The following is a 466,817-nucleotide window of genomic DNA, read 5'->3' as shown; positions in this document are numbered from 1 at the left end:
CAGAAACGGGGATTTTAAGAGTCGTTCAAAGAAAATGAGCCTAGGGAGGAGAGATCAGGAAGGAGAAGATCAGGGAAAAGAAGATCAGGTGGGCTGAGCTTGTGGCTTAGTGGTAGAACGTTCGCCTAGCACGGGTGAGGCTATGGGTTTGATCCTCAGAACCACATAAAAATAAATAAATAAAATAAAGGTATTGTGTCCAACTACAACTAAAAAAAAAATTAAAAAAAGAAGAAAGATCAGGAATAAGGTTAGGGAAAAGATCAGGGAGGAGAAGTTCAGGGAGCAGAAGGTTGGGAGAAAGAAAAAAAAAAACATGTAAGTTTCAAAGCAACAAAGGATATAGTCAAAGCATCAAGTAAACCCCTGTTACATATGTAACATGCAAAATTCTATCCAGCTTTAAGGCTCTTCCCTATGATCTTACCCTGGTTTACTTCTTCATTCCACCTCTCCAACCTGGCCATCACCCCTATTATTCCATTATTTTTTCTCACAGTACCATGTTTCTTTTTTTATTTTCTTTTTTTAAAATATTTTTTTAGTTGTCAATGGTTCTTTTATTTATTTATATGCGGTGCTGAGGATCAAACCCAGGGCCTCGCACATGCCAGGCAAGTGCTCTGCCTGTGAGCCATGACTCCAGTCCCTCTTTCTTTCTTTTTTTTTTTTTAATTAATATTTATTTTTTAGGTGTAGATGAACACAACACAATGCCTTTATTTTTATGTGGTGCTGAGGCTCGAACCTGGGTCCCACCCATGCTAGGCGAGCGCTCTACCACTGAGCCACAATCCCAGCCCCCTTCTTTCTTTTTTTAGTACCAAAGATTGAACCCAGGGTCACTTAACCACTGAACCACATTTTTTTTTTTTTAAATTTTGAGATAGGGTTTGACTAAATTATAAGGGCCTTGGTAAATTTCTGAGGCTGGCTTTGAACTTGCTATCCTCCTGTCTCAGCCTCCTGAGCCACTGGGATTACAGGTGTGTGCCACCAACCAATTGTTTCTTCATAGCATTTATCCTAATGAAAATATTCAAAATTTTAGTACATACTTATTTGTAGTGTGTCTCCCCTATTAGATGGTAGGCTTCCTGAGGGCAGGGGCCATGGCTGCTGAATTCAGTCACTGTATATCATGCATCTGGCAGAATGCCTAGCTCATAGTAAGGGCACATAAAGAGTGATTCATACCATTGTTCCTCATGAATTCCATTCTCATTCTGCAAAATGTCTGTTCAGAGCTTTACCACTTTCTAAGTAGCTCCTCTAATCTCTTGATCCTAAAATCTGATTAGAAATTACTACTTTATTTTCATTTTTTTTTCTTTTCAGTAGTAGGGACTGAATGCAGGGGCATTCTATTATTGAGCTAGATTAACAGCCCTTTTTATTTTTTATTTCGAGATAGGGTCTTGCTAAATTGCTGAGGCTGGACTTAAATTTATATGGTCCTTTTGCCTCAGCCTACCAAGTAGCTGGGATTACAGGTATGTACCACCAAGCCTTGTTCTTATTTCATTTATTATAATTTCCTTAAATGTCCTCCATTTGAGTGACACTGGACCACTCAACATTCTATTACACTAAGGTAGGATAAAAGAAATTAAAAAAATAGTTAGAAAGGAGCCAAGCATGGTGGTGCATAATTCCAGCAATCTGGGAGGCTGAGGCAGGAGGATTGCAAATTCAAGTCTAGCCTAAGGCATTTAGTAAGAGCCTTCAGCAACTTAGTGAGATACTATTTCAAAAGAAAAATGATAAGGGTTGGGGATGTAGAATCAGTAGTAGAGTATCCCTGAGTTCAATCCCCAGTACCAAAACAAAAAACAAACAAAACACACACACACACACACACACACACACACACACACACACCCCAAACAAAACAAACAAATAACCAGAAAAGGTAAAAAGGAGACAAAAAGAAAGACAATGAAATATGATTTTCATTCAAAAGTTCTGCATACTTTACCATGCTTGTCACTCCCAGATTACTAGGAAATCTATAATCTACCTGTATACTGTTAGTTAATCCCCAATAAATTATAAGTAAGAGCTGGGAACAGTGGCACATGCCTGTAATCACAGCAGCTCAGGAGGCTGAGGCAGGAGGATCACAAGTTCAAAGCCAGCCTCAGCAACTTAGGGAGGCACTTAGCAACTGAGTGAGACCCTGTCTGTAAATAAAATACAAAATAGGGCTGGGGATGTGGCTCAGTGGTCAAGTGTCCCTGAGTTCAATCCCTGGCAAACCCCCCCCCCCCAAATTGTAAGTAAGGAGAGATATGATATTTTGAGAAAACATAACTTAGGGAGATTTTCCAGCATTATCTATTAATCAGATAATGAAGACCACATCAGCCTAAGGATACTAAGATTGACCAAACCAAACTAGGCTTGAGATCATCAGACTGATTTCATTCCTACATACCTTTCCACATCCACTCCCAGAAAACCCAAAACTATGTTTTTCTTGAGATAGTCTGCATTCCACCCTTGAATTCATATCCCTTGCTTTACCCCCAAAGGCATCTCTCTTGAGATTGTCTTCATTGCCCTTTGAATGTGTACCTACTTTCTTAAATAAAACTCTGTCTATGCCTTTGTCTGGAGTGTCCTGAAGTTCTTTTCTGTCACATATATGCCAAGAACCCTGTTGGTCTTGAGTCTTGGAGTTTCTCCTTCTTTTTGGGAATTCCTCCGACCCTTCCTTGGAGCCACCTTCTCTCCCATGAGAACACTTCCAGCCTATTATTCATGCTATTTCTCCGCCAGGAATGCCCTCTGTGCAATTCCTATCCCTTGCTTTCATCCTGTCAGTTAATGCCCAGTTCAAAGGGCAGGCACAGTCCCTCTTTGGTTTTTTCTAATAGCCCACTATTAACTGCTCCTTTATATGCATCCTCAGGGCCTTTCCTAATACTTTTACGTAAATGTCACACAGTTTATCTGTGTTATCTGTGTGTGTGTGTGTGTGTGTGTGTGTGTGTGTGTTTTCTCCCCCAGGTACTAGGGATTGAGCCCAGGGCCTTATGCATGCTTGCAAGTGCTCTCCATTGAGCTATATCCCTAGCCCTAGAAGGTAAATTTATTTATTTATTTTTTATGGTGCTAGGGATCCAACCCATGGTCTTGTGCATGCCAGGAAAACATTCTACTATGGAGCTGTAATCGTGGTCCACTTTATGCTTTGAATGTAGCCTTTGCTGCTCTGCCACTGCAACTTATTTTTAAAATGGATATGTTTCTTTCTCTTCTTCTCTCCCTGCTCCTCTTTAATGTCTCCCCCTTGCTAATCTCAGGGGAAACACGATTATTACCTTTTCTCCCCATTTTAGGCAGATTTATTTGTCCTTGAGTATACACTCACCATAGGATGAAGTAATCCAGACTTTGAGGATGGTACCAGAAAAATCTCAGAAATGACTATATTCCAAATTTTCAAGTGAATTACATCTCCAACTCACAACACGTGGAATATAGTTTTTGAATCACCTCTTTAAAAGCCTCCTCTTCCTGCTGATGGGCAGAATCACAACCTTTGGGACAGGAGTCCCCTCTGTTTCTCCTTTACTAGCAAAGCAATAAATCTTCTTTTTCCTTTTTCTCCAAACTGTGTCATTATTGGATTGGCATCGGAGACAAGAACTGAGCTGTTGGCAACAGAGCTACACTACCAGACTAAAGGAGAATTCTTTAAGTAAAATAATTTTATTTTCTTTTTTAAGTCTCCACTACCCAACACAGCTCTTTTCTTTTGTTCTTTCTTTTATGATACTGGGAATTGAACCCAGAGGCACTCTATTACTGAGCTATATCCCCAACTCTTCTTCTTCTTCTTCTTTTTAAATTGTGTTTTAGTTGTAGTTGGGCACAATACCTTTATTTATCTATTTATTTATTTTTATGTGGTGCTGAGGATCAAACCCAGCACCTTGCATGTGCTAGGTGAGTGCTCTACTGCTGAGCCACAACCCCAGCCCCCCCAATCCTTCTTATTTCTGATTTTGAAATGGTCTCATTAAGTTGCTTGGGCTTTGCTAACTTGTTGAGGCTGACCTCAAACTTTCCATTCTCCTGCCTCAGCCTCCAGACTCACTGGGATTACAAGCATGCCTACAGTTCAGTCAGAACAGAACAACTTTAGAAGATATCCAGGGATTGTCCCAGAAACTAGTAATGAGAAACCTGATAGGACCCTGAGAAAAGGAAATTGCTAATTATTCCTCAGATGTCTCTTTTCTTCAAAAGCTACAGAAATAGCTCAAAGAAGCTTGTTTGGGGACTTTTTTCCCTCAGAGAAAAACCAGGAATGAAGTGAAGACCGAGTGAAGCCAGGGATCCTTGCAGTGAGGGGCTTATTACTCCTGAAAAATGTGAAGGCTACTCTTTTATAACTTTCCTTCATTCTACAATAAACAGCTGGGCTCTATCTACAGGTATTTTGATTTAATTGATCTAGTATATAGGCATTTATTTTTTTTAAAGTTCCCTAAATGATTAATTTCAGCCAGGATGGAGAACCAATTCTTAAAATGATGTTATAGACTGAATATTTCTGTCCACCCAAAACTCACAAGTTGAAGTCCTGAATCCTTGTGTGGTATGTGAAGATGGAGCCTTTGGGAGATAATTAGGTTTAGATGAAATTATGAGAATTATGTTGGTATTAATATCCTTATAAAAAGGAGGAGAAAAACCAGACTTTTTTTCTTTTTCTCCCTGTCCTGTTGAGAACACAATGAGAAGACAGCCATCTCTAAGCCAGGACGAGGGCTGATTTCAAGAAACTGGCCATATTGACACCTGGTATTATTGGACTTCCCAGCCTTCAGAACTGTGAGCAATAAATATCTGTTGTTTAAATCACCCAGTCTATGGTATTTGAGGATAGGGGCTCAAGCTGATTAAGACAAACGGCAATCGACTGGTCTTTCAATAAATGAGAATGAACAAAAATAATATAAGATAATTAAATAAGATAAATAATAAGACCCTGAGAATTAGAGGTTCAACAAACTATCATTATTATTCAGAATACTTTGAAACATTACCTGGTACATTAAAAAAATGTTCAATAAACATATTTAGTAGTAGAGGGATTAGCATTATCATAGTCTCCATCAACCAAATAACTAGGCTGTGATGGTGACATGTAATTCCAGTTACTGTGAAGATTGAAGCAGGAGGATCACAAGTTTGAGGACAGCCTAAACAACTTAGTGAGACCCTGTCCCAAAGCAAAATAAAAAAAGGGCTAAGAGGCTGGAGATGAAACTTGGATGAAGAGGGCTTGCCTAGCATGCTTAATGCCCTGAGTGAAATCCCCAGCACCACAATCAAAAACAAACCAGGCACAGCAGCACATGCCTATAATTTCAGATGCTCAGGAGCTGAGGTAGGAGGTTCATGAGTTCAAAACCAGTCTCAGCAATTTAGCCAGGCCCCAAGCAACTTAGTGAGACCCTGTCTCAAAATAAAAAACAAAGGGTTAGTGATTTGGCTTAGTGGTTAAATGCCCCTGGGTTCAATCCCTGGTAAGACAGAAAGAAAGGAAGGAAGGAAGGAAGGAAGGAAGGAAGGAAGGAAGGAAGGAAGGAAAGAAACTATTTTCCTGATAAAGAGATTTAGACTTAAGAGAGTTGAGTGGTTTGACCATGGTTTCAGAGTCAAGATTAAAATTTATGACTGAAATCCTTCTTTCACTTTTTTCCTATGGTTCTGAGGATTAAATCCAGGCCTTGCACAAGTTAGACAAGTGCTAAACCATTGAGCTACATTCTCCATCCCAAATTATGATTGAAATCCTAATGTCTTTCATTATAACAAGTTAGTCCAGGTCATTGTTTCCATCCTATTTTAGAAACCAAAACTGAATGAGATTTTTGACAGTCTGAGGTAGGGAAAAAAAATCCAGAGTTGTATTAAATTTTCACAGGAAACACTGTATTTCTCTTAGCTAATATTCTTTGTTAAAGAACCATCTTATTCCAGAGATGTAACTCAATGGTAGAGCACTTGCCTAGTGTGAATGAGGCCCTGGGTTTGATCCAAGCATCATGAAAAAACAAAAAGTAAAAAAATCTCTTTTTTGGCTGGGGATGTAGCTCAGAGGTAGAACACCCCTGCATTCAATCCCCAGTACCAGAAAAAGCAAACAAACAAACAAACAAACAAAAAACACCTTTTTTTGAACTGAAAATATTTTCTTCTGTGTTCCCACATTGGAGCAGCCTTTATTAAAATAACACTTATCATTGTATCAGAATTACTTGATTACTTTTCATTTCTCTTCATCTTATTATGAACAAGTAGAAGAATCATATCCTAGTTATGTCCATTCTCCTAACAATAACAATTGCATCCTGGCTGATTCATTGGAGATCCTCAATAAATGATTGTTAAACAAATTAATGGATGAATGGCTAGTAGGCCTTTGGGTCTCATTTAGGCTTGAAGTGATGATAAAATTGTAGAGGCAATGATAAAAATATATATTTGCATTATTTGGGCCCATATCTGTGCATCACACTAGGTGATAAATGTTTTGATACTTTATTTTGCATTATTCATAATTGTAGCTTTCAAAGGATCAATTTTCCAGACCCTGTTGGGGGCCAGGTACAGTGGCTCATGCCTGTGTTCCCAGTGGCTCAGGAGGCTGAGGTAGGAGGATAGAGAGTTCAAAGCTATCCTCAGAAAAGGTGAGGTACTCTAAATAAAATGCAAAATAAAGGGCTGGGGATACAGCTCAGTTGGTAGAGTGCTTGCCTTGCATGCACAAGGCCCTGGCACCAAAAAAAAAAAAAAAAAAAAAAAAGATCCTGTTGAGAGTTGAGTGTCTGTTTTGCTCAGAAACACAATAGGATTCATGGGTTTTTTTTTTTTTTTTTTTTTTTTTTTTTTGTGGTGCTGGAGATTAAACCCAGGGCCTTGTGCATGTGAGCCAAGCACTATACCAACTGAGCTATATCCCCAGCCCCCATTTTTTAAATATTTATTTTTTTGCTGGACACAATAGTTTTTATTTTTAGTTTTATTATTTTTTTAATGTGGTGCTGAGGATCGAACCCAGATCCTCGAACGTGCTAGGTGAGTGCTCTACCACCGAGCCACAATCTCAGCCTCCCCCATTTTTTTTAATATTTGTTTTTTAGTTGTAGTTGGACACAATACCTTTATTTTATTCATTTATTTTTATGTGGTGCTGAGGATAGAATCCAGGGCCTTGCACGTGCTAGGCGAGTGCTCTGCCACTGAGCCATAACCCCAGCCCTGGATTCATATGTTTTAACTGGGGCAAAGTCCATCCATAAATTTAACAGACATTTATTGGGTTCTTGCTATACACAGAAAACTGTGAAAGATAGGAAGTGTAAAATGTTGGTCCAGGATTAGTTTTATAGGTGATGCAAATCTGGAGCTGGATTTTACAAATCGTAAAAATGGGATCATAAAATTACAGGGCTTTTTAGGTTATAGGAAGGGTATAATCAAAAGGAGAAAAGCAAGAATGATTATGGTATGTGTGGGAGGCATTGATTATATAGCATGAAGTGTCTGTAGTCATTTGTTTTCACCAAATATAAAGAGAGGACTAAGAAAATAGGATAAGAAGACTGGTGGGGTACGGGGGAGTAGTGAGTGGAAGGGCAACTTGCCTACCGTTCATGAGACCCTGTACTGAAATCCCCAGCACTGAAAAAAAAGGGGGGACAGGAAAAAGTTTATCAACATTTTTAGTGATTAAGGAACTTCACCCTCACTAGCATGGTTATAAGAAAAAAGTCTGACATGCCAAATGTTGATAAGAATGTGGAGACATTGGGATTTTCATATATTGTTGGTGGGATAATAAAATGAAATAGTGACTTTGGAAAACAACTTGGTGGGGAGTTTCTAAAATGTTCAACATAAACTTACCACACAATTCAGCAATTTTCCTAAGAATTGCCCAAGAGAAATACAAATATAAATTCACACAAAAACTTGTACGCAAATATTCATAATGTATTATTCACAATAGCCCCAAAGAGGAAATAACCCAAATGTACATCAGCTTGGTGAACAAATAAACAAGACACGGTATACAATGGAATACTGTTCAACAACAAGAAGGAATGAAGTACGAACACAGAGTATAACACAAATGTCAAAAACATCATACTATCTGAAAAAAGTCAGACACAAAACATTCCATTTATATGAAATGTAGGATTCCATTTATATAAATTAGAAAAGCCAACTCAATAGAAACAGAAAGCTGATTAGTAGTTGACCTCAAATGAGCACAAGAAAACTTTTTGGGGGTGAGTGAAACTTTCTAAAGTACAACTCTAAATTTACTTAAAATTATTGAATTGTATACTTACCAAAAGTGAATTTATGATTTGTAAATTTTGTCTAAATAAAGCTAGGAGGATGGAGGAGAAGATACAGGCCAGCTTAAATCAAACCCTGACTTTACCACTACCCAGCTGTGAAACTTGGACAAGTTATTTTGGCTTTGTTATCTTCCATTTTCCCATCCTTGTAAAACAGGGATGATAAAAATAGTACTGTAGCTAATCCACCAGTGAAGACTAAGTAAGGTCATGCAGTCAAGTGGGTAACAGTAATTTCTCAGTGAAATTTAGTTGTTTTTTTTTTTTTTTGTACTGGGGATTGAATTCAGGGGCACTCAACCACTGAGTCACATCCCCAACCCTATTTTCTATTTTATTTAGAGACAGTGTTTCACTGAGTTGCTTAGTGTCTCACTTTTGCTGAGGTTGGCTTTGAACTCAGCCATCATCCTGCTTCTGTCTCCCGGACCACTGGGACTACAGGCATGTACCACTGCACCCAGCTGAAGGTTAGTTCTTATAACTAGCATTATTGGGAAATAGTAAGGAGATCTGCCTGATAGGATGAGTATGTGGCTCATGTTGGAGGGGCATAAGAGCTTGGGTGCATTGAGGTGGAACTAGTTGATAGAAACTAGTTTGTGGTTATTTTAAAAAGGTGTATGAAGAAGGAAAGAAATTAACTGCGAGAATTTTTGTTTTGTTTTGGGTACTAGGATTGAACTGAGCCACATCCACAGCCCTTTTATATATATAAATATATATATTTTTAATATTTACTTATTTTTTAGTTTTTGGCAGACACAACATCTTTGTATGTGGTGCTGAGGATCGAACCCAGACCGCACGCATGCCAGGCGAGCACGCTACAACTTGAGCCACATCCCCAAGCCCCTTTTTTATATTTTATTTACCAACAAGGTCTCACTGAATTGCTTAGGGCCTCACTAAGTTGCTGAGACTGGCTTTGAACTCTGATCCTCCTGCCTCAGCCTCCTGAGCCACTGGGATTACAGGCCTGCCTCCACCATGCCTGGCTCCCTTTTATATTTTATTTTGATACAGGGTCTCTCCACATTGTTTATGGCCTCACCAAGTTGCTGAAGCTGGCTCTGAACTTGTAATCCAACTGTGAGACTTTTGAGAAGATGCAGGTAGCAAATAAAAACACAGATGAAAACTGTAGATAAGTAAATAACAAGAGAAAAGAAGGAAGTGATTACTAATTGGATGAGTAGAGCTGTATTGAGAACGTATCTCTTTCTAAAATGGATTTGTATATAGGTAAAAAATTTTTACTTAATTTTATTTACACATGTATTCATTCATTCATTCAACAAAATGTGCAAATAGCAGATAATAGGAGTACCTACTAAACCAGGCACCATGGTACATGCCATAACCCCAGCTACTCAGGAGACTGAGGCAGGAGTATTTCAAGTTTGAGGACAGCCTGGGAAAATAAAAAAGACTGAGGATGTAACTCGGTGGTAGAGTTTGCCTAGCATGCCTATGGCCATGGATCAATCCCCAGTGGAGGAGGGATTGAAGGGGGAGATTACCTACAATATAGAGTTGTCACAAATTAAATTAGGTTAATTCTTGTACTGTTTATATAGGATGTGTTATATATCATATTAAGGAACTGGATGTGAGCTTCCAAGAATTGTTTTTGAACCCATTAATATTAAGGCTTAGTAGTTAATTGGCAGCTCTAACTGTTATACCACAAATTCTTGTTAGAAATAGAATCTAGAACTCATTGTCATTCTATACTTTTTAAAAACTTAACTGAGAAAAGTAATCTTTATGAAAAATGCAATTAGTTCATCATCCATGCCTTTTTAAAGATCTGTGGTTTTTTTGTGTTGAAGTCTTAGATGTCTTTGAAACTTAATGAAAATTTTAGAGCAGTAGTTTTCAAACCAGAAAATCTTTTTTTTTTTTTTTTTCTTTAGATACTGGGGATCAAACTAGGGCATGTGCATACTAGGCAAGTGCTGTATCATTCAACTACAAAAAATATTAAAAAACAATGAACTTTTGTTTATGTGGGTTATATGCATCAATAATTATTATATTAGAAATTAAAGCAAAATAACAATAAAGCTATTACAATAAATAACATTTTTGTGCAAAACAGCTGTATTTTCCAGAACAATAAATAACATAACAAGTGTTGATATATTACATTCTCACAAATTCTTCAATGTCTTCTTTTGCTAGATTTTCATGTATGTATATACATTCAGTCTGTTGTAATATGTTGTTTTACTTGATATATATGAACATTTAGTCTATTTTTAAAAATTTATTCATTTCTGGGGATCAAACCCAGGGCCTTGTGCTAAGCATGCACTCTACTATTGAGCTAAACCCATAGTCCCTCAACAAGTGGTCATTTCTTAATAGTTAGTTGTAATATGGCATCCAAAAACCACATTAATGAACTTTTTGTTCTGTGTTTCATTAAAATCCATTGGTACTTCTTGCTCTTTTTTTAATATTTTTTTTTAGTTGTTGATGGATCTTTATTTTATTTACTTGTATGTGGTGCTGAAAATCGAACCCAGTGCGTCACACATGCTAGGCAAGCGCGCCACCACTCAGCCACAAACCCAGCCCCTCTTGCTCTTAAAATGAATCTTTTACCTAGGCATAACTTAATGTATACTCTGGTGTTTTGAAAAATATTGGTCTGTTCAGTTATACAGATTTTCCAAATATCGATATCTTTTAAAAAAAAAGTTTTTAGTTGTAGATGGACACAATACCTTTTATTCTATGAATTTTTTTTTTTTTAGTTGTAGTTGGACACAACACCTTTATTTCACTTATTTATTTTTATGTGGTGCTGAGGATCAAACCCAGGGTCTTGCACATGCTAGGTGAGTGCTCCACCATTGAGCTACAACCCCAGCCCTATCAATATCTTTACTTATACAATTTCAAGCAAATGTGGTTTTATGCAGGGGTGTGCTGGGGATCAAGCCCAGGGACTCATGCTATGCAAGTGCTCAATCATTGAACTACATCCTAGCCTTCCTTACATGTTATCAAAACATCTTATTTATTATATTAGGAAAGGTCTTTTAAGTGTTAAGCTATTCAGTTCATTATAGTGGATATAAGTTTGCTAAATTTCTAATTTTTATTCAAAAACTCAAATTTTATCATTGGCAAGAAACACTTATCAGATATTTTCCTTAAAATGCTAGCTCACTATGTTCATTTGGGGTGAAAATTTCAGCACACACACAAATCTGAATAGAAATGATTTGCCTGTTAATCATGCTTTCAAATAAAAATGGTGGTCAGTGAGAAAAGTAGCTAGTTTAGTTCATAGTTTGATGAACACACAAGTGTGGTTTATTTGTTTGGTTTTTAAAAAATATTTTCTAGTTGTAGATGAACAGAATACTTTTATTTATTTATGTTTATGTGGTGCTGAGGATCGAACCTCACACTTGCTAGGCAAGCCCTCTACCACTGAGCCACAAGTCCAGGCTGGTTTATTTGTGTTTTGTTTTGTTGCTGGGATTTGAACTGAGGGCCTTGCACATGCTAAGTGCACACTAAACTGCTAGGCCACCTCTGTTGCCCCACACCAATGTTTTTCAAGTCAACCATCTACCGTTCTTTGATATGCAGCTGAAGCTTCATGCATATTTCCCATTTTGTCATACAAAACAACTAATTAAAAACATGTAACAAGGGGGATCAATTTAATATTTCTTCCTACTTCATCAAGGACATTCTTATATAAAACTGCAAACTTTTGTTTATTATTTAATTGCGAGTGGGTGGTGATAAGTGCAATGAATACTAGTATGGTTTGGTATCACCACCTTGTTTCCTGCTAACAAACCAGCACTCTTACCTATCATTGTTTTTACAACATTAATGCAAATGTCAGCACAGTGAAAAAAGCAAATAACATCTTAGTATCATGAATATCAGCCACTCTCCTTTTTTTTTTTTTTTTCCTTTTCTTTCTTTGGGTACTGAGAATTGAATTCAGGGGCACTTTACCAGCTACATCCCCAATCCTTTTTTTTTTTTTAATTTTGAGACAGGGTCTCACTAAGTTGCTGAGGCTGGCCTTGAACCTACAATCCTCTTGTCTCAATTTCCACCAAGTCACTGGGATTTCAGGTGTGTGTGCCTTAGTACTCAGCAGCCACTCTCACTTTAAATATCATTGTTTTATACACCTATTCCCAAATTATGATCTGAAGATCAGCAGCAGTGGCATTACCTGGAAGCTTGTCAGAAATGCAAAATCTCAGGCCTAACCCCAGATATCAATATTTACATTTTCACAAAATCCTTAGGTGTTTTGTATTCGTGTTTATTTTGTACTTTAGAAATACTTGTGAAACAACAAATTTCATCATTATGTACAATTATAATAACACATCAATAAAAAAGTGGAAAGAAAAAAAAAAGAGAGAGGAAAAGAAACTCTTGGTGAGCTTATCACCCATGCCCAGTTTTCTCCAGGCCAATTAAATCAGGATATCTAGGGTCACTAAGTGATTTTAATGTACAAACTTGAAAACTAGTGCTCTGATTTTTTTTCCCATGAAAATGTGTCTAATCATGCACAAAATGTTTTTGCATATGATTTCAGAGAATTTTTTTTTTTAAAGAGAGAGTGAGAGAGGAGAGAGAGAATTTTTTTTTTTAATATTTATTTTTTAGTTCTCGGTGGACACAACATCTTTGTCTGTATGTGGTGCTGAGGATCGAACCCGGGCCACACGCATGCCAGGCGAGCGCACTACCACTTGAGCCACATCCCCAGCCCCAGAGAATTTTTTTTAAGTTGCCACTAAGCTAAACCCTCAGGCCACTTTCAGAGAATTTAGAATATTCCTAAATGTTGTCCATGAACCTCAGATTAACAATTTTTATGCTAGATTTTCTTTTTAAGTTAGCCTTCATTTTTTTTTTTTGGTCCCCAGGATTGAACTTAGGGGCACTCAACCATTGAGCCATATACCCAGCCCTATTTTTTGAGTTGCTTAGTGCCTCACCATTGCTGAGGCTGACTTTGAACTTTAGATACTACTACAAAAGCCTCCCAAGCAGCTGGGATTACAGGCGTGCATCATTGCACCCAGCTCAGCCCAATTTTTTGATATCTATATTTTTTTAGTTGTAGATGGGCACACTATCTTTATTTTATTTATTTATTTTTATGTGGTGCTGAGGATCGAACCCAGCACATCACACGCGTTAGGTGAGTGCTCTACCACAGAGCCACAACCCCAGCCCCATACTAGATTTTTAAATGAAAACTTCTCAAGGATAGATAATATCAGGAGAGAGTTGTTTATCTTCACAGTAGTGTAATAATCATAATCATAATCGTAATCATAATCATAAATTGTCTTTATTGTACTATATTTAGCTATAATGTGTTCAGCTTTTATTATGGGCGCTATAAGAAATAGCCCCTTGGGCTGTGGTTATGACTCAGTGGTAGAGCACTTGCCTAGCACCAGTGAGACACTGGGTTTGATCCTCAGCACCACATAAAAGTAAAATAAAGATACTCTGTCCACCTACAACTAAAAAATAATTAAAAAAAAAAAAAAGAAAAAAGAAATAGCCCCTCAAAATTTCTCTTCATGTGTACTGTAAGGAATGTGTTGTTGAAGGTGACATTGTTCGCTGGATTTGCTTTATGAGAGAAACTGGGTACGGTGGCAACACACTTGTAATCCCTGTTGTCTTTAAAACAAAAAACAAAAAACAAGTTTTGTTTTGTTTTTTCTCCCTGAGAGAAAGCATCGGAAAAAGTCTTATCTTCAGTAACAGTGGTGATTTTCCTTAAGTAACCAGACTGTTCTTGCCTATGAACACTGCAAATATTGCAACTGATTGCTTTCTTGTGTTTTTATTGGTTGCCAGGGAGCTTAAAGTGGAGATTTTTGTTTTGCCCTTCTTAGTACATTAGAACTTCTGAAAGTGGTGTTCTTGCAAGAAGAAACTATAGACAAATGCATGAAGTATCAATTAAAATAAAATAGGGCTGGAAGTGTCACTTAGTGGTTGAGTGGTCTAACTGCATGCATGAGGCTCTAGGTTAAATTTCCAGGACCAGGGGCTGGGATTGTGGCTCATCGGTAGAGCGCTCGCCTCGCATGCGCAGGGCCCTGAGTTTGATCCTCAGCACCATATAAAAATAAATAAATGGAATAAAGGTATTATGTCCAACTACAACTAAAAAAATAAATATTAAAAAAATTTTTTCAAGAACAACAACAAGAACACAACAAAAGACAATTCTATAAAGCTCCACCTTGGGAATCTCTATCAAAGTCAGAATTCATCATTTTTCTTAAGTGGTCACTCTTTTTGCAGGGGGTTAGGGCGGGTACCTGGGATTTAATTCAGGGGCACTTGACCACCCAGTCACATTCTCAGCCCTGTTTTGCATTTTATTTAGAGACAGGGTCTCACTGAGTTGCTTAGTGCCTTGCTTTTGCTGAGTCTGGCTTTTAACTCGTGATCCTCCTGCCTCAGCCTCCTGAGTAGCTGGGATTACAGGCATACTTGACTGGTCAAATACTCTTTAACTAAACATCTGTTATCTGTCCGTTTCTAGGCTGCATAGGTTATCAGAAAAGTTAAATACTAATAAACAAACAAGTTTTCCAAGTAAGAAAAGTAAAAAATTTGAGGAGGGCGCAGTGACACATGCCTGTAATCCCAGCAGCTCAGGAGGCTGAGGCAGGAGGATCCCGAGTTCAAAGCCAGCCACAGCAAAAGCAAGGTATTAAGCAACTCAGTGAGACCTTGTCTCTAAATAAAATACAAGATAGGGCTGTGGATGTGGCTCAGGGGTTGAGTGCCCCTGAGTTCAATCCTGGTACTCCTCGTGCCCCCCCAAAAAAAATATAAAAGAAGTTTTTAGTTGCTTTAAAATCTTTATATTCCTTCAGCAAATGATTCCACTTCGGAAAATTTAACAGAAGGGGGGAGGGGAAGCACATCTGTTAAGAATCATTATCTTGGGGCTGGGGCTGGGGCTCAGTAGTAGAGTGCTTGTCTAGCATGTGTGAGGCACTGGGTTCAATTCTGAGCATCGCATATAAATAAATGAATAAAATAAAAGGTCCATCAACATCTGAAAAAAAAAGAGTCATTCTCTTAGAATACTGAGAACAAGTTTTTAACAAGTGTGTTAGACACAACTACTTCTCAGAAAAGTGGGAGGATTTAATGAGAAAATGCATGCAACTTCCTTAGTGCATTGAAAGTCACAAAGTATATGCTTAACAAAAGGTGAGTGACTGGTCTTAAAGCTAACAAACAATCCTCATCTCTGAAATGCTGATTTCTATCCCTTCAACACCCACATTTATATTTAACAGAGACTTGTACACTTGATTTGTTTTGGTTTTGGGGTACTTGGGATCGAACCCAGAAGCACTTTACCAGTGCTTACTATTCTTTTTTTTTTTTTTTTTTTTACTATCCCCAGCCCTTACTATTCTTTTTTAAAAAATTTTTAGTTGAAGATGGGCACAATATCTTATTTTATTTATTTATTTTTATGTGGTGCTGAAGATGGAACCCAGTATCTCACATGTGCTAGGCAGCACTCTACTGCTAAGCCAACAACCCCAACCCCTCTATTATTTATTTATTTATTTATTTATTGGAAATATTTATTGACCAACCCCTCTATTCTTGATTTTGAGAGAGGGTCTTGCTAAGCTGTTTAGGGCCTCACTCATTTGCTGAGGCTGGCTTTGAACTTGCAATCCCAATTGCTGGGTTTAACAGGCATGTACTACTATGCCCAGCTGAGACCTGTATAGTTGAAAAATTGCCTTAGGAAGGTCAACTGTGCTTCTAGAGCTCAAGTAAGCTCCTATACCCTTAATTCCATAAAATTTCTAATTTCTCATTTGGAGACTATCATTCTATCTCACAACAGAATATCTTCTAAAAGTACCAATAAGAACTACTATAATCACTTTGAAGTCTTCAGCTGAACAATCTTCTAGGAGAGAGAACTACTGCTGTACTACCTATATCCTCATAATTACCCCCTCTCAGATCCCTATGTGGAAGTTTCTAGGATTCCTGCCAAAAGTAGAGCAAGAGTTCTAAAAGCTACTGCTTCTAGAATTTCCTCCCAAGTTCCCACTATCCTCCCTTTCCCATCTTTAGACCCTGTGGTAGAGCCAAAAACCTAGTTAGTGAGCAAGTCTAATTTCTGTTGCCCAACCAGAAGTGTGTGTGTGTGTGTGTGTGTGTGTGTGTGTGTGTGTGTGTGTGTAAATGGAGATTGAACCCAGGGCCTTGCACTTGCTAGGCAAGTGCTCCACCACTGAGCTATACCCCAGCCCATGCCTAATCAGAAATTGAGCTCAATAGTACTTTTTTCTGTGGAGCTAGAGTTTCAAAGAAAGACAAGGGTTAAATAAAATTTTGTATGCTGATCTATGACCAGCCAATTCTACTCAATTAAATTAACATTTACCAAGTACTTGCTACTTGCCAAAGACTGTTTTGAGTATTGGGGGTACAAAGCAAAGCAGAATAAGGTCTTGCATTTCTAGTGGCCAAAAAGAATTTGGCAGGTAACAGAAACAGGATATATAAATCAGGGTCTTTTCCAACAAAAACCAAGGTAACTAGGTCACTAAGAATCACTGGTAAGGTTAGGGAACTAGGTTCACAGTTATATGCTCCAGGACAATGCCCAAAATCTAACCACAGAACCATCCTTGGGGTCACCACTGCCATTGCTATGGAGTATCAATAAGAACAACTTAAACTGCCAATATCATTGGATCAGGGGATCAGACAACATGGTTTTCACTACTGCCACTGTCCGCCAGGAATCTCTTCTTACTGTAGGAGTCTATCCCACCAAATTTCCCTTCCTTGCATCACTAGCTGCTGATAAAAACCTGGGCAACTATGTCTGCTTGGCAAAATGTAGATTCTGTGTCCACACCCTTACTTAAAGGAGGTTGAAAAAATAACTGACACATTTATGGGTGGGTGGGTGTGCATCTCTAAGTGTGTGTGTTGCTAGGTATTGAACCCAGGCATGCACTACCACTGAGCTACATTCCCAGCCCTTTTGATTTTTCATTTTGGGATTGGGTCTCTCTAAGTTGCCCAGACTGGTCTTGAACTTGCAATCATCTCCCCTCAGCCTCCTGAGTAAGTGAGATTATAGTTGAGCACCACCATGCCCAGCCAGCACTTGCAGTTCCTATCAAGGATGCAACTCTGCCTCTCATCAAGGTTCAAATCTCAGAATTCCCGGAACATAGGAAGAGGCTTCTCTTGCTGCACTTTGAAAACAATAACAAATGTCTACTACAGAGGAAGAGAGTGGGATGATATGAGGTTGGAGAAGTAAACAGGGACCAGATAATTCAGGGTTTACAGGAGATAATAAGGAATCTGGATTGCATTATAAATACAGTGGGAAACCCTTGAATGAGCTGGAGAATGCAATGACTGGATCTGTGTTTTTAAAAAAGATGATTATAGCTACTGTGTATAGATGGACAGTAAGGAGGCAAAGTAGAAAGAGCTAAGCATGGTGTCACACTCCTGTAATCCCAGCAACTTGGGAGGCTGAGACAGGAGGAGTGCAAGTTCAAAGCCATCCTCAACAATTTGGTGAGACCCTGTCTGAGAGAGAGAGAGAGAGAAAGAGAGAGAGAGAGAGAGAGAGAGAGAGAGAGAGAGAGAGAGAGAGAGAGAGAAAAGAAATGAAAAGGGACTGGGGATGTGGCTCAGTGGTAGAGCCCCTCCTGGGTTTTTTGGCACTGTGGAGTACCAAAAAACAAACAAACAAACAACAAAGTAGAAGGGAGACAAGTTATGAGGCCACTGAGGGAGTAGCATGAATGAATGTGGCAGGAAGAGAAATTGTTTATTGTTATTAATTTATTGTATAACAATGGCTAATACACATGATACTTTCCCTACGTTTCCTCCATTTTTACAGTATTCCATGTAAATGTTTTCATTTCTTTATACCTATTTTACTAAAGAGGGTGACATGCCCAAGGACTCATAGCTAATAACTTTTGTAATTGATAGAACTAGAATTAGAACTCAAACTGGTAGCAAACCTTCATGCCTATTTTCCAACAAAAATCTCATCTCATCCCCCTATCTTCCTGCTCCTGCACACTTATAGAGTGTGTGTGTATATGTGTGTGTGATCCTTGCCTTCTTTCTTTTACCCTCTCTTTTACTCTTTTTTAAAAAATATTTTATTTATTTATTTATTTTTTATTGTTGGTTGTTCAAAACATTACATAGTTCTTGATATATCATATTTCACATTTTGATTCAAGTGGGTTATGAACTCCCATTTTTACCCCGCATACAGATTGCAGAATCACATCAGTTACACTTCCATTGATTTACATATTGCCATATTAGTGTCTGTTGTATTCTGCTGCCTTTCCTATCCTCTACTATCCCCCCTCCCCTCCCCTTCTCTCCCCTCCCCTCTTCTCTCTCTACCCCCTCTACTGTAATTCATTTCTCCCCCTTGCATTATTTTCCCCTTTCCCCTAACTTCCTCTTGTTCTCTTTTTCTCTTGACACTCTGTTCTTTCTATAATTTCAGCTCTCTCTCTGTGGATGACTCCAATGTATAATTTCATTTAAGTCTAACCTGATTTTTTTTCCTTTTGTGGGAATGAACCCAGGGTCTTGGCATGATAGGCAAGCACTCATACCATTGAGCCACAGCCCCATCTATTTATTTATTTATTTATTTATTTACTTACTTACTTACTTACAGTACTGGGGATTGAACCCAGGCCCTTGCACATGCTAGACAAATGTTCTACTACTGAGCTATACCCAGTCCTTTTAATTTTATTTTTGAGACAGGGTCTACTCAAATTGCCCAGGCTTACCATAAGCTTGCTATTCTTCCTTAGTCTCCTGAGTAGTAGGGATTGTAAGTGTGGGTCACATACCTGGCCCCAGCTCTGAATCTTAATCTCATGTTTTAAATTTCTTTAACATACCACAATTAACCAGTTCTGAATCAAAGTCAATGGTCCTCATTCGGCCCTTTAGGACTGCCTCAAGTATAACTTTCATCTTTCTGACTTCCCTTTTTCTGATAACTGACACCACTAATATTTTAGTTACCCTTACCCAAACTCTAACATCATTTTTTCTTTTATTTTTAAAGAATTAATGTTATACACAACTACTATATATAACTATAAAGCTCTAATTAAAAAACAAATAAAAGAATTAATGGTGTAGAGTCTAGGAATGTAGCGTGATGGCAAAATGCTTGCCTACATGTGGTAGGCCCTGGGTCAATCCCTTGTAACAACAACAACAACAACAACAAAAAGATAAGAAAAAAAGAGAAAAATTAATAGTATAGACATATTGCAGAAAATGTAAACAAGCAACAGAATTTTTTAAATTTAAAATCATCTGTAGTTGATGTTGGTGGTGCATACCTGTAATCCCAGCAACTTGAGGGGCTAAGTAGGAGGACTGCAAATTGGAGATCAGCCTTGGCAACTGAGAGAGTTCCTGTCTCAAGATAATATATAAAGAAATGGGGATGTAGCTCCATGGTAGAGAGCACCCCTGGGTTCAATCTCCAGTACCAGAGGAGAAAAAAAATCTATAACCAACAGTATGAATAACAATAAATAAAAAATTTGAGAAAGAAATTATGGGGGGCTAGAGTTGTAGCCCAATGGTGGAGCGCGTGCCTGGCCTATGTCAGTCCCTGGGTTCTATCCTCAACATTGCACATAAATAAGTAAAAGATCCATTTACAACTAAAAAGAAAATATTTAAAAAATTATGGAACAGCCATACAATAGAAGACCATGCAACAATTAAAATTTTTAAAAAGAGGAGGCAAAATTAAAATTTATACTGCAAGGGTGGGATGTGGCTCAGTGGTAGAGTGCTTGCCTCACATGTGTGAGACACTGGGTTCAATTCTCAGTACCACATATAAATAAATGAGTAAAATAAAGGTCCATCAACAACTAAAATAAATTTAAACAAAAAATTTATAGTGCAGATAAAAATCAACTTTTCAAGCCGGGCCTCGTGGCCCATATGCCTATAATCCCAGCAAGCAGTTTGGGAGGCTGAGGCAGGAGGATTGCAAGTTCAAAGCCAGCCTCAGCAATGGCGCTAAGCAACTCAGTGAGACCCTGTCTCTAAATAATTACCAAAAAAAAAAAAAAAAAAATGGTTGGGGATGTGGCTCAGTAGTTAAGTGCCCCTGAGTTCAATCTCTGGTACCCCTCCTCCCCAAAATGTCAACTTTCCAAGCTATAGGTATACTTGTAGGGAAATCCTCTTTTTCATAGACGTAGACTAAAATAAATGTTTATATTCTCTTCACTGTTCACAGACGTGGTTCTGTTTTGTTCTTTCACTTGTAGAGTGGTAGAACATCCACCTAAGTGAAGAAATAAGAAAATTCAAAGTTGTCTTCAACCTCTCCCCATTTCTCACTGCTGCTGCTAACAGGCAATTGCTTTCATAGATCTTTGTTCCCCAATGCACATCCTACTACACTCAAAGAGATTCTTTATACTTCTAGACAATCACAGTATCATCAGATGTTCAGGGTTTTACAATCTACCTCCTCTGACCCATCTTTATATTTGCCTCAGTTATTAAGCCTAGATCCAAATAGCAATAGATTATTTTTCAGCTATTGCTTTCTAAGACTTACAGGAAAAAGTTTAACTCTGAAAATGCCATCTCTTTACTTATGCTCTTCCTTCTGCATACTATGACTGTTTTCTTTGCTGTCTGGCAAATTTCTTCTCGTCTTTTAGTACAATTCAAATGTCACTTCCTTTCTGGTTCTGCCAGCATTACTGTACCCTTCTCTGTGCTTCCAAAAGCACTTTGCATATGCTTCTTTCCTTCTTACTTTCTTCCTTTCTATTTCTTTTTTTTTTCTTTCTTTTGAGATGAATTTCATTATGTTGCCCAGGCTAGTCTTGAACTTTTGGGTTCAAGTGATCCTTCTGCCTCAGCCTCCTGAGTACCTGAGACTACATGCCTAGCTCCCCCACCCACACTTTTTTAAAATTCACTTCCTCCCACTGCTACTGGGAATTGAACCTAGGGTGCTTTAGTACTGAGCTACATCCTGATACCTTTTAATTTTTTTTTTTAAGTTTTGAAACAGGCTGGCTTAGTTGCGAGGCTGGTCTAGAACTGCCCCAGCCTCCCATATACTTGTATTGTAGGTGTGTACAACTGGACTCAGTTTATTTTTTATTTATTTATTTATATTTTTAATATTTATTTTTTAGTTTTAGGTGGACACAATATCTTTATTTTTATATGGTGCTGAGAATCGAACCCAGTGCCTCACGCATACCAGGCGAGTGCGCTACCACTTGAGCCACATTCCCAGCCCCTGCACTCAGTTTAAATCACTTTTTACTTCTTCATTTCCAAGTTTGGGTATAAAGGGGAAAATACTATGTGGCAAGTCAGAAATCCATTTTATATCTATCTTAGCATATATCAATCAAATATTTTGTTGAACCACTTAAAATATCTGTTTATATTTAAATCTACATTTGGATGAAAGCAAAGTACAGAAAATGGAAAGAAGTGCTTTATACTTTGCAACCACTTAATTGACTTGAGATATATCATTCAGTTTTATTATTTTTGAATATATTTTCAAAATCTGTATTTAAGACATAGGAAAATTTTTGGGTAGTTTTCCAAAGTGTGAAGTGAAATGATGGTATATCTAAGGAGATTAAGCATTCTAAAAGTCACAGTTGAAAATTGTCTTTTTTTTTTGTACACAATACCTCTATTTTATTTATTTATTTATTTTTATATGGTGCTGAGGATCGAACCCAAAGCCTTGAACATGCTAGGCAAGCGCTCTACCGCTGAGTCACAATCCCAGCCCCCAAAATTGTATCTTTGTATACCTAGATACAGTTAGAAACATGGGGACTGTAGTTTTGTAGGCTAGAACATATCTGTATTAATTAGAGCTCTTTATGTTATAAATGGTGAAAAATTCCACCACAGTTGGTTTAACAAAAACAAAATAAGTAAAGGTTTGTTTATTGGCTCACATACCAGGCAAGTAGTTTCTTGCTACTTCTGATGGAATTTGTTCCAGGATTCAAATGATGTCCGCTTCCTTAGTGATGATTCCATTTTTAGGTGAGCTCTCCAATCATGGTGCCAGGCTGGTTGCTGACAGGTCCTAGAGATATATACTTTCAACTGGTAGAAAAGAGATTCAATTTCCCTGACAGCTGGAAAAAAGGTCCCCAAATTTGGTATTATTAGTCTCAAATATCCTGAGTTGAGTGTATGTTCACATACCCATTCCTGAACTTGTGGTGTTGGGGGTACAAGGAATTAAGGGAATATGAGATACAATGATTGACTTGAATTGATATCTAAGAGTTGAACATGTAGAGAAGGAGGAAAGGGAAAGGGAGAAATATTTGATCAGTCAATACTTTAGAATATGCTTTCTATAGGACAAATGCCAAAACCATCAACTATGATATTTATGGAGCTCCTAATTTTAGAAATAGTTGGAAGAACATTATATTAATTGTAACTGCCTCTCCTTGCTACAAGGAAATTTTCTATTATTATTATGGTACTAGGGATTGAACCTAAGGGTGTTCTTCCACCATGTTATACCCTGAAACTCTACCTCCTGTTTTGTTATATGAGTTTTTGCTTTGTCTTTTTAGACTGGGTCTTGCTAAATTGCAGAGGCTAGCCTTGAACTTGCAATCCTCCTGCCTCAGCCTCCCCAGTCACTGGAATTGCAGGCATGTGCCATCATGCTCAGTGTTACAGTAAAATTTATAAAGAAAAATAAAAATATAATCAAATCAAACTTTACAGATCTGGGTCATCAATGTCATCCTTCTACCCAAATCCTTCTAAATTCTTTTTTTAAAAAAATATTTTTTAGTTGTAGATGGACACAATATTTCATATATTTATTTTTTTAATGTGGTGCTGAGGATCGAACCCAGTGACTCACACTTGCAAGGCAAGTCAATCACTGAGCTAAAACCCTCTTTTTTTTTTAAATATTTTTTTCTTTCTTTGGTACCAGGGATTGAACCCAAGGGTGCTTAACCACTAAGCTACACCCTCAGCCCTTTTTTATATTTTATTTAGAAACAGGCTTTCACTGAGTTACTTACAGCCTCCCTAAATTGTTGAGACTAGCTTTGAACTCATGACCCTCTTGCCTCAGCCTCCCAAACAGCTGGGATTACATGTGCTACCACATCCAGGAGAATTTTTTTTTTCTTAGTTGTAGATGGACCTTTATTTTATTTTATTTTCATGTGGTGTTGAGAATTGAACCCAGTGCCTCACAGATGCTAGGAAAGCAGTCTACCACTGAGCCACTGAGCTTTATGTAAATTCTTTATCTTTCAAAACTCAAAAAATTATATTAGTAAGATAATCATGAATTTTAAAATTTAATGTTTGTTTTACACATGTACTAGTTTCAGACAAAAATTGGGAAATAAAAGAATGACACTTTCTCTGGTCTTTTTTAGGGGGAGGGATGCTAAAGATTGAACCCAGGGACCTCTTCCATGTAGATTACATGCACTTCACTGTTTAGCTATATTAGCAATCCATTTCTGGTTTTTTTTTTTTTTTTTGCTATACTAGGGATTGAACCCAGCATCATCTACCACAGAACTATATCCCTTTCCTTCCATTTTTTTTTTTTTAATTTTGAGATAGGATCTCGCTAAATTACCCAGGCTTGCTTCAAACTTTGATCCTCCTGCCTCAGCCTCCCTAGTAACTGGGATTACAGGCCTGTGCCACTGCACTACACTGGGGTCCTTTCTGTGTCTAGTATATAGACTTTATGTGTACTGCACTTTTTACAAGTTTTTTTTTTTTTGGAAAGAGAGAGAGAGAGAGAGAGAGAGAGAGAGAGAGAATTTTTTTTAATATTTATTTTTCAGTTTTTGGCAGACACAACATCTTTGTTGGTATGTGGTGCTGAGGATCGAACCCGGGCGGCACGCATGCCACGTGAGTGCGCTACCGCTTGAGCCACATCCCCAGCCTCTGTACTGCACTTTAAAAAAATATATTTATTTTATAGTTGGACACAATACCTTTATTTCACTCATTTATTTTTTATGTGGGGCTGAGCACCTAACCCAGGGTCCCGCATGTGCGAGACGAGCGCTTTACCACTGAGCCACAACCCCAGCCCCCTGTACTGCACTTTTTTAAAAAAAAAAATTTTTAGTTGTAGTTGGACACATTATCTTTTTTTAAATATTTTTTATAGTTATAAATGGATACAATACCTTTATTTTATTTATTTATGTGGTGCTGAGGATCAAACCCAGGGTTTCACACATGCTAGGAAAGTGCTCAACCACTGAGCTACACACCCAGCCCACATTATCTTTATTTATTTATTTTTATGTGGTGCTGAGGATGGAACCCAGCGCCTCACGAGCACTTTACTGCTTAGCCACAGCCACAGCCCTCTGCACTTATTTAAAACATTATTTTTTGTGTAGTTGTAGATGGACAGAATGCTTTATTTTATTTTTAAGTGGTGCTGAGGATTGAACCCAGTGCCTCACATGTGCTGGGCAGGTGCTCTATCACTGAGCTACAACACCAATCCTGTATAGAACTTCTTAATATATAAATGCATTAACTATATGTCATATAATATATGCTCCCCTATGCATTCTCTCATGTCCCCTGGATCTTAAGGTTGAGGGGAAATGTCATCATCCTTCAGATGCTTTTCCAACCAGCACTCTACCCTTCCTTTGAAGCCCATGCTTTCCTGTCATCTTAACCTTTTATCTCTCCCTATCATTGCTTTGGATTGACCCTCCAGGCATGCCTCTACATTTGTTTCAAACTTTGGCAATCTGGTTATTTTCAACCCAATGCCTGTCATATTTTGGCTTGTGAAACTTCAACATTCATGTGGATGAGTCATCTAAGATTCCATCTTCAAAGTTTTTTTGATATACCATTTCAATAGCTCTCCTTTCCTTTCTAAACATCTAATTTTCTACTATGCTCACATTTAAACTTTTTTTTTTCTACTGAAAACCTCCACCCTCTTAACAAGCTGAAACTTGCCATACTGTTCTCTGACCCCAACAGTCTTTCCTTCTCACACTTACATTCTGCTATTCTTATCATTCTAGTTCTTCAATATTATTGAACTTTATTTTTTTTTTATTTTTATATTTTTTTTTTTTTGTGGTGCTGGGGATCAAAACCCAGGGTCTCACATAATGCTAGGCAAATGCTCTCCCACTGAGCTACATCCCCAGCCCTTGAACTCACTTCATTTTTCCAAAAGCCAATGGTTCTCTCCTGCCTTTATTTCCTTCCCTATTATTCAGTTCTAGACAGACCATGAAACTCTACAATTTCCTCCTGAGAAAAGTAGCCTGGGGTGACCATGCTTTATGTCATATAATCCTGTTAACCCTGGTCATGACTGATTAAATCGTAAGTCTATAGTAATAGCAAAAGACAAACGTACCACTTAAAATATCTATTTTTCCAATTGCCTGGCAAATGATTATAGGTTAAACATGAAGGAGACAAGCAGTCTTTTTTAAGTGATCCATATTGGACGGGCCTGACTGATGCAATCAAATCCTCTTTCTGGTGAGTTTGAATCCAGACACACAGAAAAATCAGTGCAATCCCTGGGGTGGGGGTGGGAGTAGTAAGTATATGCAGAAGAAGAGAGGCACTAGACAGTAAGAAGCTAAGTTAGTTATAAATATGGTAGAGTCCCTTGAGCAAATGGGCGACCAGTTCTGAGAGAGAGTTAGAAGACACGTGATCAGAGGTGACATTAGTATGTTAAAACTTTTTTGTACCCTAGTCATTTTTTTATTTCTCCGTGATGTCTGTCTGCAGAGCCAATTTCCTAGGCTTCCTCCCTTCTGTTGGAGTGCCATCACCTTATACCTGAACTGAGGGTGTCTCTGTTCTTTGCCTCTCTCAAAGAGCCTAATGCTCCATCCAATAGTTTATCACCTCAATTCTTCTCTTGCCACTGCCTCATAAACCTCCAATCTTAGATGAATCTACCATTTTGTCCTCTGTCCAACTTTGTCTGGGCTATTTACTGAACTATGGTGGGAAAAAGAATCACATAACTTTTTTGTAGATTCATACTACCATAAACTTATCTGTTCTCAATGGATCCTTGGCAGGAAGCAAGAATCCTTGTAATATTTCCCACTCAGTTTTGCTTTCCCATTCCCTGAAAAAGCTTTCTAAATATCTACCATTATTCTTGAATCCTTTACTCCTTCTCCCCCGTACCTCCTTAAGCACCCTCGAATCCCTAGCATTAGGCATAGGGCTTGGCACATAAAATTTGTCCCCCAAAATATTTTTGGATGAATACCATATTCATCCAACTTCTACTTCTTGCCCTTCTGAATGAATATTTCTGGGTTACCAACAATCCTCATCTTTTACCCCCAATCTCCAAGAAAAATGAACTCCAGTCTGCTCTCTGAGGCTATCTTTGAGTGCTCTAGAGCACATCCTGTTCTGGTATTCCCTGACACCTTCCTTCCATCAGTTTTCTATCTCATCCCTCTTCTTCCATCTCCCCTTCTCTTCTACTTTCCTGTCAGCCTTCTTTATTTGTTTACTTTTAAAAATTTTTTAATATTTAGTTTTTAGTTATAGGAAAACATGATGTCTTTATTTTACTTTATGTGGTGCTGAGGATCGAACCCAGTGCCTCATGCATGCTAGGTAAGCACTCTACCTCTGAGCCACAACCCCAGCCCATATATGTTTATTTTTTTGTGGTGCTGGGGTTTCAACCTGGGGCCTCACACATGCCCAGCAAGCACTCTAGCACCAAGCTACTCTCCCTGTCCTCTTTATTCTTTTCCATTGATCTATTTGCCTATTCTCTTGGTAATACTATACTGTCTTGATTACTATAGCTTACAGTAAGTCTTTAATAGTTTTGATGCTGGGGATTGAACCCAGGGTCTCACCCATGCTAAGTACACATTCTACCACATTCTATCACTGAACTACACTCCCAACCCTGGTGTCCTTGCTTTTAGTTCTGTCCAACCCATTTGCCACACTGCAGTCAATGTATCTTCCAAAGCATAAAGATCCTGTTACTTCTCTGCCTAAAAAATTCAATGGCCTCTGTTGCCTTAAAATGAAATCTAAGCTTCCTTATATAACTTCAAGCAACTATAAGATTGAGCCCTTGTCTTTTTCTCCAGTTACATCATATGTCACTCTCGCTCCCTTCCTCACTTATTATCTTTAGTCATTGTAGCATATTCATTTTTTGCTATAGTCTACTTTTCTGACTGGAATACACTACACTAGCTTTTTTTTCTTTTTTTGAGACAGGGTTTCTCTATATTGCTCAAGCTGTTCTTGAACTCCTGGGCTTAAGCTATCCTCTTAGCTCAGCCTCCCAGAGTGCTGGGACTACAGGCATGCACTAGTTTCCCTTGAGGTGCTGGGATCAAACCAGGGCTTCACATATGCTGAACAAGCAGACTTTATCATGGAGTCACATCTCTAGCCCCTACTTTTATTTTATTTTTACCTTGTGCTTTAGGTCTCAGCTCATGTCACTCAAAGAGGCATTCCTTGGGCTGGGGTCGTGGCTCAGTGGTAGAGCTCAATCCTCAGCACCACATAAAAATAAATAAAGATATTGTGTCTGTGATCTTCAGCACCACATAAAAATAAATAAAGGTATTGTGTCCAACTACAACTAAAAAATAAATACATTTTAAAAAAGTATTCCTTTAACACAGTGGTCAGTTAAAGAAGATTTCATCACCCAGAAATTTGGCAATATCTAGAAACATTTTTTTTTTCTTTTTCTCCTCCTACTCTGTGGTGCTGGGGATTGAACCCAGGGCTTTGCATGTGGTTGGGCAAGTGCTCTAGAAACATTTTTTATGTTATTTTATTTAAAAATATTTTTAGTTATAGGTGACACAATACCTTTATTTGATCTATTTATTTTTATGTGGTGCTGAGGATCAAACCCAGTGTTTTGCATATGCTAGGCAAGTGCTCTATCACTGAGCTACAACCCCAGCTCTAGAGATATTTTTTATTTTCATCAACTAGAGGGGTTATATTTTACTGGCATCTAGTGGGTAAAGGTCACAGATGTTATTAAACATCCTAAAATTCACAGGATTACCCCCTTGCAAAAAAAGAATTATCCAGATCAAAATGTCAATAGTGCAGATGTTGAAAAACTCTTCAAATAATACTTTAAACAACATCCCACTTAAAGTGGCTCTATTTGGTTGCCTTATTTCCTTCACATTACTTATCACAATCTGAATTTACCTTATTTATTTATTTTCATTTGTTAGTTCTGTGCTTGTCCCACTAAATTATAATCTCCATAAAGCCAGGATTCTTATTTGCCTCTATCACGATTGAATCAATAAATGAAACACTGCATACACCTGGAACTACTCAATAGATTTTTCCCACTGAAGTTTAGTTTTACAAACTAATTGAATTCATTTTCCATCAAAGCATCTATTTTTATTGATTAATGCAACCAATATTTTTGGAATATCAACTGCATGCCAAGCAACGAGCTAGGTGCTGTGTATTTAAGAGGGAACAAGAAATAGCCCTTGGTCTCAAAGAGCTTATAAATCAAGGGTTGATTGGGGAGGGATACCTACATGGAAAAAGGCCAGTTATACTTTGGAATATGCTGGGGAATTAAGGAGAATACAGGGTCTCTCCTCTCAAGGGGCTTAATTTGTTCTGGGAGGGAGGATGAAAGATGTACATAGGCAACTACAAATCCAGAAGAGAACACAAATAAGAAAAGCAAGCTCTTTACCAGTTATGGAAATCTAGAAGGCTAAGGGGAAGAGATGCTATTCAGTTTGAGGTATATAGGGAGACCAATGAGAGTTTGATAAATAGGCAGAAGAAATAGAAGGGAAGAGGGCATTCCAGGCAGAGAGAATAGCAAGAGCCAAGGCACAGAAGTATGTGTGCCAGGAACAAGTAGACGTGTTTGGCTAAAGCACAGGAGACCAGTGAGAGCTTAGGCTGGAAAGAGAGACTGGTCCAAACTGGGTCAATTGGGTAAGAATACAAATGACCCAAATCTTGCCCATATTTCCTATAATTTAAGCAGTATCTCTCCCGTGAACTCAGAGAGACGGACACTTAAAGAAATCTGGTGACTCAGCAAGGCACTGGTACAGCAGTATTGTTTTAACTGTCAGGATTTTGGGGAGGTTCCTGGCTTACCTCCTCAGCAGCAGGATAAGGCAACACCCATGAAGGGATAGAGTTCCTGATACATAATAGGGACGCTTCCCATTTTAGCGTGTAAACAAACAATATGTTGCCAGATTTTATATTTTGAGGGGCGAGGAAATTCAGGAGGGAGTTCTTTTCCTTTTGTTCCAAGGTATGGAAGAAATGAGTGTGTACTAATGAAAGGAGGAGGAGGAAACAGGAGGGGAACCAAAGAATGGAAAGAATAGGTCAGTTTGTTTGAGAAATGCTATGCTGAAGTATTTATTTGCAAAATTCCAGTTGCCATAGCAATTGGATGCTACTCTTTCCACTGTTCCTCCTTTTATCCTTTGCGAAGTCTTTAAAGAAGTTATTTCCTAGGTAGATGCCGTCCTTTCCATTGATCTTAAAGAAGATACCTGCTTTTCCTTTTTCCCTTTTTGCCATCCAAATCCAGCCACACATCTGGGAAGAACTGGATTATGCTGGCTATTTCAGGAGCTGGACCTTCAGATCAAAGGAATGTTATCAAATAGCCAGGTCTGAGTTGAAATAATCAGTTACTGTCTTTTGTGGCATCCTGGCATATAAATAAATGATAAGCTTGGGGAGTAAGTAGGTATAGAATGGCTTAAAAATAAAATCAAAACCTGCATGCAAGTTACAAACAATATAGTCAAAATTCTCTGAAACTCAAGGAGAGAATTAACCACATTAGGAGGGAGCAATAATAATCATATGAGTATCATGCTATCTAATCCCAACAAATCCTCACAACAACCCTATGAGACAATCAAAGCTAATATTTACTGAGCACTTACTTTGTGCCAGGCACTCTAGAGACTATTATCTCATCCGAGCCCTCCTCACAACCACTTTTTTTTTTAAATAAAATGTGGCCTTTTAAAAAAAAAATATTTATTTATTTATTTTTATGTGGTGCTGAGAATCGAACCCAGTACCTCATATGTGCAAGGCAAGCGCTCTACCACTGAGCTACAGCAACAGCCCCGGCCCCTTCATAATCACTTTTGCTGTAGATATTTATACTCCTTATTTTAAGATTGAAAAAGGTGGGCTGGGGATGCAATTCAGTGGTGAACACACATTCAGCATGTCCAAGACCCTGGGTTCAATCCCCAGTACCACCCCAAAATTAGAAGAAGAACATAAATTTACAATTAATTGGATATATGTGTCAAGACACTGTCCTAAAACTTGACATGCATTTTCCTATGACAAACTTCTGAACTAGGTCTATATTTTACTGAGGGTCAGAGAGATTAAATAGCTTGCTCAAGTCTACATGGGTAAGAAGCAGCTGAAGCAAGATTCAGAACTAGATTTTCTTATTCCAAAGCTCACAAGCTTAAGTACTCCAAAGATAGAAAAGAAAGTTCAGAGAGTTTAAGAGACTTGTTCAAAATTTCACAGTCAGTATGTCACAGACTAATTAATATCTGAGTCCAGAACTGAGCTTAGAACTGTCTGAGCCTAAAACTGAAGTGGTGTGTTTGTGTGTGTGTGTGTGTGTGTGTGTGTGTTGGGGGGGTACTCAGGATTGAACCTGGGTCTCCCACATGCTAGACACACATTACACACTAAGGACATTATTAGTTCCCTTTTAAAAAATTTATTTTGAGGGCTGGGGTTGTGGCTCAGCGGTCACGTGTGAGACCCTGGGTTCAATCCTCAGCACGACATAAAAATAAATAAACAAAATAAAGACATTGTGCCCATGTACAACTAAACAAATATTAAGGGTCAGGGTTGTGGCTCAGTGGTAGAGTGCTTGCCTAGCATGCGCGAAGCACTGGGTTTGATCCCTGGCACCATAAAAAAAAAGAAACAAATTAAAAAAAAAAGGTATTGCGTCAATCTACAATTAAAAAATATATATAATTTTTTTTTAGAGGAAAAAAATATGTAATTTTTTTTTTTTTTTTTTTTTTAGAGAGATAGACTCTAGTTATATTGCCCAGCCTGGCTTTGAACTTGTTGTGGTCCTTCTGCCTTAGCTCCCAAGTAGTTGGGATTACAGGAGTGCACCACCATACCCAGTAAAATATTGACATTTTGTAATATGAAAAATTTAAAAAATTAGTCTTCTCATCTAAAGTTAATTCTGAAAGCAAAGCAATCTAATCGGGCTTTATTTTATTGTGTTCTTTAGATAAAGTTACTTCAGATGTTAGTCTGTAAATCATCAGCCAGATAAAGATGCCCTTACTTTTTTTTGAGATGGGGTCTTGCAGCCGGGCACTTTGTTGCATGCCTGTAATCCCAGCTGCTTGGGAGGCTGAGGCAGGAGAATCGTAACTTCAAAGCTAGCAATGGTGAGGCACTGAGCAACTCAGTGAAACCCTGTCTCTAAAAAAATACAAAATAGGGCCGGGGATGTACCTTAGTGGTCAAGTGCCTCAAGTTCAATCCCTAGTACCAAAAAAAAAAAATTGGGTCTTGTTATGTTGACCAGGTTGGCCTTAAACTTCTGGGCTCAAGTGATCCTCCTGCCTCAGCCTCCCAAATAGCCATGACTACACACCCACAGCTCAGTGGTAGAGCACTTGCCTCATAGCGCAATACCCTAGGTTTGATCCCCAGCACCACAAATCAAACCAAACAAACAATGTTCACAGGCAATAAACACAAAATAGATATAGTAAACTACATCAAAATTAGGGGATCCAAGGACATAATTAAGTGAAAAGGCAACCCATAGAATGTGGGTAAATATTTGCAAATCATATAGCTGGTTAGGGATTAACACCTGGAATATATAAAGAATACCTACAACTCAATAACAACAATAACAACCACAAAACCTAGGTCAAGGCTGCAGGAGTAGCTCAGTGGTAGAGTGCTTTCCTAGTATTCATGAGGCCTTGGGTTTAATCCCTGGCATCCTCATCTCCAGACTGAAAAAAAAAACCAAAAACTTAGTCAGTTTTGGGCTACTGTAACAAAATACCTTAGACTGGGTAATTTTTAAACAAGATTAATTTATTGCTTATAGTTTTGAAATCTGAGAAGTTCAAGATCAAAATGTCAGCAGATTTGATACCTGGCAAGGGCCCTATTCCTCATAGATGGTGCCTTCTATGTGCTCATATGGCATGAGGGTAAAAAGCTCCATTAGCCCTATTTCATAAGCATACTAATCCTATTCACAAGGGCTCCACTCTCATGACCTAGAAATCTCCCTAAGATACCACTTTTTTTTTTTGGTACTTTTTTTGAGATGGGGTCTTGCAGCCAGGCAAGAACTCAGGGGTACTAAACTACTGAGCCACTTCCCCAGCCCTATTTTGTATTTTATTTAGAGATAGGGTCTCACTGAGGTACTTAGCGCCTGGCTTTTGCTGAGGCTGGCTTTGAAATCGAGATCCACTTTTTTTTTTTTTAATATCTACTTTTAAGTTTTAGTTAGACACAATATCTTCACTTTACATTTATGTGGTGTTGAGGATCGAACCCAGCGCCTCGTGCACGCCAGGCGAGCACTCCACCACTGAGCCACAACCCCAGCCCAAGATCCACTTCTTAATACTATCACTTGGGGATTAGTTTTCAACATATTAATTTTCTATCGGTGGGGCGACACATGCATCCTAACCATTACAGACATATATTCCTCCCCTCTAGAGGGCTTGGTAGCAATAATCCAATAGCAATGAGATCAGTAAGTACCCATATCTCCATTTCTACTTATTTATTTATTTGGTATTAGGGATTGAACAAAGAGGTGCTTAATCACTAAGCTATATCCTCAGTCCTTTTTATTTGGAGAGAGGGTCTTGCTAAGTTGCTTAGGGCCTTGCTAAATTGCTGATGTTGGCCTCAATTTGTGATCCTTCTGACTCAGCCTCCTAAATTGTTAGGCTTATAGGCATGTGCCACCACACTTAACCATATCTCCAATTCTAAATACAGTACTCTCTGTTAACCAAGATATCAGGGATACTGTAACAGCTTATTCCAGAGATGGGATATGGGAAGCACTACTACTCAAAAAATTGTGGGGACATGTCAAAAGGACACAGAAGCCAACTGTAAGGTGCTAAATCTGGGGCAATTAGGGCATCAAAATACATATTCTGGGGCTGGGATTGTGGCTCAGTGGCAGAGTGCTTGCCTCGCATGTATGAAGTACTGGGTTCAATCCTCAGCACCACATTAAAAAAATAAAATAAAATAAAGGTATTGTGTCCATCCACAATTTAAATAAATAAATAAATAAATAAATAAATAAATAAATAAATAAATATATCTCTGGGTTTGATGGTACATGCCTGTACACCCAACGGCTCAGGAGGCTGAGACAGGAGGATCCTGAGTTCAAAGCCAGCCTCAGCAGAAGCGAGACACAACTCAGTGACACCCTGTCTCTAAATAAAATACAATGGGGCTGGGGTTGTGGCTCAGGGGTAGAGCGCTCACCTAGCATCTTCAAGGCCCTGGGTTCGATCCTCAGCACACATAAAAATAAATAAATAAAATAAAGGTATTGTGTCCAACTATAACTAAAATAAATAAATAAATAAAAATTAAACAAAACAAAATAGAGCTGGGGATGTGGCTCAGTGGTTTAGTGCTCCTGAGTTCAATTCCTAGTAACCACCCCCCAACTTAAATAAATAAATATATCAATGGGTTATATAAAATAAGAATCCATGAGTCCCTACTGATATAAGTAAATAACTGAATAGTAAATGGGAAGACTAGAAAGATTTCTTTACAATCAAATACTAATGAATAAATGCAGAAAGAATTCTGAAATTAGAAAGCCACCATTTGGAAATCATCATATTAAATCAGTCAAGAAACATTGTAGATGCTAAAACTAGTGGGTGAAAATTTGATGAGGAACAGGATATTTACATAGTCTCAAAATATCTCCTCACAAAATAGTTAATAATTATAAAGTGAAATGGAGGAACTTTATAGTGGAGACACCTGGCAGATGCACCTTAACCAAGCCATCACTTAACATCGGCACTTCGTGGGACCAATTAAAATTGTACCACCCAATAAGATGCAAAAGGAGAGCATCACTTTTGTCATAATCTTTCCAGAATGTCTAATCATGAGGTCATCAGAAAAAAACAAATTCAGCAATATTTTATAAAATAACTGGCCTGTAACCTTCAAAAGTATAAGGAATTGAAAGTCATGGAAAGATTGAGGAAATAGTATTCTAGATTGAAAGATATAATTAATGTAACATGATTTTTTTTTTTGGTACCAGGAATTGAACCCCAGGGGTCCTTAACTACTGAGCCCCCCTTTTTAAAATATATTTTTAGTTGTCAATGGAGCTTTATTTTATTTATCTATTTTTATATGATTCTGAGAATTGAACCTAGTGTTTCACACATGCCAGGCAAGCACTCTACCACTGAGCCACAACCCCAGCATCCCCAGCCCTTTTTTTGTATTTTATTTAGAGACAGGGTCTCACTGAGTTGCCTAGAGCCTGGCTAAATTGCTGAGGCTGGCTTTGAATTTGCAATCCTACTGCCTGCTCAGCCTTCTGAGGAGCTGGTATTACAGGCATGTGCCTGAATAGAATCCTATAGCTACAAAGGACATTATTGGATCAGTGGGAAAACTGGAATAAAGTGATAATAATGTATCAGCATTAATTTCCTTAAAAAAAAATTTTTTTCAGTACTAGGGATTGAACCCAGGAGTGCTTGCCACCGAGTTTCAGACCCAGCCCTTTTTATTTTTTTGTTTTGAGACAGGGTCTCATGAAATTGCTCAGACTGGTATTTTGAATTTGTGGTCCTCCTGCCTCAGTCTCTGGAGTCTCAGGGATCCTGGTGTGCACCACTGCATCCGGCTAATTTCCTGACTTTGATGGTTGTAATTGTGGTTATGTGTGAGAATATTCATGTTTGTAGGAATTACACTCTAAAGCATTTGTGAGTAATAGGGTATAAAGCTATCAACTCTCACATGGATTGAGGTGTAGGGTAGATTTATTTGTATTATTCTTTTTTTGGCACAAGGATTAAACCCAGGGGCACTTAACCACCAAGCCACATTCCCAGCCATTTTAATATTTTGTTTACAGACAGGGTCTTGCTGAGTTACTTAGGGCCTTGCTAAATTGCTGAAGCTGGCTTTGAACCCCTGATCCTTCTGCCTCAGCCTCCTGAGCTGCTGGGATTATAGGTGTGTGCCATCATGCCCAGCAATTTATTTGTATTATTCTTGCAAAAAAAAAAATAGAATGAACCCATGATGTTAAGTACGTGACTTATTAGAATACTGTTATTAATCAATAATATCTTTGTATGTATGAGAAATTAATACCCAGTATATTTTCTGATCCTAGTCTATGGGCATGACATCAAATAATCTCTATTTAGCAGTGTGACAGAAACCCTATTAGTTGCCAACCCAACTGTCGTTCCTTCTTCCCGTTTTTTAAAAAATATTTTTTAGTTGTCAATGAACCTTTATTTTATTTATTTATATGAGGTGCTGAGAATCAAACCCAGTACCTCATACATACTAGGCAAGTGCTCTACCACTGAGCCACAATCTCAGTCCCCTTTCCATTGTTTTTTGCTAATAGAATTCCAGTTTTCTTGAGGTATGGATATCTGGACCTTCCTACCTCCAGGAGGTGAATTTTTCCTGGTCTAAGCTAGTCATGGTTTAGGCATGAATATGTGCTATAATTCTGGATAATGATACATGAAAGCAGGTGTGCTGGGGTTGGGGCAATATTCATCAATACTCTATAAAAATAACTGGCCTGTAACCTTCAAAAGTATAAAGAATTGAAAGTCAATTGAAAGTTTTGGGAAAGATTTTCCTTGCTAATATTAAGACACCCACAACATTGGAATGGTTCCTCTTCTATTTGATGTGGTCATGTCTACAAATGATTCCTGGAACTTTAGCAGTCATCTTGAAACCATTAGGAGACAAGCCTGAGGACAAGAGCCAATACATCGAAGAGGATAGAGTAGAAAGATAATCTACATCTGTGAAAATGTAATTTCTGGCTACCATCTCACCTCCTGCCCCTTTGGGAGATAATGTATTTTCCTTATCATTTAAATAATTTGAACTTGAGCTTTCTGTTAGTTGCACCCAAAACAACCTGGGCAATGGGGCTGGGGATGTGGCTCAAGCGGTAGCGCGCTCACCTGGCGTGCGTGCGGCCCGGGTTCGATCCTCAGCACCACATACCAACAAAGATGTTGTGTCCGCCGAGAACTAAGAAAAAATAAATAAATATTTAAAAAAAAAAAAAAAAAAAAAAAAAAAAAACAACCTGGGCAAGACAGTCAAGGGAAAGTTTTAGTTCATAGATTTTTCTGAGATAGATCTAGTTTTTCTTAGAAAAATAGCCCTCTTCCTAGATAGTTAACATGTACCCGATTTCCATGGATCTGGACGGAGTTTGAACTTAAGGAAGAAGATAGTGAGTCAAAAACTTAGTTAACTCACATATGAAGCTTGACACAATTTTTCTAAAAACCTAATGGTATTGCATTGGCTGGGAGAAAAGCCTTTGACCACCATCTAGACTGTTCTGCTTGATGCATTACAAAAATTTCCTAAAGATTTATATGGATAGCCAGGAGCAGTGGTGCACACCTATAATCCCAGGGGCTCGGGAGGCTGAGACAGGAGGATTGCCAAGTTCAAAGCCAGCCTCAATAACGGCAAGGTGCCAAACAACTCAGTGAGATCTTGTCGCTAAATAAAATACAAAATAAGGCTGGGGATATGGCTCAGTGGTCGAGTGCCCCTGGGTTCAATCCCTGGTACCAAAACAAGAGAAGATTTATATGGAACATTCCATCCTTTGGCACAATACAAATGATATATACTGTTCTTTACTCTTTCTGATTCCTGTACCAAGTGACTAACTTTAACATAAGGATCAAGCAATAAAAATTTTGTGAACATCTCTGTTAACTGCATACTAAATAGATTAACATTGACTAGACAAATCCCTATCTTACCCTCCTTCTTTGTTGTACACTAAAAATATTTTAAAAGACTTAGTGTTTTTGCCTTACTTATTTTATTTTTTTATAGCACTGGGAATTGAACCCAGAGCTTCATGCATGCCAGCTAATGTAACTCTGAGCTTATTTCTGCTGGGAATAAAAATTGTCATTTTAAATAATTTTTATAATTATTATTTGTTTTTAATAATTATCATTCGGTTTATCAGATTTTCTATTTTCCAATTTCTGACCTTTTAGTGTTCTTTAGGTCACATGACCAATCTTGGAATAAGAAAAATGAGGCGATTGGGGGGTGGGAGTGTAGGTCAGTGGGAGAGTGTATGTCTAGCACATGTGAGACCCTAGGTTTGATTCGCAGCAATGCAAAAAAAAAAAAAAAAAAAAAAAAGTTAAAGGACTAGACTTCTTATTTGCTATGTAGCCTTAAACAAATTACATTGAAGACCTAATTTGGTAGCTTTTATTAAGTAAGGGAGACATAATACTAAAATATTACCTCTTTATCATCTTATATAACTTCATGTAGAATTTGAATACCATAATTTTTAAAACTAGTTCCTTATTATAAGACTTCAAGAGGTAATAATGATGAAGTGAATTTGGCTTTGGAATTGAGTAGATTTGTGTTTAAATCCCATGTCTACTACTTATTATCAGAAGGATTTTAGGCAAGTGATGTTACCTCTCTGATCTTTAATTTCTTTATCTAATGAGATTCCCCAGCCTATAGCTGATTCTCATTATTTCCAGGTTCTGTATTTGTGAATTTGCCTACTTAGTATAATTTATCTGTAACCCTACAATCAATACTTGTGGCACTTTTGTGTAATTCCCTGGACATATGTCAAGCAGTGAAGAATATGAGTTACCCAAAGTACATGTTCCCAGCTAAGATTGCACAAGGCAATCTCTGCCTATCTTTGTTTCAGTTCTCATACTGTAACAAACATTTTTTGTAGTCTATTTAGCAACATATTTTATTTTTGTTTTTTGCATTTTGTGCTGTTTTGGATTTTTTTTTTTTTATGTACCAGGGATTGAACACAGAGGCACTTTACCCCTTATTCATAGCCCCAGCCCTTTTTATATTTTATTTTGAGACAGAATCTTGCTAAGTTGCCTAGGGCCTTGATAAGTTGCTAAGGCTGACTTTGAACTTGTGATCCTCTGACTCCAACTCTGGAGCCTCTGTGATTACAGGTGTATGCCACCGTGTCCAGCTGAATATGGTTTTGCTATTTAAAATAGCACCCAAGGGTATTCTTGAAGTTATGACTATTGTTTCTAAGAGCAAAAAAAGGTGATAAAGAAAATACATGTTAGATAAGTTTTATTCAGATATGAGTTATATTGCTGTTGGCTATGAGTTCAACGTTAAGGAATCAACAATATATTTTAAATACAGTGTCTCTGTTCAGTGGATGTAAATATTGTGACGGGAGGCTCTCAATAAAGTAACCTTGTGTTTACTGAGGATTGAACTCAGGGGCACTAGGCCACTGAGCCCCATCCCCAACCCTATTTTGTATTTTATTAGAGATTTGATCTCACTGAGTTGCTTAGCACCTCTCTGTTTGATGAAGCTGGCTCTAAACTCCCGATCCTCCTGCCTCAGCCTCTGGCGCTGCTGGAATTCAGGCATGTGCAACCATGCCAGATTTATATTTTCCATAGGAACAATAGTTTGGTATTCACTAATTCAGTGGTTGCAGTCACTTTTATTAAACATAACTACCATAAATAAAAAGAATTAATTGAATCCTGTAGGTTTGTAACTGAACCATTGCATGCAGATGTTCAGCACTGCAACAGGTACATGGAGAGTAAGAGCTATGTTGAGTGGAGGTAAGAGTAAGACTCATTCTGGATATATTCTTGTTAGTTTGATTTTAATAGTTATCTAGGTGCTCATACATGGTTCAGAGTTGGAGTATATTTAAATGAAAGTCATGAAGATCTAGAAACTTCACAACAAAACTCTCAGGCTAAGCCACTGGCTGGATTTCCCTTGAGAAAGCTTCAAATAGACCATTTCCTTGCAAATAACAGTTTACTTTCACAAAAATAGATGACCTAGCTCATGATCATAATTAGCTTTCTGGAATTGAATGACAATTACAAATGAGTGACTATCATTCTCTCCTTTCACTCTCCTAAACTGATTTGGTGTTCCTACTCCTCTTCCTCAGGACAAGCATTGTAATAGTAAAAATGTCACATTTTGTTGATTATTGCATATATGTTTATGTAATATCATAATAGGGCAAGTATCTTAAAAATGAAATAAAATGAATTTTTACAAGCGGTTCAGGAAAGAAATCCCTTTTTCTCATATTGAAGATCCTGAAAAAAAAGACCAAACAATAAGGTTAAATAAAGTGACAGACCAGAGGAAAGTGAAAGACCTGTGTGGCTGGGAATAAACTGGAGTAGGAACAGTGGTGCTTACACATGCCTTTCCATAAGAGATTGCACTGTACTTTCAATTACCCAAGGCTCTGTGCTTTTTTTCTACTTAATGTTTTTTTCCATATGCCATTTTCTTTTCCTGGAATACGCCTCTCCATCCTTCTCCTAACTCTCCCTGCCCTTTGCTTTTCCCACCCCCAACAGAGAGATCATGTTTGACTAACCTCTTCCTACCCTAACCTCCCCCACCCCATTCTCTTTCATAGCATTCTTACTTTCCTCCATAGCACTCATCACAATCTGCAATTACAGGTCTATTTGTTTATGTATTTGTCTTTCCCACTAGGCTGTCAGCCCTATGCAAGCAGGGACCAGATCTGTTTTGTTCTCCACTGTAAACCCAGCGCCTAATTCAGTGCTGCATGTATAGCAGGTTCTTACATAAATATTAACTGAAGGAATAAATGGATGAATAAAATGTTGTTTGGCACACAGTACTCTAGTAAAGGATAGCTTGGACTGGAAATGGATGTTATGAACAATACTTTAATAGTTGGTGTTTGGTATATTTCTTTAGTTATTTTTTGTTGTTAGAGATTAAATCCAGGGCCTTGTTCAGGCTAAGCATGTGCTCTACCATTGAATGACACCTCCATCCCTTGATGCTGGGTTTAAACATCCTTTATTCCTCCCTGTCTCTACTCTCACCATCAAGTAGCCTTTGTCTAGCACATCTAATTTTATAGAGCTAAATCCTAATCTCTATAAATTTGAAGACTACTTTTGGGAATAGATAGATAAACCAAGACTAATTCAATTTACAGGATTTTAGGCTTAAAAGTTCTTATTGAAATAGAGTTTGATTTCGTATTATTTTGCAGTAACTCGAGGCATTCACTATTCAATGTGAATAATTCAATATTATTCTGGAGTAACTCCAAGGCATTCACCATTCAAAGGAAAAGACATTTGTTTTGTTTTGTTAGAACTAAAACTATATGAAAGACATTGCTGCTTTTAAATATAATTTGTGAATTTTAGGCATCCAACAATAGGTATTGCTTTTGGTATTGATACATTCTTTTTATTCTTATTGATATCCTATAAACTTTGTGTTATCTATTTTAATTAATGGTTTAATTTTTCTGATTGTAGAAACAAGCATGTTATTTGTACACATTCTGGATAATGCAGTTAAGATGAAAGAGAAAAAAAAGAAAGAAACAAAAGAAGGACTGAGAGGGTAGCTCAGTGGTATACCCTTGGTCAGCCTTGGTAAGTGGTCAACCTTGTTTGTATGCATTATAATAGTTATCATATGCACACATATGTAATATCTATTATTTATTGAGTATGCCAGGAACCTTGATTTCTTTTTTATACATATTATCTCTTGCAATCATCTCAATATAGTTCTATGAGAAGACATCATTCTCACTTTACAAATGAGCAAAGAGGCTGACAGTATAATTTATTTGCCTAAGATCGATTAGTTAGTAAATGGTAGATCTGAGATGCAAATCTAGATCTGATTCTACTCCACAGTCTTATATGCCATATGATTATCCTGCATTTCTATGTTTTAAATCAAGTTAGAATTATCATCAAAATGATTTTATCCTGCTTTTTAAAAATTTTTGATAATATTTTCTTGGGGCTATGGCTGTGGCTCAGTGGTAGAGTGCTTGCCTGGCATGTGTGAAGCACTGGGTTCGATCCTCAGCACCACATAAAAAAATAAGCAAATAAAATAAAATCATGCTGTCCATCTACAACTACAAATAATACTAATAATTTCTTATAACAATTCACATCTTTTACTAATCTTATTTTTTTTAAAGAGAGAGTGAGAGAGAGAGAGAATTTTAATATTTATTTATTTTTTAGTTTTCGGCGGACACAACATCTTTGTTTTGTATGTGGTGCTGAGGATGGAACCTGGGCAGCACGCATGCCAGGCAAGCGCGCTACCACTTGAGCCACATCCCCAGCCCTTACTAATCTTATTTTAATGTTGTATGATGTTCCATGAAATTACTAAAATAATAAGTGAACAAATGAAATGTTTATTACACATTATTCTGGCAAAGGATAGATAGGATAGACATTCTGATGTTTTAGATTATTTTTGTTCTTTTTGGTATGTGGTTCTGGGGATTGAACCCAGAGTTGCTCTACCACTGAGCTATATCTCTAGCTCTTTTTTCTTCTTTTTTAATTTTTAGTTGTTGATAGACATTTAATTAATTAATTAATTTTTTATGTGGTGCTGAGGATTGAACCCAGTGCTTTACACATGCTAGGCAAGCATTCTACTACTGAGCCCCAGCACCAGTCCCTCTTTTTATTTATTTATTTTAATTTTTTAATACCTTTATATATTTTTATGTGGCTCTGAGGATTGAACCCAAGGCCTCTCACATTCTAGATGAGCATTCTACCTCTGAGCCACAACTCCAGCCCCCTCTTTGTATTTTTTGATACTCTGGATTTAACCCAGGAATGCTTAACCACTTAGGTACATTCTCAGCCCTTTTTATTCTTTATTTTGAGACAGGGCCTCTCTAAGCTGCTTAGGGCCTCACTACATTGCTGAGGCTGGCCTTGAACTTGCAATTCTCCTGCATCAGCCTCCTGTGTTGTTGGGATTATAGGTATGCACCACTACACCCAGTTTATCATCTTATTTTCTTAATCATTTTTTGTATTCTATGTGATTTTATCTTTTTCTTGTCTTCTTAGTATATGAACTATGTTTTCTTGCTTTTTAAAAGAATGCATCTCTCTTTTTTAAATGCTTTTATTTATTTATTTATTATTTTTTAATGTGGTGCTGAGGATCAAACCCAGTGCCAAGTATCGAACCCTCATACGTGCAAGGCAAGCGATCTACCACTGAGCTACAACCCCAACCATGTGTTCTTGATTTTTAAAGCTTTGGAAATTATACATCCTGTTTTTATTCTAAAAGTATTTACCTTTAAATAAATGTTTTTTTAAAAGCCTCATCTTATTTTCAATATTGCAATGAAATAATAGCTCTTTATTTCTTCTGATTTTGATAGGGTATTTACCATACTTTTATTTATCCATATTCTTTACTTCCCACTCCCCCATCCTCTCAGTTTGATTTCACTTATGCTATTTGTCCTTTTAGACCTTGATTATTCTTCTTGGGAAAAAGACATTTCTTTTCTCTCTTTTTTTTTTTTTTACATTTTTTTTCTTACAAAAGTTATTTTAGACACTTAAATAAAGTCTTATTATGCATGAATCCTTTAGGCCATGACTTCTCTCTTTTTTTCTTGAATTCTCAGTCAGCAGAAAGTATATATTTGCGTAATCTTTTCTTTCAGAATAGATAGCCTGTGTGGTATCATTTCTACCATTCTTATTTTTGAGGTCTTTATAACAATACGGCTGCATGTTGAATTCTTAAATGATAAACATTTACCCTCCGAATTCGGTAGGGTATGCTCTATTGATGGGTTTTATGAAACTTCAGAATCCTGAGGTTAGTTTGATTTTTGTTCCTTGGAGATTTATTTTTCCTTTCCTTTTCCTGCCTGGATTCTTAAAGGTTTTTTTTTTTTTTTTTTCATTATTTTTGAAATGCTTTTAAAAAAATTTCCTGACTAATCTAGGTTAATGTTGATTTATTTCCATTCATTTGGCCAACAAGCTTAAGTTTAAGAAATTTGTTTAATTAGTGATTCTATTCCTACTCTGTTCCCACTTCTGAGATTCCTAATGCTTCATTCAATTCACTCAACACATACTTTTTTGAGCAACTACTGGGGACCCATCATTAGGAACAAAAATGCATTTTTTATTGGATCTTCTGAATCTGTTCTCTATATCACATGTTTGTTCTGATTTTTAAAAAGGTCTTCATTCTTTGAATTATTGCATCCTTTCATAATCCTGTGATTTTTCTCCATTTGCTTACTTAACATAGAGAAGTCTTCTATACTTGTATAGCTTTGGTTAACAAGTAAGAATTACTTAAGCTGGCATGGTGGTGCATGCCTGTACTCCCAGCTGCTCGGGAAGCTGAGGCAGGAGGATGGCAAGTTCAAAGCCAGCCTCTGCAAAAGTGAGGCGCTAAGCAACTCAGTGAGATCCTGTCTCTAAATAAAATACAAAAAAAAGGCTGGGGATGAGACTCCGAGGTTGAGTGCCCCTGAATTCAATCCCCAGTACCAAAAAAAAAAAAGAAAAAAAAAAAAAGAATTGCTTAAGAATTACTTAAGTATTAGAATTTCAGTTCTGTTAGAGACTGTAATTGTTCTAAGTGCATCCCTCATCTGCCTTCACTTAAGTCTTCAATTCTAGAGAAAGGGGATGTTCATGGAATTCTATTGGAGCGATAAAATATTTTACAGAAATGGAATCTTGACCTGTCCTCACCTTCTAATTGGCCCTTTCTATATTCCAACTGCAGAAATTCCTCAAAGTTTCTGGCATATGAAAGGTTTTTCCTTTATTTTTGTTTCTTTGATGATTTCAATGTGAATTTAGAATGAGACAATTTAGAAGCTTGTCCTCACAAAGACTTCTTATTTTAAAAACCTCAAACTAACCTCCCCCCCCCCAAGTTAGGAAGGTTAGGGAAAAAATGCTCAAGACTCATAATTACATGTAGTTTAAAATTTTTTCACAAAAGGTCTCAAATTCCTTGGGAAGCTACATGGTTCTAGTGGGAGTTGGGAGAATGAAGTTTGTGACATGTAATTTTACTGTGGCTTTGAACGAACTATTTGAGCTTCAGGTTCTCTAATCTCAGCTCTTCTTACGTCATAGTGTGACAAGGAAAGCACCAGTTTAAAAAAAAAAATGTGGAAGCCTTTGAACTGTTTAAAGATAGACACTAAGGAAATCTGAGGCCTTTTTGTTATTGTTTGAATGCTATTATAGCTTTGAGCACTTTCAATCTAGCCCAGAGAGTGTCTGCTTGAGGGATAGAAATGAGGCCTGGTTGCTGGGAAGCTGGATATGCAAACCAGTTCTGAAGTGTAGTCGGGGGACACTATAGCTTTGGACACTGTCATGTTGTATGCAATTCAAGAGAGTGGCAAACACAGTCCTACTTTTCTGTTAGTTTAAATTACTATGCCAGGTTTATCTGAAATTAGTTTGCCTCCCCTCTTTTCATGGAAATGAAGGCCTCTGGGTGGGTTAATTATGCCTTCGTAAACAACTTTTGTACTTCTGGCCAGCAAAGGCAGCAGATGTTGTCTATTTTTGTAGGATGATTTTAAAGTGTGCAAAAAGAAACATCCCTGTGGTTATCTTAGAAGTTTAAAGAAACTATCTTATGGCCTTAGGCAAAACTTTTCAAAAACTTTTATACTATTAATCCTTCCTATAGTTTATAATTCAATTTCTTTTTGAAATTTCTGGAAGATTCGGTATGAAATTTTCTTAACCATGGGAAAAAATATTGTTTTCACTAAGATCCATGACACTGCAGCTGTTTCTGTGCTACAGAGATAAATGGCACTCTATGTCATTAGATGAGGGACTTCTTTTTTTTTTTTTAAGTAATGGAAATAAAATTAAGAATTTCTTTTTTCTGTACCACATTGTTGCAAATGCATCATTCTTGTAACCCACAGGCCAAAACAGAATAGGGAACCTATTCAATCCTTTTCAATACACTCAACAATGTACCAGACACTGCAACAGAAGCTAGATATACATCAGTAAACAGGACATACTTTCTGTCCTTTTGGAACTTCAAATCAAGTGGGGAGAACTAATACATTAATTGGGATAAGATGCTATGAAGGAAAGGTATAGGATAAAATAACTGCATATAATAAATAGTAAGAGAAGAGAGATCTACTTATATAGGTCAGGAAAGAAAAGACTCAACCTAACCTAGAAGCAAGGCATGGTATTGTGTGCCTGTAACCTCAACACCATGTGAACTGAGGCAGGAGATTCATTTGAGCCAACAAGTTCACAACTATTGTGTGCAACATACAGAGTTACCATTTCAAAAAAGACAAAATCAAAGGTTGTGGTTGTGGCTCAGTGGTAGAGTGCTCACCTAGCATGCTCGAAGCCCTGGGTTCAATCCTCAGCACCACATATAAATAAATAAATTAAATAAAGCTATTGTGTCCAACTACAACAACAACAACAAAAAAAAATTTTTAAAAACTAAATAAACAAAATAAAGGTATTTTATTTTAACATCTACAATTTAAGATATTAAACAAAATTCAAGCCTTAGGATGAGAAAGAACCTACTATGGGAATAGCAAGGGAGAAATATTACAAACAGAATGTGCTAAGGGTTTTTTTTTGTTGTTGTTTTTGTTGTTGTTGTTTTGTTTTTGTTTTATGGTGATAGAGATTGAACACAATGCCTCACATATGCTAGGCAAGTAAGTGTTCTACCACTGAACTATATTCCCAGCTCTTTTGGTACTAGGGATTGAACCCAGGAGTGCTTTACTACTGAGCCACAGCTCCAGTTCTTTTTTATTTTGAGACTAGATCTTGCTAAATTGCCCAGGCTGGCCTGGAACTTGTGATCCTCCTGCCTCAACCTTCCAAGTAGTTAGTGTTTGCTTTTTTTTTTTTTTTTCATGGTACTGGGGATTGAACACAAGGGCATTTTACCACTGAACTACATTCCTAGACCCTTTTATTTTTATTTTTTTGCAGGGGGGTGGGTACTAGGGATTGAATTCAGGGGCATTCAACCACTGAAATCACATCCCCTGCCCTGTTTTATTTAGAGACAGAGTCTCACTGAGTTGCTTAGCACCTTGCCATTGCTGAGGCAGGCTTTGAACTCGAAATTCTCCTGCCTCAACCTCCCAAACTGTTGGGATTACAGGCATGTACCACCACACCTGGCTCCCAGCCCTTTTTATTTTATTTATTTATTTATTTTTAAAAAATTTTTTATTAGTTGTTCAAAACATTACAAAGCTCTTGACATATCATATTTCATACATTTGATTCAAGTGGATTATGAACTCCCATTTTTATCCCATATACAGATTGCAGAATCACATCAGTTACACATCCATACCAGTCCTTTTTATTTTGAGACAGGTTCTCACTAAATTGCTGAGGCTGGCCTCCAACTTTCCATCCTCCTGCCTCAATCTCCTGAACTATTGGGATTATAGGCATGTGACCCTGTGCCAGTCACAATGTTCACTCTTCTTTAAAAAAATCTTTATCTTCTTCTTATTATTCTTTTTTATGTGGTGCAGAGGATCAAACCCAGTGCCTCATACGTGCTAGGCAAGTGCTTTACCACTGAGCTACAACTCTAGCCTCCAGTGTTCACTCTTGAGGTGTGTCCTCAGTCTTCTCTTGAGATCCAGGCACAATTGTCTACTTGTTATTTCTTTTTAAATATATCACAGGAATCTCAAATTTATCATGTCCAAAACCAAATCTTTTTTTTTTCTCCAAAGTCTTTCTCCCTGACCATCCCCATCTATACTAAATGACTTATTCCAGAAACCTGGAAGCATACTTGAGTTCCCTCCCTCCCTCACCATTATTAATTCATTCACAGGTCCTACCTGCTCTATTCACAAATATATAAATTCTAATGGATTTACTTTCTCCCATCCCTTCTATTTCCTATTCTAAGCTACTGGTATCTGTATTTCCTTTAGTAACTTCCTACCCATTCCTCCATTGAGAGGAAAGAGCCCCTGAGTTCAATCCCCAGTTAAAAAAAAAAAAAAAAGAGTGGACATTATAGTAATGATATTTCAACCTTGGAAGCCAGGCGTGGTGATCACTGGGGCACATGGCAACACCCTTGGAGATGGGAGGACAATGTAAAGAGAGTAGGAAAAAAAAAAAAAGCCTCAGGATTGATCTTGGAGAATTAGCCAGGTGAAAACTGTGTCATTGAAGGAAATACTGAAGGAAATTAACAGCAACATGTGGTTTGGCAAGGATATTGATGACTTATGTATGGAAACTGGTAAGTTTGGGGGTATCAACCAGTCATTTCTATGGTGCCTGGGCAAAATGCATATAGGCCTTCCTTCATAATTTTATGTCATATTTAAATTTTTGAAAAAAATCAATTGTAGGATTTCTCTGTGAATTTTCAGAATAAAATGTTCTTAATCATTGGCTGATATGGAATTTGGAAAGAGAGAAAACAATTTACTAAGATCCATGATGCTGCGGCTATTTCTGAGTTATGTGGCTAAATGGCTCTTAATGTCACCAATCTTAGACAAATGACTATTTATTTATGTATTTATTTAATTATTTAAGATTGAACCCAGAGGTGCTTCACCACTGAGCTACATTCTCAGCCCTTTTTATTTTTTTATTTTGAGACAGAGTCTTGCTAAATTGCTCAGGATGGCCTTGAACTTATGATTCTCCTGCCTCAGGCTCCTGAATAGCTGGGATTACAGTTGTGTAGCACTGCACCTGGCTTTTTTTTTTAGTAGTATGTTAGAGTCTGTAAACAAGTCAGGATGGCGCCTGGCATTTTGCCAGAGGGAGTGGTTTGTGAAGTAACACCAGCGAGCCATTAAATGTGGAGATTCCTTATTGGTTGACTGCTGTATCTAGTTTATGTTAATTAAGATAAGCTGTGTGGAATGTATATATACTCCTCCTGTCCTACAATAAACGGCTCCCACTCCTACTGTATCAATCTACACAAGTTGTTCGTCCCCCCCCCCCCCCGCCCCCGCAGCTGGACTGCGGCAGATGGTGGCCCGTATGGGGAGCCCTGGGACACTCAGGGGTAAGTGACAAAAAAAAAAAAAGCTGCCTGTCCATAGATAGGACGGGAGCAAATCTGCTTGTCCCTAGGCAGACAGGGCGAGAGGAAAAATGGCCATTTTGAAAAAATGGAGAAGATTGATACAGTATGTTTGTGTCTTGTTTTGTCTTGAAATGTTGTATTGTCTTTGTGACGAAAATATGGAAGGGGTGTTAAGTAAATTACTAAGGGAAGAAGGCACCCCAGTGGAACCAAGAATAGTTAGGGCATGTGTTGATGGAAGCCCAGGAACTCTAGTCAGAAAGAAAAAAGTTCAGAGGAGGAAGGATTATCAGGAAAAAAGTTGCAGCAAAAGGCTATTACTGAATACTTTTCGTTACCAGAGGGTGTGTGAAGAATCGGCTCAGCGGCTGCCACGTGCAGCGAGGACTTTCCAAGTGGCGGCGGGGGGGGGGGGGGGGGGGGGGGGGGGGGGGGGGGAGCGGGACGCCACTTCGAGAGCCCAAATCCAGACCTGACCTGGAGGCACAGTCTCGAGGACTCTTGCTCCCTGTGCTCGGAAGCCGTTTGAGTCCAGGACACTCCCCAGGGCCATCTGGGGCTGCCTGGGATGCTACAGCCGGCAGAAGACGCTACCAGCATCCCTGATGTTTGGTCATTTTCAATGCCAATAACTAAGCTACAAAGGTTCTCCCACACCTGGAAGCTAATGAGTAATGAGCACTATTAAGGCTTATTTCAAATGTAAAAAACCTTTCTTAGCGCCTGCTGGAATACTACAGGATTTTCTTTAGCCATCTGGAGTTCCTGCCATCGTCCCAGTGCCAGTGAAGACAAAGGTGGAAGAATTTCCAGTGTTGCTGAGAACCGGACGAGACTTCTGATCAAGCTAGCTGCCTGCAGAACTTACCTGGACTGCTTTACCTGGACTGAGACAACAAAAACTGTAATCTACAACAAATTGTAACTTGATATCTTTGCTAATGGTGTCATTGCTGGTATAATTTTTCCAAGGGCTTCTTGCATGGAGCCATCAATTGGCTTGGTATTGTGGCATTTTGCATCCTCCCCTTCTGCTTGTAGCAGATTATTTATGGTGTTTGTGTAAAAACCACCAGGGTCATTATTTAAATTAAACATTAAGTGTGGAGATTCCTTATTGGTTGACTGCTGTATCTAGTTTATGTTAATTAAGATAAGCTGTGTGGAATGTATATATACCCCTCCTGTCCTACAATAAACGGCTCCCACTCCTGCTGTATCAATCTACACAAGTTGTTCATCACCCCCCGGTTATTTTGCTGCAGCCGGACTGCAGCAGTAGTAGACATGAAATGAAGAATCTGTCCAATATTAAGCAAATATACTTTGTTGGTAGTACATAGGCTGAGGAGAACTCAATGGTGATATACATTTATTGAGTACCTACTATGTGCCAGGTACTCTGGGGACAGCTCAGAGTACTGGATAGACAAGCCTTGAAGCTTACAAATTAGGAAGGGAAATGGAAAGAAATTAACCTACAAATAAATACCTGCAAATTGTGGCATGAGCTACAAAAAAAAAAAAATCAAACAAATACAGGAAATAAGTGGAAGACAGTATTCATTGTCTAGACAGGATCTTTAGGGAAAACTTCTTGAGGAGGCGACATTTACCAATATTTTTTTTCCTTGGTACTGGGAACTGAACCCAGAAGCACTTTACCACTGAGCTATATCCACAGTCCTTTCTATTTTTTGAGACTTTTGATCCTTCTGCCTCAGCCTCCTAAGCCACTGGGATTACAGGTGTTCACTGACATGCTTGGTTCACTTACTGATTGTTTTCTTTCTTTTTTTTTAAAAAAAATATTTTTAGTTGTTGACAGACACAAAACCTTTATTGTATTTGTTTATTTTTTCTATGTGGTGCAGAGGATCAAACCCACATCACACATGCTAGGAAATGCTCTACTACTGGGCCACACCACAGCTCCTCATTTACTGATTCTTGGAGGTCGGGAATTAAGTCATACTAAGACTAGGGAGTATATTTGGTAATTGATGAACCACCAAACTGTTTTTTGCAGTATTTGTCCCTCAATAGTTAAGGAAGGCCGACTAGCCATATTGGAAGTGGGGGAGGTGTTGGGAGTGATCCACCTCCACAGGAGTATTTATTTATCACTGATATTAAAAATTGCTTACTCAAAGCCTGGGGATGTACCTCAGTGGTAAAAGTCTTGTTTAGTATATGCAAACAAGTATTGTAGTAGTTTAATCAATACTATAAAAATAAATGAAGAAATTGATAGGATAAAATTACCTATCCAGGCAGCCAGGGATTGTGGCAGGTGCCTGAATTCCCAGTTCCTCATGAGGCTGAGGCAGGAGGATTCCTTGAGCCCAGGAGTTCAAGGTGACCCCTGGGCAGCATGGTGAGACTCATAAATAAATAAATAAATAAATAAATAAATAAATAGCGGAGGGGTTGTGGCTCAATGGTACAACTCTTACCTAGTGCACGTGAGGCACCAGGTTCGATCCCCAGTACCACATAAAAAAATAGGCATAATACCTTTATTTTGTTTGTCTACAATTGAAAATATAAAAAAGTAAAGAGCTGGGTGCAGTGATGCACACCTGTAATTCCAATGGTTTGGGAGGTTGAGGCCTTGAGGGGAATATGAGTTCAAAGCCAGCCTCAGCAATTTAGCAAGATCCTGTCTCCATTTAAAATATAAAAAAAGAGCTGGGTGCGGTGGTGCACGTCTGTAATCCCAGCAGTTCAGTAGGCTGAGGCAGGAGAATTGCAAGTTCAAAGCCAACCTAAGCAATGGTTAGGTTCTTAGCAAGTCAGTGAGACCCTGTCTCTAAATAAAATACAAAATAGGTCTGGGGATGTGGCTCAATGGTTGCGTGCCTCTGAGTTCAAGTCCTGGTACCCAAAATAAATATATAAAGGGCTGAGGATGTGGCTCAGTGGTTGAGAGTCCCTGGGTTCAATCCCCAGCATCAATAAACAAACAAAAAATAAATAAACAAAATTGCCTAATCAGGATTGGGGGAGTAGCTTAGTGGTAGAGTGCATGTTTATCACGTGTGAGCTCTGGGTTCAATCTCCAGTCCCCTAAAATTAAAAAAAAGTGAGACAGAGGGAGGGATGCTGGACAGAAGAGAAGGTGGAAATATGTCCATAGACACAGAGCTTGAAGTGATGTGATCATAAGCCAAGGAATGTTGACAAACACCAGAAACCGGAAAAGGGAAAGAATAGGTTCTCCTCTAGAGCGCTCAGAGGGAGTGTAGTTCTGACAACTTGACTTTGGATTTCTGGCCTCTAGAACTGTGAAAGAATAAACTTTTATTTTATGCTGTCAAGTTTGTGGCAGCTTGTGACAGCAGCCACTGGAATTGAATTTAGCCCCTTATTCCCTGAATTTAGGGTGTATAGCAAGTCCCACCTCTTTTCTATACACTAAACATGTTGATTTTCAGATCATATGTTCACTGATCAGACAGTTCTACATTTGTCTTAGGTAACTCTAGTAGGGGACAGTTCTAAAGCAGCATGTGAGGATACATTATTCCTGTGTTTAAATCTCTAATGCCCTCACACAGTACTGAGCCTTAGGTTTAGGAAATTGTGCAGATTAAGACATTCAAATACAGCTTGTAAACCCAAATAAAGGGTAAGATTCTTTTATTTAATATGATTATCTTACAGAGAATAAAAGGAAAACATATATTTATATAAGTATAAAATGTATAAAAAAGAGTTTAATATATATATTAAAAACTCCTATGACTAAAGTAGATGAAGACTTGCAAATAGAAGATAGAAAACTGGATCCAGGCACAATGGCAAATGCCTGTAATCCCAGCAGCTCAGAGGCTGAGGCAGGAGGATCACAGGTTTGAAGCCAGCCTCAGCAACTTAGCAAGGCCCTAAGAAACAGTGAGACCCGGTTTCAAAATAAAAAATAAAAGAGGGTGAGGATCTAGCTGAATGGTAGAGTGCCCCGGGGTTCAATCTCCAGTACACACACAAAAAAATAGAATAGATGACTATTGGCTGGCTGGATGAATGGATATAGGGATAAAGGAACATTTACTAAATAATTGACAAATGGTAAATCTGTTTTCACCAAAAGACTGCTGAAATATCCATAGTGTACTGCTAGGTTACTCATGATTTTCCTTTTGATGCATAACAGTGACTTTGATCTAAACAGTACAATTTTACCTTATATCGGAATATGAACTTAACTTTCATTGTTGACAAAATGCCACCAAAGTCCCCATATCTCTTTATTATTGTCTTAAACGAAACTTCTTATGGATAGGGATCTTATCTTTTCTTGTTAAGACTTTGTGTTTCGAAACCAGGCATGCTGGTACACTCCCATACTCCCGGAGGCTCAGGAGGTTAAAGCAAGAGGATTACAAGGTCAAAGCCAGCCTCAACAATTCAACAATTTATCGAGGCCCTAAGCAACTTAGCAAGACCCTATCTCAAAATATTTTTAAAAAGCGGGGGGTGGGGGTGGGGGGGGCTGGGGGGTGTAGTTCAGTGGTTAAGTACCAGTGCAGTGAGTTTAATCCCCAAGTATCAAAAAAAAAAAAAAAAAAAGACTTCATGGTTCTAAGTCAATATTATGAAGGTAAGACTTTATATTATAGTTATATTTAAAGATAGTCAGGTTTGGGGGCACTATGATATGGTCCTGTAGTCCTAACTACTCCAGAGGTTGAGACAAGAGAGTCCCTTGACTCAGGAGTTCGAGATTAGTCCGAGCAGCAAAGAAAGACCCCCCTGTCTCAAAAAAAAAAAAAGATAGTAGGGAAATTATAGAAGAGATTGAGGGCTAAATTTATTGTAGTAAAGGATTTTTAAAAATCTTTTAATTTTGAAATAGTTAGATTCACAGGATGTTACAAGAAATACATAGGGAATTCTTCCTCCAGTCTCCTCCAACATAAACATATATATATATATATATATATTTTTTTTTTTTTTTTTGTGGTACTGTGGATGCAACCCAGGGGCCCTCTGCTACTGAGATATGGCCCTTTTCATTTTTATTTTGAGACAGGGTCTCACTATATTGCCCAGACTGGACTTGAACTTGTAACCCTCTTGCCTCAGCCTCCCAAGTAGCTGCAATGATAGGCATGCGTCAATGTGCCCACCAAGTCTCCCTGATACTGATATCTTACATACGTATAGCATAAAATTCAAAGCAAGTAGTTAACACTAACATAATTCAGAGCTTATTCAGATTTTACCAGATTTTTTTCTTAACAACACACACACACACACACACACACATTCATTTTTGTGTCTCTGTGTGTATATCAGATTTTTTTTTTTCCTTTGGTATTGGGGATTGAACTCAGGGGCACTTAACTACTGAACCACATCCCCAGCTCAGATTTTTTTTGGTAAGATAAATGTGGATATTAGACTGAGAAATTAAGTTATTTAGTTCTTAAAATAAATAGGTATATATTTGATGAGAGGCTGCCATTGTAGAACTTGATATTGTGTTGGAAGAAATATTTCTTACATTCAACTTTGCTTATATCCAAGAAACTTACCTCAAGTTAAGTTACCTTCTTGACCCATGTAGGAATTTTATATCGCATTCCTATTACAGAGGGAAATCTCCTGGCTGCTCTCTAGGCCATCTCAAGATAGCAATATAATCCTGGACCTGGTAACAAGTTCAGGTTTAGCTGCTCACCAGCAACCAGCATTAAGGCATGGGCTTACACTAACTAAAATCACAAGTCTGGAAAGTGACAAAATTCTAGTGTTTAAAAATATTTATAGCATTCGATCCCCAGCACTGTGAAACAAACACACATTTGTTGATATAGGACTGGGGTTGTCTCTCAGCCGTAGTGCATGTGCTTAGCATGCATGAGGCCCTGTGTTGAATCTTCAGCACATAAAAATTTATTTATTTAATAAATAATGAGGAACTTCTGTGTGCTGCTTAGTATACTCTCTTTTCTTACAAAAACGTCACATGTGAAATGAGATTATATTGAGAAAACAGAGATGATGACATCAGACCAACCAAGCAGAGTAATTTTAATTAATGTTCTTTTTTATACCTTTATATTTTTTAATATTTATTTTTTAGTTGGAGTTGGACACAATACCTTTATTTATTTATTTTTATGTGGTGCTGAGGATCAAATCCGAGGCCTCACACATGCTAGGCGAGCACTCTACTGCTAAGCCACAACCCCAGCCTTTTATACCTTTATTTTATTTATTTATATGTGGTGCTGAGGATCAAACCCAGTATCTCACACATGCTAAGCAAGTGCTCTGCTACTGAGCTATAACCCTAGCCCTTGATGAATGTTTTTGTGCTGGCAGTAGCTAGACTCTGAAATGACCCCCCAGAAATCTCTGTCTCCTAGTATTTATAGCTCTCAGTGATCTCCCCTTGTGTGTAGCTTGGACTAGGATTCACTTTTTTTTTCCCCTGAAATTAAATGATTTTATTAGAAAGTTTGACTAAGTTAGGCAGAGATAAATGGACAGCCTTCTTGAGTAGTAAACATAGGATACACATTATTTCCAAATACCGACTAAAGTGTTTAAAATGGAAAGATTTTAGGTCTAAAAGGTGTCATTGTGTTTATAACAGCAGAAATACAAGAGGTCAGTCAGGCATGGTGGCACATGTCTATAATCCCAGCTGCTCAGGAGGTTGAAGCAGGAGGACCTCAGGTTCAAGTGAGTGAGACCTGCAACTTAGCGAGACTTTGTCTGAAAATAAAAAATTTAAAAGGGCAGGGAAAGTAGCTCAATGGTACCTCAAAGAAAAAAGAGGGAGAGAAAAAAAAATCAATCCAACACATTTCCAAACACTGTCAAATGATAATAGTAACTGTCAGTTAAAGTGAACCAGAGTTCAAAGTACTATTATACCAAGAATTATTAAAAGACACAGAAATCACAAATCAACATACAAAAGTCATTTGCATTTCTAAACACTAACAACAAAATACACAAAAAAGAAATCAAGAAAATGATCTCATTTACAATAGCATCAAAAGAATGAAATACTTAGGAATAAATTTAACCAAGAAAGTGAAGGCTATGAATATTGAAAACTACAAAGTACTGATGAAAGAAATTGAAGAAGTCACAAATACATGTAGCTATATCCTGTGTTCATGGAATCAGAGAATTAATATAAAATGCCCATATTCCACAAAGCAATCTACAGATTCAGTGAAATCCAAGTTAGAATTCCAATGGCATTTTTTCACAGAAATAGAAAAAATCCCCAAATTAGTATGGAACCACAGAGACCCCAAGTAGCCAATGCAATATTGAGAAGGACAAGCTGGAAGCATCACATATCCTGATGTCAAACTATATTACAAAGATATAGTTATCAAACCAGTATAGTACTGGTATAAAAAAGACATAAATACTAATGAAACAGAATTTAAAAGCCATAAATAAACCTGTGCAAATACAGTCAACTAATTTTCAACAAAGGCACAGGGATATACAATGCAGAAAGCATACATTTATCAATTAAATGGTATTGAAAAACCTGGATATGCACATGTAAAAATTTTTTTGAAATTAGACCCTTCTATTCTTATCATCATAAAAATAAATTTAAAATGGATAAGGACTTAAACATAAGGTCTGAAAAAATGGATAAAGACTTAAACATAAGTAAAACATGAGTTTTACTAGTTTTACTCTGATGAAGTCACCATAAGCCTTCTAAAAGAAAACAGGGGATAACTCTTTGACATAAGTCTTAGCAATTTTTTGGATTTTATACAAAAAGCACACAAAAGTGAAAATGAACAAGTAGAACTACATTGAAATAAAAAGATTCTGCATAGCAAAGAAAGCAACCAAGGGCTGGGGTTGTAGCTCAGTGGTAGAATGCTTGCCTCACATGCATGAGGGCCCTGGGTTTGATCCTCAGAACCACATAAAAATAAATAAATAAATAAAAATAAAAATATTAAGTCCATCTACAACTAAAAATATATTTTTAAAAAGAAAGCAATCAACAAAAAGGAAAGGCAAGGAAGAAAATATTTGTAAAAATAAATATATGGTCAATAAGGAGATAATTTCCAAAATATTATGACTCATTTCTAACCATAGGCTATAGAGGAATTAATAAGATGTCACTTCAGAAATTAGGTTTCAAAAAGCCTGGGTTTTCATCTTAAGAGAGTTCTTTTTCGTTCTCTTGCTCACTCTGAAGGGAGGCAATTACTATGAGCCACCCCTATGAACAAACCCTTAGCCAAAACCAGTGAGCAAGTGAGAGACTCAGACCAACATGTCATGAGAACTGAATCCTACCAGCAACCACATGAATTTGGAAATGGATTTTTCCAGAAGTTTTGTGAGAAACTTTGAGCTGGAGGCTACCAGTTATTCAGCACTTAGATTCCTGACTCAAGGAAAACTATGAGACAATAAATGTTGGTTAAGTTTTGGAGTAAATTGTTATGCAGCAACTAATAACTACTGATAACAACAGTTTGATTTTTTAAATACTAGTTTAGAAACATTAGAGAAAGAAATAAAATCAATAGGCTGTAGTTTCCATGGTTACACTATTTTCATATATATATATATATATATATATATATATATATATATATATTTTAGCTGAAGATAGTCACAATATCTTTATTTTATTTATTTTTATGTGGTGCTGAGGATCCAACCCAGTGCCTCATGCATGCAAGGCAAGTGCTCTACCACTGAGCTACAACCCCAGCCCAAACTATTTTCTTATAACTTCTTAGACACTCTAATCACACTGACAAGATTCCCTCTTACAGACTAACTTAATCCAGTTTATGCTGTGTTTTACTAGTTTTACTCTGATGGAGTCACCTTTAGGTACTCTAATGTGTTCTGACTATATATACTGACAACTAAATATTGATTCCTTCAAACATAAATTCATTTTATCTCTTGGAGACTAAAAATGCAGCCAAATATCATCTTAATTCCCTTGTTCTCTATTCTGAATTTATGTTCACAATTGTATGTTGACTTTGTTTTCTTTATAAGATTTATTTATTTTATTGAGGTGCTGTTGATTGAACCCAGAGCCTCATGCATGGTAGGCAAGTGTTCTTCCACTTAGATCCCTAGTCCTTTTTTATTTTAAGATAGGTCTGGCTGTCTTTGGGCTTGTGATAGTCCTACCTCAGCCTCCTGATTACCTGGGATTACAGACATGTGCACCCATTAATTAATTAATTAATCAATTTATTTATTTATTTATTTGTAATTCTGGGCTCTAACCAGAGCTTCACAAGTGCTTAGCAAGTGCTCTACCTCCAGGCCCTATTACAAAAAATAATTTTTTCTTTCTTTTTACAAAAGAAATAAATGTTTAATGAACAATTGAGAGAGAATAGAGAAGCAAAAAAGAAGAAAGTGAAAGTCAACTTTGAACTTGCTACTTAGGACTCACTCTAGACTAAAGGTACTCTTGAATTTCACTTCACAGCATTTGCCTGTCCTTTTAAAACTTGGGGGAAAAAACACCTCTATTTTTGGTTAACTTGCTAATTAATTTTTCTAAAACTCAGTTCCTCAATTAACTATCTAAAGATTTAGCTTTATATATTGTGTTAAATTCCATCACTGAGACAAAATAGCTGAGATAAACAATTTAAAAGCAGGAAAAAGGGCTGGGGTTTGTAGCTCAGTAGTACAGTGCTTGCCAGACATGTGTGAGGCACTGGGTTTGATTCTTAGCACCACATTAAAAATCAAATAAATAAAATAAAGGTCCATCAACAACTAAAATATATATTTTTTAATATAGGAGGAAAGATTTATTGTGACTGATGATTTCAGAGGTTTCAGTCCATGGTCGGTTGGCCCTATCACTTTGGGCCTATGGCAAAACAGAACATCAAAGCTGCTCCCCTCATGGTAATCAGAAAGCAGAGAGAGGAGGGGGCCAGGGTATCAGAATCCCTTAATGACCCAAGTTCCTTTCACTAGACCCCACTTCTTCAAGTTTCCACTACCTTCCAACAGTGCCACATGCTCATTACCAATCCTTTTAAACACATGAGCCTTTGGGGAGTTGTTCGAGATCCAAACCATAACATATATAATATTTAATAATTTAGTGTCTCTATATTCAAATTTTAATACCACTTGCTGATGTGATAAGCACTAACTTAACAACTTTATTTAAACCTCACCAAACCTTGTGAATTAGGTTTTAATATTATCCCATTTTTTGGATGAATAAACTAAAGCTTAGAGAGTTTAAGAAATCTGACCCAACAAGGAACAAAGCTAAACAGAATAGGGATTACATCTCAGTTCTCACTACAAAATTTATGTTCACACCACTTTGCTGCAGCATCTTCCTCAAATATTTCCCAAAATACTTTTTTCATAAAAGCAATGTCATATTTAAAAATTTTCATATTCAGAAAAGTCGTCGTATTCTGGTTGTTAAAAGACTAACCTAATTTTTCCATACCTTTATACAATTCCTTTGAAAGTTTTTGAAGTTAGTGTCTCCAGGCAAAAATTTTAAGATCTAAAAGAAATATACATGAATAAAATTCTTTTCCTGCTGAAATAAAACAGTGGATGTTACCAGTGATTTGCCTCATCTGGAATCTGGAACTATCATCAGAGAGCCAATTTCCATTTATATAAAACTACATAAAACCGTTTCTGATTAAAATTTCTGTTATAGTCACTGTTATAGTTGAAAAACTAGAATTTTTCAGCTAAATTTCCTGCTGGTCATAGTTTTGTTATAATGGAAAAAAGGAGTTGTTTAGGGAGAAAGAGCAGAGAATATGATCATAGAATGTTAAAGTGAGGAGAAATTTAGAGGCTTCCAGCCTCATGCTTTTTTTATTTGATTTCTTCCCATTACTGGTGATTGAATACAGATATGCTCTACTACTGAGCTATACCTCCCAGTTCCACCCCCCACCCTCACCCCGCTTTTTATTTTTATTTTTTTAGTTTTTGTTTTGAGACAGTTTCTCCCTAAATTGCCTAGACTGAGCTCGAATTTGGGATTCTCCTGCCTTAGGCTCTAGAATAGCTGGGAAAGCCCTCTTTTCCCAGCTATTCTAGAAAAAAACGAGAGTTAAAACCTAGAGAGTTAAAGGTTTCTGTATTTCTTTCTTTTTTAAAAATGTTATTTTAGTCGTAGATGGACACAATACTTTTATTTTATTTATTTATTTTTATGTGGTGCTGAGGATTGAATCCAAGGCCTCACAAGTGCTAGGCGAGTGCTCTACCAGTGAGCCACAACCCCAGCTCTCTGTATTTCTTAAATTGCCATAGAATCCAAAGTATAAGACAAAAGGTATGTGAAATGTGATTTTCATTTGATAATTGAGATGGTCTTGGAAATATATTTAACCAGTTTCCAAATGTGTATAAATAAAAAAAAAAAAACCCTCCCCCACTCACTCAAGAATCCAAATAGCTAGGAGCTGTAATCCCAGAAATTTGGGAGGCTGAGACAGGAGGATCAAAAGTTCCAGGCCAGCCTGGGCTATTTAGCAAGACCCGGTCTCAAAAGAAAAGATTAAAAAAAGGACTGGGGATGTATTTCAGTGATAGAGCCCTCCTGGGTATAAAATCCCCAGTATTTGGGGATGTGGCTCAAGCGGTAGCGCGCTTGCCTGGCCTGCCTGCGGTCCGGGTTCAATCCTCAGCACCACATACAAAGATGTGTCCACCGAAAACTAAAAAATAAATATTAAAAAAAAAAATTCCCAGTACCATGCGAAAATATTCAAATTTATTTATATATGTATAATATATATAAATAAATGAACAAATGAATAAAAATATAGTATTTTTCAAGTTATTCATAGTCTTTGGATTCATTTTTTATAGTTTTCATAGATATAATTTGTGGCTTTGTTTTTTGCACTTCAGTTATAGTGTCAGTATTTTTTATGTTGTTATAATAAAATATGACATCAAGTATTTTTTCTGTTGTTATAAAAATATAACCTTTTAAAATACCTTTTGAAGTTATGACATTTCTGAGTCAAATTTTAAATCTTAACATTTTAACAAGGTAGATCCAAGTTTCAGATGGTACTCATTTACAAAAAAATTTACAAAAATATATTACTCTAAAATTTTACAATTTTTTTTTTTTTTTTTTTGGTGGTGGTGTTGGGGCTTTGGGCATGCTAGGCAAGCACTCTACCAACTGAGCTATTTCCCTAGTCCCCTTACAAAATAATATTAATAATTAAAAACCCTGTTTAAAAAACCCAAAGATTTTTAGGGCCCCTCCAGGGTTTCTTAGGGATCTTATAGGATACTGAATCTTCATTAGTTTCACAGTATATCTGTCTTGGTTAATAATTAGACACTATCCTCATGGTGGTTCTGATATAATATGTATGTATGTATTTATTTATTCATGGTTTGGGGATTTAACCAAGGGGCACTTTACTACTGAGCAACATCCAGTCCTTTTTTTAATTTTGCTTGTGATCCTCCTGCCTCAGCCTCTCAAATCACTGGGATTATAGACAAGTGCTACGGTGCCCAGCTTGAATAGTTTTTAGAAGTTTGCTAAAAGTTTAGAAATACATATCATTTTTTTTTTCTTGGTACCAGGGATTGAACTCAGGGGCACTTAACCACTGAGCCCTATTTTGTATTTTATTTAGAGACAGGGTCTCACTGAATTGCTTAGTGCCTCGCTTTTGCTGAGGCTGACTTTGAATTTGTGATCCTACTCACTCAGCCTCCTGAGCTGCTGGGATTGCAGGCCTGCGCCACCACACCCGGCTACATATCACATTTTAAAAAATATTTTTTTAGTGGTTGATGGACCTTTATTTTATTTATTTATTTATATGCAATACTAAGAAATGAACTCAGTGCCTCATACATGTTAGACAAGAGTCTACCACTGAGCTACTACCCAAGCCCCACATCACATTTGGATAGCATTAGAAATACTTTTTGGTTGTATTTTCCTGCTGGAGAATTGAACCCAGGGCCTTGCCACATGCTAAGTACCACTAAGCTATACCTCTAGCAGTTTAGTAAGAAAATTCTTTTACTTCCCCTCGCTCCCTCCCTCCCTCCCTTCCTTCCTTCCTTTTCTAATTCAACCTCCACTAAGAATTTGCTGGCTTTTAAATTATAGGCAAGTATTTTAACTTCTTCAGTTTTCAAATTCCTCATCTGTAGAATGGGCTTAATATTTATTTCAAATTAGAAATGAAAATAAATAAATACTTGGTACATTTCCTGACATAAATACCCAGTAAATATGGACGATTATGATTATATTGATAGTTAAAATATTAAGCTAACACATATGGGAACTTCTGTTTCTCCATTATAACTTTCCTCATTGACTATAAGTAAAATACTTTGTAAAGTGAATTTCAAAGGAATATACAGATTAAAATTATTAAAATTAGTCAGGCACAGTGGCTTGTGCTTATAATCTCAACTACTTAGGAGGATCACTTGAGTCCAGGAGTTCAAGACCAACCTGAACACATAGTAAAACACTGTTTCAATAAATAAATTAATAAATAAAACAAAAATAAAAAATAAAATTAATTTCAGTTTAAAAAATAATGTTTTTAGGACTTGAGATATAGTTCAGTGGCAGAGTGCTTGCTTAGCATACACAGGCCATGGGTTTGATCCCCAGCACTGAAAAATGAAAAAAAAATATTATGAAAAGTAATAACTCTATTATAGAATATATGGAAAATAGTGAAAGCAGGAATAAAAGCATCTATAGTTTCACTAGACTTGTGCTGTATTTCCTTCTTGTACTTTTCCCCTAATGCAGGTTCTGTTTTATAAAAATATGCTTGAAATAAGCAGACCCAATTTTTTTTTTCAGGTAGGTGTGCAAATATAGCATTATTATAATGGAGTATTTCAAATGCACGGCAAATCTCAAATATATTTTACACAAAACTTTCAGAAAATCAAGTACAAGAAAAGGGACACACGTTTGCTGTATATCTATCCTTATTTCAAAAATTTGTGCTTTTCAAAATTATGACTCCAGAATATATAATTTAATATTCTGCATTTTTTTCTTAGATTATATCACAAAAGCTTCTGCACACTATTACATATTACTAAGACAGCATTCATAGAGACTAGAGCAGGAAACAGGAAGGCAATGGTGTGATAAATCAGATAAATCAGTGTTTTTGGTTTGCCTACAACTATAATGTAGGAAACGTAGACAAAGAAGTTAGAACTCAGAAATTCTAGCCATCTAACTAAATGTCTGTCAGTAAGAACTAACTAACTAAATAAATAAGATACATATATCAGCATAATCCTAAATTCTATATATATTTAAATTTCTTCTTTAATGGGAAAGTGTTGAAATACTATTATATAGCAAAGACTTATTTATCATGATAACATTGGGATTTTAGCTCTCAAAATTGGGTAGAGGGATATGTCTTTAAAATCTAGCAATGCAATATAAATCTTTACTGTATGGAACCAATCAAGGTCTGGTTTTGTTTAAATACTGGGGATTCAATTCAGGGGCACTCTACCACTGAGCTACATCCCCAGCCTTTTTATTTTTTATTTTGAGACAAGGTCTCACTCACTAAATTGCTAAGGCTAGCTTCAAATTTTCCATTCACCTGCCTCAGCCTCCCAAATTACTGGGATTACAGATGTGTGCCACCAAACCCAGTTTAAATACTCTTTTGTGTTGACATTCATTAATTTCAGAGCACAAGTTTTTGCTTTTAAGCTTCTTTGTAGGAACTCAAGTCATTCTAAAAAACTATGAAATATAACATACATTATGGAATAATTCACACATGCATTGCCAAATAAGGAAAAGATGGTCCAGGCATAGCAGTGCATGCCTGTAATCCCAGCTGCTCTGGAGACTGAGGCAGGAGGATCTGGAGTTCAAAGCCAGCCTCAGCAAAAGAGAGGCCCTAAGCAATTCAGTGAGGCCCTGTCTCTAAATAAAATACCAAAAGGGCTGGGGATATTGCTCAGTGGTTAAGTGCCCCTGGGTTCAATACCTGGTACCAAAAAATAAAAAAAAAAAAAAAAAAAGAAAGAAATTCTTATATATGTTATAAGAATGAACCTTGAAGACATTATACTAAATGAACTAGGCCAGTCATAAAAAGACATACTGTAATTCCACTTATGTGAGGTACCTAGAGAAGTTGAATTCATACAGGCTGAAAACAGAGGATGGGGGAGGAGGGCAAGGGAAATTATTGGTTTAATTAATTCATTATTATTGGGCTGGGGTTGTGGCTCAGCAGTAGAGTGCTCACCTAGCACCTGAAAGGCCCTGGGTTCGATCCTTATCATCACATAAAAATAAATAAATAAAAGTATTGTGTCCTAAGCTACAACTAAAAAATAAATATTTAAGAACAACAAAAAAATTATTATTATTATTTTGCAGTACTGGGGATTGAACCCAGGGTCTAGTACATGCTAGGCAAGTACCATTTTTTTTTAAATTTTATTTTTGGAGGTGCTGGGGATTAAACCCAGGACCTTAGACAGCTAGGCAAGTGTTCTACCATTGAGTTACACCCCAGCCCCATTTTTACCTTGTTTTGAGACAGGGTCTCACTAAATTGCCTAGAATTGTTGTTGTTGTTGTTACCAGGATTGAAACAGGGGCACCCCCCCCCTTTTTTTTTTTAATTTAGAGGCAGGGTCTCTGAGTTGCTTAGGGCCTGGCTAAATTGCTTAGGCTGGCTTTGAACTTGCAATCCTCCTGCTTCAGCCTCCCCAGCGGCTGGGATTATAGGTTTGGGCCACTGCCCTGGGCTGATCTTGAATTTGCAATTCTCCAGCCTCAACCTCCAGAGTAGCTGGGATTACAGGAGTATGCCAGCATGCCATGCAGATTTATTGTTAAATGGGTATGACATTAATGGATAGTTCTGTTTTATAAGATGAAAAAGTTCTGGAAATGGACATAATGGTTATACAACAATGTGAATGTTGCAGTTCAGAGGCTAATGTCCCCGAACTGCATACTTAAAAATGTTTAAGATGGTAAATTTTGTTATGTATATTTTTATCATAATTTTAAAAAGTTCCCAATGTTACATACACTGAGAAAAGTGTATTATGTATGTATGCTCACTTTAAAAAATAATTGCAAAGCAAATATATGTGTAATCACCACCTAGCTCAAGAAATAATATATTATCCGAGAATATCAGTGTCCCTCATCAAACCTCTTTCTTCCTGAATAAACACTACCATGACTCTTAACATTGACTTTAAAAAATCAAGACTGTTATGTGATAATGCAGCTTAAGTTAGATCAAGGGTACAAAACGGAACAAAAGTATTTCTTTAATTTAAAATATTTAAATTAATTTAAATATTCTGTATAAATGCAAAAACAAAAACAAAAAGAACCTTAAAAACTTTAAAGCACTCTTTCTCTCCTTTACTCTTGAAACTCTTCTAAGACCTATTTTGGTTCCACAGTTGACCTCACCTGCAGAGTTTAATTAAAAAAAAAAATCTTTAGTGTAGATTTTCATTCTTCTCTTTCTCCTTTGCCTCCAACTACAAAGAAACAATGATTTAAACCCTTTGTGCCTTTTAGAAAATTACACAGATACCCCATTGTGGAACCCTATAATCCCTTCGTGGAAAGGAAGAGATTAGCATATGAATACAAAGCAAAATGAATCCAGAATACAAAATGATCTACTGAATTGTGAAGCTCTTGTATTCTTAAAAATGTATTTATTTCCTTTTTTTGTATTGCCCCTTTAGTGGTCTCAGGGTTAAGGGAACTGAGCTTCCCCTCTGGTTACCCGGAAAAGGATTAAAAAAAAAAAAAAAAAGCCAACAGATTCTAGGAGGTGCAAAACCAACAGATGGCTCCCAGCGCCAGTGGAATCTGCTACACTCGACAGGAGCTTGCTTGCCGGCGAGAGTGTAGAAAGTGCTGTTCGCAGACTGCGTGGTGAAGGAGAGAAAGCGACAGAAGAGAGAGCCATAGTGCTGACGTTGAAGGCCCGGCCCTGTGAGGTTGCACAGGGTAAGTGGCGTTGGCCAGGAGGCAGTGGCTAAGGGGAAGGAAAGAGGATTTGGGCTAGGGGCGGGGCCTGCGGCACAGCGTGGCTCCTGATTGCTGGAGCGCAGCTGCCAATCTCGCAGAATCGCTCGGTTAACCAGTGCGCTGGCGAGTCGCGCTCAGATATACTGAGCGAGCTCTGAGAAGCAGCCTCAGATCCTGACGGTGCAGCAGCCCGCAGCCTCAGCCAGGGAGTCCCAGCCGCTTTCAATGGAGGAGAAGCCCGGCCAGCCACAGCCTCAGCACCATCACAGTCACCACCATCCGCACCATCATCCTCAGCAGCAGCAGCAGCAGCAGCCGCACCACCACCACCATTATTATTTCTACAACCACAGCCACAACCATCACCACCACCACCATCACCAGCAGCCTCACCAATACCTGCAGCATGGAGCCGAGGGCAGCCCCAAGGCCCAGCCAAAGCCGCTGAAACATGAGCAGAAACACACCCTCCAGCAGCACCAGGAAACGCCGAAGAAGAAAACAGGTCTGGGAGGGAGGACGGGTGGGGGAAGGGGGTTGGGGGTGGGGGACGGGGGGTTGGGGGTGGGGCTAGATCTGAAAAGCGCGGACGGGGTCGGGGTGTGTGTGTGTTTTCTCGGGGTCTGGGGATGCCCCGTTTCATTCTCCCGAAGCTCGGGCAGGGCGGAGGGGCTTGCAGCACCCTCTCATTCTCTTAGGCATGGGAGAGGCCCAACCAGGCCAGCGTGACCTTCCCGGCCCCCGCCCCGGCTGAAGGGAGACCCGCAGGGTCGGCCTTGATGATCCAGCCTTATTCCTTTCCCTTTCACCTTTCTGTGGCCCTGAGTTACCTTAATTTGGGAGTCCTGAAGTGGGGTAACCTACCCCGCTAAAAATCCCCTGGAGGTGTAACTCAGGAAGGCCTAGCGAATCCCGACCCGGGTAGTGTCGCGAGGCCCTGTTACTGGCGGCGAGGAGTGGGTAGGTGGACTGAGTTAAGGAAGCGTCCTCACCCGCCACCCCAAGCCCACCTGTGGCCTTGGGGTTCCCCCCTGTCGTGGGGGGTGACTGGGACCCCTGGTCTCTGGGGTCACTTCCACTCCTAAATGCCCTTTTTGGGTGCCGGACCCCGCAGTCCGGCCCCGCGGCTTCTCCCGAGGCCGGCGCCCCGGACCCGCTCCCCCCAGAGCCGGCGCGGCTGGAATGTTCTCTCCTCCTCGCGGGGCCGCTTCCTGTCCGCCATGTTGGAAGCCGATTCCTGTCACCGACTCCGGCCCACTGAGGAGCGGAGGGGAAAGGGTGTAGAGGGGCACGCGGCGTGGCGGAGCCAGCGACCCGGGAACCCCACGGGCCATCGCCTATCCCCCAGCACTTCGGGGGCGCCGTCGCCCCCGGTCCCTAGGCCGCCCCTCCCCCCGGCGCCGGCCGGGTTGTGTAACCCGGTGGCGGCCGCGCGGCCCCGGGCGGGTCCCTGGGGTGAGGGGCGGGGGCGGTTGGGGTGGGGGAGGGAAGCGGCCACGAGGGGAGCGGCCTGTGCTGAGCCCCGCGCGCCGGCGGCCGCGTTTCCCGCTCCCGGGTTCGGCGGGAGGCGCGGGCGGTCGGGGCGGGGAGCCGGACTAGGAGCGTAGTGAGGGGAAGGAGGCCCCGGGCGGCGGCCGCGGAGATCCTTCGGGCAGGAGGGCCGGGGGATTCATTTTGGGTTGAGGCGGTGCCTCTGGCCGGGTGGGGTACCCAGCGGGAACCAAGCTCCCCGGTCACGAGTTTCTCTGCCACAGGAACCTCGTCTCCTGCCAGGTTCGCTCACGACTCCGCCTCTGAGGCTTTCACTTGGGCCTTTTCTTTCGAGCGGCTCATTTTCTACCAAAAGGGGGGTTAAAACCCCCAAACCGTATTCCATCCGTCTCCCCACCCAATATTTAACCTTCTGGGCTGGGGCAGTGCCTTTAAGGGGAGGGATTAAACAAATGTTTGATTGGATACGGAAGACGGGCAGTTTTTTTGACACCTTTCTTGTCCTTAAGGGTGAACTGAAGTGGCTCCTCCATGAGGTTGGATCCACTACCATTTTGCCTAAGATGAGTCTTTTTCCATGATAACATGAAAGATGTTTTTCGCATTTTAGAACCGATATTGATTCCCAATTGATTTTTGAGGGAAAAAGTCATTTGGTGAGATGAAATAAACTTTAAAGTTTATAATCAAGCACAATTTTTTTAATATGGGTTCTTCATAAATTGAGATATGAAGGCTAGAGAGCGCATGTTAAATCCAGCATGTCAAATTTAATACCAGCAATTATTGAGAGCTGGAGAAAAACTAACAGCTTTTCTGTTGCAGATGTGCTGTAACTTGAAGATTGAAATTGGCATATGAGATTTTCCATTTTTAGGGGGTGGTGAACCTAAGGTGTTCAGTAGAGGACACACAGATCTATAAGAGTTTTAAGAATTTGGAGCAGTTTAAATTGTTAGGAACTATATAATACTGGATCTTTTTAACATTAGATTTTTCCAAAGATGAAAAAATATTACCTCATTACCTCATTGCTTGGAATATGTAAGGCAGTATTACTGTTTGAGTTTTAAATTTTGTTTTACCAGTCGGGTTATTAACGCAGAGCTCCTCTCTATCAGTAGAAGTATCCCCTGATCTGTTCAAGGTGGCATTCTTCAATGTCTTGTCCTGGAATAAAGAATAAGAAGGGAAACAGCTTAGCAATTTTGAGAGAATGTGAACAGTTTGGGGTGAGCATTAATGTGCTGCCTAGTCACACAGTACTGTTGATTCAGAGTGTGCAATGCTAATAACTAAGAAAACATTGGGTTATTTTTCAAACATTATCTGTAATATCTTGAGGTGGGTTTTTATGACCCGCAAACCTATAAAAAGGAATCATTTTTCTTTATCCAGAAGAGGGCGCAAGAGAAGACCAAACGTGTTGAGTAATTTCAGTTTCTAATCCAAACACTAGATGTATCAGAATTTAGTTTTGCTGAGTCTATTTGAAGTAGGGGTCACGTGGCATCCCTAAACCAGGAGTCTTTTAATTTCTTTCAGTAATTTAATGTTTACATTTTTCTTAAAGACCTAAGCTTTAAAAATAAATGCCTCTCTGGCATACTTTTATACAATACCCACAAAGTTGCCATAGGAAAATTTTTTATGTAGTTAAATGAGTTTTTTGTCTTTCTTTTGGTTCTTAAAACTTCTGGGTGGGGGCTGGGAATGTAGCTCTTTAGTACAGCTCTTGACTGGTACATATGGGGCCCTGGGTTGTATCCCAAGCACAGAAAAAGTAAAGAAGTTGGGGTTCAGTACAGTGACTAAGCTATTTTTTATTGGCGATTTCTGGTATTTTTCTGATAAAATTTAAGTCCATAGATAGTAAACTTAGTTCACTAGAATCTTTGCTTTCATTCAGTGCAGTTTGGACATTGGATTTTATTTTATTTTAATTTTTTATTTTTGTATTTAAGACTGCTTATCATAAATTGGAATTTGAAAAGTTATCACTAATGGGCCATTTGTTTAACCTGTTTGCATAGTTAGTGATGTGAGTCATTCTTGTCTTTGGTCCAGAGTTGTACAGGAGTATAGTTCTGTTAAAAACATCCTTTTAGAACTTTGTGATTTCCTAAAGAAAACCTTTTAGAAAACATCCTAAAATACAATGATCTCTTCCTTTTTGTTATATAGTTTAGAAGTTTTCCACCAAAATTTTTTGATTGGCTGTAGGATAGCTGAATAATGGAAATGTAATACTGCAGAAGTTAAGAACTTTTATGAAATGTATTCTCATGGTACAAATTTTATGCCACTATTTTTAAAATGATGATACCTTGAATTATTTTCTGGCAGTTTATATAATAGAAGACAATGTTTATTCATTTTCAGTATTTCCATCTTTTTTTCTGAAGTTTTAGTGGACTCTTTGTGAATCTTTCCCAACTGTTCTATTACATATATCATGTTTTAAACATAGTGGTTCTCAGGCTCAAAAAGATTTTCATTTCCCCTTATTATTTATCTTAAAGCTGAGGGCCTCAAAGAGTTTTTGATGTGGTTTATATTGATCGGTATTTACCATGTAGGAAATTAAAACAAATTTTGAAGGAAAAAAATATTATACAAACTCACATGCTTTTCAGCTTTCATAGGTAGGCCAGGGGTTTTAACACCATAAATGAAAGTAATTAAAAACAAATAATTTATATTCATATTGGATCTCCACCCTGAAAATCTTCCATAAATGGATGTGTGTGTATTCTACTGCATATGTTTCTAATGGCTTACTTGACCCCAGGATATGTTTTGTAAACTTTTTAAAGAAAGGTAGATAACTAATATCACTATTAGTATACTGGTAAGGGAGTAGAAAAAGTTGTTAACCCAATTGAATCACCTATAATCATAGAGTTAACTTTTGGGTGGTTGAAGGCTTCCTCGTTATATCTGATTATTATATCTAATATCTAATTAACATAACACTTAAAAATTAAATTTCTTTGGTTGTAGTTTTGTTAGTAAATATTTCATTTCTTGAGTAGGCAGTGTTGCATAGTGGTAGGAAACTGTGGATTCCAGACTGGAGTTCAGATTTCCAGTTCTGCCACTTTGTGACCTGGGTAAGTTACTTCATCTCTGTGAGAATTTGTTTGTCCAAATGAAAAATAAAGAAAACATGGGTTAGAAGAGTTAGAAACATTGGTATACAGGTTTTTGTTTTTTTTTTAATATATCGTATGATCTAATGTCAAAATGAATTTGACTATTAGAAAAAGTTTATAAGTGTTACAGCTTCTCTGATAGATGCAATGGATACTACTTGGTGACCACTGACCACTCAGGATTTCATAGAAATGAAATTCCCCCACCCCTTTGTTTTGCTGTGTTCAGGGGTTCAAATATGGTACTCAGCCCTAATTTCCTTTTAATGTTATTAAATCAGTAAACTTGGTTTTTGCCCAGAGGGTAGATCTACTCTTAATTGTAAGGAAAATTTACAGTGGTTTGTGAGGATGATGGGCAAGTTAATTCTTAGATTGAGGGGTGTTGTGGCATACTTAAGAGGTAGTCATGTTCTCTCAGATACTGTGGATTTTGGTTTGAAGCCTGGCTTAGTTCTGCCTCTGCTTAACAGTAGATTGCATTTTTTAATTTGTAAAATGGAGCTTACAAGTGTCTTTGGGGAGATATGAAGTAATAACAAACTTACAACTAAGCATAGTATCTAGTGCACAGTAAATAGTCCTTATGTGTTAGATGCCACTGTAATTTAAATGTTGTGTTTTTTTTTAAGTCTTTTTTTTTTTTCTCTTCCTTAGGCTATGGTGAAATAAATGGTAATGCTGGAGAAAGAGAAATATCTTTAAAGAGCCTGGGTTCTGATGAAGCTACCAACCCTATTTCCAGGGTCCTCAATGGCAACCAGCAAGTTGTAGACACTAGCCTGAAGCAGACTGTAAAGGCCAGCACCTTTGGGAAAGCAGGAATTAAAACCAAGAATTTCATTCAGAAAAACAGTATGGACAAAAAGAATGGGAAGTCTTACGAAAATAAATCTGGAGAAAACCAGTCTGTAGATAAGACCGATACTGTAGCAATTCCAAATGGTGTCGTAACAAATAATTCAGGCTACATTACTAATGGTTATATGGGCAAAGGAGCAGATAATGATGGTAGTGGATCTGAGAGTGGATATACCACTCCTAAAAAAAGGAAAGCGAGGCGCAATAGTGCCAAGGGTTGTGAAAACCTTAATTTAGTGCAGGACAAAATAATGCAACAAGAGACTAGCGTCCCAACTTTAAAACAGGGACTTGAAACTTTCAAGCCTGACTATAATGAACAAAAGGGAAATCGAGTAGATGGTTCAAAGCCCATTTGGAAATATGAGACTGGGCCTGGAGGAGCAACTCGAGGAAAACCTGCCATGGGTGATATACTTCGTAAAAGTTCAGATATTAAACCTGGTGTGAGCAGCAAAAAATTTGATGATCGACCCAAAGGAAAGCATGCCTCAGCTGTTGCCTCCAAAGAGGACTCATGGACCCTATTTAAACCACCCCCAGTTTTTCCAGTGGACAATAGCAGTGCTAAAATAGTTCCTAAAATAAGTTATGCAAGCAAAGTTAAGGAAAACCTCAACAAAACTATACAGAATTCTTCTGTTTCACCATCTTCATCTTCATCTTCTTCGTCATCTGCTGGGGAAACTCAGACCCAGTCTTCAAGTCGGTTATCCCAGGTCCCTATGTCAGCACTGAAATCTGTTACTTCTGCCAACTTTTCCAATGGGCCTGTTTTAGCAGGGACTGATGGAAGTGTGTATCCTTCAGGGGGCCAGCCACTGCTAACTACTGCTGCTAATACTCTAACACCCGTCTCTTCTGGAACTGATTCAGTACTCCAAGACATGAGTTTAACTTCAGCAGCTGTTGAACAAATTAAGTCTAGTCTTTTTATCTATCCTTCAAATATGCAAACTGTGCTGTTGAGCACAGCACAAGTGGATCTGCCCTCTCAGACAGATCAGCAAAACCTGGGGGATATCTTCCAGAATCAGTGGGGTTTATCATTTATAAATGAGCCCAGTGCTGGCCCTGAGACTGTTATTGGGAAGTCATCAGATCATAAAGTGATGGAGGTGACATTTCAAGGAGAATATCCTGCCACTTTGGTTTCACAGGGTGCTGAAATAATCCCCTCAGGAACGGAGCATCCTGTGTTTCCCAAGGCTTATGAGCTGGAAAAACGGACTAGTCCTCAAGTTCTGGGTAGCATTCTAAAACCTGGGACTGTTAGTGAGAGTGGAGCCTTATCCTTGGAACCCAGTCATATAGGTGACCTGCAGAAAGCAGACACCAGTAGTCAAGGTGCTTTAGTGTTTCTCTCAAAGGACTACGAGATAGAAAATCAAAATCCTCTGGCCTCTCCTACGAACACTTTGTTAGGCTCTGCCAAAGAACAGAGATACCAGAGAGGCCTAGAAAGGAATGATAGCTGGGGTTCTTTTGACCTGAGGGCTGCTATTGTATATCACACTAAAGGTAATTCATTTGTTTCCTATACAGAGATTCTTATTGGCCAATTTAGCATAATGTTTATGGTAAATTTTGAATATTCTGTGATTCTTTAAGACACTGGAGAGCTTAGTTGAGAATGACAGTGGAGAAGCAACTAGCAAAGACAAGAATGTCTTAATTCAGGATCTTTGGAAATAGTATGGTTAAAGTTTAGAAAAAATGTTCAGTTTTTCAACTTAAGATATTTTTGTATAAATAGGTATAATTGACCCTATCTAGTTCAGAGACTACAGAGGTGTATGTATATTGGTGGTGAGGGGGGCAGATTACCTCAAGGAATGGATTACCTTATGTTTTCATAAGGGTCTTAAAAAATTATTTCCTTTGCACAGATATCTCTTTTTTTCTTTTTACTAGCTATATATTACAGTAGAGTATATTTTGCAGATACTCCCTTCTTTGCTTTTGTATCATGCTGCTTTATTGGTGAAGCATTTAGTAGTTCTAATTTGCTTAAAATGAATAAGAACAGTGTTTTTTCAAGGAGTCCAAAGAAGATGGAATGTCAGACTATTTTTTCTTATAACAAGGAATAATGGGGTGCTGAATGGTAACTAAAAGAATTTAGATAAGTTACTATGTCAAGCATATTTGTTTATGAGCATCGTAGAGACCAGGTGCTTGGGAATCTGTACTTTTCATAGCTCCAAAGCCTGTTAAAAGGGAACCAGTTGTGGATGCAGTGGTTTGCATCTGCAGTGCCAGCTACTTGAGAGGCTGAGACAAGAGGATTGCTTGAGCCCAAGAGTTGGAGGCCAGTCTAGGCAACATATTAAGACCCTGTCCCTAATATTTTAATAAAACCCAGATATTTTTCAAGTTCCATGCTAATACTTTCTTATAATATGACTTTAATTTTGTTGTTTCCAGGATTAAACCCAGGGGCGCTTAACCACAGGGCAACATCCCCCCCTCTCCTTTTTTTTTTTTTCTTTGAGAGGGTCTAAGTTGCTGAGGCTGGCTTTGAATCTGTGATCCTCCTGCCTCAGCCTCCTGAGGATTACAGGTGTGGGCACCCAACACCTATTTTGATCTTAAAAATTGGCTGAATGGGCTGGCGTTGTGGCTCAGTGGTAGAACACTTGCCTAGCGCGTATGAGGCACTGGGTTCAATTCTCAGCACCCCATATAAATAAAGTCTTGACAACTAAAAAAAAAATTGGTTGAGTGATATAACTACTTTAAAGTAATGAGATAATGGTGATATACAACAGTGGATTTTAGTCTTACCCCTTCTGCCTCATTTCTCCCCCACCCTAATAAAGTCACACCCCATTTGCGTATGCATACCTAATATGAACTGCACATTCCCATCTTTAACATGGGCTTATTCAAACAGTGACTTGGAACTCCCAAGAAAAGGGGGTAGCCTATCAGATTGTAGGGATGAGGTAATTGCCAGTTCTTTCAGAGAGCCTGAAAGAAATCATTGCCTCAGAGATGAATAACAAAGTTGTTTATATGACCTTTTAATCGAATTACCTAGACTGCATATCTTTCCTTATTTTCAGATTGGAGGACAATAAAATGAATGGAAGTCCTCTTCATATTTTTTTCCTTTAAGAAATGGGAATAAGGATTGATTTATGGAAGTCTTAGAGTAGGAATCCTAACAGATAGTTTACCTGTCTTCACTTGCTCTTCTCTTTGGAAGTAAATATGAGTTACCAGAAGCTGGATGTTTTTAGGAAAGTAGGGTACCTCCAAAAAGTATGTTGACATGTTCCTTTAAGTCGTAGGTTAGTTGGTGGTCTTATGGGTGATTTATATGATGCTGAGGATTGAACCAATGCCTCACACGTGCAAGGCAGACACTCTACCGCTGAGCGATAGCCCCAGCCCATACATTTTCTTTATACATGGACTAATTACAATATGATATCAATGGTTTAGATAAGCTAAATGCCTCATAAGGGTAGTTTTGTTTTGTTGATGTTATTGAGAATATTTGTTCTAGTGAAGTACATCAACTTGAGTTTTGGACATTTTTTTAATGAAAACTTAAAAGAGAATAATCAGTTGGGCTTATTGGCATATTAAGAGCACCTGTATTATTCTGTAGTGTGGTCCTAACTTCAGAAATAAGCCATTCATTAAGATGGGAAGGTGTGTCACTTAATTTTGTGGTATTGGGCCTCACTTGTTAGGCAAACATTCTGGTAAGCAGTTAGGTCACCAGCCCCCCCCCTTTTTTTTTTTTAAATTTTGGGACAGAGTCTTGTTGAGTTGTCATAATTTTAGGATCCCTCTTCCCCAGTCTCCCTGGTAGCTGGGGTTATAGGAATGTGCCAGTGTGTCTTGGCAGGGCTGGTACATTTTTTCGGTTTAGCATTAGTTTCTAGCAGCCTTACAAGTACTGTGGATTTTTAAAAATGTAATTCAGAACAATTAACAGCTATGAAGGGAAGATAAAAAAAAGCATAAAAATTGATTTATGGGAATTACAGTTTGGGGGATTTTTCTTAGCATTTGATATATGTTATGCTGTAAAATTTGCTGGCCTTGCCTAGTTGGGACTAAAGGTATACATCCTGCACCTGGCCTTGAAGCATTGTTATTGGGGAGGGGGAGTACTGGGATTGTACCCAGGGATCCCGCTTGATCACTGAGCCACATCCCCAGCCCTTTTTATTTTATGATAGGGCCTCACCAGATTGCTAAGGCTGACTTTGAACTTGTTCTACTCTTGGCCTTGGCCTCCTTCAACTACTGGGATTATAGATGTGTACTACAATGCCAGGCAACAATCGCATTAGACACTAAACAACTATTATTTTCTCCTCAAAAACCTTGGCAACCACCATTTCTTTATCCATTCATTTGTGTTGGGACACCTAGGTTGTTTGCATATTTTAGCAATTATAAATAATATTGCTACAAAGTCAAATGTAGAAATATTTATTATACCCTGCTTTCAGTTCTTTGATGGTATGTACCCAGAAATGGGATTACTAGATCATATGATAGAATCTGAGTTTCTGAGGAATCACCATACTGTTTTGCATTGTACGAGTAGTGGTGCACAAGGGTTCCACATCCTTGCCAACACAGATTTTGTTTACTTGATGGTAACCATCCCATTGGTTGTGAGAGGTGGTATTTTGTAGTTTGGTTTTTTTTTTTTTTTTTTTTTTTTTTAAGAGAGAGTGAGAGAGGAGAGAGAGAGAAAATTTTTAATATTTATTTTTTTAGTTCTCGGCAGACACAACATCTTTGTTGGTATATGGTGCTGAGGATCGAACCCAGGCCGCACGAACCCAGGCCGCACGCATGCCAGGCGAGCGCGCTACTGCTGAGCCACATCCCCAGCCTTTTTTTTTTTTTAAAGAGACAGGGTCTCCCTAGTTGCTTAAGGCCTTCATAAATTGCTGAGGCTGGCTTTGAACTCACAGTCCTCCTGCTTCATCCTCCCAAGCCACTGGAATTACAGGAATGCACCACTGCACCGTGCTGGTATTTGCATTTCCCAGTGATTAGTAATGTTCAGCATCTTTTTATGTACTTATTAGCCATTTTTATATCTTTGGGAAAATGTCTAAGCGCTTTGCAGTTTTAGACCTGGTTTGCTTTTTTTTTAATTTTTTTTTAGATTTAGGGGTTCTCTGGTTATTCTGTTTTCAGATATGTGATGGGCAAATATTTTCTCCCAGTCTGTGGACTTTTTTTTTTTTTTTTTATGAACAGTGTTTACAAATTTTCTTTTTGTTTTTTTGTATCAGGAATTGAACCCGGGGGCACTTAACCATTAAGCCACATCCCTAGCCCTTTTTAATATTCAGGTCTCACTAAGTTGCTAAGGCTGGCTTTGAACTCGCCATCCTGCCTCAGCCTCTAGATCTCCTGGGATTATAGGCATGTACCACTATATCTGGCTAGTAATAGCTCTTAATGCATATACCCAAGATGTGTAACTGTTACCTCCTTTGAAGTAGCTTACTCAGAATTCTTAGTTTAATGAAACTCTGATTTGTCTTCAAAGGCTTCTAACTCTAGATCCTGACTTTTTTTTTTTTTTTAAATGGCCTGGCCATTTAAAGCCTCATTAAGAGATTGATAAGAGTGTGTATTTGGTTGACTTTTTGGTCTTGACTTTTTTGGTGCTGGGATCAAAGCTAGGGCATTGTTATTTTTCTTACCTCGCTAATACTTAATTGAAGAATATAGAGCACTTGAAATGCTGACATTTTAATGAAGCTAATAAGATATGGGGGCTGGAGATATAGCTCAGTTGATACAGAATGTTTGCTTTAGATGTACAAGGCCGCCCTGAGTTTAATCCCCAGCACCGCCTTAAAAAAAAAAAGATATGGTAAATTTGACTTAAGACACAGAAAGCCTAGGGAGATGATCAAGATTTATATTTGAGGAAGCTGGGGTTGTAGCTCAGTGGTAGAGTGCTTACTTAGCACATGTGAGGCCTTGGGTTCAATCCTTAGCACCACATAAAAATAAATAATAAAGGCATTGTGTCCATCTATAACTAAATCTTAAAAAAAAAAATTTAAAAAATGTACTTGATGATTTGGTTGAGAACATGAAAGCTATTCTTGACTGTAAAATTAGTTAATGATCAAAAATAAAAAAAAAAATTTAATGTGAAATACAGTAAAAATATAAGGTTAAGGTGATTGTCCTAAAAATAGGGTGTATGAAACCTAAATCAACTACTTTGGAGGAATAGTAACTCAAGTTCTGATGCTCTTTTTCTTTAATCTTTGGGAGGTGTCTTTTCTATAGATGGAGAAGCTACTGGTATAAAATATTCCTTAAGTAACTGTAGACTGTTGCATAAAATTTTTAAAAATTTCTCTACTATCTCCACAGATGGTAGGTTATTGGTATAGATAGTTTGGTTCACTAGATTTGAGGTAGGATCTAGAGTAAAAAATGAGCTCTCTAGGTGGTTCTGATTGCCAGTTGCAATTGGGAATGATAGGTATAAGAGTTTTACTCAGTGTAAGTAATCTTTTCTCAGATACTTTGTAGTTTTTTTGTTTGTTTTTTAACTAAGGAGTTGAACAATATTTTCTGTATTTTTTCCTTTCCTTTTTGAAATACCTATGTAGGCACAGTACTTTGCTTACTTATGGAAAAATTATTTCAACAGGGTGAATCTTTTCCTTTACAGAATTTGATCAGGTAGAGGATAAAACAATACACAGTGTATAATGCAATATTTTAAATGTCATAGTGAAGGAAGAGAATTTCTAATGGAGTGAAAGTAGGAAAAGAACAGAGTCTTGTTTTTAAGGAGCATTTAAAATGAGTTTTGATGGATGGGGAAGATATTTAATTTAAGAAAACAGAATAGTGGACTGGGGGTGGCAGTTATAGAGTCTCAGTTTAAATTCCTAGTACAGAGGGAGGGAAGGAAGGAAAGAAAGAAAGATGGATGAGACCATAGTTGGCAGAAAATTCCCAACTGGACAATGTTGTTTCCCCCAAGTTTCCTTTTCATTTTGCCCCTCCTCTTTGTGTGTGTGTGTGGGGGGGTGTAGCAGGCGGGGCCCTCCCCATGCTAGGCAAGTGCTCTGCCACTGAGCTACAGCCCTAACTCTGCTTCCCCATTTTTCTGGTGACCATGTAAAGTGGAAGATCAGTTAGATTCTTGGATATTCCAGGTAGAGAAATAACAAAGGTCTTCTCCTTTGAACTTATAACAAACATTTACTCATAAAAAGTTTTTAGATTGGGAAAGGGCACAAGAGAACTGAAGTATTTCTACAGGATTTGGGAAATGGAATATGTAGAGATAAATTGTAGATAATTGTTGTATATAAAACTGACAAAGGAATTATATGCAATTGCAGGGGTCCACTTACATATAGCAGATTATATTTTGGAGATTTGTAACAATTTGAAGAAACTCAAACTACACAGCTGAGGAATTTTTAAAAAGTGTCATGAATGTCATAATCTGTTTTTTCATTTACTAATATAAAATTTAAACAAATCTGTTATAAAAAGTTAATGTTTGGGGGCTTGGGTTGTGGCTCAGCAGTAGAGAGCTTACCTGGTAGTAATGAGGCTCTGGGTTTAATCCCTGGCACCACATAAAAAAACAAATGAAATAAAGGTATTGTGTCCATCTAAAACTAAAAATATTGGGGGAAAAATTAATGTTTGGAGCTGGGGCTCAGCCGTGGAGCACTTGCTCAGCATGTGTGAGGTGCTGGGTTTGATCCTTAGCACCATAAAAAATAAATAAGTAAAATATATTGTGTTCAGCTACAACTGAAAAAATACTTTTAAAAAAGTTAATGTTATCAGCATGGATACATGCACCGACATGGCACCATTTGCAAAGGAAATGTAAAGATACAATATTTAATCATAAATATGAAAAATCATGTGCATACTATAGTACTGTAATTTTAAGTTTTAGCTCTGGTTGAATTTCCTAGATTGGGAAAGGGTCACTGTTTTTCTCTCATAGGACATAATAATCCCTAAGATGGTTTAGGAACCTTAGTGACTTGCCAGTTTTGTATCTATATTGCTTGGTTGATTTCTTATTATGTCTGCTTTATGAATACAATAATAATGAGTTTATTTTGGTATTAATCCAAAAGATCACTTGTAAGAATTTTAAAGAAGCTGAAATTTAAGCCCCAGTTTTCACTAGTTTAAGTAAGGAGGAAATAAAAAATCACCCATGCTGTTAAAGTAGAATTGTCAAGTACTGTTGTCAAGTACTGATCTTCCTGCCTCATCTTTCCAAGTTTCATTCCAAGCAGGTTGAGTTTGATATTTCACCCTTACAGTATGAACCAGATTAGAATAAGTATTGTAGAAAAGAGAAAAGTAACAAAACCAAATTGTTAAGTTTCTGTTATGGATTTTGAGGTGGTCCAGACTATCGTGGTTATTCTGATTGGTTGGTGCTTCAAATTGGGGATGAAGGATTTATTGTTTACTGAAAAGGTGGTGACTTCTAATTGCCATAAATCAAAGTAATCTGAAAATATGTACCTCTTTCTAGTTACAGTGAAGTTGAAAAAGTAATGAATAGGTGAGATTTCTGAAAGGACCCCCTCCCCCCCACACACACACCCAAGTCCTGGGGATCAAACCTGTGGCCTTGCATTTACCAAGCAAGTACTCACTGAGCCACATCCCCACCCCCTGAAAGATTTTGTAAATGAATAGGCAGGTGTACAGTTGACTAATTGAGAAAGGAAATCAGAATAGGAAAACAAAGTATTGGGATAGTGTGTATCATCAAAAGATAGGTAAATCTAGGTTAGGAAAAAGAATTGAAATTGAAGATCTTACCATGATTGCTGAATCTTAAGGAATTTGGTATGAAATGGTTTCTAAGTGATTGAAAAGTGTGGTTAACTTTAGATTGGCTTAGGGCTCACAATTATGGGAGTTGGCCTTATGTTTTATTTATTTATTTGGTTGGTTAGTTAGCTAGGTGCCAGGGATTGAACTTGAGCACATACCAGCCCTGTTTTGTATTTATTTAGAGACAGGGTCTTATGGAGTTGCTTAGCCTCTCTATTTTGCTGAGGCTGTCTTTGAACTCCTGATCTTCCTGCCTCATCTTCTTGAGCCTCTAGGATTACAGGCATGCAACATTGCATCTGGCTTGGCTTTTTGAGAGTTCTATTATGTATTGATCAACATCAACTTAGATGTTAATTTTTAACATTTTGTTAACCAGAGAATAGGATCATTGTTAAAATTTTAAAGACAAAATAAGTTTCAAGTTGACTTTGATTCGTAACTTCATCCTTTTTCTTTGAGAAATTTTAGAATTGAATACTAAATCGGTTTTGATCATATGAAATTGCTGTTTTGGGAGGTCAAAAGTTGAATGTCAGTGGTATCAAGGGGATCTTACGTAGTTACTACTTTATGGAGTATTATTTCCTGGCTTATTTGAATGTTTCATTCAAATCAGTATTTATAGTACCAAGCACTATGGGAAGAATTTGCAATACTCCTGCCTCAACCTTCTGAGTCACTAGGATTACAGGTGTGTGACACCATGTCTGGTTAGATTTAAGTAAAAGTTGCTCTTTTCTAAATTGTTTTATGTGGTGTTGAGGATTGAACCCAGTGCCTCAACACAAGCTGGGCAAGCACTCTACCACTGATCTACAACCCCAGCCCTCAGATTTGTGTTTTGGTTTTGGGGTGCTGGGGATTAGAACCCAGGGCCTTGTGCATGCAAGGCAAACACAACCTTCAGAATTCTTTTTAAAGGAAGAGTGCTAAACATTGAAAGTGAAGCTGGACTGACTATAATGGCAAAGAGGCAAGTTAAAAGGTAATTGTAGGGCTGGGGATATAGCTCAGTTGGTAGAGTGCCTGCTTTATAGAAAATAGAAACGTAGGTATGTAAGTTATAGATATCACTATGTGAGCCAGGGCGGTGACATTGGGCTGAATAAAAGGGAATAGATGGCTAGAAAGTTGCAAGTGTCTTAATACTGGTTAAGAATCATCATAGTTGAATACTCCTTCCCTAAATTATCTACTTTGAATTTCTTTGTTCTCTATCATTCTATTCTGTTCCTTAAATTTTGACATTACTTGAGTTCCTTTTTCATACTACACAAAGTTATGATAATCTCATCCAATTCTCTTGTATGTTAAACTTTAAGACTTCTTAAACTGCTGTTACTTTGTTGTATCACCTTAATGAATTCAATTTTATATACACAGAATTAAGGTGTATATACATTTGAATTAGTTTGCCAAGTATAAATAGGGACTGGGCGTGTGGCTCAACAGTTGTATACCCCAGGGTTCAATCCCCAGTATCCCCACCCCCGTTTTTTTCCCCACCTTTCCTCTCGGTGAGTTAACATTAGTCCAATTTGTCATTAGATTATATAGATCCAGTCTCTTAATGTTTCCATTTTTCTTTTCTGTCTCTGACAACAAACTGTCATAACTTATTTTGCAGAAGCATTTATTGGACTTGATGTTATCTCATTCTTTTCAGTTGCCTGGAAGAATCATTTCTAATATTTAATATAATAATGATTCCTTCAGTGACTTCCCTTCACCTGTATAATTAATAGTAAACTTCCCTTTTTTTTTTTTTAATTACTGGAATTGTAGATTGAACTAGGCAGTGCTTTACCACTGAGGCACATCTCCAGCTGTTTTTGTTTATTTTTAAATATTTTTTTTTAGCCATTTATGGACCTTTGTTTAATATATTTATTTATTTAGTTATCTGATTTGACTCTGGGCATTTCTCATGACATGCATGATTGAATATAATATGATCCATCTTCAATAAAGAACAGTCAAGTTAAAAAATTAGCTCTGGGGGCTGGGGCTCAGCAGTAGAGCGCTTGCCTCTAGCACATGCGAGGTCCTATCAGGATTTGTATTGTTAAAAGTACCTTCTCCAGCCTTAGTTGGTTTAATTTATCCAGTTACATTCACATTCATAATTAGTTGAGACTTATGTAAGCTATAAGGAGCCAAAAATATAATATCAAATCTATTGTTACTTCTTGTTAGCCTTAGTTAGGGTTAAGTATGGCATCAGACTATTTATTTACATTTTCTTTCTGATTGCAACCTTGAGTTTCATGGAAACTTAAATTTAAGGTCTGGAGGATGTAGCTGAGTGATAGAACACTTGCCTAGCATGCCTTGAATTTTATCCCCATTGAGGAAATAAAGTTGCTAGTAGTCACAGAAGGAATATTAATGCAGGAAAGGAATTTGCATTCACCTTTAGTTTAGCTTATTTTTTGGCTGTACTATGCTGGCTCCTGGCTTGCTTATTTGTTTTTAATATTTATTTTTTAGTTGGACACAATATCTTTATTTTTATGTGGTGCTAAGGATCGAACCCAGGGCCTTGCACATTCTAGGCCAGTACTCTACCACTGAGCCACAACCCCCATGGCCAACCCCGATGGCTAGCTTTTAAGCTATGAATTATATCTTCTTTTTCCCTCATCAGACATAATCAAATTGACTACTCCAGATCCTACATTTGAGGATAATGCAGTTTTCTTAGCAGAAATCTGTAGCATTTGAATAAAAGCTTCAGTTGAGATTATAGATGTGTACCACCATGCTGGTTAGATATGGTTTTGATCTTGGCTCATTGCAGGGAGAGAGTATACTATTTCCTTTCCCCATCCATATGCAGATGACAGTTACAATTTTAGGTCCATACATTTAATTTCATTTAAACCTGGAGAGGGGTTAGATTGTGACTTAGCTGTAACTGGTGTCCAGATACATCCCTTCTCATGAGCTCTAGTTTATTTTTCTTTATATTGATTGCTAATAAATTAGATTACACTTAACACGGAATCCAAATAGATTAAAATAATCTTCAGCTTTTCCAAATAACTGTTGTATGACCATAAGAGAAATATTTATTCTTAATTTTTATTATAGTTTGTTCCTTTTACTAAGTAGTTTTTTAATTTACTTTATGTCCTAGGTACAGTGTTTCCTTTCAAGGTCGATTCTTTGATTCTTATAGAATAATAGTCATCTACTGTCTTACTCATCAGGGCTTCAGGTATCTCTTGTGAAGCTTTCTTGTATGCCTGGTAGAATTTGTCCTGCATTTTCTCTGTTGCTATCATTTGGGTGTGTTCATATTTTCTTAATGAAAATGCCACATAAGCTCTTTGTTGATGTTTTGAATGAAATTGGAGCAAATGAGGATCTTGTCATTAGTCACTGGGTATGGATTGGCATATTGACCTTATGGGTTAAAATGACAAGTAGGTATAGTTTAGAGGTAGAATCAAATGCCTGGATGCTTATATTAAGCATCAGATTTAATCAACTTTGATAAATACTGTGTCCAAAAGACTTCTTCAGAAGTGATTAGTTGCCATGAAGTATTTGGTTGTGTGGGTGGGTGGGTGGGTTTTTTTTTTTTTAAATAATGATGAGCTGTTGAAATATTTATAACATTGTTGTGCATGACTTTGCTGTTAGTGGAGATAGAATCAACTTTCTGTATTAAACATGGCAATTAAGAATTATAGGTTCAGGGTATGTGGCTCAAGCGGTAGCGCGCTCGCCTGGTGTGCGTGCGGCCCGGGTTCCATCCTCAGCACCACATACCAACAAAGATGTTGTGTCCGCCGAGAACTAAACAATAAAACATTAAAAATTCTCTCTCTCCTCTCTCACTCTCTCTTAAAAAAAAAAAAAAAGAATTATAGGTTCATCTCTTAGAAGGGGGCAGTGCTGCAAGCCTTTAATTCCAGCACCTAGGGAAGTTAAGGTAGGAGGATTGCAAGTTCAAGGCCAGCCTCTGCAATTTAGGGGAGATCCTGTCTTTAAATAAAAAGGGGCTGTGGCTCAGCAGTAGCACACTTGCTTGGCATGTGTGAGGCACTCTGGGTTCGATTATCAGCACTACATATAAATAAATAAAATAAAGGTCTTATCAACAACTAAAAAAAAAAAATGTTTAAAAAAGGATTGGGGATGTAGCCCAGTGATAGAGCACCTCTGGTTTCAAATCCCTAGTTCAAAAAAAAAAAAGAAAGAAAGAATTACAGAAAGACATCAGTGCTTTGTAGAATTGTTATTTTCAGCCCTAGCCCAGCTGTAATCAGTCTAGGTTATATATATGTTTTTTTTTTTTTTTTTAAGGGAAAAAGCATTTGTTCCTTGAAAGTTGTCATAAAATAATCCTTTTTCTTTTTTTCCCTGCAGAAATGGAATCTATTTGGAATTTGCAGAAGCAAGGTAAGAATGTTTAGATTACCTGAAATGTTAGTATTAATGAGCAGTTGTTACATATTCTTTTTGGCTGGGAATAACAGATGAAGTGACCTACCAAATACATTTTGTATTTTGTGCTGTTTAATTATTGCAGTCACAAGGCACTAGCTGCCATATAAGGATCAGGTACTATAAATATGCCATATAAGGATCAGGTAATACTATAAGTATGAAAATACTCCAGCTGCTAGACAAAGCAGTGAATTGTTTTTTTACTCTGATAGAAAGGAAGATCAGTGGGGTAAGTAGTGTTTTTAGCATGCAAGGGATCCTGGATTCAGTCTCTGGAACTCTCGTGGGCAGGCGCACACAATTATTTTCACCCTCCCATAACCAAGGTGTGACTAGCAGCAGGGAGGAAGAAAAAAATCAAATGTGGGTTATTTGGAATCTTCAAAAAGTTAAAATTGGTTATACTAATTATTGTTTGCCTTTTTCCTAAATATATTAAAATATCACGGGTATAGAAACTAGAGAGTGGCAGGATTAGAATGTAGGTTCCCCTAATGTCCTAACACTACTCCAGCTTTTTTTTAACTACAGCTTTGACCTCACCTTGTTTCTTAGGGTCAAGTCTTTTTCTTAAATATTTAGATTTGGGGGGAGGGGCACTTTCCTAATCAAACACAAAACTTAAAAATCAGATTAGAAAATATACCCTTCAAAAGTAGACCTACCTTGTACTGTAAAGTGATTAAAAATGAGCATTATTTTCATAATTGATTGCCAGAAGGTGGGCCTTGGAGTCCCAGAAAGGATATTACATAATTTCTGGACTAGATTGATTTTTTTTTTTTTTTTTTTTTTTTTGTAGGTGGACACAATTCCTTTATTTTGTTTATTTTTATATGGTGCTGAGGATCAAACCCAGTATCACATGTTCTAGGCAAGCGCTCTACCACTGAGCTACAATCCCAGCCTTAGATTGATTATTAAGCCGATATGAGCTTAAGTTCTATGTTACTATTTTTAGGCCATTATTATTTTCCACTAGGTGACAAGTTTTATTGGTTTGTCTATTTTGCATTGAAGTACGTGTACTTTAAAAAATTCTTAGTTATAGGTAGAAGTAGTATGTAATAAAAATATTGTCCCTTCAGAAAATGGGAACATTTAGCTAAATAATGGAAATTTAATACTTTAGAATACCCCTGTAGGCTTTGCCCAGGCATATTCTGACAGTTTTATATTTTGAACCCAGAAGATCCCTAGGCTTTTAATTTTTTTTCCTTTTCTTTTCATATGTGTGCATGCACTCGTGCTAGAGATTGAACAGGGGACCTTGCACACACACTACCACTGAGCTACAGCATCTGCTTTTGCTGAGAATGAAGGCTGTTGGTCCTGAGGAAAATAAGAAGGAATCAATGAGTCATGATTAGAACTAACATCAAAAACTTTAGAGTGAAGTTTTTGGTTGCTAAGTTTTTAATTAAACTGGTCCTTGTTGGACAGTCTGTACCAGTTAAAATGAATTTTAACTTCAGTTGCTGAAAAGAACAAGAGGAAAGTGGTTTTTGTTGTTGTGTTTTATATGAAGATTTGATGGTTTTAAGTTTTTGTTTTTTGCAAGGAAGGGACTCCACTTTTTTCAGATTTCCTTTTTTGGTACTGGGGATTGAACTCGGAGTCACTCAAGGATTGCACCACATCCCCAACCCATTTTATTATATTTTATTTAGAGATACTGAGTTGCTCGATGATGCTGAGAATGGTTTTGAACTTGTAATCCTCCTGTTACAGGTGTGCGCTACCATGCCTGGCTAAGTTTACGTTTATTTATTTTTATGTGGTTCTGAGGATTGAACCCAGTGCCTTACACTTAACTAGACAAGTTCTCTACCACTGAGTTGCAACCCCAATCCCTCAAATTTACTACTTTTGTAATCCAAAGAAACATAAAGAAAACTTTTATTAAATGAACTTAGCCATTGCTAGTCTGTAGGAATTGAGGTTATCATTGCTAGTCTGTAGGAATTGAGGTTATCATAAGTTAGAGGACCCTGTTGCAGGAATCAGTTGGAGTGCCGGAATACTTACTTTGAGTTAAGAAACTGGATTGGATGTGTATTTATAAAGAGTAGCCTTTAAATTGTGTTTTTAATAAGAGGGGGCAACCTAAACTATGATTATTTAGGCTTTATTTTGGGATTCCATTTCTTATCTTTACTTTTTTTTTTTTAACCTTCCCTCTAGATCCCAAAAGGATAATCACTTACAATGAAGCCATGGATAGTCCAGATCAATGAAGGACCAGACTGCCTATTTGTAACCTTTCTGCAGCATTAGAGCCACCGTTCATGGGGGACACAAGGCTTTTATGCTCCTAGATCTTCAACGCAGCAGAGGAACCATAAGTAGAATCACAGGATAATATATACAAATATATATATATACATTTATATATATATATATATATATATATATATAGTTATTTAAAAAAAGGCAACTGAAAGTAATTAGACTTCTTAAGGAATCAAATTTATTTCAAGAGACTACACATGGTTATTTAATCTCCGGTACTGAATAGTTTGTTGTTGTTTTTTTTTTTTTTTTTCCTCTCTTTTTTTTCTTTTCATTTGTAAGTTTTTGTTTAAGTGTGAATGCAAGTGATTAATGAATACAGACTTACAAGCGTGGTTCTAAAGTTCCTGCTGTCATCAACTTGGGCAACAAATGACCCACTGGAAAGGCAAATCCACTTAAAAGATCTCTGTATCTTGTTCTGTGACTAAAGTGATACACTAATCACGGGGAACCCAGAATGATTCAACATTTTCCCCTACTCCTCCCTTGATCTTTTGGTTTTACTTTAAGCCCTGCGAGAATGCTGGATAAATGCCTTGAAGTTTGCAGGGGTGTATTTTTTTTTTTTTTTTTTTTTTTTTTTTTTTTTTAAGCAAATATGATTTGCATGTCTTGCCAGGAGTTTAAGCAGCCTCTGTGGGGTATTGGGGAAATCTTTTTGTTCTTTCCTTTTGTTTTTTTGTGGGGTGGGGATAGGGGAGGGCATTGAACTTCTACAATTCTGGAGTAGTTGGTGGGTGCATAGTTAACTTGTTTTGGTTATATGTTGAACTTTTAACAACTGAAGAATCCATGAGTGTCATTTAAAGAAAAGTTGCAGAACAAGCAATTGGCTTAGATATGGGGGGAATCCTTTGCCCATATTTTAATGTAATTGTATAACTGGGAGCAAAAATATATTCTGCTTTTCAACTGTAGGTGCTCCAGACTTGCTCTCTGTCACTAACACTAAATGTGCAGTTTTCCTTGTTTTTCATCAAACATCTAAGAGAAACTTGTACTTTTCTGTAAATTCTCTTGATTTCTCTGCAAAATCTAAAAGGGGAAGAAAAAAAGGCAATGAAAACTAAACTTTTCATGTTTTTAGCCAGTGAGGAGGTAATAAACCCTGCTTATAGAAGGTGTGCTTTCATGCAAATTATACTTCTGAGCTTATTAGCTTCTAATTATATCTTAGTAAATATATTTTATTACTAGAGCAAAATGGGTTTTTAAGGAAAATAATGTGAAATTCTGAAATTTTCTTTTGGGCAGAAAAGAGCATTAGCCCTGTCTTATCATCACATTGCCATCCTGTTGCACTGCAGCTTGTGTATAGCATGCTGAAATAAATTTTTTTGTGTGTGTGTGTGTGCAGAAACTAAGGGTCCAATTTAAGATTGGGTGATGTTAGTGATATAGTAACAAGTTCTCTGGCCTGACACAGCATAACATCACACACACATATACACACAGAGAGAAATTAGTATATCCATGTATGTCAAATACAGGTTAAAATAGCAGGGCATTTATATAGAGTTGTAGTCTTCTAATAAAATAAGCTGGATCCCCTAGGAATATCTGGGGAGAAAGGAACTGCTTTTTTTGCTCTACCCCTTTGCTTAAGAAATGTCCAGTTTTGAGCGACTGTAGTGTGGATGGTTTTCTTGTTGATTATTTGAGGCTTTTAATAAGTAGTTCATGAAAGAAGCTGTTGGACTCAATGTAGAGAAAATATCTTTTTAGTCTGGATTTCTGCCCTGCTTAGATTTTTAAAAAAGTTATAAGCATGGATTGCCAATTCCACTTGATGTAAACAAAACTTTTTATACATAATATATATATATACATATATATATATAATAACTTATTGTATCAGTCCAGGTTCAGAAACTTGTGGTAGGCCAGTTCCAGATAGTTTCATTTCACCTGTAAACTGTATCACTTTTACTGATATTGTAATTTTCAAATGTATAATATGTTTACAGATGTGCCCTGCATTTAGTCTGCCTTGTTCCTATTTTGATTTTTGTTGAGTCTCCTGCCTGCTTGCCAAAAGCTAGGATGCTTCAGGCCCATGTACAATTGAAAGCAGAGGCATCCTTGAGCTTTAAAGCATTGAACAAACTGGAAAATGCAACATACCACATACTGAAGTGAAAAAATGTCTTGTGTTTTGTGTTTTTTTTTTTTAATAAAAATTTTCAAAAAGTTTAAAAAAAAGATAAAAGGTTGATTAAAGAAAAAAAAAGGCTCCAGTTTGTTTTACAGGTTTTAAAGTTCTGCTGTGTGTTCAATTGCCTTGTGTAACCACTTGTCTTAGGGCCAGATCCCCACCCTCACCCCACACCTCTTATTTTTAAATGTCCATTTTGCTTGCCTGGAATTTTAAAGTTTTTTTGTTTCACAACTCACAAACTTTCTTGGTTTGTGACATACAGAGTTGAATGAACATATATTTAAGAAAAAAACACCCCAACCCCCATCTGAATTGGGCTTTACCTTTACCTTGGAAGCAACAATTAAATACTTTTTTAAAAGTCTTTGCTTTCTTAATTCCCTCCTATATCCCTCAGGCCTCTGGGTTCAGAGAAGCTGAAGAGAATGTAACCCTTCTGTTTGTCCAAAGGTTTTTTTGAGTCTCAATTCTAAATGAAACAATGCAACATTTCACTTTTATTTCTGAACTGAAATTTATATGATTAGAGGAGGTATATATTATAGTGGTTAGGAATTTCTTAATTTTCTGGGAACCCTAGTGCCCCATCATATTAACCGTCAGTATTTTTGGGCATTGGGTTAATGGACTTAATTGCCTAGGTACAAGCAGGACTTTGGGACAAATTCTCCTTTGTGCTGTTTGGTTACACTTAACTCTACTTGTTGCAATCTTTCTCCTTAGGTCCTCACACAATTCCTTACAGAGCACTTATTAAAAAAATCTGAAGAGTTGATCTGTTTTCTGATTATTTTTGTGTAAGCTTCTAAACAAACTTCAGCTGTGATTAATTTAGCACATTTAAATAACAGTGTGTTTCTGTTCATTATAAAATTTTCTTTCGACTCAGAGTATTAGTACTGTAGCATAAACCAAATACAGTCTAGAGGGGATTTTTAACATCCCTCCATTAAAAAGACTGAAAAAGCTGTGTCTATGGGTGTGTGTATGGTTGTGTGTATGTGTGTATGCATGCATGTTTGTGTGTTGGGTGCTTGTATGTGAGGGAAGGATAAAAGATTAGTGAATGTGTATAAGACATTAGTATTCAGAATGAAACTTGTATTTATTTTGTGCCATTTGTTTTCATTACACAGAGTAAAGTCAGGTGGTTTAAATCCTTAAAGGGGTAGTATTTGGAAAAATGGCACTAAGAATGAAGTTATGACCTATTTTTTTAATAGCTATGAAGATACTAATTATGGGTGAAGATTTCTTTTTTTAAATTTGTGTCACATGCCACTCTTGTAGATGTCCCCACAAAAGACAGGGTGTATTCATCTTTCTCTTTATTCACCCCCACTTTGCTGGACTGAAGTTAATTGCATAGCCTTTCCTCTAACCTCTTTAGTAATGAACCATTAACATAAAATATATTTATACCATCTGTAGTAGCTCATCTTCCTCCCCTGCTTTTTAGGAGGAGATAGCCAGTAACTAGGGATTTGTTAATGGCAGCTTGTTTTATTTATTTTTTTCCTTGAAATAAATGGCTAGTTTGTCTCCATTTTAGAATTTTGCTGTCCTTAATCATTTGCATACTTAGTCACCACTCAGAATCTGCAAAAACTTAAAAAGTGCTGCATTTGTTTTTTCAAGTAACAGTTCTTAGGCAAAATGACAAACCTCAGCTATCAAGAGTTGTCCACAATACAAAATGTGTTTCTTCATAAAAATATGACATAGCAGCAGTAGTTTCATATTTGGCTGTTAAGTTTGTTGCTAACTCATATTAGAGGCATCTAATGGTTTTTTTTCTGTAATTGCCAATAAGTTTTTTTTAAAAAAAAGCCACTTAGTGTGAATTGTCATGGAACAAATGGCCACAGGCAAGGGAATTATAATAGGGCTTTGCTTAATTTTAAATTCCACCAAATAAAGAGGGGAGTCATTTTTTTGTAAGGCTTTCTTAGGAGACATAAATTAATTAAAAGTGCAATTTTCAAGGGATATGGGTATAGGAGTGCCTCTGGGCCATGTCCTCAAATAACACATGATCCCTCATGTGCTAACTGCAGAATTGATATTGTAGTAGGACAAATGTATACAAGTATGACAATTTTTATGGTAAGACCTGTTGATGCTGCAACAGCAGGTGGATTCTAATAAGATGGTGTTTTCTGATAGCCCTGCTTCTAGATTTTAAGGAAAAGGAAAGGGCAGAGGACAAGGCTAGACTTTGCTGCTCTGAATTTGCCAGAGGCATGGTAGTTCTTAAAGTCAATATTGCTTTTATTAATTGACTGGGCACCAGGATTCTTTTATGGTGAAAAAAGATGGGCTTCTGCTATGAGTGTCTTTAAAGGTTTCAGTCTATTCAGATGTGAGAACCAGAACCACCGGGAGCTGGTTTAAAGAATGATGAAACATCGACTCTGCTCACTGCTTTACTGAGTTTTAAGTTCCACACCGTTTTGCTGCTCAAGAAAGATCTTAAAGTAGTTAAAGGATCCCAGCAATGTTATGAATGTTTTTTTAAGTTGTCTACATAATAATAAACACCCAGTGAAGCAAGAATGGTATATTGCTTTTTATATTACTGGGAATGTCAAATATGGGCTAGAAACTATGGAACACCCATCCTCACGTGATAGTTGCTGATTCAAACTTCCCTCTTTATATATAAAGTTTTGTGTTCAGGGTTCTGAAGCCATTTTCTGATAGTGCAGTATCCCTTTTCTACAGCCTTATTAAAAACACCTACAAATGTTTATTTTCCAGTTCAGTTTTAATTTTCACCGTATATCTTAAGTTGTAGTCTACATAGACCAACAAATTAACTTGAGGTAAATTACATAGCTTTCTATATACCCTTTTTTTCCTCAGGTGCTAACAAACAAAGGCTCCAAAAATGGATACTGCTTTAGTAACATCTGCTTTATTAAAATGCATTATTTCTTTTACTAGAATCTAGTGTAAAGATTTGGTGTTAACAAAAAAGTTTTAATATGTAAATATGAATGATTGCCTTTAGTTTGCCCTTGTTTGTCTAATGTCTCTTCTCATTTATAGAGGTGAATCCTTTTATGATCTTGAGTACATTTCGATAGTTTTTTTTTTTAATGAAAATACAACTGTTTTCTGTCTTAGATTAATCCTGCTGCTGCTATGAAAAACTGAAAATTAAGAATGTGATGCACTTTTTACATTACTATATACCATACATATACCATAGGTTGCTTTGGTACCTTTTCTGTAGCACAGCCACTAACAAAAGTGAGTGAATTTTACAGTTATCTTTGGGAGGGAATCTGTCTGTACAAGTAGCTAATCCATAGTTGGTATTGGCCTATGAATGACAATAACTTAGGAAAGTAAAAGATTTGCTTAATATTACACTTTTTGGCCTTAAAATGTCTTCTACTACTGAAAAATATTTTAAATCTTAGTTTTGTTTCTATTATTCCCTTTGACTCAAAAAGAGGAAGAATGACTTAAAGGAAGTTGCTGTTCTTTTAGAAAACAATTATCTGCTATCTGAGCTGGGGAGCTTGCTTTTTGCTTATATACAAAAGAGAATGCTGTTCTAAACCAGTCAGTTTTCGTTAAATCAGTCAAAATTCCCAATTCTTCTGTTTTTCTAGTATATTTTTACTTAGCAAAGGTAAACTTTAAATATAGTAGGAATGCTACTTGAAAAAAGGAAAAGAATTTCTCAAGCACATCCCCAAACTTGAAGGAGATGGAACCCAAAACAATGCAGGGGAAACACCAAACGAGGTGGAGGAATATGAGAATGATGTGTGGTCCAAAGCTATCTGGTTATATTTTGATGTTGCCAATATCGCAGAGCCAAAATTTTAATTTGCTTATTTAATATATTTGTTGGCCAGAGATCTATTTTTATATCAATGTGCCTTGCATGTATATTAAAAAATTTTTGGAAAGACCATGTAGTAATGCCTGAGATAGTTGATGGTTCTTAACCACCTCACTAATTTTTATGCAGTATGAAATGCTCATTCTATTGCCCAACTGGTGCTCTCTGTTAAGTTATAGATCTTGTCAAACTGGAACTATTTTATAAACTGGGGAAGTGATTTTCTTTCTTTTTTTTTTTTTTTTTAAATTTTAAGTCTGTTAGTGGCTATTCTGTAGCGGGAAATAGTAAAAGGATTCTTCACTTCCTTTCCTGCCCCTTTAGCACCTTTAAGTAATGTGATGACACCATTTCTTGTGTGCTTTGAAAAAAGTTTGAGCTTGCTGTCTCCTTTAGTGTTATAAAAAGTGTTGTTAAGCATTGTTTGCAAAGTATAGGGAGATAATGGAGTCCAGGTTAATTGGGAATTCTGTGTGAGCTTTAATCCAAGTTATTGGCTCTTTCCAACTTAAATTTTTTTTTATTGTTAAAGCACCTTGCTTAGAAAATTTTAAATATTTATGTCTGCAACAATTGTCTCAAAATGATAAACTGTGCAATTCTTGTCATTAAAAACAAAAAGATCTGAACTGAACTCTCCCTAATGTGACTTGTTAGTTTCTCTGTATTTCCTGCCAGTGTAAATGTGAAACGCTTTGCTTGCATTACGTTTTAGAAATGCATTTTGCACACTTGAATTTTGCTGAAGCTCCGTGAAAAGGTTAGATCTAAGTAGATGAATAAAGCTATGCACATGTTTTGAAAGTTTAATTTGTGTGTCATTACCAAAAGTGACCTGTCCTTATTATTATGTTGCTGTTCTTAGTTTTACCACCTTTGGAAACATGGCTCAAAGTTACTACACTTCTGAGCTAGCTTATGAGTGGGACTAGAAGAGAGGAAAATTAATTGGCACCTGTATTAATAAAGTTAAGTTTAAACAAGAGCTTGACTTGTATTATTAAAGGGCTTTTCTTGAAACAGGGCAGTTTTATCCCCTTATAAATCATTGGATGCTTTCTCACTGAATATTGGGTTGTTTCATGGAAAAGAAATGGGAAGTAATTCAAACTGAAATGAAGTAAGAACCTTTGCCACATGGAGCTCTGACAATTTATGGTTTAAAGCTGGCTTAAAGGTAGGATAGCCTAAATAGCTTTATTGCTTTAGCATAAATTTGGTTTACTAAATGATTGGTTTGAAATTAGTTTCACTCAGTTACTTAAAGCACAGATTGTTTTAAAGGTAATGTGTATCTTTATAAAAAATATTCATGCTGATTAGAATAAGTTTAGAAGTCAGGCACATTTGATTCAGTCGCTACAGTTTGCATGTACTAAATAGCTTTACTTCACATGTATGTGTATAAATAAGGTTGTATAGATGTACTGGCCAGGTCTTGTCAAATCATCTTTTAAAATTGTCTTTAATTTCTTCAGAACCTTTGTAGGAAAGGTTAATAAATAAATTTAAATAGAAGGTGTTACTAATGGTATTTTCCTTATGCTCCTAGACAAAGAAATATTTCCATTTTATAGCTTTTCCCGTGTATTGAAGAGGGTTAATTCTGTATCCTCAAGTATGTATGTTGAGTTTGAAAACACAAACCTCCTTCCTTGTATCTTCATTGATAGTAGCAATTAACTACTAACTACTAGTCAAAACTTGAAAGGTGGCCCATAATGCATGGCCTCAAAGGCAAAAAATGCAGGAGGTGTAGCAGGCATCCTTGTAAATGGCTTTGGCTACTCTTCAGCATTTGTCAGTCCACTTGTATTCAGTCTTAGAACATTGGAGGAGCAAAGTAATTTCTGTCTTGTGTGCATAGGTATTTAGGAGCTGAATTCTTGATTTGGGGGAGAAGATAATTAGTAGATTACAGTTGTTAGAAGACATTCCCCCCCCCCCTTTCAAAACATTTTTTAATGTTTTGCCCAGAAAAAAAGATACTTTCTAGATTTAAGAACAGTGACCAGAAATTTACCCTTTGCTGAATGCTTTAGGTATTTGCTATAGCAGTTTCTGATGTCATGGATTCTGAGGAAGTGTCAGTAACATGATAATCTTCCTTTATTGATGTCTTACTTAATGTTCAGTGTTTTAAAAATATACATTACAAACACTTTACAACCATACTCAGATTTACTTATTTTATCAGAAAAAAAAACCTTGAGATTTGTAGAATCAAATTAAGAGATAATAAGTGTACATTGTTGAATAAAAAATTTTAAAGTTTCTGGGGTGTTTGTGTTATCTTTTGTGTGCTCTAACTTAAAAAAAAAAAAGCCTATTGAAAACTTAAGATACTGACATTGATAATGTCCCCTCACTCCGTATCAAATGTGCAAAGAATTTAAATCTTGTACTATGCTCATGTCTTTTTAAAAAAATTTTTTTTAGATGTTGATGGACCTTTATTTTGTTCATTTATTTATGTGCGGTGCTGAGAATTGAACACAGTGCCTCACACATGCTATGCAAGCGCTCTACCACTGAGCCACAACTCCAACTCCATTTTTTTAATCATACAGGTTATTATAGTGCTTAGAATTAGCATGTTTATTAAAATCAGCTGAGAGCGCAGCTGTCTTAACATTTTTGAGGACATTGAGCCTTATGCTCTACAACTAAAATAAATTGAACTAAGCAATTAAGCAACTAGAATGTTAAGCTGCCAAGATTCTGAATTTATTCATAACTTTCTGTAGAAATGTATGGCAGTACACATTTTGAGACATTACCATTTTTAGCACCAATTTGTCACAAATTGGGGAAAAAATCAATGCTAAAGTCAACAATATTAGAAAATAATGGAGTGAAAAATGCATAAACTAGTCACTATAGATGCTTAGCATTTTGGTCAAATGCTTTATTCTTTGGGATCCAAAAATAATTGTCTTTAGCCTTTTTAAGTGATTTGCAAGGACCCAAAGAGGAACTTGGGTTTTATTGAGGCTGTTAAAATTTTCAGCCACTTAGTGTGGTTTGCGCAAAGCATGGTAGTTAATTCAGTACAATTTTTTTGTTTCTTGTTTTTAAATGACATTTATTGTGGATTTCAGCATCTAACATTTGGAAGCAATGTTTGAGCAGAACATAAAACTCATTCTAGAGTGCTTAGCAAGGTCTTAATGCTTGAGGAATTCTTGGAGCTCTTAATCCACTACTGTTGGATACGTCGAATCGATTGGATTTGGGATGTCTGGGCATGAGAACCCCACTCTCTCCAGTGTTTATAGTCTCCTCCGTGGTGGTCACATTCCAAGATATACTGATAACCACGATATCCAGGATACTGGTAGCAAACCCAGCTACAAAATTCCAAAGTATATGGTATTATTAAAACTAGTTAGGAACCTGAAACACCCCAAAACTTAAGACTTCTCAGCAGAATGGTACAGAATGCTTTTAGGCTTGGAGAAAACAGTAGTCATAGAGGAATGCCCAGGGGAGAAAAATCTAAAGGTAGTTGATAAAAAGAACTTGAGATTCAAATTAATAACTAGAACATGACCCCTGTGCCAATATTATGCCAATGCATGAAACCTGATAAAACATTACCATTGATGTATTAATGTTTGCAAGGCTTTCACCTGCAGGATTTACATACTCCAACCCTGTTTTTGCACTTACGCCCCACTTTGTATCTTCATGGAACCAACTTCGTTGTTGAACCAACCCATGGCTTGCAAGGAGGGGTAGTCATCACAGATTTCCCACTGTCGTCCAATAAAGTTCTCTTTCTCAAAAATGGTAATCTTAGACTCCTTGTGATTCTGTTGCCCAGAAATTAAAAACTTTTAGTACCTAGTGTAAATGGGTGTCATCTTGATTCTTTAATTGCCATATTTTTTTTTCAAATTGAAACACTTTCTGGTTTACAAAGAAGTACATGATATCTGACCCAAAAGAGGTTTGTAAAAAATCACCCATAATCCTGTTTAATGTACAAATAACCAATACTTGGCTACAATGAAAAAACCAGTGAAGAGGATTCAATACAGCAGAGGGGAAAAAACCCCAGCCAACCAAGGGATTAATACCTGTGATGTGGAAATTCCCCAACATGTATGTGCAGGTATGTGTGTTTGAAATAGCATGTTCAATAGGGGACAAATACAATACAAACATTTAAAAGGTAGAGAAGAAGCTCGGTGCAGTGGTGCATGGCTGTAATCCCAGTGGCTCTCATGGCTGAGGCAGGAGAATCACAAGTTCAAAGCCAGCCTCTGCAAAAAGCAAGGCACTAAACAACTCAGTGAGACCCTAGTCTCTAAATAAAATACAAAATAGGGCTGGGAATGTGGCTCAGTGGTCAAATGCCCCTGAGTTCAATCCCTGGTACCCTCTTCACAACCCACCCCCAAAAAAGGGCAGAGAAGAACCTGTATGAATTTTAAAACAAAGTAACCCAGGTAGCCAGGTGTGGTGACACATGCCTGTAATCCCAGTGGCTTGGAAGGCTGAGGCAGGAGGATTGCAAGTTCAAAGCCAGCCTCAGAAATTTAGTGACACTGTTTCAAAAATTTTTAAAAAGGCTGTGAATGTGGCTCAGTAGTAAAGCAGCCTGGGTTCAATCCTTGGTACCAAAAAAAAAAAAAAAAACACAACCCTGGTAGTAGTGGCCTGGGAGTAGTTGACTAGAAAGGGGTGCCAGGGAATTTTACAGGGTGATGGGAATATATATATATATATATATATATATATATATATATATATATATATGGCTAGGTGTTGGCTACATGGGGGTATACATTGTTTCAAAATTCATGAGAGTGTACGCTTGGAATCTGTGCATCTAATATATGAACTAAAAAAAATAATAAAATCAGTTCCAGATAAGTATTTTTTAGGTTTAGAGTCATTTATGTTACTGTCTGTAGGAGTTGTATTTTAGTCTGACTTTGAATTAAGGAGACCATTAATAATTAAAATCAGAAAAATCACTTGAGTATTTAGAAATTTTTTAGCCAAGCCTTACTCCCAATACAGGGATCCTTTTTAACACATGTCCAAAGGTTGTCCTGCTTCAGTTTGAAATCTTCCAAAGACTTTAAATGCAGCCAGATGCATTATTGATTGATGCTTAGTGTTAGAAATAAGATTATTGTGAATCAATGCAGATCAGAGGTACTGGAAGGGCTAGGGATATAGCTCAGTTGGTAGAGTGCTTGCCTTGCATACACAAGACCCTGGGTTCGATCCCCAGCACCAAAAAAAAAAAAAAAAAAGATACTAAAAGACTTTGTCTATTTATTTGTTTCCACTTTTTCAAAGGTTTAAGCATTTCCCTGTTTCTGCAGTAAAATATTTAGATTGAAATTTAAATGGCTAAGAATTTACTTTCTACTATAAGGTAGGTGCTTTTTTTGCACTGGACCTATAGGCACTTTGGTCTTGAATGTTACTTCTGCCACCCTTACATACATATTTACATACGTACATACGTACGTACATACATACATACATTTATTGTGATACTGGGGATTGAATCAGAGGCACTCTACCACTGAACTACATTCCCAGCCCTTTTTATTATTTCGAGATAGTGTCTTACTAAATTGCCCAGGCTGGCCTCAAACTTGAAATCCTCCTGACAGTCTTTGGAGTTGTTGGTATTACAGGCAGGTGCCACTGCATTGGGCCTGTGACCCTTACTTTTTAGCTTGAGAAAAAATACCACCAGTGAAGGAAAATGGCCAACTTAAAGGGAGTGGTGGTATTCTTTTCTCTTTTAAACTTTTTCTCTTCCTACCACATTCAGCATAACAAGAGAAGTAACTGTAGTCTGTTCATGCCCTCTCTGTCCCCATCCCAAGCACAGAAGTGGAAATTTCAGAGACTCACAGCTGAACAGATGGGGCGGAAGGACATGAGACGCTCAATGTGGTAGGCATTGCTCCCACTCCAGGCATCCCAGCGAGGGTATTCTCCTCTCTCCAGGATAAACTGTTGCCCACAGAAGCTGGTATGCTCATAACCAATCCAGCTGCCAAAGACAGGTAGTGATTTCATTCATGATATTCAAAGTCTATATGGTCTCAGGGATAAGGCATCTTTCATTTAAATAAGTTTATAATGGATAAAATATCAAAGCAATCCCAATAGAACCATACAAAGTAATAAATTTATCATAAGGGGGGAAATGAGCTGGGAGCTACACTAAGCAGGTTTGTAAATGCATTTGTTTTGAGATTATCCACTGAAAGGATCTACTTCACTGGCTCAGTAATGTGTGTTAGCAAAGTGATCTTTCTTTTCCCTCCCAAGTCACCTATTCTCTTTCTTGAGCTCCAGGTTCATGATCTAGTGACTGACTATTGCTTTGGCTCCAGTCAAATCTGCAAGGAGGCAAAAGATGAATAGGCAGCTGATGAACAACTAAACTTGTTTTCTTGTTACTTTGTGGGTTCTTTCTCCTGCTACCTCATACTGAAAATACCCTCATACCCTGAAAACACCCTTGCTCAGTTTTTCACAATTGGGTCTTGGTTACTGATGACATTCTAAGGTGTTGTCCATTTTAGGGTTGCTGTTTTGGTGGCAAACAGCTTGTGGAATGCTGGCCATATGCAAATTTAGTTCTGCCTTGATTATTATTGTTGTGTGTGGTTTTGTTTGTGTGTTTATTTGGTTTTGGTGCTAGGGATTGAACCCAGGGCCTAGTGCATGCAAGGCAAGCACTCTACCAACTGAGCTATATCCCGAGCCCTGTTAGTTCTGCCTTGAACTTGTGCTCTCTTAGGCCAAAGGAGAGTTCTCTTTGTGTGTTTTCACATTAATGATAAAGGCCTGGATCAGTCTGCTGAGAGTCAGAAGACAAAAGCAAGAGAATCTTCCTCACCAAGATTGACCATCAATAAGGGATTTGTGGGAGGCTAGAAACTGATAGGTCTCTGGGGTCTTGGGTTGAATTCCTTTTTATATGGAGAAATTACATAATAGTGTCTTTTCTAGGACATTCATGAAGTGAATTTGCCATAAAAAGGCTGCCACTTGGCAGTTTCTTCTCCTTACCTATATTTTGTAGGCATGAAAAATACAAGGGCCTGTAATTATTTTGAGGGAATCCTAGGTAGCATCCTGTTTGCTACAAAAGCATGGACCTGATTACTGTTACTGCTCCCACCCGATTGTATATATTTATTTAATTTCACTCCTCCACCAAATCTGGTACCAAGCCACTAAAAACCTCATGTTCCTTCTAGCTTTTGATTACTAAATTATGCATGGAGATCAAGAAGTGACTAGTGGATTAGTGTCTGGGGAACATTATACCCCTATCCCTATCTATATCTAAAGGGACCTGAAACAGGGGCCTGTGATTCTACTGAGATCCATACTCACGCGCCACATTCCACCTTGAGGGACCTGACATTATCAAAACTGCGCTCAGAGACATTTGGGCAGGAGCTGGTGAACTCCATCCTCTTGCCCTGGAAGTTCTCCTGATCGTAGATGGTTATCTGAAATGGGATAGAATGGGGCAAGAAAGCTAGAACCTGGTACAGCATGAAAAAGAGAAGCTTAACTAGGGTCTATCCTGTATTTTCCATCACCAGCAGTAGCCCATCAGGCCTAGTGAGGTCTCTTCCAGTGTAGATGTAGACAGGATAGAAAAGGGTTTGAATTAACACTACTGGTTGGTGATATGCAGTGCTCAGGATAGGAATAAGATCTGTGGGGGGACTGGTTTATAACAGGAGATTCTTGTCAGGGGTGAAGATTAGCCCAATGGACAGACCAAAGGGCTTGTGTACTCTTCAAAGCTTCCTAAATAAGTGTGGCCCAGAGGCCAGAGTTCAGAGAGTCCCAGGAGCTCCTTGTAGATTACTACTTAGCTTCTTCAGCCACACTCACTATAAAAACCTGAAGTGTATAGGGAGGGTTGTGATAAACCTCCTTGATCCCTTCATCTAGAATTTGGCTCTTGAACCTGGCCAGAGGACAACTCCTGAAGCTGTAAACTAGCCTCAGAGTTGACAAGTGATGGGGGCAGGGTAGAAAGTGCTGGGAAAGGACTGAGGATCAGCACTTCAACCCATGGTTAACCTCAAACTCAGGTTGATAGAATACCTGGGTCCTATGGCTTATTTAGGATCTGATGCCAAATCTCTCTTCACTTATGGCTTCTAATTTTCTCACTGGGCATAATCCCCTCTGGGCTACTCTATTTTGAGATGATTTTAGCAGTGCAGAGGAGAGTTGACCAGAAAGTAAATATCATCTCTCACCCATCATGGGTTTCCAGGGTAATTCTTCCTCTGTCTTAACAAGTGGTACCCTGAGAGATCTTTCGACAGTGTCCAGATGTTGGGTGAACTCTCCCCTTATGGACTGGTGTTTTCTTGATTGGCCACTGTCTCATGATCAAGTATAGCCCTGGTGGCTTCTCTGTAGCAGCACTCAACCCTGCTCTGTGGGATCCCTTGATTTTCCACACGATAGGGGTGGGCTTACCTTCCATGGCCCCAAGGACCCAGGCATAGGGTTGGTCTGAGCCATCTTGGTGGTTGGAACGGTTTCTGGAAGACAGATCACACACCAGTGATATGACTTCTGGGCAGGGAGAGTGAGGTGAGAGAACATAGGGAAAAGGAAAAGTAGCCAGCAGTTCAATAGACAGACTTTGGTTGGGGTCCTGACTCTGCCACTTATTACCTGGGCCTCAGGTTTCCCATTGGGAAAGTTCTACATGCAGAGTTATTATAAGGATTAGAAGCAATGTAGCAGGTAAAGCACAAGCATTGTGACCTTGTGATAAATGTGGCTTCTGTCCTTTTGATTGCTTCTAGGTGATAGCATCACCTCAGTCTCACACACTCCAATATCGACTTTTTGGCAAGGGTCTAGTCCAGACCCTTCACGCCACTGGCCACACAGCATGCCATGATCCCCTCCATCCTCCCCACACTGACTCAAGGGCAGCCTGAGCTCTGAACCTTCACTCTTAACTGGCTTCTCATAGCATTTACACTGACTGGCTCTAGTGCCTGGGCATGGTACCATTCTCTCCCTGCTTCTCTATCTTCTAGACTTACCTCGTCTTGATCTTGCTGCCTCACAGAAATTTTCTTGCTTCCTCCATCCTGCAGCCTGGGCATGGTACCATTCTCTCCCTGCTTCTCTATCTTCTAGACTAACCTCGTCTTGATCTTGCTGCCTCACAGAGATTTTCTTGCTTCCTCCATCCTGCAGCTACTAGCTTTCTCCCCGTATTTTTTTAAAACTTTTTTCAAAGTTGTAAAAACACAATATCTTTGTTTTATTTATTTATTTTTGTGTATGATGCTGAGGATCGAACCCAATGCCTCACTCATATGAGGTGAGCACTCAGCCGCTGAACTACAACCCCAGCCCTCTCCCAGTATTTTTTTTTTAAAGAGAGAGTGAGAGAGGAGAGAGAGAGAGATAGAGAGAGAATTTTTAATATTTATTTATTTTTTTTTTAGTTTTCGGCGGACACAACATCTTTGTTGGTATGTGGTGCTGAGGATCGAACCCGGGCCGCACGCATGGCAGGCGAGCGCGCTACCGCTTGAGCCACATCCCCAGCCCCTCTCCCTATATTTTTAACACTTATAGTAGCACTGATTTTTTTTTTTTGTGTGTGTGTCCTATTTTATATTTTATTTGGAGATTAGGGTCTCACTGAGTTGCTTAGTGCCTCACTTTTTGCTGAAGCTGGCTTTGAACTCGAGATCATCTGTTTCAGCCTCCCAATCTGCTGGGATTATAGGCGTGCATCACCATGCCTGGCCTTAGCACTGATCTTGTTCCCATTGACTATATCTTGGCTGAGCATTTCAGTCCCAGGATGATTGATATAGCACCATACCCAACCAGTTTGGATGGGTCTGAGGATTTAAAAAAAGACTTGGGCTGGGGATATAGCTCAGTTGGTAGAGTGCTTGCCTCACATGCACAAGGCCCTGGGTTCAGTCCCCAGCACCACAAAAAAAAAAAAAAAAAAAAAAAAGACTTATTGAAACTGACATGATGGCACAGGTCTCTAATCCCAGGCTCAGGGGACTGAGGCAGGAGGATTGCAAGTTTGAGGCTAGCCTCAGCAATTTAGCAAGATGAAATAATGAAAAATAAAAAGTGTTGGGGACATAGCTTAATGGTAGAGTTGCAGTACTGGAGCCAGCAGCGGAAGAGGAAGGACTTACTGAAGGAAAATGAAAAAAGAAAAGGAAGTGATAATAATAGTTAACACTTAACACTCTTATGTCAGTGAATATTCTAAATGCTTTGCATGTATTAATGCATTTAATCCCCTCAAAAAGCCTAGAAGGTAGTTACTATCATTATCCCCATTTTATGGATGAGAATCATAGAGGTCTGGGAGTCAGAAAAAATGGTAGGATAAGTAAAGGAAAGAAGGATAGGAGGAAGAGAGGGGAAGGGAGGGAAAAAAGAAGACAGGCAGGTGTGCAGCAGATTTCCTGACTCAGAACAATCATTTGTGACCCTTCCCTCTGGCAGCATGGGGTCCAGGAAATAATGCATGTAAACTCTGATATTCCTTTATATTCTGAACCACTGAATGAGCAACATCTCCCAGCTCCTGCCTGATAGACCTTCTCCCTGTGCCCAGGAGCCTGCTCATTTCTTGCTGTCCCTTGTGCCCGTCATGGTTTCTAGGGTAGTGGTTATTGCCATATCAGTGACTGCTGTTGGGTGGCAGAAGAAGAAGGCCCTCACCCAGAATCCCCCACTCCTCTCCAGCTAACCTCAAAGACTCTGACCTCTGGGCAGGAAAACTGGGCTCTCTCCGGTATGTCTGTTCAGGGGAGGGAGAGAAGGGCAAAGGCAAGGGCACCCTCAGGGCCTTACTCACCCAGCTCCCGCTGCACAGTCTGGGTCTCCATCTGGTGCCACTTCCTCTGCAGTGCCCCTCTTTATAGCCCTGTGACTGATGGCCGAAGTCCTTGTCAGCATTCTGCTTTCCCTCTCCTTTTGTTTCCCCTGATCCCCAGAGCTTTGGTGGCTCAGCCTACTGGGCAGGCGTCCCTCAGGCCTTTGTTTAAAACTAGGGTTACCGAAGTCCAGGGAGGCCCCATTGCCTGGGCAAGGCTGGCAATTGCAAGCCTTCGCTGCTGTGGTCTCAGAACCGCTGGGAGCTGAGGACAGGTCTCTCCTGTCCTTCTCCTGGTTCATCATGTCATCCCAATATCTTTCTAAGATGTTGGGAGGTCTTGTCAGATGCATAAAAATGCATCTTATTTCTACACAGGTATTCATTTCCTGTTGCTTAAAAAAATCAAAGGATTATTACAATTTTAAATGTTGTTGAGGGAAAAAATATGGCTTACTGTGTTTTTGAAAATCTTTATTCTACCCTAGCTACTTATAACTAGTAAGAGCTAAATTTAATTACAGTCGGATTAGTAGATATGAGTCTCACTATAGCTAGTTTATTAAATATTCATTTTAATGTTGCAGTTTGCTTTTAAAAATTTGGAGCCAATAAATCTTCTGAGGATTTTAATATATGGTTTTAGGACAGAAGAAATTTCTCAGGTCCAAGGTATTATGCCTATAGTACCCTAAAGAGGAAAATGAGTTTCCCTGGGAACTCAGGCACTGGGTAGGATACAGGAATCGTGGAAACTTGTCAAGGTCCCTGAGGGGAAGATGTGCTGTCCAAGGTAACAGCTGCTGTGAAAAGCAACAGGGTGGAGGGGTAAGGAGGACCCAAGTAGATATGGGTTCAAATCCCAGCTCCCCTGATTGGATGACCTCAGGCAAATCACTCAATCTCTCTTTCTCAACCTCAGAAAAGGAGATCATATCTAATAGTACTCTCGTCCTGGTTGTGGACACTATAGAAAATCTATACAGCAACTTGGAGAGAGGAGGAAAGTTTTCCCAGTCCCTCTGTAATCATTCTTGACTGTAACTCAAGTTTCACTGGAGCATCTTTTTTTTTTTTTTCTTTCTCAGAGCCAAAAATTAGGGGGTGAGGTCTGGTATGTATGCAAGTATTTGCAGTCTTGGGCGGAACATTCTAGCATAGAAATCCAATGCTAAGAACAGCGTACAACCTCAAGGGTGTTTCTGCTGTCTTGATTAGTGGTGATGTTGAACAACTGGCTGGCAAGGGCCCGAGTTGCCTGAGGATTACAACAGGCCCCAGCTGCCTCATCACTGTGCAAAGGGCACAAGGAACTAGCTGTCTGACTAGTGGCTCTCTCTCTCTTTTCCTTGTCTTCCTTCTTCTTCTTCTTCTTCTTCTTCTTCTTCTTCTTCTTCTTCTTCTTCTTCTTCTTCTTCTTCTTCTTCTTCCTCTTCCTCTTCCTCTTCCTCTTCCTCTTCCTCTTCCTCTTCCTCTTCCTCTTCCTCTTCTTCTTCTTCTTCTTCTTCTTCTTCTTTTTCTTAATCCTCTCAGAACTGGGGAAACATTTCTTTGAGCATGTGTTCATTCGTTTTCTAACTACTGAGATGGCTTAGGTACCACCAAAATGTGCCCTTTGGGCATCCTAGACTCCTCCAGTTTCCACATTGATCATGCTATAGAAATTTCTTTAGGAATTAGAAATATTTGGCTCCAAAGAGGGAGCTGGAGCTGAGGCACTTGGAGCTCAGGTATAAGACAAACCTTTTATATACACATGCACATGAATTATATATGACTTATTTATCTATATGTCTATATATAGATATATGTATTTTTCCCCAATACTAGGCACTGATCCCAGGGGCATTTTACCTTTGAGCTAATTCCCAGTCTCTTTTATTTTTTTATTTTGAGACAGAGTCTCATTAAGTTGCAGAGGCTGACCTTGAACTTGTGATTCTCCTGTCTCAGCCTCTCGGGTAGCTAGAATTACAATCACATGCCACCATGCCTGGTTTCCAGTATATATATATATATATATATATATATATATATATATATATATATATATTTTTAATATTTAAATCTTGAACATCAAGAACATATTTTCGGGGCTGGGGATGTGGCTTAAGCGGTAGCATGCTCGCCTGGCATGCGTGCGGCCCAGGTTCGATCCTCAGCACCACATACGAACAAAGATGTTGTATCCGCCGAAAAACTAAAAAATAAATATTAAAAAATTCTCTCTCTCTCTCTCTCTGTCTCTCTCTCTCTTTTTTTTAAAAAAAAGAACATATTTTCTTTCTTATTTTTTATAGGGGGTGGTACTAGGGATTGAACTTGGGACATTTTACCACTGATCTATGTCTGCAGCCCTTTTTATTTATTTTTTTTTGGGGGGTATTGGGGATTAAACTCAGGAGTGCTCAAACACTGATCCACATCCCCAGCCCTATTTAGTATTTTATTTGGAGACAGGGTCTCACTGAGTTGCTAAGTACTTCACCAAGACTGAGGCTGGCTTTGAACTTGTGATCCTCCTATCTCAACCTCCCATGCGGCTGGGATTACAGGTGTGTGCCACTGCGTCCAGCTTCTTCTTATTTTTTTGAGACAGAGTCTCAATGAATTGCTGAGGCTGTCCTCAAACTTGTGATGCTCCTGCCTCAGTCTCCTGTGTCACTGGGATTACAGGTATATGCCACTCTACCTGGATGAGAATCTATTTTTCTTCTTCTTCTTCTCCTTCTCCTTCTCCTTCTTCTTCTTCTTCTTGTATTGGGGATTGAACCCAAGGGTGCTTAACCACTGAGCCACATCCCCAGCCCTTTTAATGTTTTATTTAGAAGGAGGGTCTCGCTGGATTGCTTAGGTCCTTGCTAGATTGCTGAGACTGGCTTTGAACTTGTGATCCTCCCCCTCAGCCTCCCATGCCACTGGGATTACAAGCTACCTCACCCAGCCTATATTTTCTATTTAAATTATTTTTTATAATAAAAAAACCCAATTGCTTTATGGTCTACTTCTTCCATTAGACCACTTGCTGTATGAGGGCAGGGGCCTCATCTGTCTTGTTCATTGTTATATCATCATCTCTGAGCAAAACTCCTGGCTTGATATATATATTCTGAATGAAGAAATAAACAAATGAGTGGGTTTTGAGACTCTGGGGAAATTTTTTTTGTGACTCTGCGGTATGTTCCTGACTGCTAGGAGCACCTGCTGAGTATGGTCCACTCATCCCGGCCACCACTGGCCTGCGTGTGCTGTGTGTGGGCTTCATATACTCTCAGCGTCTTATCTGGGAGATTCACACCTTACTGCATTGGTGGTGCAATGAAAATTGATTTTGTGTTTTTTACAGAAAAGTAGAGCTTTTACAATTGATTGAAAAAGACCAACCCATGCACAAAACTATTGTGGGGGATCAGTTATTGGGCAAACAATTTACAAAAACCTATCAAACATTCCTGGAGTTATAAGTAGCTGTAGCTTGTTCTCCCGCTGCTTTCTAAATCACCTTATGTCCCAGAAGCTTGAGGATCATCACATCTCCTGCAGTAACCACCAAGCCTCCCAAATGTGGTGCTGGGGATTGAACCCAGGGACCTGCACATGCTAGGCAAGTGCTCTGTGATCAAGCTACATCCACAGCCCCTTGATGTTTTTAAACTAAGTCCTACAGAACCTCCTCTCTGATATTGTCACCATTGTCTTTACCTGCCCCGTGTTCATCATGGCCTTAGAGCACCAGCCACTGGTCCCATCTCTTTTCAGGAAATTTAGAGGAAAAGCTACTGAAGGAACAGAATTAAAGTTATGACAGTTTGTGATCCCGTTTCCCATACTGGGCTTGGGTCTTTCCTGTTCATCCTCAATCACAATAGCTACAGCTCACTGGGCATTGACTATGAACCAGACAGTGACTTTCTAATCCTCCCCACGACCCATGGAGTAGATAGTTGTAATAACCATTTTAGAGATGAGCAGAGTAAGGTTCTGGGAAGCTAAGTTCCAGGTCAGGTAACCTAGCAAAGACTTCAACTCATGGCTGACTCCAAAGCCCATATTCTTTCCTCTGTGGCATAAAGTAGGACGAATAATTCCTACTTTACCCACTGCTGTCAGATGAAAGAAAATAAAGGTATTTAGGACAGCGGTGGGAACTCAAAACTCAAACAGTAGCTGTTTTATTGGTTGTGCCAAATCAGATACCATCTTGTGCTAGGTTCTCATAGAGACAAGTAGGAGGAGCAAGCTGCCAAGATTTTAGAAAAATTTATTAGATAAAAAAACTCTTCCTTCCTCTCTCCCTTCCTTCCTCCTTCCCTCCATCCCTCCTTTCCATGCTAGGAATTGAATCCCAAGGCCTTCTGAATGGTAGGAACGTGCTCCACCACTGAGCCACAGGCCCCACCATCATCAATCCAGTTTTCTGAAATTCTGCTGGGGACACGGACTGTGAATCATGTTCTCAGGCCACATATTCATTGCCAAGCTGGTGGGGCAACTGTCTGTCCACTAGAATGAGCTATTAGGTTTAGGGGTGATGACTGACATTAAGGGGAATGTGACAACCCTCCAAGTTTAACCTGGACAGTTTGAACAGTGGGCTTCTTGACACTAAGGCCACATGCCAAGAATGGTCGGTGCCACTCAGTAGAAGTTTATGGATGGCTCGGACCCTCTGGCATTGCCTCTGGGTGGGGGGGGGCAGGAGGTGGGGGAGTGAGGTCATGGGGCCAGGGAAGCCGGCGGACTCAGCACTTTATGGTGACAACACAATGGGACCAGCCGGGCAGCTGAGCAGCACTTTCGTTGTTTGAGAATAAGCAGGACAGGCACAAAGCAAAGGCTCAGTCAGCGTTCAGGCAGCGCCTACCTCCCCCACAAGTGGCTGCCTCTGGGGGATCTTTTTAGCCCTATCTTTTTTCTACCTCTTTCACCAAGCATAGAGCTGGGGGTCTGGCTGGGCCTGAAAAGGCAGCAGGCCAGGTGCTGAGGGAGAACTTGGGAGGTATCTTGAGCCTCCAGTTTTTTGTGGACCTTTTTGAGGTCATCCAGTCCTCTTCTTCTAGACCTGGAGGCCCAGCCGCCTGCTCCCTCTGTAGGTAAGCAGTTGGAGAGCGTTTCACTTCATTCAGTCTCACTGAATTTCCCAATTCTCCAGCTTAAAAGCCCTTGAAACTCTTAGAAAAAAATAGGTATGAGGATGGAACTTGTCCTAGTGGACGATGCTTAGCCTATTCTCTCTACTTCAGCCTGCAGTCCAACTCGGTCTCATTCAGGATCACCAGATTGAGCAAATGAAAATGCTGAGCACCCAGTTGAATTTGAACTACAGATAAACAATGGATTTTTTTTTAGAATAAGTAAATCTCAAACTTTTTTTTTTTTTTTTTGGTACCAGGGATTGAACCCAGGGACACTTAACCACCAAGCCACATCCCCAGCTCTTTTTTTATATTTTATTAGAGACAGGGTCTCAATGAGCTGCTTAGGGTCTCAATGAGTTGCTTAGGGCCTTGCTAAGTTGCTGAGGCTGGCTTTGAACTCGAGATCCTCCTGCCTCAGCCTTCTGAGCCACCGAGATTGCACCTCTGCATCTGGCAGTCTCAAACATTTTTTTTTAAAATAATTTTTAGTATAAAAGAGTCTTTTGACTCTTTGTTATCTGAAATTCACATTTTATTGGGCACCTTGCATTTTATCTGATACTCAAGTCTCCTAATGCTTTTGTCTGCATCCTCCTGTGATGTTTCTCTGCCAATCAGCTTCTCATTTGTCCTTTGGAGAAGTGTAAAAAATCACTACCTACCAGGTATGTATGATATCTTATATCCCTCCTCAGTCGCTGGGATTGCAGGCATTCATGCCTGTACCTGGCCCTCTTATCTAGTATTTTAAAAAATGATTTCTGCCAGGCATGGTGGCGCATACCCGTAATCTCAGCTACTTGGGAGGTGAGGCAGGAGGATTTCAAGTTTGAGGCCAATCTAGACAACTTAAAGAGACCTTGTCTCAAAATAACATAAAAAGGACTGGGGATGTGGTTTATTGGAAGAGACTTGCCTAGCATGTGAAGGCACTGGGTTCAATCCCCTCCCCCACAAGAAATCCTTATATTTATTACAAAATTATATGTAACTTAAGAAGTTATCTATTTTTTTTTGGAGGGGGAGGGTGTCCGGGGATTGAACTCAGGGGCACTCAACCACTGAGCCACATCTCCAGCCCTATTTTGCATTTTATTTAGAGACAGGGTCTCACTGAGTTGCTTAGCACCTTGCTTTTTGCTGAGGCTGGCTTTGTACTTGCAAACCTCCTGCCTCAGCCTCTTGAGCCACTGGGATTACAGGCATGTGTCACTGTGCCCAGCAATCTATTCTTATATAATATTTTTTTGTGTGTATAAAAGGTGGAGGACACAATTTAAAAAAAAAAACAAAACAGCAGCCTAGTCCCCAGAGGTTATTATTTTCAACTCTTTCAGCTTTTCTTCTGATATTTATCAATTTTAGACATTGCGTATTGATTTCCTGTCTTGGTGGATAGGATTTTCTCTCTTTTACTGCCTATTTCCCTTCCCCTCCATTCTATAGGCACATCACAAATTTTGCTGAAATCCATGTTCAGTGATTACATTTCTATGACTTTGTTAGTATCGCTCATGCTGAACCATAATATGTGATGACATTTCCTTTCTTGTACCATGTTTTGCTTTTCCTGTACTTTAAAATTTTCTGTAAATTTCCTATGGATCCATTAAAAGTAAAAAGAGATTTTTAAAATTTACCTTAATTTTTCATAAGCTGTTCCCACATCTTCATTAAACACCTCTTATGCCATATTCTCTATCAGCTTCATTTACCCCAAGGAGTCCTCCTTTCTGGAAGCCTCCACACTTTTCCAGCCTGCAGAAGTATCTCCCTATGCTGTTGTATAGCTACTGACCACAGATGTCTCTTGACTGACACCCTGGGAATTCCCTTGCTTCTCTTTTGTGAATCCTGTGTCTTTTTCTTTCATGGTGTATATCTTCTTTTTTAAAAAATTTTGGGGGCTGGGGTTGTGGCTCAGTGGTAGAGTGCTCACTTAGCATGTGTGAGGCTCTGGGTTTGATCCGCAGCACCACATAAAAATAAATAAGTAAAATATAGGTATTGTGTCTAACCAAAAATAAATAAATAAATTAATTAAATTAAATTAAATTAAAAAAATTTGTAGTAATAGGGGTTGGGGTTGTGGCTCAGGGGTAGGGCACTTGCCTGGCATGTGTGAGGCCCTGGGTTCAATCCTCAGCACCGCATATAAATAAATAGATAAAATAAATAAAGGTCCATTGACAACTAAAATATATTTTTATATATTAAAAATAAATTTTGTAGTTGTAGATGGACAGCATGCCTTTATTTTTTTATATATTTCATTTTTATGTGGTGCTTAGGATCAATAACAGTGTATGCTAGGCAAGTGCTCTGCCACTGAGGTACAGCCCCAGCCCAATGGTGTACCTTCTTGTTTTGGTAAAGTACATTCTCTAATAATGTTCTGAGATATGAAGAAAATGTGTTTCAGATCAAAATGTCAAAAATCCTATTTTTTTGGACAGTCACATTTGGTTACATGTTCAGCTAGATGTAGAGTACTTAGACCTCTAAGCTGTTTCCCCTTTGTCTTTTATGTGCAATGTTGCTATTGGAGAGCATGATGATGTTTTGTTTTGTTTTTGGTACTAGGGATTAAACCCACGGGTGCTTTACCACTGAGTTATATTCCCAGCCCTTTTGTTTATTTTTGTTTTACTTTATTTTGAAACAGGGTCTTGCTAAATTACTAAGGCTGGCCTCAAACTTGTGAACCTCGTGCTCAGATTCCCCAGTTGCTAGAATTATAAGCATGTGCCACTGTCCCCAGTAGTATGATGACTTTTTTTTTTTAAAGGCATTCCCTCTAAAATCTGGCACAAGACCGGGATGCCCTCTCTCATCACTTCTATTCAACATAGTTTTTGAAACACTTGCCAGAGCAATTATTCAGACGAAAGAAATTAAAGGAATAACTATAGGAAAAGAAGAACTCAAACTTGCACTATTTGCTGATGGTATGATTCTATAACGAGAAGACCCAAAAAAACCCACCGGGAAACTTCTAGAACTAGTAAATGAATTCAGCAAAATGACAGGATATAAAATCAACACCCATAAATCAAAGGCATTTCTGTATATCAGTGACAAATCCTCTGAAAAGGAATTGAGGAAAACTACCCCATTCACAATATCCTCAAAAAAAAAAACAAAAACAAAAAAAAAAAAACTTGAGAATCAACTTAACAAAAGAGGTGAAAGATGTATACAATGAAAACTACAGAACCCTAAAGAGAGAAATAGAAGAAGACCTTAGAAGATGGAAAGATCTACCCTGCTCATGGATAGGCAGAGTTAATATTATTAAAATGAGCATACTATCAAAAGTACTATACAGATTCAATGCAATTCCGATCAAAATCTCAATGGCATTCCTCATAGAAATAGAAAAAGCAATCATAAAATTCATCTGGAATAATAAGAGACCCAGAATAGCAATCTTTAGCAGGAAGAGTGAAGCAGGTGGCATTGATATACCAGACCTTAAACTATACTACAAAACAATAGTAACAAAAACAGCATGGTACTTGCACCAAAATAGGTTGGTAGACCAATGGTACAGAATAGAGGACACAGAAACTAACCCACAAAAGTACAACTATCTTATATTAGACAAAGTTGCCAAAAGCATGCACTGGAGAAAGGATAGCATCTTCAACAAATGGTGCTTGAAAAACTGGAAATCCATATGCAACAAAATGAAATTAAATCTCCATCTCTCACAATGCACAAAAGTTAACTCACAATGGATCAAGGATCTAGGAATTAAACCAGAAACTCTGCATCTAATAGAAGAAAAAGTAGGCCCTAATCTTCATCATGTGGGGCTAGGCCCCAACTTCCTTAAAAAGACTCCTATAGCACAAGAATTAAAACCAAGAATCAATAAATGGGATGGATTCAAACTAAAAAGTTTCTTCTCAGTAAAAGAAATAATCTGTGAGGTGAATAGAGAGCTTACATCCTAGGAGCAAATTTTTACCCCTCACACATCAGATAGAGCTCTAATCTCTAGATTAGATTAGGGTATAAAAAGAGCTCAACAAGATAAGCACCAAAAAAACAAATAACCCAATCAATAAATGGGCCAAGGACCTGAACAGACACTTCTCTAAAGAGGATATACAGTGAATCAACAAGTATACGAAAAAATGCTCATCATCTCTAGCAATAAGAGAAATGTAAATTAAAACTACTCTAAGATACCATCTCACCTCAGTAAGAATAGTAGCTATTATGAAGACAAACAACAACAAGTGCTGGCGAGGATGCGGGGGGAAAAAATGTACACTCATACACTGCTGGTGGGACTACAAATTAGTGCAGCCAATATGGAAAGCAGTATGGAGATTCCTTGGAAAGCTGGGAATGGAATCATCATTTGACCCAGCTATTCCTCTTCTGGGACTATACCCAAAGGACCTAACAACAGCATACTACTGGGACACAGCCACATCAATGTTTATAGGAGCACAATTCACAATAGCTAAACTGTGGAGCCAACCTAGATGTCCTTCAGTGGATGAATGGATAAAAAAAAAAATGTGGCATTTATACACAATGGAAAATTACTCAGCATTAAAAAATAATACGATCATGGCATTTGCAGGGAAATGGATGGCATTAGAGAAGATTATGCTAAGTGAAGTTAGCCAATCCCCAAAAAACAAATGCCGAATGTCTTCTCTGATATAAGGGGGGGTGACTCAAAATGGGGTTGGGAAGGAGAGTAAGGGAGGAAGATTACCTCTAGATAGAGAATAGGGGTGGGAGGGAAAGTGAGGGAGAATGAGAATAGCAAGGATCGTGGAAGGAGACGGTCACCATTATACAAAATTCATATATGAAGATGTGAATTTGGTGTCAACGTACCTTACATATAAACAGAGATTTGATAAATTGTAGTATAAAGGTGTATTAAGAATTGCAATGCAAAAAAATTATGAATCTAATGCACTCCTCTATTGTAATGTATGTAAGAAATTAAAAAAATAAATTTTAAAAATGTGTTCTAAATGGGTAATAATTAGTGTAATGCATTCCACTATTGTCATCTACATAAGTAAATAAATAAACAAATAAATAAATAAAAAGGAAATTTAATTAATTAATTATTTATTTCTGTATGTGGTGCTGAGGATCAAACCCAATGCCTCACCCATGCTAAGCAAGTGCTCTATCACTGAGCCACAATCTCAACCTAGTATAATGATGTTTTGATTCCTTGTTATTTTTGTGATTTATTTATTTATTTTCTAGAAGCTTCTGAGGCTATGTCTTAGTGAGATTTTTCTCCCTTTATTTTTCTGGACATTTGGTAGATTCTTTAAACTCTCAGAAAATGTATGTTCTTCAATTATTAGCAAAGTTTCTGTATTCTTTTTCTGCAACTTGCATTGGTTGAATGTTGGACTCCTGAATCAATGCTCTAATTTTCTTGCATTTCTCTTCTATTTTATGTGCCCCCCCACCCAGGCTAACTCCTAAGAAATTCCCTTGATTTTAGCTTTTAATCCTATTAACTTCCTATTGCTGCTAACAAAACACCACAGAGTTAGTAGTTTAAAACAACACAAGTTTATTATCTTACGGTTCTCGAGACAGAACTGCCTTCCTGCCATGGTGTATGTCTGTAATCCCAGCAATTTGGGAGGCTGAGACAGGCAGATGGTGAGTTTTGGGCCAGCCTCAGCAATTTAGCAAGGCTCTAAGCAACTCAGCAAGATCCTGTCTCAAAATAAAATATAAAAAAAGGTTGGAGATGTGGCTCAGTGGTTAAGTGCCCCTGAACTCAATCCCTAGAACCAAAAAAAAAAAAAACAAACAAACAAACAAAAAAAAAAAACACAGCAAAATGAAACTGCCTTTCCTGCCTTCCCTCTGGAAGTTTCAGGAGAGAGTCAGTCTGTTCCTTTGTATTTTCCAGCTTCTAGAGGCTGCCTGCGTGTCTTGGCTCATGGTCTTCCTTCCATCTTTAAAGTCAGCAGCATAGTATCTTCAAATTTCAAGCTGTCTGTCTCTGTCTTTCTTTGATCCTTCCATTTGCCTCCCTCATAAGGACTCTTGTGAGTACCCAAATAATACAGCATCGTTCTCCCATCTCAAGTTTATTAATCTCATCTGCAAAGATGCTACATTGCCCAGCTAGTCCTGGGCTCAAGGATTCCTCCTGATTCATCTCCATGCAGTGGGACTAGAGGTATGCACTCCTATGTCAGGTTCCATTTTTCTTGTGTGTGACAGCTCTATGCTATTTGGATACCATTTATTTCCTTCTTTATAAACACTCTCTGCTGCTGCTCCTCCTAAATCTTCTTTGTCCATTCCTTTTCTTCCGGTTCCCTTTGTGTCATTCTTCCTCTTGGCCTTTTTTTCATTCTACCCTCCTTAGAGTCCCTTCATCTACTTCCAAGAGTTCAACAACCACTTTGCACTGATGATTTCCAAATCATCCAAATTCAAGCATCTCTTCCTATTAGTTTCCTAGCGCTGCTGTAACAAATTGTTACAAACTTGGCATGAAGCAACAGGAATCTATTCTCCTACAGTGCTGGAGATTGAACTCAGGGTCTCCCTCATGTTTGGCTAACACTCTGACACTAAGCTACATCCCCAGCCATCTTGTGCAATTCTGAAGGCTGGAAGTCTTAAATTCAGGATTGGTTCCTCCTGGAGTCTCTGAGGCAGTGACTATGTCAAGCTTCTCTCCTTGCTTCTAGTGATTGCCAGCAATGCATAGCATTCCTTAGCTTGCAGATGCACCCTTCCAAACTGCCTCTGTTGCACTGAGCATTCTTCTGTGTCACTGTCTTCACCTGGGTGGTAGGGATTAAACCCAGGATCTTGTGCACCCTAGACAAGCACACTACCGTTGATCTCTAACCATCGCCCACATAGTCTTCTTATACGGACATTGGTTATTATATTTAATACTTATTATAATCCATCTGGTCTTATTTTAATTTACCTTATTTTATCTGCAAAAATCCCATTTTCAATTAAGGTCTGACTGAGGTTCCAGGTGGGCAAGTTTTAGACAGATACTATACCCAGTACAATCAACTTCAGATTTGAGTAGTTAACTACCTCTGGAATGTTCCCAGTTAGTTGATATTCAACAGATACCTCAAACCTAATGTAGCTAAACTATTCAGATGATCTCCACTGTTGTCCCTAACCCCACCCTGATCTTCCTTTGATGTTTCCCAGCTCAGAGATGATCCCACTCAAGCTAGAAATCTGGGAATCCAATCTTGACATCTCTCTCTCTCTCTTCTCACCATCTTCAACATTTGACTGAATCTTGCTGATTCTACCTCCCTAATAGTTCTTTAGGTGCCCACTTCTCAGCTCTGTCATATCCTCGACCATTGTTACGTTTGGCTCTTTGTAATAGAAGACCTAATGCAACTTGGCTTAGACAATAAGGAAACTACATAGTTCACTTAACAGAAAATAATTCAATAAAGTTAGCTTCAGACTGGGTTGATCCAGTGATGTTTCAATGACCTGGGTGTTTTTCCATTCCTCTTCCCCTGACTTCAGTGTTGACTTCATTCTAAAGCTGGTTGCTTTCATCATTATTGGATATTTTCCAGTAGCACTTGGGGCTGTGTGCTTCATTGTTCACATCCATGGGGAGGATGAGAAGGGTAGGGAGACAGGGAGAGAGGAACTTTCTCAATACCTTAGCTCATGCCTTCCTCGTCAAAATTAACAAAAGTTAGCATTTTGTCATATTTGCTTCAGATTTTTTTTAAAGAAAACTTACATTTAAAATTGAAGATTTCTTTGTACTTCAGTCTAGTCATAGATATATATGTATATATATAATTTATTGTTTATTTGTAAGTAAAATAATATTTATAAGTAAATATTTATAAGTAAAATAAAAGTGTTATGTCCAACTACAACTAAAATTATATATTATTTATTTTTTATGTGGTACTGAGGATTGAACCCAGTGCCTCACATGTGCAAGGCAAGTGCTCTACCAATGAGCCACAGCCTCAGACTTTTAACCCAGTTTTATCCTCCTTCTTCCTGCCTCAGAGGGAATTACTATCTTAAAGTTGGTATGTATTCTTTCCATCTGTATATATATATTTATATTTATAAAAAATATTTGTGTATTTAGTTGTAGATGGACATAATACTTTTATTTTACTTATTTATTTTTATGTGTGCTTAGGATCGAACCCAGTGCTTCACACATGCTAGGCAAGTGATCTACCACTGAGCTACACCTCCAGCCCTATTTAATTTTTTTGAGGGAGGGTTTTGCTAAGTTGTAAGAATGGCTTCAAACTTCCAATCCTCCCAAGTCAACAGGATTACAGACATGCACTACCACATCTGGCTTAGACTGTAAATGTATTCAGTTTCTCTGTCCTTTTGAACAAGATAGAGATAGGAATTTTCCATTCCTTTCTTCCATGTTAGTATTTGTTTTTTTATTTTAAGTTACATACTTGTTTCTTTATGTTACATATTTATTTATTTATGTTACAGATTTATTTATGCATATGTATTAAAATGTCACAAGGTATCCATAAATATGTACAATTACTATGGATCAATTGAAAATAAATTTTTTTAAATTTGCCATTTCTTCATGCACTTTACCTCTCCTTTCTGAATTTGTCTTCCTTGTTGTTGATGTAATTCTTAAATAGTTCTTTTAGCAAATCAACTCTCTTAATTTTTGTATGTTTAAAAAAACTCACTCTCACTTTTTTTTTTTAAAGTACAGGTATTATACTACAGGTAGAATATATATTGTTTTCAGACTTGAAGATTTTTTTTTTTTTGAGAGAGAGAGAGAGAGAGAGAATTTTTTAATATTTATTTTTTAGTTCTCGGCGGACACAACATCTTTGTATGTGGTGCTGAGGATCGAACCTGGGCCACACTCATGCCAGGCGAGCGCACTACCGCTTGAGCCACATCCCCAGCCCTCACTCTCACTTTTTTAAAAAATACTTTTTTAGTTGTCAATGGACTTTATTTTGTTTATTTATATGCGGTGCTGAGAATTGAACACAGTGCCTCACATATGCTAGGCAAGCGCTCTACCACTGAGCCACAATCCCAGCCCTCACTCTCACTTTTGAATAAAAGTATAGGTAAGAACAAAATTCTTGGTTGATAGTTATTTCCTCAACACTTTGATAACATTGGTCATCATCTTCTGGAAACTTCTTTGGTGGTAAGAAATCCACTCTCATTCTGAATATCGTTCCAATGTTCATAGTCTATTCATTTTTGCAGCCTCTAGGAGTTCCTATTAATCTTGATGTTCTGAAGTCCTGTAGGATGTGTTAGACACAGACTTGGTTTTATGAATTCTGTTCAGAACTTGTGCTTCTTCAGTGGACAAACTCATGCCTCTGTTCCGATCAGGAAGCTTCTTCATCATTACCTCTCAGGGACTGCCTCTCCTCCACTCTTGCCATTGTTTCTGCTCTGAACTCCTGCTTGGAGCCTCTCATTCTATACACCATGACTTTTATTTTTCGTTTCTTATTTTCTATTTCCTAATCTCTTTGTACCACATTCGGATTTCCTCATATTTGCTCTAATTCATTACTTCAGTCTATATAGTATGGTCTACTTAACTGTTTAATCTATTAACACGAAGAGACTTGTCTCCAGGTTAATAAAACAAATGTCTTTTTTCAAACCCATGTTTTCCTCCATAATATCTCATCATTACTACATGGATTTAATCTCTTCCTTCATGTACTTGACCATTTTAAACATTTATTTTAAATTAGATTTCATGTTTCATGAGTTGAAACTTTTTTTTTCAGATTGTCCTTTTTTTTTAATTCATGGATTATAAATTTTCTCATTCATCACATCTACCATCTTTCTGTCATGGCGTTTGCATCTTTATTGATTTGTTTCTGCACAGGGCAAAGTCTTGGTCAATCTCTAGGTTTTTGACAAATTCCTGTGGGAGGGTCCACTCTTTCTTTCTTTCTCTTTCTTTCTTCCTTCTTTCTTTCTTTCACTCTTTCTTTCTTTCTCTTTCTTCTTTCTTTCTTTCTTTCTTCCTCCTCCTCCTCCTCTTCCTCCTCCTCCTTCTTCTTCTTTTTTTTTTTGGTACTGGGGATTGAACTCAGGGTGCTTAAGCACTGAGTCACATCCCCAGCCCTAATTTGTATTTTATTTAGAGACAGAGTTTCACTGAGTTGCTTAGGACCTTACTTTTGCTGAGGCTGGCTTTGAACTCACCATCCTCCTGTCAGCCTCCAGAGCCACTGGGATTACAGGTGTGCACTACCATGGCCAGCTTGCTTGGTGTTTCTTCATGCAAGCACTTTATGTGTTTTGCCACTTCTGAACAGTGTTTAGTAATTTCATGAGTGGGGTTCTCAGCAAGTCTACTGTGTACTCAGATGCTATATCCAACATTTGCAGAGTGTACAGGCCTGATTTTTTCTTCCTACAGACTCCAGGTGGATACCTAGCTCTCTTAGTGTGTTTCACAGCCCAATGGTGTAGTTTTTCTAGAACCTGTTTTATCTACAAGACAACCCTTTTGTTGTTAGCTTTGAGCAGGAAACCTGGTTCCAGCTTCTGGGCCTGAGGCCACATCTCCCATTCCCAGAAGGGCATTAAATTCCTGATTCTGATACCCTGTGGGACTCTGGGCTTCAACTTGTGATATGTGAGACCTGAGCATGTTCTGTGACTGGTCATGAGGAATCCACCAAGAGTTGTTTTTTTTTTAGGTAAGATTTTTTTTCCTTTCTTTTGAAATCTAACATAGTTACAAAAAGTACACAAATTATGAGTGAAATTTTTGACAAATGTTTATCAAGTTCACACACTTATGCAATGGCCACTCAGACCAAGAAATTGACCATTACTGGCAGCCCTTCCCCAGAACCACTTCAGCCCCCCACCCTACTTTCCACTTAAAGTAACCACTATTGCAATTTCTAACAGCATGGATTCATTTTAACCATTTTGTGTTTTATAAACATGAAATTATATCATATGTGCTTTTCAGTGTCTGGCTTATCTCTCTCTCTCATCATTATATTTGTGAGCTTTACCCATGTTGTTGCATGTTGTTGTGGTTTGTTTATTCTCATTTCTGAATAGTATTCTACTCTATGAAAATATCAGTTTTTAAATCCTTTCTTTTTATGTGGTACCACAGACTGAACCTAAGGGTGCTTAATCACTGAGCCACATCTCCAGCCCATTTTATTTTTTATTTTGAAACAGGGCCTCACTAAGTTGCTGAGGCTGGCTTTGAACTCGTGATCCTCCTGCCTCAGCCTTCCGAGCCACTGGGGATTTCAGGTGTGCACCACCACACCAGGCTTAAATCCATTCAAATGCTGATCACTTAGGCATTTTTCAATTTGGAGGCTATTTTAAATAGCATTGTTATGACAATTCTTGTATGTTATCAGTTAGCATATATGTATATACATTTCTCTGGGGAATACTCCTAGGAATGGAATTCCTGGATCTTGGTCATGCTCTGCCTTAGCAGACACTGTTCAAACAATTTTTCAACATTTACTAATTTATACTTCATCCATGGTGTGGAACAGTTTTGATGTCCATGAGTCGCATAGAGGATTCAGAACCAGAGCAGATCTTGTCCCTCAACTACACTGGATTGAGAATTATTACTTTTCTTTTCAAGGCAAATGAATCAAGACTGATGTGAGATCCCCTGGTACATCTTTTATACTTCATGACATACAACCACAAAGTGCATCAAAAGCATTACAAGTCTTTTGAGCTCTTACCATGTACCAGGCTCTGTCCTGAGAGACCAGCTCACTCTCATCACACCCCAATGAGGTAGGTACGATGTTTAGTCACATGGCTCAGGTGAGGTAGCCGTAGCTCAGAAAGATGAATTAGTTGTCCTAGGGGTCACAGAGCTTGAAGCAACAGAGTGGCAGCAGCCTGACACCAGAGCCTGGGTTCTTCCATCTCATTCCAGAGCTTGAGCTCAGCCTTTTTCACAAAACTCTTTAGTGGGCTTCCTAAAGACCTAGAGTTCAGAGCCACGTATTGTCAGATATGAATAATTGGATCAGATAAAATTGCCCAACTGCAGCTTCAAATAGGTGGATGAAAACAGCTGAGCAGTCACTTTGAAGAATTCTGTTCCCAAAAGTCTCCCCTCTGTCAGGTGTGTGATGTGTTTTATCGGCTCAGTGCTGGCACATAGTGGCATCTCAGTAATAGTGACTGAATGGGATTCTGGAAAAAAATCACATTTGTGCTGTAGACCTGGACACTGTTGGTTGCTCTTTTGGTCTCTCATCTCTGACCACCAGGGGGCATCTGTCTGTTCCCAGAGCACCCTCATTCCAAGTCTACTTCTGATGGTGAGTTACAGGGGACCAGGGAAGGGAGGGACTCCACTAGAAAATTCTGAATTTAGAATTAGTTTTTTTCAGAGTGTGGCCCACAGTCCACCAAGTTACAATCATCTAGGGGACATGGTTTAAATGAGGACTCTGACTTTCTCATTCCCAGGCTTAGAGAGTCACTTTCTAAGGGCCTAGGAATTGCATATTAAAATCAATAGGTGATCCTAGCCCCTCACCTCGCATGTGGTACTGTATTAAAACTATATCTGTTCAATATTGATTTTTGTACATATTAACTATATGACCTCCAGTAATTCAATTAACCTACAACCCAATATTATCCTACTAGGGAACAATAAAAACACACCTTGCTTTTGCAGTTGCTAAAATAAATCAATCTATGTAAAGAGTTCTTTGCAGTTCCTATATACCTCTTAAGATAGCATTATCACTGAATAATATTAGGAGGGAGTGTGGTGAGAGGGCAAGAACAGGTTGGATGGGAACTGAAAGAAGTTTGAGAAGTAAGATTGACTGCATAGATGTATTTACCCTGATTTGAACATTATACAATGTATCTATGTATCAAAACATCACATGCTACCCCATAAATGTGTAGAATTAAAATGTATTTATTAATATTAAAAATAAAGAAATATATAAACAAAGAAAGAAGTGTGAGATATATGGTTCCAGTCTAGGCATGCACCATGCACCAGCTGAACACTGCCAAGTGCCCAAAGTCAATGGCACAAGGAGGAAAAAAAAAAAAAAGTCCAGCTGAGCCCTGCCTGGAAGTCGTATAAACCACCACCCATGTATATCAGCACTGACCAGAGTATAGTCACATGGCCACAACAAGCTGAAAAGAAGGCTTGGAAGTAAGGTCTTTATTCTAGGTGGACATTGTCCAGCTATAAATAAAGCGTTGTATTCTTACTGGGAAAATGGAATCTCCTAGTAGGGAAAGGTTAACGGCCTCTGTTACAGAGCACACGTGTGCAAGTGCACGCATGTGCATGTGCGAGAGCTTGCACACAGTGAGGGAGCATCCAGGCAGTAGCCAGACTTGAACTTGCAGCTTCTGATCCCTCTTGCCCGCCGGGACCATAGTGCTATCACCTGCTGTATCTGGCATCTACTTCCTGCTACCCACAGTTGCTCCTGGGTGGAGGAGATCACTGGATTAGGGCAGTGGTTTTCCAGTTTTGGGGAGATAGGCAGGAGGCTGCAGCCTAGACTTCTGCACAATAGTCCTGAGCCTAACCTGGGGAGCCCCTGGCCAGGTGGGTCAACCTGGATGAAGGACCCAAGGTTGGTCCTTGAGAGTAACCTTCCTCCTAAGCAACTCCTGCTTCTGCATTGGGAAACTGGCTCATGTCAAGGTTTCATCACACCTTCGTGTAGGGAGGCACCCATGTGCTCTGCTTATGTATGGTGTTTCTTGATGCTGGTGAACAGGCAGCCTGCGTGACTCTGGTGAGTGTTTGTGGTACATGTAGATAGTGTGTCTCAATGGTGGAACGATCTTGTACCAAGTGTTTTTCTCTCTGAGGATCAGTTTCTCCATATATAAAATGGGGACAATAAAACATGCTTCTTAGGATTTTTATGAGCATCAAATGAAATAATACAGGTAAAGCAATTATCCTAGCACCTGGACCATAATAAACACTCAACAGATATTATAAAGATGATGGTGATTACTAAGGCCAGTAGGACTAGAAATCTCCACCCACAAGAAAAGGGAAACAGGGAGAAGTAATAATCATAATTTTATATATGGTTATTATGGTTTTTGGAGATGTTATGCATTTTCCCTCCTTACTGGCGCACTTAAAGTTTTTTTTTTTTTTTTAGTTGTAGTTGGATGCAATACCTTTATCTTATTTATTTTTATGTGGTGCTGAGAATTGAACCCAGTGCCTCACACATACTAGGCAAGCACTCTACCACTGAGCCACACTTCCCAGCCTTACTGGCATTTTAACACCTCATCCCTACACTGTCTACTTTTTAAGGGTTACATTCTCCTGTGCTTATTGCTGGAGGGATGAGGCCTCAGAAATAAAGTTGCTTTCTGACTTCACTCTCCAGAAATTTCACTTTTAGGGCAATGGAGAGTTCTCCTAGCGTAGATTGAAAGCCAAGGGAATTATTGTTAAGTGAAAACTGGGTAGAGTAGGTATGTGGGCTGGATGGAAGGGTGTAGAAAACTAGAGAAACTAGAATGAGAGAAGAAACTAGAAACTAGAGACACTTTCTCCAGGTTGAGGGTGGAAGAGACAGAGGGGGAAGAGATGCTCTGTTGGTGGCCATGAGTCCCAGCAATTGTATCATATATTGCCGGATAGAGCGGGTAATGACAGTATATGGCTCTGGAAGGATCCTTCTGTGTTTCTGGGGCCAGATCCTTGGGGAGCAGAAGGAGAACAGCAGCATGAAAAGCTGGTCAGGTGACAACTTGCTCCCCCCACCCCACCCCCGGGATCACGTGCCTGGAATAGATGAAGCAAAGAAAGCCACTAGATCAGACACAAAGGATACCTCAGCAGTAACTTATGTGTGGATCAATAACTACTTGGCAGTAGGTGGCCCAGTGATACCAGTCAGGGACAGATGACAGAGAGGGGCAGAGTGCCTGCATTCCTGCCTCAGTTACATCTTGACAAAATCCCCCTGAGGAAGGGGGAGCCTGAAACTGGGGTTAAACTGAGTTATACAAAAGTTCTGTTTTCCATACCCCTCAGCTGAGGACACAGACATTCCTGCTACACTTGTGCCAAGTCCTGGATGATTGATAACGTGGAGCTATGGAGTTTGAATCAGTCAACCTGAGCTAGGTAACCTATTAACCTCTCTGCCTCTCGGGGCTCCTCCGTTACTTTCCTCTGCTATGACAGGGATTTTTTTTCCCCCAGTCCTGGGATGGAACCCAGGGCCTCCTGCATGTAGGCAAGTGCTCTACCACTGAGCTACACCCCCAGCCCCAATGCTGGCACCCTAATATCAACCTAATAGGGTGAGAAGGAGGATTTGAATGAAGGTAAAGCTTCTAGGTGTTTGGGACTGAAAAGCCATCTCATATTTGTTGGTTCTGTCATACACATAAGGACCAGTGAGGGTGAGTTACCCAGAGTCACACAGGAAGTGATGGAGCTCTGGACCCCTGATTTCAGGCTCACATGCTGAGAGAAGAAGACCAGAAGAGCTGGGAATTTTCTTGCTAGACCTTATCTTTTCTGGGCCTCCTCTTTTCTTGCTGGTTTCTATTTCCTGTGTAGTTCAAAGGGAGACTCAGAGAAGGCTGGCCCTGCCACTTCCTCCAGCCCCAGAAGATCTGAATTCAGAGGCAAAGGAGGATCCACCCAGGTCAAGCTGATTTGCATCATGGGGATTGTCAGTTGCTGAAACTCAGGGATTTGACCCTCCTGACATTGCAATTTCCTTCCTGTGTTACTTTGGGTGGCTGGCTGGAGTGTCATCATTTTCTATGACACAGACTTCTGCTCTTCTCTCTTACCTCTCCGCCAGTCTCAGCCTCTTGTTCACCCAGTTCTGTAGGTTTACCTTTGGGTTCCTGGGATGGAAAGTCAACTTTTCCCTTCGTTCCTTCAAAACACTTTGCTTAGCCTAGATCAGTTGTTCTCAAGTGGAGGGCAGGGGACAGTTTTGTCCTTCAGGGAACATTTGGCAATAGATAATTTTATTGTCATGACTGGTGGTTGGAAGTGCTACCATCATCTAGTAAGTAGAGGCCAGAGATGCTGCTGACCTCCGACAAGGCACGTAGAGTCCCTACCACTGTAGAATTCTCTGGTCCCAAATGCCTGTGTGCTGAGCTTAAAACCGATGTTGAGAAACCCTGACCTAAAAAGATAAATCTCTGCCCCATATTCAAAGTTCTCCTGGGAAACTATGTTCTCTTGCATTGCCTTAAAGCTCCAGTAACCAGAAACATCTAACCTCATTCACTCATATTGTAATTTTTTTCTTAAAACCTTTCCCCACCACCCCAGCTAAAGTTCTTCAATCCCACCCTCCTCTTGGGCTAATTGGATTTTCCTTTCACTCCTGCAAAGCCTCCTTGATTTCTTTTTTCTTTTATTTATTTATTTATTTATTTGTATCAGGAATTGAACCCAGGGATGCTTAACCACTGAACCACATCCCAAGACATTATTATTATTATTATTATTATTATTATTATAAATTTTGAGACACTAGGTTGCTTATACTAGGTTGCTTATAGCCTGACTAAATTGCTTAGTCTGGCTTCAAACCTGCAATCCTCCTGCCTCAGCCTCTGGAGCAGCTGGGATTACAGGCATGTGCCCACCACACCCAGAGGCCTCCTTGATTTCTTTCCTCTCCACCCTGCTCCTTCCAGAATAAAAATCCAGGGAACCATCGGCTCAGTTCTGTTTTCTTGGATTTGGGAAGGAATCAGAGCCTTTGTTCTGTGGAGAGGCATACAGGGGGAGCTACCAAATGAGTTTCAATCTGTCTCAGGTGGAGGACTGACCAGGATGAGTAGGAAGCCCACCAGAGGAGGATTAATACTCTTGTTTTTTTTTTTTTGTTTTTTGGTTCTGAGGATTGAACACAGGGCCTCCTATGTTCTAAGCATGGGCTCTATCACTGATTAATGTGTGTGTGTGTGTGTGTGTGTGTGTGTGTGTGTGTGTCTGTGTCTGTGTCTGTGTTTTAATGGGGTTTGGACCCAGGATTGAACTGTACCACTGAGCTCTTTTTATTTTTTGAGACAAGGTTGCTGAAGCTAGCCTCAAACTTGCAATCCTCCTCCCTCAGTCTCATGAGTAGCTGAGATTACAGGCATGTGCCTGGCGGGTTCATACACATTTGATCAATGATGGATAGGTAGTTTCCTCTTTCCACCAACACCTGGCTGGTTTTTCTTATCAAGAAAAGAAAAAAGTTCTAGAGGCCCCCATCTTCTGGGTGTCCCCTCTTTGACTGAGGAGGCCAACACAGAATGCTAACCCTATGGTAGCTCCTACTTCCTTGGAGGAAGATAGCTTGCATAATCAATCTAGGAGTTTCCAGTATCTTCTTCCTGAAGAAGCCTAATGGTTATAAACTCAGACTTGGATTTAGATGTCCAAAGCTGTGTGACCTTGGGCAAGTTGCTTGACTTCTCTATGTTTCCATTTCTTCATCTGTATAATGGAGATAATAATGGCTTTTAGCTCATGGGTTACTTGAGTTAGTATACCTAAAGGATATAGAAAAGTTCCTTGCAGCCAGGTGCAGTGGCAATGTCCATAATATTAGCAACTCATGAAGATAAGGTAGGAGGATCACAAGTTTGAGGCCAGGCTGGGTAACTGAGTGAGACCCTGTCTCAAAATAAAAAATAGAAAGGACTGGGCATGTAGCTCAGTGGTAAAGTGCCCCAGTTTAAAAAAAAAAAAAACACGTTCTTGGCATATAGTAAGTGTTTCATTAATCATAGATATTATTATCTGTCCCCCAAACTTACCTTTCTTCATATCTTGGTGAACAGCACCAGCATCCAAGCCCAAATCCTGATCACTACCCACAATTCCATCTTTTTGCTTCTTCTTTACATTTAATTGGTAACCAAGTCCCCTTGATGCTCCCTCCTTAATATCTCCACCAACCACTGCCTTCTCATCATAGCCACTACACCTTTCCTTCCTGAGAGAGTAAGTTGCTGTTCACCAAGACAGGAAGAAGGGTAAGTTTGGGGAACAGATACTAATACCTATGATTAATGAAGCGCTTACTATATGCCAAGCACTTTTTTTTTTTTTGTACTGGGCACTTTACCACTGAGCCACATGAACATGCTGGATTGAAGATGCTCATGACCATCCTAACAGAGTGCATTTGCCAGAACCAACCTGCAAGAGGTTTGAGGTAACTTGAGGTCACAAAGAACATTTTCATCAAGGAGAGGAGAAGAACAGCACCCTGACTGCAGTGGAGCAAGGGCTTCCTGAAAGCTAGGGTAGAAGAGGGAGGGTACCAGCAGCAGCTCCATGATGCCACGTAGGAGGGGAATAGGGAAGACCATCAGTTGCAATGCAGGCTGATCTCATCCTGGTTCTGGGTGTGTGCGCTGCTGCTGCTACATCCAGATTGTGTGTATATTTGGAAGGCTGAAGAGAGGGTGTTGGTGGGTGTAAATGCTCCCCTCAACTATCCCTTGCAAATGTTTTCAGTAATATCCAGGGCCAGAAGCTGCAGAAATGTAAAATAAGATGAGATGTTCTGCCAATGTGAGCCCTTAAAGAGCATTCACTGGTCAGGGTCAGAGGAACATGAGACTTGTCTTTACCAACTCCTGACATAGTGACAAAAATCATATGTTTCTCTGGAATCTGGAGGGAAAACAATCTAATGCATCGTCATGCCTTGCCCACTCTGGCATCTTAGGAAAAGTATGCCAGGTATGAAGGAGGTCTCAAGAAAATGCCCAGGACACTTGAAAGGCCCCAAATGCCTATTAAGGAATATTTCTATAGAAGTCTAATTGCAAGATAAAGGTGTTGCCTGTTGGTTAATTTTGGGTTGCATTGGGGCTCCTTCTGGGAGCTGCTGCTTCCTGAGTGTCCTTTTCTAGCTTGTTCCTCCCGTCCTTGTCAGGCAGTGAGTGGCATGCCTGGGCGTCAGGCACAGATGGGAACTGGAGCTCTTGCTGTGGTCCAGAAATAGCTTTGCAAATATCTGACTGCAGGAGCTTTATGTTTCCATCCCCACCTCTCCCTGTCCCTACCCTCTCAATTTCTCCTTCAAGGCTTGTGAGTTTTGTGTCCTCCATATCAGTGACTTGGTCATTGGCCCCTTATTCAAGTGTGGAACCCTTCCACTGTGGTTGGCAGGTGAGGCTCTCCATCCTCCTGGTCTTCCACATGCTGCTGGTTACCTCGGCGGGAGATGTGTCTATGGGAGCCATCCAAGTTCCTGTCTGGGCTGCACCAACCACTCCGTCTGCTTCTTGCCCTTTCCCTCTTCCATTTCTGGGCTTTCTGGAATATGCTAGTGACATGCCCTGTACCTTCTGTGATGTCTGGGTGAGAGAGGAGAGAATGGATATAGAGAGGAGGTGCCTGCTGGAGACTTCTTTGCAAAAATCAGCAGGCAGGGACTCCTCAGTTCCTCTTCTTTCCTAGAGGGACAGCTTAGTAGAAAAGGAGGTTCTTCATAGATGCCTCATAGCTATAGCCTGATACCCCAGCCTGCAAGTCCATGGGATCTTGCCATTCACACTGCCCACATGGTGCTTCCTGGTGGAGCATTTCTCTCTGTTTAGATTTGGTGCTTCATAGGTTTTACTGCTAGTCCTCTCTCTGTCCCACCAGTGCCCACTACTTTGTGTCCAGGACCATGGAGGAGTTGGTCTTTCTGAACTTCCTGTTCAGGTGAGGTATGCTGCTTCCTCCTGAACCAGATTGGGACGTACTACCTGGACTGGGTCTTGGATTGCTAGGAACTCTTTGTGGCTTGTACCTACTAATCCTGCTTCTGAGGCTGCCTGCCCATCCTCTCCTGTTCCACTGTGCTGAAGAAGGACTCTGCTCCAGGTACACTCCTGCTGGTCAGTGCCTGGGCAGGGCAGGCCCCAGTGCCACCAGCTCACATCTTAGTGGTGAGAAGCAGCCAGCTGAGACTTAAGTTCTGAACAGACAATGCTACCCAGTGAAAAATCCTACCATCTTGCTTAATCCTAGAGGGTGGGGGATGTGGGAAGCCCTGCTTCCTCTTGAAGCTGTTGCCTCCACAGATATAGCGTAGTAAAGTGTTTAAGAGCAAGGCCTTTGGAAACAGACTGTCTGGGTTCAAATCCCAGCTCTGCCACTTGCCATCTGTGTAACCTCAGAGAAGTTGCTTAACCTCTCTGCACCCAGGTTTCTTTACCTGAAAAATGGGAATAGTAATAGATCCTATCCATAAGAATGTCATGAGAACCCATTAATTCATAAATATAAATATTTTTAAGAATTAAAAAAAAAGGATGTCATGAGGATGAAGGTTTATGCTTGTAAAGTGATTACCAATTGTAGCAGATAACAATAATATCAGTCCCTGTATTAAACGTAGCCATTTGGGGCATACCTTTGACTTGCTGCCTGGTTTGCTCAGAATGGTAGAATCCATTGTCAGCTCCTCCCTCGGTGACTCTGATAGCTTTTAGTAGATAAGTCTCCATAGAAATCTTCCTTCTTCATCTCTCCTACACTTGTCCCCTGCATCATGCCCTGCTTCAGGCTGCCATTCTACTTTCACTGGACTGCTATTTCTGAACCTGCCAAGCGCCTCTCTACATTGCTCACTTCTTCCATTCCAACCTGCACTGCCTCCCCTTGAGCTCTCCTGGAATAATTCTCTTGAAGCTCCTCAACATCTCACATCTTCTGTGAGACCCAGACCTCTCCTGAACCAGATTGGGACGTACTACCTGGGCTGGATGTACTACCTGGGCTGGTCACCCACTTTTTTCCATAGAAGCTCTCAATTTTGGCTGCCCTATGAGCTAGTCTGGAACCTCCATGGGCTTCCTCATCTTCCATCCTTTGCTGATGCATCTCCCAGGGAACTTTGACCTTTGAGGTATCAGAGCCAAACAGAATTTAAGTCCTGCTGTGCCATGGCGGGGCATGGTGGTGTTTGCCTGTAATCCCAGAAGCTCTGGAGTCTGAAGAAGGGCGATTGGAAATTCAAAGCCAGTCTCAGCAATTTAGGGAGGCCCTGTCTCAAAATAAAAAGTGCTTAAAAAAAAAAAAAGTGCTGGGGATGTGGCTCAGTGGTTAAACACCCCTGGGTTCAATCCCTGGTACCATATAAATATCTAAATCCTGCCCTTCTATTTGCTGGCCTTGGGCAGGCTATCTAGTGCTTTGGAGACAGTTTGCTTATCTATTAAAAAATGACTAATAATACCTGTTGTGAGGATTAAGTAAGAAAATGCAAGTAAGTGCCAGACACACAGACACTCCTCAATAAGTAGAATTTTAATTCTGGGATGGAGGCATACTTTGGTGGTAGAGTGCTTGCCTAGCATGTTGATCCCAGGTACCAAAGGAAAAATTTTAAAAAGGAAAGGAAAAAAAAAAAAAAAGAAAGAAAGAAAGAAAACCCATTAGATGCTCACACACTACCTTTTTTTTTTTTTAAAGCCTTTCTTGACCACTCCTCTGCTCCTTTTCTCCTCTGAGACTTCACTTGATAATTAGTCATGCATAGTTTTGTGACTTCCTCTTTGTTGCAGTCTTGAGCAGTTATTTAAATCCATCCTGTGTGTGTAACTCTGCACGTGTCTCTGACTGGCCTTTTCATCTCAGGGTCCCAGAGGACTGGTAGTGATGGGCTTTGCAGAAGGACACACAGTTCTTCTTCCACTTAGTGTTTTGCATGGAATAGGGGTTGCACTCACATATGTCAATTTCATTCCTCTGAAGCAATTCTTGAGCCTAAAAATGACAAGGATCAATATCAAATGTAACTAGAGATGTAAAACTCCTGGTACCCAGCTGTTTGTGTCTTTAAATACAACCACCAGAAAATCTCTTGCACTATTAGCACCTGGAAGGTATGCTTAAAAATGCTAGGCACCTGGGGATGTAACTTAATGGTACAACCCTAGCATACATGAGGCCCTGTGTTCGATCCCCAGCACTCTGGATTCTCAGAAGGCTGAGGCAGAAGGATTGCAATTTGAGATCAGCCTGGACAACTTAGTAAGACCCTGCTTCAAAATAAAAATAGAAAAGGGCTGGGGGTGTAACTCAGTGGTAGAGCACTTGCCTGGCATATATGAAGCCTTGGGTTTGATCCCAGCATGGAAAAAAAAATAGATTTTTTTATATGGAGCCATTTTCCAAGGAAAAAATGAGGGTGATATAACATTTTTATTCACTCTGTTGCTAGAAAGATTATTCCTTTTCCTTTATAGCTGGGAAGTCTGAGATGGAGAGGGTTTAAATGACATGTTAGAAGCTATGTGAGAAATCAGGAGACCTATAATGGTGCCTCTTCTTTGGATTTGTGGAAATTGTGTTTTTTGAGCTAATGAGACCTGAATTCTGTTCTGTTCTCTCTCTCTCTCTCTCTCTCTCTCTCTCTCTCTCTCTCTCTCTCTCTCTCTCTCTTTCTCTCTCTCTCTCTCCCCTTCCTTCCTTCCTTTCTTTTTTCCCTCTCATTCTCTTCTTTCTCTTCCTTCTCCCTCCTCCTCCTCCTCCTTCTTCTTCCTGCTGGGGATTAAACCCTAACCCTTATGTGTGCTAAGCACAAGCTCTAGCACTGAGCCAAACCCCCAGTCCCTGAACCTGGGTTTTAGTCCTGCCTCTGACACTACCTAGCTCTGTGGACTTTGCCAATTTCTTTAATGTATTAGCCTCGATTCCCCATTTATCTACCTTAATGAGATCCAGCTTGCAGAATTATTGGAGGATCCAAATGGAGATAGTTCATAAGGCATCTTGCTCTGTGTTCTGCATGTGGCAGAGATGTAACACAAGTCCCCCTTTCTTAAACTCATTGTTGGCTAATCAGTGATCTTCTTCTCCTGGGCCCCTCTTGTTTTCAGGGACCTTAACCAATTACTTCTCCCAAACTGGAATTGGGGATCTCTTCTGAAAGGACAGCTACTTTTCATATGACTTTAATATCCTGGCACCATAAAAACAATTAATACATTTATTCTCTTGGGAAATACATTAATTCTCACCAGACACAGTGACGTATGCCTGTAATCCCAGCAATCTGGGAGGCTGAGGCAGGAGGATTACAAGTTCAAAGTCAGCCTTAGCAACTAAGAAAGGCCCTATGCAACTTAGCAAGGCCCTAAGCAACTTAGTAAGACCCTATCTCAAAAATAAATAAATAAGCAAACAAATAAATAAATAAATAAAATTTTAAAAAGGACTGGATAGGATGGTGGTAAAGCACACCTAGGTTAAATTCCTCATACCACAAAAATAAATAAATACATAAAGTTTCTCAATAGCTATTACTAACCCATCATGATCCAGGCAATGAACTTGGCATGAGGAGGGAGGGAGGAAGAATTATAAGCAAAACTGGTCTTAAGTATCATGATTGAATGATGGTTACAAAGAAATATCATATGCACTCAGAATGATAGATGTGGCAACAGAAACAGGTAGAAAGTGCTGGAATAGGTGAGGGAGAACCAATCCTTCCCAAAGGAGTTGTGGAAGTGATGTTTGAAATAGACCTTGAAGAATCATTGGACACCCTAGACTCAGGATGTGGGGAAGAGTGTGATGTAGTCAGGGAAGAATAAGGCATTTCCATTTCTGCTGTAAAGGGCCTTTGGTTATTCTATTCCCGAGGCTAGAAGTTGGCAAACTATAGTTCTTAGGCCCAATCTGTCCCACCACCTGCTGTTTTTCCCCTTTCTTTCTTTCTATCATTGTCATCAAAGTGCTGGGTATCAAACCCAAGGCCTTCCACATTCTAGCCAAGTGCTCTGCCACTGAGCTACACTCCCAGCCCCTACCACCTGTTTTTGTAAATACTGTTTTATTGGAGCACAGCCATGCCCATTCATTTATGTATTGTCTGTGGCTGCCTTTGATGCTATTTTTGAATAGTTGAGACAGAGACCATCTGGTCTACGAAAACTAAAAATTTTACTGACCTCTACACTAGGCCATTGGGAAGCTTTCAAGAAATCCAAACCAGGAGGCAACATGATCAGATTTGTATCTTAGAAAAATAACTCTGACAGCCACATGGAGAACAGGTTGGAGAGGATGAAGTAGAAGCAGGTAACTGTAGTTGCTGCAGTTATCTAGACAAGAACTAATGAGTGTAAAGAGGCAATAACAGTGGGGATGAGCAGATGATGCAGATTGGAGTGTTATTATGGAGTTGAGTCAATAGGCCTTGGTGCCTGAATGGATGGGTGCTGAAGGAGATGGAGGTGGTAGGGAGAATGAACTTGTGCATCACTGACTGTTAGGGTCATTATTAAAGAAAGAAGTTGGAGAGTGGCTATACATTTGGCTTTGGGCACAACTGATTTGGGGACTTGCAAATGATGCTGGCAATTTGACCTGTCACTAGAGTGGTGTCTGCTAATAGAGATTTTTATCCATTGTGTGGAATGTAACTGGGAGGCCTGGGAATGAACAAGATCTCCTACAAAGGTATAGGATCATAAGAGCAGAAGACAAAGAAAGAAATTCTGAGAACTGCCAAGATTGAAGTTTGAATAGAAGATTTATATCCAGCATGGAAATTCAGAGTGGGTTTGGAGGCCAGTTTTAGATAGGAGATAGATCAAATATGCAAAGATCAGTGGGACTGAGAGTTCATTCCTAGATTTGGCAATTGAGAGATCACTGTTTGTTTGTTTTTTTTTTTTTTGTACTGAGCCCACAAATGGTTTATTACTGAGCTATATCCCCAACCATCTTTTTTTTTTGGTTTTATTTATTTATTTTTGGTATGGAGGATTGAACCCAAGGGTGCTGAATCCCTGAGCAACATCACCATCACTTTTTATATTTTATTGAGAGACAGGGTCTCACTGAGATACTTAGGCCCTTGCTAAGTTGCTAAGTGACTTTGAACTCAAAATCTTCCTACCTCAGTCACCCTAGCCACTGGGATTATAGACATGCACCACCATTCCCAGCTTCCCCAACCGTTTTTATTTTTCACTTTAATAGAGGGTCTCACTAAGTTGCTTAGAGCTTCACTAAGTTGCTGAGGCTGGCCTCGAAGTTGGGATCATCCTGCCTCAGCCTATCAAATCACTGGATTATAGATCTACTGCCACACCCAGCAGGTGTTCACTGTTTGAAGTACTAACTCACACCTGGGACTTCCCCAGTTTTAGCACTGAAAATCCCATGTCCTCACTCTCAGGCAAACCAGAACTGTTAGTCACTGAATTATTAGCCTTACTAAGAGTGATATCACAGGAAAATTTAGCTTGCAAAGTAGATGACAATTTTCCAATGAGTTTATAACCTAAATCCTAGGTTGATCCCCTTTGAAGTATTCCAAGCATAATAGTGAAAAGCTCTCTCTTTGTACAGTACTTGGCCATTATATGACCTAATTCAGTCTTTATAAAAACTCTGCGAGGTAAGAGTTTGTAGTCCAATTTCATAGGAGTGGCAACTGAGTCATTTGATGAAGCTCTCATGGAAAGCAAGTGACAAAGTTAGGACCCAGCTCCACCCTTTGGATTCCAGAAACACTTTCCCTGGCGACCTCCACAGTCCACCTTGTAGATGTCTGTGGTCTGAGATGCTGGGTTTATGGCTGGTGGGACTATGGATTGCTGTAGAGTCAGGCAGATGTCAGGAAGTTCTTGGAAGATAGAAGGAGTCCCATAGTTATGTGTAGGTAAGTACAGGAGTAAGGCTGCAGATTCAGAGAAAGGCCAGCACATAAATGGAGGCCTTCATGGGTTGTAAAAGGGGCCATATTTTATGCAATGATTAGGCTCTTTAAAAATGTGTGTATGTGTTAAGGGGCTGGGGATGTAGTTCAGTTGGTAGAGTGCTTGCCTAACATGCATAAGGCCCTGGGTTCAATCCCCAGAACCATAAGAAAAGTATATGTGTGTTAAAATATTAATAACATAAATCTTACCATTTTAACCTTTCTCTTTTCAGTGCTGGGGATTGAACCCAGGGCCTCACACATGCTAGTCCAGTGCTTTCATCCCTGGTTCCTTTTTAACCATTATTAGATGAACAAGTCAGTAGAATTCACCATGACTTATGTGGAGTACATTCACAATGTCATATAACCAACACTGCTATTTCCAGAACTTTTTCATCATCCCTAACAGAAACACTATACCCATTAAATAATGACTCCCCATTGCTCCCTCCCACCAGCCCCCAATGACCTCTATTCTTTTCTTTCTCCGTATGAATTTGCATAGTCTAGGTATCTCAGATAAGTAGAATCACACCATATTTGTCCTCAATGTCTGGCACCCTTCACTTAGCATGTTGTTTTCAAGGTTCATTCATGTTGTAGCATCTATCAGAATTTTATTCCTTTTTATGGCCAAATCATATCCATTGTGTTATATGCCACACTTGTTTACCCATTCATCTGTTGATGGAAGAGGTCTTTTTATATTCTTACATTTCAACTAAAGACAAGCATAAATTTCTGATGTCTTAAACCATAATTTCAGAGACAACCAGACACCACGTGCTTCCCAGTGAAGATGGTCTCTCACTTCTGAAGTGTTCTTGTCCCAAATATCAAATTCAGATCTGATCAGGCCTCTAGATCTATCTACCAGTTTATAGGATATTAAATAACAATATACTTGACCGTTATATGGGGAGGCAATCAGCAATGTTCAGACTGTGAAAAAATATGTAGCATAAATGGATTATTTTTTTTCCACAAATAAATTGCAAGAGGAAAAAGAAAGACTAGAAGGGAAACCTATAGATTAGAATATACTTAAAAGTCATATGAATTAATTCCAATGTGTACATCTTTTTTAAAAAAAATTATTTAGCTGTAGATGGACACAATACCTTTATTTTATTTATTTATTTATATATGGTACTGAGGTTCGAATTCAGTGCTTCACATGTGCTAGGGAAGCACTCTGCCACTGAGCTACAACCTCAGCCCCCAACATGTGGATCTTGATTCAAACAAATTATTTCAGAAACATGTTTATGTTCAAATTATTAGAATCTGAACTTTGAAGCCGGGTGTGGTGGCACATGCCTGTAATCCCAGCGGCTCAGGAGGCTGAGATAGGAAGATCTCAAGTTCAAAGCTAGCCTCAGCAACAACAAGGTGCTAAGCAACTCAGTGAGACCCTGTCTCTAAATAAAATACAAAATAGGGCTGGGTATGTGGCTCAGTGGCTGAGTGCCCCTGAGTTCAATACCCTGTACCACCCCCCAAAAAGAATTTGAACATTTAAATATTTTACATAATTAATAAATTATTGTTAATTTTTTTTGAGGAGTGACAGTGGAATTGTGGTTTTATATGAAAATACTTTTTATGTTTTAGAGATACACAGTGAAATATTTTCAGTTGAAAGAGCATGATCTCTAGGATTTACTTCACGGTTATACTTGGAGAGAGAAGTGGAGAGTTAGCTGAGAGAAGATTTCATGAGCTGATAACTATTGAACTGGTGTTATGCACACTCAAGGACTTATTATATTTTGTTGTTTATTTTTATATGTGTTTTAACTTCCCCAAATAAAAAAAATTTAAATGTCATTTCAGGGATTTGCAACTTACTTTTGAATTAATCTTTGCTTAATACTCTAAGAATTTAGCTTTCAGTTTTCTAGAAAGCATTCTTCACCCACACTCCATGCTTCTATGAAAAGGAGTAAAAGATGATAAATTAATACATGCATTTTGAGGAACAATATTCAAAGATATGCTTTTGTCATCTGAAGAACATCAGATATGAGGGAGTTTTGTATTCTGTGGACCTTTAAAAAAACAGTCTTACTTTTTTTTTTTTTTTTTTTGATGCTGGGGATAAAACCCAGGACCTTGTGCATACTTCCAGCCCAGCCTTATATTTTTTTTTGACAATCTTTTATTATTGTTGTTGTTCCCCAGGCTAGCCTGGAACTCCTAGACTCAAGTGATTCTTCTGCCTCAGCCTCCCAAGTAGCTAAGACTACAGCCCTTGCCTCCATTTTTTTTTTTTGAGGGTCATGGTATGGTAATTTACCATGCAAGAGGTATCATTTTGTGTGATTTATACTTGCTGTTCTTTATTAGCCTAATAGTAACTCTTTCCCATACATAGTATCAGCCCCCATTTCACAGATGAAGAAATGGAGGGTCAGAGAGATTAGTAATAGCTAACATTTATTTGTTAACCACTTACCGTGTTTCAAGTTCTAGGATAATTGCTTTAAGTGAATTTGCTTATTTAATCCTCTCTCAACCTTCTTAGGTAAGCACTATTATTATTCCCATTTTATAGATGAGGAAATTGAGGTTTAGAGAGGCTAAGGAACTTATTGGCAGCTGCTACGGCTAAGCACCCTCTCTGTGTGGTCCCAAATCCCAGGCACTCTCCATTCATCACTACCAAGATGCAGCCTAGCAAATGATTCTGAGCAAGGATTGAGGCTCTGCTATTTATTAGCCACACTGCCTTGGGCAAATTACTTGGCTTTTCTAAACCTGATTTCTAATCTGTGAAATGGGGATAATAATAGCAGCTCCCTAATAGGGTAATTGCAGAGATTAAATGAGACAGTGTGTTAAAGAGGTTAACATAGTGTTTGACCCATACTCAAGGGTCAGTTGATGTAATTTTTTTTGGTGCTTTATTGAACCTAGGGCCTAGCCCAGGCTAGATATCACTTTACCACGGCACTGCATCACTGGTCCTTTTCGTTTTCTAATTTTGAGACAAGGTCTCCCTAAATTGCCCGGGTTGACCTTGAATTTGTGATCCTCTTGCCTCAGCCTCCCACCTAGCTGGGACTACAGATCTATGCCACAGTGCTCAGTGATGTTTCTGGGGAGATTACACCTTTAGGAATCTTCTGGAAGAACTGGCCTTTCCATGGCCATCTGGACTATTTCATGTGGACACTACTCTGGATTTTTTCTGTGAGGGGGAGAGAGGTTCTTTCTTTCTTTCTCTCTCTCTCTCTCTTTCTCTCTCTCTTTCTCCTTCTCTCTCTCTCTTTCTCCTTCTCTCTCTCTCTTTCCCTCTTCTTTCTTTCTTTTTCTTTCCTTCTTCCTTCCTTCCTTCCTTCCTTCCTTCCTTCCTTCCTTCCTTCCTTCCTTCCTTCTCTCTTTCTTTCTCTCTCTCTCTCTCTCTCTCTCTCTCTCTCTCTCTCTCTTTCTTTCTTTCTTTCTTTCTTTTTCTTTCTTTCTCCTCAGGATTGAACCCAGGACGTTGAGAATGGTGGGCACTGTACCACTGAGATACATCACAAGCTCTTACTTTTACTTTAATTTAGATCCAGGACTGGTATTATTCTGACCTTCCAGAAATAAAAGACTAAAACCAAGTGACCAAGAACCAGAACCACTGTGTCAGTATGGGTATTGCCCAAGTGTTTCAGTCTTGTCTGGTGTCTGGTTCTCAATTCCAGCAATAGGAGCCCTTAGGGACACTGTGTGCTACCCCCAAGAGTCCTATGTGTGGACACATACAAATAAAAGAGTTGTTCACATGCCTGTTCACTTCACTGCCATGGTATAGGGAAAAGAACATGGGCTTTGGAGGTTTGAGGGGACCTAGGTTTGAATCCCAACTCTGCCACTTGCAGGCTGTGTGAAAGTCACAAACTTCTCTGTGCTTCATTTTTACAGCTGTGAGTTGGCAAAGATAATAAAGCCAATAGCCATAGACTGTTATCTGCCAGATACTGTTCATTTATGTATTAGCTAATTTTTTAATGAACGTAAGAACGTATAAAATTTTTATACTTTTATTTTATTTATTTATTTTTATGTGGTGCTGAGGATTAAACCCAGGGCCTCACACATGCGAGGCGAGCCCTCTGCCACTGAGCCACAACCCCAGCCCCTGTACTAATTAATTTAATTTTAAAAATTAATAAACTTTATTTATTTTATTTATTTTTTAGTTGTAATTGGACACAATACCTTTATTTCCCTTATTTATTTTTTAATATGGTGCTGAGGATAGAACCCGGGGTCTCCCATGTGCAAGGCCAGCACTCTACCACTGAGGCACAACCCCAGCCCTAAACTTTATTTTAAAAGCAATATTAGGTTCACAGCAAAATTGAGGGACAAGCACAGGGTTCCTCTGCACTCCTTGCCCCCAACCTCTCCCACTGTTATCATCTTATACCAGCAACTCATGGAACATTTATTACAATCAATGAATCTACACTGATACATCATAATCACCCAAAGTCCAGAGTATATATGAGGGTTCACTCTTAGTGTACATTATGGGTTTTGGTAAATATATAATGACATGTATTCACTGTTGTAGTATCATACAGAATAGTTTCACTATCCTAAAAAAATCTGTGCTCTGCCTGTAATCATCCCTTCCTCAACTCTAAATCCTGTTATCATTGATCTCTGTACTATTTCCATAGTAATCTCATCAATTTTGTCTTTTCCAGAAGGCCATATAATTGAAATCACGTAGTTTATAGTCTTTTCAAACAGGTTTCTTTTACTCAGTAATTTTAAAGTTTCTTCTGTGTCTTTTCATGGCTTGGTAGCTCATTTCTTTTTAGTGCTGAGTAATATTCTGTTATCTGGATATACCAGAGCTTATTTATCTATTCACCTAATGAAGATCAACTTTGTTGGGCTGGGGTTGTGGCTCAGAGGAAGAGTGCTCGCCTAGCATGTGTGAGGTATTGGATTCAATCTTCAGCACCACATAAAAATAAAATAAAAGTATTATGTCCACATAAAAATACTAAAAAAGAAAGCTTTATTGCTTCCAAGTTTTGGCAATCATGAATAAAGTTGTTATAAACATCGTGCACAGGTTTTTGTGTGGACATAAATTTTTCAATTAATTTGAGTAAGTACCAAGGAGTGATATTGCTGGATTGTACAGTATTAAGATCTTAGGTTTTGTGAGGAACTCTATTTCAAAGTAACTTTACTATTTTGCTTGCCCACTAGCAATGAATGAGAAATCCTGCTGCTCTGCAACCTCACCAGCATTTGGAATTGTAGGTGTTGAAGATTTTGACTTTTTTTTTCTTTTCTCCTCCGTGCTTGGATGGAATCCAGGACCTTGTTAAAGCCACAGGGGTATTTCAGACCAAGCCATTGCGATCCTGTTCCCACCTTGCCCTGTGAATTCCTGCAGTGCCACCTTGGAATTGGAAGACAGTACCTGATCTAGACTGAGTCATTTGGGACCACCCAGCGGGGACCTGTGTATGCCTCTGCAGAGCTACTCTGGGAAGAAGTGGCCAGAAAGACTCAGTTGCTTCTGGAAAGCACTACCCTGAACACAGGGAAGTCCAGAGCCTGCCTTGGACAGAACTTCTATACTTTCTGTAGGACCCTGGTGTTTGCTCTGGGCAGGGCCATTCCATATTTCGGACGTGTCCAGCAGCTTCCCTTGGCTAGTAGTGACAGGATCTACATGCAGAGTCTCTCGGATACGGCGACAAGGACCTCAGAGTCCACTGCGGATAGTCTCCCTGGGCAGCCCCGGGTGCCCGCATGGCCAGCATCTGGCGGCGCGCCTGAGCGCCGACGGGCAGGCCGGGTGTTTATCCCCGGAGTCGCCAGCAGGGAGCTCCCTTTCGGTTCTGCTCGCGCGGTCGCGGGGGGCGGCGCTGCGCTGCGCCGCGCTGCGCTCCAGCCCCGACCGGGCCGGGGCCGTGGATGCCTGGTCTCCGCTCCTGCTGCCTGCCGGGCGGGCTCCGGCGGCCGGTGAGTGTGGGGCTGCGGGGGGCGGCCGCTCGGTGGCGAGCTGGGCCCAGTGGGGAGGTGGGGCGGGCTCTGGCCGACCGACTGGCCGTGCGGCCGGCCCCGCCGCCTCCTCCTCTCCTGTCCCCTGGAAGCGGCGGGCCCGGACTCCCGGCTCCTGTTCCCTGTCCCTGGCGGCGCTGCGGGGCTCGACAGCCGGGGGTGGGGGCCGACCCGGAGGGGCGGGGAGGGAGAGCACCGGCCCCTTTTGGCCAGTCTCGGGGGCGCTGGAGGCAGGACAGAGTGGCCTTACGTTTGGGGGGATTGGGGGCTTTGGAGGAGTCCAGGTGGCCCAGAGCTGCGGGATGGGGGCTGCAGCCTCAGGGCTGGGGGGCTTCTCGGGGACAGGCCCAGGCCCCCAGATGGAGCAATAGAGGGAGGCGCTGAGGAAGACAGCGGGGAAGGGGAGCACCTCCACCGAGCCCTTTATCCCTCCCAGCGGCCTTCACCCTTTCACTGCCAGGCCGACAGCGGGCTCTTCTCAAAGGAGCAGCTGCTAGACAGCTGGCAAAACAATGGAGACCCCGCTTCCCGGCCCCCTCTTCTTGGGACAGAAGATGGGGGCGGGAGGATAGTAGGCTTGGGGGATTAGATGGTGCAGGCGGTCCCCTGTGACTGGCTGCTCACCTCACCTTTCCCTGCAAGGGGTGGGGTGTGTGTGTGGGAAGGTCGGACAGCCTGCCCCAGGCCTCCGGGAGAGACCGCCCCGACGCCCCGCCCTGCTAACCTGTCATGCCAGTTGTTTCTCGCCAATGGAAAGGGAGGTGGTAGAGTCAGCTGCTCCCCCCACCTCGTGATAGGGGGCACAGGCAACTTGGTAGCAAGCCTAGTGAGGAGTGGGTCATGCTCCTGGCTGAGATAAGGCCTGCAGGGACACACCACACATTGGGGCTTTGTTGTGGGGGTGGAGGTGGGGTGTCACTTGGTTGCAAGGCACATGTATCCTGCTGATTAGTTGGTAAAAGTGCTGCCAGAATGAGCCAGAGATGGGGAGGAAGATAGTCTGTTTTTTAAGTGGTACTTATTTTGCCTGATCACTTGGCCAACTGCAAATGTATTTGGTGGAGGCCTCATAGTTGGTGTGTATGTGGAGAGGGCTGAAGGCTGTTTCCTGGAGGGACTCTTTTGACAAGGGCCTTCCAGTCCTCAGATGGTTCCCCAAAATGAGAATTGGGATTCTTCCCTCTTCACTTGCCAATGACTTGGGCTCCTTTGCATGTTTTCTCATGGTGTCCCTGGCATGTCTGTGGCAAAGGAGATCATGTAAATGCCCTTATGGGAGAGGGAACTGTGGCAAGCATATATGTATGTACTGTGACTGTATTGAAAGGTAAGGTAAGGTCATCCAGGCGAATAAGAACAAGATCACCTTAGCAGGATACTGAATCGAGAGGATATTGAATCAGGCTGGCTTTCCTTGTGCTTAAGGGATGTGGAGCCCTTTCTTGAGCAGGTTGGTGTCCTGTTGCCATAACAACAGGCATGGTCTAACATTCTCCACCCTTTCTGGTTCAGGGGCTACTTTCTATTTGGGGATTCTGAAAGTTACTCTCCTGAGGTCTCTGGCTTCCTGACAAGCCTTGCTGGCTCTTTGTCAAAGGCCTGCCACCTCCTCAGCTTCCCTTCTGTCCTTTTGTGATGAGGCTTTCCAGGAAACATCCTCCTGGTTGCTGGACATGACTTGGCTGGTTATATATAGCCTTGGGTGGAGGTACGCTTGTCCATTTGGGATTGAGGATATTTAAGTGGGGACTCAATTCCAGGGAGACAATGGCTTTGGGGTAAGCTGTTATGTTAAGGAGATTAGGGAATGAGAAGGATTGTGGCTAGGGGTAAATGGTGGGAGTGGGAGGGTCATAGGCTAGAGGTCACTTCCTTTAGGATCTTTGAACTTTGGACAGTTGATGACCAGGTGCCCAGCAGTTCTGAGTGTCTAGTTTGTTTACTCTCTCCAGACCTGGCTCAGGTGCCAGGGTGTATGCCTGAGGGCTTCCTCCCCTGCTCCAGACTCTTGTTAGAAATCATTACGTGTATTATGACCTTCCTGACTCCTACCTGCTCTCTGAGCATTCATGAGTAGTCTGGGCAACTAAGCTGTTTCCCAGAACCCCTTTCACTGGCCTTGCTTGAGGCTGCTCATTGAGGTGGGCATTCCTTTAGAGGTTGGGCTTGAAAACTCTGGGGTCCCTCAGAGGCAGGTACCTGAAGGTGGACTGGGAGGGGCAGAACTTGGGCTTAGGAACAGGGAGTTGTTGGGATTCTGGAAGCCTTGATCCTGACTTGGTGTGTCACATGTCTCCAATGCAGCTGTGGGGTGTTCTTCCTCCTTCAAACCAGAGAAGTCTGCTCCCAGTTAGTCGCCCTAGCCTTGAGTGAATGCCACAGACAGAAATCAAAGCATCCATGTGAACTGGGTCCTGTTGGTGGTCCTGGGCTGCAGACCTTGTCTCAGGCCTACCCTAGTTGTGGTGGGTGAAGCCAAGGGGCTGGGGCCAGGTTTAAAGATTTGAGGGGACTCACTGTGGGCTATGATTGACAGATTCCCATAGGACTCAGGATAGGGGTTTTTCAGGTCTGCTTTGGGCCAGGCCCTGCGTGCTCTAAGATCTCTCTGTAGTACCCCACTTTGATCACCATCCCCTCCACCCCAGCTTTACTGAGGTACCATTATCATTTTTTGAGGTAGTCTGAATTTGAGGGTAGGGTGGTGCCCAGGTAGGACTTAGTTGGTGGAGTGGGACTTAGACCTGGTTAGTTTTCACTTCTCCCATTCACCTTTAATTTCCCTGCCCTTTGAGGAGGTAGGAATTGTGTGGTTTGTAAATTATTCACATTTCCTTGACATTTCAAACTTGAGAGTCAGGCAGCAGTTCAAGTCTGATGATTTTAATAGGGCCAAGTCCCATTTTCTCTGCCAGATACTTCATCATCACTTGCAAGGGATTATTTTTATTTTTCTCTGGTATTCAAAAATATTGGATGATGGGTTCAAGGTCACACAGCACATGGAAGGCAGAGCAGGATGAGAACTTGCAGTTTGTAGTAGAGTGCAATACCTATGCAGCAAAGGCTTGGGGCCATGCCTGGTCTCACAGGCATGCCTACCCTTGGGAGAATCTGTATGGTTGGAATAGCGGAGTCTAGAGAGGAGATGCCACTTGCTCAAGGTCACACAGAAAGGGGCGTGTGGCAAGGGGAGCATAGCGGAACTGGTCTGCGGGCAGGCCCCGTTTTGGACGCGGGTTAGTACTTTCTCTCCTCGCACAGGTTCTGTCGGGGCTGGCACGTTGCTGCGTCCCAAGTGAGACCCTATCGCGGCAAAAGGCGCCACGGGGCTGCGGCTGCAGCTGCGGCTGCGCCGGCCAGGCCGAGGGAAAATGCTAAGAGCTGCCGGGCTCCCGGGCTTCCAGCGCTGGGGCGGGCGGGCCAGCTGATGTCATGCGAGAAGCGTGCATTCGGAGCAGGGTGCACACCTGGAGCCAGATAAGCTCCGTGTGACCTGGAGGTGAGTCACGCGGCGCTGCGGAGCTCAGCAGAACCGGCGGGATCAGCGCGGCGGCGGCGGCGACTGGCCGCTCTCGCTGGGGCCGCGCGGTGGGCCGGGCCAGGTGTTGCGCGACACCTCTGAGCCGGAGCTGCGATCTCCGGTGCGGGCTTGGGACAAGATAGGGGCCTTGGGCTGTAGGGAGCCGCCGCTCTAGGAGGTCAGAAGCCAAGGGAGAGAGGTCGGCTCTCCTGGGAAAGTATTTCCTTTGTATGTATTTATGAATGTGGTCTGCCGGTGGGAGGTGGGGAACTGACCTAAGTATTCACCCATAGCAGCCAAGTCTGGGTGCCCCTGTCTGCCCCTGTCCTGGGAAGCTAATGTTATAGTTTCCATTTCCTGGGGTTTCTGCTTTGCCAGCTGCTGGGTGACCCATTTAAATCTGTCCCTACTTAAAGCCATAAGATACCAGTAAAGTCTCTTTTAACCAGGTCCCCAAAGTCACTGAATTCAACTTTTAAGACAGGAAGGCAACTTTAATTGATCCTTGCAAACCCTGTTTACAACTTTAATGCGAATGGATTGCTTGCCACTCTATCAAAACTTCACTTTTTGTTTTGTTTTTTAAATCTTTAAAGTTAGGAAAGTAACATGGGGGGTGAGTAGTTGAATCATTAGGAAATGTATTCAGTGGAAAACTTAAGTGTGACTTTTCCCATTGCCACCTACTCCCCAGGGACAACCAGATACATTTTTTCCTGGGTGGAGGGGGATGAGGATGGATACTGGGGATTGAATCTAGGGGCTCTTTACCACTGAGATACATCTCCAGTCATTATTATTATTATTATTATTATCATCATCATCATCATCATCATCATCATCATTATTATTATTTTAAGACAAGGTCTCATTAAGTTGCTTAGGACCTTACTAAGTTGCTGAGGCTGGCCTTGAACTTGCCATCCTCCTGCCTCAGCCTCCTGAGCCACTGAGACTATTAGTGTGCATTACACTTGGCCCCAGACTAATTTTTAAAAGCTTTTTTTTTTGTGTGTGTGTGTGTGTATGTATGTGTGTGTAATATTTACCTATTTATTACTAAATACATTATTTTAAAATATTTAATGTAAGTATTCAACATCTTTTTTTGTAAGAAATAAAAATAAAAAGCATACAGAAAGAAGAAAAATCACACATAATCCCACACTCAGAGCCTCTAGGTTTAAATTTACACACATACACCCCCCTACCAGCTTAATATTCTCGTTTTAAAAGCTTAAAACCATATAGATGAAACACAAATCTGCTTTGACTATTCTAAAATCCCAATCTTTTTCCCAGAGCATATATTTTTCTATGACTATGTAAATATTGTATGTAATATACCTGTTTATTATTCATACACACATATATAGTTTAAAAAATTTTTTCTATCTTGCTTTCTGTCTATCTTGCTTTCCTCATTTAACAAGATAGTATAGAATTTTTCTAGGTCAGTATATACAAATCTACCTCACTCTTTTTAATAACTGCCTAGTTGTTTTTATAATTTAATTATTTCCATAGTGACTCATATTTATATGTATAGATTTGCAATTATAAACAATTCTGCAAAGATTAGCCTAGTTTATTGTGTGACTATATCTAAAGATGACCTATAGAGTTGTGGAATTGTCCAACAGTTTTGAGTGAACATAAATGTTTCCATAGGCATCACCAACTTACCCTCCTAAAAATTTATTCAAATGCCTGCTTTGGCAGCACGTACACTAACATTGGAAGAATATAGGTAATATTTGGCTGGCCCCTGTGCAAGGATTACACACAAATTCTTGAATCCCATATTTTATAGTATAGACCAACTGGCCTTTCTGCTGCAGTGATGTGTATATCACACCAGTTTGTACTCCTACCAACACATATGAGCGTTCCTGCTTCCCATCCCATAATGTTTTCCATCTTGATAGTTTTTATTGAACTGCTAGATGAAAAGCAGTATATAACTATGGTTGTTACTGAGGCTGAATACCTGTTCATATGTGTTGGCTATTTGTATTTCTGCTTCTATGAATTGGCTCTCTGTATCCTCCACAGTAGCTATAGGGAGCTGTGGACTCAAACATATGATCGAGTTTGTCCGAGTGCTCACTAGGTTGCCTTTACTTCTTTGGGCTTTATTTTCCACATAAAAGGAGCTGAACTTATTTTAGTCATATTTGTGCTGATAGTCACTTGTACACTCTCTTATCTTCTTCATCATCTCATTTAGGTTGGAAGAATGTACCACTCTTGAAAGCTTACATGGGCTAGGCATTGTACATGTCATGCTTAAATATGCCATACATATGTGTGTGTTTAAAATTTAATTACTGCTCCTTATGTGATAGATGCTATTATCTCTGTTTTATTTTATAGATAGTGAAACCAGGCATACAGTGGCCTGAAGTGACTTGCCCAGGGCTTCATAGGTATTAACTCAGATTTGTTTTCAGTTTTGTGAACTGACATCCAAAGCCTCTGAGCTCTTTCACTAGGCTTACTTACCTTTACATCCCTTGTATTTAGTAGCTTCTTGATAGATACATTTTTTAAAATTTCTTACATACATGACAATAGTGGAATGCATTACATTCATAATTATCCATTCACAGCATAATTTTTTCATAACTCTATATATAAAAAAGAGATATATACATTTAAAAATATTTATTTTTTAGATGTAGTTGGACACAATGCCTTTATTTATCTAACTCAGGGCCTTGCATGTGCTAGGCGAGTGCTCTACCACTGAGCTACAATCTCAGTCCCTAGACACATATTTTTTCTAATATTTTATCACAAAGATCTGCAAACATTTAGAAAAGTTAAAAGAATTTTACAGTCAACACCTGCCTACCTCATAAATTCAACAATTGGCATTTTCCCATCCTTGCTTACCATATTTTTATCCCTTGATTGATCTACCAAGCTATCTTAAATTTTTGACATATCTCAAAGTAAATTGCAGCCATTGGTATACTTTACTCCACATCTTTTAGCCTATGTATCATTACCTGGAGTTCAATATTTGTTTACATTTTTTTTCTTTTGAGTAAATACTTGTGTTCAATAAAATGCACAAATACACTATTTGATGACAGTTGACAAATATATAGATCTGTCATCTCAAGTCCCTATGAACATTCAGGACATGAACATCACTCTAGGAGTTCCCTTATGCCCTTTTTCATACATTTTCCCATTCCCCCAACCCCAGGATAATCATTGCTTTGATTTTTTTTAACTATAGGTTAATTTTGCCTGTATTAGAGCTTTATATAAATAGAATCATACCAATATGCATTGTCAACAGCTTCTTCCCCACTTGCTTCAGATAATGTTTTTGAGATTTGTCCCTGTTATTGTACTTATCAGCAGTTGTTTCCTTTTTGTTGCTAAGTAGCATTCCATTTTGCGTCAACATATAAACTATTTATCCATTTTTGTGGATAGACAGGTAGATGCACGTTTGAATTGAACAGTCCTTGCCTTCAAGATGCTCACAGTTTCAAAGTGATAAAGCAGCTGAGTTGACAGATTGTATTTTGTTTTGGAAATAGAAGGGTCAAGATAATTTAGGCAGATACCTGAATTTACATATGTACCTTTCCTCCACTTAAAGTCAGGAAAGGCTGGTGCTGGGGTAGTGGGTCAGTGGAGAGTGCTTGCCTAGCATGCATGAGGCACTGGGTTCCATTCTCTACACCGCACAAATAAATAAAATAAAGGTATTGTGCCCATCTACAACTTAAAAAAAAAAAAGTTAGGAAAAGCTTCCTGGAGTGAACTATTAAGTTTCCTTCACCTGTGTGAAGTGAGAAGGTAGGAGAGGAAGAAGAGGTGGATAGAAAATGTAGCCTGGAATGGGGATTGGGTAGATGTTGGTTTCAGAGCTGCTGAAGACCTTGGGCCCAAGGACAGGTGATGTTGACAAATTCAAGATCTACAAGAAGATGGTGGAGCCCAGCTCTCTAGTGAAATGAGGGCTGAGGAGCATGGGAACAGCAAATCTGATCTTGGGAGGGAAACCTGCAGGCAGTCAGGTAGCTCCAGATATGTGGCTCAGGAAAAAACAGTTCACATCCAGGCCTGGCAAAAAGGGGAATGGCAGTGGGGAAGAGGTGCCTTTGTGAGCTATGCAGGTAACAATGGCTGGATAGGGATGACATGTTTCAATCTCTGAAGCCCTGAGGGTTAGGATGACAGGGGTGACTTTGACAGAAAGTTAATAACTAACCTATGTCCACAAGGGACTTGGATAGTTGGAATTTTAGAGCTGGAAGAGGCCTAGATCAACTAGTTCAACCTTGAGCAAAGTGACAGGCCCAAAGTCCCCCCAACTGTGATTTCTTGGCAGATTCGGGCCTAGATATCAGATCTCCTCAAATTTCCAGCCAGCACCATTCCCTGTCCTGCTGCTATGACTGACGCTCTGTTTTTCCTGCCTGCTGCAATGACATGAGGGGCAAGTTTTTGCTGAGACAGGAATTTACATGAACTTTCTTCTAAGGGACTTTTCTAGCTTAAAGACTCTAGAATTCTGGGGGCTGTTTTCCGTTGAGAGTGCCCAGTTACTAACCTCCAGCCAAGAGCCAGAATTAGGTAAGGTTTGTAGAGTTATCAGGGGGCTTGTTGTGATAGAGTACTATAGGCAGATAGGTTCTTTGTGTTTGGGCTGAGGCTGAAATACTCTTGTTAGTCCACAAGGAATTTTTTTTCTTCCTTCATATCCCCCACAGGTACTCCTGGAGCCATCTTCTAGACCAGTCAAGATGGTGTGGGTAGTGACCTGCCAAAGATCCCTTGTCTTGGTATATGATAGGTCTATGCTACATTTCTATCAACATTCAGAAGAGACTCCTCGGTCAAAAGTAGAGCCCTGAAGGGTTTAGGGCTGGAGCTCAGCAGTAGCACCTGCCTGGCGTGTATGAGACACTGGGTTTGATTCTCAAAAAATAATATAATAATATAAATAAATAAAATAAAGGTCTACCAACAATTAAAAAAAAAAAAAAAAAAAGCAAATCCCTGAAGAAAGGATTCTGGCTGTCAGGTACTCCCTGGCTCCCACCAAGTCCAGACCCAGCTGGCCAATACTGCTCCTGGCTATATGCCTTTTGGACTTTAGATTTCCTGTCTTCCAAATCCCAGTGTTCACCGAGCATTTGGAACTAACAAGTCCAGAGGGAACTTTGTTTTACTAAGTTGAAACTGAGGTCAGCGAGAGAGAGAGAAGAGGCTCTTGCTATGCCCACAAGGAGCTAGTGACCTGGTCAGATTTCCTATCTCTTTGGACATGCTCTACAGCTAAAGATTTCTCCAGAATTGTACTGTCCAATCTAAGAGCTGCTAGCCCAAGGAAGCTGTTGAATACTTGAGATGTGGTTCGTCTGAATTGAAATATGCTTTAAGTGCAAAATACACAGTGAATTTCAAAGACTTAATATGGATAATAGAATTTAAAAAGCTGTCAATATTTTATATAACTTACATGTTGAGATGTCACTATTTTGGATATATTGTATTAAACAGAATGTATTATTAAAGTTAATTTAACTTTTTTTTAGTATACATAACTGGCCTTGCTATGTTACCCAGACTGGCCTTGAACTCACAATCTTCCTGCTTCAGCCTCCCAAGTAGCTAGAATTATAGTCATGTACCACCATGTCTGGATTTACTTGTTTATTTTTATCTTTTTAATGTGGCTACTAGGAGATTTTAAAATTATATATATTACTTGAATTGTCTTATGAACAGCATTACTCTAGACTGAAGATGTGTTGGTCTGCTAGGAACCACAGGGGTCAGGGTGTTGTACAGAGGTAACAATTAGCCAGTCCTAACTGGCGGCCTTAGGAGTTTCTGGAGGGAAGACCCTCTTAGTGGAATGGGTATCCTGGAGGCCCAGTTTGGTTGTGGGAATGGCTACGCAGAGAGAAAATACCTGTCCATGGTCCGGCAAGAGGCCATTGCTGGAAGGGTAAGTTCTTAGATCCTCTGTTTGGAACTCAGAGGGGGAAGCTTTCATGGAGAGAGAAAAAATTACAGTTAATTTCTACTTAGATGACATGGCCTATTTCTACTCCTTGTTCCTTGCTGAACAAGAAAGGCTCTCTCAATTCTACCCCCACCAGGTTTTTCTCAGTTCTGCCCCCAAAGAGGTGCATGTGAGAGTGAGGGTAGGTTGATGCCTTCAGTATACACATCCTGGAGCTGGGGTTTTCTCTCAGGCGGCCACAACTTTCTTCCTGAAGCTATATTTAGGTGTTGGTCTAGGGAAAAGGATGTGAGTTTTTCAGGATCCTGTTTATCCAGCAGACCCCACACCACCCCCACCCCGCAGCTGTCTGTCCTCTGTTTGGTCTGGAACTTCCCCTTCCTTCCCTCCTTGCTTCACTTCAGGCATCCAGGTCATAGAAAGGATGTATTGGCCCCTGAAACTCAGCATTGCCACTTATTAACTGGGTGGCATCTAACATATCCTTAACTTTCTAAGCTCCATTTTTCTCATTCGTAAAGTGGAGATAATGGCACATAACTTGCAGAAATGTAACGAGGGTTAAGAGAAAGTCATTACATAAAGGTTGGATCCCAAGATCTTCTGGGTGTCAGTGGCTAAGTCTGCTGTAGTACGGGACATAGGAAGGAGCCTGGTAGCATGTGATGTTCCTTGCTCTGGTAGACATGCCATCAGGCAAAGAGCCCCTTTCCTTTGCCTTTTTTGCTTGAATCTTCAGTCAGATTAAAGATGGCTTGACGTTTACTCTTGCTCGCAGGTCAGGTCTTTCCAGGTATACCTAAGCCTTGGTCTAAATAATTAAATCAACTGTTAAAATATTGTATAAAGCGGAGTACCTGATACATCATTAGCACTCAGTGAGGGGTAGTTGATCATATCTGGACTGGAGATGCAGGAAAAGACTGCTGGAATAATCTTTTTTCCCTGTGTGTTTCTGTTTACAGCAGCAAGGTGGGGGTCCAAAGGTCCTGTGCTAAGCACCCATAATCCTCTGGGGGGTGCCATCCAAAAAAGAAAAAAAAACCCACCATGTTTAACTTAATGAAAAAAGATAAAGACAAAGATGGCGGGCGGAAGGAGAAGAAGGAGAAAAAGGAGAAGAAAGAGCGGATGTCAGCAGCAGAGCTGCGGAGCCTGGAGGAGATGAGTCTCCGCCGTGGTTTCTTCAACCTGAACCGCTCCTCCAAGCGTGAATCCAAGACACGCCTGGAAATCTCCAACCCCATCCCCATCAAGGTGGCCAGTGGGTCTGACCTGCACCTGACTGACATTGACTCTGACAGCAACCGGGGCAGCATCATCCTAGACTCGGGCCACTTAAGCACAGCCAGCTCCAGCGATGACCTCAAGGGTGAGGAAGGCAGCTTCAGGGGCTCCGTGCTGCAGCGGGCAGCCAAGTTTGGCTCACTGGCCAAGCAGAACTCACAGATGATTGTCAAGCGCTTCTCTTTCTCCCAGCGAAGTCGGGATGAGAGCGCCTCAGAAACCTCAACCCCCTCAGAGCACTCTGCAGCCCCATCACCACAGGTGGAGATAAGGACACTAGAGGGACAACTGTTGCAGCATTCTGGCCCAGGCATCCCTCGAGCAGGACACCGTTCTCGAGTCCCTGAGCTGGTGACTAAAAGGTTCCCAGCTGACCTGAGACTTCCCCCAGTGGTGCCTCCACCACCCCCTGCTCCCAGGGAACTGGAACTGCAACGAAGGCCCACTGGAGACTTTGGTTTCTCCCTGAGGCGCACCACCATGCTGGATCGTGGCCCTGAGGGCCAGGCCTATCGCCGGGTGGTTCACTTTGCTGAACCTGGTGCTGGTACCAAGGACCTGGCTCTTGGGTTGGTGCCAGGAGACCGACTGGTGGAGATTAATGGGCACAATGTGGAGAACAAGTCCAGAGATGAGATTGTGGAGATGATCCGACAGTCTGGGGACAGTGTGCGGCTTAAGGTTCAGTCCATCCCAGAGCTCAGCGAGTTGAGCCGGAGCTGGTTGCGGAGTGGCGACGGACACCGCAGGGAGCCAGCCGATGTGAGTTCTTCCCTGAGTACCAGGGGTGAGCAGGGATCTGGGATGTGGGCATTTCATGCAGTTGTACTTAGGCGGATGACTGAGAGTGCCCAAGAGCTGTGGTCAGACCCTAGACAGCATAGAAATTGGAGGATTGTATCATTCCCTGGGCCTGTAGGGAGAAGTAACATCAGGAGAGGGTGTCCCATGCCAGATGCTTACTATAGGATTCATACTTTGTCTTCGCCAAGTAGCTAAGTACAACTCCTCAAAGGTTCATTGTGATGGAGTTTCAATAGTTTCTCCAGGCCTCACGGTTTGATGTTTTCCTCTAGCGTTCTGTTGGATTGACTTGATTGAATTCAGCATAATTCCTTTCTCAAGGGCGTCAGACTAGAACAGGTTCTGCCTAAACTTTAGCTGTATCCCTGGAGCCCTCAGGAGAGGTTTTTATTGGTTGGTAAAAGATATGAAGACGGGTTACAGTTTTGGTCACCTTATGTCCTGAGCCCTAAATTGGGACATGTAGGCTAACATGTGCTACTTTCAGATAGGAGGGACAATATGGACACTAAAAGATAGGAATTCCATGTTTATTTAGATTTTGGAGATAACAGAAAAATGACAAATGATTTCAAATTAGGGCTGAACATTTGGGGTGAAGAGCTGTGTGTACAGGAAGTCAGCTGGGAACCTTTTAGTCACCAGCTCTGGGGAAGATGACCTTCTCCAGGGCCTCTTGGTGCTCCTGAGTAGGCAAGGCATTAAATACCAAGTGAGATCTCAGAGTAGCAGGACAAGATCATGGAGTCCCTTGTAAACCATGGTTGGAGTTAGATTTTATCCCACTGAAGTGGGACCATCGAAGAATTTGAAATAGAGGAGTGATTGGGTATGATTTATAAAGGCTGCAAGAATTTTTATTACTCTCCTGGAAGAATAAAAAGGATGACTCTGGGAAATCAACAGAAATCAAACCTCCAGAGATAATGTATCCTGACTATCCCTGAGATCCCTAACTGTGATCCTGCCCACGCAAAACTACAGAGGAAGGCATGAGAGCAGAGATTTAGATCAGATGAATGGGCAGGTCTTGATGGGGAACTAAGACCTCTAACCCCAGTGGTCTTTTGATGGGCCTGGGGGAGGGGTGACATAGTTTGGAATATCCTGCCTGGAAATAGCATATTCTTCTCTCCCTGTTGTGGGTTTTAGGACTGTCCAGATCTGGGTCTTGCAGCCTGACCAGTGCACAGCTGGCTGGGACCTTTCAGCACTAAGTGGCCAGCCAGATGTGTCAAAGTCAAAAAGAAGAGGAAGTGCTAAGGAAGCAGGCAGAGTCCAGCTCCAAGCTTTCTCCCAGGGAGAGGAAATGGACATTCAGAATGGCTATTCAACCTGACAGTATATTGGGCCCAGAGTGGCAGAGTCATACTCTGGCAGGACACACTGAACTTGGGTTCTAGGTCTTCCTTTACCCTGGGGCTAGTTGGGTTTGGGTAGCTTTGTGGTCAGGGTGAGTAGTGAGTGAGAAGGAGCTTGTGTAGAATCCAGAGGAAGGCCTGACTCATTCATTCTGAAAGCATACATTGACCACATGCTGCATGTTAGCTGGCAAGTTAGACTGAACTCAGGGAACTAAGACTTCGAGGAGGAAGATAAGGGCCTTCCCTTGTCTTCCCCCTCAAAGTCTTAGTTCCCTGAGTTCTTTATTTTTAAAATCAAAGGTTGTAATGCATTGCTATGTCTGTCTACTTTCTCCCAGGCCAAGATTGCTTTTAACAGATGGAATTTTCTTCTTAAAGCATAAATCCCCCTGGGTGTTGTCTCTAGCTCCCTGCTGAACCACAGCAAGGCCTCTGTGGGGCTCCAGGCTTGACATCCCAGATGCCATTTAGTTCTCTCTCTGTAGCCCAGGGATCATCCTGGCATCTCACATTTCCTAGCCACTTTTCCTTTCCCACTAGCTGCTGCTATCCCATCCCTGGGGAGGTGGATGGTTTAGCTTTGGAGGCGCGGGTGGAATCCATGTTACAGCTGGTATCCCTGAAACACTGGCTTGCTCTCGCCCCAAGGGGCAAGCCCAGCTGTTACCCAGGGGACTTCTTCCCTAGGCCTCAGCTTGGCAGATCTGGCAGCAGACACAGTAGAAAACTCCATCCCATGTGTCTTCCTGGAGCTATCTAGCAGTACAAGACACACAGGACTGAAAAAAGCCCTTTCCCCACCTGGGTGTTGGTGAGGACTTGAGCCACAAGCAGACAGAAGCAGAGCCTCAGCATTTCTAGCTTTCTGTGACAGACTTCATGAGCTGGAACGGAATAGGGGTAGGGATGGCAGCTCTCCTATGGCCCTCAGCCTCTATCTCTTTCTCTTCCTCCCACTCTGATTCCTGCTACTTTTCTTGGCATCAGTTCTATTCTCAGTTCTGCACCAAGAAAATAATTTTCTCAGGGCTGGGGCTGTAGCTCAGTGGTAGAATGCTTGCCTAGCATGTGTGAGGCGCTGGGTTTGATCCTCAGCACCACATAAAAATAAATAAATTAAATAAATAGAAGTGTTGTGTCCATCTAAAATCTAAAAAAATAAAAACTAAAAAAAAAAAAAAAAAAAAAGAAGAAGAAAAGAAAAAAAAAGAAAGAAAAGAGCCTTCTCACTTCCAGGCTCCTGGTCAGGGTACCCTGATGATGGGAGCCTCACAGGGATAACTACTGGTGGCCACCCTGCCCATCAGGCAGTTCATCAACTGTGTCCACATGTTGTCTATCCCCAGAGAGCTCTGAGGGAGCTGACCAACTATCTGTTCTCTCTGACACATAGAGGGTGGCCAGGGCCCCATGGCTCCTCTCTGTAGCCTGTTCCAAAGGCCCCAGGGAGACACACCCCTTCAGGTTTCCCTCTCACCCTGGAGTGTGTAGAATGCTTGGTTCACACTTTCTTCATGTGTTCCTGTAGCCACTTGATGAGGTTCCATGGGGAGTAGGGGTAAGCCACAGTGATAGGATAGATTTAGGGCCTGACAAATTCTGAGAGAAGCAGTTCTTTCTTCTGCCATCTCTCTTTCCATCTACCTACCCACAGGAGGCTTCACGTACAGTGTTGGGAATGGTCAGCAAAAGCTGCCATCTGCATAGGAGTTGAGTGATAGGAGTCAGGAGGAAGTGGAAGACTGTGATAGACCCATGCCAAGGCCTCAAAGTTGGAGAAAGAAGGACATGTTTGGGGAGCCAGGCATATTTTGGGAAGGACAGTGAATGCTGACAGAAGCATCAGGAAAGAGAAGCAGAGGCTACCTAGGTCCCTGTGAGTTTTGCTGAGGAGTGTGAACTTTAACCCAGGGGCCTCAAAGCCATTCCAATCAGTAGGGAGTGACAGGAAAAGAGTTTAGAAAATCTCTCTGCCAGCTTCTGGAGAATGCTTGAGGACATAGCAGGGGTCACCATGGGGAGGGCTAGTTGGGAGGCCTTTGAAGTAATCCTTGGAGAGCAGATGGAGGCCTCGACATGGGAAGAAGTGGCAGGAATGAACAGAAGTATTTGACTCTGTGAACCAAGGCAGGCACTTAGTCTTGGTGACTGACTGAGGGACAAGGGGTCAAGTCCACTGCTAGCTTGGTGCAGACATGTTCCTTCTTTCCTTAATTCCTCAGAGAAAGTTTTTGTGGGGGCATCTATGTTTGCTAATTGCCAAGTGTTCCTGAGTCTGGTGAGGTCAGGGGAGGTGTTGGTAAAGATAAGGATCATAAAACCTAATCAGATCAAAAGTACTTCCTCCAGTTAGTTCCATGAGTCTGGATGGGAAAGTTAAGTCCCACAGTCTGGGCTGGGGACTAGGGACTGGGAGAGAAGGAGGCTGGCCCCTTTGGTTTGTAAAGTGGGCCTTTACAAAGTCCTATGCTTATCCTCAGTGGGCCCATCCTAGGGGACAAGCAAATTGTCAGGGAGTGTAGGATTTTTTTTTCTGGAAATATTAGAAAAGACTATCCACCTAAACTCTGGTCCATGTGGTTGTCCCTTCCATAAAGAACCAGAGGAGCCAGCCTGCATGGGCATCCTCCCCAGAAAGCAGTGTCTTCTTGTTTTTGAGAATAGGAGGAATCAGGGGGTTTTAGACCACGGCTTCCTCCCAGTCAAGCCAAGTTTCTGAAATCTGTGATGTGATTGCTTCTTCTCATGGAGCATGGGGTTTGTAGTCAAGGACTCAGGTTCTTTAAAGCTCCTTGTCCACCTAAACCACCTCTACCCTTAGGGGAGAGGTTGGGAGTAAGCAGACTTCAGTGGAAAGAACATGGGCTTTGGGGCCCAGAAGACCTGGTTTGTGTTTTACCCAAGTTAACTTTTCTGAGCCTCCACATACTCATTTCCTCAATAAACAGTTAATGAAGTCTGCTTATGGACCAGGCACTGTGCTGGGCACTGGGGGATTAAATGAACAAAATGTGATCTTTCCTTGAGGAAGCACAGGACTAAGTAAGACCTGCAACCAGGCACATAGATGCTATTAGAGAAATCTGTGCAAGTGCACAGTGGGGCAGGAAGGAGGAAGTAGCAGTACTACCCTAGGGGAAAGGGTGGCAATTAGGGGAGGCCTCCTAGAGGAGGTGACCCGTGATCCTTATAAAATGGACATTTTTTTTTCCTCCCAGAGTTTGAGAAGGTTAAATTGGAGAAGGATGCACACTCATGTCCTATTTCTGAGGATAGAATTGAGGCTAACAGGAAAGACTTCGGTGTATCATATTTTGTGTGCTTTACTTAAGATAAGTATGTTTATGTTGTAGGTGAGATCACTATGTGAGACTTTGGCAGGTGGAATCTTAGAAAGAGCAGGACTCTTTCCCCTGCCCAGCCATCCAAGGAAGTTAATTTTGGGCTTCCTGATACTCTCCTGTCATTGTCCAAAGAGGACCTGTTGTTTTTGTCTTAACTTTCTCTTTTAGCTCTATCCTTTAAGATAGTCAACTGAAGGAAGAGAGGGAATGCTGGGTGTTCCCTTTCCTTTTCTAGCTTTCTGGAGCCCAGCAAGCTTGGTCATGGGTGGCCCTGTAGGAAGGAGATTGGCCCTGTAGGGTTGCCTGAATCTGAGAGAAGTTTAGGAGAGCCTCCCTGCTGGCTGTTGTGGAAGCCTGCGCCCCTGGGTGAAAATGGTATGAACCACATCTGCCTTGTCCCCAGGATTCCTGGGTGCTGTCAGTGGGAATTGCAGGATTCAAAGGACAGGCTGGAAAATGTACTGCTTCCAGTTCTGCCAAGCTGACTTCTGCACACCAAGCTTTCCTAGAGGCTTCTGGTGGTGGCAGAGCTGCTGGGTACAGGCTCAGTGTTCTAGAATGCTTCTGTTCCTAATTTTACTTCAAATGATCCTTAGAGGGCTTTTTTTGTTTTGTTTTGTTTTTGTTTTAAACAGGAAATTTTTATTTCATTTTGTGCCAAAGCTTCAGGCACCTCTGGCATCAGAGAGTCTTGCAATGTGAGAGTTCTGGCTTGGGGGCTCAGTGTGGAACCCAAACTAAGTCCTCATGGTAATATAGATCCGGTGGGAAGGTGTCAAGGGGGCAAGAAGTGGTGGGTGGAAGGTCTCTGGGACCATTTGGGGGGTTATCTATCCAGGATTAGTGGAACACATGGGACCAGCAGGGTAAAGCAGTGGGCTAGGTCATTTCTGTTCTGCCAGGTCCCCTATTTCTGTCCTTGAAGGCACAATTCTGCCTTCTTTCCATTGAGATGGTAGACAAATAGCAGTCCCAGAGTGTCCTGGCCACATAGCCTGTGGGTGGTGGGCACAGTGCCCAGGCCACATTGAACTGGGTGTGGGTACATGTCCTGGTCAGTGGATATTTTTGCAGGCTCAGCTAGGAGCCCTGGCAAGGGGTCAGGGTCTTAAAGGTAGCTTTCTTTGGCCCCCTCCAGCCCTGGCCAGAACCCCCTCCAGCCTGCCCTGATATCTCCCAGCTACCCTGCCCTCTGCCCTCTGCTTCCTTCTAATCTCTCTTATTTACATTGAAATGGTTCTGGAAAATACCAGATAGGCAAACACCCTGACTGGGGGTGGCTGAGGAGTGGGGTGAAGGGGAGTGTGTGGCGGGTGGGAACACAAGTATTTTAAAAATGCTGCAAATCTCTACAGCGTTTCCCAGAAACCACAAGCACGCGTTCTGCCTGCCAGCAGGGTTCCCGCCACCCCACTGCACTGAGCTGCTAGACTGTCCTCACTTTGGCCCAGGGTGGAAGGCAGCATCTGGGGTGGCCATGGGGTCCCCATAACCCAGATGGGGTGGGGGCTCCCCTGCTGCCCAGGCAGGCTGCTTGGTGCCTGCGTTGTCAGTCTGGGCAGCGGTATGGATGTGCCCCAGGCATCCAGCTGCACTGTAGGCACTGAGTATGCCAGTCAGGCACTGTGAAGGAATGGTGTTTTAACAGCCCCCTGCCCCCTGCTGTGCAGATTTGGGGGGGCAGCCAACTCTAGAGTCCTGCATGGTGTTTGGCAACAGCTTCTGTTCTGTTAAATACAGGGGACAGTGTCAGCAAAGCTTATTTTTTCAGTTGTTGGCTCTGGTTTGGTTGGGAAACTATTTCCTTAGACCTAGGTCACCACTCTGGCTCCCTTAATCTCCTGCCATATGTCCCTCAGAATCAGGGCATGGTGTTCTGCCCTGGTGCAGCTCAGCCCTTGCACTTTCCATAGACTCTGGCCAGGGAAGATTGTAGAGGGTTCTCCATGTGGTGCCCAGCACAGTGGGTGCTCCTGGGTGGCATTTAATGGCCTGGTTAAGATTCTACTGAGAAGTACCTTGAGGGAAGAAGGCATGGAAAGTAATGGAAGGGGAGATTCATGGCATGCATTCACTGGGTGTCAGGCACTGTTCTAGATGTTTCACATGTTAACTCATTTAATTTTCCCAATAATCCTTTGCATTAGATATTATAATAATCTGTTTCACAGATGAGAAAACTGGACTACCACCAATGATTGTATAATGGGTTAAGGTTAAGCAACTTGTATAAGGTTACATAGCTATTAAGTGACTTATTAGGATTTGAACTCAGGCCATTGACTCTTAATTAGTGTGCTAGAGCATACAGGAAAGCATTATGTGGCTAGCCTTACAAATCTCCTGTCCAGCACAGACCTGGGCCCTTCTGATACCTGCTGCCTGTGATACTAGAAGCCTCTTCATCTAGTCTTCCTTCTAGAAGGAAGGGGAAGCCAGGGATGACTGGCCTTTCTTGCTCTGTGGACAGTGTCCAGAAGACTGTGACTGGTGCTTTCAGTGTCTCCTGAGGGTCAGTCAAAGGAAGTGAACCCAAGTGGCAGCAGGCAGAGTTTAATCTGGTGGGGGCTGAGAAATGAAGGAAAGGATGGCTGAGGGAAACTTCAAGAAGGGATGAGACAGCTGCTTCGACAGGTTTGCTGTTGTCCCCCAGGGGTGGAGAAGGGACGCACAGTTGGTTCTTATGCAGCTTCTTTGCAAGATCCTAGATCCAGCAGGCAGGGGGACACTGGCTCCCTCACCTTTTGTTGCCCATACTGGCATGCCAGTACTGATCTCCATAGCATTTGGGGTGGCTGGATCCCCATAGTGTCACTTCTGAACAGGAGCACTGCCTAAGACTGTGCACTGTTGTTCTGTGTGCATTGTGGGAAAAAGGTGGAGGAGCAAGGTTGGCCGAGGGTCTAACAGGTGGTGGGTGTGTAACCCAGAGTTCTCATCAGCTTCCATGGTGGAGACCTGACACTCCTCTTGTTGATAGTGCCTTTCCCTGCCTACATGCTTACGCATGCACATTGGCCCCAATTTGAATGTCACTTCCTCAAGGAAGCCTTCCCGGATCCTCTCAGACCTTATGAGTTCCTCATCCTGGCAGCACCCATCCTTCTCCTTCATAGCACCTATCAAGTTCTGATTGATTAGTTATCTAATGTTAGAACACTTCATGAGAGCAGCAGATATTTGTTGAAGGAAAGATGATTCTCAAACTGTGAACTGGTTGCCCATTCTCTCGTCTAGTCTTCCTTGTTTACTTCAGTTTTGGTTATTAGAACCCTCTCCTCTGACGGGCCCTGGTGACGGTCTGCAGTACATTACCATGTCCTGCCTCCACCCACTAGCTCTGTCTCTTCTGTGCTTGGGGACTTGGCACACAGGAGTGCAAGAGAGTGGGTTCCATAAGCATCCAGGAGCAGAGGCCTGGGGAAGGCACCAGCTTGGGTGAGAAGGAGCTTCAGGGTTACATGGGGGCCATACAGTGTCCCATCCAGGGGACCTGAAGGAATGTGCCTGTCTGGCCACAGGTCTCTGAGGGTTGGAATGTGGCCCTGTAGGGCTCAAGGCTTCCTCTTCCCTCCTGCTGCTTTCCCTGGACTGCCTTCCTGCCGGAATGTCAGCAGACTGGGAATTTTCACGACAAAGATCTTTCCCAGTCAGAGCAACAAATTCCAGCTGGAGCCTGGGGACAGCTCCCACATGGGTAGGGGCCACCAGAGAGGGTAGGACTGGTGCTAGGGCAGCTGGAATTGCTCTGCTCTGGGGGCCCAGCATAGATTCCATTTCCTATTGGGGGACACAAACATCTCTCTCACTCTTGGGCTTCTGGCACTAAAGGGCTCAAGAGAAGAAGTGGGAGGACTTGGAGATGAGAGACTTCACCTCTCAGAGCAGAGAAGTGGCTGGCCATTTCCCATAAGGCCTCACTTCCTCCAATCCATTGGTGATTCAGGAAGGGGAGTTGCCTCAGATTCCATCCTCAGGTGGGGCCTGCCTTCCAGACCCAGTTCTCTGGCCTATAGCATCTACCCAGCCCCTGTAGGAGATGGCACTACTGAATTTGTCACACATATCTGCCCTCTACTCTGTGGGCCCCACAGCATCTCCAGGACCTGGTGCCTCTGTTAGGGACCTTTCTGGCCCCTGTACCCTTTGCCCTCTGATCTCATTTTTGCTGGCTCCTCCCTCTCATTCCCATTTCTTCAAGGAGCTGACTCACTTCCTCCTTCCCTCCCTGTGGCAAGCAGGGCAGGGCACTTCTAGAATGACTAGGAGGTTGCCTCTGGCTTTGGAGCAGGAGGAGGCTGAAGGTGAGGTGGGGAGCCTTGGCTCTGGGCCATAGGGAGATCAATGACCCTGGAGTCTTTGTGCAGTCAGGGCATGTCAGGAAGTCTTGAGGAGCACCTGTTCCATATCACACCATGGGCTTGGTCTGTGGAGGAGAAAGGTCTAAGGTGGTCCCTGTGATTAGAGAGTCTGTACTTTCTCCAGAACTAGACAGCTGTGAAAAGCTAGATCTTGGTGCTGGGTGGCATAGGCTAGAGTCCAAACAGTGACAGCACTATCAGGCAGCATGAGACCATCATGATTCTCTGTGCCACCCAGTTTCATGCCCAGCTCCCTCACATGGAGGGGAGAATATCTGGAGATCTCAGTGGAACCTTTCAGGGCACAATGAAGTAGAAGGATCTGATCTATCTCCTTAGTGAGTTCTTCCTGCTGGGGCCCTATCTCCTGCTCCTCTTCACACTGCCTCCCTCACTGGTGGATTGGTTTGATTATGGAGCTGATTACAGAAGCCCTGGCTTCAGAGTGGTAAAAGGCCTCCTCCATCACTGGGCTGGCATCTTCCACCTCGCCCTCCCTGGAGCTGTCCAGGCTGCAGCAGCTTGTGTGCCTGGCACCAGGCGCTAGGGAATCCAGCCTATGCTGAGCCTGGCACAGCCTTGCCTCCTTCTCAGTAGGCGCCTAGGTTACCTAAAGGACACAGATATGGGGTAAGGTCCCATTCCCACTCATTTGGACATGCACTGAGATCAGTAGAGGCAAGAGGGAAATTGGGCCCATGGCCTGAGAAGCCTTGGGGGAAACGGCTGTGGTTTGACTTCCTGGAATTCAGTGACTAGCAAACATCCCTGTTCTCCTTGCCTGGCAGAACGGTATTGCATAGCAGATTGAGATTCTGGCCTCAGGATTTCTGGACAGTGACAGGAGTTTCTTGTTTAGCTGGGTGGATAGGAACAGGCAAGAATGAGGCCTAGACTTGGAGAAGGTGAAGGGTGTCAACCTGACCATCTCACCCAAAATGCCCTCACCTTCCCTTGTGGGAGGTGAACCACCCTGTACAGGCACATAGATGCCTGCCTGCATTCCTCTTTATTATTTCTTTATGGTTCCTCACCTCCACCCATCATTTCTTGGCTTTGACCTGAGGAAGAGAATCATAGAACTGGGATCTGTGACAGGATATCCAGCTTAGGAATGGCCTGGGTGCCATGAACATACCCCCTACAGAATCTAGACCTGATTTTTTCTTCTCTCTTTCCCCTCCTTCTGCCAACAGTCTTTAGTCCTTCTAAGCTGTCCTCACCTTCTCTGTCCAGGGGAAGGCTGGCTTCAAACCTGAGGAAATTATGGCCTTGGCTTCCCCACCCATCCCCTTTGTCTTTCAACTAGTTTTCAGGCCTCTTTTCTGTGCCTCTAAAAGAGCGACCCATCCTACAAAGGCCCCTGTACCCTCATTCCCACTCATTCTCTTCAAAATGCCCAGTCTGCAGCTCTTATTGTTGCTGTAGAAACAGATGCTTGGTAAACAGGAATTGAACGAAAGGGTTTGGTTTTGCTTATAGGAACTGCTTTCGGCTCATTTAGGAAGGAGAAGGAGATAGAAGGCAGCACAGACAGAAAGGCCTAGAAATCAGAAGCTATGTTTAACTATGTGTATTGTCAATATACTGTTATGAGTTGGGTGGTGCATGTATTCCAGCTGGACTGCCTGGTCCAAATTCTAACTCTGCTGTTTACTAGGTCAGTGACCTTGGGCAAGTTATTTAATTTCTTTGGGCCTCATTTTCCTCATCTATAAAATGAGAACTATGGTAATTCTTTCCTTCTAAGATTTTTCTAAGGATTAAAGGACTCAATACATATAAAATCACTTATAACAGCCTCATAATAGTGCCTCCTGAGTATGTTAGTACCCCTATCCACAGGGGATACATCCCGAGACCCTAGATGGCTGCCTAAAACTGGATAGTACTGAACTGTGTGAGTATCATGTTTTACCCATACATGCATATATATGAAAAAATTTAACTTATGTTAGATAAAGTAAGAGATTAACAGTAATACTGAGTAATTACAACAGTATACTGTAGTAAAAGTTATTTAAAACTGATGAATTATTTATTTTTGGAAACTTCCATTAAATATTTTTGGATTGAAACTGTAGCAAGTGAAACCATAAATAAATGGGGGGGACTATCATGGTCATCATTAATCTATACCTTGGGAAGCATTTGGTGCCTGGTAGTATAGACCATCTGCCCATAGGAATGCCACAAGCCCTGTTCCTATTAATGACTCAGCTGTGAGTCCTTTACTCTTGTCCTCAGGCTAGTGCTTTTGCTCAATGTGTCCTTAGGGTAGAGATAGGGAAACAGGCCCAGGTTTAACTCAGGGTGGCAAATCATCCCAGAGTGGCTTTGCCCTGAGTTTCCAATCTGGTGTCTCGTTTGATGCCAGTTTTCCAAATTGTGCTGCTTTTTTCCTGTGACTTCCCTCAGTCAAATTCTTGGCTGATGCCAATACCTTTAGAGTGCCAGGCTTCTTCCTACCTATTTGTTTTCCAGTTGGACCACCCCTCCCTCCCTCCGCCCCCCCCTATATATTTTTTTGTCATTTCATAGTTTATTCTGTTTCTTCACACCCATCTTGCTCCTGGAAACCTACCAAGGGTTAGGGTTAAGCAAGAATTGAGGTACAGAACAGAAAGACAACCTTGACCTGCCAGTTCCTGGGTCTATCCTCTGCTCCTTCCATCATATATACGAATTCACCTGGACTCTCCTGTTGGATTTTCTAGCCTCTGTGGCAGAATCTCTCAGACTGAGTCCCTGGGATAGAATGTGAAAGTGGTTAGGTCCATTTCTCTTGACTTCTTCTCCCATGCATACAGGCCTAGTGGAGCTTGCCTGAGTCTCTCTAGCTTGTCACAGGGTTTGGTTTATCCAGCTGGCCAAACAGTTATGGCCTTCATTGCCCCATGAAGGAACTCCTAGCATCTTGATCTTGACAAGGTTTCAGAAGTCTTATTTACCCTTGAAAGTTCAGGGTTCTGTTGGGACTTCTCTCTTTGGAGCACTAATAGCTGATGAGTCCTGCAGTGGGTGCCAGGGAAACCCTCAGGCCACTACATTCCAGATGTCTTAGCCATGCAAGGTCCAGAGACTGGAAACAAGGAACGATTGTGCAGCACTGAGGGGCTTTCTCCTGAGCCTGGGACACCAGTGGGGTGGGGGCAGGCTTCCATTCAGCCTTGCCTTTTCAGGCCTGTGGCATCTGGCTTCTGCTTTCCAGCTGGGTGTTAATTGTGACTTCAGTCCCCTCCCCCACTTTTTTTTTTTGAGGCCTAAGAAATAAGACATGTGGGACAAGGGTCTAAGCAAATTCTGGGCAGAGATAGTGGAGAACAGTAGGTAGTCAGGGCCACCACCTAAAGGAAGCTTTGTCAAGAATGACCAGGACAAACTAGAAGGGGGAACCTCCAGACCAGACTTGTCCTACTGAACATACAGCAAAGATGGAAATGTTCTGAGGTCTGTGCTGTCCAACTCAGTAGCCATGAGTCACAAGTGGCTATTATGCACTTGAAATATGGCTAATGGGAACAGTCTTTTAAATTTGTTTTTTGTTTACTGAGAAGTACCTCATTGTTTTGATTTAACTTCAATTAAACAACCACCCCTGGCTAGTGGCTACCATATTGAACAGTGTGGCTACAAACAGGAAGGTTCATCTCTTTCAGTGTTCCCCTGGAGATGCTGGGCTGGTGGCATTTCCCCTTTCTCTCAGAAAGGAAGGTTTGTCCTCTGGCTATTTCTCCACTTCACCAGCTTTGGAATCCTAATGCCCCAGGGCCAACAGGTCCCTGGCAGTGTGCCACCACAACTGGGGCTTCCTCACCTTGCCAAGCACATCTTCTGCCCAGCCCGGTAACACACAGGTGCTCACATGCCCATGGGTTTGGCAGGCTATTCATGTGGGGGAGGAGGGCTGGTAGGCAAGGCAGGGGCTTTTGTTTCTTCCAACTTCCTTGGGACTAAGTGAGTACTTTTACTTCAAAGATTTCTAGAAATAGGCCCAAAAAGGGGTTCCAGAAGTGAATGCCCAGATCCTCAAATACTTACTGAATGTTTGGGGGAACTGAGGGACCTCTAAAGGAGTCTGACTTTGAGAATAAGCAGCATAGGTCGCCAGCTCTCACACCCTGGAAGGCCTTTGGGTACCTAATTTAAATCAGTATTGCTGACCCTTGGACTGGTTTTCCTCTATTCTTCTGTGGAAATTGAGAAGAGTTGTCATTTATACAAAAAAGAGAACAATGCTTCATTATGCTCATTCACAAATGTCTGCCAGAGGGGGTGGGATGGAAATATAGTGTGTGTGGAGCATTTAGTAGAATAACAAGTGACCCAAGTCTTGATGAGATTTGGGGCAGAGGTATAAAGGGTTTTGGGAAACCATCCTCAAGGCTGGCCCTTGGCTTTGGGCCTTTAGGGAGCTTGGCAAGACAAAAACAGTTTGGAAATCCCCATTGGCCATGAGGAAATTCCTAGCAGTTGAGTCCCCAGAGAGCAGCCTGCCTACTGGAGCTGCCATTCAGGTGGTCTCTACAGAAGCTGGGACCTGACTGCCTGGTCTTGGCAGAGAACAAGCTTAGGGGTCTTTGCATGGGTTCCTTGCCCAAGAGCAAACCCTGGGTGTGCCAAGTCAGGGGCCTGTGGAATGCAGGGTCTGGAGGAGTGCCTGAGGCCTAAGTCTATGACCACCTCTGGGGCAGCGATCTGCCTATGCCCACTGACCCTCCTGATTCTTTGTCCCGGACCCCTGCCCACAGCAGAGATTCAAGGCGTCCCCAGAGTCTTCTTACCTGGATTCAGTTATTCATTCATTCATTTTATCCCATAAATAAGCACTTATTGAATGTAGACTACATTTAAGGATTGTTTTTGGCACGGTGGATAGGGTGATGATGAAAATGAAGTTGGTGTCGAGCTCATATCTGCCTTTCCTTGCCGCATCCCTCCGGGGTAAGAGGAGAGGCCATCTTGTCGCAGCATCCCCCACCCCCACCCTGTTTTGAGCTCCCCGGGGACGCCTCCTGTGGGCGGGGCCCGGAGGCCCGCCCGGCGGAGGTGAATTCCCGCGGCCTCGGCGGTGCCAGCAGGGGAACAAGAAGGGAGCTGCCGCCCTCTGCCGGGTTCCAGCAGCGCTGCAGGGCGGTGCATCCTAGACTCTCGGCGCATGCGCTGGGCTTGGCTCCGCCTATGCGCCGACGGACGGGCGCGGGGCGGGGGAAAGCGCGGGCTAGGGCTGGGGCTTAGGTCTTGGGTTGACTCGGAGAGTTCCTCCCCCTGGCCCCGCTGCTCCGTTGAAGGAGCTGAATGGGCCATTAGGCACTCCAGGTTTTTTCTCAACACCTCCCCTCTACCCCCTTTAAGTCTTCCTTAGTCTTCTTCAAGGGGATTTGCTTTCTTCCACTTCGTGATTAACTGGTCATGTTGCCCAGCTGATTTTCTTTTTTTTAATTTCAACCCTTCAGTGGGATGCCAATCTCTGTCTACATCCTCATCCCCATCCCACCCCCACAGAGGAATTAGGATAATTTCTCCCGAGAAAGGGAAGGCTCTCCTGAACTGGCATTTAAGGAACTGCCCTCTAGTACTGTGCTGAGGAACTTCTGAAGTGGCCATTTGAGGGGGTGCACCTGTCACCATGGCAGCTGGTACCCTCCTACCCAGGAAGCATAAGTGCTGTAGGCGACCCTTCTCAGGCCTGAGGGCTGAGTGCTTGAAAAGACTGCCTCTAGCTTCTGTAAATAAAGAGTTCCATTAGTGACTTTTTAAAAAAAATGTTTTGTTAGTTGTTGATGGACTTTGTTTTATTTTTTATATAAGGTGCTGAGAATTGAACCCAGTGTCTCACACATGCTAGGCAAGTGCTCTATCACTGAGCCACAACCCCAGCCCCTCATTAGTGACATTTTACAAGTATTTGCAATTGGTATCCATTATGGAGATAGTATTGGTATAATTTTTGTTTTTAAGGAGTTTTGATTTACAGGGGAATTAGAGAATAAATGGAGAATTTTTTGTTGTTGTTAAGATATTAAATAGAACTTTGGTCTCAGTGTTTTCCAAACTCTTTCCTGCTAAGCCAGCCTCCATCTAACATCCTTATTTTGCATAGTGGTGCCACACAATTGTCCTATCAGACTCCCAACTTTGAAATCTTGGTGTCTTTGATTACTTTTCTCTCTCTCTCTCTCTCTCTCTCTCTCTCTCTCTCTCTATATATATATATATATATATATATACACACACACATATACACACACACACACACACACACACACACACTTGTAGGGGAAAACAATACCTTTATTTTATTTATGTATTTTTTATGGTGCTGAGGATCAAACCCAGTGCCTCATATGTGCTAGGCAAGTGCTCTATTGCTGAGCTACGACTCCAGCCCCCTCTTCCCATCCTCTTGTGCCCCTTTCCCCTCCTCCCCCAATGGCCACCTCATCTAGAAGATCGTTTCTCTTGCATGAACCCCTCTTTGCCATCGCCTGCTAGAACCCTAGGCAGACCCTCTTATCCTTCATCTGGCTATTACCTTGCTTTTCTCATGATCCTTCAGCTTCTAGCTTCCTTTCTTTCCCTCCACCCTTCTGTTAGATCAGCATTCCTAAAGCACAGGTTCAGTCATGCCCCCTCAGTCTCCAGAAACCTACCATGACTCCATTGTTTACAGGCAGGGCATAGCATGGAAGGGGCAGGTTTTCAGTGTCTGAATGACTTGAATCCAAATCCTGGCCCTACCAATCACTATCTGTGTGATCATAAGCAATATGTAACCTCTGTAAACTGCAATTTCTTTGCCCACAATTTTCCTTTTAATAATTATCTCTCTAGCTTTTGTCAGGAAAAGTAAGCAACACTGTGCCTATCTTCTGGCCAGTGTGCTCAGCATGTGCCTTTTTTTATTTCCTCCCTTAGACTGCTTACCTTGCTTTTGTCTTGGATACACCTGTTTCAGTTGCACGTTTGACAGCCCAGCTCAACTGGCTTAAAAAGGAGTATATGGTCTCAAGTGTCTGAAAAGTCCAGAGGTAGAACTGGCTATAGGCTCAGCCTTATCTGGAAACTTAAACATCATGACCAGGCCCCAGGTCTGTTCTCTCTCTTTCAGCTCATCTAGGCTGAATTAGTCTTCAGACAAGTAATGGCAAGATAACTCAGCCCTAGGTTCAAGTCTTGTAGGAAAAGAAGTGTGATTCAGTAGTCCAAAGGTTTTGTTATATGTCATTGATAACTGATCGGTTCACTCATGAACCAACTCTGTAGTCTGGGAATATGATTCTCTTACTGGCCAGGCCCAAATCATATGTTGGGGTAGGTCCTCAGAGGAAAACTGGGGTGCTGTTATCAGAGGATGGATAAATGTATAGCAGGCTGCAGAAAGAACTGCAGGAACAACAGCACTTGGCTCCTTGATGGGCCCTGCCTACCTTCCCAGCTTTGTCTCTTGTGTTTCCTTTATGTGTCCTACACATTATCCAGGCCCCCATTGGAGCATTAAGCATGTTCTCCGTATTCCAACTACTGAAGTACATTTGCTATCTCCTCTGGAACCAAGTCTGTTTCATCTCATTTTACTCACTTTTGTATCCAGAGTCATCTCTGAGCAGGGCCCAGAACTAGGTGGGTGCAGGGGTTATAATGACAATACAACCTCTGTCTCAGGAAGCTCACAGTGTAGTTGTGGGAAGACTAAAGAGCAAGCATTGTGCTTCCCCACAGTGTTCACCTCAGTGTATTACAGCCATTGCTAGTTGAGTTAGTGAATGCCTCCTCTACCCTCACAGTCTCCTGTCTGGCCTGCCCTCGTTCTGCTTAGCCTTTCTGCATGCCAATGACTTTTCGCTCAACCATACTGCAAGTGGGGGAGAGCAGAGTAATTGAAGTTGTTACAATAATTGAAGTTGTCACCCTGTAAGGGTATCCCCTTCTCCCCATTCTGTTCCACCTGCCTCATTATGTGTGCATCTTTCAGATCAGCTGGGTGAATCCAGAGGATTTTTGTTAAATACCTACTGTGAGCTTAGTGCTGGGGAATGGGATAGGATAGAAAGAAAATAGAAAATGGTTCTTGTAGGGAGGAATTGATTACAACTCAGAGCACTGGTTTATGCTCTGTAGTCCTGGCATATGCATAATAAACTTCAACAGATTCAACTATATATTTGCTTAAGAAGCTATATTATTGTAGCCAAAAATTGTAAAAATAGTTATTTTGTATATTTTCATTATAAATGTTATACATAACTATACATTATGCTTTCATGCAGATACGTATTATATAAAAAGCATAGAGGGCTGGCACTGTGGCTCAGTGGTAGAGCGCTTGCCTAGCATGTATGAGGCACTGGGTTCAATTCTCAGCACCACATTTAAATAAATGAATAAAATAAAGGTCTATCAACATCTTAAAAAAAAAAAGCATAGGAGTCCTCCCCACTTATCCACAGGGGATACATTATAATGCCCACAATGGATGCCTGAAAGAACGGCTGGTACAAAAGATGTACTGTTTTTTTTTTTTTTTTCCTGTATACATGCCTATAGTAAAGTTTAATTTATAAATTAGGCACAGTAAGAAACTAGCAATAATAGATAATAAAACATAACAATCACAATAATATATTGTAGTAAAATTTATATAAATGTCTTCTCTGTTAAAATTTCACTGTTTTTCTTTTTCTTTCTTTCTTTTTTTTTTTTTTTTTTTTGTGGTGCTAGGGATTGAACCCAGGGCTTTGTGCATGTGAGGCAAGCACTCCACCAACTGAGCTATATCCCCAGCCTTCACTATTTTTTCTTAAAGGAAGCACTGTGTAGTTTCTCTTTGGCATACCTGAGTTGCTACCATCCCTACTGCTGTTCCTTGGGACCATTAATAAGTAGAATAAGGGTTCCTTGAACATAAGCACTGTGATACTGTAATAGTCATCTGATAACCAAGACAGCTACAAAACAACTAATGGTGTGTAACATATGCAGCGTGGATATGCGGACAAAAGGATGATTCACATCCTAGGTAGGACAGAGTAGGATGGTGCAGATTTCATCATGTTGCTCAGAACTGTGTGCAATTTAATACTTATGAATTGTTTATTTCCAGAATTTTCTATTGAATATTCCTAGAGTATTACTGACTCCATGTAACTGAAACCACAAAAAGTGAAACTGCGGATAATGGGAGACCATGCATGTACAAAGCCATGTGTACTAAACTCTCTGAGCAATTTAGTGGATTTTCAGGAGTTTTTGACTATACTCTATTTTTGCCTTACATGCTGACCTAAGAATCTATCCTGTATAGCAATACTCCACTGTATATAATAGTACCACACTTTATGTAATTAAGAACTACCATGGGTGTGATGTGTTTAAGTATAAACAGTGAGTGTTGTGGTTTTTAATGACAATTTAATGGTGTTAATCATTTAGTCACTCTCCACAATTTGCCAAGCCTAAGATTACATAATATTCTTTCTCTTCTTACAACATCCCCATAAAGCAGCAATATTATTATGTTGTTGTTGTTGTTATGTTTTCTAGTGCTGGGGACTGAATGCAAAGATGCTTTGCCACTGGGCTATACTCCTTATCCTTTTTACTCTTCATTTAGAGACAAGGTCCCTTTAAGTTGCCAAGGCTGTCCTCAAACTCCTGCCTTAGCCTCCTGAGTTGCTGGGATTACAGGTGCACATCACTGTGCCTGGCTATAGTATTGTATTATTTTAAAGTTTTTTTTTTTTTTTTTTTTTTTTTTTAATGGAGACTCTTAAGAAGTAGAGCAACCTTTCCTTAGGTCAAACAGCAAGAAAGAAGCCAAGCTGGGATTCAGTCCCTGTTGAACACAACTGCCAGTTCCCTGCTCTTTGTACTACACTTCTTGGTGGGTCTTGAGTTTTAGGTGGGCTTCATAAGAAGATGGCCCTTTAGGAATGGGGAAGGTTGGGCATGGTGGAGGACAGGCTCTGGGGAAGGTGCAGGCAGGGAATGCATGGAGATCTGCCTGAGAGAGGGCAAAAGAGTGAGAGCCAGGAGAGTAAAGAAGGTGAAGTGCTGAGGGGGAGTCATATTACAAATGATGTCTGTCCTTGGAGACAGGTGAAGAGGCCTGAGAGCTTGAATGTCCCCAGAGCCATTATTAGGTTTATTGAAGACATGAACCACACTGAGACAGTGCCCTCTTGGGGCAGCAAAGGGACTGGTGGTGGCTGGGTGGGAAGGAGAGTGGGCTGCCAGGACTTACGCCTTCTGACAGAAGACCCTGCCTTTTTCACTAGGGGAATTGAAGCTGATTTAAGATGATCCCCCTACACACACACTAACCAAACGTTTCAGAAACCGAATTGACAGGAGTTAGTCATCCGAATAGAAAAAGAGGCATGATAGTAACTCAGAGACTGCAGATCAAGTGTCACCTCAGTCATTTGGAGAGCACTGCTGAATGGCAGTGGGCGTAGAAGGCCCTCAAGCAATCACAGTGGAGGGTACTAAGTCCTTGTGTCAAAGGCCCTTCACTTGCAGGAAAACCTCTGGCATCCATTTTTTTCTGTTTTGGACACTCTTTTATCAGGCCTGGTTATTTGCCTTTTTAGCCTTTGGCAGAAATAGCACATTAGAAGGAACTGAGACTGCCGGACACAGGCACACTATCAGGTAAGTGACAGAGGATGGCTTGATGTCATAGAGTGTAGGGAAGAAAAGACCTAAAAAACAAATATACAGCTACAAAGGGTGCCTGGATTTCCACATATAAGCATATCAGAGGCTTCAGTTTGGCTACCAGGCCTGGGAAGCAGCTGGTGCCCTCCGGGAGAGCCTTGCAGCATTGGAGGGGCACAAACCATGGGCTATAGTCAGGCTGGGAAGTCAGGAGTCGTCACAGTGAGGGCAGAATTTGAGACCTTTGAGTTAAGTTCAGTTTTTTTTTTTTTAAGGTGGACACAATATCTTTATTTTATTTTTATGTGGCGCATGAGGAATGCCTCATGCATGCTAGGCCAGCACTCTACCTCTGATCTACAACCCCAGCCCAAGTTCAGTGTGTTTTAATGAAGAAAGTAAGGAGTATTAATGAGTGTTTCCTAAACTGGGCATGGTGGTGCATGCCTGTAATGCCAGCTCCTTGGAAGGCTGAGGCAAGAGGATTTCAAGTCTGAGTCCAATCTTGGTAATTTAGTGAAACACTGTCTCAAGATAAAATAAAAAGGCTGCAAGTGTAGCTAAGAGACAGAGTGCTTACATAGCCTGTGAATATGTGTGAGGCCCTGGATTCAATTCCCAGTACCAAACTCAAGCACACACCAAAGTTTATTATTTTTATGATTGTAAATAGTGATAGATTTAGAAAGACACTTAAAATAGAAAATATTTGGTCCTTTAAAAGGAGTAGGCTTCAGTTACCTGGAAATTTTTCTTTGATGCCTTTTTTACTCCCCTTAATGATCTAGACAGAAAATAATAGTTAAAATTTAATGAAAGCTAATGTGCTGGGCAATGTTTTTAGAATGTTGTATGCACCAATTCTTTTACCCCCTAAAATAGTCCTATGTGGTAGATACTATTATTTTCCCCATTTTACAGGCAAAGAAATTGATCCACAGAGAAGTTAAGTTGTATAGTTTACTACATGGAAAAGCCAAGATTGTACCAGGAAGTCTGGCTTTGAAGGTTTTACCTTCAAAATAACTTCTGTCAAATCAGTGATTTTCAGAATTTAATGTGCATTAGAATCAACTGGAAGCTTGGTTAAGGATGCTGGGTCCTATATTGAGTTCTTGATTCATTAGGTCTGGGGTGAGGCCCCAGAATTTGCATTTTTCTTATCTATCTATCTATCTATCTATCTATCTATCTATCTATCTATCTATCTATCTATCTATCTATTGGTACTGGGGATTGAGTCCATGGGTACTCTGCCACTGAGCTACAACCTCAGCCATTTTTTTCATTTTGAGACAAGGTCCCGCTTAAGTTGACAAGTGGAGCCTTGAACTTGCATCCTCCTGCCTCATTCTCCCTAGTTGCTGAGATTACAGGCACACACCACTGCCATCACAGGGGCAGAATTTGTATTTCTAACAAGTCCCCAAGTAGTGCTCATGTTGCTGTTATGGGGACCACACTTTGAGAAGCAAAGCTCTTTTACATCCATTCCATACCTGTCTCATATTAACTGGATAAGTGTCAATATAGGCATAGTCCTTATTTTATAGATGAGGGAAATTTAAATCATCTGCCTATGGTCAAATGGCTAACTCATTCATTCATTCATTTAACAAAGGGGAACATCTGTGTTAGGAAACAGTTTTCAGCCTTGGCTACAAATAAGAGTCACCCAGGAAGTTTTAAAAAATCATAGTGCCAGCGGGCACGGTGGTACAGACCTGTAATCCCAGCGGCTCAGGAGGCTGAGACAGGAGGATCACAAGTTCAAAGCCAACCTCAGCAACTTAGTGAGGCCCTAAGCAACTCAATGAGACCCTGTCTCTAAGTAAAATACAAAGTAGGGCTAGGGATGTGGCACAGTGGTTGAGTGCCCCTGAGTTCAATCCCTGGTACAAAAAAAAAAAAAAATTACAGTGTCTAGGCCTTCCTCCCAGATCAATTAAATCAGAAAATGGGAGGGTAAGGATGGGATCCAGGTATCAGTATTTCAGGCTCCTCAGGGTCTTTCAGTGAGCAGTTGTGATTTGCAACATTGTGCTATGTGGGCTGTGGGGGTGCAGAAACCTATGACACGATACATGCCCTCAAAGGACCAGAGAACCTCCCTGGAAAGCAGAGGCACAAGCAGGTGTGCACATAGTGTGACTAGGAAACTTGTACAGTGTCTGGTAGGTAGGTAGGAGGAGAGCTGAGTTTTGGTCCTCCAGAGTAGTGCTTACCAATAAGTTTTCCTGAAGAAAGTAATACCAGTTACAGGACCCACTGGCTCTTTGGATTGACCAGAGGTGACAAGCCTGAGTTCCTGCCAGTCTGGTTAGGCGACAGCTCTGTCCCAGTGCTTCCTAGCACCACCTGCCCCTCTCCCTCTCCCCCCTCTTTCCCTCTTTCTCTTTCTTCTGGAGAGGAAGAGGGAGGTAATCACTTTTACTTTTTTTCTGCAAAGCTGACAGCTTCTGAGACACACAGGCCCTGTCTTTTGGATCCTTCCCATCCTGCTCCCAACAACCATTTCAGCCTCTTGGGGATCCCCATCCCTGATCTGGGCATCCTGTGGTGCTAACTAGAGCACAGGCCAGGATTTCTCCTGGGGAACACTTGCTCTTCACTGGCAGCCGCTGCTCATTGGCCAGATAACCACAATTTCCTCTGTCTGCAAGGCTTAGGCCCACCCACTCGCCCCACCCACACCACCTTCCGCACAGCCGCTGGCTGTGCGTGCAGAGGTATATAGACAGAGGGAGAGTGATTGATTCCTTGCATGTCCCTGCATGTTTATTACAGTGAGACAGTGACAGTGGGCTTCAGACTGGTCTTGTGGATCCTGCTGGACTTCATAGGACTGCTGTTGGCTGCTGTTTGGGCACAGTATATACTGGGCCCTGTGTGTTGTGGTGGATGGGATGTTAGTGGCTGTCTTGGCCTCTGCCGCAGTAATTAGATAGCAGGGGTAGGCCTATGATTTGTGCATTCTCAAAAACACTGCACTGGGAGTGTGTGTTCATGCATGCTGGGGTGTGTGTGCGCGTATGTGAATGCGCATGTGCTTATCTTAATCTCAGCCTGTGGGGCCGGGGGCTGCAGGTCTCAAATTCCTCTGCTATTTTTAGGGATCATATCAGCTCAGCTGTCCGAGTGTGTTTCAGAAGGAAAGTGCCACCTTCCCTGTCCCTTGCCCCTCCAACACTGCCTGCCCTCCACCACTTAACCTTACTTTAAGAGCCTCCTCCTCCACCTAGGCTGCATCGTCCTCTCGCTCCGATACCCGCATACCTGGTACCCGCAGTCCTCTGGGCTCTGCTTTCTCCACTGGCTGGGCCTGGGTTGGGCAGCTGCGGCGGGAGGGGCCTGGGAGAGGGAGGAGAACAGGGGCGGGGCTGCAGCCCGTGCTATTTTGAGCCACTAACTGAGCAGCAGCGAGAGGAGACTCCTTGCTCTGGGCTGCTCCAGGCCAGGCCATGCGGGTGAGTGTCCCTCTGACCCCCCCACCCAGAAGTGTCCCAGGCTCCTCATGCTGTTTTCTCAGTTAGGAAAGGAGGGGCCTTTTCTTATTTCTCCAGATGTGGCTGAAGTAGGTGGGGAGGAAGGGGTGGGGCTGCTTTGGGGCTCTTCTCTTAACCTCTTGGTAGGAAGGGCATTACCCATTTCTGGCAGTATCAAAACCTCTCATAGTTTAGGGATATCCTGGGCCAGAATCATGACTTTGGGAGCTTTGGGGGGGGGGGTACTGTCTTCTAAACCTCAGTTTCCTGGGACTGCATCTGCTATCCCATAAGCTATGACACGCCTTCCCCACAAACCATTACAGCTTTGCATGCCTCATTCCTGGGGACCACAGCAACCCCAGGCCTTTGGAGGTCTTGTCCCTGCTTTGGGTTGTCCATGTGGCCCGCTGACCCTTCTTTGTCCTGGCTAGACAGAGGAGAGGGGATTGAGGCGGGATTGAAGTTGTCAGGGATCCTCCTTCCTACTGTCTCAAAAGGGGACCCAGCATGGCCTCCTCCATTCCCTAGAACACTTAGAAGGGGCACAGATGGCATATTGGGGATGCCCTGACTGTTTGTAAGTCTCCTTTTTAGCACAGATTACTTCAGAGAAGTTCCTTAAAAAAGCAAGTGAGAAGAGACATAGATGCCTCCCAGTCCGTCTTGTCCCCCTCCCAGCCACGGAGGGTAAGGTTTCCAGTTGAGTCAGCAGTGGGCAATGTGTGGGCTGGCCCAAGGCGGAGGAGCCTGAGATGTGCCCATGAGCATTTGTATCTTTTTATGCCCAGGTACTGCTCCACTCTAGCCCCCAAATTGGCACTAGTGTTGAGGTGTGTATGGGCAGGGTAGGAGTGAGGCCTGGGAGAGCTCTTTGCCCTGAAAGATTGATGCTTCCTGGTCTAGCTTACTGCCCATCCCACCCTGCACCCCAGGTCCATCACAGATTCAGGGCCACACACAATGATGGCCAGACAGATGGCAAAGTGCCCTACGGAGGGGCAGTGAACATCCCCAAGGAAGGAGGCCTCTAGCAGGCCTAGCTAGCCGTTGGAGGAGGAAACCTCGGCCCTTCTGCAACTGCAGCGGCAGCAGGAAGCCATTCCAGTGCACCTGCTTCCTCCAAGCTGGGCTGGCCGGTAGTGACCGAGGGCACTGGGTTGCTTTCTGTTCTGCTGTGGGGAAGGGGAGGGCTCTGGCTACAGGCTGGACCAAAAGGGCCAGGGTGTCCCTGCCAAGCTCTTTTTCTCCTTCTCCTGTAGCTAGAAGCATGATCTTTAATTCACTCTCTGCAGAGCTTCCTCTCCTTTCAAGCAACTCTGTGTAAAGCATGTTCAGGTTATGGGTGGAGGGAGGAGCAGGCCATATATGGAAACTCTTGCTTTCTATCCAAGCTGCTGCTCTGGCAACTGATGTGTGGAAGGAGCACAGTGCAGATGAACAAGGGAGGTGGGAACAGGGCTGGCCTTCTTCCTTTAGAGTGAGCCTTAGAGACTCTTGCCAGAGGACAGACCTGGGCTTGAGTCCTGGATCTGCCACTTGCTGCCATGAGGCCTTAGGCAAGTCACTTAACTTTCTGAGCCAGCCTTCCTTTGCTCAATTATAAAGTTGAACTTCTACTGGTATGCTAAAATTGGAGTAGCTCAATATTTCAGAGGGATGTCATGAGCATCAAATGGGATAATGCATGTAGAGAGCTTGGTACATCATAAAATCCTCAAAAAAGGGAAATTGTCAGGGCTCGGGGAGTAGCTTAGTGGTAGAGCACTTGCCTACCATGCCTTGGGCCCCAAGGGAAGGGCTGGGGTTGTGGCTCAGTAGTAAAGTACTTGCCGAGCGTGTGTGAGGCACTGGATTCGATCCTTAGCACCACATAAAAACAAATAAATAAAATAAAGGTATTGTGTCAATCTGCAACTAAAAAATGTTTTTAAAAGATGAACTGAGCTGTTATTGCCAATTATTGCTATTATTTCTTCACTTCTCTTTCATTTGTCCCCACCTGCCCACCTCCCATTCCTTAGATAAGTCAGGGCTAGGTCAAGACTGGCAGGGAGAGACCTCCTGAGAGCTGCCCTCTGTGTCTTAGAATGGGAGTGGAGAGAGGGAACAGGAGAATGCTGTGTTTCTTTCTCTTCAGGGTGAGAGGTCCAAAGTGTTGCCAGTTGGCAGAGGGGGAGAGGCTAGCTAGTGACCCTGGCAATAGGCTCTTTCTTGGCTCCCCCTAGATTATCTCTCAGGGTTACCTGACACTCTCTCTTTCTCTCTCTCTCTCTCTCTTTTTTTTTTAAGTTGTTGATGGACCTTTATTTTATCTATTTATATGTGTTGCTGAGAATCGAACCCAGTGCCTCACATGTGTGAGGCAAGCGCTCTACCACTGAGCCGTGACCCCAGCCCCTGACACTCCTTTTTTCCCCCCCAAGTACTGGGGATTGAACCAGGGTCTGGTGCCTGCTAGGCAAGCATTCTACCACTGAGCTACATCCCCATCCCTTTTTATTTTTTATTTTGATACAGGATCTACTAAATTGCCCAGGCTGGCCTTGAGTTTATGATCCCCCTGCCTCAGTCTCCTGAGTTGCTGGGATTATAGGTGGGTGCCACTGTGCCTGGCTTTTGCTGCCACTCTTGAGGGTTCACAGTATGAGGATGTTGGACTTGGACACTTAGGCCTTGATGCATCTGTCCCGCTGTGTATTCCAGACATATGGGGCTACCCAGTGGGTAGAATTATTCTCTGGGGTCATTTGTGCCCCCATTTCCTCCCGGAGAGGCTCAGAGTATGGCAAGTTAAGGGAAGGTTTCTGTGGTGGAGTGGAAGAGGGTAAAACAGTGTGGCCCTGCTTCCTGAGTGACAGACCCCTTCTGGGGCTAAGAGTAGATGGTCTCTCAGCACGTTTCTTGGAGTTCTCCTCTTTGAGAACAAATGCATCTAGCTATTATCTCCTTTGCTTCTTCTTTCTTTCTTTTTTTCTTTTTGCTGACTATTTAGCCATTTTTATAGTAAAAAATGAACAGTAAGTAATATATGACAAAATAAATACCAAGTCACTATTGTGTCCAATTCACACAATTTACAAGCTTATTATGATCACCATTTGCATACTATTTAGGTTCTAGGTTTTTTTCAAAATTTTTTAGTTGTAGATGGACACAATATCTTTCTTTCTTTATTTTTATGCGGTGCTGAGGATTGAACCCAGTGCCTCACACACGCGAGGGAAGTGTTCTACCACTGAGCTACAGCCCCAGGCCTAGTTTTTTTTGATTGATGTTATTCTCTATGGAGTTTTCCGTGGTACATTGTCCACATATCTGTCCATTTAAATGGCAATATAGCAATATGTTGGACTGAAGCTCTATAGTTTAACCTAACCATTCCCTGATTTTAGGCACTTGGGTTGTTTCCAATTTGGAATTGTCATATAGAGAATGCATCTACAAAAATATTTGTGTGGGTTTGTGGGTTTTCTCATTCTCTTTAGGTCAGCTCATTGGACATACATTCCTGAAGATGGGATGACTAGGCCAGAGGATGACAAATTTTGTTGCTATTGTTGTTTCACAAAGAGCTGTCACCTCCCCCTAATCCCATGGCATTGAGTTTACTATCTATTTGTTGTTGCTAAATTTAGAGATTACAACTCCCTTGTTTATACCACATCACTGAAATATTCTCTGAGGGAAGAGACTAGGTGGGAATAAGAAGTTTGGGCAGAGTGCCGGTTCTAGCACTAACGTGCTGCAAACATTTGACAAGCGCTTGCAGAGTCCTATCTATGAGGAAATCAGTTCAGGAATGACAAGTCACCCAAACAGCTCATCAAGACCCATCTGTGTTGTGAATTGATACTTATTAGTTGTGGGGCTCTTGGCAACTTACCCTGTTTCCTTATCTAAAAAGTAGGTGGTTGTGAGGATTTAATGAGAGGAAAGTATAAAGTGCCTACCCCTGTGCCTGGCTCATAATAAGTATTCAGAGAATGTTGGTTTCTCTTCCCTTGTCTCAACGGAAGAGACGAGAATTGCCACAGAGGGAGGAGTTGGCCAGAGCCTCTTACAGTGACAGGGTCATGGGTCAGGATGGGATTTCTCTTTGCAAATCCAGAAACAATATTTGAAAAAGTTGAGCATCAGTGAGCATTGCTCTATCGACCTATGCTTTGGTTTGACCTGGATCTCCAGGACCTCAGCACTGATGGAGTCTATCCACCAGATTTGGCTACTAACAGTGATTGAGTCCCTCTGGTGCCTGCCTAATATACCAGAAAAAGTGGGCCACCAAGGAAGCAGCACAGGTTCTTGGAATCAGGCCAATTTGGGTTCAAATCCAAGTTCTACCACTTGTTTTGCCACAGATTCTCTTCTGGAATCCTTTTCGTCATCAGTAAAATGGGAATAATAATAATTCCCATGTCATGAGATTGTTGTAAGATTCTTACTAGAAAATCTATGTTAACTATCTTTTGCAGGGCCCACATCATTGTAGGTATTCCATGTTCAGAAAATAATGTTGTTGTAGGAAGTGGCTGAAATCTCTAGAGAGGGAACAGGTCAGGGAAGGGAGACTTTGGCTGTGGGCACACATGCTCCAAGGAGCCATTAGTTCCCAGCTCTGGGGGCCACTATAACAGAGACATTGCCACCACCTTTGGGGCCTGAGTTCTTTACCTGTTCCTTAGTGTATGAAGAGATACTAAGCAAGGCTTAGTTAAAAGCCAGTGATAAGGAAGAGAGGGAAAATGTCCAGACAGTTCTGCACAAGAGCCGGAGAGAATTTCCTTTGGGGAGATCCCCACACTTGGATTCAGAGTGATGCTTATGAGGAACAGCTGATGTAGATAGAGGAACAGACCAGATGTCAATGGTCTGTGTCTTTCTGAGCTGGATGGGACCTTCTGGACAAATAGGAAGACTTGAACAAGAGATCAAGGAACAAATGAGCCAATTAAATTAGCTTAAAGTCTCTAGCATATTAACTGAATAGTAAAATAGTAGTCGGTGAAGCCAATTCAAAATAATTCAGGGTTGGGGGTATAGCTCACTGCTAGAGCACTTGCCTAGCATGTGTGAGGTCCTGGGTTCAATTCCAGCATGAAAAAAAATTCTCCAATTTTTAACGACTTGTTCATTATAAATAGTTGTAAAGATGAAACGAGTTAAACTCCATTGAAATGAACCGATTCAGCCTCTGACTGCTGATTTTCTAAGGGCTAGATGTGGTTCTTAAGCCTTAGATGAGTCAGGTTTACGGTTCCCCAGGCCTCTTGGCCTTGGCAGGCAATTGTGGGGTGTAGGTGGAAGGCAGAGTTGCTGGGGTTTTGGACAGCTTCTTTACTCCCCTCCCCACAACACACACACAAGTATAAGGGCTTGAGTGACTCTCTGCATCCATACTGCTAGGGTGCCAGACCTGGAAAAGACTTTAGCCATTATTTAGACTAGTCCAGCCCCTAATTCTCCAGAGAGGCCCAGAGAAGTGAAGTGGCTTTAGAGGGCACACAGCTTCCAACAGTGGGAGGTTCTTTGTTCTGAACCCACCTTGCCCTCACTTTCCTCTAACAGTTTATTCCTTACTCCTTCTATGATCTTTTGAATTTTGTAATTCCTCCTCCACTCTATCCTTCCTTACCTCTTGTTGCCCACAGTGCTTGTCCCAGCAGGTCCTGGCCTTTAGGAAGACTCCAAGTCCCTGAGAGACCTTGCCCCCATTTCTTCTCTGACCATGGCCTTTTCATCAAGGTTCGCCTTCTGGGAGCAAAAGGAAAGTCTGGTTTCAAAATCTTTGTTTGCGCCCATGTGTTCAGCATGGTGTGTCTGCAGGCAGGAGACTGGCTTATGGGAGAGGGAGCTTTGGAAGCTAGGGATGGATTGTGCATTTGGGGGTGTGGGGAGTAAGGCTGGGGCTGGGGGCTGGTGAACTTTCTCCTGTCTTGAGTCATGCTCCTCCCCTGGGTAAGCTGAGCTGCCTTTTGTCCCACTGGTACCCCTCCAAATTAACCCTTCCATGTCCCTCCACCAGCTTGCTGCTCTCATCGCCCCCACGCCTTAAGCTGCTGTGGAAAGGTTTGGCACCAAGGCCTCTGGAACTGGGTCTCTCTGAGTCTGGGGCTGAGGTGGGTAGGAGAAGAAAGGGGCTGAGAGGGAGGCAGGCTCGTTGGCGCCTGGTCCAGAGAGTGATTCAGGCTGCCGCTGCTGCAGACTGGGCGTGCCTTTGTGTGTGTGCACAGTCCCCAGCTGGGCAATGACCTACAGTAGCAGCCAGAGCCTTTTGGGAGGGGGAGGGGGCAGTGAGTCAGCCAGAGGCTAAATACAGAACTGAGCTCAGATCTGGGCCCAGTGTCCCAGACACTTTGGGGGGCAACCAGTGTTCTCTCCAGTGCCTCACCTTGGGCAGGATGTTTGGGGTCCTAAACTCAACCCGCAAGAGGGAGGACATATTTGGAGCTGGTGAAGGACGTGGAGTGAACTTGGAATCTGGGCCATGCCTGAGCCTGAGCTAACAGCACTGTGTGCAGTAACGAGTGTGTCTGTGTTTTGAGAACACTTGCTGTACTCTAACCTGGTTGTCTGTGTGTGTATGTGTGTGTGTGTGTTTGGGGGGGGTTAATGCACGGTGTGATCCCTGGGTTTGGATGGGGTGGGGGGCAATGGCCCTTGGTGCGGAGCAGGAGGTGCAGACCTAGCTACTCTTCTTTATTCCCTCTCCACCCTTCCTTCCCTTTAACTGCATCAACCCCAGTTTCTAAAGCAATGTGGTCTCTCTGATGAATATTTGCCTTTTCCCTCTGTCCATGGTAATGTGAACTAACTTTGAAGCTTGAGCCCATTGAACATAGCTCTGTGGACAAGATGCAGCTTTGAAGCTGAAGCAGCCATCAGGCTTGCTAGTGCCCCAGGCACTGCTAATTGGAGCTCAAAATTTACCATGGACCCTAGTTAAAAACAGAATCCCCCCCCAAGTAGATAATTGATTCTGGATGTTTCTAAGTATCTTTTCCATTAGGAATCAAGGACATCTTCCCAGGCTCCTACCCCCAAGAAAGGCATGCTGAGGGTGAGGTGGGGCTGGTCACAGGTCTAGGTGACCTGAGAAGGGAGGGAGAGATGTTGTGAGGTAGGAGAGGAGAAGGCGCTCCCAAACTTAGGGTCTTTCCCCTTGGAGTCCATTTTGAGTCAGTGAATTGAAAGAATTTTCAGAGCTTCCACATTGCCTGTCCCTTTTTCCCAGAGTTATGGTGTCTGCTGTTGCCCCTGACGCTATGTCTCCCATCTGACTGGAGCCAGCCAGCTCTCTGGCTCTAGCACAGATCGATGGCCAGAGAGTCCAGAGCTCAGGCATCTTCCTTCCTCTATACCCTGCCCCTAACCTTGGGGTTCCTTCCCTTAGTTGCGTGGCTGGCAGTTTTGTGACCGTGAGGTTGGAAAATATCTGTCCTTCTGAAAAATATCTGCCCTACTTCCTGTTATGTTCTCGGGGGCTGGGGATATAGCTCAGTTGGTAGAGTGCTTGCCTTGTATGCTCAAGGCCCTGTGTTTGATTCCCCAGCACCACACACAAAAATGAAAGCCTGCTTACAGTCTGATCTCAGCGGTCCGGCTGGGAGGGCACTAGGTTATGAACAAGGGGAAAATAACACAAGATCTAGAAGCAAGCCAGAGCCACCCTGGTGGAGACCACCCATTCACTTACACTGAATTCTGTGAGCCAACAGGCACCCCACACTAGGGTTATTTCCTCCTCCTTAGTCACTAGATCAGGGGCCTTTTGTTCAAACCACTTCTTGTCTGAACTGGGAATGACCTATACTTTAGCATGAGTTGAATTAGCTGGATCTTTCTATCTACCATGTGTAGCCAAGGCCATGATGTCACATGTAGATGGACCTCTTTAGACAGCCCCTTTAGGCACAGTGGCTTAGTCACTAAGCATCAGGATACTGGATTTTTGCCTCCACAAAGACTCTTCATTCTTGAAGTTGTCCCTGAGCAATTAAAAAAAAAAAACAACTTTATTTTATTCATTTATTTTTATGTGGTGCTGAAGATTGAACCCAGGGTCTCGCACATGCGAGGCAAGCGCTCTACCACTGAGCCACAACCCCAGCCCCCTGGGCAATCTTGATTAGAGGAAAGGAAATCTTTTGCCTGGTCCCTGGCCCCAGTACTGCTGTAAACTCAGGAGCTTTGCCTCTTAGGAATCGAGAGGCCTGGCCATTTAGTACTGAATCTTTTGGTCCTGACCTGCCAATAACTTCTTTGTCTAATCCCTCAGGTTAAAGAGGAGGACAAAACTCTGCCCAAACCTGGCCCTCCTGGCAAGGAGGAAGGGGCTGTAAGTGTTTCTTTGAGGTCCCCGAAACATGTGTATGTGTCTGTGTGTGTGTATGTGTCTGTGTGTGTGTATGTGTCTGTGTGTGTGTATGTGTCTGTGTGTGTGCGCTTTCGTTCAGGTGGGTTGGCCTTACCTCTGTCCCCATCAGTCTTAGATTAGCCTGTGAAGCAATTTCCAAGGAGTAAGGAGATACACAGGGTCCTCTTCCATGTGGCATGACTAGAGGGAATACTGGTAAAGAGAAAGAAAAGGCAGTGTGTGTGAGAAAGGTGGGAAAGCCAAGATACTTTGGGGGCTATCCTCTAACTTCCCCCAGACCTCTTTAGTTGACTGCCATTAGTTCTGGTTTCCTGAACCCTTTGGGAATGGAGGGGCTTAGGTGGGCACACTCTCAGGTTGGGGAACACTGAGTTCAAGCTCAGCTGTTCAGACTCCTCAGCCTGCTCTGGGCAGCACAACACAAGGGCACAGAGGGATTTCACTGCAGCTGCTGCTGTCCCTTCCAGGACCCTGTCAGCTGCCTGGTGCAGGCAACCTAGAGGCTGGTTATAGCTGCCCCCTGCCCCCACCACCCTGGGAAAGAGACCCTAAATAAAGCAGTCCTCTTCTTAGAAGGAGAAAGGCCAGGCCCAAGGATGTGTAGTTAGGAGAGAGCTGTAGGTAGTTGGGACAGAGGTGTTCAGGGCTCTGGGGCAGGCTAGATCACAGATCAGATCCATGGTTCATTACCCCAGATGGTGGCTGTCCCAGCTGTCTCTACTTCCTTGGATGATTTGATTAGCCAGGCATTGTGGCTTCCTCCGGATCTGTAAACAGTCGTGCAAGGCCAGCCTTTGATTTCAAAGGGGTGTGTTTGAGATACATAAAGGAGGAGGTTCATAGTAGCTCAGATTTCTTTTTTTTGCAAAAATTACATATAAAGTGCTTAGAAGAGTGCCTGGCATACAGAAGTACTGTGTGTTAGCAATTCTATCATGTTATTGTCATCATCTTTGGTTAGGGGGTTTGGAAGGAAAACCAGAAGAGGGAGGGAGAGGGAATAGGACTCAGCAGTTAGGGCCACTGCCAGCTCCGCAGTGCCCTGGCATGCCATTGAACATTCTTGGACTGAGAGGTTGAAGAAGAGCCACCTTTAAACACTCCTCCAGTCCTGCAGCAGAGCCTCCCTATAACTAAGGCCTGGACTAAGTCCCTTGCCTCAGCTCTGCTCAGGAGCTGGGGCAACCTCTCCAGGTGGCAGGCAGAGGCAGCACCTCCCAGGTCTGTCATTCTGTGAGCATCTTCCTACATGCAAACAGGCATGACAGCTAGACCTTCATAAAGCCCAGTGCTGGTCCTGGTGTGCAGGGAATGCAGACTTGATCACAGCTTAGTTACTGGCAAGGCACTGCCTGACCAGAGAGGAGACCCATGGTTGACCTTGCTTCCCCCAGGCAATGTGTCTGGCTTTGCAGGAAACCCTGCCCTACCATTAGCCAGCGTGGCTTTCCCAGTGGCAGTCTCTTGTAATTTCAGACAGTTCCCAGAAGAGTGTGGGGGAAGGGTGGGTGCCCCACTTGGAGCTCTTGAGTTCCCAGAGGCAGGGAGGCTGGCTGAGCCAGGGCCCACTCCAGGGTAGAGTGGAGCTGTGACCACTTAAGTGCTTAACTGTTTGTGGGCTTCAGCTGCTACCTCTTCCTCCCATCATTCCATACATGTTCTCTGGGAACTACAAGGTTTCCAAACCCTTGAGAGATGTGCAAGAGAGAAACTGAAAAGAGACTGGCAGAAAGCAGGATGAAGCAGAAGCTTCCAGGACCAGCACTGGAACTCTGCAGCCCTTGAGAATGTAGGTGAAGGGTAGACAGTGGCTGCAGGCCTGAGGAGCTGGGGGAAGAAGGCTTGGCATGCCTTGGAGCCAGGAAGAACACCTGTCTCTTGCTTTCTTCAGAATGGGCAGGCTCTGGGTTTGACTGCCTAGAAAACTGGGTGACAAAAGGAGTAGGGACTATAATGTAGGAAGCCCTGGAGTTAGATGGAGAATTAGTGGTTGGACATGACTATTTGACCTCTCCACACCCCATCTCTACTGTGCATGAACTGTGAGGGAGTAGGATTTAGTTAGCTTGGGGCTTGATTGCCATCCTAACATAAAGCCAGTAACTCTAGGGTATTCATGGGTCTCTAGGCCCTCTATACTGGCATCTTCCAGTTCCTTGCTCAGTCTGGGTATAGATACCAAGTGATCACAATATCTGCTTGAGCTTTGTGGGAAAGAGAAGCCAAACTCTTAGATGCAGTTGTCCTATCTGGAAGATACAGAGAGGACTTCCCAAATAGCCTCTTGGAGCTTTGTGTTGTCTGGTGGGTGAGATGACACCCTTCCTTTTCATGGGGTGGGCAGGAGTGCAGGGTTGATGCTGATGTGTACCTATATTTATGTGACTATAGCTAGAGGGCAGTTCCAAGGACAGTGGTGGTCCACCTAGGAGTCCTCAGCCTGCTACCAGCCCAGTACCTTCAGAGACTTCCCACAGAACCAAGAGCCCTGCACCCCCACTCGCCATGAATGGTCTGGGGGCTGCCTCAACAGAGGGCCCTAACGAGGAGACTCAGGGCCTGTCCCGGAAACGAGTGGCGAATGCAGTGAGGAAGGTGGTGAGCAAGGTGCTGCCTGGTGAAGAGCCTGTGAGTTCCAAGGAACCTCCAGGCCGAGGGACCAAGTCCCCTGAGCACCCAGCTAGAGGCAAGAAGGGAGAAAAGGCAGCCTCTACTCCCAAGCCACCACCGCCTCCTCCACCTCCTCCTCCCCCTACTCCACCAAAGCCTGAAGCAAAGAAGGAGGCAGCTAAGGATGAGCTCTCAGCAGGCCTGCGGGGCCTGATGTCTCGGGGCCGGGGCAAGGACCACAAGCCCCGTAGCAAGCAGACTCCCGGGAAGGGGGAGAAGCCTCCCAGCCAGGAGCCAGGCTCCTTGGGGAAACCAGGCTCCCCATACCTCATGGACTCCCCAGAGAAGGCAGCCAAGCCTGAAACCCCAGAGAAGCAGTGTTCCCCGGCCCCGCCAAGAGAGGTGTCGGACCCAGGCTCTGTTGACCCGAAGTCAAACCTCACAGGAGAGCAGCAGTCCAAGTCACCAGGCTCTGGTGTGCAGCAGGAGGTACTTGAGTGTGACACTAACCTCCCATGCCCCTTGCCACTCTCGCCTGAGGGTCAGCTACCCTCATAGCCAGCTTCCGCAAGCCTCACGACGTCCCACATGACAGATGCTGGCCCAGGGTCATGCGTCCATGGCAGGGGCTGCATGGCTTTGTGGCTTTCCTTAACTGAATGCCAGAACCCTGGGTTGGGTCTGGGATCTGTCCCTGTGGCTGGAATGGGATCTGCTAACCAGCATGCATGCTGTGGCCTTGCCATGGGAGTTGGGCCTGGTCTCCAGCTACATGGTGCCAGCTTGAGGCCCCAGATCTCAAAACTGAGGGTCAGATTCTTAGCAGATCAGTGCCTCATAAAAACACAGTATTTTCTCAAATCAGCTTACACTCCCAGCCATTTGTCCTCATTGTACCATCTCTTAGCTTCTGTCTGTCAAGTGGGGTAATTCAGGTAATTCAGGTCCACAATCCCTTCTCCAAAGCCCTGGGAGCCAGAAGTATTTGGGCTATTAGTAAATTTTATATTTTACAGTGTCATACAATAAGAGGCAAACATTTAGCTGTTCCCAGAGCAAATCCATGAATATCTGTACTGAGGGAGAATAGAAGATCAACAGGTTTTGCCACCAAAATAGTTGAGAAAAAATCTTATGTTTTGTGGATTTGAGAATTACCAATAAAGGATAATGCTTTGAAGGACTGCTGTGAAGATTAGAAATGATGCAGGTAATCTGCCAAGCCAGGTCCATAGCATGGAGGATCCATAAATGGTAGTGTAGACAGTGATGCTAATGATAATGATTATTAATGTCATCTCTGCCTTCTTCAGACCTTGCCCCACAACCCCACTGGCATCAGGACCCTGAAGGAGCCCTGTGCCTGGATGGCAAATGGCAGAGTGAGCTCTTTGGGTCTGGCTCAAGTGTCCTCTGGATAGGAGACTGAGAGGCAGGGGGAAAACTAAGGATGACCACTCCAGCCCTTCCTTGAGGAAGGTGGTAGCTGCTTGGCTGGTCCTTGAGTTGGGGACCATTCTTTTTAAGGTTCTTCATTTTCTAGACCCTGCTGAGGTTTCTGGGGGTATGTAAGGAGTGGGGAGACATTAGGTTTTTCCTTCACTTCCTGTGCTTTCATAGGCTCTATGTAGCTAGAAAGAGAGGGGCCAGGAGGATGCTAGGGACAGAGCCTGAGGGTCCTGGAGGCCCTTGCTCTCTGTTTCCTTCTGGGAGCCAGGGTTCTGGAAGGTGCCTTGCTCTCCATTCTCCCTGGGCACTGCAGTACTTAGAAAAAAGGCCAGCTACAGCTCTCCCCACCCTCCTGGCCTGCTCTATGGTGATTCCTGGCATACAGGGAGGGTTGGCAGGAGCATTCTGGCTTAATGGGCAGGGCAGGAGCTCAACTTCAGCCCTTTGGGAGCACCTATAAGTAGCCAGGAATATCACGTGCCTGTCCTGAGCTACTGCCCTCACCTCTTGCTAGGGTGGAGTTGGGGCTTAAGACATGTCCTGACCAGGACAGTGGACACCTGTTACCTTGGTCTGGGGCATAGGCCAGAAAGACAAATGGCATGATAGGGCCATTTGATGCTTGTGATGGTTAGGATGGTAGGAAAAAATCCCCAGCTCTCCCAGGCACTTGTTCTTTTATTCTCATCTGCTAGTTTAAAAACTCAAATTGGCACCTAGCTTGCCTCCCTGGCCCTACTCTACTTTCCCATCGAGTCCCAGTGGCTTTCTGGGCTGGGAGCTTGGCATGTGTTGACCCCACTGTTCCCTGGGCCAGGACTAATAGTGGTTTAACCTTTAGACAGGAATCGCCCCTGAGGTCCAGCTGAGCCCTGCGGAGGAAGCCCACCAGCGGCTTGAGAGGATCTTCACTGCTTCTGTAATGCCACCTCTCTTGTGTGTGGGCCCCCAGTCCCTGGCCCTCCTCTTTCTGAGGCTGGCAGCCAGACTGTTTGTGTGTAGGAGTGCCTGACTATGGAAAGGAGACTCCATGGTGGTCCATAGACCCTCACACTGGCTCTCTGCTTAAAGAAATGAGACAAGGGCTCTGTGGAGAATTGTCCCTCTAGGGACAGTTGTACATATGGGAGGGGGCCCTTTTTGGCTGAGAATCCAGTTCCCTTTTCTGGCCCTGTTCTCCTGTCTTGGTGAAATGCCTTGGTACCAGGGCCTGGTGGGTAGCAGAGTCTGGCATGTTCTCCATTTTTGATTCCCTAGTTCGCCATACCCGGGGGGGGGGGGGTGTGTGTCTCTTTAACTCTTACCAATTTCTAACAGGCCACATCCCAGGCTGGCTGTCTTCCTTTCATGTCAGAAAGGCCTTTGAGGGCTTTAAGTAACAAGACAGAGACAGAAAGGACAAGGCTGTCCCCAGAGTCTGCCCATAGTGTTCTGGCTCTTAGGCAGGTGGCTGATGGCCTCTAGATTAGACCAGTATAGAGTGATCCTCCACTTGTCCCATGGGGTCAGTTTGCCTGCCTGGGAGTAGCAGGAGTGGTACAGAGGGCTTGAGGAAGGGGCCCTAGACTTGAGCTAGTGGTGGCCTGGTTCTGGATATAGTAGTGACAGCCCTCACATGGGGAGTAGCACCCCCTTAGGTGTGTGTTTCCAGGTGAGGGGACAACTATGTGCTGGTGGCCATAGAGGAGCTGGGCTGAGGAATGCCCTAAAGATAAGATGGGAGGCTTCCAAGGGGCCCAGAATCTGGGTTGGGTGAGGTGGCCTGACCTGGCAGATACACAGAAAAGGGAGCCTAATTCAGGCTGGAATGGATGGCCCACCCAGGAGAAACTGGCCAGAGGCAGAGTGGCAGACTCCTGCCCAGCCATAGGGACTGTCTCACATGAATCTCTCCTCTGAGGGGTCTGATGATAACAACTGTCTCTTTACTTTCCTGGTCTGGCCTCTCCTGGACTGTGCAATTCTTCTGCCCAGGCCACCTCCTGAGTCCTGGTGACATGCTCCCCTGACAGCCACTGTATCTTGGCAGCTGGAGACTGCTAGTCCATTGGCCCACAGGTCTTGCTAAGGGGACATGCCAGTGGTCTGCTTGTCTTCACCCTTCTTTTTTCTCTCTTTTTTGCTTGCTGCCGCTAGCTGGACCCTGAAGCTGCCTCTCCTGCCCACAGCCAGGTAGGGTGCTCCTATCCCCCTCAGAAGTTCTCCGCGTCCTCCAGTGATCACCCACCACCTCTGGCCTGTGCCTGGGCTGGCGTCTGTGCTCGGGCCTCATGCTGGAGCGTAAGGCCTCTTTCCCCTCCAGGCTCCCACCCTGTGTTGGGGTCGGGGGTTGCCCCTGGGGAGGCAGTGCCAGAAGCAGAGATGGCTAGGCCCTCGGGGAGCATCACTAAATGTTTGGCCTCTGTGGCACACAGTTCTTAACCATTGGAGCCCAAGGCCAGTTGAATTCTTTGTGTGTGTACCCACTCTCTGGTTAGAGTCAAAAAATCTGATTTTCTCTCTCCCTGGCTGGAGAGAGATGAAACAGCCTTTGTCTCCACCTCCTGGCCAATGTGAGATCAGCTCTGAAAGAGTGAGTGACAGGTGGTGGCCTTTGGATGTCCTTCCCTACACCTGGCCTATAGAACATGCCTGTTCAAGACAAAGGTTTCACCTGTCTCACGTGATATGGAAAAAAAAAACAAAAACAAAACATTGTAGTGATTTTTAAAATAAATTTGTTTATCTTAAAATATTAAAAATAGCCTTTTAAAATGCCCTCACTTTAACAAATCAGAACACTGGCAACCTCATAGCCATTATCCTATTAAAGGATAATTCCCCTGGTCCAGTCCTCTTCATAGCTGGGGAAAGGGCCATCTGCACCAGAGGGGTTTATCAGTAGGACCCAGATCTCCTTTTCTTTCAACTCTAAGAAATGTGACAAAGAACATAAATCCCTCTTGTTATGTGTTCTTATCTTTTCCTGATCCCTCACCCAGGAAATCATTATCACAAAGTAATGTCTATGCCTCAGTATTGGGTCTTATAAGAAATATGAGACATCTAGAGTGAGAGTCTTTTTGGTGACTAATTGTTCTTCCTAGCCAGTGCTCCCCAGAGGGCTGGCCCTAAGGGTGGCTAGCCCTGTTGCAGGGGCCACTTAGTGACTTGGCTGCCATTTTGTCTACACATGACAAAAGAACCTGACAGGCTGTGGCCCCTGCACTCCTTTCCGTTATCCCTGCTCCCCCAGGCACCATTGCTTCCAAACTCAAATGTACTTCTTAGGAGACACCAGGTTTGATTGCCTACACCTTAACAGTGCCTATGGATGCCTGTTTCTTGGTGACCATTTTGGGCCACCTTGGGCACCCAGTCCCTTTGCACCCATTCCTGTGTCCACCTGTGTGGCATGGGAGTACCTTCCTGAGTTAGATGAATAAGTGCCATGCCCCCTACCCCCAAATCTGGTCAAGCTGCCTTATGCCCTTGTGGCGCATTAATGTGTTGACCAGATCTGTCAACTGCTGCCTTCCAAGCAGGGGACTTTGCTGACCATAACAAGGAGGAGGAACAGAGAGTCTGGCATGTACCCCCGGGCACTGTCCCCTTGCCCAGATAGTAGTATCCTCAGATCCGAGGCCAGAGCTCAGGACCCACCTATCATTCTGTACTATAAAGTCCTAGGAGGACACTTTTTTTTCAGGTCTGGAGAAGTGGCCTTTCTTAGCATGGTGAAAGAGGCCTCTCACTTGGCTTGACTTGGCTATAGCCCAAAGTTTAGGTCTTGGACTCAGGATACTGATTTCACAGGCTTGGCAGGGAGGAGGGGCAGAGGGCGGCTGCTTTCTTGGGCATTCCCTTTGTGCCCTGTACTTCCACATCCTCAGTGCTGGTATGGTCCCTACTTTGACGTCCTTATTCTTAAGATTCCTCAGATCCAGCACAAACTGGCTTCCCCATCCTCCTTCTCTGACACCTTTGATGTCCCTTTATTCTACATCTGCCACCTAACTTTTCTCCTTGCCCAGTGGCTCATCTTGAAGCCCTTTCCCTCACTTGCCTCTCCTCTCCTATTGTCCTTGCCTGTCTTCCAGAGCAGAGTCTGACTATTTGCTCTTCCCCTCCCTCTGATAGGCCAAAACAGAGGAGCAGATTGCAGCTGAGGAAGCCTGGTATGAGACAGAGAAGGTGTGGCTGGTCCATAAGGATGGCTTCTCTCTGGGTGAGTCTCAAGAGGTTGGGTACATATCTTGGACTCTTTGGGCTTAGGGCTGGCAGCGGATGTACCTCTGGGTCTGGAAAGGACTGGGGGGCAGGGGTGAGCAAGGAGAGGCTAATGACCCAAGGAGAGGAGGGGAGGACCTAGAAGAAGCCAAATGGGGTAGCAGAAGCTTCCCAGGCCCATGATCAACTGTCTGTGCCTTTTCTGCAGCCAGTCAGCTCAAGTCGGAGGAGCTCAGTTTACCTGAGGGGAAGGTGCGTGTGAAGCTAGACCATGATGGAGCCATCCTGGATGTGGATGAGGATGACGTAGAGAAGGTTTGAAGGAGGGAACAGGAGGGAGGGCAGTGGGCAGGACAGGACAGGCCTGTCCTTTTTGGGGGAGCCAGGATCTGCTTCTTCATTGCCCACCTGCCTATTCTGTTCCATGCAGGCTAATGCTCCCTCCTGTGACCGTCTGGAAGATCTGGCCTCGCTGGTGTACCTCAACGAATCTAGTGTCCTACACACGCTGCGCCAGCGCTATGGCGCTAGCCTGCTGCACACCTATGCTGGCCCCAGCCTGCTGGTTCTCAGCCCCCGTGGGGCTCCTGCCGTATACTCAGAGAAGGTGCCACTCCTTCTAGGCTACTGTGCTGACTTGTGGACCTACTCACCCATCACCCACCCCACTTCCCCTTGCTCTCTGCCCTATCCCTTAGTATCCAGTGGGCTCCTGTCCACTCATGGTTGACCTTGGGAAGAGGAGTTATTTCAAAGGGTGGGGCAGAAGGATCTTCTGCAGACTTTAATGCAGTCTAGGACTTGACTAGTATCTACATTTCCATGCATACCCTTGGCCTCACGGTCCCTGGGTACCCCTGGAGTGAAAATTCAGAAAAAAAATGTAGACCTGGGGGTGAGGGGTGTCCAGGTGGAACCAGCTAAGAGCCTACCCCTTCCCTCCATATTTCTCCTAATCAAGGTGATGCACATGTTCAAGGGGTGCCGGCGAGAGGACATGGCACCCCACATCTATGCTGTGGCCCAGACAGCATACAGGGCAATGCTGATGAGCCGTCAGGACCAGTCTATCATCCTCCTGGGCAGCAGTGGCAGTGGCAAGACCACCAGCTGCCAGCACCTGGTGCAGTACCTAGCCACCATCACAGGCACCAGCGGGAACAAGGTGTTTTCCGGTGAGGCAGGGATAGCTGGGAAAGCAGAATAGATGAGGAGGGGGGTCAGGAGGGAGGATCCTCCTAAGTTGCAGCTCTTTTTCTCCCTGGCTTCTCTATCCCCTTGAAACCCTTCTGTCCCTGGGCATTTCTGGTCTGATTAGCCCCAAGCCTTCATGCCTCTGGAGCCCACAGCTGGGGAAAAGCTGTCCCTGGCTTTCCTGATGTCCCCTGGGCCTGTGTTCTGCAGTTGAGAAGTGGCAGGCTCTGTACACCCTCCTGGAAGCCTTTGGGAACAGCCCCACCATCATGAATGGAAATGCAACCCGCTTCTCCCAGATCCTCTCCCTGGACTTTGACCAAGCTGGCCAGGTGGCCTCAGCCTCCATTCAGGTGAGGGGGTGCTGCCCAGGCCTTAGGGTAGTGGGAAATGGGCTGCTAGTTTCATGTCCTAGAAATCATTTTATATCCAGTGCCTCATTTTCCTAGGATTTTGTCCCAATTAAATGGACCTGGCACAAGAAGGGCTGGTCTTTGCTGCCCTCTAGGCCTCCTGCCCAATTTCCTTATCCCTCTTGATCCTGGGGCTGTGCCCACTGTGTGAGATCCATGCTCAGGGCCTTCTCTCAGGCTGATGTCACCAGGTCCAGAAGAGTTTATCAGTCAAGTAAAGCTCAACCAAGGTTGACCTCCTCCCATGCTTATTGAACTTTCTCCCTACAAACATCCATTTCTCCAGAAAGGCTGGCCTCTAGGCTCTGGGCAGGGTGACAGACCTACAGGAACTGGGCTCATATTCTTCTACCTACCCCTGGTTTCTGCCTCCTGTTTGACCCTGGCATGACCTGGCCACTGGTTGAGCACCTTGGGAATAAGCTGCAGCTACTTATTCTTAGGGCCAGAGGATCAGAGTCCTGGTTCCTTATGCTCTGGGGTAGGAGGAGGTTGATCCACCACCACCCTCCTTCCTCATCTTGTGCTATGCTACAGACGATGCTTCTGGAGAAGCTTCGTGTGGCTCGACGCCCTGCCAGTGAGGCCACATTCAATGTCTTCTACTACCTGCTGGCCTGTGGAGATGGCACTCTCAGGTGAGGTTGGACAAGGGTGCAGGAGGGGCTCGGGACTTCAGCCCATGACTGGGCTCTTGGACCTCACTGACTGGTTACCCACAGTGCTGTATGTTCCTTCTCTACTGAGTGCCAGCCAGGCTCTCAGCTGGGCCTGGGGATGGTGAGATGAGGGAGACACAGGCCCTGCCCATCAGAGTTCCCTGGCCTGGGCACTGAGTCCTTGCTGTATGGGAGGGCTACAATAGACCCTTCAGTGTTCCCAGGGCCTTCCTGAAATCTGTTACCCAGTAAGACAGGTGTGGAGCAGAAAGCTCACCAGGATGCAAGTGGTGGGTGACTTGCTCTCAGTCACACACTAGTTTAGGGCTAAGCTGGTATGAGTCCACCCTGGTTCCAAAAGCCTAACTCTTCTCCAGTGCCCCCAGGTGGCCCCCTCTGCCCTGCTGGCTGCCCCTGCCATGAATTTCCCTTTAGACCTTCAAACTTGCTGTCTGTTCACTAGACAAGGATAAACGATGGGGCCAAGCATTGGCCCCAGACATTATCTTCTTTAGCTCTTCTCATAACTGAGGCACAGTCTGTCCTGGTGGGACTTGTCCTTCAGGCACGTTCCCTGCTCCTTTCCATGGGTCTGGCTGGACCCTCTCTCCAGGGTCTCTCGAGTTACCTGTCCTAGAGAGGCTGGTGCTCTTCCCAGGCATCTAAGCCAAATAGGAAAGGTAGAGCTGGAGTCTGGAAACTGCATCTGTTTGTCTCCATCCTGGGAGGGAGATGGTTGTGGCCCAGGGACCAAGCCCCTTGCTGATGCCTCATTTGTACCCCTAGGACAGAGCTCCACTTGAACCACTTGGCAGAGAATAATGTGTTTGGGATCATGCCATTGGCCAAGGTGAGGGGGCAGTAGGGACTGGATGGCAGCCCTGGACCTTGGGTATAGGAGGAGTCTCAATAGTACCCCATGGGTGGCTGTACTCAAGGTCTGCCCTCCCTGAGGGTCCAGCAGCATGGGGACATGCTGGGAGCCTCTCTGAAGTCTGACACCAGTATGCCCATCTATCCCTGCAGCCTGAGGAGAAGCAGAAGGCAGCTCAGCAATTCAGTAAGCTGCAGACAGCCATGAAGGTGTTGGGCATTTCCCCCGATGAGCAGAAGGCCTGCTGGCTCATCCTGGCAGCTATCTACCACCTGGGGGCTGCAGGAGCCACCAAAGGTAACCTGCAGTGGAGTCCCAACAACCTGCCTCATTTCCTGGAGGATGTTGTGGAGGCCCTGGCCACTCCCAATTTGTTCTTGCCCTGCATAGATTCAAGTGTTACGAGACTCCCCTCTGTTGCTTGTGCCCCTTCTTGGTCCCTGAAATTATGGCAGAAGACCAGAGAAGAATTTCTGCCAATAATGGCCTGAGGCGTGGTCATAGTGGCAGGCTGGGTACACTGTGAGGAATGGGTGGTTGGGCTGGGGCTGAAAAAAAGAGAAGATGTTCTCTTGGAGCAGTCCCTGGAATAACTTTCCTTCTTATTCCCTTCCTAACAGAGGCTCCCGAGGAGCAATCGGGTAACTGAACTTGGCCCGCCTTGGGGCATAAGGGCTGCCTTGCCCATTCTTGGTGCTACCCCGGGCTCTTTTGGGGGGCTGGGCTCATTCTCTCATAGCATAGGGGACTGGTCTTGGGAAAAGCCCCAGGGTTGACGGTAGAAGGGGAGCCTGCTGGATGTGGGGCTTCTTGGAGTCCCTGGAATAGCTGCTTCTCCAACATGTTTTGAATCTGGATCCTAGAATATCTCAGGATGCTAATGCCCCCGATGGGGCTTAGATGGGGTAGGAGAGGCTTGCTTCCTGGGGCTTCCTGAGGCCAGTTCTCTACAGTCTTCTTCCCTTTGGATTTGGTAGCCCTGGTTCTTGGTCTTGCATGTCAGGGTGGAGGCCACTAGGGGGCAGCAGGCACCATAGTGACAATGGTTTCTGTCAGCTTGTGAATGGCTATGGCTGGGTCTTGCTTGGGAGAGCTGTTGCTTTTCTGGGAGATAGCATCAGAGGGCCTCTTTACTCGCTTTCTCCTGCTGTTTAGGGAAAGGAGATGCTGGCTCTGAACAGCACCTTGCGCTTTGGCTTTGTCTTTTCTCTGGGTACAGAGGGCCCCAGTGTGCACAGCAACAGTGGGAAAGTGGTGGTGGTGTATGCATGAAGGAACAGGTATATGGGTGTCCAACCCCTTATAATCCCAGCAGGTGGCACACAAGCCAAGAGGAAGCAGGCTCTTAGTTAAAGAAGTTGTCTTCAGACATTATGGGCAGGAGGGTGGACAGGCATATGACTGTGTTCTTAAGAGTTCTTTACTGTAAGGGGTTCAAGCCTAATTTCCTCTGATCCTCCTCTGTAGTGACTGTACGTGGAGTGCTTTGAGTGCTGAGCCCTGTTGTTATCAACTCAGAGCTTACAGTACTTTCCAGAGTTGTGTGTGTGTGTGTGTGTGTGTGTATGCGCGTGCGCACAACACACACACACACACACACACACACACAGAACATCATTGCAGGTCTCTTTCTGCAAAAAGAGTCAGTGTGAAGACATCCACAAGCATACTCCTTTGAGACTGTGAATGTGTGTGTGTTTGTCTCCAAAGCTAGATGTGGTTGTGTTTTCTTGCCTGCTCATCCTTATAAACCCCTACCCCCCACAGTCCCTTCCTGTGGGCCTGGCGGCTCAGTTGATGACTGTTTGCTAACACACTGTTTTTCTTTGCATGCTGCATGCTGGTCCTTTGCCTTACAGAAGCTGCTGAAGGTAAAACCTTGTTTCTTGTTAGCTTTCCCTAATTGCTGTGATTAGACACATGTTGGCTGAGGCACATATATCTGTGTGGGCTGTTCCCTTTCCCCTGTGGCTGTGTTGCCTCCCCCACTGTTTAGCCTTTGAGATGTCTGTGGTCTCCCCTGGGGCAAGATAAGGAAGAGAGGGGGATGCTAATGCATCCAGGAAGGTGCATGAGCTAGTACTCTCTCATGCTATATTTACCACAGGCACAAGTGTTCTTCTGACTTTGTCCTTCTCCAACCCAAGTTGGGCATCCTTGGAAATAAAGGGATTTTTGCAGCCGACTGGGTACCCGCTGGTGGCAGCCTGTGGAGTTGCCTCCTTTTTTTAGGACCTTCCTATTATTTCCACCCCCAAGGGACACATGAAGTACTGGCAGTGGCTGGCACTCCATATTCCCATGAAGCCCACTGGGTGTCATTAGGGCTAGCTTTTGCCTCCAGAAGATGCCTGCTCCCCAGTCCTATGGGAGCAAGGGAGTCAAAACGCACAGTGGTCATCAGTCAGCCTAAGGAGAAAGACCCAAGATGCCAGATCCTTATTTCTACCCCACAGCTGGGCGCAAGCAATTTGCCCGCCATGAATGGGCCCAGAAGGCTGCATACCTGCTGGGCTGCAGCCTGGAGGAGCTGTCCTCGGCCATCTTCAAGCACCAGCACAAGGGTAGCACCCTGCAGCGCTCCACTTCCTTTCGTCAGGGCCCTGAAGAGAGCAGCCTGGGGGACGGCACAGGTACCCTAGCCCCTTGCCTGGTAGATGTGATTGGGAAGCCTTACCTGGGGCTTGTTGCCATTCTGGAGGTGGGAGGGACTGCTGGAATGAATAGATGTTCCCATCACGGGGAGAGGCCCAGCCCCAGGACCTCATGCTGGGCAGATGGAGTAGCCCAGGAGACAAGAGATAGAACCGATCCTACTGCCCCATAGGTCCCAAAATGAGTGCATTGGAGTGTTTAGAGGGCATGGCATCTGGCCTCTACAGCGAGCTCTTTACCCTTCTCATCTCCCTAGTGAACAGGTGAGTACCAGGCAGACCCCATGGGGTTCCCCGCTCCCTGCTCTGGCCAAGGTGGTTTGATGGCTTTGTGCCTGTATTGGCTGAGGTAGGGCCATCATCCACCAGCAGAGGGCTCACTGTCCCTCTGGGCCCTGAGGTGAGGCAAGTCCTCTCTACTAGGGCCCAGGGTATCTGGGCAGGGATGGGGATTTGCTGCATGTGATGCCAGGGGCAGATCACTGGGGTCTGCTCTGTGGCGTAGCATTGGCTAGCTCTGATTCAGGCTTTCCCGGTGAAGGGCTCTCAAGTCCAGCCAGCACTCGCTCTGCTCCATGATGATTGTGGATACTCCAGGCTTCCAGAACCCTGAGCAGGGTGGCTCGGCCCGTGGAGCCTCATTTGAGGAGCTGTGCCACAACTATGCCCAGGACCGGCTGCAGAGGCTTTTCCATGAGCGCACCTTTGTGCAGGAGTTGGAAAGATACAAGGAGGTAGTTCTCTACCCCACCCTGGCTGGCCCCACCTCAGCCTCACCTTCTCCCCAGGACACCCCCAGAGAGGTCCTCTGTGAATATAGGAAGTCACCACCTTCCCTGCTGCCTGCTTCTTCCTAGCTCTCTACTCCCTCTTTATTTCTGCCTCCTTCTGTGCTATGGAGTGGGAATCTATTCCTGCCCAGTGGCCCCAGCCCTTGACCTTGGCTGAAGCCTTACTTCATGGAAAGTGTGCTTTCCACAAAGCTGAAGGCACACTCTGGGTCCCTGAGAGCCACTCCATGTCCTTCTTTAAGACACCCTCCTGGGCCCTGTGAACTGCTACAGGGGAGTACCTGCCTCCAGATGTGTCTGGCCCAGTCACCACCCCCACCCCGGCTTTCCCCCAATCTGATAGGATGGTGGTTGATGACTTGGGGTCTCTCCCTAAAAGGGTGTCCTAGATGGGATCTGGAAATCCTTCCTCATGTGCAGGTGAATTGAACGAGCTGAGGAGGATATTTATCTTGGATTAGAGAAGACTTATGAAAATCACAACAGACAGTTATATTCATATGTCAAGGGTGATTATGAAATGGAGAGTAGGCGTATATTGCATTGTCTAATCAACTGATTCAAATAACAGGAGAATGTAACTTTGGCCTAGTATAAAAAGAGGTTATGAGAATTTTAGCTGTCCGGAAATAGCATGTTACCTTGGGAGGTAGTGAGCAGTTTGTCATTTGGGACTCTGGTGGGAGCCCCTGCAAGAAATGGGAGGTTGGACTTGCTGTTCCCAGAGGCCCCACCCAACCTACTCATATGTTGTGCCCTGACACGGGATCCCCATGACTGTGCTCTGCCTTCTTTTCTTAGGAGAACATTGAGCTGGCGTTTGATGACATAGAGCCGCCCGCAGATGACTCGGTGGCTGCAGTGGACCAGGCCTCCCACCAGTCTCTGGTAAGAATGCTGGTGAGACCTCAGTAGCCTCACCTCTCATCTCCCACTCTTCTGCCTGGAGTAGAGCCCTTTCTGGCCGTGCTGCCGCTGAGGCTGCCATTGTGGGCCAAGGGAGGAACCAGTCAGGCCCAGACACCAAGTGCTGCTCCTCAGCACTCATAGCCTGGCCTGGAAGATGGCACTTTCTTCTGCCTGGTGCAATGGGAGCTGGAGTGCCAGCCAGGCAGGAAGATGTAGCTCCTCTCTTACCAGCTGAGGCACTGGTCTGCTTTGGGGTGAGGACTAAAACCCAGAGGATGTAGTCATTGCTTTCCATTGTGTCCTCAAGAAGAGGACTGATGCTGCCTAGCAGAGTGGAGCAAGGAGATGGCGCCTGCTCAGTCAGGGAAACACCAAGCTATAAATGCCCTCTGGGGGGCTTCCATGGATGTGGGCCCTCACTCCTCAAGTGAGCCCTTGCTCCTCAACCTCAGAGGCAGGCTCTGTCACCCTTTGTACTAGCATTTCTGGTACCTTAGGTGCCTGGGGCACTGGCTGGCCTGATGAGCACTTGGCATTTGGTGATTGCCTTCAATTAGGGGAAGTGCATAAGGTGCTTTATTGGAGAATGAAATTTTTGCTAGGCTGCTGAACTCCTTCTTCTGCTTTGATTCCTGCTCTGCTCTCCCCTTCCCGCAGTAAGGCCCTGCTGGGCTAGCAAAGGGGGTGGGACTTGGGGACAATGAATCTCCCTCAGGGACAAGTGCTTAAAGTGCTCAAGTGCTGTATCTCCCCAGGGAAGTGGATTTCCTTTTTCTGACACCTGTGTTCTGTTCCCATGTGGCCTCCTGAGAGAGCCTTTGCCATTCCCTGAACACAAGAAGTATTTGTACATATGACTCATGAACAGCAAGGAGTCAGATGTGTATGGGCCAATCTTTCCCTTCCTTGGTGTCCCTATCTGATGGGCCTAGGGAAGGGAAGGGGCCCACAGTGCCACTCACTATCCGATGGCTTCATTGCTTCTTCCTGCCATTCACCTCTAGCTACTGGAGTCCTGTTGTCACCCACAAGTCCTTGGCTACATTATGCTTCCTTCTGGTTATCATACTGACTCCCTTAGGCAAGCTGCAGTGAGGACATGTGGGTACCTGGGGTCGAAGAGAGGGAAAATATCACTTTCCCCATTTTTCTTGTCCTCAGTCCCTAAAGGCCAGGCGAGAATGTGGTGTGGGTCTGATTGAGTTCTTTCTAAGGAAGGCAGGGGAATTCCATAGAAAAGGCACCTTCAGGCCATATGTAGCTATAGGCCTAGTTTGCATGATCCTCAGGGGGTATTAGAAATCAGAATGCAGTATTTTTACCTTCTCTTGAAAACCAGATGATTTATTAACACTAGGTTAGTGCTACTCTAGGACAGCAGCTGAGTGGCAGTTGTTAAATGAGAACACTTTCTTTCTAGCTTGTTCCAGTCTCCACTTGTTTTGGCTACCACATCCACGAAGTCACCTGTCACACACTTTTGGCCCTTCAGTTTATACCCTGCGGGGATACTGCAGCAATTTTCTCCTTTCAGGCACCAGCGTGAACTCCACAGTTGTCATTTATGGAGAGTTTCCTTTGGGTCATGCACTGTCAGAAGCTTGCTGACTTTATCCCACTTAATGTGCCAGGGAGTGAGGGCAACATGGGCCTCACAAAGCCCCTGTACCCTCGGACAGGAGGAGAATGGAAGGGAGCCTTTGCATAAGAGCTCAAGTAATAAGTCTTTGGGACCTTTGGACCCGAGTGCCAGGAATCATCTCTCTTTCCTGGCCCTTCTTTCCTCTCATTACTGGCCTCCTCCACAAGGTGTCAGCATTGAGTGGCCAGAGCTGCATTGTGCGGGCGGGCTGTGTGCAGTCGTTTCTGGTGTGTGCTTGGGGCCAAGACTTTGGCTCCTCTCCCACAGCTCCATGTGGCAAGCTAGGATTTCTTCCCTTCTCCACAGGTCCGTTCGCTGGCCCGCACAGATGAGGCAAGGGGCCTACTATGGCTGCTGGAAGAGGAGGCGCTGGTGCCAGGGGCCACTGAGGATACCCTCCTGGAGCGCCTTTTCTCCTATTATGGCCCCCAGGAAGGTGATAAAAAAGGTAGGTGGCATTTCTAGAGGATAGCTCCTCTGCTTCCTCTCTAGAAGACCTACCTATGTGGGTCCAGATAGTACACCCTGGCTCACCAAGTCCCTGGGCTGTATGCCTGTCCCCTGACAATATGAACCTTGCTTTTGCTCACTCTTAGGCCAAAGTCCCCTTCTGCGCAGCAGCAAACCACATCATTTTCTCCTGGGTCACAGCCATGGCACCAACTGGGTAGAGTACAACGTGACTGGCTGGCTGAGCTACACCAAGCAGAACCCAGCCACCCAGAATGCCCCCCGGCTCCTACAGGACTCCCAGAAGTAAGGACACTATTCTGTCTATCCATGTTCTGTCCCCACAACTATTCTCTGGGCCCCCTTCCCATGGAGGTGTCCCAGAGGCCTCTCGCCAGCAAGGTAGATAGTCTTCAGTTCCTGAGAGGCAACAACCAAGACCAGTTGGCCTTGAGAGCATGGGCCTGGCCTTCTGGAATAGAGGCAGGAGGCAGACATGGTTGGAAATAGCTATAGTTTTCAATTTGAATAATACCCTCACATTCTTCAGACAAGGGAGAAGGAGCCTTAGAAACCACTCAGTTGTACAACCCGTGTCATCCATTCATTGCATAGATTATTATGGGACATCTTCTCTGTGACAGGGACTTCAAGGTACTTGGCAGAAAGCAGTGAAGACTATATAAATCCTTGCCCTTGTGGAGTTTGCATTCTAGTAGTGGGGGAGAGAGATAATGAACAGGAAATGTAATAAGTGAATTATACAGTGTGCTAGCAGATGTCAAACTCTGACCTCTCCTGCTGAGCTGGAAACCCACTGCCCAGTCCTCCCTGGCTGGGAGAAGAGTGCATCACTCCCTCTGCCCCATCCTTGCCCGTTCCTTGACTTCTGCCCACCTCAGATTTTCCCTTCTTGGTGTTTGAAAATATCTCTCTTGTTTCTCTGTAGGGTGTGGGACATGTGACTCCAGTCCAAATAACTCAGGCCCCTGGCCATAGCTGTCTGGGGGTAGTTTGGTATCCCAGCAGGAGGAATGGCCACTGCTACCCCATGAATGTGACTCCTTTTTCTCCCTTACCCTCCTGCCTCTGGCAGAAAGATCATCAGCAACCTGTTTCTGGGCCGGGCAGGCAGCGCCACGGTGCTCTCGGGCTCCATCGCCGGCCTGGAGGGTGGCTCACAGCTTGCGCTGCGCCGGGCCACCAGCATGCGGAAGACCTTTACAACAGGCATGGCAGCTGTCAAGAAGAAGTCGCTGTGCATCCAGATTAAGCTGCAGGTGGTGAGTATTCAGCCAGTCCCTTCCTTACCACTGGCAGGTAGGCTTGGGCACTCTGGACACACCCAGGCCGTCAGGTGCCCACCCAGCATCCCACCTTACCTGATCACTGCTGGTGGGGTTTACCTTTTAGCCCTGCTGCCTCTGAGTGGTCAGCCAGACCTGGGGAGGACAGAGTTGTCCAGGCTTGGCGTGTCCCAGCTGGTAGTGGGACACCTGCTATCCTGTGAGCAGTGCAGGAGCTGGCATCAGTCCCTGCTCTCCTGAGCATGGGCCATCAGAGCCCACTGAAGGTGGTTCCTTCCCTTTTGGCAGGATGCCCTCATTGACACCATCAAGAGGTCCAAGATGCATTTTGTTCACTGCTTCCTGCCTGTAGCCGAAGGTTGGGCTGGGGAACCCCGATCCGCCTCCTCCCGCCGCGTCAGCAGCAGCAGCGAGCTGGACCTGCCTCCAGGAGACCCCTGTGAAGCTGGGCTCCTACAGCTTGATGTGCCTCTACTCCGTGCCCAGCTTCGGGGCTCCCGACTGCTTGATGCCATGCGCATGTACCGCCAAGGTAAGGCACCTTCTCGTTCCATCCTGGGCTCCCTTTCCTGGAGATTGCTATATCCTGCCCTGCCTTCCAGATGGGACCCAGGAGCTGCTACCCTCCCTCTCAAAATGGCTCAAGGTCTCCTTTCTTGCGCTCCTTCCTACCCTTGTGCCTTCTTCTTGAGTCTCTGTTCTCACCTCTCAGCCCAAAAGTGTTCCTTTCTCTATTTCTTTCCACCTGTGACTCCTCTCTTCCTCCTCTCCCTTCCAGATTTAAGTATTCATTAATCCTCTTTCTTCCCCGCCCCCCATGTTCCATTGTTTTTTCCCACATCTCCCTCCTTTGACTAGTCCCTAGTGTGCAAGAGTCAGCTCTCCCTATAGCAGTAGACCCAGTGCCCTTTCAAAGCCATCTGTCCAGGGAGACGCCAGGTACTAAATCTCTCTGAAGTACTTAAAATTCCCAAGAAATGTCAGGCATACCTTTTTTATGGACCCAGCAAGAGAAGGGAGAAGGGGAGGGCAGTAGTAGTAGTATACCATCCTTAGTGCATTTATAGCACACCAGCTTCTATTCACAACTCTTCCACACTTTAATTCACAACAACCTCTTGAGGTAGGAACTATCATCATCTCCAAATGAAACTGCAGCTTAGAGAAGCCAAGTAGCTTGCCCGAGGTCACACAGCTCATGGATGGCTGAACCAGATTGCATCCAAGCAGGCTGACTCCACAGTCAGGCCTCTCAAGTAGGGTTTTGTTTGCTCAAGAAGTTAGGAGTAGCCAGCTTTCTGCTTTTTCCCTAGCTAGAAGAGCAGACAGGATCTTGTCCACCCACAGCCAGGTCCCCTTGAGATATCCCTATGGGCACCATCACTTTTCCTTAGCAGCCAAAGCAAAGAAACCGGCTCCCTGCCCTGCTCTAAATAAATCATTGATCTGTCCCCACATCTTGATATGGAGTTGGTGTTTATTATTTCAAAACCAGATTGTTACCGCTCTGAACCAAAATCAATGTGCTTTACTCAAACAAGCAGATCGATGAGGCCAGCAGCGGCAAGCCCCCCCCATTCCCCATTCCCCGGCCCCCAGCCACCATCGATAGCACTGATGATTAATTAAGATGCCAAGCGTCCAGACCTGCTATCCCGGCCCATCAATTTAATTGCAATTCAGATACAATCAATAGCTCACTTTGTCTTGGCCTCTCAGCGGCCCCCGCCTCCTGTTTCAATTATCAGGCACATGCATCAGCCTCATCTCCCAGTTGGAGGGTTTCCCAGAGCTAGCTGGCCGGCCTGGTGCAGCAAGCCCCAGCTGGCCAACAGGAACCCAGGTGTGAAGTCCAGCTCAGCTTCAGCTAGAGCCTCCATGACCTTGGGCAAGCTGTTGCTCCATCTTTCAGGCCAGTTTCCTTGCCTGAAAGATAAGGTGAATTTGGTCTAGGACCCTTTTCTGGTTTGAAATACTATGATTCTGTAGGAGTAGCTCTCCTGATCCTCTACTATGGGCTCTGGAGAGACCAAGTGACAGGGGGTCATTCCTGCTGGCCCCTGTTCTGACCTTGCTTTAAGCCAGAAGCCTCTCACCCTTCCCTTGACTCTAAGCCCAGACATTCTTTTTTTTTTTTTTTTTTTTTTGAGAGAGAGAATTTTTAATAATTATTTTTTAGTTTTCGGTGGACACAACATCTTTGTATGTGGTGCTGAGGATCGAACCCGGGCCACGTGCATATGCCAGGCGAATGCGCTACTGCTTGAGCCGTCCCCAGCCCTAAGCCCAGACATTCTTTAGGGAAAGAATATCTACTAGTGTTTTTGACCACCTGGCCTAGGGCTCAAGGTCAGGGTGGGGACAGGGAGCAGAGCCCTATTTGACATCCTACTTCAGCAGAACAAAGGAAAGGAAAGGAGTATTTTACTGAGCATCCCATCAAGCTGTGCTTTCTACATATTTTCTCATTTTAGTCTCCATGACTACCGTGCAGTGTAAGTGCTAGGGCCTCATTTAAAGGTAAAGAAAGTAAGACTCAGAGAGGTGGAATGATTGGCCCAAGGTCACATTTTGGTAAGAGGCAGGGCCAGGATTCCAAGCCCTTGGGTCAGTTACAATCCTGTGTCCTGTTGTTTTTCTTATTGAGTGAGTCCTCAAGGCGTTGGTCTCTGCACTTGAAGGGTGGTTTTACACTTGAAGGGCTGCAAAGCATCCTAGTAGTTACCCAGGTCCCCTCATCCTCCTTCCAGGTGGTTAGTGTCACCTGATCCCCCTTACTTTAACCCTTTTTTAATCTTTCTGTCCTGGTGTGGAGCAACCCTGATGGTCCTCTGGGCCTCCCCTCCTTCAACTGTCCTTTCTGGGCCTGCCTCAGCTGCAGGTTCCCTACCCCTGCAGTTTCTCCCCCTTTAGGTGACTCCCCACCTGGCACCAGTGACTGTTGGGCCATGCTGGGAGCAGGCAAGTTGTTAAAGACCTTACTGTGGGCCGTGTCCTCTCTCTCTCTCCAGGTTATCCTGACCACATGGTGTTTTCTGAGTTCCGCCGTCGCTTTGATGTCCTGGCCCCACACCTGACAAAGAAACACGGGCGTAACTACATTGTGGTGGATGAGAAGAGGGTAGGCCTAGGTTCCCAGACCACCTGCAGACCCCTCTCACTCGCTCAGATCCCTCTAAACAGCTGCCCTTCCCAGACCCATCTGCCCTTCCTCCTCTGGAGACAGTGGGTCTACCTTTGCTCAGGCTCCTGGTTTTGGTCAGCAAGGGTTAAGACAGGGACACTGCGTAGTGGAGAAGGCAGTGTGGGGCATGTCTGTAGTAACTGGAGAGGAGTTACCCTCCCTGGAGGCTGAAGCTGGGGGTGTGTGCTCTCTGGTGAGCTAGGCAATTATCCAAGAGTGAGTAGGGCCAGGGTCTCCCAATTGGCTGATTAGGTGCTTTGGGTGCCCTAATGATAACACGTAGGTCCCTCGGCTTTGTCATTCATGGATCTGGTCCCTGCATCAAGAAGCTGTCTGAGACTGGGGCCAGCTCTTCCTAAGAGCAAGGTTGATATGGCAAGACCTCCTTGGTGCTTGGGTTAGTGTGAGGCTGCTGGGCCTCTGGCCAACCTAGATTGATAAATTTATAACTACGGAAGGGGGTGTCTCTGTCATTCAAGGCTGTCACCTTGACCCCCAGGGGCAGCTCCTCAGGCAGCCAGAGGGCTTCTTGAGCAGAGGAACCCTCCTTCCCTCTGTATTGGCCTCAATCACCCAGCACTATTCTGGGGGCACTCAACCTTAGGAGGCTTCCCTGCAGAATGGGAAGGATGCCCCGCAGTGATGCCCAGATGTTCCCCAAGTGTCCCCTCCCCTTGACCTCTGAGTCACAGACCCACAATCATAGAGCCCTCAAAAACCTTTGCTCCATTCTTAGGCCTGCCAGTGTCCTAGGAGACCTTGGTGTGACCTATCTCATATCCTCTTCTCACTGTCCCTTTAAAAAATTTTTTTCATTTGCTCTTTTTAGATATACATAACAGTAAAGTGCATTTTGACATATTGTACATACATGGAGTATAAGTTATTCTAATTAGGATCCCATCTTGTGGTTGTACATGATGTGGAGTTTCACTGGCCGTGTATTCATATATGAACGTGGGGAAGTTATGTTTGATTCATTCTGTTGTCTTTCCTATGCCCATCCCCCTCTCTTCCCTTCATTTCCCCCTCTGCCCTTGACCCCCATTCCAGTCTCCCACTCATAGCTACACCCTGCACCTTGCCATCCCTGGAAATGCTCCACTTCCAAAATCTTAAACTCTAGCATGGCCTTCTCTGAATATAACCTCCTACCTGTGGTTCTCATTCTTCTCTTCCTCTTAGGACAACTGCTCTTTGAAGCCATCAAGACCTCTAATTTCTGGACCCCACTCTATTCTCTCTATTCTCTCAATTCTTTTCTGATTTTTCTTCCTTTCCCTTTCAGCCTTGAAGCCATGGTCCAACTTGCCAGTCACTCAGCCTTTATCATCCCCAGCTCTCCTGAGCCTTCCATGGTACCTGCTCTGCCAAACCCCTACCCCCAAAGGCCAGCCTTTGTGCAGCTACGCTCTTCATTTTAAACTCCCAAAGGTTGTGGGAGAAAATGACACAACCATGTAGACTTGAATTCCTACAGATTTATGGTCTTCAGCCTTAGGTGGGCCTTCAGGGTGGCCCAGCAAGTCTTCCATCTGTCCCATCTTTATCTGGCCCTAACCCCAAAATCCCTACCTGCTTGCTATTCTTTTCTTCATCTTTCTCCTCAAAATTCCCTCCCCAACCCTCCTATAATCTTGCCTTCAAACTCCAATAGAATCAAGCTTCTCCTCCTATCATCTTCAAACTTCTCTTCTGCCTCCTTCCCCCCACTCACCCCTCCTGTGTTGGTGGGAGAGTACCCCTTCTCTTTTGTAGTTCCTTCCTCTGTGCTTTGGAATCCACCTCTCCCCCAGGGACCATTCCATCAATGTTAACTCCTCTCATGCTTCAGTCTCTCTCAGTTCTTCTCGCTCTATGAAGAAACATTCTGTAGACTTGTTCTCTGAAAGGAATCTCTTGTCAAGCCTCTCAGGCTGGCCTACATTCTGTCTCTCCCTTGTCCTGTACCATCAATACTTTCTTCTGCCAGAGTGGAAGCGCATGTCTGTAATCCCAGAGATGGGGCTCGCTCAGGCAGGAGGATCACAAGTTCAAAGCCAGCCTTACCAACTTAGCAAGGTCCTAAACAACTTAGTGAGACCCTGTCTCAAAATTAAAAAAAAATAAAATAAAAAGGGCTGGGGATGTGATTCAATGGTTAAGTACCCCTGAGTTCAATCCCCAGTACCAGAAAATTAAAAACAACAACAATAAACTCCTTTCCTGAGCCCTCATCCCAGCCACCATCCATTTCTTTACCACAGCTGCCTGGTCTCCACTCCTTGGTACCCTGGGACTGATTTTTCTCATCTTCTCATTCCCTCCATGTTGTCAGAGTCAATCCTTCAGTCACTTGAATTCTTGGCAACAAGTGACTTTGCTAATGGCTCTCTTCTTTTTGAAACCATCTCTGCTCGCTTCTTTGTGGCCACTCCTAGTTTCCCCATCTCTGTTCTCATCCCCGCGGAGCTGCTCCACTTCTACTCACCCCCTCAGTGAGGTCTCTCTCTCTCCAATACTCTCTTCTTGGCGGTATCTGTTTTCAATTCTACTCCCTCTTCTTGGACAGCCTCATTCACACCCATCACTTCAATTACCGCATATATATTGATGACTCCCAGATCGATACCTCAGCCCAGGCTTCTCTCCTGAGCTCCAGACAAGCCATTCATAGCCGCCTTTTGAACCTCTCTACCTGTGTTCCTCTTACACCTCAAACCCAGCATGTTCAAACCAAACTCATTCTCTCTCCTCCCAAACCCACTTCTTCCCTGTGTTCCCTGCCTTGGGAGTGACCCTATTATCTGTTTCATTACATAAGTCAGAAACCCCAGCGGTAGCCCTAGATTCCTCCTCCTTCTGTGCCCTCCACCCCTGTCTTCTTATGTTAGGGAGCTCCCTCTCCTTAGCATCTCCTGCATTTCCCTCCTCTCTTGCCTTTGAGGCAAGCTCTAGCCTCCTTTCCCATGGATTACACACTTTGGTCACCCCTTCACTCCAGGTGTTGTGAGGTGTGTGGAGCTTCCCCAGAGCATTCTGCCACCTTTGCTCCAGGCCTTTGCTCCTGCTAGTAGCACTACCTAAATTGCCCTCTCCCCTCTTTTCTCTAGCTAATTCTGCATGTATCTAAATTCTCAGCCCAAACAATGCCTCTTCCATGGTGCTTTTCAGGACTTCGATGCTTCCTTCTCTATATATTTCCCTTGTCTCACTCCCCAGAAAGACAATATGTTCCTCTTGTAGTCACCTCTGCATCCCCAGGGTCAAACTCAGTCTCCGACACTGCAGAGCCCACCAGAAGGGCTTGTAGGAATAAATAATGGACTGCCGGGAGGAGGAAAGGGAGGACTGAATCTGGAGCTGGGGAGGCACCGACTGGCCTCCTGACCCAGGCCTCTCTTCTCAGGCGGTGGAGGAGCTGCTGGAGTCCTTGGACCTGGAGAAGAGCAGCTGCTGCATGGGCCTGAGCCGGGTGAGTTGCTCTACAGGAAGGTAGTCAGGTCTTCCCTCCTTGGTGGCCTTTGTCAGGTGGCTGCTCCTCTCCTCCTGTTCTCCCTCTTCCTCAGTCAGGCTTCAGAAATCTTCCCGGCACCCTTCTGAGTCCTGCCTCACAAACTGCACAGACACTCAGAGGCTGCTGCTTCTTGCAAGGTGCCCATTCAAGGGCCAGGAGCCAGGGGTGTAGGTATTCTAGGGGCAGCAACCTTGACTTTCTGCCCTCTGGACAACGGGCTCGCTCTGGTGTCAGGAGGGAGTGGGTTGGAAGGTGGCCTGAGTCCTGTGTGGGGAGTGGAGGGACAGAAGGACTGGACTCAGAGGAACTGAGCCAGGAGAGACTGGAAGAGTAGGGAGAGTGTCCCAGAGGGCAGAGGCCCCATTAGAGAGTCTTCTAGGGGTGCCAGGGTTGAGAAGAGCAAGTAGGACATGGAGAAGCAGGGCTGCTACCATCTGCCCACAGGCCAGATTCCTCATCTGAATGGAATGTGATGATAAAAGGTAGGCACACCCAGCCCTGGGTGCTGTGTGCTATCATTCCACACCACAGGGTCAGCCGAGTGCTCCTTCCACAGGCAGAGAGCCCTGCACGCCCCTCTCCCCAGACAGGGACACTTGGACAGGCAGCGTTGGTGTATGTGCTCTGAGGGTTGAGGTGGAAGGGAGGGTAGTGGGGAGCCAGTTCTGGGCCCATCCTTCTGTCAGCAGAGAGGGAAGGAACTCTGGGCCCCAGGGCCTCTTGGGGAGTGGAAGGTGGAAGGAGGTACTGTGTGTTACTTGTCCCCTCTGTTCTCGGTCCTTCCTTTCTGCATTTTGAGTCAGGGTCTTGGTTTTCCTACCCTTCCTCACTGGGAATCCCTTTCCCCTCCATCCTTGTGTCTTTGTGGCTTCCCGTCTGCCATCTTTGGCTTTCTGTCTTCCTTTGGGCCTCAGCAATCCTTGCTGCTCTCTGTTTCTTACTTTCTGATCCTGTTTGTTCCTGTTTCTCTCTTTGTCCCGTGTCTGTTGGTGGTCCCACCCTCTTTTGCTGTCATTTCTGGTTTTGGTCTCTGTCTGTCACCTCCTTTGGACTCTGTTCTGTCACCTCCTCTCTGGTCACCCCCCTTCCCAGGCTTTTCTTAGGCCCAGGGACTTTCAGCTGGGCTTCCTCTCTGGGGCTGCCTGCAGTTGAGGACATGCCCCAGGCTGCTTGGTGTCTCAGAGGTAAGCTCTCACTCGGACTTTTCCACAGTCTACTGCCACTGCAGCCAGCTGGACAGCTGCTGGGTGACACTGGGATAGGTGGTACCCCTCCAAACAGGTTTCCAGGTTCCTAGGCATATCCCAGGCGGGAGTGGGCCTGTACAGACTGATCCTCTTCTGGTTGGTGTCTCAGACCTTCCATTCTGAGTCCTCCCTAAAGCCCAGCTAAGGCAGGGGAGCCCCAGGGCCCAGTCTTGGGGGCACAGCTTGGGGGCAAGGTTGAGTGTTTGCTCACATCTGGTTGGGTGAGAAGGCTCCAGTCTTATAGGCTGTGGGTTGTATCAACTGATAGGGGACAACTCTCTGTATGGTCATCAGTCTTCAGACGAGGGGTCTTCACATGAGCCCAGAGGGTCCTGAGGTTTCAGGCAAGGACTTGGGGAGCCTGAAAGCCTCCTGACATTGTAAGATTTATGTGAATTAGCTTTCACCTAATACTCAGAGGGACTCTCAGCCCCCAGGAATGTCCAAAAGAGATTTGAAGCTCACTGCTCTAGCTCAGGACCATTCTTTCTCTGTTCATTATGTTTCTAGGTCATTCTCTGTCCCCTGTGCTGGCATCTCCCTCTTGCCCTGGCATAGAGATGGCTGTGTGTGCTAACCAAACATGTTTGCCCACCTCCGGGGGGAACTGGATATTCCCTCCGCACCCTCTCACTGGAATTTCAGGCTCACACATTATGGGAAATTTAGGATCATATTGAGCTCGATACCCATAGGAGACTTCACTTAGCCCTCCCTTGTGAGATTTGGGGAAGAGTCACAAAGGCCTGAGCTGGCTTTTTCCAAGACCAGACTCTGGGATGAGGCTTCTGTGGAGCTGCCAGAGGCAAAGCTTCCTCAGCAGAAAGTTTAGGCCCTCTTCCCATTTCTTTCCCAAAGAGGGTCTTGGGATTCATTTCTATGGTTCCGAGTACATTTTCATAACTTGGGTTTCCTGTGGAATTCCTATCTTCTCTGCCGCTGCAAAAGGGAGTCTTCCGTGTTCTGAGCCAGGTGTAGGTCCACACATACCAGGTGTGTCTCTTTGCCCTCTCAAGGGCACCGGAGTCTCTCTTCACCTGACCAATCCCCCTCCCCATTTCTCTTTGTAGGGAAATTTTACCTCTAGCCCCAGCTCAGAGCAGCAAGGAGTGAGCCGAAAGGCTGGGTGTGGGGGCGTCCAGCTGGTTCCTTACTCTCTGTCCTCCAGCCCCCAAACCTGTATGACGAGTCCCTTGACAGAGCCAACTCCCGCCCACCTCACTTCTTCATGAGAAGATGAAACCTGGGTGTGTGGGGGGTGGAGCCTTGGTACATGAGAGGACACCTCTGGAATGAAACTGAGCAGCAGGGCCAGAAGGACAGGAGCTTCCCACCGCCCCATCCCCCTTCTTCCTCATACGATGCTTCCTGGACCATCCCACACCCACACTTCACCATCCTCTTCACCTGGTCCCAGGCACCTGGAGCCAGTGGTTAAGATCAATAGTAAGGTCTGGCATGGGGGCATTGACAGCCACTGATGTGGCTGACAGGTGTCTCCTCCCTGTCTGACCCGTGGTGGCTTCATTTCCCTCCTTGCCCCAGGTGTCTTCCCTGCCTTTCATCTGCCTTTGATTTCCTACCTGGCTCCTCCTCCGGGTTCAAATCCTCCCCATCCCAGCCTGGCCCTTCCCCACTCACCCTCCCCGTGCTGCTTCCTGCTCCTTCTTGCTCCTCCCCTCCTCTCTTGGATAAAGTGGATTTTCAGGCTCTTCCCAAACCAGGGGCCACACTTCCTGACCTGCCGGCTCCCTGTGCCAGCTACTTATCCCTCCAGCTCCTCACCTTGCCTCCCTTTCCTTCCCTGGGCCGTCCTGACCAGTCTCAGGTGTTTACTTGGCTGCTTTTCCCCCACAGGTGTTCTTTCGGGCAGGCACGTTGGCGCGACTGGAGGAGCAGCGGGATGAGCAAACCAGTAGACACCTAACCCTGTTCCAGGCGGCCTGCAGGGGCTACCTCGCCCGCCAGCACTTCAAGAAGAGAAAGGTGCTTCTCTGTGGATACCCTACCCTACATGGGCACAGCTGAGTTCTGGGGGAGGTGGGAATGCGGGAAACATGTAGGACAGGAAATCTTGGACTTATGGGTTTTCATCTGAGGAAGAGGCACCATGGCTACGTGGGATCTCCCATGGGTCTCAAGCTCAACATGACCCCCTCTCCCAAGGGCACCATGCCCTGGGCCAGGGTGGGGAGCACACTGGTATGCCCAGCAGCAGGACCATGCATCCTGGTTAGAGGGCTCAGTGGAGGGGGGGGTGGGAAGTAGGGCCCAGGCAAAGGTGGGCTCTGGATCATGGGCTGCTCCATGAAGATTAAGGAGCTGTGTCAGCGACTCCTTTTCTTATTAGCAAGTCCATAAAACAGCCAGCACTGCCGCCTCTTGTGTTTCAGCAAGATTAGGTTTTATAGCACAGCTAGGCCAGGGTGCTAGAAATAATCAGGCAGCAAATAAAGCAGATGAAATTATTCCTAATGACAGTGGAGTGGTTAGTGCCCAGTATGGTGCTCCCAGGCTGCCCACTCTCTGAGAGATGGAGGGAGGCAGGGGGCAAGGTGGGGATGGATAAGGTCTGACTCTGGGTCAGGGGGCCAGAGGAGCAGGCCCAGGGGCTGTGTTGGTGGTAGGTAAATTCCTTGACCTGGCTTGGCCAGGGGACTGAGAGCCATCCTCACCTCAACTGCAGATCCAGGACCTGGCCATTCGCTGTGTGCAAAAGAACATCAAGAAGAACAAAGGGGTGAAGGACTGGCCCTGGTGGAAGCTCTTTACCACCGTACGACCCCTCATCGAAGTACAGCTATCAGAGGAGCAGATTCGTAACAAAGACGTAAGCAACCACCTGGGCCCGGCTGGGTCACTGCAAAGAACCCACTTGTGAAAGGGTTTGTCTTGGGCTCCAAGATGTTTCTATGTTCCGTGAGCTGGTGTCCAGTGTTCTTAAACTATGCCCATCAAGCAGGTTCCCTCTGGGATTGTGCTAGGGCCCCTGGGTAGCCAAATTTTTTTTAATATTTACTTTTTAGTTGGACACAATACCTTTATTTTATTGCTTTATATTGGTGCTGAGGATCGAACCCAGGGCCCCGCACGTGCTAGGCAAGCGCTCTACTGCTGAGCCACAACCCCAGCCCCCACTGGGTAGCCTTTTGGGATGGAATCTTGGCATCCTCAGATTATAGGGAAGGGTCTAGGGACAGGAGCCACAGCTCTTCCTTTGGGAACATGCCTTCCCCATGTCCTAGTTGACCTGAGCTTCATCAGCTTTATTTGACACAGGTATACAGACCCAGGGCCCCAGCCCCTCAGAGTGCCCCACTTTGTCCTCCTTGCTTCACCCTAGGAGGAGATCCAACAGCTGCGGAGCAAGCTTGAGAAGGTGGAAAAGGAGCGAAACGAGCTGCGGCTCAACAGTGACCGACTGGAGACCCGGGTGAGTGATTGCTGGCACCAGAGAAGCGGCCCACCATCTAGGGCGCCCTGGTCTTCAGAAGTTCCCCTGCAGTTCTGGCTGAGTGAGGCAGGTTTTTCACCTAGGTAGTGACCCCCCCTCCCCCAACCCCAGATCTCAGAGCTGACATCGGAGCTGACAGATGAACGTAACACGGGAGAGTCCGCCTCCCAGCTGCTGGACGCGGAGACAGCGGAGAGGCTCCGAGCCGAGAAGGAAATGAAAGAGCTGCAGGTAAGGGCAGGGCCAGGGTGAGCCCTGAAGGCTAGTGACTGCAACAGTCTGCTCCCTCAAGGCCAGTTGGCATCTTCTCCACTGGCTCAGATCCCCGTCTGCCCTGGGTAAGCATGTGGTCTGTGGGGGGTCAGGGTGTGAGTGGGTCTAGGGGAGGGTCAGGATGTACACCTCATAATCCCCTCTCCTGCAGACCCAGTATGATGCACTGAAGAAGCAAATGGAAGTGATGGAGATGGAGGTGATGGAGGCCCGGCTCATCCGGGCAGCTGAGATCAACGGGGAAGTAGATGATGATGATGCAGGTGGGTCTGACACAGAGGAGCTGAGCAGTGGCCTGAGAGATACCCACCCAGATACCCACCCCTGGGCAGTTGTGCCCCTTGTCCAGGCCTGTCTCCCCTCTGAGGGCTATTAATAGGACTGAAATAAGTAGATGAGAAAATAGAGGTTCTGATAAGTACAGGGATTAACAACCATGATAATGACAGTGTCTGAGGGCCATCATCTTGGCAGTCCTTAGGAAGGGGACAGCACATGTCACCACGGCACCCTCCTCTAGTCTTCTCCCTTTTAGTGCCCATGGCTCCTTCCTGCCCCTCCTTCCCCTCTGCCCCTTCTTGGGGATTCTCAGCACTTCTATCCTCCCTTGTCTGCCCCCCACCCCACAGGGGGCGAGTGGCGGCTAAAGTATGAGCGAGCCGTGCGGGAAGTGGACTTCACCAAGAAGCGGCTCCAGCAGGAGTTAGAAGACAAACTGGAGGTGGAGCAGCAGAGCAAGAGGCAGCTGGAGAGGCGGGTGAGGCTGGCCAGGGAGCAGGAGTCTGTGCTTGAGAGGGCTGGGGCCTCAGCTCCATGTGTCAGCCCAGTGAGTGGCTCGAGGCAGGCAGGCCTCAGGAGGAATAGGGTCGGCATGTTGGCCTGTCCTGCAGGGACAACCAAGAGCAAGCTACTGTTGGGGCATCTTAGTTTCCCGCACCTCATCCCTCATCCTGGGATCTTCCTCTTTTCCACCTATCTCCCTCACCTCTCTTCACCAGTACTTATGGGTCTTTCAATGGCTGCTGACCTTGTACCTCATCTCGTCCTCTAGCTTGGGGACCTACAGGCAGACAGTGATGAAAGCCAGCGGGCTCTGCAGCAACTTAAGAAGAAGTGCCAGCGACTAACAGCTGAGCTGCAGGACACCAAGCTGCACCTGGAGGGCCAGCAAGTCCGCAACCATGAGCTGGAGAAGAAGCAGAGGAGGTGGGTGACCCCATGCCCTGGGCTCAGAGAGCCTTCTAGAGTGACTACAGATAGGGTTCCCTCATCCTCTCAGGGAGGAAAGGACCTGAATTTGACCAGGAACCTTGCTTGCATGGTCATTGGTCCTGGCATGTGAATGGGGACTCACTCCTGCCTCCAGTGATATCTTGGATCAGATCCCCACACTGAAGGCCTGCGTAGGCCTCTGCTCAGATATGCTCCTCCCGGTGTGCTCCTGTCACCCTGTCCCATGCCCAGTGAGGACTGGCATTAACCAGGCCCCATGCAGAACCACCTCATCCCTGTCCCTGCCCCTTGCCCCTACCCGGCTCTGTCTGCGTTGCTCTCACTTGCCTCAGCTACACAAACACACTCTCCTGACGAATGTCGTTAAACTACCGTGCCACTTCCATCTCATTATGGTAATGACACAAAGGAGGGGGGCAGCCCTCACAGGAGAAAATCCAATCTAAATTAATTTCCCTGGCTGGGGATGGGAATGGGACGCCTTTATTAGCAGCACCGAGGAGCCCACACACCCTGGGAACAGCAGGGTGCCCTAGGGAGCGGGAACAGTGCCCATTTCCCCTCTGCTGAAGGGCTTCTGGCAGAGGCATCAGTTGCCTTTGTGAAGGGCAGACACACCCCCTGTCCCGGGAGTGAGGGGGCAGTGTGGAGCCCTCCCAGCTCCCAACTACCAGGGTCACCCTGAGCCTCCCGGACTCCCTGCTGCCTTCCCTACTGGCTGTCACTCTGAGGAGAGTGAGGGGAAGTAGGAAGATTTTCTTTCCCTCCCAGCACATGATTCATGTCCCCCATTCTTATCTTTACCCCTACTCTGCCCTTTTATCCAAAGACTGGCACCCTTGCTGGACCCCCCTCCTGAGCACCCTAATGACAGTGCCAGCTTGGCCTAGTTACCATGTCACCACACTCCCTGCTGGGCAACTTATTAGGTTTCAGCTGCCCGGAGTTTTCTTTTCTTTTTTTATTGGGGGGAGGTGTTCAATTTCCACAGAAACCTGATTAGCTATTCAGAGAAGGTGTTAAGAGGGATTTCAGCAATTTGCTCCTTATTTAGAGTCACTGGGCGGGAAATGGAAGGCTGAGAAGTGAGGAGTGGAGAAGGAGGCCCCCCGACTGTGTGCCTGTGGAAGCACGCTGCCAGCTGGGCCTGGCGGGAATGCTGGCCTCCAACCCAGTGTGGAGTGTCCTGGTGGTGACCTAGGTACTGCTGGGGCAAGTGGTCCTGGCCAAAGGCAGATGCCCAGTGTCAGGGTCAGGAGCCAGCAGCCAAGTGCACAGAGGCTGAGTTGAATTGTGAGATGTGAGCAGGATGAGGCAGGACGTCCATTCCTACCCATTCCCATGCCCACTCTGCCCTCACCCTGGCTCCACATTCTTTGATCTTTTGAAATGGCAAAGGTAGAGACTTAACTCCAAAGAAGAGAGTCTGTCTGCCTTTTTCCCAGGAGCAGACCCCACAGAAAGGGCCTCTTTAATGAAATGCCCCAGACCAAGGCATGGCTACTCAGCAGGGCTTCAGTAGCTTGACCTATTACCTCTGAATATCACTCCCACCTCACTGCTGTCCCAAAGTTAGGGCTATATGCCCCCCAACCCTGCTTATGCCTCATCCGAATCCGGGGTACCACTTCCCAGCAGTCTCTGTGTGTGGAACCCCAACTCCATCTGTACCTGAGGAGGTCACGTTGCTCCCTCACAGGTTTGACAGTGAGCTCTCACAAGCGCATGAGGAGGCCCAGCGGGAGAAGCTACAGCGGGAGAAGCTGCAGCGAGAGAAGGACATGCTTCTTGCTGAAGCTTTTAGCCTGAAGCAGCAACTGGAGGTATGTGGTGCCACCTTCCACGTCCCATCCCCCTAAGAGGCTGGGACCTGCCCTGCACCAGCCTCATCTTCTCTTTTGCTCCAGGAAAAAGACATGGACATTGCGGGATTCACACAGAAGGTCGTCTCATTGGAGGCTGAGCTCCAAGACATTTCTTCCCAAGAGTCTAAGGACGAGGCCTCTCTGGCCAAGGTCAAGAAGCAGCTCCGGGACCTGGAGGCCAAAGTCAAGGATCAGGAAGAGGAGCTAGATGAGCAGGCGGGGACCATCCAGATGCTGGAGCAGGTGCTTGAGGCTTGGCCAAGGGAGGGAGGAGGCATGGCAGGAACCACTGTCATCCCACCACTAACCCAGGGTATGGGCCAAAGGAGTGCAAGATCCACATTCATTTATTCATTCACCTCTTCACTTATTCACTTACAAAATGTTGAGTGAGCACAGGATCTGTGCCAGCCACAGTGTGAAGACAATTAAGCTTTCCACAAAAACAAATCTTGATTGAGCTCTAGTAGTGAGAGGCTCAGGAGGCACTGCAGCCAGCAGGCCATGAGCTCACCCAGCCTGCCACTGAGCTGCCAAGTCCATTCAGGGAGCTAGAGCCTGCAGACCAAGTAGAAAAGCTGCAGGATTGTCCCCACCCCCAGCAGTCTCTCCCTGGGCCTGTGCCAGACATCTAGTCGGGGAATCCAGCTTCTCTGGAGAATCCTGCTGCCACTGGAGCAAAAGTGTGAGCAAGCAAAGGTAGAGATGTTCCCTGCTCCTAAGGTCAAACCCAGGCCCAACTCCCAATCACCTCCAGGCCAAGCTGCGTCTAGAGATGGAGATGGAGCGGGTGAGACAGACCCATTCCAAGGAGATGGAGAGCCGGGATGAGGAGGTCGAGGAGGCCCGGCAGTCTTGTCAGAAGAAGGTATGGTATCTGGGCCCTTATTTACCAGTATAAATACCTGTTCCTCCATAACGACTTAAAAGTGAGGGGCTTTGTTTCCCTGCTTAGTCACCCTATCTTCCACTGAGATTCTGGACCTAGAATCTCTTCTCAGAATCCCTGCATGGGCTGGGATGTGTCCCTTAGAGCCTACAGACTCTGCCTACCTGTCCTGCTCTGGGGGTGTCCATCACCAGCTAGCCTGGCCCAACAGGTCCTCACTCTGCAATGAGTTTTACTGTGGCCCAAGTAGCTGTGTGATCTGCCATCCCGTCCTCTTAAGCTTCTGTGAGACTCTAGGAATTTGGAGTTTGGGTTCTGACCTCTCTGGGGTCACCCATGCTCTGCCCTGCCCTACTGTTTTCTTGCGGTGGGAGACCCATCATGGAAGGGGACTGCCTGACCCTGGTCTCATTCCCCGTGGCACTCCAGTTAAAGCAGATGGAAGTGCAGCTTGAGGAAGAGTATGAAGACAAGCAGAAGGCGCTGCGGGAGAAGAGGGAGCTAGAGAGCAAGCTTGCTGCACTGAGCGACCAGGTACAGGGGCCCGCCATCTGCCTGTCCCACCAGCCTGGGGTTGAGAGGGCAGTCTTGGGGCCAAGAAGCTGGGATAGGTGAAGTTGAGGAGAGCTCTAGAGTCCCCACCTGTGCTGCTCTGGGGCTGTCTATCACCTATGGGATGGGGACATCCCCATACATTGGCACACCCAGGCCAATGTATGTTGGTTGGTGTGATCCTGGCGTATTCAGTATTCTTGCTCATTTGGGAGACCCTGAGAATGAGGGCAGGGATGAAGAGTGGACTTGGGGAAAGACAGGAGGAGGCCCTGTGGTAAAGCCCAGAGTACCAACTGCTGGTGTCTACCAGGTGAGCCAGCGGGACTTTGAGTCAGAGAAGCGGCTGCGGAAAGATCTGAAGCGCACCAAGGCCCTGCTGGCAGATGCCCAGATCATGCTGGACCACCTGAAGAACAACGCCCCCAGCAAGAGGGAGATCGCCCAGCTAAAGAACCAGGTATCTTTACTGAAAGGAAGTTATTGGTTCCAGGAACAAGGAAGCTTGTTTTTAGTTTTTTTTTTTTTTTTTTTTTTTTTTATCTCTCTCTCGCTTCTCATGGGTTCTTGAGTCCTTGGGAAGGAGAGTGACAGGAATGTGGGGAGAAGTCCTCTGTAGCAACCAAAGCCCCCAGCAACCAATGTTGTGCAGCCTGACTGCCAAACCCTGGGGTGGTATGGGCATGGCCTGGTGCCCACACCCCTGTTGTGGGAGGAATGCCTGTGTGTGCACCATAGCATGGCTGTGGCCTTGGGTCTGAAGTGAGTAGAGGAGGAAGAGAGCGTCTGGGCCCCCTCTGCCCTTTGAGCACCCTGCACATCCCTCCTGCCTCCTGGGAGTGGCTGATGTTTCTCCCTGTGGTGGGGTGGCTCTGTGTCCAGCTGGAGGAGTCAGAGTTCACTTGTGCAGCAGCCGTTAAAGCACGGAAAGCAATGGAGGTAGAGATCGAAGACCTTCACCTGCAGATTGATGACATCGTCAAGGCCAAGACAGCGGTAAGGGTCCAGGTGTCCATGGCAGAGATTGGGGGGAGGGAAAACAGAATCATGACAGTGGCTGCCTTCACCCCAGATGGGTTTCTTCATGCCAGGGCTTTCTGCAAAGACAGTGGTCTCCTATCCTCTGCCTCTCTCCACTCAGAGCACAGGCCCTGGAGGAGGGAGACATCCAAGGCCCATCTCCCTGTTTAACCACCTGCTTTCGGGAGCTTGGCCACTTGGCCACAGGCCCCAGCACCATAAATAAAGGCAGCTAATGTGGCTGAGGGATGTAAACAGGTGCCTGGAGATTAGCAGAAGCACCGATAAGAGGATGGGATGGCTCAGCTTCCCTCCCCTCCCCATGCCCAGCCCACTGACAAGCCCAAGCGGCAGCTAATTAGAGCTCTTATTTAATGCCTCTCTTTTAATTCCCCACTCTCCCACGGCCCATCCATCGGCAGAGAATTCACTACCGGGATGCGGCCACTGGTACCTCCTTGGGCTGGAAATGGGGCAAGGGAGGAGGCTGGGTTTGGCCGTTGGCTTCATGGCCCCCTAGCTAGTCGCCCTGCTGCCCAGAGATGCCAATCTCATGGGCTTGATTTATCCTCCTGACATTTGTGCTCTTCAGCAGTTTTCAGGTGAGTAATTCAAATTCCTTAATTGTGTTAAAAAAGGCTGTTATAAAATTACCATTTTATTTAAATCCGAGTTAATAAATTTCTTGGCGGAGGCTTCCCTAGCTCCCCACAGCCCAGTAACAAGATGGATGGGGCAGAGAAGGAGCCAACGCAGTCATTTTGGTTTGGAATTACAGGCTAATAGATTCATTCATTTCCTGAAGCTGCTGTTGGCTGTCTCTTCCCCTCCCCCAAGAGTGGACTGGCTGTGGGGGCTGGATGACCCAGGGGAAATGAGAATCCAAGCCAGGGGTCATCCTCACCTTGAAGGGTCCTTCTCTGGGGCCTGAAGCAGGCAGAGTACACATAGGTCAGGGGCTAGGTTGATAGTGCCAGGATGTCGGGTCATTTGTTCTGGGAAGACTTTTTCTATCTTCTCATTAGCCTCAAGAGAGCTGCCAGAAAGCAGCTGTCATTTAGCACAGAAGCCAAGGGCCTGCCTATCCTGCCCAGACAGCCCTTTCCCTCCTCTCCCTACCCAGAGCATGTCGAACAGCTCCCTGAGTATCACTGGTCCTGGAACTCACTCCAGCCAGTGGCCCAGCCCATCATCATCTCCCCACCCGACTGCCACCCCTACCTAGAGGAGGTGGCATGGGGGCAGGTTTGGACTTGCCACCTGGGGCCTTCAGGCATGCCAGGCCTGCTGCCCTCTGAGCTGTCTCTGCCTTCATCCAGCTGGAGGAGCAGCTGAGCCGCCTTCAGCGTGAGAAGAATGAGATCCAGAACCGACTAGAAGAGGATCAGGAGGACATGAATGAGCTGATGAAGAAGCACAAGGCTGCAGTGGCTCAGGTACCCCTTCCTCAGGAGTGTCCCACCATGCAACCCACCAGTCACTGCTCCTCTGGATCACCTTCTGGGTCCCCCTTTTAGCCACTTTTTTTAGGATGGCTACAGTGTGGGAGTCAGGGTGCCCAGGCCCTCAGTGGAAGCGGGGGCCCTGGACTTGTGTTTAGGGGGATCCTGTACACCGTGTTCTCACCGTTTTCTCAGGCTTCCAGGGACCTGGCACAGATGAGTGACCTACAAGCTCAGCTAGAGGAAGCCAACAAGGAGAAACAGGAGCTGCAGGAGAAGGTGAGCACTGGGGACTCCCTTGATAGAGATGGTGCAGGGTCACTCTGTGAGGATGGTCCCCTCAGCTCAGAGTATGGAAAGTGTGTCCCTCTACCATCTGTGTTCCAAGTAGTAATATAAACTAGCAAGAAGAACTAGGCTTGCAGCCATATCACTGGAGCAGACATTTTGGCTTTGGCAGCCTCATTTCACATTTCTATTCCCTCTCTGGTCCTTAGCATTCTCCATTCTCTCCAAAGGGCAAGATCTGTGCCAAGCGCTGGGGCAGTGAGGGATGCCTGTGGCCCCCTCCTCCCACCTTCCCCTCAGCATGCCTCCCTGCCTCAGCCTTCGGGTCACCATGGTGATATCGCCTGCCCCAGACTCTACTGCAGACTCTGCCCCAGATTTGCCCCCCCCCTCCGCCCATTTCTGGGCTCAGTTCTTTCTTCCTTTGCTCCCCCCACACTCCACTCCAGCTGCAAGCCCTCCAGAGCCAAGTGGAGTTTCTAGAGCAGTCTATGGTGGACAAGTCCCTGGTGAGCAGGCAGGAAGCAAAGATCCGGGAGCTGGAGACACGTCTGGAGTTTGAAAGGACCCAAGTGAAGCGGCTGGAGGTAGGTTCAGCTACGGGTCCGCAGCAAGCAGGGGAGAGCTGCCCCAGTAGTTGGAGGCACGCATGCTCCACAGGGCTGGGCAGGCCAGGGACACTCCTCAGAGGCCTCTGCCAAGCTGCCAGGCCAGCTGACAGAGCGGGGGCCCTTCTCCCACCCGCCCGGCCTGCTCTCTGGGCACCATAGAGCCTGCCTGCTTTACATTCTGTTTCCGTGCTTGCTTTCTGCCAAGGGACCAGAGCAGCTTAGCTTTTCGTCTTCATATTTTCCTCCACCGCGAGCTCCCCCCGCCTGTCCCCCTCACTTGGCTCTCTGGCAGGGTCATAAATATGCAGCGGATGGCGCCACTGCTCCAAGGGTTGAAGTCTGTTCTCATCTCACCGCTCTCTCCTCCTCTCCCCTTGCCTTTGCATTCCCTTTTTCCCTTCCTTCCACCCTTCCCAGCTCTGCTTTTTCTCCGTCTCTATTCATTTTTCTCTGTTATTGACCTATTCTTTTTTCCCTTTATATTTTTCCTCTCGTTGATCTTGTCTCTCTTTCTTACCCTCTTTCCCTTTCTTCTTTTCTCCTCTTCCCATTCCTCTTCTCTCTTTTTCATTTTTTTAACCCTTCCCTGCAACACTCTTGTTGGGGTTGACCTCTTTCCTTCTCTGTTTGTCCCTCCTTTCTCCCAGTGGAATCTCTGATCTCCATGTCAGTCCTTTCTCTCCAATCTCCCTAAGCCAACATGTTCCAGCCCTAACAGAGAGAGAGAGGCAGGCAGAATTCTTTCTCTGTGTTTATGCCCCTCTTGTCTCATTTGGAAGTTCTCCTCCTTCCCAAGCTTACCAACATTTGTTTAAGCCGTCCTGCCTCAGAACTGTGTTCATGGGTATGGTCACTGAAAAGCGTCCCTGCTTCCTTGTCCTTTAGCTGCTCAGTCATCAGAGCAGGCACTAGAGGAGGAATGGAAACAGGTGAACACCTGAGGGCATTGATAAACTTGATGTAAGAGGGAGTCTGGCTGAACTTCTCCAGACAGGGTCCCAGTCCTCATGAGAGCTAGCAAGAGTTATAGAAACTTAGTAGTTCATTTTCTGCCTTCCACTGCTGCAAGACAGTTGGTAATATTTCAGTCACCATTTCACATACAGGAAAGCGTTATATGGGTTGCCTGAGGTCACAAACCTGTCAGGGGGCAGAAGAGGCCATTGGACTGGTGGCAATAGGGCCGACCTGCTAGGTTTGTCCCCTTTTCTCTTGGGCCCCAGTCCTTCCCTCAGGTTACCCTTTGCTCAGAAAGGTAATGTTGTGGTTTACACGCGTCAGTGTTGATCACAAATGACCCTCAGTCGACCTATAACCTGGGTCTGTTACTTTAGAGACATAGGGATTAAGAGGTCCCCATCTGTGACAGAGCAGGATTAGATCCAGATGCAGGGTCCTTCCCTCACACACTGTACTCCCAGCTCATTTCTTGCTCAGTGTCCTCCTTCCTGTCCAGGAAAAACATTTTCAGATTTCTGGAAGTAGAGAGATCCATGGGTTTCGAGAGATGGCTGTCTGCTTGGAAACTGATGACTGCTTAGTTTTCTCTTAATCTTGGGAACTCTAAATAAAGCCAAGTATCTCTGAGCATAGGATCTAGCTTTTGGGGCTTCTGGGTTCAGTGTCTCTGAACTGGTTCAGTGTCTCCTCCGTGGTCAGTAGGACCACGGAGGAGACTTTTACATGATAGGCCCTGGCTCTGCCCAGAACTTCCCTCAATCTTGGTAGTGATAATAATGACCTCAACACTTTCTCTTCTGAAGTGCCTCGACATTCACTGCCTTATTAGATCCTCAAAAGACTATCAAGACAGTTGTTATCCTCCACATTTTTCAGAAAAGCAAAGGAACCCCCCACCCCTGGTTTCACTTCCTTGCCCACATAGCCAGTAAGTGGCAGAACCAGAGCTTAGCCAAAGGCTCAGAACCCTGCTGCTCCTGCCCTGCCTGGCCAGTGGGCCTACCTGCTGGTCTTTCCTTCTACCTGACTACCCAGAGCTTGGCCAGCCGGCTCAAGGAAAACATGGAGAAGCTGACTGAGGAACGGGATCAGCGCGCTGCAGCAGAGAACCGGGAGAAAGAACAGAACAAGAGGCTACAGCGGCAGCTCCGGGACACCAAGGAGGAGATGGGTGAGCTCGCCAGGAAGGAGGCTGAGGCGAGCCGCAAGAAGCATGAACTGGTAGGCCTCCTGCTCCCCAGACCCCACAGTGGAGGCCCCCTGAGTAGCACTGACTACACACCTCATTCTGGGCTAGGAGGTGGGATTGCAAAGACACCGTGGTTCAGAGAATGGGAGTGGGGAGGAGCATGTCAGGAGGACAGTCCTGAGGGCAGGCTGGAGAGCCAAGGATAGCACCAGAGTCTCCATCAGGTAAGGCCAGGCCCTACCAGCCCAGTGGCCCTGGAGCTCATAGCCACACCCAGGTAGCTTCTGCCGGCTAAGAGAGACTTGCTGTAGACATCTATATCCACTGCCCAGCTCCCACTGGGCAGAGAACGGGAAAAGAAAAGAAGCCTGGATTTCCTAGGCTTCTAACACCTGACTGTACAATACCCAGAGTCCCCACCTGAGGTGCCCACAAAGTAAATATCTGGGGCTGCTGGAGGAGAGAATGGCCCTCTGCACACGGGACTTCCCACCTTCCCTCCTAGGAGATGGACCTGGAGAGTCTGGAAGCTGCTAACCAGAGCCTGCAGGCTGACCTGAAGCTGGCATTCAAGCGCATTGGGGACCTGCAGGCTGCCATTGAGGACGAGATGGAGAGTGATGAGAATGAGGACCTCATCAACAGGTGAGGAGTGGCCTCTGTGGCATTATGGCCAGCAAGGAGGCCTTCTTGACCACCTCTGGACTGAGGCCCCAGGTGACAATTGCAACCTCTGTGTCCCCCACCAAGCCACCAACCCACCCTCCCCTTGCTATCAGATTCCAGCCTGGACCCCGGCCTGAGGGGCAAAGGGTAGGCTAGACGACGCTAGATAAGGGGTCTCCTCTCCTTCTCTCCCCAGGCCTCGGAGGGACCTGGCTCTCTAGCTCTGCCTGTTCAAGATGAGTTATTCCCCCGTTTAGCTGTGTTTCCGATGGCGCCTGTCCCACTCTGGGGAGAGCAGAGATTTAAAGGCTGTGATGCCTTGTTACTGTGCCAGAGATTTTCTCCCATAAAACCCACCCAGGGAATGGCTTAGGAGAGAGAGATTTGTAGTCCCAGGCTGAGGAGAGAGTCACAAAGTGAGAAGACCAGCAATGCAGGGATGAGGCCAGGCCCTGAAGAAGCCCCTGAGGGACCTCAGACCTGCTCCTCCCCCCTCCGGGCCAGGCCCCATCCTGCAGGCAGATCTAGGTGGCCTAGAGATCCAGCTCCTTGGGGTGGGGGATGGCTTCTAGGGGTGGTCCAAGCCAGGTTCTAAGGACAACACTTATCACTCATGCCCTGGCCTGGTCTCAGCTAACCAGAGCCCTCTCTTGATGAGGAAAGAGAGGGCCTTGGCTGGGGGGCCCGCTTCCATTTGCCCATTGATTTTTTTTCTGTCTTCCTTTGGCTTCCCTGCCCACTATTATTTTCTGTTTCCAGTTTGCAGGACATGGTGACAAAGTATCAGAAAAGAAAGAATAAACTGTGAGGACTGGAGCGCATGCGCTCTCTGCCTCTCCTGGCGGGTGTCTAACCACCCCTAACACGGGGTTCCCTCCAGGGGTCCCTGCTGCATGCCGCATGTGGACACATGGGTCTCCCCACACTCTTCTCCCTAGCTGGTCTCTAATGCTAACACTGCTGACTGTCCTCAGGGGAGGCGGGAACTGTCCAGAGGCAGAAGGCAGGCAGTGGAGCGTGCTCCTTGGAAGGATGGGGCACAGGATGGAGGGAGGAGATACGGGCAGGATGGAGGCCCCATCAGAAAGCAATGCTTCGCTTCTTGGGGCAGCACTCCAGCCTACCTTCCTCAGTTCCAGCCCTCCCTCCCTTATAGCCAAGTGTGCCCACCTCCTTTGTCTGTCTCTCTGGAGCGATGCTTGTTCTGGCTCAGTTTGTCTACATCCTTAGGCTCCTTTGGAGCCTGAGCTGCCTGAAAAGAGCAGTATGTTTCGTGTTGAAGGTCTACCACCTTCCTTTGGCAGAGAAGGGTAGAGGTGAGGGGTATCTGAAACTGCTTGTTTGGAGAAAGCACTCAGGCAGCTAATCACTGGCCACTCTGCCATGGCAGGGGAAGGAAACAAGGCCAGTTGTATTTACTTTGCTTACTGTGGGCACCTGGGACAGAGGCCCTGGGTGTCTGTTGGTGCTGTCTGTCAGATAGTAGAAGCCAGGAAATCCACCCCTCTCTTCTTTTCTCTCTTTCTGGGTGGGAGCTGGACAGCAGATGCTGATGTGTAGGCCTTCAGGCAGATCCGGCTGATCCTCTGTCAAGTTCGACAGGGTTGTTTTTGGAAGTTGTTTTTTCAGCATGGCACTGGGTTTCCTCCCCCACTCTCTTGCCTGGCAGGCCTCCTCCCCTGGCCAGGATGGGCTGGCGGCCGTGCAAAGGACTCAGTGAGAGCTAATGATAAATGTAATAGTGTGTAACAGTGATAGAGGGCCGCTGGAGCCCAGTTGTCACACACAATTAATATCCCCCACCGTTCTGTCTCCGTTTGTTTGTTCCCCCGCGATTCGGCTCCCAGTTAACTAATAGCACATGAGCCTGGACATAAATTGTATTTGACACAAGGTTTAATTCCAACCATTTAAAATTTCAACTGCCCCCTGAGCCTGCCTGCCCCTGGAGTTTGTTTACGGGCCTGATTATTTAAGGAAAAGAAACCGAACATCATTTGGATGCTTGCAACTAAAGGGGAGGTGAGGGCAAGCAGGCCAGCCTCTCAACCCAATTGCTGTTCTGAATGTAAGGAGGAAAATTCGTATTCTGGGCCCACATCTATGTGTCCCATGTGTGTTCCAGCCTTGCCATCCTTGGGCAGTCGGAGCTTCAAGGGCTGATAAAATGCGCATTTAATATCATATTCCCAACCAGTGCCAGGCACACACACATTCACGCTTGTATGCATGTGCGCGCGCACACACACACGCGCACACACACGCCAGCATGCACTCAACGCAGGCTCACGGGAACGTGTGGTTCTGACTGGGTCCCGCTGATGGCAGAGAGGTGGTATGGTTCCTTTCTTAGTTTCTCTGGGCCCCAGCTCCAAGTTATCGAGCGAGCATGCTAAGGCGGGCAGAAAAATAATGTTTCGATTTACTTAGAGATACAGTTGTTATTGCCATAACCTTAATGAAAGCAGTAAACAGCGCAGTATTAAGGGAGATTTATACAGAAACGCTTTTAACATGTAGACATAGATTTCGCGATGCATACAGCACCTCCTTTCTAAGGGCAATCAATACGGTTATGAACGGCGGTGATAAATTACCAGCTCTGAAGCTACAGAGGGAGGTTTTTTGCACGGGTGTATAAATCAGGTGGTATTGGCGTTCCATGGGGCCCATGCACCACAGTAAATCTGCCAGGCTCGGATGGGCACAGGGCTTGCATTAGCGGTTTTGGGGCTGTCTGCTAAACTCCTGTTTACCCGGGGCATCAGCCAGCCTCATCTTTGTTATAATTCTGTATTTGACGGAAGCCCATAAAATATGCCTCTTTATTCCCCTCCCCATGAGTCAGGCTCTCTCACGGTCCCCAGAACGGAGTCTGGTGGTTTCCTCTGGTGGCAGTGGTAGTGGCGTGTGTGTGTGTGTGTGTGTGTGTGTGTGTGTGTGTGTGTATGTGTGTGTGTGCGCGCATGGGCTATGTGGCTATTTATTCAAGAACATAATTCAGGAACAGGGCTTCTCCCGTTGACACAGATGAAAGGAAATTTTTATCAAGGAGAAATCCCAGCCTATCTGTAACAGGGGAACTTGGTGAGCAGACATTTTGCAGAATTTGAAAAGCATTCTCACTTAGAAGCTGTCTCTAAGACCCAACAGCTTCATGAGGGGGTTACCTGTGACTCCAGCTTCAGAATCTGCCTTGTTGGGGCTTTCCTGTAAGTCCTGAGGTCAGCCTGGCTAGAAGCAGTAGTGAGGAGCAAGGGCCAGAGGCCACCTGAGGAAGGGAGGAGAGGCTTGGAGAATCAGAGCCTTTTTCTGGGACTTCCTGAGCCCAGTTGGGCTTCTTGGGGCAATCTGGATCCTGAAGCCTTTGCCTTCCCTAACCTGGAAGATGCAAATGCCTCCCTGTTCTCCTTTTTCTTTCTCTATTTATAAGGGCCAGGAAAGCCACAAGGTGGGTCTGGGATATGGCCAATACCTCCTTACCCTAGTGCCCAGGTTGGTGTTGCCAACAGCTAAGGAGACCTCCAGGTTCAAGCTAACTTGAAGTCATGTGAAACCCTTTTTTCCTACTCTGGGGCCTGCAGTTCCTCTCTGGTATGCATGCAGAGCCAGGTGTGGTGCCACATGTCTGTAATTTCAGTGAGATCACAAGTTTGAGGTCAGCCTTAGCAACTTTCCAGCCCTACGTAACTTAGCAAGACCCTGTCTCAAAATAAAAAAGGGCTAGGAATGTAGCTCAGTGGTAAAGCAACCCCAGGTTCAATCCCCAGTTCCAAAAATAAACAAATAAATAAAAGCACACAGAATGGCTGCAGCAGTAACCACCATCTAGGGCATGGCAGCAGCACAGGACTCAAAAAACAGCTGAAGGGCCTTGATTTTAACCAAAAGAGCCATTTGGCTGTAATTGCTGATGGATGACCTCCTTGTCATTTTCATTGGGTTGATCAGCTAAATAACCTGTCACTGATACCAGGGATAGGGTTGTCTCCATGCTCTCAGGATCTTCTTGGTGTCTCTCATGCAGTGTGGCCTGCCAAGAGGGGACAGGCTCCTTGGGAGTGGTGTGCTGTCTAACCTTTCTGTTCTCCTCCCTAACTCACCAACATGCATGCTTCTCTTCTCCCACCCCTGCCCAAGACATACCATCTCCCCCTTTGGCTCCCTCTTGTGGGCAGCAGGTGGTCACCACCTGCCTAGCCTTGCCTGCCTTTCTGCTCCTCACACCTACAGTGAAGGGGACTCGGATGTGGACTCAGAGCTGGAGGACCGGGTCGATGGGGTCAAGTCCTGGTTGTCAAAAAACAAGGGACCTTCCAAGGCAGCTTCTGATGATGGCAGCTTGAAGAGTTCCAGGTGAGCACGTGGCCTTGAGTTGGGAGGAAAGCCATCCTGGGGCACCAGGAGTGACTGAGCAGTATGTTGGTGCGGAGAGGGCAGGCCTCACACTATCTGTGTGGCTCTCCTGCTGTCCACATGAGAGGCTTGGTGTCTGCTGGCCCACAGAATAAGCACAAGAGGAGGCTGGCTTTTTAGCCAGGCGTGTCTCCCTTATTTTTCCCAGGCAATGTTTTCCTGCTAGACTCAGGGCTCGATAAACTTCACCCCCTCTTATTCATTCAACAAGTTTGGTAGGGCTACATGATTGTTTGAGCCCTTGGAATCAAGACTGGGATGTGACACAAGGGACTCTGGACCCCACAACCTGAACAGGGGCACTCTGGATCTCTGCTATTCTGATAGGAATGGTATGAATAGGCACCAGTTCCTGAGTCCTGTCATTGCGTGGGTACACTTCTATCCTCTGCCCATTCTCTCCTTCCTCTAAAATCTCTGGCCCCCACAGGCTTCCTACTAACACCCATCCATAGGGACACTTGCACCCTATTTTCTAGCCAGTCATAGTCTTCTGATGGTATAGACAGCTACCCTAGGAAGCCAGGTCTCACCTTTCTCATTTCCTACTCACCAGCATAGCAGCAGGCAGGAAGAGCTGTCCTCCTCTGCTCCCTCCTATTTCCCTCCCATAGCCACTTCCCTGCTTGCTTTCTGTCTTTCTCACACACACACACACACACACACACACACACACACACACACACCCCTCCCCCTCCCTATCCTTAACCTTCGGGGCACATCCTTCCCTAGCCTCCAACCCCAACTGGGTAGAAAAAGTAGTATTCCTCCCCCTTCTGCAACTCCCTGAGGCCCCGTCCCCAAGTCCAGGCCCTCACCACCAGTACCCAGTGGCCCCCTCTAATTGGTTTAATTTATTCGGCCAAACAGCATTTTGTTATTGCAGATAATGTCGCCTTCCCCCGCCCCACTGCCGTTCACCACAGTGTGGCACGAGGCTCCAGGTAGTTGACAATGAAATAAATTGAACTAAACGTTTTAGAGGGGGGAAAAGTGATGAAATAGAACAATAGTCTAATTTACATGACATTCTCCATGAAGCTATTTTCACTGACGCAAATTATTTTGCTTCATTTCCTCCAACGCTCTCACCACCACTTTGCCAGGGCTGCTGCGTTTTCTCCTCCTTTTGCCTCCCTCCCCCTGTGTCTTTATTCTGAGGTTTAATGCCTGTTCCTCTCTCTCTCTCCCTCTCTCTCCCTCTCTCTCTCTCTCTCTCTCTCTCCCTCTCTCCCTCTCTCTCTCCCTCTCTCCCCCCCCTCCTTCTCTGCATCCACTCCTGGTTATCTCCTCCCCTCCCCACTCAGAACGGCCCTCAACAGCCTCCCCAGGGATGCCAAGGGGGTGGAGGAGAGGCCAGCCTCGGTGCTGAGCTCACTCAGCTATCGAAAACGGCTGACCCTGAAGGACTCCATCGGGGGTACGGGGGACGAGGACTCACTCTTCACCACCCTGAGTGAGCGCGCCACCTCTCCGGAGAGGCCCCCCCGCAAAGCCCGCCAGGGTCCCAGGGAAGAGCCGGGCCAGGGCCGGAGGTCCAAGGAGCCTGATGAATGTGGCTCCATCTTTTCAGAGGTTGGAAGCCGTGCAGGCCGGGGGCTGGAAAAGCGGTGGGGTTCAGATTTTGACCGGGCCTCCACGGTCTCTGCGCCCGTCAGCCGGGCCTCCTCGGCCACACGGCGTGGCTCTGGGGAGGATGGGGCCCGTTCCGCCCTGAGCTTCTCGCTGTCAGGCTCACCCAGCTCCCGTCGCAGCACCTCCCGGCTTGAAGGCCTGGCCAGGACTCTCAGCCCATCCTGGAGCCGAGCCTCAGGCCTGGGCCGGGAGAGCCCCGACTCCCGAATGTCCCTGGGCCGGAGCTGCCTGGATGAGTGGGATGATGGAGCCAGTGTGGCCCTGAGCGAGGCACACTCAGAGTTCAGCCATCCATCGCTGGCCCGAAGTCTGTCCGTGCCACCCCAGCCACGGGGCTTGGCCTCAGCCACTGATGAGCCGCTCAGTTCTAGCGTCCGTCCTGTCAGCCGTCGCTCCTACCTGGACCCAGACCTGGAGGCTGCCATCAATGAGGTCTTGAGCTACAAACCTGTCCCATTCCAGAGAAGCAGCCTAGAGCCTGACTCTGAGGAGGACGATCGCAAGAGTATCCAAAGTGCCCGAAGCGCCCGACTGGGTTCCCCAGAACGTGGCACCAGCATCCGCCGCTCTGCCTCAGCTGCTGATGTCTCTAGGACACGCAGTGGACACAAGAGCCGGAGCAAGCACAGGAGGAGAAGGAGCAGCTCCAGCTCCAGCTCCAGCTCCGAAGGCTCCTCAGAGCACAAGCGGAGGAGTAAGGGGCGCTCTCGGAAGAACAAGAAGAAGTCCAAATCGAGAAGAAAGAGAACCGAGACAGAGTCTGATTCCTCCTCATCCTCATCCAGTGGCTCAACTGTCTCAGGTCACAGTGGGTCAAGCGTGAAGAAGGGTCCTGCCACAGAAAGTGAGGAGGCTGGGCAGACGCTCCGGCAGTCGAGGAAGGAGGAGAAGAAGCGCAAGAAAGAGGTGGACAGTCTGATGATGCGGTACCTGTACCGACCTGAGAGCGACTAGTGTAGTAGGTGGCATCTGGTGTGGAGTGCAGCATGGTGTGTCCTACTCAGCACAAACTAACTTGCTCCCTTCCCTACCTGCCACCAGCTCAGGTCCTATCTGCATTCCTCTTGGGCTGGCCTGGCCTTGGAGAACCCTGTGGCTACCTCAGAGAGCAGGGACCAGCTAAACCGGTTAGTCACTCCAAACCTTGAGCCAGTCTCTCAACTCACTGGTGATGTGGATTATATCTCCTACATACCAAGTCCTTACCCTGGGCCAGGGACTGCGCCATGCTTTATTCTTTTTTTTTTTTTTTTTTTTAGTTGTAGATGGATTTTATTTATTTATTTTTGTGTGGTGCTAAGGGTCAAACCCAGTGCCTTGAACATGCTAGGCAAACACTCTACTACTGGGCTACAACCACAGCCTCCCATGCTTTATTCTTGATCCTCATGATAACCTCATGACAAAGATGTGAAAAGCCCTGTTTCAGAGAAGAGAAAGCTGAGGCTCAGAGAAGTTAAGTCCCTTACCAAGGTCACACAGGTGGAAACTGATATTGTCAGGAGCTGAATGGCATGTGTTTAACTCCAACACTCTTGCCCTTAACTACTTCTCCATTCAGTTCAGTGCAGAGCACGTGGGCAACATGTGAATGCCAGACAGCACCTGTTTGAGAGCTATTGTTCATGTCCCCATAAGGCTGGGCTCAGAAAAGGGCCCTCCCTAACTGATACCCTGGCTGTGGGTTGGTGCATCAGTGGCCACTAACTCTTGCGTGGCCTTTTGGTCTACTCTCCCCCCACTCCCAGAACTACCTTCCTCCCTGGCATGAATCTCAAGTCTGAAAGGACAAGGGTCAGAGGGCTGCAGCCCACACTGCACCACACCCTACAGCAGACCCAGGAGATGCCCGATGCCCTCCTCAACCCTCCCACCTGCAGGCAGCCCACACATGGGCGTCACCTCTGTTCTGCTCATCTTGTAAAGTTCTAATGAATAGAAATTAGCAGCTGTTGAGTGACAGCCCCCTCCTGGTTCTCCTGCCTCCCCTACCTCCCCCAGCTCTTCTCCCTGTGGGGAGGGAGATCTAGCAGTTAGGCCCATTATGCCCACACCCCCACTATGGAAGAGAGGCAGAGCCTGACTCACTGGGATCCCATTGTTGCCAGTTACCCTGGTGGGCGGTGACATTTTAGATCATCCTGGTTATATGAAGCTGTTTTTGACATGGAACTCTCCCAGGGTAAGCTTACTGCTTCCCAGGAGGTATAACCCCAAAGTGTACCCCCCTGAGGCTCAGGAAGTTGTTCCCCAGATGCATGAACTAACACACACCTGTTGCATGCTTGTACTGTGAAGCAGCTGGGCAAATACTGACTTTAGCTTAGTTATACCAAAGGGGTTCAATGGAAGGTCCCTTTAAGGAATGGAACAAATGGAAGTGCAAGTTACCTTAGGCAATGGAATGGAATTGGGGGAGTGGATGGTGTGATGGAACTTGAACCCAGATCAGGCTCATGGCCAATTCATTCCTTGGGCATGAGCTGCTCTGAAACCCTTGGGCTCAGCTCTGCTCTGTCACTTTCCCCATGTGGCAGATGGTTGCAGGGTGCTTTGTAAAGCATCTCAATTGCATTAGGGTCTCCTTGTCAGCTCCATTGTGGGAAAAAACAGGAGTCAAAATATTTGGCCTACTATTTCAGCCTTCCCCTTAGCAGCCCTGCTAAGTGCCCCAAACCCCCATGACAGGAAGTCAGTGGGTAGATGGAGGAGGAAGTCTAGAAAGCATAGAAGGCCAGGCCCTTCTGTGTATTGCACCCGTTCCCAGAGGGAGACACAGGCCATCTCACCAACTGGTGGGCAACTAGCATATTTCAGACCCTAGTGCCCTCAGCCCACCGTCACCCTTGACCTGAAAATCGTTAAGAACAAAGACACAGAAAGCTGCTTTCCTCCTCCACCCATCAGCTCAGTTCCTCTTGTCCAGCTAGAAGCCGGAATAGTCCTAAAACTCTCTCCCCAGGCTCTGAGGAGGATTGCATTCACTATTGGTAGAGTGGCCCCCAGCCAGAACCTAGCCAACCAGCACAGAGCTGGAGAGAAAAAGCAGCAGAGGGAGGATCTCCCTGGCACCCAGCATTAAGTGGCTTTGGGGTGAATACTCTGCCAGGGGTGAGGGTGGGAGTGGGACAGGACAGAGACAGAGCCAAAGCCAAAGCTTAGCTTCCCATCTGGTGATGAGGAACGAGAATTCGGAACACGGATTCAGCATCCATAGCAAAGTCAAGGGGAGGGGAGCTGCCACCCTGGGCTCTCCCAGCGGGAATTAGCTTATGTACCAAATTGTTTGTGACATTGCTGAGCAGGAGACACTGGCTTGTGGAGAGGAAAGCTTTTTAAACAATTTGGTTAAAATGTTCCAATTGCCAGCCGTGACTCTTGCCCTGGGGAGGAAGGGAGCTGCCTGCTGTTGGCCCGTTGATGGCTGTGGCCGTATAAGCTACTAAGGAGACTGGCTAAAGAGAACCCAAGGAAGAACCAAACAGAGATCTAGTGCATCATCCACAGCCCAGGCAAGAGAGAGACGTGGGATTTACCACCTCTCCAGCTGCTACCGCCTCTGCCTATCACCTCTACAGAACAGCGTAGAAACCTGGCTGTCATTTACCCAGGTGTCTGAATGTGGGAGTGGTGAGGGAATGACGAGGAGCACAGGGCTGCGATTGATTCAGAGGGCTGGGCTCTCCAGCAATGCCTCATTTGCATCTGGATCCCAGCCCTGGCATCTACCTCACCCCCTCTGCCCACAGAATAACTCCACTGTCTTTCCTCAAAGCCAGGCCTTCCTTTTCCTAACAGCAGATCTTTAGCACTGGGTGCCCAGAAATTCTGTATAAAAAATGAAAACAAAACCCGGCTCCTGATAATGTAGAATTCAAACAACCCCAAAGCTAAAATAATCCCCACCCCCGTTTTTTTTTTTCCTGTGTTGTACAGCCATCATTGAGTTGCACAATTTTGTCCTAGAGTCACCTCAGAGTCCTTTAGTACCTCTGCTCCATCAAAATAAGACTCATTTATGTTCAATGTAGTTTGTACTAAGTGTGTTTTGTGCTATTCTGATTCCTTTAAGAATGTTAATTCATTCATGAGAACTAGAATAACTATTAGCCAGACTGCCCCACTCCTGAGCCATTTTGCATAATTGAACATATATTCTCTCAGGCTCTTCGGGGAGGGGAAGAGAGCGAGATACATGTCTTTTACACCCCTTGGACACTCACCCAGGCCAGAAGGAGAATGCAGGTTTGATCTTGTTTTCTTCTCAGGTATCTAATCTAGCGGCAGAGTGGAGTTTTTTCAAAGCTTTGAAGTTCAGGTTCAGGTTTACATCCTGACTGTGTGACCTTGGGCAGGATGCTTCATCTCTTTGAACCAGCTTCTCCATACCAACCTAGAGTTGCTGTGCAGAAAAAGACAGCATATCCAGGGGGCCTAGGCCTGTGTCTCATACAGAAGAAGATCCAGTGATGGAATTCTTTCTTCTGGATCTCTCACTGACACCTTGGGGGAAGCTAACCAAGTGACTTTTTCTCACAGAAACTTGTTTCCTCCGATAGAACTTTCAAAGGACCAGTAAATCAAGGGCCTTCCTCAGATTCTTAAATCAGAATTGCAGGCAATTGAGATCATGGAATTCCTGTTTGCCCAAGTAGACTACATCTAGGATCTGTAGGCAGATCTGTGGGCCTCTGTCACTTGGAGCAGTGGGCAGGGCAGCGGTTCTAAGGACCCAGCCGAGAGCAGGGACCCAGTAGGAGTGGTGTCACACTGGGCTATATTTTCTAAAATGGTGTTGAAATTACAGTGCACTTTAATAGTCAGGAGGGAAAGGTAGCTCCTGGGCCTTGGGAAATAAAAAAGAAGGTGAATGGAACTGGGTAGAACATGATATCATCTTTCCTTGTGAGAGGTCATGATCCTGCTTCATCCAGTGGATAATGCTTCTTCATATCTTCAGAGAGATAGCTGGAGGCTTCCAGAGCCAGGGACCTGATGAAGACTCAATGGGATTATGAGATTTTTCCATTGAGCCACCCTGAAACAAAGGTCTTGGCAGCCCGATTCCTGAGACTTCATTCCTTATTGTTAACAGAGGATGCCATGATCAACAGTAGAAGTTCCCACAGGCCTTAGGAAACCCTGATTAGGAGAAGAAATTCAGATCTGGGAATATTCGGTGGGGAATGCTCCTCTTTCTTAGAAGCCATCTTTTTTAGAATAACTTGCTTAAGAGAGCCCCTATCTTAGCCAGGCTGTAAGTATCCAGTCTCCATCACTGTGGCTCATGGATGGCCTGCATCAGAATCTTCTGGGGAATAAGCTGAAGATGGGAACCCCTCGGTTCCACCGAAGAGCTATCAAGTCAAAAATTTTAAGAGGAAGGACCCGGGACTCTGTAGGCGATTCTTACACCCACTCACGTCCTAGACCTCTGCTCTCCAGTACCTGTGTCCTATGGGTTTTTAAAGCTCTCAGAGTCGAACTGGTGTGCTCCTTTCTCTAACTATATTGAATGTCTTCTAGGTGAGCCAAGAAGTCTTTACCTAGCAACGTCTGGTGTTTGGAGTGCTCTAACAGGGATTTGGTACTCCTGGGTAGAAGTGTCCTTTGTCCTTGACCTTGTCCTTACTCCTCTCTCCCTGCAGCCCCACCAGCCACTGGAAGCCCCTTCCCCCTGACCGATCCGATGATGAGCACGACCCTGTGGACGGCACCTCCAGACCCCGATACTCCCACAACTATCTGAGTGACAGCGATACAGAGGCAAAGCTGACGGAGACCAATGCTTAGCCCAGGGGAGTGGCTCTCAGCCCTCACACCCCACAGCCTCTGCCTGCCTGGGCATCTCTCCCAGGAACCAGTGGGGCACTGGTCCCCCCCCGCTGACTGCTGATCTGCATGGGAAACACCCTGACCTTCCGCTATCAGGGGGACTTTCCAGGCTGTGGGTGTCTGACATCCCCACGTGGAAGAGGTGGGAGAAAGAGGAGTTTCTGAAAAGAGAACTTTTTGCTCCTCCCTGCCTCAAAGATGCCACACTCTTGGCTTCTACCAGGGCCACCATGGTCAGTGGCAGGTGGCCTGGCACTGCATGGAGCCAGCAAATTGACCTCCATCTCAGCCCCCTGCTCAGGGATGATGGACAGATTGCCTACTGGGCCACCCAAGGTTGCTGGGTCCATGGGGAGGAGTCGGGGAGGGAACAGCAATTCCTTCCCGCTGGTTTGGGACGAGGGCTTTCTCTTCTCAGTGCCTGCTGTCTTTTTACTTCTTAATTTAAATATCCAACTTCTCCATCACAGCCACATCCCTGAGAGTGGGAGCTGGCTGCAGTGGCAGCTGGGGCCCCCAGGAACAACTTGGAAATATCTTCATCTCCACTTTTCTGGGTGCAGTCCTTTCTCTGTGCAGCCAGGGAGACTGGTGAGCAGAGCTGGGGCCAGGTTCTTAAGAGTCAGTGTGGGGAGGGGCTGCCAGGTGCTTCTGGTTGGGCTGAGCAAGCCTCCACAGACGGGTACATAAATGCCATCGAATTTCCAGCCCTCACCCACCCTCTCCGTCTCATCAGTGCGTTAAGTGCAATGACCTATTTAATAGTAAACCCATTCCACCTGCACCAGCTTGGGGACTTGTCCAAGCACTGCCTCCCTCTACTTTATACCAGTTCCCTGGGTCATAAGCTCAACTTGAGAAGAAAGGCCTGGGGTTGAGGGCTTGTGGTCAGAACCACTGAAGATGGGAGTGTCCGTTGATACTAGTGTGTGTCAGACACAAGTCCTCACCCAGTGTCCTGAGCTGGTATCATCTCCCTGCCCCCACACACTTATCCCAGACCTGGAAACAAGCGGTCCCAGCCCCCTCCAAAAGTTATCCCCTCAACTCCACCAGACTTGGGGGCCAAGGGCAGTGCCTGGAGCCGCTCCCATCTGCTGTCCCCCTTCTTTCCTGCAATTGGTTTGTACTCACTGGGCTGTGCTCTCCCCGTTTACCTGATGTATGGAAATAAAGCCCTTTTCCTCCTGGCTATGCCAGTTTTCCTGCCTCTTCCTTCAGGCCCAGGGAAAGTCCCTTGTGATCACAGGGTTGAAGGCAGAAGCAGGACTATTGGGGACACCAGAGAGTCACCTTGTTCTCGCCTTCTCCCATGTCAAACTGTGCCACCCAAAGAACCCTGGCAGGTCATCTGGGGCAGGCAGGATGAGGAAATTAGGAGATTAGTCGAGGATGACACAACTCCAACTTTTGCACCGAGGGCCTGTGGATTGTAATTCAGGTTGGCAGAGTTGTCCAAGCCTCCTCTCCCCTGGCCTCCATGAGGAAATATTATCGTCCATTTGATTGTTAAATCTCACCAGCTGCAGGGGTTTTATCTTCTCTTACCTTTTTTCTTTTTTTTTTTAATTCAAGCCCTTTTTAAAAGTTTGTTCTAATTAGTTACACGTGACAACAGAAAGCATTTCAACACACTGTTTGCAAATGGAGCACAACTTTTCATTTCTCTGGTTGTACAGGACACAGTCACACCATTCGTGCAATCATACATGTACATAGGGTAATAATGTCCATCTCATTCCACCATCTTTCCCACCCCCGTACCTCCTCCCCTCCCCTTACTCCTCTCTGCCCAATCCAAAGTGCCTCCATTCTTCCCTTGCCCCTCCCCCATTATGGATCAGTATCCACTTATCAGGGAAATGAAGCCCTTCTTAAAGCTTAAGTTAAGCCATTCCAAAGGTGACTTTTTGATCAGAACTCTGGCCTTCAACCTCCCTTGGCCACAAAGGCGACTGGAATAGGCTGCAAGTGCTGTTTCTTCCCTGCCCACATGCCCTAGTTCATGCCTTGTCCTCAGACTGACAGCTAAGAGACCCCTCATGCACATAGGGAAGAAACAATACCCACTTGTTCCTCTTCTAACTTCTGTAATGTGGCCAGTTATAATCACTGCAGGAAATCAAGTACTTTGTCAGGGAGACGGGGAGGGTATCGGCCCTCATGCTGAGGCTCCAATGATGTCAATCACCCAGAAAGTCAAAAAAGGGAAAGAGGAAGAAAATTCAGAAAATGAGCAGGAGAGGAGTATGAAATGGATCCATTTTGAACAATGGAGACTTTCCCCTCTGCTGCCCCACAATAGAGAGGAGAAAATAGTAAAAACAAAGTTGTGTTTTTTTTCCCTTTTACTGCTGGTTCATGTTCAGTTCTGTCATTCACATCTTCTACTCCTTCTGTAAAATAGGTGCATTTTATGTTTCTCCCAGGAGATAATATGAGCAACTCCCTACCACCTGCCCAAAAATTCTCCAACACCAACTCCAGTTTTTGGTTCACTGGAAAGTCCAACATCCACCTCCATTGCCTGGTTTGGAGTAAAGGACTTTGCTAAAGTTAGAAAACTTGAATTACTCATTTATTTATTTGCTCACAAGTTGAGAAATATTTCATAACTTCCTACTGTGCTCTAGGCATAGCCCTAGATGCTCAGAATGGATCAAGTCCCTCCCTTTTAGTGGAGGAGACAGAAACACAAAATATACACTACACTTGCTAGTATGTGCAAGTCTTGGGTGGGCAAAGGCTTGCACAAGGAAGACCAATGTGGAATAGACTATAATATAAGTTCAAATAGATTGCTTTGGGCATGTTATGGACAGAGATATTCTCTTTGGGAAAGGGGGACGGGAAAGGATTCTAAAAGGAGCTGTTATTTTGGTCTGGGACTTGAAGACAGGATAATACTTCCACATGTGGATAATGCTGGGACAGGCCATCTTGGGATGAAAGGGGATTTAAGACAAAAATTTTTGTTTGGTTGTAGATGGACAGAATGCCTTTATTTTATTTTATTTTTATGTGGTCCTGAGAATTGAACCCAATGCCTCACACATGCTAGGCAAGCACTCTGCTGCTGAGCTATAGCCCCAGCCCTGGAAGAAAGAGGATTCTATTGCAAAGGTCTTGAGTTTGAGAAATATAGGCGGTGGTAGAGCATGCTGCAGGCTATCACCTCATATGACCAACCCTTCTCAAAGCTGCAGTAAAGCTCCTTGGCCAGGGTGCTAGCCTTTAGGCTGGGAAGAAAACAATTCCCTTGGCATCAGCAACTCCCCAGAGGAGTCCTGGGACCTACAGGGCTACTGAAGCCCATCTTCATTTGGGGTGCAACTTGAGAGCTCTATTAAATTCCTGCCCTCACCTGTACAGTCACGGTAGCTGTGGTCCCTAAGATGTGTGTGATCCCTGTGAAACAAAGCAAATCTTTCCCTGCTCCAGGCTCAAAGCCGCCCTACTAGATCCTTCTTTCTAATTGCAGACCCTCAGGATTACTCTCACTCCTAAATAGGAGGCAAGGATGGGAACCAAAGCCCTGTAGGACTCCCCATAGTGTCTAGAGAATACAGGAGCAGGCAGTGACCCCAAAATTGCCTCCTTTTGTCCTTGCATCCCCTTGGCAGATTATCCCAGTTGTCCTTCCCCCATCCCCCTCCCCTGTGCCTGGTGGCACAGACACTTAGCGATTTGCTCCTTAATTGTCCCCCAGCTAGGCTGCGCAGATGCCGCTCTTTAATCTCTCCTGATAAATGAATCGCGCCGCTCCTTTAATCATATGTTCATATCCAAGCCAATTTGAATCAATTTGGCAGGGAGCGTGTTGCAAGAGATGCCATGACTGCTGTTTCTCCCCCAGGGCTCTGGAGCCAGAATGACTGCTGTCCGCACCCTCAGTAAAGAGCCCAGGAGACCTGTCCGGAGGAGAGATCTCCCACCTGAAAGGTGGAGACTTTTTAAAGTCATTTCATTCATTCCTGCTCTAAAAGCAGGCTCTGGGGACTAGAAGATGGATTCCCAAAGGCCTCAAAAGTGGAAGGGAGGGGGATGAGTCCACAGCCTTCCTTGGTCACTGAATAAGGGGTCCCATTATCGTCCCTGGGAGAAACTGCTGCCTTAAATCTAATGTTAATCCTTTCTGTTCCCCTTTCATTTCCTCTAAGCTGGTTCTCAGGGAAGATGGAGCAGTTCATCACAGCAACACATTCCAGACCACTCTAGGATAATGTGTTCTTGCCTACAACTGGTGGCCAACCCAACTCCTTTTATCTTCCCCTAGGACATGTTCTTTCCTGACACTTCCAGGCAGATGGGCAGTTGGGGACATGCTTGGAGTGTACCAAATGCTACTAGGTTTGGGACGGCTGCTTTTGCATGTCTCACATGGGGTTCACATGCAGTAGTGAAAACAAAGTAAAAATACAAAACCTGTTCAACTGAGGGCTTCTGTCACTAGCACTGAAACCTTGGGCTAAACCTCTCTGTGGAAAACAAGGTGGTATTGCTGCCAAGAACCTTTGCCTCCTAAGTTCAGAGCTCCTTACTGCAGCCAATAGAATCTCCTTCATCGCCATCGATTACCCCATCCCTTCATCGCCATTGATTACCCCATCCCTTCATCGCCTGGGTAAGAGCTAGAGGGACCCACGGTTGGCACCAGTGGAGCTCAGAGTTCTGAGATCCCAGTTCTAGGAGAGGAACACCTTCTCCCAGAACGTGATCTGTCTGGGGTCGGTTTCATCCAGCAGCCTTTTTGTACTTTAGCCATCCTCTTGCATTTCCTAGTCTCATTCTCTGCAGTGGCAGGTGGGCCCAGCCATTATCAGTGAAACCAAGAGATCTCTAGCATCTTCATGTGCAAGTCCACCACCTTTGGAGCTTTGGAATCCAGCAGCCTTGGGATCTGTGGGCTTGGAGTTTCTTCCCGCCCTTCCCAGAAGCTGTGCCCCTTAAAAGGGCAACAGAACAGTAGTTTTGTCCTGAACTGATGTTAGGACCAAACCCATAGTGTTGCCCTTTCAATTATTACAGCAGGATTGAGGTCCAGCCTACTCTCAGCAACTGGAAATATTTTTTCCCTGCCCTTGTAAGAGCTTTTGGAAGCCCTTGGTCTGAGCCAAGATTGAAGGAGGTGGCTGAAGCTAAGGGAACCCTTCACAGTCTGTCAATAGTGATGGATGGAAGATGAAGAAGGTAATAAAACCAATTCCTATTTGTGGAGTAGTTACTATGTCTTCAGCGTTTGTGCACTTTGCCTACATTGTCTCCTTTAGCATTTGTCACAATTCTGTGAAATGTCATTGTCCCAAGGAGGACACTGAGGCTAAGAGAGTTGATGTCAGTCAGGTGCAGTGGGTACATGCCTATAATCCCAGCCTCTTGGGAGGCTGAGGCACGAGGATCATAAATTCAAGGCTAGCCTGGGCAACTTAGCAAGGCCCTGTCTTGAAAGAAAGAAAAATTAAATAAATAAATAAATAAATAGAAGGAGAGGGAAGTGACTAGGGATGTAGTTCAGTGGTAGAGTACCCCTGGATTCAATTCCCAGTAAGTGGTGAGGAGGGGCAGAAATAGAAGGAAAGACAGACAGACACACACACACACACATACACACACAATGTCATCTTTTTTTGTTTGTTTGTTTTAGAGAGGAGAGAGAGAGAGAGAGAGAGAGAGAGAGAGAGAGAGAATTTTTAATATTTATTTTTTAGTTCTCGGCGGACACAACATCTTTGTTGGTATGTGGTGCTGAGGATCGAACCCTGGTCGCAGGCATGCCAGGCGAGTGCACTACCGCTTGAGCCACATCCCCAGCCCCACACAATGTCATCTTTACAAGCAAGGTCTTCAGCTTGATTCCAGAAGAGGTGGCCTGGATTCTCAAACTGTTCTGGCCTTGTGGAAGAGTAGAGAGGGAAGAAAACAAGGAATCACTATCATGGCCAGTGCTTGGTATTCACCAAAGCCTGGCTTCCCCCAAGGAAACACTTCTTGGTAATTTGGGGAAAAAATACCTACCTCACATTTGTGTTGCTCTTTACAATTTCAGAGCATCCCCCGTACATTATCACATTTCACTTCACTCCCACTGTGCCAACAATATGAATAACAGTTCCACATGGCCGGGAATGCATATTTTAAGCTATATTCACTTCAGTCTAATTTCATGACAGTACAACAGAACAATCCAGACCGTTCTCTGCTATTTGATCGGGGAGAAAAGATATCCAGAGCAATAGCCATTTTGGAGTTACAAGGATGCTAGATTTGTTTAGAAGGAATTTTACAGAGAAATTGAGTTTTCTGCAGTGTATGCCCCCGTGATGGGTCATATAAATATGGGAGATTCTAAAAAGGCTGTGTGCTTTGTGATTGAAGTCAGTGACATAAATCTCCCAGTGGAATACTTATATGTGCAGATAGAATTTGCTTTCCATATCAAAAGTCAGCAACGAGTTTTATAAAAAAAAAAAATTTTAAGGATATTAAGTTTTGACACCATTCAGGCAAATTATATTTGAGGTGGCTTAAGAGTCAAAGAGTTTCCACATTTTAATAAATTTTTATATGTTTTGTGTCACATTTATGATCTGACTAGATTAGGAAAAGAAGCAAATGGATTTGGGGAAGAGAGGACACTAGGGAATTTGAAAGTGGAATATATATATATACGGAGAAAGAAAGAGAGAGAGATCCTGCTATGGGGACAATGCAGTCAATAGCTTCAGAAACAGGTCAACAACTGACAGTCAGGCAAATGTAAAATTGTATGTAATGAAATAGGTCTCATTCATGACTCATCTTTTTTTTTTTTTTGGTGGTGGTGGTGGTGGATGGTACCAGGGCTTGAACTCAGGGGCACTCAATCTCTGAGCCCCATCTCCAGCCCTATTTTGTATTTTATTTAAAGACAAAGTCTCACTGAGTTGCTTAGCATTTTACTTTTGCAGAGGCTGGCTTTGAACTCAAGATCCTCTTGCCTCAGCCTCCTGAGCCACTGGGATTACAGGCGTGTGCCACTGTGCCTGGCAGCGTGGCTCATCTTAACCCTAAAGCCTACTCTCAATTACAGGTTGGCACCCTTGCTGGAGGACAGCTTCTGGTCCCCAAGGGACTACGGTCTGTGAAGAACAAGGGAGAGTGACAGTGCCGAGTGACACTCCCTGCAAGGTTCTGCACTGGAGTAGAAGCCTCATGGCCCGCCTGTTGAGGGCCTTTGAGCTCTTCGGTGGGGGCTGTTCTTTCTGGCAATAGGATATAATGGTAGGAAAGGAGGTTCTACCCCCAGAAACTGGTGAAATAAGCCTAAAGAACCAACTAGAAAGTGAGGCAGTCTTATGGTTCTGCTAATGAGCTCTTAAGGTCACCTAGACACATGTCAAAAGTACATGTGCTATTAGGATATTAGGGGGCTGGGGATGTAGCTCAGTGGTAGAGCCCTTGCCTGTTGTGTGTGAGGCCCCAGGTTTGATCTTTGGCACTGAAATACATACATAAATAAGTATTAGAAGGAGTGAGGCGCTGTAGCTGTGCTTACAGTCTCAGTTACTTGGGAAGTTGAGGAGGATCACTTGAACTCAAGAGTTGAGGCAACATTGCAGACTCCCTAAAAAAAAAAAAAAAAAGGTTCTTTGGAAACTGTAGTCTTATTTTGGGATGAGGGATTATAGATACGGTATCTCTTAATATCAAATTTTCGCACAATTTTTAGATCAGTACAAATATATCTACCAACAACAAAGAAGGTCCCCCAAATTGTGATATGAGGGTGACTGTCAGAGTAGCTTCTTTTCCATATAGAAATCTTAGCCGTGGGGGGTTAAACCATGTGGCAAAGCTGCTTAGAAACTGCTTAGCTCCCTTTCTCAGGGAAAGCGGTTCTTAAAGCAGCAGGCAGCTCCTGGCATGGCTGAGAGTGGAAGCTGGAAGAGGAACAGATTGGAGGGTGGAACTTGAACAGTTCTTTTGGGTCTTTAGGGGAAAGGAGCAGGGATTAGGGAGAGATGACTGTCTAGACCTTGCTCTCTCAAGCAGCCTGGAGCCCTCCCTGCAGGTGACGGGTTTGAGGACATTTGTGTTGATAAAAGGGTTGATGGTGGAGTTGAGAAGGTCATTTAGGATATTTGTGTCATGGTTATGTTGAGAGAGAGAGAGAGAGAGAGAGATCTGTAAGGGAACATAGATCACTGGCCAAACTTCATACTTGGCTAATAGATTTGTGCTCCTAATACTTGGTTCCATCTGAGGTTTAGCGCCTTAAGGAAAAGTGTTGTGGCTGAGCTTAGTGACCAGGGAGCTTCTCTGAGAAAATGAGGCTTCCTTGTGCAAGGGCTCACCTGGGGCTTCCGGCATCCCCAAAGGTCTGGAAGGAGTAAGTTTCCTGGGGTGTGTGATCTCCATGTCCCTCCCCACCCCCATCCTTTGCTCCCCAGTAGAAATCAGCTACAAATCTCAGCTTGTTGGGAACAGATGGCCTTGGCTGACGAATAAGCCACCGCAGGCTGCTCCACCTGTTCTCGGGCTGGAATAATCAGCTCGAGACAAACATCGGCGCTGAAATAACTCATGGCAACGGGTGATGCGCAGGCACAGATTCCAAAAGCCTCTTAAGCAGACCCCCTCCAACTCTCCCTCCTCCCCAGCCCCTAGAGGCCATCGGGAGAAGGTAATGGAGCGGAGAAGACTGATTGAGCCCCAAACCGAGCAAGAGGCCAGAGCTGGTGGTGCCATGGGCAAGGCTCAGTGACGGGCAGGGCTGGGTGGCGGGCAAGGCTGAGTTCTGTGGCAGGTCGGAGGCATTCACCTTGAAAGGGCAAGAATTAATTTTTCTGGAGGGTATGGAGAAGATAGGAATGGTGAGTCCACGGGCAGGCCAAGGCTAGGGAGACCTACACAGTCCAGGATGGAAACGACCTGGGAATTTGGGATTCATTTGGATTTGCTCATTTAAGGAGTGATATGCAAATAGGATCTGCTGCCGGGTGATGGCTCCGCAGCTCAGACAGCTCTGGTAACAGCCACTGGGACTTTCATCCCTGAGTCTGTCTGCGTGTCTGAGTGTCCATGCTTCTGTGGACTCATGTTCAGTCTCCCTTCACCTCCCTGATGAAATCAGCTGGGCTACTGTTCCCTGGCAGACTCAGATGAGCCCATGCAGGGAGTGACAACCCTGGGAGCAGCGGTGAAGGGCAATGGAGGTCTGACTTCCTGCGGAGCCAGTCAGGAGAAGGCAAGGAGACGGAAGAGTGAGATGGCTTGCATGAAGTGCCTCAGGAGGCTTCCCTCCGTACACCCACCAGGCGCTGTTCACAGAGCACCAGTGGGGGGTCTCAGTCCCCAGAGACTGGGTGGGCACCTGAAGAAGAAACCTGCAGAGTCCAGGGTGCCAGGGAAGTTACATCTCTAACAGTTATTTTTGTTCCCAAGTGCCCCACTCTGTGCTGCCTGGGGGGAGAGGGAGGGCAAGAAATAGGAGGACCTGTTATGTAAGGTCCTGCAAATATTTTTCTCCTAGGTGCCGTGGTGGCCACATCCTCCTAAGTGCCTGGCTCTGCTGCATGACAGAAGCATGCAAGGAGTGTTGCTATTTTGGTTTGTATATAAAAAGTAAAATTCAAGCAGCTTCAACAGTTATCCACAGTGAATCTCGCCCCGCCCACTTCTCCTTTCCCTTTACTGGCTTGTTTTGAGACTGACTGAAGATCTGGTGATGTTTCATCAGGGAATCCTTTAGTATTGATCCTTCAAAGAAAAGAAAATGACTCCTTAAAAAAACATAATCACAATACTCTTATCACACTTAAAAATGATCAATAATTCCTTAACATCAAATATCCAACCAATTTTTTTTTAATTTTCATTTTTATTTTATTTCTTGTTTGTTTGTTTCTTTGGTACTGAGGATTGAACCCAGGGGTGCTTTACCACTGAGCCACATCTCCAGCCCTTTTCTGCATTTTTTATTGAGAGACAGGGTCTTGCTGAGTTGCTTAGGGCCTCCCTAATTGTTGAGGCTGGTTTATGAACTCATGATCCTCCTGCTTCAGCCTCCCAAACCACTGGGATTGAAGGCATGCACCACAACTCCTGCCTGGCCCCACTCCTTTTTTTGTTATGAGATAGGAGTCTGGCTAAGTCGCTGAGGCTGGCCTCAAACTTGTGATCTTCCTGTTTCAACCTCTGGAGTTGCTGAGATTATAGGTGAACACTACTGGGCCCAGCTCCAGTGAATATTGAAATTTCCCTGATTTTATTATAAATTTTTAATATATATTTATATGTGTGTTTTATTTACATATTTAGTATACATATGTATGTGTGTTTATAAGTGTGTGTGTGTGTGTGTGTTCGTTTGTTTAATCCAAGATTGAGACAAGATTGAGCTGCTTTGGAGAAAAAAAAATACTGTGCTCAGGGCTTTTTCTCCCAGGAATTCTGATTTAATTGGCCTTGGGTGGGACCCAAGCATCATATTTTTTAAAGCTCCCCAGGTGGCTTTAATGTGCAGCCAGGGTTGAGAAATGCTCTACCTTTCCCCCCACCAGGAGTCTCCTGCCAACTCCTCCACGTCGAGGCTGTTAAATACTTCTCCCTGGCTCCAGCCAGGAGGTGCGGCAACTCCCAGGGCGGTTGGCACTAAGATGCCTCTTAGGACAAGCTGAGAGCTCTGCATCTTCGGGTCCTTTTTTGAGTCCTTTCCCCTATGCATTCACATACCTTGTGCCTGTTCTTTCTTTTTCTCCCGTAATATGCCTAGTGCTTGTTCTTGCCTTGCAAGCATAGCAGATTTTTTTTTCCGTGAAAATAGCAAAATTCCTGCCTCAGGAAAAAGTGAGAACTTCCCCAGGGGCTCTACTCCATGGCTGCTCAAGTGGCTGTGTGAGGAGCTGGAGCTGAGCGAGGGGCCTGCCGGGGGCTTGGCAGCAGATATAAGGGAAACCGGGGATTTGTGTGGGATTTGAATCCAGCACATTTGGGGGAATCTAAGAAACCGGTCTCTCCTTAAAATGTTGGCCCCAGGAACATGTTGGGGAATGACGCCTGCACCCTTAGTGCTCCCAGCAGAGAGCCCACTACCCACTGCAGCCATGCCTGTCCTCCATTCTTCTACCCCCCCCATCCCCACTCGCCTTCTGGATATGTTCCTCCCTCCTGTGTCCCCCACTCCATGCCTCACTGAATGTTGGTGAAACAAATCTAGTCTAAAATAATGAGCAATCAACTACCCTGATGCTTGGGGCAGGCTGGGCAGGGCTGGGGGTGGGGGGGGCGGTGCAGGGAGCTGAATCATTTATAAAGCTTAATAAAGATGCAGATGAGCAGTGCGGACCAGGAACCCCAGAGCTGGGCTTATTCATTATTCAAAGTTATGTAAATGCCATCATTGGGTCCTGTAGGTTAGAATCCTGCCCCCTGTCCCTGCTGCCTCCAGGACAGACAGATCTGGGCCACCTTGTGCTTCCCTCTCCCGACAACCTGAGCCCAAATACCCATTTCTTACCCTACCACCAGGGAAATAAGATTCCTAGACCCCCCCCCCTCCTCTGTAGTCCACAGTCTTCCAAAGGTTTGTGGGAAGCCCTGGCCTTCGGATGAACCTCTGTAGACTCAAGCAAGTGGGCTTCTTCTCATTGTTTAGAAGGAAAGAATACCCAACGAGCACTTGCGGACCTGTTTTAATATCTCACATATCTGCCCAATGGGATGGATTTCCTGAAGTCTAACCTTAATCCCTCTTACTGCACTGAAATAACCAAATTCCCTTTTAAATTCACTTCTCCCTGAGAAGTGAAAAGCAGGCCTCCAGTTTCTTTCCAGCCTACTGGGTCCAGGCTGACACATCCTGTTTTGCCTCCTTAAACCTTTCTAGATCATTGAACTTCTTCCAAGTAAAACTCACATCCTTTAAGCTCTGAAACCTGTTCCAGGATACCACCCTCCGGGGAGGGTTGAGCTACTATTAACCACACCAAGTATCTCCTCTCTTCCACACCATGGCTACTGATTTGTATCCCACAATCTCCTAGCTTCGGGACCCAGATTACTTTCCCCCCCCCGACTCTCCTCCCTCTCTGCGAATCTTTCCCTTGTTCCCCATCAAGCCCTCATTTGTCAGTTTGGTGAGGCTGAGAGATGAAGAATTGGGTCAGAGTAGCGATGGCATCGATTGCCTCGGCTCTCCCTCCTTTTGGGGACTGGCTCTCCTCCCTCCCCACCCCAGTCTATTTTTAGGCTGCCTCTGTTTTCCCTGGTCTGGTTGGCAACCACACCAGCCTCTTTCTCTTCATTGCCCTTATCTCTCCCCTGCAGCCTTGTGCAGACCCCAGTTGCCCTTCCAGAGGTCTCTTCTTGCCTGCCTGATTGATTCTGATTTCCTTCCATCTTGAAGATAGGCAGGGGCTGTCTGAAAGGGAATGCCTGGCCACCCTCCGGCAGTGGAAGGAAAGCAGCGAGCGGATACTGAGTGGCCTGTTTGGGCCAATCCTTCAGCAAGTCGTCCTCCGACCCCTTTCGAATTGCCCTTGGCCTTCCTCTATGCCCATCAACCATTCCCCACAGCACCTCTCCCCTTTGCCATCCCATCCTACCCCCACTGAGAAATCCCCACTTCCTCCCACTTAGGCCTTCCTGCCCCTTGCCTTTGACTTGGGGGCTGCGCAGCACCCCTGAAGATCTGCACGTTTCCAGTCTCCTCTTCTCCAGGTCCTTGCCTTACTCCATTCTTTGCTGATCCCAACCTACCCCACTCGCCCACCCTCTCTCTGCTGTCTCCAACACACACACAGGACTCTCTTGCAGAAGATTTCACCAGCTCCGACAGGGCTTGGTAGCCTCCCCCATTTGTCCTTTCTCAGCCTCCACAAGACATTGGTCCCCTCCTTTAGCTGTCACCGACAAGCTGAATAAGGCTGGATATTTTGGAAGGGGAGCTGCAGCTGGCTGGGGGAGGAGGATGGCACCAACAGAAGAGGCAGAGAGAGCCACAGGCAGCAGGAGCAAGAGGAGACATTCCTAACACCCTCTCTCCCCGGCTTGGTCAGCTTGACAGCTGCTAGGAGCACATCTGGGTCTCTCTCCATATCTCCTTTCTCTCTCCCCCTCAATACAACTCTTGACATTCTTTTACCTGCCTGCAGAGACCCCCATGGCTCACACATTCTCCTCCTCCAAATCTCCTCAGAGCCCTCCCTTAGGCCCTGGGTGTAGCTCAGTGGTAAAGAATTTGCCTAACACACAGCAAGACAATGGGTTCCAGCCCCAGCACTGCAAACGCCTTCCCTGCACCAGTGGGACTCACCCTAACCACCCTCGGAAAAGGTCAGAATCCCCCCAGTACTCCCTGTTCTCACCCTGCTCTGTTTTACCCCAAAGGAATGATCACTTTTTAATATATGACATAATTTACAATATGTATGGCTTCCATGTCTTCTTACTGAACTGCAAGCTCTATTAAAATAGGAATTTTTACAATTATGGTCAAATACACATAACATAAAATGTACCGTCTTGGCCATTTTTAGGTATCTATAGTTCAGTGGCATTAATTCTATTCACATTATTATGCAATTGCTCTCCAGAACGCTTTCCATCTTGCAAAACTGAAACTCTGTACCCATAAACAAAACCCTGTTTCCTCCTCCTCCTCTCAGCCCCTGCAACCACCATAATACCCTCTGTCTCTATGAATGTGACCACTGTACTGGTATAAAGTAGAATAGTACAGTGTCCATCCTTTTCTTTTTTTTTAATATTTTTTTAGTTGTTGATGGACCTTTATTTTAAACATTTATTTATATGTGGTGCTGAGAATAGAACCCAGTGCCTCACACATACAAGGAACTGCTCTTCCGCTGAGCCACAATCCCAGCCCTGTCTGTCCTTTGGTATCTGGCTTATTTCACTTAGCACAATGTCTTTGAGTTTCATTCATATTGTAGCATCTATCACAGTTGTCTTCCTTTCTGATGCTGAATAGTATCCTGTTGTATGTACATACTGCATGTTTTTCACTCATCTATCAATGGACATCTAGGTTGTTTCCACCTCTTGGCCATTGTGAATAATACTGTTCTACACATGGGTGTATAAAATAATCTTTTGAGCAGGAAATCATGGCGCGTGCCTGAAATTCCAGCTACTTTGGAAGCTGAGGCAGGAGAATTGCAAGTTAGAGGCTAGCCTGGGCAACTTAGTGAGGCCCTGTCTCAAAATGAAAAAGAGCTGGGGGCTGGGTTTGTGGCTCAGTGGTAGAGCACTTGCCTAGCACTGGGTTCGATCCTCAGCACCACATAAAAATAAATAAATAAAAATAAAGGTATTGTGTCCATCTACACTTAAAAAAGAAAGAAAAAAGGGCTGGGGATGTGGCTCAAGCGGTAGCACACTCGCCTGGCATGCGTGCGGCCGGGTTTGATCCTCAGCACCACATACAAACAAAGATGTGCCCGCCAAAAACTAAAAAATATTAAAAATAATTCTCTCTCTCTCTCTCTCTTAAAAAAAAAAAGAAAGAAAAAATGTGGTGGGGATGTAGCTCAGTGGTAGAGTGCCCTTGAGTTCAATCCTTAGTACCTAAAAAAAATAATAATAATAATTTTTGGAGACCTTGTTTTCAATTCTTTTGAGTATACTCCCAGAAGTAGAATTACTGGATCATATGGTAGTTCTGTTTTTTTGAGGAACAAACATATTATTTCAGAACAGCAATTTGTCTCTGTTTCATTTAGTGATACATTCGAATTGCCTAGTACACTGCCTGTTACACAGTAGAAGATAAATAACTATCTGTGTAATTGAATGAATGAATGATCTTATTTGACACCGACACGCCCCTATAGCAATGGTCAGTATTATTATACCCACTTGACAGAGGCTGAGGTTCAGAGAACCACCTGAGATCACCCAAAAAGCAGACTTGGCATGGAGTTGACAGGGTCACTGGCTTTTATATCTCACTGGAGAAATGCTAATACATGTTCCTAGACCTTTAAGGACTGAGGCAGTTAAGAACAATTGCCTGCGTTGTATTTTCCTTGGGAATATTTTGCCTCCTGTTCTTATTGCCCATTTTTTCCCACACAGTGACTCCTCCTAACATATCTACCCCACCCAGCTCCAGCTTTCCTCTCTCCAAAGCATTTAAAATCCTGTTCTCCAGGATGAAACTGGACCGATCATCGGGGTGGGGGTGGGGTCCCCCTGCTTGGGTTTCACCTGAGTGCATCCAAGCCTTGCCTGAGTCCCTGTTTATACCCTTTAACCCTCCAGCCACCCTGGGGTCATTATGAGCCCGTTCCCTTCTGAAGCAATTAGTGCAAGGAGGCCAGCCGCCTCGGTGCTGATGCTGTTTCATTAAGTGGGAGCAATGCTAATGATAATAAAATGGCACATTTAACATTCAAACATTGAACAGGGTTTCTAAGCGAGTGTGTCTCGCTCCTTCTTTCTGGTATAACAGTTCCATCTTCATAAGGACCTGACAATACACCTTAATGAGAGACTGGGGAACTGAGCATCTTTACAGATCTAGAGAGAGGATGAGGACGAGACAAAGAATTCAAAGAAAGGGGGTGCTGAGAGAGCGTGGAGGGGGATAGAGATTCTGTGGATGCCTAGGGTAATGGATTCTATGGTGCTAATTTAGACAATTAGAGCCTGTGGGAAATAAGGTCATACGGAAAAGAAAGCCCACCGCAGACTTTTATGCAATGCAATTATTTGTTTGTTCAACAAATCTTTTTCAGGAAGCATTTATTGTGCAGCTAGGGTGAGATGGTATGGGAATTTTTTGATGGAGGATGACTCTAGTTTTAGGAAAAGGAACCCCATGGGCATTAGTGATCTAGGTCTTTTGTTTACCCTCCCCTGGGCAAATTTAGCCAAATCCACCCCATGTTCATTGAATGTCCCCAATAAAGAGAATTTTTTTTTAACCACCGCTTTGGTCTCCTGAGCCAGTCCCAAGGTTCTTGCTACTCTGAGATGATGGAACATCTAATTGGCTTTCCAGGAGGGAGAGAGAAGGTCATTGAAATTGGGGAGCTGTCTAGAGAAAGAGGCAGACTCAATTACTTGGTGTTTGCAGGGATTTCAAGAGAAGCAGGAGTTTAAAGTGATATCCCAGGGCCTTTCTTCCATCTGAGAAGTCCTCCCCAGCAGAGGGCTCCTGAGCACAGAAGGGGGGCTGGTGGTCAGGGGTCAAAGATGGGCTTTGCCCAGGCCAGAGAATCGGCTGATTCGAAAAGGTGTCAGATCATAGGACGGTGTTAATTTCATGCTTAATTCATACAGAATCTTCCCCACAACAGGGGACAGCTTGAATCCATGCCCTAGAAGGAGGAGAGCAGATTGTCAAGCATCCTCAGGGACCCAGAGTTTGGGCTCTGGAGATGTTCCCCACTTACCCAGAGAGGGCTACTTTTCCTCTTGGTCTTACCCCAAAGCCAGAAATCACCTCCCGCCCTGGGTACCCCTTTTCTGCCTACCCAGCCTCCTTATACATTCAATGTCCAGGATTTTAGCCCTGTGTGGGCAGCTAGGAGGGTAGAAAATACCATTTTTCCTGGCACTGAGGTAGGTCAGCTTGTGGGCACCCCTTCCCCTGATCCTCATGCTCACCAGAGAATCCAGCACCAATGACAATGTTGTCATACTTCGGGTGGCGATCGAGAATAAAATTCTTATCAGGAGTGTTCTAGAAAGAAACAATACACTTGTCTCTTTGTGGATGGGGAGGAGGAACTACAGGCTCTGACGAGAAGGAACTAGGCTGGATTTCTTTCCAGAAAGAACGAGCTGGGGCACATGCATGCTTCCTGGGGGCCCCGTCTCCACTCTGGGTGTGCCAGTCTTCCTCATTCATCCATCTGTCTCTCTCCTCCTATTGAGCTATGAACACAGTAGGTGCTCAGATCATCTTTGTAAACTAACTTTAGTCAAGATGCCTTCGGCTCTGGTGACATCTGTCTCTTTTCTTTGTCCCCAAAGTCCTGCTCAAGTGGAGCATCTTGCCACAAAAATCTTTTAGAACTCTTCTGGGAAATATAATGAAGGACTACCAGGCAAAAACTAGTTGCCTAATGGAAAAAAAAATACAAATAAACCCTAACAGGCCCTTTCTCGTGGAGGTGAACCAACCCCCAGAAATTAGCTCACTTGTTTGAAGCTCTGTGTCAAGGGTCAAATGGAGTCAGGCCTGGCCAGCACAAGGTCTATCGGTCTCCTTCCCCTATCCTCCAGAGCCAGAACAGACCTGGCGAGACCACCAGTCCCCTTACCGTGTACATGCAATGCTCCATGATGTCGGGCTCTGGCCTCAGGCCAGGTAAGTGGTCTCTGACAAAGCGGCACAGGATCTGGACATCTTGGATGTCTGAGAAGGCTGTGGGGCAGTCCCGCTCCTCAGGGTCCACACTGTTGCCATGGTGATAGCAGACCTGGCCCCCATCAGAGCAGTGTGGGCGGTGATGCTGGCCTTCCACATGCACCAACCAGCAAGGGGAAGGCGTGGACACAGGATGTCCCCATCCATCATGACATATACAGTGTGGCCACATGAGGTTGCCTGGTGTCCATCCCTGCACCCACCCTATGATTGCAAGGAAAAAGCTCCCTTGGTTTGGGTCTCTAGGCAGCTGAGGATCTCATGCTGCAAACAGCAAATAGTAATGAAGTAGATTCCTGCTGCTGTCCACTGGGACCTGGGGGAGACTGTGAAGGGGCAAGTTAGAGCAGCTGCCCCAGATCTGTATGGGTACCGAGCTGTCCTCTCCTGACCTCTCTGCTCACCTTCATCAGCCCTGGGTACTCTCCCGCAGGTAGCCCATAGATGTGGTGGGGAGCCAGGTCGAGGCTTAGGAAGCATGGAAAGGCTTTGGACACACTGTAGCTCCCAGGAACTTTCTCTCGCCAGTAACACACATTGATCCGCAGTGTCTTGAGGCAGGGGAGCAAGAGTGTGAGAAAAGCAGAAAACCATGAAACACTGTTGTCAGTGAGAGCAGTCTCTTCTGGAGTCCTGCACCCTTCCATACATCTGTCCTTGTCTTACCCAATTTTTTTGTTTGTTTGCAGTATTGGGGAACTAAACCTAGGGCCTTGCACGTGCTAGGCAAACACTCTACCACTGAGCTACACGCCCAGTCCAAGACTTCTTCTCTCAAGCACTGATTCTCAGTCTTCCGGTTTCTCCTACCTGGAGAGGTAACTCAATTCCCAGGTGACGGAGGAGCTGGTTGGTCCAAGGACCTGCAGTAATGATCACGCTCTTGGCTTGGTAGCTCCCAGAAGTGGTTTTCACTGTGACTGGTTGCCCGGGTCTTATCTCCATCACCTTCTCCCCATCCTGCACTGTGCCTCCTAGATGGCGAATCGCTTCCTGACAAGATAGAGCAGGAAAAGGTGAATTAGTTGTGTAGGTGGCTCACCCTGGTGAACAAAGAGCCCTTCAGTTAGGGCAGCCAAGAGGGGACAGAATCTAGACCTCCTCTCCCAGGTTGACAGCGCCAGCAGGGTATATACAAATGCCCTCTCCCAAAAGTCAAGATCAAAGCCAGCAGGGCAAAGGCCCTCACCCAGAAGGGGGTCTGAGGCTGGATGACTGACACCCAGGATACCCAGAGCAGGAAGTTGGATTGTCCCAATGCTACACATTGTCACCTGGAGGACCCTGAGGGCCTTGTCAGCATAGAGGACACCTCCGGACTTGTCCAAGAGCCCTACTTCTCCCCTGGTGAACTGAATATTTGGGAAACGTTGCTTTAGTTCTCCAGATGAAAGATACTCGTGTTCTATCCCGTGCCTTGACAGAGTGGCCTGTATTGTCTTTAGTTCTGGATTCTCCTTCAATGCCAGCAGCAGTAGTTGAGTCTGCCTGTTAGAGAAAAGACAAGGCTATTTGGGTGAAGGTAGGTATCAAGGACCTTCACATTCATTCTTCAACAAGTTTCCCAAGTGAAAGCGAGTCACAGCCTCACGTTCAAGAGCAGGAGAAGATTTGGTCATCAGAGTCCTGGTTTCCAGCCCATTCCCAAGTCTGCGCCTTGGCATTCACTGTTTTTTTGCTTGTCCCTTCATCCTGCCCTTGAGAGAGCAGAGATCCTAAGTTCTCTTTCATCTTCCATCCCTTGAAAATGGTAGATGTGCAATCAGTTTGATAAGATTTCTTCCCCTTCTTCCCATCCCCTGAACCACTCTCTATGTTGATCTCTCTTTTCTGTTTCTCTCCCACCCTGCTGTTCCTTCTCCTCTTGCCTTTTCTCATCATATATTTTTGTCTCTTCCTGTGTGTCTGTCTTTTGTTTTTAATATTTATTTTTTTAGTTGTAGTTGGACACAATACCTTTATTTTATTTATTTATTTTTATGTGGTGCTGAGGATCGAACCCAGGGCCTCATACATGCTAGGTGAGAGCTCTACTGCTGAGCCACAACCCCAGCCCCTGTTTGTCTTTTAGTTCCTTCTCAGAAGCTGCTTGTTTTGTGGAAAAGGTCCTATGTTGAGAGATCTGGCTCTGCTTCTAACCCTGGTATCACCTTGATATGACCTTGATCTGGAGACTTACCTGTCCAGGCCCAGATTCCTCCTCTGTGACATATGCCTGTTGGACCTTTGGTGGTTCCACACCAGGATAATATCCCCCTTCTACCCAGGGACAGATGGAAATAGCATGGGCCATATTTACATTTGTCACATAGCTGGAGTTCCCATTCATATTTAGTGAGCAGAGTTCAAGGACCCTAAATCTGCAATGCTTGAGAAGATCTCACCCCAAATGCCAACAATGCTTTCATGCACAAACCCCCTGTGGATGGTCTCTCTGGGCTCTAGCAATAAATTCAACGATTCTCTGATTTTGTTTTCCCCTATACCTCCTTCTGTCCTTTTTACTCTGTAAGGGAGTGAAAGCAGTTTCTCTTTAAATGTTACTTGCCTCTCTATCAAAAGAAACTAGAGCTCTCTGTGGCAGGGGTGGGGGGGGTACTGTTTAAACAATGGGATGGTCCCCCTGGGCCCTTGGGAATGGTCCCTCTCAATTTCGGCAGCCACACTGACCAGCGGCATCCTGGTATATCCCCCAGGTTCTGCGTATAAAGCTCGTAATAGCCTATAATGGAGTCTCATGGATATTACATGCTTCCAAATCCCACATTATCTGGTTGGGGGGATTAAAGAGAAGATTGGGAGGGGGTAGGGACACAGCAGGCCCGGGGGCCGGTGTCAGTACACAGAGCCGCGCAGCGTGCCCAATCCATTTGCCACGGCCCCCGCCTACCCGGCATTCACCACTGGTGAGATAGCAACGCCAGCTACTGCCTCTTCAGAACTCAGCAGAGGAAAGACGCTGTAGAAATCCCCACCAGCCAGGGAGACAGCCTCTGTTCTGTGGTTCCCAAAGGATTTCAGATTGGTTTTCAGGTAATGAAAGTTGCCTAGTAAACTTTTTGGTCAACAAGATAACTAGAAAGCCACCCAGGAGGTTAGCTCAATGGCACTTGCCTGGCATGTGTGAGGCCCTGCATCCAACCCACAGCACTGCAGGAAAAAAAAAAAAAAAAGTCACCCACGTGGGTTTTCTGTTTTGTTTTGTTTTTGCAGTGCTAGGATTGAACCCAGGTCTCTACACATGCTAAGCACGTGCTCTACCACTGAGCTATACCCGCCAACCCCTGGTGTATGTACTTGTTCCCTGTTTCCCTGATGAGGTCTTGGCTGGGTAGCCTTCTGGGAAAGACCTGGCTTACACCTCACCTATGCAGATATAACGTCAGATCTCTGGCTTGGAAACTCCACAGCAGCATATTCCAACTCTTACCCGCCATATAGCAGCCTTGATCTCTCGTATAGTCTGAAATTTACTTTCCTTCTTTTCACCCTTCTTTCCCTCCTGCCTTCCTTCTTTCCATCTTCTTTCTTTCTTTGAAATAAGAACTCTTACAGGGACGTACTCTATAGGAAAAATGAACTCATGCCAAGACAACGGGCAAATCTGTCGAATTATGAAATGCTGAGTGATGTTCTAATTCCCAAGCTGTCCTGCGGTGGATGAAGGGGGGAGCTCCCCATCCCTAGGAGTAATCAGCAAGCTGATTCTGCCGGTGAATGTAATTGTGCCGATTGTAATCATTTTGCTCCAGCTCTCTGCCCCTGTGGCATTTATTTCTTAGCCCAGATATTGATCTAACAGTGGGAAATTTTCCATCTGAATTTGTGATGCCGGACCCTCCCCTAGTCCGAAGACGCATTTGGGAAATTCTCATTTTCCGTGGATCACAGCTGAGCTATTTGGCCTGAGGGAAACCGTGCGCTGCTGGAGAAATGCCTTGGATTGGAGAGAGATTTTTGACCATTATGAGCAAATCGGAAATAAATGTAAAACACTGCCTGGAAATGCAAAGGCCTGTCATTATGGGAGATAGGTGAGAGGCTCCTATGGGAAATGCTCAGAGAATTGGAAATCAGTCAATCAAAACCAGGATGGGAGAACGAGCCTTTTCCCCCCAGTATGAAGACAGATGACTTCCATGGGCAGATTGAAAATCATTTAAGTGCTTATTTTCTTAATGGCTTTTCCTAGATCCCAATAAATAGACTACTTGTTCTGCATCCCTTTCTCACTCATGTGATCCAGGCCTCCCCTCTTTTTCTGCTCAGACCCAGGTTACAAAGTTTGGGAAGGAAAGGGTGAGAAGGGACAAAGACATCTTCTGGGGAGAAAAAAATGACCAGGAAATGATTGGCCAGGGCTGGCCTGGAAAGGAGGATTTGAAGCCAGCCCAGGTTGCCAGGGAACCCTAGAAATTTTGTAGCTCCCACCTCCCAGAATGCCCAGCAGCTGTGTTGGGAGCATTAGGTATGAACTGTAACTTCCTCCCAGAGGTCATTGAAGATTCCTCCCAAGGGCCTCACTAACACCTATGATGTGACATACGGAGCTGGAAATCAGGGATTTCCATGGGTTTCTAGTGCGGGACAGGGTGCAGGGTGGTAGTGGGAGGAACTGGTAGGGGAAGACAACTCTCCCTTCATCTTCCGCCTCCCATCCCAAACTCCAGCGTTCCCCTGGCTTGGTTAAAAGTGCCAGGTAAGCCAGGTCTCAGAGTCACCTTGGGGAAGGGACTTGGTAATGGCTGCTGTCTTTGTTGGTTTTTGGAGGCGCTCTCTGTGTTTCATCTTCCGCTCAGTGGGCCGAGGTGGAATTGGTTAACAAAGACTGCTCCAGGGAGGGGATGTGGCTGACAAGCCAGACACTTCGCAGACACAGGAAGCAGCAGCTGCAGAGGGGGCCACCAGGTTCTGCCAGCAGCTGTACTGCCTACGGCTGTGATCTTGTCTGATATTGTCAGCGAAGCAGGGGCAGCTCGGGTCAGGAGCTGGATAGTAGGACTCAAAGGGAGAAGGAGGGGCAGGAAAGAGATGGTCCACAGAGCTGGGCTTTGCTGTTGGTATCAGCATCCTGGCTGTACGAATCACAAAAGATTCAGACCTTGTGATCTGACACATGTGTCATTGTCTGTTCCCAGAATATATGCAAATACTCAGAGCCTACCCATGTTTAGTATGCCGCTGTCACTGGGAAGCAGCAGAATAGAATAAAAAGAATTGGGCAACCACCTTAACTACCAATTCCTACAGAGGTTGGTTTTTTTTAATCATCATCAAATGGCATTAAGTACACTTATTTCTATCAGTTATATTGTGCCGGTTCTTCTAGAAGAATCTAGAGAGAAATAAGAACCACAAAGATGATGAATCACTTAGAAAATCAAAATTAAGAGTAAAAGCTAAAGCAATTTGAATGGCATTTAGCCCAAAGGTAGACAGCTCTATTCAGATGCCATTCTGAGAACGGGAAATATCTATCTGCTGTGTTTCTACTGAGGATAAGATGCAAAAAAAATTTAGCATGCCTGAGTAAATTAGGCTAGCTATAAGAAAGAACTTGTTAATAGAATAATAACAATAATAATAATACTTAGCTTGCTACAGCACTTTAAAGGTTTTTTAAAGCACATTTACATTACTCTTCATTTGTCTTAATTGGGGCTGTGGGGTGTCAAAATAGTTTTTTAATACAGGCTATGAACCAGGCGCTGTGACCTATACCTCTAAGTCCAGCGACTTGGGAAGCTGAGGCAAGGGAGATTGCAAGGTTGAAGCCAGCCTCAGCAACTTAGCAAGACCCTGTCTCAAAATAAGAAATAAAAAAGGGCTGGGGATGTATGAAGCTCAGTGGTAGAGCGCCCCTGAGTTCAGTCCCCAGCACAAGGGGTGGGAGATACAGGCTATCATATTTTCATGTCTTTAAAATTACGGTAGCAGTCTTTTGACCTGGGATGATTTAGGCATGAACTAGTTTGGAGACAGGGAAATGAATGAATAACATAATCATTTTGTGGTATCTTCTAGATCAGGGACCAAAAAGTTGCAACCCAAGGATCAAATCTGGCTTTCTGTCTGTTGTCATCTGGCCAAGATGATTTTTATATCTTTAAATGGTTTAAATAATACTTGGGGTCAGAAGTGTTTAAATACTTGGGAGCAGAAGTGTTTCAGATTCTTCTGGATTTGGGGCCATTATTAAAAAATCAAAAGAAGAGCTGGGCGCAATGGTGCATGCCTGTAATCCCAGCAGATAGGGAGGCAGGAGGATCATGAGTTCAAAGCCAGATTCAGCAATGGCAAGACACCAAGCAACACAGAAAGATCCTGTCTCTAAATAAAATACAAAATTGGGCTGGGGATGTGGCTCAGTGGTTGAGTGCCCCTGAGTTCAATTTCCGTGACCAAAAAAAAAAAAAATTAAAAGAAGAATAGCATTTATGACACAAGAAAATTATATGAAATTCAAATTTTAGTGTCCATAAATAAAGTTTTATTGGAACACATCCAGGTTGATTTATTTACATCTTGTCTGCATTGCTTTCACACTGTAACGACAGAATTAAACAGTGGCAATAGAGACCATATGGCCTGAAAAGCTTGAGATACTTTCCAAGTGGCCTTTATAGAAAAAGTTTGCCGACCCCTGTTCTAGACTGAATATAGTAATTATATGATTCACATTAATGCATTAAGATCCTGACTACTATACCAGGAACAACAATGGTAGTCCCAGCTACTCAGAAAGTTGGGGCAGGAGGATCCACTGAGCCCAGAAGGTCAAGGACAGTCTGAGCAACATAGCAGACCTCTTTCTCAAACAAATAAACAAACAAAAAACCAGCAACAGAGGCAGGAGGATCAACAAGTTCAAGGTGGGGATGAAACCCCTGGGTTCAATCTCCAGTACATTGGGAAGGGGAAAGACCCTGACTACTCAGGAGTAACCCTCTTATAAGATAATAGGGAGAATTAAATGAGTTTTGTATTCAGGGCAAGTTTCCCTTATCCAAAATACTTGGGATCAGATGTGTTTCAGATTCTTCTGGATTTGGGGCCATTTTCATATAATGAGATGTCTTGGGGATGGGACCCAAGTCCAAACCCATAATTCAGTTATGTTTCATATACACCTTATGCACAAAACCTAAAGTTAATTTTAGTGCTCCTGTGTTTTGACTGACCAATCACATAAAATCAGGTGTCAGATTTTCAATTTACAGTGTCATGTTAGTGCTCAAATCAAGTTTCAGATTTTGGAGCATTTGGGGTTTGGGATTTTCAGATTAGGGATGAACAGCCCATAATTTCTAAATTAATAAATGGTGAAGATGATGATGATTTTCTGGGTACTTTTCTAAACCCATTATATACTTATCCTCACAACAGCTCCATGGAATAGATATTATTATCCTCACTTTACAAGTGAGAAAACTTATTATCCCCACTTTATAAGTGAGAAAACTGAGTCTCACAGAGGCTAAACAACTTGCTCTCAAACCACACAGCTAAGTACATAAGAGCTGAGATTTAGAAATAGGCCTGACTGGTTCCAAAGTCCTTCCAAATCCCTCACCTGCCAATTAAGAGGATTATGAGATTATGGGAATCTCCTATCCAAGGGTCCCTTTTTCCTGTCTTCTGCAGTCATTCCTGTGGCTGTGTGATTGTCTTCCCTTTTGTCTCCTTTGTGTTTTGTTTTTCTAGGTGCTGGAATGGAACCCAGAGCTTCATGCATGCTAGGCAAGTGTTCTACCATTGAGACCTTGTATCTTTTTTTGTTTTGTTTTGTTTTGTTTTTAAGAGGGCCTAAATTGCCAAGGCTGGCCTCAAATTTTGCAATTATCCCTCCTCAGCCTCCTGAGTAGATTGGGATTACAGGTGTTTGTCACTGCATTTAACTCCTCCCATCCTTCTTCCTTTATTGCACAATGGACCCAGGATATGGCTGACCCAGAATAGGTAAAAAGGACCATCAGTTATTGAAAGTTGCTAGGAAACTTCACAAAAGTGTCATTTAATCTTCAGAAAGCTCCATGAGAAAAGAGAAGTGAAGAAACTTTTCCAAAATCATATAGCGGGTAAGACCTAGAGCACAAAGTCAGACCCAAGCTGTCAGGCTCCGAAAATGTCTTCCTCTAAAAGACTCCATTTGCTAGACATCTACATTTGCTAGACATCCCTTGGTCCTCCGCTGGGAAGAACTGTACCCTCCAAGGCCTCAGGCATTTCTCCTAGCATGAGACACTCAGTAGTATTCAAAGATGACTGCCAGGGAAGGGTCCCATTTCCAGGCCACCCCTCAGCAAGACATGCTCCTTTATTTGGGTGCTGGGTGCATTAGCTGCCTCTGAATAAGTCCTTAATTAGCTGCCCTGGCTGTATTTGCATAATGGATTTCACTTCTCTTAAGTTAATGGTGTTTTTGCAACAGAACAGTAACCTTTTGGTTCCTGGCCATTAAAATAACTGCCATCCTATGGGGTAGAGCCAGGGTTATGTAAAGGAAGTTCAGCTAAGAATCACAGAGGAGGCCAGAGGGGAGGCAAGGGTGGTCAAAGTTCCCATTGCATCACAGGTTTTCTGCTTTCTCCCCCTGGATTGTTAGAGAAGGTCAGCAAGGAACGAGTCCTAAGGGTTAGAGAGAGCCACAGGAGCAACAGGGAAATAATAGCTTCAAGCCACTCCTGGCAAGCATTCTGGCATGAGGAGCACCCTATGTTTATTTGGGAGGTGATAGTAAGAGAGAATGAAATGAATTTATAGGATTTTTTGCTTGTTTGTTTTGTTTTTAGTCTAAATGGACACAATACCTTTATTTTTTTATGTGGTGCTGGGATTGAACCCAGTGCCTCACGCATGCTAGGTGAGCGTTCTACCTCTGAGCTACAATCTCAGCCCCAAGTTTATAGGGTTTTGATGGGAGGTTGAGGATCCAGCATAAAAAGTTAGGATACTACAGTGCATATAAAACATCGGTAGCATTGGCGCACACCTTTAATCCCAGAGGCTCAGGAGGCTGAGGCAGGAGGATCACAAATTCAAAGCCAGCCTCAACAACTTAGTGAGGCCCTAAGCAACTTAGCAAGATTCTGTCTCTAAATAAAATATAAAAAAGGCTGAGGATGTGGTTCAGTACTTAAGTGCCACTGGATTTAATCCTTGGTTTAAAAATAAAATAAAATAAGGATCAAAAAAGCAACCTCAGCCTCTACTTAAACCACAACCCTACAAGAGAACATTGTAGAAGTATAAATACAAAGTCCAGGCCTGCCCAACTCTGGGTATCTGCCCACTGTGTCTCTCCAACAGTTTTCCTAATTCAAGCTCTGTTGGCCTTGGACCCAAGGTCTAACCCATTCCTAGAACTCAGAATTTGGCAGGAGCCAGTTGGACCTGTGGGATGATAACAACAGTGTACTGAATTCTTCCAGGTGAATGGCACCTGCATCTCACGCTTTGCATTTCAAATGTTCATACCCTTCCTTTTCACAGGTTAAAAGCACTTCCTGGTATGGGGCCCCTTGATTCAAGGAATTCCTCCCCTGCCCACCTGTGCAGCTGGGTTCCAGTCTCCTGCTCCAGCTGGGCCCAAATCCGGTAGCTCTCATCCATCATTTTAGTGTAGAAGTCTTCAGCGTAGGCCTTTCGGATTATGCGACTCTGTCCATGGGAGCTTCCTCGGGAGTGTGGAAGAAAGAACTGGAAGTGGAGACAAAGGAAGCCGTTGCCTCTGATGCTACATCCCTCTTTAGGGCCCATCTCATCCTGTGCTGTCAAACACGAGCCACTTATTCTTCAAATATTTTCATACAAGCTTTTCGAATTCTCTCTCAGCTGGGTGGGCACAGTGGCACACACCTATAATCCCAGAGGCTCAGGAGGCTGAGGCAGGAAGATCACAAATTCAAAGCCAGCCTCAGCAACTTAGTGAGGCCCCAAGTAACTCAGTGAGATCAAAATACAAAAAAGAGCTGGGGATGTGGCTTAGTGGTTAAGTGCCCCTGGATTCAATCCCCAGTATCAAAATAAATCAATAAAATTCTCTCTCTCTTTTTAAAAAATTTTATTTGTAGATGGACACAATATCTTTATTTATTTATTTTTTTTATGTGGTACTGAGAATCGAACCGAGTGCCTCACACCTGCTAGACAAGCGTTCTACCACTGAGGCTCAACCCCAGCCATCTTTTTTTTTTTTTTCCTTTTTAGTACTTGGGGTTAAATCCAGGGGCTCTTAACCATTGAGCCACAACCCAAACTCTTTTTATGTTTTACTTTGAGATAGAGTTTCGCTAAGTTGCTTAGAGCCTTGCTCAATTGCTGAGGCTGGCTTTGAACTCACGATCTTCCTGCCTCAGCCTCCCAAATGGCTGGGAATCTACTGCCTTGGTGATTAAGGTAGAAGTTCTCCAGTAACATGAAACTCGTCATTCTTTTTGCAAACATCATTCACATTCCACAAATCCCTTTTTTTTAGCTGGTCTCCAGTTGTCTTGCTACAATCTCATCCACTTGGATTTACAGAAAAGCAGAATTAGAAAAAAACCTTCCAGATTATTCTAATCTAGCCCCCCTCATTTTATGGATAAGGGAAACAATGCTGACTATTTCTCTGTGGCTTCAGATCACTCAGGATAGGAGAACTATCCTGGGATTTAGCAAAAGATGAGAGTTTCCTGAGAGGATGAACCAGGAATCCCTTGGGCTATGAGCAAACTGATAGAGAAATGAAGATTTCTAACTACTCAGCTCATTACCAAGAAAAGTACACCCTAACCAGCTGCAGAGCTGTAGACAAAATGGCAAGGGAGAACCCAGTGAGGCAGAGCCTTTCGCATGGTGGGCCTGCACTCCACTCCCAAGGACCCTGCAGACACACAGAGTCCACCCACATATGCAGTGGTTACTGTGGACAGCACTGCATGGGGTCACCTTTCCTTTAAGGAAAAATAAGATCTGTGCATCATATTCCTGTGCATCTTACCCTGTGCAAGGAGGCTGCTATTGTCACCGGAGTAGTTCCCGGGAAGGGGGACCTCCACTCAGGACAAGTGAGGTCCTTGGCGTACATGATGGAGAAGAATTTCAGCATGTACTAGTCAGAGACCCAGATTTATTTAGGAAGCAGATACAAATTCAAAGGAGTACGCAGGGCCATCTCAAGAGAGAGAGGTCTTTTGGGGTAAAGCAAGGAATATACATACATTCAAGGGAGAATATGGGCCATCTCCAGAGGGAGAGTCAGCAACCTCTTAGTCTGTTAATATTTATAAAGGAACAGTAGCTAGGGGCTGAACTAGAAGTAGAGTGAGGGCGATTACACAATTTCATGCCAGTTTTACCTCCTCCCCACCCCCTCTCTCTTTTGGCAGTACTAAGGATGGAACCCAGGGGCATTCTACCCCCCAGCTACAACCCCAGTCCTTTTTATTTTTCATTTTGAGACAGGGTCTTGCTAAATTGCTGAAGCTCACCTCAAATTTGCAATCCTCCTGCGTCAACCTGGTTTGCGCAACACACCCACTTCGTGCCAGTTTTTGTAGCACCTGCACCTTGCCCCCACTATGTTACTTCTTAACAAGCATGGGCCAAGGGCAGGGGCTGGGTTGCTCATAGGCTGTCTGCTTTGCATTTCAAAGATTCATGGGCATTCCCTGAATTCCAAGGATTCATGGAGCTTCACTTCTGAGACTTAGTTGATCTTTCTTTCTCTGTATCCCCAAATTCCTATCTCACTACTACTCAGAGGAGGCAGAATAGATAGAAGCTTCTGCTGGGTTTGGGGATAAGAAGTTGATAAAATGCAGGAAACAATCCTACCTCTTTGACTAAAACATCAACCCTTGCCCCTAGGCAAAATTATCTTTACTTAAAGTTACCCAGAGCAGAACTGATTATGTTTCTGGGCTGGATCAACCATTTGGGCACAAAAGACTGGGTAACAGGAATAAAAAGAACACAGCCTGGGATACTTCTCAGTCGTGAGTAGGAACCAAGAGACAGTAAAAGGAAGAAATGTACCTGGAAGGCCTGCAGGGGCTGAGGGAAAGTGGAACTTTGAATCGTTATGAAACACAATATTAGCATCTCAACTACAGACTGCCCAGAATTTGTGACATTTGGGGTCCTTTGGCCTCACTCATAACCTCTTAGCTCTGGGAAGCCCTCCCTAGGAGAGGAGAGAGACACAGTCCTTAAGGTCCGAAGGGCAGAAAGGACACAGTACCTGCTCCAGCAGGAGGACTCTTTTCCCGTGTTTGGCCAGGTGGTACGCAGTGAAGCAGCCCTGGATGCCTGCCCCCATCACAATGGCATCCCAGAGAACTTTCTGAGTACCCATGATGCCCACTTAGCCCTCTGGCCACAGAGCCCACGGAGGAGACGGCAAACAAAGGCAGCACCAGGCTGCAGGGAGAGCAGGAAGGCAAAGTCCAGCTTGGCCAGTGTTCCCACAATCCCCTGGGGATGTGTCCGGCTCCTTCCTCCTTCCTCCCCCAAAGCCTGGCACAGGGCTTAGCCTCCGCCCCCATGGCAGAGCAGAGCTGGATGGTCTGATTTGTGAGGTTTAGCCCAGCTCAGCTGCCAGCCTCACCCTTGCATCCCTCTAGCTTTCTATTCTTGGCTCAATTATTGTCATGCAAATGGGCTCCTTCCTATGCCACCTTCCTGTCTCATTATGATCTTTGTCTCAGGACTTCGGCCCTGGAATTTCAATGCCTCCTAGACCAAGCTGGGCACCGGGAATGCTGCCTCCCCCTGCTGGCTTTCCTCTCCTCGGCCTGATTTCCTTTAGAAATTCTGCAGGGCCAGCTAAGAACTTGGCAGGATGCCCAGGGTAAGGCCTACCTCCCTGACAGGTGGGGAGGTCAGGGGGTAGAAGCAGGGGCCAATTGGGAGGGCAGCTTTGTGATTATGAAATTATTCTCAGCATGTTTTAGTTTCATGTTAAAAAAAAAAAAAAGGAGAATAAATGGTCCTGAACAAGTGGAAAGGACAGAGTGAGAGGAGGAGCCCTCTTCTCAGGCACAGAAAGGGAACCAGTCACTGGCCTAGCACATAGAGGGGGTCTGTATGGAGAGTCCCCCGTACCAGGCAGCGTGCTAAGTAAGCACTGTTACAGGCATCAGGGCAGAGCCAGGATTTATTGGTCCTGATTCTTACACAATTTGGAATTCTGAAATAGGAATTGGGAATAAATGGAGAGATACTGAGTCTCAAAGGAAATGCCCATAAGCCATTGAAATTCAGGAAACATCCATGAACCATCGAAATTCATAAAGCACCCTGGAACAATTGTGCCCTTGACCCATGCCCTTGTAACATGAGGGAAATGCCCACTCGTAGGGAAAATTGGCATGAAATTGTAATTCCACCTGGCTCCACCCCAGTCCAGCCCCCAGCACAGGCCCTCTATAAATATTAACACCCTGGGCTAATGGGTTATTGTCTCTCCCTCTGTAGGTGGCCCCCATTCTCCCTTTTAAATTTTTTTTAAATTTTGGTAGGAGGGATTGAATTTAACCAAACCCTTTTTAATTTTTTTTTTTTTAATTTAGGCATTGTCTTGCTAAATTCCTGAGGCTGCATTTGAACGTGCAATCCTCCTGCCTCAGCCTCCTGAGCCACTGAGATTACAGGTGTGCCACCACACTGGGCTTCAAATTCTCCTTTGAATACATTTCCTTGCTTAACCCTAAAGGCATGTCTGTCTCTTGGTATTGCCCCCATTCTCCCTAAATAAACCTCTGTCTCTGCCTTTGATTGACAAATGTCACATGCTGAAATTCTTTTCCTTCACATTTTCCAAGAACCCCATTGGTCTTGAGTCAAGATCCCTTCCCCTCTCTGGAAACTCCTCAGACCCTTCTTTGGAGAAATCTCTTCTATAGTGACAGGACCTCTTAAAGAAAAAGTAAAAAGGGACTTGGGGGTGTGGCTCAGTGGTAGAGCATGTGATTAGCATGTTCAAGTTCTCAGGCTCAATCCCCAGCTAAAGAAAGAAAGAGAAAGGGAAAGAGGAAGGAAAGAAAAAGAAAAAGAAAAATTATGAATTAGGTGCCAGGACTTGGAAAAGACCATTCAATCAAGGAACCCTCTGGTTGAAGCTTCCTTTACTTCATGGAAAATCTGCCTCTGAATGCATTATCTCATTGACTCCTCAGAATCTGAGGAGTAAGTATCTTTATCCTCAGATTACAGATGGCCCCCAAGTTCTTCCTCATCCCTCCCATCACGTTCCCTGGGACTACTTGGTCAGTAGAACATGGTGGGAGCCAAACTGTGATTCTTCCTGGCCCACACCTTCAGATACTGGCAGCTTCCTCTTCTTGTCTTGGATCTATGAGCTGCCATGTTAGAAGTCCAGCTATCCTGTGGGAGACACCAGGTGAAGAGGCCCTAGGCTACATAGAGAGCCAGACAGAAGGGGAAAGCCATTCAGACTTACCAAGCTAGCCTAGCCACCCGCTAAATACCACCAAGTGGCCTTGTCAATGCCATGTGTGCAGAGGAAGCACTCAGTCAAGCCTCACCGGAATTTCAGACCCACAAAATCATGAGGTAGAATAAAATGATGGTTGTTTTCAGTCACTAAGTTCTGGGGGTGGTTTTTTACACAGCCATCACTGAAACACTGCTTGATAAGTCAAAGATATTGGAGTTCAGGTAATATTTTGTCCAAAGCCATACACCTGGTGTACATGGACACTGAGCTATGACTTTAGTTCTGTCTGCTCCAGAACTTGTTCCTTTAACCACTATGCTATACTAAAAATTAGTCACAGCTTGGAGTGATGATTCTGATTTCACTCTTTCACCATTTTTCTCATGGCCATACGGTGAGTGGGAGGAAATAGTCATCCAGGAAGCCCATATGACTACAGGGAGCTGACCAGTCTCAGCACAGTGGTCCACTGAGGCCCTCAGCAACATTTCTCATCCTACAAAGAATCCCCCAGAGTAGCCTTAGCAACAAGCTGTCCTCTCAGTCCAGCCCTCCCCTTCGTAGGAAAGTAAAAGCCCAGGAAGGCGATATCATCTGACTGGCTTTTCTCTCCTTTTTTTTCCTAATAAAAAAATCAATCTAAAGTCTATAAAGGTCATCTCAACTTCATGCCACCTCCACCCCACATGGGACAGGATAGCATCTGCCTCACAATTGGACTGCTCCCTTAGAGTAAAAAATAGCAGATATAACCAAGAAAAATATACCACAGTAAGTATGTAAAGTCTTGATAGAAATATATAAGATCAGCCCCCGGATTTCTCTTGATAAGATGTCAGAGGAGATGAACAGTTTACACAAAAGGAAAAGCAGACTATAAATCCTTACATGGAAGTGTGCCCAGTCTCACGAGCAATGAAAGAAATGGGAATTAAATAACTTCAAGGTACTATCATGTGCCTATTAAATAAACAAAAATAAATAAAAATGACATAATCTGACATTGTCCAGGCTATGGGGATAGAGATACAATAGGACTCAGATTGCCTAGGTCTTGTACAAGGAACTGGGGCAAAGCACAATAATAAGGGTGAAATGGTTCAAGCATCTGACCTAGAAAATCTACTTGAGAAACTGTCCCCTAAGGGGAGAGAAGGGCATTTGTAGGAAGACATGCATGTCTTTGCTTTTATACTAGAAAAAAAAATGGAAACAGCCCAACAATAGGCATAAGCTAAACAAACTGGCATGTTTTGATGCAATGGAATACTATGTAGCTGTTCCTAATGACAAGTGTGAGTGGCATGCGTGCGGCCGGGGTTCGATCCTCAGCACCACATACAAACGAAGATGTTGTGTCCGCCAAGAACTAAGAAAAAAATAAATAAATGTTAAAATTCTCTCTCTCTCTGTCCCCCCCCCCTCACTCTCTCTTTAAAAAAAAAAAAAAAAAACAAGTGTGAGGACTGATGCTTTGTGGAAATACATATATGAGAAGAGACTGAGAGCCAGGCACCATGGTGCATGCCTGTAGTCCCAGTGACTCGGAAGGCTAAGGCAGGAGGATTTCAAGTTCAAAGCCAGCCTTAGCAACAGCGAGGCACTAAGCAATTCAGTGAGACCCTGTCTCTAAATAAAAGATAAAATAGGGCTGGGGATGTAGCTTAGTGGTCGAGTGCCCCTGAGTTCAATCCCCAGTACCCACCCATCCCTCCAAAAAAAGAGACAGAGAGAGAGACACGGCACACAAATAGACACACACTGATTGCAACCATGTGTGCAGTGTGTGTTATCAAAGATCTAAATAGAATCTGGCGAGGTCATTGAGCTAATGCTCATTAGTTCCCTATTCTATAAAAACGGTGCTTTCATTCACCATTTGTAAAAGGAGAAATTCCCCTGGGAAGCACATGCTTCAAACCTCCCTGGTCACCAGCTTCCAGAGCCTGGGGAAGTTCTTTCTTTGTTCTGATCTCAGTTCTTCCTGCTGCCCCTGACGCTTCTTATTGTTCATTCCTAGGTCCTCCAGGGAAGCTGCAAAGCGCTCTGTTTCTCCCCCCGCCCCTGTTTAATATAATATCCCTTCAGAGATAAAATGACAATTCCATTTCCCATCCCTACTTCACAAGCCTGCCCTGGATTCCTGGACTCAAGCATTCTGCTTCTTGTTAAGAATTTCAAACAGCTCCTCCGAAAGCAGACACTGGCCACGGCCCAACCTTGAAATGAAAAGCAAATCGACTTCTGAAGGCTTCCCCTTCTCTCAGGGTTGCCCGTCCTTGTGGATGTCCTGACAGGAGCAGGCAGAGAGAAGCGATCCCCTCAAATTCCATTTTAACACCCATTCTGGATGGGAAGACTATTAAAGGGAGAGCCAGCAGCCCTACACCTTGCTGCTTGTGTGTGTCAGCAATTGCCGCTCGTGTCCTGGGGCAGAGACGCTGAGGATGTGAAGCTGAGCTGCTCATCCGATGGCTTGATTGACACTTTGCAGACAGGGGTGGGAGAACCCGAGCCAGGAAAGCAGCAAGCTGTACGGCTCAGAAATAATGAGAGGACCCGAACGGAGAGAGCGTGGAATAAATAAGGGAGACCTAGGAGTTGAATGGCAAGGGAGAGGCTTCTCTGTTCGGCTTTTCCTGCTCCACTTTGCCAAGGAGCTGGAGCCTGGGGCAAGGAGGCAGGCAGGCAGACGGGGAAGAGCCCCTCCAGACCCATCCTGCCAGCTGCCGGGGGTTGTCTGGGGCCCTGAATGTGCAGAGGATGCCGGCGGGAGGAAAGGAAGAGCCAAGAGCGAGCTTTGTGCACGGTCCCCATGTAGGAGCACTGACCCATTTCCTGCCTGGGGTTGAATCCCCCATCGCCATCTCTGCTCTCTTTGCCCCTGGTCATCCATTCACCCTGGCTCGCCTGGAGGATTGCACTAACCTCAGGAGACATCTCCCCCACCTCATCCTTGCCCTCTCAATCTACCCTCCACGTTCTGCCAGAGACATCTCTCTAAAGGGCAAATTGCACAGGTCACTCCCTGCTGAAAATTCTTTCATAGCTCCTCATTACCTATTAAGATAAAAATCTGGACTCTGTAGCTAGGTGCACACTCTAGCCTCTGACTGCTGTGGCAGCTCCATGGTGGGGCCCCTTCTCGCTGTGCTTTTTGTACTCTTGCAACACTAAGCCGAGAAGGGTTCCAGCACTCACCCCGATTATTCCAAACTCCCAGACACCCCCAAACCAGCAACCCCAAGCCCACTTAGTCCCTTTCCTATACTCCCTTCCCACCTTGCTGGAAGAGTCTCAGAGATAACAATGCGCATATTGTATTGTAATTGTTTGCATGTCTGCCTTCCCCCTAAGCCTCTTAAAGGAAGGGAGTCTTTTTTTTTGTTGTTGTAGCTTTTTCATAGGTAATGCATACACATGGAACAACAATAAAATGGACAAAAGAGAACACCATGGAAAGGAAGTCTCTTTTCCACCCTATCCGCAGAGGCTTAGTGCTTCCATCAGATGCAACACTATTGCTATTGCCTTTTGTGTCTTTTCAGAGATACTGTATGGGTGTACAAACATGCTTTACAGTATGCCCTTTAAAAAAAAATCTCAAAAGCAGTATTTGGTATTACAACTTTATGTTTTCATTTCCTTTATCTTGGCAATCCACATCAGTCATATGGAGCGGGCGCATTCTTCCTGATGGCCACATGGTATTCCGCTGCACAGAGAAGGCACCCATACATGTTTGTGAGAAAGGGCGGGGCTCTATGGCTATCATAGGTGCCCTGGATTCATGTGGCTGTCTAGCCACCCAGTATTGGGTATTCAGGGAGAGAGAGACGCTAGTTCTGTGCTGACCCAGCAAGGTTCATCAAAGGCTGACAGTAGTATACTCTGTGAGTTGCCCAGGACAGTGATGGTGTTGGAATCCCCTGCCTTCTGTTTTCTGCTGTACCTGTTTTTGCACTTGTTAAATGGCCGACAGTAGGGTCAACTCTGCTCCCTCAAAATATAAGAGTGCGGGCTGGGGATGTGGCTCAAGCGGTAGCGCGCTCGCCTGGCATGCGTGCAGCCCAGGTTTGATCCTCAGCACCACATACCAATAAAGATGTTGTGTCCGCCGAAAACTAAAAAATAAATATTAAAAATTCTCTCTCTCTCTCTCTCCTCTCTCTTAAAATATATATATATATATATATATATATATATATATATATATATATATATATATATATAAGAGTGGAAGTGCTAGGCAGATTCCAGGGAAAGGAGAAAAATAAAAATCCTAGGAATTGGGACTGAAACCTCTGAGAAAATATTAAGTCATCTTTTAGCATGAGGGCTTGAGGATGCACCTACGAAAAAGTACTCTCAGAGTTCACTGGGACACGAGAAAATGCACCAAAAATGATGAGGAAGAGTTTTCATTTTTTTAATGGGAAAAATCCCCTGAAGATGAATATTGGATATTCTTAATCTTATCTCCAGGTCTTTCTATCCCAGCTTTATGCAAAAATGTGCACATTTGCACACTTGTCTGACTGGGGTGCTCTAAAATATGCCAAGGTATTCATTAAGCAAGTATCTGTACACAGCTGTGTGTCCCAGTGGTGGATTTCTACCACAAGGTGGTTTTTGTTTGTTTGTTTGGTTTTTTGGTACCAGGGATTGAACCCAGAGGGGCTTAACCACTGAGCCACATCCCAGCCCTTTTTAATTTATTTATTTTTTATTTTGATACAGAGTCTTGCTAAGTTGCTGAGGGCTTCAGCTAAGTTGCTGAGGCTGAGGCAGGCTTTGAACTTGTGATCCTCCTGCCTCAGCCTCCCGAGTCACTGGGATTATAGGGGTGTTCCACTGCACCAGATATATCACTAGACTTTTTTTTTTTTTTTAGTTGTAGGTGGACACAATACCTTTTATTTATTTATTTTTATGTGGTGCTGAGGATCAAACCCAGTGTCTCACACATGCTAGGCAAGCACTCTACCACTGAACCACAACCCCAGCCCCACCACCAGGCTTTTGAAGAAGACCCCATTAAAGTTCGATGAGCACTGGAGGAAATGACAAGTCTAAGAAGGCTGAGAGTTGGTACCCCACTTGTCCTCTGTGGAGGTGAGGGTATGTCTGGAATGAAGATTAGATCTGCACCTGTCAGCAGCCTCCCTCCCCATGCACTGGAAAGATGTTCTTCCATGTCTTTCTCAGACTTCATAGCCTGACACTATGACGCTCTGAGGTGGGAAGTTGGGGGAAGGGTGGAGATTGGGGGCAGGAAAAGTAAAATAGCTTTTGCATGGATTGGGCTGACTTGACAGGTGACAAATGACCACCAAAATTCAGTAGCATGCAGGAAGATTAACTCCAGGGATTCTGATTTCTCAAATTCTTCACTTTTCAAGTAGATTCAGTCTGCCCGCTTCCGCTCGTCTGCAGCCTGACCTGCTGATGTTGCTGTTTATTGGAGATGTAAACATATATGGGAACTCAGCCCTCCCTGCCACACAGCCAGGCATGGGGGTCACAGAGGCAGAGCATCATAGGGAATAACTGGAGTATGAAAGGGCCTTCTTCCGGAGAGTATTGTGTTTACTTTTGCTTGGTGCCAGGGGGGCCAACAGTCCAGAACTTTCCAAACCAAATTCCCAGCCCGAGATTCCCTGGAACATTCAGGCAATGCAAATAAGTCTAGCTTACTTCAGGACACCTTTCCCCTGATTGGGCAGCCCTTGGGGGTCCCAGCATACTGAGGGAAGAATGAAACTCTACACCATGTGTAGACACTGGGCTTGAATTTTGTTTTGTTTTGTTTGTTTGTTTGTACCAGGGATTGAACCCAGGGGCACTTAACTGTTGAGCCACATCCTCAGCCCTTTTTATTTTTTATTTTGAGACAGGGTCTTGGTAAATTGTTGAGGATGGCTTTGAAACTGTGATCCTTTTGCCTCAGCCTTCTGAGTCACTGGGATTACAGGTATGTGCCACTGCACCTGGCTCATCCTAGCTCTTTTAATTTTGTTTTGTTTGCTAAATTGTCCAGGCTGACTTGCAATCTTCCTGCCTCAGCCTCTGGAGTAACTGGGATTACAGGTGTGTGCCACCACATCTGTCTCTGTTTGGATTTCTATCCACCTTGCTCTATTAGGCCATTAAAATGAATATTCAGAGGGACTGGAGTTGTGGCTCAGTGGTAGAGCACTTGCATAGTATGTGTGAGGCCTTGGGTTTGATTCTCAGCACCACATATAAATAAATGAATAAAATAAAGATCCAACAACATCTAAAAAAAAATTTTTAAAAATGAAAATTCAGATTTGCTAGGATTGACAGGTGCTTTTTTAATTTTTATTTTCTTTCTTTATTTTATTTTATTTTATTTTATTTGTGGTGCTAGGAACTAGAACCCAAGGCCTTAGTGCATGCAAGGCAAGCATTCTACCAATTGAGCTATATCCCCATCTCTGACAGGTGCTTTTTAAGGACAGAGTAGTTTCTACCACCTGGTTTCCTCTTCCATGTGGGTCTGTTAATGTCTTACTATTTTATTAATTCTTTTGGGTTTTAAAAAGGTTTTCTATATTTGCTGTAGCATTTTCAGTTATTTTTATTGTAATAGTTGGTCCAAATAACTCAGGTTGCCTTCCTCAGGCTTCCAAACTTGGTTGTAATTCACTTACTAATATCCAGAATACATAGCCCTCCAAATTAATTTCCATTTATAATCACATTCTCTTAGCCTCTTCCTCCCCAGATACCAAGAATGAAAAAAGACAATGGCCAACATCAATGAGGCTGGCAGTCTCCCTCAGAAGGCAGGAAAAGTCGGACTCTCATAATAATGGCCATCACTGAGAGCCAGATTTAGGTGTGAACCAGCTAAAGTTTGGCTGAGGGAGGCCAGTATACCTGGGACCCTAAATCATCATTCTAAATTGAAAGAAATGAAAAGAGCATTTTTTTTGCTGTGGAGGTGGAGGGACTGGAGATTGAACTTAGGGGGTACTTTACCCCTGAACTACATCCCCAGTCCTGTTAATTCCTTCTTTTGAGACAGAGTCTGCTGCCTCAGCCCCCCGAGTAGCTGAGATTACAAGCATGCACCATGCTTGGCAAGCAAAAAGAGAATTTTGGCATTTAGGATAATCACTGTATTTGTTTAAAAGGAGGGCTATTTTGGTAAGGTACAGGTATAGGCTATGACCCTCCCCCACCCCAAGGTTAACTGCCTTCTGTGGGTCCTGCCTCCTGCACAGTTTTGAGTTGTTTTTTGGAAGAACAGAATACACAATTGCCCACTGGAGCTGAATAACAGAGAAGCATGGTCCACTGTTCATCCTTCCTTTTTGCAGTGCCTAACCTCTTTAAATAAAATGTTGAGCAAATATTTAAGGAAAATCAGCTTTTTTTCCTCTATAAGGATAACAAGAAGCTGGCAACACTAGTTGCCTCTGGGGAGTGAAGCTGGGTGGAATCTTGTTACATATAGAAAAAGGCTTAGAAGAAATTGCTGTACAGATCATTGCAGTCCTGATGGGACTCAGGGATGGGTTCTGGGCTTTGTCAGCATCCTGCCGGCACCTAAGATCTCAACCACAGCCATCTGCTGGGTTGGATAGAACCAGAATCCACAAAAGGGTCAGAGAACAGATGAAGGGTCAGGTGCAGCACCTGGAAATTTCAAGAATATAAAGGAAGTGGGATTGCTGGGCCCATGCTGCGTCTCATCTCCACTGAGCAGGGTTCTCTACCCAACCTTAAGGACCCATGCTGGGTTCTCAGTGGCATGGTGAGGAGGAACCAATGGCTTCCTGCTTCTTTCCTTCTTGGCAGCTCCTCTTCCAGACAGAATCTTGGCTCCACTCCCTGCACCCGACTCACGCACAGTCCCGCCGTTCAGATTTGTCCACCTTTATTTTCTTGCTGTTTAGAGGGGCAGGAAGGTTTAGAAAAGACATTGGGAAGATTCCAGCTGTGATTGGAACAGACTCTCAGGGCTCCTTGCCCAGAATTCTCAAAGGAAAGGAGAGAGCTGAGATTCTGGGAATAGGCTGGGGAAGATCTGCCTGGAGCCAGCCCAGAAAGTTCTTTGGACACACTGAGGGGCCAGATAACCCTGGTCTTCATCATGGCTCCTGTCTAACCCGTGGCCACATCACACACACTTGTCACAAGCTTCCAGCTGTTTATTTCACAGGCATCTCGTTCAATCTTCTCAGTGGCCCCATGAAGGGACAGCAGCCAGGTGTTTTTATTTTACCCCCATTTCACAGAGAAGAAAACTGATAGCTAGGGGCTGGGGATGTGGCTCAAGTGGTAGCGCGCTCACCTTGCATGCGTGCGGCCAGGGTTCGATCCTCAGAGCCACATACCAACAAAGATGTTGTGTCCACCGAGAACTAAAAAATAAATATTAAAAATTAAAAAAAAAAAACTGATAGCTAAACAGTGACAGAGCCCGATTCCCATCTGGGACTTCATGCCCCAGCCTGTCTCCACATCTGGTGATAGGCTGACTATGGCATCCTGGGTCCTGGGTCCTAGGCTCTGTTCTTTTGTGAAGATGGAGGGAGAATGTGGCTCCTTCCGGGTTGCAAATAACCACATTCCCCACCCCCACTCCAGCGAAGACAGAGAAGAAGTGTGACCCCCCCCCCCAATGGGAAGAAAGTCTAAAGCAGCTCTGGGGACCTTTGGAGAAGCTGTTTGATTTATTCTAGTCCCCACTGGTATTCTGGGCTACATTTATAAACGTCAGCGCCAGAAATGAAGTTCCCATGGCCCTGGCAGCTGGCTGGTTGCTGCCGTTGCTCACCCAGGGTTCCCCTCCCCTTGATTGATAGGGAGCTGAGAAAACTAAAAGCCCCCTGGAGCACTGATGGAAGGGAGGGGCAGCCTCTCCAGGAGAGAAAGGGAGGAGCCTAGAAAAGGCTGGTGTTAGTGGGACTGAAAGGGAGTGTCTGTCTGTCTGTCTGTCTGCCAGGATATAAGGAAAAGACCCAATTGTTAAGGTTACATGGAAAATAAATACCTTCCCCTTAGGCGCAGAAAAGGAAAGTGGTTGAAATCTGTCTTTCATTTCAGGGGCTCTGTCACATGATGCAGGAAGGAAAAGCGCTCTGGTGAGGTTGTCATTGTGACCTCCAAAACCCTCCTCTCCCTGAAAAGAATCTGCCATCTTTGGGCGGGTAGGACAGGGAATGAAGCTGGCAGAGACTTAGAACAAAAGGGTCTTGGAGGAGAGTGGATAGAAATGAAAATAAAAGGATCCCAGAGGCTCATCAGGAAAAAAAAAAAAAGACATTGTCATTATTAATTGAACCAGGGGCTGGGGGAGACCCTGCAGGAGCAGTGTGTGGACCTCTAGGTACCAATGAACACCTCTGCAGTAATGCCTTCCCTATATCTCTGACATTCTCTGGTCTTTGAGAAATGCTGGGTGTGACCCAGCCTGAGCACATGAGAGAGACTGCAATTAACCAGGGATGGCCTAAATGGTCCCCAAAGCAGAGAGACATCTAAAAGTTGTTTAAAAATTGTTGTTATTGTTTGGTACCAGGGATTGAAGCCAGGGATGCTTAACCACTGAGCTACCTCCCTAGTCTGTTTTTATTTTTTATTTTAAGACAGGATCTTGCTAAGTTGCTCAGAGCCTCACTAAATTGCTGAGGTCACTTTGAACTTCCAATCCTCCTGCCTTAGCCTCCCAAGCCACTGGGATTATAGGCATGCACCACCATGCCCAGCTTAAAAATTGTTTTTGATCTGATTTTTATACTCTTGTTTTAAATCATGCCAAACCAAATATTTCCAAATGACCATTATTCTCTTCAAAGTTGCCTTCCCCTGAGAAGTTGAATAGTTAACCCAGTGGTGCTCAATGTGTGGCCCAAATCCTCTTGGAGGGTCATGTGTGAAATATCTTCAGGGCTAGTTTCTAACCCAGGCAATAAAATGTCTTGTTACTTTATATGAGTAACAGATTGATCAGAACTGTTTCCCTGTAACTTTTGGCTCTTCCCAGACACCAAATGCTCTGCCAAGTGGCATTCTCAGAGTGGTTTGGAGTAGCTTTGGAGAAGAGGATTGCTCAACGATAGGATGGAGGTATAAATATTAGCAAAAGAGGGATGGAAACAAAAAAATATGTGAAAACAATCTTTTTTTTTTTCCTCTTTTATGGTGTTGGGTATTGAACCCAGGGCCTCACACATAGTACACAGTGCTCTATGTTCTCAGCCCTTCCTGGTTGGATTTTTGTTTTTATTTGTTTTGTTGCAGTACTGGGGCACAGTCCTTTAAACATTTCTTAAATTTTGAGACAAGGGCCTTCTAATTTGCCCTGAGGCTAGCCTCAAATTGTCTGAGCCTCCCAAATAGCTGGGATTTCTACAAGTATGTGCCACTGTACCTAGCATGAAGAACCTTCATGTTAATGTAATGGAGATCTGGGTGGATTTCTCTCTTTCTCTCTCTCTCTCTGCCTACCTTATTGGAAATTTTCTATTTTTAAACGAAATGTGGCATAGTCAGACAACAGAATATAATTCAATGTTAAAAAGAGATGACATTTTGCTGGGCGCAGTGGCACATGCCAGTAATCCCAGCGGCCGGAGAGGTTGAGGCAGGAGGATCGCAAGTTCAAAGCCAGCTTCAGCATAAGTGAGGTGTTAAGCAACTCAGTAAGACCCTGTCTCTAAATAAAATACAAAATAGGGCTGGGGATGTGGCTCGGTGGTTGAGTGCCCCTGAGTTCAATTCCCAGTACCAATAAATAAATAAATATATAAATAAATAAAAACAGTCTTTCACATGCTACAATATGGATGAACCCTGAGGACATTATGCAAGTCAAACTGAAAGGGTAAAGTTTTTAAGCTGGAAAGCTTGAATGTAAAAGATTAGGTATTATTAAGTTCCTCTGTTACACCCAGAACCTGAAATTCCTGAGATAGTTAAAACAACGCCCTACTGGCCATTTAGCCTAGGGCCCTGTGCAGTTCGTCACAGGGCCCGAACCAATCAGTTTGAATGTGTAACCCGCTTAGGAATGACCAATCACCCCTGCCCAACCTGTTTCCGCCAATGAATGTGCCAATCACGTCTCAGAGTTGTTGTTCAATTTTCCCGCGCCTCGTGATGATTTGTTCTGATGTATGCAAAGCCCACTGCCCTCTCCAGAAAGTGTACTTAAGCTCTGCTTGACCTCAGCTGGGGGCTCTGGGCTGCTCTCCCTTCTTGAGTGAGCACGGAGCCCCAGAGCGCTGGAATGGATCCCCAATAAATCCCCTTTTGCCAATTGCATGGAGTAAGTCTCTTGTGTGGTCTCTCCCTCCGACGCTCCGCTGGACCCCTCTTACAAAACAAGCTAGAAGCAAAAGGAGAAATATTATGATTCCACTTATAAGAGATATCTAAAACAGGCAAATTCATAGAGATAAAAAGTCAGTGGTATTTACCAGGGGCTGGGGAGAGGGGAACAGGGAGTTCCTTCCAAATAGATACATGATTTCAGTTCGGGATAATGAAAAATTCTGGACATAGGTAGTGGTGGAGGCTACACCACGATGTGGATGTACTTAATACCACTGGACTGTACCTTTAAAATAATTAAATAGTCAGGTGTGGTGGTGTGCTCCTGTAATCCTGTAATCCCATTGGCTCTGGAGGCTGAGGCAGGAGAATCGAAAGTTCAAAGCCAGCCTCAACAATTTAGTGAGGCCCTAAGCAACTCAGCAAGACCCTGAAACAAATTTAAAAAGGGCTGGGGATGTGGCTCAGTGGTTAAGCACCCTTGGGTTTACTCCCCAAATCAAAGTTTTAAAAGCCTGGGATGTGGTTCAACGATTAAGCATCCCTAGGTTCAATCCTGGCACCCAAATAATAAATAAATAAATAAAAATTATTGAATAATAAATTTTCCTTTTTATTTTACTATAATTATTAACACATATTAATTGTACGAATTAATGGGATTCACTGATATTTCCATATAGGCATACACCATGCTTTGATTATGTCCATCCACCCTTCCTCTACCCCCTCCCATCTTCCCCCTAAGTAGTAAATTTTCTGTTATGTATATTTTACTACAATTTAAACAAAGTCTGAATAACAAAATCAAATCTTCCCTCAAAAACTGAAGATTTGATATTAACAGTTTTATTATTCTAAAGAATTTTCTGCAGGAGGAAGGTAGCTGGGTCAGCTGGATGAACTACAGGTGTCTGTAACTCCTGCTCTGAAATACTTTCCAGAAGGGTCTCTGCTGCAGCTCTTCTGTTCCCCCATAACATCGAGAGCTGCCAGGGCCCTAGTGCCTCTCTGAGCCCTGCCATACTCCACAGCACAGCCCAGGTCTCCCTGACCCAGCCCACCTGGCCTGGCCAGCTCCTCTGGCAAAGTGACAAGACTATGGCCAGTCGTAGCTCTGCTGGCCAGGAGGCTGCTGAGGTGGCTTTTTAATCCTCCAGCCATGCCGTCCTAGTGATTGCTTTTATTAGGAAATGTAATGAAAAAGACTATATGAAGCCCCTGCCAGAAAGGGAAAAAAAAAAAAAAAAAAGCTAATAAGATTTTGCACCAAGTGTGGCGAGAAAAGAAAGGGGGGAAAAAGCACATTAGGAGTCAGATAATGAGATAAATGAAAGACCGCAGGGAAGATCATTTTTGCAGACTTGCTGGATGGTTGTAAAATTTTTAATTTGCTGAATTCTCTTTTTTCGTCCTCTCTGATTCTCCCCACCTCTGTCTTTCACAGTCTCTCTGATGCTCTGAATCCTGTCTCTCCCTTTGCCTCTCCCCTTCTTCCTTGGCTTTTCTCTCTGTATCAGCTCTTGCTTTCCAAGTTGTGTGTGTGTGTGTGTGTGTGTGTGTGTGTGTGTGTGTGTGTGTGTGTGTGTCCTTTCACCAGGGCCAGATCCTGCATTATGACTTGGGTAGGAGGCTGAGACCTGGACATCCAGGACCCACCCAGAGGAATCGGGAGGACAAAGAACTGCCTCCCGCTTCCCTTTTAGGGAGCAGCGCTGATTGAGCTAAAGGAAGAGAAAGGGAGAAATCATGGGGAAAAGGAGGGGGGACGTGGGACTAGGGAGGGAGGACAGGAGATCAAAGACCAGGGAAGTAAGGAGAAAAAGAAAGCCCCCGCTGCTCCCGCAAATCGATTCTCCGCAATGCCCGCCTCCCCGTCTGTGCTCTGAGCTCCCCAGCAGAATGGCACCTCGGTGGGATGCCAGGCCTGAACAGAAGGGCCCTGAGGCACTGGGCAGGCATGCAGGCCAGGCTGCTGGGGACCTCTGGGCCTGCCTTGTCCTCCAGGGAGAAAGAGCTTCTGCTTCCCCAGGACCATCTTCTTACCACCCACACTTTAAGGAGGCTCTTTCCAAAAATCTACTTTCATTGCTTGCTTTGGAGGACTGCTGCCTCCAGGTCCTCACTGAACTGCAGGGTACAGCTGCAGCTGGAGGGACTGAGGGTGAGGAGCTTCCCCATCAGGTCCAGGCAGGGGGCAGGAATGAATGGCTCAGAGTGGAGACACCTTGTTCCTTATTAGGAAAATCCTTCTTGGTCCTCTATGCATTTTTCCTTCTGCAGTAGGGACTACCTGCTGTTTCCCTCCCCAGCAAGCCATCTCTGGGTGCTCCCTTACCCACAAAGCTGGACGGCTGGTTCCCTAGGGAATAGTTGTGTCCTATAGTGACCACTGCAGTTAGTAAAAAAGCCATAAAAATTGGGTAAGGTCCACGGGGATGAGAATCTATTAGAAACCAGGCAAAAGATCTGGTGAAATCTGGTACAGAGCTCTGGGAAGTCCTGGCGAAGGCTCCAGAAATGGAGGTGGGGTGGGGAGGAATCTAACTGCGGGGCCCCTAGCCAGGCTGGGCAGATAAGGAAAGGGCTAACATAGGTTCAAGGCCAATTGCCCAAGAGTAGGGGTGGGGTATGCAACTACTTGACTGTAGAATAAAAGAAACTGGAAATGAGAGCTAATACTGCCAAGTGTGGTAGCTTGTGCCTATAGTCCCAGCTACATGGGAGGCTGAGGCAGAAGGATTGCAAGTTTAAGGACAACCTCAGCAACTGAGACTCTGTCTCAAAGAAAATAAAAAGGGCTAGAGATATAGCTCAGTGGTAGAGCACTTGCCTAGCATGTGTGAGGCCCTGGGTAGAATCTCCAGCACCATCAAGGATTAAAAAAAAAAAAAACCACACACACAAAACCTAAAAACAGTGTTTCCTATGTTTCAGGAACTGTTCTGAGAACCTGAGGATATATATTGGGGAGGGGGAGATTGAGGATTGACCCAGGGTACTCTAGCACTGAGCTACATCCCCATTCTTTCTTTTATCTAGCTATCTATTTACTTACTTACTTACTTATTTACTTACTTACTTATTTTTGTTTTGAGACAGGATCTCAGTAAGTTGCAGAGGCTGGCTGGCCTTGAACTTAGCATCCTTGTGCCTCAGCCTCCAGAGTAAGAACTTGAGGATACTATTCACAATCCTGAGGTCAGTACAATTGTTAACATCTCCATTTTACACTTGAAGAAACTGAGAGGTTCAGTGGAGAAAACAGGAGGCCCTCCTTCAGAGTCTGGGCTCCTAATTACTTTTCTCTACACCCACTCGGAACAGGAGACAGATGTTGCAAAGAACTATAGACTAGTTGAGAAGGAAACAGCACTGTAGTTAAGAACCTGAAGTTCTGGGCCAGACAGCCCCATTCTTACCCTCAGAGTGACCTTGATAGAATCCTTAGCATTAAGGTCACCTGTCAGAGAGACCTTAAGAGTGACTGAAAACCTATAGGTTAAAACAGGAGCACAGCACTGGCCCCTGAGCCCAGATGGTGGAGTCTGGAGCACTGATACCCTCTGCTTTCCATGAGATGAAGGAAGCATCTTTGGTGCTTGGCAATTGGCCAGCCCCCACTTCCCATCTCTGATCCTTCACCAGAAACACTGGAGATGGACCCTCCCAGGGACCAGCTTCTTAGAGGCACATAATCCGGCAAACAAGTCCCCCAGAGGGCCTCAGCAGACACAGAAAACTCCCTTCCCAGAGCTGCCCTCCTTTTGCTCTGCCCCCAAATCCAGAGCGGCCCCCAGTTCTGCGGCTCAATGCATTGTTCTAGGGAGCATCTGTCACGGCCCTCCTTCCCTCCCCCAGCTTGTGCTTTTCTTTTTATGGAGAAGGCACAAATTAGGCAGAAAGGAAAATGTTGACAGTTCCCAGCCCTCCCTTGCTGGGGATAAAGAGAAATACGTTAACGGTTGAAGCTTTAGTCGGATCAAACACAGTTCGTGAGATGCTTCAAATGTATTATTCATCTCACCAATGAGATGCGATCTTGGGCTTTCTCTTTGCGCCCTATCAAGAGGAAACCTCAGCTTCTGTGAAGATGCCGGGGCTCCAGCCGGGAAGGGGCTCTTTCAGAAAGCCATCTTTTCAATAGTTAAATCATAAAGTCCATCTCGTTTCTCCCAAACATTTCCAAATGACATGAGTCAACTTGCCAGAGAATCTAAGGGTGCAAAGTTTCAGGGGAGACCCCAAGATCTGGGCACTTGGAATGAAAGAGAAGATTGACTTTGACACTTTACAGGAGGCTGGAGCTGGAGATGTTGATCCTGGAAGGTCTTCTACATGCCACATGAGCTTGAGGGACATAATTCTGAGGGCAATGACATCCTTTGCATACAGAAGGACTGTGTTCATTCTGATATTGGATGCCTGCGGGTGGGACCTGGACCTAGTCTAGATGCTTGCTGGGCAACAGTTTGGCCTTTTGATTTGGACTGGTGGAAGCATTTACCCCCCCCCCGGGGGGCCTGGAGGTTCTGCATTCATTTCCAGATCTCCCTTTGGCCACTGAGGGCAGCTCCAGCACCCCAGAGTTCTTCACCTATAGAAGAAACTGCTCCAGTTTCCCATGGTTTCATCCCACTACCTCCCAAAGCTTAATTTTGTGCTATGCTGAGCAAATCTGATGTGGGGGCAGGGAGTAGGCACTGCTGGTAGAATGGGAGATTGGAACAGTCCAGAGGTAGGACATTATTTGACATGATGGATTGAAAAACCTTAAAGTCTATATTTTTTTGGTTACCCAGCAATTTCATTTCTTAAAACTGCCCTTAGGAAACATTGAACAAGTGTGTAAAGATGTACAGAAATGTCCATTCCAGCTTTGTTTATAACAGTAAAAAAAAAAAATGAAAGCATCTTAAAATCATTATAATAAAGGATTGGTTTAGTAGTAGCCTTCTGAAGCCCTCATTCAAAATCAGATTCTAGAAAAAAATATCAGGGGAACTGGGTATGGTGGCACACATTTGTAATTACACAATTGTAATCCCAGCAATTTGAGTGACTGAGGCAGGAGGATTCCAAGTTCAAGACCAGCTTCAGCAACTTAGTGAGACTCTGTCTCAAAATAAAAAATAAAAAAGGCTGAGGATGTAACTCAGGGATAACACACCCTTGGGTTCAATCCCTAGAACTATACATCTAAACATCCAAACACACACACACACACACACACACACACACACACAGAGAGAGAGAGAGAGAGAGAGAGAGAGAGAGAGACAAAAAGGAAAATATCAAAGGAAGTAATATATAAATATATTTTTATTCTAAAAGAATTTCAAATAATAAAGATAAGGCAAAGTCACCGCCCCCACTCTTAACCTTAACCCAATCCCATCACTCTCTCCATGGTTCTCATTGCTATCCATTTATCATGTATTCTCTCTGATCTTTATTTTTGAAGAATCATATTTAGTATAAACAAGTAATAAAACCAGGTTATGAAGTTTGGAACTACAGATGCAGGTTTCTCTGGAAAGAGAAAAAGCTGGCTGAGTAGAAATCAAAATGTGAAGAGTATTCAGCTCTAAATATCGAATGGCATACAATATTTATTTTCTTCTGCAGAAATTATTATTTATTTCTATATGAACAGGAAAGAGAAACAATGACTTTTTAAATATAGCAAAACACAAGCAGCCAATGCTATTGGCTGCCCCCAAGGACTGGGAGACTGTTCGCGGTATATTCTTTTATGCCTTTTGAATTTTGTACCTTGGGCATGTATTATCTGTTCCAAAATGAATAAAATACTTAAAAATTTTATATACCAATAAAATAAAAAGGAAGGGGCTGCTGGAGAAGACCTCTGAAGGATAGCAAGCCCTAAAATTTTGAGAATCTGTGAAATTCCTTAAGCTGTGGTTCTGGTCTCTGATTTGGCTCAGGATTCACTCTCATCACGCTAGTCTCTTCCTGTCTTACCAGGCAAGGAATTAGGGCCTCCAACCTGGAAGAAATGAGATAGGGTCTAAAATAAACCAGGCTGATGGCCAGAAATAACTTTACAATAATTTAAGGCACAGCAACAGTAATGGCTCCGTTGAGCCTGTGCTCATACTTTTTCAAAGTGCTTTTCATCTTCCTTTGGTTCTTCAAATTTTCCTTGAGACTACCTGCTGCTGTTAGGTTCCTGGGGAAGAAAGGATGGGACCCAAGACCTCGTCTAAAGGGCTATTGTTTGAAGACTACCCACAAGATCCATGTTTTTCCAGGGCTGGGTGCTAGTCTCAGACAACAATCCTCTCTCCTTCCTAGGGTCCATCCAATCCTTCTGCACCCTGTTCCTGCAAGTCTGTCCTGAAGCGTCAGGTTTCTAACTTGTAAAATGAGGGTGCACAGCCTTGCCCCCAGGGACTAGTGGATGTGAATGACCACTGATAGACTGTCCAGCAAGGATCTGCCCACTTGGAGCAGAGGATCCCCAGAGCTAAGATGGCTTGCATGCATCCACCTGGGGGAAGGATCTAAACAGTAAGTGGGGGCTCTCAGGCCTGGTAGAGCCACTATTTATCAACTGAAGACAGATATTTTCAATCAGCCATATTGAGAGAATTAAATAAAATGTGTCTATATGTGAGGATGAGGGAGACCATCCAGCCTAGACAATGCTCCATAAGGGGTTAATTCCCTCTCCTGGAAAGTCTCCCCCTCCCCAAACAGCTACCTCTTTTCCTCTACAGCTCTGTATTGTAATCAGGTGCTTGTGTCCCACACAGTCTCACCAGATCAGGTTTCTTGAGGGCACAATTTGTGTCCATATCATTTTAATGTCACATAATAGGTGCTCAAAAACGATTTGCTGAATGAAGAAATGAATGTTCCTTATGGAGTCGTGATCCTTATAAATTCTTAGTAGGCTGCCTCTTGTTTGTTCCTGACCCAGAAGCTGCCAGAACTCACTTCAAATCCAACCCAGAGGAGGTGGGGACAGATGTGGATGGCAGAATGGTGGATTGAAAAGTGGACTGGGCTATGATGCTGGCCCTCAGAGACTTGACTTCTCTGGCCCCAGTTTCTTCTTATACACCTGATGGTTAGAACAGGCTGTAATGCTGGCTCTCAGAGTCTTGACCTCTCTAGTCTCCATTTCTTCTTCTATAACCTGATGGTTAGAGCCAGGCTGGGGATGAAAACTCAGATGCCTATAGAGGGCAGAAAAATGATGAAGAGAGGGAACAAAGGACAAAGGTTGCTGTAATAAGAGAGAAGGCATGTCCCTTGAATGGCACTGTCCTTCAATGCCAGCTGATCATCACCAATTGACTGTGAGTCAAGTGGGTCAAGATTCTGATTTTCAAGTCAGAAACTGGGGTTTTTGTGTGATAGCTCGTGAACAGGTCAAACTCAAATCCATAAGCTATTTACAGCTTGGAGCCCAGCAATTTGTGATCCTGACACCAGCCTCCTTCTGGGTCTTCAATCCTGTAGGTCTGCAGATTTTTGTTTGCTTGTCTTTATTTTTATGGTGCTGGGAATCAAACCTAGGGGTGCTCTATCACTGAACCACATTCCCAGCCCTTTTTATTTTTTATTTGGTTCATTTATTTATTTTGGTACCAGGGATTGAACCCAGGGGTGCTTAATCCCTGAGCCATATCCCCAGGCCTTTCTATTTTATTTTATTTATTTTTTGCTACTGGAGATTGAACTCAGGGGCACTCAAGCACTAAGCTTTTTATTTACAGACAGGGTCTCACTGAGTTGCTTAGTGCCTTGCTTTTTGCTGAGGCTGGCTTTGAACACATGATCCTCCTGCCTCAGCCTCCCCTGCAGCTGGGATTACTGGCAGGCACCAAAACCTGGGCAGACTTATATTATTAGAAATAACCAGGCTGACCCAGGCGCAGTGGCCACTTTGTAATCCCAGGGGTTCAGGAGGCTGAGGCAAGAGGATATGAATTCAAAGTCAGCCTCAGCAGAAACGAGGTGCTAAGCAACTCAGTGAGTCCCTGTCTCTTAAAAAAAAAAAAAAAAAAAAATAGGGCTGGGGATGTGGCTCAGGGGTCCACTGAGTTCAATCCCCTGTATCTCCTCCCTGCCAAAAAAGAAAAGAAATACCAGGCTGGGGATGTAGCTCAGTGGTGGAGCATTTGTCTGGCACATCAAGACCCTGGGTTCACTAGACCCTGGGTTCATTAGTACCCACTAATTAGAAAAAGAAAAAAGTGATCTTTATGGGAAATACTCAAAGTCTGGGCTTCATTCTCGCCCCTAAACTACAGTTTTATGCAAGTCCATGTCCCCTGCTGCCACCACCCATGCCCCCCACACACCCCCATCAGTGAAAAGAAACAGGGAGGCTGAGGCAGGAGGATCTGAGGAGACCGCTGGACCAGAGGAGACCATGATCACTCATCCTTGAGCACCTTGGGCCAGGGTGCAACTGCTCACCTTCTGATCCTCAAAGTGCCTGCCCTGCCCAAAGACCTAGGCCTAGGGTCACCCCCCGGCCCCACCCTGACTCTGCCCCGCACAGGGCGCCACCGGTGAAACAGTGTCACCTAATAAATTCCTGTCAGAGAAGCTGTCAGGGCTTGGGAAATAAATAATGATATTTAACATTTTGTAATAACAACAATTAACCAGTAAATAATGTCCTTTAAACTGCAAACGCTGGAGTAAATTAATTCTTCTAATGAGCTGTCAGCACGGAAGAAAAAAAGTATCCGTGTTCTTTGGTGGCACGCGGCTGCCGTGTGAGCAGCCGGAGAAGCTCACCTCGGGCCCTGGGAGCTCATTAGCGCGAAGCGCGCGGCACGGGCTTCCTGGGGAACCTGCCCGGCCTCGCCGGCACCCACGTGGGCGCGCCCCAGCCCGCCCCGCCCGCAGGCTCTGCGCACCGCGCACCCGCCAGGTGCGGATCGCAAGCCCGCAGCGCGCAGGAAGCCGAAGAGCTTTTCAATTAGAGATGCACCCCACCACCACTACCCCACCCCGCGCACTGCCTTCCTTCTGGTTGCCTGGGCAGCTTTTGGCCTCGAGGACAGGAGCTGGGAGAGAGAGGAGGAGGAGGAGGAGAAGCCCGGTGTGGGTCCCTAGTCCTTGCTGCGTGACCTTGGAGAGGTTTCCTGCCCTCTCTGGGCGGGGATGTCATAAATGGAAATGGGAAGCTAATCAAACCAGATGTGATTACTTCTGAGCTCTTGAGAAGCCTGTGACCATAAAAAGGCACCTAAGAGGAAGGCAGCTCTTTATGTACTGATTCCGAGTAATCTCCAAGATATATTGTCAGGTGACAAAAGCAAGGCACAGAGGAGTGTGCAGGGAATGCTACATCTTGTGTATTAAAAATAGGGACTGAGAGCATGTGTCCCTATGTGCTGGTCCGTCCACACATGGAGACAGGAAACGGGTGACATTGCTTGCTGCTGGGGAGAGGAGAGAGGGGGAGGCTTCACTGAACACTCTGGAATCATGGGCAAGTACTACATATTCAAAAAAATAAATGTTACAAAAGACAAAGCCACCACACCTAGAGGTCATCTTGTCTTTCAGTAGCTTTCAGGAAGTGGAGCCACAGGGGCCCAGCTGAACTGAGACCTCACCAAAAAACCTCTCCAGAGAGAGAACACACTGCCTCTCTGATAACCTAGCTAGGGATAAGCTAATGAGTCAGGAAGTCCCTCTGGGTAGCTAATCCCATTCCCTCCGGCTTCAACTTGAGTATCTTTTTTTTTTTTTTTTTAATTTTGTGGATGATAGATAATTTTCTGCAAAACAGGGAGTTGGGGACAGCAACTGTACAGAGAGGAGAAAGCTGAGCACAGTCCCAGCCCTCTGAAGCCGTATTGGTCTGAGTTTGAATCTACTTCTGTCACTTGATAGCTGTGTGGCATGTCACTTTTCATTGTGGGACTGTTACCAGAGATCCCTGCTTTCCTTAGGACATAAGGTGCTCTTTCTAATGAGCAGGTATCTACCTCCCATGAGCCATCCCAGGCCCAGTGTTCCCCAGGATGCACAGAAACCCCCTTCACCATCCAGGACCACCTGACTCCCCCCAGATCCTCACCACCCCCAGTCGTAATGCCCACCCTCATCCCCACCCCACAGCAACCAGATATGGATATGTGGCCTCCCTGTGACCCAGAGCAGCTTCAACCGGTGAGCACCTAAATTATCATGCTCTAAATCCAAAGCAGGCTGGAGGAGGCTGGTGGCTGAGGGATTGTGTTGGAGCCAGAAAAATCCCCCAGGGCTGGGCACTGTGGAAGCCCCTGAGGAGCTGTGGCTGAGCGAGGGAGCCAAGCAGGAGGGCTCCAGCCCCCATCACCATCTGACAGCTCTCTTGAACCCTCTTGTATTTGTATCCTTACCTTCCATAAGGTGGTATTCTGTTTAAAGAGTTTCTTAGCAAAAAAAAAAAAAAACTGAAAAGCCATGACCTTGACCTTGACTTTGGAACTGGGCACAGAAGACATGGAGTTCCAGAAAGAGCAGGAGCAAGAGAGGAGAAAAAGAACCCAACGAATATCATGATGCCTCTACTCTGTGCCAGGCACCCAACACGCAGCGTTTCATTCAAATCCTCACAACCTGTGGTTTGGGGGATACTGTCCCCACCTTATGGACAGGACATGAGACATTCCAAGAGGTCAAGATTCTTGCCCAGGATCATTCAACTAAGAAGTGTTTGGGCTGGAATTTGGACCCAGGTCTGCTGGACCCCCAAAGCCACACCTCCCAGTGCACTGGCTGCCTATCCCAACCCCCCTCCCCCCAACTCTGCATCCCCTAGGTATAGCAATGGTGCTGGAGGGGAGGAGGCGCAGGAGCCAAGTTCAGTCTCCTGACCTCTCACCTCCTCAACACTCTCAACTCGGTATCTGAAGCTTCAAGGGGAAAGGTCAAGGAATAATTGCTGATTTTGAGAATTCATGAGAAAGTCTCTCTTCCCTGGCAGCCTGAAGGAAAAGCACTGGCTTCGTTTATCCAAGCAGGTGGGAAATGAGACCTCAGCTGTTTCATTGAGCAGAGTGTGGTAGTTTTAAGCTTAGGAACTGGAGTCTTACAGACATGGGCTCCAATCCAGATTCTGCCACTCACAAGCTTTGTGACTCAGGACAGATTACTCAGCCTCTCTGAACTTTGATTTCCACCCCTACAAAATGTAGTTAATTGCTACCTATTTCCTTGGGCTGTCACCAAGGTTAAAAAGAAGACGTGTTTAAAGCACTTTGCATAAACCCTAGACAAAAGTACCCACTAAACGGTGAGATTTTTGCTGCCCTTGTAAGCAAACCCAATCTTCAAGACCAAAGGGCAGTTGTCCTGATGGCGGAGGCAGGCAGTCTACCTCTGCACAGCTCCTTGATCCGGGAAGCAGCCCAGAAGGGCCTCCAGGCTTTGGTTTTTGCAGAGGGCAGCGGAAAATCGGAGCTGAAGCCAGCAAAACTAGGATCCCCGCGGCAGATCTGAGTCAGCTCCTTCTGGGTCGGGGGGCTCGAGGGTCATCTTCCAAGTCACACTGTCCCCGGGTCATCCTGTCCTCCACGCTGTCTGGTTAGCCTGAGCCTTCTGAGCACCCTGGGTACTGGGCATGAGCACCAGCTGGGAGAAGGGGTGCTCCAGTGAGCACAGGAAGCTGGGTCTCAGGCATGCGGAAATTAAAACCAGCTTGCCCAGCGCTGAGTTACCATGTCGCCTGAAATCAGATTGATTTCTTGGGCTTGTTGTGACGGCAGTGTTGCAATTGATTCGTCTGGATGGCGGGGAGTTATCTATTCGGAGCTGTCTGTCATTGATCTGAATAAGCTTCTAAAATAGCCCAAATACCTAGTGAGGGCAAGGTGGCCACCAACCCCAGCTCAATATTAATTATAATAATGAACAGGCCTGAGGAGGGTCGGTTCATTGCCTGCCCTGCAGGGCTGGCCTCTGCGAGGTTTGGTGTTAAATATTCATTTTGAGTCAACAACATGCAAGAAGCTGGTGGTCGCCACTCCTGCACTGAGAGAAGTTTGCTTGGGCAGTGGTGCTGTTCTCTGCTCCCCTGGGATTGAGAAGGAGGAGTCAGTGCTGCTAAAATAGGACTGGTCAAGGCTAGACTTCAAGAAGGACTTCCTCAAGTTTGGATGAACATAGAACGTCTGATTCAATTACAAACTGGGACAAGTTACTTCTCTGAGTCAGTTTCTTCTCTGAAGTGGGAATTATAACACCTGCTTCTCAGAGCTACTGCTCCTGGCCCAAATGTCTAATGAGCAGGCCAAGAACAAGACTGAACAAAGCAAAACTAGAAGGTCCTCTAGGGCTATCTTCTGGTTCAGGGCAATAGCAGAGTAGTCCTATTTCTGGTAGCCAAACACCTACTCTTGGGGCTGGGGTTGTGGCTCAGCGGTAGAGCGCTTGCCTAGCATGTGTGAGGCACTGGGTTCGAATCTCAGCACCACATAAAAATAAATAAAGACCCATTAACAACTTAAAAAAGAAAAAAAAAAACACAACCTACCCTTGTCAGCCTTGGCACACAAAGAGCATTCAACCAACTGATTATCATTATTGATTTAATGAATATTTATTGAGTATCTGCTACTGCCTGACCCAGAGGAAAGACTACAGAACAAGCCACTGTCCCCTGCCCTTGAGGAGAAGGAATCTGGGGTTAAAAGGGGAAAACTGAGGCTCTCAGGAATAAGGGTGAGCTCTGCCTGAGCCCTGAAATAGCTTGGAGGTGGCTTCTGGAGGCAGACAGATGGATGTCAGGACCTCATGGGGTGGCTGCAGGTCTGCGGCAGAAGAAGATTCTATTAAACATCAATCAGAAAGAGGCCCCCTGCCGAGTATTGTTCCTGCCGGGAAGAAGAGGATCCTGCCCTCAACAAATCCAGCAGAAATGGGGTCAGGCTTGGGGTTCGAGTCTGCAAGACATGAAGACTCTTGCAGACTAAATAAGAATATTTGGAATATTCTTAATACAGAGCTGACTCTCATGCCCCTTGAAGCCACCAGCCAAAACTGCAGCAAGAACCATCAAATTGGGCTGGGGATATGGCTCTCAAGTGGTAGCGCGCTCGCCTGGCATGCGTGCAGCCGGGGTTCGATCCTCAGCACCACATGCCAACAAAGATGTTGTGTCCGCGGAAAACTAAAAAATAAATATTAAAAAATTATCTCTTTAAAAAAAAAAAGAACCATCAAATTTAAATCAACATAAAGACTTCCTGAGCTGAGGTACACGCCTGCAATCCCAGCTAGTCAAGAGGCTGAGGCAGGAGGATGGCAAACTGGAGGCCAGCCTCAGCAACTTAGTGAGATTGTATCTCAAAAAAAAAAATTATCTGATGTAGCTCAGTGGTAGAGGGCTCGCCTAGCATGCATGAGGCCCTGGGTTCAATGTCTAGCATCAACCAATCCATCAATCAATAAATCCTGGCTGAGTTAGGACAGCAGTGAAAGGCACCACCTGGTCTGTGGCCGCCCTTGTGACTTTCCCTTCTCTGTTCCTACAAAGTTCTCCTGTCTCCTCCAACTGGTCCACTAGCAGAGACCTCGGCGGCCAGCCCGAGAGAAACATCAGAAGAAAGTTAATAGGGAAACGCTCTGGCGGATCTAATTGATTTTTTTCGTATTGGTTCCCTAATATAGGCAACACTGTTCCTGCCGCTTTTCTGGGCTGGAGATTATGTCATAAATAAAGAGATTTGCTCCCTATTTCCATGTGCTTATCTTTAATAAGTTAAGAACTCAACAAGCTTTAGGAGGACTTGAAATAAGCAAGGGATCCGGTGGTGGCTTCAGCTGTGGTGGCAGCCACAGCTTTATTTCAGCAAAGGGGGAGGCAGATGGTTGAGGCGGGTGGGAGAGAATTTGCATTCTTCAGAATGCACTGGGCCCAGGCTCAGCTGGAAAGAGAGAGGGGCCAGTGGGAGAGCAGGAGGAGGAAATTGATGGTAGCAGGTATGGAAAAATGGATGGACAGGGCCTAGCGGGGTGGGAGTTAAGAGTGCAGGTTCTAGAGCCAAGTAGCTTGCGTTCAAATCCCAGCTCCATTATTGCCTACTGTGAGATCTTGGGCAAATTACTCAACTTCTCTGTTTCCTTATTTTAAAAATAGATAAAAACAATATCTACTTCCTACATTGTTGTGAGGATCAACAATATGTCAAGTATTCAGAACAAAACCTGGCCCAGGATATGTGCGGAAGACATGCTAGCCAATATATCATTAGATGTCATTTTACACAGTTTACTTTGTTGCTGATACCTGCTGGGTGTCAGGTCCTGACCTGGGCTTCATAGATGAGTGAGACATGGCTGGCCCTGGTGCCAAGTCATGCTGGCATGCAGCCCTTGTGGCTAGTATGAATTGGATACGCTACTGGGTATCTGCACTAGGGAGAATCCAGACAGGGAAAAGTGATCATGGCTTGAAGAGCTCTCCCACTCTCTAGTTTAGGACACTCACAGATTAACTCACATTTCCTGAAAACTGACCAGCACCTGGAGAAACAGCCCTCCTCAAGGTGTCAATTCTCCCTCTAGGCACCCATGGGGCTGGCCACTTGCAGAGTCTCATTTTGTTTTCTAAGTATCCTAAAAAGACAATACTATTACTACCTCCCATTTGACATTAACGAAACTGAGGCACAGATCTGGGCACAGTGGCACATGCCTGAAATCCCAGCAACTCAGGAATCTGGTGCAAAAGGATTGCAAGTTCAAGGCCAGCCTAAGCAACATAGCGAGGCCGTCTTAAAATAAAAATAAGTGGGGAAAAAGAAAAAAAAAAAAAAAAAGGCTGGGGCCAGGCGTGATGGTGCATGCCTAAAATCCCAGTGGCTCCAGAGGCTGAGGCAGGAGGATTGCAAGTTCAAAGCCGGCCTTAGCAAAAGTGAGTTGCTAAGCAACTCAGTCAGACCCTGTCTCTAAATAAAATACAAAATAGGGCTGGGGATGTGGCTTAGTGATAGAGTCCCTCTGGGATCCATACCCAGGGCCAATAAATAAATACAGAAATAAAAGAAAAGAAACTGGGGCTGGGGTTGTGGCTCAGCGGTAGAGCATTCGCCTTGCACGTGCGAGGCTCTGGGTTCGATCCTCAGCACCGCATAAAAATAAATAAACAAAATAAAGGTATTGTGTCCATCTACATCTAAAAAATTAAAAATAAAAAATAGAAGAAACTGAGGCACAGAGAGATGTGGTGATTTACTCAAGGATTTACAATAGTAAGTAGCGGAAGCAAGATTTGAACCCAGGTCCCCTATTTTACCCTCTCTACACATTGCCCTCTACTCCTCAGTTGCTCTTTTCCCGTTAGCATTAATGAAGCACAGATAGGATGCAAAACCCAGGCTAATGGCTGAGGAGGAGAAAAATGAACACAACAAGCATTTGTTGAGCATCTACTGTGTGCCAAGCTCTCCTGCAGATTATCTCACTGAAGACATTTGAGGTAAAAGTGGCACCATTTTCCTCATATAGGTCAGGAAGCAGAAGCTCTAAAACATGCCCACAGCAGGCCTAAGGCTGGCATGATCTGAACGGAGGCTTTGAAGTCCAAACGCTGTTCGGGATGCCCCTCAGCCTCTCATGGAGCAGCCTCCCTTTCTAGCAGCTCTTGCTCTACAAGTCACTGAAGATGGACAGAGAAATGGAGTCCTCATCCCTCCACGGGTCTTGATGCCTTTCCCTTGCCCTGTAGGAGGTGGTTTCTCTCTCTGGTCTCCATTTTGCACCCTCCCTCTCTCCCCCAGGCCTTTGTCTAGACCCACAGATTCTGTGGCTTTAAGGACCAGTGACCTCACAATCAGTTGCTATAGAGACCATCGTGACGTCACAAGCAGAGGACAAGGAGTTCAAGGACTGCATGGCTAGAATAGAGTGCCCCTCGGGATTTCTGTCTTATTTGCCTGCTCTGAAGTGGAATTGGCTCCTGAGGGAGGCCTGACCAAGTGCTCTTGCCAGGTTACCTGGCTTTTTGGGGGACTGTGATGCCTCTGAAATCCAAAGAAAGGGTCCATGAAAAGGAAGAGCAGAAACAAAACCTGACACTTTGGGGTTGTAAGAGGTGGGCTGCTTCAGCAGGAGGAAGGAACAGGATTAGATGCCAGGAGGATCCTGTGGCATCTCAAGGGATGATGTACCCGTGCCTTAGAAAGCGTGGACCATGGGAGGAACTTGGCTTCAGAGTCTGGAGAGCCTTGTTCAAGTACCTTGTACTTAAACAGCTACGCTGTGTTATAGAGGGTTGAACCTCTGTCTCTCTGCCTTCTCTCCAGGAGCCAGCTCAGGTCCTGACATACAGAAGGTACTCAATAAATATTCCCTCAGGGCTGGGGATATAGCTCAGTTGGTAGGGTGTTTGCTTTGCATGCGCAAGGACCTGGGTTCGTCCCCAGCACCACAATAAATAAACAAAATAAATGTTCCCTCATTCAGGAAACAAATGAGTAAGAGGCTGATGAATGAACTGGGTAGGTACTTGGGTGAAGGATGATGAAGAGATGGGCAGATGGATGGGCTTTGGGAATCTGGAGATCATGCTCCACCCCTCGGCTTTGGAAAGCTACACTTGTCACCTCTCCATTCATCCCATGCTGCGTGCACAGTTCTTGTTCTCGGCCATCCAGCTGTGGACCTCCCTAGCAGGCACCCAGAGCCTTTCTGAGGAGCACCTGTGGTGTGCAGTTTTGCATTGAGACAGATGTTCTTTGTATGTGCCCCACACCAGGCTGTGACCTCAGCATGTACAGGGCCAGTGTGCTTTCACTCTGCTGGCATTTAGCTGGGGATCCAAACTGGGTTCTTATTAAATATGTGTCAGATGAATAAATTAATAAGTAACCAATCCTCCCTGCCTGTTCCAAGCAGCTCACCCTCCAAGGGCCACAGCAGGGAGAACATCTAGGCCCAGGCCTCCTGCAGGCCAACCTCAGGCAGAAACCAGAGGCTCAGGGAACCTGCAATCCCTCCCCCACCTGCTCCCTTCCTTGATAGTACATCTTGGTTTCACCACTAACAGGCTACAAATCACAACTGAAGCCTCAGTTTCTTCTTCTGTTCAACAGGGACAATAACGGCACTGTATCTATCTCATAGGATTGTAATGAGGATGTAGTTGAATTTCCTGGCTCAATGCCCAGGAACAGCAAATAATCAAGGGTGCTATTGTTTTTTTAAAGGTCAGAAAAAGCGCACTGAAATCAGGGGCTGACTTTCTTAAAAATGGGAAATTTAGCTGGGCATGGTGGCCCACACCTGTAATCCCAGCGGCTCTGAAGGCTGAGACAAGGAGGATCACAAGTTCAAAGCCAGACTCAGCAACTTAACAAGGTCCCAAACAACTTAGTAGGATCCTCAAAATTAAAAAAAAAAAAAAAAAAGAAATTAAAAGAGCTGGCCATGCAGCTTAGTGATTCAGCACCCATGGGTTTAAATCCTGGTACCAAAAAAAAAAAAAAAAAGGGGTGGCTGGAAGGTGGGACACAGGGCTGAAGAGATGTGTCTTGGTGATAGAATTCTTCCCTAGCATGCACAAAGACCTGACTTCAATCCTCAGCATGCCAAAAAAAAAAAAAAAAACAATAAAATGAAGAATGTATAGAATTATTGTGAATTTATTTTAAATGCGTATGAAATCTTTTTATTTTATTTATTTATTTTATTGCTGGAACTGTACTGGGAATTGAGCCCAGGATGCTCTACCATTGAATTACATCTCTAGCCCTTTTTATTTTTTTATTTTGAGACGGATCTCACTAAGTTGCCCAGGCTGGCCTTGAACCTGCAATCCTCCTGCTTCATAAATTGCTGGAATTATAGGCATAAACCATCTCACTGAGCTATGGCAATCTTTTTAAAGAGGAAATACTTAAGGCTTTTCTGTAAAATGTGAATTCGCTATGAGTCCATCCCTTATGTAATTGCAAGGCTTCATGTCTGGGTTTGCTAAAGGGGAAAACACAATTATCCTCTCACATTATTCAAAGCACCCCCCCCCCATCTTGTCTCAGGCAGAAAACGGGAAAATATTCTTTGGCTCACAACTATGGCTGGTTCCAAGGTGAGTACTGTCAGGGACAGGGAGTGTGAGGTCAATCTGGCTGGGGTATTTGTTCCTGTCTCCCCCATCCTGCCCTAGTCCTCAGAGATGAGTGGGCCTGGCCCTAGTTCTCTCTGACAAAAGGAAACTCGTCTTTTAGTTCCTGATGTCTCCTCCCTGCATGTCACATGTCTGTTGACCAAGAATCCAGGTTAGGCCAACTAAGCAAGAAACCAGGGGGGCCCCATAGCTAGCTTCACATAAGAAATAACTAAGATAGTTTCAAGGGACCTCTTAGCCAGCCTAATAAGCCCCACTCACCCACCTCCAGCCTTAGCTCACTCTGGCCCCTGATGCCTACCTGCCAGGGACAGCCCACAGGATATACCCGGGGGCTCTTCCCTCTTTCTCAGATGCTCACACCACCTGGTGACCTGCTCTCTCATCACATGGTCATCAGCCTGGTACCCAGTATCTGGCCCCAGAGTAGCACTGTAAACCCAATGCCTCTGGATAGATGTATTTTATGTAAGTTCAAGCACTAGGACTATTGAGTTTAGAGGATTTCATTTCTAGAGCCCTCTATATTTCTCTGGGATTATCACCTGTCTGTTCCCTCCATCTCCTGGTTATTATTGTTGGACCCTTTCCAAGCCAAGCTGCCTTGATTGCTTGGGGAGATGAAGGCTCCCAGCATCCTCCCATGGTATCTCTGGGTCTGGCAAGGATGCCCTTGGGGGACTCCTTCTTCTTCCTTCAGCATAACTCTGCAAGTGGCCGCAACTGCCCAGGCAGCCTTGGCTTTTAGGCTCCAGTTTCACTAAGAGACTCTCCAAGCATCAGGGAACATGGAGGGGGTGGTGAAAGTGGAGGCCTCATGCCCCCCAAGTTGGGGAGGGCTATGCTCAGAGTAAGCCCCGGGGTACAGAAGGGAGGGAGAAGGCCAGCTGTTCTTTTTCCTGCACCATGCCAACCTAGCCTGACACCAAATTAATAGCATTCAAATGAGATGCAAAGCATTATGCAAATCTAGAGGCGAAGGCCACTCTTACCAGGGCCTTTGGGCTGTTGGAAGGCTGGTGCCTTGAGTCCTGTGTGAAGGATCCCATGGGCTCCCTTCAACTTCAACCTTTGGCCCTTCAGCACCAGTGGATGGGAAGAATCCAATGAGACTGCAGGGGGTGGGGGGATCCGTGCTCACTGAGATCTGGACTTCTAAGCACTCAGGGCCTCTTCCAATCCGAAATGACGCAGAGGCAGCCATGAAGGAAACACAACCTCCCTGGATTCCAGTTCCTCACTCATCAGCAGGGTATGCAAAGTAGATGCAGAGTTTTTTGCATCTATTTAACTGTCCATTAAAATAGCCCCACACTTGTCACCTCTGCACAGGCCCAGGCTTCCAAATTGCCAACCCCTGCTGCCTGCAAGCACCATGTGGTTCCTGAGCCTGGTAATTGCTGTGGTGTTTGTTGAGCTGTATTTGCATTTGATTGTCATTTAACTTTCCATCTTTTGCCTTCAATCAAACCGGGGATTGGGCTTTTGCAATTGATTATTCATTTTATTTTCAGCCCCTTGGTGGTTTTCAAAGAGTTTTCTTTATTAGTGCCACAAACTTGAACCCTGGGATGTCTCCCTCCACATGGAAGGGGGAAGACCTCCCTCCCACCTATTCCAGGGCCCCTATGTGAAAATAACCTAGCCAACATCGTGGATCTCAAGTCTTATTCCTGGTCTGCCTGTTCCAGCACCTGCCTCATTTCTGCCCAGCCGGTGGCATTAAACATTTATGGAGCTGTGGAGGATCAAAGGCCTGGGCTGGGGGAGTGGGCAGGCTAGAGGCCTCAGTTTGGAGATGGAAAGTAGCTCACATCAAACCACTGCTGTCTCCATCTACCCTGGGCTCTTGCTACAGCTGATCTATCCCTCCCCCCCCCCCCCCAGCGGGAGCAAATGCCCAAAAGCTAGAACTCTTCATTTCCCAAGGCAGGATCCTCCTCCTGCCCCTAAATTCAAAGGGTTGACTTTGGGTAATCCAGAAAGCCAGGCCTGACATCTTTGACTATTCCAGATGCTTCAAGGTCTGTGAGACTGCTCTAAGAAGTCAGTTGAGGTGAGCAGGTAGCTCTGTGCCCCTGCAGTCTCTGAAATGATGTGGCATCCCCGGCCCCTACTTCCACAAAGCCCTCTAATCCCTTTGGCACCACAGAAGATACAGCTCTGGTTTGAAAAGTGTCTCGGAGGAGAGTAATTTTCTCCTCTTCTTGCTTAGAAAGCAGTGTCATTCTGACAGTGACTTCAAAATAAGTCACCAATATGCCTGTGATCCTGCCATTGATGGGCTTGTTCTAAAGTGGGGAAGTGAAGCTGGTTTTTCCAGTGGTGTGGGCTGGATGTCTGACACAGTCTGGACAGGTACTGCAAGGGCTGCCGGAACTGGACAGCACCCTTCTTCCCTCTCTGGCTCTCAATTCTCCTCTGACCCTAGTAGCCTAGATCCCCACCTTCTGAGTCAATATTAAACTACCCAGTTCTTACCACTTACTGTGGTGCTGGAAAACCCAAGTTAATGATGCCAGACTCCCATTTGGGTGCAAACATCTTTGGGATGAGGCAATTCCTTAAATGTAGCCACCAAGCATGTCCTGCAGCACAAATGGCCACAAACTCTCTCACAGACTGTCCCCAGTCTATTCTTTCCTTTCCTCCTGCCAAACTACCCTTCTCACTGACTGGCATTTTCCATCTCTCCTTCTGCATAAGCCACGCCCCCTCCCTTTGGATGTCCTCCTCTTTCTCTCCATTGACTGAAATGTATAGCAGCTTATTTGTCTTGGTTTCACTCATTGTCCCCTTCTTCATTATCTCACAGCTCTCCTGTGACACCAATGCCCTGCCTTGCTTGGGCTTTAGACACGTCTCATGACCATCATTTATTCACAAATAATTATTGAGAGTCTACTCTGTGCTGGCTACTGAGCTAAGTTGAGCCAGATGAGACTGACTTGGTCCATACCTTCAGAGCCTACAACTAATAGAGAAGACAGAGAATTTAGTGAGGAATTACATGAGCTGGGGAAGCCCAGGGTCCTCTGGGGGCAAAAGGCCAAATGGGGGACAGAGAGAAAATGGGAGAAATTAAATGAGTAAGGAAAAACATGCCACTTTCAAATGTATATATAAATTGAGTACTATAATCCTGTAAGCTCTGGGTACAGTTGACTATTCCCTCGGACATTTTATTGTATTCAATTTGTTGGTGATGCTGAGATCTAGGAAGACTGGGCCCCTTGATTGGCATGAGAGAAGGTGTTTGACAAAATCTCAGCTGCTTCCCATATTAGCCAGGTTCTGCCTCAAGCTAACTGGGAACCCATACAGAGAAGCTTGTTGACCATCTTCAAGAGTCGGGGACAGCCTAGATGCATTATTATTCCCACCATGCCATTTAAACCCATCCTTTGAGATCAGGGCATAGTGCTGTATTGTGGGACTTGTAGTCTCCAGGGGACCCCCCCCCCCCTGAATGCCTAAAGTTAGTTCAGGTAGCAGGGAAAGCAGTGTGGCAAATTTCTGGACAGCTCTTCTCACCATCCTTCTTGTAGGTAGCACCCAGCTCATCAAGGAGCCTAGCTGCCAGAAGAGTCAGGTGAGACTGCCACCAGCCTCCAGGGGGCATGAATCATCCTAACACAAAGATCCATCCATGGGGCTGGGGATGTGGCTCAAGCGGTAGCGCGCTCGCCTGGTGTGCGTGCGGCCCGGGTTCGATCCTCAGCACCACATACCAACAAAGATGTTGTGTCCGCCGAGAACTAAAACAATAAATGTTAAAAATTCTCTCTCTCTCTCTCTCCCTCTCTCTCTCTCTCTCCCCCCCCTCACTCTCTCTTTAAAAAAAAAAAAAAAAAAAAAAAAGATCCATCCATGGGTCATGGCTCACTCCCTCTGCCTAAGCTGCTTAGTTCTAAGAAACCCAAAGACCTGGGAGGAGCTCAGGAATACCTTCACAGGGCTGTGATATAGCTCAGTGGTAAAGCACTTGCCTCATATGGACAAAGCCCTGGATTCAATCTCATTACAAAAAAGAAAAGAAAAAAGGAATACCTTCACAGAGAAATCCCATAACATCTGCCAATATTTCCCTGAACATTCCCCAGCTACTGAACCTTCTACTGCTATGCCTCTTCCCCTCCTCTGTTGGAGACTCTCCTTCTCCCTCCCCTCTGCACTTTCTTTCCTGGCTTTCTCTTCTCACCTCTGATCCTTTCAGCAATGCCTCCCCCCTTCCCGCTATCCTTCTGCTACAGCTCTCTTTTTTTCCTCAGCTTCTTAAAACGACTGTCCAAAAATCCTCTCCTAGCGTCTCCCCTCAACTAATTCCACACGCCACCTGCCTGCTGCCTGGGATTCTTTACAGCAGTTGAGGAGGCTCCCCAGAGCCCACAAGAGGATCTAGAGAGAATCCTTCAAGAAGAGCTGGAAGACTGTGAGAATCCTAAGGACCAAAGACTCTCTGAGGAATGAGGTTCAAGGACAGAAGTTTTGCCACTCGCTTCCAGGGCAAGGTCAGGAAGGATTCTGGGCCAAGTTCCAGTTAAAAACAACAACAACAACAACAACAAAAACTAAACACAAGCCTCTCTAGGGCCACAGGAAGTTAGTCTTTCCCTTTCTCTACAGGGAATGATAACACCATTCACAGGGTCATGTCTTACTTTGTTCATTGATGCTCTTCATGTGAGCCCAACCTCTGGGTCTAAACAGCAGCCTTACAGATGGCACAATTGGACTGGTCCCTTACTATCCTGTGAATCATTAGGGGTGCCCAACCCAAGAAGAGCCCTGGCAGTTTATTTTTCCATGTAATTGAATGCCTTTAGCTATACCCTCTGGGCTTCCTTTGAGTTTCCATCTATAACAGTCCTAACAGGTTAGGGTGTAACTCAGTGAGAGTTTGCCTACTGTGTGTGAGGCCCTGGGTTCAATCCCTAGCACTGCAGAGTAAAACAACAAGAAGAAGTAAATTAAATTGTAAAATATGGCCCTAGACACCCTCTTCTCCCATCACATTTTCTCCACCAGTTCCAGGAGCTGGAACAGGTATTGGCATGAATGATCTGTGCCACCTGGCTGTCACTGTAGCTGCTCTGGTCCCACAGAGTGTGATAAGGCAGGATCCTGGAGATCCAGGGCAGCATGAGGACCTAGGATCCTACCTTCAGCTCCCCACAGCTTTGCCCAGGTTGCCTCCTGCCAAGTGAAGAATGTCTCCCCAGGACACAGTGCCACTGGCTTTTAACTATAATATCAGGATAATTAAGCTTTTCTGTGAGCACAGTTTGCTGCTGATGCAGCTGCCTGGAGTCCTGGCATTTATTGAGCGCAAAGTAATAATTTATTGTCCTTTGTACGCTCAAAAGCCATCTTCATTATCAGCCCAGGACGGAGCTGGCACAAGGGCACACAGGCCTTACCAGCTGCCTCACTCGTGGATATCTTCCCAGGTCACCCTTGGCGCCCTCAGGTACCAGGATAGGGTGGATAGAGGTGGGGAAGGGGTTACTCTCTTCAGGAGAATTCGGTTAGAGGCTACCACTTTGGCGGGATGCTAATGAGGGAGAGGGTGGCAGGCTTGGCTGGGCGTGGGCAGCACGGAAGTGCGGGGATCGTGTTCTCACATTAGTAGGGCAGTCCTTCCCCTGAGCGGGCGGTGGCGCGGGAGCCTGTGCTCCCGCCTCTGGGTCTTCTGCGCCTTTGCTTGAGACTTTACGGTAAACCATTCCTCCCGCGCCCCCGCCCCCAGCCCCGCGCGGCGATCCCCGGCGCCGACGCCAGGCGCTGGCCGTGGTGCTGATTCTGTCAGGCGCTGGCGGCGGCGGCGGCGGCGGCCCCGCTCCCTCTCCCCTGCCGGACCCCGCTCTGCCCGCCCCGCGCCCACGTCTTGCCAAGCCCCTCACCCTCCCGCCGCGGCCCCTGCCCGGGGCGCGGCCGCAACCAACACCATGCGCCCAGCAACCTTGCTGCTCCTGCCCGCGCTGCTGGCGCTCCTGGCTCACGGTAAGGGACCCCAGCGTCCGGTGGTAGGGGGTGGAAGGGCGAACCTGTCCCGGCGCCCAGCTCCGCGTGTCCGGTTGTCCAGTCCAAGCAAGGAATCCTGCCGGTTAAGCTGACCCCAGCGCTGGCCGAGCCGGGTGGGGCGCGGGATCCACGGGCGGGAAGCTGCCGAGGCTCCCGCCATTCGCGCCCGGCCGAGACCTCGCCTTTAATCATCTCCCCGGATCTAATGGGATTTCTCTGCTGCAATTCATCACGCCACCCCCTCCCCGCACACACGCGCTCACCCGCGCGCTACCTCGCTACACTACAGGCGTCTGGGGGCGCCGGGGCGCACGCGAAGGGGGGAAGCGGGGCGGTGAGTCGGGACAGTCCGGCTGGCGGCCCGCGGTCCCTCCTCCCCTGCTGCCCGCCAAACTTCGCTCGACTTTGCAGCCGGTTTCCAGGTCTCTAGCATCCTCACTGCGGAGGAACGCGGCCGGATGGCGGCCGGACAACGGGTTAGGACGTCGCTTACCTCCCTCTGCCTTGGCATTGCCACCCCAGAATCGAAACCTAGAGCAAAATTCTGGGGACATACTCGGGGGCCCCGGGGGTTCTCCATCTAGCTCCTCGCACTGCACTGGACTGCAGCAGATGAGGTCCTGGGATAAACAGTCTGTCCTCCCCGAAGTCCTTTCCTTGCCCTCGCACGCAAGCACACACGCGCGCATACACACACACACTCACACTCACACACACACACACACCGAACACGCCCAGAGCTCTGCCTCTCCGGGCCTGACATCCTGTCCGGTCCCCATCCACCCCAGGGCGGCAGAGTCTTTGCGGGACGACGGATTCCCTGCCAGCGGCCCCCAGCCCTAGGCGCAGTCAGGCCCCCAAATTCGTGGACACGGGTCAAGTGAAGCTTGGCCTTGGAGTAGGGAACAAGGGAGTTTTGGGTAAAGGATAGGGTTTTGGAGTTTCATCTGGACCTGCCGTCCGGGCTCAAACAAGCTGTCTTCGAAGCTACAAAATGTTCAGGTCCTTCTCCAGCTCCTAGCGGTCGGCTGGTGAGATCCGGGAAGCGGCACTTGCTCCTGCCGTCCCTTGCCATATGGTTATAGCTCCTGATAGGGGGAGGAAGGGGTGATTTCTAACCATTCAATCTTTCCAGGCCGTGTCAGAGGTCTGGGCAGCAGCTGAGAATGAGGTTGAGCTGGGTCCTTGGACGGCAGCTTTTTTCACTCCAGGGTCTCAGAGGCATGGAAGAACCTTTTTGAGCCTCTAGCTGTGCTCACTTGCTCCCGGGGAGTCTGGTCCAGCCACCTAACTGCCCATGCCAGGTCCTCTAGCTGCATGGGGGAACTTGAAACCCTGTGTTCACGTTGGGGCGGGAGAGGAAGAAGAATCCCGCCAGCTCCACTTCAGGGACGGGATTGGAAAAGGAGAAGCCTGTAGATCCGCTGATTGTCTGAGGATGTCCCTACGAATTCAGGACCATATCAAATCTAGCTATAACCTTGTTCTGGACAGCTCCCCTAGGGCACAGGACCTGTGTTTGTCCTCTGGCATACATTCTGAGGCAGTGTGTGTACATCAGTGTGAGTGTAATCAGGGCCTCGTGTGTCTGGAGTAGCAGGTCCCAGGGTGTCTGCACTTCAAGAGGTCTGAATGTAGGGTGAGAACTCAGCAGTAGGTTCCTGTGAGGCCACTAGTGTGTGGATGCAGCCTCTGCCAGAGGCTGGAGTGAGATTTCGGGTCTCCAGGAGGAAGGCTGATGTGGCTGGGAGTTCCTGGAGCCCTGATGGGGTGTGGGGTGGGTGTTGGAAGGAATTGTCCACTGTGGTCAGAAGTCTGGGTGTCCCAGCTAGTGTTCCTCCTCTGCCCCACTAGTATCTCCAGTGCCTGTGGGGTAGCCTGCCCAAGGGGTTTTCGGGGTAGAGACCTGACTTTGGGGGAAGATTTTCACTCCTCAAGGGAAAGGAGGAAGCAGCCCTGTTAGTGTCCAGCCTGGCAGATAAGAGGGTCTGGAAGACGGAGCCCCACCCCGCAAACCAGAAGCCTTTTCCTTTTTAGCGGGGATGCATGGTCCTAGTCTTGGGTACTGACTCCTCTCATTGGGAGTGCACTTGGCCACCTCAGGGTTTGGGGAATTCAGTGAAGGAGAGCTTCAGGGAGCAAAGGGATTGGGTTGAGCCTTTGCGGCTAGTGCAGTGCCTCCCGAAGCCTCCTCGCAGCCCTCAGAGATCTGTTCACACTCGGGACTCTGGCTTCAGGATTGCAGCCAGGCATAACCCAGAAGCCCCAGGATTCCTGGGAGACTGCCCAGAGATAGGGTGAGTGCAGTGCTGCCCTGCAGGCACAGTCCCCTATTCCCTTTGCAGCTTCAGGGATATGATTGACCCAGGATGAGAGGTGCACTGTGGACGGTGGGGGTCCTCCCAAACCATGGGTGGTGCCGGGGAGATCTTGCCACAGCGGGAGAAGAAGGCGGTGCAAGAGGGGCTGCGCCTGCCCGGGCCTGCTGTGTCAGTTTAATGATTTTTAATGAGCAATTACCTTTAGTCATTCTCCTAATTTCTGAATATCAATAAAGTTAATTAAACTCTGCATGTGTGAATGTGGCCTGGGGAGATTGTGAAGGTGGAAGCAGCTGAAACTGGGATGGGATTGGGTCTCCTGAGCTCTGTGGCTGTGCGACCTTGGACCCACTGCTCCACCTCTCTGAGCTTGCTTGAGAATATTGTGGGAAGAGGGGGGTGGGGACAGCAAATCTCAATTGCTTGCTTTGCCAAGAACTGGAAGATGGTGTAAGGGAGGTGAGGCCGGAAGGAGGAAGGAGAGAAAGGGAAAGAAGACTTGGCTTCCAGGATCCCCACTGCCTTAAGGGTTAACAAAGTAGGGCTGTCTTAACCTAAAATGGTAATAGCTGCTTCCAGCAGACTCCTCTGTTGGTGGCTGGTGCTGGATTCTGACAGCATATTCCTGAGTCTGGGGGCCATTGCTGAAACTGACATCGGGCTCCACTCTCTAGTCCCTAGTCTGGCTTCAGGGTCAGGACATAGTATTGGGAACAAAGCCCCACAGGAGACAGTCTGGATTCCACTCAGGGGCCCAGAAGTTGACATGGATGGCAGGAGCCCCCCTGGGCTTCTGAGGATAAATGAGAGACTGACTGACAAGGACAGACTCGGGAAGTCTGAGTTGGCTTCTTGCCCCTCACCTCCTAAGCACATCAAGCTTGGCTGGCTTTGGCGGCCATCCTGGCCTCCTCAGCAAGGTGGCAGCTTAAAATGCCTTGGGGGTGCTGTGGGATAATAATGGGGAGCAAGGAGAAACACAGGCACTGTTTAATTAGAAACAGAGCTTCCATGCCCCGCCCCACCATGGCTTCCTGAATATGGAGGGCATGTCAGAAAGCCTGCCTCCTTAACCCTGCTCTCCATCCAGTCGCAGTGCCTCCAGCCTCTTCCCTCCCTTCTTGTCCCTATCTCTCCAAGCCCCATGGAGCCCATCTGCCAGTCTGGGCTCAGCTCAGGAATCCTGCGCCCCCACCTGGGCAGAGCTGTCAGGGCTCAGTACTCCACCCTCCCCACCAAACAAGAAAAGGGGCATAGAAAATTGTCTATAGGCAGGAGCAACACTGAAGGGAAGAAACCTCTCTCAGCCCACACAGCTAAGAGCCCAGCCTGCCTTGTGGCAGGTTGCCCCGGCCTCTCTAGGCCTCTACTCTTTGGAGCCTTCAATATAAGGTTATATCAAGATCATGTTTGCCAAGCCTGGGAGCACATCAGGGCCTCAGAATCATGCAGATTCTGGGTCTCCAGGTTACTAGCCTACTCTCTGTGATGGGGGAGTGGGTTCCATAAGTAATAGGTGTCTGGGGGAGGCAATGCCGGCTGCCCTGGTCTGTAACTGGGAGGTAGAAAGCAGGTACTAGGAGGTTCTCCAAGGCCAATTCCAACAGGAAGCAACAATTCCAGAAAGATGACTAATCCAGCCAAGCCAAAGGATTTTCAGCATCAATTTCCCAAACTGGCCAAGATCTCAACAGATCCTGTTGAGGATCTGTTCTTACTGCTCCTTCTGCCTAAAATTCTTTTCCCCTCCTGGACCAACCTGACTCACTCTATATATGCTTCAAGTATTGGTTTAGGTGGCACTTCAGTAATTCTTTAGCATGTATTTATGAGGCATCTTGTGGTTTCTCAGGGGAAGCCTCACCTGTCCTTCAGGCTGAGGCAAAGTACTACTCCATGCTTCTACTATCCCTTGGCTTCCCCCCATCGAGGTATCCATCTTGTTGGGTCATAAGTGTCTAGTTGCTTAATACTCTTCCCGACAACAAGATTGAACTCAGGGAAGAGGACACCGAGTCGTTTTGCTTACCCCATACATCTTGGGGCAGTTCCAGATTGTTTATTCTGAAGCTGCTTAGGGTCAGCTGCCTGGTTACAATGGAGAGGTGTGTCCATGGCAGCTGGGACCATGTCTTGAAGCTGAGTTTGTGTAGCAAGCACACTATTTTTACATAGATTGTATGTTAGAATTTTTTTTTCCTCTTTCCTAACAGTTGGCCAATTATCCCAACTGTAAATTATAGCCTTTACTTAGTTTTTTTTTCCTTCTACAAATTAAGCTGTCATGCTGTCAGCCTGAGGTGGGTTGGGGGTTGGGTGCTGATGGCCATTCTTAATGAGGAATAGCTTTTCTACAGTCACACCTTAGTACCCCATCAGCTAGTGTCCTCCGTGGCACAGAGCTTAGCACAGGGGACACATTAAATACACATTAAAATTTATATGAGAATTGCACAGGTGAACACCTGCAGAAGTAAGCTCAAGGCCTAGCCTTCCTAACCCCCTCCCTCAGAACCTCCCTACCATCCTAGTGGCTGAGAGGAATGCATGGCATGAACTTGAAGGATTGAGGTAAGAGAGGAACAACCCCATGTCATCTGGCTCCAGCCTCCTCATCGTTCTAAGCTTCAGACATCCTCACACAGCTTGGAGGGACCAATATGAAATCTGGGGAGCAGCTCTCAGTTGACATGCCCTTGAATGGAAAAATGGGGCCCTAAGAATCATCCAGGACCACAGCAATTCAGGTCCAAGAACCTTTCACAGCTTCTAAAAATGCAGGGCTCTTGGGGTATATCCACCTCTCATTCATTCATTCATTCCACAAACATATCTAGGTGTGAGTCTTGGCCCAGAATCCCCAGGGGCCCAGGCCTCACAAGTCAAGGCTTTCATGTACCTTTTTAATATGCACAAGAAGAGATTAGTTATCCCCACTTTACAGATGGGGGAAACTAAGTTTAGGAAAAATTAAGTCACTTATCCTGGACTACATAGGTAGTAAGGCTGTTCCAGAGGGCTGGATCATTTGGCAAAACCCACTCCCCCAGCCCAGAGCAGAGCTTCTGACAGGCAAATGGGAACCCAGGAGAACATAACCATCCAAACAATAATAAAGCAGCAACAATAGCAAACATTTATTAGGTACCAAATCTATGCCAGGCTCTCTACCAAGTGTTTTATATACATTAACTCATTTAGTTCTCATACCATATCTATGAGATAGAAGCTATTACCTGTCTTTTATAGACTAAATCCAAGCTCATATTGTCAGATAGACTCAAGACATAAGCAGCTCCTAACCTCCTAGTACATTTCTGGTGGTGTCAGTTGCTTCAGTTGATGCCTGCTTTCTGTTCTTAATGCTGCAGGTTAGAGACATTTTATCTTGCTCTGTCCTTAGTGGCAAAGGAATGAAACTCCTTTCCAATACTTGGAGGTCAGGCAAGAGCACAGAGCTGGGTATAAGGTGAACTGTGTCCCCTGAAGTCTCAGCCCAAAGGTCAGAGGCCTCGGGTAACTCTCCCATCCTTTGGGGTCTTGCAGCACCAGTCTGACCTGTCCTGGCACCTTGAGATTTCCCACCCCCTCAGCTTCCATGGAGACTCAGCCCCCAGTTGGGAGGGCCCAAGGCTGCCCCAGCTACCTTCCATCTGCCTACCTGCTACCCAGTCACCAGCCCTGGGAGGAGAGGATCGATGCTGCAGCCGCAGGCAGAGTGTTGTTGGCCATTGATTGTTAAGATTTCTCCGAGGGCTAGGGAGCAAACAAACCTGCCACTTCTCCAACAACAATCCAGGTCTCCAGGTCTCTGGCTGCAGAATCTGCAGCCTTGCTGGCAGGCAATCCAACTGGAAGGGAGGGGGTGAAGTGGGAGGTCCTGGCCGCCCAGCAGGAACAAAGGGCTCTGCCAAGAGATGAGCAGGGACTAAGTGTGCACAGAAAGGGGGACAACGGGGCAACACAGTGTAGATGAATCCTGTGTATGCCCTGTTTGGCCCAACCTCCATAGTTTTGCTCAGTCATTTTTCCAAACTTGGAATGCCATCCTGCTTATTTCAGTTCTCCCACCTCCCCAGCCCAGATGGCCTTCTCTGTCCACCAAACAGTAAATACAATCCAGCAAGAACTTAACCTGTCAATCCTTCATCTACCCATCCATTCTCTATTCAACCACCCCTCTTCCTAGTCAGCGCCTACCAGGTGCTTTGATAGGCAGGAACAGTCCCTGACCTTAGTGAACTCAGTTTGGAGGGGAGATACCTTCTTAATAAGCTTAGCTCTGACTACTTCTATAGCTGGACTCTTGTTTTAATTGACTGAGATACAGATGAGAAGCCAAACAGCACCTACATGATCCAACTACCCTGGACTTTGGAAGGACAGGAGACTCCTGGCCAGGGACTGCTCTGGGCTTTGGTTTGTCATCTGTAGCAAGAAGTACTCACAGTTTGGTCCTGTGAGGACCCAGCAAGCCTATGAGGTCCCTGAGACTGGCCATAACAGTACACTCCATCACAACTCTTCCCATCTCTGCTATGTCTGAGTGTCCCCCTAACTCAACAAGGTAGAGCTGATGCAGGGTCCCTCCTGCCACCAAGCCAAATGGGCTGCAGAATCCAAGCAGTGGGTCTCTACCCACATCATGTAGTCCCCAAGGGCTCAGCGGGAATCTTGAAACCCTGGCATCAATCTCAGCTCATGCCCCTTTGCACCCCTCCTCCCACTCCTCCCTCCACCACAGGCTCTTCTCTCTACCCTCAGGCCCCTCCCTCTAACTGGTCATCAGGCTGGGAGGACAGAACTTTTGCATTGAAAAGTGCCTGGACCACTGAGCTCCACCGTCCCCATCTAATTTGCATGTTGGTTTCCTCCTCTGTGTTCCCAGGTTCCCTGTGGAAGGCACCAAAGTCAACCCTGCCCCTTGTAGCCCAGATTCCTCCACACACACACACACACACACACACACCCCACAGCTTCTCCCGGCTGCTCCCTCCCCCTCTCCCAGCTCTGCAGCTGAGCACTAGCTCCTTTGTCCCCCAAGCAGCCACCTGCTGAGTGTCTGGCCCGGATCCCACCAGCTAGCAAGTGCCTAGGGAGTCCCAAAGCCTGGGAGGGAGAGCTTGGAAGGAGGGTATCAAGCACTATGGCAAGCCAAGCTGTGCCTCAGGGAAGAGGAGGCAAACCCAAAGGAAGAACACAAACAGCGGAGTGTTGGTCAGAGAGCCAGGACCCCAGGGTTTAAACCCAGTACTGGCTCTTGCTGTCTGGGTAAACTTAGGCAAGTCTTGTTACCTCCCTAGGCCTCAGTTTCCTTGGGAATCTAGAGTGCCTGTCCCTATTCCACCTCTTTCATGGGCAGCAGCAGGATCAAAGGAAGTCAGAGCGGGTGGAGGCTGGGAAGAGACCAGAAGCTCCATAGTCACAGTAGGAGCTGGATCAGATGCCCCAGGAGTCCAGGGGTGGACTGCTCAGACCAGTGGTGGATGAGCATCAACCTGATTTGGACAGACCAAAAAGGCATGACTAGTAATACAGAGGGACAAAGGTTGGGTTCAGGGTGCTTCTAAGGGCCTTTGCCCGGGCACTCCTCTGATTGTCTTAGACATCATTTACATTCAGCAGGGAGGGATGGAGATATAGCTCAGTGGTCCAGCACTTGCCTGTCATGCACAAGACGCTGGATTCAATCCCTAGCACTGCAAACAAACAAACATATATCCAGCAAGGAGATGTGCTGAGGATTTGAAGCATCTGGTCCAGCAGCTGGCAGTCCTCCTCCTGTCATGGGGTCCTACTTTGTGGCTGGTTAAAGAAACTTGAGGAGATAAAATCACACCTTGAGGATGGCATCTCCAGGCAAGGGTTGAAGGTGGGACCAAGCAAGGCTCACCAAGAGAGGCTATTCACACATTTACTTACCCAGATTCCCTTTTCCCTCTCCCCCTACTGCCCATTCAGGGCCCATCTTGTGGCAGAGCCCTAGTCCTGACTTACGGGGTCCACTTACCTTTCTTGTATCCCTCTCTACTTGCAAATCAGGCTAGAAAAAGCCTGTTGCTTAAATTGGGGTTGTGTTCCTGAGGCCCTAACTCTTGGTTGGTGCCCTAAGCCTGGTTGCTGCTATATCTGTATCCCCAATGCTGTCTCTAGTGACCCTGATCCTTCCCTGCCTTAGACCTCAAGCAGCAGAAACGAGAGCAGGGGACAGGGGGAGAGGGTTTACATCCCTCAACTAGAGGTGTCCACATCCCCAGCTCAGTGAAGTCCTAGAGGTCAAAGCAAGACTGGGGCAAGGGAGAGGCCTGAGGAGTTGGGGCCTGACAACTGAATCCATTTAGTGTTCCTGGAGTTCTGGAGAGGAGCCTCAGATGTGCAGATATATGCACCTCTGCCTCACTTGCCCACCTATCCCTGAGTGTCTGTGCCCTCTGTCTCGAACCATAGGACAGTGGCCTAGGTGTAGGCCCAGCAGGCCCCAGCTCTGGCTGGTCTCTCTCCACTCTCTGCAGCCCACTCTACTCTCTTTCTCCCTAATCTTAGGCTCCACTGACCCCTCAAGGAGACTTGGAGCTGGAGCTGCTGCTGCTATTTTTAGCAGCTCTGCACCCCTCTCCTCCCCCACTCAAGCTTGCTGGGCAAGTAGAGGGACAGGCCAAGCCTGAAGAGCTTCCCAGGCTGCGGTGCTGGGCAGATGAGGCCCCTTCTCTCAGTCCCAAAGGTCATGGATACAAAGGAAGCCTAGGCTAGTCCACACCAATGGCAGGTTGGGTTCCATCCCACCTGCCTGGGGCTGGGAGAAGGTCCCAGGCTGCCCTCACTCTGCACCACGCCCCTCACCCTGCCACATCCCCAAGGGCAGAGCCCAGGCTTCCAGTGACTCCTCCCTATTTGGAGGCTATTTGAAAGTAAGGCTGCAGCTCCTGGGTCTCCCCAGTAGTTGAGGGGATAGGGAGGGTCTCAAAGTGTCAGGAATAGGAGGGAAGCACACCCTGAGGGAGTTACACATCCAAGGACCTCTGATTCTGCCCTTGTACTTCCCAGAGGGGTTTTCAGGCACCTTCTGCAGCCTGACTCTGCCAAAAGGTTGCCATTAAAACTCATTACCCTCTAGATTCCCTGGGTCTCCTGGGTCCCACCCTCTTCACTATCCTTGCTTTTCTGGAAACTTGCATGAGCTGGGAGAAGGTAGAGCAGAGCAGTCCAAGAGTCAACCAAAAACACTAAAGAGGGAGGCAGCCCAGCTTCCCTTGGAGGGGTGTCTGCCTCTAGGCTCAGGCTGCCTTGGCTTCTCAGAGGCCTTTTGTTCCTTCATCTGTCCTTCTGTCTGTCTCTTGAGCTTAGCAGAGCAGGGATGTCCTAGCTTCTGCTTCCCAGGCCCAGCTAAACCACCTCCCACAGATAAAGTCTGTTCTCTGACCAGGCTTCCTTACCTGTGGGCCAGGAGGATTTATCAAAGAGTGCAGGTGAATAGTGGCCCAGAGCCTGGCACAGAGCAGATACTCAGAATTTTAGAACTCCCTGGGTCCTCTTCTCACACCTACCCCCTGACCCCATATTCATGCACATGGGTACGCATAAATATGCCACATACCCACATATATGAACACATGAATGTGCTCCCATGCACATAAGCATATGCATACTCATATGCACACACTCAAACACACACACTTGCACACATATACACTCACATCGGCATGCACACACAATGCTCAGCAAATACTGACCAATGCATAAAGGTGAGGAGATGAACTCTAATGCATACAGAAGGAAAGTGGCAAGTCCAAAGATCATAGTCCCCAACCCTGCCAAGGCTCCTCCACCTGCTCACCAGGAGGCTCCATCAGCCCCGAGGCTGGGCAACTATAAGGGTGAGGCTGCAACTCTGTCCCACCCCGCCAAAGACTCACTAAAAAGTCAGCAACCAGCCAAGTAAGTGGCTCAAGCCTGTAATCTCAGCTACTTAGGAAGTTGAGGCAGGAAGATCACAAGTCCAAGACCAGCCTTGGCAACTTAGGCCAGCCCTGTCTCAAAATCAAAAGGGCTGGGGATATAGCTCAGTGGTGGAGTGCCCTGGGGTTCAATCCCCACTACCAAAAAAAAAAAGATAAGGAACCAAGTACTATATGACAAACCACCAGACATTACCCAGAGAGGAAAGGACAAGCTCAAAGCTACATAGTCCATCAGTGGTAGACTACTTTCACTCTGGAGCCAGAGCCCTGATAAGGCCTTGCCAGACTCCTTAGCTTCCATAGCTAAGAACAGACACCCTAATGACTTCTAGGGTAGGGAGAGGCCAGAGCCCACCTCAGCATTAAGGACCAGATTAACCTAGGGTTCTGAGCTCAGGACCCCTACATCCCCTGCCAAGCTCCCCAAATTTGTTTCCTGATGCATCATACAAAAGCAGCCAGAGGACACAGGTGACAAGATAAGGGAGGTGAATTTGGTTCTCATATATAATATAAGTCCCTTCACCTGATCCAAAAGCCATGCAATTTTAGGACCACCAGCCTGGTGATTCAGCTCAGAGGTGGACAAGTATGCCAGGAATAGCCTCAATAGAGTTGGATTTTCAACATCCTGGTAGGGACCAGGAGAAGGTAGCATCCCAGAGATGCTGGTCTGCAACCCAGGAAGGTACCAGCTGTTCACCCCTGGCACTATATGATGCCAAAGCCAATGTCTCGGCTTGGCACCAGAATCACGAGGCACTCACAGCTTTGTAGGTTCAAACAGCAATTCTTTATTCCAGCTCTCACACCACCTCCACACAGGTCCAGGGGCAAACGCGTTCTGCTGTCTCCCGCACCAACCACCTACTCCCAGAGGCTCTCTCCAAATCCCATTTTAATCTCACGAGAACTCAACGGGAACAAGCAGCAGGAACACCCTAATCCCAGCAATAATCTTCAACTTCCAACTTCCCTAAAACCCATTATCTTAAACTGGCAACGCCTTAAACTCAAGGAGCCGGTTACTTCCTCAAACCTGATCAGCTCTAAACCCGAATCCGCCTTGGTCCTTGAGCAAGGTCACCTTATTAAAGCATGCATGCAATGTTCCATCAAATGTCCTCTAAGCAGCATGGGGTACGCTTGGCAAGGAAATTTCGATGCGTCATACCTACTTGGTAATGGCCCTCAGCATCTCCCCCCTTCTGATTAATTAAACAACAAGCAATGCGGCTTAGGACCGTGCCTGGTAGGTTGTCCAATTCAACATATGGTTCTTACCCGTCATCGGATGAACTGACCTCTAGGCGTCAGTCCCCTGTCTTAGGTTGAATCCACTGCAATCAGATCAACCCGTCGCTGACTACCGGTCCAGCATTCAGCCATGCTTGTGGATAGGCCTAAGCACCAGTGGGGGGGTGAGGTTCTTGCCTCACCTCTGTTGGCCCCCAAATTTAACCTTGGTGCCAGTGGGGGGGTGAGGTTCTTGCCTCACCTCTGTTGGCCCCCAAATTTTAGACCATCACTAGTAGAAGGGAGGAAGATACAGAAATGCCACGACACCAAGCCAATTGACGGCTCCTTTGGAAAAATTGCATCACTGGCGACACCATCAGCAAAGATGCCAGCATTACCACAATTAACATGGGGTGCGCTGGCAAGGAAATTGCATCACTGGTGACACCATCAGCAAAAATATGCCAGCATTACCACCATTCACTGCACCAGACGATAGTTCACAATGCATGCAACTGATAAATAGTCCAGTCAGGTTCTGCAGGCAGTTCAAATCGGAGGAGTCTATCAATATGTCCATTTCCTCCCAAAGTAAATCAAGTCCTTGATTGAGCATTACTTGTTGAGTTATATTCATTGATGCATCAGTTTATACAGTTTCCTGTGGTAGCTATCATAGAAGCTGTAGTTTGGTTTTCTTTGTCTTCACCGGCACCGGGATGGAGATGGGAATTCTGGCAATGATGTTAAAGAGACATTATCCTGAACAGAATTATTAAATATGATGAAAAGGAAAAGTGAAAGTAAACAAACAGATCTGTTAATCACCTTTAAAAACAATAGTAAGCAAACAGATCTGTTAATCACCTTTGAAAGCAATCATTAACAGCTGTTTAACTAATTTAAATTAAACCACTTAAATCACGTGAATAAAAAAATTCGGATCCATTTTTTCATGAGCGCTCCTCATATAAAAATATGGACATATACACATACTGACATGCAACACAAAACAGGGCACACATAACATACAACATATAAGACAATAATAACGGCCTTGTAGCTTTACCTAGGTAAAATCTCCATTGCAATGTTTAAAAACTCCACAGTCAAAAAATAAAAAACAGTCAAAAAACAAAACTGATCAGAAAAACATTAACCTAGGTTTGTATGAGCTCAAAAATAAAATAGAACTTTACAATGTGGGAAAAATGCAATAATAAAATAGATATTGAAAAAAGGCACCGTGGTTAATCACTGTCGCAGATGTAAGAATAGCCAAGCTGGCGCTCTGGATTTCAGCTGTTATGGATTTCAGTCAAATCATCTTCTTTTTCTGTAGAAATTGTTTTGGTTAACCTCTCTGGAATCCAAATCGGCTGCTGTTCTCCCTGTGGGAACACACAAACGGAACCCCGACTCCAGACAATAACTGGGTCGGGACCTTTCCATTGTCCTGTTAGAATATCTTTCCAAAGTACCTTAGGCTTATGTACATTTTTTGGATACATATGTCTTTCTGCAGCACTAAGTCCTGATGAATCCAAGTTTAGAAAGTTTAGAGTAAAAAGGGTTATTTTAAGTTTATCTTTGGGGGATATATACCCCTTTCCAATTCCCTCTTTTTGCTTTAATAGGTACGTTTTAATAGTTTGATGAGCTCTTTCAACTATGCCTTGTCCCTGTGGATTGTATGGGATTCCTGTTATATGAGTAATACCAAATGATGAGCAAAATTGTTTAAAAGATTTAGACGTATAACCAGGACCGTTATCAGTTTTTAACTGTTTAGGAACACCCACAGTGGCAAAATTTTGTAAGCAATGAGCTATAACATCTTTAGTTTTTTCTCCAGCATGAAGGGAGCCCATCAAAAATCCGGAAGAAGTATCAACTGTAACATGTAAATATTTTAATTTTCCAAATTCTGGCAAGTGTGTGACGTCCATCTGCCAAATATGGTTAGGTATCAGTCCTCTAGGATTGACTCCAAGATTAACTTGTGGTAAAAAGGTCACACAATTTTGACATTGTTTTATTATATGCCTGGCTTGTTCCTTAGTTATTTTAAAACGCTTTTGTAAAGTATTAGCGTTAACATGAAACCTTTTATGAAAATTTGTAGCTTCTTCTACAGTAGAAAAAATATGTATATCATGTGTAGTTTTATCTGCTAAATCATTGCCCAAACTAAGGGCTCCAGGCAATCCTGTATGTGCCCTGATATGTCCTATGAAGAATGGATCTTTTCTATCCCAGATTAGACTTTGTATAGTGGAAAACAAAGAGAAAACAGTAGAGGAAGGGGAAATCCTACCAGCATCTTCAAGGGATATTATAGCATTAACTACATACTGGCTATCAGAGAATAAATTAAATACAGAATCTTTGAACATCATAAAAGCTTGTAGAACTGCATTAAGCTCTACCTTTTGAGCTGACTGTTTGGGAACTAAAAATGTAAAAGTTTGATCAGGGGTAACTACTGCAGCTGTACCATTATTAGACCCATCAGTGAATATATTTGGAGCATTCATGATAGGTGTTTTTCTTGTCATTTTAGGAAAAACTACAGGATGCTTAGACCAAAAAGACAACAAAGGATTAGATGGTAAATGATTATCAAATGAAACATTCGATTTACACATGATTATTGCCCAAGTATTTAATTCATTAGCTAACTCATCAATTTGCTCCATAGTATATGGAGTAATAATTTTATTGGGAGAAATTCCAAACACTGTCTTTGCTGCTCTTATACCTTTGAGTATTAATTGTCCTACAGCCTCAGGATACCTAGTAAGAATAGTGTTAGGAGAATAAGATAAATGTATCCACAATAATGGACCTTCCTGCCAAAATACTCCTGTAGGAATATTTCTTGTTGGTAGTACAATAAATAATAAAGGCAAACTTATATCAATTCTATCTAAATGCATATTTTCCATATATGTCTCAATAATTTTTAATGCCTTTCTAGCTTTAGGAGTTAACATTCGGGGTGAATTTGGATCTGATGGACCTTTTAGAATATCAAATAAAGGTCCCAACTCTCCTGTTGGTATGCCTAGATAAGGCCTTATCCAATTTATATCTCCCAACAACTTTTGAAAGTCATTAAGTGATTTGAGTTGATCTACTCGTATTTGAATTTTAGGTGGACGGACCATGGTTGAGGATAATAGAACTCCTAAATAATTAATTGGAAAATTTAATTGTACTTTGTCTATTCCTATCTCTAGATTATAATTTTTTAACAAGTTTGTAAGTGTGGCATAACATTCCAGCAATGTGTTTTTATCTTTATGTGCCAATAATACATCATCCATATAGTGAAATATTTTTAGTTCAGGATTTTGATTTCTAAGTGGCTGGATTGCTTTATTAACATATATTTGACACATAGTTGGACTGTTAGCCATTCCTTGAGGGAGTACTTTCCATTCATATCTCTCATCAGGACCTTCATGATTTAATGCAGGGATAGTAAATGCAAAACGTGGACTATCCTCGGCATGAATTGGAATCGAAAAAAAGCAATCTTTAATGTCTATAGCTAAAACATGCCACGTTTTTGGTAAAGCAGACAATTGAGGAATCCCTGATTGAGCAGGTCCCATAATGACCATTTCATTATTAATTGCTCTTAAATCTTGTAATAATCTCCATTTACCCGATTTCTTTTTGATAACAAAAATGGGAGTATTATGGGGAGATACGGAAGGTTGTAAATGTCCTTCCGCTAATTGTTGTTTGACCAGATCATGGGCTACTTGTATCTTTTCTTTAGTCAGGGGCCACTGAGGAACCCACACTGGTCTTTCTGATTTCCAAGTAATTTTGATTGTCTCAGTGGCCCTTTCTGAAAATCCAACCCATGTCTGTCTGTTCCTTGATCTATTTGAATTGGCGCTGCTATACCTTGTTCTTGTTTTCCTAATCTTTTTTCTTTCCTGATACCTTGTCTAGCCCTAGTAGTGGGCACATTAGGATTGATGTTATTTGTTAACATCAAACCTAGTTGATCTAGGACATCTCGTCCCCATAAATTAATAGGAAGGTGATCCAAAACATATGGCTGTATAGTTCCTTCACATCCTTCAGGATCCTTCCAATCTAATACCATAGCACTTCTATGGGGATTAGTCGCCACTCCTAGGCCTCGAAGCGTTTGAGTGGCTTGTTGTAATGGCCAATGTTTTGGCCATTCTTGAAGAGATATGATGCTAAGGTCAGCACCTGTGTCCAGCAGTCCATTAAAGTCACGACCCTGAATATTTAGTTTTAACATTGGGCGAGAATCTAAATTTAAAGACAACATAGCCCAATCTACACCTGTGGAGCCTAATCCCTTGGAACCTCTTTCTACATTAAGACTAGAGAACTTATTATGTAGGCTGGGTAGTATTAACAACTGTGCTATTCTATCTCCAGGTGAAATTACTGATATACCTCCTGGAGAACTAGCTATAATTTTTATTTCACCTACATAATCGGGATCAATTACCCCAGGACTTATCATAAGTCCTTTTAATGTAGATGAACTACGTCCCAACAAAAAGCCTACTGTTCCTTGGGGAAGAGGTCCTTTTACTCCTGTAGGAATAATTTGAACTCCCATCTCTGGAGTTAATACTGCTCTGGCAGAGGCGCAGATGTCCAACCCTGCGCTCCCTCGGGTTTGCCTGATGAGGGATTTAATGGACAATGTGTCCTGGGCACCACCCTGATGGGGTTGCTGGGTTCCTCCACTGCCCCGTATATTTGTGGTTGTGGGCCCCGGAGCATTGGGCCCCCCGGTCCGTTTTTTGGCAATGAAGCCTGGTGCCTTTCTCCACGATATCGTGGGTAAATACCTGATCCTTGTCCATTTTTTGATAAGGGAGTACCTTCTATGGTGGTTTGAGAACGGCATTCATTAGCCCAATGTCTCCCTTTACGGCATCGTGGGCAAATACCCGGTATTCTATTCCTTTGATTTCTAGTTTTGTTAAACCCTCCTCTTATGGGGCAACTCCTTTTAAAATGTCCTGTTTGTTCACAATTATAGCATGTTTCTAGCCTGGCATCTAAAGCCTGTTGTACTGCAGCTGCCAAGACTTGCCCTTGTTCATTAACATCTCTACATAATTTAATATATGTGTTTAAATCTTCATGTCTCCATGGTCTAATAACCTCTCTGCAGCAACGATTTGCTTGGTCATAAGCCAGTTGTTTTATTAATGGCATTGCTTGTTCTGTGTCACCAAAAATTTTGGCAGCCGTTTGAATAAGCCTATCTACAAAGTCAGCGTAAGGTTCATTAGGTCTCTGTATTACCTTAGATAGCTGACCTTGTAAATCTCCATGTCCTTGTAAAGTCTTCCATGCCCTAACTGCGTCTGCAGCAATCTGTACATATACAGCAGGATCATATTCCATTTGTTGCCGCTGACCCTCATAAGGTCCCTTTCCTAATAACATTTCAAGACTTCTTTGAGGGTAACCGGCTGCTGCATTTCGCCTAGCTGTCTCCATGCAAAATTCCTCATTGGCAACCTTCCATAACAAATATTGTCCTCCATTTAGCACAGATTTACACATGCTAGCCCAATCTGCTGGCGTCATGTCCAAGTTAGTAATGGACTCCACCATGCTTACCGTGAAGGGGGCTTGAGGACCATAGGTTGTTACAGCCTCCTTTAACTGCTTTACTGTGTTAAATTCTAAAATACGGTGAATTCGCCGCCCTCCTGCCTGTTCAAATACAGGGCATGCTAATCTTTGAGGTCCTGTCTCAGGATCCCATCTATCAACTACGGGGTTTGAGGGCCACTCAGCTGTCTCCATCGGTGGGGCTGTTGGTTGAATTACACCCTCTGGTAAAACGGAGTTAGTGACAGCCTCTTGTTGTGGCCTTTTTTCTAATAACCCCTTTTCCTTTAAATTTTCTCCCTTTCTCTGACTAGCTTGAGAGACCTTCTCTTTTGCTTGACCTAAAATGTCTTCCTCCATGGTCTGAATCTCTAACAATTTACTTAACACTTTTTCGGCTTCTTTTTTAATAATTTCTAATCTTCTATAAAGATAACGCAATCCAATAAGATAACACAAAACAAAACCACAACTGAATGAAACAAAAACTGAATAAAAATTCACTGTATCAATTTTCTCTTTCTCGGGGCTAACAAACTTCAAACCTTGAGCCAACCATTTTTCCCAGTTTGCCTGAGAAATTTCTAGGGATAGGCAGCTTGAAACAAAAATGAAATAAATCAAAACAAGAACACATTGTTTTTTGAAATGGTCACCCATTCTCTCGCCTTCCCTCAGGGGGGAGCGATTTTACTCACCTCCAAATTTCAGACGTCCCGCGTACGGGCCACCAAAATGCCAAAGCCAATGTCTCGGCTTGGCACCAGAATCACGAGGCACTCACAGCTTTGTAGGTTCAAACAGCAATTCTTTATTCCAGCTCTCACACCACCTCCACACAGGTCCAGGGGCAAACGCGTTCTGCTGTCTCCCGCACCAACCACCTACTCCCAGAGGCTCTCTCCAAATCCCATTTTAATCTCACGAGAACTCAACGGGAACAAGCAGCAGGAACACCCTAATCCCAGCAATAATCTTCAACTTCCAACTTCCCTAAAACCCATTATCTTAAACTGGCAACGCCTTAAACTCAAGGAGCCGGTTACTTCCTCAAACCTGATCAGCTCTAAACCCGAATCCGCCTTGGTCCTTGAGCAAGGTCACCTTATTAAAGCATGCATGCAATGTTCCATCAAATGTCCTCTAAGCAGCATGGGGTACGCTTGGCAAGGAAATTTCGATGCGTCATACCTACTTGGTAATGGCCCTCAGCAATATGACCCTGTCTTGCTGGGTCCACTGGTTAGGAGGGGTTGTCCTAGGCAGGGGCAGAAGATGAAGCCGATGTCCATTCCTCCCTATATCAACCCCTGTTTCCCAACTTCACCACTGGGCTGGGCTGAACTGGCCCTGCTGACAGCCCCCCAGAGAATGCAGTTCCTGCCTCTGCAGCTCTCCTCCTTGCAACTGACATTTTCAAGGTGCACCATTCAGAGGAATACAGTCTTTGCTGCTGACCTGCTGGTGGAAGCTGCTGGTGCCAAGGAAAAATGTGACCTGAGCACCCAGCTCATGGCCATCTCCCTCTGCCCACTCCCTCCATACCTCTACTTTCAAATTATTCTTCTGCTTCCTCCCAACATAGCAGGCAGGCTGTGGTCTGGGGATAGCAGCAGATGGACAGAGGAAGCTGATAGATAGAAGCCCCTATAGTGAGAAAAGAAAGCCCAGCACCCACCTCTATGCCTACCTAGACCCCTGCTGCAGCCGCAGTAGATCAGACTGGTGAGGGGTGTGATGCCAAGGAGACCCTACTGTTCCTCCCACCCCTTCCTGTCAGCCCTGGGCAGGGTGGATAGAGCCAACTCTCTGGCCCCTACCTCCCAGGCCTGCCCCTGCCTCTCTCTTAAACCTACTCCAGGCCCCAGTTCCTATGTCACCTGCCCAGCCCCAGGAACAGTGGGCAGGCAGAGCTAGGACCTCTAGGTCCCCAGGGCCAGCAGACAGACAGGAGGGGAGAACACAGGGCCGCAGGGGAAGGTGCAGAGCGCAGCAGGTGACGCTGTAGCAGAGGCCTCATTAATCACCTCTCCAGCCCCCAGCTCTGCAGTGGCGAGACCATATTAGATTTTAAATTGGAAAGCGGAGAATGTGGCAGTTAGCTGGGAGCTCCCTCTACCCTGGGCTCCTGGTCAGAGCCTCACAGGAGAGAGGTGACAGTAGGGTAAAGAGGACTGGTCCAATGGCAGCCCAGAACAATGGCCCCCTCCCACTACCTACTCAGAAGCCTGCAAGGCTGTCCAGAACAGATGGCCCTGGGAAGGGTCAGGTTAGGTTCCCAGAAGGTGACAGACTGACAAGGAGGGAACATGACAGCCACTGTGGAGAGAAATACAACCCATTCAAGAAGCTAGGACCTTTCTGGACTTAAGGTTCTGGAGTATGGCATCCATGAGCAAGGACAAATGGCAATGCTCTGAAGCTGATGTGTGTGTTTGGACTTGCACACACACATGCCTGTGCTCAGAGACACACAAACAACCCCATTCTCATACACGTGAACACGCATGCTTGCATGAAGCAGCAACCAATGCAGGAGTTTTGATCCCAGGCCGTGAGACAGACCCAGCTCAAACCTTGATTGCTACTCTTTCTCTCCAAGTGGACTAGCCTCGGTCTCTCCAGGTGTAAAATATTGATTCCAAACACAAAGGGCAGCCACCCTGGGTGGAATACAACTGTTTAGGAAGTACAGGCCTGGCCCCTAGGGGGCGCTCTGTAAATAGGAGGACCCTGGCCTGGCCCCAAGGTTGGACACCACCTCTGAGACTGTCCCAGGAGCCCCTGGGGGTGGGGGTGGCTGTACAGATACCCTGCCCTCTGCTGTTGAGCAGATAGTGAGGAAGGGACTTGTCCGTAGAGCACAGCAGGTGTTCCCATGGAACATACACACCCATTCTGGGCCAGGGCACATGAGGGCAAATGCTCATGAATATCTTCTGTCCATGAAATCTAAGTCCTCTTAAACTGGCTGTGCCTGAGCTCCCAAAATTGTCCATCAAACGTTCAACTCGAGGAACACCAGCTCAGCAAAGGCTGGGAAGCAAGCACCAGCATCCAGACAACCCTAATCTTCACCCAGGCGTGAGTGAATGACAGGCCCAACTCTCAGAGGCCTTCATGGAAAAACCTGAAGAAATCCTAGGGCTCCTCCTTACCTTTCCCTGCCCAACCTTGGCCACTCCAGACCCAAAAGGAGGAGAGAAGAAATCCCATCTTAACTCTTTTTTCTTTTTTGGGGGGAGGGGTGGCGGCAGGGAGGTTGGTACTGGCGATTGAACTCAGGGGCACTCAACCACTGAGCAACATCTCCAACCCAATTTTTGTATTTTCTTTAGAGACAGGGTCTCACTGAGTTGCTTAGCACCTCGCTTTTGCTGAGGCTGGCTTTGAAAACATGATCCTCCTGTTTCAGCCTCCAGATCTGCTGGGATTACAGGCTGTGCCACTGCACATGGCTCAGTATTTTTATTCACAAAGCTCTTGGTGGCTCACTGGATCCTGGAATGTGAGAGCAGGCAGGACTCTTAGAAACTTTCTCCATTTTACTGATATGAAGTCCCAGTGACTTGTGTAGAAGGACCCAGTCCATTAGGAACAGGACCAGGATGGGGTGGCTTGCCCTCTGGTTGGTGCCCATTACCTCCACCCATACTCCCTCCATCTGCAATAAGACCCCAACTCTGGAGAGGCTGAAGGCCAGGATTTCCTCAGACCCCAATCCAGAATGGTAGGAGAGGTAGCTGTCCCTGACCACTTGGGGGACGGTGAGCTCTCTGTCCCTGGAGATATGCCTACAGATGGGAAACAGTGGAGGACTTGCTCTTCAGTGCTCTGCTTGGGCCAGGTTCCTTCCTTGCTCCAACAACACGAGTCCCAGCCTTGGCCCAAGTTTGCTGTGTAACCTGGGAAAACCCTCTGGACTCAGCTTCCTCCAGGATAAATGGGAAGGAATGAGTAGTACACAGAGGCAACCAGGGCTCAGGTTTCAGAAATCTTTCCTGACTGAAGCCTGGCCAAGAGGAGGTGCCCCCATTCATAATTGCAATTGAGACATGATGGAACTGCCAGGGGTTGACCAGGAAAGAAGGTGGTGAGAGGGTGTGATGAGAATGGTGAGCAGCAGGGGAAGAGAGGGGAGTCTGGGGTGGGGGTACCTTCCAGCCTATTCCAGCAGATACTCCTCATCAATTGCCAACAGGGGCTGTGCTGGGGCACTGACAATGGCTGGTTGCTCATTTCCCTGCAGGACATGCCTCTGGTCAAGAGCCAGGAGCTTTGGGGAAACTTTCGAGTGTGTAGAACCTGGGCTTGGAAACTGTGCGCCCTGAGGTCACCCTTCGATGAGTTTGGCAACCAGGGGTCATCCTTTGTGTATAGTGATATGGGAAGAGAGATGCCTAATGCTGGATCCTCGCCCATGAGGAAGCCACAGATGTACTGAGGGCCCACCAGAAAGAGCCCCCAAGGGGTTAGAGGAGGTCAGGCAGAGATGGCTCCCCAGAGCGGGGACAAGAGCTGGACCTTCGAAAAATGGGGATGGTTTGAAGAGACAATGGAGTAGAGAAAGCTCGGGACAAGGATGGAATCATTTGAACAAATGGGCGAGGGGGAATTCACTCATCCTGGTAATGAGAAGATCCCTTTGGGTGTAAAGCTGTGCCCATCCCAACAATTGCCCCTCCAGGACTTTCAGGACTCCATCCCCATCACCACAAGCTGAAGAACTCCTTGCATGAATGCCATAGGACACTGGCATCCAGGCTGGTGAGATAGGAGATCCAGGGCTGCAGCTGAAAACCAGTGGGAGCAATGGACAGAGCTGAGCTGTGGTTCTAGTCTTAGGCTCTGCCACTCATTAGCTGTGTGACCTTGGACAAGTTGCTTAATTATTCTGGGCCCCCATGTCTTCATCTCTTGGGATAATGGCATGAATCTCCCTAGAGTGAGAGGAGATTGAGAAATTATATACCAGGGTGTTGAGAGTATGCTCAGCACACAGTGAGCCCTGGAGAAGTGGAGAGCAGCTGTCACCAGTACCAGCTGTTTGACTCCAGACCACAGGAGGCTCTACCATAGCCAAGGTGACCTTGGAGAAGCCACACCCCCAACTCCGGGCCTCAGTTTCCCCTCTTGTAGTATGGGAGTTATTTTGCCTTTCCTGTCAATAGAAGTCAGACCTATCTGAAATAGCAAACCTAGTTCAGATGCTAAACATTGTGGATTATTTCAGTAGAACATGGACTCAGAAGCCTCTGGAACTAGAACTAGACCTCAGACCTCAGGGGTACTTTGTGGCCCTGCCAGCCCTAGCTGGGGCCCCTCAGTACAGGAGGGCCCCAGTGGAATTGTCACTGTAAAGATCAGACTGTGGATGGGGTGCGGGGGGGGTGCCCAGGCATTCTCATGCCCAGAGCCCCTTCCCTCTCTCAGGCCCTGGGATAATAGGGGTCTGCAGGGGCCAGGCCCTCACTAATCCCCTATTAAAACTTGAAAGGGGCCAAGAAACCTCCAGAATAAACTCATTAATTTTTATGGGATAATAAATGGATCCCATTAAATTCTCATTCTCCCAATGCTGGGCCAGCTTAACCTCCGGAACCAAAGAAGTGGGCTCCCTGCCCACCATATCCCTCAGCTACCCGTGTATCCCATGCGGTCATTCCCCTGCCCCATAAAGTGCAGATCATGTCACACCTGAACTCATCCCAGAACTTTGGGGCCTCTTTCTCTACTGGCCTCTGTTCCTGCCTCTGGGGTGCAGCCCCAGAGGGGGAACACCTGCCTGCTTCTTCTCCTGCCCTGTGCACCCTTGCAGAAAATGGGTGGAGCCTGGCAGGTGGAAGCTCAGGCCTGTCAACTGAGCCCTTACCAAATCCACTGTGTTTCACTCAACAGATGAGCAAATGGAGGTTCAGGTGGGCAACCCTTCGCTCAGGTCACACAGTTAAGGAGGCAGAGATTTGGGATTGGAATCCAGGCTTTCTAGCTGTCTGGTACATAAAAATCTGCAGAAGCGATAGCACTTGGGGATAGTTCTGAGGCAATACCATTGTCTGGGACAGCAGGTCCCCCAGGGAGGGACACTGCATAATGACTCCAACTCCATCACCCAGACGGGTGATCCTGGGCAGGCTCCTGGGCCTCTCTGAAACCTCATTTTACACAGCTACCAGAGACCACAACACCTACCTAGCTGAATGTAGAACAGGCCCCGGTCCTATGGCTTCCTCTAAACAAAAGCTGAGCCCCAGGGTGGACCCAGATCTCCGGGGGCGGGGCACACGGGCCCTCATTGGTACCCTCACCCAACTGGGCCCTGATGAGGAGGTCGGCTGGGGAAGCAGCCCTCCCTGGGAGGCCCGGGCTTAGGCTGGGGGCGGGGCCTCCAATCCCAAGAGGGACCGCAGGGGGGATGCAGCCAGGGCTGGGAGGCGGGAGCGGGAGAGAATCCACCGGGGAGGCATCCTGAATGGCTCATTAGTGCCGATGAAAGCCTTTTTTCATTTCGTCTAAATACTTTAAACAGGGCTCCCTCGGATGTCTATTTGCATAGCTTAAGAGCTAATGCAGGGGGAGGGCCCAGGCGGTGGCAGGGCAATGCCAGGGCTGGGGGCTGCCAGGAAGCTTCGGGGCCTCCTCCGCAGTGGGGGACAAAAGGGGGGCGATGAGGGAGTGAAGGGGTATTTCCCCGACCCAGCCCGCTTGGAGGATGCAGCCCCTACTCCTGCCAGAGGGGAGGCCAGTGAGATTTCAGAGTAGGTCCCTGTGTCCTGGCACCGAGTGGACCCATCATGTGGGGATTATGGGAGTCTATATTGTCATGGGCCATGGCTGTGTCCCCCATAGACATACAGGACCTTGAGGTGTCTGAGCTTTACATGGATGGTACAGGGTTTTCTTTGTCTTATGGAGAACATGTACAGGGTCACATTCATTGTCACTCAACAGGGAAATTATCCCCTTGGAGTTCAGCTCCTCCCTTCTTTAGAGGTCTATCTCCCTGTTACCCTGTTGGAGTTGTCCTGAGGTGGTTTGTCCCTGGGTCCTCAAGACAATGCTATTTAGAGTATTTAGAAAAGCAAAGACTGAGAGGTGACTTGTTTAAAGTAGCTGAGCTGATTCTCGAACCTAGATCTGTGTCCCAGCTCTGTGGAGCAGTATTGGGGCTCTAGTTTGGGTTTCAGGTTCAGATACGCTTTGGGCATGGTATGGGGGCTCCGTGGGTCCCAGCCAGAAGGCTTCCTAAGGACCTGGTTCAGCCTCAACCCAAGTCCCAGTTGCCAGAAGCCCTGGCCCCAGTTCTCTTTCTAAGCTAAAGGAGACCTTGAACAAATCCATTCCTTTTTGTGGGTCTTGATTTCCTCAACTGGCTAGAATGTTCTCTGCTGAGTAGCTCCGGGCTTTTCTTCCCAGGAGGCAGGCTGGTGTGTGCAGAGACTTGGAGCTTTGATGTTCATGATGCAGGTTGAATTCTTGGCTCCAGCACTGAGAGGCTTTGAGCAAGTCCTCATCTCACTGCACCAGGACTCAGGTTCTTTGTAAAGCAGGAAGAATTCTTGAGTTCCATCTCAAGGGTTAGTGTTGATTAAATAACACAAACCTGATGAGGCTGGGCATCCAGGCCCCAGCACCTCCTTCTTCAGGTCCCTGTATCACAGTCAGCCCCTCTAACCCTGAGCTCAGTCAGCCAGGCAGACAGAAGCACCTGACCTCCTGATCATAACCCTGGACCCAGGGCATGGCCCAGGGCCTCAGGCCTCTGACAGCCAACCAGGGTGAGAGGCAATGCCCTCCCCTGAGAAATAGTTTATCTCCCAGAGATTATCTTACCCTTTCTGACAGTGGGTGGTGCCTGCCAGGGACCAAGTGGCAGCTGATTTTGGAATCAATTTGCTCGTTTGATATGCTATCTCGGTCCCACTTAACCAAGTGCTCAGTCTCCCTAGATAACACAATCAGCGCAATCGACAGTGACGGGAGGTACCCATTAGCTCCGCTCCATTGCCCGGCACCCACCTGGCTGCTGGCAGGAGAGCTGTGCCCGCTCTGGTCACTTCGCCAGTCAGAGGATCTCTGTGCTTTCCCTCTCCTGATGAAGATCCCCTCAGGGACCCACTCTTGGAGCCATGGGTCACATCTCTAGTTGGACAGTCCCAGAAAGGGACCTGTGAGCAAGGTACAGTTCCAGATAGCACCACGTTATGTGATGGAAAGGTTCCTCTCCCCAAGTTGTGCTAAGCTTCTGCTCACCTGGCAAAGACCAAATGACATCTGGGGGGGATGGGCAAAGGGAGTAGCCCTTTCCTGGCACGTGGCAGGGACTGCCTGGCCCCTCCTTCACTGATTCTGATGAAAGACACAGGGCACTGTTGGACCATCTGCTCTGGGGGTATGAGCCTGGCTGGGCATCTAGTTTGGACAATGTGATATCAGTGCCTGGCATGGAAAGCCAGGGCACAGATGGTCTACTTTAGTGGGCATCTCAGGAGATAGAAGTTTTTTTCCAGTGTCTCAAGGTTTTGGGTTGCCCAGGCCCCCTCTGACCCAGAGTAATGGAGAGCATGCCAATCTATACCTGCCTTCCCCACCCCAATTTTCTCCCTCCTCCCATTCGTCTGACACATCAGAGCTGCTATGGTCTCCTGAACAGAATGTAGGCCATCTGGTACTTCCTCATGCCTGCCAATCCACGGGGTGGGTGTGAGCCTGTGGAATGACAGCCCCACCACCAGACGTGCAGAGGAACCGACCTTCTCCTTGCAAACTCTGTTATCTCACCCTAGCTGTACTTCCTTTCCTTAAGCAGCCATTTTGAAAACTATAGGAATCAGGAATTTCCTCTCCACCTTCTCAGAGTAGGCAAAATTGTGTATGAGCTGAATCTGAAGCCAGCACCCATTGACATTTTCTTGGTAGTTAAGCATCTAGGGAACATAGTGGGCCACAGCAGAATATGCATAATTTCTCCAATTATATGGTTGAATAAATCAACATAATCGATAGCAGAGCAATCTACACCTCTAACCAGAGATAGCAAAGAATTTATCTAGCTGATTGGTAGTGGCTGTCTTGATATTGTATTGAAAAGGATTCTGGCCCCAACAAGAAGTAATCAAAATTGATCAACAATGTCTGCCATGAATGGTGTGGGGGTACATACCAGATGTCCATTCTATACCTACTTTATTTATTCATTTATTTATTTTAACTTTTTATATGTTGATGGACCTTTATTTTTTTCATTTATTTATATATGGTGCTGAGAATTGAACTCAGTGCCTCACACAAGCTAAGCAAGAGCTTTACCACTGAGCCACAAGCCCAGCCCTATACCTATTTTATTTTATTTATTTAGGGGGTACCAGGGATTGAACTTGACCACTGAGCCACATCTCCAGCCTTATTTTGTATTTTATTTAGAGACAGGGTCTCACTAAGTTGCTTAGTGCACACCCCCCCGCCTTTTTCTTTTTTGCTGAGGCTGGCTTTGAACTTGGATCCTCCTCCCTCAGCCTCCTGAGCTGCTGGGATTACAGGTGTGTGCCACTGTGCCCAGTTATATCTTTTTTAGATCCTGCCCTAGATGAATTCTGACTAGTGTCATAAGAAAGAAAAGGGAATTCAGTGACAAATGTCAAATGGGAAAGAGAAGTAGTATTAACTCAGTCAATCCTAAGAAAGAAACCCCACTTCACAGGTCAGAAAACTAAGATTTGGGCTGGGGATACAGCTCAGTTGGTAGAGTGCTTGCCTTATATGCACAAGTCCCTAGGTTTGATCCCCAGCACCAAAAAAGAAAGAAAGAAAGAAAGAAAGAAAGAAAGAAAGAAAGAAAGAAAGAAAGAAAGAAAGAGAAAGAAAGAAAGAAAACTAAGATTTCAAGAGATGGGTCTATAAGTTGAAGTCATGCTGGCTAATTCCATCACGTGGCTCTTCCCTTTTTACTCTTATTACTGCTCTAGGAGGATGATAAAATCAGGAAAGAAGGAGAAAGAAAGGATTTTATAGAAATGAGAGAAATGGGACTTCATGGGATCCTAACAAAGAAGTCATACATGCATGAGAAATTCTAAAATAAAATCCCAAGTATGTGAAGTATTTCCTGAAAACTAATAACCAATAGTTTCACTGAGAAACTATCAAATCTCAGGCCAAAAAGTCACTGTGGTGGGAGATAGTGCTCTTGCTGAAGTTCTCATGGAGTTCCTCAACTGTCATGTGACTTTGAGCAAGTCACTTCCTTTCTCTGGCCCACCTCCTCATTAGTAAAATCAGGCCTTTGAGCTACATTGGAAATGGCAAATATTTATTTGTCATGTCACGGCTGCCTGGAGTCTGTGTTGAGAAGGATTCTGAGGCTGAATCAGAACAGCGGGAAATAGTGTGACAATCAATTAGTAATGTCTGTCTCTGGTGCTGGAGGAGAAAGGATAGTTCATGTGCCATCCTTGAAGTATGTGATATCATCTCGCTTCTAGCTCTAAAATTTTATAGCTCCATGATTCTCAACAATGAGCACACTCCCAAGGCTCTCTGTCAAAAGAGAGATGGATCTCCTATAGCCTGGGTTGGGCAGGATGCTGCTCGCTGTGGCGTAGCAGGAGAACCTCTGATCATCCATTATTATTTCAGGACTCTCCTCTGAGGCCCCAACCATGGGGGAAGGGCAAGCCACAGGCATCAAGGAGATGGATGGGGAGCTGACAGCGGTCCCTACACCTGAGCAGCCAGAACGAAGTGTCCACTTTGTAACCACGGCCCCCACTCTGAAGCTGCTCAACCACCACCCACTGTTGGAGGAATTCCTGCAAGAGGGGCTGGAGACGGGCGAGGAGGAGCTGAGGCCAGCGCTGCCTTTTCAGCCTGACCCACCTACACCCTTCACTCCAAGCCCCCTGCCCCGCCTGGCCAATCAGGACAGCCGCCCAGTCTTTACCAGCCCCACCCCGGCCATGGTTGCAGCACCCACACAGCCCCAATCCAGAGAGGGACCTTGGAACCTGGAGTCAGAGGCCCCAGTGCTTCGGATCACAGCTCTTCTACCTCCAGGGCCCAGCATGGCAGTGCCCACCCTACGCCCAGGGGAGAGGCCCAGTACTACACCCCCCACCAGAGCATGGACTCCAACTCAAGAGGGTCCTGGAGACATGGGCAGGCCATGGGCTCCAGACATCATGTCCCAGACCATGGGGCTTGGGATGGAGGGAACCATCACCACCTCCACAGCTTCAGGGGATGACGAGGAGACCACCACCACCAGCACCATCATTACCACCACCATCACCACCGTCCAGCCACCAGGTCAGCTACCTGCTGGCTTGCAGATCTGGCAGTGGGAATGGGGGGAGCTGAGGGGCCCCTAAATGCCTGGCTCTGACGCTGTGCCAGCCTGCCCTGGCCTTTGGCACCAAGGTCCAGCCTGCAGGAGGCATGTAGATTCAAAACCTGATTCCACCAACTACAACATGCCCCTGGGAATTTTATTTAATCTCTCTGAGCCTCAATTATAAAATGGCAATAAGAAAACCTACCTCTCTGAGCCATGGTGAAAACTGAGATAAGACTGTACACAGTAGCCACTTGCTCAGTAAAAGGCAGTTCCGGTTTTTTTTTAGTTCTAGTGAACCTTTATTTTCTTTATTTATATGTGGTGCTGAGAATCGAACCCAGTGCCCCACACATGCTAGGCAAGTGCTCTACTGTTGAGCTACAACCCCAGCCCCCTTGGCAGGCCCATTCTTTCAACAGGGGAATAGACATCCCTGGAGGTGGGCTCCATGACACATACACACATGTACACATCTAGAGTTCAGCCTTAGCTGGATCCACTTCACCAGAGCTGGGCTTAGTCTCCCTTCTTCTCCTGTCCTTCAGGCCCTTGTAGCTGGAATTTCTCTGGCCCAGAGGGCTCTCTGGACTCCCCTGTAGCCCCCAGCTCACCCTCTGATGTCGGCCTGGACTGTTTCTACTATATCTCTGTCTACCCTGGCTATGGTGTGGAGATCAAGGTAAGTGACCTGGATCTGACAAGGGCAAAGTTGGGGCTGATATGTTAACCTTTCCCCATTAAAGGCACCTGCTATGCAGGAAGTGGAAATGTCTAGGGGTATCAATGGTGTGAGGAGTACCTACAACCAGAGCTGGAAGATGGGTGTAAAAAATGGTTGGATTCTGTTCTATGTGCCAGGGAGTGGAGAGGGATACTGCTCTCACCCTGCAGTGCACTGGGAGGGTTGTTGGAAGGGCAGGGTGCCCATCCTCTTCCCCCAAGGATTTGCTCAGGGGCTCTAGCCTTGGATAGGAAGGGGATTGGATGAGCATGAACTCTGCGTCTGAATCTATGTGGTGAGTGGAGAAAATGCAGAGGGGCTCGGCTGGACCTGAGAGCCATGAAGCCTCATTTACCTATTTATTCATCCATTCATTCCTTCATCAAGTCTTCCCTGAGAAGCTCCTCTGGGCCAGGCCCTGTGCTGGCTACTGGGATCTTCTACATCCAGGTGGGAAAGAGGTGGAAAAGACTGATGTGGTCACACCATTAGAGAGGTGACAGCTGGCAGGAGAGCCAGACTTGCCCCCAGCCTCCTGGTCCTCCTCATTCCTCCCTCAGGATTAAGACTCTCTTATTTTTTTTAACTAACTAATTAACTAACTAATTAATTAATATATTTATTTATTTTGTGTGGTAATGGGGAGTGAACCCAGGGATGCTCTACCGGTTAGCTACATTGCCAGCCCTTTTGAGACAGGGTCCTGCTAAGCTGCTGAGGTTGGCCTTGAAGCTGCCACACTCCTGCCTCAGCCTCCTAAGTCACCGGGATGACAGAGGTGCACCACCATACCTGGCTGGGATGAAGACTCTCTCCAACCCCAGTCCTGAGCCCAAAGGTCCTCACAGATGTCCCACAGATTCCTCAAACTCCATAAATCCAAGTCTGTCTTTTTGTTTCCCCAAACTGGCTCATCACCCCACTCTGTCCAAGTCAGAAACCTGGAGCCAGATAGTGCAATGTGGAGGGCACCCTGGAACTGTACAATGAACGTAGGGTCACCTTGGCCCTTCCCTTGCCGTCTTCTAGTCCCATGAACTCGTCCCAGGTTCTGTCATGACATCCCCCAACTCTCACATTTGCCTGCTTCTCTCCCTTCATCTCCACAACCGTCATATGGTCCAGCCCCCATCATCCTAGCCAGTGATGCAGTGACCACCTTCCTGGTCACCTGCCCATTTCTCCTTCCTACTACCCCCCAACTTATACCACAGTCATTTTTCTCCAATGAAATCAGTTCTGCACCCCCACCCTCTGCCTCTCCCCTCTGAATCAGGGCCAGTCCCCTGGGCCATCTCTTGCCACTGCTTCTCTTGTTGGCTATGCCCACTTCACACCAAAGAGCTTGCAGCTGACTGACAGGGCCTAACCTTCCCAACCCCTCAAGCCCCAATTATACAAGCTGGTTCTTCTGCCTGGAAGAGTCCTAACACCCCCTCTATCACTTTTTCTGGATCTTCTCCCCAGATCTTCAAAGCTAGGATGGGGGATAATCCCAGCTCTTGTTGTTCTGCCTTCTATGGGTCTATTCACAGCCATCCCCCTCCCCAGCTGGACTGTGAGCTTGTTGGGGGTGCTTTGCAGTACAGTGCCCAGGATGGGATGGAGGAAGGAAGAAAGGAGGTGACGTCTGGCCTGGGCATTGGAGGCTGAAGTAGGTAGAAGAGAGCACTTTGTCCAAGTGAGGCAATCAGGCAGGGGACTGAGAAGTCACAAGAAGGGTACCACAGGAATCTGGCGGATCAGGATTGATCTAGAAGCAGGCTTCTCCCAGCCTGCTTTCCACCCATCCCAAGTCCCGCATGCGCCTGGATCTGGGCCTGAAGCCAGCCATACTGGTCCTGGAGCAGAACCTCCAGTTCTCCCTTCCGGGGAACTTAGGTCCAGGTCTCTGAGCCAGGCCCCGAGAGGGAGGACCCTCTCCTCCCCCTGCTGGGTTCCACCCCTTCTTCCCGAAACTATTTGTTCCTGCTCTGCCAAACCCTGGGCCCCTCGCTCTGGGCTGACTGGAAGGGCAATTAGGAACAGCCACCCCCCTCTCAAGCCATTAGCACTCAGCGCCGCTTAATTAAGGTAATTAATGTAAAATCATCACCTAATGAGAGGTGGCACCGGCTGTGGCTCACAGGGTGGAAGGCGCCAGCTGCAGGTGTGGAGAAGGGAATGGGCGGGGACAGATGCCAGGCTGGGCACCCCCCTGCAGGCCTGGGCCGGCTCCCCCTACCCCCCAAGTCGACCATCCCCTGTGAAACCCACTGGGCCTGAATGGTACCCCCACCCCCAGCACGATGAGTATCATATAATGGGACAAGATGGGATTGATGCTGACTCTGTCTGTCCCTGCCCTGGCCTGGGCCCAAGCTCCATCCTGACGCCTACCCTCTCACACAGCCCTGGGTCTCTTGTCTGGTGCTGCTACATTTTTTTTCATCCGAATGCAAAAGCCGTTACCAGGCAACCTTGAGAAGACCTGCCACAGCCCTGGACTGCCGTCAGGGAACGTGGCACACACTGGCCCCACCCTCCACCTCAGCACCATTAGGGCAGAATCCTTGGGAACTCTGTCTTCTCCAGTGGCCTGAGATAGAGTCTGAGGCCATGAGGGGCATGGGGTGGCCAGAGATGGGTCAGCACCTGATTTAGGAGGAACAAAATGACAGAATAGGCTGAGTTGAAGCAGGGTTTAAGGTTCTTTTTCCAGGGCCAGTTCAAGCAACTTCCACCCTGCCTAGACCTCCTGGTCACACCATGCAGGCCCTTTGGAACCTGAAGAATTACAAACATTGCAGACCAAGATCCACTAGATAGTTTGGAAAAACCGAGGCCCGGGCAAGGCAAGGGAATTGCCCAAGATCATTCAGTTAATTATTAACTAATGTTTTGTTTTGGTGGGGGGGGCAGTAATGGGGATTACACCCAGGGGTATTTTACCACTGAGCTATTTCCCCAGGCCATTCTTATTTTGAATCTTATTAAGTTGCTTAGAATCTTGCTAAATTGTTGAGGCTGGCCTCAAACGTGATCCTCTTGTCTCAGCCTCCCAAGTCTCTGGGATTACATGTGTGCACCATCACACCCAGCTAACTAATGTTTTCTAATGAATGGATTTGTGTCACAAGCCTAAATTGAACACTTACTATATACGAGGCCCTGTCCTGGGCACAGGGGACACAGACCTTCCTGGATGGGGGACCCAGAAATCCTAAGTAGCAGCCAGGCACAGTGGCTGAGGCAGCTAGTAATCATAAGTAGCATCAGTGGCTTGGAAGATTGAGGCAGGAGAATCGTGGGTTCAAAGCCAGCTTCAGCAAAAGCGAGGCGCCAAGCAACTCAGTGAGACTCTGTTTCCAAATAAAATACAAAATAGGGCTGGGGATGTGGCTCAGTGGTGGAGGGCCCCTGAGTTCAATCCCTGATACCGAAAAAAAAAAAAAAAAAAAAAAAAGAACTCATAAGTAATATGACCACAGGATGTTCAGTGCTGGTGGAGATGGAGATGGAGATCATAAGGGCTGAGGGAATAACAGGACAGGTTGCTTCCCAGCCTGGGAGTCAGGCTGTAGTGAGGGTACCTGCCAGAGAAGAAGCCAGCTGCTAAGCCTGGAATGGGAAAAAGCAAGTGTGGCAAGTCTGGCCTTTGGAGGCTGCCCCGGCTGGTTTGGAAAGGTGACTTTGTTGCATAGGAGCAGATCATGAGGGTAAAGATCAGGATTATATTCCTGCCCAAAGAGCAGCGCCCTCCTGCCTAGGCTGACAATTGAGCCAGACTGGGGTTGGATGGGTGGACCTAACATTCCCTAGGAGAGTGCCAGAGAGCAGGGAGCAGCTGTGCCCACCTCCCCTAAGGGTTTGATCAGGGGCTCAGGAGTGCCTGGGATGGGCAGGGCATTGAGGGGGGGGGGGTAAACTCTGTGTCTGAATCTCTGTGGCTGACAGGAAACACAGGGCTGCCTGGCTGAACCTAAGAGACCTAGAATGCTTCCTGCTACTCCTCAGACTTGGGGAGTGGGGACTACTTTTGACTTGTTTCCACCAGGGTCCAGAGAAGACCTTTCAGGATGGGTAAGCTAGAGCCCCATGGTCCACTGGGTACCATCCTCTCCCCAGGCAGCCAGTCTCCTCCTGAAGACTCCAGGCCTTTCTGGGCCAAGTGCCTGCTTCTCACTGCATTTTGGCATTCCATGAGCCTTGCCTCTGCCAGCTTCCATCTTGGCTTGGCTGCTCCCTGTACCATCTGGAGTCTGGGCACAGCTGCCCACAGTCCTTGCCCTCATGCCCAGGTGGCCCCATTGGCACACAGCAATCCCAGACCAGTCCAGCTGTCAGTTTGATGGCCAGAACACCCACCCTTCTAAACTGGGTCAAGACCAGGCCTGATGTGAGCACCAGGAACAGAGGGGAGGGATTTCTGGGCAACTTCCTATTTCCTGGCTCCATGGAGGCCCATGGGGGAGGTGGGAATGTGCGCTAGAAGGTTTGTTTCAGTGGATTTAGTTCCCTCTGTCCACCCGGATATTATCCCACAAGGTATTAGGGTTGAGTGCCAGTTCAGAAGGGCACAGAGGCCACCATGTAGCACTGGGGTTCTGGTCCTGGCTCTGCAGTCAGCCTCCCAGTGACTGAGAGAAGCTGTTTATCTTCTCTGAGCCTCAGTTTCCCTCTCTGTAAAGGGAAATTAAACAGGATACTGCCTGAGGTCCCGTCCAACCAGTCTCCCTGAGTGTAGCTCCTTCTCAGGGTTCAGGAAACTCCTTCAGAAACTCAACTGTGTGGTGGCACCTCAGGTCTGTGGCCCTTCTTCCTGGTTCTCTGCCAGAGTGTACTCATGGAGGGAGTATGGCAACCGAGAGTCCAGAGGAGCTGTGACCAGCATGTGAGGATGGCCCTCAGGTGTCGTGGTGGGAGTGGTACACGGAGGCATCCTTGAGCTCCTCTGCCTGTGCAGCCTTGTATTAGTGCGAATATGTGTAAAAACCAGGGCATCTTTTCCTCTGTGTGTCATACCATTTAGACACATGCTGGAGGCCTGACTAGAAGCTTCTATAAGATGGACAGCACAGCAGGGCACGGTGGCACATACCTGTTATCCCAGCAGCTTAGGAGGCTGAGTGAGGCAGGAGGATCACGAGTTCAAAGCCAGCCTCAGCAACTTAGTGACGCACTAAACGACTCAGTGAGACCCTGACTCTAAGTACAATACAAAATAGGACTGGGGATGTGGCTCAGTGGCAAAGTGCCCCTGGGTTCAATCCCTGGTACCAAAAAAAAAAAAAAAAAAAAAGACGACGGACAGTACAGACACGGCTTATAACCTAGGAGGTGGCAGAAAGCAATCCGATTCCTCCATGCCTCCCAACCAGGAAGGGGCCAGCACCCACAAAATGGCCATGTTTTCTCCTTGAACTGACCCCCTGGTCTGCTGGAAATAGAGCCATGTTATATAGCCCAGGGTCCTGTGGAAATTGCCCTCAGCTCTCCTGTCTTCCCCTCCTGGACCCTAATCCCCCAGACCCCCTCCTGTCACTGGATAGGGCAATGGGAAGACAGCCCTCCTGAGCAGAGCTGACATTTCAATCTGTCTCCCAGGCTCTTCAGATGCCTGCAAATTGCATCAAGACTTCATCTCTCCCCTTGTTCAACACCCAGCCCTGTCTGGCCCCTGTCAGCCTGGCCCTCAAACAAGTGACAAATTACATTTCAGCCACTGCAGTAGGTGCATAACTGGGTACTTGAAACCCAGGGGACCAGAGCTGCACAGTGAACCTCTGGCTGAGAACAGGGAGCCTTCTGGATGGGAGGCATTTTGTTCCACACCCTCATTCCAATCCTTACCACCAAGCTAGCCTGGGATCCAGGCCACCTGGAGGGGACCATGCCTCCCCCAGATCAGAGGGGGCCAGAGGTCTCAGCTCTCAATTTCCCTAGATTTATAGGCCACTCAGGGAGTGGATGGCCAGTGGGAACTCAAATTCCAACATCATGAGAAAACCAGACCAGACCAGGCTAGGCTAAGATCCACCTCCCTGCTAAACCTAGAAGCCTGGAGCCTGGGAATGAAGATGTCTAGAAGTCTATTTCTGCAGGTGATAGCCTCATGAGACTGGGATGGGGAAAAAACTGCCTTTGCCTCCAGCCAGGAAAGACTGCTTCTTAACAGCTGTGTGACCTTTTGCAAGTTTCTTAGCCTCTCTGAGACTTGTCTACTTGTGGGGATTTTACCACAAATAGACACATTGTAGGTGCTCTATGAATGGTAATGTTTTTTTAATTGTTACTGCTGCTATCATTCTCTGAACCCAGCAAATCAGAGAGATCAGGAGCAGGAAGTTAGAGGTCAAGCTAAAAGCATAAGAGGAATTAGGAAGAAAACACAAATTTAATTTGTACTTCTCTGCTTTTGCTCATGTCATAATTTCCCTGTAGTGAACGTCCTCCCTTCCTCCTCCTCCCAGCTCCCTGCTCTTCAAAGCACTCTGAAACCCACCTGCCACATGTGCGTTCCCGGAGCCTCCAAGCCCTCCGCTCTCCCCTCGAGGATTCCTGCTGCACGCATTCAGTGCCACTTAAGGCAGAATTATATGCTGCCTGGCGTCTCTCGATAATTACAGATTCCACGTGTGTGAGTCTTGTTTTCCCAACTCGAGAATCACAGAATCTCCAAGTTTGAAGGGACCTCATCCAGCCTCCGCCTGCTGCAGGGATTCCCTGAGGAAAGTCCCCAACAGATGGTCCGGCAGCCTCCACCCAAATGTGCCTGGGCCAGGAGCTCCCCACTGAGAGGAGGCACTTCTGCCCTTAGCACCCTGCCTTGGGCCTTCTCTTCAGTTGCCAAGATCCTCCTGGTCTTTCCTTCCAGGCCTGGGTGGGGACCTCTGCCTGCCCTTCTGCCCCTTCTAGGGTCCTCAGGGCACATCTAGTCTCAATACTCACCTTTTGAGGGGCTCAGGGCTGGGAAACACCCATCTCCTTGGACCTGGCTGGGCTCAGCATCCTCTGCTGCTCAGCTCCCAGAGCTCTGGTGGGGAACGTGCCTCCCTGGCTTACGCATTTGCCTTCTCCACCCATCTGTAATGAGACTGGCCAGTTGTGACCCCAGATGCCACCCCAGGATCTAATTGGAGAGAGGACAGAGGACCCAGTGGGAGAGCTTGAAGCACAGAGACTCACTGGCCAGGCCTGAGGGGTAGAGACCCTGATTTTGTTTTTCATTTGTTTTGTTGACACTGGGGATTGAACCCAGAGATGCTTTTCCACTGAGCTACATCCCCAGCCTGTTTTAGTTTTTTTATTTTGAGACAGGGTCTTGCTACATTGCTTAGGGTTTCGTTAACTGCCAAAGCTGGCCTTGAATTTGTGGTCCTCCTGCCTCCTCACTGTCGTAAATCACGGTGCCCAGCAGGTCCTGAGATCTGAAAGGATGACCAGGTTCATGAGGAAGGGAAGAAGGGAAGGTGCTCCCGAGCAAATACCCAGAGGGGCAGAGGCGGGTAGGAAGCCAGGGGCTGCAGTGCAGGGACACAAGGCTGGCGAAGTCACTGGAGCCAACTGTGAGCTGGGAAGTTCGGACCTTGTCCTCTGGGCAACCTGAAACCACCAGCAGGGTTTGGGAAAGGAGAGAGACATGATCTCAGGCAGCCTGGGAGATGAGGGGTGGGACCTGGTTAGAAGGCCATCCTCAGGTAAGAAACAAAGAGCAGGATGCGCTTAGAGCCAAGAGAGCAGCAGAGAGCCAGGAGGGACCAGCTGGAACATTTGGAAGATGAGGTTGGGAAGGATGGATGACTCACCAGAAGCCACTTGACCAACCCAGGTGTTAACCCTCGAAGGCCCTGCCTCAGAACAACATGTTAGGGTTCTTAGACTAAGAAGATTAGTGCTTTTGAGTTGCTCTTGTTAAAAGGCAGAGTATGATTCTACAGATCTGAAATGGGATCCGAGATTCCACATTTCTTGCAAGCTCCCAGGTTGCAAGAAATGTGGAATCTCTTTTGCTTTTGGTCCAGTGACCACATTTCAGAGTAGCAAAGATCTACACAAGATCACTGTAAAGCAAGGGGACTGAAGCTCAAATAGATGGCATACTTGTCCATGGTTAGGATGAGATCCAGGACCTCTGGGATTTCTAGATTCCCAATCCAGTGCTCCTTTGATCAAACTATGATGTCTCTTCCCTTCTGGGCAGTGTTTGTGGTTGTCCCATCCTTGTTTGGATGGAGAGATGGCACCCAGAAGGATGTTCCAGGGATTGAAGGCCTGAAGATCAGGGTGCCGGCAGAGGAACATGTGACAACCAGCAGAAAGGATCAGAGCAAAAGACCCAGAAAAGAGAAACAACGTGGAGACACACACTGACACATGGAGGGGGTTGGAAAAGGCCAAGCTGAGCAGCCAGAAGGGGCCATGTTGGGCAGGGCCTGGAGGACCAAACTAGGAGTTCAAACTAGCACCATGGTCTTCGTGGACTCAAAGGGAAAACACTGGAAGGTTTAAACAGGGAAGCACCAGGATGAGTGACAGGCCTGGGACCTGTCTGGCTGCAGTTCAGAAAACATTGATGTAGAAGGAGGAGGGGGTTAAGCCCTCCAGGCAGGGAGGCAGGCCAGTGGCTGCTGCTCTGATCCGGGTGATTTGAGGTCTACTTGACAGACTGAATGACTGATTGGATGTGGGGTCTGAGGGAAGAGGCAAAATGCCAGTTTCTGACTTGGGTACCCAGGTAGTTAGCAAGATCATTCCCTGAGATGGGAGCCCGGGGAACTACTGGTTGGGGAAAGAGGGTGGTTCAGTATGAGGCAGACTAGGTATAAGGAGACTCTGAGGCATCCCACAGGAATGTCCAGGGGAAGCTTAGGACCTCACATTGTTGGCTGGACTCTCAGATGCCATCTAGCCTGACACACCTACGCCATCCCTGCTTTCCAGATGGGGGTGGGGACAGGAAGCATTTGAATCTCCTCCTCACTAACTGATGTACTTGCAAAGCTTTGGAAATAGACAAGTCCCAGGTCTGCTTATACTCTCCATGTGACATTGGGTAATTTAGTTAATACTTCTGATTTCAGGTCCCATCGTGCAGTTACTGAGAAGGTAGGATGAGCTCCTCCTGCTTCAAAGTGCCTAGCTCAGGGCCTAGAGCTCTGACGCCCAAGGGGCACTGAGGATCAGCTGGGCGGCCTGCAGGAGGCTGAGGGCAGCAGGGCTCAGGCAGCTGGGAGAAGTCTGACTGCTTTGCTTTGCTCTCTCCAATCCACCCACAGGTTCAGAACATCAGCCTCCGGGAGGGGGAGACAGTAACCGTGGAGGGCCTGGGGGGTCCTGATCCGCTGCCCCTGGCCAATCAGTCTTTCCTGCTACGGGGCCAAGTCATCCGCAGTCCCACCCACCAAGCAGCCCTGAGGTTCCAGAGCCTCCCACCACCGGTTGGGCCTGGCACCTTCCATTTCTACTACCAAGGTAAGACCTGGGAAGCTAAGAGAGGAACCAGCCCAGGCTGGCTGATCTCTGGGGATGTCTGGTGCTGTTACAGCTGAGAGGGGACAAAGGGAGGGGCTAATAACCTACTGCACAGGTGCCCAGTGAAGCTCTATACAAATGTGAGTATGGCTCATGGGACTCAGGAGCAGGTAGCCCCCAGGAGTAGCCACTGTCATCTGCAACATTCAGTACAATTTGAAGCCACCTTCTCTTTGCCAGGCTTGTGCTGGACTTTGGAAAAATCAAGATGTACCAGCCCAGGCCCTTGCCCTCAAGGTTTCAGAATCTCAGGAGGAGGCAGTCATTTACACAGGCAATAACAATAGAAGCCTCTCTCCAAAGGGGGGTCAAGGTCAAAGGGGTTTGAAAATGACTATCTGGAGGCCTTCCTTGTCTACCTGGAATCTGCCTTTACTCCAGTCAGCTCATAACACTTTGGGAAGGAGGGAGGTGGCATGACTAGTGGGGATCTCCTAGGCTCAAGAGATGGGCATATCTGCATTTGAATCTCCTTCTCACTAACTGTTTACCTCAGAGGTCATTTCACCTCTCTGACACTCCTTTTCCTACTGTAAAATGAGACCAAAAACATGTACCCCACAAAGTCACGGTTAGGAGTACACAAAATGGGCTGGGCACAGTGGCACACACCTTTAACCCCAGCAGCTCTGGAGGCTGAGGCAGGAGGACTGCAAGTTCAAAGCCAGCCTCAGCAAAAGTGAGGCGCTAAGCAACTCAGTGAGTCCTTTTCTCTAAGTAAAATACAAATAGGGCTGAGGAGGTGGCTCAGTGGTCGAGTGCCCTGAGTTCTATCTCTGATCCCCCATGCCCCCCACCGCCCCAAAAAAAGGAGTACAAAAAAAAAAAAAACAGTGCAAATCAAGTGCTCCAGTAAGGAAACTAGTATTGCACAGTTTGCAGGTTGGGAAGGGGAGGAAAAGGGGACTTGGGACTCTGCTGCTCCCCCAGTGGTATCCTTCCTGCCCATCCCACTCCCTGGGCCCTAGCAGCAGCTTGATTCTTTGTACCAGTTAACCAGTTCAGACTGGAGAGCACTAATTGGGAAATAATTGGTGTGAACAATCGAGATTGTCTTGCATTGTTGTGGGTACTTCTGCAGCCCTGGGGGGGGGGGGAGGAACCAGCAGGTGGGCAGGCACTCCAGAGCCAGGCATGCCCTGTATCCCACCTTCCGGAGTATTTGCCCTATTCTGGCTTCTCCACTCAAACTGGGGGAGCAGTCTGGCGTGGCAGCAGGGAGTCTGGCGTGGCAGCAGGGAGTCTGTCGGTGGGCGGGGATTTGGCAGAGGCAAAGGGCCGGCCCGAGGCCGGGGTGAGCATCTAGGCGGCCCGCCAGTCTCCCTAATGGCTCATCAATCCTCCCAGGCAGCCGGCGTAATTTCACGCCGTGGTAACCTTTTCTCTTGCCGCAAATTCCTTTGCACAAAACTCCAGAACCCCCTCTCTGTCAGGCCAGAGGAAAGTGGCTGAATGGCAATGGGTTAGAGGCCCAGCAAAGGGGAGCAGACCCCAAGGAAGGGCTGGGAGAACTGGCCCGGTCCTGCTCTTTCTGGGCTCCCGGAAGCCCTCCCTCCTCGGCCCAGTTTTTGTCAATGATCAGCTCTTTCCTTAATGAGTGTAATTCCCCTAATTATAGGCTGTAATTAGCCCTGATCCCAGAGATGGGAACAGGAGGAGCGTGTACTCACACGCGCATCTCGTGGGCTGGAGAAAGAGGGTGCCAGGAGGGGAGGGAGAGGCCTGGTACCCATGCCAGTGTGGGAGCTGTCCAAGCCGATGTGGGAGGTCACAAAGATGGGTCCCCACAAGGGCTACATTGGCAGGACCAAGTTCCAACTCTCCGCACTCTCACAGTCTCTGGCAGGGTAGGAAGGCAGTGGGTCCTGACAGCGAACCCCTCCTCCATCCTGAGCATTCCTGGCACTGAACTTGGCTCCAAAAACAGATGCCAATGAGAAAATAACTCAACAGATTGCGGTGGTGCAGCATCGCCCAACGGTTGTCATGGCAATAGGAGGAAGCTCATCCTGGGAAGAGGCATTTTAACCATTATAAAGGCTTGGGGGCTTCATTCTCTGCCCCCAGCCTGTTGCCCTTGCCTCATCCTGGCCCCGTTTCCTCATCTGTGAAATGAGGGGACCTCTGTTCCCAAGCTGTGCTTGAACTCAAGGGGAAGTTGCAAGTGCAAGTGCTGAGCCTAAAATCTTGCTCAGGGTCTAGACCTCCTGGGGGTGGTGCCCCATCCTCTCCTCTCTTTGTATAATGTCCCAAGTTCTTTCACAATCCCCATTCCATCATGGTCTGGGATCTCTCCTCAGGGCATTGGGACTAGCCACCCTAAACCCAGGGCAGCCTTGTCTGTTATCCTCGGGTTTATCTGAACCTAGGTTTCTGCTTTAACTGGGGAAGTAGGAGTAGGGGAGTGTAGAAAACCAATGGGCTCCAGAGCCAGGTCAAGTCCCTACTCTAGCACTTACCTGCAGTGTGATGATGGCACACAGGCCCTCTGAGCCTGTCTCTCTGAACCTCTGTTTTCCTTATCAAAACATGGGTTAATAACCCCTACCTTGCCTATCTCCTTCCCAAGCAAATTGTATCAAGTAAAAAGGGTGTGAGAGGGCTGGGGGCTAGAGCTTAGTCGTAGAGTGCTTCTCTTGTATGCATAAGGCCCTGGGTTCAATCCCCAGCACCACAAAAACAAACAAACAATAAAAGGGTGTGAGAGCACTTCAGAAACTGGCAAATGCTTCAAATGTGAGGTGCTATTATTACTCGAGATTACAAACTAACAGCAGGCTGAGGTGTTAGGTGATCGTTCTAAGCCAGGCATTGCACACAATTCCTCTGAGTTAACCTCCACAGCATTGAGTGCAATACTCAAAATGGGTGGGGGGAACCCAGAAACTGAGGCACAGAGAAGGAAGGTAACTTGCCTCAGATGACACAGCAAGTAGGGGAGACCATATTCAAACCCAGACTTTCTGACTCTGGAGCCCACCTCCTAAACATTGCCCTATACTACCTGCCAATCATAACTAGCCTCTTAATGGCTAGTCTCTGTGAAAGAGAAAAGAGTATGACCCATCCTCTTGCTTTCACAGACAAAGCAACCAAGAACAAGACAAGTGAAAGTCACAGAACAGCACAAGACTCAGGTTTTAGGGCTCTGGTCTGCCCAGGAGGGTAGCCCCATTTTCTATTCATGCAAAGACACATAGAGGCATAGCCCAAGCTTGCTCTCAGCCCCTCTCCTTGAACCCTTCCAGGCCTTCTACTGCACTTCTCACCCCCAAGTCAGGATCTCCATTTTTAGCTGCCGCACCAAGTTTGTCCCCAGGGCTGGGATTTGCCAAGTTGTTTTGTAGGATTTTCTGCCATCGTGTGGCCATGCTTGGTATGACAATTCCCAAAGTTCCCAGGTTTACCAAGGCAACTAGTCCCACCGTCAACTTCTTTTTTTTTTTTTCAAAGAGAGAGAGAGGGGGGAGAGAGAGAGAGAGAGAGAATTTTTCTTTTTTTAATATTATTCTTTAGTATTCGGTGGACACAACATCCCTGCTTGTATGTGGTGCTGAAGATCGAACCCGGGCCGCACGCATGCCAGGCGAGCGCCACCGCTTGAGCCACCATCTCCAGCCCCCCACAGTCATCTTCTATGAAGGCTGCTCCGCCTACACACCTTAGCCCTCATCCTCTCTTTTAAAAGAAGTCCAGCACCATTGCCACCAAGCTATTTAACATTTCTCAATGAATACTGGGGAGTCTTTTGCTGCTGACTTTAATTTTTCCTGCTGCAATTTATTTTGTCTCCTACAGGGAAAAAGATATCAAAGCTTTAGGTCTTATAGGTGGTTTACTATTTCAATTTCTTTTGCGTCTACATATCATTCCATAAAAACTTACTTTTTTTCAGTACTGGGGGTTCAACCCAGGGACATTTTGCCACCGAGTTGCATTCGCAGCCCTTATTATTTTTTACTTTGAGGTAAGGTCTCCCTAAACTGCCCAAGCTACCTTTGAACTTGCAATTCTCCTGCCTTAGCCTCACAAGTTGCTGGGAGCGCAGGCATGTGCTAACTGTGCCCAGTCATAAACACTTCTTAAAGATGTATTGTCAAGTTGGGTGCAGTGGTGCACACCTGTAATCCCAGTGATGCTGGAGGCTGAGGCATGAAGACTACGAGGAGTTCAAGGTCAGCCTTAGAACTTAATGAAGCCCTAAGCAACTTACTGAAAACCTGTCTCAAAATAAAAGGGGCTGAGGATGTGGCTCAGTGGTAAAGCACCCCCAAGGTTCAATACCCAGAAGGGAAAAATAAATGGATGTGTTATCAGCTGGATGACAGGGAAACCAAATGGAATAAAATACTATCTAATTTAATCTCACAATAAACCTATAGGTGGGCCAGCATGGAGGGAGTGGTACCAGGAATTGGATTCAGGGGCACTCAGCCACTGAGCCAAACCCCTAGCCCTTTTTAAAAAAAAATTTTGTATTTTATTTGGAGACAGGGTCTCACTGAGTTGCTTAGCACCTTGCTTTTGCTGAGGCTGGCTTTGAACTCACAATCCTCCTGCCTCAGCCTCCTGAGCCACTGGGATTACAGTGCCCAGCTTGGGCCAGCATTTTGAACCCCATTTTAACAAATGAGGAAACAACACAAAAAGATTAAGTAAATTGCCCAAAGTGTCACAAACCTTGGATCAGAACCCAAGCCTCCTAACCTCCAGCTCTGTGCTAGTTCTACTAATCAGTCCAGGCTGCTGAAAATATCATTGATATCTTCTAGAGAAGGGATCAGGAGCTTTTCAGAAACTGTAATGCTTCCTCTGGTCCAAATGACACCTTGAGGAAGATTGAGGCAGACTGGCACAGGCCTTCACACGCCCTCCCATAATGGCTCAGTCTCCCCCACAACACACAATATCACCTGTTCTTTCTCTACAGCCTATCTCTTGAGCTGCCACTTTCCCCGACGTCCAGCTTATGGGGATGTGACTGTCACCAGCCTCCACCCAGGAGGCAGTGCACGCTTCCACTGTGCCACTGGCTACCAGCTAAAAGGTGCCAGGCTCCTTACCTGTCTCAATGCCACCCAGCCCTTCTGGGATTCCCAGGAACCTGTCTGCATCGGTAAGTGGTCACTGGGGAGGAGGCTGAGTAGGGGAGCAAGGCTGGGGCTCAGCCCCGCTCTCTATTGCTGTCTAGTACTTTTATTTACTCTCCATAAGGAAATCAGAAAATGGTCAGTCATTTTAGTGGGATTCATCTAACCTGCATTTATTGAGCACCTACTATATGGAGGCACCACAGGTATACAGAGTTAAATTAAATAGAGATTCTGACCTCAAAGAGATCATAGTTCCTGGAAAGGGGGGAGAAGGCACATAGGTCACTAATTTCCAGAGCCGGAAGTAAAAGATACCAGAAAAAGACCTAAAGTAACCTGGGAGGAGAGGAAGCAATCACTCTTAGTTGGGTATTGAGGAGGCTTCCTAGAGGTGGTGGCACTGAAGGGTTGACATTTCCATGGAGGTAACAATGTGGGCAATAACATAGGGACAGAAAGGAGAGGGTGTATAAGGGCACAGAAGACAGCCAGGTGGAGAGGGCAGAGGGAGGGCCTTGACTGGCTGGCCAAGCTATGAGGTGGGGAGCTGTTGAGGTTTTTGAGAGGAAATGGGAGGGGCTCAAAACTATTCTCAGGTGAGCCAGCCTGGTGGCAGTCTCAGTTGAAGTCTGGGAGGCCAGCCAGGCAAGAGGGATTGAACTTCAATCATGGCTTTGGGAATACACAGGAAGGAAGAAGTTCCAGAGACCCTGATGAGGGAATGGGAGGAAAGTAAAAGCGGACCCCAGGTTCTGGTCCTGGCTGGCAGCCAACCTAAGGCGGCTTGTGGTGGGTGGGGAAGGAAGATAGGGCGCATGTTTTGTCCTCAGTATGACAGGCAACTTTAGCTTTTTTCTTTTGGGGAGGGAAGGGCTTGAGCTTTTGAACCTTATTCCATTCTATAAACTCTTGCTGGTGCCAGCCACAATCAAAGAGAAATAAGACAGGTATGTCCTCTGCCCTTAAAGGTCTCCCTAGTCTTCTGGGAAGATTGGTGGGCAGCTCAGTATGGCGGCGGGGTGCGCGGGGAAGATAGGCTGTGACAGGGCTAACAAGTGTGTGTCAGGAACCCAGGCAGGGTGGTGGGGATGGGGGGGGATTCTGAAAGGAGAGAAGAGGCAGCGAAGCTTCCTGAGGAGGGAGTGTGGAAGGCTTCCAGAAATGTTAGCTTGGGAAAGTGGCACGGATTCTGGAACAGCAACAAAGGTGTGGAGACCTGCAACAGCATGCCACATGGTGAGGTGTGCCTAAAGGAGAGGGTATATAGGAAAGAGAAACTGAAACTGAGCCAGCGGAGTTGGATCTATGAAAGTCTTGAATGCCGTTTTGAACTTGAACTCTATCCTGAGGGCAACCGGGAACCACTGAGTGATTTTTAAACAAAGTATAGGATGTGATTGGATTTGAAGGGCGAGTCCATGCTGAGACCCAGCTGAAATGTAGTTCCACCTTCTCTGACAAGAAACAGAGAAGAAATCATCCCAGCCCCCTAAAAAAATGTATTAGGTTACAATATTCTGCTAAATGGAGCATTTGAAGGCAATAGTACTGGGTACTGGTCATGATACCCTGGTCGCTGAGAGCAGGAGGGTCCAGACCAGTGACCAGGAAAGGAAAGCCCAGAACCAGCCAGCTCCTCCTGCTTTAGGCCCCTTTGTTGGCCCCACTTAACTGCCAGGAGTTTGTGGCCAAGTAGCCCAGGGATCCTGCCAGCTGGGCTCAATAACTCAGCCTTACCTTGGGAAGAGAGGACAGTACTAGGCCAGAGGGATCAGTCTGTAGAGGCCCTAAGGTATCAGCCCAGGAATGACACTAGTGATGACTGAAGAGCTATTTCAGAAAGTATTGGAGGCCACCTCCAGCCAGCAGTGAGGTCAAGGCACAGGTTTTGGGGTGGATGGCAGACAAATCAGGTATTTGCCCTCCCCAGTCTAGTCCTGCTCCTCTTTTTACATTCATTCACTCATTCTACTTACCCAGCCCTGAACACCCACTCTGCTCCTGGCCTGAGATGACCTGGTCCCTGCGCCAGGGGGTCCTACTGAAGGGACAGATCTAAACAAATAAATAGTTTTATTTTGTTTATTTGTTTATTCACTTATTTATTTATTCATTCATTCATTTTTGCAGCACTGGGGATCAAACCCAGAGCCGCACACATACCAGGCAAGCCAGATAACTGGTTTTTAGAAAAGCAGCATGAGTCAGAGGTAGCAGATGTATCCAGGAAGGTCAATACCTAGACTAAGGGCTTTAATAAAATCTGTTTTGGGATTTGGGAAAGCCAGGGAAGGCCTCCTAGAAGAGTCAACAGAGAGGGAGGGAACTGGGCATGGTGACACATGCCCATAATCCCAGCAACAGGAGGCTGAGACAGAAGGATCAAAAGTTTGAGGCCAGCCTGTCATCTTAGAGAGACTGTTTCAAAAAAACAGAGAGGGAACATTATCCCAGTCCGTAAAGCTAGGCAGTGACAGATCTACTGACAATCAGGACAGTTGCATATGGCTGGATGTGGTGGCACACATCTGCAATTCCAGCAGCTCAGAAGGCTGAGGCAGGAGGATTGCAAGTTCAAAGCCAGCCTCAGCAATTTAGTGAGGCCCCCAGCAACTTAGCAAAGTGCTGTCTCAAAATAAAAACAAATAAACAAAATTAAAGAGGGCTGGGGATGTGGCTCAGTGGTAAAGCACCTCTGGGTTCCCCCCCCCCTAAAAAATGCATATGAAAAGTCTCAGAGATGTGAAAGTTAGTTTAGGAGGTAGGATTCTGAAGTCCAGGCTGCCCGGAACTGCAGGGTCATAGGGCTAAAATATGGACTACTAGGACCATGGCAGCAGAGTTGGCAGAGAGACAAAGGTCCCTATGCCCCATGCAGAAGGGACAGGGCTGGGATGGGGAGGAAGGCTTGTACGGCTGCTGAGGATACATTCAGAGACCCAGCCCAAGTCCATCCCTGTCTCAAAGCTGCCTGCGGTGGAGTGATCCGCAATGCCACCATCGGCCGCATTGTCTCTCCGGGCTTCCCGGGAAACTACAGCAACAACCTCACCTGCCACTGGCTGCTTGAGGCTCCTGAGAGCCAGCGGCTGCACCTGCACTTTGAGAAGGTCTCCCTAGCAGAGGATGACGACAGGTGAGGGGCTGTCCTAGTGGGTGGGAGTGCCTGACCGGGTAGTACCCTTTTGGAGGGATGCCAAAGCCTGGGGCCACACCCTGCCTGGGTCAGTGACCAGCCACATAGCTGCCACTCTCCTGGCCTAGGCTCATCATTCGCAATGGGGACAATGTGGAGGCCCCGCCTGTGTATGATTCCTACGAGGTGGAATACCTGCCCATTGAGGGCCTGCTCAGCTCTGGCAGACACTTCTTTGTGGAGCTCAGTACTGACAGCAGCGGGGCAGCTGCAGGCATGGCCCTGCGCTATGAGGGTGAGCCTGCTGGGGCCTCACAGGGTGGGGACTAGGGCCTTCCTCCCATACCTTCTCCCTCTGCCTCCATTCTATCACATCCTTCCAAGTCGGCCACCCCCTGCCCCTCCCCCGGGGCCCCAGGATTCCCAGAGCCTCTTGTCTAGATTCAGGCCTTCTGGTCCAAGAGAATTAATTCTCCAAAGTTTCAGAAGCAAATTGGCCCTAATACTTGAGAAGAGGCCCATATATGCATGCATTCATTAATCCACTTTTTAAAAAATCTATCCAGCAACTTCTATGCATTAAGCACAAAATTAGGCAATGGAAATACAATGGTGATCAAGATGGCCTCCTGAGCATAATAGAGATGGATGTTCTGGGCTATTCCCGTCCCCCCACTGCTCCCTCCTCCAAGCCCAGGACATACCTTTGCATTTAGGAATGAAAAGGGGAGGGCAGTAGAAGATGTCTGCCCCATGTTTACCCTGTTTGAGGCTGAGCTGGACTGGCTTTGTGCTTCACAGCCTTCCAGCAGGGCCACTGCTATGAGCCTTTTGTCAAATACGGCAACTTCAGCAGCAGCGCACCCTCCTACCCTGTGGGTACCACCGTGGAGTTCAGTTGTGACCCTGGCTACACCCTGGAACAGGGCTCCATCATCATTGAGTGCATTGACCCCCACGACCCCCAGTGGAATGAGACAGAGCCAGCCTGCCGAGGTCAGTAGGCATTAGAGGAGGGGCCTGCAAGGGCAGTGAGTAGGGTGGGTATCAAGGAGATAGCCACAGATTCTGGGGCCACAGGGGCCCTGTGACATGTGCAATTCATATGTTCCCCTGAGGAGGAGGGAGGGGCTCCCAGCAATGGGTGAGTACTTCTGTGGGCAGGTGGCAGCCCCAGGACAGTACTGGGGAGAAAACGGAGGGGACGTGCCTCCTGGGCCTCCCTTGCCTTCCAGCTGTGTGCAGTGGGGAAATCACAGATTCAGCCGGCGTGGTGCTCTCCCCCAACTGGCCAGAGCCCTATGGCCGTGGGCAGGACTGCATCTGGGGTGTGCACGTAGAAGAAGATAAACGCATCATGCTGGACATCCGAGTGTAAGTGCCTTCCGGTCAGGCCAAGCCAACTAACTCCTGAGGTCTAGGGACATATCTTATCTAGTCCATCCTGGGGTCTCAAGGGCCTTTCCTGACCTGTTTGTCCTCCATCCTCCTCCACAGGCTGCGCATAGGCCCTGGTGATGTACTTACTTTCTATGATGGGGATGATCTGACAGCTCGAGTCCTGGGCCAGTACTCGGGTCCCCATGGCCACTTCAAGCTCTTTACCTCTATGGCTGATGTCACCATCCAGTTCCAATCGGACCCAGGGACTTCAGTGCTGGGCTATCAGCAGGGATTTGTCATCCATTTCTTTGGTGAGCTTGTCCCTGGCTCACTCCAAATGCAGACACCAAATCATGGCAGATCAAAGAGGACAGGGTAATCAGGAGCCTGAGTGCTCTTTTTGAAAAGGGAAAGCTGGAAGAGCTCCAGGAGAAAAAGAGCCCTTTTGTTGCAGCATGAAGGATTTGGAGAGGCAGCAGGAGGAACTTTCCTTAACAAAGAAAAAAAGCTGCTGGGAATGGTGGCACATACCTATAATCCCAGCAGCTTAGAAGGCTGAGGCAAGAGAATTGTGAGTTCAAAGCCAGCCTCAGCAATTTAGCAAGACCCTGTCTGTAAATAAAATATAAAAAAGGGCTGGGGATGTGGGCTCAGTGGTTAAGCGCCCCTTGGTTCAATCCCTGATACCAAAACAACAACACACACACACAAACACACACACACACACAAAAAAAAAAAAACCTAAGGAAAAGTGTTGGACTCTATTTACCTTTCTAGGTGTCTTTAATAGAAATGACAATTTATTTTCCTTACACTATCTGGCCACTTCTCTCTGGCCAGAGGAACTGGCCAAGGTGCTTTGGGAAATAAGGCTGAAGTTTAGATGATTCCCCTAATACTCAGAAGACAGAACAATGTCAGGGACAGGCAAGGAGGGACCCCTGAGTAGGGAGGAATGAATCTGAGCCTGCCCTGGCCAGTCTAGGCCCAGGACAAAGTAGAAGAAGCTAGAGTGCCCTTGGGTTAAGGGTCTGGCCCAGTTGCTTTGGTGTTGGCTAAAGGATTGCATCTTGCTCCCTCTGTGCCCCCAGAGGTTCCCCGCAATGACACATGTCCAGAGCTGCCTGAGATCCCCAATGGCTGGAAGAGTCCATCACAGCCTGAGCTGGTGCATGGCACTGTGGTCACTTACCAGTGCTACCCTGGCTACCAGGTGGTGGGATCCAGTGTCCTCATGTGCCAATGGGATCTAAGCTGGAGTGAAGACCTGCCTTCATGCCAGAGAGGTAAGTGTCCCTGTTCCCCCTTGATCCCCTGCCCAATCCAACCTGTAAGCCCCTCTTCTGGGTTTATGAGAGAGAATCTAGTGTGTTGTCCCCACTGTCTTAGCTGGTATTCTTGAAGTTCTTATACCTCTCAGCCTCAGTTTCCTCATCTATGAAATGATGATACCTTTTCATAGGGTCATCAGCCAAGTACTCCAAGTTATTTCATTTCTGGTTATGGGCAATCAGTATTTGTTGACCCTAATGAATGGAAGGAAACACATCAGAAAAATGGTAGAGACATTGAAGTAGGAGGCGGAGTCATGTAATATGAAGATATTAGCTGGCTGGAACAAAGCCATGGGTGGATTGGCCTTCGTTGAGTCCTCTGTCCATCACCTCCCATTCATAGTGACTTCCTGCCATGACCCTGGGGATGTGGAACATAGCCGACGCCTCATATCCAGCCCCAAGTTTCCTGTGGGGGCCACCGTGCAGTATATCTGTGACCAGGGTTTTGTGCTGACGGGAAGTGCCATCCTCACCTGTCATGACCGCCAGGCTGGCAGCCCCAAGTGGAGTGATCGGGCCCCCAAGTGTCTCTGTAAGTGTCAGATGGGTAGGAGGGGAGTCTCTGGTTGGAAATAAAAGAGGCTGCCCTTGGCCTAGAGGCTTGGCATTCTCACTGGGCTCTGCCTGCTCTGCAGTGGAACAGCTCAAGCCGTGCCATGGCCTCAGCGCCCCTGAGAATGGTGCCCGCAGTCCTGAGAAGCGGCTACACCCAGCAGGAGCCACTGTCCACTTCTCTTGTGCCCCTGGCTATGTGCTAAAGGGCCAGGCTAGCATCAAGTGTGTGCCTGGGCATCCCTCGCATTGGAGTGACCCCCCACCCATCTGTAGGGCTGGTGAGTGCCCTGCCCTCCCTCAAAACCTTGCCTAGCCCACAGGGCTACTCTGGCAAAGATGTCCAGTGTTGAGAACCAGAACCACCTTCCTGTGTCCCCCTTCACATTACCCTTGGTCTCCCCAGTCTCTGCCAAATCCTTCTGACCTGGAGTGGGCTCTCTTTGGACAAATCCTTCCTGTGATCAGCCCACTACCTCTGCTCCTTGCATTAGTGGTTTGGCCCACTGGGCTCACCCACTGCCCTTGGCCCTCCCCTCTTGTTCCAGCCTCTCTGGATGGGTTCTACAGCGGCCGTAGCCTGGATGGTGAGTCCTCACCCTTGAGGGCCAGGGAAGTGGTCTCCCTGCACCTGGTTGTCACAGCAGCTCCCAGGCCACGGGTTCCCCACAGGTAGAAGGCAAAGAAAGAGAGGGTGAAAAACTCTTTCCCTACTCCTAGAGAGCTAAAGGGAACTGCTATCTGGCCGCCTTTGGGCAGAGATTAGAAGTGGGCTCCTGGTGACAGGGACCCCTGTCCAATCCCACCCTCTGTTTTCAGTTGCCAAAGCACCTGCTGCCCCTAGCACCCTGGATGCTGCCCATATCGCTGCTGCCATCTTCTTGCCTCTGGTGGCAATGGTGCTGTTGGTGGGAGGTGTGTACCTCTACTTCTCCAGGTGAGTGTGCCTTCCCTTCTTGCTCTGCATACCTGACTCACTCCTGCACTGCACTCCTGCTTTACAGGCTTCTCTGCCCTACAGGCTCCAGGGAAAAAGTCCCCTGCAGCTTCCCCGAACGCGTCCTCGCCCCTATAACCGCATCACCGTGGAGTCAGCATTTGACAATCCAACCTATGAGACTGGAGTAAGTACCCACACTAGCCTTGACACCCTCTCCAGAATTCAGTTCTCTGCTCCCTTGGATAGATACCCCTGAGGTCCTGCTAAGCCCTCTCTCTTTCCTTTTTCCTTGGGAAGGTGGATTATGGCCTAGCAAGCCTTATACAAGTTTCCAACTCCCAGCAGTCTCTTTCCTTTGCAGGAGACGAGAGAATATGAAGTCTCCATCTAGGTGGGAGCAGCCCAGGCAGGTTCACGCAGCCCAGCATCATGGCTCCTGGCTTCCTGCTGTTGCTCGAGCTCCTGTACATACCACCTGGGAAGAGATGCCATCCATCCCTCAAGAAGTTGTGCAATGCCTACGATGGCCTATTTTCTTGGCACCACTGCTCACTTAGGGCCCTTCCTTAGGCCCAAGACAAGGGGCACCTGACTCAAGGGACACCTGTCATCATCAATAGCCAGTGTTCTCTCAAACCTTCCCCACACTCTGGCCCTCCTGCCTGGAAGGCAGAACAGGAGCACCTCTTTTCCCATGGCCACCACCCAGCCCTGGACTAACTCAACAGTGGTGGAACCTATACCAGGCTGCTACTCACAGGGCCATCACCGGGAGTGAAAACCACTCTCAATGGCGACCTTGGGTAATCCTGGAGTACCAACATTAGCCCCTTAGGGCAGTCTCTGGCCCTTCGCTAAAGCCTCAGAAATGGACAATTCAGCCCCCTGCCCTGAAATGGTGGAGGCAATAATTCTAAGGGACCCAAAGGGTTCAGGGACTCTACCCAAGCTCAGGGTGAGCTCCAATGGGCACACATAACTCCACACCAAAGCAGGACACCCGACTGCTCCCTTGCAGCCCTATACCCTGAAGTGAGGGGGGACCCTCTCCTGATGTTTGTTGGCCTATTACAAATACCCCCTTTCCTATTAGTCCTTCATCCAAGCCCCTTGGCAGGCTGCTCCTCCTGCCACTGTGTAATGGCATAAGGGGAGTGGGCAGGTATATTCTGGAGATGAGCAGAGGTCCAAGGACCCAGGAATTTAGCATGGGACAGAGTCAGAGAGCCCCAGGGAGAGGCCCAGGAGCTGGCTGAAGGCAATTTTGTATATAAAATGTATTATATGGGGTCTGAGCTCCAGCCAGAGAACAATCTTTTATTTCTGTTGTTTCCTTATTAAAATGGTGTTTTTGGAAAAAAAATCAAGCAATGTTCAGGTGGATGGTGCTTTCTTGGAGGGAAGGAGAGTGGTAGATGAATGGGACATGAACCTCAGGATCATATGGTATGCTGAACCCACTAACCAATATCCCTCAGCTTTTATTTTACATGCAGTTGAGTAGGCACCATGGTCCCCAAAAGGTCAATGCAACAAATGGCAGGTGAAATGAGAGCTTCCACTGGGTGGTGCCACAGGGGTGAGAGCCTAGGAACCTAGCTGTTCATTCATTTCTATACCTCACTTCTTCCTCTAATAGTTCTAGAAGTGTAAGCTGGCACACTACCAAACCTTTTCCAATGCCACTGGATTGCCAACAAGACCCAGGAAGCCTGACACATCTCTCCTTTCCCTTCTTTTCAAGCAAGCAAGCCTTGGTAAATTGGAATAGGGATCAGAAACTGAACTCCTGGACATTAAGCCTTAGTTTGACTTAGCCTCAGAAACCATCCAGATTGTCAAGAGCAGGGACAATGAAGTTTAAGGGTTTGGTACCTAAGTTAGGCAAAAGCCCAGGGGATATGGAAAGAGTGGCTAGGTGGGATCCACTTGACTTCCCCCTCCATATATCCCACAGAGCTTCCTGAGATGAAAGTATCTGCTTGGCGTAGGTCCCCAGCATGCACATTCCATGCTTGTTAGAGGTGTGCCTTGCATGGCTGCTCTCCAGAATAAGAGCAAGGGAAATATGGGAACTCAAAAGCCAGAAGACAAAAGTCCCTGAAATAAATAATAGCAGCAACCAGCACCTTCAGCTTCTGAAGTCTTCCAGTTGGGAGGTCTTGACCACAAATCATGGCATTAGACAAGCAGCTTTGAAGGAACCATAAGTTCCAGTTCACGCAGAATGCAATGCCTATATTAGCCACAAGAGGTCGCTTCCAAAGGCATCTGTATCCCACCTGCTCTTCCCCAATTCCTCTTAAACAACTAGCCAAGGAGCTCTCCAAGGTGGCACCAACTCCTGTCACCACTAGGCTGACCTCATCTTCCAACTTCCAAGAGGAAAAGTGTTTGGAGTGTCTAGCTCCCCGGGCACTTGTCAACAAAGTCAAGTCTTGTTTCCTTCATTGGCCCCGGCCTGTTCCTGTTCTCAGCTGCAACTGATAGTGATGATCAAAGCAAAGCTCTGCTTACTGGGTATGTGCCAATGGCTGACTTCTCTCTCCCATAATACCTTCAGGCTGACACAGCAGCATAACTGGGCTCTCAGCAGGGGGAATGAAACCAAAGAGGGCACATGAAGTGTTAACTTCTAACGGATTGTGACATAAAGTACACTTACAGGAAGAACAAGGTTTTGCCTCTTCCATAGGAGCAGTCTAGCTCCCTTTCTGAGGATCACACTTCTGACCGATAGCCAATAAAGTCTGTTGTTTGCTGAGGCTGACAGAAGGCATAAAGCAGTCAATTTACATGACATTCTTTACTACTGCGTGAGCTTACTCTTTTAAGGTAACAAAATAGTAATCAGAAGAGTGAAAGTTTAGGGCTGGGGTTGTAGTTCAATGGTAGAACACTTGCCTCACTTCACATGCGTGAGGCACTGGGCTAGCTCCTCAGCACCACATAAAAATAAATAAATAATGATATTGGGTCCATTTACAACTGAAAAAAAAATTTTTTTTTAAAGAAGGAGCTGGGGTTGTGGCTCAGTGGTAGAGCACTCACCTAGCACGTGCGAGGCCCTGGGTTCGATCCTCAGAACCACATATAAATACATACAGGTATTGTGTCAACTACAACTAAAAAATATGTATTAAAAAAAAAAGGCAGAGTGAAAGTTTAGAAAACCAGAAACCTGATACTGCACACACTCTCACCCCCACCCTAACTCCTTACTGTCCCAATTGTTGCAGCGGCAATAATTCCTTGGAGACAGCAAGCATGGCGTAGTGGACAATGTCTGGTTTGTGAATCAAGAAATGTTTCATGCTTAGGTTTGCCATAAAGTCACTTATGTGAGCTCTGCAAATCACTGCTCCATACGTCCAACTGGAAATGAATTAAATTAGGTGGTCTCCAAGCCCGTTTCACTTTTACAACTCGAGAATGCTATGTGTGTGCCTTCACATTAGAAGTGGGCAGCAGCCAGACATGGTGGCGCATGCCTATAATCCCAGCGACTCCGGAGGCTGAGGTAAAAAGGATAAGAAACCTCAGCAAATTAGTGAAGCCCGTCTCAAAATAAAAAATAAAAAGGACTGGGGACCGTGATTCAGTGGTTGAACGCCCCTGGGTTCAATCCCCCAAACACTCTTCCCCCCCAAAAAAAAAGCAAGGGAAAAAAAAGCGGGACACATATATATGTCAACAACGATAATTAAACGCTTATTGTCAGAGACAACCACGCAGCTCCCTCCACTTTTGCTTCATCCACTGTCTGGAGTAGTAGACCAAGGGAAGGGGAGGGGCTAGAGCCGAGACAGACGCATGACTCTCCGCCCAGAATTCGAGGTGTGAGGGTTCAGACTACAAATCCCAGTACACAGCCGGCAGCTCTCAAAAGTATCTCTTCCCAGAGGGCAAACCACTCTCCCTGATCCACCCTATGGTACAGTGCACCGCACGCACACGGAACTACGGCTCCCACAATCCATCAGAACTATCGCGATTCTTGTTCCCAGAGTGCAAAGCGCGCCCATTCGCCCTTTGACCCCTCTGCGCATTGCAAACTGGGAGTTGGAGTCCACTGTAAGTCAGGCAGCTGGGCGTGGTCAATTATACGGACTCTCGGCTTTTGGCTTCATCTTGAAGAACAGTTCTCAGGGAGAGTTATCAAAAGATGGTAGTAATAGGCAGGTGGAACATCCCACAGTGCCGTCACTATGCAAGGCAGGGATGGTCGGGCTACAATTAACTGTCGGGAGCGGGAGTGATGTGGGAATAGCAACCACCCAGTCCGCCACCAAAGGCGTCGTTTTTTGTCGCAATGGCTTTTCTTTTCGCTTTACTAATATGGCGGCCTGGTCCAGCCACACCTGACGCCGGAACCAAATAGTCCAGTACAATATCCCAATGAATACCGCTATCGCCGACAGCCTACCAGCTCCATCCATCACCACATCTTGCTCCTTCCTACTCGTGCCTGAGGACTTCAAGGGCACGATAGCCCATGTCCCATTACCAAAATGGCGAAAAGAGAAGCTTTCTTTTGAGGGCCTGCAGGTGACAATACGCCTGCGCGGGAGCCGGCAGTGTGGTTATGGGGCGGGAGGGGAGCACGCCCAACACGCCTGCGCGGGAACAGCGTCCTCTTGGTCTACACACAAAACACCAATGGATGAAGAGTCTCCAGGTTCGTGCGGCTGCGCCATGACCCCTGAGAGCTTTCCCAGGCGCCTGCGCGAGACATCAGGTCCCGCCCTTTTAGCTCAGTACGCTGGCGCAGGGCAGAAAGGCGGGGCTTCGGGGCTCCAGACGGATGCCAGCGCGGCTGCGCGCTGGGGGGTACCCCCTTACCGCGGCTGCGCGGGAGCCCGGTCGCCGGCTGTCACTGCGGTTGCGCGCGGCGAGCCGCGATCCCGGGGCGCCTGCGCGGGTGGCTTTGCGGGCGCTCGCGGTAAGTTTGCGCCAAGTGCGCGGCAGCCGGGACGCAGACGGCGGCGGCGGCGAGAGGCGGAGCCCGGGGACCACCCCCCAATACCCTCCCCCAAGTCACCTCACGTACCACAACCTCACCTAACCTCTCAGCCCCCCCCATCCCCCCAACTCCGGGATGGCAGCGCCCGCCAGCCTTCCCGGCCGGACCAGCGGTCTCCAGCGCCGGCTTTAGCCTGTGGGACTAGGCCCCGCCGAGGCCTGACCCCCAGAGCCAGGACCCACTGTGCACTCAGCCGCTGGGCCGGGACTGAGGGGCCGCTCCCCCCTCACGGCCCGTGGGGAGGACGCTGCCGTCCCAGGAACTGGGGGCCGGGGGGTGGGGGGGAGCCTGGGCGAGGAAGTCGGGACCCGTGTTGGGAAAAAAGAAGGGGAACCGGGGTCAGGAGCCCCCCCTTCCCCCAAATCCCCCCTCCCCCCGGGGTTGGGGGGGCCGGAGCAGAGAGCGCCCAGCCCGGGAGTTGGATGAATGTGGGAGAAAATGGAGACCAAGACGATCGTGTACGACTTGGATACGTCGGGGGGGCTGATGGAGGTAAGAGTGGCCCTCCTCATCCCCTTCCCCCAGCGTCGGGAGGGAACCTCCGCCCTCCGCCCCACAAAGCCGACCCTAAGCTCAAAGCACTAGAGCACCGGGGGAGGGGGGATTTCTTCCTCGCCCAGTTTCTCTCCCATCTTTGCAATTTGGGGGCTTGAGCTCAGTCTCCGAGGACGTTTGCAGCAGTTTCACCTACCCGCCGCCCTCGATTTTGCTCTCCCGAGTTCCAGCCCACTCCATCTCGTTGCACCGGCGGGCCTCCCCACCCCCTTCTTGTCGGCCCCTTTGTGCTTCCCCCAACACGTCCGGGTACCAGGCTTCGGGCCTCTCCGGAGCTGGGCTTTGGAGTCCCCCACTGTCCATACAAGGAAGTGGCGAGAAGGGAACCGCGCACCCTCTCCCCATCCCCCTACCCTGATCCTCCCCATTTGGAAGAAGCTCTTCTCGTTGTTGTGCGGCAGGAACGCAGTTAGGGTGGGCTCCCCCTGGTTCCGGGGGCTGAGAGGTTCTGGGAGCAGCCTGGATGGGAGGAAGAAGGACAAAAGGGGGGAGAGGGGTGGGTGACGGAGAAGCCGCGCCGGGGGGGCGACGGACTGCCGGGGAACTCCGAGTATGCACACACGCTGTTTGTATGTGTGTGCAGCAAATCCAAGCTCTGCTGGCTCCCCCCAAGTCGGACGAGGCAGAAAAACGGAGTCGGAAGCCGGAGAAGGAGCCCCGAAGAAGCGGCAGGGCCACCAACCACGACAGCTGCGATAGCTGCAAGGAAGGTGGAGATCTCCTGTGCTGCGACCACTGCCCGGCTGCCTTCCACCTCCAGTGCTGGTAAGGTCTGGGGACCCCTTTGGAGCCCCTTGGCTGACCCTCCTCGACACATTCCTTTACCTGGCCTGCCCCTGCCTGCTGAAATAACGGGCGCTTGTAGCCGCTAGCTGACTCTGCAGCCGCTGGGGCGAGCGCCTCCCCGCCCCCGTGTGCTGCCGCGAACTGGCCGTTTTGCAGGGACCGGCAGCGGTGGATCCGGACCCAGGGGTGGGTGTTGGGAAGAATGAGGCAAGCCTCATCTGAGATTGGAAGTCTCTGGGGAGTCGGGACCGAGCTGGCCGAATACGGCCGGCGGTGGCGGGGGAGGAAGGGGAGGAGCTCCCGGCTGAGTGCAGCTCGGCTGCTCGCGCGCCCGCCACCTTCAGGGCTCCTGCGGGGCCGGGATCTCCTCGGGGTGGGTGCGCGGAGCCCTCGGCTGTCCAGCCACCCTGGTCCAGACCTCGGCGACCCGGTGCTTGCGGCTGTGGAGGAAATCATGGAGGGTGTCTCTAGTTCTCCTGTTCTTTGCCTCTCTGTTTACAATATGGCGACCTGCCTTTAAATTATATTTTTATTCTCAGCGCCATTTTGGCTGCATATATGATTTGCAAACGTTTTCCGATGAAAGGTGGGGACAGCCCTGGAGTCCTTTCTGCAGAAGCTCCTTGGAGACTGGGACTGGGATCTCTCCGCTTTGGTTTCTTTCTCTGCCTCGGCTTGCCCCCTGTTGCCTCTCAGAGCTGCCTTCCTCCTCCCTTTTCCCTCCCCGCGCTGCCGCCTCTTAGGAAATCGAGCCGGGTTAGACAATTAAAATTGCCCTTGGGCGCCGATTTCACTTCTCTGCTCCAGATCAGGCGAACCCTTCGCCGCAAAATTCTTTGCTGCCGGGGTAGGATTGTGTGTGGTGACTCTGGAAAGGCATTTTTAAGAAGCTGAGAACTGGAAAGCCTTGCTCTCCCCCCACCCTTTCCCCGCCCGCCTTTCTGAATGCGAGGGGAGGGGAGAGACCGAAGAGAGAGGGAGGGACCTGGGTTGATTGCCCGCTGCTTGATCCTCCTCTGCAGCTCAGCATAGAAAATCCGGCAAAGAAGAGTTTAAACTCCATCTTCTGCCTGCAGAAATCACCTCTGTCCTCTACACAAATCCCCCATCCGCCCAGCGAACCCAGATTGCATCTTGTTTTGTTCAGCAACAGTTGACTGAGGCAGGCCTCTGAAAGGAGGCAGGCTGGAGAAAACATGAAGGAGAGAGGGCTATTTTCTTTACCACCCCTGGGTTTTTGTTTTGTTTTGTTTTTGATGTTGCCTTTTTAGCTCACTGTTAACAGGTCGGGAGGGATTTCTCTTAAGGTCTGTCCATTGTTGCATTTACATTCCTTCTCTGGGTTTGTGAAATAGTGCCTACTTTATTTGTACTAATTACAGGTTTTGGAACACTTATTAGACAGATGACTGATACTAAGTCTGTGGTCAGAAGTTATGTGGGAAGCTCCCGTTACCATTCCCAAGATACTTTTGCCTAGAAGGGCACCCCATCTTAACTTGTAATGTTACACAGCCAAAAATGATTATCCTGGATGAAGCTTTGCTGCTGGCCTTTAAATTTTTATTATAAAGTGACTAAGACCAGCTGTAAGGACCTGTGATTTTTTTTTAGCTTTTCCTTCCTCTAAAGTGTAATCCACTTAGAAAATTCCTCTGAAGTTTCTTTTGCTGCCCTTGAACATAGGAGAGAGTTGTATCTATATATATTGTAATGCTTACAATTTTTTGTGGAGGTTTGATATGTGTGCTTGATAAGTTTGATATGGGGGTTGTAGACTTCCCTCTCCCCTCCTCCCCCAGTTCTAGGGATTTGAATCCAGGGTCTCACACATGCTAGACAAGGGCTGAACTACATCCTCTAGACATGGGAGGGTTTTTTTGTTGTTGTTGTTTTGCTTTTTGTTGTTTTTTGAGACAGGGTCTTTGGAAGTTGCCCACATGGACCTCAAATTTGGTTGCCTCCTGCCTCAACCTCCCAAGTAGTCACCTGGCTAGACTTCTTGATTTAAAGCGTGGGCTAATTTTTTACCCCTGGGATGAAGTGGTGTAAGTCTTATTTGTTTGACAATGCTGAAATTATTTAATAGAAAACTGAAGCATAAAAAAAGTGTTATTTTATCTGAGATTGGGCTTTTAAACTCTGAAACCTAACCTCTGAATCTCTTAATTAGATGTGGTCTAAAACTTGTCAAATTGTAATAAGCAACAGTTTCTCCTTTAGCTGGAAGGAGAGAAAGGAGAGAGAGGGAGGAACTTCTAACTGATGGTGAGAGTCCCATTTGTCCAGGCTGTGCATTTCATTGAATACTTTTTTTTTTTTTTTTTTTTTGAGACCGTGAATGGGACCTGGTAATCAGAGATTTGAGAATTGTACTAAATGAGATAGGGTTGCTTCACATTTTCAATTTCTTTTTGAAGATGCCAGTACTAAATGTACTGTTGACTTAGCTGAGTTATTATCTAAATCACATAACTTTCTAATCATTGGTGAAAAGGCAGGAAATCTTTTGTGGTACTGGGGATTGAACCCAAGGCCTTGTGCATGTAAGTCAAACACTCTACCAACTGAGCTATATCCCTAGCCCTAGGAAATCTTTTTATAAATAGGAATTTCTTGCATGAATTTCATTTGATAAGTAAGACTTATCCTACTTTCCTGCCTCCTAACCCTCACTCACACAAAAGTAAAATACTTCATTAACCAATTCAATCAGCCTAGAGAGGTCAGGCAGTTAATATTTCTGAAAAATTTTGATCCCTGAGTATGTTTTCATTAATTTGTCCTATTCATTGCTTACTTGTACCATACGGGCATGAGATTAGGCTACATGACTATATTTTCTCTTGCTTTCCTTTTGAACTAAGACTGGATTATTTAGATTAGTAGTGAAGATTTCCATCATATACAGAATGCATAAGAGAGAAGCTGGAATTTGACAAATGTTGTAGGTGACAATCGCAGTGCTGCTTTCTCCTTTCAAAGTTCTGTGATACAAGTCCTTTCTCAAGTCTCTAGTGTCTCTTGCCAGTCTGCTTCACAGTGAACAGGATTTAATAAAATGTTGTAGAAGTGGCCTGGCACAGTGGCGCCATCTGTAGTCCCAGTGGCTCAGGAGGCTGAGACAGGAGGATCCAGAGAGTTCAAAGCCAGACTCAGCAAAAAGCAAGGCGGTAAGCAACTGAGTGAGACCCTGTCTCTAAATAACATACAAAATAGGGCTGGGGATGTGGCTCCGTGGTTGAATGCCCCTGATTTCAATCCCCACCCCACCCCAAAAAAAATGTTGTAGAAGGGATTTCTTGGCAAACTACCTCTGGTCTTAGTGACATTAGCCATAATTTTGTTTTGTTTTGTTTTGTTTTGTTTGGGTACTGGGGATTTAACTCATGGACTTGCTAAGTTGCTGAGGCTGGCTTTGAACTCTACAATCCTCTTGACTCATGGGGATTTTTCTAAGATAAATTACTGAAGGAAATGACTAGTCAAATAAGCTATTTTCATTGCCCTGTCTTTTTTCAGGGGCCACAGTGTTGTTATGAGGAAAACTCATCTCTTCCCAATTAGATGGGAAGCCATATTTTGGGGTTTTCTGTAATGATTATCTGGGAATGCTATAGGGAATGAATTATTCTGTGCTCAGTAGTACCATGACCTCACTGAAGAGTTAAAATTGAGAAGCAGAGGTCTTTGTTTAAGTTATAGTGTAATCATTTTATCCAAGTTTAACTGGCTTATCAATTATTCAGAGTGATAATAGGGGTTACTAAGCTTGCCCCTAGAGAACTGGAAAGAGATATGTTTTTAAGTGTTCCCTGGTGAAACTGATCTTTGTCATAATAATCATGCTATAAGTTGAGCTTTCTGAAAATTCAGATTTTCAGGGACTGATCCCTAAAAATCTGTTAAATAGTGTAATAATTGGTGGTGGTTTAGATGTTGCTGACCCATCTTTCTGTGTGAGAAATGGAAAAATTGTTGTCACTGATAGAGTGAATACCATAAGGCATCAGTAATGAGGCTGACTAGAAATTGGCTGGTTTCCTCTCATTGCTTTCTCATGGCATTTTGCTCCAGACAGGGACCAAAACGGTTGGATTGAGAAGTGCACCTACCTCTGCAGACCTCAACATGGTCCCTTCCCGTCAGACAGATTTCTGTAGCATTTGCCTCCGCATGTTATATTTGGAATTGTTGGCCGGCTTTCCTCTCTCTGGTGTTGGCAGCAAGATCCAAAATGAGGTTTTCGAAGAATGAGAGTAAAAAGGTCTCTGCACAGGCAAAACTAAGCTCAGATTCGAGTTTTGCATATTTAATTTTCAGTGAGTCATAACAAAGGTTTCACTCACAGACTCTAGAATAAAAATCTTTGTTGTTTGAATTTCTTAAGGAGTGGGTTTTCTGTGAATTTTGTTGTTTAACTCCTCATTAGGCTAATATCAGGTGAACAATAAATTAAAACACTTTTGTTTTAACATTGTCTTATGAATCTGTTGTTTTTAGCACAGTAAATTCTTAGAAACCTGATGCTGAAGAATAGAGGTTACTATGTCTGAATTCCCCCTCCTCCCCTTACTCTGCCCCGTCAGTAGTTAAATGATTCCACAATACACAACCTGATTGATTTAGGTTTTTGGTTTTATTTATTTATTTATTTATTTATTTATTTGGTACCAGGGATTGAATCCAGAGGTGTTTAACCCAACCCTTTTTATTTTTTATTTTGAGACAGGATCTCAGTTGCTTAGGACCTTGCTAAGTTAAGGCTGGCTTTGAACTTGTGATCCTCCTGCCTCAGTCTCCCAAGTCTCTAGGACTTTAGGTATGCACCACTATGTCAGGTGCTAGTTTGATTTTATGTTTATTTTGTTTGATTCTTTTCTTTCTTTTTTTTTTTTGCATTTTCTGTAAGAATAACATGTAATCCTAGTCCTGGGTTTAATTCCCACCACTGCAGGGGAAAAAACCAACAAACAGAGCAAGGCACAGTGGTGAGAGCTTGAAGCCTTAGGATAAAGGATCACTTGAGCCCAGGAGTTCTAGGCCAGCCAGGGCAACACATTAAAGCCCCCAACTCCAAATAAATAAATGAATAAATAAATAAATAAACAAAAAGTATTTGGTGTGTTTGTGGCCCAAATGCCTTAGGTTGAGAGAGGAAATATCAGAGATATTAAAATATGGAAAAGGAGGGGCTGAAGTTGTGGCTCAATGGTAGGGTGCTTGCCTGGCATATGTGAGGCACTGGGTTCGATTCACAGAACCACATATAAATTAATAAATAATCAAAGGTCCATCAACAACTGAAAATAAATTTTTTAAAAAATGGAAAAGGAGATAATACTCCTAAAAGGTGAAGGTTTCTGTGTAGATTAAAGAAAATACTTAATGGTACAGTTGGAATTTTTCATTTTAGACCTATTCCAAAATTAATTGCCATACTCCTTAAAAGGTAGGACACAGTTATGATTTATCAATTTCCCACTACTCCTTAAGGCGCTCTCTTTATAAATGGGCTCTACTAATATATTAGGACAATTTGGGGCCTTTGTAAATTACTTAGGTGTTTTTTATAGACATGAATGTGCAAGGTTTACTGCCTTATTTTGAATCTGGAGGTGAGATTCATAATAGTCTGTTATAAATTCTTGGTCAAGTATTCTTCCAGGAATATTTTTTTAAAGCTGCATCAGGAATGTACAATTGTCTAATTTGAACTGTAAGGAGATTCAAGTAGTCATTACTATGTGTTGGAAGAAACTCACTGTATTTTGATATTTGTTAGCCTCTAAGCAAAAGTACAAGTAATATATCAGATTACTCAAAGGGATTCAGTAAACCTTTTCTTTTCTTTTTTTGGTACCTAGGATTGAACCCAGAGTCACTTAATTACTGAATCACATCCCTAGTCCTTTTTATTTTTTATTTGAAAGGGTCTTGCTAAGTTCCTGAGATTGGTCTGAACTTTTAATCCTCCTGCCTCAGCCTCCTGAGTCACTAGAATTACAGGTTTCCTGCTTCAGTAAACCTTTTCAACGTTCATCCTGTTGCATTTACCAGTACTTCAACTTGTTTTCATGGTTGAACAATATTCTGTTGTATGAATGTACTAATTTTGTTTATCCGTTCATCAGGTGGTAGACAGTTGAGTTGTTTCTGCTTTTTGCCGTTGTGAATAATGGTGCTGTGAACATTTGGATGCAAGTTTTTGTGGATATGTGGTTTTCCTTTCTTTTTAGATGTGCACTTATAAATGGAATTACTGAGTCCTTTGGTAATTCTTATGTTTAGCCTTTGGGAGGAGCTGCCAGGTTGTTGTCCAATATGGCTGCATCATTTTATTTCCCCATTAGCAATGAGTGAGGGTTCCAGTTTCTCCACATCCTTGATAACACTTGTTATTATGTCTTGATTAAAACCATCCTAGTGGGCATGAAGTGATGTAAAAAGTTTCTTCTATGAAATCTAGTCAAGATGGTTCACCATCTTGAAGTGAAAAAGAACCTTACAGTGTAGCTTCATATGTTGGTATTTCAACTTCTCTGGGTAACTTCCTAGCAAAAAAGTCTAAGGCTGAAAGTTACCCTAGAGGAAATAATTAAAAAAAAAAAAAAACAACAACAACAACCACCTGCCTTTGGGCAGGGTGCCCACCCAGACTCACCAGCCACAATAGAAAATTTCTGTTTAGGCACTTCTCATACTTGGCCTTATTTTAGGAAGTTTTTTGTTTTGTTTTGGCAGTGCTGGGGAATCAAACCCAGGATCTTGCCCATGATAGACAGGTACTCTATATCCCCAGCCCAGGAAGAAAGATTTAATTGCCTTTGTTTGATTGGTAACAGCTTGGGGTAGAAATACCTTCAGAGCAATTAATATGCTGTCTTTGGAACCCAGTTAACAAGATCAAAAAGTTGTTTGTACACTGCAGCATGCTCACCTGTTTATGTGTCTTTGTGTAAGCCTAGATAGTAGTAAATAGGGAGACAAGAGTACAGAGAATATTTGCCTGAAGGTTTTATATAGCTCATAAAAAGTAATAGTTTGCTTTAATGCTCCAGACAGGATTTTTGCTACCTAGAAATGCAGATGTATTTCTTCTTAACAAAAATGGGTACAGTTTTTCTCCTACATATGACAGTAATAGAGAATTAGATGAAGCTGAATGTTGTGTTCTTTTGATTATGAGTAAGAAATCTATCTCTAAACTTGCTTGTCCAATCCCCAGCACATATACAATTCCTTGAGTTTGTGGTTAACAAGGCTACCGTGACAGAAGAGTCTCTTTGGACTTCTGATGGCCCCTTGCTAAATTAATGTGGCGCAGGCTCCTGGAAATGTATTCTCGTTTTAAGGTGTCAGAGTTTTAAGTCACCAGAAAATTAAGGGGGGAAAAAAAGTCTGTTTCCCCCTCCTCTTGGTTTCTTTAAGTTCAAGGCCCTAGGGAGTACAACATGATCAGCTGCATTGCCATTCAGTGAGTGACACTTATAAGAGCACCTCTGCATAATGCTAGTCTCCCAAGAGACACAGGACAGGAGTAGGACTGTCTCCTTGCCAGTTTCCTGAAAGAGGAGGACATTGTATTCAGTACAAGTCCTAGACCAAATTTCAGAAAGGCACTTTGCTACTGCAGATTTGACACTATGCCCAGGACGCATGCACAGGTCACTAGCTGATTGCTTTTCCCATGACTTGAGAGCAGTTAAGAAGAATGAGAGGGTGACTCCTTTTCCTGCCTGCAGGTTTCCAGATACCAAAATCCTCATCCTTTAAGCCTAAGGTATTTATTTATTTATTTATTTTTAAGTCTTTTCTTTCTTTCTTTTTTTCTTTCTTTCTTTCTTTCTTTTTTTAGTTGTAGGTGGACACAATACCTTTATTTATTTTTATGTGGTGCTGAGTATCAAACCCTCACATGTGCTAGGCAAGTGCTCTACCACTGAGCTACAACCTCAGCCCAAGCCTAAGGTATTTGTAAATCTAGGTCTCAGCAAATGAGAACAAAGATGAGGTTTTAGCATATTTTGTATAGAAAGCAAAACTGGAGGCTACAAAATTTATTAATGAAAGAAAAGATTTGATTTTGACCCATTGACTGGAAGGAACTTGACCACTACCTGGAAGAATTGTTGAATTCACATTAAGCAAATTTCTGGTGTACCTTGTAGATAAGTGAAGATTTTCATTTCTTTTTTTCTCTTGGTGGTTCTGAGTATTGAACCCTGGGGCACTTTATCACTGAGCTATAACCCAGACCTTTTTGTTTTGAGAAAGGGTCTCACTAAGCTGCCTAGACTGGCCTCAAACTTGGCAGTCCTCCTGCCTCAGCCTCCTGGGATTACAGGCATTTGCCACCACACCCAGCTGGTGAAATTTTCTAAGTAATGAAAAACATTTTTTTCTCTCTCTTTGTAGTGCTGGGGATCAAACTCAGGGTTTAGTTCATGCTAAGCACTGAGCTATATTCCCAGCCCAGTAATGAAAACTTTGATTTGTTCATTCAGAGCCATTTGTCCTTCCCTTTTACTATCATTGCTCTGAACAGATGCTCACTAAAACTGCTTAAAAACCCTTTCCCTCTTCTCACTGCTGTGTAATACCAAGTAGTATTACAAATGAGAGACATGCAAAGAAAAACATTGATTGGGGGATGGAAACGATATCTGGGTTATTCCAAGGGGGTGATGTCTTCATTTAATACACACACACAAGGTAACCATTGCTTCCCCCAATTACATTTGCTTTCCTATATGTTAATCACTCTGTTGTTTAATTTTTGCCCTTCTCCTATTTCCTGATAAGTTATACAGGATGTCTCCCAGGAAATGTTTCCCAATTTTGACAGAACAAAAAACACTTAAGAGTAAGAGCAGGATTGGGAGATGCTCCATGCCAGAACCTAGTGTCATCTTTCCCACTGATCTGGGCTCTGCATGAAACTCTTTTTGAAATAAGCTTGAGAGAGCAATAGAGGACTCTTCTTGAGGTTTGACTTTTAACCACAGCATAAAGACATAATTTTAGCTCCAGGCCAGGCAGGGGTGAAGGAACCTCAGAATTACTAGCAATCTTGAGTTCCAAGTGGAACCCTGTTTGTGGCAACACAAGTACACATGACCCAGGAAGGGATAGTATGGGGGTTTTGTTTGTTTGTTTTTCAGTACTGTGAATTAAACACAAGACCTCATGAATGCTAGGTAAGTGCTCTACCACTGATCTACATCCCCAACCCTGTGTTTTCAATTTTTTGAGACAGGGTCTTGCTCAGGTTATCCAGACTGGCTTTGATCTTGTTATTCTCCTGCCTCAGTCTCTTGAGTAATTGGTATTACAGGCCCAGTTGAGAGATATTGAATGTTATTTTTCTCTTGTCTATATATGTGCAGAAAAGCTAATGCATTGCACAGAACTTTGAGTGAATCTAAATAAATCTCTGCATTATGAAATTAGGCAACACAGATCTACTCTTTTCTTTCTACCATCTTTTTTCTACCATCTCTCTGTGATGAGCTAGAAGCTTTAAAATTCCCACATTCACTGAACCATCAGCTAGAGTTCGGCTGATTATCGGGTGTTTTTTTTTTTTGATATTTATTTTTTTTAGGTTTAGATGAACACAACACAATGCCTTTATTTTTATGTGGTGCTGAGGATTGAACCCGAACCCGGGTCCCGCCCGTACTAGGCAAGAACTCTACCGCTGAGCAACAATCCCAGCCCCCTGATTATCAGTTTTAACAAAGCTTTGGAAACATTAGTGATAAACTATATGGTGAACTTTTTCAATTGAAAATCATCAATTGTTGGTTGGATAATACTGAAAATTATACTCCATTAATTTCATCAAAATGTATCTGAATAGATTGACTATGTTTAACTTCCCTTGATCTTACTTGCCATTTTTTAAAAAATTTTTTTAGTTGTCGATGGATCTTTTTAAAAATTATTATTATTTATTTGTATGTGGTGCTGAGAATTAAACCCAGTGCCTTACACGTGCTAGTCAGGCACTCTACCACTGAGCCACAACCCCAACCCCCCCCCCCCCATTGCTTGCCATTTTTTGAAAGAGCATCATCTTTTTTTCTTGGTGCTGGGGATTGAACCCAAGGGTGCTTTAGCCCTGCTATAACCCCAGCCTAAGGCAGGATCTTGCTGAAGTTGTGGAGACTGACCTTGAAATGTAATCCTTCTGCCTCAGCCTCATGAATAGCTGAGATTATAGGTATGCGCCACTGTCCCTACCCTGAAAGAGCATCAGCTTAAGTATAGAGAGAATTTTGTCACTAATTTTGACTTTTTGATAAACATTGTTTGCTTTATCCCTCTTTTGCAGTTGTCATGGTTTTGCCTGCCATAGCCATTCTGACTTAGCAAACTGTCGTACTAAAGGAAACACCTAATTTTGTGATATCCGACATCTTTGTAGGCTGTGGTTTGTTGGTGTTGAAGTAACTGTATGTTAAGAAAAGTCTGCAGTTTAACAGCAAATGACTCATGTCCAAAGCTTGTATGCCTTCTGCATTTCTTAAAGGGCTTCCCTCAATTGTTAACATTTGTGTACACCTATGTAGACCTTTAGGATGATCATTCTTTGCTTAAGGGTCATCCTAGAGAAAAGTGGATCAAAGGGAAAAATTATGGTTGTCTGTCTCTGAGAAGTATATTAAACTGCTAAATAGGTCACTGGGGGTATAAGTGAAAGGCTATGGAAGCCCAGGTCAGCACTTAGCTGTGACAAACCATGACAGCATGGTTTGTGATAGCAAGCCCAGGAGATTACTTCAGTCTTGTGTGTTTGGGGGGCTGGGGTTTGAGAAAAATTGGGGGATGGGAGAGGGTAATGGTAAGAGGAGGGAGCAAGTCCTGTGCTTTGTGAACCAAGTAATATTATTCTCTTTCCTTACCTTTTTTATGACCCTGTGATTGGAAGTAAATTAAGCAGAAATCCCTCTTTAGGATAAAGCAACTGAGTCTTAAATAAAAACTTGTTCTCTGGATTTAGCCGAGTTATTTATTTATTTATTTTTATTGGCTTTTTTTTTTTTTTTTTTTCTTCATCAGTGCTAAGTCTTGAGCATAGGGCATTATGCACACTAGACAAGCATTCTATCACTAAACTATACCCCCAGCCCCTTAGTTGCATTTTTAAGTTTGGACATTTTTAGTGTTCTTAGTTTTCCAAGCCTTTATAAAATTTTAAGTCCAATCACTGTAAACTGACTCAGATTCTTTTTTTTGGGGGGGGGGGTACCAGGAATTGAACTCAGGGGCTCTCTACACTGAGCCATATCCCCAGCCCTGTTTTGTATTTTATTTAGAGACAGGGTCTCACTGAGTTTCTTAGTGTCTCACCATTGCTGAGGCTGGCTTTGAACTTGCAATCCTCCTGCCTCAGCCTCCCAGCTGATTATAGGCATGTACCACCAAGCCCTGTTGGCTCAGATTCTTGAGGTGTGTTTGCAAAAAAAAAAATATGTCCTGGCTATTTCCTTTTTCTTGATACATCACTATCAACTGAACAGTAAGCAGTTTTCCATAGCTCTGAGTCTTGTATGGAATACACAGTTGCAGTTGTCAATTCTTCCTTCCAATGGAACATTCCCTGGTAGTAGTATTAGAAAATGATTATTTACCCTGATGTATTCCTGTAGTCCCTGCTGTTGGGGGGCCTGAAGCAAGAGGTGTGCAAGTTCAAGACCAGCCTGAGCAATTTAGCAAGACCCTGTCTCAAAAAAATTTTTTAAAGGGGCTAGGGATAGCTCAGTAGTAGAGCACTCCTAAATTCAATCCCTAATACTATGCTGGGGGCATGGGGGATGGGGGGGGAGGAAATGACTGTTGAGGTCAGAATGTTGACCCTTTTCCAAAACCATTAGGTTCCAACATTTATCATGAAATGATGGAATGAAGCCTCATTTAAAAAATGGTTGCATGCAGCCCAACTTTTTTTTGTAGAGAAGTCAGGATTATAAGAGTAGCCAAGCCAGGCCACCGATACAGCAGACCCTGTGGCACTGGGCCCAGCTTGTGGAAAAGGTAGCGGAGGAAAACATCCAGTATGGTTGCTGGTGCTCTGCCCTCCCTCTTTTCCCTGAACTAACTTTTAGCACTCTTCTTCAGGTGCCCTTTGTTGAGAGGATATTATAAGCCAGTTCAAAATACAAGGCAATAAAACTTGGGGGCACAGTCAGCTAGTTTGAAAGAATTGTATGCCTGTGGAAGTGACGCAACTAGCTAAGTTTCTCAATGGGGCATTTGTAGTGGCCTGGCACTTCATTGGTTTCCTTGTTAACATTGCCACTGAGGCTTTGCATGAAAAACTAGCATCCTTGTATTTTTTATGTACTTTGTGGTATTAGCTGTATTTGAGTCAGTAGCTAGAATAAAGGAGGGTAACAGATTAAGGTTTAGGCACCCCATGAACTTTCTGCTTTCATCTCTCCAACATCCTTCAGTAAGGCCATCTTCTTTGCCTTTGAAAGGTAAACCATACTTGAAGATAAAAGCTGAGACCTACCCAAGTGTCCAGAGAATGCTTGCTGTTTCTACTGACATTTGAATTTCATTAAATTGTGTTCCTTCTGTTTCTTCAAAGCATAGATCGTTAAATTTGCTACATTGCTATGGCTTCTAATTTAAATTAAAGTTTTTTTTTAATTATCAGGGAGTGGAAGAAGGGGAGGAAGAGAAAAGTGCTAGAGAATTACATTGGCCAAATTATATTATTATGTTGTGTGCATGTACAAATAAGTAATAAAAAATCTCACCAAATGTACAACCATAATGGACCAATTTAAAATGTGGAAAAAATGTTGGGCACAATAGCACACCCCTATAATTCCAGTGATTTGGGAAGCTGAAGCAGGAGGAGCACAAGTTCAAAGCCAGCTTAAGCAACTTAGTGAGCCCTACACAACTGAAGAAGACCCTGTCTCAAAGTAAAAAATAGAAAGGGCTGGGGATGTGGCTTGGTGGTTAAACATCCCTGTGTTCAATTCCCAGTACAAAAGAGAAAAAAAAAATTAATTAAACTATACCTAATATGTCTTAAGCTTTTATTAGAACATTTTTTTAGTTCACAGAAAGAAAGTCCTGTGGAGTTTTTTTTTTTGGTTTTTTTTTTGAAACCAGGGGCATGCTACCACTGAACTATATACCCCCAGCACTTTTCCCTTTTCTTCAAATTTTATTTTGTTTTGAGACAGGCTCTTGCTCTTGCTAAACTACCCAGGCTGGTCTCAAATTTGCAATCTTCCTGCCTCAGCCTCCCAAGAACCTGGGATTTCAGGTGTGTACCACCATAATTTTTTAAAAGGCTCATAGGTCCCTGCATACATCAAGATGGCTGCCAGGAGGCTGAGACATTATTGTGGTCCTGTCAACAATCACATTCAGTCACCATTTTGGCTACTACTAGTACATTTTCTGAACTGGCTGAGAGCAGCAGGGCCAGTCTGAGAAGAGTATATATTATCTTTTACTGTTGGTCTTACAGAATTCTGCTAAATATAATTGCAGGATTTTTATATGATAGTGGACCTTAGATGGATGGATGAGACCTGTGAACTGTGAAATTAAAAATCAAAACTGCTCAGTGCTATTGTTTGCTTGCTGAACACTCCCTCCCACCAAAAGAAGACAAGGGACATATAGATAATGATGGGGGCAGTCAAAACTCTCTTAGTCTGATATTTCAGCTGAAAATGCCATAAATGGGTAGAGAGCTTCTGATTCCTGGAGAATGATGGATTCTGACAGGAGGGACCCCTACCAGTTCATGTGACTGACCTCTTTTATAAAAGAATCTGAGTGGAAGGCTCTTGGTATATTGTGTTCAGACATGTTGTTTGTATAGTGTTCTTGTTAAGTATTTGTATTAAATTGAATATTTTGTCCAGGAAAGAAAAATGGAGTGTTCTTTCATAAATATTTTTCATCCTCTTGTCTTGTTTGTCTTGTTTTCTTTTATCCTAAGATATACACTAACACTTTTAATTTGGTTAAGTGAGATTTTCATCTCTCAGGTTACTGTTGGCTCAGGTTTTGTGATGCCTCTATCACTTAGGTGTATGGTCAGTTGAAAACCACACTACAGTAACCTCACATATTAAAAAAAAGAAAAAGAAGGTCCAGAGCTTAACACCATTTTATCTGAATGTTGTAACACACACACACACACACACACACACACACAGAGGTCTCTGAAATAAAAGGCAGTCGTTCTGCTTTGTGGTCTCCCTCCACCTTTCCTCTCCTCTTTGTTCTCTTATTTCCCCTCCCCCTTCTCTTCTTCCAGTTCCATATAGAAAAACTGTTTGCACTGGTAGGTAATTAACACGGTGCTATGGAGCAACAGGTCCCACTGGTGGTGACTAAATCTGAAGTAAATGTTAATATCATGCAGGTTCACATGTATTAATAGGCGAGGGAGATAAGTGAGGTTAGATACAGCCACTCTGCTTATAGGTCTTGAAATAGATCCTCTTAATTAGAAAGCCAAGAACCATGACAACTACTAACATCTTCCACTTGCAGTGGTTAGTTGCAGCCTCATTAGTGAATGAAAGAGGCATTCTAAATTAAAACTGGACTACATCCTTTGGCTGTGAGTTGGGATCATCTGGCTCTGGGCTTTGAATCTTTGACACAGAAAGGTTTGTGCAGGCATTATGGTGAGATTTGGGGTGTGTGTATGGTTTTCTCCTTAGGACTCCAGAATAGATCCATCTAGACTCCTTCATCAGTAGTAGGAATGAGCTATTTGGATTTGTTTATGGGAGTCTGGATATGTTGCAGTCATACTGTAAAGGCTGGCTTTAGGATTTTTTTTTTTTTTAAGTTAGAGTTGGACACATTACCTTTATCTCTTTATTTTTATGTGGTGCAGGGGATCGAACCCAGGGCCTCACACATGCTAGGTAAGCCTCTACCACTGAGCCACAACCCAAGCCCAAGGAAATTTTAATTTTTGGAAAATTAATGTTCTTGACCAGCTTTCCAATTAGGTTGTATATAAATACTGTTTTTAACAGTTGGTAAGCCTTCTCCCTGCCTCAGAGAGAGCCACACCAAACTCTGAGAAGCATATCTTTCAGTTGTATATACAATCTGAAGATTCAAAGCATTATTATAAGGTATTTTTTTTTTCAAATTTATTTTTTAGTTGTACTTGGACACAATATCTTTGTTTTATTTATTTATTCATATGTGGTGCTGAGGAGCGAACCCAGGGCCTCACACATGCTAGGCAAGTGCTCTACCGCTGAGCTGCAACCCCAGCCCCATTTATAAGCTATTTTATAACAGTGTTTTTAAGTTCAGGTAATAGTTAAAATAGTGAGTTGGAAAGCAGTGAACAGTTGTTTGGGGCCAGAAATTGCAGGCCAGAAGTTTTGTTTTGTTTTGTTTTGTTTTTAATCTTTTATTGATTTTATTTTTTTAATACATGACAGCAGTGGAATGCATTCAAATTCTTATTACACATAGAGCAACTTTCCATATCTCTGTATTTTCACGCCGATTCATGCCTTTATACATGTACTTTTTTTTAACAATTCCTTTTTATATATATATTAATTTTTTAGTTGCAGATGGATACAATACCTTTGTTTTTTTATTTATTTTTATGTGGTATTGAGAGCCGAACCCAGGGCCTCGAACACGCCAGGTGAGCACTCTACCATTGAGCCACAACCCCAGCCCCTGCATTACAATTCTTAATACACATATATACCACAATTTTTTATATTTTTGTTTGAATATAAAATATGTTGACACCCAATTCAAGTCTTCATACATGTACTTTGTATAATGATGTCAAATACATTCCACCATCCTTGCTAATCCCCTGCCCATTCCCTTTCCCTCCCACCCCTCGTCCCTATCTAGAATTCATCTAATCCTCCCATGCTCTCCCTCCCTACCCCACTATGAGTCAGCCTCCTTATATCAGAGAAAACATTTAGCATTTGTTTTGGGGGGATTGGCTAACTTCACTTAGCATTATCTTCTCTGACACCAATCATTTACCTGCAAATGCCTTTGTTCTTGTTTAAGGCCAGAGGTTTTTTTTGTTTGTTTTAATATTTTTTTTAGCTATACGTGGACACAATATCTTTATTTTGTTTATTTATTTTTATGTGGTGCTGAGGATCGAACCCAGTGCCTCACATGTGCAAGGCAAGCGCTCTGCCACTGAGCCACCAACCCAGTCCAAGGCCAAAGGTTTTTAACAGATCATCTGGAAGGAAACTTAAGCATGACAGAGAAGATGTTCTGCTAGAGCTCAGTCCTCAGAGAACACTCTTCTCTACCTGTCTCACAGTATTGCATGCCATATTGTTTTGAAGCCAGAAAATAGAGGTTCTTGCCCTGTTCACTAAAGAACTACTTGTTTTCCAAGACAAGCCAGCTGGGGTACAGAATACACTGTTCCAGGGTTTACATTCCTATGATGTGAACAGTTCTGAGAAGGAAGCTAAAGGTTCAAACACTGTCCTACTCTATTTAGACTTAAACATTTATTCCCAGGATGAATGTTCCCATTTCAAGAAACTTTATCAGGTAGTTTGTCAAGAAGCAGAAATAAATCTGCTTCTGAAACTGTGGTTTCCTCCTGAATCCTTAATTGCACACCCTGTCTTTTTAATTAATTGTCTTACCAGTGCCAGGACTTGAACCCAGGGATATTCTACATTGAGCTACATTTTTCAGCCCCCCAACTTTTTTTTTTTTTTTTAGTTAGGGTTAGGCAATTTGGTGAGGCCCTGTCTCTAAATAAAATATAAAAAACTAATCATTAGTTTTGCTTTGTATTCATCCTCCAGTGTGGTACCTAGCTCAATGGTTAGTGAACAGTGAAAACTCAGTAAATATTGACTGATATTGAAAGAAATGTTTGGCCGTTAAGTTAAGGAAGGTACCCTACCGGGTTCCCCAGAAATAAGAGAACTACTAAAAGTCTTTTTAAAAAATAGCCTTTGGGGGCTGGGGATGTGGCTCAAGTGGTAGCATGCTCGCCTAGCATGCATGAGGCACTGGGTTCGATTCTCAGCACCACATAGAAACAAAATAAAGATATTGTGTTTGCCTAAAAATAAAAAATAAATTTAAAAAAATAGCCTTTGGTTTCAAGAGTATTAAGAGCCAGGAAACTTTGATTTCGATTTTAGTTCTGCTGCTTAACTGGCTCCATGACTTTAAATAAGTCAGTCTTCTCACCTGTATGATGAGAATTAGAATTAATTATCTCCTAATATGGTAGTTAGGATCAAATAACAGCATCTGTTGAATACTTGTGAACTGTAATATAGTAGATGAAGTTGTCGTTCTCATTCTGCTATTTCTAGGCTTTAGTGGTTAGGAAGCATATTGGTATCTTTATAGGCAGCATTGTCTCACCATAGAGTTTTCATGGATTTTACTGGTGAGCAGCTGAAAGTGGTAAAAGAAGCTCAGCATTACCAGATGGACAGTTGAGGTGGGAAAGTCCTTAAAACCGACTTCATGGATACCACAAGGATGCAGAATCACCTTTCTCCCTGGAAATTTCCTGATAGAGAGCAAATAACCTCTTTTGGAACTGGTTCCTGAGCTCTCCCAGTGGCAGTGTATCTTTTCTGGAGCCATTTCATAAATTCTTTTCCTCTAGAAATTTGATTTGAAAGCTGCCTTCTAAAAAGCTTAAAAGGAATTGCTTAGAATAGAGAGAAAATACAATTATAAGAAAGGTTTATGGTGACAGTGCCTATGTTCCAGCTGTGGGTATGATTATTTCCTAGAAATGTAGACCTTCCTTCCCTGTCCATCCTCTTAGATATCACTGCCTTCTCTCAAGGTACCCCCTTTTCAGTTTTGTATTTTTTTCTTCTCATACTTTTTTTTATTTTATTTGAGACAGGATCTTCCTGAGTTGCCCAGCCTGACCTCAAACTTGGGATACTCTTGCTTCAGCTTCCTGAGTTGCTAAGATTATAGGCATGCACCTGGCTATCAAATTTGTTGTTTCAAAAGGCTACTCTGAATCTAAGAAAGCAGCAAATCTAATCAAGTAATGAAATGATGGCCTCACTTTTCTAGATGTTCTGTGCTTATCCTGGAGACAACACCTGGACTTCCTTGGACCACTCCTTAAACTTATAGCTCCTGTGCCTTACTTTAAGACAATCTAACAAAAGAAGCCTGTGGACACAGTGTAGAATTCTGGGAAATGTGTGTTTTTAAAACCTAGTATCTCTAAAACTGATACTTAAAAAACCTACAAAGAGCTACTTTAAAGAAAAATTTTAAGCATTAAACCCCTATTTTGAGAGGGAGAGAGCATCAAAAATGAGCTAGGCACAGTGGCCCACGCCTGTAATCTCAGCTCGAGAGACAGGTGGGAGGATCGCAAGTTCAAAGCCAGCCTCAGCAATTTTACAAGGCACTCAGCAACTCAGCAAGACCCTGACTCTAAATAAAATATTTTTAAAAGTCTGGGGATGTGGCTCAAGTGGTAGCACACTCGCCTGGCCTGCCTGCGGCCGGGGTTCGATCCTCAGCACCACATACAAACAAAGATGTTGTGTCCGCTGAGAACTAAAAAATAAATATTAAAAAAAATTCTCTCAAAAGTCTGGGGATGTGGCTCAGTACTTAAGCACCCCTAGGTTCAATCCTTAGTACTTAAAAGGTAGGGGGCTAGGAATGTAGTTTAGTGTTACAGCACTTGCCTGGCTTGCAGAAGTTCCAAGGCTTGATCCCCAGCATTGCAACAAAAGAAACAATTTAAAATTTAAAAAAAAATGTTTTAAAATATTTAATTTTTTAGTTGTAGTTGGACACAATGCCTTTATTTTATTTATTTATTTTTATGTGGTGCTGAGGGTCAAACCCAGGATCTCGCACATGCTAAATGAGCTCTCTAGAGTTGAGCCCCAGCCTCCAAATTAAAAATGTTTAAGATTGGAAGACTGGAGATATAGTTCAGTGATAGAGCACTTCCCTAGCATGAATAATGCCCAGGGTTCTTTTTGCAACACACACACATACACAAAAGACAATGTTTAAGTGTGGAAGTAAGTATGAAGTTCAGGTGAGGGGAAGGTCTGTGTGATTGTGGGCCATGGCACTGAAATGAGCTGAGACAGAGGTGAGAAACAGCATGGGCAGTGTTTAGGGATCCAGCTGACTGATGGAGCTGCAGAAGAGACAGAATCCACAATACTAAGGAGCTTGAACTTTATTTTGCAATGGATGGAAGGGTGCCTTTGAAGGGTTTTTTCGTCAGGGGAGTGATGTGATCTGAATTGTGTTTTAGATAAATCATTCTGTCAGCAAGGTTGGGAAGAAATTGAGGGAAGCATGAAGGGTAGCTGGGAGACCATTCACATCTTGGTGAAAGATCTAAGCCCAGATCACTTTGTCTTGCCCTTCTCTGCTTTCCATATTTGATGTAGGATATCTTGGTACAATGCCAGCGGGCAGATGAAAAGAAATGATGAAAAACAGAATCAGAAGTGACAGCCTTCAGGGTTAATTTTAATATGACAGCTGCTGAAGCATAGCAGAGTCTGTAGGCCTTTGCAAATGACATGCATGCATTTCATTAGTTTGGATATGGCCTATTGTAGAAATACAATGAAGAGAACCAGGGAAGACTTTATGTGACATTCACCTGTGGTTTCTAGGGCTTGAAGACCTGTCCCAACAGACCACTATGTCTCCAGTTTTCTGCTTCCTGGTAAGCATCCTCCTGAGATTCTATTAAGGAAACAGGGAGGAAGGGAAGCAATGAACTGTGAAGGTTTGGTGAGCATCTGCATTTATGCTTAGGGCTCTAGGGAAACATGGCAAGAGCTAGGGAAATTTGCCAGGCCAAAGCGCTGTTTTAAGTAGAAACCGTAAAATTTTAAGCCCTAGGATTTAAAGCTGAGTCCTTTAGCATTGTAAAACTACATGAATTGGGCTGGGGTTGTGGCTCAGTGGTAGAGTGCTCGCCTAGCATGCTTGAGGCACTGAGTTCGATCCTCACCACCACATAAATGTAAAATAAAGATATTGTGTCCACTTAAAAAATAAAAAATAAAAAGTTTTTTAAAAATTATGTGAGTTGGGGGATTTGTTGTTTTTACTATTTGTTACATTCTTTGAAAAAAAAAATTTCCTACCATTCTAAGAAGGTGACTCCAAGAGTAAAAGGTAGAAATTTCTTAAACAAGCATAAATGTAACCTTATTCTGTGCAGAGTGGTTTTTAGGCTTTGATGTTCAACAGAATCACTTTGAGGTCTTGTTAAACATCAATGGCTACACCCCATCCTACAAATTTTTATTCAGTAGATCTGAAATGGTGTCAGAATTTGCATTCCTAATAAATTCCTAGATGCTGTGTTGCTGCTGAATGGGAACCATACTTTGAGAACCACTGTTGTTGGCTAGGCACAGTGGTGCATGCCTATAATCTCAGTGACTTGGGAGGCTTGAGGCAGGAAGATCAAAAGTTCAAGACCAGCCTTGGCATTTAGCGAGACTCTTTCTCAAAATAAAAATTACATATTGGTGTTAAGAACCCCTGGATTCAATCCCCAGTATCAAAACAGAGGGGATCTGAGGCTGCACCTCAGTGCTCAGTCCCCCAGAAAAAGAGAAAGAACCACTTTTATAAGCAGTAGAAATGTGACTCTCAAGGATTTAATAGTCTCATGGCTTTTGGTGTACCTTAATGGAAATCAGTGACCTCGAGGATCTGTGAGGCCCAGCCCTACACAGCTCATTTTGATTCAGTCTTGACTTTGTATCTCCTGCATATACAACCTCCTTATTACAGAAATACAAAGAGGGAGGAGATACAATCATTGTCTTGGTCTCTGTAGTTGAAAAAATAATAATAAATAAATTAAGAGGGATTGGGGATTTAGCTCAATGACAGAGCACTTACCTAACAGGCAAAAGGCCCTGGGGTTCAATCCTTGGCATTGGGGAAAGGTTAGTGTGGAAATCAAAAAATAAGGCAGCAAAAAATAAATAAGAGAACTATGACACAAAGCAAAATACAAGTGCCAAAAAATGACAACTAAACCATGCAGAAAGAGATACAAGTTACATATATAATCTGGAAAGAGCCCATGGAGAGAGAACTGTGTCTGGTTATCTATTACTGCATAACAAAACTACCCCAAAACTCAGTGGCTTGAAACAGAAACTAGCTATTATCTTTCACAATTCTGAAGGTTGACTGGGATCAGCTGGATGGTTTTCTGTTCCACGTGTTGCTGGCAGACACTGCAGTTGTTTGGAGGACAGATTGAGCTGGTATGTCCAAGATGACACATTCACATAGCAGTATCTGGTCCTGCCTGTTGACTTGGAGTTCACCTGAAGCTGTTCATTGGAGCACCTCAAGTATCCTCCTTGTGGCTTCTCCCAGCATGACAGCAGGGCTCTGAGATGGAACATTCCAAGCACATAAAAGTGGAATCTGCCGATCTTATAAAGCTCAGGCTTGGAAGTTACACCACGTCATCTCTGCTGCATTCTGTTGATCAAAGCAAATCACAAAACAAGCCCAATTGTACAGATGGGAAATGAACTACCTCTGAATGGGAGGCGGAACAAAAATTTGCAGCCATTTTGAATCCACCACAGGTTGATTGAGGCAGGCCTTAAAGGATGGCAGAAAAGAGTTTTGACAGGCATAGCTTTCCTAAAGGAAGGGTATTCCAAAGGAAGAAATAGCAAGTTTTCAGTTTAATCAGGAGGGAGGGTAGCTGATGTTGGCCAGGGAAGATGGAATGGGGCTATGTGGCAGGGGACTTTGAACAGCAAGTGGAAGAGCTTAGGCTTAGACTGAAAGACTTTAAAAACTGTGGAAGACCTCTTGGTGATTTTATTGGCATTGTGCAGAGTTTGGGAATGATTCTTCAGGCTCCAAACTAGTTCTTTATTCCTTTTCCCACAAGTTCAGTGTTAGTAGAGCTGGATTTGGCTTCTTTAAGGTTGAGAAGGAAGATTCATTGCTCAACTGATTATAAATGATGCTGAGTAAGCATTTTGAAGGATAAGATATCTCAGTTCTGAAGGATGGGCCAAAATAAGAGTTTAGGAACATGCAGCTTGTGCCAGGCCTACCTAGGCTTTTTCCTGCTGCATCAAAGGGTTAGTTACTTAGTCTTGCCCTTGTCTTTTCCTCACAGTAACCCTCCACTGAGTGAAGAGATGTTGCCTCCCGGGGAGTGGATGTGTCACCGGTGCACTGTTCGCCGAAAGGTAATAATGCTGCTTCCTGAAGGCTTTGCTCACAATGCCAGATCTAGAGCACTGATACTCTGGAGCTAAGATTGCCTGGCCCTGAAGGCATTTTCATCCCTTCGTGTTTCTTCTCAGTCTGAAATCACCCTACTCACCCCATGGTGACTGTTTGGAATCTAGTAGGGCCTAAAAATCCAAACATGGGTTGCTAAAATGGGCAGAAGTGTGTTAATTTACTGAGCTACATTTAGTTACTGGTGACAGGAGTAGTCTGATCTTACCGACCTCCTGTAAATGGCCTGAATGTGGCAGCCATAGCTGGGAAACAGCAGAGGAAAAGCCACTTCTCCAGTTTGATGGAAAAGGGGTTTTTCTTCTTACCTAAGGCAAATAAGTCACTGGTTTCCAGAGACTTGGCCAGGTGTATTGGGGAGAGGAGTTTGAACCCATTTTTCTCTTCACCTACCCTTCCCTTGGCTTTGATAATTCAGTACTGGCTTTAGGAACATGGTTCATTATTTCCTGCTTTGAGAATTTTTGTTAGGTATAAGAGTTAAATTCTCACTTGTCAAAAAAGGAAGTAGAAGCGTTTCCACTCAGATTATGACTGACCCAATCTTCAGATTACAGGCTGTGGATTAGAATTTGTAAGTTGTTAGCCAACCCTTGCCCTCCTGCACACTAATTATACACCCAGCAATTTTCCTTTGTTGTGACATCACCACCTTTTCCTGGCCCCTGAATATGATGTCACAATGGAGAATGACTTCCTTGATTGCAGAAACAGGATGAGGAGATGATTCAGAGATTGTGGTTTATGTCTGTAACAGTTTGGGGCCTTTAAAAAGAAGATAAACAGGCTGATCTTTTTTCAATGTGTGCACAAGAGTTCCTATTAAAAAGCAAACCCAAGCCAAGTCAGTCACCTAACCACAGCTATAGTTTAATTTTTAAAGTCCATAAACCAGGCTGTCTTCCAACATCCTTTCCTGTGCATCCTCAATTAGATTAGAACCAGGCCAGTTGGAGATACCTACCAGTCAGAAGGCCTTTCAGGAACTTGCCATGCAAAGAAGCTGGACCTGAAAGGGTTGGGAGAAATGAAACAGAAGAGGTAAAGCCAGAAAATGAGGATTGAGAAAAGGAACTAACATTATGTCAGTACCTATCATATGCTAGGTATTTTGCTATTTACTTTTATTTCATTTAATCTGTGCAGCCATCTAAGGATGCTAGTAGTAGATCTCTATTTTAGAAAGGAAGAAACTGAGACTGAGAAATGTAGAGTAACTTTTCCCATGGACTCAAAGGAATTGACAGAGCCAATATTTGAACCAAATTCTATCTCATTTTAAAGCTCTGTTGTTGTGTCTTTTATCAGGTTTTTTTTTTTTTTTTTTTTTTTTTAAGAAGCAGGCAGGGCTACTTGCTGGGAATTATACTAAGCTTTTTTCAAAATAGGGTGCTTCTCCTAGTTGCCACTCCAACCTGATTTCACATGGACCTCTTTGTTTACTGGTACAAATCTGCCTTTTTCACCATCATCACTCTGTTTGGGGCTCCTGTATTTATAATGAAGTCTATTAAAATGAAATGTCCTCTGGGCCTCTGATGTTTAGGTCCTACCATGATTCCTAGTGGAAGCTAGGTCTTTCCCCAGCTCAGAGCCATCCCTTTCAATATGTGACCTTCTTTGTCTCTACCATTTTTCCCAGAAAAAGAGAATAAAGTTTTATTCATCTCGCTTTGTAGGTAGAGAAATTTCTGCCCACCAGCCTGAGTCACCCAAGGTCAGAGGGAATCGGTGGCAGAACTGGGACAAGATCCCAGATCTTCTGACTGGAGACCAGTGTTAAACCTTCCCTTGGCCAGTCTATTTGGAATCCTAGAGGAAAATGTATTATCACTCATCCAGTCCTACTGAGTACACTTAAGCTTTTTCCATTTCTCCATCTTCTAAGAAGTATCACTTTCAGAGTTCTAGTTAAAGTTGAAACACTGGAAGCCATCTTTCTTGGACACCATGATTGACCTCCACACGCTATCAGCTCTGCCTTGTAGTTAATTATCTTATGTGCCAGCACCCGGCCTCCCTGAAAGGGGAACTCTACTGGCCTGTTTTACCTTTGCTTTGGAACATTTTCTCTATTTTAGCAAAGTTTTAAAAGTCATCAGAAAGTCAGGATGCTCCAAAGCAGACTACAATGCTCTTGTTGATTTTCACTGTTATTCTTATTAAATTTATTCTCATTGTGTTAATTTTTTAGCCTTTTGAACCTGTACTTTGTATACAGATGATATGTATCATGATGAGTTAGAGTTAATGATGTGTAATTTGTGTAATTGTTTCTAATTTTCCAATACTTTTTGGTGATTTCCCCACTGCAATAGTTTTCTCAGCTTTAGTTTAGTTCAATTTAGTGTGTCAACTTTAACAGACCAAGTCCCAAGGTGAATGATTCTGTGATATGTAAGGAACTTTGTGATTTTCATTAATGATCTAGCAGGACATTGTACACGCATCTCTTTCTATTTTGTGGTACTTTTCATGATGGGCCCACCTATTCATTTGCACAGAAACGAGAGCAGAAAAAGGAGCTGGGCCATGTCAATGGACTGGTGGACAAAACTGGCAAACGGACTACATCACCCAGCAGTGACACTGACTTGTTGGACAGATCAGCTAGCAAAACTGAACTCAAGGCCATTGCCCATGCCCGGATTCTGGAAAGGAGAGCCAGCCGGCCTGGCACCCCCACATCCAACGCCAGCACAGAGACTCCCACCTCTGAGCAGAACGACGTTGATGAGGACATCATTGATGTGGATGAGGAGCCAGTAGCAGCAGAGCCGGACTATGTGCAGCCCCAGCTGAGGCGGCCTTTTGAGCTGCTTATTGCTGCCGCCATGGAGCGGAACCCCACCCAATTTCAGTTGCCCAATGAACTGACTTGTACCACTGCACTACCAGGTTAGCCACACCATCATCATATCTCCTCCCCTACCCCAGCTTCCCCAAAGGATTATCATCCATCAAAGAGCAGTGTTGCCTGTGTAGCCACTGTCTCACATTCCTATTCCTTGTTATGCCTGGAGAGATCTTTGAAGGTTTTTAGCTAGTACAGTGCTTGTTCAATATTCCTTTTTTTTTTTTTTTTTTTTTTTTTTGAGTCTCCAAACTCCTTTCCTGCCCCTTCTCAGTATCTTCTATTTTTTTTTCCAAATTGATGCTACTTTCACATGGTGCAAAATTAAAAATATAAGCTGGGCCTTGTGGCACACTCCTGTAATCCAAGCGACTCAAGAGACAGGAGGATCTCAGGTTCAAGGCCAGCCTCAGCAACTTAGTGAGATCCTCAGCAACTTAGCAAGACCCTGTCTTAGAAAAGTAAAAGGACTGGGTATGTAGTTTGTTGGTAATGTACGCCTGGGTTCAATCCCCAAGACCACACACACACCAAAAAATATATATAAAATATGAACACTTACAATGAAAAATTTCCCTTCCACGCCTGTTATCCATCTTCCTACCCTTCACAGGAAACCACTGGTTGATTCTTGTGTATCCTAGAATTTCTTTGTGCGTGTATAAGCAAATACAGATACATGTGTGTATTTTTTCCTTAAATAACATACTAGATATACTGTTCTGCACCTTGCTTTTTTTCACTTCACAAAATATTCTAGAGGTATTAATATATTAATATAGAAATTCCTCAATTTTTTTTTTTTGTGCTTGCATAATGGTCCATTGTACAGATGTGCCACAATTTAGCTAGTTTCCTATTAACTGACATTTAGGTTGTTCCTAATCTTTTGTTACCAAGATAGTACTTCAACAAATAACTTTGTAATTACATCATTGTGTACTACATGTAATAGATATGTGGGTATTATATGTAGGTTAAATTCCTAATTGCTGGGTCAGTATGCACTGATAGCTCTGATAGATATTACTAAATTACCAATTTGTAATATCTGTCTATTACCAATTACCCTCTTTTATTTATTTTTTTTAATCAAGTCTTGGTTTCTATTTGATACCATTGATACCACAAAGATTTTAGATCTATTTTTCTTGCTAGAGAAAGAGAAATTGGTGGAAAGTTTTAAAAGATGCATATGGAATCAAGGCATTTCTGATTTCTATAAAAATGTAAATTTGTAGTCTTCAGCTACCTTCACAGAATAGTCTTTGTTGACCATTTGATTTGGGCATTTATATTTCTTAGGTTGCCAGTGTCAAACCCAGGTTTCTGATCACTTGCTGTTTGTAAAACAGATGTGTTACTGCTATAGAACAGGTGACTTTTGCTCCCTCATGAACAGTCTCTGACTTATATCTGAATCTCCTTTTTCCTCTCTTCCTATTCATTTTCTCACTCGAAACCAGCTCTGGGGGCCTCGGAAAGATCCATGTCTGAGCAGTTCAGCATCACCAATTTCTCTTCTAGGTTCTAGCAAGAGGAGAAGAAAGGAGGAAACCACAGGGAAAAATGTAAAGAAGACACAGCATGAGTTAGATCACAATGGTCTTGTTCCCTTACCCGTCAAAGTCTGCTTCACATGTAACAGGTATTTTCTTCTATACCAAAGGGCTCTTCCTTTATATATTCAGCAAATGGTGCATTTTTTTCTTCTATCACCTCTTTATTTATTGATGGTATGAATACATAGAAATTGACTGATTGAATGACCAGAGCCTTGAAAGTATTAATAAATTCCCTGAAGAATAATAGTACAGGAGTACTATTAACTATGTTGCTAGAGACTAGAACAAGAAAAGTTGGTCTTGAACTGAAGCATGAGATTATTTAGATTAGAGAACAGGAAAAATTATGGTCAGTAAGGCCTCATGTTCCTGGAAAAGACAAAGTGTTTTGAAATCAGTAAAGATGCCGGGCATGGTGGTACACACCTGTAATCCCAGCAATTTAGGGGTGGAGGCAGGAGGGTCACAGGTTCAAAGCCAGCCTCAGTAAAAGCGAGGCACTAAGCAACTCAGAGCTTGTCTCTAAATAAAATACAAAATAGGGGTGGGGATGTGCCTCAGTGGTCAAGTGTCCCTGAGTTCAATCCCCAGTACCAAAAACAAAAAGTACAAGTATATATGGTAGTTTGGTCTGAATGATTTATTTAGAAATAGCCCCTGAACTACCCCAGTTATATCTTCCTTGGGTCACTGGATTTCTTCAAATAGGATCTCAGTGATAGAAATCAGCTACTTCAATTACTGAAGCTGAACTTGTTGGCTAGGGTATGTTAGAGGGACTACATTATGTTCAGGATAGGATAGCAGGAGAAAATAGCTATCAAAAACAATTTGGGCATGGTAGTATATGCCTGTAATCCCAGCAGTTTAGGAGGCTGAGACAGGAGGATCACAAGTTCAAAGCCAGCCTCAGCAATGATGAGGCACTTAGCAACTCAATGAGACCCTATTTCTCAATAAAATACAAAAATTGAGATGGGGATGTGGCTCAGTGGTCAAGTGTCCCTGAGTTCAATCCTCAGCCCCCCCCCCCCCAAAAAAAAAAAGGTGGTAGTATTTAATGGATGTGGTGGCACACACCTGTAATCCCAGGTACCCAAGAGGCTGGAGCAGGAGGATCATAAATCACCAAACTGGGTGACTTTAGGAAACCTTGTCTCAAAATTCTTTGAAAAAAGGGCCAGGAGTGGGCCGGGGCTGTAGCTTAGCAGCAGAGAGCTTGCCTAGCATGTGTGAGGCACTGGGTTAGATCCTCAGCACCACATAAAAATAGACAAAATAAAGGCATTCTGTCCATCTGCAACTAAAAAAAAAAAAAAAAATTTAAAGCGGGGGGCGGGGCAGGAGTATAGCTCAGTGATAAAGCGCTCCTGGGGTTTATCCCCAATACTGAAGGGGGGAAAAGGTATTTATATCAATAACAAAAGGAAGAAGTATCTCACAACAAAAGCTATAGGGAAATAGACAAAGTAATTTCTCTCTTTTAAGGAGTAGAGAGCAGAGTTCACTGTCTTCTCCAGTGGGTATGACCATTGACCATTCTTGCTCTAACAGCCACTTTAGCTACACTCCAAATAAACATTCAAGTCATCACAAGAGACATTCTTGACAGAAGAGAGAATAATGGAGAACCTGGTGGTAGCCTCCAAATTCATCCATCTTTCTGATCAGAAGTATAACTGAATTATTGGGGTAGGAAGATGTGGGAAAATGCTGTTAGGATTAAGGAGAGGGGGTTGTTCCACAGTGCAGAATTATTCTGAATTTTCCCATCTTAATACAGATGTGGCCAACATCTCTTTTTCTTTTGGCAGGAGCTGCCGTGTGGCCCCTCTCATCCAGTGTGACTATTGCCCCCTCCTGTTTCATATGGACTGCCTCGAGCCACCGCTCACTGCCATGCCCCTGGGCAGATGGATGTGTCCGAATCACATCGAACATGTGGTGGTAAGCACAGCAGTGTCCAATCAATTCTCTTTGGGCACAGCTGGGGTGTGGACTGATTCAGTAGAAAGCATATTAAGATTAGCTTTGTTCCAGAGTTCACAATAATCTCACAGATGCTGGTTTCTATAGACAATCCTACTCAGTTCTGATTATTATGACATACCTCAGCTGTGCGTTTTGCCTTTTCCCACAATACCTTGTTTTGGCTGCAAAAGCATACTTAACCCACTTGGTTGTTTTTTGAGTAATTTCTTCTGTTGTGGATTAAGCAGTTGATTTTGCAGCCCTAGAAGATCTAATATTAAGGAAATAAATGGTTGGCTATCTGGAATATATGTGTCGCAGTCTCCAAATAAGGTTCATTTCTTCTGTTGCTTTAATTCTTTATAACCACATGTATTGGTGTTCAGTACGTTGAAAGAATGAATGTTGTGGGGCTAGGGATATAGCTTAGTGGTAGAGCACTTGCCTAGGGTGTGTGAGGTTTCAGGTTTGATCCTCAATACCACATAAAAATAAATAAATAAAATAAAGGTATTGTGTCTGTCTACAACTTAAAAAAAAAAAAAAAAGGAATGAATGTTTATCACCAGGAGTCTTGGATACATTTTCTACACTGCTCTCGGGAGGCTAGAACACAGCTGTCATTAGCTATCTCCAAAAGGATTTGTCCTTCTAGGCAGTTAGAATAGATAACAAGATGGAATGGGAGAGGGCTCCAGGAGGAGACCCTTACTTATGAGAAACCTTTCCAAACCAAAAAGGTAGCTGCTTAAAAGCCTTGTGGTATAGTCTGTCATCCCAACAACTAAGGCAAGAGGACTGAAGGTTCAAGGCCAACCTAAGCAATTTAGAAAGACCCTGTCTCAAAATATAAAAGAAGCCAGGCGTGGTGGTGCACACCTATAATCCCAGTGGCTCTGGAGGCTGAGACAGGAGGATCATGAGTTCAAAGCCAGCCTCAGAAAGGACAAGGCACTAAGCAACTCAACTGAGACCCTGTCTCTAAATAAAATACAAAAAATAGGTCTAGGGATATGTCTTAGTGGTCGAGTGAGTGCCCCTGAGTTCAATCCCTGGTACCAAAAAATATATGTATATATAAAAGGGCTGGGATGTGGCTCAGTGGTTAAGCACCCCCTGGGTTCACTTCCTGGTACCAAAAAAGGTTGGGGGGGGACATTGTCAAATCTGGGATGAGGAATATAGCTCAATAGTAGAGCACTTGCCTAGCCCTGAGTTCAATGCCAGCACTGGAAACAAAAAAGAACAACACCTACCAAATAATATTAATCATGAAATAGTTAAAGACTGACATACATGGAGCCTGGGAGTGTGAGTTAGTGGTGAGGTGCTATCTAGCACTTGTGAGGCCCTGCATTTGATCTCCTTTGTATATGGAAGTGTTACTTTGTGTTCTTTTGATTTGGGCCACTTTAGATTTATCTAAGAGGAAGTGTCTCAGGCTGGGGTTGTGGCTCAGTGGTAGATCACTCGTCTAGCACGCATAAGGCACTGGGTTTGATCCTCAGCACCACTTATGAAATAAAGATATTGTGTCCACCTACAACTAAAAGATAAATATTTAAAAAAAAAAAAAAAAAGGAAGTGTCTCTAAGGCTCATTATGAGTGACTCTTTGCTTCCTGCCAAACCAGGGGGAAAAAAGAAGAAAAAAGACCATAAGCAGTTTATCCAAATACAGATCTTAAGGAGCAACTTTCCAGTGAATGAGAAATTACTAATTAGCTAATTTTATTAGCTACTTAAAGATTGTGCCTAATTTGCCAATTAGGAAGCTTCCAAAGGAGATTCTTTCTTTTGAACTTAAGCGTAGGGAACCAAATGTGGAAGAGGAGAGTGGCGTGGGTTCTTCATACCTTTAGTAGGCTATTGCAGAAACTCTTCTTTCTTCTTTCCTGTTAGCCTCTTAAGAGGTGGCGAAATTTCCCCCCTTCCATGAAGGAAGACTGTCATATCAGAATGGGTTCACAGAGGTGCTCCCTTGAACCCTAGAGCAGGAAAGGGGCAGGGCATATAGGATCCTCATCCAACTATTGGGCAAGCTCCTCTGTAGGAACAGTCCTGCTTCCTCTGTGAGTCCCTTCCTGTTGGGAGTTTGGGTCTCTTGGGGGTCTGAAACCTGGTGTTGCTGGGAGGGTACCCTGACAGAGTAGTCTGAACTAGAACTGACGACTGTCAGGCTGAATTCTTAAGGATACTTCTTGACTAATTCTCTGTTTCCTTTCTTTGAGCCTCACTGGGAAACAGGAACATATCAGCTGAGGAGGAAAGTCTCATCCATGTTGCCTTACTCTCTAGCAAGAGTGTTGGCATCTTGTCCCTGACTGAAGGATCCCATTTGGCTGAAAAATTCTGTTTTTTTTTGTTGTTGTTTTTAATATCTCAGAGAATGGGGCTACCTGAAGGTGGGGATACCTTTCAAGATTCACCACAAGGGTGTTTCTGGTTTGTCTCTAGCTGAACCAGAAGAATATGACACTGAGCAATCGGTGCCAGGTGTTTGATCGTTTCCAGGACACCATTTCACAGCATGTCGTCAAAGTGGACTTCCTGAACCGAATCCATAAGAAGCACCCTCCTAACCGCCGTGTGCTCCAGTCAGTCAAAAGAAGAAGCCTGAAGGTGAGTCACAGATCTGGTACAGGCAGGATGATGGTGTCCTGATTGCCTTTGTTTGATAAATAGAGAGGGCCATTTTCCCAGTTTTACAAACATGGAGACGGTGAAGACCTACAGAGATTTGTCTTTGGTGTCTCAGCAAGTAATAAATGTTTGTTTGTTTGTGGTGCTGGGGATTGAACCCAGGGCCTGTGCATGCAAGGTAAGCACTCTACCAACTGAGCTATATCCCCAGCCCAAACAATGAATGTTAAACTTATGTTTTAGTTCTTGAGCATGTTGAGGGCCAAGCCTCAAGTAGGCTTTCAAAGTCTGCAAGTCTCTGGTTCTCCAAAGATAAGCACTCTTCAGCCCATGCCACCAAACCTAGTTGTGCTTGGCTGTCACTTTCTCCTCACCTGAAGTCACCCTGTCTGTCCCCATTATATGTCTTCTGTCCAAGAGCCATCTGGATCTTTCTTTTGAGATAAAGTCACAGTCCTATCTACCAGCAAAAAAACAGCAATTCTCAAAAATGGCCACTTGATGGCAGCTACACTTTAAACTCAGATCGCACCACACCCATCACCTCCTGTGGGTGTTAGTCCTAGCAAGGTGCTAACTGTTGAAAATTGTGGAACAAACTCTTAACTGGATAAATATTTTTCCTTCAATAGAAACACGAGTTTTCTAAAACTAAAGTGTTTCCCGTGGTGGCATGCCTCAGACCTCAGTTAAATGGATCTGCAAGTAATCAAGACTGTGTGATTTACTGTGTAGACAGAGAAGCAAGCCTGACTACTGAAGTGAAAGCCCAGGAGGCCTTGATTACAAGTCCCATCATTGTTTTGTTCCTCCTCCACTGTTTTTTTTGTTACCTGGGATTGAACTCAGGAACACTCGACCACTGAGCCAAATTCCCAGCCTGTTTTGTTTTTTTTTTTTTTGTTTAATATATATATATATATATATATATATATATATATATATATATATATTTAGTTGTAGATGGACAAATACTTTTGTTTATTTATTTTTATGTGGTGCTGAGGATCGACCCAGGGCCCCGCACGTGCTAGGTGAGCACTCTACCACTGAGCCACAACCTCAAACCTCCAGCCCTATTTTGTATGTTATTTAGAGACAGGGTCTCACTGAGTTGCTTAGCGCCTTGCTGTTGCTGAGGCTGGCTTTGAACTCGTGATTCTCCTGTCTTAGCCTCCCAAGCCACGTGGCCACCACTCCTGGCTCCCTCCATGTTATTAAATGTTTCCCTGTTATCAAGGAAAATCAACAACAGGGCATGAGTTACCTGATAAACCTTTTGTAATAGGACAGTTTAAGGGTGAAATGAGGACTATAGCAACATAGGACAGTGGCCTTTACTCTTAGTTGTAACAGTATAGGTAAAATCTGCTGAGAACTTGATATCTATGTTAGGAGTTCCTCCTTCACCTACCTTTTCACTCTTCTCCAGGAAGCCTTAGACTAGCCCACTGTTCCATCCTCCTCCTCTAATTGATGTTGATCTCAAAAAGCCCAAGGTACCAGCTGATGACTTCTACCTCCTATTCTTTGCCTTTTTTCTCATGCAGGTCTGTCTGCCCATACTACAGATAAGCTCAGTCTCAACCTACCCTAGACCAAAAGTCTCGCAGAATCTGCTTTCCCTCTATATTTCCAGTGTCAGTGAATGATAGTGATCTCTACCCGGTCCCTGAGGCCAAAATTCTGGAAACCATTTCCAGTTTTTCCCATATTCCATAAGGTTTTAGTAAACAAATCTGTTGGTTCTCTGGGTGTTTTCCAAATCCACCAAGTGCTTTCACATCTCTGTGCCATACATGTTGCTCCAACCTTTATTTCCCCTTTATCTGCCTAGAAATTCTTTCTCAACTTTGCAAGTCTTGGTTCAAATACTTGCTATAAAATCTTCCTTAATCCCAAGCTCCTGTCCCCTGAACTAAAATAAGCACTCTCCTTTTTTTTGTTTGTTTGTTTGTTTTTGATAGCAACTCTGACATGCTTCTATTCTAGGATCAATTACATGTATTGTAATATTTCTGGGTTTTCTCCATACTAGGCTGTGAGCTCCTTGAGGGCAAGCTTACGTTTTATTCACCTCTGGACCTTTAGTACTTGAACAGAGCCCAATTCAGGAGGTGCTCAATAAATGTTATTTGAATGTATGAATGAGTCTTTGCTTGTATGGCTTTTTCATGCTTACATGGTATGAGTCAGAGAGTGTCTTCTGTCTTTGTGCAACAAACAAGTCTTAAGGGGAGAAAAAAATCTTCAGTTATATCATTAGTCATGAATGGTGAAAACTAACCTTGATTTAGTGCTTTAGTTAGACAGGCCTCATGCTGAGCTTTCCCACCATGAATGTGGCCTCATTTAACTTATGTCTCCCAAAATTGACCCTGAACAGTAAGAACCTAGAGCAGCACTCTGAAGCCCTGTCCATTGTCAGGCCAAAGCAGAAGACAGCATACACAGTGGTTTCTGAGTTCTACAGGCCTTTGACTCTGATGAAGAAAAGTGGAGGCCCTACCTGCTATTTTCATTTTTTTTCTCCTTTTTAAGCCAGTAAGCATGTGTGAGAGTCAGGGGGAACAGATCAGTTGCAGCATACTGAACCTCTTTGTCCTTAGTGGACCCAGAGTAAATGATCCCATGGTTGTCAGCACCACAATTAGAATGGTGTGCCAGGACAGAATCAACTGAACATGTTGGCACTATCTCCTTTTCCTTCTTTCTTCTGTCTATCCTGAACAGGTTCCCGATGCTATAAAATCTCAGTACCAGTTTCCACCCCCTCTCATTGCACCTGCGGCCATTCGGGACGGGGAACTGATCTGCAATGGGATTCCTGAGGAATCACAGACGCACCTTTTGAACTCTGAGCACTTAGCCACCCAAGCAGAACAGCAAGAGGTGAGTGAAGGCAGAACTGGGATTCTAAATTCAATCTTCTTTCCGTCTCATCATAGCTGTTATTGGAAGTAGCCTCAGTGTCTTTCATTCCCACTGTGCCCCTTCCCTGTCCCCCATAAGCATTGAGTATTCCACAGAGAACCTCTGGCTCAGATCCTAAAGTCAAGTAAGAGAACTACAGAGTCGACTGGTCTGCTCCTCTCCGTCGGTCCCCCAATGCACTGTGAGCCGGGCAAATCTGTATTGTAGAAAGATGAGTAGATCCCTAGAGGGGTTAATTGATAGTGCTGGACACACAGCAGGTGCTAGAGTACTTGCTGAATATTAGTCACAAGGTGAGCCTTAGGGCCAGGGCCAAAACAAGAATCCCAAGCTCTGCTGACCAGGGGTTGCCTGCCAAGTGTACCAACAAGTCTTGCTTGGGAATGGAAATGGAGTCCTATCAGAAGTCAAGCACACCCTTTCTGGGCATTCACATTGGGACCTCTGAAACAGTGCTTGTCAGCTCTGCTGTAGCCCTGGCCACTGTGGCAGGATGGACTGGCGCCTTCTGGGCCTCTCACCCTCCTCTCCTCTCCTCTCCTTCCATTGCAGTGGCTCTGTAGTGTTGTTGCGCTCCAGTGCAGCATATTGAAACATTTATCTGCTAAGCAGATGCCTTCGCATTGGGACTCTGAACAGACAGAGAAGGCTGATATTAAGCCTGTTATTGTGACTGACAGCTCAATCACCACATCCCTGCAAACCGCTGACAAGGCACCTACACCTTCCCACTACCCCTTGTCCTGCCCCTCAGGGATTAGCACCCAGAATTCCCTGAGCTGCTCTCCACCCCACCAGCCCCCAGCCCTAGAGGACATCAGCTGCAGTTCTTGTGTGGAAAAATCCAAGAAAGCCCCTTGTGGGACTACCAACGGGCCAGTGAACACAGAGGTGAAAGCCAATGGCCCCCACCTCTACAGCAGCCCCACTGATTCCACGGACCCCCGGCGACTTCCAGGCGCCAACACCCCCCTACCTGGCCTTTCACATCGGCAAGGCTGGCCTCGGCCCCTCACGCCACCAGCGGCTGGGGGGCTTCAGAATCACACCGTCGGCATCATTGTGAAGACAGAGAATGCCACTGGCCCCAGCTCTTGCCCCCAGAGGAGTTTGGTTTCTGTCCCAAGCCTGCCCCCTTCCATTCCCAGCTCTTGTGCCAGCATCGAGAACACCAGCACTTTGCAAAGAAAGACTGTCCAATCACAGATAGGACCTCCGTTGACAGATTCAAGGCCACTGGGCTCACCCCCAAATGCCACCCGGGTGCTCACTCCCCCCCAAGCAGCAGGAGACGGTATCTTGGCCACAGGAGCCAACCAACGATTCTGCTCACCAGCGCCATCATCAGGTGAGTGCTGCTCAGCCTCCGGTGACTTGGAATAATTTTATGCTTTTCCTGGCAAATAAGACTTAAGATTCTAAAAACACTTATATCCTTATGAATGCTTCAGAGGATTTTAATCTCTACGTTATTTGTCCTCCCCATATTTCTGTTATAGAAGAGGAAGCACGTGTTAACTTGTCCCCGTCTTATAGGTGGGCTTACTTGGGCTCTAAAAGCTTAAGTGATTTCCTTAAGGTAACCTACCAAGGCAGTGGCAGGACTGGAACTACAGCCTGGGTCTCCTGACTCCTTCTCTCACCCTCCAGGCCTAGTCTTCTGCCTGTCTTGTTCCGTCACCTTAGAAGAAGGCAGCATGCTCTCTGGAACCACTGGGGTCAGCCTGAGGTTCTGGGTAACGGCCTCAGTGTTTCATGATCCACATAAGAGACTAAAGCTACGCCTGCTACAGATTCTCAGAGCCAACTCATTTGAGGAACTTCCGTGTCAGGGAAGCAGGGACAGAAAGCAGCACTGCCTTTCAGAGTAGCTGCAAAGTGGGATGCCCGCAGAGGTTGGTCTGGCCCAGAAGCTTGCCCTCAGGCCACATACCGAAGGGCAGTCTGTTAAGTCTGAACTTGACCCAGTTTGGACCTGCTCTCTCAGCTGTCCCTAGTCAGCACTCAGGACCTCAAGGTTGCTGACCCCAGCATCTGAACCAGGTTTCAGATGCTGCTGGAACCCCCTGTGGTCTCTCCTGTCTGAACTGAAGCTGGCCTCCTAGTCAGCTGGGAGTCTCGGTAACCAGGTGACTGATTTCTCTGCATGGGGGCCCCTGGTCCCAGGATGGCCCTATTCAGACTGTTTTCCTGTTTCTCACTGTTTCTTAATACCAGCGTGAATAGATTTTTGCACGCTCTGAATCATACTTCAGCAGGCAGGAGTTGCAAGGGCAAGCATCACTTCTTTTAGAAGCAACAGGGAGGTGGTCATGGCCCGGGGAATGAAGTTACCCCACCACTTTCCCCAGAGCAGTGGATTGCAATGGTTATCAGTGCTCTGGAAACTCCTGCGTGCCCGGGTGCATTGTCTTTCCATCTGCCCTTCCTCACCACACGTTTTTAGCTCTAGGAGTTCCAGAGCCTATGGGTTGAGAATCAAGAAGGGAACATCACCTTGGGTCCGAAATCCAGACCTGTCTCAGCTGTGGGGGATTGGACCGGTGGGTTTCCCTCAGGCGACGTAAGTAACAGTCTTCCTGCTCCGTCCCCAGATGGCAAGGTCAGCCCCGGCACGTTATCCATAGGAAGCGCTTTAACCGTACCCTCTTTCCCAGCCAACTCTACTGCCATGGTGGACCTCACCAACTCACTTCGAGCATTTATGGATGTCAATGGAGGTGAGTGAGCCAGCTGCTGTGGTAAAGTTGCAGGCAAAATTTAGCTCATCTCAAAGGGAGAAGAAGAGTTGACACATCTCAAGAGAGCTAGGATCATGGGGAAGACGAGTACCATTTGGGTAGAGGAGTAGGGTAAAAAAGAAGGCTTCTTGAGTGCCTCTAAGTTCAATCCCCAGCATTGGAAAAAAAAAAAGAAAGAAAGAAAAAGAAGGCTTCATCTCCTGTCTCTGTGTTCTGTATTTGCACATAACACATAATCCAAGATGAAGGGAAAACAGCTATGCTTAATTAATGAGAAAGAAAAAGATCTTTAGGCAGATCACCTGGACTTGTAGAACAAAACCGGGAGCCTCACTCCCAGAGGAGGGGCCTCGTCTATGGGAAACTCTAAAGTCAAGGAGAACAGGGACAAATCTTGATCTCTGTGAACAAAGGGTGGGTTGAAAATTCAAGTCTATCAGATATCCAGACCCTCCCAATTAGTCTGCTTTGCTCTGGCCTTTTAGGACTCTTGGCTTGAAATAATCCTCCTTACTATAGAAGGCGACTTCACAGGCTACACTGGGGCACTGTCTCACTGTGAATGGCAAGTGAGATGACCAGCTCTGGAGCCTTGTACCACTCTGTACTCTATTCTGTTTGAGCAAAAATCACTCATCTGGATTTCAGAAATGTTGAACTATTTGCATGACCCTTAACAACTTCCACATTACATTTCCATCTCAGCTGTTTTTTAACCTTTCTCTTTGATTGATAGAAATCGAGATAAATATGCTGGACGAGAAGCTGATCAAGTTTCTGGCCTTGCAGAGAATACATCAGCTTTTCCCCTCCCGGGTCCAGGCTTCACCGGGCAGTGTTGGGACACATCCGCCGACTTCTGGAGGGCACCACACAGAAGGTGTGCATGCACATGCCTGCTACCACACCATCAGATCTTATGATTAACTATCTTGCCTCCCCAGAGAATCAGCTTTTGATAGTCAAAATCTCCTTGTGTACCTTTGGTTAAAACACCGTATGTTTTTTTCTCAGAGCAGGAATGAGATGACAACCACAGCTTGGGGGAGTCACTTACCCAAGTCAGACTTAGGGAAGTCACTCTTTCATACCAATCTACTTTGAAACACAGCAAAACAGAGATCACTTCTTAGGGGTATATGTTATATTCTGTCTGTTCATTTGCTTCCTAATACTTGAGTTAGAAAGGTTTCCCAAGAGAGAACTTTTGAGTTCAAGATAAGAAATAGGATAACAGTGAGCAAGCCTCCTAGAAATTCTCAAGTGATAACTCTGCTTGGTTATCTCTGAACATTAGTGCCTTGCTGCTTCAAACAAAATGTGGTCCCCAGACCATCAGCATCAGCATCTCATGAGACCATAAAACTGTAAATTGTAGGGGCTGAAGTTGTGGCTCAGTGGCAGAGTGCTTGCCTAACATGCATGAGGCACTGGGTTCAAGCCCCAGCACCACATAAAAATATCTACAACTAAAAAAAAAATTTTTTTTTAAAAACCAAACTGTAAATTCTAAGCACAGTTGTAATCCCAGCAATTCAAGACACTTGAGTCAGGAGGATGACAAGTTTTAGACCAACTTTGGAAGCTTTTATATATATTTTTTTTCTTTTTAATGTGGTGCTGAGGATCAAACCCAGTGCCTCACCCAGTGTGCTCTACCACTAAGCTATAACCCCAGCCCAGCCTCAGAAACTTAGCAAGACCTTATCTGAAATTTTTTAAAATTTTTTGAAAGGCTGGAGAGTGTGGCTCAGTGGTAGAATGCCCTTGGGTTCAATCCCCAGCATTACAAGCAAAAAAAAGGGCAAATTGAAGGTCCACATCCCAGACCTACTGAGTCAGAATATGTATTTACCCTTCCTGTCTTCCTTCCTTCCCCTTCCACTCCCTCTCCCTCTTCCTCTGATTGAACCCTAGGCCAGCACTCTACCACTGAACTGTACCCTTAACCCAGAATCTACTTTTGGACAAAATCCACAAGTGATTCATATGCACATTAAAGCTTGAGAAATACTGGTTTATGCTTCAATTTTTCCTTGTTTTCCCTTTAATATAATCTGGAATGTCCCTGATTAGCTAACCAGCAGCCCAGAAGCTTATAGTATTAATATTCTCAAATTCTGTGACCATTTTCAAAGATGGTCCTTATCCCATATTGGAAATGATGTGAATTGGGAAGGAATACTTTCCTAAGTATTCAGTGTGTTTGGAAACATGAATCATTCACTGGGACTTTCTCTAGGCCACAAGCCAAAAGTCCAGGTTTTATTCATGTTTGGGTCACAGGTTCTGAGTTTCTGAATAACCCTATCCTTGTTTGTCTTGCAGTGCAAAGAAAGGAAGTACAGGCCCGAGCTGTGTTCTACCCCCTCTTAGGGTTGGGAGGAGCTGTGAACATGTGCTATCGAACCCTCTACATTGGGACAGGTAAGCCAGCCTGGAAGCCGGAGAGGCACTGGATCTATTCAGTCCTAACACTCTTACCAGCAAGCTAGAAAGAGGTGATGGAAGCCTTTTTCCAGAGTTGATGGGTAACCCAGTGGATATCCAGACAAGAGTGACTTAGGAAACAAAATAATCAGGTGCTTCTCTCTGTGTTTGTCCCTTTTGCTTTGTCTGTCCCCATTGTGGCCTTATCAGGAATGGGAATTAGCTCTGACTACTACTCAGTCATCTGAAACTCTGCCAGGAAAGATGCAAGCAGAGGGCAAATGCCTGTCCCTGGGTGTCTTTGAAAAATGATAGGCTCACACTAAGTCTTCAGTTAGCCTTGCATCTGGTACAGAAGTACAGATTCGCTCTCAGCCTACAAATTTCCTGAGATATTATTATTTTAAGGCTCTGTACCTCCATGTTATGTTTTCATGGAAGTATCCCATCCTCTAGTAACTCAGGTTCTGAGTAGTCTCAGTCCTAAGCAGTTATTGTTGAGCAGGAGTTTGGAAAAGACATTAGCTTTTGTCCAAAAAAAAAAAAAAGTGGTATACACCTGTAATCCCAGTGACTTGAGAGGCTGAGGCAGGAAAATCACAAGTTCAAAGCCAGTCTCAGCAACTTAGACCCCATCTCAAAAAATAAAAAGAGCTGGGTGCTGTAGCACATACCTATAATCACAGCAGCTCAGGAGGTTAAGGCAGGAAGATCATGAGTTCAAAGGCAGCCTCAGAGAAAAATGCAAGACACCAAGCAACTCAGTGAGATCCTGTCTCTAAATAAAATATAAAATAGGGCTGAAGGTATGGCTCAGTGGTTGAGTGCCCCTGGTTTAATCCTCGTACCCTAAGAATGAATTAATAGATAAATAAGTGAAGCTGGGACATAGCTTACCTGTAAAATGCGAATCTCTCCCCCTCTCTCCCTCACCTCTTCCACATTCCCCATACATACACCTTATAATCTGTTTTCTGCCTTCCTTTTCCTCTACTTCTGTCACCTTGCAGGAGCTGACATGGATGTGTGCCTTACAAACTATGGTCACTGTAACTACGTGTCCGGGAAACATGCCTGCATATTCTACGATGAGGTGAGGGGTGGTGATGGGGTGGGAGGGAACCTGAGGCCTTTCCCTGGTACTGGGTTTTGGTTCAGTGCCCTGAGAAGAATGGAAGAGGGTTGGGAGTCCTTTTCTTCCCTGTCATTCCTGGAGAAATCTTGGTGTAAAAAGCATCCTACCATGGCTACCAGCTTCCAGGAGCAGGGTTATCATTTCTGCTGAAGTTACTCATAGGTGTAGGGGAAGGGACTAACAGAAGGAAGGCAAGCTCTGTGGATGTGTCCCTATGAGATTATCATGATGAATATCTTATCAACAGAAGCCAGTGCTGAGGAGGCAGAGGAAAAGAATAGTGGGAGAATAAGGGGGTATGGGTCACTAGGAAGGCAGACTTTCCCAAGGTGAGTCTTGAGCCCCATTCTGAAAGGCTGGGGCAGTGACTAGGGAAAAATATTAGAATTCCCTCAGTAGAGCAGTATGGCCTCCATATATATGTTCTCTCTCTCCCCTTAGTCACAGGCCCCACACAGCTGACCATACATCTATCTTCCCTCCTCCTCAGAATACCAAACATTATGAGCTGTTAAACTACAGTGAGCATGGGACAACAGTGGACAATGTGCTGTATTCATGTGACTTCTCTGAGAAGACCCCGCCAACCCCCCCAAGCAGTATTGTTGCCAAAGTGCAGAGTGTCATCAGTAAGTTGGAGCAGAGGCCTGTGGCCACAAAGTTAAGGCCCCATTCACAGTGGTTCTGCCATGCTGCCAGTGACCTTCAGTCTCTTGCCTTCCTAGTCCTAGTGGCCAAGCTCTCCTTGCTGGTGGGCCCAGGGAAGGCCACGGAGAAGCAAGTGCTGAGCACCCACATGTGTATACAGACCTCTTTGGATACTTCAGACTTCTCCAGCCCTTTCTGAGTATCCCTCACCCCTAGTCATGTAGCAGTTGGAATGGGGAGATGTGGGGGCCCAATCCTGGCATAAAGCCCAGATGAGACAGCTGTTCAGTGTACCTCTCCTGTGACCATCCCCCTTTTTCCCAGGGCGCCGCCGCCACCAGAAACAGGATGAAGAGCCAAGTGAAGAGGCAGCCATGATGAGTTCCCAGGCCCAGGGGCCACCGAGGAGACCCTGCAATTGCAAAGCCAGCAGCTCAAGCTTGATTGGGGGCAGTGGGGCCGGCTGGGAGGGCACGGCCTTACTGCACCATGGCAGCTACATCAAGCTGGGCTGCCTGCAGTTTGTCTTCAGCATCACTGAGTTTGCGACCAAACAGCCCAAAGGCGATGCCAGCCTGCTGCAGGATGGGGTCTTGGCTGAGAAGTTGTCTCTCAAGCCCCACCAGGGCCCTGTGCTGCGCTCCAACTCCGTTCCCTAGGGCTGGTGACTACCCTGCCACCAGCCTATATACCTACCCAAGACTCCTGCAATGCAAAAATGTACACAAACCAAGCCCGGGTGTTTTCTATACTCTACCAGAAACCCTTCAACTACAATCTTTGCATGAAATGAAGAAAACCTTTTGACTTTTTTAAAAATCCTTTTTCTTTTCTCAAGTTCTAGGGGGCATTTGCACATATATTTGTACTCAACATTTCATGGGAAAGCGGCAGACCCGAGCTGAGGAACAGCGTGGGCAGGGAGGGGAAGATCCATGGTCTGGACACTTCCTCCAATACAAACCCTTCCCCCACTTCCTGCTCCCTCCCCCTCGCCCGCCGTTGTAAAATAATCAGAAACTTGTTCTATTTTGTGGCAGTGACAATAGTTTTATATTAAAAGAAAAAATACAGTTTTCATACAGCAAAATCTATACAATATCATTGTTTTATTTAATATAAAGATCGCTACCCACCCTCTTTCCATGGTTCCCACCCTCCAAGTTATTTTTCCCTTTCTGCAGCGGTTGCACTACAGGTAGCTACTGTGTATTATGGACAAATGAGAAATGAATTCTTTTTCTGGCTGTCCATCTATTTTATTTCAAATAAGGAAAAAGTGTATTTGGATTTTGTGTAAATACATCTAGTGATGACATTTTTTCAATGTTTTTAAAAACTGTGTACAGTACTACATGTGGTAGAGCGTTTTCTCAAATTGTCTATTGTAGCAAAAATGTTTTTGTCGTAAACCTGTTTTGTCTCCTTTTTTTTGTTCTCTTGCCACTTCTCTCCTTTTCCTCCCACCCCTGGCTCCCTCCTCTCCTCCCACCCCCACAACTAGTACCAATGTACATAGTAATTGTAATGTTTTAGACTTTACAGAAACTTTCCTGTATTCTGTATATAAAAAAACAAAAATATTTCAAATTATGTTTTCTGCCTGTCTGTCCTACCTGTCATCTCCCTCAGAGGGGACCCTCCCTGAGATCTGGGCCCAATATATAGGGAACCCTTAGAATAGGTCTCTTCCTCAGATATTCCCCCAAGAGAAGCCTAGGAGAGAGGGGTGGTGTTGGAAAAGAATGAGCCTAAGTGGAGTGGAGGGCAAAGGAAGGGTAGGAGTGCATCTGCTAAGGGAGTGTCATTTCTTTGGAGAACCCTAATATAGAATTTGGTCCTTAGAGTCTGCTATGCCACTTCTGTGTGGCATATGATCCCAACTTGACAACTGTTGTTCCCATCAGAAGGCAAGTCTGCTAATTATCTTAATTCTAAAGCCTTGGGGACCCCTCATGAAAGCAAATCTTTCTGTCCTTCTCCAGACCTTAGTGAGAGACTCCCCAGGAAGGTCTTCCTGAGGACAGTCTCCTCATGGACACCTGTGCATTCCAGCACTGATTGAGTAGGTGGTGCCTATCTGTGTTTTAGTGTGCCCCCCCCCCTTAGAGAACAAACACAACATCTGTAATTGTACTGAGTCCAAAGTGCAGGAGGTCTCTGGACTCAAGTCTGTCCTTGTTCCCATCTAGTTTTGGCTCTGCCACTGCACCCCTGTTACAATGGGCTTCTTGAATTCTAAGGACAGAAGCTTTATATTCTGCTCAGTATTTAAAATACTTCAAATTATGTTTCCTGCCTGTCATCTCCCTGAGAGGGGACCCTCCCTGAGATTTTGGTATACTGTAAGTTCCAAACATAAGGTGCTAAATCATAATGGCTTTCTCAGACAAGGTCCTGCCAAATTACCTGGCCAGGAGTGCCCTTACCCATACCTGCCTAGATGTCCCTACCCACCTTTACCATCCTTAGTGTCTTAGTGTTTCTACCCTCTATGAGAACTAGTCCAGAGACATCTCCTGAAGAGCAGTAACATGTTTTACTATCTTTGCTTCCCTTCAGAAGTGGTTTGGGGTAGGGGAATATAGACAAATGATTGAGTGAATCCTGGCTGTCAACTGGTAGTGCCACCTTGAGTGAGTACTATTCCCTTTCTGGGCTGTGTGGGAAGGATAGGGAAGAATCCGATAGGCTGAATGTGTGGATGAGACATTGAATGATTTGTTCATTGAAGGAAGGCGTGTAGTTGGGCTCTCAAAGACAGCGCATTCATGTCTCTAGAAGGGAGGGACTCTGCTACATATTCACACCTAGAGTAAACAGATGCTCATTCAAACAGCGTTGGTGGAGATTGCAGATGCATGCACAGGCCTGGAGGGACTCTGCCTGAATGGGCACAGACGCCCACGAAGTACTTCACAGGATCCAGAGGCACCCACACAACTGAAGGGTGACCCCAAGGCCCTTGGGCATGTACACACATATTAGTCATTCACACACCCACAGACGTTGCAGATGCTTGTATATCTCTAACGGGCACTCCCTTGGCGCTGGGGGGCACACACCTAGGGGGCGCTCCCCGGGCCCAGATGTATGAAAGCAGCTCCAAGTTGTTCACAAAGGCACACCGCCAAAGGACGCAGACGCACGCCTAGGGGGCGCTCGCAGGGCCACGCGCACACGCACGCACACACACCCTTGCCCAGCCTCCAGCTGCCTCCGCTGAGGCGCGAGCTGTGCTCTTCCAGGCCCAGGCCAGGAAGGGCCGCAGCTTCAGGGCAGCGTTTGGGGTGGAGCGGAGCCTGGCAGGAGTCGGCGGCGCGGTCGGAATGGAGACACTGCTGCTAGGCGCCGGGCTGGTGCTAGGCGCCTATGTGCTAATCTACTATAACCTAGTGAAGGCCCCACCGTGCGGTGGCATCGGCAGTCTGCGCGGCCGCACGGCCGTGGTCACCGGTGAGTGCCGGGATGAGTGCGGCGTGCGGGTGGTGGGAGGCCGCCGCTGCGGGGCGGCAGCCCGCGGGGCTCAGCTGGCTCCCGCCCGCCGCCTGCAGGATCCAACAGCGGCATCGGGAAGATGACGGCGCTGGAGCTGGCGCGCAGAGGAGCGCGCGTGGTGCTGGCCTGCCGTAGCCGGGAGCGCGGGGAGGCAGCCGCCTTCGACCTCCGTCAGGTGAGGGAAAGCCGGAGCAGATGGGACCGGGAACCAGGCTCGAGGGATCCAGTTCCTGAAAGAGCTGCTCAGTTCATGAAGTATGGAAGAGGGGGCAGTGCTCTGGTCAGAAAAGGAAGGAGACCACAACTAAGTTGTTGGGGAGCCTTCCTGTAAAGGAAGAAATTGCTCATCTAAGATGTTTTAGGATCAGTGGGAGTTAGGTTAATGAAGAGCAGTAGGAAAGAGAATGGCAGGGGAACCACATATGCAAATTGGGCCCTGAAGCTAGAGTATCATTTGAGAAACTGGAAAAAAAAAGAGAGATTTAATGAGGCTGAAGCACAACCTTTGAGGAAGAGGCAACATGAAGGGGCTCAGTTTCTAGAGCCCTTACACGTTACATTGAGGAGTTTGAACTTTTAGGATGGGCAGCTGAGATCAATAAACAGATCTCAGTAGGCTCTGATAGAAAAGTGGCCTTTTGAAATGAAACCTTTGTGACTGTGTGGTGCAAGAGTGGGTAATTAAAAAAAAAAAACAATGAAAAGTCTGTTACAGATTTTAGGGTGATAATGGGGAAAGAGGACATACTAGCAAATACCTAGACAATACTGACTGTGGGTATTTTACAAATGTTAACTTATTTAATCTTCACAACAATTCTATGGAATAGGTATTATTATTATTATTATTCCCATTTTAAAGTGAGAAAACTGAGGCCCGGAAAGATTTAAGTATCTTGCCAAAGGTCACACTTTAGTAAGAGGCAGTCAGGATTTGAATCCATTATCCATTACACTTTAATACAAATTGCTTTTACTGGTTTTTTTTTTTTTTTTTTTTTTTGTGGTGCTAGGTATTGAACCCAGAGCCTTGTGCATGCGAGGCAAACACTCTACCAACAGAGCTGTATCCCCAGCTCCATTACACTGTGATACATAAGGGCAGATTTCAATAGTAACAGGAGATGGACTCTTAGAATTAGGTGCCTGGGGAAAGGGAAAAGGAGGGAAGTGCCTGGTGACAATCCGAGCCCTTGCCACTCCACAGGAGAGTGGGAACAATGAGGTCATCTTCATGGCCTTGGACTTGGCCAGTCTCGCCTCGGTGCGGGCCTTTGCCACTGCCTTCCTGAGGTCTGAGCCACGGCTGGACATCCTCATCCACAATGCCGGTGAGGGGCTGCAGGCCCTGTAGGGGGGTGGGGGGTGGCCAGGGGCAGTTGCCCCCTCCAGTTGGGCCCTGCCAGGGGCCAGTAGACACATGGGAAGGTTGCCCCTATTTCCATCTCACAGACTGGGATGATGAGGCCTTCCAGGCTCCTTCTGGAGCAGCTACTCACACCTAGCCCCTACCCCAGGGATCAGTTCCTGTGGCCGAACCCGAGAAACCTTTAATTTATTGCTGCGGGTGAACCACATTGGCCCCTTCCTGCTGACACATCTGCTGCTCCCTCGCCTGAAGACATGCGCCCCTAGCCGTGTGGTGGTGGTATCCTCAGCTGCCCACCGGCGTGGACACCTTGACTTCACACGCCTGGACCGCCCAGTGGTGGGCTGGCAGCAGGAGCTGCGGGCATACGCCGACAGTAAGCTGGCCAACGTACTGTTTGCCCGAGAGCTCGCCACCCAGCTTGAGGGCACTGGTGTCACCTGCTATGCAGCCCACCCAGGTAAGGCCTGGCTCTTTGCTATTTCCCCTTCTCCCTTCATTGGCCCCATCCTGAACTTCCCTAACCTCCCACTAAATCACAGAATCTCAGAGCAGGAAAGAAGCAAGTTCAAGGAGGAGACCTCTTCCTTGCTAATCATGGAACTAGGCTCTCCCCAGGTGGGTTCTTCCTGTCATGCTTCAAGCACTGACACTGACTGCTGGATAGCATGTGACAAGAATAAGACCTGGGATCTTACCCCACCGGGCCACTGATACTGATTAAACTGAGCATAACGTGATGCTTATGATAGCTAATACTAACCTCCTCATTCATTCAAGGAGCATTTACTAAGTACCTGCTGCTACGTATCAGGCATTATTCATGACACTGGGGATATAACAGTGAACAAAACACAGACATTGGGCTGGGGTATAACTCAGTGGTAGGGACACATGCCAATGGCAGGTGGGTGATAAAATACTATAGAGAAAGGGAGTAGTATAACTGTAAATAAATTCATCCTATTCATTCTATTTTTAATTTTTTAAATTTTAAAAATAAATTTAAATTTATTTATTTATTTTTAAGAAAGAGTGATTGAGAGGGAGAGAGAGAATTTTAATGTTTATTTTTTAGTATTTGGTGGGCACAACATCTTTGTCTGTATGTGGTGCTGAGGATCGAACCTGGGCCGCACGCATGCCGGGCGAGCGCGCTACCGCTTGAGCCACATCCCAGCCCTAAATTTATTTTTAAATTTAAATTTTTTTTATTTTTTTTTTTTTTGTGTGTGTGGTTGTAGATAGACAGCATGCCTTTATTTTATTTATTTTTATGTGGTATGGATCGAACTCAGTGCCTCACACATGGTAAACAAGTGCTCTGCCACTGAGCTATAGCCCCAGCCCCAAATTTTTTAATTATTTAATTTTTAATACTGGGGATTGAACACAAGGACTCAATCTATCTTTCCTTTTCTGTATCCCCAAATTCCTATCTTCCTCTCCCCACAGACCTGCAACACAATAAGCAGCCCACCCCATGTCCTTGGCTCCTGCCCTTGACCTTGCCTTCAAAAAAGGACTTAGGGTAAAGATCAAATGCTGGAGAAGCTGGCTCAAAATTGTATGACTCCCCTGACTGCACCTACAGTCCAGCCCCCAGCAACCACCCCTCTGTAAATATTAACACCCCACACAAAGGGTTAAAAAAAACACTCTCTCCACATGGAGAGGGTCACATTGTCCCTTCAATGTGAATTCGTTGCTTTACCCCAAAAGCTTCTCACCATCAAGATGGCCACATTTTCCTTTGCACTCTCAGGATAGCTGCATTCTCCCCTGAATGTGTGTTTCTTACTTTATTCCAAAAGATGTTGTCCCTTGAGAAAGCCCACATTTCTCCCAAGAATGTTTATCTGCTTTCCTAAATAAATCTGGAAGAAAAAAGCTATAGGGAAAAATTAAAAAGGGTATGGGGAATATAGAATGCCAGAAAGTCCTATTTTATCAATTGCAATCAATGAAGACATCTGACAATGTGACATTTGAAGCGAGACACACCTATAATCCCAGTGACTGAGGAAGCTAAGGCAGGAGGATGTTGTTGGCAAATTCTAGGCCAGCCTCAGCAATTTAGCAGGACCTTGCCTTAAAATAAAAATGGCTGGGGATATAGCTCAGTGGTAAAACACCCCTGGGATCAATCCCCGGTACTACAAAAAGAAATTTTAAAAAAAGAAGAAAGAAAAGAAAGCCAGGCATGGTGATGCATGCTTGTAATCCCAGTGTCTCAGGAGGCTGAGGCAGGAGAATCGAAAGTTCAAAGCCAGCCTTAGCAATTTAACTTTTACTCTAGATGAGGTAATTGACCAATAGATTTAGAGAACAGGTTATATGGGCATAGTGATGCACGCCTGTAATCCAATTGACTCCGGAAACTGAGGCAGGAGGATCAGAGAGAGAGAGAGAGAGAGACTAGGTTATACCTGGATAGTAAGAGCTGCCCTACTGATATTGCCAGACTGCATTTTAGATAATCATTGCTTAAGGCATATTAGTAGTTAAAATAGTGATAATAAGCATACTCATAACTAGCTTTCATTAAGCTTTTAAACTTTCTATCTCTGATGCCCAAACTTCATATCCTTAATGTCCAAAACAGTGCCTGATATACCGTAGGTACTTAATAAATGCTGGTTAAAAAAGGGAATGGGGCTTGAGCTATTAAGAGAGAGAGCCTGGGAGGCAGGATTCACAGCATGACCAAATCTGGGAGAGAGGCATATGCAGTTTGGATGGATAGAAGGAGGTGTCCTATTGGGAATTGAGTGAACTCACCTGGGGGCCCCTGAATGCCTGGTATGTACTACCCTGTTTTCCCTGAAATGGGATTCTGTCACCGGTTCCCTTCTAGCTGTGTTTAACTACTCTTACATCATCCTTCCTTTCTACTCACAGGGCCTGTGAACTCAGAACTATTCCTGCGCCATGTTCCTGGATGGCTGCGTCCACTTTTGCGCCCACTAGCTTGGCTGGTACTCCGGGCGCCCAAAGGAGGTGCCCAGACTCCCCTGTACTGTGCTCTACAAGAGGGCATTGAGCCCCTCAGTGGAAGATACTTTGCCAACTGCCATGTGGAGGAGGTGCTCCCAGCTGCCCGAGATGACAGGATAGCCCAGCGACTGTGGGAGGCCAGCATGAGGCTGGCAGGGCTTAGGCCTGGGGAGAATGATGAACCTGATGAAGAGCTCCAACCTGAGGACCCAGGGGCCCCATGTTCTCCAAACACTCCCCACCCTGAGGAGCCCACAGTTTCTGAACCTTTCCCTGGTCCTCAGAATTCACCAGACTTGTCTAAGGTTACACATCGAATTCAGGTTAAAACTGAGCCTGAACCCCAAGTCTCCTAACCCCCACACTTGGATGCTTTCCATGGCACTTCCTGACGCTGAAAACCTCAGCGGTGTGCCAGCCCAAGCCCTGGGCACTGAGGGGTTTTCCACTTTTACCTTTACGGTTACTTTCTGGAGCCTCTAAGTGTATCCAGGACAGCTCTTTTCCTGGTAGAAGGAAATAATGGATGAATACTTCTTCCTGAGAGGGACCGTAGCCCCAGATTCAGGGGTGGAAGGTAATGTGCCAGGAACGGCTTCTCAGGCCCTACCTTGAGTGGTTCTGATCAGTTCTCGGGCCAGGCCAGGCAATTTGTAATTTAATGCACTGCCCAAAGCTGGGAAGTACTGAACCATCTAGCTGGGTAGTTAAATTACCTTCATTTTACAGAAACGGGATTAGGTTCCCCAGCGAAGGACGGACTCACGGTCTCAGTAAGGAGGAGTAACGGGTGAACCCAGGGGTCTGACACCAGGGCCGACTGCTGTTAAGGTGCGTGACGGGAGGTGGGCCAGGACTGCGCAGTCGTAACCAGGTGTCCCCGAGGGAGTAAGCGGGATGCCTTCCGGGGTGCTTTGGGGCTGGGCCCCGCCATCTGGAGCCCCCTGTAATAAAGCGAGTTGACTGCCAAGGCTCGCGGCTGGCTCCTGCCTCTTTCAGCAAGCGGGCCCCGCCCTCCGCCGCCACACTTCCGGCGGGGCTGCGACCACAGAGGGGCGCGGGCGGGCGGGCGGGCAGCCGCTGGGGGTGGCGGGATAGGCTGGGCGCGGCCGGCGCTGCGGACCCGTTGCTGCTGTTCAGGTCCGGGCGGCCGAAGCCACTGCGTCCCACCGACACCATGGGCAACTGTCACACGGTGGGGCCCAACGAAGCGCTAGTGGTTTCAGGTGAGAGGGCGGCGACCACGGAGGTGGGTTCTGGGCCACCCAGTGCTGGTGTGGGGGAGTGGGGAGGTGGGGTGCCGCGTGCGGGGCCTGAGCCTTCCGCGCTGCGCAGGGCCCTGGCCCCATTACCATACCTGAGACCCCTTCCAGAAGAGACCCCTATTCTCTCTTTCTGGGCTCTAAGCCCTCGGGCATCCACCAGGGGCTCCCCTCCTGTGAAGAGTCTCCCTGTGTTTATTTCTTCTTTCCTCCACCTCCCAAAGCAGGGCCTCCCTCTACACCACCATGGGCTAAAGGGTCGCAGACTAATGCCTTGGGGTCCCCGGAACTCAGCAGTTTTGCTGGATTCCAGCGACCAGGATAGGGGGTGGGTCACGCGGCTCTGGAGGGCAGGTGCCTAAACGGGGAGGGGCTCTGAGATGTGTATGGGTCCTCTCTCCTCGCACAATCAGACCCGTTAATTCTCAGCGGGCTGGGACTTGCTGGGGTTTACTGGCATAGCCCGCCCCGGAGACGCAGCTTGCGGCCTCTACAGGTTGGGAAATCCAGCCCTGAGCTGCGGCGCTCTGAATTGCAAAATGCTGCAAGCTCCAGAATTTCTATCTAGGTGGGGCTTGGGGACTGCAGCATTGGGGAAGGGGAGTGTGTTTCTTCTTAAGACTGCTATTTACACTGTGTATTTGGAATGTTTTAGTAGGTAGTTGAAGCCTTTCAAGCCACCAGGTTGTGCAGCCCCTAGCTCCTATGTGCTGGGGAGGGGGCCTGTTGCCTGACAGCTTTCGGGGATTCCTGCAGCTGTAGGGTTCCCTGAAATTAAGTCTTATTTCCCACTGACAGTGCTGAGTTGCAGCCTGTATGCAGAGTTGGCAGGGTAGCTACCCAAGCAAGTAGAATACCTGGTCAGGGCTTGTAGCTGCCCACCCTTGGGGAGATGTGATGAACGCATTGGAAGCTTTCATCCTAAAACAGGGTCTTAGGCTCATTTTGGGTCTCAGAATGTCTCTGAGCAGGGACATCACTGTTCCTGATCAGGACTCTGCTCTTGCAGGGGAAATAAAATACCCTATCCCCAAATCTGGCCCTCTGGATGACTGTAATCACAGCTACTCAGGAGGATCTCCTTTGAGGCCTCAGCAACTTAGTGAAACCCTGTTGCAATGGGGTGAGGGGGGCTGGGGTTGTAGCTCAGTCATAGTTGCCCCTAAGTTCAGTCACCAGTACCACACACACACACACACACACACACACACACACACCACCCATCACAGATAGCCCTGTGATCAGGAGAAAGACCCCCAAAGAGCACAAAGGCCAACTCCCTCTATAAATCCTGGCCTTGTCTCCAGCCCCCACCCCTAGGAAGGCATTTAGAAACCTATATCTGCACTGCACTGTTTTTTTTGTTTTTTTGTTTTTTTTTTTTTTTTTTTTTGTTAAAGATAGAGTGAGAGAGGGAGAGAGAGAGAGAGAGAGAGAATTTTAATATTTATTTTTCAGTTATCGGCGGACACAACATCTTTGTTTGTATGTGGTGCTGAGGATCGAACCCGGGCCACACGCATGCCAGGCGAGCGTGCTACCGCTTGAGCCACATCCCCAGCCCCACTGCACTGTTTTTATGTTATGTAGTTTCTTTCAAGAAGTCCAGACTCTGGGTTGAGGAGATAAAAGCTTCAGTTCTACCCTGGTGGAAAGTCTTTTAAGACTACAGGGTGAGAGGACCCATTAAGATAGGTTGCTCTGCTCTGTACCTTTCACACACTCAGAACCTCTTCCTTAGGCCAAAGCCAATACAGAGCTGGCACAGAAGCTGTTTTAGGGGTGGGGAGAGGAAGCCCATGCTAAGAATTGAAGGTGCCAGATTCAAGAACAGGCAGGAGAGGAGAGGGAGAGATAATGCCTGGCATAACAGTACCTTGGGATTTGAGATGATCCAGCTGAATGGTAGTTCCCTCTTGCATGTGGACTCCCAGGAGAGCAGAGCACCTGTTTCCAGCCCTGCCCATTCAGGTCTTAGACATGCATTAAGTCCAGAAGCAAGTCACTCAGCCCAGTTTCAAGATGATTCTGATAGGTCTCCTGGTCATGTTTTCCATCTTTTTAAAATTGTTTGTCTAACCTCCTTCCTTTCATTTGTAATAGAATTTTCTCTATATCTTCAAAAATTAAAAGAAAAGTCTTCTTCATTTGGAAGGGGGAGGAGTACATTTTTATTTTTACTAACCAGAACTGATTATAAATGTCAGCAACAATCCATAATAGTCTTAGCAGTATTTTCCAGCCATACTATAGTTATTTGCAGGTACCTTGAAAATAATTTACACTCATCAGTACTTTGAAATTAAGTTAGTAATTAGAGCTATCACTAAATCTTATTATTTAATAAATTATTAAAGAAGTACATATTATAACATTTGGTTGCCTTAGCATTTTTTTTTCTTTTGTATTTTAGACATTTATAGACATCCTAAGAAGGGGACCTTAGGTGCTTGACTACTAATAGTGTTTGTGGCTTTAAAAATAATAAAACCACCTTGAGGGTATAGTCTTTTATAGTAGAAGAGGGTTGAGGAGAGACAGGAAGGGAAGGGACTGCTCCTGAGAAGGTAGCAGTGAGCTTGTCACCAGAGGAGGGTCTGAGAAAGTCACAGAGAAGGAACCCTGCACTCAGGAGCATAGGGTCCTTTGTGCACCTGACAAAAAAGAATTTCAGCATGTTGAGCTGGGGGTATAGCTCAGTGATAGAAGACTTCCCTAGGATGTGCCAGGCCCTGGCTTCAATCCTCAACACCATAAAAAATAGTAATAATCATGCATCAGATATTGAGGCACAAAGATATATTTAGGAAAGCAAAAGCACATACTCAAGGGAGAGTGCAGGCCATCTCAAAAGTGAAAAGCAACACCTAGTCTGAGATTTTATTATTTACATAATTTTTTTTTCTTATGCTCAGAACTTCAGGCATGCCAGGCAAGCACTCTACTACCACTGCACTTCATTCCCAGGCTGATGTTTGGGGGTTTTTGTTGTTGTTTATTTGTTTGTTGGTTGGTACCAGGAATTGAACCTAAGGGCACTTAACCACTGAGCTACATCCCCAGCTCTTTTTATTTTTTATTTAGGGTCTCACTTAATTGCTAGAGCCTCATTAAATTGCTGAGAGTGGCCTTGGATTAGTGGCCTCCTGCCTCAACCTCCTTGAGATTAGACATATGCCAGCATGTCTGGCTAGCCTGAGGTTTTAATATTTATTAGAGGGACAATAGCTAGGGTCTGAAGTAGAGGTGGAGTCAGGATAGGGTTAGATAATTTCTTTTTTTATATGTATTTATTTTTAGTTTTTAGTTTTTTAGGTAGACACAATATTTTACTTTTATGTGGTGCCGAGAATCGAACCCAGTGCCTCACACTACCACTTGAGCCACATCCCCAGCCTCAGGGTTAGATAATTTCTAATCAGTTTTCCTTGAGTATGTGTACTGCCCTCACATCGCACTATTTTTTGCAGGCCAGGACAAGAGCTGGGTTGCCCATGAGTTGCTTGTTTTGTGTTCCATCGGTTGATAGGCACTTCTTTTTTGAAACTCAGTATATTTTCCCTTCTCTGTATCCCCAATAGTCTCAGACTATTGTTATCATGGTCTCAGAAAGTTATCATGGTTTTTTGGTTTCATTTTTGTTTTTCTGTACAGGAGACTGAACTCAGGGGCACTTGACCACCGAGTCACATCCCCAGCCCAATTTTTGTATTTTATTTAGAGTCAGGGTCTCCCTGAGTTGCTTAGCGCCTCGCTAAACTGCCTCCACCTAAGGCACTGAGCCATGTCTCCAACCCTTTCTTGTATTTTATTTAAAGACAGGGTCTCGGGGCTGGGGATGTGGCTCAAGCGGTATCGCGCTTGCCTGGCATGCGTGCGGCCCGGGTTCGATCCTCAGCACCACATACAAACAAAGATGTTGTGGCCGCCGAAAACTAAAATAAATATTTAAAAAAAAAAAAAAAAAAAGACAGGGTCTCACCAAGTTGCCTAATGCACTGCTGTTGCTGAGGCTGGCATTGAACTCCTGATCCTCCTGCCTGAGCCTCCCAAATTGCTAGTATTACAGGTGTGTGCCACTGTGCCCAGCTATCATAGGGTATTTTGTAGTCCTTCAGCTTGATTGAGCCCAGAGCAAGGGAAAGCAAGTTAAGAAAATTAGAAGAGGGTGCAGCAGTGCATGCCTGTAATCCCAGCTACTCAGGAGGATAAAGCAGGAAGATCACAAGCTGCAGGCCAGCCTCCACAGCTCAATAAGACACTCTCAAAAAATAAAAAAGGGCTAGGCGCAGTGGCGCACACCTGTAATCCTAGAAGCTGGGGAAGCTGAAACAGGAGGACTAAAAGTTCAAAGCCAGCCTCAGCAATTTAGCAAGGCTGTAGGTGGTTTAGCAAGATCCTGTCTGAAAATCAAAAACAAAAAAAGGCTAGGGATGCAACTCACTGATAGAGCACCCCTAGATTAGATTCAATTCCCAGTATAGAAAAAAAAAAAAGCGAGAATGAAAGTTACCTTTTGGGCTGGAAATGTGTGTAGCCCAGTGGGAAAGAACTTCCCTAGCAAAAAAATAAAAGAGAAAAGGAAAAATTTAGAGGAACTTTTGAGTCTTAAGATGAGTGAGACCTAGGGAGGTGGGAAAAGAGGCACCTAACTGTCCTCTTGGGAGTGGTATTCAGGCTCCTAAGATGCCTTCCAGGAGAGGAGGCTGCTGGGGATGGGGTGGCTGGCCAGTCCCAACTTCCTGTTTTTACTGCCCCTGGGAACCTGGCCATGTTGCCCTTGGCCAAGGCCCAGCTTGAGCTGTGGCAGTCTGTTCTCAAGGTCAAATAATAACTGAAAGGTAAAGAGTGGACATCCACCTATTCCATCCCTCCCTGCCACTCCCACCTCCTCCACAGCACATTGAGAAGTCCCCTGGAGCTGACTGGAGGTAGCCGTGCCCCAGCCCCCACCAGACCACAACATGAAGAACAAGCTGTGATTTTTGGCCCTCTTCCAGTTTCACTTGATCCCAAGATGACTTAGGTTTCAGATTGACTGCTTGTCCTCAGAAGCCTCTCCTATACCTCCCAGGACAGAGAAGCCCTTAAAGGCTCACCTTGAACAGCAGCCCTGTGGACAGATATTTCTATCCCAGAGAAACAAGAGACCTAAGACCTCTTACTGGTCTTGCCCACACTGAGGCTGTTCTATGATCCCTGGTCCTCTGGTTTGGCTACAGATTGAATATCTCTTATTGGAAATAATTAGGACCACAGGATTTCAGATTATTTTAGATTTGAAAATATTTCTATAGACATAACAAGACATGTTATGGATGAGATCCAGAGTTTAAGCACTACATGTACTTGTCTCATACATATCTTACATACATAGCCTGAGGTAATTTTATACAATATTTTTAGTGCACCTGTGTTTTGGCTGCAACCTGTCACATGAAATCGGTTGTGTAATTTTCCATTTGTGACATCCTGTCAGCACTCAAAAAGTTTCAGTTTTGGAGTGTCCAATTTGGGGATTTTCAGATTGGGGAAGCTTAACTTTCACTAGCACCCTGTACACTGTAGCTGACCCAGGAAACTGGAGTTGGTCGCCTGGAGCAGTCTCAGGTGTCAGCTCTCCAGCCTTATAAGTTCTTTCGACTTGAGAGGCAGTGGGAATGGGGAGGGTCTTTGTTCGTTGCCTACACCCATCCAAAACTTGTCCCCATTTTCTGTTTTCTACATTGTTTGTTTCAGTCCTTGGCCTCACCACTGTCCAAACCTGGATTTTCTAGGTGCACTGTCCAGTGTGGGTGCCACTAGCCTCATGTAGCCATTCTAATTCCATTTAATTGAGGCTGAGGATATAGTTCCATGGTAGAGCACTTGCCTAGCATACAAGGTCCTGGATTGGATCCCTTGCACTACAAAAAAATAATAATAATAATTAAATTTCATATGAAATTGGACATGTTAGCATACACTTATAACCCTAGCAATTCAGGAGACTGAATCAAGGGGACCACAAGTTTGAGACCAGCCTCAGCAACTTTGCAAGATCATGTCTCAAAATAAAAAATAAAAAGGACTAAGATATAACTTAGTGGTAAAGTGACACTAGGTTTGATACCCAGTATTAAAAATATATATATATTGTATGAGCCACATTCCAAGTAGTCAATCTATAGCCATACTACATATGGTCATACTACACCGCATAAATATAACACATTTCCACACAGAAAATTTTCTTGGACAAAATTGCTTCCTCTAGCAGTTAGCCACCTACAGCACCCTCCATGCCTTGCCTGGATTACTGCAAAAGGTTTTTACCCAATCTCCTGGCTTCAGTACCCTCCTCCATGTGCAAGGTGGTATTTGTTTCTAAAATGCCTTATCAGTCTGAGTCACAATGGTACATGCCTGTGATCCCAGTGTCTCAGGAGGATTGCAAGACCAGCCTCAGCAATGCCCTAAGCAACTTAGCAAGACCCTGCCTCAACATAAAAAAGGATGGGGAAGTGGCTCAGTGGCTAAGCACTTCTGGGTTCAAGTCCCACTACCAATAAAAAAATAAATGTCTTATCAATTCCCATCTTCAATCCCCATGTGGCTCCTCATCACTCTTGCATACTCACATGTACAGCTTATTGGCCTGCACAAAAGACACTCCATGATCTACCCTCTGCCGCTCTACCTGCCTTGTTCCCTGCCATGGGTCCTAAGAAATGTTGTAACCCACATGAAGCTACATGAAACTACCTAGACCTCTGACCTTGGGAGGCAAACATCCTAAAGCTTTCACAAAACAAGTCGGTGAACATGGAAATGACAACACTCTCTGGCTTTTTTCCAAATTCCATTTCCTTCAATTCATCTGTTTTCTTATTGCATGTTAACTGCCTCTTCAGTTTTTACTCACATTTCCTTGAACCTGAGTAACTTTGACGTTAATAGTAGAATTTACTACAAGAATTTCAGAAATTAATTTTTGTCATTTCTGGGTGGGGAACACACTGAGTACATCCACAGCCTGGATCTAGATTATGGCTGAGTTAGCTGTCTAATTGATGTGCAGGAACCATTTTCTTTTTGAGACCTTTTCCCTTTCTCCTCTTTTATCTAGTTAATACCGTGAGTAGGCCTTAGTTTGAAGACCTTCCTTCCCAACCTGCTCCCATTAAAGGAGCAAAGTCATTCTGAAAGCTCTGGGAGTGGAGTGCCAGGCTCACTGAGATGTGTCTGCCTGCCAGAGAGAGGCTGTTGCCTTGGCTCAGACTCCTTCCCATGACGCAGAGCGCTGCCCTCTTGCATTTCTCTCAGTCTGTCCTACCGTGCGTGATAGCAGGTGAGCTGTGTGGTATTATGATCATCCCTTATTTTACTTCCTACAAGAGAGGAATTGTATCTTCATATCTGTGTTTTTTTTTTATATACCTTTATTTTATTTATTTATTTTTATGTGGTGCTGAGGATTGAACAGCAGTGTCTCACACGCACGAGGCAAGCGCTCTACCCCTGAGCCACAGCCCCAGCCCCTTCATATCTGTTTTTTTTTTTTTTATTTCAACTTATATATGACGGCAGAATGCATTAAAATTCATATTACACATATAGAGCACAATTTTTCATCTCTGGTTGTACACAAAGTAGAGTCACACCATTTGTGTCCTCGTACATATCCTTAGGGTAATGATGTCCGTTTCATTCCACTGTCTTCCCTAGCCCCATACCCCCTCCCTTCCCCATATCTGTGTTCTTGACACACACAAAAAAAAGACTCTACTTGTTGAATGAATGAACGAATGATTGAATGGAAAATGGAAGCTTTGCTGGATATAATCGCTCACACCAGTAACTCCAGCTACTTATGAGGCTTAGGCAGGAGGTTTGCAAGTTGGAGGCCAGCCTCAGTAATTGAATGAGCCCCTGTCTCAAAATAAAAGCTATATGTGGTAGAGCATGCCTATAATCCCCAGTGGCTCTGAAGACTGAGGCAGAAGGAATGCAGGTTCAAGCCACCCTCAGCAACTACTGAAGGAGAAAAGGCTGAAGAAAGCCTGTACATACACCCTAAGCAATTTAGCTAGACCCTATCTCGCCTGCGACCCAGGTTCGATCCTCAGCACCACATACAAAGAGATGTTGTGTCCGCCGATAACTAAAAAATAAATATTAAAAATTCTCTCTCTCTCCTCTCCTCTCTCCTCTCCTCTCCTCTCCTCTTCTCTTCTCTCTCTCTCTCTCAAAAAAAAAAAAACAACTTAAAAAAAAAAAAAGCTGGGGATTTGGCTCAGTGGTTAAGCACCCCTGGGTTGAATCCCTGCTACCAATAAGTAAGTAAATACATAAATAAATAGGGCTAGGGATATAGCTCAGTGGTAGAGCGCCCCTGGCTTCAATCCCTAGTATTGCAAAAAAAGAAAAGAAAAATGGAAGCTTTTTCCAGACCACCCCTGTCTGCTATGTCCTCTGGAAGTACTTACACTCTGAATTATTCATTGGATATCCTTTTTATGTAAATTAGACAATTTACATAAAAATCTAGATTCTAAGTTCTTAAGTCCCTATAGGTCAGGGAGAACATTTTATGTATAATTCAGTACCTGGAACCCAACAGTTACCATTATCAAAACTCAGCAAGTACAAGGGCAGAGTTGCTGTCAGAGGGGTTGGGGGAGATAAACCCAGGAACTGACTGACCTGACCAGTAGTGATTTGCTTTGCTCCCCAGGGGGCTGTTGTGGTTCTGACTACAAACAGTACGTGTTTGGCGGCTGGGCCTGGGCCTGGTGGTGTATCTCCGACACTCAGAGGTAAGGGCCTGAGGGCTTGGGAACCTGTCATCATGGTGGGCAAGGGAGAGAAGTGTTTCCAGTGTTACCCCTTCACCCTACAGATCAGCTAGAACATCTGCCATTTGCTACCTCTGTTCTGGAAGAAGGAGTCCCATAAGGAATAGGTGAAATGGGCTGACAGGCATTCAGGAGGCACACTTCAAGAAGGTCTGGCTTAGGTGAATGTGGTGGTGCATGGATGTAATCCTATTGACTGTGGAGGCTGAGGCAGGAAGATTGCAAATTCAAGGCCAGCATTAGCAAATTAGTGAGACCCTGTCTCAAAAAATAAGAAGGACTGGACTGGTATATAATTCAATGGTAATGCACCCCTGGGTTCAATCCCCACTACCAAAAAAAAAAAAAAAAAGAAGATGTGTCTTTAGACACCTCCTCCTTTCTGTGTGTTCTTTTTTGCATAAGAGGTGACATTACTTTCTGTCCCAGAGAATTCAGGATCATATCTCAATTTCCCAGTTCTAGCTTAAAGTTATTCAAGAAGTCTTAATTACACACTACATTTAGAGGGGGTGTACTGAAGGAGAAAAGGCTAACTAAAGAAAACCTGTACACACACCCTCACCATGAAGGCCCTGGAATAATTCAAGCAGAGGCTAAATGAGAATAGATGTATAGTTAGACGTTCTCTGTGATAGTAGTGGGTTAGAGACAAGGAGGGGCAGGTGATCTAAGGAAAAGGTGCTGACACCAGGCAAGACAGGTCTCCTAAATATGTCTTGGAAAGAGTCAATAAAGGAAGGAAGGTTTTAGTGCCCCAGATTCCTCTCCCTGCTGGTGCCTCCAGAGGCCAGGGTAGAACCAGACCTGGGCTCTCCTACTACCACACTGTCCAGCCGCCTTTCCTAGTGGGAAATGAGGGAGGGGTAGAGTCTTCTAGGCCAGGACTCAGGCAACAAGGACAGCAAGCTATGAAGGAATGGGTGGGTTGGGCATCCCAAAGGGAAGCAATAGAAATTCCAACAGAAAATACTGCTCCATTTCACCCTCATCAGTCAGCAAAGAGAAGCCCATGTCTGTGCTGAGTTCCTGATACTTGAGGCTCCTGGGGGTCTGCAGGTATCTACTAGGATCCGGGTCATAGAAAGTATGTCACAATTTTTTTTTTTTTTACCATCACTGACTTCCCGATAACCCCCTACACTCTCCTCCCATCACTTTACGTTCCCTGAGGTGATGGATTGTGGCCCAAGGGTGCTTTTGTTAGGATTGTGGGAACTTCTGATCCAAGACCAAAACTATCAGAGACTGATCAATAATGGTTACAATTTTTACTCCAGAGGGTCCTAGGAACAGCTGAGTGTGTCATTTGGCCTGCCAGAGTCATGGGCCTCAGAGACACAGCTACCCACACAACATGCAATCCTAGCACAGCATAATATCTTATTCAAATACCTCAACTTATAGCCAGGCCTGGACAGTTTTGTGACTTGCCCAGAGACCTGTCTCGAGTGGGCATCCACTACTGGGGCAACACCCCTGTAGACCTTCTCCATGTCCTTGGTCTCCTACTCTCACTTTTTCCTCCAGGAGCAGAGCCCCAGAGTAGGATGGCCAGGCCTCCCTGACAACAGGTTTGGAAGTGAGAGATGGGAGGCCTTACCTTTTCCTAGGAAACTGACCTCAGGCTCAACATCCTCCCTTTGGTCCCACTTGCTGGTTAGTCTGTCCCTGCACCCCTTCCCACTCTATACCCCTTTCTGGGAGACAGCCTCTTCCCCTGCCCCCAGCCTACTTGGGCCATCTCCGCAGGCTGGAGCCTTTATTTCCCTAGGCTTGTAGGATCCTCTCAGGTCAGAATAGAGGTTTTTAACTCAGCCTTCATACTCAGCCTCCCTTTCGAAGTATTTCACCCACCCATGATGTCAGCCATTCTTCCTCCAGGCTCAGTGCAGTCCCTCCTGCTGTACTTTGCTGCAACACCCTGTACTATCTGAGTCCCTGATGTGGGCAGCTCTCTCTCTCCCTTACCTAAGCAAGTCCCCCACCTCTGGCCTCTGAGCTGCAGCCTCCCATCTACCTTCCCTCCCTCCTCTTCCCCCTTCTCCCTCCCTTTCTTCTATTTCTTTGTTTCCTTCCCCAGAAGATAGCTTATGGGTTTCTGTCTGGGCTGGGTGGAGAGAGTCCTCTTAGGCCCAAGGGTGCTATTGTTAGGACTCAAATGAAAGCAACCTTTGCATGTCTGCATGGCCAAGCCCCCAGGGCTGCCACTGTGTGACCTCTCCCAGAATTAATGTGGGGCTCCATGTTGCCTACTGATCCTCATCCCCCACCTACCTGCTCCTGCCTTTTAGCCTCAGCCTCTATCTCCTCTTCCTTCTTTGGGTTTAAGGAACTCTTCTACACTATGCACAGTCTGCCTCTGCCTGGACCACCACCCTACACACACACATACACACACATATGCTAGAGTGGGCCAAGTAACTGCAAGGCACCTTATTTTCTTTGCTAATACTCTTTGTCTGCCCATGCTCAACTTTGGAAACTCTGAAGTGAGTAAGTCCATCATCTCCCATCCATCCCTGTGAATATCTGGCAGGAGCATACTTTCTTGCTCAACCTTCCTTGACCTCCTGCACCCCTAAATCACATCAAAACTTTTCTTTGGACTTTTTCTGACCCTAAATTACCTTCTTAATGTTATGTAGTAGCACAAGCCTTAAGGGTTTGCACCCCAAGCAGGATTCAATATTTGCTCTGGCTCATTAATCCCCAGAGTGGCTATCTTCTCTCAATTTCTAGAAACAGGTTTGCCTGTGTAAGGAGGGTAGAACTAAAGCTGTGTCCCAGATTGTGGCAAGAATCTATTAAGAATGTGAGGTGGTAAGCACCGTGAATGTCAGCTTACAGGCCTCGTGACCTGAGGCCCTGGCCCCCCAGGGTATTGGCAAGCATCTCCCCAGCCCATTAGCTCCTCGTTGGAAGGGGAGGAGGGCTATAGAAGAGACCCAGAAGCCTCAGGCCAGCAAGGGGCTGCCTCTGCTCTTTCATAACCCTAGACCAAGCTGGCAGGGGTTTGAAGTGTTGAAAGCACCCCTGTCCTGCCCCCACATGTCAGGCATTGGTGCTTATCTGGTAACCACTCTGTGTATTTGCTGTGTCCCCTCCTACCCTTCCTGTCCCTACCTCTCCCTACCCCCTGGCTGCTTCTCAGACTGTCTCTGGAGGTTATGACCATCCTGTGTCGCTGTGAGAATATTGAGACGTCGGAGGGGGTTCCGCTATTCGTAACAGGGGTTGCACAGGTAATAACCCACCTGCTTCCTCTTCTGTATCTAACCTTCTCTCTTTCTGCCCTTTGGGGCCTAGCAGGCAGGAACTGGATGGACTCCCCTCCTGAGAATGTGCCTCACCCCTCGTTATCCCCATCTCTGCTGTTCTGGGTGCCAGGGTGAATCCCTGTAGATCTCCAGGGCACCTTCTTTTGCCCACTGGGGCTGCAAGTGGGGGAAAGGCAAGGGATTCTGAAAGCCCAATTCTGCCAGTGGGTGTCCTTAAATGCCAAGCCTTATTACCATGCAGCCATAGCTAGTGAAATCTGTTCTTGGCTAGAATGTTCAGCAACTCCAAGTGTGTTCTCTGTAATGTGCAGGTTCCTATCCTCATCACTTTGTTTACCAGTTCTCTGTTGAGCACTTTCTTGGATTCAGGCTCTGAGAATGCAGCAATGAACATCCAAAAGCCCTTTCCCCTCAAAGCCCGTTGCTCACAGGTGCCCAGGCTGGAGAGGCCTTAATGGCTGGCATCTTGCACTTTCCTCTTCCTCATGCCTTGAGTTGCATTGCAGCCTTCTCAGGCAAAAGTCTAGCACCACCATTCCCTTCCTCACTCATTCTTCCAGCTCTAGTCAGGAAAGACACCATCCCATCTCCTGAGCCATGGAGCGCAGGTTGCAGTGTAAGGAGATTAGAGACCTCTGTGGAATGGGTAGGGTCCAGGCCTCCCTCAACTCTAATTGAAGCAGCCCCAAACCTCCAAACCCACACTATACTTGAAACATTTCCCAGTGCCTAGGTCCTTTTAAGTTGAGTGAATGTGGATGCTTGAGGAGTTAGACTGCCTGGGCAGAACAACTCTTTCAAGGGTTAATGCTACTTAGCCAGGAGGCTTTGGTGTGACCCCAGCCAGTGTGACCCCAGCCTATGTTCCCCATGTGACATGTTTGGTCCCAAGTCTTAGCCATGTGGACTTCAAGTCATAGCCTCTGGCTAGTTGGAGGGATCAGAGAGAGCTTCCTGGCAAAGGAGGGGATTAATTCTGTCTTGGCTCAGGAGTAGGCATACTCCCACTATGCCCACCTGCCAGGCAGGGCTTTCTAGGCAGCATCTTGGGGCATTTTGGGGTGCTGAGTAGACCCAGAGAATACGTCAGGGTACCTGAAGTATGTTCACATGTCATCCATGACAGCCTCCATGCCACAGCCTGGAGTACCAGCACTACCTGCTGTCCTATGACACACACACAGCTGCACTGGCTTCTTCTAGTTCCTGACAGCCCCAGACCACCATAGGCACTTCTTTCTTACTTCCTTTTCCTCTCAATTTAAACCAGGCTGACTTGAGCAGAGGACCTATGTGCACATGTGTAGCCTACTTACCCTCCTTCCCTGGAGCTGTCTGTACCCACCTCGCCTACCTTCTTACACACTGCCAGCTACAAACCCTAGAGAGCCTTCCCCACCCTCCTCACCAGGATTCTTGGCCTGTCCCATCTGGAGTAGTGAGGTGGTAGACATTCCCCACACCTCAGGCCCCGGGCCCCCAGACCCATGCCCCTGTTTTGCATTTCTTGGCAGGATTTCCCTAGAGATTATGACGTTGCAGCCCCGCTGCGAGGACGTAGAGACGGCCGAGGGGGTAGCTTTAACTGTGACGGGTGTCGCCCAGGTATAGTAACTCAGCAGCCCCGCGCATGTCTGTTGAGGTGCCTCATCCCCATGCTGGAGTTTGGGGGGAGGAGGAGAGGACGGCAGCCAGGGGTAGTCTCTCCAGCATCCCTGCCACCCCACCCCCCAACGAGAGAATCGTGACCACTGGAACATGCTCACTTGGCCCCCTTGGCCACCCAGCAAGACTAACAGATACCCCTTCTCTCCTCAGTGGCCCTCGAGGGACAGAACCAGTGCTGAGGGCTCCTATCTCTCTAACCCAGTCCCATTCTTTGCAGGTGTTGGATATGCCCGGCCCCAAAATCCAGGCCTCACCTGTTCCCTGGGCAGGGAGTTAGAGGGATGGCCCAAAAGGAGAGGCCCTGTGAGGCAGAGGACTTGTGGGGTCAAAGGCTGTGTTATATCCCCAGCTAGGAGCCTGGGAGAGGCACCCCACCCTAATCCATCTCTGGACTTCCAGGGCAACAAGGTTCTACTGTGTTACAGGCCTCTGATGAGGGAGTTGGCTGAATACCTCCAGAAGCAAAGGCACCGTCAGTTATATATCCCCTGGGACCTGTCTCCTGCCCCATCTAGGCTCTTTCATAGTCCATCTGTCTGTCTATGTCCCTATTGCTCTTTCTCCTTTTCATATTCTCTGCCCCTTAGCCTAAAGGTCTCCCACATGTGGGGAGTCTGTGAGGGAGGAGTTGGCTAATGAGTAAATAGTAAGCTGGAGAGGGAGGAGAAGAATTCCAGTGAAGAATTCCAGTGAAGAATGCCCTACTAGAGAGCTCAAATACACCAACCTACCTCGTATTCCCAGGGCCTGCAGGTTTGACAAAGACGGGGAGGGGCACAGCCACCATCCTCTGTACCTCTGGGTCTGGGGCTTCCATCTGTTTCCCTCCAGCCTGACTCAGGCACCTCTGTGACCCCGGCAGGTGAAGATCATGACAGAAAAGGAACTCTTGGCCGTGGCCTGCGAGCAGTTCCTGGGCAAGAATGTACAGGATATCAAGAATGTTGTCCTACAGACCCTAGAGGGGCATCTGCGTTCCATCCTAGGTGAGACCCTGCCCAGCCTCACATGGTTCTGAAGCCAGGGCCAGGGATAGGTAGCAGAGCTGTGCAGAGAGCCTGTTCCTCTTAGGTTTTGAGCTAAAACTTTTTCCTCAAGCATTTCATTTCAAAACTTCAGTTGGGCTGGGGATGTAGCTCAAGGGTAGAGTACTTGCTTAAGCATGCAAGAGACTCTGGGTTCAATTCCTAGTGCCAAAAAGAAACAAAAAACTTAGGCTGATTTGAGTGAGAGAGGGCTTTGGTATAGGGCATGGGAGTGGGATAGAGGGCAGTTTGCTCACATGTCTGGTGTCTCTTGGGACACTTCCTCGTCCTCCAGGACTCTGCATAAGGCTCAGTATTAAACACTGTTGAGAAGAAACCCCAAGAAGACCCAGTTCAGACTGCATGACCCCTGTATGCACCTAGACTTTTACTTGTATGCTTTCTCCCTTTCCCAGCTGGTTGGGACCCTGGAGAGAAAGCCCATGTTCTCTCTATCCCCAGGGACCCTGACTGTGGAACAGATATATCAGGATCGGGACCAGTTTGCCAAGTTAGTGCGAGAGGTGGCAGCCCCAGATGTTGGCCGCATGGGCATTGAGATCCTCAGCTTCACTATCAAAGTGAGATGTGACAGAAAGTTTGTACCCTCAGAATCTGTCTGGGAGATGGGAATTGGTAGGGGTGGCGGGTGCACCTTTGTGTCCATGGCTGCTCCCTGGAATGACTCTCCCTTCCCTCCCCAGGATGTTTATGACAAAGTGGACTATCTGAGTTCCCTGGGCAAGACTCAGACTGCCGTGGTGCAGAGAGATGCTGACATTGGTGTGGCCGAGGCTGAGCGGGATGCAGGCATCCGGGTACTTGAGATTTCCTTTTTACCCCTGGGATTAGGGAACTCACGGGTGACAGGACTATGGTCCCTCAGGGGACTCTAAGCACCTGCCCCTCCTCTCAGGAAGCTGAGTGCAAAAAGGAGATGCTTGATGTGAAGTTCATGGCAGACACCAAGATTGCTGACTCTAAGAGAGCCTTTGAGCTACAAAAGTCAGCCTTCAGTGAAGAAGTCAATATCAAGGTAAGAAGCCAGGGCACCCTAACTTGGGGCTCAGGGCTTGGGACCTGGTGGCCAGCCTCTTAATGTGTTGACCTTCCCTGTCACAGACAGCTGAGGCCCAGTTGGCCTATGAGCTACAAGGGGCCCGTGAGCAGCAGAAGATCCGGCAGGAAGAGATTGAAATTGAAGTTGTGCAGCGGAAGAAGCAGATTGCAGTGGAGGCGCAGGAGATCTTGCGCACTGACAAGGAGCTCATTGCCACAGTGCGCCGCCCGGCTGAGGCTGAGGCCCATCGCATACAGCAGATCGCAGAGGGTGAAAAGTGAGTTGCCTGGGTGCCGGGGCGGGGTTAGTCAGCTCCTCTGCTGTCTGTGTGCTCTCTCTGACCACAGTTGGGAAACCACTTTCCCCCATGTTTGTCCCTCCTGTGAAGCAGCATACCCCTACCTCCTTCAGTCAACAAGACTAAATGAGATAAAGAAGGCTTGAGTGCATGCCTGGTATAGTGTTTGGCACAGAGGGCCTCCCGGTCAATCTCCTTTCCCAGGTGCGGGACCTCTCCCTGGCCTGAGCCAACAAGCCAGGGCACCCACTTCAAATGTCTCCTGCCCTAGACAGCCAACAGAACAGGACTAGAGGGTTTATCAGACCTTATACAAGGTTTTTGGGGACCCTGGTACCTCCTGCTTATCTGCCTGGCCTGGGCTCCCCCAGGGTGAAGCAGGTCCTCTTGGCACAGGCAGAGGCTGAGAAGATCCGCAAAATTGGGGAGGCAGAGGCGGCAGTCATCGAGGCAATGGGCAAGGCAGAGGCTGAGCGGATGAAACTCAAGGCTGAAGCCTACCAGAAATATGGAGATGCAGCCAAGATGGCCTTGGTGCTGGAGGCCCTGCCGCAGGTGAGGCTCCCACCCAAAACTGGCACCCAAAGTTGGCACCCAGAGCTCAAATATCCTCACCTGATTAGCAAGACAAGTGCCAGAACAATTTTGTTCCTAGTCAGTTACGCAGCCACCAGCCAGCTGAAAGGATTAAAGAGGGGAAATCCTCAGTAGAGGGCAGGAACCCTCTAATAGGCCCAGGCCATCCCTGGCCCCTAGGCCTTTCCTATTGTGGCTTGCAAAATAGAGCCACCCCAGCTATTTAGGGGTTTGGGTAAGAGAAGAGAGGGAAAGGTGCTGGATAGGGTAGGTGGATGGAGTCAGAATCTAACCATGATCTCATACCCCACCTAGATTGCTGCCAAAATCGCTGCCCCACTGACCAAAGTTGATGAGATTGTGGTTCTCAGTGGGGACAACAGCAAGGTGACATCAGAAGTAAACCGGCTGCTGGCTGAGCTGCCTGCCTCTGTGCATGCCCTTACAGGTGTGGACCTTTCAAAGGTATGTATCTGCTTGGTTGCAGTGGAGTTACCTGGGCAGCCCACTGGCCTGGGCATATGGGTCCAGGGCCTCCACAGCCAAGGCCTCATGGCATCTCCCATCTTTGCAGATACCCTTGATCAAGAAAGCCACTGGTGCACAGGTGTGAGGCTCCTGCAGGCCCACGCCCTTCAGCAGCCTCCCGCCCCTCCCTTCACCTGTTTTAATACCACAGGGACAATGGGAACGTTACTGACTCTGGTGCCTTATTTTGTAGGGACCAGAAGTGCTGCGTGTTTAGGCCATCTCTGGCTGTCTTCCCTTCTCTCCTGTCTCTTCCTCTTTTCTATCCTCACTTTCACTGCCACACTCATCTAATTTGTGTCTTTCCTCCCTCATCTCCCTGTGTGTTTCTTTCTCTCCCTTGTCTTCCCTCCCTCTATGCATTTCACATAGTTTAAGCTGAAGATGTTTATTACAATCACTTTCTGTCTGTGGGGGGTAGCCCTGCTGCTCCTCAGAATCCTGGTGCCTTGAAGTTCTTCCTGTATCCATCTGTCCTCCCTGTATCCCTGGCCAGAGTGCAGCATAGGTACAGGGGTTCTGGGTAGGACAACCTCTCTCCCTTCTCCTGGCCTAGTTTTCCCTGAATACTCCTCTAGGAAGTCTGTAGACCACCCACTTTCCTCTAGACCTGCGTAGCCATGGCCTATAGGGCCCAGGGCCATTGCCCTTTACTTCTTCCCTCCCCAGGCCAGGCCTACTCTCATTACTACCCCTTTCTCCCTGACCCCAGGGGCACAGAGGCAAGGCCTCCTGTCTATAGCAGCTTCCTCAGTTTACTACTGCCTTAGGAGGCCCTGCTTGTGCTCACAGAAGTTCCTTTCATGGAAAAGTCCCTACTAGGTGGTCTTGGTCCCAACTTCACTAAGCCTTTCTGGGGTCAGGCTCTGAACCTGTTGGAGACAGCTTCATGCTAGTGCTGCACTGTCCTGGGTATGTGACCCTTCCAGTGGGCAAGGCTGTGCCAACCCTGTACAGAATCAAGTGCCGTAAATTGGCCAGATCCCGTTTCCCCTTGTGCCATCTTTCTTCCTGGCCAGAGTGATAGGGTTCCAGCCATGGGAAGCAGCTCAGTCTTCTGTCTCATTGCAGTAGTGGAGATGGAAGAGACCAGGGCCCAAGCATCCCACCAGGGGTGCTATGATGTCCCACAGCCCTAGTCCCCTACCTGTGGCCCTGCCCCAGCCTGTGTAGCTATTCTGCATGTGGATGCTGCATGTCTGGTCTGGGGCTTGGATGTTGCACTGCCCCACTGCCTGTCCCCTCTGGTAAAATAAAGATCTCTTATGTCATCCCTTGCATTGTGTATTCTGTGAGGGGAGAGACTGGGAATCAAGAATCATTCATACACACTTTAGCATCAAGGCTGCTCTTGGCCTGTTCTTTTCCACCCTAGCCACAGGGGGGCATCAGCACACTGGCCTTCCCCACAATAGCTGTCCTGGGCCTGGCAGCAGCAAGCCATGTGTTGAGGTCAGACCTGAGACATGGGAACTTGAAACAGGGGTTCTGGGTAGGACAACCTACCAGGTAGGGTTAAGTACCAACAACGACAAAAATTAGCCAAGTTTGACCTCTTAGATCATCAAAATAACTCCATCCATCCAAAACAAACCTGAGACATTGCAAGCAAAAGGTGGAGAGTGCTGCCAGGTTTGTGACACCTATGCCAGTGCTGAGCCTTACTCAGTATTGGGACCCACTTCTCAGGCTTAATAGCATAAACATAAGGCTGCTCGGGATTAAATTTCAGCTCTATTTTTTGTTTATTACCTGTGTAATCTTGGGTAAGTAACTTTATCTTCCTGGGCCTCCATATTCTTATTCATTTTGCAAACTTATCAGATGCTTGCTATGTGAAGGGCTTTGTCTTTCATGCTAGAGAGACTGCACTGAACAAGACATGCCTAGCTTTTAGAGCTTGCATCCAGGTGGAAACAATAAGAAAAATTAAATATACGGTATGTTAGATAAAGGTAAATAGCAAGGAGGAAAATAAGGAAATGAATAGGAAGTTTGGGGTGTGCTGACATTTTAGGGCATGCTAGGAAGAGCTTAATAGAAGGTATGACTGACAAAGGCAAAGGAATGAGCCATGCAGGCACCTGAAGGGAAAGCTTTCCAATCCAAAGTGTGTGGCATGATCAAAGAAGGGTCAGTGCATGTTGGAAGTGGAAGGTGAGCCGGTGGAGTATTAGTGAATGAGGTCAAGGTGGAAACCTACTTTAAGATCACAGGAAACCTTAATAAGGCTTTTTAGGGCCTTTGTTCTGACATGAGAAACCACTGGAGGGCTTTTAAAAAGAAGTGATATTATTTCACACATCTAAAAATATTCTTGTAAAGGCACAGTAGCCTACAACTGTAATTCCAGCAACTAGGGAGAATGACGCAGGAGGATTGCAAGTTCAAAGCCAACCTCAGCAATTTAGCAAGGCCCTAAGCAACTTAGAGACAGTCTCAAAAAATTAAAAGGGGGGGCTGGGGATGTGGCTCAAGCGGTAGCGCGCTCGCCTAGCATGCGTGTGGCCCGGGTTCGATCCTCAGCAGCACCACATACCAACAAAGATGTTGTGTCCGCCGAGAACTAAGAAAAAATAAATAAATGTTAAAATTCTCTCTCTCTCTCTCTCTGTCTCCCTCTCTCTCACTCACTCTTTAAAAAAAAAAAAAAAAAAAAAAAAATTAAAAGGGGGCTGGGTCAAGCAGTAGTGCGCTCGCCTGGCATGCATGTGGCCCAGGTTGATCCTCAGCACCACATACAAAGATGTTGTGTCTGCCGAAAACTAAAAAATAAATATTAAAATTCTCTCTCTCTCTCTCTCTCTCTTTAAAAAGATAAAATAAAAAGGGATGGGGATAGATGTAGTTCAATGGTAAAATGGCCCCTGGGTTCAATCCCCAGTACCAACAACAACAAAAATTAGCCAAAGTTTGACCTATTAGATCATCAAAATAACTCCATCCATCCAAAACAAACAAACAATTAATGGTGTGCTTGCTTCTGGCAGCACATATACTAAAATTAGAATGATACAGAGAAGAGCATGGCCACTGCATAAGGATGACACGCAAATTCGTGAAGCGTTCCATATTTTATTTAATGTTATCCTCTCTTAAAAGGGAGAATTGAGGGGTAATAACATCATAAGCCTCTCATCTACAAAGACTAGATGAAATATCACCACTCCTGTTAAAAACACCAGAAAAATTAGTATTTTCATCAGAAGGAAAGACCTCGAATTCAAGAGACTCATGGACAATGACAGTTGCACTCCATAGGAAAGAATGGGACCTTGTCAAAGCAACAAACACACTTTCTGTCCTTTTTCATGTAAACAGAGTTAGCAAAAACCACTCCAAAGCAAAAGCTCTCAACCCACATGTAGATATTTGCTTACTGTGTAGGCCAATAGCTATGAACTACGTTAGGTTTTTTAATTTTTTTTTAAGAATTTTTTTTTTTTTAGTTGTAGTTGGACACAATACCTTTATTTTTTTTATTTATTCCATGTGGTGCTGAGGATCGAACCCAGGGCCCCACACATGCTAGGTGAGCGCTCTAACACTGAGCCACAACCCCAGCACCACCACCCCCTGAGGTTTTTTTAATTAATCATTTAAACATTTGTATTTTTAAATATACTAACTATATAACTTTTTGTTTTTTCTGTTTTTCTTCCCCTTCCCCATTGCTGCATATGCCTTTAGAAGTGATGCAGTATTACCATTAAAACATGTACTCTTATTTTTAAAATTTTTTTGGGGGTGCTGGGGCTCAAAGCCAGGGCCTAGCATGTGCTAAAAATGCACTGGCCCACCCCCCAGCCCACTTAACACTCGTGAAGCCACTTAGGAGCAAACTGTAACATTTTTAGGTATTGAAGTTTCTTCCTTCCCACTGTATCATATCATTGAAGCTACTATTCATTATTGGCAATCAGTTTAAATCAAAAAGCTACTGGATAACATTTGCCATTCATGTATTTTGTGTCACTATTTATTAGCATTTTGGCATGTTTGGGATCATAAAGAGAACGTATCACCTATTGACTACCTACTTCAGTTGGGTCAACACTACATTTTTTATGAACTATTAATGGTGCTTCTCACTTTCTGATAATTTTCCTCTTATTAAGTAAATGTATTAAAAGATATTTTCATAATGCTAGCCAACATGGTGGTCCAGTGATAACTGAGCAGATAAAGACCAGGTATCCTGAAAGTTTTATTGCAATTTTAGTTTTGGTAACTATGCCCTACTGTGGAAGTGTAAAAACTACAAACTCTTTCAAGGCATCATTTGGGGGTTTAATTGCATTTCTCTTTAACTTTATAAATTTGGATGTTGAGCTTTTCAATTTTTTTTTGTTAGCAGTCCCTCTTTAAGAGGGCAAACATTGGGCTGGGGATGTGGCTCAAGCGGTAGCGCACTTGCCTGTCATGAGTGTGGCCCAGGTTCGATCCTCAGCACCACATACAGGGATAAAAAATAAAAATATTGGGAAATCCTCTCTCTCTAAGTTTTCCCTATTCCTCCCTTTTCTTAAAAAAAAAAAAAGATGGCAAACATTGACTGGAACAAAGAATTGAGGGCTCAATATTTTTGCAAAATTAAGTTTAAGTTTGGGGGAGATGTAGTTTAACTTTCAAATGATGTTCTGAAGTTTGTAGCGTTTATACTTCTACAGGTGTCAAAGCTTAAAATTGCACTAAAATTTGTGGAGATAAATAATAAAGGTTAAAAAAGTTTAAAAAAAAAAGTACCCTTCTCTTTTAAAGCAGTTTTATGCAGGGTTGTGTTGTATCTGCTTTGATCACCTAAATTTCTTTTCTATAGATTTTGTAAAGGAAGATTATGAATGATGAGTGTTAATTCACATGTAATAAATGAAAAGGAATTGGACCCTAATAGCAGGTGATATGAAAGTTGTTTTTTTTTTCTTTTTTTTTAATCCTCAGTGTTAACCTGGTTGTAGGTATCTCATTTCAAGTCCTACTATATAAGAGAGAACTTACATGAACCTTGAGAACCTCTACTTCAAGCAAGGAGTAAATAACATAAGAGATTGATAACTAAATCAAATTAGTTAAATTTGTCACCTAAATTTGAAATATAAAAAGATTAGTGGGGCTGGGGATGTGGCTCAAGCGGTAGCGCGCTTGCCTGGAATGCGTGCAGCCCGGGTTCGATCCTCAGCACCACATACAAAGAAAGATGTTGTGTCTGCCAAAAACTAAAAAAATAAATAAATAAATATTAAAATTCTCTTCTCTCTCTTAAAAAAAAAAAAGGAAAATCAAGTGATTTTTTTTAAATAAAAAAATTAGTGTTCTAAACTATGTGAAATCCATTTCTCTTTGTAAATGTAATCCTAGGAATCTTGCACTTATGAGCCAGGAATACTCTTCAATGTAACAATGCTTCATGTTGTACTGAGTGCTCCAGTTTCCATCATTTTAAAAATCTTTTTTCTTAGTTGTTGATAGATATTTATTTTATTTATTTATACATGGTGCTGAGAATCAAACCCAGTGCCTCACACATGCTAGGCAAGTGCCCTACCGCTGAGCCACAGTCCCAGCCCTGCAGTTTCCATCATTTTTAAAGGACAGACATAGGTGATAAATAATGATATTTGAAATATTACAATCTACCACCTCAAGGAAAAAAAACATTATTTATGGAGTTCAGAGCTTGGATATTCAAATATTAATTGCAGTTTTATTTTTAAAAGAATGTTACAAATTATGTGGTTTTTATTTCTCATGTTTATATTAAAAGAAAAGCTAATAAAACCATTTTAATTTTAAAAATTCATGGTAAGTCAAGTACAGTCAAAAATGTTTATGATACATTAACAAAGGACTTGAATCTTATATATAAAAAACTCCTATAAATCAGTAATACACAACCCAATATGAACATCACCCTGAATGCCTTACTAAGAGATCAGTTGTTTCTTATCAGTTGTTTCAGATCAGTTGTGTTTTATCAGTATTGCAATAATACAGATGAAATATGGAGACTTGAACCAATGGGGGTAGTGAAAAGTACTCAGATTCTGGATATATTTATAACCTAACAGGAGGTACTGACATACACAGTATGAGAGAAAAAAGAAATCAACAATGCCTCCAATATGCCATGTCCATAAATTTGAAGTCTTAGTATTTTAAAGATATTAATTCTCCCATATTTATCTATAGGTTCAATATAACCCCCAAACAAAAATTGGAGGGTGTAGCTCAGTAATGGAGCACTTGCCTAGCAGGTATGAGACCCTGGGTTCAATCCACAGCATCCCCTCACAATTTGAGAACAACCTCAGCAATGAAGCAAGGGCCTAAGCCATGTAATGAGACCCTGTCTCAAAAATAAAAAGGGCTAGGGATGTGGCTCAGTAGTTAAGCATCCCTGAGTTCAATCCCTGGTACAAAAAAAAAAAAAGAATCCACATCATGCCCAAACACCTCCCTGCCATAAAAAGAAGAAAAGAAACCAAGAGAGTTTTTGTTTGTTTGTTTGTTTGTTTGTTTGTTTTCCTTTGGGGGTGAGCCACATCCCCACCCCTATTTTGTATTTTAAAGACAGGGTCTCACTGAGTTGCTTAGTGCCTGACTATTACTGAGGCTAGCTTTGAACTCGCAATCCTCCTTTCTCAGCCTCCTGAGCCACTGGGATTACAGGCATGTGCCATGCCAAGAGAGAGTTTTTGTTTGTTTGATTTGATTTGAAACTTGTGGGTTTTGGTTTTGTTTCACAGTGCTAGGAATTCAACCCAGGGTCCCTCACTTGTAAAACAAGTTGTCTATTATTGAGCTCAATAATTTGTTTTGGTTTGGTATGGTTTTTGTTTTCATTCCATGGTACTGGGTATTGAACCCAGGGGCACTCTACATCCCCAGATCTTTAAATTTTTTTATTTTGAGGTGGGGTTTCACTATGTTGCTTAGCTACATCCCCAGACCTTTTTATTTTTTATTTTGAGGTGGGGTTTCACTAAGTTGCTGAAGGGGGCCTGGAAATTGCTATCCTCCTGCCCCATCTTCCTGAAATGCTAGGATTACAGGTATGTCTGGTTCCTAACAGATATCTAATAGGCAAACAAATTCTGAAAGTTCTATAAAGAACCAAGAATAAGCAAGAAAAACTTGGAAAAAGTAAAACTGGGCTGGGGTGTAGCTCAGTGATAGAGAACATACTGAGCATGCATAAAGCCCTGCGTTTGATCCTCAGTACTACATGAAAAAGATGAAATAGAAGAAGAGCAAAATCAGAAGATTCAAACGATCAAGTGTCAGGTCTTAAAGTAATTGTAATGAAGACAGTGTGATGCTGGCACATGGGATAGAAGAAAGAATCCAACCAGGCTCAGTGGCGCACTCCTGTAATCCCAGCAACTAAGGAGGTTGAGGCAAGAGGATCACAAGTTCAGAGCCAGGCTCAGCAACTTAACAAGACCCTAAGCAACTTAGGGAGACCCTGTCTCAAAATAAAATATCGCTGGGGGAGGTGGTATACACCTGTAATGCCAGCGGCTAGGGAGGCTGAGACAAGAGGATCCTGAGTTCAAAGCCAGCCTCAGTAACAGTGAGGCGTTAAGAAACTCACTGAGACCCTGTCTCTAAAATACAAAATAGGGCTCAGGATATGGCTCAGTGGTTGAGTACTCCTGAGTTTAATTCTTGGTATCCCCTGCAAAAAAAAAATTTTTTAAAAAGTCCAGAAATAGACCCATGTACACATGGATACTGTTTTATGACAAAAGTGACAAGGCAGAGCTGTGGAGAAAGGAATTTTCAATAAAAGATAACAAATATCTATGTGGAAAATATGGTTCTTTTTTTTTAAAAGAGAGAGGTGAGAGAGAGAGAGAGAGAGAGAGAGAGAATTTTTTTAATATTTATTTTTTTAGTTCTCGGCGGACACAACATCTTTGTTGGTATGTGGTGCTGAGGATCAAACCCGGGCCGCACACATGCCAGGCGAGCGTGCTACTGCTTGAGCCACATCCCCAGCCCAGAAAATATGGTTCTTGACGCCAAACCTATATCAAAAATCAATTCCAAGTAGACTGTAGACTGTAGACCTAAATGTGAAAAGTCAAACAATAAAACATCATGACCCCAGGTTAGACAAATATTTTTGGTTTTTCCACTGGGAATGAAAACCAGGGCTTTATGTGCTAGGCAAGCTTTCTACCACTGAGATACATCCCCATCCCCAAAGATTTTTATTTTTTGTTTATTTTTAGACAAAGATTCTTTTTTTTTATAATTTTTTAATTTTTTTTAGTTCTCAGCGGACACAACATCTTTGTTGGTATGTGGTGCCGAGGATCGAACCCGGGCCGCATGCATGCCAGGCGAGCGCGCTACTGCTTGAGCCACATCCCCAGCCCTAGACAAAGATCTTAAAACACAATTTTTAAAAATAAATGAAAAGATTGATAAATTGGAATATTAAAAATTAAAGGTAGGAACAGTAACACACCTGTCATCCCAGTGACTCAGGAGGTTGAGGTAGGAGGATTGCAAGTTCAAGGCCAGCCTCAGCAATTTAGAAAGATCCAGTCTCAAAATAAAAAATAAAAAGGAGCCAGATGCACTGGCACATGCCTGTAATTCCAGCAGCTTGGAGGATGCCTGGTCTCAAAGCCACCCTCAGCAAAAGCGAGGTGCTAAGCAACTCAGTGAGACCCTGTCTTTAAATAAAATACAAAATAGGGCTGGGGATGTGGCTCAGTGGTTGAGTGCTCCTGAGTTCAATCCCCAATCCCCTAGGGGCATAGCTCAGTGGTGAAGTGCCCCTGGATGAAATTTCTAGTACAAAAGAAAAGGTGGGGGTAGATAGAGAAGGTATTCCCTAGAGTAATGGGGAAAATATCTGCAATACATATGTATGGGGGAAAAAACTGGAATCCAGAATACATGTTACCAATAAATAAGAAAAAAGATACAATTAAGTAGACAAATGATAGGGTCAGGCACTACACAGAATGGCCAATAGATATATGAAAATGTGTGTGGCAGATTGTATTGTCCAATGATAGTGGCAACAATATCTTCTATCTCACATGTTCCCCTTGCAATAAACTTTGACATCCTTCCAATTAGAGATAGTCTATGCCTCCTTCCCCTGAAATTGGGTGCACTGTTGTGACTATTTAGGTCAATAGAGTATAGAAGAGGGGATGTTTTGTGACTTCCAATGCTAGATCATGAAAGACTTAGCTTCCTTTTTATTTGCAGGAATATTCTTTCTTTAAACCTCAACCAACATGTAAGCAATGTGAAGACATCCAAAGAGATCACAGGGATATGCCCCGAATTAGATGAAAAGAGAGAAAGAGCTATCTGCTTAAGGCCCTAGCTGTTGTAGCCCCCATCTAGGCTGCATCCACAAAACAGACGAAAGTGAGGACTATCCAGCTATATTCCTTAAACCCAGATCTCTGAAAATATGAAAGACAATAAAAAGGACTATTGGTTGTTTAAACTGTAACTCTAAGTTGTTTAAGAACTTGGGGTATAGCTCAATGCTAGAATTCTTGTCTATCATTTGCAAGTCTCTAGGTTCCATCCCCAGCACTGAAAAAAGAAAAGCAGTGGTACATGCCTATAATTGCAGTAACTCAGGAGGCTGAAACAGGAGAATCACAAGTTCAAGGACATCCTCAGCAACTTAGCATGTCCTAAGCAACTTAGTGAGACTTCAAATAAACAATAAAAGGGTCTGGAGATCTGAACCAGTGGTTAAGCATCCCTGGGTTCAATCTCTGGTACCAAAAGTTAAAAATAAAAAGAACTGGGATGTAGCTAAGAGGCAAAGCACCCCTGGTTCAATTCCTAGATCAGAAAAAGAAGAGAAATGTACAAGAGTGACAATACCAAGTACATGTGAGGATGTGGAGCAATTAGAACTTTCATATGCTGGCTGGTAGAAATGTATGCTGATAGCCAGGCCTAGTGGGACAAGCTTGGAATCCCAGAGATTTAGGAGGCTGAAATGGGAGGATCTTAAATTCAAGAATGACCTTGATATTTAGTGAGAGCCTTTCTCAAAATAAAAAATAAAAAGTGTTGGGGCAGGAGTTGTAGCTCAGCGGTAGAGCACTTGCCTTGCACATGTAAGGCACCGCGTTCGATTCCCAGCACCACATATAAATAAGCAAATAAAATAAAGGACCATCAAGGGCTGGGGATGTGGCTCAAGCGGTAGCGCGCTCGCCTGGCATGCGTGCGGCCCAGGTTCAATCCTCAGCACCACATACCAACAAAGATGTTGTGTCTGCCGAGAACTAAAAAATAAATATTAAAAATTCTCTCTCTCCTCTCTAAAAAAAAAAAAAAAAATTCTCTCTCTCTCCTCTCTAAAAAAGATAAATAAATAAATAAAGGACCATCAACAACTAAAAAAATATTTTATTTTTTTTTTAAAGAGAGAGAGAGAGAGAGTGTGTGTGTGTGTGTGTGTGTGTGTGAGAGAGAGAGAGAGAGAGAGAGAGAGAGAGAGAGAGGGAGAAAGAGAATTTTTGATATTTATTTTTTAGTTTTCAGCGGACACAACATCTTTGTATGTAGTGCTGAGGATCGAACCCAGGCTGCATGCATGCCAGGCAAGCACGCTACCTCTTGAGCCAAATCCCCAGCACCCCCCCCCCCCCGGCCAAAAAAAAATATTTTAAAGAATAATAATAAAAATAAAAAGTACTAGGGATGTAGCTCAGTGGTACTACTCAGTTACCCAATGTAGTAGCCCTGGGTTCAATCCCTACTACTACTAGTAAGAAGAAGGGAAGCTGGGCAAAGTAATACATGCTGTAATCCCAGCAGCTCTGGAGGTTGAAGCAGGAGAATAGCAAGTTCAAAGACAGCCTTAGCAATTCAATGAAGTCCTCAGCATCTTTTTTTTTTTAAAGAGAGAGTGAGAGAGGAGAAAGAGAGAGAGAGAGAGAGAGAGAGAGAGAGAGAGAGAGAATTTTTAATATTTATTTTTTCAGTTCTCGGCAGATACAACATCTTTGTTTGTATGTGGTGCTGAGGATCGAACCCGGGCCGCATGCATCCCAGGCGAGCGCACTACCGCTTGAGCCACAAACCCAGCCCAGTCCTCAGCATCTTGGCAAAAGTCTGTCTTAAAATAAAAATAAAAGGACTGGCTCAGTTGTAGAGTGCCTCTTGGTTCAATACTTGGTACCAAAAAAAGAAAAAAGAAATTGCCTCCAGATTTTTGGCATGTGTAGAAGAATGGAGTTAGTTACTGAAATGGGAAAAACACTTGAAGGACCAGTATTTTTGCTGTGGTTTGTATTTTGGTACCAGGGATTGAACCTGGGCACATAACCAATGAACCACTTTCCCATCCCTTTTTATTTTTTATTTTGAGGCAGAGTCTTGCTAAGTTGTTTAGGGTCTTGCTATATCGTTAAAACTGGTTTCAAACTTGCAATCCTTCTGCCTCAGCCTCCTGAGTTGCTGGGATTACAGGCAGGTGCCACACTACCTGGCGGGAGGAGATCTGAAGTGGGTTTGGGACCTCAATTTTTAACATGTTAAATTTAAGATACCTTGGGGCTGGGAATGTGGCTCAGCAGTAGAGTGAATGCCTAGCACATGTGAGACCCTGGGTTCGATCCTCAGCACCACATAAAATAAATACAATAAAGATACTGTGTCCATCTACAATGAAAAAATAAATATTAAAAAAATTAAGGCACCTGTCAGAAACTTGTGCAGTGGCCAGGCATGGTGCACACACTTGTAAATCTAGCAGCTCTGGAGGCTGAGACAGGAGGATTAAAAGTTTAAGGCCAGCCACAGCAATTTAGCAAGGCTCTAAGCAACTTAGAGATCTGTCTCAAAATAAAATATACCCAGGCGCGTGGCTCTGCTCTGGAGGCTAAGATAGGAGGATCTGGAGTTCAAGGCCAGCCTCAGCAACTTAGTAAGGCACTAAGTAATTCAGTGAGACCCTGTTTCTAAATAAAATACAAAATAGAACTGGGGATGTGGCTCAGTGGTGGAGTGCCCCTGAGTTCAATTCCCAGTACCAAAAAAATAAAAATGAAATAAAATATAAAAAGGATTGGGGATGTGGCTCAGTGGTTAAGTGCCCCGGGTGTTCAATCCCTAGTACAAAAAAAAAAGGAGAGAGAGAGTGGGGAGGAGGGAGAGGGGAATTATAGAGAGAGAAAGAGAAGAGATACAGTGGCATACATCTGTAATCCCAGCTACTTGGGAGGCTAAGGAGGAAGATCACAAATTTAAGATCAGCTTCAGCAATTTAGTGAGATCATGTCTCAAAATAAAAAATAAACTGGGAATAAATTGGGTGTGGTGGCACACACCTATAATCCCAGTAGCTTGGGAAACTGAAGCAGGAGGATCCCAAGTTCAAAGCCAGCCTCAGCAAAAGTGAGGAGGCACTAAGCAACTCAGTGAGAACCTGTCTCTAAATAAAATACAAAATAGGGCTGGGGATGTGGCTTAGTGATCCAGTGCCCCCGAGTTCAATCCCTGGTACCAAAAAAAGAACTGGGAATGTATCTCAGTGGTAAAGTACCCTTGGGTTCAATCCCCAGTGTCTCCCACACGTCCCCCCCAAAACCCCAAAGTGCCTATTAGAGAAATTAACAAATAGGAGGTTCATCCTGCAAATTACTTTAGGGGAGTGGCTTGGACTGAAAACATGGATTAAAGAGTCACTAGAAGAGATGGGCACAGTGGCACAGGCCTGTAATCCCAGTACTCAGGAGGCTGAAACAGAAGGATCACAAGTAGGAGACTAGTATCAGCAACTAGCCAGGGCCTCTGCAACTTAGCAAAAACCTGTCTCAAAATAAAACACAGGATTGGGCATATAGCTCAGTGGTAGAATGCCCCTGTGTTCAATCCTCAATACAGGGGAGGAAAAAAGTCTCACCAGAGTGTAGACAATATTTGAAGCCATGGGACAAGGTGACATCTTCAAAGGAATGAGTGTGGGGAGAAGGGAGAAGAAGGCCAATGACTGAGCCTGTTGAATTCAAGTTTAGAGATCTGTAGTCTGGGTTGTAAGGACTAATGATATAGCATGTGTTCAACATCAAGCAGAACTCTTCCTTAAGAAATAATTGCACCCAGCATGGTGGCACATGCCTGTAATCATAGTAGCACAGGAGGCTGAGGCAGGAGGATAATGAGTTCAAAGCCAGCCTCAGGAATTTAGCACAACCCTAAGCAACTTAGCAAGACCCTGTTGTCTCAAAAAATAAAAAAGGACTGAGGATATGGCTCAGTGGTTAAGTACCCCTGGGTTCAATCTCTGAGACCCCCCCGCAAAAAAAAGAGCTAATTGATATTTTTTGATTGTTTGATTGGTAGCCAACTTATAAAGTCCCTTTCACAGGCTTTTTGTTTTTCTCTACCTATTAATTAGACTTTTCATTTCAGATAATTAGTGTGGTGCATGCCTGTAACTCCAATGACTGGGGAGGCTAAAGCAAGAAGATCAAAAGTTCAAGTTCAGCCTCTGCAACCTAGCAAGACTGTCTCAAAATAAAAAATGAAAAGGAATGGGGATATAGCTCAGAGGTAAAGTGCCCCTGGGTTCAATCCCTGATACCAAAAAAAAAAAAAAAAATTAAGTGCCCCTAGATTCAATCCCTAATACAGTAAAAAGAAAATCTCATTAAATGTTTTATTCACTAACTCAACTTTATGAAAATAGCTACTGCTGGAGGCTGGGGTTGTGGCTCAGTGGTAGAGCACTTGCCTGGCATGTGTAAGGCACTGGGTTCAATACTCGGCACCACATAAAAAAATAAATAAACAAAATAAAGATATTGTGTCATCTACAACTAAAATATTAAAAAAAAAAAAAGAAAATAGCTACTGCCCCAGTTTGATAAAATAAGGAAATTGAGGGATATGGAAATGAAGAGATTTTGCTCAAGGTCACACAGTATTTGAATCAGAACCAGAATCAAACACAGACTCTTAGACTCTGAAGTTCCTGCTCCTTTCACTGCTTCCTGCAGACCTTCAGGAAAAGGAAGTCTGGATGGAGGCTATAAGGGAACCCAAGTAGGAGATAGGCCTGAATGACCTTAAGTGTGAGAGACAGTGATCAGCCAGGGAAGATGAGCAAAAGGGCCTGGAAAAAGGTGGTCAGCAAGAAGAAAGATGGTCCTTGCTGATGGAGTCCTGAAGGATGCTGGAGAGGAGGAAGGGGAAATGATTTGGGGATCAGTGGTGAAGAGAGGCTGTATCAATACCTGTGCTAAAGCCATTGGATTTCTAGAGCGGGGAAGAGGATGAAGTGAAGTCGATGGCAGAGGACCTTCTGCCTCTACCCTCAAAGGTGTGTCCGGCTGCCTCCTAGGCCTGCATGGACCCAGAATGGGGCTGGAAAGGGCCCCCCATATACAAACTGGGCTCCTGGAGGGCACAGCTGACACTGTTTCCCACATACTGAGATACCTGACCCCAGTCTGGTGGGGGGCACATGGCCTACCCACCTTCCTTGCTGTTCCTACTCCCTAGACCTGAGGGCCCAGCACAGAGAGGGTTAAGGTCCCAGGAACTTTGCCTCTGGTGTGGGTGGGAACTGTCATCAGGAGCCTTGTCTACCCTGATAACCCAGGCTGCCTATCTCTTCCACAGCAGCTGTGAGGCAAACAGGTTGACCTGGCAGGAAGGGAGGGAGGTAAGGGCCTGGATGATGGCGGGAAGAATTTGTAAAGGTAGGGGCTCCCAGGCTCCCTGGTGATCTAATTTTTCACCCTGAAACTACCTTCAGGGTTGTAACTGGAGACAGGAGAGGTTATGGCCCTTGTTTAGACACAGAGGGCCCCAACAACCCAGAGAACAGGAACTGGGAACTGCTGAGCAGACTTAGGGAAGTGTTGATAGGAAAGTTTTTCTTTTTCTTTTCCTTTTTTTCGATTAAATTCAGTGGTATTTTATCACTGACCTACATGTGCAGCCTTTTAAAAAATTATTATTAATTTATTTTCTATTTATTTGGGGGGTACCAGTGAACCCCTTTTTATTTTTTTAAATTTTGAGTTGCCCATGCTGGCCTTGAACTTGTGATCCTCCTGCCTCAATCTTCCAAGTTACTGGAATCACAGGCATGTGCCACCACATCTGCTTTTTCCTTTTTATTTTTTTGGGGTACATTATAGTTGTATATAATGGTGGGATTTGTTGTTACATATTCTTACATGCACACAATATAAAAATGTAATTTGGCCAATATCATTTCCATTTTCCTTCCTCTCCTCCCTCCCTTGAAAGTTTTCATTTCTAACATTTAATAGGTGTCTCAGCAGATACGCAAGGAACACACTACCATGTGCACCTGCACAGGTACCAGAGTGAGCACACATGCCCATTGTACAAGTACTACTGGGGGAGATGAGCAGGGAAAACCCATTGCAAACCCAAAAGGGAAGGTTCCAGCATTTGTTGAGCTCCTGCTATATATGAAACAGGTTCTATGTTAGAAATTTCCATCTTTACTATCTCATTTCTTTTTTTTTTTAAAGAGAGAGAGAGAGAATTTTAATATTTTTTTAGTTTTCGGTGGACACAGCATCTTTTTTTTTTAAATAGTAGGAAATTTCTTTTTTTTTTAAGAGACAGAGAGAGAGAGAATTTTTTAATATTTATTTTTAATTCTCGGTGGACACAACATCTTTGTATGTGGTGCTGAGGATCAAACCCGTGCCGCACGCATGTCAGGCGAGTGCGCTACTGCTTGAGCTACATCCCCAGCCCCTTTACTATCTCATTTTATCTTCACAATAATCATGGAAAATTTCAATCCAATTTTTCTGATGAGGAAGCCAAGGCTGCAAGATCAGGGCCCAGGGCCCAGGGCCACTCAGCAAGCAGCGGTGGAACCCAAACTGGCAAATCTGCACCTGTGCTTTTCTCCTTCTGGCTCTGAGTCCATCCGGGAGAGGTGGTCTGAAAAACAAGCAAGAACTCTAAGGCACAACCTCTGAACTGTGAAGGCAGTATCTCTGGTTCAAGCCAAGAATGGTCTGTAAATTCAGGATGGAGAAGCTCCATGAGGAGTTTACAAGCCAAAGTTGTCCAGGTAAAAGAGAGAGGATTGTTCCTGGCTTGTAGCTGGTCACCAGCAGCACTGGAAGAGGCTTAAAAGACATGGGGGAGGGCTGGGACTGGGGCTCAGTGGCAGAGTGCTTGCCTGGCATGTGTGAGGCACTGGGTTCAATCCTCAGCATCATATAAAAATAAACAAATAAAGGCATTCTGTCCACTTACAACTACCAAAAAAATTAAAATAATAATAATAATAAAAAGGACATGGGAGATCTGGGCACAGTGGTGCACACCTGTAAGGCCAGCATCTGAGGAGGCTGAGGCAGAAAGATCGAAAGTTCAAGGCCAACCTCAGCAATTTAGTGAGGCCCTAAGCAACTTTATGAGAACTATCCCAAAATAAAAAAGGCTGGAGGGCTGATATTGTGGCTCAATGGTAGAGTGCTTGCCTAGCATACATGAGACACTGGGTTCAATCCTCAGCACCACATAAATGTAAAATAAAAATATTGTGTTTACCTAAAACATAAATATAAAAAAATCATAAAAATTAAAAAGGCTGAAGATGTAGCTAAGTGGTAAAGCACCCCTAGGTTCTATTTCCAGTGCCAAAAAAATAATAAAATAAATAGGTCTGGGGTATAGCTTAGTAGAAGAACATCACTAGATTCAAACCTCAGTACCTGGCAGAGGTCAGGGGCAGTGGGGAGGGAGATGAACCAGGGCTGGGATAAACAGGCAACCCTCAACACTCATCTCTGACACCCCACCCCTAAATCCCAAGCCCCCATGTATCACAGGGAGAGTTAGAATTAGCAGTTTTCTAGGTCCCCCCCCCCCGCCCCCCGCAGGGCTGGGGATGGAACCGATCTATGATCTATGACCTTGCATGTATTAGGCAAGCACTTCACCTAAGCCACATCCCCAGCCCAAACCCAGAGCCTCCTGAATGCTAAACATGTGCTTGTTTCCATATTATGTTGACTCCTAGATCCACACCAGGCTCTTGCTTTGGATCCTGTATATCTAAAGCACAACAGGAGAGCAAGAACCCCCAGAGCTTCTCAAAGTCCTTGATGTTTGATATTGACTATGCCATGAATGAGACATTGAATAAGTAAAAGCATTAAATGATCTATTTTTTTTTTTTTTTTTGCTTTCCTGCAGTGATAGGGATCAAACCCAGGGCTTCAAACATGGTAGGCAAGTGTCCTACATCTGAGCTACATCACTCATGCTCTTTTTTTGTATGGTGCTAGGGATTGAAACCATGGCCTTGTGCATTACAAGGCAAACACTCTACCAACTGAGCAATATCCCCAGCCCTCTCATGCTCTTTTTATAAAAATCTTCTATTTATTCTATTCTAAATTTCCCAGGCTGACCTCAAAATTATAATTATCTTGCCTCAGTCTCTAAGTAGCTAGGATTGCAAGTGTGCACCACAGCTCCTACCTGGGCAAACTATAAAACTTAGTAAAGCAATCACAAGTTGCTTTATAATTATACTCTTATTTACAAGAGTAATTTTACTGGCAGAATCTATTTTTTCAGTGGGTATGTTATGAATTTCTATATATATGGGCGTTGTACACATACATATCTGTGTGTATGTTCTGCAGGTATGTATTTCTATGTATATTTAGGTGTGAGGTACTAGGGAGGCAGAGGAATGAAAGAACAGTCATCCTGGAAGACAGACCTGGGTGGGAAAGCATTCTAAGGTCCTGCTCTGGGCCATGATGGCTCCTGATATGCAGAAGGTGCTGGGCCCCACCCTGATAACATAATGTCTACTTATCAAGGTTCCCAGACTACCCCACCCAGGCAGACTGTCCTGCAGCTCACACCCTGATCAAAGCAGCCCCCACGCCCAGCTAGGGGCCGCAGCTATAGGATCTGACTTGTTGAGATATCTCTGTCCTTTACTTCCCAGATCCCTGGTTTCTACCCAGGCTCACCTTTAGACTTGGTCCCCAGGGACCAAGCAGAAGTCTAGGAATAGAGTGTGGAAAGAATTTTGGTCCTGATGCATGAAGCCTTCACTTCAGTAAAGGAGTCCAGGTATCTGAGGTCTCTGAGTAGTGGTAGCCTGGAAGGTGGGCTACAAGGAGGCAGAAGCAGACAAATAATTCTCACCAAGCTGAAGCATCTGGGTTGATGACAATTTCTTACCCAAATACTTCACACTTGATTCTTAAAACTTGGTGAACTATTCATCACTGAAGTTCAGAGAAGTGTGACTTGCCCCAGTTATACAGTTAGTGAATTAAAAAATAAAGAAGGGAAGTAAACCTGCACTATTTCATGTGTGCTAGGCTCTGGTCCGGAAGCCTGAGAATAGTGCTCATAGAATCCTGTATAAAGTAGATATTGATTGGGGGCTGGGGATGTGGCTCAAGCAGTAGCATGCTCGCCTGGCATTCGTGCAGCCTGGGTTCGATCCTCAGCACCACATACAAACAAAGATGTTAAAAAAAAAAAAAGTAGATATTGATTGATCTCATTTTACATTTGAGGAAACTGAGGCAGAGAGCACAAAGCTGTAAGCAATGAGTCAAAACTGTCATTCAAGGCCTGTCACCACTAAACCTGGGTTCCCTCTATGGTCCCAAGCTGTTTTTAAGAATATTCCATGGGGTCTGGCATGGTAACACATGCCTGTAATTCCAGTGACTCAGAATGAGACAGGAGGTAAAAGTTCAAAGCCAGCCTCTGCAACTTAGTAAGGCCCTAAGCAATTTAGTGAGAACCTGTCTCAAAATAAAAAATAAAAAAAGCTGGGGATGTGGCTCAGTGGTTAAGCAAGCCTGGGTTCAATTGTCAATACCAAAAGAAAAAAAAAAAACTGGGGGAGGGGGAGCTTTCAGGTTTTCAACAACAGCCCTCTCTATGGCATTTAATAGGTTCCTCTCAGGAGATGACATGGGAATTAACTTGCTTAAATTCATGTGGGCCAGCATTAGGGCTGTGTAAAGTGTTTTATCAGCAGCTGATTTCCTAGCCCTCACAACTGTTTGAACCAGGGATTATTATTATACCTATTTACAGATGAAAAGGAGGGTCCAAGAGAGAAAGTAACTTCTCTGAGAAAGCTACAGATTTGTCTTTATTCTCTCCTTATTGTAGTAGGCTCAGCTTGATGTTAGCCATCAGATATGAACATTTACTTAATTTAGTAGTGAGTGTGTGGTAGAAATACCACACACTCACTAATAAATATTGATGAATAAACCAGCTCTCATGATTATTGACTTATACAAATAGGGCTGGGGTGTAGCTCAGTGGTAAAGCACTTGTCTAGTATATTCAAAGCCCTGGGTTCAATCCCCAGCACTGAAATTAAAAAAAAAAAAAAATCACATAATGGAGGGATTTATTTATTTTATTTATTTGCAGTACTTGGGATTGAACCCAAGGATGCTCTGCCAACGAGCTACATCCTCAGTTTTTTGTTTTTTACATAGGGTCTCGCTAAGTTGCTGAGGCTGGCCTCAAACTTGTGATCCTTCTGCCTCAGCCTCCCCAGTAGCTAGAATTACAGGTACCACCATGTGATAATGGGGATATAAATAGAAAGACCAGGAAGAGTTCCATGAAGTAACACAGATATGAAGAAGGAACAGAAGTTAACTGGACAAGAATGGAGGGAAAATTATGCTAAGCAAAGGGTAGAACATATGTCAATTAAATGGCAGAAGGAAACAGAATGCCTTCAAAGAACCTAAAGAAAGTTGAATATCTCTTCCTACTCCCCATCTTGATCTATTTTACCCTGTAGAGGAGAGGGAGCTTCTTCAGAATGAGAGTCTCAATAGTAGAAGCCCTACTTTGAAGAGCTTCTACCCCAGAATTCTCCCAGAAACCCAGAATTGTAGAGGCAGAGAACCAAACAGCATTGGGCTCTCATTTTAAGTGCCTTGAACTCTGGAAAATGGGCCTCCAGCCACCATTTTATTTTATGGCATTAGGGACTGAACTCTGGGGCGCTCTACCACTGAAGTACATCCCATACCACCACCACCACCACCACCACCACCACCACCGCCTTTTTTTTTTTTTTAAGATAATGTCTCCTGTAATTTGTTTTGTGAGGCCTCAAATTTAAGATCCTCATGCCTCAGTCTCCCAAATAGCTAAGGTTATAGGTATACACCACTGTGCCAGCTTCCCAGTCACTCTTACACTGGCTGCCACAAGACTTGGGGATTCAGCAGCACCCTTCTATCAGGAAATCTTGCCAGGGTAATAATAGGCAAGAAATCTTTCTGCCCTTTCTGGCCACCTTGGGCTCAGCATAAATAAAGGCAGGGGCTGGGAATGGAAATTTGGCCTGAGAGTCTTGTAAGCTTGCTCCTAAATTTCACACAGATCCAGCTGCTGGGACCCTCCCTGACCTATAGAAATTCAATTTTTTTTTTTTTAATATTTATTATTTAGTTCTCGGCAGACACAACATCTTTGTTGGTATGTGGTGCTGAGGATCGAACCCGGGCCGCATGCATGCCAGGCGAGCGCGCTACCGCTTGAGCCACATCCCCAGCCCTAGAAATTCAATTTTTATTCCCCACCCTCACCCAAAACAAACCCTTCCACCTGGGTTTTGATTAATAACCCAGCCCTGAAGGATGGGGAAAGGCTGCTCTTTCCACTCCCTAGCTCAGCAGACAGATGACCAGCTCCATGAGAGTAGGGTGAAAAGTTTAGTAAAATCCTTAAAAGAATGATGGTTAGAAGGAGGTAGAATGATTCCATCCCCACCACATTAAAAAAAAAAAAAAAAAAAAAGCCTAGGACTGAGAATGTGTGGTACAGTGATCCTTGCTCTATGAAGCCCAGCAAGGGAAGGGTTAAGAGGCTAGGCTTTCTAGAACCCAGGAAAAGTGCCCCACCCAGGGGAGGGGCTGGTGGGTTATAAGGCAAGCAGCTTGAGTGCAGTGCAGTGGAAGAGCCAAGGCCTCCTTACATCCAAAGGCCTCCCCCGGTGTGCAGTTTCAGCTCCAGGTAAGAGCTCCTTTCTGGCTTAGCCTGTCTTCCTGTTAGTCTGACCAGAGGAAACCTACTTCATTATGTTATCTCTGCATTATTCTGGTCCTGGGTCCCTGGGATCCCAACAGACCCTACTTTGTGGGGGCTTCCTCAGGCCTGTCCCCTTCCCCTAAGCTACTTGGGCTATGGATTATCAACTCCCCACTTGGTCCTTCCTCCCACACCACTGTCTTCTCAGTTCTGGGAAGGAACTGAGAAACAGAGAGGAGAAAGTTGTGGAATGTCCAGTTCTTACCTTTCCTGCCCTGTCCCCAGCCCCTAGCTCTCCCTGCCCACTGTGCTCTCCAAGCCTGCTTCCTGAGCCTCCGGTAGGGCCCTGGCTGGGATATCATCATATACTGTAAGTTTGTGATGAGACACTACAGTATAGATGATGTACTAGTCCGGGTACCCCCAGCTTTGGATCCTAATGAAGAAAGCAGGGGAGATGCTGCAAGCCCAAGGGCTCACCGCTCAAACTGCTGACTGCTGGGGCACTTGGGAATGGCGAGGAAACCGTTACCATTACTGAGTTTAGTAATGGTAACGGTTCTCTTGCTGCTCCCCAAAACGGCCAGGAAGAGTGCTGAGGACCCTGGAGCAGCCTCCTAGAAGAGAGAGAGACTCCAGCTCCAACAGGAGTCAGTGGGTGAGGGAATGGGTGTTTTCTCTTCCCTTTTCTGAAGAAATAAAGATGAGAACCAGAACAATTGTCTTTTAATTTTATTAGTATCCCAAGAATGGGCAGAGGAATGGGGTGGAAAGGATCAGGAACTTGGGGGAGCAAGTGGGTGGCACTATCTTACTCGGGAAACTCAGGTCTTTAGAAGATTTCAAGGTGGACTGGAGTTGTGGCTCAGTGGTAGAGCGCTTGCCTAGCACATGGAAGGCACTGGGATCAATATAAAGTTAAAAAAGATTCGAGGTGCAGGAACTAAGGAGAAGACAAAAATGTCTTCCCTGCTAAGAACTGGCAACTTAGGACAATACTCTAGGCACAACGCCTTGAGAGGAGGGTGGCACTACCCCTACCAAGAGGTCAGTTTCTAAGACCAACATAGCTATTAACCTAGGAAAACTAACTAACTGGGAAGTGAGCCAAGACAGGTTCCTTTCTCCAATAGGAGACATAGCTGGGCAGGAATTGTGCAGGACTCAGCAAAGTGGAACCAGCCAGTGTCCATGCCACTCATTAGGCCCTGGAGGTCCCCTCAGCAGGGACAGTTCTGGTCAATGACTTCTGCTAGAGTGGGATGCCCTGGGAAGGGCAGTAGGGGTTGTCACTTGAGTAGCTTCACAGAAAGGCGTATCTGAATGTCACAGAAGAAGATGTCCATTAGGTCGCGGCCCACCTCCTGGGCAATCTGGGAGATAAGATGGCCCTTCTCACCAATCAGGATCCTCTGAGAGTGGGTAAAAGAGAGGGACATGGTCTGCTTTCAGGGCTCCACGTTGGGGGGAAGAACCCCTGCCCAACATAGCCTTTGTCCCTCCCATGAGTAGGTTCACTTACCATATGAGATTCTTTGGGTACCAGAAGGTTCTGATGGATTATCAGCTCCCCACTTGGTCCTTCCTCCCACACCACTGTCTTCTGTACAGGGAAATATGACTAATCAGATAGGTCCATCTCTGCTTCCTGGCACCCAGCTGTTGTGTTCTGAATATGCCTGGTGCCCCCAGATCCTTTCACTCTGCTCGCACCTGCTGCACATTGTAGGGCACCTCCTGGGGGAGGTATTCTAGGAGTTTCTCTCGGATTTTGTTGGTACAGATCTCTTCAGGTGTCTGGCTAGTGAGGACTCCACTGTGGAACTCCCAGGGTCCTGGTTGGGCCTGTGCCAAGAGGTATTGCTGTGGGCACAAAGGAATATGTGGCATCTTAACTCCAACACATTCTTGCTCCTAGGAAAATCTGAGACCTATCTTGACACAATAGAAACCAAGGGCCACCAGGCACAGTGGCACATACCTATAAACCCAGCAGCTCAGGAGGCTAAGGCAGGAGGATAGTGAGTTCAAAGGTAGCCTCAGCAACTGTGAGGTGCTAAGCAACTCAGTGAGACTTTGTCTCTAAATAAAATACAAAATAGGGCTGGGATGTGGCTTAGTGGTTGAGTGCCTAAGTTCAATCACTGGAACCTGCCCCCCCCACCAAAAAAAAAAAAAAAAAAAAAGAAAGAAAAAAATCAAGGGCCAAGGCCAACTGACCTTTAGTGTCTTCACATCCTCTTGGCTTAGAGCTGACAACATGAAGATCTCCTGGAAGTTGGGCCAGCCAATCTTTCGAGCATTTTTCTCAGACTGTGTGTTTAAGTCCTTGGCTGCTGGTCTAGGACAATGGGTGTCGGGACATGGGCGGAAGGCCTGTCTTATATTAAGCTTCTTTCCGTTAACCACACCTTCAGTGAGAGCTGCTGTGAGCTCCAGGAGAATTGATTTCTGCTTCAGGCAATCTACCTGGATATGGAGGAATAAACAAAGTGTGTGGTCCCGCTGACCACAGCTCTTTGAGAGAAGATCCCTTTCTCAGGTGGGCAGTGCCTACCTTGTTCAAGACAAGAATGCTGGGGACCTGAGAGAACTGGGTCAAGCACTGGAGCACCTGAGGGCTGAGCTGATTTCGAGTCCACTTGTCTGACACATCCACAAGAACTAAAACTGGAAGATGGCAGGAGACAGAAAAATTAGTATGTGGCCACTCTTTTTCCTGTCCTCATAAATACTTCCATGCTATGGGCTCTGGCAAGTCTCCAACCCCCAAACTACCAGGGATGAAAGGCCATGACCCCTGTAAATTTATATTCCCATACTGAGCCTAACCAAGGTCAGCAGATTCCATGCTCTTCCACGGATCTTCCAACAAAGAGAGCTCCAGATGGTGCCTGGGGGACAGACATGTGAGGAAAGGTCTCATGACAGATGCATTTTTTTTGGGGGGGGGCATCATTAGGGATTGAACTCAGGGGTACTCAATCACTGGGCCACATCCCAAGACTTATTTTCATTCTCTTTTTTGTATTTTATTTAGAGATAGAGTCTGAGTTGTTTAGCACCTTGCCATTGTTGAGGCTGGTTTTGAACTCTTGATCCTCCTGTCTCAGCCTCCCAAGCCGCAGGGATTATAGGCATGTGCCACCATGCCCAGCATGACTGATGCATTCTTGATGAAGAATGGGGTGTGGTAAGAGGATTTTCTAGCCCCTATGATGGAATCTCCCCACCAATTTTCTATACCTTCCCCTCTACCACCACCACTTTCACAGCCACTACCTCTTCTGTTTAACAGGACTGATGATTCCAGGTGTGTCAAGTAGAATCTAGAATCAGAAAAGAAAGATATACAGACCCCAGAAGAAAAGACTAGGGAATAAGAGACAGGCTGTCTTTAATGTTAGTAGCCTGTCCTCCCTTCTTAGCCAAACTTTTAATGACTTTAGGGTTTGTTTTGTTTTTGTTTTGGCACTGGGGATTGAACCCAGAGGTTCTCCATCACTGAGTAACATTTTTAGCCTTTTAAAATTATTTTTTAACTTTGAGGCCAGGTCTCATTAAGTTGCTGAGGTTGGCCTCAAATTTGTGATCCTCCTACCTCAATCTCCTGAGTCACTGGGATTATAGGCATATACCATTGCACTCAGCCTGACTTTATTACCATTTAGCAATGCTTTAATTCTAGATGAGATCCGAGAGGAAGATGGTGAATCAATGTAAGATTGCAGGGCAGTAAAGAAGGAATGATAACTTCAAACTAGATGGCAAAGAAGAAAAAGTAGAGAGAACTGCATTGAACTTCAAGGAAGAGGAGACTTCCTTCCCTCAGACAAGTGACACTAAGTTTCATTTTCTTAAAGTCTAATGGTAGGGGAGACTTTCTTGGCTTTAGCCTCTGTTCTGTTTCCAGAACTCCCTTTGCAGGTACCTACCACCTGAGATTCCTTCTCTGTGATGACCCCCAGAGCCTGGCAACGTGTAGTGTGCACCTTCTTGGAGACAGGGAACACCTGTCAGGAACAAAGAAGTTCCAATGAGATACTAGATCCTTCTAGGACCATCCATGAAGGCAAAACAAGAAGAGATTAAAAAAAAAAAAAGTGGGTGCAGTATATGTGGATCAAAATGAAACATACATTTCGGCCTAGCAGTTGGTTAGAAAGCGTTGACTTCCCTGCATTGGGAGCTCCCAGGAGGACCACTCGTAGCACTCGGGGATTCTCAGGCATGTCAGGGGGTTGAACCAAGAGGAGATTCTGCTCATCTGTGTTTAAGTGGGGAAAAAAGTGAGATATAGTGCAATCCGGACTCTCTGTTAGCTACTCAGCCCTTTCCATCCACAAAAGAAATAAGATTAAGGGGCTGGGGTTGTGGCTCAGTGGTACAGTGCTTGCTTAGCACATGTGCAGCACTGGAATCATGACAGGTTCAATCCTCAGCACCACATACATGTAAATAAATAAAGGTATTGTGTTCATCTACAACTAAAAAAAAAATTTTTTTTTAAAGATATAAGATTAATGAACCAGGCTGATGCCACCTAGACTTGACTGTGAGACTTTGATTGGTCTTTAATTTGTTCTTGTTTTCTAATCTAAGCCCCTTAAGTTTTCTCATATGTAAAATGGAGCTGACATTATGGTACCTACTTATAACTTTCTTTTGACAACTGGCAATTGTGCAAAACCACTTAGTATAATATATAGCAATTAACAGATACTCAATTACTGCGTGTAATTAAACTGTGTAGCTGTGTCTAGAAAACATGCATCCGTTATAGCTAAGTGCAAGCACAGTGTTCCTATAGTCCCAGATACTCAGAAGAATGAGGTGGGATAACTACCTGAGCCTAAGAGTTGGAGACCAGCCTGGGTAACAGGGAGACCCTGTTTAAAAAAAAAAAGAAAAGAAATAAAGAAGGTGGTACAGCTTGATTAGACAAGACTAAAAATTTCTCTCCAGCTCTGACATATAATCCTAATAAAGGCACTATGAAAGCTCTGCAAACTTTGTCTTTCCTTATTACTCTGTAATGCAATTAACAGTTTATGTCCAGCATCCCTACCAGACTCTAGTCTATGCCACTAGAAGAATAAAGTGTGCTATTTCCCAGATGTAACTCAGTGTCTTTACACTGTAGATGGGGGTCAAGTAGAAGGAGCTGGACATACATTTATTGGATCAAATTTGCTTGCTACATGGAGGCAGGGAGGCACAACTCTGCCTTGCCTCCTGCTCTTTTACCCTTGCTGGTTACGACCAGATCTGGTCCCCTACCCAAAAGTTATAACTTTCATGGTCTCAAATTCTTTTTTTTTTTTGGTACCCGGGATTGAACCCAGGGGTGCTTAACCACAGAGCCACATCCCCAGACCCCTTTTTATTTTTATTTTGAGGCAGGGTCTCGCTAAATTCCTTAGGGCTTAGCTAAGTTGCAGAGACTGCCTTTGAACTTGCAATCCTCCTGCCTCAACCTACTGAGTTGCTGAGATTACAGGCATGGGCCATCACTCCCTGCTCAAATTCATTTTTTATAAAACCGGGCCAAAGACGATATCCCCAGAGAGTCTTTCCGACACGAAACTTTCAGTGCCAAAGCCAAGACAATCCCAGGAAAACCTATCTAATTCCTTTACCTCTATACATGGACACCGCCGGAGCACAAGAAGTCAGCGAATTCTCGGGCTGAGAGACTCCAACGAAGTGGTCCATAGCTGAGCCCTGGCCATAATGGCGAGAGGCTGAGGCCAGGCGGGGATTAGAGAAAGTGGCAGTCCCCACACTGGACACGCACCTCCTTTGACAGCCTAAAAGTGAACGAAACGGGGCCACCCATTCCCTCACCGCGTGGGGACCCAGCTGCCAGGCTTTCAAACCCGCGCGAACAAGCTCAACCCCACACCTGCCAGGGGCAGCCATTGCCATCGCAATGCACTCCGGGAACCGACCAGGGCGCTCCTACGATTGGACAGCGAGTCCTACAAAACTGGGAGTAGAAGAGAGATAGACAGGCCCAAACAGAACAGAGGCGTGTGGGATGTTGGAGGTTTGGTGGGGGAGGAAACGCTCTGGAGACTAGATGAGGCTAAGGAAAGAAAAACCACGTGTAGTATTTAGGGTCTATATGAGCATGACAATAGTTTTGGGCTCGCATAACATATTTTCTTCTCCTGCCAAGGTTTTGTAAAAGGTCCTTCTAGTCTGTCACTTGAACGACTACATCTCCCATGTAGCCAAGCGACAGAAAACCTCTTCCTCGCTTCTCGAGTCCGCCCCACGGGAGAAATTTCGTGTGTGCAGACGGCTAGCGGTTTGGGTCGTGGTAGGGGACGCTGTGCTCCCTGTTCCTGTAAGGGTTTTTTGTTTGGGTACTGGTGTTGAACTCGGGGCGCTTTACCACCAAGCTACACTTTTTTTTTTTAAGACTGAGTCTCCCTAGGTTGCCCAGGCTGGCCTCAAATTCATGGTCTTCCTGCCTCAAGCTTCTTGAATCTGTGGGAAAACAAGGGACAATCATCGCGCCCGACTTAAAGATGGAATTAGATCCCCAGTTCCCCCCCCCGCTGCGCGCCCCCCGCGTTATCATTTTGTTTTGTTTTTGGTACAAGGATTGAACCCAGCCTGGGGCGCTCTACCAACTGAGACATATTCCAGCCCTTTTGATTTTCAGACAGGGTCTCGCTAAATTGCTGAGGCTGGCCTTGAACTTGCGATTTTCCTGCTTCAGTGTCTCCAGCCACTGGGATTACAGGTGTGTGCCACCACGCGTGTCATCCCCCAGCCCTTTTTTGTCTTATTATTATTGCTATTGTTTTGGAGACAGGATCTTGCTAAGTTACTGAGGCTGGCTTCGAATTTGGCGATTCTCCTGCTTCAACCTCCCAACTCAAATTATAGGCGTGCACCACCACCGCCAAGCTGAAGTGGAACATTTTTGTTTGCTTATGACAATCATCCAGTAGACAGGAAAAAAAAAAGTGATGATATAGGGTCTGGGGTTGTGACTCAGTGGTAGAGCGCTTGCATAACATGTGAGGCACTGGGTTTGATTCTCAGCACCACATACAACTAAATAAAATAAAGGTCCATCAACAACTAAAAAATATTTTTTAAAGTGATGATATAGGACAGAAGAGGGGAGAATTTTGAAGGTGGAAAGAACTAAGTGTTGCTGTTGTAAGTATAGAGAATTAGTATTCAGAGAATTTGAATGACACAGAATTGACAAAGGCTTGGAAACCCAATGCAGTAATGGTCTGCAAATGACACCAGGGCCTCAGATTTCAGGAAACCTGCTTTGTTAGTGGAAGGAATAGCCTTTTGGGAACATTATATTCTAGATGTTCTTTGGGCATAGAGGTGCCCATGGGGAAAAATGCTACTAAAATATATGGGATAGCCAGCAATGAGAAAATTTTTAAAACTTTTTGGTATGTATTAAATGAACAGTTTGGTGAAATGCCATTACAATTGTAATTAAAGTAAAGAGAAATTTTCAGGTTAAATATGGTAAGTGAATGAAGATCTTAATTACATAAATGCAAAATCATCCAAGAATCGGCTAGGGATATAGTTTAGTTGGTAGAGTGCTTGCCTGGCATGCACAAGGCCCTGGGTTCAATCCCCAGAACCACACACACACACACACACACAAAAAAAAATCATCCAAGGAACACATATTAAATATTGCTGGGCTAGCAACAGATACAATTATGGAAGAATCCCAGGATGATATAGAAACTGAAGTAAAATGAGTTAAAAAGTGCCTTATCAATTATTTTTGCAGTGATAGGAATCCAATTCAGGGTTTCTCACAGGGTAGGCAAACAATCTACTACTGAACCATACCCCTAGAAATTCTTTTTGTAAGTAGATATTTTCCCTCAAATGATAACATAGGGGATTTTATATTTTGTTGGATTAGGATAGGCTCATCAAGTGAAATCTGGGTTCATTTCCCAGCATTGACATTTACTGTGAGTTTGGAAGAGTTAAACTTTCTGTCACTCTCCTTATCTGTAAAATGAAGATGATGACCATAAACATCAAATGGAACATATGTTCATTTGAATCCAGGACTTAGAACAAAGTAGGCTTACAATATATGTTTTTATCCTAAGGCTAATTATTTTACTCCTCTAGGGATTTAGTTCCATGAATTATCTCTTTTTTTTTTCTGTGCAGAGAATTTTATCTTTACTACATTCATTTCATTAACATTTAATTTAAAACTGCATAATATCTTTTTAAATATATATATATATATATATATATATATTAGAAGTAGTTGAACACAATACTTTTATTTATTTTTATGTGGTGGTGAGGATCGAACCCAGGGCCTCACACATATTAGAAGAGCACAACCCCAGCCCTAAAACTGCATAATATCTCATAATATCTTCAAAAACTTCTCTGATCTCAAAACCTTTTCCAAGTAAGTGTCACTCATCTTTCTCACTAATATGTGAAGAAAGTACAGTGAAAATGGTGAGAGAAGCAGATGGATTCCAGAGATTTAAAATGATAGAATCAGGGGCTCGGGATGTGGCTCAAGCGGTAGCACGCTCGCCTGGCATGCGTGCAGCCCAGGTTCGATCCTCAGCACCACATACCAACAAAGATGTTGTGTCCGTCAACTAAAAAATAAACATTAAAAATTCTCTCTCTCTCTCTCTCTCTCTCTCTCTCTCTCTCTCTCTCTCTCTCTCTCTCCTCTCTCACTCTCTCTAAAAAATAAAATAAAATGATAGAATCAGTAGTTTGTGCTGGACGTGGTGGCCCATACCTACAACCAGTGTCTAGGGAGGTTGAGGTAGGAGGATCACAAGTTCGAGGTCAACCTCAGCAATTTAGCAAGACCCTGTCTCAAAATTTTAAAAAATAAAATAAAAAAAGACTGGAGATGTGGCTTAAAAAAAAAAAGTTGCGCTTTAAACCATCCTTTAATTCAGCCACACTGGTGTTTATATCCTTTGAATATACTTAGTTTGTATTTGCCTTAGAGCCTTTAAACCTGCTACTTTTGCCTCCTGTACTCTTCCAGATCTTGTAAGATCTTGTATCTGTTCCCCATGCAGGTCTCGGATCAAATATCACTGTCTCAAAGAGGCTCTTCTTCATAGTTTTATTACTACCTGAAATGATCAAAAGGGGTCTTTCTGTCTTTGATCTTACCAATCTCCCTGTGGCCCCAACCTGACCAAGTCACTCTATTGCTTCACTGCTCTGAAGATAAAGCACAAACTAATTAGCATTATTCTGGCTTGTTTGTAAGTCCCATTCTCTTGTCACTCTCTTTTTCCTGCTCAATTAAATTTCTTTTAGATCCTCCAATTTGCTGGTATTAATTCTCACTTCCAGGCTAATAGATTGTTTCTTCCCTGACTGCTTAAATCCTTTTCTTTCTCTCTACTTCTTTCCTTCCTTCTTTCTTAGTGGTAGTTGCCCTACCACTAAGCTATATTTTGAGATAGAGTCTTGCTAAATTTCCCGGGCTTTTCTCAAATTCACCATCATTCTGCCTTGTCCTTCCAGGTAGCTGGGATTTCAGATGTGTTGACCATGCCCAGCTGGTTAAAGCTTGGAGGACTTTTTTTCACCTGTCTATGACAAGGCAATTTATAATACTGTGGGTTTTTCCTATGGGGATTGAACCTAGGGACATTTAACCATTGAGCCACATTCCCACCCTTTTTATTATTTTTATTTTTTTTATTTTTTAAAGAGAGAGGAGAGGGAGAGAGAGAGAGAGAGAGAGAGAGAGAGAGAGAGAGAGAGAGAGAGAGAGAGAGAGAATTTATTTAGTTAGTTTTTCGGCAGACACAACATCTTTGTTTGTACGTGGTGCTGAGGATTGAACCCGGGCCGCACACATGCCAGGCGAGCGTGCTACCGCTTGAGCAACATCCCCAGCCCCCCCCTTTTTATTTTATTTTTTTTATTTAAAGACAGGATCTTGCTAATTCCTTAAGGCCTCACTAAGTTACTGAAGTTGGTCTCGAACTTTCTTTTCTTTTTCTTTTTTTTTTTTTTTTTTTTTAAGAGAGAGAGAGAGAGAATTTTTTTAGTATTTATTTTTTAGTTTTCGGCGGACACAACATCTTTGTTTGTATGTGGTGCTGAGGATTGAACCCAGGCCGCACGCATGCCAGGCGAGTGCGCTATCTCTTGAGCCACATCCCCAGCCCCGGTCTCGAACTTTCAATCCTCCTGCCTCAGCCTCTTGAGTCACTGAGATTACAGGTGTGCACTACTGCACCCAGTTAAATTTATGATATTGTAATGGAACACATAAATTATAAAAGCCAGAAATCATGGGTTTGATTCTCATCTCTATTATTTATTTCATGACCCTGGACAAGTAACCTCTCTTTCAGTTTTTAAAATAGAGATAGTGATAATATTCTCATGGGATTATTATGATGATTGAGAGAATTGTTAGGCTAGGGTTTAGCTCAGTAGTAAAGTGCTTTCCTGCCACGTGCATAGCCCTGGGTTCAATTCTTAGCACTACAAGAAAATAGAGAAGGAATTGCTGTGTAAATGTTTGATGTTGTTATTATATTCTATTGAACTGTAAGTTCTGTGAGAACAGGGTTTGGATACGTTGTTCATTGCTATATCTCCTGCACCTAGAATCATTTCTGGCACAGAATAGTACTAAATAAATTTTAGTTTAGTGAGTGAATAAATGACATCTTTTTCTGGATCAGCTCTCTCCTTGTGGTATCTTATGGCTCCAGCAGCTTTAGATATTAATCTTCTCATGTCCAGATTCAATGGGAAAAAATAAGAGATTTTCTCAGAAGCAAAATTCTTGTGCTTTTTGTCTCTGACTGTTTTGAAACATCCCTGAAACAATCATAGCATCTTCGGGAATGTTATATCCTGATCAACTTGGGTCTGGGGTATGTGCTTCATGCCTAGAGTAAGCCTCATCCAAACCATATAATCTGAAAATAGAGTAAGGGTAGTTCTCTGAATGACTATACTGGATATTGTGAATGAATACTTAGCAGAAAAAAAAAATCCACTAGGGCTGGGATTGTGGCTCAGCTGTAGATTGCTCCTCTAGCATGTGCAAGGCCCTGGGTTCGATCCTCAGCAACCACATAAAAATAAATAAACAAAATAAGGGTATTGTTTCCAACTATTTAAAAAAATCCACTATTGTGCCGTTGGTAAGAAATTCAAATATGGAAATGGCCCAGGAGACCCAGAAAGGCTTAAATATAGGAAAATACACTATCTTATAAACTCCAGCAGGCCTTCCCAGGAGGCTGCATGTGGCAATATCCCAGTAGGCAGGAAAATATTGATGATATAGGACAGAGCACAGAGAAGGAAGACACAATTCCCAGAAATTTCAAGATCAGCTTAGGGCTTTTTTTAAAAAGGCATCTATTCATTAAAACATAGTGTCAATATAATTCTTCCTCCTTTCTGCCTCTGTAGTTCCCCTGTGATGCCAATTGTGCTCCCTCTCCAAAGGGTAATACTTTTGCCAACTCTTCAAAGCCAGGAGTTAGTCTTTGGGATTGATCCTGGGCTCCACCCACAGGATGTTCTTTCTGCCAAACACATTGCTTTGTCAGTTGTTATCTGTTACTCTACATAGGGCAAGATGATACAGACCAGGTGGTAGGCAGCTCATACATTAGGCCTGAAGCTATGTATAGATTTGCTCTTCTAGGGCTTGCATTAGATGACAAATTTTATACTGTTTTTTTTTTTTTTAAAGAGAGTGAGAGAGGAGAGAGAGAGAGAGAGAGAGAGAATTTTTAATGTTTTATTGTTTAGTTCTCGGTGGACACAACATCTTTGTTGGTATGTGGTGCTGAGGATCGAACCCGGGCCGCACGCATGCCAGGCGAGCGCGCTACCGCTTGAGCCACATCCCCAGCCCTTTATACTGTTTTTCAAAAGCAGCATATAGCTGTATCCCCAAAGTTGCAAGCATCTGAAGAGAAAAAAAGACTTCAAAAGCTGAGTGTATGAGGCAGGAGGATTGCGCGTTGTCACCATGGGCCGAGGCCCTGCCTAGTGTTACTGGTACTGTAAAAACAAGCCATACCCAAAGTCTCCTTTCTGCCAGGGTGTCCCTGATGCCAAATCCGCATCTTTGACCTTGGATGGAAAAAGGCACAAGTAGATGAGTTCCCACTCTGTGGCCACATGATGTCTGATGAATATGCACAGCTATCCTCTGAAGTCTTGGAGACTGCTTGTATTTGTGCCAACAAGTATGTGATAAAAAATTGTGGCAGAGATGGCTTTCATATTTGAGTGCAGCTCCACCCTTTCCATGTTATCCATATCAACAAGATGTTGCCCTGTGCTGGGGCTGACAGGCTCCAAACAGGTATGTGAGGTGCCATGGGAAATCCCAGGGAACAGTGGCCAGGGTTCACAGTGGCCAAGTCATCATGTCCATCCATACCAAGCTGCAGAACAAGGAACATGTGACTGAGGCCCTACACAGGGCCAAGTTCAAGATCCCTAGATACCAGAAGATCCACATCTCAAAGAAATGGGGCTTTACCAAATTTAATGGATGACGAATTTGAAGACATGGTGGCTGAGAAGCGGCTCATTCCTGATGGCTGTGGGGTCAAATATATCCCCAATCATGGTCCCATGGACAAGTAGCGGGCCCTGCATTCATTAGGGCTTTCACTGTGCTGTCCCCTTCTTAATCTCACACACACACTAATAAATCCTGTATTGTATCCCCCCCCCAAAAAAAAAGCCAGCCTCAGCAATTTAATGAGGCTCTAAGTAATTCAGTAAGACCCTGATTCTAAATAAAATACAAATAGGTTTGGGTGTTGTGGCTCAGTGGTTAAATGCCTCTGGGTTCAATCCCCAGTTCCCCAAACAAGACAAAACAAAACAAAATAACCCAAACAACAAAACAGAATGGTGGCATATGACTCTAAATCCCTGCTACTTTGGACTCTAAAGTTAGAGTTTAGAGTTTGAGACAAGAAACGACAGAGAGAACCCCCCCCCCTTCGCCCGTGCCCAGCCAAAAACAAATACCCTCAGATTCTTAGGTGTTTTTCTGAGAAGGCAGGAAAGAATAACCTTTAGTTTCCTAGTAACCTGAGAATCCCATTACAGGTAAGTGTACATATCATCCTGGCAACTTTCTTTGGATGGGGTAGATTGGTACCAGGATCACTGAGCCACATCTCCAGCCCTATTTTATATTTTATTTAGAGAGAGGATCTCACTGAGTTGCTTACCTTCACCATTGCTGAGTCTGGCTTTGATCTTAGGATCCTCCTGTCTCAACCTCCTGAGCCACTGGAGGGGGTGTGCCACTGCACCCGGCTAACTTTTTTTTTTTTTTAATATTTTTAATTGTAGATTAACACAATACCTTCATTTTATTTTTTATTTTTATGTGGTGCTGAGGATTGAACCCAGTGCCTCACATGTGCTAGGAAAGTGCTTTTCTACTGAACTACAACCCCAGCCCCTCTTCTGGCAACTTTTACAGAAGAAAAAGAAATATTAGTATAAGGTCCTTGCTTAGCATCTGAACAGCCATCTTAAGTGACAGCTGCCATTTTAAGGAAACAGTTTCACTTTTCCACCTGAGGGCATTTTGGAGAAAGGCTCACCACTCCCTCATACCAACCCAATCCTTAATCACCCCTACTGGGATGATTCCTGAGCCTGGCCTATAAAAAGAATCCCAGAACCCAAGCCTGTTTTGCCTCTCTCTCCTATAGAGAGATGGCCTTTATTTGTCAGCTCTGACAAATAAAGTGTATTTGTCAGTGTATTCAGTGTATCTCTGCCTGTTCTCCGTCTTTCATTTCTTGCTTACCTGTCTCTTGTTCCTTGCTTTTCCTTCAGTTAGTAACGAGTGGGCTCTATTGCCTCCAGAATCTCAATGACACTCTGCTTTCAGCATTCTCAGCTTTTATTCTAGGGCCTGTTCTTTCCAAAATGAAGAAAACTTTCCTTTATCTTAGATTAGAAGTTCGAACAATCATATTAGATCTTTTTTTTTTTTTTTTTTGACTACATCACCAGATTTTTTTTTTAATTTTTGAGACAGGGTCTCACTAGGTTGCCCAGGCTGGCCTCAAACATAGGATCCTCTGTCCTCAGCCTCCCAAATTGCTGGGATTACAGGCGTGTGCCACCATGCTTGCTAAAGGTTTGTATTAGATTCTGAGATCAGAATTTTTTTTTTTTTTTTTTTTTGGTATAGGTGATTGAACATAAGGTTGTTTAACTTGTGAACTATGTCCCCATCCCCTTTTAAAAAATATTGTATTTTTTTCTTTTTTTTTTGTGGTGCTGGGGATTGAACTCAGGGTGTTGTGCATGTGAGGCAAGAACTCTACCAAATGAGCTGTATCCCCAGCCCTTATGCTGTATTTTGAGATAAATCTTGCTAATTCGTTAGGGTCTCACTAAATTGCTGAGGTTTGTCTCAAGCTTTCAATCCTACAATCCTTTCAATCCTCTCACATCCCTGGGATTACAGGCATGTGCCACCATGCCCTGCAGTTTTTCCTTTCTTTAGTAATCCCAGATACTGGGGAGCTGAGGCAGAAAGATCTCAAATTAAGGACAGTCTGGCCCAGGAAATTTTCCAAGACCCTTCCTCAAAGTAAAACATTTTATTTTACTTTTTTTTTTTTTTAAGAGAGAATGAGAGAGGAGAGAGAGAGAGAGTGAGAGAGAGAGAGAATTTTTAATATTTATTTTTCAGTTCTCGGCGGACACAACATCTTTGTTGGTATGTGGTGCTGAGGATCGAACCCGGGTCGCACGCATACCAGGCGAGCACACTACTGCTTGAGCCACATCCCCAGCTCTACTTTTTTTTTTTTTAATATTTATTTTTCAGTTTTCGGCGCACACAACATCTTTGTTTGTATGTGGTGCTGAGGATCGAACCCAGGCCGCACACATGCCAGGCGAGCGTGCTACCGCTTGAGCCACATCCCCAGCCCCAAAGTAAAACATTTTAAAGAGGGATAGGGATATAGCTCAGTGGTAGAGGTCCTCTGGGTTCAATACCCAGTACTAGGGGGTATAAAGGGAAAAGAAAGAAAAAAAAAAAAAAAGAACAGAAAATTTAACATCTTTCATAGAAAGACTGAAATTTTACCTTTTCCTTTTTCTCTTCTTCTTTCTCCCTACCTCCTCTTTTTTGTCTTACTTTTGACATTGGTCACTTTCTCTCCAAGTTTTTTTTTTTTTTTTTTGTAATCAGGGATCAAATTCAGGGGTGCTTAACCACTGAGACACATCCCTAGCTCCCCTTTTTAAAAAAATTATATACGTCATAGAGACAGGATCTCCCTGAGTTACTTAGGGCCTTGCTAAATTGCTGAGACTGACTTTGACCCCAAATCTTCCTGCTTCAGCCTCCCAAACTACTAGGATTACTGCGACCTGGGGCAGTCTCCCCAATCTTTGAGATTTATATCTATATCTATTCCGGGGATTGAACTCAGGGGCACTCAACTGCTAAGCCACATCCCCAGCCCTATTTTGTATTTTATTTAGAGACAAGGTCTCACTGAGTTGCTTGGCACCTCACTATTGCTGAAGCTGGCGTTGAACTCCGGATCCTCCTACCTCAGTCTCCCTAGCTGCTGAGATTACAGGCTTGTGCCACTGCACTGGGCCTCTCCAATCTTTATTTCTATAATGTGAGTAAATGAGGGCTGGATGTGATGGAAGATTCTTGGTAATGATCAGTGCTTCCTACCGGTTCCTCCCCACTTTGGTTAAAGTGCTGTGCCTGCTACTTTGAAGTCTGTATTGTTGAATTCCCAGAAAAAGATTGAGCCTGGTAGGGACTACATATTCAAACTA

The 466,817-nt window shown here is 44.9% G+C and overlaps 9 protein-coding genes, 3 long non-coding RNA genes, 1 other non-coding gene and 1 pseudogene across 48 annotated transcripts; 10 read left to right on the top strand and 4 right to left on the bottom strand.

Annotated features, from left to right (window-relative positions):
- The first annotated feature begins 66,048 nt into the window (after nucleotides 1–66,048).
- Nufip2 (nuclear FMR1 interacting protein 2) lies at nucleotides 66,049–94,043 on the top strand. The gene is made up of 4 exons (XM_005327851.4): nucleotides 66,049–66,436; nucleotides 71,235–72,959; nucleotides 84,666–84,698; nucleotides 86,931–94,043. Exons 1-4 carry the CDS (start codon nucleotides 66,157–66,159, stop codon nucleotides 86,981–86,983), a joined length of 2,091 nt encoding a protein of 696 aa, XP_005327908.2. The 5' UTR covers nucleotides 66,049–66,156; the 3' UTR covers nucleotides 86,984–94,043.
- A 1,876-nt stretch (nucleotides 94,044–95,919) lies between these two features.
- On the bottom strand, nucleotides 95,920–104,084 carry Cryba1 (crystallin beta A1). Its single transcript, XM_005327850.4, has 6 exons — nucleotides 103,941–104,084; nucleotides 101,558–101,622; nucleotides 100,445–100,563; nucleotides 98,945–99,086; nucleotides 96,731–96,873; nucleotides 95,920–96,408 (listed from the first exon to the last, which is right to left on the bottom strand). The coding sequence occupies exons 1-6, from the start codon at nucleotides 103,969–103,971 to the stop codon at nucleotides 96,261–96,263; spliced, it is 648 nt and encodes a 215-aa protein (XP_005327907.1). The 5' UTR covers nucleotides 103,972–104,084; the 3' UTR covers nucleotides 95,920–96,260.
- A 36,600-nt stretch (nucleotides 104,085–140,684) lies between these two features.
- On the top strand, nucleotides 140,685–238,686 carry Myo18a (myosin XVIIIA). Of its 15 annotated transcripts, none has more exons than XM_078042583.1 (43): nucleotides 140,685–140,832; nucleotides 151,361–152,444; nucleotides 190,272–190,307; nucleotides 192,255–192,342; nucleotides 192,553–192,659; nucleotides 192,775–192,951; nucleotides 193,306–193,519; nucleotides 193,749–193,891; nucleotides 194,489–194,589; nucleotides 195,397–195,460; nucleotides 195,637–195,781; nucleotides 196,105–196,125; nucleotides 197,344–197,355; nucleotides 197,941–198,117; nucleotides 198,312–198,402; nucleotides 198,680–198,872; nucleotides 199,731–199,817; nucleotides 201,787–201,928; nucleotides 202,077–202,236; nucleotides 203,027–203,213; nucleotides 203,526–203,769; nucleotides 206,249–206,358; nucleotides 209,810–209,875; nucleotides 213,022–213,150; nucleotides 213,851–213,994; nucleotides 214,508–214,597; nucleotides 214,730–214,849; nucleotides 215,043–215,154; nucleotides 215,521–215,648; nucleotides 215,943–216,097; nucleotides 217,824–217,947; nucleotides 218,032–218,232; nucleotides 218,747–218,857; nucleotides 219,308–219,412; nucleotides 219,744–219,890; nucleotides 220,313–220,426; nucleotides 221,770–221,886; nucleotides 222,088–222,171; nucleotides 222,630–222,767; nucleotides 224,787–224,972; nucleotides 225,446–225,585; nucleotides 229,840–229,962; nucleotides 237,306–238,686. In XM_078042583.1, exons 2-43 carry the CDS (start codon nucleotides 151,446–151,448, stop codon nucleotides 237,448–237,450), a joined length of 6,177 nt encoding a protein of 2,058 aa, XP_077898709.1. In that variant the 5' UTR covers nucleotides 140,685–140,832; nucleotides 151,361–151,445; the 3' UTR covers nucleotides 237,451–238,686. The 15 variants fall into 15 exon arrangements, with proteins under 15 accessions (XP_077898709.1, XP_077898698.1, XP_077898701.1 ...); XM_078042572.1 differs by lacking the exons at nucleotides 196,105–196,125; nucleotides 197,344–197,355 and adding exons at nucleotides 226,366–226,410; nucleotides 231,330–231,478 and having other exon boundaries at nucleotides 190,272–190,415; XM_078042575.1 differs by lacking the exons at nucleotides 196,105–196,125; nucleotides 197,344–197,355 and adding an exon at nucleotides 231,330–231,478 and having other exon boundaries at nucleotides 229,747–229,962.
- Nucleotides 238,687–253,491: 14,805 nt separating this feature from the next.
- Nucleotides 253,492–267,315, bottom strand: Pipox (pipecolic acid and sarcosine oxidase). 4 transcript variants are annotated; one of them, XM_005327846.5, is made up of 8 exons: nucleotides 267,099–267,311; nucleotides 264,423–264,571; nucleotides 256,147–256,360; nucleotides 255,683–255,865; nucleotides 255,277–255,423; nucleotides 254,766–254,924; nucleotides 254,107–254,182; nucleotides 253,492–253,817 (listed from the first exon to the last, which is right to left on the bottom strand). In XM_005327846.5, exons 1-8 carry the CDS (start codon nucleotides 267,210–267,212, stop codon nucleotides 253,687–253,689), a joined length of 1,173 nt encoding a protein of 390 aa, XP_005327903.2. In that variant the 5' UTR covers nucleotides 267,213–267,311; the 3' UTR covers nucleotides 253,492–253,686. The 4 variants fall into 4 exon arrangements, with proteins under 4 accessions (XP_005327903.2, XP_077898712.1, XP_077898710.1 ...); XM_078042586.1 differs by lacking the exon at nucleotides 267,099–267,311 and adding an exon at nucleotides 266,347–266,471; XM_078042584.1 differs by lacking the exon at nucleotides 267,099–267,311 and adding an exon at nucleotides 265,857–265,979.
- LOC144376128 (uncharacterized) lies at nucleotides 257,720–259,093 on the top strand. The gene is made up of 2 exons (XR_013436229.1): nucleotides 257,720–257,905; nucleotides 258,417–259,093. It is a non-coding gene; the product is annotated as an uncharacterized LOC144376128 (long non-coding RNA).
- On the top strand, nucleotides 267,242–268,641 carry LOC144376129 (uncharacterized). Its single transcript, XR_013436230.1, has 2 exons — nucleotides 267,242–267,707; nucleotides 268,429–268,641. It is a non-coding gene; the product is annotated as an uncharacterized LOC144376129 (long non-coding RNA).
- A 7,263-nt stretch (nucleotides 268,642–275,904) lies between these two features.
- Nucleotides 275,905–305,197, bottom strand: LOC144376126 (uncharacterized). Its single transcript, XR_013436226.1, has 3 exons — nucleotides 304,782–305,197; nucleotides 277,642–277,711; nucleotides 275,905–277,235 (listed from the first exon to the last, which is right to left on the bottom strand). It is a non-coding gene; the product is annotated as an uncharacterized LOC144376126 (long non-coding RNA).
- Nucleotides 304,498–357,284, top strand: Sez6 (seizure related 6 homolog). 4 transcript variants are annotated; one of them, XM_013359833.4, is made up of 17 exons: nucleotides 304,498–304,737; nucleotides 332,546–333,214; nucleotides 333,788–333,921; nucleotides 343,221–343,416; nucleotides 348,407–348,592; nucleotides 351,537–351,705; nucleotides 351,834–352,000; nucleotides 352,507–352,701; nucleotides 352,941–353,079; nucleotides 353,203–353,399; nucleotides 354,180–354,374; nucleotides 354,766–354,957; nucleotides 355,061–355,258; nucleotides 355,526–355,564; nucleotides 355,797–355,914; nucleotides 355,999–356,101; nucleotides 356,279–357,284. In XM_013359833.4, exons 1-17 carry the CDS (start codon nucleotides 304,683–304,685, stop codon nucleotides 356,306–356,308), a joined length of 2,982 nt encoding a protein of 993 aa, XP_013215287.3. In that variant the 5' UTR covers nucleotides 304,498–304,682; the 3' UTR covers nucleotides 356,309–357,284. The 4 variants fall into 4 exon arrangements, with proteins under 4 accessions (XP_013215287.3, XP_021583779.2, XP_013215288.3 ...); XM_021728104.3 differs by having other exon boundaries at nucleotides 356,263–357,284; XM_013359834.4 differs by lacking the exon at nucleotides 355,526–355,564.
- Nucleotides 357,285–360,744: 3,460 nt separating this feature from the next.
- Nucleotides 360,745–405,096, top strand: Phf12 (PHD finger protein 12). 9 transcript variants are annotated; one of them, XM_078042563.1, is made up of 15 exons: nucleotides 360,750–361,432; nucleotides 362,079–362,260; nucleotides 384,459–384,531; nucleotides 387,091–387,484; nucleotides 388,968–389,088; nucleotides 390,820–390,952; nucleotides 393,433–393,597; nucleotides 396,352–396,510; nucleotides 397,105–397,900; nucleotides 399,147–399,272; nucleotides 400,030–400,173; nucleotides 401,622–401,720; nucleotides 402,734–402,816; nucleotides 403,349–403,487; nucleotides 403,584–403,852. In XM_078042563.1, exons 1-15 carry the CDS (start codon nucleotides 361,367–361,369, stop codon nucleotides 403,703–403,705), a joined length of 2,802 nt encoding a protein of 933 aa, XP_077898689.1. In that variant the 5' UTR covers nucleotides 360,750–361,366; the 3' UTR covers nucleotides 403,706–403,852. The 9 variants fall into 9 exon arrangements, with proteins under 9 accessions (XP_021583776.1, XP_077898690.1, XP_077898691.1 ...); XM_078042562.1 differs by having other exon boundaries at nucleotides 403,568–403,852; XM_005327844.5 differs by having other exon boundaries at nucleotides 360,753–361,432; nucleotides 403,831–405,096.
- Nucleotides 405,097–406,676: 1,580 nt separating this feature from the next.
- Nucleotides 406,677–412,340, top strand: Dhrs13 (dehydrogenase/reductase 13). The gene is made up of 5 exons (XM_005327841.5): nucleotides 406,677–406,962; nucleotides 407,061–407,179; nucleotides 408,212–408,335; nucleotides 408,522–408,833; nucleotides 411,275–412,340. The coding sequence occupies exons 1-5, from the start codon at nucleotides 406,836–406,838 to the stop codon at nucleotides 411,724–411,726; spliced, it is 1,134 nt and encodes a 377-aa protein (XP_005327898.1). The 5' UTR covers nucleotides 406,677–406,835; the 3' UTR covers nucleotides 411,727–412,340.
- Nucleotides 412,341–412,430: 90 nt separating this feature from the next.
- Nucleotides 412,431–431,176, top strand: Flot2 (flotillin 2). 5 transcript variants are annotated; one of them, XM_005327842.5, is made up of 11 exons: nucleotides 412,431–412,596; nucleotides 421,349–421,430; nucleotides 426,265–426,355; nucleotides 427,281–427,404; nucleotides 427,906–428,024; nucleotides 428,148–428,261; nucleotides 428,360–428,479; nucleotides 428,566–428,780; nucleotides 429,173–429,356; nucleotides 429,693–429,842; nucleotides 429,952–431,176. In XM_005327842.5, exons 1-11 carry the CDS (start codon nucleotides 412,548–412,550, stop codon nucleotides 429,988–429,990), a joined length of 1,287 nt encoding a protein of 428 aa, XP_005327899.1. In that variant the 5' UTR covers nucleotides 412,431–412,547; the 3' UTR covers nucleotides 429,991–431,176. The 5 variants fall into 5 exon arrangements, with proteins under 5 accessions (XP_005327899.1, XP_005327900.1, XP_077898693.1 ...); XM_005327843.5 differs by lacking the exon at nucleotides 426,265–426,355 and adding an exon at nucleotides 424,624–424,714; XM_078042567.1 differs by having other exon boundaries at nucleotides 412,466–412,619.
- Nucleotides 431,177–432,878: 1,702 nt separating this feature from the next.
- Nucleotides 432,879–432,983, top strand: LOC120884557 (U6 spliceosomal RNA). Its single transcript, XR_005726992.1, has one exon. It is a non-coding gene; the product is annotated as a U6 spliceosomal RNA (small nuclear RNA).
- Nucleotides 432,984–445,526: 12,543 nt separating this feature from the next.
- Nucleotides 445,527–456,927, bottom strand: Eral1 (Era like 12S mitochondrial rRNA chaperone 1). Of its 4 annotated transcripts, XR_001229846.4 has the most exons (11): nucleotides 456,602–456,926; nucleotides 455,102–455,229; nucleotides 454,898–454,975; nucleotides 454,245–454,291; nucleotides 453,795–453,856; nucleotides 453,520–453,632; nucleotides 453,183–453,431; nucleotides 452,676–452,825; nucleotides 452,485–452,565; nucleotides 447,905–448,047; nucleotides 445,527–445,844 (listed from the first exon to the last, which is right to left on the bottom strand). XR_001229846.4 is itself a non-coding variant. In XM_005327839.5 (10 exons), exons 1-10 carry the CDS (start codon nucleotides 456,888–456,890, stop codon nucleotides 452,252–452,254), a joined length of 1,320 nt encoding a protein of 439 aa, XP_005327896.3. In that variant the 5' UTR covers nucleotides 456,891–456,925; the 3' UTR covers nucleotides 451,682–452,251. The 4 variants fall into 4 exon arrangements, 2 of the variants coding, with proteins under 2 accessions (XP_005327896.3, XP_040125132.2); XR_005726453.2 differs by lacking the exon at nucleotides 452,676–452,825 and having other exon boundaries at nucleotides 456,602–456,927; XM_005327839.5 differs by lacking the exons at nucleotides 445,527–445,844; nucleotides 447,905–448,047 and adding an exon at nucleotides 451,682–452,374 and having other exon boundaries at nucleotides 456,602–456,925.
- A 6,063-nt stretch (nucleotides 456,928–462,990) lies between these two features.
- LOC101972104 (large ribosomal subunit protein uL16-like) lies at nucleotides 462,991–463,989 on the top strand (annotated as a pseudogene).
- Nucleotides 463,990–466,817: the final 2,828 nt, after the last annotated feature.

Source organism: Ictidomys tridecemlineatus, chromosome 3 (genome assembly GCF_052094955.1).
Source record: "Ictidomys tridecemlineatus isolate mIctTri1 chromosome 3, mIctTri1.hap1, whole genome shotgun sequence".
Taxonomy (NCBI): domain Eukaryota; kingdom Metazoa; phylum Chordata; class Mammalia; order Rodentia; family Sciuridae; genus Ictidomys; species Ictidomys tridecemlineatus.
Note: the sequence above shows the minus strand (reverse complement) of the source record. Positions and strands in the feature narration are given on the sequence as shown.

Coding starts and splice junctions, on each gene's coding strand:
- Nufip2 (XM_005327851.4), top strand. CDS start 66,157: ATGGAGGAGAAGCCCGGCCAGCCACAGCCTCAGCACCATCACAGTCAC. Junction 66,437..71,234: donor AACGCCGAAGAAGAAAACAG/GTCTGGGAGGGA, acceptor TCTCTTCCTTAG/GCTATGGTGAAATAAATGGT. Junction 84,699..86,930: donor TTGGAATTTGCAGAAGCAAG/GTAAGAATGTTT, acceptor CCTTCCCTCTAG/ATCCCAAAAGGATAATCACT.
- Cryba1 (XM_005327850.4), bottom strand. CDS start 103,971: ATGGAGACCCAGACTGTGCAGCGGGAGCTGG. Junction 100,564..101,557: donor GGTCCTTGGGGCCATGGAAG/GTAAGCCCACCC, acceptor ATCCCATTTCAG/ATAACCATCTACGATCAGGA. Junction 99,087..100,444: donor CTCAAGGTGGAATGTGGCGC/GTGAGTATGGAT, acceptor TGTCTTTGGCAG/CTGGATTGGTTATGAGCATA.
- Myo18a (XM_078042569.1), top strand. CDS start 151,446: ATGTTTAACTTAATGAAAAAAGATAAAGACAAAGATGGCGGGCGGAAG. Junction 152,445..190,271: donor ACCGCAGGGAGCCAGCCGAT/GTGAGTTCTTCC, acceptor TGCTGCCGCTAG/CTGGACCCTGAAGCTGCCTC. Junction 221,887..222,087: donor ACAAGGCTGCAGTGGCTCAG/GTACCCCTTCCT, acceptor CCGTTTTCTCAG/GCTTCCAGGGACCTGGCACA.
- Pipox (XM_005327846.5), bottom strand. CDS start 267,212: ATGGGTACTCAGAAAGTTCTCTGGGATGCCATTGTGATGGGGGCAGGC. Junction 256,361..264,422: donor ACTGGAACCCAGCTGCACAG/GTGGGCAGGGGA, acceptor TTTCTCTAACAG/GCAGACTCAACTACTGCTGC. Junction 253,818..254,106: donor CATTGGTGCTGGATTCTCTG/GTGAGCATGAGG, acceptor TCCTCCTTCTAG/GGCATGGATTCAAGCTGTCC.
- Sez6 (XM_021728104.3), top strand. CDS start 304,683: ATGCGCCCAGCAACCTTGCTGCTCCTGCCCGCGCTGCTGGCGCTCCTG. Junction 304,738..332,545: donor GCTGGCGCTCCTGGCTCACG/GTAAGGGACCCC, acceptor TTATTATTTCAG/GACTCTCCTCTGAGGCCCCA. Junction 355,259..355,525: donor CCCACCCATCTGTAGGGCTG/GTGAGTGCCCTG, acceptor CTCTTGTTCCAG/CCTCTCTGGATGGGTTCTAC.
- Phf12 (XM_005327844.5), top strand. CDS start 361,367: ATGTGGGAGAAAATGGAGACCAAGACGATCGTGTACGACTTGGATACG. Junction 384,532..387,090: donor GGTGCACTGTTCGCCGAAAG/GTAATAATGCTG, acceptor TCATTTGCACAG/AAACGAGAGCAGAAAAAGGA. Junction 401,721..402,733: donor AACCCTCTACATTGGGACAG/GTAAGCCAGCCT, acceptor GTCACCTTGCAG/GAGCTGACATGGATGTGTGC.
- Dhrs13 (XM_005327841.5), top strand. CDS start 406,836: ATGGAGACACTGCTGCTAGGCGCCGGGCTGGTGCTAGGCGCCTATGTG. Junction 406,963..407,060: donor CCGCACGGCCGTGGTCACCG/GTGAGTGCCGGG, acceptor CGCCGCCTGCAG/GATCCAACAGCGGCATCGGG. Junction 407,180..408,211: donor CCGCCTTCGACCTCCGTCAG/GTGAGGGAAAGC, acceptor GCCACTCCACAG/GAGAGTGGGAACAATGAGGT.
- Flot2 (XM_005327842.5), top strand. CDS start 412,548: ATGGGCAACTGTCACACGGTGGGGCCCAACGAAGCGCTAGTGGTTTCA. Junction 427,405..427,905: donor GCATCTGCGTTCCATCCTAG/GTGAGACCCTGC, acceptor CTCTATCCCCAG/GGACCCTGACTGTGGAACAG. Junction 429,357..429,692: donor TGCTGGAGGCCCTGCCGCAG/GTGAGGCTCCCA, acceptor TACCCCACCTAG/ATTGCTGCCAAAATCGCTGC.
- Eral1 (XM_005327839.5), bottom strand. CDS start 456,890: ATGGCAATGGCTGCCCCTGGCAGGTGTGGGGTTGAGCTTGTTCGCGCG. Junction 453,432..453,519: donor GCATTCTTGTCTTGAACAAG/GTAGGCACTGCC, acceptor CTCCATATCCAG/GTAGATTGCCTGAAGCAGAA. Junction 452,826..453,182: donor AGGATGTGAAGACACTAAAG/GTCAGTTGGCCT, acceptor TTGTGCCCACAG/CAATACCTCTTGGCACAGGC.